At 36.6% G+C, this 576,716-nt stretch overlaps 5 protein-coding genes across 12 annotated transcripts in view; 3 read left to right on the top strand and 2 right to left on the bottom strand.

Annotated features, from left to right (window-relative positions):
* Positions 1-16,584, top strand: part of RAB27A (RAB27A, member RAS oncogene family) — a 35,865-nt gene extending 19,281 nt beyond the window's left edge. For 3 of the 7 annotated variants that reach the window (XM_075045322.1, XM_075045320.1, XM_075045323.1), the window contains exons 3-8: positions 5,821-5,855; positions 7,760-7,932; positions 9,617-9,702; positions 10,475-10,578; positions 11,345-11,468; positions 14,140-16,584. In XM_075045322.1, coding sequence (XP_074901423.1) covers positions 7,780-7,932; positions 9,617-9,702; positions 10,475-10,578; positions 11,345-11,468; positions 14,140-14,338 — 666 coding nt within the window. In that variant the 5' untranslated portion in view covers positions 5,821-5,855; positions 7,760-7,779 and the 3' untranslated portion in view covers positions 14,339-16,584. Of the gene's footprint in view, positions 1-3,501; positions 3,726-5,820; positions 5,856-7,759; positions 7,933-9,616; positions 9,703-10,474; positions 10,579-11,344; positions 11,469-14,139 lie in introns of those variants that run through there. The other 4 variants (XM_075045324.1, XM_075045321.1, XM_075045325.1 and 1 more) reach the window with 2 other exon arrangements.
* Positions 16,585-21,556: 4,972 nt separating this feature from the next.
* Positions 21,557-29,680, top strand: RSL24D1 (ribosomal L24 domain containing 1). Its single transcript, XM_075045305.1, has 6 exons — positions 21,557-21,715; positions 23,903-24,016; positions 26,437-26,509; positions 27,250-27,313; positions 27,830-27,915; positions 29,274-29,680. The coding sequence occupies exons 1-6, from the start codon at positions 21,635-21,637 to the stop codon at positions 29,345-29,347; spliced, it is 492 nt and encodes a 163-aa protein (XP_074901406.1). The 5' UTR covers positions 21,557-21,634; the 3' UTR covers positions 29,348-29,680.
* A 145,584-nt stretch (positions 29,681-175,264) lies between these two features.
* UNC13C (unc-13 homolog C) lies at positions 175,265-391,535 on the bottom strand. Of its 2 annotated transcripts, XM_075045303.1 has the most exons (33): positions 390,337-391,535; positions 366,927-366,972; positions 363,125-366,346; positions 345,641-345,663; positions 345,045-345,109; positions 326,387-326,465; positions 317,880-317,951; positions 312,564-312,783; positions 303,995-304,222; positions 299,151-299,292; positions 288,775-288,944; positions 286,634-286,749; positions 284,971-285,134; positions 275,599-275,749; positions 271,041-271,109; positions 269,573-269,662; positions 268,385-268,513; positions 254,901-255,034; positions 238,120-238,205; positions 222,900-223,026; positions 221,826-221,922; positions 221,228-221,371; positions 220,150-220,227; positions 215,640-215,717; positions 207,647-207,735; positions 205,265-205,414; positions 202,961-203,084; positions 199,453-199,509; positions 198,269-198,349; positions 193,185-193,332; positions 178,485-178,577; positions 177,592-177,751; positions 175,265-176,666 (listed from the first exon to the last, which is right to left on the bottom strand). In XM_075045303.1, the coding sequence occupies exons 3-33, from the start codon at positions 366,087-366,089 to the stop codon at positions 176,381-176,383; spliced, it is 6,615 nt and encodes a 2,204-aa protein (XP_074901404.1). In that variant the 5' UTR covers positions 366,090-366,346; positions 366,927-366,972; positions 390,337-391,535; the 3' UTR covers positions 175,265-176,380. The 2 variants fall into 2 exon arrangements, with proteins under 2 accessions (XP_074901404.1, XP_074901403.1); XM_075045302.1 differs by lacking the exons at positions 345,641-345,663; positions 366,927-366,972; positions 390,337-391,535 and having other exon boundaries at positions 363,125-363,284.
* Positions 391,536-391,835: 300 nt separating this feature from the next.
* LOC142039097 (protein unc-13 homolog A-like) lies at positions 391,836-429,280 on the bottom strand. The gene is made up of 7 exons (XM_075045304.1): positions 429,039-429,280; positions 427,688-427,717; positions 424,173-424,272; positions 420,305-420,422; positions 418,422-418,545; positions 413,786-413,921; positions 391,836-402,335 (listed from the first exon to the last, which is right to left on the bottom strand). Exons 1-7 carry the CDS (start codon positions 429,058-429,060, stop codon positions 402,248-402,250), a joined length of 618 nt encoding a protein of 205 aa, XP_074901405.1. The 5' UTR covers positions 429,061-429,280; the 3' UTR covers positions 391,836-402,247.
* Positions 429,281-442,343: 13,063 nt separating this feature from the next.
* Positions 442,344-570,865, top strand: WDR72 (WD repeat domain 72). Its single transcript, XM_075044021.1, has 20 exons — positions 442,344-442,403; positions 452,116-452,277; positions 453,365-453,471; positions 456,571-456,649; positions 459,632-459,806; positions 460,377-460,453; positions 462,300-462,419; positions 464,117-464,262; positions 464,618-464,714; positions 467,672-467,813; positions 468,305-468,547; positions 469,088-469,308; positions 470,672-470,867; positions 487,782-487,987; positions 508,669-509,486; positions 514,319-514,410; positions 517,337-517,419; positions 525,316-525,427; positions 563,967-564,065; positions 569,283-570,865. The coding sequence occupies exons 1-20, from the start codon at positions 442,344-442,346 to the stop codon at positions 569,336-569,338; spliced, it is 3,291 nt and encodes a 1,096-aa protein (XP_074900122.1). The 3' UTR covers positions 569,339-570,865.
* Positions 570,866-576,716: the final 5,851 nt, after the last annotated feature.

The raw sequence follows: 576,716 nt of genomic DNA, 5'->3' as shown, positions 1-576,716 counted from the left end.
TGAAATCCTGGTGGCTCCTGTGTTGACTGAAGGAGTTGGAAACTGTGTAAATCTATGTAAGACTGTAATTCATAATTCCTTGATACTGTCAGGAGCAGGTACAGTGTAGTGATGTGTTACAAATGGTAAGGTTAGGCTATGGGTAAGCTATGAGCTGGGTCCCAAAGTGGTCAGAATTGTCACATCAAAGAAGGATGGTGGGCATTGCTCTGAATTTCCTGTTTATAAGTTAGTGAAAAAGCATGGCACATTAACTGCTAAGGCATTGTGGCTTAATGTATTTATTTGAGGAACAGTTGAATGGTTGAGGAAGGAGTAAGTAGTATGGAGCCATTTTTTTAAAAAAAAAAAAAAAGAAGAAAAGAAAAAAAAAGCTTTATTTTTCCCAGCCTAGTCTGGACTTTATTCACATGGTACAGATGTTTGTTTCACTGCTACAACTTGAAAGCAACTTCTGATGAGAGTTCAAAGAGGTAACTTGGGAGGCAAAAGGTCTCGTTCCCAGGAGGGGGACAGGTCCTCTGAGAGAGTTCAACTGTTTTGCTCGGATACCATTGCAAACCTTTATTTATCTACAGTATTTTCTTACCATGAAGCATGAAAATGTTAGAAACTACTGAGGGAATAGAGATAGTGCTGTGCTTTTTGCAGAGAAGTTGAAACTGCGCAGAGATACTTCTGGGTGGATGATGTTGGAGCATCACCTGCAACATACCTGGTTTTATTTTCCATTTTTTTGCAGTTCATGCTGCCTTTCATTCTTTTATGTAACTGAGCCATTCTTTGAAATTTAGCCTCCTTTTCGTTGGTTTGGTTATGCTGAAATGCAGATGTAGTTGCAAAACTAACTGTTGTTTCCTTTCTTGGCTTCTCCATTCCCAGTTTCCCCTGGTTTTCTGGAAACGAAATCCAGAATCTGCTGTTTCCTTGCCCGCCCTGTTGTGTAAGGTTCTCACCACATCTGCAGACCTGTTGCTTCACTTATCCCTTTTGTGCCCCCTTTTTGGGTTGGATCATGACTTTATGCCTGGCATCTCCCATTATAACTCATTCTCAGAGTGCTTTGTGTGCCTGTCAGTTCTTGCCCTGCAAAATTCTGCAGTTCTAGCAATGCTGACAGCTGACAAAGTGTCCTAGAGCAACTTCGGCTGAGATAGAAGTGACATTAGCATTTGGAAGCTAAAACCTCACAGCCTGTTTTTTTTGCATGTATTTTTGCAGACTCCTATATGTGTCCTGAGCACCCTTAAAATGACTTAGATCCTTCCAGGAAAAAGGCAATCCTTAGACATTGATCTTACAGTTCCTTAGAATTCCTCTATAGTTGAAACTAAAAAGGTCATAACAGTAAAATGTCAAGTAAAACGACTGAGAGTAACCAAAAGATAAATGCTCAGAGCAACTGAATCTCTTCCTCTCATTTGTGAGAGGAAGAGGTATTTTCTTTCTTGTTATTTATGCTACAGAAAGTCCCAGAAATTGCAGGAAGTGTCATTTTGGCCAAAATTAAAGCAAGCCAGGTCAAATATTTCCTAAGAAAAAAATAGCACAGCTCAGAATATTTCAGTAAAATGCTTATTTATTAACTCTTTCCCCCCAGCATAGCAGTTACTTGAATTTATAAAAAATTATTGTCATAATTTGTTCATATTACATTTGTACGTATCTGGCAGCTTTTAGCCAAAGGTGCTTCTAATAAAGTGTTGGCTAAGCAGGAACATTAACTTTCTGTGCCTTGTTTTGACAGAGCTGGCAAGTGTCTGATGGTGACCTGTTCTGCAAACATTAAGGTGCTGCTGAAGCCTCAGAGCAGGGTGAGGCCGTTCGCTACGCTTCACCCACGCTAGGCAAGAATGTTGTTATGGCTTTGCTGTAGTGTGATGGGAGTGCTGTATGACAGGATTAGTGAACTGACTCCTCTGAGGTCCAGATCACTTTCTCAGTGCTTCTTCTGTAACAGATCAGGTGACCTATAAAACAGCTTTTGAAGTTGTTTAAGTCTGTGTAGTGCCTGGGTGAGAAGCTTTTTTAGTATGAATTTACTCGCACTTGCAGAATGATCAAACCTGTAAAAATGCCTTATTACCATGTACTTGTATCTACACATTGTCCATCAAGAAACCTGCAGTATCTTCCTTTTCTGTCTGTGTAGGATTTGGACTCCTCTTCCCCCAATGCCCATGTCAACTCTTTAATCATAAGCATGCAGCCTCAACTGCTTTTTAAGAATAAAGCCATATTTGGGGAAACCTTCATTTGCAAAGCATTTTTGAGCTCTAAATAGCGTTGACTTTTTCATGGTATAGTTACAAATATGGCTCGATTAGATGTGAATACAGTGGAACCTTCTTAAGCAGACTCCAACTTTTTAGCCTATTGCACAGTGCTCGTGCTGTGATAGATGCCAAGGGATGTAACCCCTTCACTGCGACCCCTTCATCCATTGAGGGTTGGATCTCCATTGCAGGGGGAGTATGCAGACTTCACTACAGTTTGGTTTCTACCCCTAGGACACAGCCTAGTAAATGTCCCAATATTCCAGTGGGATCTGGTTTTCCCAAGCAGAGAAGGCAGGGCCAAGACACAACTCTTTTTCATAAGATCTACCTGAAAGCTCAGTGACGCTTGTAGAAGTTGGACATTGTTAAAAGTTAACTGTAACCCTTGGGTGTCTACTGTCCATCTGCAAAAGGACAATGTGATGAAATTCTGTGGTATCTTAAAATATGAATTAATTATTGGTCTGATATCTGTGTTTTGACAAATTTGAATTGTATGTCTCTTTATAGTTGTGTGGTATATCCTACCATGTTAGTCACTGGCTTTATGGCTGGCTACGCTGCAGATCCAGAATGCTGGGGTGATGTCCGAGTTGTACAGAGAGTCATTTCACCTGGTATGAGGAGGGAGAGTGGGTTGAGTCAAAGAAATGGTTTTATTTGAGTAGTTTCATACAGAATAGTGGCTTTTTTGCTCTTAGGAGGGCTGGTTAGGTGGTGTAGTGGGGGGAGGACACCCCCTCCCCTCTGCCCCGAAAGCTTGCTCTGTTAAATATGTATTGCTTCTCTGTGAAATGGGTTGGTGTTGCAGGTGTGGTCTGAAGTCATGTCAGATGTAATACCTTATATTTCAGTCTTTGCCAAAGAATGATTTTTCTCTTCTTTAGAAATCTATGGTAAAGATGGCTTTCACCATGGTACCCGTGGGGGAGCGCAGTGTTCTCAAGTCTGTAGAGAGAAAGAAAGAAAACAGCAGTTTGCATTAGAGATTGCTATATCCTCCTTGCACCTGAGAGAAAAGGATGTAAAGCTATGAATGGAACCAAACAGCTGTGATCCATATACTCCATCAGTATTACATTTTTATATGAAAACACATTAGGAACAATGTAATTGTATTAAGGCGCGTGGGTGATTTAGCAGATGCTTTAGATCTGCTCCTAGGTAGGTGATGCACAAATCTTTTCTGAAATGCTGTTTGCCTCTAGGAATAAATGGGCCATATGAACTGTGTAATTGCTTCCCAGCCATGCTGTCAGGCAGCACCCTCCTTAGACATGGAGACATGAGGCACACCTCTTTATCTCTGACCACCTATCAACATGAATGCAAACAGGTGACACGCAAGCCTCTTGGCTGTGTGCTAAAGAGGTGGTGCTAGAAAAATACTCCTACTGGAAGTACTATCTCCAGTGCGCCCTAACTATTCCTTTAGCAGAGTTTGGGGTAAGTGGTATACTTTACTTTAAACTGATGTGCTTGAGGACTGTCTGATTAAGAGCATGTTCAGATTTCCTGACTTTTACACTGTGTGTGTACACATTTTTATTTGCAGCTCAATGCTTTTTTTTTTTTTTCTTTGGCTTGTGTTTTCATTTATTCATCTCTTTGTGCTGCCTTCTTTTTTCCTGCTCCCCTCCATCAGGTCTGTAGCAGCACAGGAGTTGCATGTTTTGTGGCAAGGCTGGTTCAGAAAGCATGTTCCCTGTCCCCATACTGCACAGGGGAAATCCTGCATGCCAAGCCAATTTCCTTAATTTATGCAGGAGCAACACTGCCATAGTCTTGAATGTTTTATCATTGGAGGCAAAAATACGAGCCTGTTAATGTTGATGCCTGTTAATGTGAAAGTACCTTGGACTAGGAAATACACTGAACAAAAGCAGCACTTGCTTTGCAGAGCATCCCTTCTTGACAAGCCACAATCTGGATGTGTGTGTTTGTGGAGGCTCCAGAGCCACAGCTGTACAGGCACAGCTTAAGTGATGGCTGTGGGGGTCCTGTCAGCTATGGAAAAGGCCAGTGGAGTTTTCCCAGCACTTGCTCGTAGCCCCTGTCCATCTGTACGCTAGGTGAAGGGCAAAGCCAGAGTTGAATGGGATTTAAGGAGGGGTTTTCAAAAGGCAAACCCTGGTGGGCTTGATGTAGAGCCTAAAACTGTGTTCATCAGTGAATTTTTTCAGCCAAGGAGTTCCTACTCTAAAAAACAAGATTTGGGAATGATCATTCTAAAATGAATTCAGATTTTTTTTCTTCTGGTAACCTGATGAATTCTAATTGTATCATCAGTTTTTCTCTGAGTCTTCCTTTTCTACCTCCTACTCTCCTGATATACAAGGTACAGAAATGTGGAAGGAAAGACTGGAACGTGGGAAGCTATAAAGCCTAATTTTAAAAAAAGCAAAATTGGAAGGAAAAAATGGGATGGGTTTTTAGTAGCAGGGCCATGACTTAGAAACTCCACAGCAGTTTTCGCTATGAATATACTGTGCTTTGAATTTATTCTTATTTCTGTTATGTGGAGCTGGATGTGTCTGGGCACTAGGACTGCAGGTCTTGAAGTAGAGGGTGGAGATCACTTTTTAAATATTTGTACAGGGAGGAGGACAAGGCTTGAAACTGCTATGAAAATAGCTCTTTGCATGTCTGCAAGGATAGGTTAACTGTGCAGGGTTTCACAAGAACCACTCCCTAGAGATATCTGAATAATAGATTGACATTATGGGGTGCAGTGAAAGGTGTGTGCATTTCAAAAGCCTAAGGAGAAAATTTCCTTCTCAAGCAAATCCTTTAGAAGGCATTTTTGTGCCCTTCTGTGAAGGGCCTCTAGTCCTCCATCAGTCATTTGCAAATTATATTTGTTACCAGCCATATGGAGAATTGAGGTTTAAGTGGTCCAAATGATGTGGCATGTTTGTCCAAACAGGTACTCTACAAATCATATATGACACTAGGAATACCTTTAGGTTTACTTCCCCAAGTTCTAACCTTGACTGTTCTGTTTTAACGAGGGCTTTCATCCAGCTCTGTCCAATGGAAGGGTGCAGCTGAACCATAACAGTTTCTTACAGCTCCAAGTAAGAGCTGTAGCGCCCTTTCTTCCTCTGTAAGGTCTTGCACAGGGCGCGTGATAAATTAGCTTTCTTACAACATAAATTAGCAGTGATTAGAAGGCACTATCATTTGTATCTGTTACTGAAAGTACGTTCTATATAACTAGCTAACAAAATACCAACAAGACAAGGCAAATACTTCTGCACAGGTGGGATAGCATAGTAAAAGACATGAAGCTAGCTTGTCTTTGTATAATATACTGGCCCTAAGATTTGCATTTAAGCCTTTTTATGCAACAATTAATTTAGGGGTATTGATGCTGAAAGAACATGTACTTGAGTAGAGGGGGAGCTTATACAGTCTTTTGTCCTTGGAGAACATATGAAGGCAAAAGAAACACCATATAAGAGATGAAGTCTAAATCCAATCCAGTCTTTAGCAAAAACCTCCTTGCTTGCTTTTTAAAGTATTTTTCCCTTTCTTCCAGTGCATTTCAATGAAAAGACTTTGTAGAGCTACAAGGTAGGCGATCTGATTTTACTTTTTTTTTTTTTTACCTTCCCCAACAGCGGGGAGGATTTAAATACAAAACAAAACCAAACCCCTTTTGCTGGTATGTGTGAGTGTGTCTAATGGATCAGGGCTTTTAATTTCTTCTAAAAATGTCCTTATGTCAGTGTGTGGCTGCTTGTTCAACTTGCTTACTTATATGCTGCTCCTTCAGACTTGCGTGGTAGATGCAGCCCTGCAGTTGTGGTGTATTTATGTAAAAAGCTCACTGGTAACTATTACTGTGGGGTTTTTTTGTTTCAATCTTTTACTCTATTGCAAAACTCTGTATTAAAACACAACAGTGGAAGGTGAATTAGCTGGCTGTGGCGTGGCAGTGAGTGTCAACTCTGTCATCTAAAACTGCAAGGTTTTACTGTCGTTGATGGCATAATGTAAAATACACCTTGGTTGACTTCAAAAGTGGAAACGGCAAAAAAGTGTCAGATGCTTTCCACTGACTTTTCAGTTGGAGAGTATCTGGGTGTAAATCTGACCATTGGCTGTGTTTGATCATGGTAAGTCCAGTCATGGCTAAGTTGACTACACGTCTGCCTTGTAACCAAGAGCAGTACTAATATAAAGTTGAAGCTTTAAAGACAGTTATGGTTTTAGCTTAATGATGGTGATTGATGCCCACATACTTGAGATAGGGAGTTTGTTCCAAACCTTAAGCTGTGAGTTGATATTCAAGAAATGAATTGGTGTTTTGCCATTGATGCAAACTACTGCAGCATTTGACTTGAAATGAATAATTTTATCTTGTTCAAGCTACAAATAGTTCCAAAAATACTTACAGTTGAAAGAGGATATTTTACTCCTTTTTTTTTTTTTTTTTTGTATTTTATTTCATCATCTATCTTATTTTTTGTATTTTGGTATCTATTCCCTCCTTCATAAGAGGCAATTTAATGCCAGTTTTATGTTGCTTTTAGAATAGTTATTTTAAGCTTATCTTTTCATGTTCATGTCTTTGAACACAACATAAGGCAGCTCTCTACTGTTTTTTTGGGGGGAAGAGAGGCTCAGTAGCTACTCAGCAGGAAAGTACTAGTGCACTTGCATCACTCTTTCTAGTATACATGAAATTTGCCAGTGATTTTTGTTATACATTCTAGCTGTTACTGCACTTCGATCAGACTATATCTAATATGGTTATTTTTTCAAAGGCACAAAAAGGATAGAGAGAAATTTCTTAAATGTGTATGGGCCATGGGAAAATGTGTGCATTGTTTAATGGCAATTCAGGATCAAGATTTAGTTTAAATTATTAACTAGCATAATGATAAAAACTTTAAAAACTTTGAAAGTTGGCCCTCTAAACAAAAAAACCCCAAACACCAGCAAAGCCAACAACAACAAAATGTTGCTTGTTTATTTTTCCTCCTTGTATGAAAAAGCTTTTTCAGGACTGAAAAATAGCTATTAATAGAACATGATTGTAATTTGTATTTAAATATAGTGGGCAGTCTGGAAAAAGATTATTTTTTTTTGCATATGTTCATAATGTCACAGTGAATATAAGGTCAGAATTGCATTGCTGGTATGTTTCCATGCAGGTTCTGCAGTTCATGTTCCAGATGTCTTAAATACTTTGACTTTGATTTTCAGTTGTTCCTGAAGAAGTTAAAATTGTGTTGCCTTCTCTTTATAATAAGAGGAATGTAATAAAATTAACTATGCACTTTTTCAGTCACAGATGAATTTGATATTGGTAATTGGCATAACTGAGAGTTTAAAGTGAAAGCAGTATAAAAGAGTACAAAACTGGTCCCACTGCTGGATGCTTTGTAGTTCAAGTAGTGATTTAAATATTTGTCAGAAGAAGCCTTGGCAGAGTTGTTGACTAACTAATCCTTTTTGCTTTGCTTTTTAAGGTGTCTCCTGAATTCTCACTATGTCTGATGGGGACTATGATTACCTCATAAAATTTCTAGCACTTGGTGATTCTGGCGTAGGAAAGACCAGCCTTCTTTACCAATATACAGATGGCAAATTTAATTCCAAATTTATCACAACGGTGGGCATTGACTTTCGGGAAAAGAGAGTGGTGAGTTTTCACAGTGTGCTACTTTAAAATGGTATCTGTCTTCGTGATGGCTAGAATCTATTTTTTAAAAATCAGACCTGCCGATCCTTATGTGTAGGCATGCAATCAGGAGTTACTGTGTACTTAATCTTGTGACAAGGAAATGATCTCATTTTACCTCGTTATTTTGGTCATTGTTGTGTGTTGTCCCCTCCATTTACCTCAAAGTTAAAGAAGAGCTGATTCTAAGCAACCACTTCTTACTGCTCAGCAAGTGATGAGTGTTATCTACTCCCCGAGTTCTGCACATAGTACCTGGAGTAGCACTTTTATTGCTGAACTCTCTTCGCAAGGAAGGATTGGGCTGTAGTAAAAATGTTTTTGCTGTTTGTGAACTGAAGTGCTAGTGAACAGAGACTGCAATGTTGATTTTAAAACTGTTTTAAAACATGTGAATGAAATGGGGTAGCATGATACATGGAGCTGATCTGGCTTCCTAAGCAGTTACCACTATCAGAGAAGAATTGTGAAAAATAAGGTAGGTTTGTTTTTTTTTTTTAACCCCTGAATTGTTATTAAACTAGGCAAACGTACTTTTGATATGAAGCTGAGCACTGCATTATGCTAACCAATTGGATGCTGGTCCTTACTGCACTGAGAAATTGAGTTGGCACAAGTTTTTTTTCATTCTTATGTAGAAGTATTAAATGCCTTTCAGTGTAGTCTGATGATTTCCCAAGTGTCCAGAAATCTGCATGGTGTAATGGGCATTGTGCAGACTGGCTTTTGATGGATGTCATGCACCTCAGTAGTGCAAGGAGTAAATATCTCAGTGAAGTGTGAAACTGGTCTCTTGAATAAGTTAGTATTCCTTTTGTGAGAGAGTAAACATGATGGGTTTACTCGATCAGCATATTTGATAACTCAGGATAAGATTTAGGTTTCACAACTTGAATCATATAATCCACAAATTCAGCAAGTTTATGTGTCTCTAAAGATACGTTTGTAATTCTGTTAATCTTAGGTACAACAATAGTTGAAGGTAAAGAAGATGACCTAACATGAAGTGTTCTAAACAAGAAATTAATCTATTTTTATCTGATCCTTCCAAAGTTAACAGATGCCGTTATTTATGTTTTCATGCTGAGTGAACTGTTCAGCTTTTATTACTATCATCCAATTTCTGCTTTTTAAGCTATGATGTAAGATGTACCCTAAGCTCTTTTTCAGCAATGTTTTGGCAGAGAAGAGTTGTCCGTATCTTTATGAGTATATTCTGTTTGCTAATGAGGTTCTGTTAGTGGTACAAATATATTGCCAGATGGCATGATCTGGTTGTTGCTTTCTTATAATTATATTTCAATTTGAACACAATACAAGATAATAGCAGAAAAACAGAAAACCAAAATACTAAAAATTAAGCTTGTCTATTGAAACCTAATGGCTGCTCTAAATATCTGTTTGGAGTCCATAGTCTATTGGATACTGGTTTTCCAGTTTCACTTTTACCCTTATTTTTAAATATTCAATTGGATGCAAACTTAAATTACTTTTGTCTTGTAAAGCAGAGGGATTGAGTTGTAGTTGGGATCTTTGCATTGGCAATGCTACTTTTGGTGCATTTAATAATCTTAAATATCAGTTATTTTGTGTTCTATAGAAGCTGGACTGCTAACACTCAGTCTTGCAAATTTACCTTTTACAGGTGTATAGACCCAATGGGCCAGATGGCGTTGGTGGCAGAGGACAGAGGATACATCTTCAGCTCTGGGATACTGCAGGGCAGGAAAGGTATGTTCCACCCTCCACCTAGCAAGTAAGGCAGTTGTCATCAAGCTAGATGCAAATGGAACCGAGTACATGAAGTCTCTTTATTGATTGATGCATTTTAATTGTATGACTCAAGATGGGAAAGTGCACTTATTTTAATTTTAACAGCAATGGAAAGTTTCCTATGAATATGCATTAAATTACAACTGTAATTTACAACTGTAGAACATTAAAACTGTAATTGTTGCTTTTTGTCTTTTGGAAACTTCCAGTTTATTTTTTCATGGCCAATGCATATAGATGCTTTTACAGCTTTTCTTTTTTCAGTTTTCCGTAAATTTTTGTAAATATGTTGAGGTCTTGGCAAAGTCAGACAGGTGAAATCACCTCAAGGATTCCTTTCTATTTGTCTGTCAAAAGACTAGCATCCTAGTGATTGATAGTCTTAAAATCAAGAACCGATGTGTATAGGGGACAAATTTCTGTTCAAAGTTTGAATTTCATTTCTTATTTTAATTTCTGAATCTTGATCGAGTCATGCTTTATAGTAGAAGACTTTGTGTAAAGCTCTCACGCTCTAGTGAAGTGTCTCCTAGACTTCCTTAGGCCTTGATTAGACAATAGTAATGTTAGCAATTCTTGTTATGCAGTCCCTACATCAGCAAAACAATTATGATGATTATTTCATTCTGTTTAATTCAGTCTTAAGTTACCTCAGTTTTATGACTGTATGCAATTATATTTTCAGAGTAACTTCTCAGATGAGCCAACTAATTTCATTTTGCTGGTCTAGGTTTCGTAGCTTGACAACGGCTTTCTTCAGAGATGCCATGGGGTTTCTTTTACTCTTTGATCTGACAAATGAGCAAAGCTTTCTGAATGTCAGGAACTGGATAAGTATGGCATTTCTTTCTTTTTTCTTTTTTCTTTCTTTCTTTGTATGGGCTATGTTTGTAAAGATGGAGTCTCACTGAGAAATAGAACTGAAAATACTGTTTTTTATAGTTTTCTCAGTAAAAGAAAGTAAATATTGCATTCAAAATTGTAATAGCTGCTAGTGGTGGCTTCTAGTGCTTACCTGAAATTCAGCTTTGCCTGTGGAACTTGAATCTTAACCTATATATATATAAAAGCAAGCTGAGAGAACATCATATCCCTGGCTCTGGTGATATTCAGTAATTTAAGTGTGCGGAAAGCCTATGCAAAACTCTAGTTTGACTCACCTGAAGCTTTGTCAGCAAAACTTAATGGAAGGCAAATGTTACTAGGCTGGTGTATCTAGCCGAAGGAGTTCCCAAACTGCATCATCCATGAGGAGAGGGAAGTATATCCTTTCCTGGCAGCTCACTGAAGATGCTTAGTGAGCATAACTCCTTAAGCTACAAATACACAGCTTCTGTGCAAACTTTATCAGGCTTCTGCTCCCCTGGCTTGTTCCCTGGCTTTCTCACTGCGTACATGATAGTGGATGTTCACCTGTTATCTGGCTCCTCAGTGCAATAGCAGAAGTCCTGTGAGATAACAGAGAACATACTTGTTTTCTTTGTTTCAAAGAGTCATTTTCCTGAAGGACTTTGTGTCTCCTGAAATATGGTAGTGTTCTTAGTGAGCTTTATGTGTGACAGTAAGTTGCGGCCTCTATTCATGTTGTTGCTGCTGTTAGGTCAGCTACAAATGCATGCATATTGTGAAAACCCTGACATTGTATTATGTGGAAACAAGAGTGATCTGGAAGACCAAAGAATGGTGAAAGAAGAAGAGGCTAAGGAACTTGCAGAAAAATACGGGTAAGTAACTTCCTTCCAGTTATTGCTGTGTTTAAAGCAGAGTGAAATATTTTCTGTAATGCCTTTTCTGTATACTGAAAGGTTATTGTGAGAATAAGCATTTAGAATGCTTAACTGGCCGGTGTATGATAATCTTTTTTTCTGTCAGAGATTATAATGTTTTGTGCACTGCCTAAAAATTCATACTTAGTATTGCACTAATCTTGCACTGGAAATTGGTTAATCTTCTTTCCTTGCCAGTAAACTAAGTAAATTTTCACAAACATTCTGGAAAAGACATATAATATAGCTGGAGAGGCAGGTGAATGATGGGGGTCTAATTGTTTGCTCTTGCCTGTGCTGAGGCTCTCTATGGGGCACAGAAAACCCAGGTCTCTTACAAAGTGAAATCCAAAAGAGCATTTGGTGAGGTGATGAGCGTCACATCAGATTTCAGGGAAAACAGAAATAACACCATGCAATGATATTCTAATTTACAAGCTGAGTTGTTTTACAAAAGTTTGTTGTAGGGTAGCTGTTGTCTCTGGCATTGCCATGGAAACATGTGGCCTCAGTTTCTTTGAAAGCCTCAGGACCCATTCACAAGCGTTCAGAGAGTCTGCTTACAGAGTGCTGGCTTTCCACAGAAGAGTTCTGGTCCAGACCACAGTTCCGCAGTCTCTGCTCTCTCCCCATTCAGTCTTCCCTCAACTGTTCAAGCAATTTTGTTAGGACTGTACCTTAGGTGAATTCTTAGTGACTTCGCCTCAGAGGCGTCAGTCATGTTTTCTTGCAGGCATCTGCACTCTCACAGACATCCAGCGAGTCTGAAAATGGAGTCAGACCAGCAGGAAGACAGGGTAGCCTTGCCCTTCCCCTTCTCTACAGGCACAGATCACGTGTCCCTAAAGGAGCTATGTGAAATCTTTGTTCCTATCAGATACTAATTAATCCCATAGTACTCTTATATCCCATTAACTCTTCCATGGGTCTCATCTCTGGAGTACATTTGCATTTCAGTGTGGATCAGAAGTGCACTTTTGAAGCAAACCTTCTGATCCATTTATTGTGAGTGGAGCAGCTTTCTAGCGTGTGAACAGGATTCCTTCTCAATTGAAAACTAAACTAGACGATATGCTCCAACCAGTAATCTGTGTTCAGTCCAGAGGAATACATTAGAGCTGGTCCAAAGTAAAGCCTGCAAAACATGCATAGTGTGAACACTCAGTCCTCAGTGCTAACTGCCTTGTTCTGCAGGTCTAGTCTTGTTGTGCCATGCTGTTTCCTATCACGCAGTCACAAATTAGCTTTCCTTGACCTTGAAGAATCATTGGAGGCAAATCAGAAGCAATCTGTCTATTAGAGACAAATGGATTTAGTGCAATATTACCTTCCTACTTTTTCCTTCTCCTTTGAAAATGCTTGTTTGAAGTCCGTGTCACACACACACCAGCAAGTACATATGGTACTTTAACAAGCTGCTTGTGGAGGAGCAAAAACTTTCAAACAGCAGCATATGGCATGTGGCCATTTCTTAAAGATTTGAAAGAGATCTCTTTGCATGTGACTTCCTAAAATAATTTATGAAATGCTTATCTTTGTGGCTGAAAATGCCACTTAATTTAGGAATAGGGAGCTAAAAGTCAAAGTTACAGGTCACGTCCAATCTGTAGGCAGTTACAAAGTTCTCTGCCCTGTAGAGATGAGACAGGATAGCTGCTACGAGTCACTTACCCCTGAGGGGAAGCAAGATAAATCCTGCTGCAGTGAACAGTCTTCTGCTAACAAAAGTGTGAGATAGTGAATATCCTCTTTCTGTGGAAAGGCCTTGTACTGGTAAGTGATGTATTTTGAAGATGATTGTAGGAGACCTACACACTGAGACAGTAAGATAGTATTTTTGACCACTCATTGAATCTTGCAAATTAAGTAAGAAATACTTAAAATTATGAAGTGATTATATCAGTCACTTGGGGAGTAACACTAATGTAGCCGCTCTGGCACCACCCTGTGGGAAGTGCTGAGCGCAGAAGGTCGAAGCCTACAGACCTGCCATGGAAACACCCTGATCCACAACAATAATGAAAACTAGTGATGTATTTTCAATACCAAGGTGCCCAGAAACTTTTGTTAACAAAGACATAGGTGGTCTGAGGACTGAGATTTTTTATTTTTTAATGTAAAAGAGTTTATAGTTGAAGTGTCAACAGAAGAAACAGTCACCTTTTGTAGTGATAAGAGTACCACATTAGGAGTCTTTACTGCCTTGTCTGCAGTCCATACTTGCGCTCCCTCTCTTGCAATGACTCCCTAGCTGATGTAGATAGAAATCAGTAAGGAGAACACTTACGCACACAAGGCCATATAAAGTAATTGCATCTCTTGTGGGGAACAGAGCTGAAAAAAACAGACGTCAGGAGCATAACTTTGGGAACTCGTACTGACCAGTGCCTCTGTAAATTGTGGACTCCATTATGTAAATTAAAGCTTATCCTTCTGCCATACCTACAGAGTCAGCCATTTCATGAATTTCTTTTACATTTCAGTTCACTGACGACTTAGTGTCTTTCTGCTATGGAGTCGCATTAACAGCATTTGTGTGATTTCTAAGTATATGGCATTAATCATGTATTGTTTTTTGTCCTATGAATATAAACCGTGATGTGAGTTTGTGTTTTTTTGTCTCCTGCAGAATACCGTATTTTGAAACTAGTGCAGCTAATGGGAATAATGTAAGCAAAGCCATTGAAACTCTGCTTGACCTCATTATGAAGCGCATGGAACGGTGTGTGGATAAATCCTGGATCCCAGAAGGGGTAGTGCGCTCCAATGGGCACAGCTCTACAGAACAACTGAACGAGGAGCAAGAAAAAGGCAAATGTGGCTGTTAACTCAATTACAATTATGTTTAACATACATGAGAAAGTATGATAAAGTTGCAGCTTCAGTGTGATTTGTCCATAAGTTAAACAGTTTAGTTATTTAATGAGCTATATTAATTCTTTATACTAATTTTTGGTTTTTTCCTCTCAAACAACATTGACCTTTGCTTGCAAGGTATGCAGTTTATTAGTGGTGGGACAGAAGATTAATTTGGTGTAGCACTGGATATTCCTCTAATTCTCTACTTTGGAGGGAAGGAGAGGAATTTTCATTACCAAATTTAGAAACATCTCTCTGTGTGGGCAATGAGAAAGGGTAGGCTTCTGAACTGAAGGATTTTCAATTGCCCTTTGAAGGCTCCATTAACTACACAGACTAGGCATTTAGATTAGATATTGTGACAGCTTTTAGTCTCTACTAACAGCAAGCTTACCAACGTGGTTCTTGGTTTTCAACAGAAACATTTAATCATTTCATCAATCAATAACACTCTTAAAGAGCAAATTCTGTGTTTTCCACAAAAGCCTGCAAGTAGCTTTTCCTTGCTCTCTCAAACCATTGGTTTTTAGTGATGAAAACCGAAAGAAAGCTATTGTATATAGAATAAAAAACTACAGAGAAGCACAGGGGTGCATACGTAGAGCACTTTGGGTATGTCATGAAATTGAATGTGTAAACTACAACTGTACTATATAAAATATATCCAACACAGGCTATGAGACCTCCTGACATAATTTGAATGTCTAGAACGTGAATTTACGTGTATTTATATTTAAATGGCATAACTGTACATCTGTTGTTATGTTTCTTTTACGTTACCACTCGTTTTAACAGGAACATAGGGCAACCTAGATGTGAGCAAAATTTCATCGGAGCTAGTGCTTCACACTGAATTTGTTTTATCAAACACAGATTTGGAATGTTTCTTTAAATTTGGATTGAAAAATGAATGATGATTGTCTTCTGGTGAGATACAGCTAAGACACCAGTTCTGTCTAGATCAGTATTTCTATAAATTTATAATGCTCATTTTATTCTGCCAACCTTTGTGTCCTGTACATCTTGATTATCATATATTCATTTATGGCTTGTTCACTTCCTTTAGGTTGTATTTAAAAAAGAATAGAGTTGCTTTTTTTTTCCCCCTCTACGGATCACATAAATGTCAATTTTTGTTTCAGTGGATCATGTTACTCTTTGATCATTTTTATTTATTCATACAACCTAAGGAACAATCAGTATTTTTTGGGTCTTTTTTCCAGACTGATTTATAAGATGTGCCTACCAAACTGTTTTCTACCCTGGCAGAGGTTGTATAACTGTAAAGTATTGCCAATTAAAGTCATAACATGCCAAATTGAGTCTTGTTACAGACTTCCCACAGCAGTTTGTTTACAAAACTCCAAAGCTATTACTTCTTTAGAAATTATGTATTTATTTATGTAAATATTCTAACTACTGCAATTTCAGGCAAGCATTGATACCGGTTGTGAATGTGAATTGCAGCATAACAAATTTTTTGAAGGACCAAAAATGTTTCTAGAATAGGAGCTAATAAAAAAACCCCAACATATATATTTGATGTAGCCTCTGGTTATATTAATAATACAAGAATAAGTGTTAAAACTTGATTCTTAAAATATTTTACAAAGTAATGCATTGTTCTTTAACAAACACAACATGTAAATATTAGATTTTTATCACAGCCTACACAGAATATTTTTAAAGTGCAATATAATTTCACTGCTCTGGGGCTAGGACGGAGATTAAAGCAATTTACATTGAATAAATATAGGGTTTTTTTCCTACTATACAATACCAAGATTCTAAAATGCTTGTGGACCGGAGTTACTGTAGTTTAACTCAGAGTGCCTTTTGAAGTTACCATCATGTTTCTGACCAGTAGAGTATCAAACTGTACTGTAGGACACAATACATTTCAATGTACTTCAGTGTCTGAATTTCTTTTAATGTAACTCTTTGCTTTTCAGAGGGTTGCAGTGGAACTTTGTCATGTATTAACTTTAATGGGAGTTTTTGTGCTTATAGCTCCATCCAGTTCCTGAAAATGTTAAGGATTACTGCAGCTAACTACTGAGCTAAGTGACTACTGAAATGCTGTAAAAATATTTCCTTTTAAATACTTATGTTTAGATTGGATATTAAATACTGAAACTGTCATATTTTTGTCATGCATATTATATGTAACTATTTACTGTATAAAGAGAGTCTACATAAAATTGCTTTGATATCAGCCTTTGAAATCTGCCGTAAGATTTATCTGTTTGAATTATTCTGTGACAAAACTTTTGATCCCTTTTTAACTCTCATGAGAAATCATGGTAAATGTTTCTTGACAATGAATTACACTATTCTTATTAGTCTAGCACTGGTTTTAAAAACCAACCAACCAAAGAATTATTCTCATGTGATGAGAAACTGTTATTTCAAGAAAAGTTGTTTCCATCCAGTGTCAGACGAAAATGTTGATCTGTAACGGAACAAAGTTTTGGAAAGGATTTCCATTATGATGCTTCATCCCAGGATTTCTTATTAATATAGTTAAACATTCCTGATCTGAACCTTGTCAGCATTTGTTGAACTGAATTGTAACATTTCCTGTTGTCTCATTTCAACACCAGTCTGTGCCTTTCTGCACTGCCCCTATGCATTGTGGTTTTTTTAGTTCAAATGCGTCTTAAGTTCTCTTCTGTGGCCTATGTACCTCTTGATGTTCCTGTCTTGCACTGACCGAACCAGTCGGAATGGGGCTTGATGCATCCTGGGCGATGCCAGAAGGAGCTCAAACCCATAGAAGAAAATAGAGGCAACACTTCTGTATTCGTAAGACATTCAGAAAGCTGCTAACGTGAGCATGTAGCATGTTCACAGCAAAGGGAATCAAGCAATACATTTTGTAAAATCTATTGCTTCTACAAAGGTAAGGAGCTTGTTTTTTCAGAATAGCTGCTTCCATCAAGAGCAGTGTAGATTATCAGGTAGGTTATGATATGCTGGAGGACACAGCTGCTATTCAGATGTTCCTTGACAGGCAAGAGAAGTGAGCTGAACTAAACCTTATTAAGTTCACCAAGGTCAAGTGTGACTGGGTATTCCATCTGGGTTGGAATAACCCCATGCAGTAGTACTGGCTGAAAAAACATTTTGCAGAAAAGGGGATAGGCATCCTCTTCAAAAGCACGTTGACCAGGAGCCAGAAGTGTGCCCTTGAAGGAAAGGCGGCCAACTGCATCTGGGGCTGCATTAGTAAAATGAAGCCAACAGGCTGAGAAAGTAAGTCTTCCTTTATATTCAGTAATTATAAGACCACATCTGGAGTTCTGTGTCCTGTTTTGGATACCCCAGGAGAAGAAAGACATTGACACACTGGAGTGAGTCTAGCAGACGCCACTAAGATCAGAGGGCTGGAGCACAAGGGGTAGGAGGAGAGAGAACTGTGTTTGCTTAGCTTTAAGAAGAGAAAGCTAAGGGAGGCCTTTCTGCTGTCTTGAACTATCTAATGGGAGGTTATACAGAAGATGGAACCAGACCCATCTCAGAGAGCACAGCAATAGGAAAGAGGCAACAGGGAGAAGTTGGTGTTTAGGAAATTCTGATTAGACATTAGGAAAAAAATGTCATCATACAAGTGGTCAGAAATTGGAACAGGAGCTGAGGAAGGTTATGGAACCTCCATCCTTGAAGACACTAAAAACTCAACTCTATAAGGCCCTGAGCCATCTGGTGTTAATTTGTCCTGCTTTGAGCAGGAGTTGGGTCTAGATGACCTCAAGAAGTGTCTTCTACCTGACATGATTATATGCTCAGTGAACCTGATCCTCCAAGTGCACATGCCTGACAATTGTCAGTTCTTTTATATGACTGTATATGACAGTTCTTTTACTTCTATTAGGAAAGTTGTACAAGTATGTAAATATTTGCAGACCAAAGCTTTGCTATGAGCTTAAGGTATTGAGTTGAGATGTTTGGTGAAACAATTCTTGCTGTGGTAATCTGTGTCAAAACCCAGTCAAATGAGCCACTCAGTTTGCTGTAAAACCTCTTCTTCCAGCGAGGCTGTTTTTCAGCTGGATACCTAATTCTGTCTGTGAATAACTGTTAATGGAGTAGAAGTCCATATTCTTTTTTCATAATTAGTCTGGATTCTGGCTCCAGCAACCTTCAATCTATCTTGCCTTTTAGATCAGGAATAAGCACTTCAAAATCCACAACATAATGGCTTGTAGTTGAAGATGAGATTAGCGCCTTGATATGAAAAAAGGAGGGACGGGGGAAATCCGATTGTAAGTCCTTGTAGTATCACTGTGCTCTCACATCCCATCTGTCTGCTGGAGGCATTGGTGACGGTCTGTAATCCACAGTGTTTAAATTGTAGAAGCCACCAAAGACTTCACAATACAGTACTCTGCCAGGAAAAAGCTGTCTTGAGTGAAATACAGCCCATGGGGAATAAGTCAGGTGGGCAGGAAACTCCAAGTAACCAAACTGAAAAAGGAGGATTGCAATTGCATATGCCAAAGCACAGTAGCCCTAGACCTAAGCAACCTTGTTTACTATTTGGTTTTGCCTCTAGCTGTAAACTTGGTGTCTTCATAGCTTCCCTCATAAAATTGCTTTGTGTATGTGTCTCTACTATTTCCTCTTATCGTCTGGGTTGCCATCTTCTGTCACAGCCACAGAGCCTTCCCTCCGGCATGCAGCATGAGAATAACTAATATCCTGTACAGTCCTATCTTGTTCTCTGTCTCTGAGTCAGTTCAGAGCTGTTGTTCCTTAGGGCTGGGGGTGAGTACTAGTCACCAGTCATATGCTCTAGCCTGTGTCTCCTGCAATAGGATGTGGCTGAGGTCTGGTTTCTAAAAAGATTGGAGACAAGTTCTGTGCTGATAAAAGGTTAGTGACTCTACTGTGCTAAAGCAATGTTTTTTCTTCCTTCCATCTTTCTTAATACAGCCCCAAGCTGACTGCCTTTTTTGTTGTTCTAGAAAACAGAAAGCAAAAACTGCCCTAAAGGCACGTGCAATTCAACAACATGGATTCTTCACCAAATAGATAGTTAATTTCTTTTAAATGGAGAAGCAGGAATTGTGGTGGTAAAGCCTTACGTGGTGAGGAAGATTTCAGACTCTTGAGCTGGGACGGCATCCTAAGATTGAAGAACATAGAGAAGACCCTCTCCAATTCCAAACAATTTAGGAAGGTACAGGACCTAGCATTTAGGTCCTTTCCCAATAAACAGGTAACTCTGTAGGAGGGGGAACAGAAGGAGTAATGGGTTCCTTAGAATAATGCATGCAGAGCCATTGTTTTTAGACAGTACTTCAAATTTTGCTTTAAAAATTAATTCCCCTGTAGAAGACCTGGATCTTACAAATACAGAAATGGAGCAGAAAGTGATTTGCCTGAATTCTAGAGTAAATCAGCTGTAGATTTAAAAATCTATGTCTGACTCCCTTTCCTTTCCTTGGGTTACTCTCTCTATCCTTATGTTAATACTGAGTGACTTCAGCTTCATTCATTTTTCACACTTGGAACAAAATTTTGCATCTGTAATGAGAGGGGATCAAACACAAGCTGATAGCAAAATCTTTTAATTTGTATTTGATTTCCATACCAAGATATGAATGTATGTTTCAGGGAAGTAGAGAGTCATTTGGAAAAGCGGAAAGTCAAGCTTACTTTTGAAGATGCAGTATTGTCTAATAGTTCATCCCAACTTCATTGCTGTGTATAGGTTGGGGTTTTGTTTGGTTGGGTTTTTTTAATACTTCCGTGAGCACAAGTATCTCTCGGCTATCAACAGGATTCTCTCTGGTGAAGTCAAGGGATGGACCGTGCTCTTCATATAATGGATTACAGTTAGCATGCATGTGGCTGATGTGTATATCCAGTGAGTGAATGTAGCGTGTTTGTTGTTATTAGCTTATTACTGCTTTTGTAGATAGTCTTATCACCCTTTTCCCCCCAGTAACCTGTTTGTGTAATGATTTAGAAATTATGGCTCCAATCAGCCAATAAATGGAGCTTTCTTATAGCTTCAAAGAAAGCACAGCAATGGGAACTTCCACACAAACTATAGTCTCAGCATTGTTCATGTGGTGGCCTTGTGGCCCAGTTTCTCATTTTTGGAACAATAATCTCTTCCACATTTTATATATGACTGATCTGTTTTATTTTTATTAAGAGATCTTGCTAAGGCATATAGTAAGTCTCATGGTCCTCCTTGTATTTCATGACAGCTAAAGCCTGCTGAAGAAGACTAATTTGAGAAGCTTGTGCTACTCTAGTAGAGTTAAAACCAAACCAAAATCCCCGAATTAAAAAATGACGCATTCTTCTAGAATCCTTGGGAGGGAACATGTTTGTTTTGGTGAGGTGAAGGGTCAGTCCTGTGTTGTGCTGTAAAGGGGTTTATGTCCCAACAGAGCGGTCCTTCCTGTTTCCCGTTCAGTCTGGCAGAGACCACATCACGAACAGTAGCTATGTCTGGTCTCCTCAGCCCTGCTCAGCAAAAGGAGCTCTTTGTTTTTGAGGTAGGCTTTATGGGATCCAATTTACAGGACTCCTGGGGGGGTATCACTTTATTTTGGGTTGCTGGCCCCTTCACAGGGTAGGTCACTCAGACGACAGAGGAGCACTGCAGCTCTTGCCTTGCAAAGCTGTTCACTGTGGGTGCGAGGAGAGACTTCCATGGCTCCCGATGGGACCGAAAGTGCCGTTTTCCAGTGAGCAGCTTGTGAAGAGATACGGCACTGGCGCGTTGTACCTCTTGGCGCAAGGCGAGCTGTTTGCGGCCCTGCGGCTGGGCTGGCCGCATCACCAAATACCCGGAGTGAGTAGAGATGGATATAACGCCCAGTATGGTGCTGGCTCAATAGCGATACGAGGTGAAACGACCTGGCGGCTCCGTGGCGGGTTGCGCGGTGCCAGGCCGGGGAAGCGGTTCACGGCCGTCACCGCCTGCCTCACGGCTGGCTGTCGCTCCTGCCGGGCTGGCTCGGCCGCAAACCCAGAGCGAGCGCTCGCTTGTTTCCAGCCCGGTGCCCGCGTCGGGGCTCTTAAGAGCTCCAGATCAGCAGCGGCTGCGCTTCCCGACCGCAGTACGACACCGCAAACAAAGCGCCGTGCCGCCCTCGCCAGGCCTGCCACGCCGGCGCCGGCTCCCGCGCCTGCGCCTGCTCCCGCCGCGCTTTGGCGCCCCAGGGCCGGCAGGGGGCGCCCTGCCGCCTCCGGTCAGCTGAGCGCACCCTTCCGGCGGGGCCTACGGCGCGGAGGGCCCGGCCATGCGGATCGAGAAGTGCTACTTCTGCTCGGGGCCCATCTACCCGGGTCACGGCGTCATGTTCGTGCGTAACGACTGCAAGGTACCGCTCGGGTCGGGGGGGGGGGGGTGCGGCTGGCGCCTGTCAGCGGCGGCGCTCCGGGGCCCGGGCACACGCCGCCTGCCCGGCTGGGCCTGGCCCAGCGGCCGGGCGCGCTCGGCCTCTCCTGTGCCGGATGGGGGGGGGGGGGAGCTCCCCCTTGTGCGCTGCCCCCGTCCCGTCGAGTCCCGTCCGGTGCCGGGGTGCGGTGGCTTAGGCGCTTGCCGAGCCCCGTTCGGCACTTGGGGGGCGGCAGGCGGCGTTCCCCGCCGCCCGCGGCGGTTCGGAGCCGTCGCACCGGCCGCGCTGCCGTTCCCCAGGTGGGGCTGGTGGCGCCATCCACCGCGCGGGTGGGTTTACTCGCTGCGTGGAGCGATACAGCACTCGGGCAGCTGTTGCGGCTGTCGGGGAGAGTGCGGGCTCTTGAATTATTCGTGTTCAGTTTTTACTGAGGAATCGTCTGCTTCACGGAGCAATGCAAAATCTTCATCCGATTTGGAGAAGTGGAGGCTTCAGATTAATGGCAGGCGATTCTGAAGCCTTGAGCAGTCTAGATTATAGACAGTGTCTGCTAAAGCTAATGGGTTTTGTCTCTCTCGTGGTATTCTACTAAAAGTTGCAACTCAGATATCTGATGTGACTTACCCGATTGAGGCTGTCATAACAGGATGTGCATAGCACTTCGGGCCTTATGCTGCGGTGACAATTTTGTACGTAAGATGTTGTGTATGGTTTCCCAGCCTCCTCTGTACTCCTTATCACTCCTACGGGGCATTGGAGACCCCAGTGTGAAATGAAGCTTACGCAAATAGCTTCCTTCCTGTGCTCGGGCGTCAAAACAAATACTGGCTCAACTGTATTGCTCATCTGAGTCATAGCTTTTGGGAATTTAGAGGTAGATGTAGATTGACACAATTCCATTTACTAGAAAATAGCCACAAGGTGTATGTTGTTGGTTTGTAGTTTTTTTTTTTTTTTTAAAAAGTAGCACAATGGCAGGTTAGTTGTGAACAGATAATCTATGAAAAGAGCAAAATGTAATGGCAGATTTATCGGAGTTAATGTGAGAAAATTATTATTTGAAGATGATTATCTTTACTAGAGGTTTCATATTTTCTATTAATATTCTTTAGAAGTGACTATTAGATGGGAAGGAGGGCATGGCTGACAAAAAATAGGGTTTTCAAAAAGTAATAACAAATGTAATTTTGAGTGTTCTTAATTAAAGGTTCAGCTCTGCTCTGGATACGAGACAGCTCAGGGTAGTTCGAAGTGATGCATAAATTTAGGGAAGATTAAAGACTTTAAATAGGGATATGATGATGTCCCATCCCGCCCCCATCTTGCTGCATGCTCTTTTTGACTGGAAAATGTCTGTTGGATTTGGGACAGTTTGGCATAGAGGGTTGTTCCTTAGCTTGGCTCTTAGTTACATAATTTCAATACTAATGAAAAGGAAATTTCAAGTCTGGATAGTGAATTTTCTTTTATGCATAAGGTGCTTCCAAGGCTAGCAGTGGCAGGTGCCTAAAATGAGTCTAGCGTTCTGTAGAATATGTAGGAAAATGGAAGGGGTCAAAAAAAAAGGTCAGTTAGAATGTTTTGGCATATGCTTTAATAGCTTTCAGTAAATTCAGTCCAGGACTTAACTAAGGTCCTTAGGACTCCTGCTGCAGGGTAATCTTTAAGGCTTAAAGCTACATTCCAGAAGATAGACTTTTTGTGTGTGCGTGTGTGTGTGTGTGTGCATGTGCATGTGTATTGCATTCAAAAATGATGTATGAGAGGTGTGAGGATTTTCTTGTTGTTGTCAGGATGGCACTGTATCTAAAAAGTGCTGACAGGTATAGAAAATTGTTTATTCATAGTACAGGTTTGGTTTTATAGTTGTTTTTGCAGATGAAAATTCTCACAACTCCGGTATATTTTATTTATAATCAGCTTAATTGTAAGTATTTGTGCATGTCCCTAACAGCTGTGAAAATGACTTTATAATGGAAAAACAAGAATAGTGCTTGAAATTCTTTTTGTTATTAGCTACATTTGAACTAAAAATAATGAAATTTGAAAGATGAATGTTGTTTTCTATGAGCAGTATTGTTAGAGAAACTTTAGTGTTTGGTATCATGCTTGCAATGGGGCAGGAATAACATGATTTGACTGTAAGCTTTCCCCCCTTTCTTCTTTAAGATATTTAGATTCTGCAAATCAAAATGCCACAGAAACTTTAAAAAGAAGCGAAATCCCAGAAAGATGAGATGGACCAAAGCATTCCGGAAAGCAGCTGGCAAAGAATTGACAGTGGTAAGAAGTTGAACTGGTTCACACTAGTTTACATGGGCTCACTAAAGTGGCAGGAATCTAGCCTCTTCCAGTTGCAAAGAGGTTAGGTTAGCTAGCTTAACGCGTTATCATTTGATTAGATGAGCACAAGTGATGCGGTAAGTGTAAAAAAGAGGGATAGTGGAAGAGGATGTGAGAGTTTTCTTGAGTCAGCTTTCATTTAGCTTGACTATAAGTTGGAACTTCCTGTTTCAGCTTCAGTGTGGAAGCCAGTGTATCAGGTGTCTATGTTGGTAATATATGGTGGTTCTTAAGGCATTTTTTTTCCATCTGTAAATCTTCTACTCTCTGTACATATAAATTTGGTAGTTGTATTTCTGCACAATCAGATAATCTGGGGTACCAGGTACCCCAGGAGTCTCTCTGTGTAGACACATAGGATAGTTACCTTTTGAAGTCTCCCTAAAGCATATAACGTATAGAAAAAGTCCTTGCCTAGATAGGAATATTTCAAAAACAGCTTATGAGATCTTAAAAACAATTTCAAGACAAGCGTACTTCAGTGATAAAAACAGTAAACGCTTGTATTTGGGGGAACAGTCTTAAATAATTTAAGAATTCCTGTGACTTAGTTACCTGTTTTTTTCCAGAATACTAACAGTTTGGTAAGTATTTTGACACAGTGATTTGCTGCCTTCTGTGGATCTTCCAAGGGGAAGAATGTGATTTTATTTTATTTTTTAATGTGACTCTGAGAAGCCATAATTAATTAGCATCTTCTGTAATTGCATTTTGTGCTTTCAAGTTCTTTCTGGTGATGTTGAATTACCTTTTTGACAAAAACTTAATTTAAAATTCTTTTATACATGTCTAAATAGGTGACAATATGCTCCAATTTTGAGATATGTCTATATATGCTAAGAATTAAAACAATATATAAACATAATGCTTTGTTGTAGTTTGGTAGGTATTCATTCTTTCATAAGCCAGCTTTGGGGAGAGTGTCTAAGTAGGCTTGTGACAATAGGAAATACTGTAGTTTGCCAGAAGGTGACAGTTCTTGCTGCTTTAAACAGGTACATTGGATAGGGGTTAAATATATTTACTTTTTTTCCTGGGTTTCAAGTTTTTATTAAACAACAAAAAAATTAAGAAGGACATAATCTTGCCACATGGTTGTTCACAAGTTATTTCTGAAGGACTGTCTTATTCTTTCACTCAGAATGACTGAGGAGTTGGTCATTCTGTCCCCTCACGTTTGGAATTGGAAAGATCCATTGGCCAGTATGAGGCAGCTGTAGTTTATCTCTGCATGTAGGTTAGAAGACCATGGCATTTTTGAACATCTGTACTCGTACGAGATTTCTTTTCACTGTTTGTGGTATGTTCTCATGTTACAAAATAATGCTGACATGATTTTTAATAACTCAACATATCATAATGTTACAAATATGTAAAAGCTGACACAGGAAAAACTGCAGTGAATCAATTTGGTGCTGTGTTGCGCTTGGCTAAAATTGAATTTAAGGTAATTTTTGAAAATATTTTTTTTAAGAATAAGAGTGGTATGTAGATGTTAGCATGTGATGTGCTCTACAGCTTGTGTTTTGGATATTTTGCTTGATACTATCCCATGGTGAAAATTAACATTCGTCTCTCAATGGAGCACAGCTTGTAAGTGTGTACATGCCATTTCTTGCTGTTCTGTGTAGTTTCTGTCATTGGAGCTGTCTTTAGCTAAAGTGAAGATTAGCAGCTGGTCTAATACCTCTGCTTTAGCACTTCAAAAAAGAACCTTTGGGCAGGGAAAAGTCCTCGGATAAAGTTGGTGTAAAGCTAAGTATGCCTAGCAAAAAAAAATTGGGAAACTGTTTTTCTCTCTTAAACTCTTGGGGAGAAAAAAAAACCAACCCCACAACAAAAAGAAAAACCCCTAGCTGGCCCAGACACCACAATGTCATCAATTGAAATATTCCACAATTTAAAATGATTTTATATTGTTTCAATATTTTTAAAATGAAATAGTGTAGGGGTTACAGGCAGTTGAGTAGAACTTATTTGACCTGCATTAAATGCTTTTTTTTGACTCTACACGTTTCTAGTTTTGCCTTCCACCTGTCTAGTCTACTCTGTATTTCCTACTCCACGTTTGTCTTCTCTGTTCCTTTTGTCTTGCTAAAAAGAAAATAGCTGAAGGAGATGTTTTGGTAAATAGTTCTCTTCAGACAAATCTGTAGCTTCTGACACTTTGAGGTCAAATGCTCCACTCTATTTCTTTCTGGTTTAGTAATCTCTAAAGATTGTTAAAGTGTAGGAACTGAGATTCTGAAAGGGGGGAAAAAAAACCCGTAAAATACAAAGTTATATGAGTGAGTGCGGTAGTATGTATTGATCTAAATATACTTCTGTGTATAATCTATATTTACTTTTTCTTAATAAAGGATAATTCATTTGAGTTTGAAAAACGTAGAAATGAACCAGTGAAATACCAGAGAGAGTTGTGGAACAAGACGGGTGAGTCATTTTAGAAAAAACAAAAGATGAACTGTGGGGAATGAACTATTACTCTACATGAACATGTTTTCAGAAGGCTTCTTAGAGTATCGATGCTTTGTAGTGATTGTGTTTTGAAATTACTGGAATCATAACTAAATTCTTATGTTTAGAGGAGCTTTCAGTTGTGAACAAGTGCGGAGTTTCACCTGATCTTATTTTTTTTTTGGAAACTGGTTAGAAAATGAGGTGCAGCATTCCTCTATTTTGAGTTGTTATCTTCAGAAAGCCTCAGTGTTTCTCCAGCTTTTTAAGAGGCTCCCGGTGGAAGCTTTTTACAGTGATGCAATTGTTTCTTTGTTCCCGCTTGTTCCACTTCAGTTTGCTTAATAAATTAATTGCTATAAAATGAAAGTTACTAATGTCGTGAATGAATGCATGCCACAAAGGAGAAGGTGATAACTTGCATCTGATTTCAAGTAGAGTAAGAACCTTTTGTAGTGATGGTTAATTGTAGAAAATATGTGTAGGCACAAAAGTGGAAGCATAAATAAGTTTCAAAATACAATTAATCATAGTTGGTATGCAGAACATTCACCTACTGTGCTCTTTGAAGAAGGAATAACTTGTTCTATATAGCATAAGAGTTACCTCTGATATAGAGGTATTGTGGAATACTGGTAGTGTTGCTCTGCAAAATAGCATGTATTTTCAACTGTAGGTATGTAAGCACGTTTAAAACAACTTCTGTTTTATTTCAGTTGATGCAATGAAGAGAGTGGAGGAAATAAAGCAAAAACGCCAAGCTAGATTTATTATGAACAGGTGAGGAGAAGTATTTGTGTAATGGGTGTCCTTGAAAGTGTGTATTGGACAATCAGTCTTACCAGAGAAATGGTGATCAAAAGTTCTAAATGGTGATTTGCTTTGCACATACACAGTCATCCAAGCAATGGGGTGAAACAGTTTGAGTGGGCTCAACTATGCTACCAAACTACTACACTTCATTGCCTGTCCAATGAAGTGCAGCTTTTGGACACTCAAATGATAATAGTTATATTTCCTTGTTTGTAATATGGAGTCTTAGGTTTAAACAAATGTCTGATAAGAGTTGATACAGTGCTGACTCTTGGGTGTTTTTTTGTTGGTTTTTTTTTGTTGGTTTTTGTTTTGTATCCAGTATATGCTTGGATTGGTTTTCAAATACTTTTTATCTTTATTTCCTCATAATCATAATTATTTACAGTTTACATACCTTTAGCTAAAGATATGTTATGCATTAAAAGGAAAACATGTATCTCTTCTTTGAAGGTCATTAAATTTAATTTTCCCCCTCCCCAGATTAAAAAAGAGCAAAGAGTTGCAGAAGGCAGAAGACATCAAAGAAGTCAAACAGAATATCCACCTTCTTCGTGCTCCGCATGCAGGTAAGAACTTGTTTTACTTGGTTCACTTAGGTTAACTTGCGTGTACAGTTTTATGATGAATGTTGATTTTTTTGGTATGATTAATTCTACAGATCAATAATGTTGTGCATTTTTCTTACAATTAATTTGTCTGTTGAGTATGGAGAATAGCTCTTGCCGCTAAATGTAAGCAGTATATTTGTTCTGAATCAAACATACCTTTTTATTTATCTAGTCCTGCACTCATCCTTTCTTTTCCTTATTTGAGTATTTTAAACTGCACTCAATACCCGATAACTCTATGAACTGTGTGTTTGTTAACTGATACATTTATCTAAGTCTTCCCTTTGAATTGATTATTTGAACTCAACAGACTATACTACTGATTGATATAGAACACAGTAGTTAAACTCTGCTTTTTTAATTTGTTAGCTAATTGTGAGAGTAGGGTTTTTTTGTAGTTCACTGCGTATAATGAAACTTACATGAAAATACTGTTTCTTCAGTGTAAACCTAAAATTTTAAAAAATATGGTAATTTTACAAATTCCCAGTGATTTTGTCTCTGTGGATGTAGGTGTGACATATTATTAGATGTTAACTAGAAGTCTGTTCTACGTTTTTTCTTCCAGTTTGTATTAACTGTCTAAGATTGTATATATGTGAAACAAGGTTTTGTCAGGATATATTTAAACATTGGTTTAATCTGTCCCTTGTTTTTTGAGGGGAGAAAAACAAAAAAGGGCTGAATTCAAAAGAATAAACCTGAGTGTTTATTTCCGTTGTTTGGCTTTGCTTATGTTAAATGAATGATGCACAATAGCATGTAGTATTTCTGTCAAACAACAGCTACCTTTTCAGTGTTTTGCAGTTCCTGCTGGGCCTTAGAGAGAGCAGAATCAAATGTCAATCCTGGATATTTAATTTTTTTTCTTTTTGGTAGTATTATTGAGAGTTAACACTATTGCCATCCAACACAGCATTCAGGAAGGCTTAAATGTTTATATAGAAACTAATGTGGGAAGGCTATTGATCAGTTAAAAGTAATGCATTTTTGTAGTCCTTTGCAAGATTCTGCTAGGTATTGCCAGGTATATCAAAGTTGATCATACTAGATGAAAACATATGTTTCACTGCATTTTAGATTTTGCATAAAAAAGTAAATAAATCAGCTTTTCTGTTAAAACGATTCTTCAGTAGTTTTAGGTGGTGATGGAGGTTAGTAATAAATATTTGTAAGCTTGATAGGTTTACTCCTAAACAACTCCTTAAGCAGTATGTTTAGGCTGTTTCTCCTAGAATAGACACATATATTGTTCAAAGAAGAGTTATTTGGGTTTAGAGAGACATCTTGAATTTAATTTTTTCTTTGCTTTGAAGGCACACCAAAACAGCTGGAGGACAAAATGGTGCAGAAGCTTCAAGAGGATGTGTCTATGGAAGAAGACTCTTAAAATGCTTTTATTTTCTATTTATATCTCTTCAGCAGTTAACATTTAGTTACTGCCTCACTGGACATCATTCAGAACTGTGCTTACAGTTGAAGAAAAATACATTTTAATGAATAGCGATCATTTACAATTCGAATGATTTTTGGTTTTATAAAAAATAATAAGATGGATACTGGTTTGGGCAGTACTTACAATTATGTAATTTGAGAAAACCTTGTCAGCAGGATGGAGAATAAGACACATTGTTTGAGATCCTATGTGCTCCTTGGAAAGTTACACTTTCTTTCTGGATAACTTTTCCCTGATAATTAAAGGAATAAAAGATGTTGGCCCTGAGCTTCTCTGATTCTGTCTGTTGTTCTTTCATAGTGATAAAAGCAAATAAAAATCTTATCTTAATGGTTACAAGGTGAGGCAGTATGTATTTCATCAGTCCAGTGCAGTCCAGACTTATTTTCACTCTCATGGGAAAGTTTTTCAGTTTGTTATGAATGCATATAGGGTTTGTTTTATCTCCTTTTGTCCTGGTTTCAGCTGGGATAGAGTTAATTGTCTTCCTAGTAGCTGGTACAGTGCTATGTTTTGAGTTCAGTATGAGAAGAATGTTGATAACACACTGATGTTTTCAGTTGTTGCTAAGTAGTGTTTAGACTATAGTCAAGGATTTTTCAGCTTCTTGTGCCCAGCTAGCGAGAAAGCTGGAGGGGCACAAGAAGTTGGGATGGGACACAGCCAGGGCAGCTGACCCAAAGTGGCCAAAGGGGCATTCCATACCGTGTGATCTCATATCTAGTATAGAAACTGGGGGGAGTGGGGGTGGGGGGATGGACGCTTGGGGACTAGCTGGGTGTCAGTCGGCGGGTGGTGAGCAATTGCACTGTGCATCATTTGTACATTCCAATCCTTCTATTATTACTGTTGTCATTTTATTAGTGTTATCATTATCATTATTAGTTTCTTCTCTGTTCTATTAAACTGTTCTTATCTCAACCCATGAGTTTCACTACTTTTCCCAATTTTCTCCCCCATCCCGCGGGGTGGGGGCTGGGGGGCAGTGAGTGAGCAGCTGCCTGGTGCTTAGTTGCTGGCTGGGGTTAAACCACGACACCTTTTAAAGTCAGCTTCCCCAGGATTACATTGCAGTTGACACCTAAGCCTGGCAAAGCTAACATTGATGCAGGACTTACTGCTGCTTGGAAAATAGTAATGATGATAACATCCAGTCTGAAGTTGGACCTACCATCCTCCTGACCTACCGAAATTCAAATCTGACATGTAATCAGGCTGATTGAGATGCTCGGTAAATCACGCTTTTGACTGTTTTTACCTAACGCTTGGGATATTTTGATGGAAAAGAAGATCATGTTAAAGTATAGCTATTTTGCATATGATGGTGGTATTTATTCAGTGTCATCAGTCCTGAGATAAATGCTCTGCTTTTATAAACTGTCAGCGGTTTATCTACAACAGTGTCATCAGAGAAGCCTTTCAAAGGCATTTAAAATAATATTTACTTTCTTGTCAGTGCTAGTTATGCTGAAAAATAGTAATTTGTAGTTCTATTCCAAACTTGAATATGTGCTCTATCAAGCAGTGGAAAACTTCCTCATGCCTACCACCTATATGTGTATTGTGTAGTTCAGAAAAGAGTCATATTTGAACATATGAAAAGGAGCAATGAGGAGTTTGTGAAATAAACAGGCATTGTACTCAGTTTTTCATCTCTTGATTTATGAATGACATTTAGATATTTATAAAACTTTTGATGTATTTTAGTGAGATAAAAATGACTGAATTCTAGTAATAAAAATACATAATTCCTTCATATTTTCATGAAATTAAAACTTTGCTATAATTTAAAATTTGCTGATAAGGTGATAGCTGGTAAGTATTTTAGATGTACAATATTAGTATTTCCCCTGTAAAATGTAATATATATAACATCTCAAAAGCATATGGTAAGTTGGCCAGAAAACATATGTCAATGGGGTGAAATCACCAAGATGCTATAGTATAATCCTTGGACATAGTGAAGGGAGACCTTCACAGAATGTTCATTAGTAGGTTTATGTGTGATGATAGAAGTTAACTCAATATTTCAGCTCAGGAAATGCATTTTTTGCATAGCCTGTTTTACCATAGTATTTGATGTCCTTAATCCTTGAAGTGGGATACTTTATCTAAAAATGTTATTACAGATTTTTTTTTAAACTGAGTTTTAAAGATAAGATGTTCAGTAAGTGCCAAGTTTTAATTTTCTCCAAAAATAGTAAAGTAAATCTGTGCGAAGCAGAGAAAGGTGATGAATCCCATTGGATGTTACATAGTATTTACGTACAGTCTTTTACTTCCTATGAGGTTTTTTAGCATTAAATGTATTACATAATATCTGTAGTTTTTCTGTCCACATATCTTTAAATGAACTGCAGTACTTGTTTGTGTGCTCTATAAAAGTGTCTCTGGGATTGTTAACCCTTTCCTGTGGAGGTCTGGAAGAGAAGTAGTTATTGTGCAGCAGCTGAGAAGAGCCGTTTGGGGAGTACACTCCAACCATAAATCCTAAACATCCTGCCAGATGTATGAGTTGCTTAACCTGTGTATCTCATTACAGCCTGTGTAATAGTATAATTGCAAGCAAGGGCTTTGAAAGTTAATACTGAAGTTGTCCATCATTGTGTGGGTATGCTATTTCCCTGAGCAGCAGACATTTGTAGCCTGCGGTGTATACCTTGTGAGTATGTAGGAGGTAGTTGAGTTTAGAAATTTGTCATGAGTAACATGTTTTTACAGCAGCTGTTCTGAAGGTGCCCTTGTGATGATTTTTTTTTTTTTTTAATTTAATTGCTATGGTGTCCTGTTCTCTTGTCTCTGTCAGCTGGATTAGGATGCTGCTGAGACAGCACATGGTGAGGGGCGAACAGCTGCAGCTGAAGAACAACATGGGGCTGGTGATCCTCCATCCTGCACATCTCTGCATAACCCACTGCATGCAGAGATGTTCCCAAGGAGCTGCTGAGCTGCGAAGGAATGGTGGTTTTTCTTTTTCTTTCTTCTAGGAGGCTGGCTGTAAAACCGCATTTCTGATAGGAATTGTTCTTATTCAGAGACATTTTGGTGAAGAGCTGTTATTTTCTTTGCTTGCTTAGGATGAAAATTTTCAACTAAGACAAAGCTGACTGAAAATTCCTTTAGATTTAGGTTTGTTTACAAGACTTAGAGAGAAAATGTCCAACTGAGTAGTATTCTGGTGGTCATGGAGAAATACAGCCAAATATCAGGAAGTAAATGCATTCCTCTTTCCACTTGGAACAGCTCTAGCTCGGATGCTGGCTTGTGGAGGAGTGTGGTGATGTGCAAACGGGGAGCCCTTGTCTGCCTCCTGCCTGTGGGGCTGAGCAGTGCCCAATCCTTTGGGCAGGCAGGACCTGCCATCAGTTCCCCCAATAGCAAATCGGAGAGATGGTATTTTATGAGCAGCACATCATTATTCATTAGAGACCTCTGTTTTAGTGTCATACGTCCAAATCACTGATTCTGTCTGGGTTGAGATGTAGTAGCAGCAGAGCACAAGGTGCTGCGAGTATGGTCTGTTACAAGACAAATGATGTTTCCCTTTGAGTCAATATTTAATCAGAAAAATTATTTCTGAATAACTGGTAGTGCTTAATTCCAGTATACAGTCAGTCTTGCTTGGTATGTACTAGATCCAACAAACTTGCTGTTTTGTTTTTGTACTTGATGCCATGGGGAGCCTTTCTTCAAAACAAATTATGATGGGCTTGATCTGAACAAATGTGATACTCTATTTTTAAGACATGGTTATTAGTTTCAGTTGCCATTATCTTCTTACAAAACGAAAACAAGTGTATGTTTTTCTTTTTTTTTTTTTTACAGACTGCAAAAGGTGGAAACATGGATTTTAGTAGTGACTTATGAAGTGACTTTTTCTCATATTTCCCTTTTTCCTTTATAATCCATCACTTCAATGATTTCAAGTTAAACGCTGGCTTTGTTTTCAGGAGAAGGTTAACCTCATGCTAACGTGTTTTGGCTCCTGCCTCACTTCCTCCTGCTGCAGAGCCCTGAGCAGGCCTGCAGCCCTGTGAGGTTACAGCACTGCCCTCAGTCCCCAGAGATGCCTTTTAGATCTTTTGTTGAGTTTCACTCTTTTTTGGTATGTGATTGTCATCATAACCACCCAAAACCCCACTGCGTGGGGGAGGTGTGTGGGGAACCATTCCTGCCATGCTTGGGAAGCCCGTGGCCTGTGCCGAGTGACGCCATCTTAGAAATAACGTTTGCTTTGGGTTTTGTGGGACACTAAGTTAGCAAGGGAGGGAAAGAAGTATTTATTTCCACGTATTGAGCGGTGAATCAAATTGTCGCCAAAGGTGGAGGAACAGCGATTCGGAGGCAGCACTGAGTGAGCTGTGGAGGGCAGGGCGCGTCCCTGAGGTAAAAATCCCCTCAGGCTGGCCCGAAACAGCTGCTGTGCCCCACAGAGAGCTCAGGTGTCCTCCGTGGGCCTGCAGTTTTGCTGAGGTAATTTCTGTGTTTTCATAGAGAGTAAGACCTGGAGATAACTTCTTTTTGCCTTTGCTCAAGAGTTGGTTTTGCAATCCATCGCCTGTTGCTTCGGTTGTCTGTGGAGTCTTCAGGGTTTTTTTGTCAAATTTTGATCCTGAGAGAATGACTGGAAAAAATGAAGTGGTGGGCGATGGTAGGGTATTTTGCTTTGCTTGTTTGTTTTGTTTTTAAGAAAGCAAGCAAAAACCTTCTCAGGCTTCCTTTTCAGTCTTTCCTTTGCAATTGCTGACTAATACAGTGTAGAAAAAGTGAAAATTACTGCTTTCTGTATAATCAAATTGTGCTGAACTGGTGCAGATTTTCTTCACCGGAAATTGGGCCTTCCCATAGTTTTGAAAGATCTGACTTTTTAGTCAGAGATGTTCTTGAGACATTCTTACTCTTTTAGAGTAACAGCATGATGGAGCCCAGAACAGGTACAAGATCTGTCCTTTTGCAACACAAAGAAACATAAATTGGTTCAATGTGTTGACATGGTCATATGTGTCAATGGCTGAAAAAGCAATATAGACAGCTGCTAATAGGTCCAAAGGCTTATGTCCCAAGAGACGATATTTCAACCTCCAGGCTGTTCAATTCCTCAATTACTGTTCTGGCCTCAAAAATTCAATCTCCTTCACCAGCCTAACTTATTTATGGGTTGCACTGAACTGCGACCAGGGAGAGCAGAAAGCTGAAATAAATCAACCACTGATAATATTGTTTAAGTCTGCTTGTTGTCTATCTATTTTTAGATCTCAGTTTAAAAAGGCCTTATGCAGAGAAATGCCTATGATTTATTTTTATTTTTATTTTTTTTTTTTTTAACTGGTACCATTAATAATTAGTCTTTGGTGGTGTTTGCTAAATACAAGGAAGGTTTTTTTTTTTCCTAATTGTGACCTAATTGACCTGATTATAGCCATAGTGTTTTGAACAAGCAGCATTACTTGAGGGTAGGAACAGAGGGAGAAACAAGCATTTGTGGAGGTAGATATTCTTTGCTGGTTTTGGTTTGGTTTTGTTGTTTTTCCCCACTTAGGTTTTTCATATTATATTTGGTTTGGTATAAGTCACTCTTATTTCTTAAACTGCAGTTGCTTCACCTTTAAAAAGTACTCAGAGAACATTTTATCTTACACATATATAGAGATAGATATATGGCAGTAAAGGTATGTACTGAGTAAAAGGCAGTATTGGCTCTAGCTCTACAAGCAGTGTGATTTATTAGTGACATTCTTTCGGTACAGGGAACTGACTCCTGAATGGAAATAGATGTGTTATTTATAAAGCAATAATATTGTGCATCCACAACTTACCACCTGGAATCGAGGTGGGGTCTCTGCATAACTGTAAACAAGAATTTCTTTTCAATTATATAAGCTGTTTTCTGTAAGGCTCCACTGTGCACTAAACTTGCTGATTAAGGAATTGCTTTGGTAATCCACTTTGACTGAAGTGATTCCTGAGAGGAGAATTTGAGAGATTTCTTAGTACTTGACAAAATAAAAAGCTGTCAGAAATTCTCTCTTCTGTTGAAGCTAGCATTGGTTACAGTATATCTGTTTATGCAAGATGTTGCCAAAGGTAATGTTTTCATTCTTTTAGCTTCACTGCAGAAATTGACTCTAAAAAGCAGTACTGGGTAAGGTGAGTGGTGGAAAGACCAAATGGTTTTCTCTCATACAATGACCATTGCCTGCCAGTCCGACCACTGAGCAAGTTCAGATTGCGCTTCAAATCCCCATGTATTCAGGCTTTACGTACTCCTTGACACAAAACTCGGGGACAGAGTAGTACAGGCCATACAGGTTTAGCTTGATTCATAAAGGTGGCAGACCTGAACCCAGCAGTCTTCAGACTCAGCTGTGAAGACAGCTTTTTCTTCTAACAAGTTTAACAGAATGATGGTGGGTTTGGAAGTCAGAACCAGCCAGGCTGGCCCCCTGGGCTGCTTCTGCCTTCTCTGGTTAGTTGTGCCTGGGTACAGATGGAAAGTCATTCAAGGTTAATTTGATTAGCTCTACCCAGCTTGCGAGTATTCTCTGGGGAAAATCTTTCTTTTGAAATGCAAAATACAGATGTCATAATGGGATCCTAATTCACGTGTGATATTTAGAAAAAAATAGTATTTATCCTTGAGCTAGGAATAAATTTAGAGTGATCTATGCACAAAGCATGATCTAATCTAGATTTCTTTAGGGCATGGCCTTGCTACTGCTTGGGATGCCTCATACAGAGGATCCCCAGGATATCTGGGGAATACTGTGATGCTGCTTTTTAAAGAACTTACCCTTTTTCTCCATAGATGTCTACCTCCATGTCTGGTGTTGACCTGGGAGGAGATTGTGTGCTCGATTTTGTCACTGGTGCTGTCAAAAAGCTGTGATACAAAGGTGACAGGAAGCATTCTTCACTTTTCACAGCTAATGTAGATGCATTTGTTTCAAAAGGGAAGGAGATGGCAGTCTGAAAATTGCTTTTGCTCACTGTTGAAGGCTTTCTACAGTAGATACATAGAATTTAGGTTCTGCTTAAAAACATGGCTGTGAACACAGGAGGCATTCTTAGGTCAAACTAAAGGTGCCTGAGCAGGGTAAAACCTGTAGGCTTCTAAAACAAATTTATCTACTTCCTCTGTTGACAGGAAAACAGTGTCTGCAGGCAGCAATATTGCAAGCTTTTCCAGTGATCACCATAGTCTGCACTTCACTCAGTTAAATTTATTTTCTTATTGTATCGTGTAATGATCTGCAAGAACCTGGTCATATGAGGAACATCTAAACTGTATTCTCCCTATTTTCAAAGGACATGTCAACTTTTGCTGAACTACTTTTCCCAAACTGTGTAGTGTTTTTGGCAGTCATTAAAATCTGCCTTAATTACATGAGTTTCATCTGTTTGTCCAAAATTTGTTAATAGTTTTTCACTTTTCATGACAATTTTGTTGAGTCCAGTTTTGGAACCCTTTAAAGCCTTTAGACTGAAAATAGAGGAACTTTTGTGCTGGTTCATATGTAAAGTCCATTTAACCAATGGTGGCCAGTATGACGAATCCTTTCAGAGAAGTATAACAAAGCATGCATTTGAGTGACCTTTTCCATGGTTTATCTTCCCAAATTCAAACAATCAGTAATTTAGGGATTTCTTTGGAAATTGGTGGTGAACCAGTCTTCTATGACTATCTAACCTAATTTTGAAGCCCTCTATACTTTCATTTCTCAGATGTAATGTGGTGATGAATACTCCTGTGAGGAAGAACTTGATTTGGATTTGATACCATTGGGTTTTCTGTAGTTCTGAAGCAGTTGAATAATTATTCTCATCACACTCTCTGCAGTTTGCAGCGTTGTGGACTTCCAGTTACCTATTTTCCAAACCAAAGGCTCCTAATCGTGTCTCCTGTTCTGTAGGAAGGCGTACTCCTCTGAGCATCTCTGTTGCTCTTTCCTACATCTACTCTTCTTGTCTGGTTTGTGAGATGCAATGATGAGAAATTCTTGCAATATTCAAGATATGGATGTGCCCTGGATGTCTACACTGTTTCCCCCTTGTTCTTTGTTTCTTTTGTAACTAACTGTCTTTTCAACAGATATCCCTAGCTTTTTCCTTCATGTTTTGCAGAAGAAAATAACTTTCACTGTTCACATTTCTTTTGATTTAGAATTTGCTGGGTCATCCACTATGTTTTCTCTTTCTAAATCTTTAGTGAACACACAAGTCCATGGCTACCTGAATGCATCAGACATCATGGTTAGGATTTTGCTTTTAAGAGAAGTGAGATAGACAACATTATAAAAAAAATAAACAGACACACAAAAAGAACTGTGAAGGGATTAAATTCTGTCAAAACAGATCTCAACAGATGGGCATCTGGTGCTCTTAACAAGCCAAGAATATCACCTTGAATGCTCTTAGTTCATGAGAACTGTGACTTGGAAGTGAGTGGTGCTGTTGTCTTAAATGCTTGAGCATAGTTGATCCCAGATGCAGGGAAGTGTTCACTGTTACGGAGTTTTATGAATCATTTACCTTTTTAGAAGTAAATTCTGACATCCTAAAGACAGTATGCTATTTCCCTTCCCACACATTACATGCAATAGCTGAGTGGTGAGTAGACAGCTACAAGACAGCAGACCTGAATTTTATGCCTGGCTCTGCTTTCCTCAGTAATTTTACTCAAGTTGCTCAGCTTTTCTGAATTCTGTCTAAAATGGTCTACCTGATCCCAAGGAGTACATTCCTCCTCTTCCAACTTTTCCATGCATTGTAAGGGACTGAAGTGGGACTTACCCTAGCAATTAATTTTATCTTAGAAGCCTACAGGACATTTTTAATGTCATTTGAACCTTACTTTCCCAGCTCTGAAACAGAGTTCCTTTCATTCATCCTTTCCATCTTTTTTTTGATAGGTTTGTGTCACCGACTGGAGCCTCTAAGGCGAGGTTCAGTCATGAGACAGTTTTACTGGTTGCTGTGGAAGTCAGATGGGACTGTTAATGTGTGTGCCTGATAGAAATCAGTATAATACAAATCAGACATGGTGCCATTCATTAATGACTCTGTTGGTTGGACTCCAAACACCTGACTGGGAATAAAGAAGCTCCCATGCAAACAAGAAGTTGACTGTTTTACTAGGTGAATGCCTAGGGTGTGGGACATCTTACTTATTTCTGCTTCTTCTGCTGCAGTGAAATAATTGGCAATTCTAGTAGTTCTATCTAGGAACACTTTGCATTCTGTATGATTTTTCCCTTAAGCCATGTTTCAGAAACTCTCTGCTTCTGTAATTTGAAATCCTGAGACCAGTGTAAGTCTAGTAAGCAACCAAATTTAACACTGAAATCTCTATATTTATTATTACTAGGGAGACAGGACAAAAGAGCTGAAATATTTCTAAACTATTCACTGAGGATATAACCACATGTATTTTGTGATTCCAGGGTTGCAGATTTTATAATTTATAGCATGAAATACAATCCAGTATTTAAAAATGTAATTTAAAACTTTTTTTCCTTAGCCCTCAAGCTTGTGAAGAAAGTATCTCAGCCAAGTATGAATGCAGTAAAGAATTGATGCCTTATTCAGTCTGCAGACAAGCAAAATGGATAGATAAAAGGTGAGACAGGTTTTCACTATTCTGAATCCAGTTTTAATTCTGAAGCTTGGGTTAGTCAATATCAAAACTGGCAACTCCTCAGCTTGTTGACCAAAGCAGCATTTGATTTCATCTCGCTGTCCAAAAATCACTCTTACTACCTGACAGCCCTGAAGGTTTTTAAGCTGAAGTTGTTGTTGATGATCAAAATCTTTCTGGCATATTGAAAATTTGGAGAAAGGCAAATTCAGCATTCAAATAAAGAATATATGTGTTGCTATACTAACTATATAATGTATTCTCATAGATAATTCTTAAAATTCCTCATTTTCTCTTTAAAACAAAACAAAGGCGGCCCTGTTAATTGGTGTCAGAAAACAGTGGAAAATTATGAAAGAGAATAAAGCCCTTGGCTGAAATCAGATTTGTATGGTCTGTCTTTTAGAAACTTGAACCACTTGAGCCATTGCAGCCTGAAGGAAACAAGTATCTTTCTTGAAAACTTGATGATGGGATCCCAGATAATCAGTAACCTAAGGCATACTCCTAAGGATGCAGAAAAAGCAGTCAGAAAAGCTTTCCTTTCTTGGACGGTAAAAACTTGAAATGAGTCTCAACATCCAGTCATTAGCATTCAAAACCCTATCCAGTGACAGAAATGTCTTTTTGCTCTTCTTTCCTTAGTGTTATATTTATTAGATGGTAAGAATTTTATACAGAAGCCAGAACCTGAAGGAGGCGTTCAGTGTATTGTGATTCAGCTGCCTGGCAAAAGATTGTGCTTTGGCAGTCCCCAGACTGATCTTGTGAAGTATTCCTGAGGGAAGGAGATTTCTTTCCAGAACTGTTCTCCTTTGGTGTGACCATCTGTCTCTATACAGTCATTTGGGCAAAAATATAAATTACAAACAGGGAATTGCCCCTTTGCCAAATTAGCTGCAGAATATGCACTGACGCTTTACTCACTCGTGAGGATTTAGTGCCAGGGTTCTTTGCTAGGGGGTAGAACACTGTATCATATTTTCCGTTCCTGTTGGTGTTGGATTATAAACTAAATCCTGCTTGTTTTACTTTCAAAAAATAGTCCCAAAGGATTTTGGTGGGATTAACTGCACATGAAAAGCAAGCAGGATTTGGCATTCTGTTTACTTTGAAAATGAAATAGAGGTAAACATTATCAAAAGCTTGAACTTACTGATGCTATTTCAGCTTGTCTTGTGATCCAAATCTTTTCTGCTGAACACTTATTTAAAGATGGTCATGTAACTTCAGAAAAATTACTTAAAGTTCTGAAAGGGAAAAGGAAGAAATTTGTGTGTATATGACCTCAGTTCAGCAAAGACTTGGAATCACTACTCAAGTCCCTCATTCTCCCTGAAGTTAGGCACGTATTTAGGTCCTTTGTTGAATTTGGGAGTTAACAAAGAACTCTACTCCTTTTTTTGTCAGATGCACATTTATCTTTTGCTATAGTTTTTCCTCTATAATATTCTAAAGCTTCTGCTGGGCAGAGGATACAAAACACATTTATGATATACTGGGGATAATGCCCTGAAAAAGCTTTTGTTCTATGGATTTAGAGTTTACAGAACAAATTTTAAGTCTGGAGATAGTGTGGGTGGATGTAGGGATGAAGAGCTCCAAAAAGTAAAAATCAATATCTGATGAACTTGAGACAGTTATAGCATCAACTGTCCTGGATTTTGTGCAGTGGGGAAGTAGAAGTTCTGTCAAAACAGACCTAAACATTTTTTTTTTTTTTTAACCTCCTCTAATATTTTGAAATCCATTTTTATGGCTTTTCACTGAGGCTGTTTCACCTACCTCAGTCTTTGACCTTTTTGAGGTTGCCAATTTGTAATTAAGGATTGATTTTTGAATGCTGTGCCGAATCTGTTTCAATTACTTGTTTTGCTGCAGTTTAACTGAGTTTACAGTACTCTAGAAGGATTCTTTGTAGAAGGTTGGCTATCCTGGGAAGGGAATGGAGGGAATCCGGGTGTCTGAGTGCCCTGGGAACACAGTGTATGTGTGGGCAGGGAGATCAGGGAAGATAAAATGTAATTTACCCAAATCCTTCAGAGTGGCCAGAGTGGCCTGGTTAATCCCAGTACCTCAGGGGCGCCATCAGTTTTCAGAAACTAATTTCAATATCGTGAAGATCAGTCATAATCTAGGTGGAATCAGCGGGGTTGTGTGGAGGCTGAGCCATAGAGAGGGGAAGCACTGTTTGATACCTTGAGCACTAGAGCTGCAGGGTTTCTGTGCAATGGGGGTTACTTGCTGCTGTTACTTTTCTATCTGTAAAATTAAAGCTAAATATTCTGCAAGTACAACATCCAGTCTGTCTTGGATGTGTTGTGCGTTGTGCTAGAAAGAAGGGAACTGGATCTGAGGGCACCCCTTATTCAAGGGAGGCTGACTCTACAGCAGCTTTTGTGCAGGCTATGTAACAGCTAGACCAACAGCTTTCAATAAATAAGAAGTTTCTCTTCTACTATCTTGCTGCCCTGCAGCTGTTTGCTCCAGCCAATCACCATTGTCCTTCACAGCTTCCCCTGCAGCTCCCTCCATACTTGTCCTCTGTCTCCTTACATGGTAGTGTCTGATCCTTTCTTAGTCCATAGGTGCTGTTATGATAAACAAATCGTGGGAAATAGTAACACATGATCAATACTTCAGCTGCATTTTGAAAGCTCCATATAAAAAGTGTTCAAGTGAAACCCAAGTCCATGATTCCTGACCTGAATTTTTTGTGCCAAGGAAGCGTATTAAGTTCCTGATTGAACTAAAATGACCTAAAATGGCATGATCTGGCTTTTCCTTGGGGCAAGGACACAGTGTTCTACTTGTCTGTATCTCTGTGTTTGCTGTCTTAGTCAGTTACCTCGCATATCAGCAGCCCAGAAGTCTTTATGGGGGCATAGGTAATAAATCCTACATGATAACTCTCTTACTGTGTTGCATGATCTGGGTGATTTAATGCCACTCTCAGATGGTGACAGACAGCAGCAGAAAGCATTAGGCCCCAAGAGCTAGATATGAAATAATTGCTGTGGTGCTTTTTGCCTCTAATTCCAGACAAACGGGAGACCTGATGCATGCATGGTTTAAGTGCAGAAATATGTAAAGCATTTTTAGTGTTCTTATGGGAATCTTTCACATAGTGTTTAGGTACTTGTCCATCATGTGGTATCCTGGTTGTTTATCAAAAAGTTCAAGAACCAAAGGCGTAATTTCATGTAGGTTGTTATGAAGGAAGCACAGTGTTTGTGAGATGCTGGTATTTTAAATGCTTTTGACTAAAAGTTAACAAACTCATACATAAGAGAAGAAATTCTTGACATTGTTTTTCACACCCATTTTTGAGCATTTCTTTTGAATTATCCTGATTTTATCTCAGATGTTCCATAGTCTCTGTTTCAGCCTGTCTTCTCTGAACATTGATAGTGACAGATGAAAGCAGAAGATCCAATTACTTAGTCTTTTTATACATGCTTTCACTTTTAGCAAAGCAGCAAGGTGCAAAATCAGAGCACGTTTAAGACAGTTTCAGTCCTCAGTTTTAGTTGTGGTACATTACTTCTATAAGAAACAGCTGATGGTATGTACAGCATAACTACTTGAATGAAATCTATGTACTACATCTTTTAATTCTCAGTGCCTGGGTGTTTAGTATGAAGAGCTATGTTATTGGTTAATATTGCTTTGCAGCATCATTAATAGGGAAATGGGAAACATACAGAGGTTCTACAGGTACTGCAACATACCAGAGAAGCAAGCTTGTTATTTTTATCTTCAACAAATTACACCCACTTCCTACTATAGGAGATGCGTTTAATTTTTTCATTTATGTCTTATTGATCCCAGAGTTGTCATGCTTTTCATCTTTTTACCAAATCTACACCAGTCTGTTCTTGTGGCATCACATTTAGATTTTGAACTGCGTCATTGTCTTGCCATCTGTTAAAGCCCTATGTCTGCTGAGCACTATTGTGAGAGAGCTGCCAATTGCTAGCCAAGTCAGAGAAGGTAACAGATTTTTAATTATGCAGACGGGATGGGAGTGGTGGGGTACTGAACAGTGAGTGATTATTGCTCGGGCAGTGGTTGTCTCTCTCAAACAGCCTGCTAACAGCATGCTGTCTACCAGAAGTGGCTAATGTTGTACATGCGTAACTGCTCCTTGGAGATAAGCTGAAGGAAGTGGACTTGCTGGCAGGGGGGCTGTGATTGATGGGTGCCCAGCTGTGTGGAAAAGTGGGCACAGAATTAATTGAATTACAAGTTTGGTAGCTGGAAGGAGCTGAAAACTCTCTGTAGTCTGCCTTCTGACCTAATGCTTGCTGAACTTATAGCTTCTTGCTTTGATAAATGAGAAGGCCCATATAAATAATTGCTTCCTCTATTTTCCATTTATTAGTATTCAGGATAGGCCACTCTGGAACTGAAAATGAAGAGATTAGGTGTATGTAACCCCTGCCTGTTGGATGCATACAATCTTCAGACCATTTTGCACCAACAAGTTGCTGAGTGCTCACTCAGCCAGTCTCCACATGCAGATCTGCATTTCATCAAAGGAGACAGGAGGGAAGAGGCCCCAGCAGCTCAAAGCAGGTCTGCTATTTGGTTGGGACAAAAATCCCCTGAGCTTTAATAGGAACTTGTTCTGCTTTATTCTCCTTTCTGTGGCTTTATGAGTGTACTTGGAAAGAAAAAGGGATTAAGAACACCTATGGCAGCACTAAACTGAAGATCAAAGAGCACGGCCTGTTTGCGGGGGTTGTGACTGCATAATTAAAGGCTAGTCTGGAGGTGGACTGTGGGGGACTTGTTGTTCCCTTAGAATGATTGTGGCAAACTGGGCTTAGAATGAGTTTATTTAGGATATAAGGAGGAGGGAATGCCATCTCTAGGCAACAAGGCTGCTTGCAAGCAGTCATGCTGGGTCTGGGTCCTCTGAGAGCGCTGCTAATGCTGCGTGTTTTCAGGACCCTAGGACTGGGACAGGACCAGGGGCCTTAAATTGCAGGAAGGTGATGCAACCCCACCACCATACACTGGGGCGGGGGAAGAGGGATTGCTCTACTTCTGGCTTTTGAAGCATGACTATTACTCAGTTGGGGCTGACATTACAGCAAGAGATTAGATTTATGGGCTGGAGCCTTTCATAAGTCCTAAACTGTCCTGGCTAGTGTTTTTCACTTCAGCCGTGTCTCCCCTAACTGGAGTGTTTTTAGTCAGGGGTGTCATCTTCTAAAGAACTTGCACTTGTACCCTAACATCATGGAAGAAATTTAGAAAATGGCAAGAATGTCTGAGTTTGTGTTTCCCTTTCATCTCAGTTCTGCCTTTCTGCCACCTCTGGTACTGAATGAAGCTGTAAATTAACTTTGCTGCCTGGGCTGTGGGATAGCTGCAGGTGTTCTCTGCATGCCTGGTGGGTGCTGCCTGCCCTGGGCCTCCCCCAAAGAGGAGGGAGAAGCCTGGTTTCTCACACACTGAGACAGCTGCTGGAGTTGTGGGGGTAGGACCCGGTCCCAAAGCATGATCAATGCCCTGCATTTGTCGGTGCAACCTGTAAAGGGCTTGTATGCTGCCCACATATTGGCTTCTGTGTTGTGGGGCTTCCTGCTCAATGGCAGTGTCTGCGTGTGCACCCAATGCAGTATACTTCATCCTGGAGGTTTTTACCAAGAATGCTATAGACTCGCTGATTGATCAAATGACTGGTTAAAATAAGGGAAATAGAAGGTATGTTATTGACTTGATTTCCCCTCTGCTGTGCACTTCATTAGACTACACTAATCCATGTTATGACTTCTGAGATTTTTCTCTTCTGTTGATGTAAATACAGTCAATGAAATAAAAACTGTATGAAAAATTAATTTGCTGAGTCATCAGATCTTGAATCTTGCTTGATTACAGCCCTGTTGTCAGAGCCCCAGGCTTCATATGCTTAAAATTCCCAGATCATTACTGAATTGTTTAGTGTGTAGCTGATCACATCTTTGCAATGTTACTGAGATAGGAATTTACTTGTTAATTGTCAGTGAAAGCACTATTCTTGGCTGATCCAAGGGTAGCTTCTTGGAGAAATTTCAATAAAATTGGGAGGGGTTGATTGTTTTGGGGCTTTTTTTGGGTTTTGATGCAGGACAGATATATTTTCAGCATGGTACCTGTTGCAAAGGCATTGCAAATGCAAGCTTCTGAGTCAGCAAAGAGCCATCCAGGTTAAGAAGGAGAATGAACGGTACAAATTGTTTGTAGTTCTGATGAATTGTGACTTGTAGCCAAAATCAGTGGTGCACTTCTAGAAGTGGGGAAGTATAAATTTAATGGGATAATATGCCAGGTGTCACTGATAGTCTTCCCTGTACTTTCATCTGTGTTGCTAATGTGAATATGTTTCAAATGAGCTGTCTTCAAGAGATTTCACTTTTGTACAGTGGCCTGTACAAGATGATACTAGGGCTTAGACATTTGTGTCTTCATGACCTTCTCAGTGTGGGCTCTGCTGGACAATAAATTCAATTATCTCTTAAGTTCCCCAGGCCAATACTGAGGGAAGGCTGTGTGCAAAGCAGAAAATGGTGCTCGTTAGTATTTGCTGACTAAAAGCTGTAACAAATGTAACTTGGTTATTTTAATGGATTACTGTTATGTTCCCCTGTATCTTAAAGGCCAGCATATGGTGAATGTTTTTTGCCAGGATTATCTGATTTAAAAATTGAAGAAAAATATTCAATCCCCTCTCTAGCTATATCCAGTGTTAATACTACTGGCACAGCATACTCATCCAAGCTATGAACATACTAATGATATGCTTTTATATATCACTAAAACTTGCCTATGTTTGTGAGTATGCTTCTTGTGAACCTCACTGATTCTTGCTATGTAATCTTGAGTTTTTTATCCCAAGCTTCAAGAATACACCCAGAATTACAGCTCATGTTGGCACATTGTTAAATCACAACTACTAGTAATTTGCTACAAAAGCAGATCATCCACTTACATAAAATGTTTTTTTCCTGGAAGATCAGGTGCCTCTGTTCATTGTGTGTATGTGTGTGCGCATGCATGCGTGCATGCTGCGGGGTTTGCTTTTACCTGTCCTCCTGCCATGGTGCCTGGTAGGTTTGCCCAGTACCAAGCTCTTCAGAGCTGCTTTCAGGTGTTAAAATGCTGAAGTGCAAAGTTTACCAAAGGGATAGGCAGACAAAGCAAGTGTGGCAGAAAGGGCATTGATGGATGGTGCTGGTGGATGGGGAGAAATGATGCATTTCTTCTGGCTGACACAGCAGGGATGACTTGGATGGAAGTCATGGACACTGAAAGTAATGAGGTGATTTTTTTGTTTGGGATCCTCTACATCCCCATGACAGTGACAGAAAGAAGATCAGGAAATCTTTATAATTAAGAGCTTGTAGGAGAGGAAAAATACAGTTTGTGTAGAATTTTAATTATAATTAGTCAAGGGGAATAACAACCTTTAAGAAAAAAGCTTAAGATGTGAACACATTTCTAGAGCTAAACTAGGATTTTTTTTTTTTTTTTTTATTTTTAACAACAATCTTTTTAATTTGTTGAACAGCCAAAAGCTATTTTGGAGCGAATTCAAGGAAATAAACCTTGTACAATAAATAAGGTAGAGGTTATAAACCATCAGCATTCTAGTGACTGCAAAAATATCATTAGTATTGAATCATTTGACAGTGTAATAAAGGAGGTCTTTTAAAAAAAATTCTGAACATATGCTCTCTTACTGCTTACAATCTGAATTTTAAAGTTGAAATATTTAATACACTATTGTAGAGATAATGAGACTATGCTTGTCCTCATTAAGGTCCTTATTTGGAAAAAAAAGAATGGATAATAAGTGTAAGCAGGTATCTAGACAGCAGGGTCAGTAATGTGAGTAACAATAACCATCTGGTAATGACTGGGAGCTAACTTACAGAAGGAGAAAATAGACAGAGAAGCAATGGCTTCTAATTACACAGCCAAAAAAAGCCCTGGCTGATTGTTTGCAATACACTGCTGAAAGTGCATTGCAGCTAGGGCATGAGAAGAGATAACCATCCTCTGATAAATGGGAACTGGGAATGTGCAATAAAGAAATACCACTCATACTGATATTTTGTCTTTAGTGATGCTTGGTTTCATACGCTCTGTAAACCTTCCATTGACCCTGGGAATTTTGCTCGCATAAGGAGTGATCTCACCTACCAAGGAGGCAAGTAGCTAGAGAGAAAAAAGCAATTTTTCCTGTGTCTTGATAGAAAATATTGATGTAACTTGAGAGAAAGTATTGATGGAAAATATGGAAAACGTGAGTGAGTAATCTTTGGGAGCTTGATCCTGCTGGCCAAAACTAGCCAGTGTTACTCCCTCATGACTGTATTAGTGGGTGATTTGCTTATCTAAAGGTGAGGCCTAACAAAACTCCTTTAGCTTCAATATTGCTGCAGCTGCAAATCAGGCCTAAAAATCTTGTCACTATGTCTCTGAGTTTTGAGAGGTGAAAAATAATATGTTTAGCTTTTAGCATTACATTTCTAAGGACTAGGGAGTAGACTGTGTGATTAATATTCAGAAAAGGTACTGACTTGTGTCAAGTTGTCAATTACAAGCCTATCAGCCAAAATCAGCTGCGGGGAAAACCTTGATAAAAATAATAGAAAGATGTTTATCAAAGAAATGTGCAATTTCATTAGAAACACACATTGGTTGACTGGTGATTTTGATTAAAAAGATAGTGTAATTGCTGGTGGACCTTCTCTAGGACAGAGCAGTCCTTCTCATTTATCTTGCCTTACAAAAAGGTGCCAATAATTTCGTTGAAGGAAAAGTAAAATTAAAAGCACAACCAGAAGAATATAAAGAGAGGAATGAGCATTTTCATGGAGAAAGGTTTGAAAGTGATGGAAACTGCAGTTCTGTGGGCAATTTCACGTACAAGCTGCCTTACTTTAATGTATAGCTGAAACACAGTTTTACAGTGAGTTTGGTTGCAGAGCAGAACTTAGTATTGTGATATATTTAGGAAGTTGTTTGCATCTTTTGTGCAGTGATGTAGCTCTGTTGAAGCAAATACATACTTCATCACATGCTTTTGTTTTGCTTTTCCCTGGGTTAAAGTTGAGATACTTTATAGTAGAATTCCTTTACTGATTTGCAAATCTCATTAGAGCAAGAGGATAAATGTCAGCAGTAAGGAAAAATGGGAAGATTGGCCTTGATGCCAAGAGACAGCCTCTTGTCTGCACCCAACTCATTTGTGACAGAAAAAGTCAGGCAGGTGGTATCTCCAGTGAGGCACCTACTTCGCACTTCATAGATCAGTACCTGGATATCCCCCCGAGGATTTGCACTCTAGCCCTGCACAGACACCTCAACAGAAGTGAAAAAATGCACTAGACTTAATTCCACGGTCTCCAGACTATGCCTATAGACTTGTACCGTTCCACATTTCTCATGTAGAATTCTACAAGATGAATGTTCCCCCTGTTTCCCTGTTTTTCAGGTTCTCAGCAGTTATTAGAACAAGTCGCTCTCATTGATTAGTGTGCCTGTCATTGGGCCTTTGATGGATCATGTCTGGTGTTATTGTTAGCACAACATGTTTGGTGGTGTCACGTGCAAGAGTTAACTGGTGTAAACTGGATTTGAAGCATAGGAAACTGTACTAATCAACACCAGAAAGGGTATGTCCCATTATCTCTAGACTTGTAATGATTTTATTGTAGTTCCCCAGCTGATGTAAACTGTGTTTTACAGAATACTTTATTTCTGTTAATTGGCTCATATTATATGCTATTAGCAGCTGGCAAATTGGAGAAAAAATTGCTTGTTTTTCTTGTGAGTGAAAATAGAAGCCTCTGTTTTGAAAGTGACTTTTGGTGTTTCCTATATTATCTACCACACTGGCAACCTTTCTGTTATTGCACCTTATTATTGTATCTTAATCCAACTAGCTGTTTCACCTGCATGTCTGTTATCTCAGCTGACACTGCAGTAAGAGAGCTGTGGGTCCTGATCTGGAAAAACTTGCTCCTAAATGTGTGTACTGCTTTTGCAGAGTGTGCAGCTCTTACTCCTCTGTAGGGTGGCTCTTGCCATGGTTGAACACTCAGCACTTCTGATGTATACAGCCTTATTTCTTCTCTTTCCTCCTTTTCCTCGTCACACTCTTGGTTTCCTGCTCCAACAAAATGAAAAGCTTCCGTGGTCTGTGTGCTTGGCAGTTGGATTTTTTCATTCCTAGAATTTTTCCTTTTTCTGTTTGAAAACTTGGTGTACTTGTCTCTGACTGTCATGATTAGATTAAGAATGTCTCAAACAATCTTGAATGGGTTCTTGCAAAGCTTGTACGTGCACATGACGATCTGAGGCACAGAGGAGAATGACAAGGTCACAGGGGATTCATTGGAAGAACTCAGAACTGAGTTGTGTTTTAGCCATTTGCTCGCAGCATCAAGGAACAAATTTTTTATTTTCATAGTAACATTTTTTAAAAATTTCTTGAATGATTTTGGGGTTTGAACTGAATTCAGAGGTATGTGTCCATTTCTTTTGACAGCAGTGATGATTTTGAGGGCAGGGTTGTTCTCTGGGCCTGTTTCACAACAGGGCTCCCCTTAACTGCTGTCCCAAAAGACTAGGAGAGGCAGCCTGGGATAGGGCTGAGCAGCAGCCAGAATGGAAGTGATGGTAGGAGCTGCTTACGCTAGAGCTGCCACTGAAAGAAATGTAATCATGCACAGCACCTACGCAGCAATAGGACCTTCCCTTTTGTTCCTTTTAAAATGATAACCAATCTCTTAGTCTTTGCAGAACAAACTTTTTGTTTTCTGAATTTTGAGACCTCTTAAAATACAACTTTCTTCCTGCAAAAAAATTGCCTTGTTTTCCAGCCATTGCAAAGGATCTCTTCCCCACTACACACAGGAACAAGGGAAATTAGTGTGTGTGTAACTCTGTGGAATGAAGGAGTCTCAGCTCTTCTTTTGCAATTCTCCCTCAGCTTGTTTCAATAGCATGCAAAGTTTCCTGTTCCCTTTGCCACCTGTAAGGCCTGCGATCTCAAGCTATGCAGCTGCCAAAACCAGTCCAGCTTTGTAAGCAATTAATCTGCAAATGATATGTTTGCAAATGAAATCAGGAATCTTTTCTGACTCATCCTCTTTGTTTATAAAGTCACTTTCCTTTCTGTTCAAGTCCCCATCCTTGTCTTCCATGTTCTTCCCTTTGCTACTCTTCTATTGCTTTCTTCCCCTCATTTTTTCCCCCATTGTTATTTGTACGAGTCCCAGTTCTCCTGTTCCCTTTCTGCATTCTTCCCCTATTTATTCTCTTCTCTCCTCCATCCCTAGAGTGCTATCTCCTTCCTTTATCCAGGATACCTTCTACTGATCTGTCCCTACAGAGTGGCAGACTATTTGTGGCTTTTGTTAAGGCCAAGAACTACATGTGGCATGTAGCTAGTCTCAGCATCTTCCTTTCTGTCTCTCCCTTTGCCTCTGATGGTTTAGTTCCTGTAGCATAGCTTTTTACTGAACACAGTGTGACTGAGAGGATGACTTTTCTCCCAGACTGAAAGATGAAGCAGGCAAATGTCATACCAGATGGGTGTTGCCAGAGGGACGTATAGGTACACACCACTGTTTCAACACCCTGATGCATTATGGCATTATTGTCAATTGAAGCAGCTGCTAAAGGATTTAAAAATCTGGCATGCAGACTGCAGCTTGTATAATGTATCGTCTGTATTTGTGGAAGTGTAAATGGCAGACAATGGGCTGTGTTGCTCTTGCATTTCCAGTGTTGGGGGGACATGGAAGATGTGCCTGCTGGCACCTACCTCAAACATTTCTGGCTGCTGCCCTATGGGGCTGGCTACTGTCCAGAAACAGCCATCTTGAAAAATCAATACTTGATTAGAAAGGAATTTATGATCGTAATCCACACCAATTTTTTTCCGGTTGATAAACTGACAAAGAACTGAACAAATGGCCAAGTCCCACAGGAAATACAGAATACAACTGGTTGTGATTTCTGCACTGTAGCAGCCCAGGGTGAGTACGAGACATCAGTGTGATGGAGTCATAAACGTATACAGAGATGTTTCTGGAGGGACATACAGCTGACCCTCTGTTATTCATGGGTGAGTAACCTCAGCTGCAGGTGGATGGGGTCACACTGTCAGAGATACCTGGCTTAGCACTGTGTGGATCCAGCTTGGCTCTGGCGAGATCTGTCAGCTGTGGCCCTGCATTGCTGGGATTTGGCTGTACAGCTCCTGTGGCAGGTGTGAGCTATGTGAACTGGTCAGATATGAGTGATTTAGTTTTATGCCCAGTGTCAGCCCTGCTGGATGGCTCAGCGCCCAGCCAGTGCTGGATGGATGCATTAGTATTGGTGGGATGCTCTAGCAGCACGGAGTGCCAGCAGGGCCCTGCTGATGTGAATGCTGGGGCTGTGCCATGGTAGGTCTGCAGAGCTAGTGGGGCCCAAGGTGTGGGACACTTACCTGCTTCTCTTGTGCTGCCCAAGCATCCCACAGGCTGGCATTACACTGCTGTTGCTGCTTCTCCCCTCACCCTGGTTGAGGGCAAGTGACACTGAGAGCCATAGCTCAAGGCCCTGGTAAACCCTTAACAGTGGAAGTATGTACAGCCCTTTTGGTGCAGGCTGGAGCAGGTGCAGAAGGAACTGGAAGGCTCATCAGGGAACAAAGAATATATATTGTGAGGAAGCTTTGGTTGGCTCAGGAAAGCAAAGCCTGAAAATGGATGTGTTACTATATAAATATGCCTAAAGAACAAACGCCAGGGAAGGAGTTTTGCAAGATAAATGTTGGCACAAGTAATGGGCATAAACTGGCAGTGAATAAATTTGGATTGGAAGTAAAGTTCCTAACTCTCAGAAGAATAAAACTCTTGGACAATGTATCTATAGCAGAAGCAAAAGGGCAATTCAAGGGCAACTCTTCTGGTTTAAGAAAGGATTCTCTGAAGTGGGCATGGTAGCAAGTGTTGGAGTTCATATCAGGAAGCACCTTAGTCCTGTGCATTTCATTCGCAAACTATTCAGGGTCATTTTTGTGAGCTCAGACTGGATAAATGTAATAGTAGAGAGAGAAGGTAGCAACAAGTAACCATGAAACAACAATTTGTACCATTAGAGTAATGATTTTTCTTTGTGATGTAGTGAATATAGAAAAAAATCCAGGGAGAATAATTAAACACCTTCTTAAAGATGAACTTTTAAATTAGAATATAATTAAAAACATATAGAAACACTTCCAATTTTCTGTTCTGCACTTATGATGCTTTGTGAGTCTGCATGAAGGTCAGTTATTCAAATCATCTGAATTATCTGATGATTGTGCAGAATGTATTGGAAAATACAGGTGATCTGGCTGAACAGCTGAGCAGTACCATAACACAGACAGCTGAGAAAAAGTTCATCTTTGGATGGTGTTTGGTTATGCTGCAAACCATGACTGGCTAAAGCCTTCTCCAGTCAAGGGGTGCCTGTACTCCTATGACCCCTGGGAATGTGTCACTGTCATGACCATTCTTAATAAAGAGGCAACATTAAAATGCTGTTGCCACAGCAGCTAAAATTGCTCAGGCAAGGAGAGAAGACATTTTGCTGTGATTGCTTTTATAGCAGCCTGCTGGTGACATTCTTGGAATTAGGGGTAGAAAAAAAGATACTGTGTAAGTTGTCTATGGGAAAATCTTTAATTTCTCGTGATCAAACAATAGAATCATGCAGACCATTGCCATGGTACTAGCACCTAACTCTTCTCACTTGTGTCACTCCTGGTTTTAGTCATTCGATGAAGTCTCTATCTTGAAAACTTTAATTTTCTCACTTGTTTCCTTGTCAAATCAACAGTTTATTTTCCTCCTACAAATTTCTTGCTGATGTTTATTAAATGCTCAGTGGATACCAGAGATCAAGCTTTAACCTGGTATTCAAAAATTAAAGCTTCCTTTGATTTCTGGTAAGTTTTAATATCTTGTGAAAATGACTGCAAATGGAACTACTGAAGTGTCCGGAATAACACAGGAACTAAAGCCATTTTCTACTACAAGCTGAATAAAGCATGCAAGAGTCCCATTAGATGCTGACTGTTGTCATGACAAGAGACAACATTATGATGGAAGTCTTAAGCTCTTCAAGATTTAAGCTCTCCTATTTTGTGAAATGTAAATATTGAAGTTGTTACTGTTGTATGGAAGCCATTAGCAATTAATATATGTCTATCCCTTCTTGCTAGTTAGTACACCAGAAATCTGCAGAGGGAATTATTTGCCTGATTAAAATATCTTCTTTTTTTTTTTTTGGTAGTCGGAGGGGAATGTGCGATTTTCATTAGCCCTTTTTCATTGGCTGGTGAGATACCTACTTTTTAATCTGTTGAAAAACCTTGAGGATTAGCTGTGGCATTTAAAATTAAATGAAAAAAAATTAAAATAAATGTTTTTAGTTAGATGTAAATCTTGATGTAGATCTAGGTATTTTCATCTGAGAAGTATTAAAATCTGGATTTTGTGGCTGTCTTCTCATTCAAAGAGCTAGGAGCCTGCATACTGGCTGAGGTCTGTTTTTGTTGCTTTTTTCTTTTTGGTGTTGCAGCAGACTTTTGTCCACGATAACACCCTAAAGAGTGATTTATTTAAACTAAATGCTGTTCTCATTAGGTCAGGAGACTATGTTAATTGTTACACATTACACTGAAAATCAAGGGTTTATGAAACAACTTTTCACAAGCAGAGTATAGATTGTGTTAAACCAACTGGGGAAGACAAGCTAGTGGCTCTTCTGTGTGCTAGTGATCTTAGCCTTAAAAATAGATTTACCTTTGCTTACAACTTGGGTTTAATTTGTAATTAAAGCTGTGGAAGGAAATCTGATTTTTTTTAGATTAGATGAAGTTTTGTATGTGAGAAAATATAATAAAGATACTTAAATAGGCTTCTCATAAGTCACTTTATGGACCTTCAGGCCTTGGATAGCATAAATAACTCTTGAATATAAACCATTCATGATCCCCTAAAGCATCTCTAAAGCTATAGTTAGTGTGAAATTGCTGCATTTGCTAAAATAATAGGAGTAAATTATCACCCTACGTATCACCGTTATAGGCCTACCTATAGATAAACTTGCTTTGATTTATTTCATTTGGTTAAAACTCCTTTGTTTGATACTCTCATTTTCAGTTTAGTATCAGCATATTCCTAACTGACTTCTAAAATCAAATTGCATCAGAATTAAACTCAACTCTTTTTAACCTGCTATATTGAAATAATTAACTTAGTTTAAAATTAATGACACTTACTTCAGAATAGTGTGACTCATTTTGTGGACAAGCCACTAGCCTGAATAATCAGTCATATTTAGGCTCAGAGATGGTTACTGGTGAACAGTACATGCAAAATACTGCTTTGTGCCAGGGAAAAACAGATTTTCATCAGTAACTACAAAAAATGGTGCATCTCAAGAGGGCACTTGTATTTGCTTTCCTGTCCGTAGATGCTGTCAGCATCCAACTGCCAAGTCAGGCTTCAAAATCCGGTATTTAGTGTACCCAGAGGAAAGCATAAACGTAGACTCTGAAGAAGAGTCCACTGGTTTTAGTTGTAAACTGCAGCAATTGCTTTATGCTGGCATTTGTGGGATTCCTTTATTTCAAGTACTGAGTGCCTGGAGACATTCAGCTCTTGGCTCCTCGAGGCACAGAAGTGTTACAAATAATTGTGGCACATGAGAGCCCAAAATGGCAGGACAGGATTCTGGGAGTGAGTTATCTATTTTCTGTCTCCTTAGAGCTGTAGACATAAGCAAGCTCTCTTTTATTTCATCTCGCTTTTCTGAGTTACTGTGATTTGCTTTTTGTATTTGCATGTCAGCTGCTGTCTGACTGCCTGTTGCTTTCTGACCCAGAGAAGAAACTGTGATTCAAGTTACCAAAAGAGTAACTTCAGAGAGCAGCTTTTTATGGTTGTCCTATCCACATCCAGATTTAGCAGGCACATGTGAGGCAGCATATCTCCATATACACAAAAAAATTTCAAAGGTTCTAGACTTCAGCCTGGATTTTCCTTTACTCGGGAGATTGTAGAAGTGAGATCCAGCTCTGCCTTAGAGTAGTGTAGATTTTAGGATCATTATTTCTGTAAATATTGAGCTTAACTAATATTTAATAATGTCCATATTCATTAGTGAATAAGATGCAACTGACATCCTTTGCTGCTGTATTGCTTTGTGGTCATTAGTTTGCTGGATTTTAATAGCTGTGGTGTACTTTGTGTGTACCTACTGTAGTCCGTGGAGAGGCTGCTCACTGTGCTCAAGCAAATTGCAAGAAGCTTCTAGCTCTCCCTACCTACATTTCTACAATCTCCAGATCAAAATCTCCATGGTCCCCTTTCCTCTGATACCATAATTTCCTTTGCTCTTCTTGATTTCATGTCCTTGTAATAGCTACCTCTGCCCTTCCCATTCTAGGCATCGCTCTCACTCTACCTAGTCAACCTTGCTATATTTGCTCCCTTCCAGCTTTATACCAATTTCACTTATTAGCCGGCTTACTACAAGAGTCCTCTTCTTTCCTCTATTTTTACTGTAAACTATGCTGGTGTATTTAGTTGGACAATTTGGAGAGGGCTGTGGACAACAGAGGAAAGTCAGGGCCCTTAAGTAGGTGGGATTGTCATAACATGAATACTGCTTAGACAAGAATCATCTCTTAGATAAACTCTGATTTGTAATTATGTCAGTTGCATTTTCTGTATCTCTGTACCATGTATATATTAAAAAAACAGTTTGAAATTGGCTTTTTGCCCAAGTAAAAATATGCTTGTAGCTGTGAAGGCTGCAGACTACCCACTGAAGCAGCCTTGCTGTTATGATTATGTGAGGATTAAAGCCTGGTGGCTTATTCTTGCGAGGTCCACTTGGGCAAACATCTGAGCTCTACACTAAGACCTCATGTGTATTCAGAGGACAGCTAATGGATCAGGAAATAGATAGTTTCAAATCAGTTACAAAATTCTGTGTAGTATTGCCTTTTATTTCCAGGTACTTTGCATATTTTCTGGTTTTGCGACACTTTCATATTCACAATATACTTTTTTTATTTAAAAAGTTGTTGTGGTGGGGGAAAGGATCTAATATGCCATGTAAAACATAAAATGGGCTTTATAGAAAATATTTGTGATTGCACAAAGCTTCAAGGTGAAAACTAGGAGAAATATTTTTTCCTTTCATTCTTTCAGATGCTTCTTGAGTTACAGCAACACTGGAGTAAAAAAAACCTTGGATATGGGAGTTAGATATGTGGGTCTCGTTAGTATTGAGACTAAATGGTTGGCTTCTCAAATCCTATATAACACGTTAATGGAACTCTGTCTAGTACATGGTAACAACAAGTTTTTCATGATGTCCAGCTGTATTCTGTCTGTATCCCTGTAAAGTCAAAGAATGGTGCCCTAAACAAAACACTTCTAGCAACTGGCTGGTATGTAATTGGGTTAAGTTATAAAGTCAGTAAGGAGAATACAAGCAGCTGTAACTGAAGCCTTTTTTAATTTGTCTCCATTATTTTGATTTTTTAAAAATTATGTTTCATGAGGTGTATCTATACACAACGATGGATCAGCTCATATTCTCTTTGAAAGCTGGGCTTAAATTTATGACCATATTCTTAGCATGACTTATCATATACTTAATGCTGGTGGGTACTGCAGAAGTGATGTCAACAGGCCATATAGCTTTTCTAATGAACACTTTTTTTCATCCTAAATTCTGAAGGAAAATAATGTAATCTGTGTGCTTAAATTTGGTGTCAATTTGGCTAAGAGTCGGGGGGATGTGGGAAGGCAAGTAGAACGGAGAAAACTTAAAACCAAAACAAACCAAAGAAACAAATAGAGCCCTATGGAGGCTTTGAACAGAATTGTGGTGTTGTGTGTGATGCCCAGACCAAATTATTGACAGGACCATTTGTCACCATGCCCATGAGGTTTTCAGCAACTGTAGAGCAGTCTTGGGATCTCTTCCTGGCATGCTGCCATGCTCTGGGTGCTCAGTGCTGGTGGAAAGTCATCTTCTCTTTCCCTGTTGGTAAAATGGGAATGGTAATACTCATCTTGCTCTCAAGGAGATAAAAGTGGATTTTTTTGTATGTCAGGATGCCTCAGTGAAAACTGGCCTTACTGTGATAAAAGAGTTTCTGTTAAATGTGTGACATTTGTGTGTGAATGCTGGCTGTTGTGTTCCTCTGTCAGGTCCTGCTTGTTTTGAGAAAGTGCTCAGCTCTTTTCTGTTGTGAAGAGTGTCGTGGTTTAACCCCAGCCAGCAACTAAGCACCACGCAGCCGCTCACTCACTCCCCGCCCATCCAGTGGGATGGGGGAGAAAATCAGGAAAAGAAGTAAAACTCCTGGGTTGAGATAAGAACGGTTTAATAGAACAGAAAAGAAGAAACTAATAATGATAATGATAACACTAATAAAATGACAACAGTAAGTAATAAAAGGATTGAAATGTACAAATGATGCACAGGGCAATTGCTCACCACCCGCCGACCGACACCCAGCCAGTCCCCGAGCGGCCAAAAAAACTGCCCCCCCCCTTCCCAGTTCCTAAACTAGATGGGACGTCACATGGTATGGAATACACCGTTGGCCAGTTTGGGTCAGGTACCCTGGCTGGGCATGAGAAGCTGAAAAATCCCTGACCATAGTCTAAACACTACTGAGCAACAACTGAAAACATCAGTGTTATCAACATTCTTCACATACTGAACTCAAAACATAGCACTGTACCAGCTACTAGGAAGACAGTTAACTCCATCCCGGCTGAAACCAGGACAAGAGGAAAAGGGAGAAGGGCAACACTGGGAGAGGCCCTCAAAATCAGTGCTGTGACAAATGGGCCAAGGTGCTCTGCAGCTCACCTGGCTTCACCTAGGGTCTGTGTACAGAGCGTGGGCCACAGGAAACAGTAACATCTCTGTCATATCTGTAGCAGCTGCACTGAGGTTGTGCATCTCTGTGCTCGAGTAACAATGCAGATGTCATCAAAGATGTGTATTAAAAAAATATCTAAACCTGCAGTTCCACCAGAATACTGGATATTTCACTGATGATCAGGAATGGAAGTATGCATTTCATTTCCAAATGGATTTGGGTCTGTTTTCTAACACATGGATAATTTCTGATGAACTTCTCTGCTTGGAACCCAACTAATTGTAATTTTTTGGCTGTTGCCTGATCACCCATTTCGGAATTTCTCCTGTGACCAGGGACTTGGTTGGGAATATTAGTTGGCTTCACTGAAGAAATTGACTTTGAGCGCTTCACTTGGTAAATTACAGGCTCTGCTCCTAATTATAGACACACACTTGTGGGAACATAATCGTACAATTCCCTGAGGTATGTCTGGATTGCTGTGTCCAGATTTTGAAAGCTAGAGGGTAAGATATTGGGTTTTCTTTAATATTAAATTATGAAGTGAAAGCCAGGGACCTGAGGCCACATGGCTTAATACATGCTGTGCTAACAAAATAATGAAAGCCTGCTTTGAAGTAAAGCAGGAAAATCTGCCTTCCCTATAAACATCAACCTGAGCATCAGAGCAGTTGTTTAAATCTTGAATCTTACTCTTTGTCACAGGGCAAGAGTCCCTGGAGGATATCACCCCTGCAGTAAACTGTAATCACAGAAGACAGCTACTACACTGAAATAACCTGGAGAAGGCTCCCATTGCCAGGAAGCAGTAATGGCAACACAGACGGAAGGCTGAACTGTGTCAGTGTTTCATTTATGCAATGGCTAACTTCCTGCTTAATGAATATTTGAAATCAAAACATGCTATTTTATAACAGTACGTTTTGGGTGAAACATCACTCACTTTTCTACCAGAATGCAGCGTGTAAACCTGCTCCTCATCAGCAGCATTGCAGACATGTCACTCTGTGTAACCTGTGTTTATTTTGCTGCTGGAGCTGAATTTTCTTAGAGCTGCAGTCAAGGAGCCAGTCTGTGCTGCAGTGTATCCTCTCACATGAGCTAGTGATTTGCTTCTCATTCCTTGCTTCCTGACATAATTTTATCCAGTGGGACAATGAGGCTGATTCTGCTTTTCCTCAACAAATATTTTTTTTCTGGCTTTGTGCAGCAGAGTGCTATTGCCCCTCTGATTTAGTCTTAAGGGAGATGGCAATCATGGACATGACTTACCCTTCTTATGCTGACACTGGCTATGTGAGGACAGCTGTCAGAAAAGTGTTACAATTCTCATAACCCACTCTTGCATGGTTGTCTGTCCTCTCAAAAGACAACGAATAGTCAGGTTGCAGGTTCCCTACTAGTAATCAGTGATAACCTTCTGGTGTATCTCAGAGTCTTGGGACATTGACAAGTTCTAGACTTTTATGCTCAGAGCAGTTTGCAGCACCCAGCTGGTGATGACATCTGCTGGGAAAACAAGTCTCTTGCCTTTAAGATTTCTTGCTTGTTCTTCCCATCATGTTAGCAAAGGCAAGGGAGAGAAACTGTTGATTGCTAGAGACCCAGGATTGCTGGGGGCATTAAGCATTTTGTTGTGAAAAGGTAGAAAAATCAGAAGTTTTGTCTTAGGAGAAAATGCTATTGCATATTAGGAAAAAAAAATCTAGATGGCTAAAATATTAATGGAATGTTGCTCCTGTTAGTGTTGAAACTGTTGAAAGGCTGCATATTAATAAGGACAGTATTTCCTTTAATCTTGTCTGCAAAGCCAGAGTCTGCTGGTATTCTTGGGAGGTTATAAACAGCTTTACCAGGTTTGCTTTTGGAGCACTGCCACTTGGGTTAATAACTCCATTCTGCTCTGTGGCTTGTCAGAGTGTCCTTATTTTGTTTGTGGTTACATCTGATGAGCTAGCAGATCATAGAATGGTTTGGGTTGGAAGGGACCTTAAAGATCATCTAGTTCCAACCCCCACTGCCACGGGCAGGGACACCTTCCACTAGACCAGGTTGCTCAAAGCCCCACCCAATCTGGCCTTGAACACTTCCAGAGATGAGGCATCCACAACCTCTCTGGGCTACCTGTTCCAGTGCCTCACCACCCTCACAGTGAAGAATTTTTTCCTAATACCTAATCTAAACCTACCCTCTTTCATTTTAAAACTGTTACCCTTCGTCCTATCGCTACACTCCCAGTTAAAGAGTCCCTCCCCATCTTTCCTGTAGGCCCCTTTAAGTACTGGAAGGCTGCTATAAGGTCTCCCCAGAGCCTACAAGTTTTGTAATGCTAAATCTGAACTGCTTCATGTGTTACCACCTCTGAGTTTATGGCTGTGTGTTTAAGTGTTATGGCCAAAGTGGTTAGCTTGTATCCATCCAGGTGCTAGGGAAGGAAAAGCTTTGTACAAATTGGTATGATGGGATTTAATCTTCTTTCTGACTTTGTAAGTGTTAATTGAGTTTGTAATGGTACTTGTTCCTGCTAAAAGTAATAACAATTAAACCAAGTGGAATTCTTGTAATTTTCTTGTAATTTTCTTGGAATTTTCTTGAGAATACATGCTTAGGTAGAAGTTACGTATTTTCTATGCTTTCATTCAATTCCATCACCAAGTAGTGAACCATTTAAAACTGCATATTATCATCTATTATAATTCCAGGTTTTTTAGATAAGTTAACAGCATTATTATTACTTTTAAAAGAGACTATTTGTATTTAGTTTATGTCTTCCTTTCAGCTTACAGTACTTACAGTGTTATTTCAAAGATTAGCAGACAGAATTTTATGATAAAAATTCAGTTTATTTTTCCATTGTGAAGATACTCTGAGACGTCGACTTCCTGGAGTTGTAATATAAGAGGAAAACCTGCAGAGGGCACTGTATTGTCTTAGATGAATTTGAAAGACTTCGGACTCAATGAGGCTGTAGGATTTTCTAGGTTTCTGCGTTTTGGTAAAATTACAATCAGATTTTTTTTTTTTTTCATATATGTAGTGATAAATGGAGTTACAGAGTAGACATAAGGATGACAATCTCTGTTTCTTATATCTTTGAGACGAAAGGGTATACACCAGAAATATGATGCCATGTATTCAACAAAATTCTTGCCTTCACCTTCCTTTCTTCACCGATGATTGCCTGAACATTACAGCTGTGCAAGTGTTTGGGAAATTACTGTTGTAACTTCATAGAGTAAATCCTGAAACTGCCATGCATCAGAACAGGAGATCTGAAAAACAACAATACAAAGTGTGCAAAATTCACTTCCATCCATCTAAAGTAGGGCTCAGATTTCAGATATGAGCTCGCCCTCCCCATCAGGAGGCTAGTACAATGCAGCTCTTCTGTAAAAAGTGATTCATGAATAGAAATTTCTGTTGATTGTGGTCTTCCAGAGATTAAAAATTGCTCAAATCCATTTATATAGACAAAGCATTTTTCATGGTTATAGAAAAGTGATCAAAATGTTGTGTCCCACAGTGTACTTGCAAAGTGGATTTAAGTTAAGTTTTAGCGATTTAAAAATGCAGACCACAAGTTACTGCGTATCTTTTCAAGTCTTCTTGACAGCTTTGTTTAGATTAAGGGTTTCTCTGTGAGCCAGCTGGTGCCCCAGCATTGCAACAGTCTGCCTTGTTTTTCTTCTGCAGATAATTATAATAGAATTTGTCTTCTAGTTTCATTTTCACTAGTGTTTAGATTTGTGTTTGAAATCCAGTCATGTCTTTTAGGTATTATTTCATGCTCAAACTGGTTTTAGTCCCTTCACATACACCATTTACAAAAGGGCTTGTTGCTTTAAATTTATTTCTTTTTTGTTTTGAGCTGAAGTACAAAACAGACCTCAAGATCAGCCCTCATTACAGAGTGATGCTTTATAGATAACAGTGAACAGTGACAAAGACTTCCACAGCTTGTGACATGCTCAGCTAAAAAACTACAGATGATAATCTGCCTTGATTTTTATCTTGGGTCTTCTAGTTTTTTGTATTTTGAACCACCTATCTTCTAGTTCTGTAATTGGGGGATATTGTGTGATAACGCGACATAGGTATTCCAGAGGCTCTGTATCTGGCCACCTAGTATTTCCACTGCAGCTTAGCAGTTTTTCTACTTGTAAAATCAGGCAAAGGTAGTGCCCCACAGAAAAAACCCCCAACCTACCATGTAGACTGAGAAGATCTAAGTAATCTTGATTCAGATCTTGCTTTAGAAGGGGTTACAAATGATCTTCACCTTTCAGGCTTGTGGCCAAACTTTCATCCTTTGCTTTTTAGCCCCAATCTGACAACTCCTCCTAGTATGGAGGAGAAAAACTGATACTTACCATGTGATGAGAGCTTCCTGCAACTCAGCATTTAAAAACCACTACTGTCCTTATGCATTTCCATCAAGGTGACTCAAGACAGGTGAATGGCTTCCTGTTCCTTGATAAAGTAGAATTATTCAGCTGTCAGGGAAATTTATTTGGCAGAGGATAGCTGCTGCTCAAGTCTTCTAAGATTCATTGGGCTGGCACTTCCTTGTGAAAGGGAGTTTGGACCTGCAAGTTGGCACTTGAAAATTGTATTAGAAAACATGTTAATCATTGTATGGCAGAGATATGGGAGCCACCTATATCTGAATGCTTTTACTGAACAACAAGGAGAATGGAAACCAAGACTGTAGTTTAGTTCTCTGCTTCCATGCCCACTGGGACCTGTATTGGGACTTTAGTGGATTCCTTCATATCGCATGGCTAGATCTCTCAGAACAGGGGGTAATTGTCACAAAAATCAGAGCTGAAAAACTGAAAAATCAATTTTTGCCTGTCATGCAAAATGATGTTATCTATATGTTTGTCTTGATCTGTAGAATTAAGTTAGAGTAGTGTGAGCTGTAAAGGCATGGAAAAGGCTAAAAGTCCTGGCAGTACTCAAAGGTCCTTTTGGCATTGTACAAGTAGCAGGTATGACCGCAGAGAAAATGCAAAATATCCTGTATTTGTTTGTTTCTGCCTGTGGAGCCTGTCTCCTTGATGCTTGTCTTACGTCTCCAAGTTCCTGCTAGGTATTGTGAGAGGGAAAGGTATTAGTAGCTTTGCAGAATGGTGACTAAGAACTCTGCACAGCTTTATATTTCCCCTACAAAAGAGCACATTTAATTCACATCCTGTAGAAGGCAAGGCAATACTACAGCACTTGGAGAAGATAGATTTGTTCAGATCACTCAGAAGATGACCCAGGGCTTTCAATAGGTCTTGCTTGAAAGCCCCTACTGACTATTGCCTGAAAGTAATTATTCTCTAAGAGCTGAATGGCAATAATGTGTATTTGGTTTTGCCTTGTGCAAAATCTGGAGAGCATGTCACCCTGATACGAGGGTGAGTGGGGAGTTGAAAAAAAAAAATCTTATCAGTTGCTGTGGTTTGCTATCCTGGCAGACAAAGACAGCACAGATATTAAAGATTAAATTAACTGGACACTCTGTACTGCCCTTGGCCCTCTAAAGTCAAGGTTCAGGTGTGCTCCTATTTTTGAGCATTCTTCCCCTTGAACTGGGAATTCTGGATACACACTGGGGTTAAAGAGGAGAGACACAGGCAAGTTTTAACAGCATCATCAGACTCACTTGAAAAGGAAGTACTTGCATTTCTTCTAAAACTGCTCTTGCAAACTTTCTAATTAAACTTTCCTACACCAAATAAACAGGGTTATAGGTAGCCTATGCCAGTGCCCCAGATGTAGCAGCACTTGAGGACTCCTGTAAACCTTAGCACAAGTCTCCCTGCCCACCTCTTCTCTGAGGTCTTACTCCAGGTGAATGGCAGTCAGCTGCCATGTGGTAAGGACAGTCTCTGTGCGCAGTGTGCTTATCTGAATGTAGAAACAGGAAAGGACAGAGCCATTTGCCATAGGTCTTTCTAAAAATAATCACATATAACAATAGTTTAACTTGCTAATGAGCAGCTGTCTCTAGAGTGCACCACAGTGGCTTATTAATAAAGTCCACAATGCTATAGATTGGATTACAGCAAGGATGAGCTCTCTGTCCAAATGAAACTGTCCAGAAAGATTGTCTGAGCAGGATATAATCTCTTTGATCAGAACTAGGGCATGTCACCATCATGAACACCTCTTAACCATAATAAAACATGCCACAGAATCTGTAATGATCATGACTACTCTGGATTGCTGGTCTTGTCTGAGACACCAAAGTCCATAAAGTCAGAATACTCTGAGCTGTTCCCATGCTGTTTCTGTTTGGCATCTGATATGAGAATTATGAAGCAAGATTAGTTTCCTCTTCCTCTTTTTTTTAAAGCCCCTAAATACCACATCTGAAACTTTTTATGCTATGTTGTGGCCTGAAGACAATTTCTGTTGCGTAGCTATAATACTGAACTAGCTGACATATTCATAACTGTAGTACTGCAAATAGTGCTCCTAAGAAGTAGGAACAGGGCTACTGTGCATCCATTGTTATGTATATGTTAAAGTAAAAAACAGTTATTGTCTGTCTGGGTGAATTGATTTATGTGGCTGACTACATGGCAATTTGAAGCAGATTAGAGGAAGGTGAACATGTTTGTCTCTTCTGTGCTGATTCATGTAGGAGAATGTCTCAGCAAACAGTCATTATTTCACTGAAAAGGCTTTTAATATAGTAAATTTCACCTAGTGACAATATAATGTGACTCTTTGAAATAGCAAACTGTATAGAAACCTGCTGGGAATACCAATAGCATAGTACCAAATTAGAGGTGTATGCGGTAGTCTGTCAACTACTTTTCAGCTAGCTGACATACAAAGAAATGCAAAGCAACCAAATTCTTTAACACTAGTTTTCTGTGTTCTGTTTGCATCTTCCTCAGGTTGCCCTTAAGCCAGCTGAGTGTGTAACCAGGGATCCCATTTTCTTCTAGGAATAGGAAAAATATTGAGCTTGTTACAGTGTTGCTTTAAATATTTTATCTCCCTGAGGTTTGGCTCATTTAGTCTTGTTTGAGCCCATAATTACAAATTAGAAATCTCTATCTTTAAATGCACACTTCTGAGTCCCTCCTTGTGTGTTTGCTTGTTCTGTTACTCAAAATGCTTTGACTGATAATCATATCTGGAGAGTATAGAAAGAAACTGTATTTATCCAATATTTTCATATAGTTCAGTTAAGACTGATTCAGCAAAAATATTCACAAGTTATTTTACTGAATAGTTTCAAGTTGATATGATGACAGCTTTCCTTTCAGTCCTTCTATGGACTCTGTGATTTGGGATATGCTTTATAAAACACTGTGTGTAGGCTGATGCTGGTATGACCATCAAGACAGAACTAGGAGGAAGTGGCACTTCATTTTCAACTAGAAAAATAGAACCAAGAAGAACTTAATTTTCCAGAAGTTTTAGTCACTGTTTTAAAACAAGCATTTTATTAAGATTTTTGTTCTAGTCATGTCTTAAAATCAAGCCACTTGAATAAATTTCCTTATAACTGCAATAATTGAAATTTCAATTACTCCATTTCTTTGAGGAAAGTGTCTTGGTTTGAAGATTGCAAATCATCTGAAATAATAAAACTACTTTAAGCCATTTACATTGCAGCTGCATTGTAAACTGCAACACAGTCTGATCAATGATGCATAAATATCTTGAACTATATATATAAATGAAACCCTCAAGGAGTAGTACTTAAACATTACCAATGTGTTGTAAATAGGGCTTAAAGGAAGAAAATATTCTAGTTTTAAACGGCTTAGTCATTTGCATGTGTCAACAAAGAATATTAGAAAATGACTATTTAAACAGTTCTGTTGTAATGGTCTGTGTCTTTGATTTGTTTTTGCTCACCTCTGTTTATTTCTATCGAAGCTGACATAGATAACCTTTGAGGCTGTGGAGGCTTGTTGGCCCTTCTCTTGGGGAAGAGGTGGCTTTTGAGATTGCAGAGCAGGTGAAGCAGGCACGGTAGGAAGCTGGGTGTCTGCACCTTATCCAAAGAACCTGCAAGGAGGAGCAGGGAGCAACCTGTCAGGTCTAGGACAAGGACAGGCAGAAGTGCCTGGGGACCAAAGGGAACTGGGCAGTTTGCTGCAGCTCAGAAACTGATGAAGTGGCAAGCCTGGAAACAAAGACCACTTGCCAGGACAGGGGACAGGAGCAGTCTTGTCTGCAAATCTTGTCTGTATCTTCTCTTTCAAGTTGAGTTCCACCTGTTAGTGTAAGGGTCTTCTAGGGTTTTATTTTTCTTCTTTGCTTTTTTGAAGATCTAACCAGATCCAGCAGAAAGGTCTGGCCAACTTGATCTCTTCTCAGACTTCTATTTCCAAATGCCCAGCATGGATTGTTATTGCTGCATTTACAAAGCAGTGACAATCTGGGCAGCACTGGTTACTGGTGCATCTGACATGTTTTACTGTGGAGAAGAAGTCTCTACATTCTATTTTCTAGTGTATGACATCCTTAAGATTTTATATCCATAAAATGTAGAAAAGGAAAATCTGTCTTAGAGACTTCAAGCTTCAGTGATATGTTTAATTTTTATTTTTTATTTTTTTATATTTTAATCCTTAGGAGGTGAAAAGCAGCAGATACTTTTGCATATAATTTTCTATCTCCTCTCAATACAAGTTCCAAGTTTTTTCTCATACCAATCTTAATGCTATTATACTAAAGTTTCCTTCAGTGTTCTCTAGTGTTCAATGTCTTTTATTCTGAAGGAGATTGAATTGTAAGTCTGATCAGCTGGACAGTGTCAGAGTCTTTGAAATATTCAGTTGCCTAACATCATTTAATCCATGGTGGCATATGTAACTTAGCTTTTACTGTGCCTTGGGCAAAACATTTTCTATTAGGATAAATAGAGTCTGTGTGTAGTTTATCATGAATATTATTACATTTCCTGATGTTTATAAGTCTTTTCATTGGACAGAAAAGAATTTTGTCTTACATTGAAATTCACATTGAAAAAACAATTTACAATGGTGATTGTGGGAACTGCATCAAGAGTAGCCTTATAAAGAGGTATTTGAGGATGGAAACAACAGTAAAAAATGAACTACCGAGAATGGGTTCCTTCACTGATATCTGCTGTCCCAAATCCTATGCTGGGGAGATGCCAGCTTTTTAGAGAAGACAAAATGGCTGGCACTTTATTCGTTACAGCTATATTAGTAGTTAGCTAATGAGTAATTTGCTCTATACTGTAATATAAAGGAATGCATTCAGAGCTGTAGTTTGCTTTTGCACTTCTGTTGTGCATTAAACAAATGAAAATTAGCTAAAGCTTTTTTGGCTACTGTGTGGTCCAGGCTGGCTCATACTGTTAAGAAATCTTTTCACTGTAGACTGTGACTTGGTAAGGTGTAGGAAAAGACTTCTACTCATTCATTTAAAAACTTTTCCAAATGACACAAAATGTTAGGCTGTTTGCTTACCTTCCTTCTCCCCTTCCTTTCTGTGGCTGCATTTTAAAAGTTTCAAGGTGTTTCTGAGGTCTGTGTATTCATCAATTGGGTTTCCACACCAAGCCTGAAATGATTCAAAACTGACAACATTCAAATGCATCTCCAGTAATCTTTCCACCTCCAGGAAAGATTAAAGAACGTAACAGAGCTTCAGATTCCAGAGGAAAGCTTTTCTGAAACCATATAGGTCTGATCTGAAGAGAACGAAGCTTGTATCACTATTTTATTTAAAAAATAAAAAATCATGGGGAGTGACTAGGGCAAATATTAAACCCCAGAGTTTTATTGACAATGAGATCTGCCTAAGTAACCTTCTGAGATTTTTTTTTTCAGTGTTTCTGTTATAATATTAAAAGTAAGTTCAGAGGCTGTGCTACACATGCTTAGAAGTTCCTAACATTTTCTCAGGTGTACTTCTATTTTATCAATTGTATACATAGAAAATACTTCAATACTTCTTCTAATATATGCTTTTTAGTTCGGTTTATAATCAGAATAGGGAAGCTAACACCATCTAATCTATAATTAGATCTAATCTACTATAATCAGTAGACACCAGCAATTCTCTACAGTCTGGCATTTCTCTCTAGCCCAGTGCTTGGGAAGCTCTTTCTCACTATGTTCAAAGTGTGCATTTGAGAAAAATTCCACTTAAAATATAATATAAGCACAGAAAGTCAGCATGCCAAACACCTAAATAAATCTTTTGTGTTCACTTCCCAGTAAACTACAATTGCTCTCTGTGTAAAAATCTTTAGGAACAATGTTCAGCTCAGCTGAACTTTTCTCTCAATTTTATGCCATACTCCACTTAGAGGTAACCAAAGGTTACAAGTAGATGTCTTCATTCTACTGGTACTGTAATGGATTGAAGTAATGAGTCATGGCAGAAGAGAGCCCAAACCGGCACTGGAATTCATTTGGCCTGTGAAAAATGGGGATTTGGCCAGAGGTGCAGTAGTTATAACATCTCCTTGAGCTTTTGAATAGCTGCAGACCTACATGTTTTATACTGCCTGGAAGGCAGGCAATCAGTGAATCAGTATTTTCTGATGGAGCATTGGAACAAAGTGTTGACTAATACTTCATTTTTCTTAAGTGCTTTTTCTCGAGCTGGGCATTGGATGCATGAAAGTGAGAGCAGTCTGGTTAGATAAAGATCCTTAGTGATGAAGTATTTTGCACTCACTTTACGTTAGTAACAGTGTATTATAGTCTGTTCCTACGTAAATGGCTATGGCAGTCCAGCAGTATAACTAAAGGGGGGGAAGACAAAGACACTCAAACCAGTTTATAAAATTTTTCCTTTGGTCTCTCCATAGTTTCAGTGTGTTGTGACATGCTGAAGTCTTAAACCTTGAGCTCTTCCTAGACCTCTCCCTCTCTATCCTTCCCTCTTTTGCAAAAGAGAGGAAACTTTACACTACAAAGGCAAGGAAGTTTTATATTTCCCTCAAAATTAGAGATTATTTTGGTGAGGTGTCCTTTATTCTGTAGCTGTTCTGAGCTCCAATGAAAATAAATTTTCTACTCTACAAAAGGTATTGTATCACAAATACTCTTTACTTAGTTTGCACTCCAGGGAGTTCCTAATGCTCAGTCACAATAAAAATTGCACCTATTAGTTTGCAATTTTGCCAAATTACTTCAGTTACAAATAATCTGACTTTAAGCAATCTTGTGGGACTTCATAACCCAAACAAATAAAACCAGTTAGGAATTTAAAATTATTTTTCTGGTGAAGCAGAAGATGAAAGTGAATAGAATCAAAGAAGATGATATATCTTTTGGTTTTGGATTAATTGAATGACAGACAAGAGAGAGCTTTTTTTCCTTACCCCAAACACTTCAAATTTAAATTCTGAAACAATATTCTACAGTATTTTTTAAGCTTATGACTGTCTCTAGTAGGGCTAAAATGTAGCTAGTGACAGTTATAAATAATGCAGGGTGTATTAATGCTGTGTATTGTGGTATTATTTGTGCTTTAAGGAAGATGAAACTCAGCTTTGGCGGGGGTGTGTGTGTGATTTTCAATGAAAGGTTCCAGAAAGCCATAATTTTTTAAAATATTAAATATCTCACATTATTCCTGTCTAAACAAAAAGATGCCGCGCTGGCAGTTGTAAGCTAATAGAAAAGCTTGGTCAGGGAAAAGCCAGTGTTTGTGACAGATCCCTGGTCAATATTTTAGTGTCATTTTCTGAATGCTCAGAGCAGCTGCTGTGATTGCAGTTCACACAGCCCTGGTGATCTACTCCCAAACAGCACTAATAAGAGAAAGGGTGGGTGCTCACAGCAAGTAACAATTAGCACAGTGGCTCTGGGCCAAGGTAACTTAAACAAATCCAATACTTTTCTGTGACCTACTGCAGCACTGAGTTCTCCTTCAGGAATTTTCCTTGCTTTCTGACTTCCATCAATATCACCTTACAGCAGCAAGGCCAATTCCTTTATGCGTACCCTATTGGTCTGTCCGTCATCTTCCATCTAACTGGTTTTCTGGCTGCAAACTATTCTCACCAGTTTTTAACTGCCACACTAAGAGGGCTATATTTTGGGAGAGTGAGGGTCAAGAAGAAAGGACTTTGTGAGGAACAAATAAGAATTAAAAATTGACATATTGACAAAATTGACATTCCTTGCTTACATCTATTACAGATGTACATTCAAATGATAAAAAAGATAATTTCTTGATTTAATTTTTGATGTGATGGGGCTCCAAGGCAGACAGAGCTTTGAAATGGACCTGCCTAGACAGTCTGCTAAGTGAGGTGCCCAGAAAACCCAAAAGGCTTTAAACCATGCCCTTCTAAAATGTTTTGTTGAATTAAACTAAAAGATTTAAGGTTTAAAACAAACAAATGAAAAAAATCCAGAAAGCCCACAGAATGTGGAGCAGGAGTTAGAGCTTATACCTGGTTCTCAAGCCCACCGTTCTCATAGGCAAGTCTGTACTAAAGCTTTGTGTTGTCTAACTAAACAAATTTTGGCACCAGCAAACTCTGCTCACTTCCCATTACTCCCTGGGAAGTTCTAGCCTGAGTGGCTCACTCTTCCCTGTTTCTTTCTGTATTTCTGCTTGGGCCTCTGACCCCTTCCCCTGCCTCACACATCACTGTGCTTCTCCCTCGGTCCTGTCTGCCCTTTCCTCCAGAGTGCTCCACCAGGCCCTGCTCCTTCATCGCACTGAGACCACAGGAATACAACAAATAACTTGCCTAACTTTCTTTTCTTGTTCTTTCTTTTTTTTTTTAAGTTTGTTTTGGCAAGGAGAGACACATTTGTCCAAAAAGCCTGTTATGGAGCAGTCTGGTGCAATTCCAGATGGGGAGAAAAAACCTCTTACTTTTTAAGAGGATACAGATAAAATCCAGATGGAAAAATCCAGAGAGGACTGCATGGCTCTACCTCTTGCAGAACTTCCTGTTTTGAGTCTTGTTTTTGTTTGTTTGTTTTACATATGTATATACTTATCTGCTGAGCTAAGCTTTATGTTGTACAAATTTTAGTTGTCCCTGTCTGTGCAGCATACAGTAGCTTTTAATCTTCTACTGAAGCTTTTTTGTTGTACTTCTGAAATTATGTAACTGCAAAGAACTGTGACTGAACAAAGTTTAAAAAGTGTTGGAATGTTTATGGAGATTTCCTCCATTTCTGCTGAGGATTGAATTAAATATTTGCGCTGAATATTTTATATTTAGCCATTTATTTTTACTATAAATTCTTGGTTGTTTCTTGTCTGAGAGAAGATGAAAAATAAATCTCTGCAGTCTAGATAACATGAAGATAAAGAGCTTAAATTCAGATTCAGATATAAAGTACAGAGAAATGCAGTAAATTTTATTTTCGTTATTTTTTTATAATTTAATAGCTATTAAAAGGCAGAATTTAAATTGTATTTGATTACTACAAGTAAAAGAAGCCTAATAATAAAATAGAAAAGCCTTCTTTTATGCTGAAGCAATAGTGCTTGCAAATAAACTGGTGTTTAATCAGGTGATCTGTGTTAGACCTCAGTCCTTTCTGTTGCTACTTCTGAGGTTTTTGATGAATTTGTAGCACGTTTCTGAGATGATAATGAGACCCAACTTATAGAAGCATTGGGAAAACACTAAGCTTTGTAAACTGATTTCTCATCATCAGATGAAAAACTATCTAAGTGAAAATTTATGCCGTAAAGCTTCAAGTGGCTGGATTCAAAGAAAGTTTAACATGTATTTGCAATTAAGCTAGGACTTATTTTCATGAAACTGCTATTGGGTAATTGATGGCTCTTTCATGAGAGGTAAGATGACAGCATAGGTGCTCTATAAATCACTAAAATTAATGTTTGTCTTGCACTATTATAATAGCACTGTTCTTGATTAAATCGTTTAGGCTCTGCTCTCGCTCCTAGAAGAATCTTGGTGCTGATGTTGGTGAGGCTGTCAGCATCTCATTCACAGAACAAACATCCTGGCTATTCTCAAAAGGTTTGCAGTTCTTACAATGAAAATAGTCCTTTCAACATAAATCAATATCCCAAAGTCATGGAAAGTCTGTAGCAAGGCAAATAAATAGTTGCACTAGAATATCCTTAGGTCCTCTTTATATATTTTGTGCAATCACTGAAGTGCTATAAACATTAGCAGCTTCAGAAATAAATGAGATAGTAAGTGGCTAAGTTAATGTAGTTATCTAATTAGGTTGGGTATAAAAGCATCCTTTAATCTCCCTAATTACCCACCTACTGGAGGAAGAACAGTTAATAAAATGGTGCAAGGTTTTTTCAGGAGGAATACCAATGCAAGACCCTTCTTTCCTGGAAAAATCCTTCTTGGGAAAGCAACAACTCATAGCTGTGTGGGTGGGGAACAAATTTAGTATTCAAAGGGCAAGTTATGCAAACTAGGATCATTTCATTTGCATGAAAGTATGGATGTTCATGCTGGAACAGCTGATCTCTAAGTATGTTTTGTTTGATTCCCCCCTCCCCCGTTTCTGGCATTTTTTGGGACTTTATCCTTGTTATGTGTGCTTATGTGATTTAACGTAAGTTAGTGTATCAGGAAAAAAACCCAAACCATTAATGTTAGCCCTGCTTTAAGCAAGAAAGTGAACTAGACCTATAGAGCTTCCTTCCAAAATATGTTTTTCTATAACAAAAAAATCATAGATTCCCAGAAGTTTTTCCTGGTGGAATTTAACAGGAACTGAATATTATTAGGGCTTACATTTTGCAGGGAGGTATTCAAATATTCTTCAGTTTTGATTTTTTTACAAGATGTACAGGAAGCCAGAATATCAGCTGTCAGTGTATCTCATCAGTGCAGAAAGGCATATACCGAGCCTGAAGAAGTGGGTGAAAGCAAGTATCTGTGCCTGTGATGAACGAAGTAACAACAAAAACCAGTGAAACAGGGACTCACTGTCAAGCCACCACCTTATCTAATAGTAAATTAATTTGGAAATCTTTTCTGTTACACATTTAAAATACTCTTCTTTTAATCAGCCAATCACCCCTGAAAATGATTTAGGAGTTCTATAAGTTGCCACAGCCTTCCTGAACACTCTCTTCTGGTTGCATTGCATCCTGATTCCCTACTCTTACAGGAGGCACAGTGAGATTCTTAATTTCCTATAGCTAGGGAAAATCTTACTTAAAGTAGACTGAAGTTAATATACACATTGTATGTGCAGTAGAACATGCCCCAAGTCTTGTGACAATAATAAAACATGTTTGCTTATGGGAGAAAAAGCTCTAATTTCTTTCTTTGAATTAAACCCTCTCTTTCCCCTTCCTCTTTTCTCTCAGTTGGGTTTCTCCCTCTCTTCTTACTGGAAAAGTGTCTCTTTTCCATGAAAGAAAATATTTAGAAATCGCTGTACAAAACATCAGCACTTCTGATTTTCTCTGGTTGCTTTTGACAGTGGTTAATGAAGCCCTGACAGTAGCTAATTAGGCTGTAAACATGTCTTCTAATTGTAAACATGTGTGTAGTGAGGAAATGCATTATATTCTCGAGAGGACCCCTTCCCTTGGCTGCTTATATTGGAGCTCTGGGCTTTAACATAATTGGAGATAGAAGCATTACTGAAGACACCCAGATACTCAGCATCCTCTTCATTGATTCTTCCAAATGTATCTTTCTATTAAAATAATAACAACAATAATAATAGATGGGGACCCCTGATGCCTGCCCTCCTTGCAGCCTTGCAGGGATGATGCCCTGGGAATCTCAGCTCAGGGTGGTGCTTCCAGGCTGCCAGTTTTATTGCAGGAAACAGGGGAAATGCTATGAAGAGCTGGAACAGATGGAATGGCAAGGAGGCAGGCGAGTGGGCAGGAAGCCAGAAAGCTTCAGTCATTAGAGTTGACTAAACTGACTTGTCCTTGCAGAATTTTGCTGGATTGGCATTTTTCTGATGGAAAATTTTTTTCTATGTCTGTTGAAGAACAGTACTGCTTTTGAACAAAGAGCACCTTCCCTGCCAGGCTGAATTTGTCACCTTGCTTTCCATGCTCCTTGGAGTAGGGTTGCAGGGACAGGGCAGGTTGCTTCAATGGGGTAGCACAGTGGTCTCTGACATGGACTCCTCAGCAAAGGACACCTGGTACCCTCTACTGAGACCCTGGGAGTCCACTCCAGGAAATGGGTAGTCACAGCATTTCCTGACTATAAAGTCTAGAACTACTCTCACTCAGTTCTTAGCTAGACTAGACTAGAGACAGACTAGTCTATTTTTCCATTTTGTTGAGCTCGTATTTTCTGATTTCACTCTGAAAATGCCTGAATTAAGTGAGCAGATAATAAGGAATTAAAAAAAAGTATTACTCCAATCTAACAGTACCCTGTAAGATTTCTGCAGTGTGTACATTGAAAGGTCCCTAAAAATGCCCATCTTGTTTTTTGTTTTACAAGAACCCAAGAGGAATGGTATCTACTGTTACTCTCTGTGACACTGTTGCTGCCATTAATGAAGCCACCTCTTGCCCTGTGGGGCACTTGTATCCCATTTCTCAGAAAAGTTGCTTCTATTTATTTATGAATTTATTTATTTATTTTTAGCAGATCTAGTTATAGCAGCTGTCTTGCTTCCTTTGCCTTGCCTTTTAAACACAGAATTTCAATTATATCCTTGTCACCTCTGAAGTATGAAAAGCCATTTACAGTATTGTTGACATGTCATTTAGAATGCCTTCCCTTCTGCTCTTCAGAGAGACTACCAAAGGGGATTGTATTTGAGGAAGATCAAGTTTTTTTGATGATTACTTTTAATATAGGCGAATGAACAGAATTTTTAAATGAACTTTACTGTTTGCCTCCTGGGTAAAAAAGAACAATATATACCATGATGATTGAATATAACTAATCTTCATATACTTTGTTGTTGAGTTTGTCTCTACCTCCTTAATTTAATGAGCTTTGTATATTCACGTGAGGAAACTTACTGACAATATATTTGTTTCTGCAAATTTTCCAGTGCAAATTATTTTATGTGTGATGGTTTACTTTACCTCAGATAATTTTCCAAGTTTCCTAATTGAAATTTGGGTTATTAACCAGATGAAAATATTTTTCTATGTTTTCTAACTTATTTGGCAATGCTTGCTAACTGATAGCAAACTAACAGGCAGAAAAATAAGATTTGAAAACTTGCCTTGGACAAAGCAGGAGAAGGCTAGGATGTTAGGAGAGTCTTCTCCGCTCATTTCTCAACCATTTGTGCTCCAAACACCACAACAGGCTGTACAACCCACTGCCATGCCAAAGTGGCCTGCCTGTCCATATGGGCCCAGCTAGCAAACACAGTATGTATCAGAAACATTGGATTTACTGCCCATGCACAGATCACCTGTGTCACATATTCACAGCAGGTTCCTGGGTCAGATTCCATTCTGGGGGATATGCAAATGGCTGAGTTTGGACATGAGGTGCAACTCTGAAGTTTATAGTTTTTTTAAACCTTTTCTCTAATAAAGATTTTCTGCTCCAGTCCATCTGAGGTTTGATTTATAACTTAGTTATGTCTTAATCACTGGTCAGAAAATCTGCAATATTTGCTTTCACATATGGTGTGACTGCTGCAGAGTCTGAACTAAAGAAAAGGAAATCTTCTAGCTTAAGTAGTAAAAGGGAAAACCTTGGAGAATACTTGGTGTTAATACTAGTAGTGTTACAGTAGAATGAGGCATTTGCTGCCTTCCAAATAGTAGGAAAAAGCCAAATGAACAGTGATTGTCAATAGACAATTCTCTGCTTGTTTTTCTTCAGAAAGATTGATTTTCTTCTGACGGATCAAAGAAAAAATCCAATATCTTCACACTAACAGCTAATAGAAAACAAGGAAGCAACAGAAAATAAAGTTGCCAAACTTTATGTCCCTTTGGCATCAAGGATCACTGAGTCATGCAGAGACATTGAAGCAGCAGAATGTAGAAGTTCTGTAGAAGAAAAAACCACAGAGATTTACGTTCTTCCCATTCACAAGGTCAACACACACACTCTTCTCTGCTGCTTCAGTGTAATTTCTCCATGAAAGCTGCTTGGTCAGGTATAGTGAAATAAAGCAGCATTAGCTGCAGTGCTATGAAAATATTTTTGGTTATGGAAACATGCATGTCATGAGTAAATGCAAAGTTAATTGGCATAGTAGAATAATGCTTGTAATTGAGACTGGGCCCTGTATTGCTTTCCATGAAATAATGCCTTTTATACAGCTTGTGTTAATTCCTCTGTGAACATGTGGCCTGTACTGAAATGGGTGTTGCACTCTTACTTTTTGACTGTGGCATGTTTTCATGTGGCCATGCAGGGCTGGTCTCTTCCCTGGGCTACAGCTGTGAGAGATGCAGAGAGTAAGTTTAGCATTTCTACTAGCATGTTAGGAGGGAGAGAGGGCTCCTTCACTGGATGACTTGGGAATATGCTGGTTCACAAAGGGCTACAGAGCCAGAAATAATCTTTTTGTAGGTGCAAGGGATGTCAGAGCTGCATTTACAGTGTGGTACTTTGTTCTGCTCAGGTAGCTTGAGCCAAGCCGAGGGGGGAAGGCAAGCTGTCAGCCCCGCCATGGCCCTGTGCTGATGCTGAAGGGTGAGCAGGGCTGTGAGGGAGAGGAGGCTGTGTTTATGTAGGGCAGTTGGGCAAGTGGCCCCGGTGAGAGGCACAGCCCACTGGAAACCTGCAGCAGGAGAGCAGCCCAAAGCCAGTCGTATGGCTGAGAGAGAGGACACCTTTACATGGGCTACTTATGGGCCTGAAGAGTTTGTTGTAAATTAGGAAGAATTGAAAATTGCTGTATTAGAAAGTGAAGAGCAGTGGAAAGAAGCAATGTGCAAAGGCATGGTAGGAAGGGAAAAAGAGGTTTGTTCTCAGGTCATTTAATTTTAATCAGTCCATCCCAGCAGGTCTATGTTTTCTTGCTTTAAAAGGTTACCTTGGTCTAGTTTTCCATATGTTTCATTTTAATGAAACCTGGCTTTGCAGATTGGAAGCCTTTGGTGCCTTTTGGCTTTGAAGTGGTGAAGCAGTTCCACCCTGAGCTACTGGCCAGTTCAGGTCTTGCAATATATGGCAATCAGAGGAGAACAATATATAGCCTAGTACGTCCAGCAATTTAGAAATTGGCTCAAAAAAAGAATCATAAAGAAGAAAAGCAGCCTCTGGTAAAAAGACTCAAACAGCCAAATTATCTAACACCTTTCTAATTTTGTTCTTCTTGCATAAGCTGGTGGGAGAATCTAAGACAGTCGTCTTGCTTCAGATCAGAAAAATAAGAAGTAACACAATGCAAGAGATCTCAGAGGGGAAAAATCATAGAAACAGAGCTTTGGAATATGTAATTTTCTTTTCTGAAAGTTAAATAAGTTTAAACACTATAATTGGGATAGTCAGTGAACACAGACTGTCAGATTACAGAAGTGTTTTCCTGTAATCCTCCTATCCCAGGTAAAATAAGCAGGCCCAGCATCCGGTTTACACGTTCCCCTCTGTCGTGGTTTAAGCCCAGCTGGTAACAAAGCACCACGCACCCGCTCACTCGCTCTCCCCCCTCCCCCGGCCACAGTGGGATGAGGAGAAGATATAAAGGCAGGCTCGTGGGTCGAGATGAGGACTGGGAGGTATCACTCACCCCTTATGGTCACGGGCAAAAGTCAGGCTCAACTTGGGGAAGAAACAAAATCAATTTAATTTACTACAAATCAAATAAACCCCAAGGATATTCGGAAGTAAAACCAAACCTTAGAACACCTTCCTGGCTCAACACCACTCCCGGTTCTCTCCACCTCCTCCCCCAGCGGCGCAGGAGGACAGGGAATGGGGGTTGGGGTCAGCTCCCCACACGTTGTCTCTGCCGCTCCTTCCTCCTCAGGGGGAGGACTCCTCGCTTGTCCCCTGCTCCGCTGTGGGGTCCCTCCCACGGGAGACAGTCCTCCACGAACTTCTCCAATGTGACTCCTTTCTGTGGGCTGCAGTTCCTCACAAACTTCCCTGGCGTGGGTCCTTTCCGCGGGCCGATCTTCAGCCACACACCGCTCCAGCGGGGCTTTCCCATGGAGTCACGGCCATCCTGGGGGGCCTCCGCTGCCCCGCTCCCCTCCATGGTCTGGGGGGGACAGCCTGCCCTCTCACCACGGGCTGCAGGGGCACCAACCTCCTCAGGGGCATCCCCTCCTCCCCCTCCTCCTTCACTGACCTCGCTATCTGCAGAGGGTTCGTCTCACATCCCAATCCCCCTGCTCACTACCGATTCCCCTCCTGAAATCTGTTTTCCCAGAGGTGCTACCACCATCACTGATGGGCTCGGCCTTGGCCAGCAGTGGGCCTGACTCAGAGCTGGGGAAGCTTCTAGCAGCTTCTCACAGGAGCTGCCCCTGCGGCCCCTCCCCCGCTACCAAAAAAACCCAACCGTGCCACACAAACCCGTAACACCCTCCAACAAAGTAGATTCCTCGCTCCTTTCTTGGGCTTCATAAATATGCAAGGGTAGGAATTGAAACAGAGAAGCACTGTCTTTGTGGAGAATATATGATTTTTTTTCAGGCTATGGCCCTCAGGGCATTGGCAATGTCACAGGATTTGGGTTTGTGCTGAGATTACTTGGCTGTTTTGTGTTCGTGTTCTCATTCCATTTCATTTCATAAGAAATGAAAATGTCTTTCAAAATAGTTATCTTCACAGCTGTGTGGTTTTAAATTGGAACTGATAAGCAAAGTAACTGTTGGGAGTAATGCTGCCATCAGATTCACTAGATACTTCAATTTTAACTCCATGCACCCACATTTTAAACTTACAACCTTCCCTCCTGGATAATACACATTAACTTCCACGTTCTTCTGGTTAAGACCAAAGATAAATTTATCTCCTTCATATCAGAATTGTTTTGACTAATTATGCTACCCATGGACACATATTTAACCTCTTGTTATGGCATGAAAAGGCATGCCAATGACTTCTTCAAATATCTTCAAGTACCTTCAAAATACTTTAATTTGCTTGAGTGCTTGTTAGAGCCTTTAGCTTTGCTTTGCATTTGAATAAATGTTATAAAAGTGGGAAGAATGTTGATGGCATCGAACATTTTAGCTCCAGGGTTTGACACTCTAAATCTGGCTAAAATCTAAAGTATTTAATGTTTCTTTATCTGTACTGACAAAAAAAATTAGTGTGGGCTGAAATTCTAAATGCTCACTGAAATGCAGCAGCACAGTGATTTGCTTGCTTTAGCTATGATCCTTTGTGTTTGCCTGGCTGTTTATCTAAAATAATTTTTGTCTCTCCTATAGCATTTTGCAGGCTAGTGATTGCTAGTGTGAACCTTTTGGAGAAACTGTGTAACACAGCAGGAGGTTATTCAGATCCTATCTTTACTATTAATTTTTAAAGTCCTATGGTTACAATTAATGACAGGTTTGGGGAAGGCTGGTAGCTGCTTTGTAGTTTTTCCTTCTAGCAAGACCTGCAGTGTCAAGCACCGCATGCCACTATCCTAATCACAGGGGCGTGCTGCAGCAGAGCTGTTCTTACCATGTTTTACTCCTGAGCTCCCATTCTAATAAGGAAAGTGCCAAGTGCCAGATTTCTCTATTGTAAACTAATGGTTTCTGATTTGGCAAGCAGAGATGAAAGTCAAATATTTTTTAGGCAGCAAGGGAGTTTGATACCCTGCTTGTTTGACATTACTGAGGCGTTTTGCTGATGGTGTTTCTGCATATTAACTAGTCTAATGTGAAAAGGTTTGGTGAAAATCTAGAGAAACATTTGTTTCTTTAGAATTGGGTCTTGGGCTAGTCTGATGGGAGTGCCTGGCCCACCTGGGAAGTGGTGATAATTATGCTTAGCCCTAGAGAAGTGCTCTGAGATCTTTGCGTAGAAAGTGTTGTGGTTAATACAAAGATCAGCATTAGTCAAGCAATACTCTTGCACAAAACAGATTGAGACTTGATCAGCACATGTCTCTGACTGCAAAGTGATAACTAGGTGTTGTTCTGTGGTATCAATCCTTTCTTATTATCAGTCAGGTGGATTGAATTTACTAGGTAAAAGCAGGCAGTTTTAAACTAACAGAATGGAATTCAGAATGGTGAAATCTACATTCTTCTTTCTGTAAACTGTAGCTTTTACCTATAATATGTATAGTGTAAAGACAGATGGATATGCAGTACAGATTTTCATAGACTACAGCTTGGTAATAACAAAAGCTTTAAATACATTATCAGTATTACCGTGCAGGGTTTTTTAAAATGAAAGTTGTCATTGTCACATGAACCTCTGGTGTTTTGTGGCAAAACGTTTGAAGAAAATTATAATAAACCAAATCCTTATAAAAATTGAAAGTGCTAGCAGAACTTAATTATTGGCAGAGGGCAGCAGGAAGAAAACTGTCAGATGAATAGCTCCCCTATAGGTTTTCATTTTTAATTATAAATTAAGGAAAGCCTTTGCTGAGTTGCCTAAGATCAATATGAAATACAGATCATTCATCCACACTACAGTGCACTAGTAGCATAGTTATAAATATTCAAAAAGAAAATGAAAGTAATATAAACAGCCTTATTTTCTGAGGACAATTACTTCAACTTATAATGCTTTTATATGCTGTGGCATACTGCAGACTATTCAAAAGCAGTGGCCATGTTCCAAAGGTCTAGAAGTATGCAACAGAAAAAATATGTAATTAGTGATTGCGTATATTCATCATGACTGAATTTTCCCCAAGGTTCCTTCTGGTGAATTTTTGCCTGGCAGGTGAGTGAGCTGCATTGTTATATAATGCAGTTTTCAGAATGCAGAGTATCTGGTGCAGCCTGGGGAGTACAGTTCACTTCAGTGCAAGAGAGTTATACTTTTAGCCTGAACTATGGCATTTTATTACTTTGCTTAATTTTCACTCAAATTTAGTTGCTAAGTTACTGACCTTTATCTGCTCTGAGACTGTTATTCTGAATTTATTAAATTAATAATTAAGGTAGTGAATTATGGTGTTTAACATAGCCAAAACCCATGCTATTCTGTATGAAAGAATGAAATCAGATTCAATTTTAATTTAATGAACGTTTGATTGTTTTTGTGTTCTGAATAATGCTGAAGCAGGTATGTTTATTTTAGTTTCATACTTAGGTAAGTGTATGGCTTGCTTTTTTTTTTAGGTACTCTTTCTTTTGACAAGTGAGGTAGAGTTATCTCCATTGACAATTTTCTGAAATAAAACAGCTCTAATCAAGGGAGACATCCTGTTGAGCTGGCTGCATGGCTGATGTGAGCTCTGCTTACACTGTCTCCAGGAAGATTTGCTTTTAACTCCTGGTGCTGCTTGCTCACTTTGTCGTTCACAGCTTCACTGAGATGCTGACATGATAACTTTTGTTTTATGAAAGCCAAAAGCATGTAAAATTACACTGATGAGAATGAGGAACATGTAGTGCAGGAGCTGTTTGCTGCAGATGCCAAAGATAATTAAGAGGCCTTCACTGAGACTGGTTGTGGAGGTATCTAATTCACTATGTAATTGATTAGTTGCAGTTCTGTTTATAAGTCAAATTAACAAGACTACACCAATGTTCTTTTAGTTACCCATCACTCTGTCAATACTGCTGGTCAGTGCCATGGAAATACTGTCTTTTATTCTGGTTTGCATGGCAGAATGCAATGTTGGAAACAGAAACAAACTGATGACTGAGGCAGACTGTACCTTTTAATAGTATTTCATTTGAAAGAAACTCATCACCTATGTAAGGCAGCAGAAGAAAATAGCTTCTGGTAACATAGTCCTTCAGTGAGATTGCCTTAAAATATGCAAAAAAGTCTTATGTGCTGGTATGTGGTAATGGGGCCGATAGTACTGTGTTCAGCTTGTAGAGTCGGCAGGGAGAATAGGACATGAACTCACATGAGCAGCACAACCAGAACAGCTGAGGTTACTAGCAGGTAATTAATTCTCTCAGGTGCTCCTTTTTGGTGACCTCACCTCTCCCAAATCTCTTATTAAAGAAGCTAGATACTAGAAATCAAGTGAAAGATAACAGCTGTGCACCTTTCCGTGTGACAGCCCACAGAGAAATGTTGAGTAATGTTCCTTGTGTTTTACTGTGTGGCAACTTCAGATATCAAAAATGTGAAAGCTTCTTTGCACTCACTACCAACACAAGGAGCTGTGAAAAGGGGGGCTTGCTCTGCAAAAATGGTTTAAGTCAGCTATTTTGACAGGTTTCTTAGTGTTGCTCTTTAGCTGTTAATATTCTCTGAAAGAGAATGTCCAGAATCCTTCATCTTTCAATGATGGGAATAAAAATTTTGTACAATAATTCTGGCTTAGCAGCTACGCATTGTTTGTGAGCTCTTTTTCTCTTGCCTGCAGTTGGTAGAAGTGGGTACCTGGACTGTTACAATGCTGCCTGCAGTGTTCTTCACTTGATGTTGCACCAAAGGTGGTGGGCTGTGGGACATATTTATCCCAGGTAGGAAGTTGCAAGAAATCCCAAGATTATTTCAGCACCAGATATCATAGAAAAACATTGTTTGAGGTTATTGGTGCAGGGGAAGAACTGAAGCTAAAAGGTGAAAAGCTAAGATGCAAACAGTGGATGCGGCTGGCAGAGGTGTCCTGGTCACCAGCCAAAGAGTCAGACTGCAATAGATGCAGACTGGCATTTCAAGGGGAACAAGTTAGTATATCTCTAGCATTAGATAGTCCCAAAGCGTGTATTCAAGAAGGAGCATAAAAAATAATTATTTAAGGATTTTCTTTATAACTCTTTGTAACTATATACATCTGAGAAAACAGTAAATAAATGAGGACACCTTAAAAACAGTGTGTGACTACAGACTCCTGAGTTGTGTATTGCAAACACTGTGTCTGTGAATGTGTGTGTGTTTCCCAGGCTTCTGGGAGGGCTGCAGGGACCCCTGCTGTATGCTGTGCAGTCCTGCTGGAGTTCACTTCCTTTGGTCAAAGGGCCTTGCCAGAGCACTCTGGGATTGAGATAACTGTGACACGGAGCTACTTGTTGTTAAGCAGTGTAATTGCTTCTAACTTCAGTGCCCCCTATGAATGGCCTTTCTGTCTTTCTTCTTATGACTCATATTTTGTATGCATACCATTGTAGAACATACATTATCCCAAATATTTTAGAAATTAATGTACTGTATCAATATTTTAAAGAGCTCTGAAGACTTTGAATGTCATAGTGAGAGGAGGCATAGTTTGAAAATTAAGGCAGAGGAGGCAGGAGTTGAAAGAGGTTTGGACTGTTCGCCTGTTTTGGTCACAGATGTGCTGTGTGACCTTGGCCAGCCATGTAGGACTTCCTCAAGCTTACACTTTCTTGTGCTGGGGGTACTTCTGATGACTACAGAGGAGAATCTACATACTGCAAGATACTGTGCAAAGCAGTAGAGTGTGATCTTTAATGTTTTTACCCTATTTTTGTCTGCAAAACATTTATTTCCTTCACAGAGGTACTATAGATTAACTAAACATCTCATATTCATAAGTGTAAGGGCTGTTGTTACAGCAAAGTGGATAACTGCTGTGTGAAGAAGCTGACTTCCAGATCTCAGCTGAGGTGTTTCAGGAGTAGAGTGTTTTGCATCAAATCTAAGCAACTCCAAATTCACTACCTGCAAATTAAAATCTTACAGTGAAATCCAGCAGTACATGGGGATTACCCAGGTCCTGTCTGTGGTGGGGCCAAAGGGCAAAGCAGAACTTCATGGTAATTCTCTTCCTGCTTGCAGGATTTTGTGTGGCAAACATTATTGTAATTAAATTTAGTATTAAAACCAAACAAAACCACAAGTGCGATAAATACAATTATGTTCAAACTTCTGTGTATTTTTGTTGTAGTTATGTCTGGAATAGTTTGGAGTTTTGATTCCAAAGGTCTCTGTACCAGTAGTGACGTCGGTCTCTGTTAATGCATTTTTAAAGCAACTGTACGAAGGAGGCTGGAAGGATGGACAGAGGAAATGCAAATCTCAAAATGGTGATAGGAAGGCATAAGGCTTGAGGAAAAAACAAGAAAAAAATATCTCTGTATTTGCAGTTCACAGCCTATAATGAGCTTGCTTAGGTTACATTATTGAACTGTTATTAGTAATTTGAGTTCACCTATTAAGATTTATTAAAAGATTATTTTCTTCCCTACAAGTCCATTGGAAGCATCATGGGCAGGGACTGAACTGAAGCTCAATCCTTTCTCCCTCTGCTTTGGAGCCCAACTCCTCAAGTCCTTCTTCCTATGCTTTCCTGCTCTGGGAATTAAGCTTCAAAGATTTCAGAGGCTTTGTTTTCCTTATGGCTTCTTTAATCAGCAATTTAGAGTCCTGCTTCCCTGGACTGAACTATTAGGACTAAATTTAACGCATTGCTTTGAGTGTGACTGATAGCACCTTTTAGTTTCACTAGGACTGCATGGGCCATCCTTTAGTGAGAAACCAGAGCAGGTTATGCATCAACAGACATTACGGCCTTTCCAGTAGTAAGAGGGTTACAAAGCAATCAAGGTGTACAAACCTGAACCTCCACAAAAAGCAGAGATACTAAGCAAAGAAAAAGTGGTAGGGATTTTGTACAAAGAACAGGAAGATATTTCAAAGTCAAAGGGGAATTTAAGCTGTTGGGAAGTAATTACAAAAATTGGAGCTGGGCCAGCATGCAAGGACTGGTGTCCCTGACTTTTACAAATGGCTCTATGAAATCTTAATGATGAGAAAATGTCAAGGCCTCAGGCTTTACTCCTTGGGCAGAATGTCAGCTCTTGTATGTATTCCCTGAGGTCTTGTGAGGCTGTTTGCTTTCCCAATAAAAGGAACCTTTTCTATGAATCACTAGCATAAACCCATGTAACACCTCTGGTTTTGTGGCAGGTCTCTCATTCAGATTATTTCACTACTATAGGACTTGAAATCAGAGATTTAAAAAAATTGTACAAGAAACATATATGAATTTAAAAGTCTTCCAAAACTGAAGGAATATAGGAGTTACCTTAATTATAAAGTAGCCTTAAAACAGTTTTCCATAAAGCTTAAATCCTTGTGGTGTTCTCTAGAGTGAATGTGGATCTGCAAACTGTGATCCTGCTATATTTGTTGATCAGCTGAGAAGAGAAGCCAAATCTGAACTTCCTGTTGTATCTTCTACCAATAGACTTGAAGGGCAATCTTACTGTAAAAAAGGTCATCATCCATCAGCCTATATGGTCCTAGGGGGAAAAACTTGCTCTCTGAAGAATGCTAGAAGCAATCTTTAAAGAATTTTGGAGTGTATAGATTTTTATTTAGGTCAGGGATTTGGAGATGTAAAATTAAACTATAGAACATCTCAAACATTTGCAGTAATTTCTGTCAAGATTAAGCTGTCAGCTACAGTTTTGTCCAGAGCTTTAAAAGAAAATATTACAGATCTTACTTACTTTCTGTAACCTTTTTTTTTTCCCCAAGAAGCATGGCAAGTATGGTAACTACATCATGTATTCACCCTGCAGAGCACATATACATTTAAATAAAAGTAATAGAGGTTAGAATGTGGTTGATGACATTTGAACCGCTCAGTACATATTGACAAAGAACCAGGACAATTTTATAGGTAAATTCTGATCTATCATCTCCTCACAGACTACAGTCATAATATTAATGGAAAAAGTGTAATGTTGTATTTGATGAATTGTGACCCAAATCGCGAGTCTTGCCTGATGTGTTGGTGACTTCCAACCTTTTTCCACTTGTGGACCACTTATGTTTTTAAAGTGGAAGTTTGGTTTCTTGTATTGCAAGTTTAAACCTACCAATAATGGGCTTTCTGCTCTTAGTTACATATTGCAGACCTTTTATAAATACTGCAAAGGCCCTGCAAGGAGTCCACAGACTACAAGATTAAAGCCTCAGGTTTACACAAACCTCTGTTGGATAGATGCCATCCTTGGCTGGATGGAAGTGAATGTTTAACAGCTGTTTGTGTGTGTGTGTGTGGAGCATTAGCAGATTTGTAAAATAAGGAGGGAATCAGTAAGTAAATCCTCACTCAACTTTTTCAAGCTAAACCTGTAAGCTTCATCCTCACATCAATTCTCTCACCCAGAGTCAACTACAGTGCATATTTCTGACTTCTGCTTCCATACACGGTTCCAAACATGTTAAGTGGTTTGAAATTGATGTCTCCTTCGTGCTTCAAATGTCAGATAAGCTTTCCACTAAAAAAGATGACTGCGTGTAGTATAGTTTTATAGTAGGGATGTGTTTTGATGGTTAAGTTTGCAAGAGTTACGCTTTATAGCTCTGTGTATAAACATTTGCAAATAACTTTACTCCTCTCTTTTTAAGCTCTTATTCAAGAATATTGCATTGTTACTTTTTATTGTGCTGAAGAAAACAGATCAGGCAGTGCTTGCAGTGGAAAATGTTGGTTTATTTCAAGGCTTTATATGTATTGAATTTTTTATAGTAGTACAATTCTAATTGCAAGCTACGGCTTCCAGGTCTTTTTCTCACTCAAGATCCTTTTGCTAGAGGGATAGTGATTTTCGCTAATTTCTCTATGCACTTCACATTCTATGCACTTGTATGTTTAACTCTAAAATATTTTTTTCTTAGAAAACAAAGTAGGGGACATTTTAAACAAATCAGCATACACTAATAGCCATGAATGAATAGAAAATTTTAAAATATTACAGGAGAGTCTTGAGTTTCTTTCTAGCCATACAAAACAGGGTCAGAAAGATAGGATATTAAGAGTGTAGCAGGGTGGAAAAAGAGCAAAGGTGGAGGAACTGTATGAGGCTGTGTACAGAAGGTTTATATATAAGCTATAAGTTGGAAGCTGCATGTGGAGCATTAGTTCTTGATTAACAAAAAGAAGATGTATAATTTAATTGGAAAGTTTTACTGGGATTTTTTGCATAGGACAAAAAAAGAAGAGTATAAATGAGAGAAGAGAGTACATCCACAAAACTACTGACAAAATTGTCATTTGGCTGCCCTGAGAGGGAACACTGGCAAGAATGAGAGACAGAAAGAAAGGTCAGAGAAAGAAGAATTGGAAATGGCTATTTATAGCCACTACTGCATACCTCCTAGGGGTATCAGCATATGAAAATGCAGACTAAACCAGGAGAAGTTAATGCAGGTAAGAAAGGTCGGGGAGATAGTCATTGCTGAATGGCATTAACTAGATCTTTGTGGAATTGGTGGGGTAGGAAAGCCATTTCTGTATGTGGAGCTAATAGCTGTAAGAAACATAGAAAGTATTCAGATAAAGACATTATTATACTTCTAATATTAGTTTTGGCTCCTGCATGAAAATGTTTTGGATATGTAGGAGGAAAGTGTTGTACGTCCATACCCTGTTTGCAGAGCAGAACTAGTGAAAACTCTATGCTCCCAATGGAGGTTGTTAATGAAAATACAGAGGTGAAAGTTACTCTGAAGAAATCTCAATTTTATGCTTAGGGTTAAGGGCATGAAACCTACAATGATTATAAATGAAAGATCTTCACTGAAGGCATTATGAGAAGTTATACATTAACGAGCAAAGCAAATCCAACTTCCAGTTTTTCTCAGAAGAATAGAGAGTTGATTTACAAATATCAGTAAAGCTTGGGCTAAGATGCTGAGACATGCAGAGATCTGATACAGCCCCTCTGTGGGAAAGGCTGCTGCCCTTGGATAGCTCTGTGCCACCTGGCAGAGCAATTACCTCATCCAGATGGGCCAGCTAGAAGAGGTTCTGAACTTCAAGAAGTTATCGAGGCATGCTTGAGTCAGGTCATCTTTCTTTGTTATTGTGGTGATTCCATGTTGTTTTGACCATTGCTCAGAGTCAATGAACTTTAAAATAGCACTGTTTTGCTGAGCTCTTCTGACTAATGAGCTTGTCTGTCTGTAGAAGGTACCAAACTCATTGCTATTCATTGCAACGAAAAGCTTATTTAAGCTCTCCCCTCCCTGCCTGCCCCCATGATAGTACTAACTATGTCAGTCTTAAAAGCAGAATTAGAGTCCTCACAATGAATTTTTCTGTTAGAACTGTGAGTACCATCAAACATTCATTGTCAGGTACTCTTTGAAAGCAATGGTACTGTACCTATTATTGTGGACTTTCGATATCCTAATTACCTGCAAGCAATTCGGGACAAGACCTCATGTTTGAGTTTTCTCTTTTCAATTGATGTCTTAGAGTTTAAGAACAGTAGTAAGAGCTGAACTGGAAAATTAACTAAAACTTAGAAGTAACAGTTGAAGGCATTTAATCTTTTCATGGCCATTAGTTAGGATTTCTGTTTGTGTCCATGCTGTCTGACTATGATCACATTACTGTCAGAGACGTGAAAGAGAAGCAGAGAAGAGACAAACATTTGGTTTTTAGTTATCCATTTTGTGCATGTGAGGTTTGAAGAGTCAATAAACCAAACTGTTGGGCTGAAATACCAGTTTGTATCATTGGTGATATGGCATCTAAAGAGATTTTTTTTATTGATACATAAAATCTGCAAAATAATCTTTGAACACTCCCCCATCACCACAAATTTGCTAGAGGCAAGCATATGAAGTAATTGCAGGGGGGGCTTCTCTCTGCCCAGCACCTATCAGTTTGGAATTACTGTAATTGCAGCAGATTCTACCTATTTGAATGTTTGTGTCTTTTTCATGGTGATTTTTTTCAGGTGGATTTCCCCCCCCCTCTTTAATTTATGGAAGAATAGATTAGTTTATATCTTCATGATCAGTCTTTAATCAACTGAACAAAAAAATTAATTTTGCTAATATATTTTCAGTTATACTTTAAAGTTTTTTAGTATAAAAACCTTATAATTTTTTTGTGTGTGTGAATAAATTCAAAGATTTTTCAGTCTGTGTAATACTGTGTGCATAAAATCTATGTTACAGATTTTAGCAAATCTATGAATTCAAATGATCTTCCTTGAATATTCTTTTGCTCTATTTCATTGTTTGGAGGATGTTATGCATTTTTTAAGTGAAAGAACAAACTTGTGAGCTGTCATCTGTTGGTATCACATGAATTTGTTTTTAATATATCCCAAATAACCCCACTGTAACTTTATTGAATTCTATCTGTAACAATGTTTGATTTATTAAAAAAGACAAGGCTGAAGTGATAAAGCCTTGGAGCAAATTCAGATTAGTTTAACTAATTGTCTTCAATGGAGTTAGATTAGCAGCTAATACAAGGCACTTTTTATTTCATCTATGCCACTGGCATTAGTTTCCGGTTCTGGAGACAGTAAGCAAACTAGAAATCAAACACATAATTGAAAGTATTTGTCTGGTTTATCTGGAGTTTCCAGATTACCATTAGTTGTGTTTCCAGCTCCCTGGTTCAGGAATCTTGTGCCAATAACCAGTGAACCAGAATTTTCATCTGCATGAAATGTTACCAAATTGTTGATTCATCAAAACCAAGTCAGTATATTTTCTCTTTATTTTGCTGTGATTGGCAAATATGGACACGGATTTTACATGAATCTTGGTATCTGGTTGCTGTAATAGTTCCTGTCTGGGAATCATGAATAACAATAAGAACCACCATAGTCCACGTGAAAGAAATTCATGATGCATATGCATGTTTTTTGGACCATTTTCTTCTATAATAAAACTCAGAAAGTCTAAGTAGTGTAACATAATGATTTAGGAAGTATGACAAGAGCAGGCTGTGAAACGTGCTGCTTTGTATAAAGTTTCTTGTCAAGGGTGCAGTACTACTGAAATAGATGCTATTTATGTTTCTTATTTAGATTTTAGATTTTTGTTGTCACATTGTGTACAAAATGCAGTTTTGTCGTTCCAAATAGATTTTACTTTTTGTACTTTGCAAGTTTTTCTTGAACTGGCTTTTCTTTCTGTGTTGGAAATGATAGAATAAAAGTTTCCATGGAGCAAGTGGTTTTAAGGAACATAAACTTTATTAAAATTAATTTTAATTGAAGCTCCATCTGATGAACCATTGAGAGTCTAGGACATTAGGTGATTCTGGAATATTTGGGAGGAAAACTGCAGTCCATGTGGGAACCTTTAACACTGGCAGAGAATACTGAATTACAGAAAGACAACCAAGAGGGGTAAGAGGCTGGAGGACACCCAGAATGCTGCAATGTCTTCCTATTTATATTTTTAATTCGTATGGGTTGATATGCACAAATCTAAATGTCTTCTGGTGAATTTAATTAAATATGAGAATTGTCTCAAAACTAAGTGGCAGAAATGTCCCAAAGGGAAAGATCAGATATTGAACTATGTGATCTTTCCAAAAGTATCTTGCACAGGCTTATAAGAGGCAATGAGGATGCAGGAAAGCATGACTGTAAACAACTGAGAAATTTGTCATCTCCATTTATTAGTGCTTGATAACTTTGAGTATCTAATTCACACTAAGAAAATGTTGAAATATGCCCTATGAACTACATAGAAGATATGCCTTCTAAATATCAAAGCTCTTTCTTTTGCAGAACTACACGGTATCATTGTTTATCCACTTACAAAGGAAAAAGTTTTTGGTGTCATGTTAGCCATGCCCAACACATATCCAGTTCCATTGTTTTGTTTGTTTTCTGCTATGTGAAAATTTCTGTCCTTATGTTATACTTTGTGCGCCTCTGAATTTCTTCTTCTGGCTGATGATCTCTGCCCTTATAAATTAATTTGTTGGGTAGAACAGTACCAGGTGCTTTTCAGAGATTCTGGTACTTTTCGGTTGTAGTTTTATACCTACCACTTCAGTGGTGGAGGGCAAAAAAATAGCTCCTAATCTTCCCTCTGTAGATTCAGTTTTAATCTTCCTCATGCATTTCAACTCTGTGATCTTTTGTTACTTTAGTGCTTCCCATATAGTACTTGCTATCAGATTTGGTCACTCAGTTGGATACCTCATAGTTTATTATGGTTATTCTGTATTATCCAATTTCTTGCTTTCCTTTTCAGGATGGGCTAATGCATCAATAATGACTTGCATTCTTGATGACTTGCTGAACTGAATTGTACCATATAAATAATTTTGAACAATATGATTCTGTCATAAAACTCTTGGTGCACTGAATAACATTTAGGAATCTTTTCTCACTCTCTATTGTTGAATAAAACTCTTGTCTCTGTCTGCCATTTAACATTTAATGCTGGAAGTGAGTTAATTGGATAACTAAACTCCTTTAAAGCAGAGTATATTTTGAGATTGGGTGACACTGGTTATGAAAATCAAATATTAAACAGGCTCTGAAAAGCATTGAAACAAAGGCAGGTATGGCCATAATGCATTCTTCTTCAGTGGCAATATTTCGGATCTTGTTCTTCTAAATCATTGGAGATCTATTGGATTATCAAGATCTAGATAACAAAACAAGTGGAAAACTGTTGAATAAGTGAAAAGTTGTTTCACTCTTATTTATTGGAACATGATAACTAATGTGGTTAAAAGCAGAAATCAACGTTCCTACCAGTAGCTGGACATAAAACACAATGGCAGGAAAAAGTCTCTTCCCTGTAGGGGCTAAATTTAAATAAACAAAACAAATTGTCATTGAAGATGTTCTGATCATGGCAGTGCTTGAATATTTAAGGCATAGAAAAGCTAAGACAAAGCTATAGCTTTTCTCTGTTGAAAAATGTAATGTTAAAGGCAAAGCAATTTGAGGAATGATTGTTGCTGTTAGTATTTTTACTTCAGGATGGACCTTCACAAGGTGAGAAATTGAAAGACAGAGAAAGAGGAGAACAAACCTAATAGCTGCATTAAACCAAATGGTATCTTCAAGGTGGTGCTATAATATACAGTGTGCTGGAATATCTTTTTGCAACAAAATTTTAAAGCCTTTTTTTTTTTTCCCAGTGTGAAATCAGTTTCTCTATTGCTGTGTTCCTGACAGTATCACAGTAGAAGGTATGTTCCCTCATTTAGCAATATAGCCTAATTCATGAGTAATTCTCTTTAGGTCAGAGTTCTGTCACTTATAGATATTGAAAACATAAAATGTTTTATTTCTTTGTATAGGGAAGCAATCAAATATGCAATAGCTCATGAGTCCCATAACTCCGCAAAGGGCAATATCAAGAAAGGGTCACCATGTATTTGAGGTAAGATAAAATTTTTAACAATTTACAATAGCAATTTGAAAACAATTTTTTTCTCTTTAAAGAAAACTGCCTAGGCAGACATGATCACTGCCATATTCCTGCTTTTGCTATTGCTGTATGTTTATTCATTGTTAAAATCATGTGAATTTGCAGATAAGGCCTCCTCTCCTGGCTGTGCATGGGACCCAGTGCTCACCACACCTGTGAACTTCCTGAGGAAAAAACACCTTCCCTTCGGGGCACTCCTGTGCTCAGTGGGAAAAGCATCACTTGTTGCTCTTTTGTGAGAACACCACAAGTGGGTGTTGATGGTCTACCCAGCCCAGGGTTTGTTCTTTGTCAGTGGTAGCAGGAGATGTGGTTTAGGGAGACATTGATGAACTTCTTGGTATGGAGAGAGAGAACTAAACCCAACAAGGCTGAGAGAATAATGGATATTATGAAACGTAGTTCTTGTCAAAGCTGATTTAGGAAAAGCAGACAATAATTGAGATAAATGACTATGCTCCATTGCACCTCTTCTCCCCCTCCTCCTGCCTCCCCCTCCCCCAGCACTACAGGGACCTATGAATGTCCTTTTGCTTTTTTTAGTGTTGGCTCTTTGTCAAGGTTACCATTACTTGACTTTCTGATACTGTGTTGCAAAGCTCTAGTCAAATTCCTTTGATGTCATGTTTGGAATATAAGGCATGATTTCTAGGGCTTCTCTTAGAAACATGCATTAACAGACAGGAAGCAGTCTCACGCATTTCAATAAATGCAATCATTTGAGTGGTTTGGAGTTCATGTAATTGTAATGAGAAACAAATTTCTTCAGGCAGCAACCAGAGGCTCTCTATAGCAAGTGGGAATGCTGGGAAACTTTTTATTGAAGAATATAATTTTTTCTTGCACAAGTTTTAAATGGGTTTGTTTTTTATAAAGGATCTCTTTCAATGTCAGTTCATTAATGTTATGACCATTGGCTTAGAAGTGTCTGAGCAAAAACAGGAGAAGATTGTAACTGCTGGTATCTGAGGAGTCATCCTTTAATGTAGTGTGCAGGCTGGTTACAGTGGTCAGTTTGTGCTGCCAGGGGGTGAAGGCAGATGGGACTGAGCTTTCCATTATGCTGATTTTCTGGAGTGGGATGCCCTTGATAGAGATGAAGTCAGTGTCACAGGCAACTCTTTTCCTCCCCTGGAGAGACAGAGGTGGCTCTGAGATGGCTCTGTCAATATGTACCTGTTCAGAATTTCTGAGTGCTAGTTTGAATAGCTAAGAAACCCAAAAGTGTCTGATAGAAACACAGCTAAATTTCAGAAAAGGAACTTTTTAGAGCGTTCTTCAAGGAAAAGGTTGTAAAGATTTATCTACCAAAATGACCTGATTTAGAGAAGATTCAACTAACTTCTCAATAATGCCAGATTTGGGCTCTGACTCAGCAATGATTATTGAGTAACTTCCATAGTGCCAGTTACTGAAGTGTTTTTTAAGAATTGGAGCCTTGGAAATAGAAGCGCATCACTTAAATGCAAGAATAAATGCATCATAGTCTTCTAAAATAACTTGGAAAAGCAGCAGGTTAATTTTGATGTGTAATACTGGCAGGGCACAGGGAGAAACTGTTACTGTTTCTCAGCATCATAAGGAAGTTGAGTCAGTACTGAAAGGAAATACATACTTGTAGCTAGGAAATGGTCCTTGCAGCTGGGTTCCTTTGAATGCGGGGCCCTACATAGTGGTGTGTCACTTCCCCTTTAGCTGCAGTGTAGATCTGTGGTTTCTCCAGCTTGTGAATGCTATATGCCTGATGTGCCGGTTAGCAGCTTGTAGACCTGCCACACAGGACTGGAAAGGCTGTGGCCCTGTGGGTGTCTGTGGGAAACGACAGAAGTGACTTAGCTGTGTGAGCTACACACTGCCTGTGCTGTGAAAACAGATGCCCTTTCTAAAGGGGATGTGAGTTCTGTGCTAAGTGATTGAGCTCAGGGACAGAGAACCACTTTCTTCAACACAGCCAGAGGGCTTTGCAGTCTCTCATTGCTCAGTCTTCATGTACCTGAAATCTACTCATTCATTTATGTCCCCACTACACTTTGAACTTCTTCCCTAACCAAGAACCCACTATTCATATGTAAGTTGTCTTACACAACTCTCCATGCCTTATAAAGCCAGGCCCTACTGCTGTCTTCATTCTTTCTCTGCCACAGTATCACCATGCTCCTTACTTACCCAAACTTCTGCATTCCCATGTTCTGACATATGAGATGTGCTCTCTTTAGGGTAATCCCTTGTAGGATAATCCCCTAACTCACAATGCTGTCAAAGGACCCAGTGCTTTTGGATTCTCTGTACAGCCTTCCCAGAATTGGTGTCAACCACATCCAGCTCGAAGCTATGCAATACTGCAGAACCACATCTAAACAGATTGCAGGTCCTCAGCCTCTACCCCACTTCCCTGTGAACCTTGGTGCCCCGGGGCACAGTCTCTGATCACCAGCAATGTACACAGGATCCCTAAACTGCAGCTGGTGAAGAGAGCAAAAGGTATTTTCCTGGGTGTTGCAGAAGGTGAGTGACCAAAGGTGAAGTCTGGTGGCCCTTTGGTGTCTTGTTTCCCCCAGATATGTGTTTTTCTTTGCTGAACATGCACTCATGCTCTGTAACTGCTGCCATACAGCCCAGCTTGGATCCTTCCCTTGGGCACTGGGGCTGGGAGCAGGGGGCTGTTCAGCAGTGCTTGGCCCCTTTGGAGGCCCATGTAGCTTGTGAGCTGTGTGTTGACCACTGCTGCACTGCACCTTCTCCCCAGCATGTTATCGAGAGAGGTGTTTGTCCTTCAGGCCTGGAGATGATACCTGGATCACTTTGGCAGAAAACTTTATTTACGTTTCATAATTACTTTAAAGTCTCATTACAGCAGACACCTGGTACTTGCTGTCACATTTAAGGTTGCAAAACAGTTTCCATAGCAACAGCTGTCTCTGCACACCATAATTTTGTAGAGCATTTCCCTATTGGCTAAAAAAAATCCACAATTGCTTTCTGTCCAAGGTTTAATTTTCCCATCAATCAATTCTGAATTAATGTGAGGTGAAAGAATATATTACTTCTTATTAGGAAAAAAATACCCCCCATTTTCTTCTGGGAAAAACTATTGCAAAAATAGGCAGGCTGAGGACTACTAATATTGTTTGGGCTGAGAAAAAAAGCTTGGTTTTAATTTAGTTTTAAATAAGTAAAATAATACCATGGGTGTATGAGACAGTGATTTATTTTTGACCATTTAGTTGTACTGTTGTGTGTCTGTCCTTTTACTTGACTTGCTTGCCAGTTTTAAATACTTAAACATTTTTAAAAAGTAACAGCTATCTATCTTAAAGATTAGTTTTTTTGGCACATATTGTACTTTGAATCTTAGCTGTCCAAACAGTAAAAATGACCCTGTGTTTTCAGACTACATCCGTTTCATATTAATATACGTGTAACACTGTTAGAATCAGTCAAAGCTAAAGCCATGCTGAGAGATTTGGAGCCTCTAGCTTTGAATTTATCCACTCTGACATGAATCAGACCCAGGGTTTGCTGCTTTAAATGTTTTTAACTTAAAATTAGAAAACTGATTTTCTTCAGACTTAGACTTGTACTGACTCCTGAAGAAATCTACAAAGCTAATCTAATTTGAAGAAAATACCATTTTAGTTCTAAAGTTATTTGCATTTAACAAAATGAATTGTAAACTGATATAAACTTAGTAATGCTGTTTCAGATCTCATTCTGTCCATGTTCAACCATTGTCTCTTAATTTTATCATTCTTGGATTTCTTCAGTTTCTCAAGCTTTATGAAAACTCTTTGTATTGTCTTTTTAGAATATTCTGCATGGTCTGCTTTGTTCAGTTTGATAGATTTTAATCAATATAAATCCCATTTAAGGCATTTGAAGGATTTAAATTGTGGGCATGTATAAAGACAAAAATTCGGAGGATAGCAAAATATATTAGGAGTCAAGAGATATTTATGTTCCTTTTAACAGTATATATACTATGAACATTAATCTGGGAATGCATGGTCATCTCTCAGATTTATTGACAGTTTCCTGTAAATCACCTTTGTGTCCACAGCAGCTGCAGCAGAATTACAGGCGTTTCATTGCACTTTCTGGTGCCTAGCAGTTCTGTGCATGGTGCTTCAAATGCACAGCTTCCAGCTTGACTCCAAATGCCCTCTTATCCAACAGATTACAGCCCAGAAGTAGTCTTTTTTCTTTAAAAATGCAGTGCAGGTTAATTGCACATCTCTTGAGTGATCAGAAGAAAATGACGATATTCTGTTTAAATTACTTTTATTCTTTGTGTATATATGTTACAATAATCTTCAATAATCTGAGGATATCAGTTTTATTGATGTTATAAAATAACTTCCTATTCAAACTAAATATATGTGTATCAGTTTTTATACAACACTATTTGTATGATGGAATGAGCTGATGGAAATTACACAGATATAAGTAGAAAATTAAACGCATTGAATTATATACTGAAAGTGTGTTATTAAAAAAAAATGCAAAAAGTCTGAATGCTAAAGCTAGTAACATTAACGTAATGTGACCATATTTTTTTCATTTAGCATTAAATTTATAGCATTGCAATTTCAATGTATTCAAAATAGTAGTCCATAGAACTTGGGCTGCAAGTCTGAGATGGATTCAGTGTATTTGAAAGCTGTTAAAATAATGATAGAGATTTTTGGAAAGAAATATCTTTTCCAACATGCTTGTGGTCTGGGAATAAATTTTGCTCCTAAGAGTAACAAAACACATACTGACTTTTAAAAAGACAAGTGGTCCAAATCTTATTTGAATAAATATCTCATCGACTTGCCATTATCATGTTGTAATGGGATTAATGAATGGTATATTTTAGACAGTTACATTACACAGGAAATACCTATTTTTCCCATTTGTGTTAAAGAATATATTTTCTAAAGTATCAGAGACATATACTTAGTTCTATTAAAATTCAATTCTTTCCACAATTCTGAACTATACCGCTTTAAATTGGTAGTTCAGTAGCAGATTAGCAGAAAAAGGCACATTTACATTCACTTTTTCACCCTTCTTTGCATCCTCATCCATCAAGTTCAGACCTTCTGGGTTTTTATCATATTTTTATTGAAATGTTAATGTATAATGTAAGAGTGCAAAAAGACTCTAAGAAAATGTGGGGGGAGAAAAATCACAGGCATCTAAAATAACATTTAGAGTAACTGAAAGGAGTATATGGATCTTTTACTGCTTATGTTCAGATACTGGCTTTTAGAAGTTGATAATATTCCTAAACATCTGCTGAATGTGTCTATTTCTTGAGCCTGGTGGGTTATTATTTTTCCATTATAGCTGATTTCCTGGACTGTTCTGTAACAGTAACATAGTTTTTGCAATTTGACACTGCAAATTATGTGGCGATATTAAACTATCTTTACTCTCGGTGTTTGAATAACACAAGCAGGTCAATAAAATAGACAAAAGTTGAGGTTTACAAAGATAGGTCTAGCTAGAAAGGCAAAATGATCTGTGTTTCATATTCAACAGCATGCAGAGTATTCCTATGAATATGGATATCCAGGGATGCCTTTGTTAATGAGAGAGGACATCAAATTAAATAGCAAACCAACACATTTTTCCTGCAAAAGAAGTCATTTTCCTGGGTATGTAGGCAGCTTCTGCAATTTCCTTTAGTGTTTTATCATTACTGCATTTTTCTGTGGTGTATTTCCAAACACTTTTTATAAGATGATTTCTCTTGTAATGACCACCTATTAATGTTTGGGGCTTGACATTAGTGTTTGATGTAGTGGTACGATCTTCTGACAAAGGCTTTTGAGGAATGAGAATCAGTTCTGTAGTATTTTTTTAAAAATAACATTGCCCATATAGTCAGAAAAAAACACATTCTTTTGATTTTAAAGCCAGTCAACATGCTGACCTGAGCATGGACCTCTGGATGATTATTTGCTATTTACATATATCTCACTTACAGTATTTTGGACAAATTCTCAACTCTTGATCCAGCCCTTGTGTGGTGCTAAAGAGCAGGATAACTGCTGGAAAGAGGCAGAAAGAATCTCCCCAGTTTGGTTTGGCAGAAATCTGTTGCAGGGGCATAGCTAGTACAGCCAGCTCTATGCGACCTTCTTTTACATTCCTGATATATTGGGTTTTGTTTTGGTTTTGAGTGCCTGCCACGGTATGGGAAGAGGAGATGTTGTGAAGTTTATTCATCTTATGTTTTGTTGGCAAAACCCATTCGAAGAATGATGTGAAGCTAGTGCAGCTCTGAAACGGCCTTGGAATTGCTCTAATTTACACTTAGAGCAAGAACAAGCCAAACTGGGCTTCTCCAGGAATGAGAAGAATGAAAACAGCTGTAATAATATTATTCCCAACTCCCTTAGATCTTCTGATGAGCATTTGAGGACCTTGCCTCAGGCTGCTGAAGTTAGAGATTGGATTACAGTAGATTACATTCTACTGTATTTGTTGTTAACTGAGATTTATACCCACAGAAGAAGAAGAAAAAAACAACAGGAAAAAAGTTTTCAGTCAGGGGATTGTAATTTTTGCTTCACTAGAAAAGTGGTGAGTTGACATACAAAGCATTTTTGCCATGGAAATCACTATAGTAATTGAAGAAATATTATTTTCATTTCTCACTGTCCTATAGGAAGCTTAGCGTCATTTCTTATATCTCTGTTAAAAACACTGTAGAATTTTTGGCAGTGACTGGAAACTTGTCCCTCAATAGAGGCTGTCTGAAGAAAGAAGGCAGGCCACCTGCTCAATCACTATAGGATTTACAGTTGGGTTTTATGCTAGTAAGAAATGATGTGAGCTACACTGGTGGTCTGCCCTTACCTATACACTGGGAGATCTCTTAAGCAAGTTTTAAATATATGAAATAGCTTCTTTTCAATCCTCCACATCCAAGCTTTTCATTTTAAGTCAAGTACCTCAGAGCAGCCCAAGAGGACTGCACTGACCCAGCTGTCTTTATTAAACTTCTATGCACCTTTCTAAAAAGAGAGCAGATTGTTTTCACAGGACCAACTTGCTAGGAAAACATCAATTATTATGACTGTTGACTGGCATTGATGATATTTGAACCTGTGTTGGTAGTTATAAGTTAACTGTTCCAGGCTTTGCATAAGGCTGACAAGTTTCCAGTTCCCCAGCTACTACTTTTGCTGCTTGCAACACTGCAATAACATTGGGAGCATTCTGTACTTGAGGATTTCCTTAGATTTTTAGGTTTGGTAAAAAATTGTCAGTAGTTCAGAGAGTTTCTCAGCTAATTATCTGGGCCTGTTGATTTGAAACTGTTAAATTTTTCCAGATGCTGCCTTACATCTTCTTTTATTACAGGTCATGCAATTCTGTTTTGTTCACAGTCAGGCAGGATGACTATATCTTTTATATCTCTATCTTATATCTATCTGTTTTAAACATAGCACAAAGAATTAAGAGCATGTCTTCCTTTTATGAATTGATATTTGGTTGTACTACCTGTATAAAGCACTGAGTATATGTCTTTCTTACAAGTCCTTTTTTTCAGAATTTGTTTTTAAGAGCTTGTTCTTGCTGTCTGTGACCCCACTGGCTATTTGACTGATTCCTTCAGTGTCTATTATCAGTCATTTGCATTACAAATCTTGTAACACAGTTATTAACCTTTTGCTTTGTACTTTTCTTTTTATGCTAGTATGTTTTATTGATGATTAAAGTGCAATTTTGTTCTGTTTCCCTTGTTTTTATACCTGCTGCAGCTTTCAGGTTTGTGAAAGTGTGGTTCGCTGGCATCCAGTAGGATTTTTGCCACTGTTTTCAATTTGAAATGTAATATTCTTAGCAGGGATGTTTTTGCTATTACACATGCATAGGATGTGAAAGAAGCAAAAGGTTTTGGGAGATGGTTACTTTATAATTATTTTTTTTAAGCTTTTTTTCTGAAGAAAGAAGTTACAAAGTGCATTGGATATAGTATAAAATAAAAATAATGCAAAGAGATACAAACACAAAAAGACACAACTTCTGTATAAAAAAAATCTCTGAAAAATGGGCTGATTATACAAGGGAGGTTTTATTCAGGAAGAAAAAAGTGGAGTCAAGATATATTTTTTTTTTTATTTTAAGTTTCAACTTCCTATCTAAGCACAGAAGTCATGCAAATGAGGGAAAGGTGAAGCAGTTGAGTCCTTTGAAAGTGAAACAGTATGTCTCATTGAATCAGGAGGGAATTCAATGAACTGTTTAATATAGACTCTCTTTCAAGTTTATTAATTTCTGAACTTGCACTGGAAAAAGTTCTAGCTGATGTTAAAACTATTTGCTCTATTTATGACATTGCGGCTCAGCTTAGAGACAGTAAAGGCAATGTCATCTGATTGAGAGCTGACCAGAGTGGATTTATTACATGGCTTGCTCTCTTGTGTTTCGAGATCTGTGGAGAGCAGGACTTGCTAATTATGTATCTTGACGTAGAATGGAAAGAAATATTGGTAATACTTTTACCAGAAATACCAGATGAAGTTTTACAAAAAGCAGATTTATTTTGAATCATAAGATATTATATGCTGTCAGCAAGCTTTCATTGCATATGTGTGGCGCAGATGGCAATGCAAGGCACTTACCAACATGAGGCAGGAACACAAGTAGAACACAAATAATGTATTAGTCAGACTGAAAGCTCAGTTTGTTGTTCCCAGCATTAACCCACTGTAGTTAGTTAGGCTTCTGGAAAACAATTTGGTCTTCCTGAGCTGACAGTTGTATATGGACTAGTGTGTAACAACAAATAATGAACGCACTTCCTATGAATTTATGTAATTATTCTTTTTGGTCTTATGTCTCTAGAATGTACCTGGCCATGTTTAAACTGGCCTACATTTTAACTGTGCACTGTGTAAAGAAAGGTACTTGCCTTTTGGCTTGCATTGGCATGTCATTCCCTGTAAACCTTCTCAGTACTATATTTGTAGCTTTCTCTGCACCAGAATGGCTGTCCTTATGTTCTACCCCATACCTCCCTCCTGTCATATCTTTCTAGAATTGAAACCATGTTCTGTGGACTTTTAACACTGGTCATTCTCATCTCTGCTGTTCTGACAGGAAGACAGATTGAAATTCTCATGGTAAGTTGCTCAACAAATTCATAGTTGCATTTTTTTTATCTTTTAGAGGAAAATTTTCTGGTTCTAGTGATTTTTTCCCCCTCCTTGTTATTGTTTTTTTCCTTTTCTGTGCATTAATTCTGTTGCAATTTCTTGTGTTCTTCCTCTTCAAAGAACTGAACTGTTACAGGAACCCTCCAGATGTTCACTGCAGTGAGCAGCAACACAGATAATTAATTTAGTTTCTCTGCTAACTAAGAGTCCATCTAGCTTGCTGGTTTTGCTTCTGATCAGCCATTACTCTATGCTTGTAAGAAGGAATGAGACTGCATCCCAGTATACACAGAGCTGCAAATCACTGCTGCAATGTCACAGGGTTCTTGCAACTGACAGAGATATCTTGCCACTGAAAAGACAGGACCCATAAATTAACATGAAATGATGCAACTGTATTTTGAGGGGTTTATATACTTGAATATACAGAGTTACAGCAGTGCTCCAATCCAGAAACAGAAGTAATATCGTGTGTCTTCTGAAACTCATGGAGGTGAACACTTGTTCTCATAAACACGTTCAGAGAAAAAAAGAACAACATTTGGTTTTATGTGGCTTACATGATTAAGGACTCTGAAACTTACTGTGAAAAGGAGTGTAGATTTGTGGCTCACTCCTGCCCTTCTCTGGACTAGCCAGATGTGAATCAAGTCTGGTCTAGAAGCCAGCTGGCCTCGTTGGAGTAATGTTGTTCCTAAGCTAATGTAAGGCACTGTTGATTATCTCAATGTCCTGCTGATGCGACCACATTAGCTGCATTACATCCTAAGTGGGCTAAAGCTGCCTCCCATCCACTTGACTTGGAGCATAAGCAAAGCAGTGTCTGCATGGTTCAGGGCAGATGCGGCATGAACTATAAATACAAAAGGTCTGAATGTTTCTGAAAATGTAGGCTTCTCAAGTCACTTAAGCCTTGCATATTAGAGCTACCTCTAAATAGATCAAAAAGTCTCAGTCTAAATTAATGCAATGCAAATGAAATATTTAATTGTAAAATACATGGTTGCAGCAGTCTTCTGATCATGAATTATACTCTAGGAGAAACTATGAATGGTCCTGGGAATAGAAAAATGGAAATATTTGTCACTAAATTACCTTCTAACTTCACTCTTAAATTGTGTAAAGCTGGATACTTGGTTGTTCTGTTCTTTTTTCATTTTTTTTTTTGAAACAAATCACATGCAAACCATCTCCAATTACAAAGTAGTATAAAGGTGTACAGTGTGATAGAAACACTGCTCATTCTGCTATTGCAAATAGCAGTTTCTGTGTTTAATTGCTGAGAGTTGCCATTTCAAAATATGCTTACAAAGACTCAAAGGAAAATAATCCCATTTGCTAGAAACTTTCCAAATATAATATTCTTCAATAACTTCATGCAATTCAGTGATAGAATAGCATGTTTGCAATGGGCTTAGAAAAGAAAGAAATTTTTTTTCATTTGAAAGCTAGTATGGGATAGCTGAAATAAGGAGAGCTTGGTCTTTTTGTTTGGAGTAGATATTATCTCTGAGAAAAAAAAAAAAAGCACGAGGAATGCCATCTGACCCATGAAAATATGCCATTGAAATGATTATGGTATTAAAGAAAACAGTCTACTAACATTTAGTAGTGTAATGAATATCATTGCTATCACTTTAAACAGGATGGCAAAACCGAGGATTTGTTAGAGCAAGAAAATTCTCCATTGTGAGAGGAACAAAATTCTTCTGTGTCATTTATGGCCCCTGGTCACCAATTTAGATAAATTCCTCAGCTGATGCAAGACTGTTAGCAATGCAAAGCTGGTGCTGAATTACCATTGCAGCTTCCCTTGTGATGGAAATGTATGTCTGCAGCTGCAAATCTAAAAGTTCCTACAGATTTTCAATGTTCTGTTCCTTAGATAGCTGGTGTTTCTCTTGGCACTTAAAGAACCCCGTATTCATCTCTGGAGATATCAAGGTATTGACTGTGACAGCAATGCATATATGACAAACTGTACAAAATTAATTTTTGTCATGCCACCTGTAGAGCCTGCTAACCATCCTGATTGTTTCCAGCCATGGGAAAACTTTTGTGCTCAGATGCGAACAAGGAATGCCTGGATGGTTTGGAAGTGATTAGAAAATGGTTATCGTTTTAGAGTGCAAGGCTCGTAGCTTTTAACTTAGCCTGGTGAGTCTGTCTGCATCTTTCAGAAACAGGTGATGAACTTTAACCAAAAAGAACATACCAATTACTTCTGCTAGTCCTGCCTGGATGATGCATTTGCAGCCAGGAAAGTGTGTTACTGAATCCTCTGCCATTTACATTACTGACAAAGTCATTTCAGCTGTATATACAGAAACTATGGGAAACAAACAAAACTGTTTTCACTTATTAATTTAATACTGGACTCTGGGCAAATGAATGAAGTTCCTGTTTTCAAATATGACCTTCATTGTTAGGTCCTCCACACTTTATAGGTATCTAATACTAGCTATTTTCTTTTTCTGAATTCAAGAGGATTGAACACCTGCTTTTTCTATTAACTACTGCTTAAAGTACAGTCTAGATTTGTAGACCTCCCCCCTCCGAAACTCAAATAATGAAATTTGAGACATTTTTGAAATATGACTTTTAATTTCCTGCACTTCAATGTCCCCATCTGTACAATGGTCGTCCCAGCTGAATGTTGAGGAGGCTTGTCATCTTAGCAGTAAGCTGGAAGGAAGTCATTAGTACTGTTCTCAGATTGCACTATAAAAACTCAGGAGAGGAAAAGTCCATGGTAATTGCCTTTCCTGCATGGAGCTTTTTCCTTGCTGCTCTGTCAGGGGAAAGACTGAATTTCTGTTGCCCTTCAACAGGCTTGCCTCTAAATCTAACAGGTATTGGGCCCTATGCAGGAATTCTGAATCTCCATGGCAGTTATGTGCCACCGGTGACTGTGTAAATCTTGTCAGGGCAACCTTAAGGGATCTGTACTGTCCACTAAAGGATCCAGTGGAAGCAATGAATATCTGCTCACACTGTACTTCTCCATCCTTTTATGCCCATCCATCAGCATGTCTGCAGAAAGTGAGGAATATATTTTAGTAGAATGGCTTCTACTCAAATACACATAATTGAGGCTCTCTGTGAGAAACTTTTGTAGGCCCGTATCTGTCCCCTACAAAATGGCTGTGATGTTGTTACCAAAATCCAGAATAAAACTCCTTAACACCAATGTGAAGTTAAGAAGCAGGCACTTCATTTATTGCAGCGCTGGGGACACGGGGGATCGCTCCTCCAAAAGCGTGTCCAACTTAGTATCAAAATCCATCAATTTTTATAGACTTTTTCTGTCAGGTCATCGTTACATAAGCTCTTTACATAAAAATGCATACTATGCTTGCTCTTAAATATAACCTTTGTAATGATTGGTCCTTTGCTTATAAAACCTTATCAATATTCTTATTTAAAAACAATCATTGGGCAGTTACACTTAGTTCTACTGATTGGAATCTTCTATACCCAAATCAAGATGGGAAGGGTAAGGGGGTTTCCAAGCAGCAAACTGCTATCCATGATGGTTTCCTTAGTTTCTTGAAACAAAACATAGAAAAACCAGTAACTTCCTGGTGAGGTTTCCATGGTTAGCTATTTCAAACTTTAACAATATTGAGGTTCCTATAGTCACACATAACACAGTTCCTAGTTTCTATGGCTACATTTCAAACTTAACAATCCTATACATTATGCTTCACAATTTTACTTCTTAATCAAACCCAAATCTTCTATGTGATTACATTTTGATTTCTTTCTGAGAATATTTGCAACAATGTTGGCCATGTAATGACTACTGTATATACAAAAAAAGTCCCACTGTGAACTTGCTGGGCTGGCTGTTAAATACGTTAAACTCTTCTAATTGGAATGCTTGCATTGAATAGTAAAATCCTGGGTCTATGTTTACCTTTACAGTGTCTAACTAACTCCCTGGGAAATTGGTCAGTCAGGCCTCAGGTTTGTAGGAGCTATGAAACAATCCTTAATTCTCTGTTAAATGCAGGGAGTTCTCATTTTAAAAGTTACCTTTTGTATGTTGAAATTTAAATAATTTGAACAACAAATAGGCATTGAATTTGACATAATTTTCTCCCTGAGCTTTGAGAAAGCAGTGAGCCTGCACAAAAGGTAAAATTGTTCAGCTGACCAGCCTGAGCAAGCCTGTTTTTGAACAAAACTTTCTCTTTGCTCACCAGTTAAAACTTTGTGGAGATTTTGATGACACGTATGAAAGGCACCTTGTCTGCACACCAGAGCAGCTCACAATCATTTGCTGGAAACTGCAGACTGAGGCAGATTGTTGGGCAATACTGGACTGCTTCCAACGCATTTCCTTCAGTGCACCTGTGCTGCAGGTAGCAGTGACCTATTCTTTGTCAACTTTTATATGGAGTTATTTTAATTTCTATGAAACTCCATTTATGAAAATTAGGTTTTCAAACTCTTGACTGATCAGTCTCAAATCTCTCAGAAGTATTACATTCTTGGTAATGTATCTGCTCAAAGTCTCACAATAATATTTATAGAGTTTTGTAGAGTTTGTATCATTAATAATTTCTGATTGACAGGTTTGAATTTTTGGTGGCTAAAATAGCCTGAATTTCAAACTTCTGAACTTTACAGCTATGCTAGGAAACTGCATGGGGAAAATTTTCCACTTTTAAAATAGGATTAAGATAGAAAAGGTAAAACAAACCTAAAACCAATTTGATCTTTTTTTTTTTCTGGGTAAGTTTCTGACTAATTTATTTATCTTACTCATTCCATTTGAAAGAATAGCATAATATTTTGCTAAATAGAAAAAAAATTGAATTTAACAGTAAAAGTAGTTGTCTTTTATATTACCTGTTTGACTCTTTGTGTTATTGCTTGCAAAATCATAGCAATAACAGAGCAATATCAAGGGCAGTTTTACACACGTTTACCCTCTTATGTACAGTATCAAGTACATTTATGTTTAGTATATCTATTCCTTGGGCTTATATGAGATAACCCCCCCTCATACATTTGCAGGTGACTGCGATAGTTATTCCTTGCAAAATTCCTTAGTCATTATTAATTGGTTTGTTTATTAATTTCTTACTAAATTTCATGAACCTAGCACTGTTGAGAAGAGATACGCTGCAACTGGGATACAAATGGAAAGATTATATGCTTGATCGTGCTTATGCATTTTGGGGTAAATGAGCTCCAAGGGTGGTAGACCTGTACCTACCAAGTCTGACTGTAATTGGAGATACAAACCAGATAATTAGAGATATGATAATTAGAGTTGTGAATACCCCTCCAGCAGAGGGACACAATTAAGTGGTTGCGCCTTTGGCCTCTCAATAAGAAAATGGTGCTCATTGAAAGAGGACTGTATTTTAATAACATCTGATTTCATAAAACCAGAAAAAGCTATTTGTCCATCATGGAATAGAATGCTATAATTCCTATTCTGGGGAAAACAATGCTGAATTTCAGATATGTGTTTGGATCAAAATCTAGCACCATCTATTTCCCTCTTAAAGCTTAGTTAGGTGCATACCCAGAGTAGCAGCAGCAAACCTACTGATATTAGAGCAGTTACTCATTTTTTATGTTTCCATGATATTAGAGTTATTTCAGGGACAATATAATGTGGAAACAGAGACACTGTAAGTAGCCCAAGGTCATAATGGTGGTGCCAGTTAGAAAAAAATGGGCAGATTTTTTAATATTGCATTTTATAGGCAGTTAAAGATGCTCCCAAACAGCTTCACTCATGAATATGATTCGCTTTTTTAATAACCTGTGGGCCTCTGAAAAGCAATGACAACAGTGTGATTGTTCTGCAAGTGTATTTCTAGGGCAAAGTATAATGACATAGTCATACAGCATTTTTGTAACACAGAAACAGCAAGACTATGTTCTGATTGGCTTGTTGAACTGTTCTTCCCCCAGATAAGATGTAAATGGATGAAACAATAACCACCACTTTTTAAGGATTACTTCTGGTTTGGATGAGTAAAAAAACTTTTTTTTTTTTTTTTTTTTAATTTTAGGACTGTAGTTCAAAGGTAGCGACTAACTTTAAAAAAAAAAAAAAAAGTTATGATAGGTCCATGCCCAGTTTATGCCATCTGTGGTTGTCAGTGTGTAGAAAGGTCATTCTGAGTTTAAGCAGGAAATTTTGTATCCAGTGACATCTGCATGGAGCTTTGCATTTTATAAGAAGTAGAAAAAAACAAAACAAAAGCAAGCATAGACTAAGAGCATCCTCATTCAAGAAATCTGTTCTGAGATCTCTCTGTTGCCAAGTAAGGTGGTGAAAGGACGACACCAGTTGCAAGTCAAGTACTTATTCAGGAAATACTACAAATGACAAAACTTATTGAACATGACCTTCTGCTTAGACTGCCAGTCAAGCTTGTCTAAGGGTACTAAAAATGGGAGAAAGAAGGCTCGAATTAAAGGGATGGTTTTAGCAAGCAATTGCAGTAGTCAGTTATCTTACATGAAACAGGTACTGTAGGGGGATAAAGACCCACAAAAGTGAATACTTGCAGGCTATTTTGATGCTTTAGAGATGTCTTTTCTTTTTCTTATTTTACACATCTTTCTCATCCCTAGTCTTAGTCACAAAAGACATTTTCTAGATGTTTTTCTTCACTTCTGCCTGGGATGAATCTCTAAATATTTACACGAAAGATACATTGAATATAAATATTTAGATGTTAGAGGAAATATGGTCTGAAACATCTTTACAGAGAGATTCCTTTGCAGTAGTAAGATAAACCTTGTCTCTATTTTGCAGACAAAATTAACTGAAGTTGTTTGCCTAGAAGAGTCAGATCTGGGGAAAACTCAAAGACTTTTCAGATCTGGGGAAAACTCAAAGACTTTTCTGCATAGTGTGCTGACTGTGGTGTATCTGTTATTGCATGAATAATTTATAGAGAACTGGAGACCTGCTGTATGTTTTAATGTTTTCAGGCAAATGTATTCATTTTACAAAGAGATGAATCAGTCAGTTAAAAATCTGTTTTACTTTCTGGCTTAAATCACTCTGAATGGTGATTAAATCCAAGTTACAGCCCTTGACTCCACTGTCTTGATGTAAAGTTTGCACTTCATCTGTGCAGCCTCATTGCCTTGAGATTTTGCCTGGCAGTTGTAACTGAAAGGTGCTGGAAACCAAAACTGGTTACTGATTGTACGTGATAAGCAGGGTAGGAATGGGTTTTCACTCTGTGTGGCACTAGGTCTGTGAGCCAGTGAGAATAAAAACTATGTAGTTTGAGCCACTCTTATTTTCAGCATACCCTGGAGATCACTGGACATCTAAAAGCGACTCTACTGCTTAGATTCCAAGTTTTTCTTCTAAGTCCTTTTTCCTGGAAAAGCTGCTTTCGAACACAAAAAATTTCATATTTCCAGATGGGAACAGTTTACATAAGAAAGTCCTACAGACCAGGGCACTGTCTTGCATGCCTGCAAACCATTGTGCACACAGAGGTTTCCCTGTTAACGATAACTCAAGGGAACTCTCATGGGTTATTTCAACCCTGGAGCAGCATGATACTTACAATCGGGGATATTCAAAATTGCATTGCCTATCTTATTGCACTCATTGCTGTTGAGAAACTGCATGTTTTGTGTATTACTAAAGCAAAAAAACCTGGTGGTGGTGTAAGGAAGGCAGACCAAGTCACTGGCCAACCCACATACATTTTTCACTCTGAAGCAGCATGGAGGCACGGGGATCTAAAATGCAACTGTTAAACTTGGCGCAGTCCATCCCAGGATGACTATGCAGTGGGCTGTGCTGATGTATATGGCATTGTTCCCAGAAGTGCAATCTTTTGAAGTAACTACTATTTTCCAGAATATTAAAACCACTAAATAAGTAGCAAATGGCATCATTCAGTGTAGGAAGGATAGTTAAAGGAGTGAATCCTCGTTCACACAACTTTGATTTTCAGATCTTTATATATAAAGCTCATGAATCTTTACCAAACTGCTTCATTCACTGAAATCCATAATTGATTTTTTTTTCACCATGAGACTTGTGCTGAACAAATCAATTTTTAGCATCAGTCTGAAAGCAGAGGTCATAAATCACCTATTTTACTACAAACTCTTGGGATTTCAGTAGCAGGTTTTTTGAAGGCTGTTGGACTAATTTTACATGAGGGGTATATCTACTTATTCTGCTGTAAAACGTTCTGCTCTAGTAAAATCTATGTGTGCACCTAGGAGAGGTTTTACTTGTTCTGTTATTTTCTTTTGGCTCAGGACATCTACTGGCTTTTATTAAAATGAAAAACAATGGAAAAGTACATTGAGCTTAATACTTTATTTGATTTTTTTTGTTGTTTATTTTTATATAGTGCCCTGCAAAGTCCTTCATGAAATCTAGCATTTACCTTGTGTTTGTTTAATCAGTTACTTAATTTGTATTCCATTCACTCTTAAATACCTTGCTTGGACTCAAAGCCCTACTATATTAGATATTTTGGAAATGTGAAGGAAGAGGACTATATGGTTTAACCATCTGCTACTTGGTCTTGTGAATATGCACTTACGTGGCTCATTTTATGCAGCATATACAGTTCCTGTCATATTAGAAGTAATATTTGCCATGTATTAACTGAACACATGTAAGCCCTTGCCTAAAGTTTCAGGGCTACAAGTGCTTCTTGAATAATTCTTGGTAAGAGACTGTTCTCAATAAAAGGTTGTGTGTGTGTGTTTGTGTTGGTGAGAAAGAGCTGCAGGTTAAAACACATTTTGGGAAGGAGCAAAAAAGAACGATGATTACAGTGTCTATAAATATAGGCTAGCTTCATGTACAGCTGGTTAGTTTGTTTCTTTTCTAGGTCATGAACTATAAAGAACAGATCCTATAAGAACTACCTACCACAGAATTACCTACTCCATATTAGCTGACTTCCCATGGGTGTTGTGGCATAAGGTCTCTCCATAGAGTTCTGCCACTGACTCAATAAGCAACCTTCATTAGCATGCTTGCAGTTGTGTTTGAAGGTGTCAGTGCTGCACATCTTTGCTTTATTAGCTGGCCTCCCATGGGTGTTGTGGCATAAGGTCTCTCCATAGAGTTCTGCGACTGACTCAATAAGCAACCTTCATTAGCATGCTTGCAGTTGTGTTTGAAGGTGTCAGTGCTGCACATCTTTGGTTTTTTGCTGTCTAAAGTGGCATGGTGGTATCTTAATTTGATATATCATGTCAGTGAAACTGAGCAGATTTGTGGGATTTTGCATAATTGCAAAAAATGCAAGTTGTCCATGCTCTGGAATTGGAGAAGTGAGGTTTCCTTATCTTCTGGTTCAGCTTCTGTATCCACGAATTAGAGATTACACTTAACCTTGCTTTGTGCAAGACTTGTAACTCCTCAGCTGTTGAAATTCCCTAGTATTATCTTCTTCTTTCATTTTATAGGTTGTTATTTTATTTTATCCACACTCCTAATAAAACAAAGTTTTGCTTTCTAATAGAGTTCCAGTTACACAGCAAATCTTTAAACAATACAGATATCAAAAGTTAATTATGTAAATAATTCAAGTACTCCACTGAGACCTTAGGAGAGTCAGACTCAATTAATCAGTAATAATTGAAACCTTTTAGTGCTTACTGTGTTTGGTTTTTATTTGGGAAAATATTTTTTGAATGAAAATGACAATTATTTAATATTTTGTTTCTAATTCCCCTGCAAACATAATGTACCCAGCTAGGAACTTGCAGGCTGTGAATAAACAAAACCAACTATGAACTTCACTAGTCTTAAAACTGAATGGCTTACATATTCATGAAGCTTTATGATTGTCACTGGTAGATAACACAGCCTGTTTTATGTATTTCCTACCACTGTCTATGAGTTTCCAAAGTCAAATCTCTTGTGATTTGCTCTATGGAATACAGAGAATGCTTGTCAGGCATATTGTAGAATAGAAGAATAATAACTAGCCCTTTATTTAGTTCTGCCATTGCAATGTCTTTCATGTGGGCTTATACATGTTAGTGATTTACCAGCTACATTAGCACATTTTTTTCTGAGGATTAAGCTTAATAGTGGGAAAACATATTTTCTGAGTAGTTTACAGTGTGTAACCTATAATTTCAGGGACTACACCGATTATAGAGAAGAATTACCTTAAACCCCTTAGAATAGACAGCATCAGCTAAAAAAGTAGTGCTTTTCTGACATCAGTATTAAGCATCATTGTTATTTAATGCAAACGATGTATGTTCCAGAAAGGGCCTAATGAATGAAGATGACTACAGTCAACACTAGCTACAGTGGGCTAGGGTTTAGGTTTGAAAGTGGAAGAGAGATGATTTGTAGCTGAATAGAAGGGAAAGCAACCTGTCAGCAACCTTGTGTGTGTCATGATGGCAGTGGGGGGAGAGGGGAGGCCTGGGGATTTAGGAATGTTTGACAGTGTGCAAGGAAGACTGGCTGATCCCTACGGTCAGGGAGCTATTCCACAGTTGGCAGGGCAGGGGTCTCTCCAGCCTTTTTTGGCTCATAAAACTGAGGAAGAAAAAAAAAATTCTCTATCGTGAGTAAGGGTTATTCTTCAGCTTTTGGCCCCTATAACTCTCACATTTTACAAGTGAGGATAACAGAGAAATCTCCAAGCTAATTCTAGTTCTGGAAGCTGCATATCTTACCACTGTTTTCTTTTCCATGCGAATTGCTCCTTCTGCGAGCCTAGGATGTCTCTGAGATTTTTTCATGACAGACCCCCACTGTTTCTATACAAGTGGAACATTCCTAGTGTACAGTCTCATTTGTATTAATTTAGGCTTATTTTTGGTAACACTGAGCTTTGCAGTAATCCACAAGGTTCACAACAGTCAAAGTAGGTGCTTGTTCTTCAGAAGATTCAGAAAACCAGAACAACACGTACAAATTCATGTTCACTGTTCAATAAAGAATGCAGGAGAAGGTCTGAAATCATACTTTCTAGAAAGTAATGGCAAATTTATTGAAACAAAGAAGCTAGAAATTCCTCCTTTTAGGTTGGGGAGTTTCTGACCTGATACTGGATGACAGCATGCAGAGTGGAGCCACTTCTACCAAGTGAGTTGCCAGTGCCTTCCCTCCAGACTACCAGGCAGCCTGGTAAAGCACTTCCTTGGGTCTGGGAGTCCTAGGCTCCAAAATCCTCATACAAAGGAGGAAACTGAACTGTACAAGTGCCCTACCCATTGAATTATTTTTTATTTTTTTAAGAGGGAAGTGTCCTAACAATGGTACCAGCTCATCACTTTTCTGACCACATTTTCTAATTATCAACCCTGAAATAACCAGTCCCTCTGGATTGCCTGTGGGTTGACATGATAAGAGAGAATTCCATTACTCCAGAGAATGGCTGAGATTGATTAATGTAAAGGTATGCACCACTCTGCCCAGACTGGAAACATTCTGCAGCATTGTGGCATGCACAGAAATTCCACATGGACAAGTTAGCCATGTATGAACTTCAGGTACTCCCTGGAGGTACTTGAGGGCTGAGTTGTGGTTTTGAGTATTTCAGTTTTTACTTCTGTTGCTTAGATCCCTTTTGCATGTAGATTCACACTGTTTCCTTTAAAGCTTCTTTATTTATTACTACCTGAAAGGAGGTTGTAGTGAGGTGGGTACTAGTCTCTTCTATTAAGTAACTAGTGATAGGACGAGAGGAAACGGCCTCAAGTTGCACCAGGAGAGGTTTAGATTGGATATTATACTGAAAGGGTTGTCAGACTTTGGAACAAGCTGCCCAGGGAGGTGGTGGGGTCACCATCCCTGGTGTTCAAAAAACGTGTAGACGTGGCACTTCGGGACATGGTTTAGTGGGCATAGTGGTGTTGGGTTGATGGTTGGACTCAATGATCTTAAAGATCTTTTCCAACCTAAATGATTCTATGATTTTATATGTATTTGTTTCTTTTCTATTCCTTTGTATGCAGCAGTGGTGCTTTTTAATAAACAAGGTACGATTTCAGTTAATTTTAAGTCTTTGTGACTCTGCTATTACAAAATGGCTTCACTGCCTGTATGAATAGATTTAGTATAAATATTTTGAGGAGGCTTTTAACTTGTATTTCAAGTTGATATTTGAGAAGTGCTATATGTTTATTTAGAATAACAAACAAAGCAGAAGAATCATCAACTGGCAAAATGAGAACTGTTAGTTTGGTGTTCGTGATACCAAAAAATCCTCACCCAGAAATGTTGTTCCCATAGTCTGTCAAGATGAGAAATGAAATTGAAATGTATCTGGAAATGACAGAGGTGCTCTTGGAGATGGAATCTGATGAAAATCCATTAGTGTGGCAGAGGGAGATTGTATTTCAGGGCAGTTCACCTGTCTGAGCTGGAAGGACTCTGAAACTGCAGACAGCGACAAAATGCTGGGTCTATTATTTGCATATTTATGTGAAAGCTGAAGCTTGCCAAGTTTAAAATGTCCTCCCAAATTATATCCCATGACAAGAAACTTGAAATGGTAAATAGTAAAATTTTGTGATCAGAGTGTCATCTATGATATGGCTACTTCCAGAAATCTCTGGATATCTTGCAATGGGTGGATTTTTCTTTCACATAGCAGTATTTATCTTTAATCAACTGTCATTGTATATATAACTTCTATTTGAATTTGTGTGGTTTTTTACACACAGATATATTCTAATGTGAATGGAAGGTTAATTGTAAGAGTCATATTCAGTATGATAGCAATACTGGTACTAAAGATGACAGAATTTACACTGTTCCCAAAGGCTAATTCTTTTCTACATCTCATTTAGAAAAAGTGTTTGGAAACCAGTATGTGGGAAGAAAGTTTAAAATTTTGGAGGGTTATCCTAAGTCAATCACAGTTCTTTTTTATAAGCAGAAGCTTTTCAAAGTAATTGCATTTTTATTGGTTATCTTTGTCATTGGAGATGCATGACACAGCCCTTTTCATTTCAATGACTCTTCCACATGTTTGTACAGCTGCATTATGCTCCTTAAGTCATCTGCAGTTCTTGCTCATAGTGAAAAGTAAGATTAAAAAAGATGTTAATGTACCATGTTTGCTCAGAGATTGTATGATCACATCAGAGAAGCTGGAACCATTCTCAGCTGGGTGTCTGCACAGAGCAAGGACTGGGTAAGGAAAGAAATTATTTTTAGATATTGGGATTTCCTGGGACTATGACACGTATGTGTACCTGAAACCAGAGTGAACAACATACAGTGCCAATTGGTATAAAATTATATTCGCAGACCCTGATTAAACATATTTGTCAGAGGGATCATTCTAAAATTCTTGATCTTAACAGGAATAGAATGCAATTTTAATGTTACACTCATGCAAAATTTAGAGAAGTTATTTTCTGTATTTCTCATTGAATAATTTTCCATTGTGCTTCCTGATGTTTGTCGTTTAACAGCCCCCCTCCCAGTTAACATTTTCAGGTTAAGTAATGTACGAATAACATTCATAAGTTAAGTAATTAAGTAATAATGAATGAATAACATTCAGGATGCAGCAAAGCTGGAGGTGTGTGTTTCTGCCCTGTATAGGAACAGTGATTTAGATTCTTTTGTTAAGTCAGGGCAGTCAGGATTTCACTCTCACTTTTTAAAAAAGATGTTAAATCTAACAATAGGTCTCACCTGTGTCTCTCTTACAGGGTGGAAAGAGCATTGAAGCAGAGGTGAAAACATTCTGTTTTAAGTAATGATTAAAGCTCCAATAAGTGTGAACTTTTCAGCACAGGCCTGTGAAGAGCTGTAAATGTATTAGCACACACTCAACATTTGGAATAGTTGCTTCCTTTGTTACACACACAGATGAATATGCACATATTCATTATTATTTTCCTTAATGATTGGTCCTTTCTTCTTCAGCCCTCATGTAAATTAGTGAGCAGACTCTGTCTTCTTCCTTCATTGTCTTCTTTTGAGTAGGTGGTATCATTTGAGTAGGTGGTCAATGAGTTGGTGGTCACAATCTCCCCATGTAAGAATTACCTTTTACCTACTTCTTCCCTAATCTTGGCAGTTCCAAGTGGTTCTTCAAGGTTTATTGACCAGACCACAATCCATTACCTTTTCTGACATAAACATGAAGCCCCATTGTCTAGTAGTTAGTTCCTAAACCCTAAATCATGTCTAGTTATTGTTTCCCTATTTTAAATATTAACTGATGGGGGCTATACACAGGACTTTAGCAGCTCCCTGGTAATTTCAATCATATTCTACATATTAATTGATAACACTCTCAGATTTAAAACTTAATGTGATGGACATGTAAAGTTACATCTTAAAAATCTGACTCATTAATATTTTCATATTTAGTAATTACACTTACCACACTGGATGTCTTTTGTTATAGCTTTAGAATTTCTTTAGTGATTGTGAGCTGAAAGTATAATCATGGTCTTTAAGTATAATATTCTTGATTTGTATTTGCTTGGAAAAACTAGTATTTAATAAAAAAAGAAAAAGAAAAAGGAAAGTAAGGTGTGTCCTGAGGTTCTTTTTCATATTGAGGAGTGTTCCTGATAAGACATCCCTAGTTATATTAAGTCTGTTTTGTATAGAGTAGTTTTTTCCTGTATAAGAAGTAGCACTAGATTAGACACGCTGTCTTGGATTTACAACACAAATGTATTTAAAACTGTCCTTGATTCAAACTTCACTTGGGTAGCTACAAATAGTGGCACATTTGAATCACTTTATTTCCTTTCTTGTTTTGTACCCATGCTTTCAGAGACTTGTCCTTTCAGCAAAAGAGTAAAACATACTTTTGGGGCCAAATTCTGCAGTCATGTGTTAATTGAACAATATAGTTCAGGGCAGTTGTGTGACTTTAACCAAGGACACAATTTGATGTAATTTTCTGGGGACAGCTGCATATCAAGATAACAATAGAACTACTGACACCTGTATGGTTTAAAATCATTGTTCTTTTTTATTTTATTCTATTTATTTAACATTAACGCTTCCTAGAATTTAGACACTTGAAACACCATCTCTCCCACTAACATTTTTTTATACAAGTAATCAGATAGAAATGGTAATTATGTCTAATAAATCAATCTGGACATCAAATTCCAGTGGTAGACATACCATATGGCATCAGGGCTACAGCTCTTTGGATGTTTGAGTTGACTGAGAAAATAGAATTTGTTCAAAATTCTACCAATTTTACCTAAATGTTCTTTGGGTTTCACTTGATTTTAAAATCAATCCTATTTCTCTCCTCCATTTCCAAGCTTTTTTTCATCTGTACCACAGGTGCATTTACAAGGTTTGTCAGCATTTTCAAAAGTGGGTGCCCAAGAGTTGAACATTTTACTTCTCTTGAGAGCACCCAGGTAGAACTAGCCTGAGTTTGAGATTAGCTGAATTTCCTGGAACAACTCCAGCCATTTTCAAACTAATGTATTTTTATCTTAAGGGTTAAATCGATGACTTGGGTTTTTTTTTACTGCATAACTGAAGATGAATCTTTGAAGGGTTAACTTTTAGAAGCTTTGGGCAACAAATGCTGGCTAAAGTGTTGTCTACCTGGGTACTATTCAGACAGTTTACCTGCATTCTGGGCTCATCACAAGGAAAAAACACATTAATTTTAATTAACTTACTGGTTTCTTTAGGCTATAGTATGTTTTATTTAGGTCCAGGGTTGAAATTCAGTTAGTATCAGCTTTTAAAATACACCTTCTCCAAACACACTCTCGAAGTAGCTACTGAAGAATGTAGAATTTGAAACATGAATTTAAGAGCAAAGCAAGGGAGAAGTTATAGTCTCACTTGGTGACTATAATACTGTAAGAATTAATTGCATACTTATCTCACCTGGAACTGAACTATGATTAATGCTGACTGAGCTCCATGCCTGAGATTCAGAAAAGTCTCTTTTTTATTTCCTGATGCCATCCCACAAGATAGAAAAATGCTGTTTTTATTCTCATTTTAGCTTCTTTACCCCTTTACATCTCATGAGCTACTTGTGTCTAGAATTCTCCCTCCTCACTAGTTCACAGTTTCTGAATGTAAGTAAAAGTATTTTGTGATTAATTTGACTAACTACTGGCCAGCCTTCTATCACACTGACACTTCTACATTCAAGTCACATAGAAACTGGTGCTGTTTAATTAAACAGAAGATGTGTAAGCACATACAAGTGCAAACACTTCAGTTACACAGTAATGCAAGCTGCATTATGTTATGAGACATGTTAATTTTATGTTATAAAGTAACCAAACACATTTTATTTGCTAAATGAAAATGAAAGGTTAATTGCAAAAACCTATAATGATGCTGAAAACTCTTTTTGATTTAGAACCATGTCTGAGATTTCCTCTTGTAACATGGTGAGAGTAGCTTTTCCCACTAGCTATGTTAAAATATAAAATGTAAATGGCTGTGCAATGCTGTATGAAATCAGTAAATATTATGATGATAATCTGGTCACCAATTCTATCTTTAAAACCTGATGCATTCAATGTTAAGTTTCTAGATTCAGATGTAGTAACATAGATTTTTTTTATTATTATTTTTATTTCTATAGTACAAAATCTGTAGACTTAGATCTGCAAAATACCCATGGTTATGTTGTAATTTTGGCTTCATTGTGATTTGTTAGTTGAATCCCTGTACCTTTGCAAAAATCCTGGCTATGTTAGATAGAAGTTGAAAAGCTTCATATTTGCACTCTTGATAGTAAAGTAAAACAAGTAGAAGTCCTGTAGCTTGTAGAATGAGCTTTTTGCATCAATTATCAAACATTCTTTGCTTTTGTAATGATTTTTCCCATTCATTTTTATTATAGACAGTGTAATACAAGTTTTTAGTGCATAATGTCATTGGTTTCCATTACCTTCTAAAGTACATGTAACATATGGAGGTCCTTTAAGCTGTAAAATAACATTTGTGTCCATATACTATTTTAGGTATATTTGATGGTACAGCAGAGCCTTTTTTTTACTTCCTTTCTTTCATTATTTTCCTCAAAAAGCTAAATTCCCTCTAGTCTTTAATATTTCTGATAGTGGATGTGTATCTGTTACAGTCTATAGCAGTAACTAGAGTAGTACCGTCTGGTGGTTGTTTTCCCTCTTGTGTATCTCCCTCTGCTCAGTGTGTGGACTTGATAATGGTGTTTAGCCTTTGTCCTGATCCAATGTCGGGGAAGGTTTTGATATGATCCCAAGAGTGAGATTAAGACACAAATGAGGTCAAATGCTGTATGCCCGAAAGAGCTTTTATTATCAAAAGTAGAAAACAGCGATAGGATAGAATGGAAGAAAAGGCAGAAATCAAGCAAGCAGTCGGGATAGAGTTGCAAGGATAGTCACCACCATGGATCTAGCGGTGTGCTGTTGGTCCTCAGTCTTCAATTCTTCGGTGATGGGTGCACATCACAGCTTGTCTCCAAGGATTTTTATAGGGCATAGTCCAATGCATGCACATACGTACTGTTCACGCACTGCAGGCCACCTCTGGGATAAGTGGCTCCTCACAGCAAACAATCCTTGAGATGAATGGCTTCAGATGACAGTCCAGTCTCTCATAACAAACAATCTTTGAGACAAATAGCTCGAGATAACAGTTCAGTCTCTCACAGGCTTGCACCTGTGGGATGCTCAGTGCCTTCCTCCAGGCTGGGTGTTCAATGCATGTAGGATCAAGCCCAGGATAAATACATGAGCTGGGTTCTTCATAAAAAGAAATTGTAATGAGTTCATGGGTGAACTGATGATTCACTGCTTTGATAACACTAGCCTAGAGAGTTGTGGATCTTTATTAAATACAGAACCCAGAACTTTAAAAATGCTCATATTGATTTCCCTAAGTGAGAAGGATTCTATAAATTACCAGATCCCACAAGAATTTTAGGGCACAGCTGGCCAGTCTCAGAAATTTCTGTTCTGGATTTAAGGTCAGACTCTGTATCAGACTAGGAGTACCACAAGGGATCTTTTCATTAGAGTGATGGTTGGAAATCTGCAGGTGGAAGGAGACAGCTAGTTGAACCCTTGTTTGGAGTGGAAATTTCTGATATGCTTTAGTCATGGAGAAGGGAAGATTTTCTGTTAAAAATGTAAATGTTCAGACAAAAAGGTGAATTGCGGAGCTCATTTTCTAACCCAAGTATTGTTTTAATGTTACAAAAGTAATAAAAAGGTAATGTTAACATTGATTAATACTGTAGCCAGTGATCATGATCACAGATAGCTCTGCACATCCAAACATGCATTATTAATTTTCTTTTTTTTTTAAAGTTGTTATATTACCCTTTAAACTTAATGTTTTTTAAAAAGAAATGTATTTTTCTTTTTAAATCTTAACCTCATTATTATATGTGAAAAAATGCGAAGAACCAAATATGTTTAAAGCATTTTTTAAAAGTCTCCTTTTAAATAATTTAAACAATTTTACACTGTCAGTGACTGAAAATCATAAAAATAAATAGTTTTCTCCTAGAAATCATTCATTTAAGAACATGCCATCTGCAGCCTAATCATTTTACAATCTGTTCTGCAATATATAGGACATCGAGATTTAATATAATCTAACTTAGGACACTGAGATTTAATAAGATCTAACTTACTGAATGTTTCATCTTTTGGAAAGCATTTTCAGACTTTTCTGGGACTTGCTTGAAATATTTAGTAGTTCCTCAGACATAATTTTGTAATTTTGAGCAACAACATGAGTTGTGAAAATACATATCTTTTCTGTAGATACAGGAACTCTATGCTTTTATTCAAATTCTGTAAATGAAAGGGAATTGTATTTATAGTACTACTATGAATGTCATGGAATACTACAAGACTAGTTTATGTCCACTTCATATATTAGAAAATACACTGTAATTTTATGACGCAATATAAAATTGAAGGACATGAAGCTCTTATTAGTATTATGGTTATGAAAGCTTTATAACTTTCTTCATCAATCAAATGGGGATTAAGTACATTCCTAATTAAGCTATGCTATGATATTTTTCAATGAAATTCCTTAATTTAAAGAAACTAATGTGTGTAAAGGAAGAAATATAACCTTACGTCTGAAAACTACCTATGGATGCTTTTAAGAGTTACATCATACTTGATAAAGGTCTGGTTGATAGCCCAATCAATTTGAAATGAATGTTGGGATAAAAACTTTTACTGAAATTGAAAGGGATTGCAGGAACATTTAGTGAAAAGTAGTCTTTGTGACATACTGTTTTTCTGATAGAGATAGTTGTGTTTTATTCTGGAATATATGTTATACAAGGATTGATAATAAAGTGCAATATTGTAGAATGACTGTCTTACAACTTTTTAAGTAGAACTGTTGGCTCCTTGGCTCTGATTTGTCAACCCATCTCAGTAGGATAGGTACACAGGTATCAAGTTTCATTACACACATGCAAATATATATAACTGCTGTATTGAAGCCCCAAATTGAGAAATGACAATTAAAATTTAAAAGGTACTGAACCCATGTCTGGTGGTTTAATCCTCTGTAATCCTGCCTTTGTAGGGTGCATACAGAGCTTAATATTTCATAAAGCAAGAAAAGTATTTTCTCAGCTGAGCCACCTAAATACTTTAGATACAGATAATGTAAGAGGAATTTAGTGCAATTCTAGTCTTCAGCATTAAACCAGAACATGCCCATAATTTTTGAAGTACAGATTCAAGCTGGAAGGTTGTCTCATCTCATCTCCCTCTGGCACAAAGTTGTTCCTAATCAGACATTTTTATTGCATTGTAGTGAGGAGTATTCAATGTGACAGTGTTCAAAGAGGAGTGATGGTGATATGATCTCATTGCCTAAGAGGCTTCACTATAGAAAAAACCTCAAAAAATTCTTGTCACTGTTTCACCTGAATATTTCCATGTCTAAACCCTACTGTATATATCTCAGTTTAATTTCCTCAGAATATTTCAACTTTCAGTCTTCTACCTTACTCTGTATCTGTATCATCAGTATTGATGATCTGTATCTTTTTCGTGCAAGTATATAGAATATTTATTGCTTTATTTCAACTTTCCATGACCATCAGCATTAATCTATTTAGATGTTGAAGGCATTATATTGGAACATGCTTTGCAGATAAAATGTAGAATAAAATGAATGTGTGTATGTATGTGTTGCATACAGCAAAAATAGTGACATTAATCTGCAGTATCTATGTAGGGTTGATGTTAATCCACAACATTTTTATGATGCTGATGTAAAATTTGCTGCTGATGGATGTTACTGCTATCGATAAGACCCAAACCCAATAAATGGATTATTTGCTGCAGACATGTGGTAGGTTGACCCTGGCTGAACGCCAGGTGCCCACCAAAGCCCTCTATCATCCCCCCTCCTCAGCTGGACAGGGGAGAGAAAATATAACAAAGGGCTCGTGGGTTGAGATAAGGACAGGAGAGATCACTCACCAATTACTATCATGGGCAAAACAGACTCGACTTGGGGAAAATTAACTCGATTTATTACAAATCAACTGGAGTAGGGTAATGAGAAATAAAACCAAATCTCAGAACACCTTCCGTCCACCCCTCCCTTCTTCCCGGGCACAACTTTACTCCTGGATTCTCTACCTACCCCCCACAGCGATGCAGGGGGATGGGGAATGGGGTTTACAGTCAGTTCATCACATGTTATTTCTGCCGCTTCGTTCTCCTCAGGGGCAGGACTCATCACACTCTTCCCATGCTCCAGTGTGGGGTCCCTCCCACGGGAGACAGTCCTCCATGAACCTCTCCAACGTGGGTCCTTCCCACGGGCTGCAGTTCTTCACGAACTGCTCCAGCATGGGTCCTTTCCACGGGGTGCAGTCCTTCAGGACCACACTGCTCCAGCGTGGGTCCCCCATGGGGTCACAAGTCCTGCCAGAAAACCAGGTCCATGGGCTCCTGTCTCCACAGATCCACAGGTCCTGCCAGGAGCCTGCTCCAGCACGGGCTTCCCATGGAGTCACAGCCTCCTTCAGGAACCCATCTGCTCTGGCGTGGGGTCCTCCCCGGGCTGCAGGTGGAGATCTGCTCCACCGTGGACCTCCGTGGGCTGCAGGGGGACAGCCTGCCTCACCATGGTCTTCACCATGGGCTGCAGGGGAATCTCTGCTCTGGAGCCTGAGGCATCTCCTCCCCCTCCTTCTGCACTGACCTTGGTGTCTGCAGGGTTGTTTCTCTTACATGTTCTCACTCCTCTCTCTGGCTGCAGTTTCTGTCTGTCCCAGCAACTTTTTTTTCCTTCTTAAATATGTTATCCCAGAGGCGTTACCACTATCGCTGATGGGCTCGGCCTTGGCTGGCGGTGGGTCCATCTTAGAGCCGGCTGGTATTGGCTCTGTCAGACACAGAGGAAGCTTCCAGCAGCCTCTCACAGAAGCCACCCCTGTAACCGCCCCCGCTACCAAAACCTTGCCACACAAAGCCAATACAAGACATAGTACTGGATTTCATGGTTAAGTATGCATACAAAGGAGGTAATGTGAATAGAATGTACAAGGAGACTTTCTGGTAATTTCTTTTTTCTTTTCAATTCTTTTTTTAGTGTATAAACTTGATGGTGTCCAGACATATAGGGCGTGCATTTCACACGAGTATTCTATCTTATACGAAGGACCTCTTCCCTCTATAGTTACAGTCAATTGTTAGAAATACTTTCTTGCTAATGGTTGATACTTGATTATTTTGAAAATGTTTGATCAAAAAGGCATCTTCTGAAGCTGTGTGTGCTCCAGAGTAATCATTGTATCAGTCACTGTCACTTGGGTCAATGTACAGGCTTTTGAAACAACCTGTGGAAGACGCACTGAAGTTATTTCTAAGAGAATAATTTGAGGGAAAATTCTATTTCCATTTTGACTGAAGTGGACTAGTTAGAAACCTTCACAGACCAAAGAACAGACCAGTCTGTTTTCATAGGACATATTAACAGGGACAAATAAAAAGATTACACATCTTTCAGCTTAAGATAAGTACATATTTTTTATGTACTTTTAAGTTTAAAAATACATCAGAAGCTTTTCTTTTTAGGTAATCTCTTGTACAATCTGTCTTTCATAGATTTATGTGCACAATGTAAATTGATTCCTACTGAAATGAGAGGATAGGATCAGAAAACACTTTTATTCTGACAGCTCAGCATAATGGCCAAGAGAATGACTGTTTAGTGGGCCCAGTAATTCTTCCAGGTGACATTCCAATTCACATCCTCTGTTGTGTTTTCAGACCCCAAGAAGCAGATTAAGGCCAAGTGAATGATCTTGGTAGACTATTCCTAATTAATCTAAGATGCTTGAAGTCTCCCTTTGGAAATGGATGATTAAGTTCAACTTGTTTTCCACTGATTCGAGAAAAACAAGAATTGAAATTATGATTTGATTTCCATGAACTTTTATATGCAAACAAAGTAGTGTTTTGGTTTTGTTTGTTTGTTTTGTGTTTTTTTTTTTCTCCTTTCCCTTGTTTGCATAACTAAAGCATTTTAGATGTAGGAGTATATATGTCACCCCATAGAAATGGGAAAGATAGATTCTGAAATGATGTGGTATACCAAAACACAGTCATAGGCAGCAGTTTAGATGAAGCTCTCTTTAATTTAAAATATAAATATAATAAAGACTTGGGAAACAGTAGGAAATTGTTATTGATTTCCACACATGATGCACCACTGGATTCAGACAAAAACCTGATTACAGGTATTGTCTGCTCAAGAAAATATCCAAATGTGCCTGGGGCAGCCTCATAGATGGTGTTCAGCTGTGTCACAGTCTTTGTGTGAGTATCCAGACAGAGCTAATGAATGGTGCGTGCGCTGCCACGGCTTGGACAGATTGTGCATTAACTTGAAGTGCTGCAGCTGCTTGCAGTCATGGAGTTGTTTTCTTTGGATTTACCTATTGCTCGGGAAGTAATTGGCAACAAGAGCTGGTAGGAAATTTTCTGATAAGATAAAATACCCAGCAAATATTGGAAGTTAGACATTTCCTTTGCTGGATGAAACTAGTGTGTCAGTCCCATTCATGGACAACAGAAGCTCTGGGTCACAGGCCATAGGGGTTTTCCCATGACAAGTTTGCTCCAGAGATGTGGGCCCTGAATATGTTGAATTCAGTCCTCAAGGAATGAGGTGACCAAGGGGACTCTGTCCTGAATCCTGCTGTACTTCAGAGTGAAATTGTGTTAAGGTTAGGGCTGCTAGGTTCCTGACTCCTTGCAATCCTGGGGTTCAGCTTGTGTGAAGCATGGTAGCTCTGCCCAGGGAGCAGTGTGGGAGGAACCCTGCCCTGCTCTCAGGGTCTTCTGTGCTTCACTGGTCCTATGAGCATATTGTCAAGTTAATTTGACATGACCCTAGGACCTTTTGTTTCAGGAATACTGCACATCAGTGTTTTTAGGGCAAAATTTTCTCAGAATTTCTGGTTTATTGAAAATTAAGAGAGACTGATGCCAAATCAGAATTAAATTTATGTTTTTATGAAACACCTGTCCAGCCTTTAAAGCCAGATTTCCTGACCACGGGGAAGATTCAGCTCCTAGAATTCTGTAATTCAATTGGAAAACAGTTATAATATTTGTAGGGTGAAGTACGGTTGAAAGAAAGTAAAAAGGAGAACTTATTTTTCATTGTATATATTCCTTACTAGATAAGTTTTCTTTTAATTGATTGACATGTCATCAGGTGAGCTATTTTGGTGATTTTTTTCTATCCTTATTTACTAGTATTTAGATGATCTATAAAACCAAGCAAATATTGACATCAATTCTCATAATGCATTAGATTAATTATTGTATCCCATTTTTAGTCTGAAACTCAATTAGCTGAAGATGTAACAGGAAGACAGAAATCTATAGTATGGATGAGAACTGGAAAGTACTTATAAAATCACTGCCAAAGAGGATACCCATTTATGGCTGTGTTTTTTTTAAAAAACTTGTAACTTAGTTTTGTTCGGAGATACAGTTGGAGTCCTGAAACATGTTTAATAAGCTTCTGGATTTGAAACGTTTTAGTGGCTTTAATAGCTAAGATTGAGCTGCTTTCGGCAGTCACAGATATAGCTGGTTGGGATGGTTTGTCAACCCAAACTGTTCATCAGCCTAGTCTGGGGAATAAAAAATGTCGAAGTTATTTGAGAAAGCTCAGCAGGAGAGTGGAAGGTCCAGCAATTGCCATTAAAATGTTATGGATGCAGTTCCAAATGACAAGGGGACAAACTTGCACAAAAATCTAGACAGAACAGGAAAACCTTTCCAAAAAGACTGTAACTATTTTGACAGAAAACTTTATATGCCAAATTAAAAAAAAAAAAGGTGAACTCTTAAACTGTCATAACTAGTGTCAGGAGAGATTTTATAGTTCTTGGTTGGTGGCATTTCTCATGGTAGGGGCGACAGAAGTGATATGAACCTCTGTGAGACAGAGAACAGAATGCAGTAGATGAGAAAACTTTCTGATAACTTGCTTTACACTTTTAGTTTGATCCAAAAGGATTCCATTACCTTGTTGAACATGTTCATTGTTTTGTAAAGCTGTAGCAGAAATCACAAAAAGTCTAGTGAGCCAAATTCTGTAGCTTTGCACATTTATTCCAGTGTATGTACTCATTTATTTTACTTTTAGGACGGTGCAAAAGCCACTTTAATTTTATCTTAGTCTTTCCGCTTAGAAAGGAGGAGATAGTAAAGAGCCATTTTCTCTAAAAGATAATACTTGAAATACCTTTTGTTTAAAATACCACTACTAGCACTTCAAAATAAAACAATTGTTTATTCTTCTGTGTAAACCTTCTAGCAATGAAAAAGATGCACCTTCTCTTTGATAAGCACATTTTTTTAGGCCACCTACTAACTAAGGACTTCAGTGTAGGAATGTGTGGTCGAGTTATGCAATATTCTGAAAGGAAAGCAGTTTATTCTGAATTTGTGAGACTAAATGAAAAGTCACAAAGTAATAATGTACATTTTGTAGAGAGTTTCTTGGAATTGACCTTGTTGTTTTTCTGTTGCTGTCTCTATGGACAGTATTTGATGCCTTTTATGTTTTTTCTGCTTGTAACGGCATCAAGTTTCTCTAAGAAGATTGGGTGGAATTGAGCCTGCCTGGAGAGGAGGTTATGAAGACTGCACTGGCAGCAAATCAGAAGGCTTGAATTGGGAGCAGCCAGCCTGGCCTTAGAGGGGGTGGAAGGAACTTCCTAAGAATCAGAGGAGACTGGGTGGATTTTTCTGCAACTCAGAAAATTAATGAGCTGGGTAAAATCAGCTCTAGAACCAAAGATATGCCTGCATGGACAGTAGGCTGGGAAGAATTTTGTATACTTTATTTTTATTGTGTTCTGCTTTCATTTTCCTTTTGTGCCTTCTCTAAGATGGCAACTCTTTTAGTTTAATTCCAATTAAACTTGTCTCTTTGGAGTTTAAAAGCCTTTCAGTATTCTTTCAGGAGCTTGCTACAGGTGAAGGTATCTGCGGATGCACTGCAAAGCCCTGGCCGCCTCAGGGTCACTGTTTCTGTTAACTTCTGAAATAATTGTGCTTGACCTTGAATCCTGCATATTCTTGTCTTCCATATGGCTTTTTTTAGACTGCATGAACAGCAATGGCATTGTAGCTGACTCTACTCATCTATGGAAGCAGCTCTGTAAACTCTGTGGCTCTGTTCCAAACAACTTTTGGTATATATATTTTCTATTATGTTGTAAAATATAAGCTTCATAATAAGTTGTCAAATGTTACTTTGGTGTAACCCTATGAAACTTCAAAAAGGATGATGTGATTGTAGATCACAACAATATTTGAATTCAATTGTTTTGCTTACAGTTAACGTTGTGAACATTAACCAGTGCTAGATTTTCCTATGTCTCTGAATATTAACTCCCAAATATATAGGCTTATCCTGTGAGATCATGCTCATTCTGTCTGTAAGATGTTAAGCCAAATGTTTTCCGAGAACTGTATGCTTTGTAAAAAATGAATATATTCATTGTAAACAGGATGGTCTATGCAGGCGTTGAGTCACGAGCCCATTTTGGAAAACATAGTCATTTTTGCCCTGAGGGCATGATTTCTTTGCAGTATGGTGAAACATCCCTGGGTTAGTTCAGTAGAAGTTACTTTGAAACTGAAGCTCTGCTCAGGGGAGTTAACTCAGGCAGTCCAGTTAACCTGGTTCTACTGTTTCCTGAACTTGCATTTGTGTCTCTCTGTGACCCTATGTGGTCTCCTCCACATCTGTCTTCAAGGCTTGTTCATTTCTGCTAGAACTCGCCATACTCAGAGAAAAGAGGGACCATCAGTTAGGTTTGTATTCTTTTTAGCCCAGGGTTTATGTGTTTCTATTCCTCAGGGAAGAGGAAAAAGTTCTGTGGTGCTTTTAAACATACAAACAAAATACTTGGTCATAATGATGCTTGCCAAAGTATGTAAGTTTTTCACCCTGCAATTATAATGTCATCATTGTTGTTTTCTTTGTTGTTTGACTTGTTTCACTGGGGTTTACATGTTTCTGTAGGAAGATTCAAGGGATGTTTTCTCAGATACTAGGAATTGCTGCAGAAAATGTTTTACAGCTCTCCTGAGGGATTTCAGCATATTCTGCAGAGTAGAGGTTTGAATCTGAATGAAAATGTATTGTTTTGAAGTTCTGAACAGGAGTGTCCAGAGGATTCTGCTATACGTTGTGGCACCTATATTCTACCGTCCTCTGCTTTCCTCATTGACAGCAGAGAAAACGCTTCCATTTTCAGTAAGATACAGCAAATTTAACAACTGTAACATCATGCTGCTTCAAGTTTTCTCCAGGAAAACTCAAAATGATTGGGGTTTTATGGTACTTAAATCACAACCTTCCACATTGAGAGAACTCATTGCTTTCCTAGACATATATAGGGTGGTATATCTGATGTATTTTGCTATATATCTGTACTGTAATTCCTTTAATGGAAGGAATGTCTTTTTATTATTATTATAAATACTAGTACTTATTTGTTAGATCAACATACATAGCTAGGTATATGAGGAGGGAAGAAATTATTTTTAAATATTAAAAAAAAATATTTCCTACACATTTTTGTTATGAAGGATTCTTTCCCTATCTTTAAGCCAACATTACTTGATTGGAGAATAAAAATTGCTGTTTATATGACTGAGTAGCAAATCACAAGCACAAAGAGTGATCAGTTCTCAAATGGTTCATAAACTGCAATTAGTTACAGGAAATAATTCATAGTACCATAATAGTGAAAAAAATAGATAAAATCCCAATTTTTTTTACAGTAATGGAAATGGAAGAAGGGGTAAAGTTTTTCTGGAAAGATATTCATTGTGCATTCCTAGCCTAATTCTCAATTCTTCAAAGTTTTGAAGGCAGATAAACATCTGGCTAATGTTGTGTTCAAGAGGGAAATTTTAATATGAGAGAATGAATGCTTGCTAGATGTGAGGTTGACATGTAATGTAAATTTTTTGCTATGTTTAAAAAAACTCCAGATTTTTGAACCTTGATTTTTTCCCAGTGTTTAAAGTAATCGAGAATAAAGTGTTTTTAAGAAAACTAATCTCCCACCTGCAGAGCAGGATAGATATTCAGTAATGGTTAAATAGGTGTAAACTGCAGATCAACATTAGTCTTGAGCCGTATTGCTAATGCTGATGTTGTCAAAGACTACTTTTTTGTTAACCTACATGCTACCCATATTAAAGAGAATGGTATTTTTTCTACTAGGAAAATGGTCATTGCTGGTAGAAATAGCTGGATTATTTGGGATGCTGCTGTCATTACTTCTAGGAGTGACAAGAGCACTAGATGCATATTTACACAAAATTAGCAAACTTCCAAGGGTTTCCCTGAGCAGGAGAACTAATGCAGTCTTTTAAAATTACTTTTTATTTATGTTGATTTCTTTTCCACAAACATAGAATCATAGAATCATTTAGGTTGGAAAAGACCTTCAAGATCATCAAATCCAACCATCAACTGTGCCCACTAAACCATGTTCCAAATTGCCTTGTCTACACGCTTTTTGAATACCTCCAGGGATGGTGACTCAACATAACATAAAGCTTCTAGTACATTATCAGCACATAATATGACTCCCCAGTACAATAATTGGAGGAACTTCTAATCGCCCCAGAGCTTTATGCACCTGCTATATGTCCCTGGTATCCTTTGGTTTGCCTTTAGCTCCCTCCCATGTCACTTACACGTCTGACTGGCCAAGACACAGAATATTTGCTGTGGCAGATATAGAGCTGTACACATGCTGTTTGGCCAACTGACTGCCCTTCTGTCCTCTCCCTCTCCCTCTCCCTCCCCTCCCCTCTCTTTAGTCGTCACTGCTTGTCATAAAACCTCTAAAAACTGTCTTTGAAATATTGACAGGTTACTAGAGTTTAATGGTTGGGGTTTTTTTGTGTGTGTGTTTTGTTTTTTTTTTTGTTTTTTTTTTTAGGAAATCAAGGGAGTGTATGTGCACTTGTTTTTAGGGTAATTGTTGTCCATAGCAAGTATAAAGAACATCTTATTTTTCACATGATGATTAGTGGAATTAGAGCTCATACTGAATAGATTAGATCCTTCTTATTTCTGTTAATCTCTAGCTGGTGTATTTGAAGCTGCATAAAGAGAAACTAGAGTTGTTATGAGTCTAAAGTAATGCATTAATAATTCATCTCCTGGAATTCCTTGGCTGGAAGGAAGTAAAATACAAAGTTTATTATTTATTTCAGCATGTTTTGGTTATAGCCTGCAAGTGAGAGCTATAGAAAAAGATTATAGGGGAACACAGAAGTTTTAAGTAACAATAATTAGTAAAGAGATTATATAGAGTAGTACTTGAAACATTTCCAAAATTGCAAAGATTATTTTGTTGTGAAGCATGAATTCTTACTTTATTTTAACTATTTTTAGGGGAGAATGATTTATCCTAGAGTCTTGATAAAATATTCTCATCAAAGCATATACTCATATTCTTTCTCTGAGGAATGATTTAGCTTATGGAAATTTGGCTGTGTATATTATGTTCTGATATTCTGGATATACTTTTTTCTGAGGTCTTTTATGAGCCACAGTAGAGGCAACACTTTAGTATGAAAAACATAAACACTGAAAATAATCTCTGCACTAGAAGAGATATCACTGAGTTTGGGGTTAATCAACCAAGATATTGTAAATAATGTTTTCTGAGTGGTTTTAATAGCCACTTGTATGAATTCACTTTACTACACAAAAATATGGTAATAGCAATATGTTATATTAAGTATATTACTATATATATTACCACTTACATAATACTCATATAATTATACCTCTTGTATTATGTATTATACTGCACATAAGTATATATTATATTTATTGACAATTATTATTTACAATAATATCGTAATTATTATTAATATAATAGCTGCAGAAATGCAGATTATACTGTTCTTAGAACTGTGGTTTTAATAGCTTTCCCAGTTTTTAGTAAGATCATATGAGTACTAACAATAAAAAGAGGTCCTCAAATATGCTGGGCAATTTGGTTCAGAAACTGTGAAAAGCTATTGAAGCAGCTATTTTAGATTGGCTTCTGATTAATAGTGGGGAACTAAGAAGCTAAGTTGAAAGCACAAGGTAAAAAATATCATAAAAGATAGAACTCACTTTTTAAGGAAAAGAAGATATTGGAGCAGCAGAATAATACAATTCAGAGAAACAGACTTCTACAAATTCAGGAAATTGATATGTAGGATCTCTTGGGAAGATAAGCTAAGGGATAAAAGAGTGCAGCTGCTGAAGGAGATTGAAAATTTGCTTTTATACACATTATACAATGTGGAGGTGAAATAGGAATGATAGAAATGGACCATAATGGCTGTATCAGGAACTCTTCACTGACTTGAAGATCAAGTAGAAATCATGCAAAATGGGGAAAAAGAGCATGTAACTAACAGTGAGTGCAATGGAATAGAAAAAATCTGTAGGGATAAAATTGGATAGGAATTTCAGTTAAGAAGGGACACACAAGATAACAGGCAACAGGGCTAGAACTAAGAGGAAACAAAGGAAGTATATTTCCACTACTAAACAGAAAAAGCATAAATTCTCTGATTCAGAGAAGGCTAAAGTGTCCAATAACTTTTCTGCAAAAATGCTTAGTGTCTCAGTATTTACAAAGACTCAAATTAACAAGGAAATAGAAGTTTAGGTCAATTTATCTGAAACAAATGTTTTGAGATACTTCAGGGATAAATGTTCAACTTGGCACGATGTGAATAAATTCTCCTTCCATTGCTTTGCAAAAGGGAGCTGAAGTCACTTTTGAACTCCTTTATGATTATCTTTTTGAATGAATACAGCCAGCTGCTCTACAGGAGTGTCAGTACAACTATGCAGCTTGATCTGGCCTATTCATAGTAGGGAACGATCACCTTCCCTAGCTCCGAGGGAAGTCCTAGTTTAGTGAGCTTTCATATCAGATGTTTTCAAATACACAGTTCCAGTCTTTCTTTGGACTTCCTCCTAGATTAAAGATGGTTCACAGGGTTTTGATTAAGTCCTAAATCTGCTTATGAAGGACAGTTGTTGATTTGCAGCAAATAATAGACTGCACTTGCCTCCCTCATACTCTCTAGCTAATGATGCTTACCTTGCTACCTTCTGGAAATGCACTTTGATTTTTTTTGATAGTACAGCCATTAGCTACCCCCCCCCCCCATTTGTTTTTTTTTTGTTTGTTTGTTTTAAGACATGGAAATATTTCTTCTAGCAATGAGCAATATTGCAATTGTGTTAAGATTTTTACAGTAAGATGAACTAGGGAAGAAGTAAAATGAAGTCTCCAAGTTTATAAGGAAGACAGGTGCAGGAATCTTTGGGCACTCTTGAAGCTGAGTAAATTCACTGGCTCCTAAAACAATAAATAAAAGTGCCAACTAGAGCGGAATCTTGTTTTCATGTAAAGTGTCCTTTTCCACGGGAAAGGTGAAGACAAATTGGAAATTAACTATAAAGCTCAAAAGTGAGATGGAAAGCAGAACATAGTCCAGCACATGCTTTTAAGGGTATATATCTGAGACTAGAAACAAAGGGGGAGGAACTAATGACCAAGTATAGGGACTGAGAGAGAAAGCAGCAGGAGTTGGAGTGGTGGTATAACTAAACATGTACTCAGTTCCTGCTGATGCCTGCTATTGTAAATTGAATGCACCATGAGTTTCTAACTGCATCACAGCAGAACCACATCTTTATCTTAGCACAACTGAAGGACTGTATGTTAAGGAAAACTTGAGAGTGAAGGAATTGAGCTACAAAGGGTCAAAACAAAACTGTGCCTTGCAGCTTATGGGGAACCTGATCTACAGTGAGCTATTAGCTCTCTGTAATTCTTCAGCACTAATTGCTAAACTTTTATGTGTATTTATGCCACGTGTGTATGCCTATTATTTCTCTTTCAAGTAAATGTTAACTGATATATAGCTAGTGTACTGAGCTGTGGATATGGTTGGACCAAAGCACTGATTTTTTTCTTTTGTATTGAGTGTTAACTCTCTAAATTACTTTAAAGTAATTGAAGTTTTTCTTCCAATTGATTGATTGATTGATTTTTAATGCAAGGTTAAGGATAAAGGAGAAACGTATCACTGTCTACTTTTTCCAGTACTATCTTACTATATAGCTAACATATAAAGTTTCTGCCTGGTCTAAAATATAAACACATAGTGATTTTTTTTTTTTTTTCATTTTGTTGCTAAGAGTTTACATGCTTCTCAGGATGGAAAGTTGTATAAGGCCTACAAGTGGAGAAGGATGTAAATAGCCAGGAATACTGATATATATATATACTGATATACATACTGATGTACTTCTATTGCCAGAATGAGGTTATTAGAACTAGACTGGATAGTTCTGCATGCCACTATAGTATTACTGCTATACTATAAGTATCTAAGTATGCTGTTATTGATCTCTGTAGCATAGTAGTAGGCTAGATTGAGAAAAAAATTTCAAAGCTATGTAAGGGCATTTCCAGAGAGTAATATGTAAATCTAACAAAAGACATAGCTGTTTCTACTGATAAGTAGTGAAAACAAAGAGGCTGAGAAACAAGCTCTGAATATATCTTTGAAAGACTTTCTTTGAATCTCTGTAGAAAAGCAGAAACAAGCTATGCACATGTAGTTGGAGAGCATATGAAGCACTACAAACTGTTTTCAACACATTCCTTGTGCTGCCACAAGAAAATCTTGGGAAAGTCCCATCTGTTAAATCTACTCAGGAACAACAAATTAATTTTTAAACAGATCTTAAAGCATGAAAGTAAAATCTCCGCTTCTTAGTACACCCCACTTCCTTGCAATTCATATTTAAATGATTTTGGTCTTAAATATTACTAATGAAAAATCAACAGATGAGGAAAGACTGAAAATTATTATTTTCTGTTTTGTTTCGTGGTGTTTCTGAAATCTGTGTTCTTTATTTAGCTTTAAGGATCCCAACAAAGGACATCTACTAGTTCCTTATTGTGTTCATATTCTGCTTTTGCCTAGAACTGAAGCTGCCAAAGGGTCAGAAACTTTATATGCCATTATAATTAATTGTATTTAGTTTTAGAAATAGTGATTAAGGACTGTGTCAAATAATGCTGAATCTCCAGAAATATGCTCCATGTGACTGAATTCAGTTTACTGGAATGTTCTCTGACAATAGTGAGTTGTGCTGTTATATTGCATCTTCTAAGGCCATGCTCTTTCTTGTAGATTAATGTATAGGTGATCGAATGTGAAGAGCACTGTCACCTATCTGAATATCTCAGTGTATTATATTCATTGCTTAAAAAGCCCTGCATGTTGCATGATGATTGACCTTATGGTATTGTTCACAGTAAGCATATTAAAAGTAGCTTGTGCATTCAAAATGCAGTTTAAATTTCCACTTTATGGGACAACAGACAGTCTGGCATATTTGTGAATAGAGCAGAAAAAAAGGACTGTGTCCTGAGATTGCCCATGTGCGCACTGGAGAGACAAACATGCTAAGTACAGCTGCTGGAAATTTTTTGCAAATTTGTGAGATCTTTTACATTTTTCTGGTTTCCTGTTAAAAGAAATGATTTTGACATATTCACTGAAACATCTGTAGATACAATCCAGTCAACACTGAGACTTGTATGTCTTTCCTATTTCAGAGAAAAGCTTTCTTTCTGCTTCTTCCTGCTCTGCACTCATCATCATTGATAAGAAAATGAATATGAGATGAACTCTTTTGTTTATACATGTTTTACTGAAAGGTTTTTGCTTTGGGCTAATCTTTTCCACCTGGCCAGCCAGCTACCTTTTCTTCTGGGACCTCTCTGACAGTTGCTCTAGTATTTGGCAGCTTGTGGCTCTATAAGGTGTAACGGCTAGCTTAGAATTCTGTTTTCTTCTGACAATATAATATATGGTGGTAGAAGTGCTGTATATTGGCCTTTTCCTCTTTTGAGAGGTGTTGACAGTGACAGATTACCATTAATCACATACACTTGTAAACATTTCAACTAGAAGTAACCAGAAGAGTAGAGCAATTATTCCTACTAACTTTCTCCATATCATTCTTTGACATTATAGGCAAGTCAGCATGAAAATACTTTCATTCTTCATTTGAGCGAAAGGTGATGCAGTTCTGTGTTAGGACTCCCATCACGACCAATTTCCTTTGCAGTCTGTCTACATCTTTTCTTTTTCATTTATTTGTTAGAGTACTATGTAAAATACGAATGTTCTTTCAATGCTGCACATAGTGTGAAATCTGCTTTGTTTGTACAATGTGTCAAGTTTTTGTGCCCTGCATTAAAGTGAATTTGAGTTGTCACATTCCAAACTATCTTTCTATTTCACAAAATGTGTGTGGAATTTTCCCGTGACAGAGTGACTGTTGTGAACTGGGCTCTTTGGCAAGTATTTTCATGCTGAGGAACCAGATGGATGGGCATCAGAATAGAATACCTCCTTGTTTACATGAACTGGAGACCATTTCTGGTTAATTGAATTAGTGAGGTCAGTGAGATCTATGAAGAGTAATTTTGGCCTTTGCATAATTTTGCTTTCTTATAACCACTTATTCTGAATTTAATAGCAGTGTAATCATTCCTGGCTAAGAGCTTCAGACGTGTAAATATTGAAATGAGTATTTGTGATGATATAGCAAGTCTTTCTGGAATTCACAGTTTTTGCAAAAATTCAGATCATTATTTTAGATTCATAGGCCAACTGAGTATTTCCTGGAATTTAACTGTGTTTCTCAGGTGTTATTTAATAAAAAATAAACAAATACTCCAACTCCTTTCCTCAAAGCAAAACCCAATTGCTCTCTTCCCCCATTCTGACATCCCCAAAAGGCTAGTATGGTGCTACTTAGAAATTTGGTTGGTATTTATCCCATGAATGGGAATTTGGAAAAAAGGCATGGGATGAAAATGATTGCTTTTTTGTCTTTGCAATTTGTATAGTACGTTGTTTTGTTCTCTCTCAGACCTAACTTTTATTTTATGGGTTTACCCTGTATCTTATTCATGGCAAGGGTTTTAGCATTATATGTGCTTAAATAATGGCATTTGCCCCCAGAAGATGATTGTTTTCAGGACAGACCAAAAAAGCAAAACAAAACTAAACTGAAAATGTCTTTAATGAAACAGCTTTTGAGGCAGAGGATAAGTTATGGTGAGATCTTGGAAATGCTACTTTATGTTGAGAGAACCTGATCAGAAGTTAACATGTAATAGATTTTTAACTATTTTCCATTGAGGTAGCCTATGAAATGGGGAATTATGGAGTAATGCAGTGAATCTGTAAGAACAGTTCTTGTTTTTAAGGGTGCTATTACCAGAAGAGTTACTATATTTCTCTGAGAAATCACCGTAATTGCTTAACGAGTCTGACAGAAGTTTTCCACACAATCTACATTTCTGCTATGTTTCTAAAATGTACCCATGAGAATTAAGTGCTATTCATTTGTTTTCACTGAACCTCAGGGTCACCTTCAGGCAGTGCATGCATAAGGCTGGAAAGAAACCCTACAACTCAGAAAGGATAACAAAGCCCTTTATGATCTGCTTTAAATTGTCCAGACTTTGCAGGAAAACTCATAGGGTGTGGTTAAGATGACTCCGTAAAGGTCACCTAGTGGGGTTGCAATACAAATTATTTCTCATAGGAATTTCCTCCAATCCTCAGTGTGAAAAAGAATTTGTACATCCAGGCTCTAGAGAGTACTTACTGTTCTCTCATAGCACAATTCACACTGAAAGATAGTTGTGCAGAGTGAGTGGGAAACCACATGTTACTACAGAATACCATGCAAAAACTTGGTCGTGGTTTCAGACAATCTTAATTTTATTTCCAATCAACAGCTGCAATTTTAACATTATTTGACATGCTGCACATATATTACCTTAGTTGCTGTTTAGGTGCAGCCCATGCAGACAGCTTACTGTGAATTTTGAATTCTTTTTTTTGCATATTCATTATTATTTTTCCTTGGTTATTTCTGGATTCCTTAGAGCTAGAGAATTGGTGTTTCTTGACATGTCAAAACCTTTGTGACAGACCAAACCCAAAGTATAAATTAAAAAGAGATATTTGAATGGACATTCATATCCTTTGATTCCTAAGGCAAGCTGCTCAGGGTGAAGGCATCAGAAATGAGAAGATCATTTTAGATGAAAACAGTCTGTTCTGTTTCTGCCAACACTAGGATTTATTTTTTATAGCTGCTTAAAGTCAAGAACCCCTTGTGAAGTGGTTTACTTTGGGAATTCTATTGAAATCAAACCTGCAGGGGAAATTGCAAGGGTTGTAAGCTGACAAGAAGTAAATGAAATCATCTCCTGCGCATCCAGGTGAAGAACAGAATGCATTTGCCGTACTTTTAATGAATGGCATGTTGCAAGTCTTCCCCATGGGTGGCGAGAACAGCTCAAAATGAACATAAACCTGGGTGCAAGTCAGTAAATTCTGGCAATGTAATTTGCATTTTGGATGTAGTCTATAAATTTTCTCACTCTAGAGCCTGTTGGTCCCTCAACATTGCTGGGCCTTTGATTATTGAAGGGTTATTTGCCGGTGGAAAAAAATTAAGTGACAGGCAATTACTTATATGTTGAGTATCATACAAGTGCCTGAATGGTCTATAGGGCTCTTAAAACTTATTTTAAAGTTCCTAGGTGCCAAAAAAGTTTTTGTTTTAAAAAGCTGTGTTTTCTGTTTCTAGAATATAAACAATATAGTCTTGCGAGTTACATCACAAGATCAGTGTTATTTGATAATATGCATATATATTTTTCATATAAATCTTTCTGCATTATCTGAGGGTTTTTTGTTTTCAGTGTTTTCTGCTTGTCATCATATATTGAGCTTTTCCAATTGCATTATATTATCTTTCCTCGGTCTCATGTCCAGACTTAAAAAAAAAAAAAAAGGCAGCACACCCCCTACGCTGCAACTGATGTTGCTAGCTAGAAATGATGGTTTTCATGTGACAGGGGAGAAAGTGTGAATCAGAACAAGGAGACATAGTTTATATTGGAAACAAGATCTATTCTTTTAGGTTAAAGAAATACAAATGATTAATTGTCTTTGTGATGTTCATGCAGCATAATTACATCACAGCAAAGCAGTGAAGAGTATTATTGAGCTTGCTATGAGTGTAAAAAACCAAACCCCATAATTCCTCAAACCAAATGTATCTGGATTCTTTTCCTACAGCTCTGGATGTGAAGTTGTGATAAGTATGTGCAGCTCAGACAGGGAGGGTGGATGGTCTAATTATTGTCCACAGCTGGGCTAAAATGAGGAAAAAATAGGAAACACCTGTGCCTGCAGGGCTGAGGAGGGGCAATGGGGTGAGCCCCATGTTACCAGTCAGAGGCTGTGGCTGCTGCAGGGAGCCCTGCCGAGGGGTGCTGGGGTGAGAGGTGCCCTGCTGAGGGGTGGCAGGTGAGAGCGGGCAGAAGGCTGAGGGGAGCCTCCCTGGGCAGGGCAGCACCTGCCAGAGAAGAAGGTTCTGGAGCTGGCAGGGTGCAGCTGGGGAGCAGTGGTGGTGGCGGCAGCTGGATCTCCAGGGCTGTAGGTCAGCTCCTGGGCTGGCTGTAAAACTTCTGACTCCTGTCCCTAGTCCTTCTGAGTCTTCTCCACTGAAAATGTGAATTTTTTTTCTGTCTTATTAGGCACTTGATGCAGGAGAAAGTGTCAGCAGGCCCACCACCAAGCTTGGTCTGGCTTGGGGCATCCCATAAAATAGGGATGTACCCAGCAGAACTAGGATGTGCCCTGAGAGAGGGGAAAAATTGCATCGGGGAGGAAACGCCAGCAGGAAGATGGCGAGCAGCTGAAGAAAATGGTGGCAGAGGAGGAGAGGCAGCTATCTGCTCTGTATCTTTTGGGCTCTGGTAAGCCAAAGAAGATTTCCTTATTTCTATTTTTCCATGCAGAAGAGGAGAGATCTAGGAGATAAAGGAAACAGGACTTGTTTTTGTGGTGTGAGTCATCCTCTGCTGGGTTAACTTGGTGGGAGCGAGCACCCTTGTCCTTAGGGAGAGGGGGCAGCATGAAACAAAATGAATCCCATACATACCAAAAGGTTTGTGTTAGTGCACAAATTAAACCTCTTGTGGGAATTGTTTGAGTTTCAGTAGTTTACTGATGGAATTATTTATTTAGAGAACTACATCTTCTAGCTTGAGTCCCAGTTGTGACACAAAATACCATGAGTGCTTGTGAACTGGGGGATAGCAAGGAACAGGAGAAGTCTCACCAGAGTAACATTTTAAGTTCTAAGTTCTGATCTAGAAATAAATTCGGCAAAGATAGTGGTAAATCTTTTAGTTCATTATAATGACTAACCATTGCAATTAGTCTGGGACAAGAATTTATGAAATATTTTTCTGTTATCAAAAGTAGACATTTGTTTTGGCACCACTTGATTGAATCAACTATTTCCTTGAAATTTCTTGGAAATATTTGAAAATGTGGAATTATTGAACCTAAACAAGATGAGATGTACTTTTGTAAGCAGAAATGGCTAACAGTAGAAAAATGTAACTGCCAGCTTGGTTTTTCAGATAGTCTGCTAATTTATTAATTTCAATGGAAAAATAAAGATACCACTTCTCACTCTAATGGCTCTGTTCACCCGTAAACATTCAGTATTAATAATATAATTTGGAAATATCACCACTTTCCAACTTTCTGTCCCCAAAAGAAATAAAACTTAGCTTCTACCCTCTCAACCTTTCTCATCTGAATTCTTTCAGTGAGGGTCTTAATTGTATTTCTTTATTATAATTTGTGCTGGGTTCATGGCTGCTTTGTGCTGCATCCTTGCTATATTTTCCATTAGCCAAGGAAAGAAATGAAAGGGTAGTGAATGAATGAATGTTGTTATGGTCTATCGGGAGAGTATCAACCTTAGATGCTTGTGATTAGAATCATCACCCCTTAGCTTTTAGCTGATCTTAACTTTCATTTCTAAAAAGTTAATTTTCTTTTTTTCCTGGAAATCTGAAGTGGTTTCTGTGGTTGAAAACTATTATTATCTTCTACTTCTCCTAAGATGCTCTCCCTCATTGATGTCACTGATGAGTAACTGAAATATTAAGTATATAATTCCTATGTTAGGTTCCAGTTGCATGGCTCTGCTGTATGGTTAATGGTAATGCATGAGTGTCAGGATGAGAGAATAATCTGAAACTGTATTTGATCAAAAAAACCAACCCCCAAAACAATAGCGATGGGAAACTTAGTTGCTTTTTCCCCCAAATTTGTTCTCCAATACAGTTGCTTTTTTGATTCTGTAAGAAGCAGCTCCAAAAAATCCATTTGTACCCCCCTTTAACTGACAGTTTTAAAAGTTCTTTATTAGTTGTTTGTCAGTGCAGTCAGACAGACATCATGGAATCCATGCAGAGTGTATTTACAAATGCATACAATTCAAATCAGTAGTTAGGCTGTCAAGTGTCTGGCAAGATACAGATATGTTATCTTGCAGGCATTAACATCATAGGAATGACAGGTTGTAATGTACTGTCATTCTTAAAGGAATTTGTGCTTCTTAGATTAAGGAAAGGTGGGGGGCCTCAGCAAGCCTCTTGTGTTGAAGGATGAAGAAATGTGATGTACTAATTCTTTCTTTCATTCAGGGAAGCCTACTTTCAAAAAAAAAAAAAAAAATTACTTGTGCAAGGCCAAGACACAAAACTTGCACTCAAATACTGCATCTGCACTTAAGCTGTGAATGTAATTAGGTTCTTGGGTAGTTAGATCCCAGTGCAGCCATCATTTGGTATGTAAAACTGCAATTCATCAGATCAATACGTTTTCACTTTCAAGATGTATAATATGCTTCTTAAAGTGAGGTTGTATTTTCCTCCTCAAAAATCTCTTGCTTCAATCTCACTTGATTTTGTTGTGACAAATCACTCTTAGGAGTAGAAATTATGAACTTGTCTGGTACGTTTCAAATATGTTTGAATATAAAATAAAGTAAAATAAGCATTAAGTATAAATGTTTTGTATTCTTAAATAAAAGTACAGAAGGTAGATGTTTATATTTTAGTCACATCATTTTACATCCTTTATATTATGTTGCTGTAGTTTATTTATTATAGGTATACATTATGTCAATTCAATGTGGTTTTTACTTTATAAGTAAGCTTAACTAGTCTGTCAACAAAATTATAGGAGAATGAATGATAGCTTTAACTATGACTTTATGCTTAGTTTTATTGAATCATAGAATCATTTAGGTTGGAAAAGACCTTCAAGATCAGTGAGTGCAACCATCAACCATGCCCACTAAACCATGTCCTGAAGTGCCTTGTCTACGCGTTTTTTGAATACCTCCAGGGATGGTGACTCCACCACTTCCCTGGGCAGCCTGTTCCAATACCTGACAACCCTTTCAGTAAAGAAATTTTTCCTAATATCCAAACTAAACCTCCCCTGCCTCAACTTGAGGCCATTTCCTCTCGTTCTATCTCCAGCCACCTGACAGAAGAGACCAGCACCCACCTCACTACGACCTCCTTTTGGGTAGTTGTAGAGAGCGATAAGGTCTCCCCTCAGCCTCCTTTTCTCCAGACTAAACAACTCCAGTTCCCTCGGCCGCTCCTCATAACACTCGTGTTCCAGGCCCCTCACCAACTTGGTTGCCCTTCTCTGGACACGCTCCAACACCTCAGTGTCTTTCCTATAGTGAGGGGCCCAAAACTGAGTACACAAGGTGTGGCCTCACTGGTGCTAAATATAGGGGAGCAATCATGTCCCTGCTCCTGCTGGCCACACTATTTCTGATGCAGGCCAGGATGCTGTTGGCCTTCTTGGCCACCTGGGCACACTGCTGGCTTGTATTTAGCCAGCTGTCAACCAGGGCTGTTTCTGTCATCATCTAGCTTCCTTTCCTCAAACTTTGGACTGCTTAAAGTAATGCTCTCTAGAGGCAGAATTACTTTCTAACATCCAGTTTTAGAAGTGAGCTATATTTTTATTGCTCTGAGCTAAAAGAAAAGCATGATTCCCCTAGAGGCTGTTCCAAACAACTTCATAAGAAAAGAGACAGAAATATTTCAGGAAACAGATTATCCCTGACAAATGTATACAGCTGTCTAATAGAGCAACCTCCTCAGACCCCATCCATGTCATAGGATTTTTTTTGGTCTCTCTAATCTTCTTACTTTTACAGAATCCAGTTTTGTATTCCATTAGTATGCATGTGTATATTCTAATAGACTAAAAATGCTGCATGACCTACTTACGGAGAACCTGGTTTTACATCCCATTAGTGGGCATGTATTTTCACAGTAATAGACTTTTAAAAACACTGTGTGACCCATTTATTCTGCTTCAGCAGTAACTCCCTATGTAGTGTGTATCAATGTGTGTATATATCTCTCATTTTTCATTATTTGAGAAAATATGAGAAAACCTTCCAATGCTGAACAAGAGTTCTGTGCTGTGTGAACTGCTTAGACACCAATATGATACTTAATCTGCATAAAATAATTCATGATACTTGAAGGCATTTGCAATGTAAGAAAACAGAATGTAGATAAAGCAACCGGTACTTGGAGGAGGATTAATACTGCAGTGTAACCTGACCTATTTTTAAAGGAATCCTTTTCATTTTACTGATTTACAATTCCCTGTTGAATTCGCACCTTATTTGAATTGGTTTTCTCTGAGATTTACTCAAGATGTTAGACCAAAAGGAATTCCTATAAATGAAGAAAGCATTTTTTTTTTCTTTTTTCTTCCTTGGTGTAGTTCCTCAATATTGTGAAGGACCACGTATTTTGTTTGTTTGGAACCTGCCATCTGCCTGTCATTTGGTATGCTGTATTTTCCATGCCACTCTTGATTTTACAGACTTCTATCAAAATTCTCACTCAGCCTTAAAAACTGAGGAATCCTTGTTGATTCTAATACAAAACTATTTAATATCTTTGCTCATCTTTGCCAGCCCTCTTTGTAGTTTTTGTTGTGCTATTTCATTCTTTTTGAGGTCAGGGAGACCAAAAGTTGATGGTGTTTAAGATAAGAGTCCACCATGAACTGCATAAAGGTGTTTTGGTCTTTGTTTCATTCTTAATACTGCCTAAGTTTCAATATACTTTTTTGACTGCCATTGAACAGTAATCTGACGGCTTCATGAAATTAACTATTACAACTCCAGATCTGAAATCCAAGTGAAGGAACCCTCAACTGAGAGTTTATTGTATATACAAAGTGACCACTTCCCTATTTGTATCATGGAATGTATTTTCAATTTAGCATGATCTGCCATGGACAGTACTTTGGCAGATCTTTAGTTCTTTCACCTCATATGTTTTCAAGGAGATACAGTGTCTTGTGGTATAGTGCCATCCTTGGAGAGTCCACAGGGTGCCATGGGTTTAGATGATCTATCTGCTTTCAGGCATACCCTAGAGTGTTTTACATCCTGAATCAGAAGCATATGGTAGTGGTTTTATAATATCACTCTCTTTGTATCACCCGTACTAGTGAGGAGGCTATGCACTGTATGAAGCAGGAGACTTGAAACCTTAAGGTTATCCCCTGGGGTTCTTGCCTGCTTGTGGGATAGAGTTATCCTAGGAGCAGGCATGCCCCTTAAACCTATATAGTTGTCTAGCCCTGGATTGACTTGCTCATTGTCTTTCCCTACATGGACCCAGTAGTCACCAATCTATAGCCACAAGGCAACTCAGAGATGAGTCCCAGAATTCAAACAAAAGATCGAGATAGTGCCAAGAATAAATGGGCATAGCGCGGTAGAGGAGGACACAGTGATCTAGTTCAAAGGATTTATAAAAGTATGTGAACACTAGTAAGAGAGGGTATTGTAGCCCTCTGGGAGTATTACTGTGTCATTGGTGTGAAGTTAATCCACTGAATTAATTGTATTTAATTTGGGGGTTTTACATTGTACTTCTGAGGCAGAAGGAATTGCATGGAGGAATTGCACAAAAGCACATGAGCAGGTTGCTTTATTGTACCTCATCAGCACATAAATGCTTCCCCTTCTATTATATTGCAGGGGCTTATTTATTTATTTTAAACATTATACCTAGGTTCATTAATTGCAGTATTGGAATTCTTAGTGTAACCGAAAAAGTTGTTCTATCAAGAGAGTGGCATTATAAGATCAGTATTGTAGCTAACCCCTGATGCATAGTTAACATATTTGATCTGTAGTTAATTATCACACACTAGTAGGGAATGGTACCATACTAAATAGTTTTTCTACCAACAATATGTGACCTATAAGCTGATGTTTAGAAGATGTCCATTTAATTTTGGCTTTTCTATTTGGGAACTCAGGGTGTGAAGAAATAAACATAATTGATTTCATTTGGGAGCTTTAAAGTCTTGATGAAGTGTACTTATAGTGAGCCAACAGAGATGGGAAAATGCTCAGGAGCTACTGCTTTCTGAACTCCTATTTAGTCTTGCAAAACATAGTGCATCTTCCCTCGTGTTACTGATAAATCATTCAAAATAGTAAGAATTATGTGCCTCAACTAAATGGATATGTGACCTGGAAAGATGCAAGATTAGTTTTTTAGTTTGTCAAGGTACATTAATGATCCATTCAATATGTAGCAACATGAGATATACAATGTTTGTATATACCTAATTGTTTAAGGGAGCCAATGTTGTCAGTGGTTGCATGTTTTGGAATCCAAACATTAAGTTCTTAGAGTTGTAATAAGAACATGTTCAAAAAATGGCAAAGTCTGAAACTGAAATGGATTCAATAGTAATAGCTGTGTTACATAAAGATATATTTATTGCTTAAGTAAAGTCTGTTAATCATGCAGGGAAGTCTTTACTGTATTGAACTTTTCACTACCATAAACCTGAGTTACACAGGCTACTCAATGGGAAAGGGGAAATATCTGTCTTTATATGAAACTTTAAAGGATTTTATCCAATTGTATTTTGGTTATATTTACCGAAACATTTTCTTTTCCTCTTGAATGTCTATAACTGCTGCTGTTCAAAAATATTTTTTAAAAATATATTTTAGAACTCTTTTCACATGTTCTCTGTGATTTTTGCCTGACTGAGGGGGAGTTAGAGAAATAAGCTATGAGGTAGTTGCTAACAAAATAATCTCTTAACTTTGTAAACAGGGAGAGTTTATAGGGATATAGCCAGTAATAGTGCTTTTTTTTTTTTAATAATTGCTGTTGAGTTGTCGTTTGTGTGTTTTTTTTTTTGTTGTTGTTGTTACTTTTTTTGGGGGAGCGAGGTGGGGAACACTCTCCCCCCCTCCCCTTTTGCCTCATCCTCTTGAATGAATGTTGTGCCCATTCCTGACTGCAGGTTAAGTAGATAGACCTGGCTTAAATGGAACTTACTGAAACTTGCAAACAGAACAATTTTGTTGTATTTTCAACTTTATGAAGCCATTAAAATAAGGATAAGTTCTGAAGATATTTAACCATTCTCACTCTTCTGTTTTAAAATCCAAATGCTTGCAAATGCTTCTGCACTGAGTTTAATCTTGGGAGAGAGCTGCTGTTTTATACAGGATGAATAAACTGAAGGAAGTAAACTACTTGGCATGTAGAAACACGACTACTCAGAGATTAGCCATTTGATTATTCCACAGTAATACCAACAAGTGTATAAGGTAAAACATCAATTGGTATGTTTTTACTTGTAGTCTTTATTACCTATGTTTAAGCCCCAGGACTTCAACTGGAGGATCTAGAGTACCCATCAACATTGCTTGTTGCAAAAATTGTCTATTTAGCTGTGAGAATAACTGTGTGTAGTTTTCAGCAGAATAGTTGATCAAGATTTCGGTTTTTCACTTAGTTCATGATTATTTGTGAATTTTCATTGGCTATTTTTAAACGATCCATTGGGCCCAAATTGTACATCACATAACTCCATTTAATGTCACAGAAAATTAGTTACTGCTTTCATAATATAAATCGGGAAATAATATCTCATTTTATTAAAAATAACAGTTGATCTTTAAAGACTTTTTGTATATTTGTATAACAGATGAACTGAAAGCTTAATTCATACCATTTATATTGGTAATTAAAGTAGCAAGTATCCAACTGTCTCCTGGGATTATATCTTTTGAGTAAGAAATAATAAAAATGAATTGCCTTATACTGACATGATTTGCAATTGTAGGAAAACCCTGTTGCATTAGATAATCAAAATAGATTATTGTAGAGAGAGTGACTATAAGAGGAGACAACTGTGGAAAAAATTAAAACTGAAAGAAGGCTTAGAAATAAGTCAAATTTATGTGAGGCTTAAATTAAAGGACAAAACAATGGTATACTTATCCAGCTGTTCGTGTTACTATCTCCGTTTTTTGGGTTGCTCAGTAAGTAATGAAAAGTAACAAGTCTTTCCCTGTACTGTGTGCCCTCTTCTGCACCTCCCCCTCACACTGGTACTTTTTTCAGTCTGCAGGACTGATCTTTCTCAAATAATGGTTCTACTATACTGATATCAGTGATAGAGTTATTAACATTATTTAACACAAAAACCTCAGCTGATACCATAAGAATTGTCAGACAGCTAGTGTCACTGCAGTTTTGTTTAATGTTTATTTTATTTCTAATCTTGAGTGAAGGTGATTCTGTATAACTCTGCAGCATAAATCAATTAAAATTACATGATATCAGGTTGTTACTTCATCTCATTGACTACTATACCAATTTTGGAGAACTTTACTCTGCACCTCAAGATGTGAACCAAAAATTAACTACCACTACTCAATTACGCTAAAAGATGCACACTGTCATTTGACACAATATTTATATTTCTTTCCCTGAACCAAAGGAAATGTGATTTAGAAAAATGTGTGAAATCATTGAAATAAATATTACACTTCATTTATCATAGCAGATCTTGAGGATCTATGGCTAGCTGTCGTGGTTTCAGCCCAGCCGATAACAAAGGACCATGCAGCTGCTCTCTCGCTTCCCACCCCTATTGGGAGGGGGGAGAGAATTGGGGAAAAAATAAAAAGTAAAACTTGTGGGTTGAGATAAGAACAGTTTAATAAGACAGAAAGGAAGAAAAGAATAATGATAATAATAATAAAATGACAATAATAATAGAAGGATTGGAATATAAAAAACAAGTGGTGCACAATGCAATTGCTCACCACTCGCTGACTGATGCCCAGTTAGTTCCCAGGCAGCGATCTGCACCTCCCAGGCAAACTCCCCCCAGTTTATATACTGGGCATGATGTCACATGGTATGGAAAATCCCTTTGGCCAGTTTGGGTCAGGTGTCTTGGCTGTGTCCCCTCCCAACTTCTTGTGCCCCTCCAGCCTTGTTGCTGGCTGGGCGTGAGAAGCTGAAAAATCCTTATAACACTAGTATAAACACTACTTAGCAACAACTGGAAACATCAATGTGATATCAACATTCTTCTCACACTAAATCCAAAACGTAACACCAGCTACTAGAATGAAAATTAAGTCTATCCCAGCTGAAACCAGGACAGAGGCAAATGTTGAGAGTGCACAGAATGCTAAGCCTACATTTTTTTTCTGAGTAAGAAGTCAAAGAGTGTGCCTACAATAGTGTTTTCATTTGGACCGCTTATGCTTTCGAAATGAACCTCCTGATTGTTCCCATCTACGATTCTTTCCTCCACATTATGAAGTGGAGCATGCAGCTTTCATCGTTTTGGATGATGGTCTATGGGACTAAACTACAAAATACAATCCAGTGAAGTGTGTATTTTGTGGATCTCGGGACCTTAGTGTCTTTGAGTTTGCTCTACAGATCTGCTGCTATTAGTCCTCACTGCTTGGTCAAGTAGACATAGCTAAAGTTGGGGCTATGGTTTCATCAGATCTGGTATCAAACTGAAGTCATGATATGGCATGAGCAGTGTTGCCCTCCAGAGGTGCTTTCCCACAGAGAAACTTGTCTTAATGAAGAATGTTATTAACCACAACAGATACCATGGCATATTTCACAGGAGTAGAAGTTAATACTTATTAGCTGTTCAAATGCCAGTGTTGTCAGATTTTATGAGGAAGGACAAGGGCATAACACTGCCTTAAGAAATTGTGTGAGGAAGAACAGAGTGTCTTTAGGCTCCTTTGTCCTTTTCATATAGCACATATATAGTGTGGATGGCTCTCAGTACAACCAGTGGAAGCCACCTGAGATGCTCTAATTTGTTTCTGCTTGCATTAGAGTCAGCAGAGTTTTTCCCAATATATGAGATCCCACGTGTAATCCATTGTGGTGCAGAGTTGATGGGATTCACTTTTCTCTGCTCTTTTAGTAGGAGTTAGACCCTTGGTGTAAGTCTCTGTAAATATTTAAAATCTGATGTTCATCCCTGGTGGGTAAAGGACAATGCAATCAAAGACAGGAGGGTAGCGCTTTGACTAAGTACTAAATAATGCAGCTTGGTAAAGATAAAAGCTGGCCGATAGACGCTGCAGCAAATAATGATGTCCTTCTAGGGGAAGGTGAAGCATAAAAGCTGGTACTACTGCAGAGCTATTGGTGCATAGCGTAGAGGCAGCTGGCATTACATGAGCATAGACACCTCTTAGAATTCCAGGGAGTGCAATAGATGATGGGTGATATTGCTACTGGGGTAAAAATGGGTGCTTGCCCTCTGCCTAGTAAAGTATCAAACTAGTACATATGCTATGGGAAAACTAGATAACTCTTCCAAAAAAAATCGAATTTAGACAAGGAAGTTATATCTTAAATGTTCATTTACAAACACTATACTGTAAATTAGGCTACTAGAGATTGGAGGTGACTAGGAAAAACTAATAAAAGCCTAAGTAAAACATATGTAGGGGAAGGTGTTTCCTTTGCCAGTTGTTCTCCTAGGTCTGTGTTATAAGTTCTCAGGAAAAAATTTTCCTAAATGCTAAAAAAGGCCAAAAGCGAATTTTACAGCATTGCCAAACAAACTTCCACATGAAATTGGACCAGTTACCTCCTCAGTTCTGTGGCACGTAGCTGAAAAGTTAGTTACAGGAACTGATTTCTGTAATAAAGGTATGAGCGTATAGTAGTGCTCTATTCCCTTAGAGGAAAAGAAAAGAGGACCACAGAATTTTTTGATATTGATTTGTACCATATATTAATAGCACACTTCTTCATGAACCTGAGTAGTATTGTTTTAATTTTAAATTAAATTTATTATATCTGTATAGATTACAACTGTTTGCTGAATTAAACTTAATTAATCTTAGTTCAAAGCTCCAGCATTTTGCATTTTTAGTTAGTAAAGCCAGTAGTTTTTTTTTTCTTTAAAACAAAGATACTGTGTAATCTGAAGACTTTGTAGGTGCTTAGAATGAATGTTAATGACAATCCTTGAAATTAATGCTTCATTGTAGACAGAGTATTAAGCGTTCATATTTATATAACTACTATAGTGTCTTTTATGAAGAAAGAAGTCAATATTACAAATTTTGTCTGGGAAGAACCATTATTTTTAACCTCGTTTAAGCTGCATTCACTTATGTTAATTTTTTTTCTCCATGATGATTTGTGAGAGAAAACTTCTGCATACTCTTTCTCAGTAAGTACTCAGGCATGGTTAGTAATATGACAGAAAAATATTACATTAAAATCTACAACTGATGCAACTCAAGAGTTTAGTTTGGTTTTGTTTTGTAGCTAAGCTAAACTCATTTACTACTTTGATTCATCTCATGGGATCACATGATCTCTTCATTTAAATAGTAAATCTTTGTTTATGTAACTTCTTGAGAACGTCTGTCTGGTTATTTGGCCAGTACTGTTAACATTCCTCCATTTGAGAGCAATCAGATTAGAGAATTGCTAGGAATCTATTTCTTATTCATCTGGCATTGGTTTAGATTAAGCTACTGTACCCAGTAGTTACTGAAACTGATCTCTTGGAAGTAAGGAATGACGGCATTTCAGAAATTAAAACTGTTTTAAGATGAAGTGTTTCAAGCATAGCATACTAGCACAGTTTTGCAAATAGGAACTCTCACTTCTACCAACAACAGTGATAGCCTTTTGGTATCTTATTTCATTGTTTTATCAAAATACAGAGTGGTGAAAAATATCTTGAAAATATTGCTTACAGTCTCCTCCATCTGTGAGTGCACTGAAACAGTCTTGTTCTCCATCTGTCCCTTGTTTATATCATATGGTTGATTCAGTAAAACCTATGACTGTTTTCTTTGGAAGAGTCTCAAACAGAAACAGAGTGAACACAACTAAGTGAAATGTTTAAGCATATTGCTATTATTTTAATAAATTGTATTCCTAATTTTAGCACTAGTGATTTAGATTTTATTAGTTCTGATACAAATCCTGAATATAAATTGAGCTGGGATATTTTTTAGGGCTTTTAAAAATTTTTTATTTAATGTCCTATAAAAAGACATTGGACCATGCTTTATTTATATGAGTGTTTTGAATCTAAAGCAGCTGCACAGGTACTGGGGATGTCAGTTAATCATTTTAGCAGTAGCAGGGATGATGTGTTCTATAGCAAAGTAAGAAAAGAGAAAACAGCTCAGTTTAAGATTTAATTACTGTTTTTTAATTTAACATGGTTTGTCTGTAGACAACTGATTTTTGTCCATGAAGGGAACTTACTCTGATACAGATGTGTCTAGATAAAGCTGCAAACCTTGGGGTCACTTATTCATGAGGAATTCTGTATGTGATTCTATCCTATCTCTTTACTTGTCCTTTGTCCTTGTTACTTGTGTGGATATTTCCACTGAAATATGGGATGACTGATAACTCTGGAGGCTCATGTAACATTCAAGTTAATGTCAAATGTTTATGTAAGTCCTGTGAATGAAATTAGAAAATCAGATTCTAGTCTATTTGGCTATATATCTGGCATTACTGGGTTTAGTGCAGACAGTTCTAATTATCAGTGGAATGATTGGGAAAATAATTTTTCCCACATTCGTCATCTTTATAATATTTTCACATGTAACTTTTTTTTAAACAATGGTACTTTCAAAGGCAGGTCTTTAAACATGTATAGATTAGCATCCTGTTACTCCTTTTAGTGCAATCGTATTTCTCTACTAGCTACATAATAATACAAGATGTTAAACACTGTTTAACACCTAAGGAAATAGGGTTGAATTATGCTGGAAAATGCAGCAGTTAAAAACATAAATTTATTCACTGATCACTTTTCATGGGCCATGTTTAGTGTTCAGATTATTTTTGGGTATTAAACGTAATAATTGCATTTAAAATTTGAAATCCAATTCATGAAGATATCGGAAGATGGAAATATCTTGGATTTTCCCTTCTGGACTTGATCTACAATTATTTGACTACCATTGGCATAACTGTTGCACTGACATATCTTCATGAAGAATTATTTTTATGCTTTTTAAAGTTTTGAAAAGAGCATATTATAACATGCTGTTTGATATAATCAGATTAGCAAAGTCCAGTAGCTTTGTTTATTTTTTTCACATAGGCTCAAATGAGTCTTTGCTTAATTATTTTGTGATAGGAACTGCTCTTGTTAGCATAAATCTCCTGCTTGATGCTTGCATTTTTCAGAGAAAAAAAAATTTTCACAGTGTAGCATTGACTTACATGGGAGGTACTTGGTGTGACAGGCCCTGGTATAAACTAAGTAAATCCTTTTGCATAATGTGCTTCAGAGTAGAATTCTTCTTCCAGAGAGCAAACCAAAAAATAGAGGAAGTTCAGATCAGTTTTATATGGTTTTTTTTCCTTATAATTGTATATTTACAAAAGTTCTTAATTTGATGAAGTAACTATGGCTTGAAGCACTGATCCATATTGGGGTTCACGGATGATTCACTATGTGACAGACAAACAATTGTGATTTTAGCTGGCGTGGTGGGTCATGCTCATGGAGAATGTACTGAGAGGGTGGAGGAGAAAAGGAAAATGGTGTGAAGAAGTTCTCTGCTCCACTGCTACCTCAAGCGCTAATCTCTATCATAAGCTCCTGCTCCACTCTAAACTTTGTTAATTTTGCTTTCTTCTTTGTTTGTTCTTTCCTTCACTGTATTAATTCCAAAGCTTTTCCAAAACCTCACTGTTACGGTGCTTTGAAATCTTAGAATTTCCTGCTGTACTGATAGCTTGTTCATGTACATTTGTATACAAATGCTATTATTGGCATGTAGTTTCAAGAAATCCTTTCCCTGTCTTTTGGGTATGGACACAGAAGGTCCCTTACCCTTCAGCCACAGTTTTGCTGGATGAAAAGCTTTTTAGTTTGTCCCTCCAGTCTGTCTCTACAGTTTACCTAATATGAATTGGAAACACCCTGTCTTTATTGAACATATTAACAGAATTAGATAAGATATGCCAAAAGCTTTGTTATTGCCTTGTACATTTGCATTAATGTGTCAGTTTGCCTCCTAGAGATGTTTGACCTCTCCTTTTTTAATCTTCCTGCTATGCAAATGTCATTCTGTCTTCTGTTTTCTTTTATCACCTTCCAAGTGTCCTCTTAGAGCTGGCTTAGGCTTTTCAAAACTGAATTTTGCTGTCTCAGGGTGAAGGTGCTGGGCCATTCTTGGCATAGAAAGGAGAGGAATTGAACCGGGAAGAAATGTGAGGGAAGCAGCTGGAGAGTCAGATGGGGACAGCAAGTGCTGTGTTGGTGTGGGAGGAGAGGAAAAAATGACCATTTTCATAGAAACATAGAATATCCTGAGTCAGAAGGGACTATGGGGATCAACAAATCCAACTCCTGACTCCACACAGGGCAACCTAAAAGTTAAACCATATATTGTCCCTTCATTGGCAGTTGCTCCCAATATTCCAGCCCCTACTGTGTCACCAGTGGAGCCTATTTTAGCAGGCAGTGTGTTTAGTCACCTGCTTGGGCAGGTATCTATATTGCTATTTCTGACTTCACAGTCCTTTTGTGACTACTATTCCTTTTATGCTACTTTGCCAGTTATTTTTTCTTCCTCCTCTTTGATTTTCTAGTGTTGTCAGAATTGTTCTGCAACTGTATTTCTCCCTCCGTGGTTGCTTCTTTTCCTTGTGCTCTGTCCTTGTTGACATAGCTCAGTGGATCACTGTCATCTTCAGTGGATGCCTGCCAAGGTTTCAGCTCAGCTACTGGCTGGTAATCTTGGCTATAAATACAACCCCCCTCTTTTGACAAGCTCATAATAAATGAGAGAAGTTATTATTTCACACAAGTATGGAATTTTAACATGGATGTTGTACATTAAGTATTTAGAAACATAAAATCCTGCTTTGAAAAATACGCCTGAAGAGTTGCTCCATGCAAAATTTGTAAAAGTGCCCTTATTTTGCTAGTCATTAGTAAGTAACCAGTGGTGCTTCTGTGTTATATATAAACGTTTAGAGAGGCTGACTGTCACGTTTCTTATATTTGCAGAAAGTCTAGCACAAGAAAGCCTGAAACTTGTTGACCTGTAGGTGCTGTCTCTGTAAATGGTAAATAACAGGGATATGGTAGGTGTCAACAGATGGTACTATTACATGCAGTCTTTCAAGTGTTTTTTTTTCCTTAGTCTATGAGCATATGTTCAGTCTTGGGAAGACATGCTGTGTTGCTGTTAGCTTTGGTTATGCAAGTCTCAGTATAGTGACACGTCTTTTGGAGGGGGCGTATGAGAGCAGCAGGAAAATTTGTTTTCTACCCAGGTTTTTGATTAAATTCAGTTCTTGAGGCAGAGCTGCTCTTTGAGCACTGCCCATTGTTGTTGGGCTTATTATTGAAGGATTAGATTGCCTAGAGGCAATTCAATAATCTCTGTTGCAAGCCTTGAACAGAGGTCCTGTATAAATAGAAAAAATTACACCTAAATTATACCCAAACTTGACATCACCGGTTTGTCTTCTATTAGGAAGCTGACCTGCAAGGCCCGAGACATTTGCCATCATTTGGAAGAGCAGTGTCAGAATGAATGCTGCTGTGGGAAGAAAGGGAAACAAGGAAAAATAAATTTCATAGTATCATACACGTTTTGTATGGTATTTCATTCAAATGATCTGTTTGACAAATTCCACGGACTCTACTTTTCTATTAAGGGAGAAAGCAAATAAAAAATAAACAACTGAATATATGTGTGTTCTGGCAAGCAAATTTAATTTCATCATTGGCCATAGATATAGAATGGCTTGGCAAAACAGATAAATACATTCTTTGGTTAAGAGGTATAAATATTAGTGAAGGAAGAAAACATGTTTTGATGTTTAAAGTGCATGGAAATCATGCTCTGTGTTCACCTGTACTTGTGCAGCTTAACAATGGTCCTTTTGCTAGTCATATCCATTGTTCTGGTACTGTTAGAAAGTAAAGATGAAAGTTAAAATTTTCTGGTAAGAAATACTATTATTACATGGGTTTTATTTGGGGAAAGTCTGATAGATAAGTGTATGTACCTGTTAATATATGAGTTCCAGTACAATTTATGAAGTATGTTGTTATTGTCTTTCTTTATAACATCCCTCAACTGTTGGAGAGAGAAAAACTTGGTCTTTGATAATCTTTTCCTGAACAAAAAAAAGGTATTAAGAATGATCACCAGTTGGTCAGCTGGAGTGGCTCTGAAAAGTATGCTGATGTCCTCATGCCTTACACTGGCCACTACTCTGTGCACGAGTCACCCCCCCAGCCCCAAGTGCATACATATAACTTCTTCTTTTTATTTATTTTTTTTTTATTTTGAGCAATGCTAGTTTATGAATTTTCCCTGCACTTGGCTGCTCATTCAACTTTATGCCATTGCCTTGTTTGTGCTAATACCGCAAACTAACTGAGGTTAAGAATAATCCTTATCTGGAACACATGTTTACAGGCTGCAAGCCACTGAGAAAAGAGTGAGAGTCTATGTAAGTTGGCCTAGGTCCTCAGGCTAAATTCCAAAGTTTGCAGAAGAATAAAGCTTGGGAAGGAAATCTTGGAACGGTGGGAACAGGTCTCTGGGGAGTTGAAATGAATGTTCACAGGTGCTGTGAGGTAAAAGTTTGACCAGGAGCATCTTATAATTCAGAATTGTGTGAAGTGAGAGAAAAATATTCATTCATCTATTATGCCAAAACCAAAAGAAAAGTTTTTTGAAGAAAGCAATGTTCTGTTCAGCTCCACAATTCTCTTTTTGGGGATGGATTCTAGGGAGCCCCAGAACAGGAAGCCATCAGTAGTAAATACTTCACATTCTGATGAAGGAGGCTTTACTAAAGCCAGTAGACACAACTGCTTCTTAGTGATACCCTTTTTTTTTTTTTCCTTTGGTAGTTATAATCTTGGAAGTCCTATTCAGGTTGTCAGTTTAAGCGTAAATTATCCTGTTGTATAGTTTAGGTGTATGAACAAATGAAATAATTTGGATGTGCTAGTTTACGCAGTTATATGTACAGCAATGATTAAATCTGCCTCTGCTGAGTCGCTACACTGAACATTGCAAGGGTTTTCTTGAGAGGATATTGGCAAGTCACGAAGCAAATCAGACAGGATAAAAAGAGATGAACAGGTATGTATGGAAATGGAATTAGAAGGAAAAGGTTTTCAAACACCTTCTTTTGTGGAGAAAGTGTGTACAAATGTGTCCGAACGGTACAGATGCCACCAGATATTCCAGGAACTATTTGTGCGTTTTTTTGTATGTGTAGTGATGAAAATCTTACATGGCAAAAGATGAAATAAAGCAATCAAGCAAAGAATTCCTTAACTTTGGGTTTGTATATCTAATGGGTTTGGTTCCCACAGATGAAATCCCCACACTTTTGTGTGTCTGCAGAGAAACAGGCCTTTTAAGAATATTTAATACTCAGCTTTATGTTGGCTGTATCTACAGCAGGTGTTAGTAGTGTTAAACTGAATAGATTGCCTCATTGTCAGTATGTAAGGTTCTGTCTATCAGAAATATTTACTTTCATTCTTCCCTCTGCACCCCTGGAAGAGGCTTTGAAGAAGAACTTGAGGTCAATATGTTCCAGAATATTAAGGCTGTCTCTTCTATTTCTGTAGATATTTATGGTGAATTTTGCAATTTTATTTTTCACATCCTTCCAGGAAGTATTTGAAGTCCATCTGCACACATTTCGTCTTTTGAAATACATGTTGATCAGATGAAATGCTATATGTATAGGTGAAGAGAAGTTCAAATGAAGGTATATTTTAGTGTGTGTGTGGAAGTAACTTCTGCTGCTTCTGGTATATATATGCTTTCAGGGTATATACCGTACTGAAACAGAGTTATGTATCATCCTCTTTATATTTCAACACCTGTTTATTTATATCAACATATTTGGATGCTCCAAAACTTATTTATTCTTATATAGCCAATCAGCATGCAGAAGAACTAAACCATGCAACTTGGGAGTTGCTCATCAGCTGTATAATGAAGACAAATGGCATGTTAAATCTTGTTATCTGATTATGCAAAAATAACTTTTTATGGCAGCAATGGTTTTGCTTTGCAGTCTGTAGAAAGCCATGCACCATGCATCTGATTAATCATGCAAAATAAGATTGAAAGAAGGGGGAAAAAAAAAAATGTGCTGTGTATTCTGGGTCTCTTCCAAGCAGGTGGCTTAACCTGGTGCTCTAAATCTTGTTCTTGTGGACAGACATCAAGGCTGAAAGAATATAAAATGTTAGTGAAATTCTCAAATTGTAGTGAGCCTAATTAAGAATTGTTCTATTACTGTGATTTTAAGAAGAGCTAATATAATCTCTAATGGCAAATATTATCTAGGATTGGTTATATCATAAATCAAATGATGAAAAGGACAAGCAGAAGGTCATTCCTAAACTCCTGATCTCTTGGCTTCCCTGTAGGATCTAACCATAAAGCAAATTTATTGATGATATCCTTGATAATAGGTTCCTGCATCCAAATGAATCCAGCTTTTATTTGTTTTGGCTGGGAGGTGTATGGCTTGGGACTGTTTCTACCAGAAGCCATATGGGTTTTTTTGGGTTTGATTTTTTTTTTTTGTGTGTGTATGGGTTTTTTGTTCGTTTTTTTTTTTGAGTTGGAAAATGCACAATAAAACATCTGGCATAAGTTTCCATTTTCCTTGACATCTACAAATGTTGTAATGAGAAATCTCAAAAGGCACGAGATGGCTTATCTTGCTCTGTTCCTGACCCACTGTTTAAACAAGGAGAATCACAAATCTCAAAAGACTTGCAGGTGTCTTTTCTTGGGAGATTTTCAGATTGATGCAGTTCAGAACTCCTTCTGAAAATGAATGTTCTCTTATCACAGTACATAGGGTCTGTGGAGGTTAAGGTTTGTTTATTGTCAAAGCAGTAAGTGACAAATTGTCTGTACAGTAAATGTCTGGAGCTGGTTTTTTTAGGGCATAAAATAGAGCTAGGGGAAACTGAGTCAGATGATATGAGTATGTCTTCCATTCATTATCAGAATTTATGTGAATATCAGGGCAATTATACACCAATGAATGGTAATGAAAGCAGACTGCATTACCATGCAGCATCATAAAAACCCAAACCCTAGCACTTAATATGAATGTTTTTCACTTATATGACAGAAGATAGCTTGCTTTTTGCTGGGATTTTGTGTCACAACACAAAGTGATATTTTCTGGATATTGCTTTTGCCACTAACACTGCAGCTAATCTCATCAATGTTGTCCAAGTCCATCATCTCTATGTTATTACCTTGTGTATAACAACATAGTATTTTGACTGTGCTGCAGGAGAAATGTGACCTAATTTTCCAGAAATAAGGCCTGGTTGAGAATAGGAAGCTAGGGTAATGACTGCACATTAACTTTAAAGCAGTTGATTGAACCTAGAAGCACTGTGCAACATTTCAGGGCTGCTCTGTAGTGATATAGTAGGGACTGATCATGAAAAGACAAGTTGGGACCGAGTGGGCTCACAATGTACATGAGAGGCTTATTGAAAGGAAGACACCCACGTTCTCTCCTTATTCACACAGTCCCTTCCTTTCCCAGTTAGGAACTCCACAACAACATTAACAGTGAAGAATTTTTCATGTGAAACTGTGGTCTCAGAATGTGTTTTAATCTCAGGGCTGAAATTCATTATGTTTCCTAATGGGAAACTTCAGCAACACACAGGGAGAGATTGAGAGACAGCTAGCTGAAAAATGTCTTAGAATTAATTCAATAAAACAAAGATCACTGCTTTCAAACCTATATGAGATCCTTTCATCTTCATGTGGTTTAATTGCTTGAACTTAGGTTTCTATTATCTTTCTAACTACATTGTTGTAGGCAGAATGTGACGTTGGCTTCTGGCAGTAATTAGACTACGCCATATATTCATCTGAAGGATGCACCCAGTTTGCAGGATGATCAACAGTACTGTGAACAAGCTGGTTTTGGCTTAGCTTATGTAGTTGCTCCCTGATGAATGCATTAGCCTTCCAGGGTCACGGGGAGTGAAATGGTGTCAGTGGAAGATTCAATAAAGAAGCAACATCTCTTGAGTCTGTGGAAAGATAAAGTCTAAAAGTTCCATTTGCACAGTGTAGGGTAAGAAAGTACTTGTTCAAAATGCAATAAACAGGACGTGTCTTTGACAGATTTGCTGACAGCTGGCTGCTAAAGTCAAAGTTGGAAAGTCGCCTTTGCATTATGACAACAGTGTGATGTGAGTTTAATTCTCTGCTGCTTTGCACCTTATACAGTTATTCATACCAGTGGAGAAGACTGCAAAAGAGGTGTAAAAATCTGTTAAAGTAAGATTCTCTCATATATTCTTCATACTGGTGTTAGAGTTCAGAATGAGGAAGGATCAGGCCTTCATAAGTGTTGGATGTCTAGAAACAGTCTGACAATGTGTCAGTGATCCAGCAGACAGCAGAGAGCAGTTTGTGATGACAGCAATCTTAATTTTATTTTAGAGAGTCTGAATGAAAGAGTTGGTTTCTTATGTGTCCCAAAACTCAGTGCAAGATGCTGATCCACCTTTTTTGGATCAATTTTTCTCTATAAATAGCTGTTCTCTCTAAGGGCTCCACTATGCAGAGATTGGAAGTGCTAAAAACATTGAGGAGAAGTACTGCAAAGTCATTTTCCATTGTGTGGTGTTAATTGAACACCATTCACTGCATCCTCAGTCAGGAAATAGGAGAAAAAGAAAGGTGACAGTCTTTGTATTTTATATCTTATCTGTATCATCTTTCCTTCTACTTGATGAACAAATCATCTGTCTTTGACTTACAAAATTTGCCTTAATTCCATAAATGTTTAGTTTCCTTCCTTGGGAAATGTTTATCTGGGTTAAGGTTTTTTATTGGAGAGTTTAAAGGCAAACAAATGAAATATAAATGCAAAAAAGCTCCCTCAAAAAGATTCAGTTATGTGTTACTAGCAACAGGTAAGGCCCTGTATATTTAAAAAATTCTGTCTGTATGGTCTTTTCCCTAACCAGATGGAGATGGTAACATTCAGTCAACCTTCACTAAGCAATTGCCATGAACATTTAGTATCTGAGGACAAAAGCTTCTCTGTGCTCCTCAGAGATTTGGCATGCAGTTTCAGAACAACCTCTCAATGGTGTACAAATGTTTCTAAGTTGCTCAGGTAGTGGTTTTTTTGATTGTGACCTGTAAACTTCATATATAGATGTTGTTTCCTTTCCATGTTTACTTGCTACAGGTGTAAAAATTCTAAAATCAGTGACTTGATTCTGAATATGTTGGCATTTTGTATGCACATTTTTCAGTGAAATCTGTTCTGGAAAGTGTGAATTCAGAACATAAGTGCATAATAGCACTTCATATATGCCTGCTCTATACTTGGAAATGCAAAATCTACCCATTGATATCAAAGTCAGCAGAGGTGAAATTGTGTCAGCAGTAGTGAGATAATTATGAATGTGTTTCCTGATGTAGATGGGGTCTTGGTTAGCACTGCTAAGCTCTGTAGATTCCAACTGTTAACAGAAGGATGGCATGCATAATTACTTAACAGACTGACAGTCTGTATTGACTCATTTATAGTTTTTAAGTGTATGTAAAGTGCTTTTGTGCAGCCGAGGCAGAATCTAAAACCCTTGTGAAAACATGGGAATGCCGTGTTGTTGTGATTAAAGGAAACTGATGCATGACCTAATGGCTGCTTAGCTAATAAGAAGAAATGATGAACCATTTCTTTTACTAAGTTAAAATCCAACAAAAGAACTTCATGGCTGGAGGCTGTAGTGGTTGATTTGTGGTTTAGGTATTTTCTAAAAAATCAGGAAGTAAGTGTGTGTATTGCTGAATATTTTGAAAGTGTCAGGGAAATAAAAACATGTTTTTCTATAGTAATATTAATTAAACATAATATTTACTGAAGAAAAACAAATCATCATGTATTTAGAGCATCTGTGATTTTATCTGTAATTTGAAGAAGAAAGTTGCTCATTTGAACATTATAGGCTAATAGAGATGGGGTTTTGTTTATTTTTCTTTGAATTAGTGTTATTAGAATCAGGTAGCATACTTAGCAAATTTCTGTCCCTGTATGGATATGTAATACCTATTAAAAATATAAAAATAAGCAGAATTATTAAATGTCCATCAAGGCAGTGAGGGTGGTGTTTGTTTGGTTTTGGGTTTTTTTTGACCTTTTTCATGTGTTTCTGACAACTTTGTTGTTACTTTTTTGTTTCCTAAAATGTTTGCATGAATTCCTTTTTATCTGAGCCTGGTTTTCAGAATGTATTTTTCTTTGTGCGTACGATGCTGGTCTTGATTTTCCAAGTCCTATAGGCATTCAGGAATGTGTCCAATTACATACTCTTAATTACTTTGGTTTTATATGTAACAGTACTGTAGGCTCAACTGTTAGGAATACTCACCAGTGTTACCTGCCAAATTGCATGAGCCCATGAGAGAGAGGCTTTATCAAACAGTGGGGCCTAGCACTTGTGACCTCCATTCCAATCAGATGAGATCTGTTGGATTTACGATTTGTGTGATAATTTTGCATGATCCGGTAAGAGCACTTTTCCATGTGTTTCTGACTTGATAATTAATAAGTTTGTGAAGGAGAGGTATAAAGTGTACACATTCAAAACAGCTCTCATTTCAGATGACTAACTTTCAAAGGAAGAACTCTTCTTCATGGATATGGAGAGTTCCTTAAGGGGTATTATTGAGCATGTTTTGAAACAGTATCCTTAATTATTCTGAATTATTATTTACAAAAAATTGAGATGTAGTCAAGACTTAAAAGCTAACTATATACTAAATAATTAAATATCTTTGGAAATAGGGTATCTTTAATGAATATGTTCTGTATAGTAACTTTGCTGACAATCTTCACATTGAACTTTGTTCATTTCTTATTCTTTTTTCTTTCTCAAATCCTTCGATTGACATTTACTTAAAATTTATTTATTCTCAAATTTTCTCATCTAAAATAACTGTACATGGACACTACATCATACAAGCATCCTTCTTAAAATGGACTTGATCCACTTTGTGTGAAGACTTACAAGTTATATTTCAAATATATTTTGTGAGAAAAGCCAAACTACTTAAATAGTAGTTGTATCAGTTTTTCAAGTGTAGAAGTTTACTTCTTTGATAGTTTAAATTAAATGAAAGTTAGAGTTCAAATACACCTCTTTTTTTAAAAAGGTGTGTTTTTTGTGTTGTGTTCTTGCCAGCTGACAGAATAACCTTGACAGAGTGTAGGTGTTAGCCTTTGCTTCTTTTTCATACATATTTATTCTGCTATCCTAGGACCATCCAATGGGAATTAATTACTTCAGCAATGATTGAAGAAATCTTATTTTTAATCTAAGCCATTTTCTGTGAAGTTTAATTCATAACATAAAAGCAGCTCTTGGCTAATAACTAAAAATGATATATTTTTAATGAAAAAGAATTGCCTTGAATCCTCAGTGTCCAGCAGACATGCCTGCGTCTCTCCAACAATCATAGCAGAAGATCTTTGCCATATAATGTTTCATACTTCCTTATCTTTTAATTACTGGGCAAATTCAAGATTAATAACAAAAGTTGTCTTGAGTGAACTAAGGGACTTTTAGAGATGCAGGGGAGACTGGTTTCCAGTTCAGTTCTTTCACATTAAGAAATATGAAATTGGTTTGGGAAAAGCTCAAGCTAATAAGACTTGAAGTCCCCTATTTTCCAGTTTGAACACAGGCACAAATTTATCAAATAGATATATGATTGTGTGTGGGTGCTTGTAGAAATGTTCATAGTGTTATTTCCAAATGACCCTCAGTTCTCTGCCTTTTTATGTTTCTGAATAATTTTTAGCAACATCATAGTTATAGTTCACAAATAGTATAGTCACATGCCAATGCAGCAAAACCCTCAATTTCTTGAGTACCTGGGTTTGTTAGTCAGAATAATGCTGCAGAATAACTAATTGTGAAGCACATAACCTGCAGATAGGTGACTGAATTGGCATTCAGAAGCCATGCTCTGCTCCTTGGTCTGGCACAGATTTATTGTATGGCTTAGGCACCTGTCTCTGCTTCTGTTTCCCTTTATTCTAGTGTGTCTTATCTATTTTGAGAATCCCTTTGCAGCAAAAATATCTACTTCTGGTTGCATTTTTACAGATAATAGGTGGCATATATAAAGTGTATCTGTACCAGATATGTTATAAAACATGTTCTACTAAAACAAATGTAAGCAGATAACTCTTTCTTCCCTAGTTTTTCCTAGAGGAAAGTATTTTACGTAGTTGTCTGTAACTTAATTTAAAATTCAGTATAATCATAGATCAGACAGCATGTTAAGTCTGAATTAAAACCTTAACAGCTTTGAATTTTAAATTTGGATCTCAGTTTGCCCTTTAATGAATTTAAGTAGTTCCTTAAATTTGAAGAATACTCAGCCTTTTGGGATATCTGAAGTTTTTGCTTTGGACTTGCCTTTTTGATATCTAGTGGTAGCAAATATAAAAGGATTAGAATTTTGCCAAATGAAGTAATATCTGAAAATGACCTAATACCTCATAGGTTTTAAAAATTATTCCATATTTTATTTGTGAACTATTTTGCTTCTGGGAACAACTCCCAGTTCCTATGGTGTCATGAGATTTCATTTTTGCATAGTACTGTTTCAGGAAGGCACCTTTAAAATAGCCAGGGGAATCATTGTAAAACTATGTGACTCTCTAACTTCTAGGTGAAGTGTACATCAAAAGCTTAAAAAATACTGTGGCATGTGTATAGATTTACTTCTGGTTTTAACAGGGGAATTTTTTGATATATTAGTGAGGCTGTGAAACAATTAAGTACTTGTGTAATATTGTTATTTGCAGTTTATCAGAAAAATTGCTAATTGTCTTGCAAGAATTATTGATGGCTGTGGTGAATGCAACATCTTTTAGTTCCTAGCAGTAGCTCTTGCATTTTTAGCTGGGAAAGGGCATAAAATTATTGAATAACCTCTTTAAAAAAAAAAAGTTCTCTTTCTCTGGGTTGTGTGAGAGAAATTCAAATAATTGCAGAAGATGTGATGTATTTTTCATACCGAATAAAAAATTAGTATTTCAGAAAATGTAAAGGATGTCTGCTTTTAATGGTGAAAACTCAAGTAGAAGTCCTTTTAATACCTTTCTGATGAATAGTGAAAAGGAACAGATGAACTGGTCATACATTAATTGACTCAACAGAAAAATCCGTAAAAAGAAGAATTAATTTACATGGGTTTGAACAGCACTAATGCCTGATTCCCACCATCATTTCTTATTATCAATCCTTGTATTGTGGTGAAATCTCACGCAGCTTTACCAGACGATAACAAAGTAAATTTTATTAATGATAATTGTCCATGACTATACGGCATCACAGCTTTAGTTTTTAAGTGAACCTTCTAGCTTTCTCTTAGCAAAGATGATACTGGGTATAAGTGGTAGTTATAGAAGGTTCTGAACTGAGACAGAGAGGTGCAGATTTTACTTTTTTAAATTCATCTGCCTGTTCAGTTATGTGGTTTCCCCAAACTTTTTTTCCATAAGAGCTACCTATGAGCCCCGATGTTGAGCTGCATATTTATGTTCCACTTCAATAGTCTGTGTAAATGGTGTTCTCAAGTGCCTCATGCTTTTGCTGTCATTGTAATCAGGACCCCAGAAGTTATTTATTATATTATTATTATTTATTAATTATTTTATTAATATTTATTATATTAACCATTTGCCCATATTACACAGAAAGGGTTAATAGGAATTTGACTTAATGTCTTTGTCAGTTGCACAATATGGCTGTAGCTGATTGTGATCACTTTAGATCTTTGAAAGGTTTTGGGTTTTTTTAAAGTAAACACTGGATATATAGGTAAAGAAGCATTATGAAATATTCTCCGGTGATGACTTTCAAGTTGTTAATTAATGATTTGTTTGCCTCTGAATATTGATATCCTCACTACAGTGAAAATGAATTTACTTTTCATATTGATATCTCCCTCTAGAAATTTCAAGGAGTCAGATTATTCATGGGCTTTTTTTTTTTTACTTACTGCCTACAATTACCAGAGGGCAGGTTTGCTTGAAAAGTCGGTTGAAGCCTTCCTATTTGGTCTAATAAAATCACTGAAGCATATTAAACAATAAACACCAATTATTATAGGCAGAGATAGTGACATACCCTGTATTGTCCCTCAGGAAAAAAACAAGGTGCAGTGCTTAGAGAGTAAATTTGGAAGCTAAAGCTGCCTGAATTTCAATTCTGATTCTGTCACTGGCCCTCTATAGTTTAAACAAATCATTTAATCCTACTCCCTCACTTTCTCTGTGTGTGAATAATTATGGTGGGACATTGCTTCCCTCAGAAGAATACAACTGTGGATAGGTTAGCAGCCCAGGATGAATGCTGAGAGGTACTCACTGTTCTTGAAATACTGACTTGTGACCTTTGGCTCACTGTTGGCCTAATCAGAAGTCTCTTCTTACAATACCACCAAGAAATATGAATTCAAAAATGAGCCTGCATGTTAGAGCAATGTACACATCTGTAGCAGAGACTATACGTCAATCTACGCATGGGACAGCATGTTATCTTGTTCTCTGGATACATCTGCTTTTATACAAGCATGTTTGTGCATGATGCTGGGCACATCTCTCAGGGAGAAGTGTAAAGTACATTGAACTCAAGAAAAACTTGTTTTCAGTGAGATATGAATCAGGCCTCACAGAGGAGATAAAAAAGGTAAATTCTGAAATCTGGTGGCTGTCAAAGGAAAAAATTAATTCACTGAAGTTGAATTACCTTCTATGTACCAACTCTGTTGGGTATCAATGTAATCTTATTAAACATAAAAAAAAAATCTAATAATATTTCATTAAAAAATGAGAACAGCTTTAATTTTCATAATTATAATGCTCTTTCTTTGGCAAAATAAAATAGAATATACTTTTAATAAAAAAAGTTGACAGAAAAATGTGATATAAAAAAAAATATTTAAAATGGTTTGATAAGCTAGCAGCCAAAGGTGACTTTGACCATTCAAGTTTTATGGATTCTGATTCTTCTTTTTGAACCTTTTAGCATCCAGTTGTGCCCTTATCTCAAGAACAAGTTTCCCAAAGCTCATTCCTATATTGTACAGGTTACAAATCTCATTGAGAATGCTTTCTTCCTGTAAATCACATTTGTGAATGAAATTATGCTGGTGACAAACACCATATTCATAGTTAATTTCATCAAGTTTTTTTTTCTTTTGTTTTAATGGTCCTGATTTTGCAGAACATAAATCTACTCTTACTAGACTGTTTTGAAAAACAGGTGTTTATAGGCAGGCTTTGGTACAAGGTCAATATTGATACTATTGAGATATGCCTTTTTTTGATGGTTCTTTAAATAATGCAGAATTATTTGCAGGGTTACTTTCAACTGTAATGATGTAAAATGGACAAATAGCCTTCCTAGAGATGTAACCTTGAACGAATTCCCTAGATTTGTTTTAAATGTTGTAGCATTGAGATTATCTTTCCAAGTATGAGTTTATGCATCCGTTTATATGTTCCCTTGGAATACAAATTCTGGTTCAGGTAGTTTTTGTTCACAGTGCTTATGGAGCTGGTTACCATGATTGCTACATGGGTACTACTGAAGTAGCATGGATATTATCATAAACTGTTGAAGTATTAACACTGGAGAAAAATTGCCCTCTCCCAACTTGCCTTTCTCTAGTGTAAATGTGTGGGCTAAATACAAAGAGTTAATTTTGGGTTTGAGACAAAGAATCCACCAGTAAGCTCCCAGACTGCCATACTACACTTGTTTCTACTCAAATCTTTGGGTCACCACAAAGCCCTGCTGTGCAGTGAATTGTTGTTGGCCTCAACAGCTAGAGCATTTTCTGTGCTTTAATATCGAGGGAAAAGTAACGTAAATGAAGAACTCTGCCTCAAGCAGGCACAGAAGCAAGGGCACAATCATTTGGATTCCCAGGCTGAAAAGTCACATAAACTCAAAACTTTACGTAAGTAGTGACCCAGTGCTCCTGCAGTCTTTAAAAGGTCTCTTCACTCACACTGTGCACTTTTAGCTCTCACTGGACAGAGTCCAACTTGTATTTAATGGTTTTGTGGTTTTGTTCCCCCACCTCTCCCTTTTAGCTTATTTTTCTGATATTATGGCACTGTCTGCCTATAATTTTACATAGTAAAAGGTGCTGTGCCATTCTGTGTTTGTTACCACTGAGTTCAATAGCCATTTTTAATTTCTATTCAAATAGTTATCTGACAACAAACCTTTCATCAGCATGGGGTGCAGTCAGAAAGAATGGGAAAAGCCTCTTGTACCAATTCCCTATCACATATTAACCAAAGAAATACTGAAACTGTGTTTGGTACTTGATAGAAATCTAATAAATTCTGTTCTTATCATGGAATCTCAAAATGTATCTAGAGCTTTGTTTCTCCTGCTAGACCTTCTTCACAATATGGTCTGAAGAGTTTTTTGTTTGTTTCTTATGGTTAGTCACAGTCACCTTGGTATATACATATCTGCTAATTATCCTCTGTCAGTCAGTTGTCTAAAAAATTTACAGTGTAAAAGCCTCAAAGGATGCTCTAGCTGACAGGTCTGATTTAGAATTGTGCAGTCTTTGTTACACAGAAAGGCCTTTTCTTTCAATTCTGCCCTTCTCCTCTGTTTTACTGCAATGTATCTTGTTTTGGTTTTTGGGTATCTTTTTTTCAGTGATATTTTATTTGATACTGTCATCCAGATGCAAACTGCTACTGTAAATAATGATGTTCTTCCAAGCTTTCCTCCTCTGTTTGGCAAGTTATGTTTTCTAAAGTGCTTGCTTTGCTCTCTGCATGAAGACAAATGCTACTTTCTAAGTATTCTACTTAATTGCTAACAGAAACAATATATGACATGCTGGATTTTAAACCAGTTCAGTGTTTTAATAAGCTGATTCCAGCTATTGTATTCAGACAGATAGGACTCTTCTAGTTGGTACTAGCCTCAATAGCTGTCTCAGAGCATTCGATAAAGTTTTAACCCCTTCTCACAAACTGTTTAGCCAGCCAGTCTAAATAGTAGCAGTTGCCAAAATTGCAAGCTATTTATAAGTACTTTGTAAATAGAAAAGAGATTCAATTCATGCAATAAATTTTGTATATAGGCTTTGCTTATTGTCTGTGTGACAGTGAAGGATATATATTCAGAGTTATACTCTTCGTTGTTTCCACCTAATAAAAATGCAGTAAGCAAATGTCAAATGTAAACAGTATTCTTAGTTTCTATTTTTCCTTTGCTGTGGAATTTCTCCCTGATCAGAAATGAAATTCTCTGCAGTAGAGAGAAGATGTGCTGCAATTATATGGGCTATTGAACATTATAGAGCATATTTGATAGGAGTTAAGTTCACTGCTGCTACTGACTCCAGCCCACTTCAGTGATTCCTGCAATGTTTTGTCTCTAATGTCAAGCAGAGTAGGGGAGAATGGGGGACTTGACCTAATTCCGTAATGGTCATTGTGCTGAGGAAGCTCAGTCTGGCACATGAGTTTCTCATATACTAAATAGGAAAACAGGATAGCACTTTAAGGGCATATTGATTTAATATTGTCACCTAGGTGCAAATTAGCAAGTTGATACATTGATGCATCGTTAGATGCAAATTGCTATTGTTTCTCAAGCTCCTCAAGAGAATAGTCCACCTAGTTAATACTGTTGTGTCTTGGATAGATATTATTCAGGGGAATAATCTCTGCAGACTCCTTAGCTTGAGCTTGTTTGTGATGGCCTCCAGGCTGGGAATATGTTTATCTTTTTGCAACAGAGGGTAATGAAATGCAGAACGCATGTATTCAGACTCCACTTAGTACAAAAGAAGCAGAGAGACCTTCTTGGGGATCTAATTCTGTCTTGTACCTCCACTGAAATCATAATCAACAGAAGTAACTCTTGGACTAGACTAGAACATGACAGAAATGCAGAGACAGATCTACCTTTCTGTGTCCGTTATATCAAAGTCACATCTAGTGTCTTCTGGTTCTGCTATGAGTTAAGGAATGCAATCTGAGGCAGGACTGCCTGCCAGCCAGCCCTCTTCCATGTCCATCCCTCTCTTTTCCTCTCCAACTTTTCCTCTGAGTGTCTCCCAATACCATTGGAAAAATACAGTGAAGGTGACTATGTAAAAAGATACTTCACTGGCTGATTGTGTTGCGCAGACGATTATGTTTCCGTTCCTTATCTCTGTAAAATACCCCAATACTCATGCCATTTTACCCTTTACCTGTAGTGCAATCTTCTGTTCCTGCCACCCCTGCTGAGATTCTTCTTTCTTTCTTAGGAACTACCTCCTTGTCTTCCAGGGTCTTTTCTTCTACCCCAGGAACAATGATCACAGCTATTTATTCAAAGCACCCATGCTGTGTCACTTCAATTGTAAAAGCAAGGCAAGGTCATGGTTTGCATTTCTGTTTCTTTTTTTATAGATCTTTCAAATGTTAAAATTTTGGTCACTAAGAATTTTAAAACATAACAGCGCAGGTATTCTGTGTATCCAGTTTACTTGTATGTAGTGCTTTTTATGTACGACTGCTGTGTAATGTATATAAACTCTGTGTGTTTTTTATGGACAAAACCCTGCTATGTGTTGTAAACTAAAACCCAGCTAGCAGGCATTGTGTATGTATAGTGCCTCCTCTACTCAAAGAAATCTAGGAGACTGTTATCTAGAGGAGGGGAGCATATTCACTACACTGTAGTTTTCCATTAGTGTTCTACTGTTTAGTGCATATTTTGGCAATCCTCTTCATTTTTTGATTCTGCTAGTCGCTAATTGACATTTGTTTTCTTAGTGTCATGACCTCAGGCCTGGAGGCTTAACTCACATTGCAGTCAACTGCCATCACTCAGCAACAAAAACCTTCCTGCTTAAATGGGTAAACATTATTGAACAAAATGTGTGGGGCCTCTTACACTTCAAAGGAAGGAAATTTAGAGCTGCCTCAGTAATTATCAGAGGAACTGCAGTGAACCAAGAGCAGTAATCATCAGCAAGCTCTTGTATACCTAGGGCAAGTGAAGATCAAGATCTCTGATTTTCGCCTGAGTATGCTCTGTTACAACTCCAGTAAAGTCAATTGTGCTTACCAATGTAAGCATGTTTTATCCATTATATATATAGTCAAACAACAGTATACATCCAGTTTACAGGCCAGAGCTGTGAACTGCTCAGAAAGCAGGTCCTACCACCCATAGTGCTCTCTGGGTTGTCCTCTTTGCCTGGAACTCTTAATACTGTTCTGAAAAACTAGAGAAATAGGTGTTAACTTCTGTGAGACCCCAAGTCAATGCAGATTGGGTCCTGGGACTGTACAGTAGTCTCCTACTGTAGTGTCAGTACTGTAATAGAAATAAGTAACAGAAAAGTATTATAGAGCAGACTTCTCTTCCTTCCTTGGATTAACTTTTCTGATTATCTTGTATTTACTTAGTTGAAAATTAATCTATGACATTGTAATGACTTTCACTACAAAGTTTACAGTATGCCCACTTGTTATTTCATATTCTGCAGTGATTAATTTATTTAGCTAAATTCATAGTGAAGGCTTGCAGCTTTAATTGCTGCAGTCTTTGAAATTTGAACCTGAATTCTCATAGCAAAATAGTCATAGGCCATGAGTCATTTAGGAACAGTTTGCTTAGGTAAGCTGATTTTCAGCTATAGAATCTGTTTGAAAAGATCCTTTTGTTCATTATCTTCTCGATTGGTTTGTGTTCAAATTAGGTTTTGTAAATTCATCATTTACAGATAGATTTATACTCTGTAGTGTGTGTATGCGTTCACTCAGAGTAGCACACACAAGAGAAGCAGATATTCTCCTGATATGTGCTTTAATTTTTCTTTATTTCAACAAATATAGTGATATCTTTTTGTAATATCCCAGTTCTGCTCATTAGTCACAGTCTAATGTTTGTCTCCCATCTCTTGATTATAAATTCTAAAAAAAACTTAGAATTTGTTTCCTGAAAATTAATTTCTATGAATCTTTGATAGTACAAATTGATCATGTAAATTTGATGCCAAAAGGCAAACAGAAATGATATGAAAATACCATCAAAATAAGCATGTTAAACAATGGAGTAGTTTCCAACACTTGCCCAGCTGTACTTTACAAATAACACTGAATCCATTTATGTTAATTTTAAGTCTGCTAGCTGAATTTAATTTAATACAATAATTTAATGTTTTCCGCATATTTCTTCAGCTCTTTACTTTTCAAGGGATTTGTAAGAAATGGGTATTTAATTCAGACTAATGCAGTAATGGTAAATTATTCTTCTGTTTTCAGCATTTGCCTACAAATTTGATTTCTACAGTCACTAGCATGAGAATATCAATGAAAACTAGTAAAATAGATTAGAGAAAAACACTGAAAATTGTTTTGTTATTTCTGTCCTGTAAGCTTCTCAAGTAATTCTGTTGATAACCTGTTAGAGTTAAAGATACTCTTTCCTATTTGACACTAGTTGGCATGTTTCCCACACTAATGGACAGACAGGATAGTTTTTCATATGGAGTTGTCCTGTATGTACAGTGTATATATGGTCCAGAGACTCTTGTTGATGTTGACTCAGAAAGTTCAAGTCAGATTTCTATTGCTTAGGGAAAATACTACTTTTCTTGGTTTAAATATACTAGATTATTATCTACCAGAATCTGCAGTTCCAAATATCCAGATTTTATTCTCCTGTTGCACACATTTGATATGTAACTTTTTTTTTTCTCAATTTGGATAAGAGAAAAGAACTTAGACATAAGTCCTTCTTTTAAATCCATTAATGCAATAACTTTCTGGTTGATTACACCTTGCAAATCAGCATGCATTTTATCACAGAGGGCAAAGGGCATGCAGAAAGGATGAAAGGTCTCTACAAGAAAATTCTGTTCAGTCTCTTCCTTACCATAAAATAGTGTTAGAAATTAGATGTACCATTTACAGCTGCCTTTGGACAGCTGTGAATTAATGGAGCGCTTAAAATCAAAATAATAATTATATTCCTGATTAGCATGAACTGGCATGATTAAACCCATAAACTCAGCCATGCTTTAATTTTGTTTTATCTTGTTTTCATAATGAAAGCTCATTATACAGAGACCCTGTACAGATTTTGTAATTATCATTATTAAAAGGCAATGATGCTAATTTTGTTAGGGGCCCACTCAACTTCAAGTTAGCATATAGCCATGGGAGCTACTGTTTATATGTACTGTTTGCCAAATGTCACAGCTATGATTGAGCTATTTGTTAGACTTGTGTTGTCCTAACTGCATCTGTCTTAAGGTGTGAAGCCTGAAGGTACATCTGATTTTGCAGTTCTCCATGGTAACAGCCTGTGTTTATTGGTCCAGCTTTGAGAGTGAAGTGGACCAGATGCTCTCCAGAGGTCCCTTCCAATCTAAGTTATTCTGTGATTCTAGGGTAGACATTTGGCACCTTTAATCCCTTCTCTTGTGTAAACCTGCACCAGTGATGCAAACAGTCTTGACAAGGTAATGTGCTTTTGAAAACGCATCCAGCACTCAGAGAAGGAGTTTAACTTCCTTCTGACACATATTTTTGATTAAGCCCATCTTAACTTTTAATGAGTTTCAATTCAACCTGTGACCTGGAAAACCATATGCTGAGTGGTTACAGTAACTCAAGCTAAATTGCTCAGATGAATGAAATGACTGAAGAGCAGCCATTGGACAAAGCTCCCATTGACTTCACTGAGAACAGATTCCTGTCCTCTCGTGTGTCCCCTTCTGGAAATAACAATAATAGTAAAATAAAGCAATTCACCTTCTCCTTTAAACATGAGATTTATAGTGGCCAACAATTCCTATTAACAACTAATGTGAATAAATTGAGTTAAATTCCTTAATTCATAGGGGAAACAAATGTAATAACTTATAAAGCTTCTTAGAATTAACTCTCTTTTTAAGTGTGGAATACTTGTATTAAGTAAGCTTGTGTAAGTTATTTCTTTTTAAATGAATATGCCTGTGAAGAAGCTGCACAAAGAAAACAGTAGTTATGAATATGCTAAAACATGTATGGGGAATATAGCTAGAGTGATAACTAAGCCAAATGGTGGCATTTGCACATGCACATGCATTTCTTGAGTTCTTTATAAAGGATCTCTAGATCTTTCCAGGGTACAACAACTTTTTACAATTATGAACAATCCAGTAAAATATGTCTCGGGGATTTTCAGTGATGGAACATACGTGACATAAGAGGAGACTGAAACCTTACTCAAGTCTGGATTTACTTGCACAGAAAAGATTATAGATAACAGCCAATAGGGAGGAAATAATTTGAAAACATTTTCATAGTTTGCTGCTGGGACTTGTTGAGTCTCTTGGTGATGACCCAACATCTATGTATTTATTATTTTGATGCAAATTTAACTCCCCAAAAGAGATAAAGTGTATGAAGAACCACACAGATCTAGTTCCATCTTATGGATGTTTCCATTGGTATTTTAGGAGTTTCCTGGGTTCAGAGTCCCATGTGAAAAGGCTAAAGGCCAGTGCAAGTACTGTGTTCTCAATGCAAGTGCCATTTAAATATGGCATTAGACAAAATAAAATAATTTTAGATAAATTGTTTTAGATTTCAGAATGTCTGCTAGTACTAACTGCTTCTTTTATTTATGTATTTAATTCACACATTACTAATTCCTTTTTTTTTTGTCAGATTTTAGCTATGAAGCACATCAAGGAAAATTTAATTCAATTCCCTATATTTGGCTACTACATTTGCATCCTAGAAAATAAAATAAAAAGGACAAAAATCTCTCTGTTAACCCTTATTGAACGGAGTTATATAAAATTGTCAGTTCCAAGTCTACCGGTTAATTTGAAGTGCTGTCATATCACAAGCTTCTCTAAATGTATTTGTTTTTCCAGGTCCACATCAAATTGTTTCCATGTAGTAACTGTTCTTTGGAAAATGGAAAATTAATTCTCAAATTAATTTTGCTGTTCTCCCTGTCTTTTTTTCTCCTTTATTTCCCTTAGTGTATGTATTTACATTTGCTGTCTTAACAAACCAATACAATTGGAATTCCAACTAGAATTTTGATTACGTCAGTTGCCACTGACAAGTGAAACTGCAGAAACAGCTGTCAGTTAACTAAGGTTAGATCAGTTCTATTAAGAAAATTTTCTCATAAATTGAAATTAATTTTTTAATGGAATATTTACTTCCCTAAAAGAGATTATAACAGCTTTTAAAATAGCACTGCAACCATTTCCATATCAATTGTATTTACTGCATGAAATCTTTGAATTCGACCTGCTTGCACTACACCATTGCATATACCTGCATTTTGACTCACAAAAATGTTTAAAACAGCCCTGTGATGTACAGTTAACATATTTCCCTCTCATCTTCCACACAACAAATTTTGATGTAGAAGGTAAGTATTTCTCTGTTAAAAATGGTGAAACATGAATGTTACTGTTTAAAGCTGTAGATTATAAGGGTTTGCTTTACCAGATTGCCTGATTGCTTCTAGCGTGTGCAACTGAGGGAGACCGCTATGAGCAGTAATTGACTTCCTTGACAAGTTCAGTTTTTATTCCTTTATAGGTGAATCTCAGGGATAAATAGTTAAGTGGGTGGTGAATGAATACATTATGCACCAAAATGTGTGCCATTTTACAGTAGAATAAACAGCTACAGAAAAACATGATAAAAGTGCTCCAGGTAAAAAAACAGAAGCTGTCTAGCCCAGTCTTGCTGTTTTAATCACAGAGTCAAATGATTTATTGTGGAATTCTTTTTGCATTTTATCCACAATAATGTTCTATATTGCAGGAACTACCTCATCTCTTGATTATTCCCCCTTTTTTATTTGAGGCTGAGTCTGCTGAAGCTTTCTTACGTTAAATCTTGTTAACTGTTAATAGATTCTGTGTTTTCAGTGTCATGCACTGTAGACACTTTGGGCTGTACCTTGCAGAAATACAGGAAACAGTATGACTTGCACATACAAATGGAGATTTGTCAGGAGGCAGTATTATACAGACTCAGATAAAATCCTCTTTAATTTTGTTGAAGTTACTGGAGCGACACCTGGACTTTACTTTTAAGTATACCACAACACACACAATACATCTGAAGCATTACAGGCTTGGATTAGTTTCAAGAGTGATTTTGGGTCTCTAAATCCTTGGGAGAGTTTTGCAAATATTTGCAATTACATACAACCTATATTTAGAAGGTATTATTAAAGTTACATTCTCAGAATTGTTTAAGGAGTCACTTAATGTCTAAATTAATGAACTACTTTTTGAAATGTGAAATCATCAGCATAACTTTTCACATGGAGAAATGGCTTTCTGAAGTGATGAGTTAAAAAAAATGTACCCATCAAAATCTCCCTCTGCCTTAAGGTATTCTCCAATGCATAACTACCTGCGGGATATACACTAATAAGATAACTTGGGTTCCATCCCCTCCCCACTATGATCTTAGTGTAGTGTTATTAACTCTGTAAAAGCTGTGCAGATCTTCTCTAATGTCTAAATATACTTATGGTAAATCTACTTTTTAGTATTCAAGCAAGAGGATTAAGGGTGTTGAAAGACATCCTTAAAATCTCATCTAAATATCTCTCAAAAGGATATCCTGGAAAGACTCTGATTTACCTATGTGGAGTCACATACTACATTTTTAAAAGACTGGCAGCAGCATACTAGCTATATGTCCTCCTTTATTTTTTCCCTAAACAAAGCTGAAAACTCCAATCTGTGTTATTAGAAGCACTTGTAACCAAAACCAATGACAAATATGTGTATTATTATAGAATATTAAGTGTATTATATGTATTATTACAGAACATTATATTATATATATATGCCTACCTTATTTATTATCATTTGTTAGAACACTGACATATCAAATCTTACACTTATAAAAGAGCCAGATGCTAAACACTGGAAATTGTACTGTGATATATTACAAAGCTATATTGTAAGCCCACTGCATAGGCTTCACATGCACATAAAAGCTATAGAACATAAATAATATCAAATGACAAAACTAGAAAGAAAGCAGCTTCTTCATACTTTATTTTACAATGTCTCACTAAATATATTTACAGGACACGGAATTTGCTTTAGTGCAATACATAGTAATGTTGCATAAGTACAAACTGTTGAACTTTTCTAAAAAAAATAAAGAAATAAAGCACTTAACTGATGTTACAGCTAAGTATGTAAAGCAACGTTAATAACTCGGAGTGAAAATGCTAACAGCATCTTTTCTTTTCATAAACAATTTCTAGAAACAAACCACAAACCGGCATTACATATTCCAAACTACTAAGCCTTGTACAGTACCATATCATTTAAAAAATGATTTTTTAAAAGCACATATGCTGTACTGTATGGCAGTCTTTTTCTACAGATACTGACTTACTCTTGTAATACAAATATGATATAACCTTGGCAGTTTTGAAGAACAAAGTTATCTCAAGATATCAAACATCTGTAGCAAACTCTGATAAGCACAGCTTCTTGAGAACTTGCTTTAACAGCATTTCTTCACAGTGATAGTTATGAAAGGTTGGAAAAAGATTAGCATAAAATATTTCCATCCTTTTTCAGTTTTTATGCAAAAATCATTACTTTATATTGGTAATTATAAAATTACAAACACTTTCTATAAGTAACTGCATCTGTAGTAATGATAGAAAAAGTTATCAGCAAGATACCTAAAATGAGGCTTGCATAAAATGAGTTTGAAGAAAAGTACGTATGTCTTTTGAAAAATAATAGTAAGGGAGGTAACTTAATTTAGAATAAGCAATACAGTAGTTTAACAGAGACAACTTATTAATAAATTAAAAAAGCTAATTATTTATTAATAAATGTTAAAAAATAAAGGAATTGTAATGAGGTGAAATCAACATTTAAAAAGATACGATGAAACATTTACTCTTAATCTTAGTTTTGGCACTTCATTGGAACAATTACTTTACCAAAGACCAAAATATGTATAAAAGGTATACAGCATCTTGACATACCTTGCAAATATAGTACATAAGTACTGGCAAACACTGAAAACATAGTTAAACATTCCCACGGATTTGCACATGCATGCACTATTCAGACAACAGCATTGTATCTATGTTCTCGGCGGTGACAATCTTGCATTACTTGGGTATTTTAGGCTATTTCTTCAGCAGATCTTGTTTCTGATTTAAGTCTTACAAATTCTTTAGCAACTTCATCATTGGTCCTCTGAGAAAGTATTCTAAGAATTGTTAACCCAGTTTCATCTACAGAGATGTTTCTCAACAAGGGGTACCAAGACGCACAGCTACCTTTCTCTGCTATGTTTTGCAGCTGAATAACTGTCATTCCTATAATGCGATCTTCCCTAGCAAAGCAGTAATCTTTCACTGAGAGGTGAAGTTCGTAGGCTCCTGGCTTATCTTCATTACTCAAAATGCTGCATGGATTGAAAATATGAATTTAGAACAAGGAATTCTGTTTAATTCCCCTAAGGAATGAACATACTCTAGAAATCTTGTAAAAATTAAAGTGATAGTGGTAGTTTAATTTTTGTAGTTCCATTTTGTTGCAACAGAATATAGTTTTAAACCTTCTACACAGATAACCTGTCAGATGCTACTGGTGATATAGTCTCTGTTCGCACTGACCTGAACAGAAACAGAATTCATCATTCCCTCAATATCTGAAATAAACATGGTTACCTTTCCCTAGAAAGTACTTAAAATATTCAACTAGTTCCACAACCACATCTTTAAATCAACTGCAAAAAAATAAAGAAAATCACTGGCAGCAAGCCTCAAAAGGAGCTTTGCTGTCAGACACTGAGAAAGTGAACTCTGTCTTAGTCAGGGTCTCAGTTATGAAAGGGGAGGAGGAGTAAATAGGTGAGAGGTGCTATAAGAAGTACTAAATTTAAAACTCCAGGTTAGGTGACAATTTCTTATTGCTTTAAGGATTAAATAGTAGAGATAAATTATACCATTAACCATACACCACCCTTTACATATTTAGATATCTCAACAGTCATAAAGGCCCAGATATCTAGGAGTAATAATAAAGGCTTCAGTCCAGATTGCCACTTAGGCAAATAGATTCCTAGATATATAAATAATTATCCATGTGTAGAGAAATGTACATTTTAACCAGCTTTTGTAAGACTGAAAGCTTAGTGGTTGTCATTTGTCTTCATACAAAAAAAAGATACAAATTACTAAATAATTTTGAAGTGGAGTCTGTATCTATGGACTCTGATGTGTATAGTGGCCTTAGGATGTTTTTTTTAATGTTCTTACTGGTTTAACCACAAGAAATTCTAACAAAATTTGCATAAAATATACAATTAACAGACAAAGAAGACTTACAACTGGAAAGTTTCATTGTATTTTGGTGACCAGGTGTTGCTCTTTGTCTTGGTTCCGTGTTTCCTTTTCTTGTCATTTAGGTTAGGACCTAATATGCAAACTTCCACAAATGGCCGGAACATAGCTGTTGTTTGCCAGTGTAGATTATTAATTGCTACAACTATAAAGAAATAAAAGAAATGAAGTTAAATAAAATTCCATTGGAAGAGTTCCAATTAATTATCCAGCATGATTTTGTATAGCCAATGAAAGGTGACCTGAGAGATTTCCTATAGGATACCAATACCTGGAAGCTCAGGAGGAGTGCTGCCTGTTCTCTGCCAAGTAAGATTGACTACTTTCAGTTACAACAGTAGCAAATATAAACATATATATTTTACAAATGCTTTACATTAGCAGCTCCTTTGTCTGCTACCTTCATTGTAATTAAATATTCAGCTTATACTAATCTAAATGATACTGGGTTTCCTCTGGAATTCCGGTTGTGCAGAACAAAGGCATTTTGTTAAAAATGGAACTTTTAAAGTCTTGGTGCAGTCATTCATCACCCAGCTTTTCTACAGCTTTTAGAAAAATAAATTATATGCAAGCAAATCAGAAGTCTAATTTGGCACATTTGAATTTATAACCCTATAACTTTGTATAATAATACTTTTTAACTGTCTACACAGACAAGCATAGATAGTACTTACTTGCATAATCTTAACTTCTGGTGATGTTGAGCAAAGTAAAAATATAATCCTAATCATCTGAAGCATACTCATAGCTTTAAAAGTACTGTAATACTTAACATTTGTTATTTAATTATTGGTATGTTTTACTTAGGATGTAGTGCTTAGGGGTTTTGGACTTTGTTGTTGTTTTCTTTTTAAAATTAGCTATTTGAAACTTACCTTTTACAGTGACTTTATGCTCACCAGTTCCAGGATGTGTGGAGACATCCACCTGTATAGATATCTCACCCACTGAATTATTAGTGGTTTGACCTGAAATAATAATTAGTAGATTAGCACACTTGGCTTCTCAATACATCAAGAGAAATAGACAGTGAAAAAAGGTGAGCTGTATTTTCTGTCAGAAACACTTAGAAATTTCTGACATATATTTCACATTTAAGTGGGAATCAGTTATAGATTTATAAGTGATTTTGCCACAAAAGTACGTAGCAATTGCAAATGTCTATGTAAAGTGCCTCAGTAAAATAAAAAAAGCGCCTTCCATCTGGAACCTTCCATTCTGGTTATTATTAGGTGTATTTGCATCTTGAAATGCAAAAGTTGGTGGTTTTGTCAAACTTTGTTTGCATGTGCACCCCAAAAATCTTATTGCAAGTACACATTTGGAGAGTTATTTCTGTATTGTTATTGATTAATCCTTTGCTGGGGGTTATGTCTAAGCAAATTACTAAAGGTTCTGCACTAGCATAGACACAGGGGCTTAAAGAAAAAAGGGAAGGTTGCAGGGATGGCAGAAAAGCCAGGAACTGAATTTTGGAAGTATTTACTTTTGAGCACCAGTGCAGGTTCTGTCAGTTTGCACATAATGATTCCTTAAAAGGACTCTCAGCATTTATTGAAAGGTCCTTTAATGTATCAGATAATAACAGTACAATATTAACAAAATTGGGTGTGTTTATTTGTTCTTTAATTGGATGACTGTGAATGTCGAACTCTGTGAACTGTGCACTTGCTCCCCGGTCTAACCTCTGTGAACCATATACTGAAGCAAATTACTACCCCTTTACAAATGGCTACTGTTTCTGTGGGTTAGCAGAGGAAAGAATTTATCTTCTTTGTATTTATACAGAAAGTCCTTACCCACTGGTTCCCCAACCTTATATATGTGAGAAGAAGCAAACATTCCTTTAGAAGTTTTCCAGCAGCTCATGCAGGAATTAAGGGGTACAGACAAAAGGGGTGTCTTGTGTAATCACACTGGGGAATTTTTTTCCCCACTCTGAATTAGTTTATACCCAGAATATATTTTTTTCCCCTTTATCATGTGTAGTTTTTTCTGGATTTCACCATCAATGGCTTCCTAGAAATGTGTTCTACAGTGATGTTTATTTGTTGTGTTGGCATGATCTCTAATTATGTTCTCTACACTGGTTGAACATTGGAAGGTCAATTAAATACTCTTACCCCAAGCGTTACTGCTTCAGAGAACAAGTTTTTTTTCCTGATTCATCAAAATGTGGAAATTTAGTGCTCAATTAACTTGCTCAGAATGTTTGAGCACTGTTCTGCATTTTCTACCTATCAGGCGAGTTTGGCTTGCAATTGTCATGAATCCGCTTTTGAATCATAGTCAACAGTGTTTTAGTAAAAAAACGTACAATCTCGGTATCTTAATTTAGTTATAGCTGCTACTTCTGAATTTTAGGATACCTGTACAAATTTTGCTGCTAGATGTATTTCAGTATCAGCCAGAGGGCTTGGACCGCTGCTTACGTGTAAACAGGCAATTTGTTAGACATCAGATTTTTAATGACAAAAGTCTAGTTTCAGTAGCAGCCATTAAACTTGTTGTATTTGGATAATTAGTTAAAGCTTCACTATACAAGATCTCTAATTAAGTTGCTGAGTCATTCTACATCTTGTTCACAGTAAATAATACAATTTTTTTTTTAAGAACATCTATAAAAAGGTAGGAATGAAATGGACTACAAAAGCTAAATAAAATCAGTAGAATAGCTTTATTTAGAAGAGTAAAACAATGTATTATCTGACTGTACAGTAAAATTAGCTTTTATTTAGGAAGAGAAAGGAAATACTCATTTGGTCAAGGTCATACAGTTAAAGCTGATTTCCTTTTCTTTTGCAAACACATTAGACCATGTATCAGTGAGTAGCATAATATTGACACTGAGTTTCTGCTGCTTGAAATAAAATTTATTTATGAATTTAAAAAAAATAATTGTTTGGAATGTGAAGTGCTATATAATATTATTCTGTCCAGAAAAACAAGATTTTAAAAAAGGCCTCATTTTCATTATATAAAATGCAGTGGTTTTAATGGAGTTACATTTAACCCAGTGTGCTGACTTGTGGGAAAACACCTTCCCTTATATTTGTGTGGATTACTTAACTTGAATTAAATGAAGACACCAACTTTTTTTTTTTTTTTTTTTTTTTTTTTTGAAACACCTAAAATTCAGAAGGCAGCTTATCTGGACTAGTACTTCAATACTATATATAATATATATTTATATATAGGTTATTCTCATTGGCTTTCTGATGCTGTAAAGTAAATCAAAGAGAGTAGAGACTGGAGCTTCTAGAGCATTAATCTGTCTTGTTCTTTCGTATTGTGAAATTATACCTTTTCAAATTCTTACATACTGCACGGAATTCAACCTTAACAGGTTCTTTTTGTGGTGGTAGACCTTTTTATGAATAATGCTTTTGATACCACATATAGCCATCCTTGACTATGGAGTTTGAATTAACACACTATAAGTCATTAATCTTTTGTTCTGATTAAAAAGCTTTCATTGCCAAATTGGACAGGAGAAGAGAACCAGGAATTTGTAAAATCTAAATCATAGGGACACTGAATGGATAGGATAAACTGAATGTACTGAGAGAAAGTATAAGACGTTCTCAAACTCTCTCCCAATCAAAATTTATAATAGTTTGCCACTGACTGCAGTGGAAGGTGAGTCAGGCTGATACTGAATATCACTGAAAATATCAGCCAGTGTTGATTGCTTGTTTTAGCTTTTAGCTTAAAAAAACCCAAGCCCAAAACCTCTTTAGGAGAAATCAGGAATGTTTTAAAAGAAAACAATTAGCATTTTCATTAGATAGCTTATGCAGCAACCTGTGGGTGATGGTAATAATGGAGTGTGCTGTGTTAATCTGTAATAATGACACATTAGATTTTACTGCAACAAAATCTATGAATCTACAAGGTAAGTCTTGTTCTGTTTCTCCAACTTTTTTATTAACTATGCAAATATATCCCTGCAATTGTCTCCTAACTGATCTTTTTCTTTCCTTTTCCTAGTAGTCCATAATTCACAATAGTGCCCTAAGTAGTACTGCAAATATATAGTGGGATTAGTCATGTGTCTATAGTACTGTTTGATACAGTTATAAAGAAATCTGTGTAAAAGATCATACAGCTTTATACTGAAAACAGCTGGCCTTAAAATGACCCTATATTTCACTATTGCTAAGGAAACTTCTGCAGCAGAATGTCTTAGCCAGCAGAGACAATTTCTAGTGGAGTCTAGAATATAAGCATGGTTTCTTTCAGTTACCACCCCATCCATCTTGCATTTGCTTCCCACCCCCCCGCTTTCTTTCTCTCTGACCTGCTGAACAAACTAGAGATACAATTGTAGGACATTCAGTATTTGCTTATAGCAGCTTTTGTTGACATTCAAGAACTATGGCACTTCATTTTAAAGACTCTGATCTGTCTTTTTCTGCTGTTTTGTTTTCTTGCTATCAGTTCTTGTAAAGTCACGGCAGGAATTAGGGATTTTGATTGCACTGTAGAAACGTCCATTCATCCTACCACATTTAACAAGTCAATTTAACTGACAACAAATATCTAGCCCTGCACTGCAGAGGATGATTGCACTTTTCTTCCTTTAGTACTGTAATATATCTCATTAGAAGCTTAACAAATTTACAAATAATTCTGCCTGAAACCTTATGGTTGCTTAACTATTACTGCTTCCACTCTGAACTCTGCTTTAGATTTTGTTAGGTTATTTATATGAATCAAAATAGAGCAGCTTCTCATAGGTGGGTTTTAAAGTGATCACCTGCATCTAAACTGCAGTCATTCTATTGCAGCAAGCAAACTGTAAGGAGTGAAAATATTTCCTCTGGCCAAAGGTGCTTGCTCCTCAATGGACAAAGTGTCCATTTAGCACCTGGAATGTCATCATTGTGATAGTTGTTATAGCCCTAATGATCTTGACAGAAGAGAGCCATTTTGGACCAAGGACCTAGTCAAATGTTTCTCAGTCATGATAGTCATATTGGCTACATATGCATACAGAAACTAATTGTTCTGTCTTCTATTCCTTAGTATGTACCCTTGGAGAAGTGTGAACTTGTGGACTCGGGTAGGGAAAATAGCAGAAAATACAAGTGGAAAAATGAGTCATGTATATTCTGTAAAACTAAACCAGAAACTATCTATATTCTCTAGAACAGTGACTTCTACTGAAATAGTCTGTGATTGTGGACAAAAGTACATTTCTGTGAAAGGGGTTCTTTGTCCTGCTTGATCCTTTAGCAGCAAAAAGTTTGAAAAAAGTTTTCCTGTCAGGAGGACTTTGGAAACTAACTTCTAGGTTTGCATGAAAAAAAGAGCCCAGCAGAAATAAATGGGATTCGCAGAAAATGAGCTAGCATCCTTGAAATAGCAGGAGCAGTACCTCTGATGGAGTGTACTTTCCAGCTGCTCTGGAAATTGGGGCATGGAAACTAGGATGCTTTCATAATTTCTTGGAAAAAAAAAAAAGGAAAATATTAAGAGTAGTTTGTTTTGGGGGTTACTAGGAGCATTGGTATGCAGCAGGGACCTCAATAAGAGTGGCAGAACACATCTGAGAAGCTGAGCTAATCATTGGACTGTTCATAGGTCTCAGCTCTGACACTCCGACTACCAGAGTTATGCTGCTATGAGTATTTAAGATAGTAGAGTTTGCATACATAATTACTAAAACCAGCACTGTAGCTATGGCCAAAGTTTGCACTATCTATATATTCTAATATAAACATAGGAAAGTTTACATAACAATGCAAGTTCTCACACAGAAGTATTTATGGAAGATAAAATTGCTGTGTCTGAAAAGGTATTGCCTGACTTACTTATCTGTTAACAAAGTTAGTTTTTTATCTGGTATTGTATTCAAATGTTAGCAATCTTGCAATCTGTTCTAGTTACAGTTCAGCATGGCAAAATTTGGTAGCTATAAGAAAGTGAAACACAGCAGCCTTGAAAACCGAGCAGTGAAAACCCAATAATTTGATGGTGTAAAAAAGTCAGACAGAAATACATAGTACTGAACCTTAAGAGAAAAAAAAAAAATTGTCCCTGCACTCAGTCATACGAGCCTTCTCTTTAATCATCAGCTCTGTGCCTGTAGTACAGAGTTTGAAAATGGTTGTATAATCCTGGGTTAACATATTGTTTCATTATATGGAACATCAACTATCTTATGTTCTATCTTCTGATAGCAATTCTTTCTTTTGGAAATGCTTTAAGATCTTTTGGTATTCATCATTCTTCCTCCTAGTAGTTTCATGTAAAATCCTTAAATCTGGAGAAGGCTTTATTTGAGGGTCTGTTTCTTACAACATAAAGAATGAAAGTAGCAAATTGTGTGTCAGAGAGAGAGATAGAGAGATATTAAGGGGGCACGCTTGCAAACAAGGATTCTTTTTCTGCTGGGAAGTAATCTAGTAGCAAAAGAGAAGAACAATGGAATGTTTTTATTGTTCTTTAGCTAGAGGCATATTCTTTTTGTTTCATCCAGTAACAATTAGAGCTTTCAATAAAAACAGATTGAATTCTTTTTTTCTTGTCTTTCTTTTTATTTTTCTTTTTTTTTTTTTTTTTTTTACTGTTGAACTCCAAAAGCATTAATTGTTAAAGTGTTTGTCCTTTCTTGTTTAGTGGTGTTTGCAGGGACAATTCTAACTATACAGTCATATTGTAAAAGTAAGACTCACTTTTTTGCAAATTATTTATGAGGACAATATGCAGATGTTCTTACACCTTCCATTGTCTCTACAAGTCTTTCCCCAAACTTGCATTGTGTTCACAAATTTCATAGGACTTGCTTGGAAACTTGTGTTTTATTCAAAAATTTCTGGTTTATTAAAAAAAAGACATCTTGGCAGTTAGCAAGCTGGATTGTTTTTTTCCTATACCTTCTGTTCAGTTTATAGATCTGTTGAGCCTTAAGTATATGGTTAAGTTGTCAGAGTGTATGCATAAGAGAGAGAGTAGAGATATGGGACAAGGAGGTATAGTCAAAACTGGAGCTTTTTGGAAATTCAGGCAAAATTCAGTAGAAAAATAAGGATTGGACTTTGTCACCAAAACCAGAAGCTGGGTGTCCAAAACCTGATGTGGATCTAGATTCATGGTCTTTTTCAGCTCAGGTTCCAGAGAACTCAGAAATGTACTATATCCCTATCCTAATGCAAGAAGTTAGGTATCTCTGAGGAGAGAATTGATTCCATTTCTGGAAGCTGGAATCTGTCAAGCAGTCTACACAGTGTCCAAAAGAGATCAGTGTCTGTTCTCAGGTGTTTGAAAACAGAGCTCCTATTTGTATTTGAAAGGCTTTTATACTATCTGCAGTCATTACAATGTAATAATCTATTATTTGCTTTGAAAGGAATGCACTGAATGTCAGAATTTATTGAATGTATAAAAATATATTGTCAGAAGTTGTTTACTTGAATTTACTATATTTTTTTTTTCTTCACACAATTATAATCCAGTTTTCCATACATTCATGGTTCCTTACATTTATTGAAGGGCTGAAATGACCCCTAGGTTGAGAAAGTAAACATGAATTAAGTATTTTACTTTATATAAAGGGAGTACTTCATTAAACAGAAAAGAAATCTGAGATTTACCAAACACCCATCTGACTTTAAATACTAATGTGTTTTGCATTGAAGCAATCAGTGCTTATATAATAATAATAATAACAATAAAAAGGTAAGATGAGATTTGAAAAAAATTTGTTCGTTGTTTTTTTTTTTTCTTTTGTTCATCTTGGAGTTTCATAATTTGCTCATTACTCAGATTCATATTACCATGTCAGTGTTTGGTATTTCTCTTCTTCCAGTTGGCATGGATCTATAATCAACTTTAGATTATTCACATTGTTCCTTAATGCCCTACTTGAACTTTTCAGCCTTTCCCTTTACTTTATAGTTATTTGATCAAGTCTCTCTCTGTATGTCTACACTGCCTCCTTGTAATGTCTGGGGTTGTTATATTTTTATAGTTCTGGGGCTAGATGCTCTTTTAAAGACTGTTTTCTTTCTGGACTTTTGTAGCTTCTTGACTTTCTCCTCCTCTCATACAGGCACTCATAAAGTTGTTGCAAGTGGTGACTTTAGCAGTATTATTTTTGCCCCAAAGTAGTCAAAGATAATAAGCTAGGCTCTAAAACAATCTTTATAGCTGTATTAAAAGTTCCTAAATCTATGGAGGTTTGCATATTTTTCTCTTTTTTTTTTTTTTTTAACTCTGGCTTCTAGGATTCAGGATTTAAAGACCTTCTTTACCTCTCTGAGGATTAGAAATCTAGTTTAGAAGAAAAACAACTACCTGCAAACTAATCATCATGCATGACATGATTTTAGTACCTGAGACTTAGAAAAGCTCACTAAGCACTCTAAGCCAGGCAGTAAAACCGCTGAACAGGCAACGTTGCTGTGTGCTAACCCTATCCTATCCCATTTGCCAGCTAGCTGCTTCAGCATAAATCTGACCATTTATTTAAATACTGGACCTATACTTTGACCTTATTTTCTATATAGGACATAAGAATGAAAAGGTTGAACCAATATTCAAGCTTTCACAGTACCCAGTCCTCCAGGAATTACACAAGCTATGAAGTCAGCATTTTAATTCAGAGAAACATTTGTCATAATCTGATTAACAATGCCAATAAAGTACATATATTTGTCTGGGGTTCATCTGCCAATTTATTAGAAGACAAAAGATCAGGGTGACTAATCAAGTTAGTTTCCACAGGATGCTGAGGCTTTCTGTAATTTAGAGGAAAATCTTGAGTGCATGTTTTAAAATTTTCATTTAATACTGACTTTCAGCAACCTTTCTTTCACCAGGCTGCCATGAAAAGATTTAGAAGGTTTGTATCTGATTAGAAAACAGGAATCATTTGTCTTAAGGATCACTTGATGTGAAGGTATTAAGGTTGACAGAAGATTCTGCAGCATCTGTAAGCCTCTTAATTGTACAAAGCCACACCATCAAAATACATTCTCTCCTATTTGAATTTCTGTAATGTCAGACAGAGTGATATGAGGAATTCAGAGAGCATAATATAAAAGCAGAATATTATTCTGTGAGTAGAAAGTACTGGTTTGAGTGTCAGGGTGGAATCTCCCCAGTTAAGGACTTTCCCTTCATCTCTGCCTAGTGTAAACCATGCTTCATGTGATGAGGGCTGGCAATTGCCCAACCCCGTTGTGACCCTCTGTTACCTGTAGCCACTTGTAATGTCCGTACGGTAAGAAACCAGGGATGAGCCAGCTTTGATATGGGAGATGAGTATCCAGTTAGCATTATCCATCCATCCCTCCGTATGTGTGTGTGCATGTATATGTATATATACACACACACTGTCCAGCGTTTTAACCAGACAACATGCAGGCAAGTATAGCCTCTCAAGTTAACAGGTTTACGTATGTAGTGAATGCTCCACTGATACCCTTAAGTTATTTTTTTAAAACTAATGTCATAGAACTGATGGATAGCAGTAGCTTGTGTTAATTTTCTCAAAGACTTAAGATAAACTGTAATATGCAACATATTTCTAATTTAGGTGCTTTACTGTTTCATTTAAGGAGTAACCAAAGAAATTTTCTATTGTGACAGCCTCTTAAGTGAACATTCTGTAAAAACCTTATGCTTCACCAGCAGTCTGGTTTTTTTAATATGTGAACTTTTAAAATATTTATTTTCTGCCACTATTCTGAATGCATTTATTTTGATATTAGCATATGCTAAAATACTTCTACTAGTTGTAATACTGCAAGTTTCTTCATTGTTCTTATGCTTTCTGTTGTTCATTACTATACATTCCTTGGAATTGTATGCTGATTTCTGCAGCTTATAATGCAGGTCTGTTTTTTTTCTTTCATGAAATAAGGTTGTGTAACACATGATTGTGACCTCAATTTGAAACTACAGTGGATGAAGTAGGGATTATTTCTTGAGTTAAATTCTCTCTAAAGTGTATGTTATGAGAGAACTGGAAATACTCTGTAGTACTTAAAGTTCATGATAGAATACAGGTATAGCTTTCAAAATATGACAGTTAATACAACAGTTTTGACACACAAAAGAGCAGGAAAAAAAATCCTTTTTCGCTTATAAGAGCTGTTAAATGATTTTTATTTTCTGTAGTCTGATGTCATCTCTCTGCTTGCCTAAACTATAGTATGTTGCTGTTTTCTAGGTTAACTATCAGTTTAGTATTTAAATCTGATTCTATATATTTAAGAAGACAGAAGATAGTGAGGTTCTGCTTTGTCTTGCACTATTACAGGTTGCAAAGGAACACAAAATTGAATTTTGGTTTGGCAGTTGAAAAGAATTTCTCTTCACTTTTGATCATGTAATTTCCTTCCCTATGTTGGTGGCTTCACGAGACAAGTATGGAGTTACTGTTACAGTTACTCATTCTCATTAGGTAAATATTTTTAATTCTGCTTATTATCTTTTCTTGTTTTCGGATGCTGCTTCCCCTTTTAGCTTTCAATTGTCCAGCATAAGAATGAAGAAATCCAATACAAATCAGCTGATGTGAAAGAATAGCGTTTTCTGCAGCCATTTAAATGCTCAAGTAGGGATTCTAGTATGAGCTCCATGTTGCTCAATGAGTATTGATTTTTCTGCTTAAGTAATACAAACTCTTTAAAGTCAAGCTAAAATATATATTGTAGTCCTGCCACTATGGGTTGCTATCTTGTATACCTTACAATAACAGTAGCATTCTCTAATAAGGTTTATAAAACTAAGCTGCTGTAAATTTGTAGGAAAAAATATTTCTTTATCTATTTCCAATAACTAACCATTTTAGATGCTACAGTGGCAATAAATAAGAGCAAATTCAGGACACTGTAATGTTTGAGGTGCTGTCTTTTTATGTAGTTTGCTAAAACTAAAATCATGTTTGTCCAAATGTTATTAGAGTTGATGCTAGCCAAGTGTAAACATTCACAGAGTTTACGCAATTCCTGAAGATTTAAGACAGTTGCTAAACTAAACCACAGCCATAATTCTCCTTTTAATCTGATATCCTTTAAGAGGTCTAAAAGCTGAAGGTATACCTTAGTTCAGTAAAAAGGTGAGTGGCAGGCTGAAAATTCTCTCTTTTTTTAGGAACAAATTTTGAGAAGCATCAGCGGGACTGGTCTGAGCTTTGAGTAACAGTAAGTCAAATATACCATAGAGTAGGAAAGTTTGTACCGTAGGGCAATAGATATGGATGTAGTTTTATTTCAGTGTTCTGAGTCTGTTCCTCCTTTTCTGAAATAGAGAAATACTGTGAGAGTTTGTTCTTTGGCTTTTATAGTTTTGTCTTGATTGTGAAAATGCGGTTGAATTTAGCTCAAGTTTAGTTAAAATCAGCTTGTCCTGCCTGAACTGAAATTTTACCTTTTTGTCTAGAGTTGTTGTATGTTGACAACTTGTATAAATACATCAGTGTACAAATACACGGACTTTTGCAGAAACCTTTGAGCTTTCCTTGATGTTATTCTGTGTTGGCTTGCTGGCTGCCACCCAGCTGTTAGCCAGCCATGGTGTGTTTTAGCCATACAGCACTGAACCCCCACGTCCTTGCAACTGAGTAAGGTTTTATAGGTCAGGCTTGGCAGTGCACAACTGTTTTACAACTGATTCATGCTTGGCACAAGCGTAGCGTGCACAAAAAATTGTTTGGTCACAAAAGATGTTGAAAACAATCCATATTATAGTCTGAATTATGCAAAAATGTTATCCTGCAGCTGAATTTAGAGGAGAAAAAAAAATCACTTTTACAGTATAACGTAATGTGTATTATTAGTAGTGCCCAATCTAAAATTGACAATTTACAGTGGACAAAAGTCCAAAGGACTAGTCACTCAGGCTTTTAAATGCAGTTCTGTTCACTAAACTGCCTTTAGGTTTTTCAAAATCCTTTAGGTCTACATTAATGTTCACTTTGGAGACTCTAAAAGTAACCTGCTCCATGAAATGGTTCTTGGCAGCGCTAACACTAGTGTATGGTTGAACAAGAAGAAAACCCTGATCCAAAAGAACATGCTTACAACAGGCAATGCAGAATCACATGGACTAATCACCTGTTTAATATTAAATGTGAACTTCAGATAAGTGGAACTAAATTTCTTTAGCAGTTTATAATTTCTTTGTATGTAAAATTGTAAAAGTTTTCCTACCAAACAATACTGAAAATTTATTTGCAAAAGAGAATGCTGCTCTACAACTTTTACACTTCTGGGCTGGGATTAAAATAGATCAAGTGCTGGCAGATTTTGCTTATTTTCCTGGAAATAAAATTCTTTTTTTTATACTAAGGGACAAACATAGATGTTTCCTTCCTTCCCCCTTACTATCATATTGATACCAATGTTAAAATCCGTAAGAATCCAGAGTCTCAGCAGTATTTAATTTCCAAACAAGCTGAAACTGTGTGGCAGATCTGGGATAGCAGTAGGGATGTAACAGGAGGAGAAACCTCTCTCTCCTCCTGTGCCAGGCAGAAAGACATGTGTTTAATATGACAGCATATGACAGAACTTAAGCTATGTCACCAAGCATGCTAATCTGTATTTGCTAATAGAGTTGGTACAGACAACATTTTTCTTTTATCTTTCATTTTCATAGTGTGGTTACAGATTTGTTTTCACAACACTGAGTGAGGATTAAATTTACAACTTTCACGTTCCTTTTAAATGGCAAATCATTATATGAAGAAAAAAGAATAAAAGAAAAAGCAATGTTGTCAGTTACTCAAAAAGTTACTGCCAGTTTATGCTCTGTAGTGTCATTTACTTATTCAAACACTTGTCTGTTTTGAAAACAGTCTTGAGAGTCTGTAGCAGTGCTTTGAAAAGGAAAACTTATCAGAGTAAGATTATCACAGTTAACATCATTAGTCCTGCGTGATAATTTGCTTTTAAAGCATATGTCCATAACAATAGTCTCCTGGTGTATATGAAAATGACAATAAGAGTTTAGCTTTCAAGTATTTAGTGTATTGAAACCACCACATGAAAAACTATGAATCCCTGGGAGTTAGTCAGCATTTTAAAAGTTAGGAATGTTTTTATTAATGCTGTCTATGCAAATTGTTTCCAGGAAGCTATTTAGGAATGTGTAGGCACAAAGGCTGGGAATCAAACCTCTGGTTCAAGCAATCATCCTTGTTTAGAAATGGTGCAAAAGCATATTCTTGGATAATTTGGTTATTCATACTGAACCTGACCCTGCATGTACATGAATACAGGAAGTATCAAGGACCGTAACATACACTTTTACATAGCTATTATGCTTTCTAGGTGGTGAAAGTAACTCCCCCTCCTTGCACCAATCAAACAAATTTTTGCCCTTCAGTTTCTTAGAAACACTGCAGTTTAATCATGGCAAATGAAAAAATATCTTCACCTGTGTTTAAAAGTAAGCCTGATTATTGTCTGATTCTAGTTATCATTACAAGAAAACTGAGCATCCACTTCCATCTACATGGTTGTTATTCAATATGCTATTTTCTTTAAATCGAAAGTATTCTTTTTTTCCATTGCTTTGAGTTTAATTACATCTAACCATCTATTGATTATGGATTGGTTACCTGCACAAAAATGAGGGCAGATATAAATCTAATTATATTTCAGAGAAAGTTTCTGATTTGCAAACAGGGTCATTTTAAGTAAATGCTAATGATACAGCTACAGTTGTGAGGCTGGAGGTCATAATAGATGAGTTTTTTAGTTCTTGTAAATGAGACATTAAAGGATGATGAAAAGCTGTGAGACACTCTTCCTTAACTTCTATTCCCAGTGGCTACACTTCTAATAATACTGGTGTGCAAATACAGGCATGCTAATGTATGCACAGAAATGAATACAGACCTCAGGCTGAAATCATGATGAAAAATCAGAAAATTCAAGTTTGTGGTTTAGGATTTATAAAAGATCTCTGCTTACGGCTACAACCTGGATAATTTTTTCTCCTGAAGTTACAATGAAATTATGCATAAAGGAAAAGCAAAATATACTAGTGATTAATAATTTTCTGCCTAAATCCATACCATTAATCCTATTTTTTTTTTGTGGGGGGAGAGGGAGAAGAATCTATTCCTTATATATTAGTTTTACAGCAATTTTCTCACTTGTAATGTATGAATTAACAGAGATTCTCAGTCTAATATGGAAGCTTCCTGGGAAATAATTCCTTGGAATTAATCTTTGAGCAAGCTGCAAAACTAATGTTTCATGCTTTTTATACTGTGAGTAACATACTATATTTCACAGGTAAAAGCAATTGATTTGCAGCTTAACTGTCCGATTAAAACTTTTCTGATTCTCATGAGTGGGAGCAGGGTAGTTCTTTATAGATCAGCAAATTGTATTCCTTCCCAAACATTAAGTGGTGGACAGGCCATTTTCACAAATGCCCATTACATTAAAAAGAAATCTAGTAAAGATTACTATTATGCAAAAATTTGCAGTTTCTAGAATGAAGAAACCATTCAGCTTGGAATATAATGCGCATTATCTGTATAAAAGCAGTTCTTGTATGTACTGTAGACGTATGAAAACACTGTCCTAGATTGATAAGAAAAATGGTAAGAAATAGCTTCTTTTTGAAAATAGAAGGAAACTTTGCCTAAAAGTATAACCATGAACTCTTGCCCTCTTATTGAAACCATGGAAAGTCCTCTTTTGAAATACACTGTTAATGAATGGTATATATATTTTAAATGTAAAGGACTTCATGTTTCTGGTTTTTTTGGTACACTACACCAAAATTCTAGAGCAGGAAGAAGTGGCTTCAGCGTTGCTGATGTCCAGATTCAAAGTACACCTAATATCTATCATATTCTTGGATGTTCTCTGCCTTGGTTTGCTTTTGGGAAAGTATCAACGTTTTGATAAGTGGGCATAAAAAAGGATGTGACATTTTTAGCAGGATGATTTTGAATCTGAATTCTGAAACGCACAAAGGAAAAAAAATCTAGACAGGGACAATGCTGTATTTTAGCCTACAGAAACCTTCTATTCCTTTTAAACCCACAGATGACCTGCTAGAAGAAGTGTGCATTCTGTAACGTGGAATCAGTGTGCTACATTAAGCACATGTTGCTCACAATTTATTGTTCTTAATCACAAAAGGAAACCTTAAGGGATATGTCATGCTTTTTGCAGTTATTTGTGATTAGTAATTAATATCCTCCAGCTCTGAATGTATCTAAAGCTGCTGATGTACTCTGTGAATTTACTGTGAATTTACGAATTTACTTTGTTTCTGCAATTATAATATGCACTCTGGTATGGCCTCTACAACCCTGGTTGTGTGTGGAGTGCTCCTATAAATAACCCTGATATTCAATGTTCACACAGAGCTATGGGACATAGTCTTTATGTAAAGTGACAAGCTGATAAATACACTGCCCTCAGATAAGCTCCATTGATTGACAACAGCAGTTGATATGGGGTAACATCACATGGGCAAATTTGTGACAATAAACTCTAAAATACCACAGTTTTTGGAGAATGTGATTGGCAGCCAATCATTTAAAGCATTTAAAATGTAATTTGATGTACTTATATCTCTCTTATATCACTTACTTTGAGATGACTGAGTGTCTATAAACTTCTTTATCAAGGCGTCAGTAGTTTGTGTGTAAAGGCTAAGAGCATATCTCAGGGACTGTAGGTCCGGGCTCTTTTCCAGGAAATTCTTTTTCAGCCCACTCCCTCCAGCATGGAAGTATTGCTAAAATGAAAAACAAATATGGTCGTTCAGAGAGGCAAATTATCTGAGAGAGGCCTCAGTTACACAAATTTTAAGTAAAATTCTTACACAAACTTTAAAAAATAACATCTGGCATGTGTAGCTAGATTTATGATTATAGCAGTTGAGATAACTGTCATCATCTCTACTACAGAGCTTCTTTCCAAAGGTAAAAATTTAAGTCTTGTGGGAGAAAAAAAAATACAAAGTTTTAATTTTGGTCTTCATGATCTCAAGTATTTATATGTCAAAACTGAATATATATATTTGCAGGCTTCTTTTATCTTTTGGAGAGTGGAATCATTAATTCTTTATCTAAAACAAAGCCTCTAAAAATCAAGGCATGGTTTTACAGCACAAGTAAAGGATATATTCATTCTGAGGGAAGGGGGAATTTTGTTAAAATTTTAAAAGAGAATTTCCTATAATATTAAGTTTTGGATTAGCATTGCATTGTAATTGTGCCTAAAATTATGATTATGCTTTGGGAAATTATTAGAAATTCCATGGAAGTGTCCATGGTGATTATCTTTTTTGATTCCAATTTTGACCTGTTTTACTGTGGATATGCAGGAAATGTGTGTGTCATCCTTGAGTGACCACATTAGGGTCTCCTGGACTGTGAAAGGAAGAGGATGGAAGAGAAAAGGAGCTCATGGGTTGGTACTGCCCTTGAACATGGGGAGTAAATTTCATCCTTCAAAAGAGAATTTCCTTTGGGGCAGAACAGCTGTACCCACAGTTCTCTATGTGCTCCTAAGAGTGATGCAGCAGTAACCCACTACACCAGTAGTGCTTCCTGCAAACCTAAGATGGGGGCAGATCACTCCGCAAGCGGTTGCACCAGTGTAGATGGAGATTACTGCCAGCTGTTCACCAAGGCCTGCTTACAGAACAGCACCCCTCCTTTTGCTGTTCTGCTTACACTGATAACTTGTGCTCTCTTTCTTCTTTTATTAAAAAAAAAAAAAAAAAGCTAAATTAGCATAAATACTTTAAACAAAAGATGACTCCTGATCTACTGGCACAGCTAGATTTGGAACAAAATATATGTTTACCACTTTGATGTCACACTGACTATGTAAACTATTGCAAGTAAGTATTATATTGTGTTTCCAAACCCAAAGCTGACTTCAGAAAAATTAGAATAGATTCTTCCCTTCTTCCTCCCTCAATGAAGAACTTTCCTTAAAATTTTATACAAAACAGTAGTTGATAAACTAATGCACTTAAGCTACAAAGAAAAGATATGTTGGCTACACAAGTTTAAAACCAGTGTGTTCTCTTTGCAAAGCATTTTGCAGTCTACATTACAGCTCTAGGTCTCAAGATTGATGTATAAAGCTCCCACTAAAGGCTAATGAGTAAAAAAGCAAACAATGTTTTTTAGGAAAACACTGTGACTACTTGATGACATGCAATATTAGTCCATTCAATACAGGGAGTGTTGGGAACTGTAAATAGACAATCTATTCTCCTCACATTTTTGGAGTGTTGCCAAAGGAATATATGCAATATATGCATTTCTGTTCACATACATACGTATATACTAAATACTTTATCCTACGCATATCTGTGACAAAGCAGACCTACAGTTCATACATGCCCATTGCATGTTAGTCTACACATTTCACCTTCCAATTCTCAAGATTTTTGTAGGAGATGAAACATACATGTACTTTTCCTAACAAAGTCATTATTTACATTTCTGTGTTGACGGCTACTGACTTACAGGGAAAAAATATCTGTAGGAGCAAAACAAAGGACTTGAAGTCATCAGGCTGAAAAGTTTTATATTGTTTTAATCCTATATGGGCAGTTAGTGTCAAGTTAAGAGGTTCTGACTAAATCACCTTTATCTTCTCATCATTGCATACTTTGTATCATTCCAAGCGAATTATTTCATACTATCTGTACCAAAGAAATATCTATTGTCTTAATTTTTCAAAAGTGTATTCATGATTTCACCAAGGCTCTTAATCAGTTTATTAGCAAGTGTTAAAATCTCTTAATATTTCCTGCTATTGTGACAATTACTGTGAGGTTTTTTTTTAGTTGTGTCTCCCAATAGAATGTTATCTGCAGCAGCAGCTACAAAGGACTAAAAGCTCCATGAAAGCTAACATTTAAAGAAACAAGGACACCTGACCCTAATCTTCCTGAGTTTTTAAATTTTTTGCTTTTCCCATAAATGGTAAATTTTGCATGCACAACCACTACTATGAACATATCATTATTTTATGGAAGCAAATACAGAAAAATAATGAGTAAACATAAGGGTTTTGCAGATTCAGTTGGACACCTAATATCCTGTTCTTCAGACATGTAAACCTTAAAATAGTTCACCTGCTACTTATGCTCCAGTCTAAGGGGTTTCAAGGTTCATAGGTGACAAAAGAGGCTTGAAAGTCACACTGACAAATGAAAGGTGCAGACACAAGTGCATAATGCCAAGTATGTGGAAATCAATGCTGTAGCCACTGCAGTCTCAGCCAAAACTTGACAAATGCAACACAAGTCATATTGGTGGTAGTTTCACTTTGTAGAGTGCCTCTGGGTTTACAGTGCTTGCAAAGACAAAAATGGAAACTAGAACAATAGTATCAATGAACATGATCTCTGGGCTGAGATAATGAGATAGCTGAGGTAACTCAGTTTGAAATAACTGAGGCCAGAAGGCCAATTCTCCTAACAGTAAATTGCAAAGTAAGACCAAAAAAAAAAAAAAATTTGCTAAGGTTCTTTTTACATCATACAAAGACTGATGATATGCTATATATGTTTAAGATGAAAGATTATTCCTTTATTTTATGCTCTTCAAAGCATTAATAACACCATCATCTATTAAATTGTAATTGTAAGTTGCTCAGTGAATTACTTTTTGGTACTAAAAACTAGAGTAATGAAAGGAAAAATAAAAAAGACTGCAAGCACAGAGATACTCCTCCCCACAACTCCCTTCCGTACAACAATCAGTTAATTTTTGAACAGATACCATATGCGATTTTTACCATTCTTCTATTCTTATTTGGGCAGCCATTATTTTTTTTTTTCTTTTAAACAAACCATATTTACCTAGCTTTGCCAAAAATTTGTATATTTTGATCATTAAACTTATGAACTGCATTTCTAAATCAACATAGCAGTCTTTTTTCTTGAGTTAACTCACAAGGTTTGTCTTTGTTCACTTTCTCATAGTGTAAGGCCAGTTTCTGCATGATCAAGGCTATTTGCTTAGTAATTTGGAAAAAAAAAAAGATTTTGCCATATCATGTACCAACTACAGTAAGCAGGTTATAATGCCATGCCATTGCTAGACTTTTGTTTAGTAAAATGATCAATATCTATGACTCTTAAGCATTGGAAATTCAGGCAAGGTTAGAATTTGCATTTTTCCCAACTTGTATTTATTTAGAACGAATGCTCTGAAAGGAAAACAATTAGATTCACATACTGAACTGAGTCGTCCACAGGGCTTAACTTGGGAGCACACACTACTTCATCATTTTGTTCCATTTCTATTTCAACAACATCAGTAATCCCCAAATATTATTTTTATTTCTGAAAGAAATGCCAGTTCTACAGCAAATACAAAAAATGGCAGTTGGGAGCCCTCTCTGATATTTCTTTCTTGTCTTTTGAGACAGTATTTTGTTGCACAAGACTTGATCATGAATATGTCCTCTTATTTAGATCTTCAATTTTATACTTAAGTAGCTGCCTCCTTACCTTCCCTGATGTGCTGTCTCTTCAGCAGCAGACATGAAAATATGCTGTTATTCTAGAAATTGATTGCTTTCAAGTTATTTACTCCAAATAAAGATCCAGTCCAATGTGAAAAAGACCGGTAAGTACATTAAGTAATATTCCTTATTGGTTTCTTTTGACTTCAGAAACCCAATTTGTGAAGACTGTATGAAAGTCTCCATTTTTTAATTAAAAAAAAAGAAAAAAAAAGACTTTGTTAGTCTCTTTACTTTTACATTTAGGAGCATAATGCAATAACCTTAAAATGAATAGAAGTGAAAACAAAGTTTTCAGAACATTTCACCTGGCCTATGGCCTGATTCTTTCATCCTTCCAGAGAGGTCAAATTCTAGAGTTACTTAATCAATTACCAATGAATGAATTTGTATTTCTAGTCATGAGATTAGCACCAGGTAAGGTTGGATGGATTGTCTCTAATATGGCTCGCTCTTTTAAAAATCTAATGTAAAACATTTATGGCAATGCATTACCAACATCTGCATCAATAAGATGTTGGGATGCATAAAATTAGTTGCTTCAGAAGTGTTTTTAACAGGTGTGTGATGAATATGATTTTTTGTTTTCAAAAGGGACCACCGTGTAGAATAATTAAATGGCATCTATAAATTAAATCCAATTATTTAGGAGTGACAGTAAATTAGGTGGTGAATTCCAAACCGTAAAAAGTTGATAAATTCAACTGGACATTGAATTTAAAATAGTGCACAGTAATGAATGGTATTAAAAGCCTTGTTTTCTGGTGTGCTATAAAAACCATCATACATGTTTACAGGAGCGTGCAGCTAGGAGTAACTACGCTTTTCAGGCTCAGTATCTCCTTTGTAGGAGAAAAAGAGGCTATACTGCAACATAATAAGCATTACTCTAAAATGTAAAGGAACAGAAGAATCAGATAAGCTTCAACCACCAATTCCTTTAAGGGAACATGTTCTGTCTGCAACTGGTAGAATAATTTTTCTGACTTTTCTGCAAGCAGACTATTAGACATTTGCTTTCAAGTCAATACAGGGAGCTTAGGATCAAATGGTTCTTGACATATTAAAGGGATCTTTATGATTGTAAGGGACCATTCTATATTAGAATCTGTTGTTTATGTCAATCATGTGCTTGGTCATTCTAGCACAGAACAGAAAAACACATAAAGCTGTACCTTTATAGTAGCTAGTGCTACTTCCATTATTGCACACTGCCTTAGGGTCAGGCTTCTGGCTTCCTCTCGAATCACATGGTCCTGCAAAGCAAGTTAAGACTGCAGTTGATTTTGAAAGAGACAGTATTATGGCCCGTCTGTTCTTGGAAAAACAAATAATCAAACAAAACCACCAAGTGCCCCCAAATTCCTATGATTAACAGGGATTAATTCAACTTCAGACTTCTTTTACAACAAATTATAACCTAGAGCAATCATGTTGTTTCTTGAAAACATAGATTGTAGGGAAAAAGAACTAATATTTAATACTGAGCATCTGTGTAGCTTTAATTCTTTTCCTAGGATGTATTATTTCTCTGTTCTGGGGGACAGGGAAAAGTTTAAATTTTATATTTAAATAATTATATTAGATGATACTGAAATAATTAATTTTATTAATAAATCTGACAGTTTAACTAATGTTTGTTAATGCCATATGTTTAAAAAAAAAGAAAGGGTTTCCTATTAGAACATAAGTTGAGTCATAAAGTGACTATACTCCTGTGAAATCTTTGTCTGAAATAAGCATCCTCTGATTTACTTAGGCAACATTTTAACTCCTCTAGCAAACTGAGCAATTATTCATAGAAGCACAAATTACCACATTTCTGCGTAAATCTGAAATACTAATGGCAAAATTGATTGGCAAACAACTGACATCAGTATCAAACATCTAAGCTCTCCATCAAGTCTATTATGGACTTCACTAATGTAGCACTGATTAGTTTATTGTAGAGGTACATGCTGTGTTTCAATACATACCATAAATAATACACAGAAAAAAATTACTAGTATTCCTACATTAGAGTTTTTTTCAGAACTGGTTCCAGAAGGGAACACAAAGATCTCATAATTTATTTTTTGGTAATGTTTAATGTTTATAAGGCCTACTTGTGCAATATGGGAATGATACCTTCTTCACCCATCTAGTGATCACTTTACCATATAAGCATACAGTCTTTTCATCTTATTTTGGTTTTGATGAGACTGTAAAATCATTACTTACCTATGAATAGTTACTGCCATATTCAATCTTATTATAATAAATAAAGAATGAGGCATGAGGCTTGGCCTCACAGTCACTAATATTTCATGTATTTTCTTCACTAGAGCAAGCCATTCACAGTTTCATTTGGCTCCATTACCTTGAGTTTTGACAGTTGTCCAAGATCTTTGGCTGCACTGAATATCATCTGGGGCCCCTGCAATCACATTGAAAATTCAACAGACTCACTACAGTGTGTTTGCTTTTTATGTCAATGTGATCTTATTTTCTGCTAGGAAGTTAGCCAAAGCCACTGTTTTGCAAAGCTAAATAAAAATTTCAATTACACAAGACATACTTCCATTCAGTTGATATGGCCAAGCAGTTGAATGCCTGCAGCATGATTCCTTCCAATATCCCATACTTGATACAAATATTGCATATTCTGTTGATAGTGGTTTCGTGTGCTCCTGTCTACTATCTCACTTTGTATTTAATATTTTTAAACTAAGGCTTGGATTGTTTTAATACAGTATGTCAATGAGATATTTGTCCATAATCATAGCTCTGAGGTGCTATGCTAATATAAATAATCATAATGGGAAGTGAGCAGCCCTGAGGAGCCTGCAAAAGCTTAACTGTCTACAGTGAAATCTTCAGCTGAGTAACACACAGCATAATGGTGTACTGTTAAGCCAAAGCCATTTTTTGAAGAAAAGATACCAAAGTGTTATGAATTTAAACCAATATTTTACAATAGCCAAATCCCAGCATGATAACAAAGGCCAATGCCTACGTGCTTGTCTTAGACAAACAGAATCCTACTTATAATTCCATGCTCACATTTTTTATCACAATTACTCCAAGAAATATAGCTAATAGTGCAGTTACTTGGCAGTTCAGCAAGACATAGTTCTGAATATCTGGATTTCATTAAAAAAAAATAAATCAGTCCAACTTACATAGCACAATACAGAACAATTTTTCATTAGACTTTCTGTTCCAAAAGGTTTCAGTTTCCAGAAATAAGTTTGCTTCTCAATAGATGTAATATTAGCTTAAATTTTCATTATTTATTAGCAGTGAGAATGATAAATATGAAAATTAAAAAAACCAAACAAACCCTGCTTCCTAATGTCTGTGCCTCTCACCCTCAGAAAAAAGTAATATTCAAGGCTCCAAAAGGGAAACATCTCTCTTACAATATCCTACTTTTCATTGATTTTGTTTAATTGTGTGTTCAGTAGTAAATAGAAGCAGCAAAATAAATGCAACTAGCTATACACCTTTCACCATGCCTGCCAACTGGGACACTTTATATAGAGGCTACCACTAGTAAAACCGAACAGCTGGTGAAATGTAGCATACACATGTGATACTGCAAGCACTCTGAAAGCTTAATCCAGTCATCTTTGTACCTATTTTTCATGTTCCTTAGTCATTACAGACTATATATTTAAGATATTGTATCTTCTACCATAGAAATGTTGAACAAAATTTGGAAAAAAATATGCTGTAGACAACTTTCTAGTAGGAGGCTCACGTTTTTTAAGTGTGTGTGGAGAAGCAGGGGTCATTTCAGTTTTATGAAGAATGGGCGCAAAGCACTTGTGGTAATACCGGCTGCCTCTATTTAAATGATCTTAAAGAGTCTTGAATGATAGGCACAGTCTCTGCCTTTAATCAGTAACTGGCTGATAAACAGAAGCCTTTTTACCTTTGGCCACTAACTAATCTAACGTCCATCCAGAAGACTCTTCATTTTACGTGAGGGGTGACGAGGGGTCCTTGTCTCTGCTTCTTCACAACCCTTTCTGTGTTCTGCCTGAAATGCAGAAGTTTTGCATTCCAGATGTACACCCATAGCTTAATGAAGTATCAACTTGCTAAACTAATGACTGGAATAAGCTTTTTTGAAATGGGCTATAACATCAGTGTCACAGCTTATTGCTTGGTGTGATTTCAGAGCATCAGTAAGGACAACAGAGGTGCTTGCAGATTCAGACAGATCTGAAATCTGTGTTCAGTTGGCAGTCAAAAGTTACTTTCACTATGCTTGAAAGACTGAGATCTTTTTATTATTTTTTAAATGAAGATCTACATTGAAACTCTTGGGGGGGAAATATTTGAAAAAATGTTTTACTATTCTAACTAACTGAAACATATTGTGCTATCGTCCAGGTGGGCTTACTAAGTCTTTGACAGGCAACTCTCTATTCTTGGCAACCAATTAAAAAAAGCAACAGAAAACCCCCTTAACTCTGAACCGTGCTGTTCTATGAATCAGTGTAACAATGGATCCTGCATAAAGCTAATAAATGCTCCTAACGCCTGATGGGAAATGCAGTTACCCAATTTAAATGCTACTTAAGTATTGGCAGATAAAATTTGTCTCAAAATGTTTGAAAAGCAAGTTAAAAATTTCAGAAATATAAATTTGATACAGTCACTTATTGAAAGAGAGGCCGTTTCTGATTACGTGTAGTAAATGAGTATTATAGTAAGTAAGAACAAATCCAGTGAATGGAGTCTTGGCTATGATCTTGTGATTAGCTCTAGTCTAGAATTTTTAATAGCACAGGTTATTTCATTACTACCTTAACACCATTTGTACAAGTTCGATTAGATTTCCTCTTGCCTCTCCAGCAATATTCTTTCATGCATCTTTAATACATTGTAATATGATTTAATGATATGTCTTTAACATATGGATAGTGACCAATAGATTTTTAGCAGCTTAACTGATATCATAGAATGTATACAGTAAAGTTGCCCAAAGGCACACTATGGCAATGTCATGATTAGCTTGTCATAAAGACGGTGAATTTATTCTAGGCAAGATTGAAAATGAGAAGAATTAACATTTATGTTATGCCAGTCCCTCAAAAAAGCAAGAAACAATTAAAAAAAGGCACTCCACGCCAGGCTCTTTTTCTTCCATCCTTAGACAGAACCGGATTTTACCAGTGCCCTCAGCTCTGTCACCACTCAGTGTTCATGTCAGGCCATCACCCACACTGGTCTTGTGCGTAGCAGCACTGCTTTCTGTATTAACTTACAGTTGCTTTCCCTCTTTTTGTCCAGCTCTAAATGCAGTCCTGTGCAAAGAGGACATCCTACCAAGCCTGCTATTAAAATACCCCAAAACTTGAGAGCTAAAATTGGCTTAAACTTCCCAACGTTAAGTGCTGCTTCAAGGTGAGGAATGGCACAGCAGGCAGGACTGGAGATGGGATGGGGCATTCCTGGCTTTCTGGGAGCTGTAAAAATGGAAGCAATTGAATTTCTGGTGCAACTGGGAAGGGCAAGGAACTCTCGTGGTGTTACTGTGCATGATGAAGTCAAGAGAAATCAGACCTAAAAGCCTTTATATGAAAGCACACTACAAAGTCAGTGATTCAGCTTCTTTTATACTGCATTCATAAAAACTGCTCCGAGTTGGAGCAGGCAGTATAGGAAAGAGCAAGGTGTTCCTCACCAGCTACAGAAGAGCAACCTAGCTACACTGCTTTGAAACACTGGAGAGCAACATATTGCATACAGTCAATATATTATTCCTTCTGGTCAATGTACAGAAAAGAATAGCATCAGACCCCTTGGCAAACACCTGATTAAGCACATTATTACAATCCCTTATAACGTGTGCGCATAACTGCTGGGACACTTACGGTTTGGTCTGTCAGTGGTGGAAGCACAATTTGTTTTTCAATTTTGTTCAAGACTAACTTCCATAGCTCTTTTAAAACTCGTTTCAGAACTGTCTTCTCACAGATTTTTGCAGAGACAGTTAAACTGGAATAAAACAAAACACAAACCAGTCTCCAAAACTAGCATTAAGACTTCAGAGGTGTGGTATCACTATATTCGCAGACTAATGGCCACTATGGTTTAGCTTTTCTCTACCAATAAGGATTTCTCAATGGCTTAGTTATGTTGCAATATTATCAGTAAATATTTTTGGTAAAAAAAGACCTGATTTACAGGTTATAAAGTATATATGCATATATAAAATATGAAGTATATCTCCACTATACAATTTACTGCTTAATATATTAGTGATATATATTTACTGAAAATGCAAAATTATAACAAGTTATAAAGATTGATGGATGATAAAATTTAGCACTCTCAAGCCCCTAAATAAAAGTTTTGCTATATAATTTGTTTATGTCTTAAAAATAAAAAACAAACGTCTCCCTTGTTGTCTTACATTTCTACTGTGATGTAGGACTAGGTGTTGATAGCTAATGCAAATTCAGGACTACCATTTGGAAGTATTTATTTCTGTATACTGGCATGTCTGTGCAATCATACTATCTATTACTAACAGTAAAATTAATTTTTTGGAGGCTCTATATAATTAGACAGATTTTTTTCTTTATTTGAAAGTATATTCGTAAACCATCTTGTATGTATTATCATGAATGATTCATGAATAAAGTGCTACAGTTTTCAGACACAGGAAAAATATTTCAAAATAATATCATGCGAATGCATATATGGGCAATTTTACAGAATTATGTCTAATCTATTAATGTAAAAAAAGATTATTATAAAGTCATTATACATATCACATCATAAACATGCCAATTCATATTGCTAGCATCTCTTACTACTCTTAGAAAGCACACAAATAAAAGCATCAATAACTAAAACCTAAATCATATTAACGTGGTATGTTTTTATTCCTATTATAAATATATATTTGTAAGAAAGGTGATATTCCCTATCAGTATTTTTTTTTTTTAATTTCACATCTTTATTTTCTGTGCATGGGTTTAGCATTTGCTAAAATTCCATTTAACATTCCTGTGGTGAGGAATATTTTCTATTCAGACAGTAATTTAAAACCCATTTTTGTTTCCATTATGCCATTATTCAATTAAATCTCTAAGAAGCTATGAAGACAGCTTTGAGAAATGACAATTTGGAATCGAACCTGATGGGCAAAAGTCAGCTTACCCATTTTTTAAAATGATGAGCTTAGGATTGCACATGTAAATGTATAAACATTTTGGCTTTTCTTCAAGACTTCTGCTAGGAGTAAACATCTTAACTCAAAGATAACTAAAATTTAAACCCATACTGCTTAAAAGCAGCACATACCCCTCTTATAACTTAACGCATAGGACTAGGTAAATAGCTAAAAATAAAAGGCTGACATATAGATAAAGCAGTTAAAAATTTTTTCCAGGCTAGGAATGCAGGCACTGCACTTGACGGTGTTGCATAAATAATCAAACCTTATCAAATACATTAAACAAGCATTTGCCTGTTGCCAGCTGTCATTGAAATTCATCTAATTGCCAAAGCCCTCAAAAATGAAGTCTAGAAAAATTAAACCCCCAAAGAAAACCCCAAATCCCATTTAGTTCCCTCCCCACCCTTTATGCCAATGACTTTTAGACTTTGGCTATGCATATGTACAGTAGGTAGCTGTGATTCTTGTTGTGTTTCTAAGGCAGCAAGCCCATCAGTCCCATTTTTAGAAACAATAAGCATGTGGAGTAATGCCCTGGAGAAACAAAAAGTTATAAAACAATTCTTTAAATCAGAACAACTTATCCTGTCACTGCTGGATGATGAGAAGATAAGATACCCTTACTTTCAGGGCCCAGAGTGAGTTTGCAGGACTATGTCAAAATTTAGCTTTTTACCAAGTGAAAAAAGTCAAGTTGCTCTCTAAATCTTTAAATGATGACCAAGTTTTTGGTGACACAGAAGTGCATATTAATAAGCAGGGGAATACTAGGTGACAAGAAATAGAAAGGCAAATATGTAGCTTACATAGAAATTGCTTAATATAAGTAAACAGGTTAAGCACAGTATTCTGCCCACATGTGAATACTACAAATATTAAAAATATTATGGAGTGTTTCTAGGTATTAATGATGCTTCAGGGTAAAACTAAGTATGTTTGAGCGTAACATCCAGTTCCTAAACTGCCACATACACCAGTCTGCCACACTTACGTTTTGTCCAGGAAATCCATGAGAGGCCGAAGCACAATCTCGGCATCAATGGCTGCGCTGTTCTTATTGGCTGCTGCATTCCCATTTCCTCTCATTTGATTCAGTTCATTGCTCATTTGTCTTACACAGTCTTCAATAATAAATTGGAAACTACAGGGTGGAAAAAAAAAAAAGAAAATTAAAGAATTCTGGGATAGAAAGCAACATTTATCATTTTGATTGAGGTTTTTCAACAAGATTTAAATCTTTTCTGCAATGATGGAAAGTTCACAAACGCGAGATACCGCAGGTGCTACAGACTGAAAGTAACTCAAGCTATAATCCTCAGGATTATAGCTCATATAACTAATTCATGTACTGTTTTGATTTTCACTCCCTTGTTTCCGTTCTGTCATTATGCTTTTCATGCCCTTGTAGGGGTGCCAAGTAATTATTTTCTGAAAGCAATAGATGTATCAGAATCTGTAGTTTAGGGTATGATTGACTACCAGCTAGCAACAACTTCTCAAGATTTTATTTTTGGTGTGAAAGGACAACAAGAACAGGTGACTATAAATTATTTTTCTCTTGGTGGTTTATATGAACTAAGCTTTGGTATTCTTCTTGAGGACAAACATAAAACTTCTACTGATTTTGCCCCATTTGGCTCAATTTTACTTTTTCCTGGGTTTCACACAGAGTCAGTGCCGTCAAAAGCTTTGCTTACTTCTTTGCAACTAGACAAAGCTAGAACATTTGGACTGTTTAAAATATTCTTTCACAAAAAAACACACAGAGAAGTAGTTAGACTCTTCCTCCTGGAAGGAATCTTTTCCACTCCAAGGTGAGTGTGAACAAATTCTTGCTCCTCAAGTTGTATCTGTTCAGCTTTTCTGAAAACTGTTGTTTCCTAACTGATCTGGTGGAGCCATTGTCTGGCAGTCTTCTAGTGTCATTGATGTGATACAGTCTTCAGTCAATATATTTAAACAATGCACAACAGCAGTTAATCAGTCAACAGTTCAGAGGCAGAATAAGGCTCTGCACACATGGTAATTTGGTTTATGAATTGATTTATGATTAATTGAATTGGTTTAGGATTAATTCATTAGATTAGAAATGCAAAACAGAGGCCATAAATATACCAGGCCTATTAATGTGAAAAGATAAATGGCAGAGATTAACTTGAAGAAAGTGAATTTACTATGAGAGAAAAGAAACATTATAATTAGGCAGTAAGCTGTTCCAGCTACATGGCTAATCACAGAAAGAGAATGCAAATCTCCATGTGAAAACACTAGAAAAATTGGAAACTTTTCTAAGTACACTTGGATGTGTACTGACCTACACACTTCAAAGCCCTAGATGAAATCAACATGAAGCTGCTATTGAAGCTGCTCGTGTAAATCCTTGGGACCGGTCCCTCTAATAAAAGCCAAAATAATGCATTGGCTTTTCTTGACATTAGCAATCTTTCTAATATTGTTAACCTCACAAATTCTAGCAATAAACTGACCCATGAGGAATGTTCTAGCTATCTGGAGCATATCCTAGATTGAGCTATTCCTGGGTTTTCTTTTGCAAAAACCTAGTTGGCTCATTCAGAAAGAAGCCCTGGAAAGAAATAATATTCATGCACTGTCAATGATCAGAGAACCAGGGCCTGGGAGCAAAAATAAAGCAAGACAATATGACAAACTAAGCAACAGAAAAAGTGAAGTCTGTTCACCCAGATGGTTCATCAATGGATTAAATAAGCAACTACAGACTTCGCTTAATGAATACCACTACAGCAGTAATCCCTCTTTCTTAGATTCCCTTCTAATTTGAAGCAAAAATAACTTGCAACTTCTTGTAGAACAGGCACAGCACCATACTTATTCAAGACTGCAGTGTGCACTCTGATTAATAAAAGATTTTGAGAGTAAGGCTCATCATGAGACAATTCTTGCAGAGCCACAGGCAAGCAAATTACCCAAGGTGGCCATTCACAGTGACCATTTGAAGCAGGCTAAATGTAGGCAGTCATCCCTGGTTGAAGCAGGCCACTTCGAAAAAGCTGTCAGTCTCAGGAAGTAACATAAACATGGTCAGAGAGAAAAGTTTAACACAGCATCAGGCAAGAAAAAACCAGCAATTTTTGTTTTCCAAAAAGCAGAACAAAAGTTATCAGCCTGTAACCCGTTCATGCCCACAGATCATTTTCAGTTTTCTTTACAGTGGGGTTACTGCTGTATGTTTCAGAGTCTAAACGAACACATACACACACACACACAAATGCACACCACTTCACCAGGGCAGAAGCAGGTTGTGCCTCAGGACATCCAAACAACCACCCAGACTTAATCAATGAGGTAGATTTTGAATATTTCTCTAAGGTTTGCAGTAAAATAGGTTTGTTACCTTGTAGCATATGTTACGCTGAGTTCATCCAATACATTGCTAAGTTTCACCTGAAGTTCTTTTAGAACAACACTAGCTTCAGGATCCAACTGCAAAGAGATAAGTAATATTATATTTTACTTATATGCTATGGTTTTGGGTTTTCCATTACAATTAATGAATTAGGAATTATACGCAACGATACACTGCACTATGGAAAATCAAATGTGGAAACACCTGTTACAACACAGGATTGCTTTAGTAGGCCTAAAAATCCAATTACCATTTAAAGGAAAATATTTGATTGTAATAATGAAGAATTATATTGTTAGAAATCAAAACTGTGCCATTAATCAACAGCTTTCTATGGGATGGTGCAAATTGTGCTGGCAGTCACAAGAATAGAACTACCATTAGCAGGCAAATGGTATTCACAAGGCATACCAAGAGAAGGATGCATGAGACGTTAGTGCTTGTGTTGATAATACTGCAGATGTTTTTACCTTTTAATTATTTTTGTACATTTCACCACTGTTGGTAATTTTTTTGTGATTTGTGTGGAAGATGTTTCGATATTCCCATTAATGCAGTGTAAAAGTAGAACAACCAGCACTAAAAAAGATGGCTTGAAGACTATCCATGCTGCTTCTACTGATATAGTATGAGGGAAGGGAATCTACTGAATTTCAGTACTTCTGTTTCTAAAAGCCATTAAGACATACATAATTCAAGCACAGAGCAATGCATTCTGATGCACAGGGAGAACAGCTCCTGTACCTCTGATACAGGTTTTCTAAACATAGGAAAAAAGAGAACGCGGGGCAGAAATATAGTTTAACATTTACAGGGATGGGGATCCATGCATAGATATTTAATCAAAAAGGTACTCTGTTGATATTGATCAGCAGCTTTTTTATTTGGCATGCATTCTTTTTCAAATTTAAAAAGATAAGGCTTTTTGTGTCCTTGAGCTTTAGCATTTAGGGAAAATAGCTACAGTCCATTGTGGGATATGATTGATGATCATCAGGATCAACAGCTAAATGTGAATTAATAACTGATTTCCAGGTCTTTCAGCTATCTACATCACAATGTTAAGGAATGATTTTCAATGATAATCCTCAAATTCTGGGTTCTGTTCTGCAGTAAGGTCAGAAACAGATCTTCTGACAATTTCAAAGGAAATCGCACATTTAGAATATGTAATCAGGTCTGTCTCTATTTGTGTTTTCATATCTTTCAACTGCAAGAGTAGTGCTTAGTGCTTATTCTTTATCTGATGCTTCAGAGTACTATGGAGCCATAGGTCAGCTGTTTTAATCATACTTTAGAGACAAGGGGAAGCTGTGTCACAGCACACTGGATAACTTACATGAGACTACACAGGAATTCTAAGGCAAAGTAAAGAAAAAACAAACTCTGAAATGCCCCCAAAGATCTACTGTGTTCTAACCTTAGGCCATCCTTTCTCTCCTTAGAGGTTATGTGTGGTTTAAAAGCATAGAAAACCCAAGATTTTCATTACAGTTTTTGACAAGAATCTGAAATAAGTGACAAGGGGAATTGCCACACATTCTTTAGAAGATATTCAGTGATGTGTAGCACTTTTCTAATCTGAAAAGCTGATATTTTAACACTATGACTACTTAGTGATTTAGTTTTTAATTACTTTGCATTGAGAGAAGTTCTGTTGCTTCTCCACTTCATGTCTTAGTAGTTTCCCTGGCAGATACACTCTGACAGTTCATACACGTAAAGTGATTATTTTCCTTTGTATGAAAAGCAGGGATAAAAAAAAAGATAATTTTACTGAAATGTCTATATTAGTTAACAAAGCTGGAGTTTACTAACAAAGGCAAAGATTTTTCCAAGAAATGCATTTCACTAGGGAAACATACTGCCCCCTTTGGTGGGATACATACAGAACACAAATTTAAGACCACTAGAATATTAACATTTAACAAATACTGAACATAAAAGCATTCACACTGAACATGTTACAGATCAGAGAAAGCAAAAAATACCAGGCAGGCAGAAGACTCAAAATTTCTTACCAGATCATGCACAAGCTAGAGAATCATCTCGTTACTGGGACTACAAAGGCCAATGTAGTTACTTTCTATCAGAGGTTGTTGTGATAACCAGAAAACATGATATATTTGCTAAATTCACCTTGAAATGGACTTAGTCTGGCCAAAATTAGATTAAATACTAGTGTCAGATTGTGGACATAACACACATTATAGAAAGGTGCATGCAAGTGCTAGATGTTTTAGAGGGTTTTGTGCTCACAAATTGCATGAACAAGTTTGTGTGTGCACAGCTGGAAGCATCTAGCAGGACATCCAGCCTTGTGTATACACATGCTCATGCTTATTAATGCAGTGTCATAGGGAGGAGTGGAATATAAAGAGGTATGCGGGCTGACCATCCAGGTACTAGACACCTGGTGGTGTTGTGATGACTAAGAACATGTTAGCAATGTTTTTAAATGCTATTGTTATTTTTGTTTAACTGCTGGAAAAATTTGAGTGTATCACCAGGACTAAAATGTGCACTTTTCATTTATTTTACCATATGCCCTCTATGTGCTAGTGAGTTCGCAGGGCAAATCAGAGGGTCCTCACGCATCAGCCCTTGACTGGCATCATCCAAACATACCACAGCCATGACCGGCTTTTTTTTCTAATACAGTACAGCAAAGATGGGAACTATTATGATGGTTCTATACTATGAAATTCTGGGGGGACTTCACAACTGGTAAAGATGGTTTTAGGATGGCCTTGTACAGTGGAGATAAGGTAAGTCAGCTTTTGGTACCTCTGCACATCACAGACACTAACTATTGTGGATTATCTTCTGTATATCTTATCTTTTATATATAAATTAATAAATTGATTTTTTTTTAGTATGAAAAGTATGTTCAGCTATGATGCCTTCTGTAAAAACCAAAACATTTGGGGAAAAAAAATATTTCAGTGGAAGCAGGAAGGGTTACTGTCTCCCTCTTAAATATTCTAAAAGGCTGTAGTTCACAACATGACTACACTGTGCAAAAACATCATAGTTTTGCAACAACAAGCTCCAAAAGGAATCTTATTTGTGCTTTAGAAGGATCTATTATTTCAGCAATGGTTTGAACAACTCCCGCTAACACATTTCATACCAAGTTTGCTTATTCTCAGGAAAGCATGGTGTGGGAAATGCACTACAGCACTGTGCAAATGGTTTGCCTTAATGAAGTTGACAAACTGCAAGACTTAGCAGGTTGACATCACAACACTCACTACTTGAGACAGTAACACATAGCTCTCAAAACCACTATGTAAAGGAGGTAAGTTTCCCAGTGAGGCAAATCAGTGATGAAGAGATTAATTCATTTACGTAAAGCTTTCCAGTGACCAAGAGAAGAAGTCCTCAGCATTCTTGACTTGGTTGAGATTACTTACTAGCAAGGGAGTAACAATAAAAACAACCATCTCTGTTTCGTGAGCCAATCTGTTTCTGGATAGTTCAGAGTTATTATAGGAAGGGAAGTGTATAAGAACTTAGGTAAATGCAACCTGTAATTCTTCATACTAGTTCCTACTAGTAGCAGTTTATAAGTAAATAGGTACAAACATGCTCAGCTGCAGAAATCTCAGCCACCCAGATATGGTTAAGTGACAAATTACAGGGCTAACCTAGCCCTAATGTTACTCTAGTTTGCAATCAGCCAGAAGCAAAGGATGACAGTGAGACAAAAGGCAATGCTGATCAGCATCTGAGAAGATGTCATATAGGGATATACAGATATGAAAACGAAATAGCTACAGTATTGTGGACTTTTCTTTTTCTCCTCAAGTTTCAGCTGCTACATAGAGTTTGATGAAGAAGGACCAAAAAAACCACGCCTGGATAATTTTTCAGAAAAATAAAAGAAAAAAGCCCTCACCGAGCAGATCATTGTTGGGGGAAAAAAGACCAGTGTCATTAATGTGCCATATCTAATTTAAGCATTGAAAGAGAGAAAAGACCATTTACCCCTTAGCTTCTTGGGTTCCATTTACAGTTCAGAGCATGTGCAAGTTAGTCTTAAAATATATTGGTAGGTTGCTCAGGCGTCAAAATCTGAACTTTTTAAACAGCAAACTTATTTTGGTAGTGTAAATGTTATTAACCTGTTAACGTGTAAATCATACTTCTCCACCAATTCTTAATATGCTTGGCTTTCTTAGGTTCATAAATCTGTTATTTTACCATCTTCTTAAATAATAGAGTTTATTTTTACCCACAAGAGGATATATTAATAACTTTGTTGGCACACTTCATAAGATCTGTTAATTACGGATTATTAAATAGATAATTAGAAGTTTGACTTTTTCTGAATGCTAAACAAAAGCAGAGAAAACTTTTGCTGAACAGCTGAAAAAAATAAAAACTATTTGAACATCATTGTTTCCAAATGCTGCCTGTCTAAAACTGTGAAATTTTTTACACATACAAGCCTTGGAAAAGAATTAAAGATCTGATGAATTTTGCTGCTTTTGACATAATGTGCTAGATTGAGTTATTCCATGCTGTAATTTAATGTGTGCTAGTATGGATATAATCTTGTTAACTGCAAATTTGGTAGCATTTCTATAGGAAACTACAGAGAGGCAAATTACTTTTGCATGAGTTAAATGGAACTTCTCTAATCTGAATTCCATTTATCTGCAATTTCACAGGTCTAATTGCTTATAGTTTCCTAATGGGACCACCTGGTTGCTTCTGTTCAGAAAATAATTTTACATATTATATGTACATCTAGGGAAGATACAGGTATTTATCAGATCCGTCACTTCAGTAGTTCTTTTTGTCTCTGACAGACACCATCCTTCCTCCACCCCCTCCACCCCCCCAACTATCTAGGTACAGTGAATTCCATTTTGAGATTGGCTGCTTTGGCTGCTACTGCTCTAAATACTTAGGCCTCTGACTTTACAGATTTAAAGATGGACATTTCAGAACTATTCTGCTTAAGTCTGGGCCTCTGTCATCCCATCAAAATCTTTAGGACCACGTACAGAATCCTGTAGGAATTTCTAAGCATTACATATAAAGTTGGAACTGAACTTGACCGGAGTGGAAATATGATTTACCTACAGTCAGTGTAATACTGTTGTGCATAAACAACCTGCTTTTGCTTTCCACCTTTTTTTGATCCTAATTGCTGTAACTCATTTCTGCCATGTTCTGCCATCTGGTGAAAAGCTTTAACTTTTTTTTTCTTTCCCTTTTATCAGCTTCCAACTTGTCAGACATAAAAAAGATGATTTAGTGCCAGCATATGCACTCCTTTTGGACAAAACAAACAGGAACTAAACAAAAATTCCACATTATGATGATCTGTTCCCATGATTTTGGACTTGATTTTTAAAAAGAAGACAGTGGGTTGGATCCCACTTTACTACTTTTACTTTATTATGACAGACTGATCTCATTTATATAATTTCTTAAGTACCCATCCTGCTTGGCTACAGCAGAAGAGGAAAGTTAATAAAGAAACTCATACTGTTCAGACTATTTTATTTCAATGGCTGGGGAGCTGAGAGCCCAGTTTTTTCTCTATTTATAGAGCTTCCTGCCCTGCAATGTGCAATAGGCCTACTCTGAACATAGGGACTGCTGCTTGATTGTGGTATTTTGACTGCATAGTTTGAAAAACATACTGCTCACAATGGGACACTAAGGAGATTAACACCATTTAATTTTTCTTAGAATTAGTTTTGCTTCAACTGAAATAGGTCTTATTATTCTGCTGAAAATCATCTGAATTTTTATGCCCTCCACAAGCAAAACATTAAGCTATTTTCTCCCTGCAATGAAACTGCTTACAGATTTTATTGCTGGCTTTGTTTCTTATAAGTACCAGTTCAAAAAGGCAAATTGGCCATTAGCGTTTATGGTCTCAGAATAGCTAGGGGAATAAGTATTCCAATTTGAGGACAAACATTTTAGGGGCACTTTGATATGCGTGACAAAAAATTGAACATGAATGTACTTTTCTTCAGGAAACTCCCCTAATGAGAAACAAACAAAACTTTGAATGTATTTTTTAGATCTTTTTTCTTAGACCGTGAATCAGAGATGCACTTAAGGTACATGACAAAGGGATTTTAGAAAAATATCTCCAAATCTTCTCCAAGGGTTGCATGTTGCATCACATTTGTAGGAAATGTTGCTTTGATACTGTAACACCTTTAATAATTCATCCTCATTAACATCAAAAGGGAAAGTAAAAAGGATGAGAAGTGATGAGAGATTCTGAAAGAAAATTGCTATGAAAAACCCTAATTATTTTTTTTAACTATATTTTTTATTATATAAGCTATTGGGAGCAAAAGGAAAACTAATTATTTTCTTGAGGAAAATGGAATATTTTGGAGATTCAAGAAAATATTCTGATTTGAAAATAATTTGATAGATGTAAACAAAGTGCTACTCAGCTTTCCTCTGCCCTTGTCTTCATCAGGATTTACAGACACTTAGCTGTTTTTATGATTCATGACATTCAACATGCAGCATTGGATCCAAGGCCTTAATACAAAAGTACTTTACACAGAACATAAGAGCATGGAAGACAAGATTATTTGTAATATTCGGAGAGTGAAAGGGGATTAATAGGAACCACAAAAACCATTGCCGCATCTGGATGATAAATATGTATTTTTCAGTTTGATATGAAATTCTCAATGATGACAAGGCTGCAGAAATTTATTTCATGTTCTCTGGAACAGGAAGTATTTTTGCCATGGCAGTTTCAAGAAGCTATTACTAGCTCAACAAAACCTCCTCAACACGGAGTTAGCCTGTGGGTTCATTTGGAAGGTGCTATTCATTGCATGACACAGGGGACTATCTTACCTCTGCAGTGTCCCACTGTGGGTGTGGAAATACGAAATAATGTATTTTCCAATTCTCTCTATAACCTAGTCACATTAGATCAAAGTTTTGTGAAACTATCAAACTACAGTCTCAACAAGAAAAAGCTGATGTATGTGTAACTTCTTTCTTAAAGCCAGCTACTGATAATAAGGATAGTATATTCACATTATAAACATTGCTTTTTAACAAGAAGACAGGATTCTATAGCTTGAAAAGATGTTAATTTCTTCATTAGCTTTCAAAACAGTCAAAGACTACAATCAGCAAAGTATTGAAGCACATTTATGTCCTTTTACTGTTGACATGACTTCAGGCACTTTTAAGTCTTCTGAAATATAAAAGGAGATAAAGCTAAGCATATTCTGGACTGTTGAGTAGCAGCTCTTGGTGAAATGGTGCTGAATCTTGAACACAAGCAGGCCCTCAGGTACTGAAAAGTGCACTTAAAAATGTTTTATAGATTTTTTTAGAAACTCTGAAAGACTTTACACTATCTGCCTAGTAAAACTTAATTTAGAGCGTCAACTGAATGCCCAAGCATAGCTCTTTTGATTTTAGATCATAGGGAATTACACAAATGCATCGATGGAAATTAGTAGGAAATGTGACTGTTCTTAGCCTTAGAAATTATGGTCAGGAATAATAAAAGATGCTTACTATCACAAACCTCATAAGAGAATCTCTCTCCTTCTTTCTTCTGCTCAGTGGATTGCAAGTCAAAGGCATTAGACAAAGACATGACACATTACAGACAAAGCACAAAGCACATATTCTACAAAATTTTCAGATACAGGCAAAACATACCAATACATAAAAAAGCAAAGTATAGTCCAATACAAACATTAAAATAAAGCTGGCACTACAGATTACAACACAAAACACCCAGTGCTTGTTGAACATTACAGATCATTAGCAAGTTTCTGTGCAATAGTTTTAGGTCTTTCTAGTATTTTCAGGACATAAAATAGTTCTTGTAGACTTTTTTTTTTAAAAAAACATTTTGATTTTGTCTGCAAGCAGAAGTGAAGGCTGTGACTAGGTTGAAAACATGGTGCTAATGATCTCTAAGGAACTTTGAATGAACCAGGAAACAAATATGACTCACCTCCTTTCCTCCCATGGACTCAAACATTTTTTCAAGCTGGACTCTTAATTGTTGAATGTTGTTCATCAAGATACAGGGCTACAAAGAGAGCACCAAATGTGAGAATGTGTGTGTTATGTTCCTTTTATGTATGAATATGTGTATTCAGCAGCCCTACATTTATGCAATTGTGGTTTTTAGAGGAGGATCTTAGGTTCCTGACCACTGCTGCCTTCCCTTCCTTCTTTAATTTACACTCCTTTTTGCCCAGTCAGCAAAACCACTCAGCCAGTGACCACCCATTATGCCCTTAAGACAGTGTTGTGCCACAAGAAACTGAATACCTTCTCCCAACCCGATGGGCAGATCTCAGTATTTCATGTCCTGAACCTTATATTTATCCCATATGGTTGCTAGTCATACTTAATGCAATTACATCTGGTGGATTAATACAAGTAGTACATTATAATCTCTTGGAGAGTAGACACAATAATGATCAAAGTATTTGGGGAGTGAAAATAGACTGGGCGAAAGGGAGTGCCAGATTGCTTTCTAGACCCAGTCTTCGCAGAAAACTGTGACAGCACTGTAACACAGATAATGGTTGATGCTTAAATATTTGAATAAATCAACAGGCAGTTCTGTTAATAACAGAATAGTATATCAGAAATTTACATTTTGCAATGCTTGAAAAGTTGGTGAATGAATTAGGCAGTAGAGTTTTGTAAACCTATTATTTTAGTCTAAAAATATTTCTGTTTAAGCTCATTTCCTTAAGGCAGAACACAGAGCCACAATGTAGATGACAGCAACTGCTGGATATATATAAGGTAAAATGTAAAACATGGATAAAATTAAGCAGCTGATTTCAAAATTATGGAAGAAAGGATCTATTACTAGAATTTTGTGTACTCAGATGACATTATATGCTAGCTTGGTATGATGCAGGGGAAGCAGTAAGACAATACTTGCTAAAAGAGTTCTGGTTGGCCAAGGTCAGTGTGTTCTACTGCATGATTGGATTAATTTAGACACTGAAGTAATGCATTTCAATAAAACACATACTTTTTTTGGACAACAAGAAGGTGATGGAATGATTACAGTTATTGCTACTTATTTGTACCTTTCCAGTTAATAGCACGTTCCAATGTAGTGCTGAAACATGGTGGGATTAGATTTTGGTATTCAAAAGATCAGTAACATGATTTAGCTTTAATTAGTTCTACATTACTCTCAAAGGAATTTGGTGTCAGAGTCCTTCTCAACTGAAGGAAAAAAAAGAAATTTGATCTAATTTCTTAATACTTACATTACTGCTTCCCAGTGAAGCATGCTATTTGTCCTCCTGCAAAAGACAGCTGGCTTTGTGTAATGGTTGAAATATCACCTCTTTTCCTGTCTCTTGAAAAATCCACAAACCCCACTTCTTCCATTTGTTTATCTACCTTCTGTTAATTTATGATCACTAAGACTGTGTCCTCCTCTCCTTTACTATCTCCTCTCTTCTGATGTATTCATTATTCTGGAAATTATCTGCAATATCACAATTCAATGATTTTGATTTCTGATGGGGGAATAAGTAGCTGACTATAATGTCTTGGTTCTTTTGTTCAAAATAAGTGCAAATGCCTTTGGCAATGTACTGAAGCTATGAGATAAATACTTCATACTGAGGCAGTTTTCAACGTTTCCTTCGAGGCTAGCTAAGGTTGCTCTTTCAGAGCCCAAGTCTACCTTGGCTCAATGGAAAATTTTCTATTGCTGTCAGTAAATAACAGAACCAGAGTTTAAAAATATTCTCATCTTATGATTTCATTATCATCTCGCTCTTCAGATTACTCTTTGCAGCAATTTACAGGAATCAGACAGTCAGATGCAACAATACGTAAAAGTAAGTGGCAAGTACAACACATAACCCCAGGTTTGTTTGTAAACTCTGACAGGAGGTGGAAGATAAGAGGATGTTTTTACATTAGATACATGTCTTTATGAAAAGCACCTTTGGTATACTTTTATTTGAATAGTTTATGTGCACCTTTTACAGTGTTTAATAAAAATAGTAAAAGTATTGACTTGAAAAAGAATGCCAAAATCTAACTTTAATCATAAAAAGTATTTGTTTTAATGTCTTCTATCAACTCTAATGCAGGAGATGGACTTTTAGTCCTATCTTTTATAGTTAAGATCACCAGATCAAATAGTCTTTTATTAAGCTAAAAGTATGTATTTCAAAAAGGTAGCTCCTGTTAAAAGTAAGTTATGTTCCCCAAAAGCATTTGATATAACACGTTACACCATAAGGAGATTAATTCCATCTAAAGCCTTAGTAAAGATTGGCATACCAGGGTGACTTCAGAAATCAATCACTCCGACAATTAAAAAAATCCCTTTGGACAGGCCAAAAGACTCCACAAATGGTTTAACTCAATGACTCAACACTATGTATCAAAACTAATTTCTTTTAGAAAGCAGTAAACTTTATTTAATATTAGCATTAAATTGAAAGAAATGGGGAAAATAGCTACAAATTTTATTTCTTTAGATTTTGAGAATAATTATGGTTCATATTGGGTCGAATACAGAGACAGATTATTTCAGATGAAGCTTGATTTGGACTGATTAACATTAAAGTAGAAGACATGTAATGCATTCACTCCTCCACACTGGGGAGAGAGAGTGTTGTGTTCTTTTTAGCTCTGTATTTGCCCCGGAGGGGAGAGACATAAGGAATATGTAGATGGTGTATCTGTAAAGTTAAAAATGAATGAAGATTTATGTCCTGCTAGATTATGGGGGGGGGGGGGGGGGGGGGGAAATGGCAATATGGCGTGCTGGTCTATCATGTATCAGCTGGTATCCAGTGACAGGATGTGTGGGAATGGTTCAAAGTTGCATCAGGGGAGGTTCAGGCTTGTTATTAGGAAACATTTCTTTACTGAGAGGGTGGTCAAACATGGAACAGGCTTCCTAGAGAGATGGTCGATGCCCCAAGCCTGTCAGTGTTTAAGAGGCATTTGGACAAGAGCCTTATTAACATGCTTTAACTTTTGGTCAGCCCTAAAGTGGTCAGGCAGTTGGACTAGATGATTGTTGCAGGTCCCTTCCAACTGAACTATTCTATTCTATCTTTCTACAGCTGTAAGACTGATCCTTACACGACGATTGCCAAACTTGGCCTGGTGCTTTTACTCTTCTCAGATGCTGAAAAGATTTAGTACAGCCAGAAGAAAGATGTGTGGATACCTCCTGAAGTGAGTCTTTTCAATGTGTTTACTGCAAAGGGCCTAAATGTTGAAAATATCTGAAGTGAGAAGTTAAATCCGAGATATGACACGTCTATGTACATGAATGTCACTCCTCTGTAAAAACTTGTATATAAAACTTCTACTTAATAATAAAGTTTTGAGTTTGGTATTTTTATTTATTAATTCTATTTTAGACAAAATTGTGTAAAAGGAACAGAATGGTACATCTCTCCTAGTAAGTTTAGTTTTTTTGTAATGCTGCTTATAAGAAGAACCACGAATAATTGATGTTTAGCTGCAACAGATGTCTTTCTGAATTCTATTATTGTGTATATGTTGGTGACCTCTAGATTATGACACTGTCTCACACTAGAGAGAGCACTGGCAAGAATGAGCGTGTCCTTAAGCCATGCACAGGGATGTGACAAATATAGCTGAGATATGTGCATGAGCTATGTAAGGGCTGTACTTTTGGAGGTGAATAGTATGAGGATAGTGCTGCAGTTATTTATCTAATTGTAGATTGATACATCTGTACAACATACTACTAAATATAGCACACATAGTGCTAAATATTGCCTGCCTTGGGAGTACTAGCTTTGAATATCAATGATACTGAAAAGTCAGTTTACAAGAACAATTTCCCTTGGTCATGTTAAGCTATTGATTATGTCTTGATTTGCTTAAACACATCTTTAGTGTCCATATCTCATTTATTTCTGAGTCCATGGCAATCTCGTCCTTCATTAAGGAGTGCCTTGTAAGCAGCAAGGCAACAAAATAGCATATGATTTTCTTCTCACTGCTGCAGAGAGAGTGAGTGGTAGTAGCAGAAAAGTCTGCACACACTCCCTGCACAGGGAACAACGATCTTATAAACTCTCTAATGAATAAACCGATAAAGAGAAGCAAGTCAATGCAAAATGAAAACTCAAACAAAAATACTTCTGTTTGGAAAAAAGGATGAAGATACATTTACCATATTCACCATTGTAGAAGGCTGTTATCCAGGGAGTGTTTCTGGCCATCTTGTAAATTTTTTTTCTACTTTAATACTGAAATTATTAGCTAGAATTCTTAACCAATTCCACCTATTCCAACTTTTACACAGCAATGTAAGCAGATATGAAAACATGCTGACCTTATTAAAAAATAAAGCAAACCAAAAATCCCTTCCTCCATTCATGCTTTTTCTCACACACAAAAGTAATTAAATATTCAAAAAGTACAGTAAGTCCTTTAAAGGTAATTTCTGAGGCAGAAACAAAACACAGCTTTTTACTTACCACATTTTCTTTATCACAATATGACCTGAAGTAATTTGATATAATTACAGCATACTGAAGAAGCACTTTGTTGATAGTCTAGGAAAGGAGAAGAATCTTTTAAATGGTAAATTTCACAGTGTAAAACAAAAATAATAAAAAACCACAAAAAAGGAGGTTTATATAAATTATAGATTTTACAGGTGCTTACACTTGTACTATATAGTATTTTTTAAAAATATGATATAAGCAATCCTGTGAGCACATTTTCAAATCCCTGCACAACAGTTGGGTGGTTCTTAGATGGAATGTAATCTTCAACAGCAGAGATACTTTAATTTCAGTCATACTGGTTTTTGAGAAGCATTGAGAGCTCTACTCCTTGCAATGTGCTACATACTTAATGGAACAGTAGCAAGCTCAAAAAGTCCTCTAGGGTGACAATACATAGATTAAAAATATAATGGAAAAATAAGACCAAGGGAGCACTGTTCAAAGCCTGGCAATATGAGCTTACCTTAAAATAATAATGTAAATAGGAACTTTGCAAATGGAAAACTGTTGCAATGGAAGAACAGGAATAAACATAAATGCAAACTTTTAAAAAGCCATCAGGACTATAATGGCAATCTAAAGCGTGCGAGGAAATATTACAACCCAAATAGAAAGCCGGCCTAACAAAGCTGAGTTTATCAAACAGTACATGAATAAGAACTACCACCTCAGGGCTTCAAGCAACAATACTTTATTGCCATACCTTGAATTTTTCCTTCCCTTGCACTGACTAATTAGATAATTGCTTTTCACTGAATTGCTCCATTATTGGAATTTTAATCAGTGCTTGGCAAGAATAATAATTGATTGTATAACATACATAAATATGAAATCTCAGAGAGGATAGAACTTCTCAAACTGGTAAATGATTTTGACAAAGTAGATGAAAAACAGTCTTAAGCCAGAGACAGCATGTCTTCCTAAGCATCCCAGTCAGAGATAGAAGAGATTGATTCTAAACAACATTGGAATTAGCTTTTAAGTACATGGCAACACAATGTCACTCTCTCTGAAGCTTAGTTGAGATGCACTGATTTTAATTTACCTTGGCAAATCTTCTCATTAAATGAGATAGTGCTTCTGGATTAGGACACTCTAGTTTCCTAATAATCTCAAAGCTTTGATTGAGCTGTGTGAAGACATCAACCACAGAACAAGAGAAGAGGGCATGATCTGATGTTTGCTGAAACTAGAGAGAAACATTCAAATGCGTTAATACTTGTTCAGAGATCAAAACTGTATTAACTGATTTTCTTACACTCGAAATTCGTCCTAGTGTCATAAAAAGTAATAAATAAAAAACAAATTTAAAAAAAAGACTCACTGATAATACTGAGAAATGTGGCTTTTCACATTTCTATTACTTTTAAACCTCTTGAAAATAAAACCAAAAATCTCTTCCATGACATCAGTATCACATCAGAGTTTAGTGAAACCACAGATTGAAGTCTATGGGAAATTTTGGCAAATGAAATTAGAGCAGGAATTTGTCCATAGGGTTGTCTTCCAAGAACCATTACTGACTGTGTATGTTGTGAGGTCTAACAAGGACACTGTAGGACCAAATATACTTCTGGTTTTGCAATACTAAATAACTGTCTTAATACTTTCTTTATTCCTTTCTTTAAAAAGTAAAGGCTCACCCCATCTTTTTTGTCTCTTTCTAGTGCTCCGTGAAGAAATTCCATTGAGACATCCTCGTTTTCATCCAGCCACTGAATGACAAATGGTTCAAACCACCTGAAAATTAAAAACAATTTTTTAAAGTAAAGTAAGTACATTTCATAAAGATCCTGAGAGGAGAGATGCCATACCACCCAGCAGTTTGGCACCTTGTGTCTTCACATCTGTTCTAGTTGCTAAAAGGTCTATCATCCTAGAAAAACTTTTGTCACCAGAGACACTGTGGCTACCAAAAGGTCTTCCAGGCTTCAGTTTCACAATAGTCTAACTGATATACCCTAGTGTTGCAAAATTAGCAGTAGCCGCCAGAGAAATGTGTCCATGTTTTGCAATGAACCCTATTCTGCACTTTTTTTAATTTTAGAATGTGTCTTTTATCAGTATTGGTTCTTTCTTAACATTTATTTTTTATTTGTATGTGAAATAACTTGGATAAAACTTTGCTTTAATAAAACATCAGCTGTGTTTTATTTTTCTTTCGTTTATTTAAAAGAATTTTAACCCAATAACAGGCCCCAAACTATCTCGGCAAATCAGCAGACTTACAGAAGATTAAGGAATGAGATTAAGGATAGCTCATATAAAAGGACTGGATTGAATGTATTAATTGCAGGAGGAAAGGCAAAAATGAAAACAACAGCTTAATATTAACCCAATGCAGTAAGAATAACGTCAGTAGTATATCCTATTAGCATTGAGTATGAAACAAATGCAGGGGCCTGTAACTAATGCTGCTGCTGTTCCCGCATTTCATACCTTCCTCAGGCATTTTCTGACCAAAATATTTTGTCATCTATGAAGACCTGCACTTACAACACTTGAATAAAGCATCCTATGAAATAGACAACAGCATTTTTAATACCTGGACTATTTTATTTGATAGAATGAAGAATTAAAGAAGACTAAGCGCAAAAAGTAGAGTTGTCAGTGGTATGCACCATGAGATCTTGCACAAATGTAAGCATAAATATTTGACCAAAATAAACCTTGCATCAAGCCCAAACTCACGGGAGACTTCCCTATACACTACTTACAGAGAGTATTCAGGCACTGCATCCTTGAAAGCAGAGAGTTCTCTCACATATTCATTATAAAACCATTTCACTTTGAAATGCAAATTCATATAATCTGTGCTTTTGCATAACCGCTGCTTTTCATGTTCTGTAATAGAAGGAGTTGAAATAAAAGCATGTAATAGCATTCTAACAGTAAATAACATACTTGTGCCTCAGTGCACTAGCGACATAATAATACAGTATTTGAATTATAAAGCACAATTGGTTTGATTTTTTTAGAGGTAGTAGTATGCACAGTTTCAACCTTTAGGTTCTGAGTACCCTTAGGAAAAGCAAACCAAAACAAAGACCAGACCGCAAGTTAGGCTTTTCAATGCTCTTCACTACAGTGAGGAAAACCCACAAATTTTCTGACTTCCTGTTCTTTAGATTCTTCTTTAGTTGTTACAAAATGGTTAAGAAGCTGTGTCAAGTTAGAAAAGACAATTATAGCTGTGTAGTAGCCAAATGAATGAAATGCCAGTCCTATATGAATCTGTGAAACCTGCATTAGGAAATGGGCTGCATTTATCACATATAGTTAAGAAAAAGAAAGAGGAAACAACTCCGCAGCTCTGCAGCTATCTGATTTATACATGGCATAAGTAGAAAAGCTGGTTTAAAAAAGTGTTTTTGAAAATTTTCAAATGGGCTTCTCCACCTTCTCAGTGTCCTGTTTTCAACATACTGGATATGCAGATAATCATGGATGACAGGAGTCACGGAGCCACCTGTAACCACTTCCTGCATTTTTAGTCTGATTTAATTGGTTTGGAATAAATGTCCATCTTTCTCCCAGGATTATGATCCTTATTTTAGTTTATCCACTATGCACTGGAGTCTTTCCCATCCAGCACTTCAGGCCCTGGAGAGCTCCATTCTTTCACTCCCTTAGCTGACAGACACTTGATCCTTGCTCAAATCTTTCATTTCCTTCTCCCCCAGCAGCAAATCATGGATTCACAATCTTGGACAGAGTAATCCTTCCTTCACTTACTGCTCACAGCTTCCTAGAATCTCCACAGATCTTATCTGTTTGAGGTGTCATGTCACTTGCACGTTCTTCCTTAAGCAAAAGACTAATGTCTTTTCCCAGCTCCCTTAAAAAGTGACCTAATAGACATGGTTGGCAGGAATGACGTTCTTGTGTAAATAGTATGTATTAAGAACTTACCCCTTTCAAACCTCCTTTTTTGCTCCTTATTTCCACTTGCATCATAACATAGTATTACACAATTTTTTCATACATATTTGGATGTGAACCTGATTTTATAGAACAGTGGGAGCATCCCCCATCCTCTATCATATACACACCTGAATATACCACTCCGTTTTCTGTCAGTGCAAATGCACTGTGAAATACACATTCTGTGTTTTTCAGATCTGACCACGTACATTAAAGGGAAATTTTTAGTTTTATTATTACACCAAATCAGCATTCCATTAATATCACTGTGCCATACAAGAAATAAGTGTTTCACAAGCATATCATTATGCAGCGAATTACTAAGTTTTGTGGGAATCATCTTATTAAGTGCCCCTGTGGGCTCTTACTGCCTTTTTAGCAATGTGTTAGCATTTTCACCTTCAGTGCCTTGTCATCACACTCCAGAAAAGCCAGTAAATCAGTTTCTGTCTAAATATTGCATTTGTTCATGCCCAGTCACTACTTGAGAGTAGTACAAATTCTCCCTAGCATAATATCATGGGTTACTAGCCTTAAATAGAACCACAGAGAGAAAGATGTATGCCTACTCTCATGGTTCTTACTTTCTACAGACCTGAGAAACCTTATTTTTTTATTCTGGTAGGAGTTTTTCCACAATGTATTATTGTAGACAGCTAGATGACCAAACATTTGCTCAATAAAAGGTAGCTCTTAGAAGTGAGTCCAGTCTTTGACTGAGCACAATTATCTTACTGCTATCAAATTCACTGCACATCTACTGCTTAAGTAATTAAGAAAAATCTGTCTTATATTGCATCCCAAAAGAGTGGAATTTCTGAAATGAATAGCATTTTTTCATGCAAGTGTTGCATCAATGTGTTATTAGATTATACAATGCAACTCAACAAACCAAGCAAATGTTTATTTCAATTTTAGAAATGGGCTGCTGCCAATGATGGGCAAACTTGTCCAGGAGGGTACAACTTATACCATACCATTCATTGATATTTTATTTTTTTAAGTTAAGATCTAAATTATAAAACATTAGAAATGAGCACAAAGTAATTCATGAACAATTGAGGTTTTTTTCTCCAGGCTGTTATGCCTTGGAAAGAATATTTAAAATGAGTGTCTTAGGATATTACTTGTAGCTACATATAAGGGAAAAATGCATCCTCAATTCCTAATACTAACCTATGAGAACATCAGAAAATACTTCACATGATCTACAAAGTCATTTTGTATCCATGCATATTACCTCTTCAGTTTATATAAACCAAAGAACAGAGGAAACAAGTGCCCATATGAGTCAGCCCATGACAATTTTAACTGGATGATATTAGATAGGTTGTCGTGGTTTAACCCCAGCCAGCAACTAAGCACCATGCAACCGCTCACTCACTCTCCCCCCACCCAGTGGGATGGGGGAGAAAATCGGGAAAAAGAAGCAAAACCCGCGGGTTGAGATAAGAATGGTTTAACAGTACAGAAAAGAAGAAACTAATAATGATAATGATAACACTAATAAAATGACAACAGCAATAATGAAAGGATTGGAATGTACACATGATGCACAGTGCAATTGCCCACCACCCGCCAGCCGACAGCCAGCTAGTCCCTGGGTGGCGATTCCCCGCCCCCACTTCCCAGTTCCTATACTAGATGGGACGTCCCATGGTATGGAATACCCTGTTGACAGTTTGGATCAGATGCCCTGGCTGTGTCCTGTGCCAGCTTCTTGTGCCCCTCCAGCTTTCTCACTGGCTGGGCACAAGAAGCTGAAAAATCCTTGACTTTAGTCTAAACACTACTCAGCAACAACTGAAAACATCAGTGTTACCAACATTCTTCTCATACTGAACTCAAAACAGCACCGTGCCAGCTACTAGGAAGACAGTTAACTCTATCCCAGCTGAAACTAGGACATAGGTTTATCCACAGTAACCATGGATTTTGGTTAGAAAGCATAGGAACATCACTGTAGACATTCTGAATTTAGATTAGGACCCACGGATTGCTTTCTTAATTTCCAAAAAACTTGCACAAGTTAATGTAGATGTGAGACAACACAGGATATATGTCTGCAGTTTGGAAAGCTGTGTCTTTTTTCCTGGAAGGAAAGCTGGCACCATGCTTTCCTATACAGATATATCAATTTTGGACTTTCTGGAAGACAGATGTAGTAGCTGCACAATACAACTCTTCCTAAATAAGTCTGCTCTTGTTTTGCAAAATTATAATACTGGGTCAGTCTTGAACTAAACCTGCCAATTGTATGCTCTGTAAATGTGGTCAGCAGAGATTATAACAGAAATACTAGATCTTTCTCATAATTGATTCTAGATAAACTGAATCTCCAATATAGTAAACCTAATATTATTAACCCTTTTTTTTTTGCGCTGCTACTTTTATGAAATGTTCCTTGTAGTGCAGTGTATTTTTATAATCATGTATTAGTCTACTGGGTTTCATAACAAGGACATTTGTAGTTCCCATTAGTGATAATGGCACATTATTCTATAACACTGTATCATGTATCAATGAAAAAAATACTGGTAAGATTTCTGTAAACTGTAATCTGTGCGTATGGGGCACTTTAGCTGCTCTTATCTATCGCAGTTCCATTAAGAGTATCTTTTTTACAGTATTGATTATACTGTGGGGTTTTTTTTAATATCTCCTTAGAGATAATGCTCTACTGCACATATACTTTCCACAGGTTTGCAGTAATAGACATTGTAACTGCAACTATGATGAAAACTGTATAAAGTGTCATTCCATCTCAGTTGTACAAATTACAATTCTAGGAACATATTTAAGAAGACTTCCAGTAAGCAACAACACTGAGGAAAAAAAAAAAATCTTCTGTTCAGGTGCTGTTTGTGTAACCAATAAAGAAGAATTGTTGTTGTTGTTTTTGTTTTTTTTTTTTTAAAGACTGTTATGTGGAATGCATTAATATATGCAAATGTGTTTGGTGTGTGATGAAATCAGCCATGGACCTGGTGACACTGTATCTAGCAAATAATCTAATTGCAGGCAATTGTTCTTTTACACAAAAATTTATAAAAACACATTGTAGGAAGAACTATAATCCAAGATACTTTCCTCACAGGACTGTGACCAAACAGCAATACTTTGGAATCATGTTTGATTTCTTGATCGTTTTTCCAGGAAGTGCTAAAGAAAGCTGACAAGATTTTCTTAAGGCAGCAAAGAAAAAGAAACTGCAATACAACTATTATTTTTTTTGTCTGATGTTTGTAGTGTCATAGTATTTTGTCAATAAAGTCAATAAAGATGCCTTATTAAGCAGGAACATCTACATGGCACTAAAGAAATAATGCCATTTAACAAACTGGAATAGAATCTCATTCACTACAGAATCCTTTTTCCTTTTTAACCTTGAGGTAATAACATCACTCTGAGTATCTATGTGATTTTTAATATGTATTAGTTGCTAAAAAGGGGTAATCTAACAACCTTTATAAAAGATGAACTTTTAAAATATTCAGGTAATCAATCTGATATTTTGTTCAACTCTAATTTTCCCTTATTTGGGTACAAAAGCTAAGAGCAAATTTTTTTTCTACAGCAGTTTCCTAGCCACTGTTTTTTTTAACAACATACAGTTAAACTGCTTGAAGGATTCTAATGAGGTGGTTTTAAAGAATATTTAAAATCCTTATGAACAAGAACTGCAAGAAGGAAATTTGCCTGTAAAAAAATGAAAAAAATTACTAGATATACATAAATACATATGAATAACTAACAAAAAAAAGCTTGTCCAGTTTCCAGGCTTTACAGATAATGTTTCAGAGATTAATAACTACTACAAAGAATATTTATGTGTAGCGAATTAATTATATCACAATCAGTTGGTTTGTTACATACATGCTATTGCACTACAGTTTATTAAAATGGAAATGATGAAGACTAAGCATAAGGGAATTGTGTTTGGATTAACTGCAAGATTTCCCATCAAAACTCAGATGCTAGTTTCAGCCATTGTGACATAATTCCATATTATTTGCAATAATTACTTAGCAATTGTTCTAGAGACTACCAGCTGCATATTTTACCTATTTCTTTCAGAACTGCTGTTTCAGAAAACCTACTATTTCCAAACTTTCAGTCGTATAATTGGGAAGTATATGCATGGCACAAACTGAGTATGGTTAGTGGAAGAGCTCTTAAGGAAGTCCTATGAGGAATGATATTGATGAGTATGAAGTAGTATTCCTCCCTCTGAATACTGTGGAAACATTACACCAGTATGATGAACCCAAGTTTTGGATAAAAGTAGAAGTTAATGTTTTGGGTACTTGATCCCAATGCAATTTCCCTACAGTACAGGAGTTGGTTGCTATGCTATTGCCTCTTTTAATATGGGTATTATGCTTATAGTGCTCTAGAGTTAATCCCTGTACCACTGAAATGAACTGGAAGACTCTGATTGAATGTAACATTGGATCGGGCCACAAATGAAGAAAAATGTAAACTCAAATAAAGTTCATAACTGATTTAGAAGGAAACGCTACATTCTACTAGACATCTCATCCCAGGGTCCTTGTACTTTGCTAAAGGCAGTGGAAGTCACTGGTTATTAACTGAAATGCAGAGCAGGACACAACTAATTGATAATAATGTGTAATTTACATTGATTTTGATAATGTGAAATACTACTGGCCTTTCTAAAAGGGCTCTTTGCGTCAAGATAAATATAATAAACCAAAACCCGAAAAACTTCTGTCATTACCTCCTTTTTGGATTGCACTTATAACAGATTTACAACTAAAAAACCCCTCTAATTCTTTTGAAAATACATTGTGTCTTTCATTAGACTTCTACATATTCAATCTTTTCTCTGCATTTACTTGGAAATTTTCACCAAAATATATTTGAACACTTCACAAACATAATGGATTACACCTTGAACATCTCTATGAGGTGATTAAGCTGTGCTATTACATTTTACAAATGGGAAACTGAGGTATAGGGAGACCAAACGAATTTACTAAGGGAACACACATAAACTATGAAAGGCAGTGTAGATCTTGTTCAAAGATTTCTTAACCACAGAGTCATACTTCCTCACTGAACAGAGGCCATGGGAGGAAGGCAGACTGTTTCATTCTGAATTGTGAGAAAAATATGGATTTCCTGCTCTTTTCTGTCTTCTTGCCTGCAGTGAAAGTGGGCTAATGAATCCTTGACTTAATGCAGCGCACTTTAAAAGCTGATATAACATTGCCCTTTATATTCAAGCAGGAGCTCTCAAAGGGAGAGACCATTTGCTCAGAGTGCTCTGTTTTGCTTCACATTTCACAGCAGGTTCAAGTGAGTTCAAGGCCACTTGCATTGCATCTGAAAAGCCAAATCAGTATATTGCTTTCTGGGAGAAGTAAACTGCTTATGGGAACTTCAAGGGCATCAAATACCAGTGTTACATACTACCTAAGGGACGCAACATGGAATATCATGAGGGACGTGTGAATCTGCTGCAAACAACCTTATTTTCTACTACAAAACATTGCATTTGCCATTTTTTTACCTACTGTGTTATATTGCCTAAACATTTCAAATTACTTTAGGCAAATTAACTTTGATATCTTCTTAACATTACTTAGTTGCTTTTTTTACTCCTTATTGAAAATTTAGCCTGTTAGTCCCATCAATTACTACTTCACAGACAAATACTTCCAAAAAAGTTCCAGAAAAGTGGATGGGTATATCACAAACAGGGCAACTCAAGATGCAAGATATGCAGCTTGATTAAGCATAAACTTGCTCTGTCCTGCCTGCAACTAAGAAAAAGAAAAATGCCAGTACAGCAAATAATTTAATAAGATCAACTTCAATATAACTTTTACCCTTCAATATCACATCAGAGTGAAATTTATGTACCATGAAAACTAAGCAGATCAATAATATTCAAAGAACAAACACTCAGAGACAAAATTCTGTCTTTGGATATATACAACTACTACTGATTACAGGAGGAAATAAACAATTGCTTCCAAGGACTGAAATAATCTGTATTGCGCTTTTTTACTGTTAGTGGAATTCTTGCTATGTACATGAATTGACCATAGAAAGCCTAAGGAAATGCAAGCTACGAATGGAACAGAAGAAATTGTGCATCCTATCTGATATGAGACATATAATGACGATTAAAGCCCTGTTTCTGAATAATATGGTGGAAATTTCAAGTACGCCGTATTGAAGTTTCAACATTTATTCAAAGTAATCACATAATCAGAAAGTAATAAAAGAGGAAAAGTAATGCTGGTATAGAAATCCAATTTACATTGATTAGGCTTTCATAAATCTCCAATATGTATAAAAATCACAAATTAAAGAGAGAATATACATGCTTCTTGGAAACCACTGCTTCTTGGGAAATGTTATCACATAATTAATTGCTATATTATAATGCTTGAATCTGGGAGCAAAAAGAGAATAAAGGTAATAAAGACAGCCTTAACTGTATTTAGCTGCTGAATACTCAGCTTTGGATCTTCAATATAATTTTTGTGACAGCTTACTTTCATTTACTTATAGTTTCTTTTTTTAAAAATATATCTTTCCATGAAGGAAACATTTAGACTTGATTCTCTGCTTTTTGGCTCATCACAAGAGGGCAAAGTGAGCATAAAACATTACCAGATAGGCATGGTAGCATTTTATAAGCAATTAGTACAATGAAGTACAAAACAGGAAGAATCAGGCAGCAAGATAAATGTGAGGCTGCACTTTAATAATTACCTGTGTTGTATCTGGCTCTGTCTGTAAAGCAGAAGCAAAGGCAAAACCACAGAGGTGTTCTCTAATTGTTACCCAGCAAATTGCACTTAAGGCTTATTAAAAGATAATGTGGAAAGAAGCGCTTTTAATGGATTTATCCTATTCTCCTGGGCGTGCTGGAACCAGTATCAACTCTTTAGCTTAGAACTAATGCACTTGCCCGTAAGGGGAAATTTGCCGGTGTATCTACAGGAGAAAAAAGACACCAGTGAATCTCCATATGTGAAAAAGTCCTGAAAGTAAAAGACCGAGTCTTCAACTTAATAAGAGAGAGGCTGGGAGAAGAACAGTTGTTTGCTGTATGAGGAAAGCTTTTATGAAGTGTCTTAGTGTGAAATTTAAGAAAAGGCAGGATTAAAAATAGCATGCAGGTTGCTTGTTATTTTAAATTTTCTTTTACTCAAATGTTTTATTCTACTTGATAAAGAAAAATATTTTAAGAAAGCTGTCATTGGTTACTGTTTCTGAAAGGAAAGAAGTCCAAAATATAAGTGGATTCATGGGGTGATTAGCTCACAGAATTCATGAAGAGGTGCAGTAGCTAGGTTCCACTCTTACTGTGTGAACATCATGCAGATCCACTCTGACAGAGACAAGGGGAAGAAAGCCCTCAAGAAATAGGATGGGAAATTCAAGCCCTAGCTGCTGGACTACATGACTGCATTAGGGGAATATTCTGTAAGAGGAAAAGGACGAACCTTTTCTCCAACCAGCAGATGCAGAACTGCACTAAACAATGCAGGTCCTTTAAGTTACTTTCTGTGGGGACAAAGTCACAATTTTGCTTGATTTCTTCTCCCCCCCCCAGCCACAAAATTGCTTCAGACAAAAGACATAACTCTAGTTTTTGTAAAAATGTGAGTTGCAATGAAGTTGTATGATCTTACTGGTGAAGAACAGTAATCAAGGACAAGAATAGGCAAATTATTCTTCTGGGCTGAGATACCTAATAAACTACAGAGGAAATCTTGACTGCCCCTTGCTATAAGACAGTTCTCTTCCTGCTCCCATAGGATATACATAGCCCCTTCAGCTGAACAGAACACTTCTCCCTTACTTGCATACTCAACTCATTGTTCTGCAGAAAGGACAGGGCCATGTGAGCTATAAATAACCCATAATTATTAATCAATGTAGAGTTCATTTAAAGCATCATTTACAGTCTAACATCCTATCTAGCATGGTAGTACTAGTACATGTTGACTAGCAAAATTGTCTTGCTCACAATTAGGCAACGTTCAGGAAAAGTTTATACACAAATGTTTTACAATCAGTGACTGCCTGGGTAAGAGCTAATAACAATGTTTCAGAATAAGATTAATACTCAGTGGTTAAAAGAAGATTAAATAAGGCCAGAGCTTTCATTATTAAATATATGGGGCAATATACACTGCTAATATTGAGTGACAACTTTAAGACTAAATAATGAAGTCAAGCATTCACTGATGCACTACATTTTTTCTAGTAACATCTGGCACCATGAATACACCTACACTCAGACACAAAGAAGCTTTAACTTATTAAGATTACTGTAGACTTGTACTGCAGTATTAACACTTAGTATTTCTTACTGTTCTGATTATGGTTCAGTATGTAAATGCAAAGAAAACGGGTTAGGAAATGACCAGATGATATAGTGGGCAAGTGCCCAAGGCCAAGGTTGTACCATACTAGAGATCTCTGAGGTAGTTCCAAGTAACATGATACATTGATACAGCACAATACGATGCCGCGAAGAAATATTAACTTAGCTCCTGGGAACGGTTCTGTTCACTTTATCTGTCTTAATTAGTGGGCCTAATTAACTTCAACAAAATAGTGCCATTTGGTATGGCTACAGTGCTTTTTAGGCAAGCCTGGGGATCTCTGTGTTGCATGTGATAGGTACTCAACTAGATTCTCATACTCACAAAGCTCAGCCCTCCAGTACATAGAGTGTGTAGCTGCTGTTATCAACATCATTGTCTGTTATTCTGACCAAAGAATATTTCTAACTCCTCTCTTCCTCCAACCGTGTCACATTCAATCTTATTGATTATCTGCCAAAGGAAAGTTTATTATTCACCCTAACTGTAATCTCCTTGTCTTTGCCTTTACAGTCTCTCCGAATCCCCCATGAGACTACATATGACTCTCTATTCCTCAGGTCTCTGGAAAAATGAGGATGGAATAGATCCGTTGAAATGTGTTGAAATGCAGAATGAGATTCACTAAAATAAAAAGGTTTCATATTTTGATACCAATGAAACACTGCATTTTGGTGGATTTTCCCTTCCATAATCTCAGCCCCACCTTCCCAAATCTGCTCTGTAGTCTCCCTCTAAGCCAAGGCTATATTCTGTCTTAAGGAGAACTTTGTAAATTGTAAAGCTGGAGTAAAAATAGACTTGAAATGTGCCACTGAATGGTGTGACCTTTCTCTGGGCAGCATTAGCCTTTTTTTTTTTTCTATGTTGTGTCTGTGCTCAGCATCAACTGCCTCTTCTCTTTCAAATCACTTTATCAGTTTCTGTCATGAAAGAGGAATCTGTCAGAGAAACAGGAAGATGATGTCTGCTTAGGCATTGAGGACAACAGCAAATTTAAAAAGCAAACTTATGTTAAATGCATAAAATGGAGTAATGACTTTCTTGTTCTCCTATTTTTAGAAGGCCTGACACTTCAGAATCTTAGCTTTGCAGGATTAAGACTGTCTATTGCTATATTTACACAGCAGCTAATTCATTGGTGGCCTGATCCTGGTCTTGACTTCTGGCCACTACCAGAATTAGATTATCATAATAACAGCAATTAGAATGTTCTCTTTCTAACAGACTGGATAGCTTTGGACATTTGATCTGACCTATTCAAAAGCGAGAGATAGAAAGAGCTGAAAAAGACATTTCTGAGGATGTAGAATAAAAAAGATACTTTTGTAATTGCATGCCTAATTTCAGCTCATTACTCTCTCATCATCTTCTAACCTTCGCATCTTCATACTTGGAAAGGAAAAGATTTCTTACCATATGAAGTAACAAATCACTTACACTGCTAGTGAAATTCTGTCTCTGTTCTTATTTGTTTGTACCATATACAGAATAATTTGAGGACCAGACAGTACAAAAATTTTAACGTCCTATAAGCTCAGATGTGCTCATGTAAACTAAATGCCAAACAACAACGTATAATGTACCACACAAATCACTCTTGCTTCATGAATAACCTGTAAAGAATAAAAAAAAAAAAAAAGGGCCAAATCTAATGAAGTCAGTTCTTGAAAAGAAACATGTGATACCTTCTCCATGCAAAATATATACATGAAAGGAATCCCAAGCTCTTTAGATCAGAAAAAAAATTAGAACTGGTGAGGACTTAATTTGTTAAAGTTTGCATAAAACTTTTAATACTCTGCAAAGGCTAAACATAAAATGGAAGAAAATCTAGAATGAAATTATGAACTCAATACCAGATTTTAGTACAGTTTTGTTTGCAAGGCATGTCAGCTTGGCACAGTGTAGCCCTGATCTCAGCAGTGGTGGAGACTTGAACTGTGCTTTGGGATGTCCTTTCCTCCCTCACCCCAAAAGCGAGAAGTTTCCCCCGACAGCAGCCATCTACCCTGTCACATGCAAGTACACTGCCTTGGTATTCATAGAGACATGCAGCTGCTGTACTCTTCTCTAGCAAAAGGCCACTGCTATGGAAGCTGCTGTTCCCTCTATCTTCTCCATGTCACAACAGCAGCCTCCTAGCTAGACTGTTCTGGGCAAGAATCAAGGGAGAAGATGAGGCAGAGGCGTGTAATGAGTGCTGGTGCCTGGCTCACAGTGCCTAATGGCTCCTATCACAAAGGAGGTAGGCAGCACTGCTGAAGAGCAGCAATTCTCCCCAGCAGCAGCTCCATATATCCCCTGAGCAAATACAGGAGGCATTCAGCTGTACAGTGAGAGGACATAGCCTAAACAGCCATTCTGATCTGCTCTCGGGAAAAAGGAATGTGAACTGGATGTTCCAGTATTGGTCTTCTGTTAGAGAATGGAGTTATGACATACTCATTTCCTGAATTTAAGCTGATGGGAGTGGCTGGATAAATTCAGGAACATATAAGGTGGGAAAAACCAGACACAGGATCTTAGATAAGCTAATTTAATCGTTTATCAGATCAGCAATCCTTTTGCAAACAGTGTTGAACTATTTCATTGCTTCTTGATTGGATGCAGAAAGGAATCAACTTTGTAACACAAAAGATGCTGCTTCAGGAGATTAATACTAAATTGAATCAGGCAAAGATTGCAATCACAGCCCTGGACACTACATATGAACAGATGGTAGCCTACGTTAATAACTTGGAAGGCGAGACTGGCATAGCAGAATGCAATGCATTTTAATGAACCCCATTAAAACCATGAGGATCAACTGTGACTGTATTTAGGGGCTTGCTCCTAATCTTGTAGAATTTGAAGCAAAAAGCTTTATTGCCATTGAAGAATCAAACTCAGTTTGTACAATACCCATGGAAAGAATTAATGATTTAAAAATCAGCAAAGCTGGAGAGAGAAACAGCATGCTGATCTATATTTTGTGACTAGATTTATTGAGGTTCCTGTTTAGGAATGAAATCATAGAAGATGAAATTTTGTATATTTATAATAATTTATAATTAATTTCAATTTCCTTTAATTATTATTTATATACAGGAAGTATTTTGCGACTGATTCTGGGAATGACTTAGAATTTCTAATGACAAAAATGGCATTTACTCTCCTCAGAAAGACAGTATCCACAGCAACACAGAGATGAGACCAAAACCAGGGACTGGTTGGGAATAGATGTAGAAAGTCAAGTGCCTCCTAATGAGTCCTCTATATCTCTCTCTGCAGAATTAGGATAGTAACATTAGTATTTGTTATAAAGTTTTGATCCAGCCCAACTGTCCACACTTCATCTATTGTATAATTAACTCTTCCTCAAGAGCTTCCTGTTCTATTCTTTACAAACAAGAAACAAACCATGGCTTGATCTGAAGCTGTCTTTTGAGCGATCAGTATGCTCTACTTAGCAAATAGAGTGAATTTTGTGAATTATCTTGTTGCAGTACAGAATGTTTATAGTTCAATGGCTAAAAGACTACAAGCACTGGGATGCTTAGGGATGGCTGTGTGCAGAGTGTAACTATAGATTCAAAGTTATGAAAGCATGACAATATAATGGCTATCAGAATTTCTTATTAATCTGTGCTAGCTATCTAAAAGTGCAATCACAACTCTGAGTTGCTGAACAAGCTATCTTCTGATACCTGTTCCTGATTTACAGCCTCTCCAAACATAAGGTTGTTCTCGCTGATGTAACCAGGAATATGTCCTAACCTAAAATAGTGGCTTTCATTTGGTCTTCATGCTTCTCAGCTCTTTGACTTCACTGATCACTCTCAAAGGGTGATCTCCTGCCTGACATCAGCTTTCTCAAACTTGCACTTTTGATTCACTCTGACATGACTATAGAACATCACCTTCAAATATTAGTTTGAACATCTCTTCTCATACCCTCATCTTAGATTTGCTTTCTCATGTCTTCTGTTGTCATTCTACATATAATCACTGCTCCTGTACTTCCTTCCTTTTCTTCCTGTCTTTTTCTTCTGCTGTGCTTAGTGTGCAAATTCCACATTCAAATAATATAATTAACAAAATGAAGTAACACAACAGCAGATGAACAAAATAATTCTTCCATTAATAGCCATTCTAGTCACTCACCTTTTCTTTCTTTTTCTTTTTCATCATAAAAATCTACAGTATGATCAAAGTACCACTACACTGATATTATCACATTAGACATTCTGGAGCAAATAATATAGAAATTAATCTTCAAGTATTTTTTTCTTTTACCCTTTATGCCTGTTGAATTGCATTGTTTAAATCCAACCTCATACTTATTTTCACCACTGGCAGACTTGCTCTGTAGTTAGTAGCAGGCTTGACTGAAGACAATGTGAATTTTGCTTACCTAAAAATCACAATTAGCTATTTCTGCTACTGTGGAAGTAAAAAAAAAAGGCTAGCATTATAAATCCTTTCCTTCTCTGAATAACAGTTTTTTATAAAAGGATGAGAAAAATTGTATTTTGTTTTTAAAAAACAGTGCTCTGTATTATAATTCCTTTCACATCAAGTTGGGGTTGACCATGAGATTATAAACTGTGCTGACTGCTTTAAAATTGGTTTCTGATATATTTTTTTTACTTTTTTAAATTTTTTTTTTCTTTCTAGAAACTCTGTAAAGATTGTATACAAGACCAACAGAATGCATTTTACTACATATCTTACAATGCAAAAAACTAGTTATCTGATCAAATTCATATTTGATCTACTTATTTTCCAATTCATCTTAGCTATACTCTTGATGTCCAATGAAAACTAAAATTCTCTTGCATTTCTCTCACATTTATACCTGAAATCTGTTTAATACGTAAAGAAAATTAGTGAAGTTCAGCTAATGCCGTCATTTTTTATTCTGCAAAAATAAATACGAGTTAGGGAGAGTTTGATGAACTTCTTTTCAAGACTCATGATTTTAATATTGATCTAAGTATGTGTGCTGGCAATATTTCTATCATTAATTAATACTTTTTCCTTAATTCCTTCTCTTCAGTATTTTTTAAAAAGTTTCATGCAGGTATTTTTACTCGGTTTTCTGCAATAACCATATTTCAATGAGTGGGTTTGAAACCATTAGTTGGAGATTATCTGCTATAGAGAAAAGTAGTATCTTCTACCTATGGTTAAACACAGTACTATCTTAAAGAATAAAATGAAACTGCATTTGACTTTGTTGGAACCAGAATGAGTACAACCTGCCTTTTGAACACAAAAAGGTTTAATTATCTGTGTGTGTTTTCTCCATTACTTCATTCTGTAAATGTTTCTTATGGGCAAGTTAGCAAATTTCAGCTAGTAAGAAAAAACGGAATGCCTATAATGCTCCCCAGCAAGCATATTTGTGGTTCTTTGGACATGGATGATTTTGTCAGATTTAGGTAATAAGTTCTTTTGTTTCCTTCCACAGATAACTTCATATAGTCACAGTGCAATGAATGCTCTTCCTTTACAACACTTCTTTTTCACTAACCTATGAAACATCTTATACAAGTATGCCAGAAAGCTCTTACAATCCACAGAAATCTGATGCCAGGTGTCACTTACAGTGGAAATCAGTCTTGGCAAACTCTCTAGTGTTTGTTCTAATTACCTTCCAGAGCATATTTCATGTCCTGGGCAAACAGGGTCCACATGATTTCAGCACTGATTTTTCCCATGTTCAGCTCTTGAGGGAACCTGCAATCAATCACATCACATCAGTTCACCTGCTGCTAGAAATTATGCTTGCAGCTGCACAGCAGAAAGGCAAATATTTCCACAAAATAATTCCCCTGGCATGCACTTACTGTATTTTGTGTTTTGTATGATTATATGAACCATCCAATCTTCAAATAAAAACTTCCCTTAGTCTAACGTCAGGGGCCTAAGTAATTAGTAGCATGTTGCACAAATTCCCTCACATGACATTTTAAATCAAGAAACATCCATCTATCTTGCAGATAACTCCTCAAATTTGGATAAATCAGATGGCTTATGAAAAACCTGAAACAGTTGGCTGTTTGTTTAGCACCTACAGGTTTTCCTTAATTCCCTTATTACACTGGAAAATACTGAAGCTGTCTGTGAAGCTATTTTGGTTTATACTGGTTGAATCCAATTCACTGAAGACTTTCACCCTGAAGCAAGGGTAAACCAGTAAAGAATATAAAAGGTAGAAAAATGCATACTTTTGATTCAAAATTTTAGTTTGGGCCTTATGCTTCATGTCATCTTAGAAAAACAGTCCTTCTTAGATATTTTTTGGTGTTATCAAGTAAATATTTTCCCACAACTTTTTCATAGATCCCAGCTGCTTTCTATTCTATGTAAAAGAAAAGCTTTAATCTTTCAGTTGCCATCTTCACTGTTAGCTACTAGCAAAAGCTGACATTTTAGTGACAGACACTGTATCTTTCATATCATATTTAAAAGGAGAACTATTTGTCTGTCTATGTGTTTTTGGTTTTGTTTTTTAAAAAAGGGCTGTCCTTACAGCAGGTGTGGGACTGACATTAACATGAGCAGTTCTCAGGGCACAGAAGCAGACCAAAGCAGGTCATGCAGCTAAAGGGCAGGAAGTACTGCACAGAACCTCTGAGTGGTAAACCAGTTGTTTATACTACAGTGGTCCAGTGAGAGCCATACAAATACACTAGCAGTTCACCATGAATACATAAAATCATGAAAGACCCATTTTATGAGGAAACAGAGTTATGTGGCTTTTGTCTTGAGTTTATTACACCACTTTACACTAGAAGATATTTTGTTCCGAAGTATTTTGACCTCTTATTGAAGCACTAATCAAATTCAGAAAATATTCTGTGATAATTTTTGTAGAAATGTAAAAATTTTTAAAGTTCCTATTGCCAAAGAAAGAATGCGAATGGTGTGCAACTTTAAGGTAGTAGCAATATGATTTAAGTAATGTATTCTTTCCAGGGATGTATTTGACCCTGATCATATCTGCAAAGAAAAAGTACTTTAACAGCTCATTAGCTCTGTCACTTTAATATGAAGCAATTGCTAGCTCAGATCACTGATACGCCTCTTTGTGCTAATGGCTGCTCAATTATAGAACTTTGTATTAATTCTGTTAGCACAAAATTAATTGTTCAAAAGCCCAAACGTATTTAAACTGTCTTGATTTCTTTACCTCCAGTCCAGTCTGACTGCTCTCTTAGCACCAGACTTGAACTTTGACAATGTTGCTCTGAGGAAATATTTAAAAGTTGATTTAATATTGACACTGTGCTTTGTCCATAATGCAAGGCTGGGTCTGATAAAAATGCATTTGTTTGATTAGTGGTGTATATATATGTGTATACATTTTAACTTTTGAAAACACATGCACACACTAACTGCAATTATCTTTTCACTATGTTGCTTAAATTACTGTAATTCGACACAGTGTCCTCAATTAATCCCACCTGACTTCAGTTAGGTACCTAAAGTTCACACCCAGAGATGTCAACTTCTGTGTCCCTGAGAACTATAAGCTTAATGCGTAATCATCAACGAGACATACCAATGAAATCCTTCTATCCAATGCCTAGGGTATGGATAGTCACAATTTTATCATTACATGGATACATTTTTGCGTACAGCCCTGCAGGATTGACTGCCATTCCCATACATCCTGTTTCTTTTTATCCAACACAGTGACCTCTTAGCAGGAGATACTATGGCAAAAATGATCATACAACAGAAAATGCATTGTGTTTTAGGACAAAACTTCTACTTTTCACATGTAATTAATCTGCTTCATGGCAACTATGATACCTGTAGGTGTATTCATCAGAGATTCAAATAATAGATTTTTAATTTGTCCAAAGTAGACTAGTAATGTAATGTGGACAGTTAACCTAATCAACATTTTCAGCCAGTGAAATTGATTTAACATGCTAAAGAACTAGTACCTAATATGCTTGTAGATCTCATTGTGTTGTGATATTAGCCATAAAATACACTTCTCCAAGCATTCACATGCTTGGAAATGACATCACATAGCTTGCCAGTGTTCAGCTAAACCTTATTTCCTGAAAGTTTCCTCCAGTTTAATAGTTTGACTTCCAAATAATTTAATCCTGATTCAGAAAGTAAACCTACTTGCTTAGCACATTATAACTACAGAACTCTGGCTTCAGCACTACCCCAGCCCCTTCTCCACACAATGATGCCGTTGCTTTTCCACTTTTTGCATTTATGAACAATACTCATATCAGAGCTGGTAGTAAGTGGAGTCCCATAAGCAAAGTAAATTTCTAGTTTTCAACACTGCCTTCACAAGCTTGATTATTTGCTATTGCAGCTTCACCCAGCTCAGACAGGCATGCACAACAGAAACTCTGACAAATAGTTTTCGCACATTAGAAATAACCATTTCACATCTGATTCCTGGCTTTCTTTTATCCTGTCATTCATATGAACTGAACTGTGTTGACACAAGAAAATAAGCTTTATGCTATTACTCTGCTCTGCATTCTTTATCCTCTTCACTGATGTACAACAATTTGAGACAGTACAACATCTTGTCTCACAAAACTAATTAGCCACAAGCTGCTTATTAAAAAAGTTTACTACTTATAAACATATTTCACAAATAAATAGCTGTTATCTACCATTGTTAAAATTCCTTTCATATACATAGTAACTATAATGGCTGAAAACTGAATTGCATGGAGACATTAAAGCTGTATGGTGTAGACAACTTGATTTTAAATTTTTCCAGTATTATTAGTTTACAGAGGATTGGACGGAGATTATCAGAGTATAATTGACATAGTGTTCCTGCATTAATTACTTTTTCTTAAATGGAATATAAGATCTAAATAATTTTAAATTTTTCAACCAGTTTCTGCATTTGCTAACATCAAAATTCTGGGATTAGATTTTTCCCCTTGGTATGTATTTATGTTTATATAAGTAATATTTATGTGTAATTTCAGTTAGCTATTCTTTTAATGAATATCATATAAAGTATACAGGATTGACAGAATACATCATGCATTCAAAAGATTTGCTCTGAATGTCAACAAAAAGGAAATAAAGCTAAGACCTCCGTCAACAAGTATCACAGAACTGTGATGGAGTAAAATTTTGTCCTTAACTAGAAAGGCTATATTATTATGGCTACTATTTCAACCATTAGCTGGCCAGGATAGCAATGATGACTGTGATACATTCTTTCTCTAGGCATCCAGTACTGACCACATGGATGGCAGATTGGACATTGTTTTGAGATAATGCAACTATTTTTATAGAATTTTTGAACAATTTAAGCTGGAATGGACATCTGAAGGTCATCTAGCTCAAAGCAGAGAGAACCCCAAAGTTATGTCAGGTTGCTCAGGGCCTGTAGAGCTGAATTCTAACTACCTCCAAACATTAAAATGACACAACCTTTCTGGGCAACATATTTCAGTGTTTGACCCCTCTCACTGTGGAATCTGGATTTGCTCCTATATAGCTAATATGAGTTTCCCTACCTGAAAATTGTGCTGGTGTCTTTTACTGTGCACTTATGGAAGTGGTTTGGCTCTGTCTTTTCCTTATAACACCTCATTAGGAAGTTGAAGAATGCAATCAGCACTACCCTTACCGGTGTTTTCCTCAGGCTATACAAACTGCTCCCTCAGCTTCTCCTCACGCATCACATGTTCCATCCCCCTAATTTTCTTGGTTGTCCTCCACTGTAGTTCTCCAATTTGACAATGTCTGTCTTGCACTGGGGAATCAAAACTGGAAATAACCACCCAAATGCAGTGTCATGGGTCCTGCCCAGACGGAAGCAATCACTTCCTTCAACCTGCGGGCTGCAGTCTTCCTAAAGCAGCCCAATATGTTATGCAAAATACAACTCACTCACTGCACTAGCAGCTTTATTCATGAAGGTAGTGGGATTTGATCTCTTGTTAAGGTCCTTAAATTGCTAAAATAGTAGCTGAACTTTTCATAGTACCATGTTTTGATTAACATTCCTCTGTTCGTTGCATGAAATTTGTTTCAGTAACAAATGTCATGGTTTATGAGAGCTCCTTTATCAAAGCCTGAAAAGAGGCAATTAAAAACACCCCTGGAATTAAAAAAAGAATCTTTGAGATTTCCATAGATTAAAAAAATAAATTGAAATCCAAATGACATCCTAATTTCTTATTCAAATCAATCGCTTATGTATTTTAAATATAAACCCAAGAGAAATCCATTGAAATATGCATTTTAAAAGATGTCAAATTATCCACAAAAGTCCAAATTATCTACTTCATTTCCACTTGACAGAGTTCTTATGTAAGTGTGGGCATACTAAAATAGATCTCAAAAAAATAAATTAAAGCATTGTAGAACTTCAAATAGGCAAAATTTTTATGTACATGTAGCACATCAGAAATGGAAGCTTCCTTCCACACTTCTCCCAAATGTATCAGAAGTGAGTCTCTCCATTTAGTTAAGACGCACATTATCTATCAGTGAAGCCGGTTCAGCTTTACTAATTGTAGCAGAGGTGGCACCTTTCAAGCAGCCAATGTTTTAGATATTTCTTATACAACATCCCAGACCTTGTGTTGATGGGCATGGAACAAAAGTCCATTGACCTCCGTGCTGCTGATAATGCAAGATATCTTGCTCTTTCAACTACATTACTGTTACAACTTAAAGTGCAAGCCAATGATAGTAAATCTCATTAGACACCTCATTAGATGGTCTGCATCTTCTGCACTGTGTCACACAGATAATGACTTTGCAGACCTCATTTAGAGGAGCAGCGTTACCGATTCCAACACAGGTATGATGAGGGCAGGATGACTTAGACTGTGCTTGAAATCTAATGTTAAACATATATCAGCATGTCTATGGTAAGTATAAATTCCAACACAAATCAGTCCTACAAAAGCGAGTAGAGAAAACAACTGTAAAATGAAAAACTTGAAAGGAATGTTCCATTTAACTCCACCAGCAGGACTGTTAGTGTGAACAATGTAGGAAATGTCTGTATTATTTCAATGACTATTATGTTCATTTTTGTTGATTTGATTGTTATGAAGGAATCTGTCATACAGTGACAAGCTGGTTAATGCCTGCAGGACTTTTTTTCCATTTTTTATTCTTCTAGAAAAGAATCAAGAATGCTTCTAGTGGCTTACCATCTGCCAGGAGTTACTGGACAATACAGGCAATTTTCACAGTATGCTTCTAGTCTCTGGTACTTGCTGGGTGGTTTGTACTTAATCTAAAGGATGTGCTAAAAATTGTGTCATGTCTACTTCACAATTTATACTAACATATCTGTTTTTAATTTCACTAACTTTTGCTCTGTATTTTAAACAATCTACTCCATTGTTATAATACAATTTGTGCATTTGATTAAGAATATAAGGACACATGCACAACTTGAGACTGCAGAATACTGATAAAGACTTTACGCATATGTGCGAGTCTTTTTTCCTGTGGGGATATGTAATTGGTATGGCTACTGTATGCACCACTCCTGCCATAATTTTCTTCAGAGATAGTTTTACACATGAGTAGTCACGTTTACTTTAATTTGGTTACTCATATTTCTAGGAGTACTCATGTAATAATAATACATAATTTATTATTTGCATTACAGTAGCACTTACAGGCTTCTGGTAGGTTTAAGAAATTACTATGCAGGAACTCTAAAATATGTAACAAGACAATATCACTGATCTTCAAAACTCACAGTTTAAAAAGACAAGACAGAGAATGGGGAAGAAGACAAAGTAGAAATTGCTTGCTTAATATCCTATGACAGGTGAATGTCAGTCAGCAAGAGAACTTAAGCTTTTGAATCTTCCTTCTGTGCCCTCCTCCCAACCAAGACAGGCTTCTAGTTTGCTTTAATATACATGCATGTATATAAATATATATACACATACTATATATACACACACACTATATATTATATACACATAACATTATACATATATACCCAAATACTATTCTTATAATATATAAACATACTATCACGGAGTCATGGTGGGGTGGCTCCTGTGACTGGAGCATTAGAATGGAAGGATACAGGCTCTTTCGGAAGGACAGGCAGGGGAGATGAGGAGGGGGTGTTGCCCTCTATGTCAATGACCAGCTGGAGTGCATGGAGCTTTGCCTGGGGATAGATGAGGAGCCAACTGAGAGCTTATGGGTCAGGATTAAAGGGAGGGCAGGGACAGGTGACATTGTAGTGGTGGTCTGCTACAGGCCACCCAACCAGAAGACCGAGCAGATGAGGCCCTCTATAGACAGATAGGAGCAGCCTCATGTTCACAAGCCCTGGTCCTCATGGGGGACTTCAGCCATCCCGATATCTGTTGGAGGGACAACACAGTGGGGCATAAGCAATCCAGAGGTTCCTGGAATGTGTTGATGACAACTTCCTCCTCCAAGTGACAGAGGAGCCAATGAGGAGAGGTGCTATGCTGGACCTTGTTCTCACCAACAAGGAGGGGCTGGCAGGGAATGTGAAGCTCAAGGGCAGCCTTGGCTGCAGTGACCATGGAGTGAGTTCCATGGTGGAGTTCAAGATCCTTAGGGCAGTGAGGAGGGCACACAACAAGCTCGCTACCCTGGACTTCACAAGAACAGACTTCAGCCTCTTCAGGGATCTGCTTGGTAGAGTACCATGGGATAAAGCCCTGGAGGTAAGAGGGGCCCAAGAAAGCCGGTTAGTATTCAACAATCACCTCCTTCAAGCTCAGGAGCGATGCATCCCAACAAAGAGGAAGCGAGGCAAAAACGCCAGGAGGCCTACATGGATGAACCAGGAGGTCCTGGACAAATTCAAACACAAAAAGGAAGCCTACAGAGGGTGGAAGCAAGGACAGGTAGCCTGGGAAGAATACAGAGAAATTGTCTGAGCAGCCAGGGATCAAGTTAGGAAAGCTAAAGCCCCGATAGAATTAAATCTAGCCAGGGACATCAAGGGCAACAAGAAAAACTTCTATAGGTATGTTGGTGATAAAAGGAAGACTAAAGAAAATGTGGGCCCTCTCCAGAAGGAGACCTGGTTACCCAGGACACAGAGAAGGCTGAGGTAATCAATTACATTTTTGCCTCAGTCTTCACTGGCAAGTGCTCCAGCCACACCACCCAAGTCACAGAAGGCAAAGGTGGAGACTGGAAGAATGAAGAACCGGCCACTGTAGGAGAAGATCAGGGTTGAGACCATCTAAGGAACCTGAAGGTCCACAAGTCAATGGGACCTGATGAGATGCGTCCGTGGGTCCTCAGGGAACTGGCGGACTAAGTTGCTAAACCACTATCCATCATATTTGAGAAGTTGTGGCAGTCCAGGTAAGTGCCCACTGCCTGGAAAAGGGGAAACATAACACCCATTTCTAAAAAGGGAAAGAAGGAAGACCTGGGGAACTACAGGCCAGTCAGTCTCACCTCTGTGCCCAACCAGATCATGGAGCAGATCCTCCTGGAAACTATGCTAAGGCACATGGAAAATAAGGCGGTGATTGGTGGCAGCCAACATGGCTTCAAAAAGGACAAATCGTGCCTGATAAATGTGGTGGCCTTCTATGATGGGGTTGCAGCGTTGGTGGATAAGGGAAGAGCAACTGACATCATCTACCTGGACTTGTGCAAAGCATTTGACAGTGTCCCGCACAACATCCTTGTCTCTAAATTGGAGAGACATGGATTTGATGGATGGACCACTTGGTGCATAAGGAAATGGCTGGATGGTTGCACTCAAAGAGTTGCGGTCAACAGCTTGATGTCTGAGTGGAGACCAGTGCTGAGTGGCATTCCTCAGGGGTTGATATTGGGACCGGTGCTGTTTAACACCTTTGTCGGTGACATGGACAGTGGGATTGAGTGCATTTTCAGCAAGTTTGCCGAGGACACCAAGCTGTGTGGTGCGGCTGACACACTGGAGAGAAGGGATGCCATCCAGAGGGACCGTGACAGACTTGAGAGGTGGGCCTGTGCAAACCTCATGAAGTTCAACAAGGCCAAGTGCAAGGTCCTGCATATGGGTTAGGGCAATCCCAAGCATAAAAACAGGCTGGGTGATGAGTGGGTTGGTTGAGAGCAGCCCTGAGGAGAAGGACTTGGGGCTTTAGTGGATGAAAAACTGAATATGAGCCAGCAATGTGTGCTTGCAGCCCAGAAAGCCAATTGCATCCTGGGCTGTGTCAAAAGAAGCGTGGCTAGCAGGTCGAGGGAGGTGATTCTGCCCCTTTACTCTGCTCTTGTGAGACCCCACCTGGAGTACTGCATTCAGCTCTTGGGCCTCCATCATAAGAAAGACATGGACCTGCTCGAGCAGGTCCAGAGGAGGGCCATGAAGATGATCAGAGGGCTGGAGCACCTTTCCTATGAAGACAGGCTGAGAGAGTTGAGGTTGTTTAGCCTGGAGAAGAGAAGGCTCCAGGGAGACCTTACAGCAGCCTTCCAGCACCTAAAGGCGGGCTACAGGAAAGCTGGAGAGGGACTTTTTACAAAGGCATGCTGTGATAGGACAAGGAGTAATGGCTTTAAACTGAAAGAGGGTAGATTTAGGAAAAAAATTCTTCACTGTAAAGGTGGTGAGACACTGGAACAGGTTGCCCAGAGAGGCTGTGGATGTCCCATCCATGGAAGTGTTCAAGACCAGGTTGGATGGGGCTTTGAGCAACCTGGTTTAGTGGAAGGTGTCCCTGCCCATGGCAGGGGAGTTGGAATAAGATGATCTTTAAGGTCTCTTCCAACCCAAACCATTCTATGATTCTATTACATGAATATTCAGAGAAAATATGAAATAAATAAGAACAGAAAATTCCAGGTGATTAATTAATATTTGATATTTATCTCCAAGTACATGACTCTCAAAACCCTTAGCGTTCCCTTGTTCCCAGCTTGCACTTTGTCAGAGAGATGCACTTGGTATTGTCAGACATATTTCACTGTCTGACTAAACTGACAGACTGAATTATCAGCATTATGAAAAATGTTCATGTTAGGAATGTATACAATAAACAGTAAACTGCAGAGCACAACATGACTGAGATTTTATTATGCCTGTTATTCTTCAGTATTAATCTGTTCAGATTACTTTGCTTCTAAGTATATTATGTACGTTTAGTATTTTCAACATCCTCTTAATTTTCTAATTCTAACATCTATAGATCTATAGGTAAAGAAGAAGGAAAAGAGCCTAGGCTTGACATTTGTGGCCACTGTTAAAACTGCTTGGAGGACCCTAAAAACAGTATTGTAAAAAGGAAGACAACTTCTTATAAATTCCATGTTATATTACATTCCTTTCTGACATCATGTTATAATGCTAAAATCAGTACTTGACAACTTAAAGTACAACTTTCAATTTGTGCTATAGATAGTTCTGGCACATCTTGAGTTTGGTTCCAAATGTCAGAAGCAGCAGTAATGTTTTTTCAACTGTAATATATCTTTCTGGCTAAGAATAATGACAGAAACAGCTATATAATTCTATTGTTTTCCCTAAAAGTGGCCGTCACATAGACTACTCAGTGCTCAAGAAAGTCATATGTCACAGTTCACAGCAGTCACCACTGAGTTATCTGCATGTGAGGCCACAACTGAAGGCAAATTCTGACATATATAAAAATACAAACACAATTGAAAGCAAAAATTAGTCAAAGCATTAAAATATAAAGAAGAAACCAGTCCCCAAGAAGAGTCTTAAAATCACCATATTTTAAAAATTCACAGTCAAATTCTTCACAGACATTAGTTAGATTAATGTGGAAGCTCTCTGGCTCTCTGACAAAATACACAACAATTAGAGTCATATGCAGGGCTGATTCTCCTTTCTTACTAAGGTTTAATGTAAGAGAAACTTCATTTACAGATTAACGAGCTCATTGAGAAACCTTCCCTCACTAAAGGACTGAAATTATTATTAAATTCCAAACAGGTTACAGACAGCTCAAGTATTTCTTAGCACGATTTACTGCTGTGCACAAGATGTTAATGGATGCTAAAGCTGGGGCTTGGATTAAAAAACTAATCCAAATAAAGCCAAAGGGTATGCCAAGCACTCTGACAAGCTCAAGAGAAAGAGACCAAGTCTCCTTATATTGTAAAAAGAGCTGGACTACATAAGAAACTAGTCAAATGGTTAGTCAGAACTAAGTTGGATAGTCTAGGGTTTATTTTTTTGCAAGTCAAAGACTGAGATACCATCTCTAAGTTGTGTGACCTGCAGGCAGAAGAAGCCTAAAGAATTTTTAAAATGGACAGTAACAGAAATGGAAGACAAGGAGCTTACTGAGTGCCACACTTCAGTGCAATGGCTCATCTGGTCATTCTGAGCAAGGAGATGGCTAGTGTTTCTGCTGTAATAAAGGAACCAAGAATCTAGGTACATCTTTATGTAAATAAGCACTGACTTCTGTCACATGTTTCTTGCTCTAATGAAAACAGCATTTCATGTTCCTGGATTTCAGATAAGGGTCTGGGCAAAAAAAGCAAAGTTATTTCTCTTTTTCCTAAGCTCTGTCTTAACTGTACTCCAGAAATGCAATTACTGCAGTAAATCCCAAGTCCTTTCTCAGATCAAACTCTTTCAAAGAAACCCAAGAAAGAAATTAGGGACTTCACTGTATTTTTGCAAAATCTTTTACCCTACTCAGAGGACAGAATTATATTTGAAGGAATATCCGAGACACACATTTGTCAGAAAAGAAGTATGCATCCTAGAATTTGTTCATCAAGTTGGAGGAAGGACAGTTGACAGCATTCATATAAGTACTAGTTTATACAAAGGTCTTTTCCTTTTGAGATAATTTGTTCTAAAAGGATGATGGTAGCCATAATCTGCTCTTGAAAGTAGAAACACTGTAACTCCAGCAGCTGTAAAGCAGCACAGAAAGGAGATAGCCTTCTTCCAGTCTCCTGCATTATGAGTATCTGCCTAGTAGTCATTAATAAGCTCATTATTCTATAATTTGGTTAATCCCTCATCATCATGGTAATGAAGCACAATTGTATCGGTCTACACATACTGTCTTTTTGTGCATTGTTAAGCCTGTGATCTAAGAACTACAAATAATGAAAAATTTGGGTTTCTTTCCTCTATGTGAATCCACACAAGGATTTGTGTTTTCCGCTGTCATGGAGTCAACTTTCTCTCTGTTCCCTATGTCTAAGCATTTAGTAAAATATGTGTTTCCATCATTTGTATAATTTAATTTAGTGTTTATGGGCTATGTGTACACATAATTCCAAGTTGTCGCTGAACTTGCTTTCCAAAACTCATGCTAGTTTCCATACTTATATCAATCAGAGACTGATGGGTATTACGCAGCTACCACAGTTATGGGTATTATGCAACTATTATAGTTATTGTTGCTGTTTTATTATATGTGAGAAGCTAACAAAGCTTAACACACAACAGAAGCAAACAAAAATTTCCACATGCTGAAGATAAACGGTAACAGCAGCAGCTGACTTATTAAAGGGAAGCAATAATCAAAGATCAAATTCTAAAGCATCTGTGTAAGTAAAGAATTCTTTATTATTTGTATTTTATCACCTTATTTTTAGGTAAAAAGACTTTTGCAAGCTATTTCAGAATTGTGTCCCTAAGCAGCAAAATATGAGAGAAATTTCCCATACGAACCTCTACATACTATGTTTTCTAACCTTTGTAAAAACCATACATTTTGACATTTCTCAGTGAAGCAAGAGGACAACCAGGAAAGTGCTCTATTAGTCATTTTGTTTACTCTTGCTACAATTATTTCTGTCTCACAGGCCATAATTTTCCCTTCTCTATCATTCTTAGAGCAATACTATAAAATCTCAGTTTATCCAAAACATTGCTATTAAAATAATCTTCCTCATTTGCATGACAGTCTCTAATCCTCAACTCATATGTCAACCATAATATACTATTTGGTGGAATTTCTTAATAAACAGAATATGCTAGGTTTTCATGGGAAATAAATGAACCATTAAGTTGGCTGTACACGATAATTTCTGTGTATTTCCAAAAATACTAAACTGCATAGAAAAGGTAGCCACTTCCGAATGTCTTCCCTCTATTGATTTCAATTGAGCAAAAATTTAATGAAAACTGTTTACACTGGCTAGTTCTAACAAAGTGCTATATATAAAACCACAGATCAATGGAATGAAACTTAACTCAGCTTCACAGAAAATGAGAAGAATCAATGTATGAAGCAAAACATAAATAAAACCCAAAAGCATTTATCCTAGATAGTATTGCATGTCTCTGGCTCAATCCTAAACTAAGAAATTCCTATCATGACAATTAAAAATGCTTTTTCTTAATTTGTGCTGTCATATCTGCAGTCTGCTACATTTTAAGAACATCGAGGTCCCTGAACCTCAGATGCACATTCTCAGAATAGCTCATATTCCATACTTGGTGGGTTCAGCCTCATTCAGGTGCTAAAGAGAGTCTGGTCTTGGTGTGCGAATACACTCACTTTTGTGCTCTGCATGCAGCAATAGGTTGGATTACACTATCTGAGGAGTGCTAGGCATGGCCACTGCTTCACTAGTTCTTAAGACAAAAGTTCTATCTGATTTTGGAAAATATGTATTCTATTTAAACCCTGAGCAAAAAGTTCATTTATTCTTACTTTTGTGCTCTATCCTCCACCTATCCAAACTTTTTTTAACAAAAGCAGTGTTTCCTTTCCTGAAGAAAACATAATGGACAAGACAGATACCTTACATAGTCTATATAACTAATCTGGTCTTAAAGTGTATGATACATTGCTACCTAAGAAAATGACAGTGAGTCTTGTGAAAGAACAGAATATCACTTTGTTAAACAGGATAATGTTCACAAGTGATATTAATCTGCTTCCAAACAATGAAGTGTAATTGATAATGGGGAGTATCACTGAATCAAGACACAAAACACATCAGATACACTTTCTATTATCAAGGAAACATTCTAGAGTTAGCCTGGCATAGTACAATTCATTATATAGTTTACCTGACTTTTTTTACTTCCTTCTATGCTTTTTTTTTTTTTCACTGACATGTATTTCATAACTCACTGACTCATAGGTTATAGTTATGCTGTTTCTTCAATATAAGTTACTATCCCTAACTTCACAGATTTATTAAACATCCTAGCTCCTGAAGCATGAGGAAATCTGCACGTGCAGATTTCATGTGCCAGTTCTTTCCACACCGTGGAATGGGGAGGGAGTATGTGCAAATCTCTTGGAGGCTTGCTTTTACAGCAGCTCTGATCATTTCCACTTCCAAACACTCAGCATCAGTTGCCATTCTGTGTTGGCATCAACATTCTTCAGTTGGGTTCCTTGTCCTGTACTATCCTCCCGTAAATTCTGAATGCCCAGATCATATTTCAACCGAATACCATGTTCACTGCAAACAGAACTCAGTCCCATTGTATTCAATTTTTCTTTGCCCTCTTTTATTTTCTTTTGCAATGTTTAATCTATCTTGACTTTTTAAATTTTAAGCTAATGCTTTCTGACTTCCAAAATTTAACTTTGCTAATCATATCTCCCCCCCCCCCCCCCCCAGGCTCTGGTTCTACCCTAACATTCTTTTTGAGTTGGTTATTCACTATGTCTACTTCAAGAACACAGTGCTGACACTGCTCTAAGTTCACAAAAAAGTACTAAAGTTGTACTAAAGTACTAAATAAGAGTATGGAACACAGAGTGTTCACAGCAGAAAGAAAACAGATCCTTACATTGCAAACATGTAAGAATCATTAAATAACAAATTTAAAGCTAAAAAGCTTTTCCTTTAATTGTAGTGCAAATAGAATAGTTATGTGTGTTGTTGTAATACAAATTTAAGAAACAAGATGTGCAGAGGCACAAAGTTTAGATCTTGATTTCCAAATACACAAGCACATTTCAGTTGAAGATTTTGTTCTTGATTTTTTTGTTCCTTTTAATTGAACAGATACTTTGTTTTGAAACAATTTCTGCTGTCTCACAGTGTGTACAATGCATATTCAACAAGTGCTGGGAAGTCCTACATTTGCTTGTGAATCAGGTTCCAATCACATTTTACATTGTTTTAACTAGTAGAATGAAAATTTTACAACTTAAATACCAGACTTCACGTTTTTCCCTGAAACTTGTCAAGTTTCTTATGTCAAATAAGATCTGCAGGTTGCCCACACAACTCCCACTGAATGGTCTGGTATGGTCTTTCAGTTGCTGCAATGCTTGCTGAGGCAATTATGTCGTGTTTCATCTGGATTCATAATCTGATACAGTTCAAACTGCTCTATCATAGCATCTTTTTTGCCTCCAAGGTAGACAGAAAAATAGGGTTTCCAAAACTGATCGAGGAAAAAGAATTCTGAGCAATATTATACCTATGTGAAAACTCCTATCAGAATGCTTGGAGGTCTCCTGGGGATCTTCAGTAACCTCATTTGTACAACATTCATATGGACGTAGACCTGAATATTTCACTGAGACATTGCATGGCCATATATTTCTGATAAGGAGTCACAGTTTTGCAATATTCTTATACATTCAACTTATATTTTCCTTTCATCCATTTTCTTTTCTGGGGTAAGGGGGAAGAGGCTGTCATTTTTCTCAACTGTTTTTGCATGCTGCTTTTGTGTTAGAAGAAGCTTTTCTTTTAAAAAAAGTATCTAAAGCAGCTCTGAACAGTTTTTGAAGTTTTTCCACCCACAGCCTCTTCATCTCTTGCTCCTGATGTCTCCTATTTCTGAAAGACACTTTATTCATTGTGTTCACCCTTCCACTTTCAAAACACTGAAAATGGGAGACAAGTCACACACACAAACTCTTTCCCTTAATCTGTCCCAAATCTGTCCACTCCTGATTCTTTTTTCACATCTTACACAATCACTCAGCTGTACTTTAGGGAACCTCCTAATCCCCTCAGAGGAATTCTGTTCTTTATCCCTTTCTTTTCTCCCTCATGTTTGTGTAAGAATGTAGCTAGAACAATTTTTAGGATAATTAGTTCCCAATTACTGTTGTTTAATTTCAGTGAAGAGACTGAAATGAAACACATCTATGTATGTGTTCCAGTTAGATGTTTTGCAATAAGTATATTTGCTATACAGACAGTCAGACAAAAAATTGAGCTTTGTTAATAGAGGAACTTCACGCTAAGTTGTATAAATGGAGTAAATGGGAAAAGAGTTTTCCTTCCTCTGTAGGGTAAGAACTTGTTCCTTAATAAGGTCAGTGAAGGAAATGATTTGACGAAGAGATGTTTATTATTCAGGACTGAAACAATCCTTCATTTATTTAAGGGAAAGGAAGGAGTCAGAAGGCAATGAAATCTCTTCCAACTTCTGGTTATCACCAGGTTTCTTTGATAATTATACTGTGGGTCCATAAAAAGTGTAGTACCTTTTATCAATAGACAAGCACATCTCCATGTACCAAGTGCCTTTCAGTATCTACCCTCTTTTGGATGGAAGAAACAGACTTATTCTTGCTCCCCTGCAGACCATTCAATTAAATGCCACTGCAGACACCTCTATTAATTGTTTAGCCATAATACAGATATAAGTTTCAATTTCTATTTTTGCATAAGTCATCACAGCTAGGCGATGCCCAGATTTTCTAGAATCTCTCTGTAAAATAGCTCCAAAGAGCTAAAACTTTTCCTTACGCCCTCATCATGTCATATTTCAATTACTGCAACATCCGTTTCTCCAGCCTTAATATGTGAAACATGTTCCTTTGCACTCCTTCTGTTTACTTAATTTTCAAACCCCAGCACTTTCTCTCCTCTTTCTGTGTTTATCGATTGGCTCTCTCTGTCCTACTAGTGTATCAACCATAAGTTATTCAACTTGTCCTGGTTATTGATTGTACCTCCCTCATCTGTTACATCTTCAGTTCTGAGAAGTCAGCTTCTATCTCTGGTAAGTCCAGGATATTGCTCTCCATTTTGTAAATGTTCAAGTCAGCCTGGCTAAGCTTTCTCTCTAGGCAAGCATAAATTTGGAGAGGGTCTTTCTGTGAAGTTCATTATTCTTTTACAAATACATCCCTAGAAGTCTATCAGAATGCCTAAAAAAATTCTCAGCACGCTTTAAACACCTTGTGTGCCAAGATACTATCATAACATTAATACCATCACACTATTTCACTGAATTTTCCCTTCTGTCTGTCTGTTTAGTTCTCTTGCATAATATTTTGCAACTTAACTTTTTGGGTTGGTTCCTATACGATGTGTCTTTAGCATTCCTAAACCAAAAGGTTCTCTTTCCATGATCAGAGCACTAAGTCTTTATCAAGCTATGTCAATGTTATATATTGTATTTTAAAAAATCTTTAGCTAGATTATACTTAAGATAGAACTACTGATTCAGGTGTATTTCCTGTCTTTATTTTAATAAAACCATGATTCTTAATTTTTATGAGGAAAGCAATTACTTACTGGTTCAAGACAGGTGTATATGCTGTTTTATCTTCATCTATGATGGTGACCATCAGAGTAATAAGCTGTGCCCAGAAATCCAAATTCTTTGTTGTTGGTCCCTGTTCTTCTTTAGGAACTTCTTGTTTCTTACCCTGTTAAAACAAGATTGAATATAATTTATATCAGAGAAATTAGAGAAAATATTATGGGATTTCCACCTACAGATTATTACTTGGTTGGAAAGAGTGACATATTATGAATCTTCAGAAATTTTGGACAAAGACTGTCTATCCAACTTACAGTAGATTATATGACAGACTGTACCTGGCTGTGGACATATATTAAAAAACATACACAGTGCAAAGACAGCCAGGTCAGCAAAGAAGATCAATAGCGGCTTGATTTTTATTGCATGTCCACACTTTAATTAAATACATTCTTAAATCTTTGTTCTGATGAAACTGAGTGTAGGTAAAATTGCCTGCTGAGGCAGAACTTTTATACCCTACACAATAAATACTGAACAAAGCAATGATAAGGAACATTTCTTGTTTTGTTTTGTATTATACGCTGAAGTTATTTGGCCTAACAACTGCTATGCTGTTAGCTATAAATGAAGAAGTGGTTAAATTTCCCTTTGTTTTTTAATAGCCAAAACAACAAAGGCTATTGTTCAAAATATTCTGCACAGAGATTTCCCAGGCACTCATAGATTGACTGGCAGAACCACAAACTGTGCATTTATGAGAGGCAGAGGAAAACACCACAAAGTAGGAGGGGGGAAAAAAAAATCCCTGGACACCTATAAATGCGAAAAGGTACATAGGACTGTCCAAAAGAGGGGCTTGTGAGGTTATTGCCTTGCCAAGGATTTTAAAGGTATGAGCTATACCAATCTCTTATTTGATTCCTTTTTTATCCAAGGAACTTGGATTCTTGTATAATCCTTGTAAATGAAGAGGACTGCAACCAGTTTCACATCCAAAGCAGAGAACTTGAGACACCCCATTACATTTTTGTAATAATCACGAGGGAGGACATGACACACTGATATATCAGACAGATTACCAACATGACTCTCCAGTCATTGATTAAAAGTTGGTAAGTAAAGCAGTGTTTTTTATTCCTCTTGACTAAAATCCTGCTTTTGGTACCTTTTAATATAGTTATAAGTATGTATTAATATTCACCACTTAGAAACTTTTACTGAGAATTTTATACTTTCTAATGTCACTAAAATGTGCATTTACATCTAGATTTTGTCTCTACAGTTTTGTTTTATGAATTCTTAGTCTACAGTTTCCTAGACAAAAGTATTTTTCAGTTCTTTGCTTGACAGAAGGATCAGATTCCTTATCAATGTCCAATAAATAACTTCATTACAGAGAACCAAACCTGAAAAGAAATATTTTTATCTCTGTATGGACACACACATACAAACACACATAATTTCTGCCACACAGAAGTATGTCTGAACATGCTATGTCTACACATGCTCTTCTACACAGCTGCCAGAGATAGAAAGGGGTCTTTTCACTCAGCTAGTAAGTCAGAAAATAAACATGCCTATTATCCTTCAAGTTTAAACATATATTCCTTGTACTTCTCATTTGTAGTCCAAATATGACCACTTCAATGGACCCCATATCTCTTTGAATAGATATGACACTGTATTAGTATCATAGTGAATTAATTAAATGTTATCTTAACCTCAATTAACTTTTATCCATTAACAGCATTAAGAATGGCAGAACAAGAATTTCAACAACACTTAATTGAAATTGTTTTTGTGGTCACTGTGGAATATTTTAGAAAAGTATCATTAATCACACTACTACACACTCAGCTGATCTATAAATGTTATGGCTTCAGTGTCTAAAGCAACTGAAATAAAGGTGAGGCTCAGAAGCAGTTATAATAGATGGTGTGAGTAGTATCACTGGCAATGAACAACCACACATGCAAACAAGAGTGCTTTTCAAAACGGAGATGAATATAGGAGCATTAATGCCACTCACAAGGGCTTGGCCTGGTGTACATTATAGTTTTATTAAAAGACCTTGTTTCTATATCAAAGATTTATTTCAAATATACTATTTTTTTCTAAGAAGCTAGTGCATGCTTAAGCCAAACTGAAAGGCAGTTGTCAAAGACAAAGCCAGTTCACATTTAGTCAAGCATCTTATCCAAGAACTATATTTCACAAAAAAACCCTCCAATGGCATATAGCTGAGGTAGCTTTTCATGGTTGCAAACGTGAAACACAGAATGTGAAATTCTGTTCTTTAATATAGATAGCAAAAAGTGATTAATTTACAAAGTAATAATTGCACAAGGAGGTGCTTTCTACAGAAATTCTGTGGCACAGAAATCTTTTAAAAATCAAGATGATCTTTTCAAAATCCCCAGAGAAGGTATTTTTTAAATACTCTCACATTAATAGATGCTCTGAAATGAAAGTGCATAATCTTCCCATGCTCAATTGTAATTTCCATTCTTTATCCTAAAATCTAACTAATGGCTTAGAAATGCTCAGAATAATTCAAGTTGTTTTTACATTAATTGTTATTATTGCTGGCATTATTATTTGTTTTATGTGTTTTCTGGCAACAGATGCCTTCAGAGAAGCATTATAATGAGGTAAAACAACGTTGGAAGTTTGATTACATTGATTAGTTGCAAGCTTACAAAACTGACAGAAGGAAGTTCCATCTTGGAATAAAAATTAACCTGAAACAGACCTATTTTCATATCCAAAAAATTTCAGTGATACAGTTTGTTTGGCTTTAAAATGTTTCTATTAACATAACTGAGAGGCAGAGTAAACTGCATAACAGCATAGAAAAAGTGAGTGGGAGGACAGCATCATACAATTACATTTTAACATTTTCTTAATAAAATGAAACACCTTTTTAGAGGCACTGAAGTTTAATATCTATACCGCTTTGCTGAAGTCTGCTTTGGTGACATGGGTTCACCATCAGTCTGTTGTAAACAAGTCAATAAGAATGACCTCTTATTAAATGAAAAAACAAGTTAAGTTTTTCCTTCTCTGTGGTCTCAAAAAAAACTTTATCTGCTCTAATTTTGTAACTGTGGTGATAATAGCTCGTGTCTCAATCTTGTGACTTCGTCTCATATGCAACCAGTTCTCAATAGTATGCATCCTTTCACTTTAGGAAATAATTCCATATGCACTTTCATGGTACAGTGTATTTACAGTCTATGCAGAAGTTGTGGAAAGGTCTTTTGAAGTGCCAAGACTAGATTAGTTTGTACATAAGCAAAGCATATACTTACAAGACTTTACATGCACAAAATTTCTGGAGTATAAACATGTGGTTAACTATGTGGTCTATTAAGTAGAAAGAGCTTATTTTGATAATAGTAACTTTCTTTTTTTCACTCAGGTTCTATCCATTAGAAAGAAACTGCCAGTATAAAAACATGAACTAAACACCCAATATACTCAATTAGTGCCACAGTGGCACAAATACAGTGACAAGATATATGAGCTACTGAATATTGGTTATCATTATAGAAGATAATATCAATGCTGACATTTAAAAAAAAATATCTGAAAAGGTTAAGAGGAACATAAATTCTCAATATATCAAGTTGACAAAATTGCTAGTTAGCAGATACTGTTCATGATTCATGACTTTTAAAAAGAATGATTTTCTGAAGTTGCCTGTCTTTCATTTTGGTGGATATATAATTCACTGAACAAGCTAAAATCACAGATTGCTCTTAGAGTAACCAAGAGAGCTTTCAGGAAGTATTGACATGAATAAAAGTTTGCCCATTAGCAGAATCAATTTCTTTTTCACTAGCGTTTTCACTTAGGAAAGACACTTAAAATACCTTGACCCCCAGTAATATCACGTGGGATGGTAATGCTGTCCACATGCACAGAACTATGAAATGCCATAAGAAGATACCGTAGTAGATCCTATACTTAAAAGCTCAATAACTAACTGGCCAAAGACAGAATAGGGATATTTCTAACAGGCATCTTCTGGCAGATCAAACAAACAATAATACCAGATGATATCTTACCATCAAAACATGACAATACAGGTTTTTATATGCTCACGTTAATTGACCTGGCTACTTCTTGTCTTTAGGATGACTCTAAAGTTGTAGCATGCCATACATACTTTATCATACAAAAATGTCAAGCAACAACACAGAAGTGGCAAACTTAAATAATGAACTATTTTGGAAAAATGGACTACATGAAACAGGCATGAAGAGTAAATGTGATTGCTTGGGTACTAATGAATATAGCTGTTTGCCTGATTCTGCTTTTTAAAATGACACGTTCTCATCACGTTTATCCAAGATGACACAGCTCAGGACTGCCAGCATGGGAAATTTTTTATCACTATAGTGAATTTCACTGTTACTCATTTCCCATCACTTAGAAAACTTTGCAAAGCAGTCTGTTGCAATTATAGAAATGTAATTAGATTTAGATTAAGAATGTATTGCTAGGGATCCTAGATTCCAAATGTTCCTTTAATTAAAATCTCTTTGGTTTTGATCTCAGCCAACACCCCTGGCTCATACAGAAGCTATGTCCAGTGAATTTACTCAATGGATCATAAATCTGATCATCAGGCTTTACATTTTATGATGCATTCTTAAATTGTGTCTTTTTTATTAATTCTTTGTCACAGGGAATGCTATCTTTACTGCTAATAGATAGTTCTAAGTAAATTCCTGCAACAGTATATTAACACTAGTTAAAGATGTGACAACTTATTTGGAACACATGAAATAGGGTAAAATCCAAACAGCAGCCAATGCCAAGCATGACACTGGCTTCAGCAGTGATCCCACATCTGTTGGAAAAGAGCATCATAGGACTAATGTAAAATACAATTAATTCCTCACTTTGTATCAAGTGTACTAAGCTGTTTTGGATAAAATTTCAGTCAGTTTCAGAGAACAGAAGTTCCAATTATTTTGTGGAGCTACAGTAAGTTAGATGTGCTTGCCTGGGCAAAGCTGTCTTAATTCAGTTTTGGTCATTTTAGGAACCCAACTGAGAGATAACCTAATGGATGTTTCTTCATATATTTTTTAATATGCTTTGTTACAGGATATTTAATTTTATTGAGAGCATCATAATTCATTTGGAAAACTAGATAATTGCAAACACCTTATAAGTAACATATCTTTAAAGAGAAGTCATATTATTCACTTAAGATTCACAAACACAAGAAATACTGTGGATTCTATGGCTTTTTTTTAATGCAAGATCCAAACTAGGTGATTTATAACTGTTTGTCTTTTGCCATAGAATACATCAAAATCAGAAAGAAGAACCGAGTAAGAGCAATTTTTCATATAATATGTATAAAAATAAATTCTTGACTTGCACTGAGTCATATTTTTCTGAATTCCCTTTTACTATCAATTTCCTAGTCACCAGAGTTCATATGCAAACAATGGATCATGTGGTACAAAGGCACCAAAACCAGTTGGTAGAATTTTGATATTCTCTTAAAGAAAAAGATAAAATGTAGAGGGATTTTTCTGAGTTTAAGGAAAAAAGAAAAGCTAAACTGTTGACAAACAAACATATTTTGCACTCTGGAAAACTGGCTGAAGGTGGAGAAAGCAATCTCAGCCGCAATGTGAAGCAGGATTAAAATCTACATCTATATTACCCTGAGACAAATCTGTAAAGGCTGGTCTGAGGAACACAGGGCTTTCAACTTCCCTCATCATTGATTTTACCAGTTCATAGGACAAATGTCTCACTTTATTTTGCTTTGTTTTTATTCTGTTGTGTTCTGTGCAATCGATACACAACATCTGTATAGGTGCAACTTTGATAATTCCAATCCTATGATTTTAGAAACTAATCTGCATGAAGACTATGCCTGATGCAAGCCCCAAGCTAACTTTCAGAATATCATATTTTCTACATAAATAATGATAGAATGGAAGCTGAATGGAAACCAAGGCAGTAGTCCTGATTAGTGTGAGGCTACACAGTACAATTTTATAGACCACTCTTAGATGATGAAATATTACTTTTAACGGTACTTCTGTATTTTTAAACTGCTCAGTTAATATTATTTAATTTGGAAGAGGTTAAGAATCATCAGGAAATACACAATATGCACTATATATATATAGAACATACACACATATAGACATTTATATGTATTACACACCTATTTTTACAATTTTAAACAATTTTAATACTTTAAAATATTTTTATGTATGTAAAGAATGAAAATTCAGCTTTACAGCATTTACTTAGAGAGGCTAAAGCCAGAAACCATTTGCAGACGCTCAAAATGCATTCAAAACATGTGAGGGATTTCACTGACCCAGTACCCCCTGAACAGTGCTATTGCATAGTAACTCCTAAACTGTTTTCGTATTTGAAACAGAAACCATATTGCATGTATCTTTCTCCAGTTCCAACTGAAATGGAATGGAATCCTCCTGGATAAATTCTAATTAAGATTCTTCCCTCTTTTTCTTTGAGGACTGGCGCATGAAAGGAGCTGATCTAATTATTCTACCCATTCAGGGCAGTGTAACATGCATAGCTCCTCTGGAGTAACAAGCCAAGTGCTACTGTGGTTTGATTTGCCTCACCTACCCAAAAGCACTATGCTTATGCAGGGAATAGGTGGAGAAAGACCCAGGTGAGCCCTCGTTAACTGAAGGCTTTTTGCAGCAGAGTAACCTTCATACCGCCCTGAAATATTTACTCTGCAATATTTTTAAGAATGTGGAATTCTAATTGTAATAATACCCTGCTCTCTGCAACATATCTACATTAAAGGACAACTGTGGTAAAGAAAGAAGGATTCACAATAACATAATACATCTTCTAAAATTTATTTTATATATATACTATATAGCATATATTGTATACATGACATGTTATATAATAATATATTACAAATTGAAAGGATAGAGATGCTGCTCTTACTTTGGAAAACTGTAAAACACAGCATTTCAAGTTTTAAGAAAAATCTATCAACCACTGTAGGCCCCTTACTTTTTAACTGTGTAATGTCCTTACCTAACACTCCAAAGGTTATAACACACAGAATGCTCTACAAAGGACTACAGCTCAAATGCTATTACTTACAAAGTTTTAAATTCAAATGTACTTGCCAAAGAAAGAAGAAACAATGATGTTTTAGACCAGTCATGTACAGCTCCAGCAAGGTAAATCCGAAGTTTTCCGACCCAACGGGCAGACGGGTAGTTCTCCCTAACACTGTCTCACAAGCTCTGTTTCCTAATCTAAGGACAAAGCAGTCAAGTCGTCTGTATGTCCCACACACTTTCTCCTGCATATTACACTGGGACTCTGAGCTCACCATTGCCACAGGACAGACATCTTAAGGTTATGATAGATATTTCCATGAAAACATCAGTGCAGTGATGAAGCAGCAAAGAGACCAAAGCAACTGTGAAGAATTATCAGAACAGAGCACACAACAAAGAACATCCTTATTCTACTTCTTTCCACAGGGTGATCATATTTTGAATGTTGCATACAAATCTGGCCTCTCCCCTTCTTCTCATGCTGAAGATAGTGTAGCAGAACTGGAAAATGCTCAGAAAAAGACAGCAAGGTTTATGAAAGATACAGAATGAGTTCCATTAAAGCAATGAGTACATGAGCTAAAGTTTATATAGTTTATAAATCTTTTCCTTAGCTGGAAGTTTCTCAAGACCTCTACTTTGCTCACAGTGAGAGACAGGATGCTGAGCCAGATGAATTTTTTTGTCTGATGTGGCATGGCCAGCCTCATGCTCTTAAGCTTTTGGCCACAAGGTGATCAGAAACATGAGGTGAAACAGGGGGAGGACAGAACTGAAGTACAGTAGTGAGGACATTTGCTATTAGCATATTCTGTTTGGAGACAGAAGTCTGTTTACAGCATGGATAAATACATGCATGGTCATGTTAATCTAGGTAGAAAGGAGGGTGAAGTACTTTGGCCTCAGCTCAAGTGTGTAATCAGGCTGCCAGATGGTTTTGCCTACCTAAATTGATGCCTGCCTTGTGATTGCTGTACTACTAATTACACCATAATCATCAACCTACAGGAAGTATGTCACAAACTAAGATGCAGAAATCTGTGTGTGCACATTTCTCAGAACTGTCAGTGTTTCACTCAATTCCAAGCCAATGTTTACTGACAATCAGTTTGGAGCTGTATTATGGAAGGTCAGATTTCAACATGCAATTGCTTTTGCCAGTATTCAGACACAAATTGGACTTGATGTAACTGCATACAAATGTTCAAGTTTTCATACCCTCATGGCTACAGGACTCAATAATACAGGAATCTGAATACTGGGCATTCCACTCAAGCTTATATTGTTCTCTGGGAATATTAGGATAGCCCAATCACACAGTATAAATAATTAATGATCAGTAAACAATCAAAGAAAACTGTTTTCAAAGAGCTATCATCTGAATGACTTTTAAAAACACCGAGTATGTTCACAACTAAAGGGCCTGGACTGTGAATTAACTGCAATCTCACAAAAATCAATACTGATCAGACTTTTGTTGCTTATGAGATAATCTATATTTAAGGCCTAGATAAAGTTCAGGTTTATTTTGCTCAACGTTCTTAATTAATAACCAACCTTTACCAGCATTCAGATTTCAGCACTGAAAAATATTTGGATTTTTGGAGATCTAACATTAACTGACAACAGTTCTCTGCTATGCATCTAGAGTTAACATAAACAGTTCAAGAGTATAAGGCTTGAGATAACAAACTAGTTTGTTCATCTCTTCTGATGACAATACTTCCTTACTTCAAGGTTGAAGGTCTATGGCTTTTCCCACTTTCTCTTTTAGCAGATCTCTGCTGCCACTGGATGATGAGCTGTTCTCTTGACTTTCTAACTAGTGTTCTCAGACAGGTTTCTAACAAGCAATTTTATCTGTAAGCATTGGTCTTTCTCTGACAGAGAAGTCTCAGAAGGGCGTTTGAAATATCACAGCAAAAATGCATCCTTCTGCTGTTCTAAAGTACTTTATCAAAGGTTTTTCTATTACTGTGACTAACATGCTGCCCATCAAGCACTGTGCTACAACATAAGAAGAGGTCTCTCAGTACCCTCTGCTTGCCAGGTTTGAGGAAGTTAAAACCTCAGTGCATCTAAAGCAGCATGTAAATATAACAAAGTGCCTCACAACAAGTATTACTTGGCACTGAAATCTGCATGCCTGAAAAACAGGACTCTCTGGGGCAAACAGCTTTCACTACTGCACAACTTTATTTCCTGCTTCATACTTTTGAATATGTTTGGAGATCACAGATCACATGCTTCATGATTCAATTCTTATAGTATTTCTATAAGAAATTAATAATCTACCAATTTTTTGTCATTTCTATTACAGAAAAACTGGTACACCTTCAAAAGCAACTAAGTGGCTTAGGTTCCCAAATCCCAAATGAAAAAGTGACCAGAGACTCACAGATGAGTACAGCAAAACTGAGCCAGCTCTCAAAGCATAGGTCCAGCCACATGCTAGTCTACAGCATCTTGTTAATACAGAAACTCTGATTCCCCCAAACTAGGATATTACTAGTACATTATCAACCTGACCTAAGGTGCAATTCCTCCAAGCAGAGATAAATTGCAAGGGAAGAGCACTGTGCTGCTACAGCTGTGTAACACCTGGCTCCAGAACTAGTTAATTTGTTGCTAGCTCCTGGTCTTCTGTACCATGCTTCCCTGTGACAACACAGAGCTGAGTAACAGCCAAAAGAAAAGGTCTCAAAAATCAGGTAGAATTTCAATACTATTCCGCTGAGCAAGTGTCAAATATAGAGTATCCCAGTGGTTTTTTCCAGTATACTGGTGCTATCAGTCACAAAATTATTTGTATAGATAAGGAGCTCTTCAGAGAACAGGAAGAGTTTTATTTTCATTTTATTGGTTTCACTCAGTGGAGAAGACCGCAAAACCAATTATTGAAGGGACTTCAGTCACTGTGAGCATCAGCCAAGGTTTGAAATTTTTTTTTGTTTTCTTAAGAAACAGTGACATATTTGTAAATTGAGTCAGAAAGTTATCAAAATGCTTCCTAAACTAATTTTTCAAGGCATTCTTTTTTTCAGCATGAGGCAATCAGCTCTTCATTCAGATCAGTGTTAATTAAAAAGACAAAATGCTACATCTGCTGCATAAGGAATTAGGTAGCTCCTCATCAGAGTGCCTTGTCTCAAGTAACAAGGACAGTCACATACATGTCAGTAAGACCGTCAAGATGTCATGTTTTACTATTGGTAGTACTTATTTGTTTTTTGTCATCAGCTGTTCTTTGTATTCTGATATGAATCTGTAGTATGACATTTTTGCATATGGTTAGCATTTACCATGCTTCACCCCAGGAAATATTGCTGCTCCCCAAGGGTGATATTTTTGCTGCAAGGTATTTACTTTATAACAGTGGTTGTGTCTCTGACATGAAGGTAGAAAGTAATAAAAAGAGGAAGTGGGAACTGCTGAGCATATTTTGTGATTTACTTGTTACTCTTCTTATAGTGACAAATTTCCCAAAACTCCAGCTTGAGCACCCTCAATTTCATCACTCATTGTTCTATTTTCACCCCCAAATCAGACAATTACACACATTCAGACATTAAACGTATTTTCTAGAAATATTGTGGCAGGCATCTTTGAGAAGTTTAGTTTGAAGACAAAAGCAAATGCAGAAGGTGGTTAACATGAGTTACGCACAGAGATAGCTGTATATAACATGCAAGAACCTACCACTTCTGGTCAGACGGAAACACTACTGTTTAAGTAGCCTATCTAGGTACCACTTTTTCATAACATCATCCACAATACGATTCAGGCAAAAAAAGAACCATGGTAAAACCCTGAGCCTGCAGTTGGCCTTGGCAGGACAACAGCTGCCAGTCTTTCCCCTGAGTGAGAGCAGGTGGTGACCTACATATGAACCATTTCTTGTTGCTTTGGGGTTTGTGGATTTCAGTTCTCACTACTCACAGCTCAAATCTCAGCTGTGCAGCTAAACATGAGCCTCCTGTGCTGCACTACCATGCTAGGATGAACTCCTTTCCTCTCTCTGAGAGGAGGAGGCCTCATCTGATTGGGGAGGCAAGCAGAGATAAGAGAAGGGTTAATGAATAAGGCTTAAGAGTGGAATCTGGTGTAATCGGACTCGGGCGTTTGGACACAAAGCTAATGAAAAGTTAATTACAATATTCATTGCTCCTCCATTATTATAACAGTGATACCACAAGCCAGTCTGCAGTGCACCTGGATTCACTGGAAAACCTCCACAGCTATAGGTTCCAACAAACCGTATACTTAGCTGTTCCTAAAATAAATTGCACATGCAGATATACTGGTAGCAAACTATAAAAAAGATAATGCAGAAGGCAGTTTCCTTGTACCACTCTAGAGTTGATGCAAAAATTTAGGTACTAATTTGAATTATTTTACTTGTCTCTCTATTAAAGCTAGATTAGTTAGATTGTATTTCTCAGAATTGCCTCTCACCTGCTGTGAAACAGAAAGTTTTACTATCTATTATTAAGATTATGTGATTGTTATTTGTTTACTGTTAGCGATGAGTTATTTTGAATGTAGTCTATTTATCTTCATTTTAAATTTTGCTTTTTGCACATTTTCACTAAAATTTCTTGTACTTGCTAGTGATCATCATTCTATAGACACTTGTTTGCTTAAATTTCTACATACAAGCTCATCTGCTGGAAATCTTGCTGAAAGAGAATAGAAGAGGCATATAAATACAGTGAAAGACAGTTAATTTGTTTTTCCAGCTGAGTGGATATTTGTGGGGGGGTTTTTTGTTTGTTTTTTAAATTTCAGGACTTCATATTGGTCTATCATTAAAGTTGTGTAAGAGAAAAATAATATAATGACATTGCCCATCCTGCTTAAAAAAAAAAATAAAAAAAAAATTGGAAACAGGCATCACTTTAACTTTGTTTTACATTCTCTACCAAACAGGAAGGCTATGATATCCCTGCATTTTTAAACCATCTACTAAAACAGACAGGCTAAACTATTTTATGAAATCACAGAAAAATGTAGTGAAAATTTTTAAATACAGATAAGCTTTTGCAAGTATCACAATGCTTTTCAAAAGTAAGATTACTTCACTTTCAAGTGTTTACTAAAACAGCTAGCATCTGCTGATAAACTCTGCAGACTTATGCAATACCCAGTCTAGCAACAGCTCATATTATATTTAACAGACAAAACCAAATTGCTGCAGAGTGAATGTTAGCAAGAAAACAGAACAGTCTATGACGCAAATAGATGTGATGCCTAAAGCTGCTCCTTCTACTAATTTATACTGCTACTTAGCTTACAATATAATCTGTTGGAGAATAAACACATACAAAAGCACTCAAGAGTGTAGAGTGCCTGTGGGTGCTGGTGAGAAATTCTTATGTTCAAAGCTTGGGAGCTAGAGATAAGTTTTCTCACGTAACAGGAATCCAACATTAGAAAATAAATGCTCATTTCAGAAAAACTGAATATACAGCATGTACTGCCTCTCCTGAAATACAGGATTTAGTATTTTGGATTCAAGTGAAATGTGCTTTCAGATAAAATTTGATGTCTTACATCATGTAGTATGACTATTCTTATCTGTTATATACTACACAGCAAACGTGCATTTGTCAAACAGCTTAATTCATCCTTTTTGAGGCAGGAGTAGTCACTGAAATACCATTTTCCCAGTCTACCACCCAGAAGGCAAAAGAAAGGAACCAGAGGTAATGTGATAAAGCAGTGATGCTCCTTTTAGACAGTTGTATGATTCTGCAGACACAAATTTCTTAATTTTAACATTACTGATAGAGTAAACTCTGGCCATATTGGGGGGGGGGGGAAGCATTCTCAAGGTTTTTGCATGACATTTGGAATACAACAAGTGCTATAATTATTTTGCATTAACAGTTCAGCCTGACAGACTAATATTAAGAAATGTTATAGAATTATCCTCTGCTTTCTTGAAGCAGTTGGATGTTGAAGCTTGGATCCAAGTATGCATCATAGATGTTAAAATACACGGCTGGAAATACAGTATATCATTTTCAGAAAATTATAATTCTTCTTTTCTAAAGCTACTGAAGTGAAATACTAGTTATTTAAAAATTATTTTCCAATTATGGATCTTAAATGAACAGTAATCAATCTAATGTCATCTTCCTTAAAGCCACTGGACAATTTTACAGTCATGTCCAATGTGATGACTAAATTATGAGGTTACATGTTCATTTTGAAACTCATTTTGTTAAACTTTTTAGGGTTCATAGCTACCTATGGGTTTATTTATGATATATTGCTCCTTCTCACATAAATAAAATGAAAATAACCTGAGTGCTTTGATATGAAGGAACACAGGATGGTTTGCATTTACTTATGGTAAACTAACAACAGTGAATGAGCAATAGCATGAAACAGGTTCATACTAGCCTTACCTGATCCACTAACTGGGAGTAGAGATCATAGCAATTGTCAAAAATGTATTTATAAGTTGAGTCCAGGCAGGCTCTTACACAGTCTTTCACCACAGTACTGGCTCGAGGTGGGCTCTGCAATTCAAGGACCTAATAAAATATTTCATAAATGGTAGAATGTCAGAATTAAGTTAAACACAAAAAAATCCAACTGTTGTAATGAATGTAGTTCTGTAACACAGGATGAAAAATGTTGAAATATAATAATGATAAAAATATTTAAAATTATGTTGACTAAAGTTGATCTTAGTTTAAAGATGCATTAAAACACATACTTAATTTAAGCAAGTAGATTATATCACTAAGTTTTTTTTGAATGAAATTATTCATAAGATGAAAGAGGCATACGTGCCCAAGGACTTACATCTTTAGGTTTTCTGCCTTTCCACTTCATGTGGAAAACCTAAAGGTTTTTCTATTATTTAGGAAATAATTAAACCACATCATTATGTGCTTTCCTCTGAATAAGAATATCAGCCAAATAGCTCCTCATTTTTTAAAGCAAAGCTTCAGCTTTTTACTCCACTTTAGTATACGTTAATTTGAACTTCAACATAATGGATTATTTTAATTCTCTTTATGTAATGCCTAACACAGTGAAATCACATGCTATTGTGACAAATGTTGCTTTGTGTTTCTGTATTTTCATCCAGTAACATTAATGTGTACCATTCCATTCTAAAAATATTTCAGAACTTGGTGACCTGTATATCAACATCTGTAGTGACTGAGACAAGTAGAGTTATCAGACCTATTTTGCTGATTGACATGTGATATTACGATCCTACTAGGAAAACATTATTCTATGACACATGTTCCTAAGGAGTTCAACTGAGTTTGCTTTAAGTGACTTGACTTTAAACTAATTAAAAAGGTAATTTTTTTTGTTTCCTTCAGGAGATGTACAAATAATTGTTAAAAAAGGAAAAGATAGTTGTTTATTTTTCAAAGATGATGGCTTTTACTACATTGTTAATACAAAGTATGAATAAGATGACTTTACTTCAATGATCTTCAGTAAGTTGAGAGATTTAATGTAAAATTGAAGGAGATTAATTGATTAAGAGTATTAACTAGAGTATGATTTTCCTGGAAAATAAAAGGCAACAGCATTTTTTTTAGAGTCATTGTGCAAATAAAGGACAATACCTTCATTCGAAAAAAAGTAATGCTGGTAAGCAGGTCCACAGTTGATTTCAGATCTTGGAGTCTTTCAGAATTGCTGGCAGGAAAATTATCCTGGTGAATCAGGAAGAGAGGAATCATGCAGATCTGGAGTTACAGTTAAGATCGTTGAACAGCTAGGAAAAAACCCACTAGGAAACAAAAATGCTGCTTGGAAGGATTAGAAATGTTCACGTTACCTGAATTCTGCCTGTAAGGAAGTTAGTGATTAGTATCCCTTTGACATGAATAGGAACACTTCTGATAATGCTCCTGTATTTGTAATATGAATGATTTAAAATATTGTGATATTTCCAAAAAATTAATGGAGTAAAAAAATACCACAAGACAACTGGAAAATGTTGCTAATGAAAATCATTCATGTGTTCTCCATGGTACCTAAATCACTTGTAGGCATAAATGCAGTGGTAAGCTTAATGAAGAAATCATATATGAAATTTTTGCTATGATCTGTAGGTTATCAGAAGGACTGATGGTAGTGTTATTTAAATGGCTCCATACCAATGAAACATCAGCCAAATATCCTCTTGCTCCACTATTATCTGGATAACATTCTTCAAAATTAAAATGATCCTAGGATGAACATATCTGCTGCATGAAGGATATGGTCTTAAAAACTGAGTATGTGCAACTTCTACTACCTCTAATGCCTTGGGGTTCTTTTAAGTGTTGCCTTTCTCCTTCAGTTTTAGAAAGCAGGCCAGATGAACAAAGAAATCCTTGAGTTGGAGGCTGCCATTCCTAAAAGCTGAAAGGAAAGCCATAGCTGATGGAGCCCTAATCGCTTACGTATCATCCAAAAGTTTCGTGATCCAGTGGAATGGAAAAGGAAAACAAGTTCAGAATAGTATGATAACTGGCAGGTATTCAGTGCATGCTTCTTTCCTGAAAGGCTGGGTTTGGAGCATACCTCAGCGGAAAGAGCTTCCACGAGGCAGAAATGAAGCTGGAATTCCTATGATGTAGAAAAATGAGGAGTCAAGTCTCTTTCAACATTCCTAGGATCTTAGCATGGAAGTTGTAGCAAAGATGTCAGTCTCAGAACAAACAGAGCAGTTACTGTAATTTGCACTACATGAGTCAGTGAAGGTAATTCCCAGACAAATTAACTTAATCAAGTTATGGTTTAGTTTAACCAAAGTTGTTGAATCCTACTCTTTCTTGAATGTCTGCTCATCCCTTGAACCATTCTTATCTTTTGGAAAGAAAAGAATAACTCTTTTCAAATTGGAAAAATATTTGTTAAACTGCTTAAATGCTGTAAGTTTTTGTTCCAAAGGATTTGGGGTCTCATGTCAGCACCCGACATTTTCAGCTTCTATGTCACAGGAAGGATTAATCTCTGAAACATCTTTAAGCAGATAAAGCCCACAGGCATATTTAAACAAAAAAATATTTGAGTTGTCCTCTAGATAGAATACATTGCACATACCCTGTATTTAGATAAATCAATCCTCAGAGAATTGTGCAATTGATCCAGCAGTTTTATGAACTTTTCCCTCTGTAAAAAGAAAACAAGAATATGTTGCATAAGAATTTGCAGGTTCGTGTAATTGGCAGGTATTTAGAAAGCTGCTTTCTATTCCTAACTTATATGAAGCAATGGAAAACAATCTATTTTTCAAATAAAAGTCCTGGTCTGAGATATCTGTGTTTCAAGGCCAGGCAATTTATCTTTTATCACTTTATTTTCGCTTTCTATCCTATATTGTGATTTACCTGGTATGCAATCAACACTGCAGCTGTGCAATACATTAGTGAGGTGACGTAATACTTTCCTATGCAGTTTTCCTTTCTTAATGACCAATGCATTGTTAAATAACTCAAAATATCTAGAAATTGAAAAACATTGCCTGATATCTCTGACCAAAAATACACTAACAGCATCAATTCAGTATAAAGTCCAAAGTTTTAAGTTATGTTAGCAAGGCTTTTTGAAACAGATAAGCTTGTTAAATTCTTATATTTGCCTTGTAATTGCTTACACTCTTGAAGAAAGCTCCTCCTCCTCCCTTTGATGTGTAAGAAATGATGCTCATTTACAGCAGAATTTGGTGTAAAATTATGATTGAAAATTATACTTCAGAAACAGTGGCTTTTGTAGGAATAAGCTAAGTAATACTATGCAGTTACAGTTTTCCCTTTCAAATGTGGAAATTAACTTGTTATCTTGATAGATGAAGGTGCAGTGAAAGTATTTTGCTGTGAGATACCCAGCTGAGTTGTACCATTCTCAAGTAATACTAATGAGAGTTTCTAATTACCAATCTTCACGTTAGAACATATTCTATAGTCCACTGCACAGAACTCTGTGAAAGCAGCAGGCTTGTGGAAGTAGCAAAATCTGATAGCTCTCAGAATGCATGATTGTATGCACACCATCCCTGAAATATGACTGATACCAATATGAAAACAGAGTTCTTTGTGCACTGTCTCTCATCAATGGAGCGCTAACCTACACCAAAAGCCACTAATTTGGTACAGTTCCCTTAAGGGATCAATCAAAAGGGAACTTTTTTTATCATGTTATAAATCTGTACTGAAACAGTCAGTCAGCCAAATCCTTCCCAGCTGTATCCTGAGGACTTGAATTTGAGATGTTCTTTTTGATGAATGATGTGCAGCTATCCAATAACAAATACCTTTTGACCCAAGAGAGAAAAATAATCTAATATTTTTCCTATAAGTCAATTGTTTAAATAAAGAGCTCCAAATCTCTATTAGTGATGCTTACTACTATCTTTCTACCCTCTGTTGAACTATGAATTGGATTGAAATTTGCGTCAAAGGTAAACTGGCATTTACATCAGAGAGACAACTTAATCTCCGTCCAATCTGAGGATAAAAGTAGTTCTGCTCATTAGAAAAATGGGAAAAAAGAATAAAAAATCCAGCAAAACCATTCTAAATTTCAAAAGCTGAATCAAACTCAAAAGTCTAATAGAGCTTGAACATTGAAAGAAGAGCCTTGTTTCAACAAAGTTGTAGAGTCATTCCATAATAAACCATTGATTAGCTTATAAAAGAAAACCTGAATAAGAACAGAGCAATATTGTGCTGTCATGGTAATACAATAATTAAATCATAAACATAAACAAAACTTTTTTACTTTATAGTGATGGAACAATGTTAATATTCCTCTTTCAAAACAAACCTCTAGCAGCAGGAGATAAAGTTCCAGTTCAAAAACATGCTGTCCCCACACTGAAGACCTGGTCCTGGATACATTTATATGTGAATACTTCCACCAGACTTAACATTGAAAAATATAAATAAATTGATATTTAGAGTAATTTTTTCTCTAAAAATATTTACTGAATGGACCTGAAAATAATTACTTAATGGATTTTAATTTTTTTTTTTTTAACAGACTTATGACATCCCTTAAATTTGAAAATACATTAATGTTAGTACTACTTCCGGACTATTTAGAACTAACTGTTGACAATTTACAGCCGTAAGCAGTAGCATCAGATCAGTATTATTACTACACAAAGTGAGTTTTATAGATGTAAGTTCTATCTCAAAGGTACTTGTGCATGAAATGCGAACTAATATTTAGTTTCAACTATTTGAGGCCCTGTATGAAAAAATTACGCAGGAATGCTGTACTTAATACACTGTTTGCTACCAATCAAAATCTGTTTTAGAATCCAGAGCAAATTTTTCTTTACAAAACTAAACATTTACACTTTTTTCCAGGCACGGATTGAATTACTTTACTGAGCATAGTCTGACAACTGTGTTTCTGACTTCTGATGGGAAGACAAAAGCAAAACCAGAATTAAGTCTTTCTTGGTTTACTAGTTGTATTGGGTCTGTGTGCCAAGGTTTTGATACTGGAGGGTGTTACAGGGGTGGCTTCTGTGAGAAGCTGCTAGAAGCTTCCCCTATGTCCCATGGAGCCAGTACCAGCTGGCTCCAAGATGGACCCACCTTTGGGCAAGGCCAAGTCCATCAGAGACAGTGGCAGCACCTCTGGGATAAAATATTTAAGGGGAAAAAAAGTTGCTGGGACACAGAAACTGCAGCCAGACAGAGGAGTGAGAACATGTAAGACACAGCCCTGCAGACACCAAGGTCAGTAAAAAGGAGGGGGAGGAGGTGAGGGAGTAGAGATTCCCTTGCAGCCCATGGTGAAGACCATGGTGAGGCAGGTTGTCCCCCTGCAGCCCACGGAGGTCCACGGTGGAGCAGATCTCCACCTGCAGCCCGGGGAGGACCCCACGTCAGAGCAGGTGGATGCCCAAAGGAGGCTGTGACCCCGTGGGAAGCCCACGCTGGAGCAGACTCCTGGCAGGACCTGCAGATCGATGGAGAGAGGAGGCCACGCTGGAGCAGGTTTCCTGGCAGGACTTGTGACCCTGCGGGGAATCCATGCTGGAGCAGTGTGCTCCTGAAGGACTGCACCCTGTGGAAGGGACCTATCCTGGAGCAGTTTGCGAAGAACTGCAGCCTGTGGGAAGGACTCATGTTGGACAAGTTCATGGAGAATTGTCTCCCATGGGAAGGACCCCACGCTGGAACAGGGGAAGAGTGTGAGGAGTCCTGCCCCTGAGGAAGAAGGAGTGCCAGAGACAACATGTGATGAAATGACCCCAACCCCCATTACCCATCTCCCTGCGTCACTGCTGAGGGGGAGGAGGTAGAGAAAATTGGGAGTGGAGTTGAGCCTGGGAAGAAGGGAGGAGTGGGGAGAAGGTGTTTTTAAGATTTGGTTTTATTTCTCATTATCCTAGTCTGATTTGATTGGTAGTAAATTAAGCTAATTTTCCCCAAGTCAAATCTGTTTTGCCTGGGATGGTGAGTGACCCATGAGCCTTTCATTATATTTTCTCTCCCCTGTCCAGCTGAGGAGGGGGAGTGATAGAACGGCTTTGGTGGGCACCTGGCATCTAGCCAGGGTCAACCCAGAGTAGTCCAAGTGTATAATTTCATAATGTTGTCTTGAAAATCCTGAAATTCATAATGTTTCTATTATTCTTAATACTGGAGAAGAACATTAGTACCTCTAATGCTACTTCAAACAACTATTATTTGTATTTAATAAATTTTAATTGTGTTTAATATTTTATTTCATGTCAATAAATGGTATTTTAAAAAACATTATCATGTTTTCAAAGTTACTGTTAAATGAAAAATAGCTTTGATATCAGCCATACAAATAACAGCCATACAAAAAAAGAGGAATGAGTGAATGAATTTATTTTTCAGCATCAAATTGTGTTTATGCTCTATCTCTGACTAGATCATGTGTAATAGTAGAGATATGAAAGCAACCTCTTTGAATTATTGCTCTCCTTTCCTGCTCTCATCTCCCCAGTGAGGACAGGTGAATAAATTAGAACACAGAGTAAATGTATCTTTATTTTTTTTATCACGTTCAAAGACTAGGAAGTCTGCACTGTGAGATACTTATTCACAGAAGAAAAGTTAGCAACAACAAAAAAGTACTACCTCATCCTGAGATGCTGGTATTCCTCCTAAAATTTCTGATACCTAAATCCAGGACTTGGGCAATGCACCATTATTTCAGCAAAAATAAGAGTCCATCATTATAGGCTCTTATGAGAAGAATAGTATTTATGGCTAGATCCATTAGGTTAATATAAGTTCACTGATGACACAGCCCAAGATAGCAATTGCAACCAATATTTAGTCTAGTGCAGTTAGTAGTGTGCAAACTCCACTGCAATAAAAACAAAAACTGATTGTTGAAGATTTTAGTGCTATGCACATGCGCCCGTGCTTTCTACCCTATATGCCTTATATATCACTATATAAGGAACTGAATAGCATCTTCCCTAGCTTTTATACTGATTGATTGTAAAGACTCAGGGTAAAATTTTCAAAAGCTAACAGCAACTCTTATTCTTTAAAATGACCAACTTGTTAAAAATTTTTGAATTTAGAAGTTAATAGGGTATCATATATTAGGAAAAAAAAAAAGATGGGGACTAGTATTCTATTTAAAAAGAAAGTCTACTTACCCCAAAGTTAGTAGCAGCAAACCGATCTGAGGCAGATACATTAGTTGCTGCTGTAGTATGAGCATAGAAAGCATTTATATTGGCCAACAATGTACTCATAACTGCTGGAACACCAGGGCACATATATTTAGAAGATAGACAGGAAAAGTGCCTACAATTCAAACAAACTGACAGTTATTAAAGATGGCAAACATTCTGCTCTTTCTCTCACCACAATTTCTTTTCAGGTCCAGTGATGTAACTTGCAAGCTACCTCATGGACAATTGTGCAGATACATATGAGGAAAATCCAGACATGTTTGATATAATTGCTACTTGTTGCACACCAATATTTTCAAATTTAATAGATCAGATTCACATTTGCTTCTTACTCTGTTAATCCTAAATACAAAAACATGATTTAACTATCTTAATTGTTATTAAGTAAAACATTCATTATTAAACACAAACTTAAAATCAAACATGAACTTATAATCATAAAAAGGCCACAAGAGATCTATACTCCAGTGAAGAAGGATTTAACTGATACCAACAAAAAGACTCAAACCAGCATTTTATTGTGGCTTGTATTTTAGGCTACATTATCAACAAAAGGTGAGGCATCAAGCAACTTCTGGGTTCACCTTAATTTGATTTAGGCCATAACTGAAACTGTTCCACTTTGATTCAGGCCAGTAAAGTTTACGTAATCAGTCTCTTAAACCTGAACCAGCCAAAACCAGAGTTGGAACGCAGTAGCACTGTTCACTTGTTTAAAACAACAGGAGATGCCTTCTTATAGCATACAAAGAGCTTATAACATAAGAAAACATGAGAGACACAAGATGGATGAAATATCCAACACATGAGGAGAGGGAATGACATCATTGCAAAACAAAAATCTTAGTTTCAAGATTTATAGTTAGGCAGGATTCGGAGGAAGATAAAGGGATAAAGAGTAAATGTATAGAGATAGGAAAGAGAGTGAGGGGGATTAAGCAGAGATGATGGTGGTGAAAATGAGTATACAGTCAAACAGAAGAGGATGAAGAAACTCCAGTGACTCTAGAGCTCTTTGTATGTCTGAAGATCCTGATTTGGCAGCATGCTTTTCTTAGCTGTAGTCTCTGGCTCCCCTCTACTATTTCTCCTTAGGAGCATAAGGCATAGCAGTGTGCTGGGCCTGAACCACCTGGGCCCTAGTGCCCATCCAAAGAAAAAAATTAACACAAGGTACAACTGAACTTGGTCCTGCTGAACTTAAGCCAAGTACCCTTAACTGCTGTCACTGCCCAAATAGTCTTCCAACCACGTAATTCAAGATTATTTGCATCTTGTATTTGGATTCCTATTCCTAAAGATATATATAAAAAGAACTTTATACTTTCTTGCAAGCCTACACACAAACTCAGTCTACCTACATTATGCTTTCAGATATCCTCTTATTGTCTCAGTGGTCCTCTAAATTCCTTCACTCTGAGGCCTGCCTCATGCTATTATGACTGACCCTGTTTATCATATTCCTGCTTTCTGATGTTCCAGGGCTGCAGAAACTTGCTTCTGCTGAAGACACAACAATATCTTTTCTAGGGTCTCCCATGCCACTGACTTAGTGTATTTGCAGATGAGATGCCTTTTTCATAACCCTTTGGGGTAATCTGCAATTTCACATCTGCCAAAACCCTCTTACTTCTTTTGTTAGCCTGCAGTTTTAAAAAAGGAAACTGGGGGAATGCAGTGAGTCAGCAGAAGGCAGCACATGAAGTGTCTCTTGCTTCTGCTTTTCCAGTACTCCCCTCTCAGTGAACAGACTCTTACTATAGATGCTCATCTACAGATTCAGAAATGGGCCTAAAAAAGTGCTCTGGGCTGACAGCACTTCACTCTAAACAAAGCCCTCTCCAACACTTTCATTTACTTTGCAAATGAGACATCTAAATTGTTATGATTACTTCAGAAACCTCTGGGAGGTCACAGATATGTCAAAAAAAAAGAAAATTCCAAAATTCCCCAAGTGTCCAGGCTCAGGAATCAGTCTTCATTAATGTACCTAATATCCATTCAGTATCTAGATATCAGAAATGGACACCATAAATTATTGGCCAAACTGCTCTCCTCAACGGTCTTAGTTAATGAAACAGGCTACAGAACCTGGTAAGAGATTTGAAATAGAATCAGCAACTTGCAGTAACGTAAATGTGATGCTAAACACATCCACCTATTGCTACAGTTACATGATCACTATGGTCAACACAGGAGAAAAGTTTTGGACTCATCCTAAATGCAAAATATGTTTTAATTACCAGTGAGTGCTCAAAACACACGTGTGATACATAAAAAAAGTATTTTTCTACTTTTTTTAGAAAAAAATAAAGTGCAAGAGATGTATACTGACCCTGTAACTGAGAAGCAATTGGCTGGAAAACTTCAAAAATTGTAATTTTCTAACTCCTTTGCATCTCACTCAAGATAAATCCTCTTCTAATTTAAGTCATAATTCCCAAGGAAAAAACCCAAGTCATTAATTATGCATGTACAAATACCTAAAGAAAATCCCAGCACATATTCATCTTTTGCTACTTTAAAGTATCATCCAAAGTCTCTGAAGTGTTAAGGACATAAGACTTCAACAGGAGTGGATACTGGGATGAATCAAGCCCTTAATCCCACTGCAAAGCTACGCTGAGGAGCTGAATAATTGCTGAATTTTCTAGTTTACCTGACAGGGCAAAGAGACTGGAAAAGAAGGGAGCCAACTGGGGATGGGAGCCAAGAGAGGCAGGCTCATCTTAAAGAGAATCTAGGGCTACAGTCTTTGTACGTGGGGTCCCTCTGTATCTGCAGCCTTTCCAGGCCAAGCCAGGAGACCCACTTTGTGGGCTTTCTCTAGCATTAGACTCTCTTCAAGCCGGGTTTATATATGACATCTTGCACCAATGTGGTGATATATATTGATACTTAAAACTTGTATTGTGGTAGTCATGTTCAAAGACCTTTGCAAATATTTCTCAGCATTCCTGTAAGGTAGATCATTAAGTGCTATTATGTCCATTTTACAAAATTGAGAGAAACTGCTCAAACCTACACAGCAAATCAATCACACGGGCCAGGACTAGAACTCAGCTTTCCCAGCTGTGTGGCTTATAGGGATACTACCACCAAACCTTTCATTCATTGCCAGTATTTTTCAGAAGTGCTTTTAAATACTGCAACGTGAATTTGACAAAGACACAACACAGCTACCTACTCCTCAGGAAAATCTTTCATTGTATGTCACATGCTTCCTACCAGCCAGAAGAACAATAATTTCCTTTGTATAAAATACAATAGTGATGTCAAGTGATTCTCCCCAGTTTCAGGTAACCTTTAAAGTTAATAGAAATCTCATCTGATCTATTCATCACATGCATTTTGAGAAATACATGTAGAAATGATCAGAACAATTTTTTTAAAAACTGACACCAAAATAATTAACATATACTTTTACTGTTGACCTTTAACTTCCAAAAATCTTCTAGTGGACCTAAAGGTCCTTCGTGCATGAGCAACCCCAAGCTGAAGATAAGGTGGCACTAATAACCCCACTGGCCTTAGAGTCATACTTCTAATATACGCTCTGCTGAGGGGAGGAGGCAGACAAAAGGGGCAGTCAGCAGCAGACACTATGTGAAAAGGCATTGAGATTGTATCAGTTGCCTGCAGGGAACATTGCCCAACAGTGGAAAAATAGTTTAGGTCAACATTTTAAGTTCAGCAAGGTGTCTTCTGCAGGTTCGTCTAACGATTTCACATTGAGATACCCAAGGCCTGGACTGAGCTCTTATCTTGAAAATAGACCCAAATTGTACCAATTTGTTGTGAGGAAACTTTAAACCTATTGATGTAATTTATTTATGTCCTTATTATATTACTACACTGTTCCATCTGTAATTTGGTTAGTGAAATTGATGACAAAGCATATGTGTCAAGTGACAGGTTATGTGAATTTTTGCTTCTCTCCATTTAATTAAAATCTGTAAAGTTCACAGAAGCTATTAGGTTTATCACATGCAATATAGGTCATGAATCGGAGTGCTGATAACCCAGCTAAGAAATCTGCAAGCCATCTGGCTTCCTTCTGCTTGCTAAAATAAATAAATCAAAGAGGAAACTTCCTTGTTTTTGTAGGTCTCTTAAAACAGCAGCCAATAGCATGAGTTATTAACAAATTCTAATGGACACATGCTGTAACAGCAACCACATGCTGTCTCACATATTTTAGAGTAATATTCCATTGTTTAAACTAGAGTCACATGTCTAAAACAAGGCCTGCTTGCTTCAACTTTCTTACTATGCAATTTCCTGACCAACATGCAATGCCTGTGATTCTTCCAATCTTTCTGCTAGCATGTATCAGCAAAGAAAGAAGGCTAATTAATGTGCTGTACTCAGTAAACAAATGCTATCAATGAAAATTACTTTAACGGGCAATTTGTGTGCTTTTTGCAATGCAGCCACATTAATTGAAGACTAGCAGGAGAACAAGATGGCATACTTAATGCCCATTAACCTGCTGGAATGAGAACTATGTCACTGATTCAGAAGCCTTAGGTTCTACCTGTGGTGATTCTTGCCAGTAGGAAGCAAAGATCTTAACAGAACTTTTATTGCACTTGGCTCCAGCACACAGTAAATCCAGGATGCTGACATTATGTATAATTTCAGTATCTAGTCAAACGCTGTTTCAATATGTGCTCTGCTTTTTGCCTTCTAAAGAGAAATAAATTATGTTGAAAGATGAATGGGAGGAAGATTATTTTTTCTTGGTGGTGGTGAGGTATCTTAATATATGTGGGTAAATAAAACTTTCAGTATGATTCCTTCAAGACATTGAATTTATAGCATAAATCACCATCCACCACTGCAGTCATCAAAATACAGGCCACCTGGATCACTGAGCTGTTCTGCTTTTGTTAATCTGTTTTCTGTCATATCTATTTTCTTTCCTATTCTCTCACACATACGTGCTTTGACTTCTGGGAGTATATGCATATCATTCATGTAGCTAACAGTGTCTATTTGGCCGCTATCCATCACACACACAGAGAAATCTCTTCTGACCCATATAAGAATGGCTGTAATTGTCTTTCATTTCTTTTCCCAATACAGACTCCATGAGGAGTAGAGGAATATAATAATTCTAAAAAAGAAGAGTAGACTATGGAATCTATACAGGCAAGACTTTTCAAAGAGCTGCAGTTACTGCAACACAAGCAGGCTTTTTATTGTATTTTGGTTTTGGGTCAGTGGTTGATTTTCTATCCACATGAATTCCACATCTGGTAACTTAAAAAGCAGATTTCCTTGCTTAGGAACTGGACAGTTGGAATCCATATCTTGAGAGTAAGACATCCCTTCTAAGTGGGCATCCTTTAAGGAAGAACTGTCTCTATTTAGTCTCATAAAAATGTGGATGTCTAACAACAGGTGCAATCACACTTGAATTCATTCTCTTTATAAGTTTAATGAAGAAGGTCTCATTGAGGACAATGACTAAAGCAGATAAGTAACCACCTATGTGGTATCTTTTGGGTTGATATCCACATTCCAATAAGTCTTTAGTGGTGCACAGGTGATCTCCTTCTGATCTAGAATCAAACGCTGACTCACACATGATATGTTTTAAATTGCAGAAAATCCAGAATTTCTTCACTGATGCTGGTTAAGAGAGAAAAAGAGCCTGAGCTTTGTGTTTTCAGGACTTTTAGTTGGTCACCTATTGGACTGATTTTCTGTGAAGCAGTCAGGCACTAAAACCAATAAACTGACCTAAATTCCTGCTTATCTTTGCTGAGCTGCCACAGTTGTGGTTGATGAGTATACTCAGTGTATTTGGAAAATCAAGACCATCCTTTTGAAATATTATTTCTGTGCTCTAAAGGAATAAATAATAAATAAATAAATAAATATTAATTTAAGAGCCAGAAACAAATCATCAGGGTTTATTAAGAGGATCATAGATGACAAAGCCACGGCATGAACATGAAACGTGGGGTTGTTTATTACCACAGCAGAACAGGATGCCAAATTGTTGTAGGAAGTAGTACTTTAGGGAGGCTTAATTAGATTTACATTGTGTTCAGAAATGCAGAATGGCATATGCTGTCTACCCATACCTAAAAGGGTCAAGGCTGCCTATCATTAAGTGGCACTGAAACTTTTATATAACAGGTAATTTTAAAACTGCAAACAAATATGAATTTTAAAAATTACATTCAGACAAAAAGAGCACCTCATTAGCAACACCCTAAAACTCACTTCAGCCTGATACAGTGCATAAGAAGCATGTGGATGGTCTCGCGGGCTGTTAAAGCATAGTCAGTTTTGCATTTACAAATGCAAACATTTTAATTTACAATGTTATCATGAGACATGCAATAGAAATATTCTGCAACTAGATTCTTGAGCATAAAATGCTTACACAATATTCCTTTGGGCCAAGTGATTACATTCAAATTCTCTCTCTGTTGTATGGTAGAAAACTGCTTTTCTTTTAGTAGGAGCACATTGTTACCAAATAGGAATCTGATCATTTTATTTTCCAAATCAAGAAGGTGTACATTTTCTCCAGCTATTAAAGTTGTTCCAAGAGAAAAAGGTGGTCTCATAAACACAAATAAAAACAACAGCCAATAGTCCAAAAGAAAATTCCCCATGACAGAACTAGTGTCTTCACTACTCTTCTCCCCAAAGAGAAGACATGTCTGCAGATGAATCAGCAAAACAATGTATATAAATATATATTCTTCCCCAAGTATTATATGTGATTATATTCATTATTGATTTTATTCCTAACTTAAACAGGATGTGGCTTACTCCTCAAATAGGGATTGCTCATTATTAACATGGAACATTTTAAAATGTAAATGGACATGGGTATGGAGGCAATGAAATCTTAGCTTTTATTTTCTGTGTAAATTACCTGTGAATACTAATATCAAATTCACTTTCTTATTACATCTGCCTTCAAATGTAGATCTTGCAGTCTTCAACAGCAAGGAAATTTAGTGGAAAAGGTACAAAAGAAAACAAGAATAAGAAGAGGACAAGCCAAAGTAGGTTATTTACCTTAAAATGCCTTGGTTAGAATTTTTGAGTGAGGTTTCCTGAAAAATGTATTGCAGTATTTGCCCAGCTCCATGTCATATGTTCAGACTAAATTTACTTCCTTTTCATGAATACCTGTATGTTATGTTATTTACTCATATAAAAATAAAGCATCTTCTTTATATGAAAATATAACCTCTCCATTTCTAACACTGTTAAATGAAAAAGCTTTTTAAACACTCACATGTCAATTATATTGCTATTTTTGCAATACTGACTTTTGCTACATTTGAATTCTAAAAACATTTTCAAACTTTCTCTGGAAAATTTCAGAGCACTGGCATTCATCAAGAGAGGAAGGAAAAGAAACTTCAAAATAATTTTTCAGTTGAGGTTGTCCATCAAAAATACAGCCATGTTATATTGAGATAACCAACTACTGGGGCTATAGTTAAGAGGAAACACTAATGTTAAATCAGTCCTGCTTTACTTCCTAAGCAAAACATTAATAACAGCCCTCCCTTGGCATTAATAGCTCTTGAGAATTCATCTCATGTAAAACCTTGAATTAATTCTGATGCACACAGCAGGAACAACTCCATCATTTCAGAGATTAACATATTGGTAAAAATGGCATACTAATTTAAATCAAGTTATAAAATTATAATACTATGCTAGTTAATAAGTAACATAACTTAATCAAGATGAAAAGACATACATGGCTAAAGAGAAGCTAAACATGAAAACACAAATATTCATGAAACTCAGTACAGGAGTTCCTACATATGTAGTATAGATATATTATACCACAGGGGAACTGTCAAGCTTAATTATTCTGTGCAATGTTGTTTAAGGTCCTTGGAGAAAGAACATTAAGAACATATATATTACAAATACATTCTCTAGCTTTCTATTAGATGTACAGTACAGTAATTCACAGTGAGCTACATGAAGTGAAAGATGTTCACAGCAATAGCAGATGGTGCCATTATATCCTGCAATAAAAAGAAAACTTCACATGTTGTCGTGGTTTAACCCCAGCCAGCAACTAAGCACCACGCAGCCACTCACTCACTCCCCCCCCCCCCAGTGGGATGGGGGAGAAAATCAGGAAAAGAAGTAAAACTCGTGGGTTGAGATAAGAACAGTTTAATAGAACAGAAAAGAAGAAACTAATAATGATAATGATAACACTAATAAAATGACAACAGTAGTGATAAAAGGATTGAAATGTACAAATGATGCGCAGGGCAATTGCTCACCACCCGCCGACCGACACCCAGCCAGTCCCTGAGCGGTGATTCCCTGCCCCCCCCCCCTTTCCCAGTTCCTAAACTAGATGGGACGTCACATGGTATGGAATACACTGTTGGCCAGTTTGGGTCAGGTGCCCTGGCTGGGCATGAGAAGCTGAAAAATCCTTGACTATAGTCTAAACACTACTGAGCAACAACTGAAAACATCAGTGTTATCAACATTCTTCGCATACTGAACTCAAAACATAGCACTGTACCAGCTACTAGGAAGACAGTTAACTCTATCCCAGCTGAAACCAGGACACATGTTTATGTGCCTTCATACTTACTATAATTTTTAGGATGTACTGCAAAGAGATGGAGGAAATGAGATACATGTTCTGATTAAAAAATTCCATAAAATCAGCTTTCTGTAGGAAAAAAATGACATATTTCTTCTTTAGAAGACTCATTTGGAGTCCTCTGCTTTCCTACGGACTTCCTATAGCAAACTTTTCATTGGACAAATTAAGAATACGTGACAGAGCTCTTGTATCCCCAGGTCTCTGAGCAAAGCAGTGCTGTGTTCTAAAGTGATGAGACAGCTACTTCAGTATGGACAACATAGTAACAGGTTCTAATACTGTTAAAAATAGTTTTTATTAATTATTTACATATACTATCGAAGTTTACTATAGCCATTGCTGGTTTTCTATGATTTCTGTACTCCTGCAAAGGAGTATAGAGTTTGTGAAACCCTCTTCTACCATTTCACTCCCATCTGGAACACTGGAAGTCTTTCTGATCCTTGCCACATATCAGTATCACAAGGATTAAGAAATGTATTAGTGATAATACCAGTAACAGCTTATAAAATGCTTATAATATATCTTAATTCCATTGCAGATGAAAAGCACTTCAATGGGAATCAGATGGACAAAAATGATAACAAAAGTTTTAAATGGGGAACAGGAGTGAAGTGGAGAATTAAAGCATGAAGGCTTGGAAATCATAACTTCCCTCAAATACATTCTTGACAGTAGAGTAGAAAACCAGACATGATAATACTTACGTCATAGCTTGGTAAATATATTCAATTCCATAGCGCATTGCAAATTCATCTACAATTTCTTGTGCCGCGTCATCAAAGTACACTTTCCAGGCTTCATCACCTCTCACTTCAGGGATTTGTACAACACCATTAGATTTAACTTCCGTCAAGTAATGGAATAGATTCTAAATGTAAGAAATATTTCAAATAGGAATTTTCAGCTTTTAAGTGGCATTTTGAAAGTATATGCTATATAATAGTCATCAATATGTTCATTGTTAGGTTTTGTTTTGTTTTTTGAAATTTTTCTGAAGACTGGCACTAACTAGTCATCATTTGGTAAACAAAAAACCCCAAGACTCTAAACATGTTTTTTGTAATGGAACTCTGGTAATGCAGGCTTCTGATTCAGCATATTGGTCTGTCTCCTTGATATAAAGGTCACATCAGTTAACTAGCACTGAGAGACTGCAACATAAAATCGTGCAGAAACTTTCTCTTCTTTATCATATGCCCTTGCTAATGAATGAAATCGTGATGTTATAATGCTCACTACATAGTGCTTCAACTTTAATTGGATCTGTGAACAATAAATTTCAAATTCATGATTTAAGAACTGTAAGTTACAGGAAACCTATCAGAAATCCTGCAGAAGCCTCTCAAGTAGTGAAAGGCATACAATAAAGTTTAGGTTTAGCAACCTTAGGACTGAAGCTAGTGCTTAATTTGACTTTAAAGTCATAGAACGCTTCTCAGATTACCTAGTTCCATACGTACCCACAAACTTAGCAGCAGATTTTATTTCCTATTTTCAGTGACCAAAAAACTCCCCAAACTTTGAAATAATTTCAGTTTTGCTAATTAGCCCATAACAGTCCTGTGGATTATCTTAAAGCAATAGAATTTTGCTATGTACTTCACAGGTCAAAACATTTGCAATATCATGTCAAAATCTATGAGCACAATTTCCCTGAACATTCAATTTTACGAATGGTGAACAATGAGATTTTGTGGATACATACTAATGCTGAACTTTCAGCCATATACTATCTATCAACTTTCAGAAAGTACTTGTATTTTTAGAATAGAACTTCAACATGGATCACTGTTTGAGGGAAGAGGAATCAAATACAAAGAAAACCTTTTGAAAGACACACTGGTTTATCAGTGATTCCCCCTCCGCCCCCAACGTTGACAAAAGCAAACTAGACGATAGGAGAATGAAATTTTAGATTGTCTGTGCTTCTCCTGCTTTTTCTCGCTCTCTCCAAAATATGAATTAATGTAGCAGGAAAGAAGTCCTTTGCAATTAATAGCTATATTTCTGTAACATACAGAAATGGTTGTATCTTCTTGATGTTAGCAAGCATGTATGGAGCATCAAAATGCTAAACCAAATTCTGGTACAGGGAGAACTTTGCTGACTCCGCCTCTTCTTTTTTTTTTTTTTTTAAACTCCTACTGCGGGGAATGATCTGTTGGTGTTACACTGTTCTGCCTTTGACTCTGAACCTGATACGCCATCAGCAATACAAAGTGGGAAATCTAAAATAAACTTGTTCTGATGTGTAGCAGCAGCTATTTGTTTCAGTGTTCTAATGTTCTGTAGCCTTTTTTCCTTACCCATGCAACAACTGAATAGTAATTTCTATATAGTATGCTTTCTTTAACTTCTCCAACATACCTCATGTAGACAGGTGTACTGCACATGGTAGGGAGCAACTTTCTCCTCTCCTTTTATTTCAACATTGATTTTCAATCTAATGGCACCAGAGACAGCTGATTTATCTGTTCGCTTTTCTGAAGAGCAGAAAAATAATATATTATTAACTACCAAGAATACATACATGTTATGTGAAAAGCTTTCATAAATCATTCTAGCTTAATAAGAATGTTTTTGAAAGCCAGAAAGTCCTGCTGTTGAGAACAAGAGAAATTTTTTGCAATACCTCACACATGGTTCAGGCCATGAAGCAGAATATCAAACTATGAAGTAAAGAATCTTTCTTATTTTATCTGCCAAATTCAAACCATGCTGCACTGTGTTTTATTTAACACTTTTTCCTTTTCAATTGAAATTATTTCCATTTTTTATCTGGTATCTGTACTAATTATTATTATTATTTTCGCTATTGGTATTTTTCTTTAGTTATGAAGAATTTAGCAACAACCTGAACTACTATGTCCGAGAAACACAAAATGTTCTTAGCAGAACTCAATTACAAAGCTAAGCTGAATCTTAAAGAAGAAATGATATGAAGAACTTCGTTTACACTATCTGTACTAGCCCGTTCAGTTGCTGTCACTCATTGTGGAGGTTACTGATCTTCTTTGACTCCAATTTTCACTTTTCCAATCCATTGTAGTGGTATAACTGAGTCAACAGGTATTACAATTTTTATGATTCTTTCACAAAGTGTAATGGTATGAGTGGTGATGAACAGTACAATTAATAAGATTTGGCATTCCGCAAATCCAATTGTTCTGTTTGAGTATTTCACTCCTCTTTCCTCTGTATGATGTGACATACTGCAGTTGTATCAATGTGTGTATGCATCAGAATAAAATATGCAATTCTTTTCAGCATATTAGAATTATCATGAGCCATTTACCAATATTTCTTCTTAGATGCTGACTAAAAGGTTTTCATTCTAGAGTCTTCCTTTTGCAGAGCATATAGATTTTCAACGTTATTATTAAACTGCTTCCAGTCAAATCAGTTCAGCAAGATTTGCTTTTAAAATCCATTTCATAATAATTTACATCAGTATTTGTATCAGTTTAAGTCACTGAATTTTTTGCAGGAATAAAATTCAGAATTTATAATGACCCAATTATCTTACCTTTAAAAAATCTCATTATAAACAGGAAATAAAGCAAGGGTTTCTTTTCATTGTCAATAAATAATCAAATAGTTCCCTGACACACCTATATATATCATTGGGAAATGAAACACTAGGCAGTGAAACAAGGACTGTTGATTAGGAAACAAACACTCTACAATTTCAGAAAATTATGTCACATAATTCACCTGAAGTTTTCACAGAGCAAGCAACCTAGGTAAAATGTTACTATCACATTTTATTATCAAATATAGAAGATTAATTTTTAAAGGGTTACTCCATCTAGTGAACCCAAAGATATTTTTAGAATTAAAGAAGAGTTGTAGATTTAGAAGATTTAGATAAAGTAAATATATTCTGAGACACACTTTCATTGCTTTATTTCTAGTTTAAAGAATGATACTTAAGACCTGTCCAGACAAAAAAGTGCAGTCATTAAGGACAATAGAGCTTCAGCAGGCCCTCTTCAGTTTATGATTCTGCATGTAAATGTTTGACATATACAGAACAGAAAACTCAAGCAAGCAAGTTTCATGAAGGAACACAGCTGTAAACACAGTGAAAATCAAAGATGATTAGGCCCAGAATGGTACATAAATGATTTTTTTAAAATATGCGATAAAATGAATATGGACAACAAGCAAAATATTTGCTAGATTTTTCTATGTATCTTTGTAGATGTATTTCCCACAGAATGCTACTGTGAATGGACTAGTCTGAAATATTGGGTTTTCTTACACATTTTTAGTTTTGCATTAAAATGAAATATTTGTCTTTGATATTGTTGCGATTAGTCTGCTCTCTGTAATTTTCATAACTCTGGATCAAATTGAAGAAAGTATCTTTCATTTCAAATCAGCCTATAATAATTAAGCTTTTAAAAGTTGTATATTGGTACCAAAGCTATATATTTTGAAGTCTCAAATCTACAGATACTGAGATTCTACCTAAATTTGTTCTAAAAAATCAGTAGGAATCATACCTAAATTATACCATACATCCATCTCTCCACTCAGTGTTCTTACTTCAATGATTGTTTGCCCAAGGAAGTCATCTGATTCCTTTTTGAAATGTTGTTTTACTCTAGATTTGATGTCATCATCTTCATCCCATACTCTCACTTTTATTCTATCTGTAGAGTTATGGCATTCACTGTAGAAATAATAATAAAATACAAAATGTGAGTGATATGTAAGCTACATACATTCATACTGCTGTCTAATCCATTGTCCTCGATTTCTGTACACTTGCTTAACTGCATAAATTGACAGAATACAAACAACCTGCAACATTCTGTGGAATAAAAGGCCATACCACATTGCCAGGGACAAAACTACAATTACTCTATATAAGAGAAAGTAAAGAGATTAACTTGACTGAGTTATATATACATATGGATTGTATTTAGGAATGTCATTAACTCCTCATTAAAATTATTAATTACAATATATAATTCTTGATGCTATTATTTAGCAAATATCTTCGGAAAGGTACAGTTAGATGGGGTTTATTCATTTAGGAATATTATGTAGTACATACAGTAGACCACAAAAGTAGTAGCCTAGAATGTTATAATGCAAAATGTGAGAAAATCTTAAAGAATATTTCCAGTATGTGGCAGGAAGTTTTTGAAAAAAACCCAACAAGTATGCAGAAACATCACAGAAAGAAAAGACAGGCAATCAGAAAAACCTAGGGAAATAAGCAGCAGCTTTCTTTAAAAGATATATTACTTTTTGCCAAGACCTCCATTCCCTGGTAAGCAGAAGGAGTAGGGACAGACTGCCATATACCAAAAAATTCCTTGCAAATTCAAGTGGCTTACTAATCCCTCATGAGCTGAGTAGATTTGAGAAACTACTGGATGTATGAAAGAGTGAGGTGGCTTCACTTGCAATCTGCAGAGTTCCCAGTGGATAAAAACTTTTTACTCCCAGCTCCATCCTGCATATATTTGCACAGAAATGGAAAAGAAACTCTACTGCTGCTTATTCCTACAAGCCACAACGAGGACTGTTTACTATTGGTCAGTGTTGGCTTTTCATGACTTCACTGGAATATCCTAACATTGACTGCAGAAGTCTGTGGTACTGAAAACTTTCTGATGACATTTAATAGCTAGTACAGACCTAGCATCAGTTATAAGCCCTGTCATACTGATGCATCTGTACTAACAGGGTTTTTTTAACATTCATTCAATAATACTATAAAAATATTTTAAATATTACAAATCTTTCGTTATTTATAAATATAGCTTTAAAGTGTAGCAGCAAATTCTCATCTTCAGCAAGGTGTCAGTTTGACACTAGATTAAGAGTTCTTGAATTCTATTCCAAGCACTATCATTGCTCAGTGATCTGTCTCAGCGTTTCCAGCATTAAACCAATAATACTATAACTTATCTCCCAACTGGCATCCCTCAGGGGTGTTCTAAGAATTAATTAGTGACGGTTATGGGCTTTGGAAGTCTAAAGTGCTTTAAATGGTATTATTACTGTCAAGGCCAATCAGCCAGTAAAAATGGCATGCACAGCTTTTACTCTGCCTCACTGTGACATCATGCAGTATCACAGAAATGCTTGTGTCTGCCTGTATTCCAAATTTTAACATTGCAGATATCTCTGGTAATTAAAAACCACATTGTTCTGTGATTAGCAAAACTAATGAAGCCTAGTTTCCTTTTGTCTTATGACTGGCTTCCCTGACATCTAACTGCAATCACCTATTGAATCTTCTCCCACAATTGGGATTTTCATAAATTATCCCTTCATATGGACTCTGTGGTGCCTATTACGGGGTGAGATCATACTAAGGACACTGTTAAGGTCTCATCTCTGTCTGACCACCTATTTTCATAGAACATGCTGGATGTAGTACTAGGAAATCTGTGAAATTTCTCTGACGGACCACAACATTCAAAAGCTGTTGGCAAGGACATATAAAATATAGGAAGACACAGATGGATCAAATAAATATCTTTGCCTTAAGGAACTAGGCTAAACCCAGAAACCATTTAATTTTCCTAAAAGGTAGCCCTGAATTATTGCTTGACATTACTAGAGTCCTGAATTGCATTTAGCTATGCATCCAATAGAAATATTAAACAGGGGATTTCTACAGTGGCATAGGGAGATCCATCTCTGGTGAGGCATTTATGTGATCATCATCATCATATTCGTGCTATTAGTAGAAATGTTGTTCCTGCTTTGCTTCTCAGGGAGATGCTGCATACAAAAAGTCATTAAATGGTACTTCAGTACAAATACATATTTTTATTCTCCTAAGACAGCACCAATTTCCCTCTGATGTACACTTAGCTGATTAAGGAATATTTATTCAGATGGTCAGGATGACAGCACTTTTCCCTGATATCCTCATTTGTCTCTCCCACAATTTTTTCTCCTTTAATCTTAGGTTAGTGAAACGTGGTGAGACCTATCACAACCAATGGGTTTACTCACACATTCATCTTCATGTATAAACCTTTAGCACTGAGTCAGCTCTGCTACATGTTTGTAACATTCCTGTGCAAAACCCTCAAACTAGCACAGATTTGTGATGTAATAACAGAAGGGTGGATGAACACGTATTTCTACTGGCCTGCCCTGTGGTAGTGAGACTGCAAGGAGATTTACTATTAAAAGCTACAGAACTGTCTCTGCATGATTCTACTTACCTTCCCAGCCTCTCAGAAACAAGACTATATAATGAGGTGCACACTCTGCTTTAGTCACTGGTAATATCTGTGCGGAAGCTCTGTGGCTTTGCAAAAAGCATTAGGTAATATTCCTACTTCTGCTTACTCCGTCCAGGAAAATCAGCCCAGGGAGCTCGAGGCAAAGACAACATACGCTTTTTTCAGTGCTCCTCTTCTAGCCACTCCACTTTATATGCTCAGTAAAAGCGTTCGCTAATGTGTCATACAGGAAGGTGAGAAGTGAATGGTGCTTTAGCACACAGAGAATGAAGATATTGATATTTCTGAAAGCTAGAAAAGCTGCAGTATATTCAGAGATGCTAGATAGAAGAGATAGTTTTAATAATTTATCAACAACCTGGTGATGCTACATTACTTCTGCATTTACAGAATGCCGCACAGACATGAAATAATCCTCACAGCACTCCTGCTTATTCTCATGGTTAGAGTAATAAAAAATGTAATGATAAACTATCTTTACTATAGTAGCCCAATATAAATTTAATATTAGGTGCACTAGCATGACCTGATTGCACACCTCATCTAAGAGATCTGTACCCAGTGTTAAAATAACAACTGATTGATACTATGCTACTTTCAGTAAAGAAATAAATGCAAATCAGTGAAGAAGCTGGTAAAGAATGAATGGAAACTAATTTCCCATTCTGTCAAAATGAAATACATTCATCATAACAGCATTCTTCCCTTGTAGTCTTCAATAAAATCTCTTACATCCACTAACAAATTTGCATACTCTGAATAGTTAGTCTAGGTGGAGAGGGGTTTTTTTTCCCCCTAAAGAAGTGTTATTTCTATAACTTAAAGAAAATAATTTTTCCAGTAAAATACAGTATTTTAGTGAAATTCTGTAAGCAATCCACAGACAAATTAGACTACCTCTGCAATGTAGAAAATGAACTTGACTGACAAGCCTTTGAAACACCTTTGTCTGCTCGCTTCCAGTTTTGCCCATTTTGTAGCTTACCATTTTTTTTCTAAATCAACTTTTAACCAACTGTTTCACAAATGAGTAGCCTAAAAATCAAATGTACACTACTTTTAATCAGAGCTCCAAAGTGGAGAAAAATCTTTCCTGTCATAATAAAACAGACATATCTGTTTAGAACTGGTCTTGTATTCCCTGAGCCCTCAGCAAACTAGTTCAGGAGTAGACAGCTAGTGGTTGAAAATCTCTGAACTTGTACTCTAATAGGAAACTTTTCAATACACAGATAATGACCAGGTTCTTTTTAAAAAATATCCTCAAAAGTGACAGAACAAAGAAATGTAAAAAAGGGAAGCATTATACTATTTTTACTGCAATTTTACAACTGGGATAACGATTTGCAGACAGATTAAATCACTCTACAAGTATCTTCCTTACTTCTCTCCCGTAGTGCCCACTCCTCCTTTTCCAAATGTATTTAGCCTTTTTTTCCTCCTGAAGCGCTAGCGGGCATTTTTATTTCCAACAGTGTTTATAAAAAAAATAATAGCTAAGTGTGAGATAGGTTTCTTCTGTAAACAATCTCTCTGCTCTCCAATGAGGATTTCCAAGATCCAAATAATATTCGCCTACATAACTTTCCAGAAATGTCAAATCCAGAGCCAACATGACTTGCCAAAGTTCCAGAGGAGTCATTCTGGTTGTTGATGGACAAACCTGAAGATCTTTTTGTTTATTTTCAACAGGCTACTTCAGCTGAAGACTGCCAGCCTGCCTATGTAAGAGCACTTGCTGCAGAATCACTGTGGTCTGCTGTAACTGAAGTACACAACCTTTGTTTTTCGTGTATTTTGTTTTCAGTTTCTTTCTCTGTCTATTTCTGTTTAGTCTGTTACAAAAGTACCCAAATTCTTTTTGGACATACACTCATTAAGGCATGTAAAGAAAACATGATACATACCTCTTTGTGATACTAAGCATAAATACATTTATTATTCATATAATTGTTTCAGATGGATATTGCTTTAGTTGTAGACCATTACATATACCTTAGATGTCTTCCGCAAAGTAAAGGAATAGATTTTGGAAGACAATATTTCATTCTCTTAAGTGCTGTATTCATTCAGTGAGTCAACACTGACTTAACTGGAAAACAGATAAAAATCAAGGTGCCGCTTGGCTGCATGAAGTATGTATGTGAAAAAGTAGCTCAAAACATTGCACAGATTAGAAAAAAAAACCATAGCAAGAGGGAGATCATTGCTTTTTGTAAACCCCCTTACAAAAAGCATAAGGAATACATTTTGTATAGCAGGAAATGCACATAAAACAATCCAAGAGTTGAACCTTGCTAAATTCTTATTCAATTTTATTCCCAATTTGCTATCTTGGATGTCATATGGTCTAGGTGGGGAATGGAAGGTGATATCAGAGATTTTGTTCTAAAAGTATACAGAAACCACAGAGTCATGGAAGATAGTAGTAAAATGAAGTTCAGGAAGCCATTTATTACTACTATTAACCTCATGTTATCATCACCATTACTGAAAGCGAGAACTAGATAAAACCATGGCATTGCTATAAGAAGTCTGTCCACTCTGTTCTTAAGTGTTCAGAGATAGTTCCATAGTCCTCAGGAAATCTATCTATTTCAGTACTTCACTAGCCTCACTGTTAGCAAACTTTTTCTGAAGTCTGATTTAAGCCTCTCTAAATGGAATTTGTGCCTATTAGTTCTTGTTCTACTATAACACAGAAAGCACGGAAAAAAAGGTTATTCCTTTCCTCTTTGCAGGAGAAAGGATGTGTTTAAAGACATCCTTACCTCCACTACTTGTGTCTTCTCTAGTCTGGACAGTCCTAACAGTGTGGTCACAGGCCATGCTTTCTGATAAAGTAGAATGAGACTAATTATGCCTTTTCTTACATTAGTTTACTCTGTCATAACAAAAAGAGAGTTGTATAAAATCAACCTGGACTGACAGCAGTTTGAAAAAACAGACTCAGTCCAAACATGCTGTACTGTGAAACTGAAAAACACTATTGCTGAACAAACAATTTATCATTTGAATTGGTTCTTAGAGGTGTTCTGGTTTCTTTGTTTGGGCTGAGGCTGTGAAATACAGTGATTTTAATTAGTTGGATGTCTCTCAGAGACTTGGCTACTTACTGAAGAATTTTTAGAATAGATAAATCCAATAAACTAATTTGCAGCTTTCTATTACCCAGTTGGTTTTCTGTATATAATTCTCTGTTACATACTCTTGCTTATGAAACAATCCTTAAGCTGTTTCAACAATTCTTACAAGACTGTGTTTAGATATCACTGGAAACTGGAACACCATTTAAACAGTAAACCAATCCTGTTGTCTTCAGGTACAGTGAAGATTATACTTTTTACAGGCCAGTTCAGTTGATCAAGAATGTATAAAATGACAGTAGGGAGGACTTTGGTAAGGTCCTCTTGTTGTATTTATTTCCTATATATGGCTGCTTATACTAAGTATTGCTTTAAATGAATCCACAAATCATTTCTTTGCAGTATAAACAAACTTTGTGAGTGCTGCTTTTTAAAGTAATTCTACGGAAAGAACATCCACAGCTGGATGCCTCAAATAGTTGCCAGAAATTCTCACTTCATCAGAAACTTGATTGAAATATCCAGAATATGAAGCAGTCGAACAGCTTCTCTAACCAACACATAGACTTTAGCTATCATGGTCTCTAATCTACATCAATGTTGTCTGGTGCTAGAGGATACTTTTCCCCAGTATTCTCTGCTAAAATATATAGCAGTAAGAATTCTCAGCAACATTCCAGTTTGTTTGAACAAACAGGTATTTTTTTTTCCCTGCTAGCAATTATAAATTTTCTCTCTATTGGATTTTATGTCTGCATTGGTATTTTCAGTATATCACCAGGAAATCATCAAGAATGTCAGAAATCAGACAAATTCTAGCAGTTTAGTGATGATCATTATATTGGCCAGGTAGTAATCACAGTCTTCAAAAAACCCCTTCTCATGGGTCTAATTTAAATCAAATAGATCAAATGTTTTCATGCAATGAAAGGATTAATAGACACTCAGTGAAGCTATTTATCAGTCATATGGTGGCCTAGTAACAGCCAAAATAGAAAGAATAAGGTAGTGTAAAATAATCATCCTGTTACATGGAAGACCTCTGTATTATACAACTGTATCTGAGGTGTTAATGAGTGGTCAGAGGAAACATGATACCTGCAAAATCTGCAAGGCAATTTGGAGATGTGTGCTTGCCAGACAACACTGCCAGAAAAAGCAGATGTCCATTATTTCAGCAATCAACTGTTGAAAATAGTCAAAAAGAGAATGAGAGTGGAGAAGACTTTTATTAGTGTATAGATCTTTGTACAGACAAAGCTGAAAACTGTACAGCCAAAATATCTCTTCCTCATAACTAAAAAATAAAAATGCAGTCCCTTTTCCTATATCAGGTGTCACACTTAACTAGAAGAAGACAGGTGACAGATAGCTGCAAGAGTCTTCCTTTGCTCTGGCATTGAAAAAAACCTCTCCTGACACTGATGTTTTATTGAAAAATAAAACCTTCTCTGTTACCTCCTTTCTAATAATGCCAATAGAAAGGATCAAAGCCCTTACCACCTATATTACATTCATTAAAGGAATATCTGCTGGCCTATTTACTTACCTTGTGTACAAAAAATATACATTTCAAGGAAAGATGTAATTCTTCCTCTGATAGTCTTGGGTTTTTTTACTGAGATGCATGCAGCTGTATGTAAGCTCTACTTTAGTTATGGTTTATGAGTTCCCATGTTAAAATCTACGCCAGTGTCCCATGGTCATTTAGGAGAGGGTTACATTATGTTTTGTTAGAAACATTCACTCTCTGCTTACCATACAATCATTTTAGGGTTATGTGTCATTCTGCAAACTAGAACACTGCCCTCACTCTATCTGCTATGACACAGCAAATGCACAGTGGGGAGCCAATGTTTTTTCCAAGTCCTTGTTTTGGAACAGATGGGGAGAGTTAAGCAAGTATTTTGGTATTATGAGTAAATATATGACTGTAGAATTTTTAGATATATTTTATTTCTGCAATTTATCATTTAGGAGTGATGATGACAATTAGTATTTGATTTTAAATAGGGCTATCAAATATCACTAGTAGAGCCTAATTTAAATGAAAATTCCTGAGTCAATGAAATAGTTATATTGATCAACTTTAGATTTAGTCTTGTGGCTAAACTTTTATAGTTTATTTAATACACTTTAGAAATTCTCATATATTTTGAATTGAAATCCAATGCATTAAATAAGTCATGGAGATAACTTTATTTTAGAAAGTACAAGTGCTATAAAAATGATTGAAAATGGATTCAGTTCAAAGCAGTTACTCAAGAGATTTATGCTGTAGTAAGGTTTGGGGTTTCTTTAATTAATGTTATTGCTAGAGCCGCAGATGACAGTAATACTTAGTGCTGTGTGGAAAAAAAAAATAAATTTCAAGTTTCCAGAGATTTTATGGTAGCACTGCTCACATCTTTGAGAAAATACATTTAAAACTTCATACCAAATTTGATTAATTGCTCATCCAACTTTTGACACTATGCAACTCATACAACTAAGTGCAAGAAAGCAATTAATCTCCTATCTTTGGTTACTCACAGTCATTCAATGAGGTGTGACACTTCAACTGTTACTGAAGTAACACAACTTGAAAAGAAAACATAGTCTGTATAGGGGAAGCCTGTGAAAAGTTTCTGAGTGTGTGTTTTCTCTGAATTAACTATTCATTACTAGTACTGGCATTTGAATCTGTGAAAGGAATAGGCATATATTATTTAATATAATTGGATTACCTAGTACCTTTTCCAGACAAATAAAAATGGCATCTTTGGTCATACCTCTTTCAAACTCACTAGTGAAATTATAACCTCCTCAACAATAAGGTAGCAGTTTTTAGTCAAAAAACACGGAACAGAAAATAACTGTTGTGCTACATGATAAGAAGGTAAGCTCTCATGTTATAACATGGCATCTTCTTGAAGAAAACAAAGCTCTATTTCAAATGCTTGAGCCCTAACAGAAATTGTTTCAATGGTTTAGGTAGATAGAAATAATGACAACTGATATCTTCCTTATAGGAGGAAAGGAAGGTAAGCAGCAGCTAAACAGTGTTATAGCCTGAAGACAATTATTTTACATTGTGGTGAGTGGTTATTAGAAATTCTGTTGCACATGGCTACTAACTAGAGATTCTGAATCTTGACTGGGCAGTCTGCATGATCCTGAGCTGTTCTGCTGTTGCTTCATAAATTCAGCGTTGCTTAAAAAAATGACACATCATTTTTATCATCACTGATACAGGGTTTCATCAAGTTGTATCAAATTAACATCTGGTTTTGAATAGCACTATTAGGCATAAACATACTAGACTCATAACGTAGTACCAAAGGCTAGACTATTATATGTCAATAGTTTGCATATATTCTCAGTAAAAATGCAAATAAAACTGTTGTATTGGACAAACACTGAAATTGTATATCCTTTTTTATTATAATAATTTTTTCTTAATTTACTATACTAGTATTTTCACACAGCTTCCATGAAATACCTACTAACTTCATGTGATAATACTGTGGTGGGTGCTTTCAGGGTAGACTGAAACTTTTCTGAACAATCTAAAAAATCTGCCTAAATAAACAGTTCTCTTTCACTTAAAATTTTCCAAAAATCATCTAGGGTTTATATTAGCCTTTCAGAATTCTTAATTGACTTTAACAATAGTAGTTAAGTGCACATCATATATTGCAGCACATAGTAATCAAGCTGAGAAAAGAATAAATGCTGAAATACTTTTGTTACATGTATTGGAATAACACTGAGGAAATTGATACTATTATCAGATTGGTCACATTCTCAGTCAGGAATGTGTTGTACCCTAAAGCAGTATTTTCAGGAAAGGAAGAGTATAGTACCTGTGAATTGGAATTTCCTGTACTCTAAGATGTCTTTCTGAAAGAAGTTCTAGGAACATTGTCAGAACTAGAACTGGCATGAAATCACATTCAGACCTTAGTCAACATATTACAGACTGAAACATCTACTTTGTGGTCAGGGTTGAACTTCTGTGATATGCTGACAAGAAACTACCATATTCAGTTCAGAGGCTGTGGTCAAAGAAACAAGACAGGAGGATCATACCATACTCTCCACATCAGATTTCTGGACAACACTCAGTCTTGGAAAGGACAGATATTACCAACGGCCCAGGCCAGAGTCTGAAGCATACCAATTACTATCAAATTCCCTAGTTTCACCTAGGAGAATCATAATGTTGAATAAAAACACATTTAACTCGCAAGGTCAGCATCTGAGACACAGGAAAGCATTTATAATGCCAACATTTGGTATGATAGGTCAAAGTCTGAAAACTGTTACTTAAGTTCCCTAAGAAATTAGGACAAGTAGACACCACCAATAGATCCCCCCAAAGACATAATTATGAGCTGTATGATTACTATATGATAAAGTCACAATAAACGTCTATGCTCTCTCCATTCAGAACTTGCTAATTTATTAATGCTATGAGTATGCACAGTATAGGCAACAAATACTTTCAAATTAAGTAATTATTTCACTTGGTAGCATTATATTACCTAAATGTAAATTAAAAAAGGAAGAAACAACAGTATCTTCTATACTTACAAATAGAATTTTTCATCCCATACTGGATTCAAGTTTCCAAAAATAGTCTTTGTTCTCCGCTTGGTTTTGCCAACTTGCACAGTAACATATGGGTCACTTGAGCCAGTTTTGTCCTTAGCCTGTAAGCCCTGAGCACAAAGAACTGCAACAAAAGGAGAGAAATGTGCTTTAGCCCTCATAGCCTTCATTGCCAAGACATAAATCAGACAGTGACAGTGGGAAACAAAGCCCTCAAACTGAGGGCTTCTGAAGCAAAGATTTCTGGATGAATTTCCCCAGTGTCTGTTACTCTGGAGATAGACAAGGCTCGTCTAATGACCCTTGTGGACTGTATAAACTTTACAATTATGGTTTAATAGAGTAATAAATTTAAAGATTCACTACAGAGCACAAAGCAAATACTTTTCTTGCCATGCATCATTCAGATACTCTTCTTGAACTTTGGTTTAATCATCATGGCAAGTAATATAATATAATGTTGTTGTATAACTTGGCTTGAGTCTAATTATTCCCTAAAATTTCCATTCCCCCTTCCCAAATAAATAAATATTTCTAAAATGTCTCCAAAGATCCAAACTAAAATTTCCAAAATACCCCCCCCCCCCCCAATTTTGAGAAATCTGCACTGTGGATTATGAAACTAAACATGAGGGGAATGGTTATGACATTGTCATTTGTTTTTCTCATGTGAGAGATGAACCATGAGGATTTTCAGAATACTTCCTATTCTATCACAGACAGGGTGACAGTTCTGATCAATTATCATTAACTGTTTATGTATTTGTCAGCCTTTCTGACAGTTACTGTGGGTGTATAGTTAATGTATATGCATTTTGTGCTAAATATAAATACACACAATTTGATTTCCCATCATAATTCATAAAAGTGGAAATCTAAGGAGAAAGCAGAACTGTCAAATAGCAGCCTACCAAACCCAGAGAGCTGCAGCTAAAACACTTGCCATGGATCCTAGCATCAGCAGAGTTTGTTTTATTATTTTGCACATATTATTTAAACCACCTCAGTGGTAACATTTAGTTAACATTCTCTAATGTCAATCATTTTGGATAATGAAGCTCCCTCAGTGTTCTCAGAAAACCAGTTACAGAGAAATGGCACTTCCTTACTCAGCAGATCAGCTCCCAGTGTGGGTTCAGTCATATCTGCCGACTTCAGTGAAAAAAGTAAGTTTCTGTTACTTTTTCACACATCTTATTACTGAAAAGACTAACTCTTAGGAATGAACTAGAACATATTTTGTCTTCCCCATTCACCATAAATCCAAAGGGAAATTTTTAGAAGGCAAGGAAGTATTCCTCTCCTATTTATGCAGGAGATTTAAGTGCCAGCTTAGAAAATGTCTTCCAGATTTGTTAACTATTTTACTGGCCTGAATACAAGGCAGCCTGAGTATCCTTTAGAGGTAGAATTAAAAGTAAGAATATGAGTTAAATATTTTCCCTGACATACCCCTCCATGTCCCCAGGGCTTGGTGACAGTCCTAAAATTCAACTACGCTGAGTCTCATGTCCCACAACCTTCAGAATGGCCTCCATTTTTCCTAATCCATCTGACTCACAATCTCAGATTTTCCCTAGATTTCTTCTGGCACATACTGCTATTCTTCAGCTCCAGGTACAGTTTATGTACTGCCCCAAATGCGATTGGGCTTTAGTTTGGACTACAGAGCCATGAATAACTAACAACACACCCACCAAGTCTCACAGAGTAATTAATTTGTGGTCCACTTGACAAATGCTTTTCTCCTTCACCTCCTGAATGCCAACACTGAAAATGGCAATTCCATCTCTCAATGACCCTTCCTTGATATATAAAAAAATTTGCCATGGAATCCAAGACTATTATAGTAAAATTTTTTGAGCATGCAACCCAAATACATTCATTTATTTACAAATTATATACATGTACCACTAATACATTATGTACATTATAAAACATACACAAACCCAGAAATTAAAAAAAGATGAGATAAAGGTGAAATAATCAATATTTTAAAATTTTAAATTTTATTAATGTCACAGAAAACCTTTTGGCTATTACAAAAAAAATACTACTAATAATAATACTTCTCGTAAGAGCAATGTGATTGAATATGCTTCATTATTTTTGAAAATATTGTTTTAACACTTTGTGATACAGTGATTTGAAGATCTGGGTCTAAGTCCAGTTTATTTTCATACTCAGTTTTAAGCAGTCCAAACCAACTGACAAAGTTCGACAACTCTCTTAACACTTTGCCATGAGGTAACCAGCAAACCTTTGTGCAGTACAGAGGATATTCATGGTCATTTCCAAGTATTCTAAGGACTGTGAAGAAGAAAGACTTCACAATGGCCATCAAGTTTGACTGCAGCAAATACCTTGCAACCTGGCTTAGGAATTTTGGGGTAAAGGGTAAATGCAGAGCAAAACTCTGATTTTTTAGGTTTGGTTTCTTTTTTTTAATGATGGGTAGAACATGATGCCAGTTAGAGAAGGAATTAGCAGTCTTCTCTAACTTGGGGCACAACATATACTAAGCTATTTACATGGAAATACACATCTCTCAAACACCAGCAGGGAAAGATTACCACTATTCCCTCTGCAGATTATTAATATTTTGCTCCTCAGGAAGTCTGGATTCTCTTTCCATATTTCTCTAAGATCCAACAATTAGCTTAGGTTTGCCTCTAAGTTTCTTCACTTGTTGTGGGAAATTCTCTCATGAAGAGAGAATCTTGCATTCTCTCTTCAGGGTATACTCAGAAAATTGAAGGAAGTGTTTACTTGCATCTATTTGACACCTGTGAGGCCACACCCAGATGAAATATTGTTTCTGCACTTTCAAGCTACCCAGTAAAAGATTGACAAACTAGAGAAATTCCAACGGAGGGTTGCCAATTTGGTTAGGGGATTGGGGCACATGACATATGAGAAAGGAATGGGTTTGCTTATCCTGGAGAAGAGGAAGGCTAAAAGGAAATCAAGCTGCAGTCGTCAACTACATAAAGAGCATGTCACAGAGACCATAAGCTCCCAGACAAGCCCATCTAGTTGAGGATGTCCCTGTTCATTGCAGGGGGTTGGACTAGATGAACTTTAAAGGTCCCTTCCAACCCAAACTATCCTATGATTCTATGAAGCTGGACTCTTCTCGAAGGCACACAGTGAAATAGTAAGATGTAATAGTTACAAGCTGCAGCAATAGAAATCCCAGCTGGATATAAGGAAAACAGTTTTACAATATGAGTGGTTAATAACTGAAACAGCTTGTCCAGTAAGTAGGACAGGTTTCCCAGAGAGAATGTGGAATCTCCATCCTTGGAGAGTTTCAAATCTAGTCTTGACAAAGCCCTGAGCAAGCTAATCTAACTTTGAAGTTAGCTCTGGTTTTAGCAGAAGGTTTGAATATACTGCAGAAATCCCTTCCAACATCACTTCCTAAATTATTCTGTGATTCATTTATTAGGTCATGATTCTGCACAATGCAAATCAGTATGAGTTTTACTTCTAGAAGAGAAGAACTAAGCCATTCAGCAATAAAAGTGAGTTTTGTACCAACACTAGTAAAGTGATGTTTACCTAAAAGATAGAGCGCCTGAAAATATTTACACATTTACTGAGTAGCTTGCTAAAATAATGCCATCTATCTACTCAGGGTATCCCAGTCACTTGTTTCATAAAGAAAAGAGTAGTAAAGGACACTCCTGTATTTTTTTAACAATTTTTTTAACTGTGCATGTGTTTGATCTTACAGAGGATATATGGAAAATATCTTGTAAAATACGTTAGGAAAATTACCATATGTACAGGAGTGAAACATCAGGCACCAAGAACTGACTTAAACATAGCTTTTATGCAAGTTGCTGCAAGTGAGAAAAATGTGTCTTACTTAAGTACACGGTATTGTTTATTTAAAAAAAATATAGCTTTTGTTTTACTCATTTTTAGCAAAACTGACTAGTAAAAGCTAAAAATAAGTTCCTAAAGTTTATATCCTTATCCCCCATAACAGGAATAATGCAAACCCTGGAGAAAGAGAAAATATTTAATTTACTTTTAATATCAGAAGAGGGCTTATTATTTTTCATGACATTAAAACAAAATTGAGGCTAATTTAGATGTGAAATCTAACCAGAGTCCTTTACTGTTTCACATCACTGCCTTTCGATTCTTTGGCCTTTTAGTTTAATCTCTATTTGTCTCTAATCCAATATAACATGAAGTCAGGTTGACCTGTGTAGTCGGCTGAACTTTTATTTAGATCTTCTGTAGTAAGGTTTTAATTTCAAGACTGAAATACCAAAGTCAGAGGACCTGCAAATCTCTATGAGCAACCAGGCTAATACAACTGAAAGCAATCTTGAGTATGTTCCTGGTGTGCAGGTTTCCCTGGCTCAGCAGCAGTAAACTGGAACACACCCTTAGTCAAGCAACAAGAATGGATGAGGAGTTTCAAACCAATGGGGTCTGGAATTGCAAGCTGCAGTGTTAGCATTATAGTCATTAAAAACCCAGAAATGCAATTGTGAACTTTAACTCTTGTAGCTGGGGGCAAAAAATTCAGCAGTAGTGCAGGAGATACTGGTAGAAGGTAGAGAAGACGCAACAAGACCATTTACTTATCTTCCTTCCTAGAGCAGTGGAATACAAAGTAGTTTTGCCAAGAGCTGTAACTTAAAACTATTCCAGTTAGGATGCTATAAATTCAACCATTTATAGATACACCAAATATGCAACTGAACACACAGTTCCAGCTCTAAATTATAATAAATCTTATTCCCGAACCAGGGGACTAGGAAAGAAGGAGCTCTTAGACCAAACAAGTTCAGAAGAGAATTTACCTGTGATGGTTAATTTTGCTGACCATTTGGATGTTCCATCCAAAACACTTTGTTTTGCTGCTTTTGTGTATTGCACAAAATCTTCTTTGGAAATATTAAACATTTCCTGGATCACTTCAAACACTTCTGGTCTATTTTTCTCTCTAATCTTCATTCTTTCCTTCATAGCACTAATAATATTCTGTGTTTTATCTTCTGCACCATGTTTGGAACTTTTCTCAGCAGCTCCTGAAATGAGAGAAAAGGTCAATACTTTTATTAAAAAGTCACTATCTCAGTTCTTTTTCCTCTTCTAGAGTCTCCAGCCAATTCTTGGTACTGCAGTACTCAAAGGAGATAAGTGTTTTATCTGGATAATATCAAGCCTCTTATATTTATTCTTTGTGATACCTAAAATTACCAATTGATTTAGTTTAACATGACAGGTAAATATTCAACTTCAGTCAGGTATGTGTTATGCCTAGAAATATTTATTGAATCATTACTATGTGGTACTGATCAGTACTGTGAAAATACCTGAACATGTGAGTAATATTTCTAATATAATTAGGCATACTGATTCTGCCAGAAAGCTGTGTAGAAGTGTGCAGTATCTGGGTCTGTCTGCTCTCTCCTTTGACTCTGTTACTAGCTAAACTTCCATAATGCATATATGAATAATTCTTCAAATAATTTCTTACATTTTTTTCTGAGTCAGCATGATATAATAATATTTTCCTTCCTTTCTCTCCTTTTGGAGTAGGATGGTACAAGAAACCATACTTGGTTGATTAGGACACACACCTCCCCGCCCCCCAAATTAATAGAAACAGTATTTAAACCAGGTAATGTTTCCACCACATTTTTCAGAGAATTTTTAGTTTGACAGTAAGGACATTAATCTAGACTCCTGCTATGCTCTCCCACAGTGGAAATCCAATGAACAGTAGATACAAATAGGCATAGCAGCTTCAGGTGTTTTTTTGACTGCTTCCAGATACATCTCAGTATTTGCTGATGCTGCCTGCACTCATGGGAAGTTTTTCATTCCTTCCTGGAAGAGTGTTCATTTAAAAAAAGGTAATTATAACATAAATCCATTTAACAAAGCATTCAGAATTTACTGAATGTAAGCATTCACTGTATTTAAGCATTTAAATTAGTTTAAGATTACCCTAACTGTCAAACACTTCTGTAACACTGACTTGACATCCTCACTCCAGATCAGTAGTGCACTCTAGCCCTTCTTTAAACATCATGCATGAACAAAGGAGTACTTCATAAAGCTTGATGTTAAGAGTGGAATCTTCTGATGGCTATGTAAGTCACTCTTCTATGCCCTGTCTCCGGAAGAGTAGACAGGACATTATACTCAGGTTGCAGCTGAATGAAGTGAATGCTTTGCCAAGAATTCTAACTCTGAAACAACCCAGGGAATTTCTGCAAGGAATACTGTGCCTAGTAGACACAAAGGAGGTTCTGGAAAGAGTGAGATGGAGATAGAGAAACTTATGAAATTTAATTTTGCAAATTCATCATACTAAGAGTGATGTGAACCTGCATTACCCTGCTCTTAAGAGCTGCAAGCCAGGGATAGGATTCAAGGGAGGTAAAGTAGTCTCCTTCCTCTTATGAAATAGAAAGATGTAGATGTATTAACAGATGTAAACATCATGGCAGTAGAAAGTAGAGAACCTTCTAACTAAACCCGACATATTTTCAAGAAAGAAATGTATTGCTTTGCTACAAAGGCTTGTGTCATGCAGATGGAAACCTAATAACAGAACACAGCTATTGCAGGGTTGGTTCTGAGATGCAGCAACACTTGGCTCTCTTTTGCCGATACCTTGGCAACGATCTATAACTCACCTGGAGCGTAACTTGACAGCACGCTTTGTTTTCACAGTACTACCAAATGCCAGCATTTAAAAAAAAAAAAGAAAAAAAAAGAAAAAGATACAGGAAAAAAAAAACAGAAAAAAGAATAAAAAGGAAGAAAGCTGAGCAGTAGGCACTAAATTGTGATATTAAAACTCAATTATTAGACACCACACCTATGCTTGTGTGATATTAAACCTTAGGGCCTTTTGCAAAACTCTTCTTGCGTGACCACCCAAGAAAATAATATATCACAGGTATGGAACAGACAGGTTCCTCTCTCCAGTAAAATTGTCATTATCAATATTTCAGTAAATATATGAGGATGGTGGAAGAGATCAAAGGATATTACCTATGTGAGAATAACTTCTAGGCTGTATTAACCTGTGGTAGCATGTCAGGTCTATCCTATAAAATAAGTCTGGAAAACAAAGAAAATACTAAGGTGATTTGCTGATTTATCCAAGACATCAAAACTACTACAGCTTTTACTGGCTTAAAAAAAAAAAAAAAAAAAAAAGAGAGTCTAAGGAGACCATGCTGTTACAGGTTTTATTCGCAGTTCTTCCCAGGAGAGCTCTGGAGAGATTTCTCTCTCTAAAAATCATAAACTGATCTCAGAGGCCCTTTAAAAGCTGAAGTGAAGTTCTCCTTATAAAATGCCCTTTGTCTGTCAGAGGAAAGGGTTTCTGATCAATGTCCCTACAATATATATCATATTGCAATAACCTAAGTGTACTCCTGAAAAAGCAAATGTCCATCTTGCAGTTGGGTACAAGGAAAGAAACATCAGACTTGTGTAGTCAGAATGGTATTACAAATGTTGGAAACAAAAATTTAAATTCCTGCAGTGCTAAATAGACTATTTCAACTCTTGATGAGACTGACATATAAAGCAAGATGCAAGAATACTACAAATCCTATAATCAATTACCACTTGCTATAAGTATGGCTGAATTTTAGCTCATGTTCTTAAACGCTACATGCTTATGGCACTGAGTGTGACAATCATCATCATCATTATCACTAGCAGCAGTAAGTACTTTACCCTTCCAAAAGGTTGTGAAAACATCATCCAGCTAGTCATCCTCAACTCCTGGGAGGATCAAAATATTATTGTTCCCTTTAAATGGAGAGTAAAATTAAGACAAAATTATGTTGAACAACTTCCTATGCAATTAGAATGCAGATAGTTCAATACTGAAGAGGGACATAGTTCCTTCTCTACAATACCACCAAACACCATTATGTTCTTTTAATGGCATTTTTTGTTGAGGCACTCTCAGCTTGCAATAGCTAAAGAAGAAATTATCAACACATCTATAGAGTTGGAAAGGGTTATCTTTCAGCATAAGATCTCAGTGAAGTCTTACAAAACAAATATTTTATGCTGTGTTTTCTTTACTATTTTCATTGTGTCTGAAGGTTTCTTAGCACATCAGAGGACAAAAAAAGAAAGAACTGTATGTAAATATATATAATAAAGTAGGAAGCCATAATGTTGTAAGATTGGGAAAGTGTGGGATGAGATACCAGATACCAATGATTCCAGATTGTCAAAAAGGCTGAATTATATAGCTTCTTCAAGGTATTTTCCATGGCTATTAAATCTTGAGAAATCCTGAAAATCTCTTGGTCCGAGTACCTCATTTTTTTGAATGCAGAAGACCAAAGTTCTAGTGATTAAGGATTTTCCACACTGAAAAACTGGGAATTAGTAGAAAAAGAATTAAACGCTACCATGAAACCAAATACTAGTTGAAGAATTCTCTAGTGATTTTATCACAAAAGACATGATTGCTGAGCTGCCTGGAAAGCGTGACAGGTGGTTCTTGCAAGATGCAGGAAAGCAACATTTTTCTTTTTCTCTTATTTTCTGCCCTTCTTTAAGAAGTACAGATACAACATCATAATCGAATGATAAACCATGGACACAATCTGAGTGGCAACAATGTATTCCTCTTGAAAACCTTGCTGATTTCTGAGACAGTACAGATAAAATTGGAATATGTGTTAAAACGCAACTTCCTTTAAGTTTTACTGAAAAATCAGCATAGCCTTCTATTTATACTAAATTATTTACTGCAGCTGTTTTTACATCCTCTATTGCTGACATTCTATCAACAGGTCTTTTCATGTAGTATTGATCAGACTAATTAAGACAATATCGTAACTTACATTGCACAGGAAGTTAACAAGCCCCTTTTACTCTAGGGACTGATACAAACTCAACATGATTGAAATCAATTTTGATTCAATATTGCACCTACTACTAGAAAGGGATATCTTGTTGAAGATGAGAGGTCTAATGAAAGTACTGCTGATTTTTTTTTAAACCTAATTTAGAACAAGCTTAGATATTGACCTTAAAGTTCTTGAGATGTTAATTCATTTCTACAGTCTACATTAACAACCATTACATTAAAAAAAAAATAATCCCAAAGCTTGAAGGCCAATATGTCCTAGTGATTATGAGATGGCCAAAAGGATGACTGCGATAAAAATAACCACAGTACACCACATTCATTACACTTTATGATACTGTTAGCATCAGCTTTCTTAGCAGTACAGATTTAACCAACTGCACTGGTCAATTAATTTTTTCAATGGAATGTTAAATATTTTTAACATAAATGAAACAAAGTACATAACTCTCATTTTCAAAGTAGTATAATATTCAAACTCACTGAACAATTCATCTGTTGCAAAAAATATGACAGGATGCTCAAAAACATTTCCATACTAATGGGAAGATCGGGATCCCTTAGGTGTGTTAAATATTTTTGTATCTGCAGTTTGCCTTCTAGAGGTTTACTCATTCAAGACTCAGTTGTTCAATGTTTCCAAACTGTTTACACCACAGATGACTTCCAATCCTATTTATTTTTTGCAGGTTTTCTCTCAATCTTATCATTTATATATCTGTAAAAATTCTTCAAAGGCAATATGGTGCTCTGAACCATTTGTTATGGTTTTTTGGGCTCGTGATATGGGCCAGGGAACCTCTGGGCTGTTTCTCTTCAGATAAGTAAAAAGGAAGATGAAAAGTATCCTTTTACTCTGGGTGTCTTTTGCAGCTTTTCAGTTTTAGCCAAGATTCAACTATTACAGGGATGGATACATCTCTCATGTCACTTGCATGGTTGTGGCACCCTGAAAAACAGCTCAGCTGTAGAAAGTTACACTTGGAATCAGTTCCTGTACTCTTGCTCAGAAGAAGGTGAACTGCAACCAGACTGGAGGTCATGCAAACAGAAATACAAAAGCATTACACTCGAGCCTAGCTGGCTTGAATGCTGTTTTCCAGTGTGTACGATGACAAGAGATTTCATCACTTTTAAGAAGTCTCAGAAAGAACAATCTCTCTAACTATTCTCTACTATGAGAAATCATAGACTACATAAGGACTGCAAGAAACTCGTAGCCCTGATATTGTCAGGGACATGATCTTGGATCTAGCTTTTCTCACAATGCTTTTATAACTGAGCAGAAATAGCTTTAGTAACAATTCCTGTTTGAACTGTGACATTCTCAAATAGCAGAAATAGATTAAAATGCTAGCTTCCACAGGCAACTCAGGAGATTTTCATTTTTTACTCTGCAAACTTCTGCAGGAATGAGAAGACTAAGACTTAACTGCTGTTTTCTCTGATAAAAATGAATCCAAATCCTAAAAGTCAGGTCTAAATATTCTTAAAATCAGGGGTGATTGAATGTGAGGTCTCTCTTTAGAATGCACCATTGATATGTGTTCTGCTGTACTTAGTAGAGTGCATTATAGGACCGATGATCCGTGAGATAGAAATAAATGCACTTGCCATATCAAACTTTCAATACAAAAAACCTCCCAATTCTCTCTAATGTAATTCAAAAAGGGACTGAATGGCATGCGGTAACTAGGTTGGGAAGCCTGGTGGAATAGAGAAGGGTTTTCACAGATGTGAAACAAGATGCGAGACAAAAAGAACCCGACTAACAGCAACAGAAAGGTTCCTCCAAACAGAAAGGCATCGTTACAACGCTCATAACCATTTGACCTTTGCAATACTTCATTACTCTACTGTCAAATCAAGATGTCTTGTATGCATCTCATTCATGGAGTGAATCAATCTTGATTTTCTTAAATTAAAAATATTCCTGAAACAATGCATTAGAACATGATATGCTATTCTGTTAAATCCTCAGAAAGAAAACGTCCCCTTCTGATGGAGAAAGTTTCAGCTATGCTTTATTTCTAGACCATTATGTATGTAATTATGATAGGGGAATTCCCACAACACTGTATAGAACACTTGATAGTTATCTCTCTGCCACAGAATACAATCAGCATTTTCAAGGAGAAGCAAATGAGAGTCCAAGCAACGTAGCTCCAAATCTAGCAATAGCCCAATTCCTTGAAGAATGTGCAGAAAGTAAATTTCAGTTAGATCCACTGCAATCCATACAGATTTGTTTTGGAGGCCCTCCTGCAAGATGAATCCCATGTTCCATTTTGAGAATATCAGAATCAATGCAGTGCCCCTCCTCCATGTTTTCTTCCTCCTGTACATAAATAGTACTAAACAAGATGTGCATGAGGGGAGAGATTAAATTTAGGAAAGCTATTTCTACTTCCTACTTCCTCCATCAACATAATGAGCAGTTAGTTGGCAAGTGACTTGCACATATCCTGTTGCCAGCAGAAGTACAAGCTCATCATTCTTTTAACTGATTTTCATGCCTCTAAGTCCAGGTAATATAAGTGTTGTGATTTAAGCTCAGCCAACAACTAGGCACCACACAGCCGCTTGTTCACTCCCCCCACCCAGTGGGATGGGGAGGAGAATTGAAAAAAATTCAATCGTGGGTCGAGATAAGAATGATTTAATAACTAAAGTAAAAGAAAATGTAATACTACTAATACTAATACTACTAATAATAATGAAAAGGAATATAATAAAATAAATTAAAAAAAAAAACCACGAAGAAAAGACAAGTGATGCATAATGCAACTGCTCACCACCAGCTGACTGATGCCTGAGCGGCGATCCGCCCCTCCCAGCCAACGCCCCCCAGTTTATATACTGAGCATGATGTTCTGTGGTATGGAATATCCCTTTAGTTAGTTCAGGTCAGCTGTCCTGGCTGTGCTCCCTCCCAGCTTCTTGTATACCTGCCTGCAGGCAGGGCATGGAAAACTGAAAAAATCCTTAATTTAGGATAAGTGCTACTTAGCAACAACTAAAACATCAGTGTGTTATCAACATTATTCTCACACTAAATCCAAAACACTGTACTAGCTACTAAGAAGAAAATTAACTCTGTCCCAGACAAAACCAGGACAATAAGCCAAATGATTCCCAGCAGAACTTGGGTGTCAAATGATTACCTAAAACAGAGAGATCAATGGGCTGATGTGCAATTAATTATTTTTAGCTAGTCTTAAAATATACCTAGAATGAAATGGGACAATTAGTTAATAAGAGTGAGCAGGAACTGACATTATGAAAGTATACCTTGTTTTGTTACTATCCAGGTAATGGAAGTTATTTGCACTTATGAAGAAGCTACGAATGAGTATCTTCTTTGCTTTATACACTATTGAAAACTCACCACCAACAAACATATTAATGCTGCACAATATATTTTTATAATATTTGATTTTCAAAGCAAACATTCTTTTCTCACTTGTGAAACTACGTCAAAAGCTTAGCTGTCAAACACAGCCCAGTTACAACCACCGTGTAGAATCACAATTAACCACAATTAAGCAGTTTGGTTTAGAAATTTGTCATTGATCTATGCTCCATGGGGTCAGTTGCTCCAAGATATAGTTATAGTTCCTGAACAATATGAATCTCAAGAATCCATCCCTTGAGACAGCTGCTCACACAGAGAACACAGAGGGAAGAAAGAAGACCTGACTGGAATATCTATGTACTTTTCCTACATGTACAAGCTAGGTAAACCCTCAGGAACATATCAACAGTGAACAACGTGGAATAACTCCAGAGTTGTAAAAGCCCTTTCCATTCAAAAAAAATCAGAATATCAGAAAGTTTGTAGGTCTTGATTTTCTATTGTTTAGAATCTTGTGTAGTAATTGCGTTGTAATTTAAGTATGGTTTAAATGCACCTCAGATATTTTTGCAGGAGAATGCATGGTGACTGGAATCAATCTGGCCAGTGAAAAAAAACAAAGAAAAAGCTTGTTTCACCCTAATTCTAGTTTCAAAGGAATTCCTGACTAATATTTTTTTTCTTTTACACATCCATGGTTTGGTATTTTGAAGGGACAAGAACCTATTTACTGTTTCATATTTTTGTCTGTTCTACAGCATATTAATATGACTACAATAAACATTAGGAATTTTTTTTTTTATCTTTGCTTTGACATTTCTTGTGTTCTGAATAAAATAAAACAAAGAGGGTTTACTCCATGTAACAAATTGCTCTGGATGTAGCCATAGGCTGTGGAAAGTAAATAATGTACTGATGCTACCAAACATTATTTTGTAACTGACCAGCAACTTTCAGCAAGTTCCAAGGACAAAACCAAAACAAGCAGTAGGTATTTCATAAAGTTTCTGGCTAGCTCCTCAGCCAATGAACATCAACATGCCTTCACTGATTTCTGATGATCTGGCCCTTCATTTCAGGAAATATCTGAGTGTACACACAAAATCCAAAGGTGTGAAGTATTGCAAAGCTTTAGCTGTCAGGAAATACTCACTCTGCAAACAGTCAGCATTTAGAAGGTCTTGGCACTTCTCATGGCATTTGACACCACATTCGGTGCATCTCATGCCTTGTCTGGCTATGCCCCAAAGTAGACCTTCACATTCATAACAGTATGTAGGAGTTGTAGCTGTCCAAACTTCAAAGTTATGAGGTGTAGTTGATGATATTGGATAGATCAAAGCCTGCAATGTCTTCTTGAAGACATGTATTTTCTGTTGGATAAGAACAAAAATAAACCAAGACTTCTGTTGAAGTATTGCTTAATACATGTGAACTGGAGCTAAAGTATATGTCATTACACTTACAATGTTACAAAAAATCTGAATATACATAGAAGTATGAACTAATTTGCAAAACACTGATTTACTCATTTTTCCTTGCACTTTGAAGACAAAAGAACCCTGGATGACTCTTTTGACTGATTACAGAAACAGGAGAGTTAAATTGGAATCAGGTCAGTCAATTAACATAGTACTATATTTTTTTAATATTCTGAGGCAAAAAAAATAAATCATTAGCATTACATTCATTAGTGCCTTTTAAGTGAATAGCTAACACATTACTTCTGAATATTTAACTTCCTACAGGAACTTAGACACACTGCACAAAATGTACTTTGATTATATACTGTGCTATCCTTTAATACTTCATGTCTGTATAATCTCCTCATCAGATAAAACTGGGCCAATTTTACAGTTCCATTTTTTCTGTATTCCTATAATAGCATACTCACTACTTCCTTTTTAAGCACCAAGAGGCTTTTTACCTGTAAAAAAGAATGATCCATACTCTCAAAAATCTGGACTGTTTTGTAGAAAAACAGTTATCACCTATTCACTGATTAGTACTGCAAACAACCTGAATCTCAGCTCCTTAGTCCTTAATAAGGTGAAAACAAAGGAGTCCCTGAAGTTTTGTATACAAAACATAGGGTTACATGGCCACAATGGTCTGATTTGTTCATTTGAGCTTTGTTTTCAGGCACCCAGATCTTCTAAGTCCAGTTATTTATTGGGAATACAAAAAACTCAGCAGCCTGTAGGCAGCACTTGGTACCACACAAAAATACAACCTTGGGGTTTTTTTGTGTGTATGGGTTCCCCCCCTCAAATGCACACATGGCTGCCATAAATGTATTAGAAGTTCTAGACCTGTTCCCTTCTAAGTTAATAAATTGTTTCATTTAGAAAGAAGAAACCATATTAAAAAAGGTAGTACAGTGGGAAGTGGGATATTTCTGAAAGTCTGTCCTATCATCTCTTCATCTTGTGTGGATATAATGCAAGGTAGCTGTAATGCTGGCTGTGTAGCTGTAGCAAACTGGGGAACAACATTTTGGAATTTGTGTTGTTTGTCCATACGAGCTTTAAAATCAGCACCACATAGATAGAAATAGAACAGTATAGAAAGCAAGGCTGAGTTACTCAGTTAAGCATTTATTAACACTCCTATAATTTTAATATTTAGCTGTGGTAAGTATATGGCAAATACAAGATATTAGCCTAACAACATGCTGACATGCATTTGATTTTATTTATCTGCATCTCCACTCAAACGTGAGAAATTCTGCTAATAATAAATTGTCTGAAAAAAAAAATATTTTTTTGTGTGCATATCCGTATAATGTTGCACAATCAGATGCGTCAATTAAAGGACTTTTGCTACCACAGGAAAATCATTATCATGTAGTCATAAATCTACTGATTCATAGGTTCAAGCACTACAAATAACAAAAACAAATGTTAAGTAGCTTAGGCTGCAACAGGTCTTATTGAAGTTCATAGTCATATGCTAAAGACAACATCCATCCTGTGAAGTGTGGCCAAAAAACATGTGGTCAGACATTTCATGGACATTTGATCCTAGCACCTCTGAGAACACTGTAGAAGTGAACTAAGAAAAGAAGTTGGTATAGCAAGAAAGACCAAAACAAATATTGAATTGCTCTCCAAGGTGCTTTCTTAGCTTATCCTAGACAATTAGCCATTTAGTAACTCCCCTGAAAGCAAGCAAAGCTCTGCACTGGTTTGATTTGGCAGAGCCTAAGAAGGACTGGGATAGTCATGGCCAGTTAACTCAGCAAACTTCACCTTTGTGCATTTATCCACCCCCTGCTTCCCACGTCACAGCTTACCAGCTACAGAGATCAGAAAGAAAACTTCAAAAACAACCTAAGGTGAATTTATGCAGCTTGTTGAGGTATTGTGTTTCTCAGAAACCACCAGGTCTTTGAAGATTCCTTTGCAGATTATACTCTCGCACTTCTGAACTCTAGTAGTATCAGTACAAATCCTGCCCTTTCACCCTGTTCAGCTTCACTATTTTTTCACAGTATAAATAATTTTAGAATTTTGACAGTAACTGATCTATTTCTGAAATGGCAATAAGTAATGAAATGGCACAGTCCAACAGGCCTTGAAATAAACATCTGAGGGTGAATGAAGTTTTCAGCTGAAAGACACAATTTATAGATTGGTTTTGCTGCTGAACATGATCTTTCCACTGTTGTTGATAAAGAAAACTACAACCGTAAAGGAGAATTTCATTTATCTTACTATCTAGAAGCTTTCATTCCTAATACTCTTCTCTGTTTAAATACATCTATTATATGCATTCACTGAGCTCTGGGCATGGCAACATTTAGCACTGTTAATATATAGGAGGATTATTTAGTTATCTGCTTATCCTCCGAAGTGAAGTTTATTTGTCATATACTACTTGAGATACTTTTTCAGTGTCATCAATGTATTATTTTCACAAACTTGCAGCTCTGCCTCTTTGTTCAGCAAAGCAATTAAACGAATGCTCAATTGAAAGCATACGTTTCAGCATCACTGAAGTTCATACTTTGACACTGCTTAAAATGCCTTTGGATCAGTGCCTGAGAACATACAAACTCACTGTGTCATTAATGTGTTATACCAGAAGGACAGCAATGTCAGGTGGCAACGCGCAAAGCAATTAACCTCAGGTTTTAATTTTTGGAGTAAGTGGCATTTGATTTTTAATAAAAGGCATTTGTTCAAAGGATTTCCATACTGAATCTAATCAGCCAAATAACCTGCTTCTGTCAGAGTTGCTAATATTCTCTCCAGAAAAAGTTGAGGGAGAGTAAAATCCAGAAAAGCTTTAATCAGAGGAATAACTTGCCCAAAGGGGATTTTCTTCCTTAACTCTCAGCGGTGACTGCACTTCTTCATCTGGTTTTGTCGAGAGTATCTGCAGAGCTCTTTTATGCCTGACAAATGTCTGTTCTTATTGTTTTCAAATCTTGCTCTACTCAGTTTTAATGATGCCTTAGGGCATTAAGTTCTGCTGGCTACTTACAGACCAAGTAGAAAAGTATTACCTTTCACTTGTTTTAAATATCTTGCAAGTGGTTTTACTGGCTGTACTGTTACATTTATGCTCTGAAGAGTACCCACTTCTCTTTAGTATGTTTAATGGGGGCTTGGCACAAGACAGGCTTCTCTTATTCATCTGTTCTCTGAATTAGCTTTTTACATTTTCTTATCAAATGCCCTTTTATGTTTCTAAATTATATTTGTTGTCTGCCTTTGGACTTATGTTTTTATTTAAACATTTCTTAAGAAATATCTGTTACTAGTACACAATTTTTCATATGGCCTGGTTCAAATGGAGGCCAAAGAATACAGTGGCATAAAAATACATTCAACTTATTTTTCCCTTTCCATTTCTCCTGAGCCATAGTTCAGTAGTTTCTCCTGATTGACAGCAAGCATTGGAGAAACATTTACATTGAGCTGTTCACATGGATTTGCTGCTGCCTTTTTTCCTCCTGAACAGTACCACTTAAGTGAGAATCTGTATGTGCAGTCCAAATTATTCTTTCTTGTCCTACATTTGTTGGCAATTAATCTTATCTCCAAAACTTTCACCTTTAGCCCTCCAAATTCACAGCCTGGTGTTTTTTTGCTTGAGGGGAGGCTTGTAAACAAATAGTTGTATTTATTGTCATAAAAGGTAGTAATACATATAAATGGTTTTATTTGTTTGTTTAGTTGACATCTTTTAGTAAAGTATATGGAGTATCTTTGTGTCTTTTACTGAACTTAGATATTTTTGTAGCAGCTATAACATAGATGGAAGTAGTCTTCATTTTGCACCACTTGCACGGCGTAAGTTTGTTCTCTATAATTTTCCCTCAGCCTTTAACTTCTTTTTAAGATTCCATAGTTATCCTTTATTCTAACATCCTTTGTTGCTATTTTGAGATAGAAAAACAAAATAACTACCTCTTCTACTGAAAGATCATTTCAAACACCAGCTGTTTCCGACCTCATCAATCCACCCCTGAGCACTACCAAATTGTTCCTTTATGATTACCATATAGGCACAGAAAGTTCACAATAAATCAGAGAAGAGTGATGGATGTGTGTATGCTCGTGCTATGGGTTTCAGTTTCCGGAGTATCTGTCAACATGTTCTGCTCTTATATTCTTCTACTATGGAGCTTAACAACAGTGTAAAAAAAATTCAACACTTTTTTCAAAATATATTCTAGAAGGCTATGTTTGCGCTAGCAATTTAAGGAACACAAAAGAGGTCTTTATTCCTTTCAATTAGTGCTTTGCTTACTTCAGCCATGTAAATCTGCTTGCGTCACAATTTAAGTATTCCTGAAGAAAATGGCACCTGTTGTGTTTTTCTTTAAAATAAATTTATTTTGCAAAATGTAAGTGAAGTCAATAATTGAAAACCACAACACACAGGTTTTACTAGCTATGAGAATATATTTTTTTCAAGAGATTCTCCTGTTCACTTCTTGTATGAATTAAATATTTCTTTATCTTGAATCACATGTGTTATTAGCATGAGTTACATTTACAAAATCAATTAACTTCCCAGCCACCTGTATGGACTGGGGGGAGTGGGGGGAGTGGAAATCACACAGAAACTTTCTTGCAAAGTCCTGTCATTCTAATTGTACTCATGGTGTGATGATGAGAGACAGATGCTGAAAGACTGCAGGTAAAGCATGGTGCCGCTGGACAATTTAAAATAAAAGGTTTCCCAAGTAACTATTTTTCAAACCAAAGGTTTCTTGCTTAGTCTCTTCTGACCATCATGGATGTGAGTCAGCAGAAGCAAACCTGGTCTTGTCACTGTGGATCAGGCAGCAAATTCTGCTCAAGGTCCCTGGAAGTTCCTACACAATAAATGGAATGCTTATACACTCAGTCTTATCCAGTTTGGAGTGTCTAAGGTTGAAATAATTTCTAAAGAGCTCTGAATAAATATTTCTCTATTACTTAAATGGCTTAAACCTGCCATTGAAAACACTTACCATTTCATCATTGTTTATGGAGGTCCGGATGAGCATGGCCATGGAAATACCAGATTTTCGAGCTGCAAGTGTCTGTTTAAAACAAATGCAAAAGTGTTAAAAATTACACTAGTAACTCCAGTTGTTGAATCTAATGGAATGCAAGTAGTACTTGATTATGCTATTGGATTTAAGCAAAACTGTAGGAGTTACAAAAACTTAGTTAATGCTTGCAGCACACAATTTTTAAGGCTTCAGTACATAATGCAAGCACACTATCCATCATCATTACTGTTTCTTTCAGCAGTGCCTAGCTGAACTGCCATTTCTAATATAAAACCTGTTATTCAGAGGTTTATGTCTCAGGTTTTTTAAACCACAGGCTGTCACTGGTTTTTTGCTTTGCCAACCAAATGAATGTGGTACAAGGATAGGCATCCTGTCCTAATTTGGAAGCTGTCTGTGCCTGCAGCAACGTGGGAGATCATTTTGTAATAGTCTTACGGTTTAAGTTGTCAGTCCAGATAATTTTTTATAACTCACTGAGCATTTTTAAACTGTCTGTATGTATATAAAATGCTACTTGTCTTAAATAAAAAGTCTTTGGGAAACCTAAAAGTAATTTTTTCCTTAAAGACAATATTCATTGAATACTATGAATAGCTATACGGAGAAATACTCTGGTTCTTGGAGGGAGTATAAAAGGCTGAAACTCTGTCTCAATCTGTCTTCTTTTGCCCACATGATGTTATGGGCATATGAACACCTTCCAGTTCTGAAGACTAAGTCCTTGGTTGTAGAGACAATCTCATTTGCTCTAGTATAGTACACACAAAAGTACTCAAAGTATTTTTTAATATACAATAAACAAGGAAATTTTATTTTCCTTACTCCAAAATCCCTGTAATTTAAATGGATCCTTGAGAATTAAATAGAGAGTATAATGATCAGAAAGAAAAAGACCCTGGGGAAAGGAGTTCTGTGTGTTTTCCAAATAATATTTCAACTCTGAATATAACTTCTGCTATCAGTAGTCTTTTTGGCCTGACAGAAACAGATAAGATTTATTCCACTGTACAAAATATTAACCATAACCCTGCTAAATTGCTGTATTTTACCAGCAAAATTGGGCTCATGCATCCTTTCCCCATTCTACATCATTCCAAGTGTGCCTGTATACTTGTGCTTTACCTCTCTCCCGTAATCCAGCATCTGCTTTGTCATACATTGCTGCCCTCATAGTCTAGCAGTGTGAGGATGATTAATTATACCATCCACTAATCATAAGTCTGTTGTTGCCTTTGTTGTGAGGATACAGATTTTCACCTTACTGTGAACTGGGTCTCTGTAGTCCGCCACTACAGAGCTATTACAGCAAAAGTTTCAGTGATGTTTTGCATATGACATTCTTATTTTTGTGAAATACATATTGGGTCAGAAGCAATTTAGGCTCACATCAGCAGAGAAACTGCATCATTAATCTTTGGATGGAGAGACAATTCCAATTTCTTCCCATTTTATAATTTTTAACACTCACATAATTTAAATGGATTTTTTTTTGTTTGTTTAGAGATATTAAGACTGTTAATTTTAATTTTAAACATTCACCTTCTCCTGAGAACATACCCATTCAATTTTCAATAAGTTTCCCTTGATAGTAATTAAACTTGCAGATAGACACAAAATTACTAATCTTGTGAAACCAATTATAGGGTAAGAAGTCATCCTTGGCACAGAAATACTTGATTTGATTCATCACTGGCCTATTAGAGTTAATATGGGATGCAAAGAACCTCTCCCCCCCCCGCCCCTTTTTTTTCTTTTAAACTGTCAGCAGTTTACCAGGTCTATGACATTAATTTGCTAACAGTTTTCCCACTCCGTTATTAATAAGTAAATAATTCTGTTTGCTTCTCTGTGACCATCTTTTCCTTCTATTTCTGTGAATATGGGAAATTCCATTAGTGTGCACCAGAGAGATTGACAAAGTGACAGGAAAGATTAAATAGAGCCCAGGCTTTTCTTCTTCAATTTTTTTGGTGACAAAACCTAATGCTACAGAACCCACACATCAAAGTGAGAAATGGCAAGCAAAAACATGTTTGGAACAGTAAGAAGAAAAGAAACAATTTTCATAATCAGTAGCGTTTAGGTTTAAAAAGATTCATTTTAAAAGCACCCATCTTCTGATCCCTCTTGAAGCATAAGTTTCTTTTCAAAGTCTTGAAACATAGCCACTTATATTTACTTGCCTCCAGTATGTTAGTTTTATAGTTTTGACCTCTAGTCTTCATGTTCCTTATACTTAGAAAGTGATTTGATTCTTTTAGGTCTAAAATACACAATCCTAGCCATTCCAGGCTATAGAGCAACATGGACTACTTGTCAGGACAGGAATACAAAGGGCATAATAACATTAACTTTGAATATAGGGTAGCGAATGATACTATATTCTGTCCTCCAGCAATATATCAAAGTACATGAACCAGCAGGAGAACTGCAGTTTCATGCTATCATTATAAATCAATAAACAGATACTATTTCCTGTGAGAAAACGGGAAGTATAGGAGCAATTTTGACCCTGTCACATATCCTTGCAGCCCAGTTCTCCCAAGGACTACTCCTGGAATCATGTAGTTTAACCATTTTGCTCCTTAATCAGAAATGTCTCTAAAATCATACTACAGTGCCCTATATAAAATAACAAAGCCCAATAGGAAACAGATAATTAGGCTGTTCTTAATAAAGTGTTTGTCATGTTGGAAGGATAATAGAAGAAAGTGATATCTAGAGGGATTTGTGGATTAAATTTACAGGGATTTTAGTGAAAAACCTCACAAGGATTATTTACATTTATCCATCACTGTCAGAATAAACTGCATCTTCAAGAGAAAGCCCATAAATAAACTATTTCTGTTCTGAAATACTGTAGTTGGTGATAATTCAACATCTTGAAGCACTGAACACACACAGAACAGTGTCTGTTCTTAACAATGGAATGAAGCAAGGAGGAGTGAATATTTTGGAAAGAGGAAGGGAAAAACGCTGCCAGACACATTTATGGGAAACAAGGTGACAGGTTATGAATGCAGCAAGAAAACTTTTTCCTCTACAGCCCTTCTGTTTTTAAATAGTAGCAAGGAAGAAGGGTAATTGTAGCTAATCATCTGGAGCCTCCAGGAAGGAGGTCCAAATTGCCAGAGCATCAAAAGAACAGGGTGAGCAACAGGAACCTGAAGCCTTTCACTACTCTCCTTTAGCAGGACACAAGACTTGTTCAGCAGTTTACACTTGCTTACCCTCTCAAACTGACGTTCAGATACTACCTCATGTCTTATATGAGAATTTGACCTGCAGAGTATAAAGATCTCTATGTAGGTATTGTTGTATCATGAACATATGGACAAATTTATTTAAAAAAACCCAAACCAATAAGATAAGATGATAAAGCAGAACACTGCCTATTTAATTTTTAAATGTTTTTCCAAATCCCTGATACAGGATTTAAAATAACTTAGTCTCCTTTGTGCTCCAGTCCTCTTAGACCCCCTAATAACTTCTGTCTACATTGTCTTATGTATTACCTCCAAGTTTTCCTTAGCAGCTTAAATAAATAAATATAATTAGAAGTCATTCTAGCAAAAAACATTGAAAAGTAGTAACTATAAGTAAAAGAGAATTAGACTCAAGCCACAATTAAATGTTAAATGAAAAATTGTGTGGGTGAAAAAAGAGCCACCTGCCATGATGAAATAAAAGAAAGCTGTGTTTTGAGCAGCTAAAGTAGCAGGGAGGAAGAAGCAGTCAAGCCAACATTTTGCAACTGTTCATGAATGCTGGTTGTGCCATGCAGTAGTCATTTCTCTGTTTTTACAGAGCATTTCAGTTTTCCTGATCATCTTCTCCTTCACAATTTTTTACTTTAAAAAAATCTAAAGACTGCTATCACCAGGAAAAAAAAAAGTTGAAGACAAAATATTTATTACCACTTTACAATTACAACCACTGTTAAATTTTTAATGCAATGTAAAACTTACTCACCAGAGGTGAATCTGACAAAAAAATACTGCTTTCAGCATTTAAAAGCTGTGTGATTTCAGAACTGTTTCTTTTTGAGCAACTGCAGGTAATTTATCAAGGACAGGTTGGATAGGGCTTTGAGCAATCTGGTCTAGACGAAGGTGTCCCTGCCCATGGCAGGGCGGTTGGGACTAGATGATCTTTAAGGTCCCTTTCAACCCAAACTATTCTGATTCTGTGCTGATTCTATGATCACTCTAGGGATCTTGACTTTATTATTTTGGACAACAGATTTGTCCTCTGTTGCTTGGGGGAGGGGAGGCGGGGGCAGGAAGGAGGAAGAAATTACTCAAAAGGAAAAACTGCTATTCTCTGAAATTACTTACCCCGTTCCTACAATTTTTCTATTAAAAAAGTCGATGTCTGATCCTGAAATGTTCAACAGAACTGCAATATTAAGCTCAGAAAATGGATTTAGAAAGGAAATGGCAACTTAGCCTAACTACACAATCATTACTAGACACCACTGTAATACCATTTACTTTTTCCTTCATATTTGTTTTCATAGCACAGACACAAGAGCGTGCTCCATCCAGCCTCTAAGATCATTCTGAATAATAAGTTAGTCAGAAATGGCATGGAAGACAACAAAACCAAACAAGTACATCAATAATTTCTTAATTTCCCCACAACTAATTCTTAATTCCTGGAACACACAGAAATGTGTGAAATAAAGGAATGTAATCATATTATTATGATTTCCATTTAGCTGAATTTAAAAAACCCCACAAATATACAAATGTTGTTTGATTTTTATGGTTTATCTATTTAATGTATGAATATCAAAATATTTAATCCATTTTGTCTATTAATGATGAAAGGAGTTAAGAAAATGGACTGCAAATAGCAGATTTAATGTAAAATAGTCCGGACAGTTAGCTTTTATCTAATGATTACTCTGACAATGTACAAAACCTGAGAATACGGCAGCTGCAATTTATACAAATGTCTTCAATCTTAAAAGAGTTTAAACTACCATAATTGAGTTCTAGCCTCTATAAATGCTTTTGTTGTGGAGACACATAAAAGAAGTATCAGTGCATTATTGTTTTAGCTGAAATGGGCAGTTGTTTTATCTGGTGTGTTCACTTAAACTGTATGAACCAAACAGACCATTTTACAACAGCAGCAAGGATTCACAAATTATTCTTGTGTTCTTATAATCAAATGATAAAGCTAAGTAATAATACATTCTTGAATGACCAAAAGAAGAAATTTGCCTGATTACAGTGATTGTACAGTATAAAGTTACCTTTAAATCAAGTGAAACCTGGAATTTTCTAGAGTGTTCATAACAGTTGAAATGATGACTTGCATTAACAAATGCAAAGACTAAAGCATAGACGGACAGAAGAATAGAGCTAGCTACTCTGTCTATGACTGGGCAGATCACCACACCTATTTGGCCATTGTGAAATAAGTACTTCTAACCTCCAACATAATTATTGCTATTCCTCTCCCTGGTTGTAGTCTCACCTCAAATGAAAGCTCTAACTATTATAAAGAGAGAGAACATGTTTGTTTAAAATTAGAAGTTACAGCAATTACATCAGCAAGTGCACTTGACTCTTTCTGGCTCTACATTAAACAGAGGTCTGTTCAAGATCTCTGTATCGTTATGCGAACAGCTCTCTGTATTATTACTCCACTTAAACAATCATTTCTCCTTTCATTGTCTTACCCTCCTATACCAGGTATATTCTACTACAACTCTCACGACCCATAGTGAAACTCATGACTGCAGCAAAGAACTGTTCCTGTAGATGGATTTTGACTGCCTTATCCTCTCTAATGACTCAATACAAACCAAGCAGGGAAAGTAGAGAGTCCTAATGCATTAGTAAAAAACTCATCTCAGAGATTTAGGAGAAAGAACTAGCAAGGCTGCTGTTGAAGACCGGATTTTTCAAAATGTGAATTTATGGAACCAAATGGGAGTCAAAGATACCATTTTAAAAAGATGTACATCATTTTGATAAGCCTTATATGGAGGTACCATGCTGAAAGCATGAAAACTAATGGAGAGAAACTGGAAGCACAAAGTGACTAGGAAAATAGGGAGGGACCTCTACAAGTGCCAAAGTTGGTGGAAAAAGAAAATATTTCCATGGCGCATTAATTTAGTTATGAGGAAAAAATTACACTATAGTACCTAAGAGTCTCTATTTGCTTTGGGAAATCCACCTGTTACAAGAGAGAACAAAGAATTTAGTTCATTGATACAAGAGGATTTAAAAGTAGGGAACACTTTCAACTTCTCATTAGCTAGGTATCTAAGGCTGTTCAGTTCCACAGGGAAGCATCATGACTGGGTCCTAAACAATCTGCTTGTATCATTAGAGAGGATATTTGGAATACATAGATAACTTTTTAACATAAACTTTTTTGAATAATTTTGGCATATATGATGCAGGACAAGACATTCACATAATAAGGCACAACTTCACTTAGGATTAAATTCTTGGTCATAAAGTAGTTTTTCTATTTTCCAGTAAAAGGTCATCACATAAACTATGACATTCATGAAATCACTAAGAGTTATTATGAACATTTTATAACATTTATCAGTACAAAAGCACTTACCATAGCCTGAAAAATCCATCCAAGATAGGGAAGAAATTATAAAGAATATTAATAATTTGTCAGAATTATTGCAACAACAAAAAAATCAGATTGTATCTATTTCAGTCAGTGTCAAAAGATTCTAGCACTCATTTCTAGCAATATTATTTCTATTTTTCTGAAACAGTAATCTAAGTAAACATAATAAAAGATCATTTACAACATATCAGATCTTACAAGGACTTGAGAATTAAGTTACTGATTTAAATGAGGCATTTTGGAATCAACCTATTACAAGCTCAGAGCTCACAGGAGATTGCTTAAAATGCACATACCTTTGAATACAAATAATCTTTCAGAGATGAAGATGACCTACACTAAGTCTGAAATAAGTTCCTCTTGAGCTGGTAAAATTGATTTAGGTTTACAGCTGCAGAACTGAATTGTAATATAATTTATATTTTAAAGGTAACAGAATTTACTATTTTAAAGAAGTATATACTTAAAGAACATATAGTTAAGAGCTATACTGTAAGTCTATAATGATTAAATTCCAGAATAAATTTCAGTTTTAAAACTCTGCAACTTACACTTATTTAAGGTAGAATTCCTTCAAGAGGAGTTATCCTTCAATGACTGGACAGTAAAGCAGTAATCATTACATAGTAATCATTGACATATTAGAATAATAAAATGAAATTTTTATTCCACAATTCAAAATGTGAATTTTCATTTTTGTTTCACTTTGATAATCATTGTTTTTCAAAGTGAAGAGTTAATATTAAGATTCTAATGTCTTAACTCATTCTGAGTTATACCTGTCTGTAAACAGTTCTAACAATTAAGAATAAAGCAAAGGACTATTTAATATGCATAAAAGTGTCACAACATGGCTGTAAATTATAGTAGTGTAAAATATAACTTACAGTGGAGTGGCTACTGTCAAAAAGATGGTTTCAATGAATGCAGGCTCTACTATGTCATAAATTGCAACTTTTCATTGATTTCAGAAGGAATTCTACTCTAAAATGGTTGCTGTGCTTTCTCTTTGTGACCATTCAGATAGTACAGTATATCACTGTAGAGTAACTGAACAGAGTAACTGAGGATACATTGAGCAATAACTTGGCAAAGATTGATCTTTTAAAGACAACTATAATAACCATTTACTTTGGCTGACTCCCCATCATTTCTTTACAATGAGAAATTGGTTTGGGGGCTCACCACCACCAGAGACTAAACATATATTTTATTGAATTATGAATTCTATACTTCAGGAAAAGAAAAATTGAAATGTGAATGGCATTTGAAATTGCACATAGCAGAGAGATTCTACTCAATCTTGTTTAGACTGCAAGTCAGAATAAATCTGAAAAGAACTGCCATTCTTTTCATCTTTTGGAAATTTATTTGCCTAGATTATTATTATTGTCTACAATGACTGCTAAAATAACATACCTCATCTTGTACCAAAAGTATGCATAAATCTTTAAAACATTCATACTGAAGCAGGGTTGCTTTTTAAAAGGAACTTCCTTCTTCTTTTAGTATTATAATAAATCAAGTCAATCGGTATCCCAAACACTCAATAACAGCTGTCCTCACAAGCTAATTCAACATGAAAATGAGTAGTTTATTATTGCATGAAATGCACATTACTTGATTCCACGAGTAATATCTAAATATTTGATGAGATATTCAGATTTATCTAGTACATTATAACAACTGCATCATTGACTTTTACTGGCCTCAGTCCATTCTCTCAAGATAACTTCTCTCCACAAAACAATTTTTGACAATCATTCACATGCACAACAGTAATTACAAGAAAGATCTAGACAACTGACAAATGAATCAACAGTTTCATGGCATCAGAAGTTACCTACCACATCTCGAACAATGGGAAAAGATTTCTTTCTACGCAGGTCTGGCATGCTATCAATTCCATACAGCCCACGGCCAGCACTGTAGGAGATGAAAAGTCAAAGAAAAAAATAAAGACCTGGGGCTTACAAGTTTGCATCCTTAAGAAGTGCTTATAATATCTATATTTACAGTTAAAATGAAAATTACCAGTTATCAGCTAAAGAAGGTAAGTGTTCTAATTCTTATGAAAAATTAACGAGAGTGTTCTTGGTGTGGCTGACTTTTTCTCCTGGCATTCATCCAAAACAAAGAGTAATTGAAAGGTTACTTAATACCTCCTGAAACTTTTTATCATGGATTTAGAAGTTCTAACAGTAGCTTTACATCAAAAGGACTTGTATATCTAGTACTTGAGATGGAGCCCAACATGGTACAGGATATCATTGCTGTCATAAATCTGATACAAACTTAATACTTAATCACATCTTCTCATATGAGTCCATGTGAATGTGGAAAACAGAACTTGTCATGTTTTAAGATAATTCTATGGTGGCCATCATTATTTTCTCTTGCCTGGTTTAAGCTTTTTCATTAAGCACACATTTAAACCCCATATTAGATCTCACATACAACTTGGAAACAACAGCAAAGAACAACTTGGAGCCTCTTCAAACAATAAAAGGCTGACACACCAACAGGATTTAAAAGAATACATACTGATCTTGTAACAATCTGCCTCATTTTCCCTGACTCTTCAGAATAGGTAACGCAGGTATTATCCACCTGAGTTTTTTCCACAGTGGATGTTGGAAAATTGCTATATACCTTGTCAGATCTAATTCAAAGATACTTTGAGATTCTCGGAGAAGCTGGGATACCATTTTTTTCAAGACCCAAAATATTCCCCTTCATGCTCTTTCTGTTTGGCACTGTTTCAAATACCCTTTTCCATTGTTCTTATATTTCTATCTCTCTATGTATTAAAAAAACCACGTCACAGCAAACAGTTTATCATCTGAAAGCCCTCATTTTATTTATACACATCACAATCATTGTGTGAAAAGAGATTTAACTGAAATTAGTGACAGAATTTTCACTTCCTTCCAAAGACTCAGTACTTTGTCCCAAATACTCCTCTACTGACTTGAGGATTACAACCCCCCACCACTATAGAGTTGACAAATTACATATTAATTAAGCCAAGACTCTGGCTGATGATTCCCGTTGGATATAGATGTTACAGTTCAACAGCTGCAGCTAAATCCAAAAGGAATTATGGATCAGAGACCTCAGCTGTCACAATTTACTGCCTGGCATATTGATATAAACTGAAATCAATGCTGGGTTATGCTAAAATGCCAGACTAAGCAGTTCAGAGACAGACGTGTCCCCCTATTCTGATACCTCAACTGCTAATATCTTCAAGATGAATCAACACAAGCCCACAGAACTCATAAATCAGAACTCCAAATTATTTAAGAGAAGTGAAATACATTAATAGTTGTTACAAAAAAGGACACCAGCTCTGGTTTAAGCAATCTCTGAATTACAAGGTATTAGAAGACTAGAAGGCTAGGAAAGTATCCTAAGGAAATATCATCTTATGCTATGCTTACTCTTTTCTGACAATTTCCTAGGTGTCTGCTGTTGGCCACCATCAGGAGGAGTAGGATGCTGGGCTAGATGGACCTTTGGTCAGCCTCTGTGTCACTGGGGTTTGTTTGGTTTTTTGTTGGTTTGTTGTTGGGTTTTTTTGTTTGTTTTATTTTTTTAAGGCAAAGCCTACAATAATTTTTATCTCTCACTTGGAATAAAATGGGGTTCTATTTGGTCCCCTTACTATGCCACAGGCTTCTGGAAGAAATGGACACAGCAACAGACTGGCAATAATTATTTCCATGCTTTACTTTCAACAGATGCAGAGCAGCAAATTTACTTTCTTGGAGCATGCTTGATAGCAGACTTGAAAAGTTCAGCTTGGGTGAACCTTAACTGAACTAAAATCAGAGAGGAAAGGTAAAATGGCATAATGGCATCTATATTGTTAGGGGCATTTGTTCACCATCTGTTCATTAATTCTCATACTTTGAAGTTCTGGTGAAACTTTATCTTTGGCAGTATCAGTACTACAGACAGGTCCAGCTTCTGATCTGCAGAGAAATGGGGGTGCTTTCTTGCCCAAAGTCCTGTCTCTAAGATATGTGAGACACCAGCACAGTTACACCATAAAAGAGTGATGAAATGAATCTGGGCTATCAGACTACTTAGTAGGCAGCTCTCCAAGTAGAACAAATTGCAAAAGGAATTTGGGAAGCTATCCTTAAGGTCAAAGAGTACTTTTACATAGCAGGGGACAAATCCCTAAAATGGCATAAAAAATAAACTTACAAAACCACAATGCGGAGACAAACATTTGGGACAAAACCAATAGGCACTGTGGAACGGATAACACTGAAATCTGTGCTTTGGATTCAGGAGATCAATTAGCATCAAGGGAACAATTAACTGTTAAAGCTAATTCTAGAAATAATGAGTCAGAAAATACTGCTGCACACTCCAGTCCCACAGTTTGGGTTACTGTGATGAAGCACTCATCACAGCTGCCAAATATTAAAGCTCAAAAGTAAGGTAGACATTATACATTTGGAGCTGTTGGCACACAGATAAATCCCACATAAAGAACAAATCCATTTCTTGTATCTTGTAATAAACAAAGACACTTTGAACATTTTCTTATATGGATTTTAAAAGATTAAATGTAACGTTCAGGATCATCTACACATTCATTTAATCTTGTAGTTCAACACACCCGCAAAGACCTTGATAAAGATCTCCTAATATTTACACTGATATACACAAGATTCAATGTCCAAAATTGATGGGTTCAACTTTAAAAAACCCTGTGGAGTCAAGAGTCTTTCTCCACAAATTCAAATAGGACTGAGATTAAGTTCTAAAAGCCCCATGCCCAGCTCTCCCAACACCATCAACCATTTAGACTTCAAAGATCTTTCCTCTGTCTTAATAACTCAGTATTCTTTTTCATATGGTGCCAAAGTTAAATGATAAAAATGTAATTTTTTTCCCCAAATAGATTATAACTATTAAAGTTTTTCCATAAATTGTATCCCTTTTTCCATTAGTTAAAAAGGAAAAAAAAAAAAAATAAAATCACATTTCACTATCATACCACAAAGCAACAACTAGTTTCACATAGCTGGTAGGAGAACTTTCCTAGTAGGAGAACTTCTGAGCTCCTCAAGCATTGATGTTCTTCAGGAAAATCCTGTTTGACAATGAATTTTCACCCTTTCTCTTGCTAAGGAAATAGATATATTTTACACTCATAACATGGCTCAGAAATGAAGTGATGCTTTCATCCTTAAATTGTATATTATTTTTTAAAAAAAACCAGACATTTGGTGTTGGATTAAATTGCTTGATCCCAAGAGATGCCAAACATTCTCAAACCCTTTTTTTCAAAATGGCACTCCGTCTCTTGGCACTGTGCAGGATTGAGTCGCAGATCACACTCAGAATAAAATGAAGAATAAGGGTATAAATTGATTCAAAATATTGTTTTCTTGAGAGACTACAGAAAAAAATTTCAAGATTTTTAAAAGTCGAGTAAGGTGAAAATGCCTTTGGGTATTCTTTCTCTGTGATATCTTCAAGTTATGAGGTACTTTATTGTTAATAGATAAGCTCTTGCAGGAAGTTTCTTAAGTTGTATGTCATTAATTGGCATTATACTTACGGGCTGTATTGTGGGTAATTCTCTGAATACAGATAAAAATTTCCTATTATAAGGACTTAAAGTTGTTTTAAGTCTGTGAGTTGCTCTTATGGTACTAGTTTCCAAAGCAAAAACTTGAAATAAACATACCTTTATATATTCCCCAGAATGTATATTAAATTTAGCTAAAGGACAAGGCCCAAGTTCTACTTTATTGTATGATCACCTATTGGTTCACAGACAAGTTCTTATTCTGCAACAGTTAAATGCAATTTTGGAGCTCTAAGAAAACAGTTTGCAGTTTCATTTTGATCCATATTGACCAAACCTAATTAAAGACATAAAAACAGTATAAGGGAAGAATGCATTCCTTGTTCTAGGTTCTGAAAAAACCCTGACGTAAAAAGGGAATTATTTGCAAGATTTTGAATAACTAAAGCTTAACCTGCAGTCTTTAAAAGAGAGAGATCAATAAATTCCTCAATACTAACAAACATGTGACAACAGTACTAAGTATTCTTCTTGTTGAAAACCCTTTAACTAGAAAAGAATTCAGAATGTTCTTTCATAATGGTCCTGCTCTAAATTGTTGATATTATTTATAATAGTTCTGTACAGGAACTTAGTTTTGACATTAAAGTTGTCATGGTCATTAAAAAAAAGTAAGTAGTAGATTAACAAAGGAGCTAAGTTTGAAATTACTTCTTTTTATCATCTTTCAGTGATAGGTCATGGTATTTTTTACCAGTGCAGTAAGGAACGAAGTACCACAAGCTGCCTTCATATCAGTGGCCTTACAGTGGATTAATAATTTCTGAGCTATTCACTGCATTGGGTAAAAGATATGTTAACAACTGTGACTGACCCAGTAAAGATTTCCTGTACAGCATAGAGGCCTGTTGGTCCAAAAGATATTTGTAGGCAAAAGGACAAAATAACGTATAAAAGACACAAACTTATCACATGAGAATCATTAATTATTCTAATTACTGCAAGGCATTTAAAAGGAATGGTACAAATATTCCTACACTTTCTGGAACTGTCCAGTTTTGGTGAAATGACATTTCTTATCTTTTGCCCATTAGGAAATTTTCCTCTATACTCAAATGAGAGCTGAGTGCATGTATGATACACTATGCCTGAAATACTCTAACTGCCTGTAGTGTGAACAAGCTGGCTGGGACAGCAGCAAGAAGTTTTCCTGTACAGTTGATCAATTCTGCTTCACAGTCTTGAGTAGGGCTTGTATGGACCCATTTTCCTTGACTGTCTTTAGGTATAGTACAGAATACAGCGACGTGTTAGGTTCACACACAAATCCTTAAACAGACAAGCTGTCACCCTACACAATCAGTTAGCTTCACTTCACCTCTGCCAGCAACTAGACAACAGAAAACTAAATATTCTAGAGTTACCAAGTCAGGACTCACCTGCTAGGGAAGTGATTTTTTTATTTATTTGTAGCTAAACTGGGAGCTGGTAAATTCATTAGTTTAAAACATCACCCAAACCCCAACAGGATATGGAGGGGAGAAAAGCATAAATACATCTTCAGTGCAAGCAGAATGCAGTTCTGATGCAATTTTCCAGAGAGAATTGGATCTGCCTTATGCTGACTTCTGGTGTCACACGACATTTTAATATAATTTGGACTGCACCTGTCTGTACATCAGTTATAAAGAAAAATTCTTCATAGAGATTCCCAAATATTTGGGCTGTCAATAAGATGCTGAAGAAAGTTAAAGTAAGACACATTAATAGCTTTAAAACATTACAATAAATCATTTCCACTTAGTCACAGCAGCAACAACAATACCCTATTTAGTCTGATCCCGCTAGCATTCATCAGGCCCACACAGTTCATTCAACTTAAATTATTTTCTTTTTTATTACAGACAAACACAGGACTTGAAAGCTATAATAAAAACACTCAAAATGAACTCTGATAAGAACAATATCTTCCAATAAAAACTGATATTTTTTTTTTCTCGACTGTCAGTTTAGTGTAGCAATTCTGATGCAACTCCCAGTATTAAAACATGTAATAATTTCTGTTCTGTAACTGGTAGGTAGCCTGTATGCTGAAGAACATGACAGATTATCTATATGTATGCATGTATGTGTATATATATATGTACCATTTTTTTGAAGATGAGGACTTGATCAGCTGTTTTCCTTTCAGCCCATTTAAGCAGACAGTTCTACTAAACTATTCAATACCCTATTTGGAAACTGTAATTCTCAGTGTGGTACTTTTTGCTGTATACTTGATATATATTTAACTGTTCAAAAACTTCCAACCTTTTTCCTCCTAATTCGGTCCTCTGCTTTAGAAGACTGAATTACAAATTGAGAGTTATGACACTGTACCTATTCACTGGTGGTTCTTAGAAAATTACAGTTCAAGTTATAGTAATACTACAAATATTTAACATTAATAATTTTATGAAAGGCATCAATTTTATGTCACAATACCTGTATTTGATCAAACTAAATCATTGCAAAAATGTTGGTATTTTTGTCATTAAAAATGAAACATCTCACTGTTTAATATAAAGAGCTTTTTTCTTTTTTCTTCTTTTTTTAATTCCTAGGCATAAAAAAATTGGAAAGAATCATAGCCACTCTTGAAGGTCTGTGTAAGTGAGTTCATTTCCAGATGAAAATAATGACAAAAATGAAGAGGTGAGGTTTCACTGTTTTGTTTTTTTAAATCACTCAGTACTGGACATACATTTTAGGATACTGGGATACTTCATTTTCTTGAAATTCTCAGGATTATATAATATTTCAGATTAGATGAGTGTGGTTTATAGCATAATTAAATTTATGTAGTTAAATGTGATAAATAAAATGCCTAGGCAGCTTTAATAACTTATAATGCTGGTCTGATCTCATGAAAATTGAGATTAATTTTTTGAAGATTGAACTAGGGGGTGAGGAAGGGAAGAAGAAATGTATCATTGCTGCATATTATAATCACAAAATGTAGCCAGTGGCTTTTGTAAAAACATAAAAATGGAACGATGCAAGTTAATGAAAATAATTATGAGACAGCCACACTGTCTGAAGACCCACAAATCCATGCTTGGGTATCAATACATAAATTTTGCTGAGTGGAAAACTGAAACTGGAGATCTAAAATTGTATTTGAATACTGGGAGAAAATACCAGCATTGTAGAAGTAATTATAGGACTGGATTTACAGCTTTTCCTGGTCCTCAATATATTAAAAGGCCACCAGAGAAATACCTAGCACTTTCTCTGAAAATGAAAGTTGGATTAAAAGAATCTTAATATGAGCTAAAGATACTATATTAAGAAATGAAAAAAAGAAGAGCCAAATTCCTCCATAGAAGAAAACCTGTTATCCTGGCCAATTCAAGAAGCTGTCAGAAAATTTTGGGGTAGACTAAACTATTCTAAAGGACTGTTATCCACTCAAATTTGCACAGATTGTGTGCTCAAATGAGTATGCATATTAATGTCATGAAAATTTTGAAATTATGTTTGCTAATCATATTTCTATAGTAAAGATATGAATTAATCACACATTAGGATATATTGACCGATGCTCAGATACTGGCTGAGGCAGCAAAACAGGCTTTGTGACTACAGCTTTGATTCTCCCTCTGCCTTCTGATTACAAATCTGTTGAATGCTCCATCCCAAGGTGCAAGCCAAAGAAGACCAACAGATATTCTAAATTGTTCTAACAGGCCTCTGGGGCCATCTCAGCTTTTGGAAAAAATAAAGTTGCTTGCAAAAAAGTTCTGACCTCATTTCTTTTTCCCATCATGCTTCTTGTCACATTACAGGGAGCTGATGCTAGCCAACTGAAATGACTTTATGCTAGCCTCAGGCACTGTGGCCTCAAAGTGCCACCATTTCAACTTGTAAAATTTTTTCCTTCACTATATTTTTTTCAATATTTTGGGAACACCCCCCTCCCAAACTAAAAAAAACCCACAAAGCCCCCCAAAACACTAAAATTATTTCCTAGTGCCCAAACTAAAAAATGTTATTAAAAACCAAGCATCAGCAAAACAGCATTAAAAGTACATTTGCTGATATTCTTCACCTTACACCAGAGCAAGTCAGTAGTAACACTAATGAAGACAGAGTATTCACAGTACTGCAAAAATTGTCTAGAAGGAAAATCTGGTCTCAACATTTACGGGGAAGAGAAAAATCTGAACGTGGTTCTCAAAATTAATGCTCCCTTAGCAGAACTGTTGCAATATTATAATACCAAGGGCTCATTTAGAATTCCCTCTACTATCCTTGATGTCTATTTAAATAGCTTCCTTAATATCAACGTGGCCATAATGAAAAGAGACCAACAAGGGAAAGAAAAAAAAACAATTTGCATAAAGCTTGTGGAGAATTGATAAGGTGGAGATAGGAAGTCCTACAAGACAAATTCATTTGCAAAAACAGGATGGAGACCTTCCTAGAACCAGATGAGGTAATAACATCCTACACTTAGTTTACCTTTGACAATATGCATCTCTCTGGTTGTCATTGTCATAGGATTATAACATCTAATCAAAATAAGATTATAAACCTCGTAGACCAGAAAGAGATAAAACAGATTAAAAGCAATACCAAAACATCAGTGACACACTAACGAAGGTTGCAACACTGTGTCCTAAACCCACCCACCTCCCCAAACCTTAATTTCTCTTTTAAATCCAGAAATTTATGTAGCTGTGAACTTTCAGCATGCTGTATCATCATGGAATCATGGCCAAACAGCTTTACTACATTTTCACCTCTGATTAATTAATAATTTCTGCAGATGTGATATCACATGGATTTAGAAATACATCCACAGGAATACATAACTGACTGTTCCCAGCCTATACATGTTTGAGTCTGAGTAGCATCCAAATTAAAACTTCTTCAATGACAGTCAAGACAATTTATTTCTGCACCACATGCTGGATCAGAAAGTCTTTCATAGGACAGTTAAACATAAAACAAGGAGAGTTAAGTCAATATGAAAAGTGCAGAAAAAATTCAATCTTGGAGACTGAGTTCCTTATGTGTATGGATGACAACTAGAGCACACTTCATCTGAGACTTGAGAGGAAGGACAAAATGGAAGAAGTAGAGAAATCAGCAAAAGAGACAGCAGATCTGAAACAAGAGAAACGAACAAAACTTGAAAAGGAAGAGGACAACTGTAATTGGATAGGTAGTAGCTAGTAAGCAGGTGAAAAGGGTCTTGAACCTCTCAGAGCAAATCTAGACACATCATTCTTGACCTGTAAAATTTCAAACAGGAATTCTAGAAAAGCTAAGCAAGGAGTAAGCAGTTCTGCTAACTTCAAGTTATTGCTGAAGTTTGACAGATATACAAGGAGAGATAAGAGTCTAGTTCGAACTATTTGTGTAATTTGGATGCGTTTTTTAAAAGTACAATCTTCTAGATTTTCATCTAATTCTTCTAATGTATCAAGTCCACATTGACACAAATTTTTGCACAGAAAATTCCCAAAATGCCTGTTGGCCACATTAAAATCCTCAAAGGCATCCCTCTGTTTCTCTGTTTGTAGAGTTCCTTCGAGTTACAAGATAAAAAATTGTAATCCCTTTCATATCTTAGTTGAGTGGGTAAAGCACTTGCCTAGAGTATAGGAAAGTTTATTTTAACCCTAAAGAGCATTACCACTTTCCAAGCACTATCATAACTCTTATCCTATAAATTTAGGAGATAATCTGTTTCTCCCGTACCTCCTTCTGATACACCTGCACTATTCTGTAAGAAAAGGAAAGGGGTTCATAGGTTGTTTATGCATTTCCTTCATATTTTCACATAAACAGTCTTTGGTGCAGGGTTTTGATATCAGATTTTTCTTTTCAAGAACATAAATATAAAGGTAGACCCAAATTACAACTTCCAGACATACCAACAAATCTCAGCAAAAGCATGAAAGAAATGAAGTAACATTTCTGAGGTTGTGAAAAGTAAATGTACAGAGACTAAGAGATAAACTCAGAAACTCAGATTCTCAGGGCTCTTTGTTACTCAGGAGCAGTTCCGTCAGCAGTGAATACAACTCATCACATGTATAAGGCACTCTTATGCCACAAAGAGCTACTTCTGACAAGCAATGTCTATAAAATCACTTCCATCTATTATTCTGCTCTGTAACACAAAATATGACTAAAATGGAGTTCTTACTGGACTCCTTTTACTGATGACTAAGGAGTAGCATATAGGAAGGAAAAAAAAAATATCTAAATTCAAGACTGCCTAATAGTCTTTTCCTGGGAGAAAAGGTTACATCTGAATTAAGAATGCTGATGATGTTACCAGAGAAAGAAAAGGACATGGCTTTTGAGGGAACAGCAACAATGACAGAATCAATACAGATGAGTACATAATATAAAGAAATTTTATTATGACATTAGTGGTGTAATTTATGCTCAGTAATTTGCCATAACTCACACCTCTGTCTCTTTAAATAGCTTAGTTTTCTACTCTGTAAAGTCTTTTCACTACCATTTCCAGCTCAAGTTCAGCTTAGCAGAAACATCTAGATCTGATTTTTTTCTCTGTGTATCTGTACAATATCACAAATATTTGCTTAAAAGTTATATATGGTCAAGAAGTGCCTATTTTGTTATTAAAAAAAAAGCAATACTAAAACTCATTCCAATTATCATCTGCAAAATATTAATGACATGAAATATTTTGGTTTTAAATGAGCTTCACCATCTCTTCTGACAATACTAGGGCAGTACACTGTAGCTACTGTCAAGAAGTTTATGTATTCTACCAGCTGGTTCTGCAACTTGTCTGCAACTTTTTTAATTGCTGAAGTATGACAATGTCAGAGAGTTCTTACACATAGGTACTTAGTCACCCAAGTACTTTTAAGACATTAAAGAAACTAACCAGACTTCAGGAAAGAACTGCAATTTTGAAACTGCAGCTTATAAAGGAAACTATCTACTTTCTTTTGTGCAATGAATCAATGACCAGATGAACTCATATAAGACAATAATACTTCCTGCCTCTTCTTTGCCCAGCATTCAATCAAGTGTATAGTAAAGATCACAGAAAAAAATTGAGACTCTAAGGACTACTTATGCCTTTACTGGTTTCAGTTTCTACCATAGAAAATATGATTGTTTGGTTCATAGCTGTTACTTGTTACGGTGTAGTTTAAATTTGTTTATACCGAGAGTTTATACTAATTCCACTAAAGTATCTTGTTGGTCTTTAGCTGCTATAACTGGGACAAAATGCTAATGTAAAGGAAATGTAAGTTTTACCTGCTTTATGTATTTAAGACAGCTCTATCACATACTGAATGAAAGTAGGTGACTTTTAGCTCAACGACACAGTTAATCAGGGCTGTCCTCCTCATTCCAGAATGTTTTTTCTTTATTATTATAATCAAATGTGAGCATACTTTTCTTTATTATTATCACGAGTCATTTTAATGAAGAATGTCTAGAAATCTCAGTATACAAACTGCTGGAAAGTAAGATGTGATTTCTTTACTCATACCTTGTCAGATGAAGTACAGAATGCTTGATCAGGGAATGGAAAAGCAGCCATCCAATCTACCAGCACACTGTGCTGAAAAAATTTATTTTGCTGTTTGAAAAAAATTAAATTCCAGCTGAACTAGACAAGAACTCTTACCTAGACTGAAAAAATGCGAGGAAAACCAAACATGAACGCCATTTAGAGGTATATTGGTCATTACCTGTAGAAGCATTACTGAAAAGAAACAAACAAACCCCAAACATGCTACTTTTAGTCTTCAAATACCTTGAAACACGACTAACACATTTATTAAAATCTCTGCTGAAGAGAGGTTCCAAGTATCACAGGTATGTCAACTGGGGGAAGTTTGAAGCCAGGCTAAGACTAGTTATTGGCTAATATTTCAATCGCAAAAAACTAGGAATAAATTAGTATCTGAATGCACTCTCTCACTTCAGTAATACTGATAGAATGCCTGTTCTGTAGAGAAATAAGACGACTGGGAAAACTGCTAGATATGGTCTGGTGTCTAGAGTGTTTCTAGTTAGCTATGTTCTAAAAATCTCTTTATGTTGTTTGCACTCAGCATCCACAAGTTTAATAGTAATTCTAGGCTGGCATGGTTCAAAATCCACTTCCAATTGCCTTTTGATTGCCAGTAGATATTTTAACAGATTAGCTTATAAATGATAGAGGAAGAAACCACAAGGCAAGATGTTTCCAGTTGCTTTCATCATAAAAGGGTATCCTTCTCTGTAAGAATCTAGTGAAATGATAATAAATCCTGTTTTCTGCATGAGAAATTAATGTGTTCCTTATGGCAACAGTCAACTAGAATCCAAGGAATGATCTGAAGCAGTTGCTTTACCTGCAGGACACTGAGGCTTGTATTGTTTTGTAGTTTGTGTTCTGTATTTTGACATGAATGAATATGCTGTTGAATTATCTTTCTAGAATAAAAACTATACTCTTGTTTCCTACTTCTCCACTACCTTATGTAGACCCTGGAGCATCATTAATTACTCTCCTTGTATTCTTGATGTGATTAAGCTTAGTTACAGTGAAAATAGTTCTCAACAAGAAAGAGAAAGAGGAAAAAAGAAAAGAAAAAAAAATCAACCAGCAAAACAACCAACAAGCCCAAACATCCCCCCCCAACATCAAATCCACATTTTAATTTTTTTAATTTAAAATAAGAATATTTCTTTCCACAACTGCAGCACTGCTTTCATTTTTCAGAACTGTTCTCTTATTATACTCCACTAAGGCTATATGAATTCTCAGTATACGAGAGATTTGTGAACATTTTAAAAAAATTTGAATTCATCTGGGTCCAGCAGCTGCGTCTCTGCATAATTTGGGATAAACAGTGACTCTTTATTTCTTTTTTAAGATTAACAGGAAAAAGGCAGAAAAGCAGCTTTGGCAACAGTTTGGGTGGAACAGGTATCGGTGGCCTTGCAGTTGTTTGAGATGTCAGGATTGTCTGAGGGGTGTGGTTCAAAGGGAGACAATGACAAGGACAACAAAGACAATTATTTTAAACTTGGGAGGAGCCAATAGTATGAAAGGCTGGAATGAAGGAGGTTGGAGCAGATACAAGCCTGTGTTTATATGTTTTAGGTTTGGTGGGGAGTCAGAGGGAAAGCATATAAGCAAGGTAATATTCTAAAGAAGAGCTACATCAGAAATTCTGGTCACTGCCATTTAGGCTGAAGACTAGTAGTCTGTGGACAGAGGCACATACAGAAGGATAAAAGTAACAGCCACTGGACTCCTGCATATATTGAGGGGTGGGGGGGTAGCAACTGAGGGGGGTCTGTAGGCAAGTTATTTTCATGTTACTCCTCGTAGTAGAGCAAGTATAGCATTTTATATTCTTTTTTAAACATTTTTAAATGCTGTTAATTAGGGTTTTTCCCCAATATAAATATTTAATTAGAAGCACTATAAAAAGGAAAGAAATTACAGAACTAATTAAAACAAAAAATCATTTCAAGTACACAGACAAAACTGAAAGGTAACAGCGCAAAAGGGCATTGGTGCACAATAAGGTGCACAATATCCAGTAGAGACATGGAAAGGCTGAACCACCAAACTCTCATATCTCAAAGATAGATAAACAATAAATGTACTCCTGCCTGAGAAGATACATTTCAGTTTTAAGTGGAAGTAGGAGAATCCACTTGGAGATCTAGTGCAAAAATGTAGTTCCACTAATATATATGTGTGCTGAAAACACACATCTCAATCCTATTCTTGGAGAACTGCACATTTAGTGTTTTTTCTTGCATCTGGACTGAAACAGCCCCGACTTTGGGGATATGAACTGGAAGTTCTCCTATGCACAAATTCTCTGTACAAGAACAAATTCAATCCTTCTAATAACATTTAAGGGGACCATAATTATGCAAAGATTGTTGGCTATCAGCTGGAAGTAGTTTAATAGACTGATCTAGATTGTGAGATCTAATTTTTTTGAAAACCAGAACAGCTACATTACGAGCACTAACATACTGAGCAATGCTGTATTGACAGTGAAATATTAGCTTTTGTGTATAGTCTTTGGAACATTAAACACTACAGCCATAGAAAAACTGCTCACGTTATGCAGGTTATACATTAAATTCTCTACTCCCCTCCCTACCTCCAACAATAACAACCCAACAACATCCTGACATAGAAGGTAATGAAGTCAAAGGCACAAAAGTTATCATTCAAGGCAAGAAAAAAACCTGTAATATTGACTATTTTTTGTGTGCTTCTGAAGATATTCTGCATAACAAACATCTATTTGAATTTGTCAGAGAATCCAAGAAAAATAAATTTGTTTTACCATTGAGAACATGCTACTGAAGGAAAGGAGTAATCATCTGCATCCAGCACCATCTGTGTACCAGTAGCAAATTTCAGAATGGATTAGGCCATGTGGTAAAATTATCAGTCCCTGACATCACTGCCATCAAGCAAGTAGTGAATTAATACAAAGCAAGTCTCTGGTAAAACTGTACTACCCTAGATTCGTATACATGATGAAAAACCCAGCTGACTTCCATGTACTTTTTAAAAATATTGAAAGGATGACTTCTAAAGCGTCTCATCTTCAATAAAATGAAGAAGAAAAATAAAATTAAGAAGAAAAATAAAATGAAGAATTTATTGTTCGATACTGGCATGGAAAGAACAGGAAAGGTGGAGCTTTTGTCTTTTAACAGGGAAATAGCATGAGAAGCCCCAGGAAAACTGTATTTGGTCTTTGCCTTTTCTTTCTCATCCTGGCTTTTCTCTCATTTCATGCAGCCAAGTGGAGATCATTGCAGAGAATGAAGAGTTGCAGTCTGTGCCATGGACTTGGGATGTGCTGGTGCATGTGAGGTGGGTTCACAGCACTGTGCTATGAAAGAGAAGGAAGAGTAAGGCAGAAGAGGCAACTGAGGTATTTCTATATAGATAAAGCAAGTTATCAAGGGTTGTGAGGGAAAGAATCTCCCCTCACTTCAAAGGGCAACACCTTTTGGGGAGAGTAAGAGGGAAAAGGAGTCATAGCTAAGGCTGCAGCCAGTTATGTTGGCAGTGAAGAGGCTGAGGGCTCCCTGAATTTAGGATTAGTTTTTGGATGCAGGAGTAGAGTGGAAAGTGTGATTAAAACAGAGCCACAGCAGCCATTGAGATGTCACGGTTCTTCAGCTGAATGAGAAGTTAAATGAAAATTGCATCACTGTTTTCAGGGAGGCCTAGTGAAACAGAGGCTTGCACAAATATATTGCAGACAGCAAAGGGATTAGAGGCCCAATCCAAACTTTGTCAGCAAAAGAAGTAAGGTTTGAGCTGAAAACATGAGCTAGTATTGAGCTACTGTCAGTCATTTGAAGTAGTCCTATGCAGTGGTTACAGGATGTCTGTGCAAGGGATTGACACAGCTTATTCTTAGAGGATTCAATATTTGAATTTATTCACCTGTGATTGGAAGAGAAGGCATAAAAAGACCAACTTCTGTCTGTATAGTTCTTGTCAGTGGCAAAAGGCCTCCTTACATCTATGAGATTGGTTTTTGTGTGCAACCCACAATAAATAAGAATTCTATACACTCTTGTACACTACTTTTCTAAGTCCTACACCTATTAGGAAACCATAATTAAGTAATTGGCTATGGAAAGTAATGCATACAACAAAACTGTATGGTCAAATGCAGCTTCCTGCATGCATAGATATCAATACTTGATTGCCTACACTCACACAGTCTGCTTACAAAATGCTATTCCTAAATTACACAACAACTAGATGTTAAACTGTTTCTTTTCTGGTTTTGCACATTGCAAATAATATGACAGAATGAGCTCTCTCTTATTAAGCTTACTCGTATGGGGTGCAAGCAATATAAGGTAATGGAGCAACAAGAAGTAGGTTACTTAAAAAAGGGGAAATAAGGAAAAAAAGAAGAAACATAAGTGGAAAATTTTCCTTAAGATTTTGGTTATGTTAAGAAATAATTCTCTAGCTTAACAAATGAAAGCCTAACCACATGCAGTGATCAAAATTGGGCCATTTAAAGTGACAGATGATAAATCCAAGGCAGTTTTGGACTAGCTTTATTTTCAGTTTCGGATTTCTGATTTTTCTAGAGAAAAAAACCCCATTCCTTCTTATTCTAGGAATACAGCATTGAATGTAATATACAATTCTGCACTCAACAGCATCTATAAAAGTATCTGAGAATGTCAATTTCTACACTGTATTTCAAGAATTTGAATTCATTTTGATGTTAAACATTGTTCTCCTACTAGTTCTGGAAACCATGCAGTGATCTATACACCAGACTTCTCAAAAGTAGTTGCTGACAGTTATGAACAGCTTTTTTTTTTTTTTTTAATACACAACCCCAAAGTTTTGTACCAGGCTTACACACTAATGCTTCTGAGTACGATTGTTCTTAGTTTCAGTAGACCGCAACTTACTGTGTAGTTTTTAAGACATCAGATTCATGCTTCTCAGTGGTGAGGTACGTTACTATTAGTGGTGCATCAAATCATAAATTACTCAAATCTGAGGCCATCAAAACATATGAGTAAAAATGAATTGACATTGCATAGCACAAAAGAGAAAAGAAGAATATACCATCTTTACAGATATGACAACGAGAATTTGAGGCAACCATCAGAAGCTGCCTCTGTCATGCCTTTTGGTTCTGATATGCATTAATTTTTTTCAATAAAGAAGCCACCAAATATAAATTGTCATACATCAAATCAAAATGTTATTATCATAATTTGCTAGCACAATTGCAATGGATCTGATAAAAGCCTTCCATGATTCCATTAGAAGAATAATGTGAACATGAGCATAGAGAGTTTTAGTAAATGTTTTTGTGGCTAATACATTGCTGAAAAAGTATTCAAATCAGTAACCTAATCAAGAGAAACAAAGTTGCTTCAGATGTGCTAGTTTCATGTTGACAAACAATATAATTGAAACAGAAATACTAATGTTTTGCATTTGGAAGTCAGGAAAGAAAATTCACAGCACTTATATTGGTCTATTTTTAAAATAGAGAGATACAGTACTTGGAAAATCCCATTCAAAGAAGGACTAGCTGTTTTGGCATAGTAAGAAATTGTGCTAATCAATATAAAAGGAAAAAGTTTTTATCATTTTAGTACTGAGATACTTTTGACTTTTTTGACCTTATGAGAAAAATGCAACTGATCAAAGCGAAAGCAATTGTGTGGTTTGCAAGCCAAGAGAAGTATACTATAATTTTATTGTAATGCCAAAGAGCATGTTAGTAAGAAAACCACATCAATTATCTCTCACAATATTTAAAATGTTTCACGTTGCATTCAGCAACTAATCCTGCACAATGTCACATATGGCCTCACACTTTTACAGCAACTCTGAAGTTTCTATGAGCTGGAAAAGGAAGAAATACAACACTTTCAAGGTATGACAAACTATACAGAAACTACCTAAGCCACTGAAAAGATGGACAATGCTCTTAAATTTATTTAATGTTCTCATGGTTTAACCCCAGCCAGCAACTAAGCACCACGCAGCCACTCGCTCACTTCCCCCGACCCTCCCATCCAGTGGGATGGGGGTGAAAAGAAGTAAAACTCATGGGTTGAGATAAGAACAGTCTAATAGAACAGAAAAGAAGAAACTAATAATGATAATAACACTAATAAAACAACAACAGTAATAATAAAAGGATTGGAATGTACAAATGATGCACAGTGCAATTGCTCAACACCCACTGATTGACACCCAGTTAGTCCCTGAGGGATGATTCCCCCCGCCCCCACTCCCCCCAAGTTTATATACTAGATGTGATGTCACATGGTATGGAATACCCCATTGGCCATTTTGGGTCAGGTGTCCTGGCTGTGTCCTCTCCCAACTGCTTGTGCCCCTCCAGCCTTCTCACTGGCTGGGCATGAGAAGCTGAAAAATCTTTGACTTTAGTTTAAACACTACTTAGCAACAACTGAAAACATCAGTGTGTTATCAACATTATTCTCATACCTAACTCAAAAACATAGCACTGTACCAACTACTAGGAAGACAGTTAACCCTATCCCAGTTGAAACCAGGACAAAGGTTTAGAAATAAGTTACCCTAACTATACCTTCCACAGCAGCATGTGAATTATATTAAGCAAATTAATACCATTAGTACCTTTTAGGGGGAAAAAAACCCCAGAGGAATCTAAATGGGAAAACTTCATAGTGTCTAGAATCTGTTGTACAGCCATTAAGATGTACAAATGAGAAGATGGAAGATAAATTAGATAATTTGATCTCATCACCTTGTCTTTGTAACAAAGCATAACTATAGCAAACAGTGCTTATATAGTGCACCAGCAAGAGGATAATATCCCTTTTAAATAGCTAACTAATATAACTGATAAATTTTACCAATAGCTTTTACTTTTTTTCCTTTCGAGACTGAACAATAAAAAGGTATTCAAAATAGGAAGGAGAGATTTTCCTCAAAGGAAGGAATCCCTAGAACTGGATTTAAGATCACTCCATCTGGAGACAACAAAACAAAGTGTACAGGTTTCTGCCATATTCACTCCCAGCAACTGAAAGATCTTTTTCCCTTGATGTTTTAGATTTCAAATATTATTGTATTACTACACATTTACTAAAATGAAGACAAAATCAAACTACAGCTTCAAAGGGCATTTATTTTGTATGCAAAGAGGTAAAAATATTTATCATCCAGTTAACCTGTGCATCTACATTGTTGTATTAATTTCTTAAAAATTAAGGACTTAAAAAAATTAAAAGGAGAAAACATACACAATGAAACTGACTATATTCCTCCTAAAATAATTCTATTTCTTATAGGAACAAGACTTAGAAAAAATACTATAACACTATGACACTAATTTGCAGATGTAAGTAACAAAATTCACAGTCATATTGGTACTTACCCACTAAATGCCTGGACTGCATAAAGCTTGGAAGTATCCAAGGAACTTCCACTTCCTATCCGAGCCTTTAATAAAGACCAAAAACAGTACAGTTACTCAGTTGCTCTTAGTAAATCTTGGACAGAATTTAACTGCATCAAACATATAACACCTAATATGAAAATGTTTAGCAGGGTCAGCTCCAGGCCAAAGCTAGAGTAACTATTCCTTTGGAATACATTTTGGTAGCATCGAGCATTTAGTGAAACACACTGGAAGAACCCATGGGAAGATAAGATATTGCTTCCCAAATATTGTTGTCCTTTAATTCCTATAGTGTATGCAATGTAAATGATAATTAGAAGCAAAAATCCCAGATATCATGTTTGACAGTAGCAGACCCCTGTGTTGGCAATTATGATAAGCACAACAGTGAGGGTTATCCTGTTTATAAAAGCAACACATTTGCAATACACACAAAGGAGAACAAAAGAGTGGAAAGCTGGGAAAAACATGCAGATATCACAACTAAAATGAAGGAACCAAACAGGTCAAATAAGTCACAAACAAACATCAACAAAATACATGATCCCTATAGTAAATACGTGATTTTAAACCTTTTCATCCACAGAACCGCTATCTGAAAAAGAATTAGGAAGAAGGGGGATATAGGTTAGACAAAACAGTCTCTGAGAAAATATCTTATGCTATAAAAAACTGTCACTGTTTTAATCTCCTAATGCACAGCAGAATCCAAGTAACAGCTGTGCTTAGCTGTATCATTGTGGCAAGACCACTGTCACTACATTTTAAACAAGCAAAGAGATGTCTTCAATAGATAAGAACCCCTGCCACTTATGCAGGACTGTGTGGATACCATATAATTTATACACTGTATCCCATCTCATATGATTTTTAGGTTTTTTGGTTTGGTTTGGGTTTTTTTTAATATATATTTTTAATATTATTGAATATATATTTTAATATACTTGCAGTGTTCAAAAAAATAATGCTTTATTTTCAAGGAAAAGGAAAGTGTTTCTACTAAGGATATAAAATAAACCCCAAACCCCTGCACTGTAACTATTCTTTTCTATCACAGCTATTCATATAATGACAGAAATTCCCCCCCAAATGCCAGTTGAAGAACTACAATTGTGGAAGTATAAGATATGAGATAGATAGATAGATAGATAGATAGATATAAAAAATAAAAAAGAATTGCTTAATGCAAAAGTGTGATGTATTCACATTTACTATCAGACAGAATATATTTGCTGACAGGAAAAGCTAACCTTGTTTATCGTCTTGTGAATTTTAAAATACACATACATTTAAAATTGTTTTTATATACTATTCAACCAGTGTGCCTTTTTTTTTTTTTTTGACACTTTATAGTACAGTGCATACATGAAACTGCATTGCTTTAATTGTCACCTTACTGATCTTTCCATTTTTCCTCCCCAAATGGAGTACACGTTCTACAGGCCCTTTAAATAGTTCAGGTATTTTTAAGATGTTTGGAGATATCCCACATTACATACATTACAAAATGATCATTTACACTTTAAACACATGCTACATTTCATTTTTGAACTGGTTTATCTATAAGAAAATATCCCATTCACATACGTGAAAAATACGTGAAGGCAAATGTAAAGGTGCATACAGTATAGTAGTGACAACCCAGGGAAAGAAAAGGCTCTATTGTGCCACTAATTTTAGAGGCTACTTATGTGATCAAAGCAAAGCACCTGCACAGGAATGGGCAGAATAGAAACTGGAGATAAGTTGTTCAAAACATGTTTCACCAGTCAGATTATATCTGATTTTGTATTATTCAAAAAGGTTAAAGACAATTAAGCTACTAGTTAATAGCAAAGTCCCAACACCAAATTTGAATCCACAAAAAATCCAACTGTGCAACTTTCTCTCCTTTGCGAGACCGTAAAATTTGCCATTTTTTTATGCTTGACTACAGATCTTAGCTTTAGTTTCACAGCTATCGTGAACAATCCTTTTAGAAAGAGTATGCCTAAAAGAATTAAATATAGTTTAGTGTCCCAAGGAAAACTTATGTTTTGAGTTATACAGAACATAAAAACTACTACTAATAGTAAATTCCATGATTTAGTAAAAATAGAGTAAGCACATCTCTGTGCATCAAGATTATCTGCTTGCCATGAATTAATACTTTTCATAGTTCTTCTCCTGAATATAAGTGAACATGGTATCAATTTTTATTGTTGTTTCAGAAAAACCCATTAAGGTACTTTTTTTCTGCTGGGACATGAACTATTCTGATGTTTTCTTACTTCAAAACTCCCCCGCCTTCAGAAATACAAAAATTTTAATTTTGCCTCAGAAACTAATTCTTGACTAAATTAAGTTGCAGCATTTTAGTCGTCAAATTACCCTCATTTGACTGAGTAGATTTATAAAAATGAGGTTAGCTTTCACAATTTCTTTTTTTTTTTTCTTATTTGTTTGTGAGATGTGTTTGTCTGACAACATCAGATACAATTGGCTACTCTTTCTCCACAAGTGTATAAAGGAGACTTGGATGACCATATGATCCTACTTTCCCACTACAAAATTATTACAGCATTTTCATAAGCAGAGTAAGAGCAGAGCAAGGAGTAATTAAATGACTGTAAGCTGGGCTAGCCATGGAAACAAAATGGGATATGCTTGTATGAGGGCTAAAGAAAATAAGAGGAATAGTTAAAACCAAAGTGCTGAAGCATCATCTGGACAGGTCAATGAGAGGAACAGCAAAAGAGGATATACCTGCAGGACTCTAAGTAGGAGAGACTGAGACTGAAATAATACTCAAACTTGTGAAAAAGGGAGAGTCCAAAAGATGAAGAGAAATTTGGGGACTGAGGAAAGTTTTAGGCAGGACAGCACGTGTAACGTAAGAAGCCTCATCATAATCTGTTCATGCAACCTACACCTTCTTTCTAGAATATCTAACCATAACTATATTTGTAATACTGCCTTTTAAAGATGCATAATAAATCTCAGTATTATTTATGTGAAATGCAATTTTTAAATAGTTTGCAGGTACTTTGCTACCAGCTGCCTAAAGAATCACATGAATTATATGTTTAATTTAGTTGTTTAGAAAGTTATATTAAAAAATACAAAATTGTTGAGACTTGTCTTCCACGTTAAATGGAATTTTATATTTCAGAGCATGAGAGATGGACATATGAAATTTTCTTTACCTCTCTTGGGTTTCAGCCAGCTTCATCTAATTTCACTACACTTCCTTTACTGGAACCTAATTTTGCCTAAATTTAGGAAGGAGAGTGACAATCAAAAATTAGGAAGGGAAAAAAGGTATTACGTTTTTGGTTTAACTTGTTTTTCTTTGCAGTTGCTACTTTAAAAAAATAAATGCACCAGTCTTAACAGCCTCTTTTCTCAACACAAATTGCATAAAGCAGACAACTGACACAAATTTCCCCAAACGAGATTTTGAGAGCATCTCTTTTTTGTAAAAAATGACTGCATCTTCAGAGACAAAATTAGTTTGAAACCATTGTTTATTGCTTCTTCTGAACTCACCATGAGTGAAATAATCTGAACTGCCAAGTGTTCTCTGTGTGTATGAGAGCACCAAATCAGGAAGCATACAGTCACCAAACAGTTCACTTTGTATCATTAGGCTACCAGAATAGACAGAAACATTCCTTGATGTAGATAAGAAATGAACTGTGATTATGTAAGAGACCACTGAATGTATTTTCAAATCAGGGATACAAGGCTAGACATCTCAGATTATACTGCTGTATGACAGTGATTTACTTAAAAGAGCTTATCTTCATATAACTCATTTCTGTCATCCACACATTCTATGGCAAACAACTAACCTAAAAAAGTTATGAATGTACTAAAAAGTGTAAACATTGGTTCATTTGGTTAACCCTATGGGATACTTCTTATTTTATTTCAAGTAGTTTGTTTCTCCTTAGATATTTTCTTAAATGTGAAAGTTTACTACATTACAAAATACCCGTACAGCCTTCGTGTTATGCCTCTATACCATATGCCATTTTAGATAACCGCAAGATGTTTTACTAGGATTATAGGAAAAATCCATGGAGTGATATTGCTCCACAATTGTTGCTATTTCAGCTCAGTGCACTCCACATATATACCTGTGTAGTGGAATGATGAAAAGTAGGATGGTCACCTAGCTACTTACTACCAAAAATTACATTTGCAACTGTCAAATATTGAAGGCAAAGGGAAAATCTGCCCCAAAGGGGGTAGAGTGAGGGAGGCTTATTTGGCATCCTTTGAGCCTCCTCAAATAAGCCCCCAAGTTATTTTCTATCCACGTATCAGTTTAAAGGTTTTGAGAAGGCTAAGAAAAATTTCCAACAAGTGTTTATTAACGCTGCATAATTACTATTCAAACTCAGTATGAAAACTAATAGATCTTATAAAAGTTGAACTTTACACATCAACTGTTTTCAAATTAACACATGGTCTGATTTATCCATTTTTAATAGCAATGTTGTCACCTGTAACTTACCACACAACACAGGAATTCATCATACAAGATAACTAGTTTCTACACCCAAACTTCCTAGAAAAAAGAATCTTTAAAGGATGCTGAAAAGGCAGATTCTTCCAGCATGAAAGATAAACTAGCAAGGAAGATACAGAAATGAAGACAGACCTTTGCTTTTGTAGCTTATGATACCATCAGAAATACAACTGGACAACAGTCACATCAGTCAGCAGAGAAATTTATATCAAAGAGGTTCCGAAGATTCCCACCCACCCCACATCATAAGCGTCCTTCAAGCCTTGTGTCATTATTTCACTTCTGCATTCTTCTGAGCAGCAGAGCATCATCCTAATACACTTCTCTTTCTTTAATGATTGCAAAAATGTAGTTCACCACCCCCCTGCCATAGCACAAGAACGGTAATAAGGTCATAAAAGTCTAAACTGTTAGGAAACCCTAGGATTTAAATGGTATTAGGTATACTACCTTGATTTTCCATCTTGTAAGTGTGCGTAATTGTGTAACACCAAATTGGAAAAAGATTTAAACTTCATTATTCTCTCAAAGTACAATTTTAGTCTTTAATTCTGCAAAACAATTGCAAGAACATCAAACTGACTGATAATTACACCATTCCTGGAAGCAAACCCTTTAGACATAATACTTGCTGGAATTGGATAACAATACAGCTGTTCCATGGAAATAACATGTGTAGAGTACCCATAGCCAGAAGTAGTTTGGAGTTCAAGTTGGACAATTTGAATTAGTAAGTATTGCTAAGAAATGGAAATAAAGGATGAATAAAAGGGTCAAATAAAAGCAGCACATGAAAGAAGTAGATCGTCTGCCCAAAACAATAACACAAATTAAGCCATGCTAAAATAATAAATGCTGTACCCAGAAGCTAATATTATCACTACAGAACAGAATATTACAATATGTAAGCCTAGAGGTTGTTGTGTTGCTGAAGCATATTCTAGGAAGATATACTGTATAACACTTGAAAGATAATATTAAAGCCAGCACATCATAAGAGATGAGTGATGCTTGTCTGACAAAGAGAAGGTCAAACTTGAATAAAGCTTGGTTGACAGGAGAAACAGAAGAATTGCTGCTAGCACTTTACTAGCAGTGATGTAGAAAAATTACTAGTGGATACATTGAGAGCCAAAACAGGAGGTCAGCTTGGTGAAGATAAAAAATGCATTTGTGTCTGTATTAATAAACTGGTCTGCAAATCTGAAACAAGGGGACGTGCTTTAAAAACATCTCTGGTGTTTAGAAATTGAGTCCCATTAGACTTCTAATGGCTCTTGTTTTCTATTGTCTTTCAACAGCTACTAGATACTTCTACCAAATTCTAAAACTTACCTCTAAAAGAATAAATTATTGACTATCAAGAGAACTATTTGATTATGGAATGTGGTATGATACTAGCGCTTCTTAATTTTTGGTGGTCTCAAAAAACTATAGCGCTCTTAAAGACTGGGTTTTCTTGACAGTCTCTGGTTTGTCAGAGTGATGGTAGGGAGGTAGAATGCAGAGTGCATTTTAAGCACTCTATTCCAACCCCAGAACACATCAGAATGGTAAAGCATACATTATCCATAAAGGATAAAGAGGCATATTTTATCTCTTTTGATACAAATGATAAGAGTAAATGGAACCAAGTAATTAATTATAGCCTATGAAAACAAACAGATAATTGATTATTGTAAGTCTTTCCATATCACACAGCCAACATTGCCACAAAATATTTGACTTGGACCACTATGTCACGGTCTTACTTGCAAGCTGAAGTCCCATTGCGTTTCTTCCAAAGACATCCAAGCAACCAGCCACTTGTTTGACACGAGCTGCGAAAGTAGTCCCTCAGGACTCTATGGGGGATGATGTTCCTTGGTGCCTCTTACACTGAACATGAGGTTTTGAGATATACAGGTTGGTTTGTGGTAACAGCATAAACAGAAGTGACAGTAGGGCAGGAATGTTAAGTGGCTGCCTGGGACATAGGAGCAAACTGCTTAAGATCTTGGGCAACAAAGAGTACATGTGCAATAGCAAATAGTTTAGTGCCGTAAGAGCAGATCAGAAGGTCAAAGGAGTTGGTGCTGAAGACCCCAGTGTTCACACCACAAACACTTTGGGGGCATTTACTTCATACCAGTTCTGGTTTTGGCTCTGTGGACTGAAAACCCCTTAGTTGCTGAGCACATCGGCTGTGATCCTGGAGAGCAACAGCTGGCTTAGTTGCATTGGTAAAACATCTAGATCATACTCAGACATTCCAGTGGTCAAACCAAATGTGGTCAGTTGGGAAGACTGAGAGATTTGCTTCAAAAGTGTGCCACTGTTGTAAAATAAAATGCTAATGGTGGCAAACCCATAAGTCACATAAAAATCCTACAGTTAAAGACCAAGAACAATATATACACCCTAGGATCAAGAACAAAGGAGCAGAACACAGTGTCTGGAAAACAGTCACATATTTCACAGGCTATCATGTTCATAGCTGCTGTTGGTATGAAGTTGTTCTCCTGTGGAGTTGTATACACTTTCTAGCTAAGATTAAAGAAACTATCTAAAATAGCCTCAAACACTTCAAAAAATATCTTACAAAAAAACAAACTAGAGGGTTAAAAGATTTAGATAAGCCAGACTAATTTCAAGACTTATAGTAGTGGAAGAAAACATGAGTCAATGTATAATCACATACAGAATAAAAAGATGACATCAGCAATGTTGCTTACTGAGATAAGACACAGAAATCAAGATTTTCTTCTGTTGATAAGCAAACCGGCTTAACTGATATGAGGGAAGGAGAAGACTTGAAATACCACAAAATGCTAGTATGAATTTTGAAAATTGTTTTCCATGACATTCCCTATGTAAGCAAGATAAATACAGTAAAGGTGAACTTGCTAGAAAATAGCATACAGTTGTATTGTGATATTTGGGAGTAATTCTTTTGGCAGAAGTATCCTGTGGGGTATCAGCCAATATTGTAAAGGTTGATTTTAGCCAATGTTCTCAGCAAGTTGGATGAACAGAATTTCATAGAGTCTGCAGAAGACACTGATCTGGAATGGGTTGCAAGTATTTGAAAGGATGGGATTAGAATTCAAGATGTTCTTATATTACTGAATTAACTTCACTGCCCTGGCACTACTGTAAAAACTAGTTCTATGTTTGGAAGAAAGAAATGAAAAATGGTAAAAAAGTGATTAGTTAGCAGTACAAGGCATATAGCATATTTGAAATTGAAAGCATTGTAGATGGAATATTAGTGCAAAAAAAGCTATCATTCTGGAAAATATTAGTATGTATCATATGTCAGAAAGAGATGACTCAGCTTTATGGGCACCTGTTAACTTCAGCTGAAGTTGTTTTTCCAGTTTTTGGAACCACACTAAAAGTAAACAAATTGAAGAGAAAGAGGATGACAAAAGCCAGAAGAAGCAGAGATTCATAAAACAATCTGTGAGGATAGACTGAGAGGATTTGGTTTGTTGTGTCTTATTGAGAGAAAAAACTAAGGAGGGAGATGGTGACAGTACTTCAAATGCATTAGAGTATAATAGTAATACCTTTTCTTTTCTCCATGGCTAACAATGTTAGTTGTATATTAGATGTCAAAAAAAGGAATAACATATGCTTACTCACAATTACAAAATATACAAGTAGCATTCATGTAGCAAATACTATGAAGCTCAGCGTATTTTGTTCTGTAATATAATTACCTTTTTTTTTAACTGAAGCAACTCAAAGTCTCAAGATAATTCTCATGAAAGTAAAGAGACTGACCTTAAAACATTAAAAAAATTGTTATTTTCCCCACTATTACCTTTTATGCTATAGGTAGAAACAAAATCAAATTACACACTGTTTGTTTCAGCTCTGCTTGAAAGTAATAGTAAGTTGGAATAATTATATATAAACACCAGAGAGACACACAGATGTTATGAGCTATAGACTGGTACATTGGAATTCAAAGCATGACTTTTGGTTCTGTTGGACTTTTTCTGCCCTAATAGGACATGCATAAATCCTTCTGAATTCCACAATCACTTTCTATAGTTAATAGGAAAAAGGCAGGTCTTCTTGTCCTCTGCTTTTATTTTTTTATAAAAGAAAAATTTCTACTAACAAGCCTTTTAACATTCCCAAACAAAATTCCACTACTTTGTTTGAAGTATCTTCCCTGCCTTATGGATGCAAAGAAGCATCAGCTCTATCCTGTTTGTGCTAAATGGAACAGGAAGATCTACAGGTTAAGATTAAAACCTGCTTTTTTTTTACTCATCCATTTTATGCATATTCTTCTATCCTAGTTTATTTCACATTCAATAATAAGTTCATTATGTGTCTCTCTCCTTATTCCAACTTAGTATATATGCAGCTGATGGACAAGAACTCCCTTGGTGAGGCTGCAGTTACACTGGTGATACCTAAAGCTATACATGGTTTATGAATCTATGATAGCACTGACAAATCACTTGCTGCTGTTTGGCCTCTGATCAAGAAACCTCATTTCTCAAAGAAAAGGAGTCAAAAAGGTGTTTTGCCACATCACATCTCTGAGATTCCACTGTAACATAAACAAGTCCAACTAACTTCAGTAGTCAACTCCAGAGAAGCTACTAGCATATCAGTCAGCAGCTTGCTCTTTGCCACTACTTAATCAGTGAAAAGAGATTACAGTCTTTTCTGTGTTCAACAGGGTTTTCATTTTTTTCCAGTTAACTTTCATCTTTTTATACACCATATTCTTCACCATAGTATCAAGAACGTTTTTAAACAGCTCTGTCGGCAACGCAATTAGAAGACATGGGCTACCTAGAAAACCCTCTCTACATAGGTTTTAATCTGAAAATTAGTAAAATTTTCAGTGGAGTGCATAAAAGTTTTACATGAGGCAAATGCAGAATAAAACTCTCTTACAAAAATGGTACGTATTAAACAGTATAAAAGTGCATGTGTCTGTATGTATGTGACTATTTTTCTTGCTAGAATTATTTACATCAAATCAATCCTGTCTTTATTTTCAGGTTTACAAAACTGCTGATCATGCAATCTATCTTAAGAATACTCTCTACTGATCAAGGAGGCAAATCTCATGGTTGACAAGGTTTCATCAGTTTCAATGATAATTTTGCATCAGCAGGAACTGGAACGATATCAGATTTTTCTCCTATTTAGAGTGACAGAGAGACACAACTGTGTAGGTGCTCCACTGATCACCTGGAAAATGTTCATAATGAAAAAGTTTGGCACCTGTCCCATGAAAGTAGTCAGAATTTTGCTTTGGCAGCAAAACAGATAATCTCTTTAGTTTCACACTTTATTGTAATCTACTTCCCCTATAGAACAGAGGAAGATTTGAGCATATTTATGAAATTATGTTTTCCAAGTCATTACATTTTTTAAATGAACATCTAGATATTTTTTCAGCCAGTTGCTTTAACAAGATTCCTTTTATCCTGAAACTGCATTATAAAATGATGCAGTGTTATTTCTGCTTCTAAAATACAATGATCTAAAGAAAAGGCTTAAATGTTTTAGAAATAAAAATAGAAAATATTTCTTGATCTTGGTAATAAAACATTGATTTGCATTCATTTCCACAGCAGAACCAGTATAAGTAAGTTCTTGGAACTGACATTCATGCTCAGGTTTTCTCTTAGCTCTAGCAAATTTATTTTAAATCTGTTTAAGCACAAAAAGGCCAGGCAAATTGCATGAATATTAATCAATCTACATTAATTCTAAAGTCAGTGAAAATAGTATTAAATAGTGTCCTGTTCTCATAAGGAGTAGAGTAGTAGAGACTTTCTTCTTTATGAAGGAAACTAGCAGTTTTAATGAATTATTTTTCCTAAAAAAGGAAGTAATTCTCTAAACAGAAGTGGTTTGGTGTGGTTTGTTTTGGGTTTTTTTGCTTGTTTGTAAAAACAGCCAAAATATAGATGATTTCTGCTAAACCTTACTGGTTAAGTGGGGGTTTTTGTGGGGTTGGGGGGGGGGGTATTTGTTTATTTTGGGTGTTGTGGTGTTGTTTTTTTTTTGTGGTGGGGTTTTTTTTGTACGGGTGGGGGTGGAGGAGCTGTTTGATGATTAAAGAATAGGTATAGGTATTCCAGCAAAGGGGCATCTGATAACAATAGAATTTTTTTGGATTCCCAGACTGTTACACAAGTGTATTTGTAACACATGTTTTCCTGGTGTAATGCACACTGATTCAGTAAGAGTTACTATGCTAAATTAAACTGTTGATCTTCAATTTATTTGGCTACTATCCTTTTTTCAAAGACATGCAGTATTACAATCTAAGATTTTTGATACACATGAAGCCTGTAACTACAGAATTAAAATACAGCAGATATAAGAACACTATTATGTTTTCTGAAAGAGGTATTAAACTTTTTTAAAGAATTCTTTCACTTAAGGTTTCTAAAACTTGGATTATTTTTTTTTAACAGATCTTGGAAAAAACATAACTTCTTGTTAATAGGGGTTTGCTTTTATTTGAATGGTGAAAGTCTCTAAGATGATGATCACTACTCTCAGTATCATTTCCCTTACTCTAATCGCTCTTTTGGTGGATTGAACATGTAGTAACAGCAAGCAACTGATGCAGATCATCCTTTCATGAAGTCCTAACTTTAGAGTAGGTGGTGAATGTAACTACTTGCTCTTTATTCACAGGAAAAAGATGGATGTTTCATCTTTATCATTAACTCATTATATTTCCTCATATTTTTCTAAAGAAACCTTTCTACAATTCTATTAATCTCAAGTTGAACGGACTGCCATTTACTGTCTTAAATCTCTGATATCCCTTTTCCCCACCAAAGGGCAGAAGAGGAGCAGGAAGAAAAGGGTATAAAGACTCATGCCTGACTCCAGAGTGAAAATAGTGGCAAGGGGGAAAAAAAAAAAAAAAAAAGCATAGACTCTAGTGTCTTGTGTGCATGAAACACAAGCATATGCAAGAGAAACTCAGTCAAATCATTATACATTGTTTCATCTGCAACACTTTGAATTCATGGAGTTGTTAATAATTCTTTAGAACACTATTTTACTTCCTGTAATATTACTGGAAGATTTCCAGAGTGCATATATATATATATATATATATGAAAAAGGATTTTCTAGAATTTTAGCTAAGAACTTTCAGTGCAGGAATATATTGTATTTATCAATTCCTACCCACATAATCTGATAATGTATTTAGTTTCCCCCCCACTTCAGCTTCTTACCCCACAAAAAAACCACCAAAACCCCAAAGTTAAAGATATCCATCATTTTGTTTACCTGACTAAAAGGCAGGCACAAACATGAAGGAAAGAAAGAAAAAAAAAGACAGTTGGATAAACTGGATTATTAAATTCTGTAGTTCATTGTCATCTGCAATACAGCACAAAAATAGATTCCTTAACTTGCAATAAACCTTGTTTCCTCAGCACCACACATCTATTCAAGGATATCCATTTCTTCCCCAGCCTGTTTACACAATACATCTGTTCCATTGTCCCTGTCTTCTGATGTGTATATGGAAGGGAATTTACACTGATGAAAAGCCTCCGTAACCTACCTGTTTACATTATTTACATATGAAGAGAAGAGCAATAGATGAATCAACTCCTGTTGAAAAGTATTATGTCCCCAAATTCAACTCTTTATACCTCATACATTAGATGAATATATATTTAATTTTTTAAACATTGCAGATCAACTATATCAGCCACACAGCATACATAATCAACCCTTATATTAATGAAGTCTTTCATCACTGCAGGATAAAAAAAAAAAATCTATTAGGGATATGGTAGAATACAAAAATATCCTTGTATCACTGAATACAGTGGCTTCAGTATTTTGAAACAGAACAGAAAATTCTGGGGCTTGGTATTGCTGTTAACTTTTATTAGCTAAAAGTGTTCCTGTCCGGGCTATTCTTTCACTATGATGCAAAGACTAGTTGCAGTATAGGCATTCATTAACAACTTTTTTTTTTTCCCTTAGACTATGCCTGAGATTAGAAAGATGAGAAATGCCATTAGGCTCAGTGAAGGAAAAGCATCTGAAAGAGATCATGTAAAAAAGAAGTTTCATTATTTTGTACAAGGTGATGCTAAACTCAAAGGAGAATTAAAGTGTAGCCACAACGCTGCTTCAAGCCTTCCAGTGGGGGCTTCTGGTGAGTGTTTACAGTGAAGTATACCTAAAGCCATATAAAGTATGTCAAAATTATATCACCTTAAAGCTGCATTAATTCAAGACAGCTTGTTTAGATTTAATTATGCCTAAGCCTTCAATAGTGCCATGACACCATTATTCACTAACGGATAAATATAAACTTAAATTTGTATTTAATTTTTTAACAACAAAACACTTGAAGAAATGAAGTGGCAATGACAACAGAGGAGTCTTACAGATTTCAAAGAATTTCCACAAGAGGACAAACTCTTACTTTTGTTACAACAATGGCAGACTGATTAAACAGGGGAAAAGATGACCATTATCAACAATCTCTTTTATACTGCGGTATGAACAAGACTGACTGGTATTAGTTGTTAGTACTGGTCAATGAAGTAATTAGCAGCTCATTTTGGCAAAATACATGCAAATATACATGTTCATTTTTATTAATTGCTATAGTATTTTATACACTAAACTAGAATTCTGCCATCTGACGAGACATCCTTCCTTTACCCAAACTGCACCAGCAGCCTGAGAAGGAACTTTATTTTTAAGGAAAAAATCCTGCAAACCCAAACACAATTCACAATGTTTTAATCAGTTAACATAGTTATCTCAAGCAATTGAGAAATAAGATGGGATATACGTCTACTTTTAATTTCCCTTTCTACAAACAGTAGTCCTTTCTTAGAGCCCACTTCCCAACACAGATAATGTAGACTGAGCATAGGAGAACTCTGTAATATTTAAAAGCAATTTATCTTCTAACAGGCTTCTTACTTCCATGTTACCATCACCACCAACAAATATGAAATTGCAATGACCAAGGTAACAGTTTTATTTATCTTGTTTCCATCTGGATAGCTATAAAATGACCGATTCATTTACTAAACAATACTAGATGAATTCGTTTTCATCTGGGCCACAGCACTGATCTTTTCATCAAGTCCAAATCCAGGTTTTGTATTCACATAACAAAACTGGTAAAATACTATTAATTATAGTTATTAGTTACTAGTAACTGTGCACCTATACAAGTGTATTAAAACCAAACATGATGGAGGTAAAACATAAAGGAAACAAAAGTCTAAGTACCACAAGACAAGGTTAGATTAACTTCTAAAGCCTATACTCTTTGGGAAAATACAACTGACTCAGGCAGTTCCAGCAAATAGTTATTATAAAAAAGCTAGAAAAGCTGTCAAAATAAGAAAATATATACTTGTTTCAAAAGAGTGTAGTTTGAAATACACATTAGTAATATACTTATTTTGGTGACACCTTTTCTTAATGTGGAACCAAATGATCACACTGCAAGGGGAGTGTGGTAATACATTACTGGTTCCTTTGGTTTCAAACGTTAGCATCACATTTCCTCCTTCAGGCATATACAAAATAAGGCTGTATTGATACTGATCTCCAAGTTCTGTTCTTCAGTTAGACACCACTAAACGCGATACAAATCCTTCCTATAAAACAATAGAAAACCCACTTTCATCCACTGTTAAAGAGGCAGCTCCCATCCCTGGCCCCTGTAATCTGACTTCCCACTGTGTGTACATACAGAGAAAGCTGAGTTCACCCATCATGACACCATAAACAGTCCACAGGTTACTCTGTGGCAGAAAATTCAGACCAAATGCTTTTTAAAATCTGACCATTCACCAAATGATCAGTAGGATCTTCATCAACTAGATCAAGAAGCTATTGCTTATAAACTACTATTCACAGAAAGAATCTATTTTATCATTAAAAGCAACTCAGAACAGTGCATGCAACTCCGGAAGCTTATCCAGAGCAATAGTTTCATCAGGAGGGAGAATTATGCTTATTCTAAGGCACCTGTAAAAGATAACAAGATAGAGATGGAATGAAAGAAGCCACTAGCGAAAGAGAAAGCTAAAAAATAACAGGTGAGAACTGGAACAATAAATAAAAGGGTAAGAGTTATTCTTGATTACAGTGTACAAAAAACCCCAAACCACTGGCTAGCATTTCTCTGATATTTTTCTAAAAAGCCATCAATCCTTCTATTAATATACATGCATCATCACAACGCCTCTATGTCCTTACAGAACTTTAAATCCAAGGATTACTCGTGTACTGCTCACGACGCCTCTCATCCATATACTCTATTACTTTCATTCCAGTATGTCTCCAAAACCATATTGTAATAAATAATACATAAGCAATCAGCCCATACTGTATTTTTTCTCTCCAGCTAGAGAGAGAGAATAGGACTATCCAATGGGCTGTTGTGCGCTAATAAATTATTCATGTACCAGAGTTTCAATGATCTTACCTCATGTGTTACTAGAATGAAAATAATAGCATTCTAAACCTTTCTTTTGTATTAAATTGGAGAAATAACACTACTGTATTATCTGGCTATATCTCTGGTTGGCCAGAGTGCTGTCTACCTGCTCCTGCCTACATAGAGAGGTGAAACAATTCATTAAATAATAGGTTATGCTTTGGTTATATAATGAAGATTAATTCAAGGAACTTGATCTGCAACTAGTATTTTTCCATCACAAATAAGAAATCAGAAGTTGACTGTGAATCAGTTATAGGGGTAAGATAACAATAAAAAAATAATAAATCATAAAAGTCACGTAAACCCTAGATCAGCTATTACTCACTTTTCTTTAAAGTTATTACTGCTCCTGAAATATTAAAAAACCCCACACAGATATAATACCCCAACTACTATTTTCTTAAATGATAAATTAAGTATTCTCTGGACATGCATGAATACACACGTAAAGAAGACAAGGCAGGTTGTGAAAACTGAGATGCTACAAACTATACATTTTGTGTGTTTTCCCCCTTAAGAACTGATTTACCAAATGTCATTTCCTATACTAAATCAAAATTTCTGAATTCAAGTAATAAACAGAAGTTAAATGTGTTTTGTCCTAGAGGACAAACTAACATTAAGAGGACATCCTTCTTCAAAGGCTGTACACAAAGTATTCAAAAACAGTATTTCCTTATCACAGAACAGTTGAGGCTGGAAGGGACCTCTGGAGGCTATCTTGTGTAACAACCCTTCTCAAGCTGGGTCACCTAGAGCAGATTGCCTAGGACCATGTCTAGATGGCTTTTGAATATCTCCAAGGATGGAGATTCCATCTGCAGATTCCATTATCCGTGAATAGACTGTCTATAGTATCAGTCAACCAGGTCACTGAAAGTAAAATCAAGAAAGATTTGACTCCAATAATACTGCATGTCACTCCGTAGAAGTAGTCTTACAGGTAACGTATTCTTTTAGTAGATTACTCCAGCTAGGAAATATATTTTGAAAGTTTTAAATTCTGAATAATTGTTAGATGTTCTGTAAGCATTAAAAAGTAGAACATCATATTCATCCATTAGATATACAACATGAAAGACTGTTTTGTTAGTAATCATTGCCAGGTATGCTACAGGACCTGAAGACACATTTGTAACAAACCAGTTAGTGCCTGCTGATGCAGAATCCCCGACTGAAACACATCCTCCCTGTTGGCGTGGAAAACAAAGCATGAAGAGAAAGCAGAACTGCTACTCAAGAGCCAATGCATGCTGTTTTCAGAATAATCTGAAAGGCAGTATTGTTGTAGCAGTTCATCTGTTAATTCCCTTTAACCTCTTGCTGTATTCCCTTCTCCTTTATTTCAGTGGAAACAAAAATGGAGGTCCTAGTATGACATCTTATAACCATGCAGATGCTTTATGCCCCATAGACTACATCCAATAACAGATTTTCAGAAACTGGCCTTAGTGTCAGTTGGCTTCTCTGTAAATACAGTATAAGAAGTAATTCAGAAGAAAAAAATATCAATAGACTAAGAAACTGAAAGAGGTCTTTCACCTGCTGGATTAAAAGGACAAATGCATCTAATTCACAGAACTGATCATATGACATGTAACATCAAAGTTATTTCTCATTTTCTAACAGCCTATCTTATCTAATAATGTATACAAATGCACAGACTTTAAATAGTGGAACCAATTTGGGTTTCACTATTTTGGGTCTTCCCTATGTGCTTTCTTGAAATAGATCCTCAGACCTTTACATTCCTATTGTACAATAATGACTACATAAATGACTGTGGTCCCCCTCTGCCATGGCTCAAAAATCATGAAAAAGTCATGAACGTACTAGCTATTGCTAGTTGTTTCTTCATACATACAGTGTCTAACAGTACTGTAGAAAAATATCTGCAAAATGCAAGTCTACAATCTAGTGGCATTATTTGAATGTAAAAGTAGACTTTTAAATAAACTTTCATATTAGCAATATTTAATTGCTCGTGTAACATACTTTCAACTTCACTGTAAGTTCATTGTAAAAGTAGTTGTACATGTACAAGAGAAACTTTATGGTAGCTCAAGCTTTGGATGCTCATTACTAGTAAATACAATCTTTGGCTAAAGGCACAATTCTTCATCTTTAGAATGAATATATCAGATTATTATTTTTTCAAAGCAGATAAAGAAAGCAAAGATTCAGTCAAGGTGACAATTACCATCTGGCTAGCTATGGTAATTATGTGCTTCCAATTAAATGCACAGTAATATTATAACATTAGCATTACAGTACACGTTAATATTGAAAATCACCATATTTGTATACTACTAGAGGTATTAAAGTTATGTATATGAGTTTGCTTTGAAGTCTGTTAACAGAGAAGATAAAGATCATGAATAAATCTGTGTCAACACCCTCTGAGTTAAGTTCCTTTCTACCACCTCTTCCAAATGGTTGCTACCATTTACACTTCTTTACTCTTTCCTCCACACCTTTCTTTTCCCTTTTTTGGGGACTGACTACTTGTTTGAGGGCTTATTGGGAGTACAACTAAGAACAGAAGTAAAATCAGTTTAGACTTGAACTCTCACAAGTACATAACAAGTTATAGGTTGCATACAAGATGTGAACACTGCTCATCAGGATGAATATAGAACCAACCATGCCTTGAAAACTGTTAAAGAAAGCACTGTAATATCTGGTCATTCTGGATGGAGTGAATGTGAATACATTTATAAAGCTATAAGAAAACCAAGAACAGTGTACTGTTTAGTTCTTTCTATAAGATTTAAATCTTGCAAAATCTAAGTTTCAAGTTACTGAAATATAAAGCAATATAATTGCTTAAAAACATATTTGACTAAACATATTCAGAAAATTCTTTCAGAGCAAACTTGTAAAATTTTAGCCTTTTGATTTCCATGGGACTATTTCATACTATGAACAAAACCAGACATAAGCAGAATTTTTGTCACCAAATTCTAAGGAAGCAAGATCAGGTATGATACAGAAATTAATGTCCAACTCTAGTAAGAACAATGTTTTACTTAAAAGACAATATTAAAATATTATTACCTCCAGCAAGGATCTTCTCTTCCAAATCATTCATTTGTTTCTTGTACGCTTTTAAAGCAGCTTCTTTAAATGATGGTCGTATTCTTTTTTTCTTTGGAGTTTCAGTAAGGATCTCCGGGACATTCTGATTTTCATCTTCCCTTACTTCTATGTTAGCAGCCACGACACTTTCAACTTCCCATATCTCTTCACTGACCACACTGTCAAACTGTGCATCATATTGCTTTTCTGGTAGTATTGCATATGGAGCTTCATACAAAGGCTGCCCCAGTTCATATTCTTGGACCTGCTCACTAGTTTCACTACTATTAGTTCTATTTTCCAGTTTAGCAAGGACTTGTTCCATTACTTCCACATAGTCTGTTTCATTCTCACCAGGTGGTTCAATTAAGTCTTCCCCATACTCTGCTTTGTAGCAATAAGGCTCAGCATAAACATCAGAATCAAGTGTTGTACTTGATTCATTTGCAGTAGACTGAGATAAAGTTCTAAACCTTCCCATGAAAGATGATCCACTGTCTTCATACCCACTTAAACTTTGTGTACTTTTATTCCAGACTACTTCTAAAGCTGACTTAGCACGTTGAAGTGTGGATCCAAATTTAGGAAAGCTGAAAGTCTTATCAGAAAGATCTATGCTTAATCGGCTATGCCACGATTTAGGGGCTGTTTCTTCCGAGTCATCGCTTGGTAGTTCACTCTGACTTCGGTACATCATAGGCAATCTGTTTTGATTCTGATAAGGGGAGATAGAATTTGTTTCCTGATAGTCATCATATTGACCAGTCCACTGACTTTGTGATTCGCTATCAAGGCCTGGACATGATGGAGAAGTACCATCAAGGGTAAAATCATAGCTTTCAGTATCATATTGGAGGTCAGAACTTTGGCACTTTCCAAAATCTGTCTGTTGATCTGAAGGGCTGCTCATATCATACACAAAAACTTCCTGTGTAGATGAGTCTAGGCCCAAATCTGCCCCTTGTTCCAACTGATTCCAGTCTTTCCATGGGGAAAGATCATCATGTAAAGAAAGCTGAGAATCACTATAGTGGCTTCTGTCTCCAGATGCGCATATTATTCCATTGCTTACTCCACTGTCAACAGTTTCTGTGTTCTCTACTTCATTTTGTTCTGGATACTGTTGCATACCTTGGACTAAAGTCTGTTCCTGGGAACTGCCATACCAGTTTGTAGAATCATCTTGCCTTCGTTGCCAAAGCTCTCGATCAGAAGAAGACAACAGTGAACTGCCATTTGTTCTGCTAAAATACTGATTTTCTGAAAAATCCTCAGAGTAAGACTGACACAATTTTGAGAAATCTGACTCCGAACGGCTAAGTTTTGGTGTTGCAAAGTCATTCTGCAAATGCCATAGAGGAGTCATGTCTGAATAATAGGTCTTTGATTGTTTTTCCATGTTGCCAAATTCTGGTGACTGATTGCCATAATTTCTTCTCTTTGAAAATGTGCTATTATCAGCAGTTCTATTAAGGTCTTTAGTATTTGGGGACTCAGTACTCCCCTTAGTAGAGCTTGTTTTTATTTGAAGTGCTAATTTAGATATCTTTGCATAACTGTTCTTATTTATATCTGGTTCCAAGTCTTTATCACTGTCAGGTGACTCCCAGTCATGTATTTTCATTTTTGTCTCCAAAGTTAAAAGTTTCATATCCATACTCTCATACGTCTGAGAGGAAGGTAGTGCCCTTTCTTTTTTGTCTTTCATGTCATGGGAAAATATATCTGTAGAAATTCCAATGCCAGTTCCCTTAAGTTTATAAGACTTCTTTAAAATCAAATCTCTGTGGTGTGATGACTCAAAGTAAACAATAATGGGTCTTGGCTTTGCATTTGGACAGTCTCTTTGTTGCCCCAGTCTTTGGGCAAACTCAATTTTAATAGTGCTTTGTGCCTCTGAGAAACCCATTTTATCTATTAATATTTTGTAAACTATGCTTTCAGTTTTTTCAAGCCTCTCTTCAGGCACATTTAGAAACCTAAGACTTGCTTTGTTTCCTGGATGGCCTATCTGCTTAATGTAGTCATGTATGTCCCGAGTTTCTCTTCTGGACTGTACGAATCCAGTTCGCAATTGTTCAATTTCATTTTGTACAACTTCTACACTACTAGAAATTTCATCAATTGATTGTTTCAGAGCATTAACATGCCCTCTTAATTCAGAGAGTTCTGTTTCAATTTGACTTATTCCCTGAAGCTCTTTAAAGATCATTTCCATAACATCATGGGTTTGACTAATACAACCTGTTGAACTAAAGCCAGGTTCAAGAGTATTTGATTTCTGGTGACGGCCAGTTCTGTCTAGAGATTTACTTCTTAAGCCCCACGTTTTCTTCCATGTACTTAGTTCTGAATCTGATGAGACACATTCTTGGCTCTTCTTCCATTTCCTTAGTTTTCGTAAAGCTCCCAGCTTCAATGTGTGTAAAGTGCGTTCTCCATCTGAACTTCCATCAGATGGTGCAAGGCTGCTTAAGCTTTTTCTGTTTCTTCTCACAGGCATTGTGTGTGATAAGTATTCGTTTTTCTTGCTATTACTTTTTACTTCACCTAACGACTCAGAATATGAGCTATCACTTGAAGAGAAATCTTGAACTATATCTTCATTATTATTGTTTGTTACAAAAATATGCTTTTGCAGTCCATTGGCAATAGCAACTCTGTAACTGAATGTTGGAGAAAGTGAAAATTCTCTATTGCTTTCCTCTTCTTCAGTTGATAAGTTGCGAGCAGATGGACACTTGGTAATCTTTTTAACAGTGCTTTTTAAGGTATTTGAAAATTTTGGATTTTTTGTTTGTCCAATCTGAGTTAAGACTTGTTCCTTTTTGCTCTGACAACTCTCTTTCCTTTTTGTACTATTTCCCAATTTCTTTGTAAACATTCCTTTGCAAATCTTATATATGTAATATGAGATGAGGCTCTTTAAGAGGGCAGAAACCATGGAGTGTAATTTATATTAAGCTGTTTCCACAAAACACAATTTTCAGTCCAGACAAATATTTGTATCTCCAACAGGATCATCAGCAAATATTTCATCAACAGAGCCTATAGACATAGAAACTACTGATGCTCTGGTATCATTTGACAGGAAAAAATAAAATAAATAAATCACACATCTGCTTGTTCAAAACCAAATCCTGAAGGGGTTTTGTATGTCTTGCAAAATCTCACTCTGTTGCACATGGCTTCTTGAAGTGTCTAAAAAGGAGGGAACGACATTACAATGGCTGCTGAACAAACTTATCATTCAATAATACTGATGTTGTTTTAACTGGGTTACAATGGAAACACAGAGCAGTTAAGAATTTATCTATACTTTCCCCATAATTGTCTGAACAGAATTTTTCATGAACAATTGAAGCTGAAAACAGTTCTAGGCAAGTATTTTTAACAAAAATGAATAAGCTATACTTATTTACAGGCTTCTTTGTCCAGTTTAATAGTCTGACTTTAACTGAGAGATTTGATATTAATGTTATCTGCTTTCTTTCAGAGTAATGACATTTCAATTTAGATCCATATGACATACAGCAGTGGTCAAAAAACCAACAGGGGAACAAGTCATTACTAGCTAGTAAAATAGACGTAGAAAGGTCTCTCTTGGGTCATCTTTTGAAGCAAGGTAGGATTCTGCGCAACATATCAGTATCGTATCCATGAAATACTGTTCTATCTCAGGACTGAATTATGCACATGACTCTGGTTTGAGAAATAGATGCTTTCTTTTAACACCAGAATTTAACATGTTATGGTAAGCCAGGACTTAAAGTGGGCATACCTTCTTGGTTTCTCTTCTTTAAGAAGAAAAACAAAACAAAACAAACCTATAGAAAATAACAGAAGATCATAATTACAAATGATGGAACATTCTCATCCAGATTACTAAATTTTACATTGTTCTTGTCACAGAAAAAACAAACAAACAAACAAACAAACAAGAAAAACCAACCAAAAAAATCCAACCTACACAAAGTGAGAGGAAGAAGGAGAAAAAAAAATTATTTACAAGAGTCTCAGGACAAAAATAGGTGTCATTACAATAGGAAAGCAATTTGATCTAAAATATGGAAAAGTAAGAAAAGATTTCATGAGGTATCTGGAAGCTTCTATTCCATAAAACAAAAGCTTGTATTCCATACAAATGTAGCCAATGCATTTTAAACATATAAATGTACTGTTTCATACAGCATATCATTTGCCTCCCAGTCTCAGAGCTGCAGAATAAAACCAAGACAAACCACTCAGAAAAATCCAACAAAGTAGTTCTAAAAATGGCCATTTCAGTTTCTAAACCTTCTAAAAATTCTTTGGCAGAATAAGAAGTTTATTTAGATACAGGGTATGTGAAGGATTAAAATTTACTCTGCTGTGTCAAGAGGAGTAAAGGATATCAACTGTTCTCCTTGTCTGCAAACAGCATGGCACTGTATGAAACATTACGGACTGCTCACACACCTCAAGATTTGGTCTTTTCATTACAGAGTTTGTCTTTACTGACCTTACTATTATACTCATGTTATGGTCAATAATAAACACTAACTACTGATTCATACTGCAGCAGCAAAATGCACTATGCTGAATAGAGCCCAAGCAAAGCCAGTAGAAGCCTAGTTGGCTTCTGGACTCCTGGAATAGAGCATGTAAACAGACTTATTCCTTTTCCTGTTATAACAAAATTGGGATGCAGGCCAAGAGCAAGCAGAAAAAGAACAGAACAACATTCTTCATCCTTCCCAAAGTTGCTGCCTGTTATTTTACAAAAGGTGAAATATTTGTGGAACATGAACCACATTTTTAACATATATGCATCAGCATAGCTCTTGTGACTTCTTTTTCTTTCAGGCTTATGCCAGAAGTCAGAGTATTAAGAGTGAATTAAGAGCAATCAATGTTTGGAAGCAAAAGAATGCTCAATGAGACTGCCTGCAATTTTCCAGTCATGCAAATGGCATCTCAGAATATTACAAAGCTCTCACTAGAGCCAAGGCTGCCTTGTTTTCACATATTATTAGTAGAGGAAGGAACCATCCTGGGACACTTTTCAATATCAAAGGCATGTTTGTAGATGTAGAAACACTTGTTAACCATTCAGCTCTTACATTGAATGTTTGTAACTATTTATTGAACAAGATTTGAAGCGTGGCTGCCTGCCTTCTCTGCCCACACAACCACAGTTTTTTGAGTGCCCTCTTATATAAACTTCACTCAGATGACTTGGACATTCTTCTCATTGAAAAGACTTCAAACCAACATTGTATAAACAAGCTAGAAGGCTTGTTTACTGGCTCAGCCTACAAAACATCAAGAAATAATTAAGTTATCATTGGAATCTGGAACTTTTCCATTAATTTTAAATACAATTTAATTCTTCTCTGTAGAATAATCTTGTTTTCATAGCCAACCATATATATGTTTTATCCAATGCCTAACCTATGCTTTTTATCAGAGATAATTGACACTATTATAAATAGCTGCAAATTCAGTACTCAATTTATTTAAATCCAGTTTCTGACAACACCATAGTAAATTATATGTTGTACTGTTACAAATACAGAGATCTGCTAAATGGAGCAGATTTATGTTCTTTCATGTGAGTTCCATTCCATCTCAGCTATATTAGTCATATGATCTGCTCATCAGTTTACAACCTACCATTGCTCTGCCAAATACTAATTTTCTAAAATTGTATATCTACACATGGATTCAAGTTTGAGTCACTGTAGGTCTCACCCATTTCTTTTTTGTAAAGATTTGCATAGGATTGTTCTTATTATTTTCAGGCAGTGTAGGTTAAAACTCTAGGAAATAAGGAACAGTCTTTTGAGAAGCACATAGGACTAAGTCAATTATTTGAATGAGCTGCAAATTGTCATTCAGTGATTTTCTGGTTTTATCCAGGTCTCCCAATAAACCATCATGAACTAATTTTCTATTTTCACTTTGTTTGTTTATTGACTTAAATCAATTTATATGATAAAGTTTAATACAGATAGGTTAACCCCGTCTAACCCATTCTAAGCATAAGGAATCAGGTTGAAATGTTACAGCAGTAAAGTACATATTTTATGCTAGATGGTTATAGAGCAGGAAACTAGAAGGTGTTATGGATTGTGAGATTAGAAATAAAAAAACCTGTTAAGGAGTTCCTTCTGTAAAGAAAGGACACAATGACACTTCCTTCAATTTTTTACCCTAGCAAGACTGAATATAGGCTTTTGTCAATCAACTTGATGGTGAACAGGTAATTTGGATTGATTTCAAAGATACTGTTGATAACAAAGCATCAACAAAATAAAACTTGTCAGCTGGAAGCATCACGTATAAAGGATCTTATTCCCAAGTCTAAAGCTAATGTGTCAGGTAGAAGGGGGGGTGGCGGTAGAGTGGGCTGGTTTAAGAATGATAGCTTTTTAAATAATGCAAGCAGTGTATTTTAGTTATGTATCTGAACACCAGATCCTCACAGATCCACCCCCGCCCCCCCCTTTTTTTTTAAATTTTATAAAATTAGAGGTCTGGATTTGATAAGGAAAGAAAATTGAATAATCTTTAAAAAAAATAATTTCAGCATTTAAAAACAATAGCTAGATCACTCCTGACCGTCTGTTTGGATCTCAGTAAATGAAGCTGTAGAGCAGCAGCCTTCTCCATTCAGAGGTAGCTTTGTGGATGCAGACTGTCCCCTCAAAAAAGCAAGAAACAGGCAGAACCATAGCCCTGCTTAACCTTTACACTATTCATCAACTACAAGTGGCCCGTGTGTATTGGAAGGGGACAGGGAAGAAGATGAGATTAAAGTGCAGTTTCCCTCTATATAAAGGCATATGGCAGTTAGTGTTCACAACACCAAGACAGGAGGGGAAAACAAAACAAAACCAAAGTCTTTTTCAGCAGCAATACCACTCTGCATTACTGTCAAAGTAGTCACTACTGCCTATAGGCAGCAATACCTATTTGTGACATGCAAAATGCTTCACAGAAATGAATTAATCACACATGACAAACAACATGTAAACAATCCACTTTGCAGCCGCAGAAACTGAGGCTAAGAGAACCTCTCTTAGCCATCAGGAACATAAGGAATCAATAACAGTAACTACAATTCAGATCTACAGATTTCTTAAGTAAGCTCTGCTACTAGTCTTATGGTCACCATGCAATAGGGTTATCCTGACATAACTGTACTTACCATCAGTGTATGTCTGCTGGGCAAAACCTACGCTACCTTTCTTTAGACAAGCATAACTGTGTACACTCCAGGTTGTTTCATTAGTTCACTATAACAGTAGAATTATACTGACAATCATATCAGCTGACCTAATTCAAAGAAACTTAATTTGAAACAATTATCTGTTCCTTTATATTCTTCTTAAATTCTCCTTATATTCTTAAACACTGACATTTTTAATCTGTGTTATTGGCGAGTCTCTCCTTGTAAAGTGATACTCATCTTAATACTGCACAGATGACCTGCCTGCAGACACTGCAAAGACAGGGACAACAGCAAGAAAGTAATTCTGCTTTCTCTTTTGGATAATTACTCTATGTTCCAGGAATTCCTCAGGTCTTCACCAGCAGAGTTTTGCCCTATCCCATCACACCCTCCAACATTCACATGAGAGCATGGAGTGCTATTGGCACTCTCTCCTTTTGGTTAGAAAGCTATTCCTATTTTCTGTCAATATCGTTTGGGAAGTTCACTATATCTGCTTATTCATTGGGTGATATTTCTTCATGGATCCTGCTATTAATGTATCTAACCACCATTAAACATGTTGGCTTTCTATTTATAGAGAACGTTACCAATACAACCAAACTGCTGTTTCAAAACCCAGTCTAAAGAGACTACAATCTGCTTATTTTTTAACCCACAAGGCTTACTGCTGTCCTGAAAAGCTTGCACATATGCGCATCAAGTACACTATGGAATCCAATCTAAATATTTAACAGTCATACTGCAAGACTCGTCATTCATAGCTGTTACTTGACTTATCAGTTTTTTACCACACAATCAAGTTTAAGGATAACAACAGATGCAAGTAGCACATGCTTAAAACTGATCTTGGCTCACTGTGATTTAGAACAGCATCTGAAACAGAAACCATGTATAGAACTTCATATATTAGTGAATTAACTCAGTGGTTTAACAGTTATTTGCCACTAAACTACTTTGTAATATATAGAAGCGTATTGCCTTCAGGACAGCTTAGAAGAAGATGTAAATTCCCAGCTAGCTAGGATGTGTAATTATTCTGGAAAGAAAAGTCATCTTCACTGCTCCCCTACTGCTATGACCACTATGGGAAGTGAGGAAATTTTTGCAGACTCAAAGATGTTTTTTCCTCAATTACTGTTGAATACAGATGCAAGTTGAAAAAAATAAACACTCTTATTTTGCAATAATTTTTCTTAATGTTTAGTTACACTATTCTCTGGCACTTTTGTGTATATTCATAATACTTGCATTTCTCTTTGAGAAGCTTTGTTACAGCAACCGTGAGGCTAAAGTTGCCAATCAATTATTTATTAACTACTAATGAAATTGTTGAAGACATTTAGTACACTATTTATTTCTTCAGAAACAAATGTGTAGTATGGTATTTATATTACAAATATGAAAATTATATTTGAAGCAGTTGCCCTTAAAGGACAATGGCCTTGACTAGAACTAAAAATAAAAGGGAGAGATTTGCCCAATACAGTAGATTAACACTAAAATGTAAAAAGCTATTGAACATGTTGCTAAAGTTAAAATGTGCTCCATTTAGAGAGCAGTAGATAGCTTAGTATAGTGTAGTTGAATATATTAATGCACACAAGGGTTAAGAGACTGCAGATGATTTGGAACACAGCTTCAATATTATTTGGCTTAACGTACTAACCTTTTTTTCTTTAATGTTTCTAGTTGTTTCCTCAACTTTTTAAAGGAAAGCAAGGAAAAAAAAAGAGACTTTAATGTATAAAGAAGGCAATATTGAAGCTGAGAGTCCTTTCCCCCCCTTTTATACCTGTATATATGATGTATGCTGTCCTACATAAACTTATTTTTAGTCAATACTCTCACTTCAAAAGCTGCTAAGTTTTAGAGAGAATTCCACTTAATAGTCCATTCCTATTTAAATGCAAAAGGAATGGAAAGGAATGGAAAACCTGGAGAGGGAAAAGTTATTTGCTGACAATATTGGGCTAATTGTATTACTAAGTCAGTACCAGGCATGTTAGCTTCTAAGTATGAGTTAGACTATTACATGCATGCTATTATGTCAGATTACCACAAATATAAAAAAGATTTACTGTATAGAGTACAGAATAATCAGAACCTATTAATGCCTTTAAAAAATAGAAAGCATCAACCTGCACTTGACCAAATCTCAGCTCTGTCCTTAATTTTGTGTGCGTTTTTAATAAGGAGTTTTCTTTAGAGCATTATACTCTGAGAGCCTAAGTGATTTAATTTACACTGAAGCATACATAACACATATGTAGAGGATATATTTACAGTATATTGATTGTACATTCAAAGTCTCATATAATACTAACATTTCAAACTTTTCAGCAACTTCAAACAATCTCTATAATAATGCCATCAGAAAATATATTAAAAAAACACAAACAAAGCAAACCTCGATTTTCTTCCAGGTATAGAATTTTAATCCTCTAATTCTACTGGCCTGGGCCTTGGGATGGGCAATTCTCTGCCCTGAATTAGATCTCTCTTGGACAGAGACCTCCATGGAGTCTGTGACCATGTGTGTATTAGATCACTCTATATAACTCAGATTGTTTTAGAGGGCTGTGATTTTTTTTGTTGTTTGTTTGGGGGATTTTTTTTTTTTTTAACTACTCACAAAAATTCTCTGTGAATTGTTTAGATTAAGGGAACAACTTTAAATGGGCAAAATGTTACTTGTAAGCCCTCTGGATTCCATCCTTCCCCCAAAAAAAGGTTTTATATATTTTCTAAAATGTAGTTAACTAATAATTCCATTAAATTCTTAGAACACAAAAGTATGAAATGGACAGTTTTTGATAACGAGGTCTGTCATTTGATAAATGGTAGCAATCATATGTGACATTTACATTTGAAAAATGCCACAAGCACAAACCACAACTACTGTTGACAGCAACATGCAGTAGGATGAGTAGACACACACAGATAGGAGCCATGCTTGCTAAACACCTAAATGACATTCATCAATAAGAAAGGTAGATATTAAATGTAATTCTAAATTTGCTGCAAAAACAATTTATTAAAAAATCCTCTGCTTTCTTTGCTTTAATATACTGACAACTATGAACTGATACATAGATTTCCACCTGAAAGTAAGAACCTGCTTTGGAGCTGTGAAGCTAATTGAATGACACAGATGAGATGAGAAAAACAAAACCTGTACAAGAACCTTCTTAGGTGCCAAAGAATTTTTATGCTTCAGAGCTTCTATTTTACTGTAACGGTTTTACAAGGCACAATCTCGTATACCACTTCATTCTTCCCAGATTTTCACAACACTACAGTTAAAAGAAAATTCAGAATTTTCAGTCTTCCTTGATACTTTAATGAATTGGGACATATTCTGAGCTATCAGTCTTCTCCTTGATAATACTCTGAAATCTCAGTACTTCACCTGTGATTTCCTAAGTCTTTCCACAGCAGTATATAGTCATTATGATAGTGTTGTGCTGACATCACTGCAGGATCAAGCAAATGGTATAGTGACAGAAAACCTTTATACAACTCTCTTCAGGTTGTGTAAATTCCACTGAAAAGAACTCATTTATCTTGCATCATGACTTCTTTCTATATGAAAGGTCTTTGAGATGAGAGCTAACCACAATTTCTATCATAATATCCTTTACAAAATTAATTTATGATGAACAAAAGATGTTTTAACCTTAAATACTACTTTTCACTCTTCTTAATGCTTTTAGACTCAACAGCTTTCTCTCAACACTTTTTTCATTATGTTGATTTATATGGTAAGAATTAGCAGTGATTTTTAGAACTCAGATGTGTCAAGTAACCTTATATTTTCAATTGTCAAATCATAGTTGTGTATTACACTAAATAAAGGCACCTATTTTATATAATCACCACAGCTTTGTTAAGGAAACAAGCATTGTATCACCTGCTCTGTGAAAAATAACTACAACTTTATGATCAGAGTTTATTTTCACATCAGAAAGCAATTAAATAATGTTACACCAATGAATGCTTTTAAGGCACAAGAATTTCTGTCAGCCAAGGGTTAACATCAGTATTAAGATGCTGGAACTGATATTAACCCTTCTTGTATCAACACGTTATAAAAAAAAAAATCTTACTTAAAACTGGGCTGCATTCAAATTAGAAAGGCAACAGAATGTTTTAAGAGATTTCAGGACTAGGACCACTGAACAATCAAATTAGCATTATTTTTAATGTCTTAAATGTTTTTAATACACTTTTACTAGACATGCCCATTATAAGACAACTATTAGTGTCCTTAGCTTAAGGGCACATAGTTTTATGTTCTATTTCACTTATTACATACAATCAGTAGTCAGTTGAAAGAAAATACTATTAATAAGACAAAAAATGCAATAGGACCCAGATGACTAAAGAAAGTTGTGTGTTAATGAATACAGTCAGATTTTTATATCTGCATAATTCTTCCTCTTAAACCAAAATGAACCATCAATCTCATAGTAAGAAATTAGTTTCAGCTACTATTACTTGGCCTCTGGAATTGCATAAGGCAAAATATTAACGTTATCTTCTTGAACCTAAAAGGATGGACAAAAAAGCATTAAATAGCCACAGGGTTTATTTTAGGTTGTAGATTGGGGGAGGTACATGAGAGAGGGTATTCTAACACATAGGTTTAGCTGTGGAACAGAATCAAGCATGTATTCTAAGCAAGCTGCCTCTTCAAAAGAAAGCTGCAGGGTGTTCATCTTGAAGATTAATCAAGACCCAGAAATACATAAGCATCCATAAAGCTCAATTTATTACTAATCCTGTCATGAACTAGGAAAAAAGTACTGGCAGATATAAGCAAAACATACTACATTTTCACCATATATTCATATATCTAAATTATTTATATTTTTATAGTAATTAAAATGTTCCAACTCATTGTGAAATCAAATACTATACTGTCTTACTCAACTTATATTGTGAACTTAACCAACATTACAAAATAACCCCCTGACATTTTAATGAAATGTTGATTCTTAATTGCACAAGCCCAGACAGTTTCATCAACATTATAGCATTAGAAAGCAAATCAGTTACAAATCAATGCATTGCATTAGCTGGAACACTGGGAGGTACATTCAGAATGAAAATAAGGAAGGGAAACAAAGAAAACAGAAAATGTATGTAGACCAGATACAAAAATACAAAGAGGATACATACCTGGAATAAATTCTTCTTAAAAATAAAATACAAATTACATACCACCATCTTTGTATTATTTTCCATTTATGCAGAAATACTGTACACAACTCCATTAGTATTTTGCTGTTCTTCCTTCATCCTTAGAAATGGTACAATACAACATGAGGCTGCTTCTCAGTGATTCAACTCAAGTGCAATCAGGCATGCTGTTAGTCCGCAACGGTATCTGTTCTAAATTCCACTGTATTCCCTAGGCAGCATTAAATGTTGTTGGTTTGTTTTTTTTTTCCTCTGGCTCCCGTTTTCTGCTCTCCCCCCCCCCCCCCCCCCAACTTGTGCTAACAGCTAAGAGTAATCATGGTGTTAGCTACTAATTCATTCTGCAGCTCAGCTTTATTTCTCCTCTATAATAGCAAAACGGGAGTCAGTGTCCTACTCCTGCTCAAATACAACATCAACGTGAGAGAACAGTAATCATCCTGGTGTTTTATGTGCTGGTAACTTCACCCGTTGCCGTTTTCTCCTGCCACTGCTTCTGAATGCAGTATTCGCTGCAATAGCCACAGCCCTCCTGCGTGGAAGGCAGCCCCTCTTCTTCACAGATAGAGTAAAATAGGCTTATTGAGAAACCTTGTTCCCAGAAACAACACACGCACTGCATCGTGAGAGCTAGCAGGTGCATCAGTGGCCACAAGGATAACAGTGTGAGACAGTATCTCTTGCTTGGTAGGGCCATGTTTCACCTAACCTTTTATTTATCAATCTGACATGACCCAGAGAAACAATTGTGTAGCTATTTCTTTCAGCAGTGCTTTCATCAACAGCTGATCATTTTTGGTAATGAATCTGCTAAATAGATTCATAGCTATTATCATTCCATTATTATTTAAGGATGCTCCAGATGATAAGCAGCATATCACTCTGTTTTCCATGAGAAGTATTTTCTGTGTTCCTAATTAATACGTAGACAGTAAGACTCAGTCATTTGTTTACTGGGATTCAAATAGCAAAACGGCTTATTATTGTGCATGCAGTGAGTAAATTGTCCCGTAAAGAATACAATTGGTGTTTTTTTCAAATGTTAACCAATTAATAGTGTAAGGCCACATTAAGCCTTACATATATTGAAGATACATGTAAAACTCTGACACATGAAGAACTACAGAAATACATCCAGAATGATCCTATATAAAACCATTCTACATACAAAGTATACACATAATCTAGGTGTAAAAGTTTCACAAAACATGTACATGCATAAAACCACAGCTATAATATTATCCCCTTTAATCTTGGGAGATAGCAGCACTGAAATACCATATAAAATACTAAGTTTTCAGCTAGTAAATGATGTATGTTTCCTGTATAAAACACATACAAAAACAAAACTTTGGACTTTCTGGTAATATGTCACACATTTGTAACAAAGAAGCTTGTAATTCAGTTATTTACTTCAAAAAAAATGTTAATAATACCTTGAATAAAAGGCAGCATTTAGAAGTATTTAAAAATTTCTAGTAATACCTATTTCTATTTAAAAATTTCTAGTAATACCTATTTAAAGCTTATTGGTTGTAGCTTTCACTTTCAGCAATCCTTGTATTATTGTTAGTAATGCGATCTTGGGGCACAATGCAACAGTTCCAGAATAAAATCTCTTACATTGTTGTAAAATTAATATTTTAGATTTTTTTGTATATCATTGTAAGATAATTACAGACCATCATATTTATTATGTCCTGCTGAAATGAATGCAACCTATAAATAATCCATTAATTAGATTTATAGTTAAGAACCAAATGAATGAATGCTTTGTTATTCAAATGTTGTTGTAGTTATTAGCCTGCAGCAATTACCTAATATTCTTTCTAAACTTAAATGAACTGGTGCTTCAAATCTGCCATGTTGCATGCCAACAAAGAATACAATAAAACTTTTATATAAGTGCACAATAGGAAATATTCCACTGATATCAATACTCAAGTGAACTAGTCCTAATTACATGAGATGTAACAACAATGCCTCTCAAAAATCAACAGGACTGCTCATGTAAGGATTAAGGAAAAAAAAAAAAATCAGCCTAATCAACCAAGGTTACACACAGCAGATATGCACTTACAAGAGATTTTATCAAGATTAAGCAAACGGTCTTGAGACTACAGACAGTAAAAACAGTAAATATTGGGAATTTTTGGCAAAAATTTAAGATTTTGTCATTTAATAAAAAAGTGTTTGCAAATAATGTGAACTCATAACACTTAGATTCATGTTTTCATCTTCAAGCAAATTCCTAAGTATTGACCCTGTTTATACTAATCAGTTATGTTACCCAATGTTGAAAGTTTCAGTTTGAAGCCACTTATTTGATAGCCCGGCATAAGCAGGAAATTTTGCTCTGCCAAACATATCATTCAATTGATATTTAAGAAAGAAAACCAAACCAAAAATCAATCCAAAGACCTTCAGAACTAATTATGACTTATCTACCCTGGAATAAAATTCCACGTAGAACTTGCCCAAGCCAGCAAAATGATGTCTTTGCTTGTAATGATACTGACCAATCAAGAATCTAGTTTCACATATAAATACATACTAATTACTGGCAACTGGAGTTACCCAAATTCATCTTCACAACAAAGTTACACTGTATCTCTGTTCACGTGATTCTCACATAGATCCGATGTTAAGAACTTTCTCTAGTAAATATATGAACAGACAGTTCTAGTAGCCCAAGTTACTTGTAAGCCAATGACTAGTATGAAACTACTGTGCATCTTGAAAGGGCATCCATGTCAGCCTTCAATAAACTAACACAAAGGAGTTTGCAGCGTGGGCCATTTGCGTTTTTGCAGTTACTTGCCAGTAACCTCACATGTTGATGAAGCTGGCCTTAAAGAACCACACCTTTACAGGTTCACACTGATCTACTGTACTTCACACATACAGCGTTAAGGATACAACCCCCATATGTAGAAGCAACAGGAGAAATACAGACTACTACAGAGATGTTGCAGTTTGTTACGCTATTCTAGCCAATCCCTGTATCTTAATGGAAAAAAACAACAAAACCCCACCCAAACCAATGCCCATCCCCCCCACCTCCCCCCGCGCAAAACCCAAACCCAAACCACAACCTGAACAAAAAACCCAAACCCCGATGGGCAGCTATAAGCCTTCAGGTAGAGAACTGCGATTCTGTGTGCCTGTTTCCAGGATTATATGACCATGACTTTCAGAGATGATTCTTGGAATTCTTAGGAATAAAAGTCTGTCCACTGAAAATATTTCACTAATTTCCATCACAATTTTTAAGTAATAAAACCAGTATTAAATAACGTATAACTATTATATAAGTTATTTGACTATTTCTATTGTTTAATGCTTATATTGAAATGGTGACAATTATAAACTGATGGAACAACTTAGAAGTAATTTATATTTCATGGTGGATTTCAGCCTGAAAGTTGGAAAAGCTGTCCCAGAATTAAGCTATCTTTCTTCCGCCCCCCACGTCCCCGGTCTGCTGAAGGGACGGATGTTTCTTCCCTTTCACGAAAGAAAGGCAATCACTGCGTCAATTCTTAAATCTAATCCGTCAATTGAAAAGAAGTCCAATCAATCCGTTCTTAAATGACAATATTCTGACCTAATCGGCTTGGGTGGGTGTGGGGGCGTGAAGCTGGGAAGACCAGAAGGGCAGTGGCTGTAGCCAGGCTCTCCCTGACACCGCGCCAGCTGCTTTTAGCCGCAGAGACGCCCAGGAACACGCCGCTCCCTCCGAGGATGTCGGTGGCGGGGAGGCGGCGCGCAGCGCCCTTCGGCGGCCGCCGGCGGGCGGAGGGCAGAGAGGCGCCGCCACGCCGCTCCCAGCGCGCCCCCTGCTGGCGGCCCTGCGGCCTCGCCCGGCCCCGGCCCTGCGGCCGCCGCCGAGCAGGGAACGCTGCGGCGCCCGGCTTGTTGCGTGTGCTACCGGTTTCAGGTCAGGCAGTTACGGGAGCTAAGGTAGCGACACTGAATTAAAGGAGGTGACCACGTTGCTTCTCCTGAATTTTGGGTTGACCTGGGGAAAGCTCTTAACAGAATGTCTAGTCTACTAAAAATAGAGAGAAATGTACAGAATATAGCATCTCCACCCCCTTTGTTCTGGAAGCACACACAGAGTTTTGAAGATATGCTTCCCCATACAAGAAATTTTTTTCTATACAATGATTATTTTCTTCACCGTAGCTCAGTGTTTTCTTCTAAAAAGAAGATTTTATAGCAAAAGCGGAAAGAGGAAATAACTATTCATGAGCTAAAAATCTTGGTATTTCCTAAGTTCATGGGATCCACCCGTGAGCCGTTTTAGATTTTACTTCAGAAGACTACGATAAGTCTTTTGGAGTTTCTGAAGTTATGAAGGCTAAGGCCATTTCTTATTCCACACTAAACCTTATCCAAACACTGTTTCCTTAAACCAATTGCTAGGTTTATAAAATTATGCAGTTTGAATTCCATTAAGTGAAGTAAAACCAGTTTTGAGATTTTTTTTTAATAGCAGTTAACAGGGACCAGGCAAAGAATTTAAAAACATGGTAACAGCTTCTTGCCAGCTGCAATTTAAACAAAAGCTGGCCCTGATTTCAAATGGAATCACAAGGTGGGATCACAGTGAAAGCAAATACAAGGGGAGGGGGGCAGGGTGAGGGAACAAAAACTAAAAGAGAAAAATTGAGAAAGGCCAATAACTAAGCATATTTCAGGAGGAAAAAGGGAGCATTCTCCCCGTGAGGATATATCAAGCACCCAAAGTTATGCATTAGAAGTGGTAACTTAAGAACAACATACACTGCTCCTGAAATTTAATCTTCTCATTGTAATCTTCCATTATGACTATTATATTCATTGTTGCCCTCTTGGAACATGTTCATTCTAGAGACTATTTGATTTTCTTGTCTAGGAAAGCAGAATGTTTGCTAAAGAATTTTTTTAAAATCAAGAATCTGACTCAGTTGCCACTTCTCACATAAGGAACTGTTTTTAGTTTCATGCTTTGCTTTCTATTACTGTGTCCCTTTATGTTTTGCCATAATTATAACATTTTCTGCAGTAACTGATCTCTTACAGATACTGCAATTAAAGCATTAAACTCTTCATTAATCACAGAAAAGAAAGTATTTCTGTTTCCAAATATTAAATCAGACTATTGTTCTACTAAACTGCCTCTGATCCTGGAAGAAAACACCAAAAGTTTCGGCAGAATATGAATCTTCATTATTCTTCCACAACCACAATATAACTAACTAATTGTTCAGCTTAGTACTTTATGCAGAATAATACGCATTAGTGTAAAATGGTCAAGGACTCACACAAGCATTATATTTAGGGAATATTCTTACTTTTTTTTTCCTTTTATCCTAAAATTATCAATTATCAGCTGCATTATGCAAATACTTATTTTTACTCTCTTAAATTACATATAAACTTATTATTAGTGCTATTGACAGGAAAGTATAATGAACTCAGAGTAACATAATTTGCCTGCTTTTTCACATTTGCCCCATTATACAAGCCAATTTTTATTATTCCCTCTTAAAAGTAATTTATTTCTAGTCGTTCTTTACACCTTGGTTCCAGATAAATAACTCATACCATATGCAAGTGCTGCCTAAGATCTAACTATATGCATTAGACTCTCCTGTACCTTTCCTGTCCCAGGTCTATCAGTGCATGCATTCTAGTCCCAGCTGAGGAATTGATTGTTACTCAGCCTGGGGGTTCAAGTTTCTTTGATCCAAAGTCTCCTCAAATACAGTACAGGTGTATGACCCTGGCTGAGCCTTACCGAGAAAGCTGTAGTTATGATGTGAGCAAGACAAGAAGGGGGGGGGGGGGGGGGGGCAACCAAACAACAACAAAAAGGGGGTGGGAAGTTAGCAGCTCAAGGACTTCAGAGGTAACATACTGATATGAAAAGCTATAAAAGTGGAGAGGGAGGAGTAAAGAGAATCTGAGGATGGCAATTCAATACCAGCAAAGATCAGCCCATTTCAAGGAGTGGCAGAGGGACCCTTTCCCTGCTTTCCCAGCCCAGAGGAACATGAAAATAGAATATAAACACTTGGTCTTATCAGGGTGATGCACATATCAATGATTAGCCTAGTAACTTCCTGATCTTAGCTTTCTGTTGTTCATATTAAGTAATAAATAGTTGCTCTGGACTCTTAAGTCACATTTATCTTGCTTGCAGTCTCTTTGCATATGGTAAAGTTCATTGGAACAAAAGTGACCTAGAGTGGGAGAGTTACAGCATCTCTATTCCACACAACCCTGTTATATATTTAAATTCAAGTATATACACTGAACAGCACTACTAACAGCACTAATTAAGAGTTGTTTCAAGACTTGCCATGAGTGGCAGCAGTATGGAAAGATTTAGCAATAAAGAGCATACCACCAAACCAGAAAAGAAAAATTTCTTAGGTAGTGAATTAAAACAATCAACCTCATTGATCTGAGAATAGGTAAGAAGGGTAGATCACAAGGAAGATCCATAATGATGAAGTAGGAACTCTAAGGCAGATGCTGCAAGGATTCTAGAAGCTGAATGCTTGCAACAATCCTGCTCACAGCGCTAGGACTGCCAGAGCACAGGGTTACATCCTTTACCATAAACCCGGAAGCAAGGTAATTTGCTCTCCTGGATCTCTTTTTTCCCTGAGCCCTCTTTCTCTAGCCATTGCTTAGATTCCATCAGTATCATTAATTAGCTTTTCAGTGTATGACCTATCATTCGCAGTGCTCTGTTCTTGGCTGCTCTCAGCTCTTTCCTATCCTAGATCTCCCACTGATGCGATTACTGGTCATCCCAGTATTTCTCTCTCATCACCCTGGGACTTCTCTCCCTTTCTTGACATCATGAGAGGTACTCTGCCAATCCTTATAATTAACAACCCCAACACTCTCTAATGTAATGGATTCTTGCCTTCACAATCCTAACTATTCATCTTCAGTACCTTCACTGAATTCCAAAAGCCAGCTTTTGCCTCCACAAAATGGTGCCCTTAAAGGACAGCCCAGTTGATTCATACTAACTGGCTTATCTTTCCTGTTTTATGTGAAGCATTCTCCCTTGTAATCTTTCTCTGTTGAGTTTCACAGTCTTCCAAGCATTGCCTCAAATCTTCACAAAACGCTCTATTATAAATACGCTTCAGGATCTGTATAATTCTATAACACATTGACTTAGCCACAGACTACCAATAAAACCAGTAATAAATCATTTAACATGAGTCCAAAGACAACCTGCAAAACCGTGTAACACGGTTACTAAAAATAGATCTTGAAACAGGAGGAAGGGAAAGCATGTTACAATGGTCCCTTTTTGAACTCTGAAGCAAGGGAGAGAACTGAAGTTTAATTGTGGAAGAGAGTATGCTACATTCCTGTTGATTTTCTTTTATGACAGTCAAGAGAGAAAGCTTAGGTTTCTTACCCTGTAATGTGAATCACGATATCTCACTTTTTGAAGAAGAAAGCAAAGTGATAATTCTTTTTCTGACCTTGCCTAACAGAATCCTCAAATAATGGTGCAGCAGCTCATAAAGGTTTCTCCCAGGGTCTATCATTCTTAATACCGTCAACTGAAGAAAGCAATTTTTAACTTTCACATTGATGGGGGGGGGGGGGGGGGGGTATCAAAAAATACCCAAACTCACAATAGCATAGGAAGATTTAAGTCAAAATAAGCCTTCAAATAAGTTAACTGTAGCTTTACTCAGATAAAAAGACATCTCCATTTTATTTTTTTCAAATTTCTATTGACTTTTTGATACATTTTCCCGCAAGAAAGTTTCAGAGGAAGACATTCCAGAAAACACACAAGTATGCTAGTGAGTTTACTTTAAAAGATAGGAAAGAAAAGAAACAGAAGCAGTTCTTTGGTCGAAATTGAGGTAAGTGTGATTTCATCTTTTTACATAGTATATATCCTGCACAAAAGCCATGAGACGTGGAAGACAAAGTGGTAGAATAAATTTTAACTTAAAACATAACACAATTATAATTAATCTGTGCTAGATAATTTAGCAAGAGGGCAGCATAAAACTCTCAATTGCTTTCATACAACTAGCAGCTATATTTATTGCTTTTTGTGACTTTCCTTCATGCGTCTGATATGAGAGTTGTTATCCTGACCTATTAGCTGAATTCATAATCCATTATCTCTTCTTAGAACCATGTATTCCAGGCTGTAATCAGGATGAAGTCATGCATGATTTTTGAAGCCATGAATGAAGATGAATCAATCTTTCCTCTTTGAGGAAGTAATTGATGTTATTTGTTGTGTGTTCAGTGGCCACAACGTGAGATACATTCTTGAACTCCTGCCTTTATCAGTGAATTGCCTTTTGTCAAAGTAAACTTTCCAAACACCACTTTTTGAAAGCCTCAAGGGCAACTATGAAGTGATCTTAGAACTGTTAGTCTAATCTCCCCATGTTGACCTTTTTACCTTCTTCATGTAAACTCAAACAGTTCAGACACAAGATAGTCAAGACCACTTGTACCATAAAAGTAGAACAGCTTGACATAAGCAATCAATAATTTTCTTCACATAATAACAAAAAAGAGTGATTCAGAAAGAAAAGACATACCAGAAAGTCACTTAACTCTTCAGGTATTTTGAACTTCCTCATAACATCAATTAACATTTTAAACCACTGTCAAAATGTCTTAAAGTTGACAAACATGCACTGATACTAAATTCACTTAATTGAAAAGAAAGTGCACTTCAACATTTCTTTGTTTTCAAATTGTCAGTTTGTCACTTTCTGTTTAGATATTTCATCTTTGAAATAAATTCACAAAAATTTAAGAAATGCAACTTGTTTGCTGACAATTATTTAGCCCAATCAATATGCTGATTGTCACTTGAACACTATGATTACTTTTGAATTGCATCAGGATTCAAAATATCTGTTATTAACACTTCATGAAAAGGAAATACCTGTTTATTCCCACTTCAAGACACACTTGCACTCAAAAATATTACTTGGAATGCAGGATTAAAAAATTGTTCAACTGGAAGATTGATTTAAAAAAATTTACAATTTCTTTAGGCCTATTGAAATTTTTTAAAGGAAAGCTTTGTATTAATCTCATAGCCCTGTGGCTCCTAAACAAAGAATGATTTCTGCTTACCCAGTCCTAAATTCCCATTGCTGTCACTACATAGTATCTGCTTTAGTATTAGTTTATCAAGATTTTTTTCTGAATAAGACAGTAAATCAATAGTGCTGACAGGACTAAGCTACTGATAACTTTACTGTTAGTGAGCATTCTCATACTGAGCATCACCACTGCATCCATCATATAGTTAACCATGAATCACAAAGAACAGCATAAGAACAATCCACAGTGAATACTTAATTCTATATAATCTTTTTTTTAAATATCAGAACACATGCTAATATTTTTTTTATTTAATGGCATAAACTGTGACATATGGATGTCCTGTTCTTGTTTTGCAAACTAAGAAATAAGGCATGTAGGGAAGATTTGCCTAGGCAAATCTGTGTCATTATCACTGTTGATCTCCAGGTTATAAGACCAGTCAATATAGTGCCACTATTTTGCTATTTTTGTTTCCAATACTTACTATTATCATTAAACACAGTTGTGGAACGATACAAAGGGTAACTCACATGAGTAGTCTCCTGCTTAATGTTAGCCTTAGGATTCAAATACTACGCTCTGTATTTTATAAAAAGCATATCCATCTCAGAGAAGTGACAATTATTTATTCAAGAGATGATATTTCAGCAGCAAAACAGTCTCTACTACACATAGGACTAGTAGCTAAAGATATAATCACAGTGACATACACAACTGGGTTGGGAGGGAGGAAAGGGGAAAATCCATTTGATTGTACTCAAGACTGACATTGAGTTAAAGGAAAAAAAAAACCTAAATGCATCTTTTCATAATTATTGCCAATACTTCATAGCACTCATTTCAAATCTGTTAGACAACTAATACAAACAAACAAAACCCCACCTGTCCACTGTTCCTAGCAGTACAGTGAACATGAAAATGAAAACCATATACTAGGACTGGATTATTGTAAAAGAATTCTGGTTTGGATTTTTGTTTTTAATCAATAAGCAGAGCAGCAATTAAAGGACCCTATCTAGTCCTGCATTGACTTTTAAAAAGCTATTAATTCTGATATGCAGTTTTTCCTCAAATGCTTAAGTCTTCTCCCCTCTCAAATATGGGATTTCCCTAATACTTTTATCTTAGCATTGCTATATCCTAGATGATTGCAAGAAAGCCTAACTATTGCTATTTCAAACAGACATCAAAGCAATTTTTATATAAAAAGATACATGCTCCAAACCAACACTTTGGCACTTTTCCTATCTGGTCAATGTTCAAGTAAATATTCATTAGCTACAATGCCTCTGGTGAACCACTCGATGTCATCTTGTATTTGATCAGAACTGCCTAATACAATTTCTTATTTCCATAGCTTAGCATTAAAAGCATACATTCCAAATATCCTTACTAGAACTTAAGCCACTTATATATTTTCGAATGCAGCAAGAATTCATGTTTGTTTCACCTGTGAGGAAATACCTGAAGCAATAGCACTCCACTTCTCTATGGGCAGGTATTTTGTAGTTCTCTATTTTAAAGACCATCCACCTGAGAATTCTACACATGCACACACACACACACACACACTCATCGCTGTTCCAAGCTAAAACTGCTTCCCTAAACCTCTAAGAATAGTTAAAACCCCCCAAAAATTATTGTTACTCCTCTCTTCTTAAAGGCTTCCAGTGATGGACACCCTACCTACAGCCTGCTCCAATGCCTAAAAACCTTCCTTGTGGTTACTAAAGGCTGTTATTTCTTTTTCCAGTTCCTTATGAATAGGGACAGTTCCCTTCTTATGCAAGCAGGATCTTACAGTATAAATAAGTACATATAGAGGTTACTTTCTGTGAGAAATTACTTATTTTACTTTATGTGTTTGCTTGCCTCCATTATGAGGCTCTGTGAATATTTTATCTTCTGTAAAATACATCAGGATTGTTTAGTTTTCTGATCTTCTTGTGCTGCATGTTCTTTTTGTCCATGGCCCTTTTTTAGCCACAAGATTACTTGCAAGTGTAAAGCTCTTTTGATTGGGCATTGGCAGAGATTCATCCTTCATGCCTCTCAGATTTTCTGAGCAAAGAATGGCACTTAATGTCACATCAATTGTACTAAATCAATGATGGGATGATACCAGTATACTGTTTCTGAAAACCAGTTTATCTTCAGGAAGAAAAGACAAAGCCAAAAGACCAAGGCAACCCACAACCTAAGGCACTGAAGCATAAAGGACTAAAGACAGAAGGATATTTCAGGCAAAATAACTTTATCAGAAGAAAAATCTTATTCAAATTAATTTGTAAGTAAAAAAAAAAGGAAAATAAATTCTTTACATTTAAGCAAACTACAAATCTGATGTAACGAGTGATCAGATTATACACTTCATTTTGCTTTGTGCAAGATCTCTTAATGTGTGCATAGGCCCAGGAAAATCAAAAGCTTAGTTGAATAAAATGCTAGCATCTAACTTTGCATTATATACAGACCTACTTTTCACTAAAAAAGCCCCTTTATTAAAATAGGCTTAGAAATGAGTTCTGACTTACCTTCAGCATTAGGTACATGCTTGGTGCAGGCATCATGATAAGAACACAAGCTACCCAACTTGACAACACAAAAGGTGTCCATTTCCCCTTATTACCATTTCCATTACCATGGAAAAATCCCAATATAATGTTCAGTTATATAGCATCAGAATTATTTAAATACTTTTTAGATTAAGGTTTCACCCCCTTTGGTATCTACATCTCTCTCTGCAAGACAACTCAGCCCTTCAAGAGCTGTGTTTTCATAGTCTCCCATGTCCCAGATTTCTACTAAACGTAGAATTAGAAGCATATGAAGACCAAAGTTTAACATACACCTTACAATGAAACAGGAACTCAAGATTTAAATGACCCTTTAAATATTTATAGAAATTTTCTACTTCTCAAAAAGAGTTCCACATGAGGTATTTGCTTACAGCTCCCGTCCACCTGATCTTCAAATTCTTTAAAGACTTACAATAACTTTATCACCATCTTTCAGCCCCAACCTGATCCTAGATTAACTGCTGAGCAATATGTCCTTATTTCAGTGTGGTGAGATATTTTAACTACTTTGCTACAGAAAACAATTCAATGGCACAGTGACAACCCAAGATTCCAGTTCATGCACATTAACTTGTTTACTTAACCATCTTTTAACCACTGACCTCAAAATTACTTTGAGGAATGGTAGTGGGAAGAAGCACGATATTAACATTCCTCTATTCAAAGACTTATTTTAACATCTGAACGAAACGCAGCTGATACATCAAATCATAAAGTAAAGTAACTGACTACATGATTAGTTATTTGGTTTTAAACTCAGAAATTAATTTATCCCGCTGACTAGGCAATTAGACAAGCACTGAAAGCTGACTGTTCACAGAAGAAATTCTGAAAAAGCATCTTAAGGCTATTGTAGTCTCTGTCTACAAGACAAAACAGGATTCTTTGGGTTATCCGAGTGTTGTGTTTGATGTCAGTTAGACCAGGATCTGTCCTGCCCGCCTCCTCTAGTGAGCTAACATTTGGCATAAAAAAACAGAAAAGCTCAAACCAGTGATAAGAGTAGGATGCAGAAACTGAGATCATGTGAATCAGAAAAGCACTCTTCCCACAAGACCCCTGTATAAACAGATATTTTTTTCCCCACTATTTTCACACAGGATCAGTCTATGAATTATCACAAAAGCAACAGAATTCAGTAAAAAGAAATAGGAATTGGTACCCAAAAGAGCAGGAAAAAAATACTCAAAAGAAACTGATCAAGGTGCATCTTGGATGGGGTTCAACTAGTATTTACCACTAAACAGGTTTGGCTTTGCTATAAAAGCATAGAAGTAGCATTGTACAGCACACTACCCAAGAATAAGCAGTATTTCCAAAAAGCCTACACACAAATGAAATAGGAAGATAAGTCCATGACTTTCAGGTTTTTGGTAGGTCACTATACACACTAAGACATAACTTTTGTGTTTCTTAGAAGTTATCAGCAGTAGTTTTGCAGGTAAGGCTAGAAGGCAACTGATGGCATTCTTTTTCTGTATTCTTACTAATTTAGACACTATAAGCTAATTTTCTGCTGTATAACACACTGTGTGAGTAGTGAGCAGGAGCAGTTTTTAATGCACAAAATATTTACTAGACCTCGGGGAGCTAAGATCCAAAGCCTCACACAACTTATCTCGAGCTTTTTTCAAAACACGAATCTGAAAGAGCTGTGTGAATAATTTCCACTCAAACACTGTACAGTGGAGACAGCTGCTTTATAAGCATTGTTTCAAAAGGGCTCGATTGCCTTAAAAGAATTGAGGTATTTAAAAGGCATTACAGAAAAGCAAAAAAAAACCCCAAAACAACAAAACACCACCCAACACCACACCTAAAAAAGCCCATTCAGTCAATGACAACAGATAATGATACATTGTTGCTTTTAACACTTCCCCCACCCCCCAAACATAGATTTTTTTCTCTCTCTCTCTTTTTTTTTTTTTTTCTTTTTTTTTTTTTTTAAATACAAGCGTTGCCTCATCAAGAGCTCTGGTACTGCTTCTGCAGCATACATTCTCCTGGATGGCTGGTTACCTCAGCTTAGGCACATGACTTCTTCCTGCTCTGACCAGTGATATTCACTGGTGTATTCCTTTTCACGGGAAAGAAAAAACGTTTACTTAAGGAAGTGATGGCAAACCTACAGCAATTGGATTCAGTTCCTACTACGTGTACAATCTCCCTGCCACATACAGCCCTTCCAGAGAGATTGAGGATACTGGTTGAGGCTGCCAGGGTGGGGAAAACAACGGAGAGTTATAACTGCAATGCAAGAAAGGGCCACATGGAGGGAGGTGCTGTGCAGCTGTGCTCGCCTGTGCACACCAAACATTACCAGCAGCCAAAGTTGAACAATTTAATGCAAAAAATGGGATTTTAAGAGTTGTATTATTAGTTCCTTTCCTTTAACCAGAAGTGGCACAGAACTGACACAACAGGTAGTACTACTGAGCAACCTGGGCAAAAACTGATGATGTCTGAAGTCCCAACTGCTCATGTGAGGCAATGCTTTGTAGAGTTTAGGAGCAACAGTGAGAAAGAAAATACTTTGTACCATTATGATGATCACTTGCTGTTTATGTGGTCAATAATTTCCCTTAATTATCACATCTAATAAAAAATGCCTGTTTAGGGAGTGGTATCATCAGTAGAACTCACAAGATTTTTCTAGGAAAAAATATTAAAACAATGTTCTTAAAACCATTTTTCTTAAATATCATTGAAGTACCAACATTTCTCAATATCAATAGTTATTCAGAAATAGATGTCTGAAGTTACCATTTCTGGATTAATATGCAACACATAAGATGGCCAAATTACAATCATTTTTCATGCATCTAAAGAAAGTTTCAGAATCTCATCCTCTTTCTGTTTCAGAAGAAAAAACCCTGAGGTGAGGGAACCATACAGATTTAAGAACCAATGGAAGGAATTGCTTCTACTATCAGAAACCGAGCAGTCACATCCTTAGATCCTGCTGTAACTGAATAGCAGTTAACATGAACTAGAAACCTCATACTAAATTCTCCCTCCATCTGAAAAAATTCATTAAATTACAGTAACACATGAGTAGTTTTAAGAGCAGGTCCTACCTTCTGAATAGCCCTGGCCCATCTTGCTTTTGCAAAATTACTTCCATCAGCTTGATCTTTATTTCTCCTGGAGAAAGGCGGGGGGGAAAAAGTACTCAGAACAGCAAAGTAAGACAAAAAAAAAAAAAATTAGAAGAGCTCTGATAAGTCTATGGACAAGCAGATCAAAGTCAGCTAGAACCACCATCCATTTTCTCTGTATATAGCATCCTCTATATACTAGAAAATAGTAGGTCTGTGGAAGTTATTCTTTATATAAACTTATGGAAGCTTATTCTGGTCATTAACATAAGGGTAACTTTACACTTAGCAGGAAAAGAGCTGATTCAAAGTCACACACACTCATCCTCCTACTCAATATGATAAGCTGGTCAGTAAGTACTGTTTCAGTGAGCAGGTTCACAAGTGGCTTTGCTTTGTCAATATTAAATTCAAACAAGCTACGGAAAATAAAGGAAAAAACCCACTTCATTATGATCTATTTAGCCTTCAAAATGGAAGATTTATTTTATTCATACCTGATGAATGATGTGACACCATAAGCTAGATCAATATTTGTTGCAGGGGATGACCAGGTTAAAGACAATGATCTAATGTACTTTTCCATTATTTATGTCTATTTTCAACTCCAATCCACTTTTTCCAAAAGGCAAATAAAAGTAACAATCTAAGAAACCCTGATATTCCTATTTCAAACAGCTTTGTTTCTCTCCTAGGATTTGAACATTAAAATCAAATATAAACATTTGAAAACATTTTTTTTTTAAGTTTTGATAATTAGTATTTTGTCTTAGTCTCATAACAACTGAAAATAAGGGTGGAGAAACACATTTCTCTCCCACCTTTTTCTCATTTATTTCCAAGTACCCTGCCACTCTCTACTTGGGCTGTTAGTAAAATAGAATGTTTACAGTGAAGAGTCCCCAGACCTGATGGTGATTTGACTGCATACAAATAATACACAGCATACAAATAATTGATTCAGTATACAGGGAAAAATAAGCAGACACTAGACAGTAACTACAGCAAAGCACACGACAGTATGTCCATATGCTGATTTTCTCTGCTGTAACAAAATACTAAACTGTACTTCTGAAACAATTCCCGTTTATCCAGGCATTCTGAAGCATTTAAGATATGTTCAAGCAGAGAAGACTGACTCACAGTATCCCCTTTGGATTACAGGGGGTTCCATTAATTCTAAGGGTATACTGGCTTGAAAAGACATGATCCTTGCCCCTTTTATTATCAACAGGGTATAAAAGAGCATTGGTAAAAGAATGTATTTCCTGATTATAGGGGTTCATAAGTCAAGATTACAAGGTCTGACATCAAATGGCAGGAGGAGAGAAGAAAAAAAACAACAACAAAACAACCCCAAATCACCAAGGGGGGGCGGGGAGGAAACCTTTGAATTTCCTCCATAAAAGCATATCCTTGTGAGACACAGAGCTAGCACCATCACCAGGTCTTTGCAAACTGCACTAAAGGAGTTACTGAGAAGACATCCTGGAACCATTTATACCTCTGAAAGCCTGCAATAAAGCTTTACAAGAGAACAGGGGGAAAAAAAAAAACCAACAAACAAAAACAAACCAACAAACCAAAACACCACCTCCCACGAAAAAGCTACCACAACAAAACCTTACATTTGATCAGATAAGCATCATTAACAGAACTCTAACAAATCTTTGAAATAAGAATCTATTATGCAATTGGTTGCCCCCACACAGAAGTTGTATAGTTACACAGGCTAATTATAATGCGGTTTCCTTATACAGCTATTTCACCACACCTGTGAAGAATGTTGGTTCAAGCTGAAAATGTTAATTCAGTTCATGGCTGCTAAGCACAGGTTAAAATAATTAGTATAGAGTCTACCACTCTTGCAAGAATCTAAGTAATTCAAAAGATACTGCCTTGTACAATAACAGTTAAGTAGCAAAATAAAAGTATACATTAAAATTCTGTAGGTAAAATCTACAGAGGACAGTAGCAGCCTGCCTACTAAGTAAAGTTACAACTTATTTATATTATACTTCAGTGATACCCCTAGGTCCACACATTGCTACTAAATTATCTCGGGCTTTTGGAATAGTGCTCTTTTATTTGAGGAGAAAAATGTTCTCTCTGATACGCACAGCTGAGTGCACATGATGCAAACCAAGTATGAAGAGGCTTGTCTTCCCCTGCCCTCACCTCTGAGGCTGCATGTTTGCAGGTTCAGCCTTTTTCCTTTTCACATCTATTCACTTTTTTTTTATTGAAAGGTCAATCAGCCAAGTGGTACTAGCAGTTAGTCCACTCTATCCTGCTTCTGTTAACTAGACTGGAAATACTAGGTAATAATTAACCTTAGGAATTATTAGGGTAATTAACCTCAAGGTCAGATGGAGAGTTGGTTGTCAACGTTGTTTCAGAAGGAACAGAAAAAACCAGCTTTCTCTGCCTTAACTGAAAGTAAGTAGGGTCAAGAGTATTCTTACGTTTTGACGCATAATGTACTCAGGCAAAAACATTTAACTGGTTTGGAACACTTTTAGAAAGACATTGGTCTGTGATAAGACTGCTGAGCAGTGCAGACAAGTAAGGTGGTTCAACACACTTCTCCTTATGCCTCATAAAAACTCAGCATAGACAGACACAGCAGAAGCAGATTTTTACCTGTTTTTCCTGATTTTGGCTGGGATAGAGTTTTCTTTCTAGTAGCTGGTAAAGTGTTATGTTTTGGAGTTAGGATGAGAAGAATGTTGATAACACACTGATGTTTTCAGTTGGTGCTAAGTACTTAGTGTTTATACTAAGTCAAGGATTTTTCAGCTTCTCATGCCCAGCCAGCAAGAAGGCTGGAGGGGCACAAGAAGTTGTGAGGGGACACAGCCAGGGCAGCTGACCCAAACTGGCCAAAGGAATATTCCATACCACATGATGTCATGCCCAGTATATAAACTGGGGGGAGCTGGCGGGAGTGGTGGTGGTGGATTGATGCTTGGGAACTAACTGGGCATTGGTCAATGAGTGGTGAGCAATTGCATTGTGAATCACTTATTTTGTATATTCCAATCCTATTATATTTTCTTCCTTTCTGTCCTATTAAACTGTTCTTATCTCAACCCAAAAGTTTTACTCCCCCCCCCCCAATTCTCTCCTCCATCCCACTGGGTGGGCATGGAATGCAACTGCATGGTGTTTAGTTGCTGGCTGGGGTTAAACCATGACACCTGTCCACTTTTTGCTGACACTGGGATTGGTTCAGTTTAGACAACAAACGACTGTTAAATTTCTATTCAGATCTATTAAAACTAACTAGTTACCTGACAGAAAACAGTTTCTCAATACTGAATAAAGCCTCCAGATGGCATGCAGTTTACAGGAATTCTGAGTAGCAAAGACTACCAGATACTGCTGGGAATGATCTGTACTGCTAACTGAACTATGTACAAGGAACCTATTTTGTTCCAGGCAAATACACTGCTATAATTTTTTGAAACAAAGAACATAAACAGTAACAGAAGATTAGGAGAACTTCACACAAGCATTAAGTCAGAAAATAAGGGAATCATAGCTGATAATTAGAAGAGCGTTAATTCCCCCTGGCAGAACAACCAAAAAGCTTGAAAACAAATTAAGATAAATGCCTTAAGAGTGCCTGAAAAATCATACTGATTCACTGTTCCTACAACACAATGCCTATCTGTGGTCTCTGAACCAGTGCAGTTCACAAGAACAATGAGAAGGGGAAAGCTAGAGACTCATAACAAGAAGTCCAGCAATATTCAGATATTACGAACTCAGCAAGTAGCCTAGGTCAAAGTTTTGATGCACTATGCATCAAACTTAGCAGGCCTCCACATCTCCTAGCCATAACGATCAAAATAACCAATCTTGTTGCAGTCAATTTACCAATAGAAGACAGTTATGTGCAAAGGAATGCACAGGCCAGATAAACATGAAGACTGTTCAGTCTGGTTTATCAAAAGCTAAGGATTTTTAATAGAAAATAGAAGTTACACTGACACTTTTATTTAATCGATGTTTTCCCTCTCAATTATGTTGCCCAAATACATTAAAATCGGTCTAGTATTTCAATGATGATTTGCACTTTCGTAAAATTAAATCTCACTACAGACTTCATTGTAAAGCAGTTAATTATATAGTAGTTGCAGTGTGGCCACATACAGACAAATAGTAACATTCTCTAAATGCTTATTTGTTTGCAATAGGCAGTCCTGAACATCTGCATTGATTTCTAAGTATTCATCATTAATGTGGATTTTGTCAGCTTTGAATATAGCTGGAATTATAGTATGGAAGAAAAATTGAAATAATTACACTCTATTATGACATGACATTTTTTAGTCAGCAATTTCCACTCCCCACTAGCAACAGTCATGTTGGAACTAACATCTTGTGCTTAAATCAATTTCTAACGGATAGATCAAGCAGAGTTGTACTCAGGTAGCATACCACCACAAAATTCATTTTGTTGTGTTTCCTTCCTTTAAATATGCTTTTCAGGAAGTTCTGATAATTGTCATTCTTGTAAGAATATGGAATAAGGATGCTGATGGTCATTTCTAGTTTTATTCTGCATTCTTTTATAGTTCAGAAGGCAGATAGGAAAGAATAAAGAATGATGAAGAACAGCTTCTGTGTTCTTTAGAATACCAAAGAGAGTACTTTCAAGTACTATGCTTCTAAAGCTCTAACTTCTGAAACATGCACAATTTAATGTGCATTGGAAGTATATGATAAGTTTGTAAGATACTAGAAACTTTTTGGAGGAGGATTTACCCATCTGTTACTCACTTAGACTGCAGCAGCACAAGTTCTTTGGGAATATCTCTGTTGGTGCAGCGAAGTACTAGATGCAGAACTTGCTACCACAGCCTTGAACATCAAGCCAAAGTGGCATTAGCAATATTACATACACCTGGGCTACAATAAACTTGTCCTTGTTATAGCACCTGCCAGGAGATTATCTGAAGCTGACTGCACTGAAATAGTTTCCAGCTGAAAACAAGGTGCTTTGCATCACTAGCTTTCAAGTCAACTCCTGCACTTAGTAGAAGGGAACACTGTTCTTATTGGAAAGTATATCTGGGATGTGGAACTACAAAAATGATATCCCATTAAGGATTATTGTACTATAAAGCTATAATTCAATTTTAACTCATTTCATAGGCCTCAATTATACAGTACAGATACAAGAATCAGTATAATATTAAAAAGCTGTGCAATAAGTAGCAGTTTAGTAAAACACTAGGAAGAACTGTAAGCAGTCTGGGTTCACCTTAGCTGTAATCATGCTAACAGGAAGTGAATGACTTGATAAAATTGCAAAGGAGAATTAAGTGAGCTAGGCTTTCTACAGTTAGCTATATCACAGAAAGGCTTACTTTTTTAACCCTCACATAGATTCATATAATTTAACATTTCCCAACTACCTCATAATTTTTGTGTGTCTCGTGACAACAGGGCAGACTTTGCTTCAAGATACTTTTTTGGTAGCATTAAATCTATACCCCTACAGAGGTTCCCATTTACAGATGCTCAAGTTGCACTAAAAAATTTAGTTTCTAAACACTAGAGCAGAGAACAAAACTTGCTTAGAGATCAGCAACCAGTTACTCATCTCTACAGTAAAGTTTTAGTTTTAAGTCTGACTATACTTTTCTCTTTTGCATTTGCTTTCTTATTGTCTACAATCATAAGTTTCAGTAGCTATATCATCATCTTCAATCATATGTTTCCATTACTGCTTTTTTTCACTTTGAATAGTTTACAGTTCTGAGTTCTTGGTGTTTTTTGTCTGTTTGTGTGTTTTAAAACTAAAATTGTGAGGCCTTAGTTTCTTTGGGATAAGGTACTAAATTTTACCTTATCAGCTTGTATTTTGAGAGCAACATTATCTACAGTAATGAAATAACATTTTCTGATTTCTTTGAGATCACCTTATGTACCTGCCTAAAACACATAGTACAGCAATAACATGCAATAACCTCCATCTTCTAACCATTCAGATCCAAGTGCTTAGTAACACATGAACAGAAACTAAAATACGCTTAAATATATGCTTTAGTTTAGTTCTTAAGAGTTTTTCTTCCCCCCACTCTTCTTCAGGTTACTTACCTAATCATTAAGAACTTGAGTCTTATATAAGACCTACATCTTTTGACTCACCTCTAGAGAAAATTAATGAAGTTTCAAGGTATGCATTTATCCCCATAGCAGAACTCATATTTTTTCCAAGTTTGAATATCTCCTCCCCCTTTCTCAAGATTTTCATAGGCATAATTCACACTGATATTGATCTTCCTATTTTCCTGAAGGAAGATACCTATTCCTGCTTGCTTTTAGAAATACCCCTGAGACAAGTCCATTATCTGCACAGCTGCTAAAAATAACCCATCAATAACTGCTGCCTGATTACCCCTCCTCTTCCTGGGCATGATTAACTATTTGTTGCAGGGAAGTACTTTCCTCTCCCTAGCGTGTTTTCACCCTTCAGACTATAGATTTATGGATTGTTGCTGTCTCTATCAAAGCTGATTCAGGAAATCACAGCTTGCTTTAACAATTAATTTCTAGTTAGGTTATTTTAGTTTTCTGTCTTACAATATTACCCAACAAACTTTTGTTTCATCACAGACTGAGAGATAGTAAACTATTCTGTGTAGCTGAGAATGGGTACTAGGAAAGGGAGATAATAACTACTTAAACTTCTGTATTTGACAAAGTCACCAATTTGATACACTATGAATTTAGTGCATAAGTTGTGCTTTTCCTGAATGTTACTAGCATAATTATAATTTAATTAATAACAATTATAGTTTATTTAATTATAATTAATTATACATATGTTTCACTGCCGCCTTTTGAGTATGATCCATCCTAATAGCATTCAAACCTCTTGCACAGTCTTTGAGGCATCCTGTGACGTACCTATAGACACTAGACCTGAATTTAGTGCTCTAAGCATTTCAAAGGACTGACTGACCTCTAGGTGAAACACAAGTTTTGTCATTGGTGTGAAAGGAGGCAAAATCTCACTCTAATGCAGCTTTAATTAATGGAGCTGGACAAATCACATGAGCTCAAGATTAAAGATATATTAAAGGTTTCCATATATGAACAGGACAGCAGCCAGAATAAAGGGTCAAACTAAAATGAAATCAGATAAATTCTCTTTATGATCATAATCTGAAAAATTAAACTGCACTGACAGAGGAAGCAAAGGGGTAAAAATCATACGTTTTGTTTATTAGGAAATGGCAATTTAGAAGGATTAAACTGGAACCAATAGAGGAATAGGGAAGGACAAATTTTGAAAAATGTTCTAGAACTGAGGGATACCGGATTATGAAGTTTGTTTCACCATCTTTGGGTACTTTGTTTTTCTAATGCAAAAATAAGCAGAGGCACATAAAGCAAGTTGTCATTCAAGACCTACAGTTAGTTCCTCTGTGAAATAGCTTAATTTATACTACCACTTACATGTTGTGACAAACTAAACAATCTCTGGGTCACAACTGTACAGTATGATAGAGGAATTCTATTCCACTAACAGAAAAATGCTGAAAGATCTTTTTTTGTGAATCTTCAATAGTTAGAATTCCATCAGTGCAGAAGCTAACATACGCACATACACAAAAAGGCAAGATCTTTTATATAGAAACTTGAATTCATACAGAGAACAAATACTTGGACGGGGTTTGCAGTGACAGCCAAAGGAATGCTACATTTTGTTCTACTTCTGAGACAATCACAAAATTATTTAGGAATAAACTTATCAAGTGCATAGATCCCTACTTCTTTTAGGTCACTTCAAATGTTTAGACTTCAAAAGCTGTAGACGTATTTTGGATTCAACAGTGTGGGATTTTCTTGTTATTTGATGAACTATTTTTTGCAAACATTAATGTGCACCTTTCTCAAAAGGTTTGGTTTGTAAGACTGGGTGGCATCTTGTTTTCATTATGCTGGAGGAATTTATTCAATTACATTAGACCTTATTCTGAAGAACCACTACAACTGAAGGCCTGGTGCTGAAGTGTGTGAAAACAGAGATGTACAGTAATGCATGTCTAAAATATTTAAATTCCAATTCTTACAATTCAAAGCTGTGAACTGGACTGAAAACTGTCATTCAGATCAGTCAAAACCACAGCCTGTGATTTTGATCTTAGCATGCTTAGTATTGTGCCAGTAAGCAATAGCTCATATTTTTCCCTAAACTGCTATAGAACAGTAGCTTTGAAGGCAGATTCTATTTTTTTTAAAGTGTGCCAAAATAATAAATCAACATCTTACAAAGTAACCTTCAAGCTTTTCTGGTGGATACAAGGATACTACAAGGCAGTCTTGCTACCTGAGAAATCCTCTCAAGATACATTATCTCTTCAGTGCTGCAATAGCTATATTCATTGTTTCCCAAGTGCAAGATATTTATCAGAACAAAAGTACATGCAATTAGGACAGAAACTGATTGACAAGACCAAAGGCTATCACAGAAGAGAAGTGACACAAAGAAACACGTGTTAGTGTGAATAAGACACTAGCAAGACACTGTTCTGCTGTCCAGTGAAGTGCCAGCTTCTAATCAATCTTGAATCTGTCAAAGAGTCAACTTGGACAGTTCCCAGAAAGAAAACAATGTCTAACTGACACTTATAGAAATTTTATGAATTAATTCTGATTTTGCCTGGGTTTGCCACTATGTAGCTATTTGTTAGTCACCTGTTTCTCACCTATTTCAATGCCATATCATTAAAACCATTGCTTTCTTCTAATACTTCCCATTAAAAAAATAATGTGGGTAGTTTTTATCCAAATTATACTGGAAAGACATTTTTCTTTTTTCAGCTGAACTCAATCTTTCTTGTACATTATCAAGCCTCTGTATTCATAAGCAATGCCTAATGTTTCAATTTTAAAAAAAAATTCAAATTCAGTATTATAAAAGTCTTCAATTGTATATGCATGCAACAAGAAAACAAAATAAATATGTGACCTTTAGAAGCAGGATGGACCTATAGAGTGTGTTACATCACACTTCCACATCTAGATCTCTCCCTCCATTTCTAAATCAATCTTAGAAAAAAAATCCAACAAGCTTACTTTCATGTCAAAGACTGTGTGAAACTCTCACTATTTGTAAGAGAAGTTTCACAGAAGAAGCTCTACTGTGACTGTTGCCTGAACTTGGCCTCATGCATGAAATTGTACTTGAGTATTATAAACTTATCTCATACCTGTGGACATATATTTAGCTAACGGTCACAAGAGCATTCCAGACGCCTTTGGAAGGCCTTGAACAGAATAAACAAGACAACAAAAAAAGAAAGATGCCAATTAGAAGAACACAGGTGCGCATTCCATGATAAAGGGAACTTGGCACAAAGAACCTTAATTCGGCAGTTTATCTTGACCAATTAGACTGAGACAAGTTTCGCATGTTTTAGTTGATATAACCAATTATGTCCTATGTTTATGAGCGTGTACAGAGTTAGTATAACCAATTATATCTTATGTTTATACATGTGTATAGTGTCGATATAACCAATCACATTTTATGCTTCTGCGCGTGGACACTATATGCTTGCATGCAGCAACCAATCAAAGCTTTTAAGGAACTTAGAGAATTGTGTAAGAATGATCAGCTATGCTCAATAAACTGGTGACTTTGATCATCATATTGGTGTCCTGTCGTCCATCCCCGCATGGAACTTCGCAACACATACCTCAATAGCTGCTTACATGGATTCAATCTGTATCTACTTCTAAACTAAGTGAAGCATAGAAATACATAACTACTGATAATTCCATCATGTTGAATAGTTTTAAGATTTTTGGCTTATTGTTTTAGCTAATGAAAGGATATAACAGTAGGGTATAATAATAACAACTATGTAACATTTAAGAAAAACAATTTTTGAAGGAATCTGTTGTTTTTCAGAAACTCTCAAATGGTTTAAGAACATGAAATGTCCTCGCCCTCCTCCTGCACCAGAATGTTGAGTGCTTATCTAGTGTTTTACCATAAACCTTACCTGCTGTAGCAAAAAAACAAAACAGGATTTACTTTAGGGATCTAATGCTGCTCCTATTTTCTCCTCCTATCCAGCTTGATTTGCAACAAGTGAGGAATAGGAATAACAGAGGAAGTTCTAGTGCTCTACATAGACTTCTTTAGCTTAAAGCACTGGGAAATTTTATATGAAAGCATGTATATTATCTGCTGTAAATTAGATCTAATCTGCTCATATTTAAGTCATCTTTAAAAGGACTCTTGCATTGCAAAAAACAGTTGGGTTTTAGTCCAAACTTAATCTGTACCTGTAGTGTCTGCACTTAGGTGATCTGTGTTTTCCCTGACCTTCAGTAACTGCTACACTGCAAAGCAAAAAAGCTGCCTGCCACCTCTTCACATCATAGGCTTACATGGCTTTTCTAACCTTGAATCTCAAGATCTCCAAGTCAGAAAAGGCAAGTGTTTCCAAGGGAAATGATTTTACTGTTTGGGAATACATTTGAGTCTACCGCATAGTAACTCATAGTAACTATGAGTTCAGGAGGACAATTTATTCAGTGAATTTGTTTAGTCATATATCCATGATTGCTAGTCCATGGACAATATGCTAGAAAAGTCTGCACTGATAATCCACATCAATACTTGAAATTCCATTTGAAAAATCCATACAAATAGGTAATCAATTAATGAAATAAAGAAAAAAGAGTAATATGAATTTCTAAGTAACTTACTGCTTTCATCATAAACCAATCAAAATCCAAGCTATGAGTTTGTAACCAACCAATTGCTAAGCAAATGAGTAAATTAATTCCAGTGAAGTTTACCCTGCATGTGAATGTGCTGGTATCTTTCAGGGAAGCAGCTTAAAGATGAAATATGGCACAGCACTAAGAGGCTAATGAAACTTTTCATAAACCTCTGCTCCTCTTCCCACAGGAGCTCTCTTTTCTCCTCTGTTGAATAGCTCTTTCTGGAGAGTTCTTGTGCCTCTACCTAAAATGGCTGCATTTTGTATTTTTGAGATAAGTCATACAGACAAAGGGAATTTCCCTGCACAAGAACTGATACCTGACTTGACTATTTTAGCTTTTCTATAAGTGAACAGCTTTGCTAGCAGTTTCAAGGGAATGCTTGCACAGAGGTTGAATACATATCTTTTACACACAGCTGTAGGTATTAATTAGATAAAATAGTTTCCAGAAGCTGTCAAGGCTACTTACTCAAATAAATTACTACTTATGTAAGTAAGGTCTAAGTAAAGTGCGGTAACCTTTATAGCATGTAAGTAACCCTTTTGGGAATGAAAGATGAAATCACTGCATAACAGTAAAGTGTTAATACAGTTACATGAGAACAGAAACACCTAAGATGGCATAGACCTTAATTAATCTAGGACAAAAAAAATTCCCAAAGCCTTTCCTATTCCATTCTCACCTAAAGAATTCATCATGAATAATGTTATTACACAGACTCTCAGGGGAATTCAGAATGATTTGTCATTTATCACGAAAGGTTGTCACCATAACAAACAATACAAATCCATGAATATTAATAATGAAGTCAATTAAAGTTCAATTTCAGGTCATAATAGGATGCAAAACAATCACTGGAACACTTCAAATAACACAAGTGAAACAGACCCTTGTGAAAAGATTTAAAGAAAAGAAAGTTATAACATCTGATTACTGGGAAGAGCAAAACAGTATGGTTTGATAGGGATAGATATTGGAAAAAACAAATAGTAATTTCTGCCATGTGACAAAGATATTTATATTTTATTTTAATACATAACCTATTTTATAATAAGGTTTTGTATGTTATTTTATGTATACTGCAGAATATCAAACTTGCCTGTATCTTTTGTGCCAGAACTAGACACTATACCTCTTCTCCTGCTGGAAGTTTCTCCATAATTATCTCATTCCTAGATTGGAATACAAGGTCATGTTCAAAACCAAGGAAAGACCTGAAAAATGTGTATATTTAAAAATTGTGCTGTATTAAACCAATTATCCAAAATACAAAACTTCATTTCTACAAGTTACTCAGAGCACCCCAAGCAGAGCTTCTAAACAGTTTGTCAGATTAATTCCTTTTAATTCTGCAACAGAATGCCTGTCTTTACAGAGACATAACATGGAAATATAAAGCTCTATATTATATTTTTATCAAGAAATAATTTGGACAAGACTATTAAAATAAAAATTCCATTAACAATTCCATTTATCATCAATAACTCAATGGTTTAAAAAAAACCACAGCAGTAATTTTCAATCAATAGTTCATGTCTGTTGCTGTCCTGAGTGTAGAAATAGACTTCATCAGACCAGCCTCACCTGGGGCCTCCCCAGGGGGATTCATGAGCCCCACAGCTCCATTTAAGTTCAGCCCTCAGCCTCCAGTCCCCACCTGAGGTTATGTTGCAGGAGTGACACTCTCTAGCTCAAGTACAGCTCTGCCTATGTATCCATTGATCTAGACCCTCACTCTTGGACTGATTTCCTGGCTTGCACTTGACCTTGCTTCATTATGGACCTGCCTGGTGATCATTGTGCTGCATCTTACCCTGGTTGCCATCACTAGACCTGATCCTGACCTGTAAGAGTTGACTTACCAGTTTGACCTTGGACCTGTTTCATCACCACAAACTTATCTGGTCGTCTGTACTATTGTGCGACCTTTGCTGCTACTCCCAGGCTTACCTAGGGCTAGCGGGTTGGGGCACTGGCTGGTGAGGCCCCTGCCCTGCTTGCTGTGTTACTATGCCTGACTGCCCATCCCTTGGGGAGCAGCTGGCTGCACTGGCTCATCTTCAGTTACCTAAAGCCTTAATTCTGCATTCCATATTTGTAAAAACTCAGCTGAGTATGAAGATTTTTGCTTTCAGAAGTGCCACAAAGATCAGATTCATAGCTGCGCACTACATAATTTTACAGCAAACTTTTAAATAGATCCTACGGTGAACTTCATGATATGAATTAAAGCATCTAACTTTAAAAACAAACAAACAAAAATAATCTACCAAAATCTATTTGGGATAATTCTAGGAAAGAAAGTGTACATCAACATGTCATATCAGCTCACCATCATTTGTTCTAGACTTGCCAAAGTAAATCTGTTTTGTTCCCTACTACTCTTCTTAACAGTTTTATACATAATTCATTGTTTTTTCTGACAGAATTGTCAATTCCCTAAATGTTCATTTTCTCAGTTCTCTCAATGTCCTTTTTCTCAATCTCTTTCAAGTACAATGTTTTCTCTACATACTGCTAACTGCTAATTTATCTTCTTTTCCTTGTTTTTCACTCAAAATTTTTTAACATATAAAACTGGTAACAGTTGTAAAGTTGACACAGTTATAAACATAAAGTAGAGGCATATAACAAAACCCATAAAAATCTCTAAAACTTCAAATTCACTATATTTATGTCTTAGTATTCTCCAGCTCTAACTGTAAACTTTTTCTATACTTTTCCTGCTGTGGAGAGCTACTGCAACATTCTTTAAAATTCTTCAGAAGCTTTTTTTTTTTTTTTTAAGTGGATTTTGAAAGAACTACTTTTACTGCAATCAAGAGCAATAGTTCTCGGCCACAGAAGATCTGAAGGAAAAACACATTTGAAAAAAGCAAGAGGGTGGAACTGAACTCAGAAAGGGCAGCAGGGCAGGAAGGATCATCAATGAGCATGTTAGTTTGAGTGACAGATGAGAATTAAGCCTGGGGAACAATGGAATGAACTGTCAGCACTACAGTGCTATTCAAAAGGGCTTAAGTTTACATAAGACTGTAAGCCACTATTACAACAATTTTCTCTTATTGAAAAGATCTGCCTTGCTGTAATAAAATAAATTAATAACATCATTTATTTGCAGTTTTAAATGACTGACCTATAAAACTGAACCAAACATCACCTAAAGCAGAATACCTTCCTACCCACGCTGCTTTCTATAAATCAAGTAGAAAACAGCTGCACAAGCAGCAAGAGCTTAGAGGAATGCTCTTTAATATGTGAAAATAGTTCATATTCAGGGAAGTCACTCAGTTGGTGGGTATTTGATGTAAACAGCCATTCTACCTTGCCTTTGGAATACTGAAGTATTACATGAGTTAAACTGTTATCTAGAGAAAAAATAAACCAGCTCTTTTAGAACAGCAAATAAAAGAAAAAATAGTTGCAGCAGCCACTTATCGAGATTCGCATTCTCTTCTTTTGAACTATTCTGGACATCAGCTGTTTCTTCTTATGTTTTTCTATTCTGAGGGTACTTTCATATAGATGGTGCTTTCAGAAAATGCACCAGTGAGTGTCTAATGCTACAAATACCAGCTTAGAGAAATAATGCAAGTTTAAAGTAGATGAGTTTCAGCTGAGATGTACAATAGATTTTGCTAATAGTAGGTCTTAACATGGCCATTTAGTTATAAAATTCTAATTGTCCTTTGTATACTTTTTCTATAGCTAAGGAAAAGTTAGGTTGTTTTACCTACTGTCCCATTAAAATAAATATATAAATAATGTTTATTCAATATTTTTTATTTGCATTTAAAACAAAGACTAGAAACCAGTAATTCGTGCTCTAGGAAATAACCACATATTGTAAAAGCATTACTCATATTAAGAATACACAGATTCCAGATGAGATACTATCATGCTAGGTACTATAGAAAGGAGAAAACAATGTTGGTTTTCAACTTAAAGATCTGTACATTGTGCTATTTATGTAAATTATAAGATACCATCAGAAAATCATTTTCTCTTTCTACATACTGTGAAGGTTTACATATATCAGCTACAATTTCTGCATCCAGGCTCAGTATCTTGAAAACAGGTTTGATATAGCTCAATTAGTTATAATTGTTTCACCGAGACCATTTATCCTTGTCAGTAAAGGGTTTGAGGAGGAATAGGAGACTAAGTATTTAATATTTTTTTTAATCTGGTAGTTCTGTCTTGAAGGAATTACAGGGAAATTTCAAACAGTACTGGACACCTATGTTTAGCCAAACTGAATTCTACCCAAGTCCCTACCTGAAAAGTATTCCTTGAAGGTACACCTCCCCTCCACAGCCCTCCCCCAATACCGCCCCCCCGCCCCGAAAAAAAAACCAAAACCCAAAACCCCACAGAGCCCAATAAGGACAATATATCTGAAAGTGCAGTACTGTGTTGGCTGGAGCAGCTTAACCACTTCAAAAGAATATGCACTTGGATGAAACATCATACTGTGAGATGTCCCTCACAGCTTTCCAGAACAAATGAAGCTGCTGCCCTGGGAAGTAGTAGTTCTGTTCTTCAAATGTGTGGAAAAGCATAGTCATACAAGTGGAGCTCTCTAAAACAATGGCACGGGGACTGCAATCATGTAACATGTGGCACCATTTTAGAGAACAGCCTCAGAATAATAATTAAATGCAAAACCCCACTAATTACAATGTCAACAGCTTTTTATATTTTAAAAGTAACATGCCAGTTCTGGAAGGCTGGGAACCGGTGGACAGTCATAGCCATAAGGCTTACATGTGACCTACATTTTTTGTCAGCCTGCCTTCTACTTTTCATCCTTTTGGACCTTATTTCTTTTTGGCAGCAAACACAAAAGGAAACAATAACACATCATGGAAGAACAGTTATGCTTAGCTATTCTGTAATACAACTTTGAGGAACAATCTGTCATTGAATCATCACAACGGAAGACAAACATATATGGACAAATACTATCTGCTTGAACACCTATGGCTACATAGTGGAAATACGGTTTTAGTTTCAGGAATTCCTGACCTGTAGCCAAGAGGTGGAGGTAGAAATTTTCATGGTTAAAAATAATTTTATGCCTGCCTATCAATTCTTCTGTTATGTGGCATGAATAATTAAACAGATTACTGGACAAATGGCTGTAAAGTCATCACTTCAAATGAATTTAGACCTTAGCAAATCTTTTCTTCTCTGTATTTAAAAACAGGGAAGATTAATTACATTTTGAAGAGGCCATTTAACTCCCAGGATGCTTCAAGCATTAGGAAACTTCTAAGACTATCACTAAGCTTTCTTTTCAGTTTTCATCTGTTTGAAAAAAATTTGTATGTTGCTGTCACATCACATAAATTTACTTTAATTAATATCATTTTAATGACTATTACATTAAAATCAACATTGCTAGCGGTTGCAGATCATGAAGTCCAATTTTAGTAATGTATCTCCTTTTAAGACTCAGCAGTTACCATCACCCAAAACATTAGACTGGAGGAAACACTGTCAAAGCCAAACACTTTAGAACCAAATACTCAAAACCAACTTTGTCCATAAAATCTATACAGGTCTAGCATGGTTTTGTAGGCAGCATATCCCTCCTTCATTTCCTGTGTGAATACAAGGATTTATGATGACATCTACTCATATGGCCTATGTAGGTAGAAATAAATAAACATGAAGATTGGATTTTTTTTAATGTAATCAAGTCTTTTTTTTCCTTGTCCAATGATTGATTTATAGCTCTGCAGAGAAGACAAGTATCACAGGACGTATCTATATTCTTTTTAAAGGAAAGATCCTTAGGACATATCTGTATTCTTTTTAAAAGAAAGATCCTTATCTGTGTTACTGTACTTCCTTGGGGTTTGGTTTTTTGGGGGGTTTGTTTGTTTTTTAAAAGAATTATTTTGTTTAATTTTGCTTGTTTTGGAAATGCCCCTAATCAATTGTATGCTATTCAGTTTAGTTTCTGATTGACAGGCCCTTGCATAGTACTTTCTTTGTTTAGGTGATTGACTGTGGACCACAACATTAATATTTTCTAATTATTGTTGTTAATATTGTCAATGTATTTGATTGCTGTTTTTAAAATACAGCAAACATTTTTAATACAAGATTTTGAGGGTAACATTTTCAAAAGCTGATGACTAAGTTCCTTTGAAAATGGAACATAAGAGCTTACCATTTTGATACGTAATTTTTTTTTTAGTGTACTTTTTCAGCATAATCCTTCTTTTGTTTCAAACAGCAGTTGTTCAAAACAGTAGTTTTACAAAACTTTTTTTTTAAATTATGGTTATTCTGAGATCTAGATTAATGGATTGGTTTCAATCATGAAGAGTATTTTCCACTTTAATTTTGCAGTTAAATTAAATGTCTCCAGAAGAAACACTATAAACTTATTGAGAATACAAGCATCAATTGTACTATTTTAGTTTCAAGTTGCAAGTATATGAATTGCATAGATTAATTAATTTTTATGCTTATGTAGCTTGACTGTAAATAGAACATATAGTTTTCCTTTAAAGCTTTTTATCAACTTTAACATTTCATGTAATATTGCATGTACTTTATTCACTTATCTGCAGTTCTAATTCAAATAATTGTAGCTTGAAGCAATTATGTCATACCATATTGCTAATATGATAGATGTATATGTGACTTCCTGAGTATGACACACAAGAAGCACACATGAAAAGTATGACTTTACTGAAGAGTATAACTTAAGTACTTATATGCATATTTTTCCTAAAGAAGCAGCATATAATCATATGAAGTATTCATTCATTGTGTCCTTCTTCATAATTTATATATTTTTAAATTATAAGACACTTCATTTTCAGTCATTCTGGTCCAAAATCTGTACATTTCTGGCTGTTCTGGATATATAGCAACATACTTGTACCTGAATGGTACCATGAAATCCTTAGTCTTTCAAGTAGTAGCATTCAGCACTGGCTACTAATAATGCTAATGCACACAGAATGAACCAATTGATTTATTGTATGGTTACTATACACAGCTGGAATGAACTATACACCAAAATACTTGACTGCTGATTTTTAAAAAATTACAGTCATTCGTTCATTAATTACATTCATTGGAGCAAAACTCAGATTTATTTTTTTAAACGGTATTTTCACCTTCTCTTTCTCTCTTTTGTTTTTTTTAAAGACTCTGGGAGAAAATATATTGCTCTAATTAGAAGTCACTTAATCATTTTACCACATCCTTCATATTCTGATTTAGTTAATTTATGATTTATGGAAAAAGTTAATCAATTACACTTAATTAGAGATCAGTCTACATCTAGAGTCAACTGCCATAAACACCATTTATGTATATAACCAAAGAATTGACAAATAAATATCAATATAAAGAACAGATTAAGGAAGAAATTTTATACACATTCATACTTAAATATTTAAAGGATAGTTAAATTTGGTGTTTAATACAGCCATTCAAAGCAAATAGTCTAATCTACTTCCCTAACTTCTCAGATTTTTTTGTATGTATTTTTATAGTACAAATGCAGTTATCTTGAATAAATACACATCTCTATCTTTAATTAAGCTTTAAAATGATCATCACCTGTCTGCTTATAATCTTTGAAAATATCTATTACTAGATGAAAAAACTTTCTCCTTAAAAATATTATCCAGTAATTCAGTGATGATCCTAAATTTAGTAATAAAAAAGTTCATTTAAATTCAATAAAATTATCTGGGACAAAGAAGCAAAGGAAAGAATTCCATAGCCAGGTTAAATTAATTTCTTTTTGTTTAGCTTAACCTGCTCATAGGCTTAGATCTCTGTTGAAAAAGGCATGTCATCCCAGATGATATGCTAATGACTGGACATGTGCTTAGAAAAATATAGAGAAATATCTCTTGAATACTGCCATTACTGACAGCTCTCACCCTAAGGAAGCACTTGTACTTCTCTGTAAATACCCTGCAAGAACTTGCTAGTAAATGTAAACAGGTCAAGGATCACAACAGCCAAAAAAATGCTGTAGTACCTTGTATATATACAGTCTACTGAGTAACTGCGGCCATGAGCCTGATGACCTTTTGCAGATTCATTTATTTCTTAGTAATTTTGTGCTGAAGCTACATGCAATAGGAGTCTGCTTTTTTACTGTACATGAAAAGGTCATTTAAGTGCATACACAACATGTTATCCCCTCAGAGAATACATAACTTAATAATGTAATAGTTTTTATCATCTCTTGTGTTTCAGCTATTTTTTCTGGCATCACCGCTGTTAGACATGGCTTAAACATGAGCCAAGTGCCTGACACTCCACATATTCTTGCTGCATTTCCCAAGAGTCTGTTCTATCCCTCATCAGGACAACACACCTTTTTGAGTGTCAGCTGCTCACAGACTGCATCTCTCCTGAGTTACTATAGCGGACACCATGAATGAAAAGTAATACAGTATGAGACAGATGATAGGAAAGCCAAAATTAACAGTAAAGAGAGAGAGGGGGTTTTTTTCCCCCCAATTTGCCTTTGCAAGCAGAAGGGAAGAGAAGTGATTATACCAACACACAGAAAGCTCACTCTGCTCAGATACCACTGCTGAGAGATGTTCTTAGAGTCTGGACTCCCTTCTGAGCATTCAACTCCACTCGACAGAAGGTAATGGCAGGAAAGTAATATAATTGTTGCCACTTCATTCCTTGCCCCTTCCACCCATTATGCATCATCATCTTCCACACCCAGGGAAGCATAAAGACAGCAATTACTTTTGCCTTATCTTTTTTTTTCCACAGCATTGTTGCTTGTTCAAAGCAAATAGATAAAAATTTATTTCCCTTCTGGAAAACTTCCAGAAAGTGTGGTAGCCTGCCTAGGCAAATACATTAGTTTCAAAAATGGAATCAAATGCCTTTCCTGCTCTCCAGATGCAATCAATTAGTTACAATACCCAAATCATGTCAGGACTTGCTTCCCGTCCTTTCTTAATCTTTCAGAAAGCCACTATCCAATAGCTGAACTCTATGTAGACATGCCCAAGGGTGAGAACAGGACAGATGCACAAAGCCTTAGGGGTCAACCTTGTCAATAGGTCCGATTTAATTTAATAGAAGAAGTATATACTAAGTTGTGAAACACACTACCTTTAACCATCTATTGTTAGAGCTAATTACAAAACCCCACATCACCTAAGACCTGTTGGATAGAAGCTTTTATGCTCCCCCCCCCCCCCAAAGGGGACATGTATTTCATTATACGTTACCTTTTTTTCAGACATTCTTTTGATGTTTTTACCCTAAACGATAGCTGATGTTCCTCCAGTCCAGCTTTCTCGGCACACTCTTGGACCAGATTAAGCTGATCATCTCACCAAAGTCTTAGGTTTGGGTATTAAGACTGGTGATTAAGAACAGCAGCTACACTGAACTGCTCTCTGGAGTCTCTCTCAGTCTCCCCTCCCATACAGAGGAAACAGAACTAACTGTAACCCCACTAGGCAAAATGTTCATCTCCATGAGCGTTTATGAATCTATTGTTTTTCATGGCAGGCTATCAGAGGTGAGAAATATTGAATGACCAGAGAGTGCTCTAACAGAATATGATAGGCTATATCTTTCACTCACAGTATCTCTAGTTCCACACTGTTTACTCTCTACCTCAAAAAAGCAATAGCTAAACATTTCATTGCTCCAGTGCTTTAAAAAACAACAAACAATTAATGTGGTTAGCTTCTAAATATGGGTGATAGCTCAGTTATTACACTTAGATAAGAGGCAAGCAGTCACCTTACAAGCACTCTTCTGTCTCCTCCAAATCTGCAGTTCCACAATACAAAGCTGTTAGCAACATATCCTAACCTTTTCTTCCTATCACCTGCCCCTTGTATCTGTACATATTCACCGGCATACTAGAACAACCATTTGCACTGCCAAATCTGTAAAATGAATCAGGTAAAAAATTTGCCTTTAAAATAACCAACCTTACAAAAATTTTCTTTTTTTTTTTTAAATAGAATGAGGACAAAGATTTGTACCACTGTACTCAAGAGGACAGTGAGCTGAGATCGAGGTCAAGTAATAGAAATTAAGCCAATTCTGCTTTTGAATACACTGCATTGTAAAATCATGGCCTAAGAACATACTTGGAAAAGAGAGGATACAGTGAAGCCTGTCTCCACGGAAGCAACTATCCACTGGTGTAGGATCCATTAAGAAATGAAAACCACTTGGAACTTGCAGCATACCAAGGAGTCCAAGGAACTGAACATAGCAGTTAAATCCCATTATCCCATCACTTTCCTCCTTATACACCCATTCACATATCTGAACCATGATGGCATTTTAGTGTCTCAACACAAACAAGACACACAGAAAATCTTTGTGATACTTAAACAGCAATGCATACTGCAAAGGTATCTAAGACTTCGGGATTTGTAAAAAGTAGCTGGAAATTAACAGATACTATCTAAACAATAACATAACTACAAGTCTGCATCAAACAGCATTTCATTACACAAATCCCCAAGATCAATCATAGTCTGACGAAACAGGTTAGAAGAAATTTCTGTGTTTCTGCTCTTTTTTTGCTACTTTTAAATCAAGTGGGATTCTTAATTTCTGAAAATATGTGGGAATATAAATCCATCACTGTTCCATTTGTGCTTTTCAATTTTATGCTGCTCTGGGTATTATAATTTAGTGTCATTAGTACTCCTAATATGAACTGCTGTCACATACAGTACAGTGTTTACAGAACATATAGCTATGCAACAAACATCTTCACATCTCACTGCTCCTATCAAGAATTTCCCTTTGCTGGGTTCGCATGTAGTTTTCAGTTTGTGGCAGGGTCCTTGAATTCTTTACCTTATTTTTTGGTTGTAAGTAGTTCTTCACATTTTGTATAGCCTTTATTTTAACTTTGGGTGAACTGGGTTTTGTTGCATCCCTGGCACGTGATCTAGGCAGGGAAGAAGGAGCCTTCTTGCTCCACCTTGTGACACACGGTTGAAGGCCAACTATTAGGGAAAAGCAGGGCTCCCAATGAGCTGTTGAGGTGACTCTCTTATGTGTCTCAGCTGTGTAGATTTTCTAGAGATGATCATTTACAATGTAAAACAATCTAGACTCCCACAGTCACAGTTGCAGATAGTGAACACTGCAATTCTTTGCATTTTTAATACCACTGAAGTGTTCTCAATGCTTAGTCACATAGAATTTACTGTATTTTCAGAAAGACGCTAATGAGGAATCTTATAGACCATTCATCTGTCAATTTTGCTGACCCACTGAGTACTCTAAGAAATGTTATTTAATCTCCCTATTGGTCTCAGTTCTAATTTCTTTAATGTCTTGGGGACATTAAAATTAAAGTTACAAGCACACAGCACACTGCTTGTGAACCACAACCTGGAAAGTAATTGTTAAAGATAATGCAAGTAGCAGTAAATCAGACTTTCTAATGCCTCCTGTTGCAAGATGGAGTTCTGTTGTTTGGAACTCTGTCAAAAACTTCACCTGTTCCATGCCTCACTATCTGTCTCATTATTTAGACTGTTGATCCACTAACACTTTAAACTGGAATAAGCTAGAACTGCCCCTGCTCATTTATGCTCTTCCTTTACGTTGACACAAAATATTTGAGCATCTGCTAAATTAAATGGACCACAAAGCTGACCTAACCTGGCAAAATGTTTCAGTTTTTAATCCAGATCAGTTCCCAGTCTGGTTCATTGAATGGTGATAAAAACTCTTACAATGACCCAGGGAGGCAGACAATACAGGGAAAGCAGTGATCAGCTGACAGTGGGAGGAGCACTGCTTCTTTCAGTGTCCTCCATTTATCCCTGAACCTATTCAATTAACTAAACAGAAAAATAATCAAGTCAAAGAGTGGGGCTTTTTGTTTCTCAATTAAACACAGGGTTCAACACAGCCTGCTTCAACAAAGGACAGTTCCAGAAGAGATGGGAAAGAGGAGATGAGAGCAGCCCCACAGTTACAAGACGGGGCTGGAGATGAAAGAGTGGGAAGGGTTAGAGACAAGGATGGATGGAAAGAGTAACTTTCAGTTCTGGTGACGCTTTCCTTTTATTTGCAAGAAACTTGCTTTACCATGTATCTGCCATTAAAGAACATAGAAAAGCTAATAAATACCTGCATTTTCTTTAAAATACTGTCCTTTAAAACATCACCTTAAATGAAGGCCAATCAAGGAACAACACATTTGCACTTCTGAAGCCATCTGTATATACATAACCACCTACTGCAAGAGATTCTAGAATGTTATTTCTCCCTTTTGCATCATTAATAGATTATATTCTTGTTTTGTAGGAATTTGCCAAAGATATTTCTGGTTGCCTTCAATATCTACATTTTTTGTAGGCTAAAATCCTCTTTTCTGACCAGCAATGATTCATTGAGAAGGCACACATTTGCAAAGTGGTTTGGCAGGGTGCAATAGTCTTCATGTTTTTTCTTTCAATAGAATATGAAGATTTATCATACTCTGTCCCACCATAATAATGGAAACATATGTCTTATGGTTTCACATGTTTATAAAACTTCCAGTCACATTCTTAAAATAATTGTATATGTATCACAATGTCATTCAGAAATTAAAAAAAAAAAGTTTAAAAAAATCAATGTTATGATACATGTCTCATATGGCAAATTAAAATACCTTAGTTTGCTTTCTTGTATGCTGAGACCACTTTTGATGGATGACAGAGTATCATATGTATCTTGATGTGAATGTCTTGTACCTTGGAGGAGTGTCCCTCTGTGACAACCTCTGCTATCTAAATCTTTTTGAGTATCTGGAGAGAAAGAAAAAGCTGCTAGAAATCTTTCAGTCCATTTTACAGAAGGAACTTCTAAAAGAGGAAGTACACATTAATGAAATTAATTCATTAAATTCATAGTAGTAGGGATTTAATTGTCAATTACAAAACATTATTATAATTAAATCACTTTTTCCAAGAACAGCAGAAGCAGAGTTCCAAGATGACCTTCTGATTGTTGCTCTGAAAACTTCAAGAGGCCTAAACCAGCTACCTTTTTGTTACACAAACTTGGAAACAGTTTATTTTACAATTGAAAAATGAGCCATTGCTGGATTAGGAAGAAAATTGATCTCTTAATGTTCCAGTCCAACTTCAGTTCTTAACTGGCCATGTACTTCTTATGTGTCCATGCACAGCATTCCAAGACGTAGGGCTTTTTTGTTTGTTTGTTTGGTTGGTTTGGTTTTGTTGGGTGGGGGAGTTGTGTTTTAAGCAAGGAATCAGGCTTTACTTTAACGCCATTTGCTATTGCCCTAGAATGGACCTTTTTTCAAGTTCATACCTCTTTGGAGAAACCTAGCAAGTCTCATCTGCAATTGGAGGTAAAAACTGACCTGCAGAACATTTTACTCTATAGATTGTCCTATTAGCTTTAGTGAGAGGAAAGGGTTCATGATCTGGCCCTGAGCATGAGGAAATTTTCTTCCATATTGACTGGAAGAATTTGTGTGCCTATCTCTTTTCTTCTGTTTTTGATGTTTTGGTTACATATTAGGAACTATGTTTTGATTTATTTCCTCTCACACCGTTTACTCATACCTGGTTAGCTGCCAAAGAAGTGAAATTTATGTCATATCTTTTGCTCAAAATAAAGGCAACACTGCTGTGAAACAAAGAGAAGATAAAGACAATGCTTTGGAAAACAATAGGATCTTGTTGTTTTCCTACTGCATAAGTTAACGAAAACTTTTAGGTTGTAAGTATATGTGAATTATTACACTAAGGTGCTCTGTGCTTAGAATTTTATACTTTGATGCATGAGCTTTCCCAATCACTCTGCTGTGATTTTTCAGGACCTTGTTTTAGGCTGATCAAAACTGTATCAGAACAATTAATTTTCTCATTTGCTAATCCCTTGGTGTATCAGTGAATTAGTATGGTGACTAATGCAGAAACAGGGATTAATCTCATTATTGTTACGTTGTTCTTATTACCTCATATTCTCATTTGCTAATTAACATATATGGCAGAAAGTGATAATGAGTTGAATTTCAACCAAGCCTAAGAGGTGAATACCTGCACAGCATTTTCCAAAATTACTCATAAGGTTAAAGTCCTGTTGACTTTCAGTAGGTTACTTGGCAAAATGAGATCTTAGTTCCCAAGTCACAGGAATGACTTTCAAAATTACAGCTATTACCAAATACATTCCATTTAAGTAAAATTATCTTCAATTACTTTAGCTTATACTCTTTATGTAAGCTATAACTGAATGTTGAATGTTAAGGAGCATGATGTGTGTCTCTAATGCTGGATTTAAGAAAAAATAAGTGATGTCCTTTAAATTTTCTTCTGTCTTCTCTTACAAGAAAGACCTAATTTGAATTTGAAGAAAAATTATTGTATTTCATAACAAAACCTGATTATCCTTTAAAAACCTTGACATTAAAAGTGTTTGCAATTTAGCTGTAGTATTTATCTAGAGTATGTATTTTATTACTGTGAATTTGCTTGCAGAATTTTAAATATGATGAGAATCTCATTTTACTTAGCAGCCTTTTAATGGAACTCATTCTAGATGGCAATGGTGAAATGACAACTTTGTTGCTACCACAACTAACATTAGATGATACTTCTAGAAAAAAGCACTCATGAATGAACTAATTATGTTTAAACACTTCCCTGTTACTACATGCAGTGCTTCAAGTCCAAATGAAGCCATATTGTTAAAGCAGCATTGAAGGCTCTTGTATTACTACCAAGTGTCTGGCATTCTCAAATGGACATCTTTCAGGAAATGTGAAAAATAACTGCAGTATTCCACCTTTCCAATGTAATTTCTCATAACAAAGAGGCTGTACCAGTTCCAATAGTCAAGGACAGATTCTCAGCTGGCCACAGCTGAGCTGAGACCATTCAATAGAATAAGCAATCAAAACGTAATGCCTTAGTCAAAATCCAGGTAGAGGGTAAAAATAAACAGATGGCTTTCTCAATACCCCAGAAATGCTTTTGAATTCCTCCCTCTGCACAGAAAACCATAGTGTGAGAGTGACCTCTACAGGATTCCCACAGTGCTCCATAAATACAGTCCCGGGGACTGTCTTTAAAACATTCCTTCAAATATATTTATTTGGAAATAGCATACAGGCATCAACCTACAAACTGGCACTCCCTCCAAGTAGCAGCCTGAAGTCAGTAACAACCTGAATTTACAGCTTGCAAACACACAATTAGAGTTTCTATAACATACTTGCACCAGGTTTCTAGGTATGAAAACTATGTAAGGACACACTTAAAACATTCTGTTGATTCAAAGAGGTTTCAAGAAGAATTTATGGCACATAGAATAAATACAATTTGTACCTGTTTTTCTCCTTTTATAATGGGTATTACACTGTTACTACACAAACTGTTGTCCTTTTCTGTCATCTTCTTTATAAACTGCTCCTTCTTTGTACTACTGATCTCTTTTTATACTTAAGGGCTCAGTCCATTTGACATATGTACACTTTCCATCATGCTTAAAGGAAATAAAATTATCTCATAAGTGAGAATAATCTAGACAGAGACACATGTGAATAGCAAAAAAAAAAAGTTCTTCCATATGAATTTTTATTCAGACAACTTGCTTGAAAATTGCTTGTGGCTGCTGGGGAAAATATACCAAACAAACAAACCAAACAAACCCCAGAATGTGACTAGGGCTTAGGTTATCTTTTACAATGTCTGATTGGCTAAGAAATACTAAATAAAGAGTCATTTTTGTTTAAAAAAAAAAAAAGTATGTAGGCCCTGTTGTGACTCATAAGAATCCACAACAGTCCACAGTTACTCTGTGAAAAGGTATACATTCTACCACGTGTATTAACAGGAGTGTAGTCATGCAGACTACATCCAGAAACATCAGAAATAACTAGTCTGCTTGTCATGGTTTAACCCCAGCCAGCAACTAAGCATCACGCAGCTGTTCGCTCACTTCCCCCCCCACCCAGTGGGATGGGGGAGAGAATTGGAAAAAAAAAGTAAAATTAATGGGTTGAGATAAGAACAGTTTAGTACAGCAAAAAGAAAGAAACTAATAATGATAACAATAATAAAATGACAATAATAATAGTAATAAAAGGATTGGAATATACAAAACAAGTGATGCACAATGCAATCACTCACCACTTGCCAACTGATGCCCAGTTAGTCCCTGAGCAGCAATCTCCTCAGGCCAACTCCCCCCAGTTTATATACTGGGCATGATATCACATGGTATGGAATACCCCATTGGCCACTTTGGGTCAGCTGTCCTTGCTGTGTCCCCTCATAACTTCTTGTGCCCCTCCAACCTTCTTGCTGGCTGGGCATGAGAAGCTGAAAAATCCTTGACTTAGTATAAACACTACTTAGCACCAACTGAAAACATCAGTGTGTTATCAACATTCTTCTCATCCTAACTCCAAAACATAACACTATACCAGCTACTAGAAAGAAAATTAACTCTATCCCAGCCAAAACCAGGACACTGCTCTAATCAGCATTAGCTGTATTGCCAAGTTCAGTTTCAGACAATGCATTTCAAAAAGAACATTAAACAGGTGAAGAGCATATTTTTGGTATGACTTTTATTCCTCCCTTTCAAGAGATAAATAATGTTTCTCATTCACATTTCTTCACATTTTTTACTTTTATTTTTGTATAAATTTTAGGATTACTCTCTTCAGCCATAGTTTATGAGACTGTTTAAAGAGTAAAATATTAAGCTAATCTATCTTTGTGAAATTATTTGGCATATTGGACCATGTCATATAGATGGACTGATAATCTTGATAAAGTCAATCTCTTTGTATTATATGTGGAAATAATGGGAGGTGATGCATCATTTGATGTTCAGTTTCCATTTCTACGTTCATATACACTATTTTCATACATATATATGCAGTTTCCATCTTCATGTGCACTAGATTTTGTGAAGCCATAGATTTTACTAAAACTTACATTGTGCAAACAGCTGGTCAAAGTTGACATGATACAGAGCTATAACACACAGGCTCTACTAGATTGAGCCTTAAGGAAGTACTTTGTTCTTTAGCTCTACAATCCACATGTGGATGAACATTAACCAATGAAATGGTTCAGCCAGCTCCTCATGGGAAGTGGCGCTCTGATTCTATCACTTACCACTATCAATTATACAAATGCTCCAGTGATGAATAAGCATTTAAGATTCTATAGAAAAAAATGCTATTTACCCCTGTATTTCAGGAACTTAAAGCGGAATAGAACGGTTGGAAAGCTGGAGAGAGACCTCAATCCATAACTCACCAAATGGTAATGCAAAGTAGACATCCAGTAAGATCTCATGTGAAGTTGGTGTTTTTGTGCCTTGAATCTCACTCCCATTTTTTATTACTTCAGAATGCAATGTCCACCAGGAACCTGGACCTTCCTAGGAAAAAACATTCTAAAAGTTACCTAGGTAGGATTTATAGCATTATCCACTTTTTCCTCAGTGAAGGTTCCTCTAAATCAACAGGAGTTTCTTTATGACACCAACAGGCTTAGGATCCATTCCAGATTCTTCCAACTTCTGTTTATGTAAGTAATAGTTAGGACTTCATCAAGTTTTCTCACAGGCATGGAATTCGAAAGAATAAAATATTTGCTTTACAATATAGACAAACACATGTTAAGATGGCCAGATAATTAAGATGCAAAGAAGCACGAATACTGAAAATTACTCTTATGAACTGAAATTTTCCAGTTCCCCTCTGAACTGGTGCCAAACAAGCACATTCTCACAAGACTGAAGGAATTACCACATGCTAATAACCAAGCCAAAAAAGAGCTTCTGAAGTACCGCTCCCTTATAGGTTATTTCTGAGTTATAAAGCTCAGAGCAGAGCTGCAGGGTTGAGATGAACAGGACAAATAACTAGGAAAGTTCCACAGTGGCCTAATTATAAATGAAGGCTTAGAGGGTTTGAAGAAATTAAGAAACAATCTCTACTCTTGCATCTTTCTTTGTTTAAAGTTTCAGTATTTACTGTTAAGCCACAACCTCTGTCTCAGCAAGTTGTAACTCAACAACAGCGAGGGTAGTGGAGAAAAACAACTTGCCTTGGGGCCTGAAATGGCACTTGGCAGCTGTGATACAGAGCAACTTCTAATTTAAGCAGGAATTACTTTCTTCCCCTGCTTCCATTCTCTGAGTAGAATCATTGAAATGTCAGTTCAAAGTATATATGAATACTTACTAGTTACTATAAAGGAATGGCTACAGACACCGATGGGAGACGCTGTAGAAAAAGCAAGTTTTCTGATTCTCTCTCCTTTACCTCATCATCAATTGCCTTTTTTTATTTTTTAGAAAATTTAAAGAAGGTAAAGTTAATTTTATTTGCAAAGACTAAATTCATCTTCTCTAATTCAGAGTTACTTTTTTAAAAATAGACTCCATGGACTATGTGTAGGATAGCATATTTATGAATGGGAGAATTGTGGAATATTAGAATAAGGTACCTCTTACTTCTTCCAATTTCAGACGATTTTACAGCACTTGCAGACTGCTTCAGTATTTCCACACTCCCAGAAACATTTTTTCTTTACTTTCTAGCCTATTGAGGGCAAGCATGCTCATGCTGGTAGCTAACTATGACTATGCTGGATACATGGTAACTCTTTGGATTGACTCATTTTCTCCACTCATCCTTCTCTATGCACTCACTGTTCTATTAATTTCTTCCATAGTACCACAGAGCAAATTTCTGTTTTCCTCTTTGAGACAATGGCCAATTCCATTGAGAGACAGAACAATGGTATTTTGCCCATTTTAATAGAGATTTATCCAAGGTCACACACTGAAGAGCCAAGCCAGGAACCTCAATTTGAAATTCCCTCACTCTAATCACATAAACCAAACTGTCCTTGCCTCCCTAATAATTCTTGAGTGCAGATGAACTCTAACCCACTTACTGAATTATACCTGACTCAGTACATGAGCCATTTCTCCAGGGTACATGGCTAATAGATATCCATTGTCACTTTGACAGTCACATGTGCATTATGCCTCAATATTACAGACTGAAACAAATGAGATAGAAATATACATGGATCATAAATGTCATTACAGTATTTGGGGAGGCTAAGAATGAGAAATTCATTGGAATTTACTCAGTGTTTTATATTTCCACAGAAAGTCAACTTACATCTGTTGCATATTCCACAGTTGCGAGGGGAATCCATAAAACTCCTAAAATGCTATCCCAGAGCAAGCCTTTCTTCCACAGCTCTATAATGAAGCCCTTTCCATCTGCACAGATTTCACTAAAAACAATGAATACACAAACCATTAAACTGAAAACACAGTCTCAACTGCTCAGTAATCTATCATAATAACTTGAGTTACTGACTTATAGCAGATACAGAGGTATTTTGTTTTCGGTATACTCATAAAAGGCAATATAACAGGCATGATACAAAGGTTAGACTGGACAAGACAAGTCTCATGTCTTATTGTTCAGGATTGCTTTTACAAACTGATGAGGATGGTTCTGCTGCAAACGTGGCACAGAAGTCCCAGCTGTTAGTAGCTTTATTTTGCTATAAGACTTGGCCCTATTGGATATAACCCAAGAAAAAAACAGGACCAGGAAATGTCTTTAGTTCAGCTTTAGCTTCTTCTGAGAAATTTCTGCATATGTAATCCCTCAGTTGCCTCCAAAGGACACTGGTCTCAGGACAGTCCCAAAGAACCTGCATTCTCAGGTTTCACTGTAGCTAACTTCTTAGGTGCAATGGTAGTATAACATAGTTAGCCTTTTGTCAAGCGAGTTCTTTTAGGTAAAACTGGGATCCACAAAAATGATCAGTCTTTTGAACATAAAACTCAGAGAAACATTTTCAATGAAACAGTAAGAGTTGGCAATGTCAGCTATGATGGCACACACTGTCAATCAGCATGGACTATCAGCTAAGAATGATTTATAATGACATGGGAAAAATTCCATCTTCCCTCACAAAAATCTAGAAGGAAGTGCCAGATCATTTCCTGCAGGAAACAGAACTAGTTTCTTGGTTTCATTGTAAAGGAGACCAGGTATAAAAGACATTTGGAGCTTGTTCCCTTCATTAGAATCGAGAAGTTGCACTGCACAACAAAAATCCAATGGGAAAACAGTTCTCAACTTCAAGAGTTGAAGATCCAGGCTGTATTTTAGTTCTACTTATAGGATGCATGCATTTTATTACTAGCTGGTTTTGACAAAAAAATTACCATACCACAACCTTATTTTGCAAGAATTTAAAATAAAATTCTGCCAGGCCATTTAACTCACCCATGACATTGAACTAAAATTAAGAGGTAAGTTATTTCCTCATGGAATGTCTGGCATTCCTTTATATATTTCTATAAGCAGTTACAGACCAGTTCTGTAAATATGAACAATAAAGTAGGCATTGATGTCTCTGCTGTGACTGATTGTATGTAATCTCCATTTGACTGAATTAATTTTAAGTACTAAAACTAATCTTCAACTGATTTGTGTGGTGTACCACAGTGAATTACTGTGTACTTAAAGTTACCAGGAAAATGACAAGTGAAATCTGAGAAAGGCAAAGGGTGCTACCCCTGACATGGGTACTGAACTCATCATGTTGCTCTCAAACATTATGCTGGCTGCCTCAATGTCTAATTTTCCACTGTACTCATGCACTTGAATAGATATAGTGAATTTTTGTTTTGTTCAGCTTCCCCCTTTACAAATACGTTACGGAAGACAGGCTGTGAATTCTTATCTTCCAGTATTTGTGGACCCCAACTTTAACACTGTTGCATTGATAACTGAACAGTGAAACTGTAAGTTGAAAGCTTAAACAATATGTGATTTTTAAAATGCAAGCTGGTAATTTCTGCATGTAACAGAACACGGTTTTTACAGGCAGAGATTGAGAGAGTGCCCTTAAGAAAATGAACTACAGTATGACTTTACAAAGTGTATATAAATGTATTTGTAAACGCCTATTTATAATGCCTTTTAAAAGTCTGCTGTGTTGTATAGTTGAGTAGGCAGTAGATGGAGCTACAGCAAACCCGTAACGTATTTGCAAGAAAAGCGGTTTAGTATTCTGTGGTAACATTTAAATTGCAAACTAAGAAAATAATCCTAATAAATTGCTCATTCTCACTGATGTCATGGAACACTCTCATTTACATACAATATGATTAAAAGCAAAGCATTTATACAACAGAAAAGCAAATGTATTAAATAATATTGTAACACATTACTCAGGAAAATTTAGAGGATAGGTTACACACACCCACTTTAAAATATTTTTTAATTGCCTCCTGCACTAAAGGTAACAGATAGGACAAATGCTGAAATTTAATTGATCTACTTCCTGATGTACTATTACATTGTCATCCAATTCCCACCCAATGTTTTATAGAACTATTATGTCTGGATCAGTAAAGTGCCAAAATAATCATGTTAACACAGTATTATCATACAGCAATGATTCCTCTACACTAAAACATGACAATTTTTTCTGCAAGTCAAAGCTGCAGTATAAGAATGGTATTTTAAAAGGCTAGCTATTGATTTTAATTTTCCTTAGCATTTTCAAAGACAGATACGATCCTCCTGTTTGGATAATTTAGGCTGTGGCTCTGAACAGTCTGCTAGAAAAACCTGATGACTGAGGAGTGGCAGAGCAATTAGCCCCAGATTAAGATTAGTTTAATATGGTCAGAAGTCTGAATTTTTGATGACCTGATATGTCATTACATCTAGCCATAAAATGGCATGTAAAGAAGGTATATATGTTGGCTTAACATAACAGGCCCTTCAGCCACTCAGAATATTCAGTTAAGCAAGCTAGAGTCTCCTACAGTTGTCTAAAAAATCAGTTGCACAACACCAAAAAAATTTCCAAATTCAATTAATAACTGTAGGAAAAATTTGTGATGAAAATGAAGCCCATAAGTGAGATTAAGAGCACTGTGAAATAAAATTAATTTATGTGAAATATTTATGAAGAAAAAAATTAAGAAGATTTTAGAAATGCTGCTTTTAATATAGAATACAATTAAATTGGGGGGGGGGGTATTTCAATCAAAATGTCAGTTTTGGCATATGTAGAGCCTGTCAAAAGATACAGAAACAACAGACAACCAGAAAGTATGGATAAATGTTTCAAACCAACTCATTCTTCTGACAAAATATTAAAATACTTGGATTAGAAAAAACCTCAAAGTTGTAAAAAGGATATTTTTCATAAACATAACCAAAGCCAATTAAATTTTTAATTGTGTAAAAAATATTTCAACCAACTCTAGACCTCAGGAATAAAACCTATGTTTCCACAAAGAGAATGTGTTAACAGAGAAAGATTTGTGCAGGGAGAAAGGAGGGACCAAAAATAGTAGAGATTAACATACTATCTCAGCATCTAATGAGATTACATATTGGTTTTAAATGCTTTGAAATTGACAGTTGAAAGCAGGGTTCCTCAGAATGTCAGTCAGTATATAGGTGTTTGGACCCTCCTGACAAGTAAGGTGTATACAAGGCTCTAGAGAAAAGAGGAGAACAAAGACTGAATAACAAGATGGAGAGTTGAGTGAAGTGGGCAAATGTCTGCAGACAAGTGAGAAACAGTACGGGTCAATAGTAAAGAAACCACCTAAATTGGCAGTTAAGTAGATAAATGAATGTATAAAATATGAGTCATACAGAAAGGAAAGTGAGTAAAACAAAAATCAAGTTGCATGAGGATGAATTTGAGTTCTCTTTCTTCTCATTCCTGTATTCCTAAAACATTACATGAAATTAAAGATACTGGAGACAAATGTTTTCTTCCCCTTGTTGACTGCTGGCCTTGATCTGCAATGTGGCTTGCAAAATTAACTTTTGCTCTGTTCCCTAGAGCTAGCCTGGCAACCTTTTCTCTCAGCTGGATACTTTTTCCTTGCTTTTGTAATCAGTATGTCGTCTCAGATGTTATTAATTGCTCTAGACTATCCAAATACAGCAAAGATACAACAAAAACATTTGATAAGAATTCCCTGTTACTTACAACATGAAGTCTTGTTCCCAGCTAGGTTCACTTCCCCTTCTGTCTATTGTAGTGCTTTTTAAATTTTGGACTTTTAAAACAACATAGGTTTTGAATGCATCTGAAAAAGAAATAACCAGCACATTAAAACTCACTTTATTTCTTCATAGAAGCTGGAAACGGTCAGCCCCATGGTAGTAGGGGTTTAACTCTTACTCCATGCAAAACATTCAGAGGTGTGGTTCAAATACATGGATTTGAACAAGGAAATTCTTATTAATTCTAGTGAAATTATGACAGGAAAATCTCTGCCCATCACAGGTGGGAGAGAACATAATCCTAAACATGAGTAATTATTTTAAGGATCAGCTTCCAGGCATGGCTTCTCAGATTATTTATCAATCTCCCTGAAAGATCTTGCATGAAACCAGTATGCACTCCCTTTCTGCAAATTAGGATTTTTTTTCCCTTTCAGTTGGTATGATAATATTGGTGACTGGCTAATGGGCTTTTATGTCCAACTAAGGCAAGGCCACAGACTTGTAACATAATTCAGTCTTGTCTTTGTGTGTGAATCTAGTTCTATTTATAGTTAGAGCAGCAAAATTTATTTCAGATGCAGTCCCAAATGAACTCAAACATTTTTGTAAATGTCTTTGTAAATGCACAGTATGAGTATTCATAAAATTGGACCTAATCAGCAAAATGAATAAAATAAAAGAAAAAAATTTTAAAGCTCTTGAAAATATCACTGAAAGAAAACAGGAAAAGAACGAAGGAAAAGCTCTACCCTTTAGGGCCTCACACGGGAGTCTAAGGCAGCAAAGGGCATATTATATCATCTCAGGGAATGTGGCTGTTCAGAAAAGCTTCTCAGCTTGCATGCTTCACACATCCTTCACTAGCCTCCAGCATCCTACGTAAGGATCAGCATTGACATATGGTTAAAAAAAGACTTTTTTTTTAAAAATAGAACTACTGCCAAAACATACATATGAGACGTAGCCAAGAACAGAAGTCATTTTTGAGCTGTCTCTATTACCACAGGTCAATCAACCAGTCTGAGTTGGAGGGAAGCTGTCACTGTCTACAATACACTGTTGAATAGGTTGTATCAAATTACATTACATCACAGTTAACAAAAAGTGTGAAGAAGTTAGCTCTGTACATCCTGTATGGAGATCTTATCAATTAGGACTGATGATAATATTTGACAAAAGGACTAAAGGATGTTATGTAATGGGAACTATTTTTTTCAATAAACAAAATCAACAATGATCAACGTTATCTTTTTATTTTCTATAATTCAGATGTCTTTGTTCTTACACTTGACAAAGTCAATATAGACTTAGAAGTCTGGTGATGTATTTGTGAGAAATGGTGTCAACAATGCATGATTCCTATTGCTTATTCTGTGTAACTGAGGCAAACAAAACACAAAATTTGCAAAATATTTTGTAGTTGCAAAATTTGTTTGTCGTTTGGAAGCTTGCAACTCAAGGTTTAAGAAATTTTCAAAAGAACTCTCCATTAAATCACTTGGCTGAAAAATAGCAACCTACAATATTTAACTCCAGCCATTTTGCGCACTTACATCTATATCTATGTTTAAATCAAAAATACAACAACCAACCTCCCCGTAAATTAAAACTTACCTCCTTTAAATGATGTCATAACTGACTAGATAGACACTTTTAAAGACACATTTTTAGTGGTAGTCTGTTTCATTGTTCTATTATCTTCATATTCAACTCTATAATATCTTTCCCATTTGAAAATTTTGTGTTCCTATGTATCATGCCAGGTGATCAGATTTGATCTACCTTTCCCCAGCTCCTTTTCTAGCACAAAACACAAAGAAATTTCAGACTGCCCACATTATCATTGTCTTGCCTGGAATCTTGTCATCTGTCTTTTAAAATAGCTATTTCTCCAGTAGTTCCTTGACCTCTTTAGCTCTTCTCTGGTTCTAAATGTTACCCTTCAGCACTTTACCACTAACCACCTTCTTCAGATTTCATGAGTTATGTCAAGTAAGAAAATGTAGAAACTATCTTCTAAAAAACTGCAAATATGTAACCTCCTTAAAGAATAACAGTGTCAAGACTGAACATTATTAAAATACCCCAGCAGTGGAAAGGAGCTGTAAATTTTGCTGAATGATAAGAAGCTTTGTTTTCATAAAGCCATTATTGCAGCTCCCAACCCTTTGGCTGTCAAAAGTGGAGGCACCTAGTGCAACTTCTTGTGAAAAGAAAAAGGGCAGGCTATCCCCTCAGTCTTATCTTCAGCTTTCAACCTAAAACAGAGCACAGCAGCTTCATGGCAGCTTACACAAAGTAGTAAATTAACCACAGGCGAATCCCAGTGTTTTGAGAAAAATGCAGGTATCTCAATAGTGCTCTCAGTTACCACCTACATAATTTTTCTGCCCAAGAAAACACAGCCAATTATCAGAGAATACACCATTCGAACTTTCTTGCCAATACTTATGGCATTAACAAGCCTTCAACAGCATTCAAAGGAAAATTAAAATTACCTAACTTTTATCAACTAATTGTTTGATAATCATCATCTTTAAATTATCATGTCTTTTGAGTACCAACAAAATACAAGATTTGCTGAACCCTGCAGAACATTTTTCTGATTGCATTAGGATTTCAGCGAAAGAAAGATGATTCTTCAGTCTATACTTCATATACATACTTCACAGCCTACTGTGAAGAATGACTTCTTCACAGAGAGTTAGAAGAATCATGTTCCCAGAAAGCAGTTTAACCTGTGCTAGCTCAAGTTACCTTTCTTTAATCCAGAGAAGTTCAAACGATTTGCAGAGGTTGCTTAAATGTATTAGCCAAACATCTACTGGCAAATTTTGCTGCATTGATTAGGTTCTATACCTGCTTCTCCTGAGAACTAGCAATTAGAAAGATCTTGAAGGCCTTACATTTATAGTCTACCTATGTGTGAGAAATCTCTGGCTGAGTTTGGACTTTTCCACTCTGGCTAAATCTTGGTCCTGGAGGAAGACTTACAGAGTCCTGGCAGCTTGATTTTGCTCATGTTTATTGCCTAGGACCTATACCTGATCTCTATGACCACCCATCAGTATCCCTCATCTGTATTTCCTCACTGGGAAAATTCAGACACCATTTCCTCCCTGCCCTGGTGAAGCTAAAATACTGCACTCCCTTTATATAAAAAAATAGTTTCTCTTAACTGATGACCCATTTAAGTCATCAAATTATGTAAAAATTCTTTTTAGTGGAAATATCCTTTAAATACCACTAGTTTGAGAGACAGTAATGATTAATAACTGAAAATTACAGATTGTCCAAGGCCACAATTTTGTTTGTTAATTTGCTCTTTAAAATATATGTATATTTTTTAATTCTTTCTTCATTTGTTTTGTACTGAACTGTTGATGAAACGCATGCAAGTAGTCCCAGGCTTAAATGATTCTTTAGTGTGATACTCACATGCATGGCCAAGAAATAAAAATGTAAAGCAGAAATTAGAAGGGAAATCAGACTTACCAGCTGCTTTATCCAGCCTTCCTTTTTTCACTATTAAAAAGAAAAGATTATATTCAGATAATATCTTAACAATACTTGCCAATAAATTGTATGAAAAAAAATAATATAAGGGATTTTTGTAGTATAAAGAACCTCAATCAAAAATGAAAACAAGTACTCTTAAAAAAATGTAAGCACCATTGTGGCAAGACAATATGATTACTCAGAATTCTTTGGGAAAGAAAACATATGGAAAATCTTTGCAGCTTACAGAGACTTAGTAAATACATGGATACAACACAAAAGGCAGAATGGAGACCAGGTGACCAGGAAGGGTAGTATACTATCCATCACCTCATAATGCTAGTTCAAAATTCTTCTCAATAATAGTCACTGAAGGCTCACAGACTTCAAATAATCTAAAGCAGCTTCTATCATCTCACAAAGAATCCTTTATTACATTGTATATACTCTGCCTATTAGAAAAGACATACTGCAGTAAACATCTTACCAATTAAAAATTGAACATTTCAAATCCTGACTTTGTTCAACAGCATTAAGTTCCACACTACGGTATCACTTCCATTAATGAAAAATGCCCTGAAACTAATAAGATTATGATTCAGATAGTCATCATAATTCTGAAAATCTAACCTGGTCATCATTTTGTATCAAGTGTCTGACTAAAGATCATTGAATTTAGACTTTTAAACAATATAATTAAATATTCTTTAGATTTTCCTGCCTTATCAAGGCATGTAAGACAGTTCAGTTTGAATGAAACATCACTGCAGTCCTACAAAAATTAAACGTGCTCTAAGAAAATACTTATGCATATCATGTATTTCACTACTGTACTTAGAACCTAGTAATTGCCAATAAAACAAAATGTTGAGTCCACAACTTTACAGTGCAAATGTTCCCAAAAGCTTACCATTGTTTTCCGATTCCCTTCCCACTTGCCTAACTTCACCTACCTCCCTTCTCCTTATTCTTGCTTTCATCTATCCCTAAACATCCCTAAGTATTCTATGGAATTGCATCATATTTGCAGAATGTCTATCTGACAGCCTGAATAATTCCATCATGTCTCCCACTGAGAAATATTTCACTTTCAACCCAAATGGGGAGAGGCCAAACTGTCGCTGAGCCACAAGCAGAGTTCAAACACTGAAGCAGTTCAACTGCACTGCAACAGTGTAGAATTTACACACTGCACTTACTTGACTTCCCTTGAAGGAAGAACTGCAAGAAATATTCCCATTGACTTAAATGAGCAATCCACATCTGCAGTCTCTGAAGTTGCTTTTTATAGCCACCTCCTAAATATTTGTCATATTAGTGGAGGAGCTTGCGTGATAAGAAAACCTACCTTTTACAGAGAGAAGTTCCATTCCAGTAGAAAAATACTTTAAAGAACATAAATTGAAATTAAGTTTTCTTTACAAATGGGAAAAAATTAGCTTGACTTGAAGACTAAATTACTCTTTTCCTCCTGCTTCCTCACTGCAAGTGTGTTTCACTTTTCCTGCATGCTCCTCCCATGTTTCACGTGGAGGAAAGCCAGCTAATTGATGGAGCAGTGAAAGACCAATGACAAATTCTTTCTCTCTATATACACATTCTGAGATGGAAGAGGAAAGGAGAAATATTACAACTGTTTCCTCACCCTCATTTCCTCAAATTCTATCTGCTGTATGCAGCTGTCTCTAGTCTAAACACATTTCTGAATGCCATCCTTGCCAGCAATAACAAACTCAGTGCAACTATTTTATGAAGAATGTACTTTGGGAGTTCTTAAACTTTATCACTTGCAAAGCATCTGAAGTGGAATACAGAAGGTTTAATTTTTAAATTATTTTTTTTTTAAACACAGATTCACAATAGTCAGAACTCTTACTATATTAGCTATAGCTAAGCATAAGTAGGCTTGATTTTCTGAAATGAAGTGTGAGTGCATATTGCACAAAAAGACAAACTGGATTTTAACATACTTCATGAATTTCTAATTCTATTGCAGCACTTTGTTGGATAGTAAATAGTCTCATGCAATATTAAAATATTTTACAACAATACTCAAACCACTGAGATAATTATAAAAACTGGTGTTTACGACTATTTGTTTAGAATAATATTGGGGTTTATTTTTTTGGTTTTTAATTATGATTAATAATATATATATTTCCACAGACAGGTAATATTTTACTTTTTCAATTTTTCAGTCTCCATCATACTATAATTGTAGCCTTTGGTTTCAGGTCTTAAATTCAGGTAGGGGAGTGTCTTTGGAGCAGAGGGGAGCGCGTATGTCTTCTGAGTTCAGGAGTGGCTGTCTGCAGTTCCAAGAAACTAAGTCTGGATGATGGCCGCACCTCAAAGGACAGCTGAGACTGTTTAGCCTGGATAAGAGAAAGTTTGGGGACGCGGGGTGGGTTTATCAATGTTTATAAATACTTCATGGGAGGGTGTAAACAAGACTGAGCCTTCTCGTTGCCTAATAACAGGAGAAGAGGCAATCGGTACAAATTGAAACTCAAAGTTTCATCTAAACATAAGAAAACTTGTTTTTAGTGTGAGGGTAGTTTAACACTGAAACAGGTTGTCCAGAGAGGATGTGGAATCATTGCCCTTGGAGATACTAAAAACCTGACTGGACACAATCTGGGGCAACCAGACCTGTTGCTGACCCTGTTTTTAAGCAGGAATGTTAGACTAGATGATCTTGAGAGGTTCCTTCCTTGTGATCCTGTGCTAGCCCGCAAAGATCAAAAATACATTGTGTCACATTGAAGAAAATTTGGTGCAGGATTTCATGAAAGTCTACAGTCATTCTGTGTAATGTGTAGTCTTGATTCCCCCTCCCACCACCATAGAAGTGCATAGTACTTATGTTATTTTAGGATCATGCTACTATGTCATAACGTGAAGCTGTTAACATTACTTTTTTGTCTTGTGTTTTAGGTTAATATATTTGCATATCTCTCTTATGAATTCTATTTATTGTGAACAACTCTTCCACAGCAGTTCAATAGTCTTAGAGCCAGGCTTCCACCTTATGCAAGCAATGGAGTTCCACTGAAGTTAACAGAGTTAGTCTGGTACACCCTCACTGAGAATCTGATCCCAAGTGTGCATTCGGGGCAAATGAAAAAATAAAAAATATTTACTTGGAACAAAAAATAGAGTTCATAGTAAGCCTTAGCATGAGTCAGTTACACAGCTGCATCTCTGTATCTTTCTGAAACTGCAAACTTGCCTCCTCTTCCTTTCTTCCACGCATCTTCTCAGCTATCAGGGCCCTTCATGTGGAATACTGATTTTCTCCTTGAATCCTTGGGTTCCAGCAGCAACAGCAGTCATTGTGGTTCATTTACTGTACTGTGATGTCATGACTGTTTATTACATATGCAAGTGGGTAAGTTGTTATGACTTTATGGTAGGAAATATGCAGAAAATACTTGAACATAGGCAGAAGGTCATGTGGACTGGGAACTGAGCATGTGCAAATGCTCTTTCATTTGGAAAAAGCATGTATTATATTTAACAAAACAATAATGAAAAGCACTGAGCTATAACAAGCTGTCAAGATGGTGTTTGGCTAAACGGCCTACGAGTAGAAGCTGCAGTACAACTGCATGTTTCACTAACTGATAGTTTCAGTACCTCAAGTAATTACCCTATTACTTAGTCATGCCTTCCCCAATGTTTTTCCTTTCCCGTATTACCACTTCTTATTTAATGCCTGATATTACATTTCAGTCCTATGAGTTGACTTCAATTAAAAGGTCCCTACATTGCAGATGTACATGCAGAATCAAGAATTTGGAAAGACATTGAAAAAAGAAACAAAAGGAATTGTATACATTGCATTTTTATCTAAACCATATCAAAACTGTTGATACTTTCACTCCACTCTATTCAATAGAGGAGGATAATTAGGTACAATGCTGTTATTAAGGATGTGTCACCTGATATTTGAAACTGTTGAGTGATCTGCTTCCAAAAGATGTATGTAATTATTTTTCAACCCAAATTCTCAACTGATACAAGGAGGATAGGATTCATTTCATCTGTGAGCTTACATTTCTTTTAGTGAGAATCTGCTTTTTTTTTTTTACTTCTCTTTCTTTATACGTATTTATAAAGCGCATATTAGCAAACTGAAGCCTGCCAGGATCTTTCAGTTAATTCATCAAAAGCAAGGGTATTTCAGTCTGATGGTTTACCTACTTGGCATTAAAACTACATATTGTTCTTCTCAGGAAGTTCCTCCTCTACAGGATACTTGTAATGCAACAACTATGGTCATGAACTCATAGATTTTAATATAATGAGTTGCAATAGGAAAACAAGGAACAGAGTACATTTGGATACTGATTGCAAAAACATGTGGAAGATAACCTCTCAACTTTCACAGGTAAATGAAAACACAGCCTGTTGCTGTTTTAAGATATCTTAGTTACAGAAGAGAAAATTAAAAAATAAACTTGGTGGGGAAAAAAATAGCCAAATTTCAATTGATATTACAAATATAGAGAGTAGGAGCAGTTTCCTTGCATCCCCTACATTTCTATCTGTGAACATTACGAAGCCATCTTTTCTTGGCTACTTTTATGCTGACCCTTGTGTATTTTTAAAGAACTTTTGGCCTTGGAACACCAACATTTTAACTATCTTTCTTTTGAAATTCTCCCCTTGAGAAGAAAGAGAATTTGCTCCTTTGCAAATTAATATAGTGAGTGAAATTTTCAGCTGATCAACATTCATCAGCATCTCCTTACACTAGCACATGAAGAAATATGCCAGTCACCTCAAAAGACTAGGAGATAAACTGTTTTTTTGCCTTCCCCTTGAAGTCAATCATTGGCTTAAAGTGAGAGCTAGTGGAAGAATAAGATTTTTGTCTATATTATCGGAAAAAATTACGCACTTTTTAGATAAAATTCAAACAGCTATATTATCATTATTGTGATCATAATAACAGAGAAAGCTGAAACCAGTGAGAAGGAATTCATCCAGGAAAGCAAGAAAAAAAAGCAGTTTTTCCAGCCAGTTCATTTCTACCTTTCAGAAATATAGATTTTGCATCCCCAGGTGTATACTATAATTTTCAGTAGACTCCATAAGTGATAAAAGATAGAAATAATGAACTCTGTAACAAAATATGCTATCAAGAGATACATCATCAAAGTGACAGGATAAGTAGAAAATCAATCAGCTGATTTCTAACCCTGAGAAACTATGAGCAATATTGAAGATAGGAACTACAAATTAGATCAGTTTTCTTTGCCTCCAAAAGATAGGCACAACTATGGCTAGGGATAATAGGTGATGCGTTCTGGGCTTCACAAGAATCACCTTGATAAACGAGTTCGATGCACTCCATTTACCCTTTTCCAACAGGAAACAAAGGAAGGGCCCTCCTCCAAAATCTGTTATTAACCACCAAATACATAGATACAAATTTTGTTGAAATACCTATTTGTTATTAATGCCCCAAACTGTAGTGAAAAGTCAAGCCACAGCAATAAAAAAATCCTGAAGTTTTAACACAGAGAAAAATACAAAAACTTGTCATAGATTCATATTCCACCTGTCATATTTGTGACGGTCACAGGAGCTAGTAGGTTATTAGACTAAAAATAGACTTATCTCACAGGTTTTTTTCTTATTATATTACAGAAAAGTGGTATTTCAACTATAAATAAGTGCCACAAATTTCTAAGTTTTGAATAATTGAATACCTGGAGTTAAGGAGAAAACTGTCATTTTAAATTTGGTCCTAAGCTTTAGAAAAAATAGATTATTCAGTCCAGATTAACCTTAAGTTTTTTTGTGTAGATTTTGCATGTCACTTCACATCTCTCCTTCCTTGACTCTAATTTCATAAAGACTGAAAAAAATATCACTTACCTGTCTTATGAAAATAGTGTTGGGATTAACATCTGCAGGGTGCTTTGGGATCTTCTCATTAAGAATGCTATGAAGAGAAATGGTTTTACTATTTTACATAAATAGAAACCAAATATGTACAAAGCAGTCATTGTACCACTACTGGGAAGAGGATCACATACTTCTGATTATGGTCCTTAAGTTTGGGTACTATTCTGTCCCTCCTGTGACCTCTGCCTTTTCAATGATGGAGTCATTTGGACCACTGAAGTCACATGCCCCAGAAAGCATGTCCCCTTTCTATAGCAAGACAGATCAGAACAAGCTACCTCAGTGCAAAGAAATATCAATCGCAAAAAAAAAAAGTATTTTCTTTTTAGAATCTACTTTAAGTTAACCAAGATTTTCTAAAGTTTTTATGTTGTTGTTAGAAGCTCTGCTCATTGGTATGATTTCTGTAAAATTTCTTGCTGCCACACAAAAATTAATCTGTACTCATTATAATTACGGAGAAATAAGTTTCAGAAGAAACTTAGCTCATCAGAGGCCCAATCAAACATTTCTACTAAGTAACTGATTGTTAAAAGCGCAGGTTTGTTCCCTATGAAAGGAAATGTTTTCCAGTCTCTTGCATCTCTGTTCCACATGTTCTTAGGTAGTTTTAGGTGCCTTCTTGACTACTTTTATTTTACATTTAGAGACACCTAGTGGCTTGAGTCTGATTTGCTCTGGAAAACAGCAATGATTTCTCATTTCTGAATGAACTTCGGATGTTTTCAGATCTCATTTATTTCTTAAAAAACAGCACAGTAAACATTTGACTTTACAAGGAAAAAAGTACTAAAACACAGAATTGTATTTCATAGTACACATGAGAAGTTTGAGATGACAAAATATTTTCTCCCTTTTTTTCTTGATATAAATATACACCTGAAGAATAAACACATCTACTACTTCTTTTTTTTAAATTACTATAGAAAATGTACCTTGATTTTTTTTTCTTCAGAACATTCTAGTTTTATTCATCTTATGCACCAAATTTGTTACTTTGGCCTCTGTATCTCTTCCTAAACAGAAATCCCAAACAGATGCCATTTTTCATCATTTCATGTATGTTTGTACACAATCATCCCTCTGAATTTGTGATTTAGTGGAGTGCTTGGACCTAGCTGACTTTCTTGATGTCAGTGGAATTTCTCTACATGCAAAAAAATTTGGCAAAATAAAGCCCCTACCAAGAAATTAGGTAAGGCTCAGTAATTTTTCATCTCCACTCTCAAATGAAAAAGGTCTTTCTAAGCAAACAGACTAACAGTCTTAGTTTGACTAATCTGTGATTTCGCAGAAAAATGTTTTCTAACCCAGACAGCCCTGGTAATCTTACAAGTATACAATTAGTTACATGTGCTGCAAATTTAATGTGCCTTTTCTTCATGCTTTCAAAAATTCTCCATTCCTGGGACACTCAATGGTTACATTTAATCTGTATGAGCTCTGTACCTATATTTTTTAAATTGTAATCCTCTCTTCAGCTCACTTAAAAATATTTGTATTCAAGAAAAGCCATGGAACCATAGTGGAAATAAAAAAATATGAGATATTTAATGAACATATAGGAAGTCCTTAAATGAATAGTTCTAAAATATCTGTAATAGCTCAGCACTTTCAGCCTTTTCTTTAAAAAAAAAAAAAAAAAAATCACTTTATACCCTAAAGCCACATTAAATACATTTCTACTGGAAAGCCAAATATTTCCTATCCTGCTTCTGTAGAAAGACAGAATAGGTAATTTCTTTCTTCTGGATTTTCATGTCCCACAAAAGTAAGGAGCGAGGAACTCCTAGAAACAAACATAGCTGCCATAATCACCTACAATTATACGGTCTTAGAGGAGTAAGATCACTGGAAAAGGTGTGGTCATGTTGCTTATTATGAGGAATTTTAAAAATGGGAAAAATTGTTGCAATAATTCCCTTATCTTTTCATCTTAAAAATATAATTTAGTATTCCACGCTTTTGCTCAGAAAAACACACAGAACAAAAACTAAACCCATTTTATGCAGATAATATCGCAAGGCAAAACTGTGAAGTTAGTATTATAGCAAGGAAAAAGTCTTTAAAAGTATTTACAAGAAGGACAAAACAAGATTATTTCTACAAGCTTAAAGTGTAGCTAAACTACAATTCAACAATACCAAATCACATTTTCACATTCTGAGCAAAATTAAGCAGTTAATAGGATTTAACTTTTCTCCTTGTTCTCACTTTGCTCCCTCTAGTGATAAATAAGCAAAAACGTACTTATTACTCATACATGAAAATTTATAATCTTGTGAAACTACCCTAGTGTTGGACCTAGCGGCTACAGCATTATTTTCTGGAAGAAAAAAAAAAAAAAGTACAGTTTGTAAATGCAGTAAGAAAGGCATTAAGAGATTGAATTCTGTATTAACAAACACTGCCTTGCTTTCATTCCAGGATGTAACAAGTATAGACTTATCTCACCTTTTTATCCAATAGCAATTTGTGAAATTGCATTTATTCTCATAAAAGCACTAATTTAATCGACAGCATTCTTAAGCCTCCAGAAGTATATCCAGTGGTGAACATACCCATAGCTTAGCTTTGCAAAACAACACTCCATTGACATGAAATGTGACATTTTTTCATCAATGTCATCACATAATACATAAGATAATACAGTAAATTCTCAGTACTTGACAACTATCCCCTAATGTAATCTAAGCTAATGCTGTTTCATATTTCAGTATGTGACATCTGTCAACAATATTGTTAACCACTAATTGCTCTTATTCATCTCAAAAACAGGCCTTGATTGCTAATTGAGGCCAGATAAATATTTCAGTTTATTGAAGTTACTTTGCTGCCCATTCAGATAAAGAAGAAAATCCTTAAAAGGAGCTGAAGAGAAGAAAGCCGGTGAAATTATTGGATGACAATAATCTCAACAGAGACTGAAATTATTATATGGTCTGAATGGTTACTAAATTAGTGAGCTGACATTTTTAGTGAGAAATAGGAATGTACAGGTACCTACACAACCCCAGATCATAAGAAACAGGCCCAACTTTTTACATTTATTAAAGTTTTGTCGAAGTTTTTTTTTTAATGTGCTTTTCATTAATAGATTTCAAGGCTTTTCATAATGGAAGTAAATCTCATTTTTATTAATTTACAGATAGGGAAAATAAAACACTGACAAAGGAAATTAGCCACACAATGTCTCCCAGCAGACCAGTACCCAAGCTGCAATGCAACATAGCATTTCTGAATCTAGCACTAGCTCACCAAGCCAAAATAAATCTTCTTCAACAAAAGAATCTGAAAAATACTTCACAAGACCTCATTTTACCCAGTAGGTTACAAACAATTATGTTTGGATAAAATGAGGTGAAGTGGTCTGCATGTCAGACTAAAAATTAGGAAAAGAATGTGATCAGAATCCAAACCTTCTGTAACAGCAGCGGAAGTAACGCCCAAAGAATACAACCAGCAACTGATGACTGTAGCTTTGATGCAGAAAGTTCACTTTTGAAAAGAAGTCTTACTTCCTTCAGAAGAAATTCTTCCCATGCCTACATCATTCCCTGCCTACACCCTTTTCCTTTGTGCACGTATTCATCAGTGAACTGCCCTTGCCTCCCTTGTGGAGATCCAGCAGTCCAGGATAGATATCCTTTTTCTCTAACAGAAAGACATGATCTCTGCTGAGCTTAAGAGTGTGACCAGTTTTAATCACTTCTCTTTGTGCATATCCCCCTTTCTTTAGCAGTTGTCAGGTGTGATATTTCAATTTGTGATACATTTAACTTGGACTATGATATATTATGGATTTCAATTCAAGAATATTCTGTAAACATCACAAGTTATTAATAAAAAGTATTTTGAGCCAAGGTAATTCTTAAAGTTTGTTTTTGTATGCAAGCCCAGCTGATATCATAGCAGGTAGGTTGATAAGTCTGTGATCATTCTGTTTTTCCCATAATGCAGGTCCTTGCCAAGAACCAGTGCTGCAAAACAGGGAAATATATACAAATACTTCATCTTTGTAATTTTATCCTCCTGTATGGGTGTTGTATTTGCCACAACATTTTCAACTTCATATGTATATGTATTTTTATTTATATAAAAAATATTAAAGTTTCTACATTAAAAAAATCACTGAGCATCCTAAAAATAATTGAAGGATCAAATCTTTAACCTCATCTAATTACTTTTCATACTACTGTTATAGCCTATATGGGATTTGACAATGGCATAACAGCAGCATCCAGTGATTCTCTTTGCTCAGGAAAATAATGGGATGGCTAAACGAGGGACAGTGAGGAAGGGACACGGGGAGGGAGCATTTCACAGAAAAGAAGAGAGATTAAACTAGAGTTCTATGAATCTGATCATCATATCAACACTTTCAGAAATACCATGCAAAAGTTATGGCAATGATTCCAATAATTGGTTCACTCTCATACTTAAGGCAAGTCCATTTTTTGGCATTATTCTTAAAGTCCTAGAATCTGTTCTTGAAACGTGCATCAAAATCTCACTATTTTCTTCGAAGAAATTACAACAAAGAGTTCCCAAACCTTGAACAATGTTAGCTAAAAAATCTTGTGATATCTATAAATCATGCAATTTTTAGAAGCAAATCATTATTTTTAAAAAAATAGTGGTATGTGAACCATACAATTTTCAGCAAAAGACTTTTATTGCCTACACAGTGATTTGAAACCTGTCTTACCTGAGTACTTTTGGCATAAGTTACATCAGTTTAGCTTGAGATATAGTGGTAAATCAGTTTGGCTATAACGGTACAATTTTGTATGTGGGCATTTTATACTGCCATACATCTGGTTTCTAGCAGTTCAGTACAAGTTAAATTATTTTTAAGCAAACTTAAATCATATACACAAAACCACTGTAGGTTTGGGCAATTTGTACCACATCACCCCTATTAAGCTAATGCAGAAAAACACAGTTTGTGTTAAGCCACTACTGTAAAAATGCTATTTTAATGATTTACCTATTGTGGCTCTGTAGCAGCTCAATTGCTCTTTCCACAATGAGTTATTAAAATGAAAACTTAACATAAATACTGTACAAGGTACGCAAGGTTTTATTTTTAGGTAGGACCAGTGCTTTAAAAAAAATAAAAATTTATGATTTGGGATGCTACCACATCCACCTTATATTAAAACTTTTATCATTTACAACAGATGAAAAGCTATGTATTTTTAAACACAACGCTTCATATCATAGAGTCTGCGAATGAAACAAAACCACTTGGGTTTTTGGGATAGTTCTTAATACCTGGAAGTATAAGTGGTATATATGATATATATAGCTTTTATAACCAGTATTTTTAATTTGCATCTGTAAATGCATTTAAATGGCATGGTATTAGTATGCATACTATTTTCATGGAATGATTTATTTTACCAAGACAACAAATACAGTGTTGAAAGACAAAATAGAAATCAAAGTTTCATGACCCTCTCTAAGCATAAGATGCAGTTAAGGTCTCTGGAGTGACCTTCCCTCTGTGTCAAATTGTGCTAAAAAGTATGTGACAGTTTTTCTTACAGAAACCTCCATGTATCGATGATTAAGAAGAGGCTATCAAAATCATTTATTTAGGTTCACAGGCAGAATTCACAACTCGTATGAAGTGCCAAAAAGCACAAGCAGTACCTAGTTTGTCCATTAGGTTACTTAGTCTCACACAATTATCTCACTTTCTTGATAAGCATCTTCCGACTACAAAAACATTAGCTGAGGTTCCAGTTATCATTATAGACTTTAATGAGCCAGCGTTCATCTTTCTGAAAAAAATAATCTTACGTTGACTTGTATCATCTCATTTTGCCTTCAGTATGATTACTACCAAAATCCCCAGAAGCAAGCCCAGAAAAAAGGTACCTTTGTAAGTTTTCACCTAAAATAACTATTTCAGTGTTCTTCACTTGGCCTGATGAAATCTAACCAAACATCACCATTTCAATTAAAGTTCTATTTTCAGGGTTTACCTTACGAATGATTTTATGTAGGCAAGATATAAAGTGGTTTAAAAAGTCTTATCTCTAAAGGTTTTTATTTTATCGCATTAAGAATGTTCTGAAGCCTGAACTACAGAACTACTAAAACAAACAAAACCAAAAGTTTGGTAGGAATGTATTTCAAAATATTACAAACTTTACATGTTTGGGTTTTTTTTCCATTGCATTCACTTACCTCTAAAACGTAGCCCATAGACGCAGACTACAATTACATTAACACATTTTAGAATATTACTGTTTTATCTCAAGGCAGATGCCTCAGGGAAATACTCTTAGTGTAAACATGAACTCAACAATAGTAAAATAAAAACACCACATACTTTAGCTACCATATTTATTATATTAAAAGAGGAAAACTATAGGCACTAAAATATACTTAAATCTCCTAACATCCTTCCAACTCCCTGTACATTTCAATGTAATTTTTCAAACATATGAGACAAATTTTGGAAATTATGATTTTAGAGAAGTTTTTTATAGCAATAAGTCTCAATTTTTTATTTTTTTTTTTGCAGCCCTGTATGTGGCTCTGACTAAGTATTTCAGCAGTTAGGATGAACTCACATGTATACTACACAACTACTTTAGCTTAACTCCTCACAAGAATCTTTTGCAGGCCACAGCTTCTCTGTAACTGACCTTTGAACAAAGAAAAAACACACTATTGAACAAATAACCATCACAGGTTTTTTTCTTACTGTATAAATTCACCACAATTTACTGCTTTCAAACAGAAACACTTGAAGTTAAGAAACTCACATCCTCAAAAAAAAAAAACAAACAAACCCACAAAACCCAAATACCAAAAACATACCCAACTCACCCGTTTACTGCCCTCAAATACTGACACCACAGCTGCTGCTGATTCCCACACCTGTGAGGAATCAAGCTCCACCCTCGGAGCAGCCGGCTGGAAACTTGCAAACGCCGGTCTGCACCTGGTCCACCCCTCCTCAGGAGAACCAACACCACCTGCAGTTGCACCTCTGCCCAGCTCCCGCCAGCGGAAATATTCTTTTCACCGTACTTAAAGCAGGGCGAGTAGTGGAAAAGCTTCCTATGCTTCATCTCCGAGCAGGGGGTAATCTCTGAGGGGCAGGCTGGGCCCTCGAGTGTTAGTCCTATCTCAGGCGGGGTACGGCCGTGCCCCGGCCTGCAGGGCCGTGACGGGGAGCGCAGAAGGGCAGGCGGATGAGTAGGGGCGGCTGCGGCTCGGATTTAACCCCACGTACTTTTTCCCTAGTTCCTATTTCTCCTCTCTACTTCGCCCGGAGCTGTTAGGGCGGAAAGCCGCCGCGTAAAACGTTTCTCTCGGCGGCAGCCGCCGGGCGCTGACAGGACGCTGCGGGCGGCGCGAGCTGCGGGCGGCGCGAGCTGCGGGCGGCGCGAGCTGCGGGCGGCGCGAGCTGCGGGCGGCGCGAGCTGCGGGCGGCGCGAGCTGCGGGCGGCGCGAGCTGCGGGCGGCGCGAGCTGCGGGCGGCGCGAGCTGCGGGCGGCGCGAGCTGCGGGCGGCGCGAGCTGCGGGCGGCGCGAGCTGCGGGCGGCGCCGGCGAGCGCCAGCTCGCGCCGGGCCGTGCCGCGCCGCCCTTGCTCTGGCCGCCGCGGGAGGCGGAGGAGCGGGAGCAGCAGCAGCAGCGCTGGGTGTATCCGCTCCCGAGCGGGATAAAAGCCGTCCCAGCTCCCTCTCCTTCCCCTCAGCGGTCTCGCTGCCGCCCGCCACTCCTCCCCCGCTCGCGGTGCCTGGGAGCCTCTGGAGGTAAGGGGCTGTGGCCGCGGCCTCGCTCGGTCGGCTCCAGGCACGGCTCCTTTCGGCCGCTTTCCCCCGCCGGTCTTTCTCCCCGCGGTCTTCCAGCCCGGCGCCGGCCTCCCCGTCCCGTCCGCGGGGCTGGGCAGGGGGCGGCGGTGGCACCTCGCTGGTGCCCGGCGGGAGGGCGCTGAGGCGGCGGCGCGGCCCGGCCCGGCTCTCTCCCCGGGGGCAGCCGGGGCCGTTTGCTGCGGCCGCCGTTGGGCGTCCGGGCGGCGGATCTGCGGCCGTAAGGCTCTGCTTCCTCGGGTGCCCCGGGGAGGCGGCTGGGCGCGGGTGTGGGTCTTGCCGTGGCCGAGAAGAGCGGTGATACTGGGTACGGCGGAGCTCTTCTGATGGGTGGGAAGACTCTTCGCTGGGGCGGCGTTTGTTCTTTCTTACTTGGGCAAGCTTCATCCAAGTTTCTGGGAGCTTTGTTGGGTCCCCTGTAACTTCAGCATCAACTATGTAACTTCATTGTATTTCAGCTCTGATATCGGATGTTAGATGTCTGAAACTTCTGTTTCCAAGATAATCTAGTGAATTCTATATATTCCATCAACTGTCTTGGAGTATACTTAGTCACTGGACTTCTTGGAGAAAAACAGTAATGCGAGGACGTGTCAGAGTTCAAAACACTAGCTCATTGAAATGGGAAAATGCTTTTGTGTTATTTAAATGATGCCCTATTGAGTAGATGCAAAACCTTAGAGTAGAAATAAATTTATATAATTGTTTTACAGCAGTTCTCTTCTCCCTTGAAAATAGTTCTGGTCAGAGATTTTTCTGAGACTTGCTCAATTATGAAATTAATCAGAATGGCTCACTTAGAGCCTTTTGGTGTTTCTGTCATAATTACTTTTCTAGTCACTGCTAGGAACAGTAGTGGTGTTTTCTGAATATGTCACAAAATTTTAGTGTATCAGTCATGCCAGTAATACAGAACGATGTTCTTTTGGGAATACTCATTGCAAAAATGGCTGTTCTGGTGAGCTAGTTCTGCTCAAAAGGGTTGTGTTGGTAGGATTGATTACAGGACGAGCAGGTTTTTCTCATTAAAAATTTTTCAGTGGTAAAATTAGAAATTTACTCTAATGAAAACTGCAATCCATGCATTGAATCAGTTTTGGACTTTGATTCTGCTTCATAATAAATAGTGTCTTAAGCAGATTTGCCTGTCTATATATAATAAATTCTTCTGAGTTGTTTACACTAAACAGCTGCCTGCCCCATGGTGAAGAACACTGCATAGAGGCCTGTTGGGTAATTAAGAGTATTCAAAGAGCAAAATAGGAAAATAAGGAGTTCTTGTTGTCAGAGTTTGGAAATCATTGTTAAGATACACTTGATTATGCCATTGATTAGGGATTATTACATCACTATCCCAAAACCAAAAGCTGATGAAATGTTTTAGTTGTTTTATTTCTAGCATCTGATTCCAATTTTGTTTGTTATTTAAACATTCCAGAGTACAGTGTAGCTGAACCAAAAATATCACCTCTCAGATCAATGGGGTGTTTTTTTATTTTAAGTGAGTTCAAGGTCACTTAAGGAAGACAAAATAAGTGACTCAAAGGTTTGCATATTCACTGCCTCTCAGTTTGAGATTTTTGTAATTTTTTTTTTTAGGTTTCATGTGTCTTGACCTTAACAGATTTTTATATCTTTTGTGTTAAAGCAGTGTCAACAAGAATGAATTCTGTAGGCTTAATTATGTCTAGTTCATTACAGAATCTGTGATATTTCATAAAAATGAAAGTCGATCAAAGTCTTGTAGATTACATGTGACTTTTGCTTGCATCTATGGGAAGTCTCGACACAGACTTAAAGTTTATTACTCTCTACACTTTCCAAGGTATGTAGGCCATAAACTTGGGGCTGACACCACCTTAGGTAGGCTGTTTGATTCATGTGGGATTATGTTGGGATCACTGACTCTTTAAAGGATATAACTGTCTGTTGTCTCAAAAGACAATTTATAATTAAGAAAATGTAATGGGCTGTCTCTTCACTAGCATAACAAAGCAGTGCTTTCTCACATGGCAACATGTTACTTTCAATAAATGTAAGCATAACTTAATGTATATAAATAAGGTTAAAACCTATCTTTAAGTCAGTAAGATGCAATTTTGTAGAAATCAAATCTTGTGTTTTGCAGAAACTGAGGGCCTTTTTCTGTCATGTGTGCTTTCCTGTAAGAATTGAGTGAATGTCCTAAGACCTGATTAAAGCTCTGCTTCAGCAAAGCATTTCAGCGTTTGATTATGAGTTACTCCACTGAATATGACTTAAGTGATGCTATTTGTATGCTTAAGCCTTTGGAAGTGACAAATAATTCACATATATGTAGTTCTCTATAGTGCTCAAGCAACATTTCATTTCCTGTAGATAACTACTCTTGTAGTTGATAGGACATTCAGACACTATATTTCAGACAGTAAAAACAAATGTGGTGGTGTTTTCTTTAAAGATATCTTTTATGGCTCCATATACACTTGTATAATGTATTTCTTTTTCAAGTAAACTTTGTATATATGCAAGATCCTTGATATATGTGATTTAAAACCAAATTAGCTAGCTCACGTGCATTGTTGTCTAACATGCTTAAACAGCTATATCATTGGTGGTTGTTGAAGCCTTTAATAACAGTGAAAAAAGTGTGAATTTACATTTCTGCACGCATTTTTAATTTTTCTGCTTAGCAAAGGAGCATCACATGACACTTTTTCTAGCATGCTTAAAGTAATGTCATCACAGGACGCTTTTCTAGCAGGCTTAAAATAATGTAACAGTTTATCGGGTGAAACAGTAACTTCAAGGAAGTAAAGATTAGTTTACTGTACCTTATGACAGTGTGTAAAGCACGAGTGTTCCAAGTTGCTCATGTTTTCACTGCCCCATTTTCCAGTTTAGGCGCAACATAAACTATTTTAATTAATATTGTGTCACCAAAAGGTTTTGAGATGGCCGATTGAATTCTGCCAAGATAGAGTCTTTTGATGAAAACATATCTTTATTGATTGTAGAAGAAGAAAATCATTCTTAAAATGAAATCCAGAGAAAAATCATATCCCTCAGAGAAAATTTCTGAGTGGCAGGCTGAGATTAACATCATAAAATTGAATTTGTGCTGCAAACCTTTGATGTAATCAGCAGCTGGGAGATGGTGTTGCCCTTACTGTGCTCCTTTTGATTGTGGTGAATTATTGTGTGGAATGAAATAAGTGTTTCTTGTGTCACTCGTTCAAGAAATACAAACAAGGTATTACTAGGTGGTTCTTGCTAGTTAAAACGGGTTGTATTGATTCCTGGTCTCAGTCTTTTGCTCCCTTGGACTGCAAAAGCAGTATGTTCGCACCCCAGGGGAGATCTGGGTGTCACTCAGCGATGACTCCTCTGGCCGATTAGGGTGCAGCCCTGACAGGTCTCGAGGGAAGTCCCATTAAAGCTTAAACTGGAAGTGCAGTGGTAGGCAGGCAGGGTCTCCAGGATGGAGCCACAAAAAGCAAAGTAGAGGAAAAGGTGTGGAATACTGAGGGTTCTGGCAGAATATATTAAAACATGAGAAAGTGGGACATAGGGTAGAAATGTTGATTACTGGGGTATTTTACTTGTTGCCTCCTATCTGACTAGATGTATTAACTAGAATATTTGAAATATGGAAATATTTTTGCTGCTGTACCCACAGAAAGCAGGATCTGCATCTTAAAGGAGCCAGTTATTAGTTCTCTTGTATGAAGTGCTAAATACAAACTAGTTTTTAATTATCTTTTAAAAAGTCTTTTGATAAATTGTTCATTGTTTTACTTTTTGCTGTTACTTCAAATGCCTTTTTGTTACATTTGTGTTGTCTTGTTTTCTTTAGTGTCATTTCTGTTTGTCACTTCCTTTCCACTTACCTAGCCTCATATATAATCTTTTTCCTTTTCCTATATTACGTATCTGCCTTCTCCCTGTAGCTTCTAAATCTCCATTCTATTTCCATTTCTCTGTTAAGCATCTTTCTCAGCGTTGTATTTCTCTTTATAACTTATTCCATTCCTCACACCTATACAAATGCACATGTACCCTGCTGCTTCACAAATTGCAAAGTATAGTTGACCTGTATTTTCAGAGTCATGGACTCAATAGGCTTCTCAATAGCCACATATAAATAGCAAATCTCTGAGCAGCATAATGAGCATCACTGTGGTACATCTGCAGGCTTACAAACACAGCGCTATGTCACTTCTGTATCTTTAGATTTTGTACTTAAGATACTTTCAAGTATTTTGTAAATGCAATATATTTTATTATTTATGCCTCTTAGATGGATTTGTTATATATTGTGGACAGTGGGTGAATATAACTTTTTTTTTAGGTCGGGAAAGGTGATATCTTTGCTGATTACCAGAGATAATATACAACATCCTTAAAGAGAGTGCAACATTTACATCATAAAGTACATTGAACAAGTTGTGAAAGCAATATAAAATGCATCAGTAGACTGCAAGTCAAAGCTATTTTTAAGGAAAATAATTAGCTTTTTACTAACAGTACAAAAAGTACTGATAGAACTTTTATTTTCTTATGTTGACAGTAAGAGAGAACATGTTGGGTAAAGCCAAAAAGAGACAGGAATAGGAGAATGAGAACACACAAACCTTAGGAATTTGTCATGAAAACCTACCAGGCTCTGCCTAAAATTTACTTCCTGACACTTTACTACAATGATGAATCTAAAGGGATGGGGGGGGACACAACTTACATTGTTTTACTTGGCTATCAAGAATATTGAAGGCTGGGCAAATAGAATTTTGCTAGATTGAGAAGACATGTGCTGCTCTTATAAAACTGTAATAATTGCTTTTAATCATTTTGGCTCATCTATCCTGTTTTTAATCCAATACAAACAGGACTGTAAGCCAATTTCTGCATCTTTTTTGTGCCTGCACTAATCGCCACACATTTAACTGGACTTTAAAGCAACTGATCTTGTATTGATAGTTTAGGATGGATAGGAAACATGAAATGAGTATGAATATAAATTCAGAAAAGGTTTTTTGGCAGGTTGACTGTTACCTGTAGACTGATCTTTTGTTGTATGTATGTAGTCTTTTCTCCTATAAATTCTTGTTTGGTAGCTTTTCTTATGGGTTGTAGCTATGAGAAGGAGGTTTCTGTCACAACCAGTGTTTTACTATGTGAACTGTTTTGAGATAAGGTTCTCTGGGAAGTTCAGTTTTTATTTTTAAGGACCTTCATGTATGTGAGAACTGGTGAATTCTGAATTAATTAAAAAATCAGGGTATATATTTTCTTTATCAGGAAATGTGATTCTTTTAACTGTAGTTAATAGTTCAATATTGTTCAGGATGTTTCCTTTATGCTTTTGAGCAAACTCTGCATGTAAATGCAAGGACCAACAGGGAATGTGAGACAGACTTTGGTGGGGGCAAAACAGAACCCAGATTTTTTACTTCAAATCACTGTCAGCACATGTGCATGCGTGCTCCTAAGACCCAAGTAACTCTTCCATTCTAACCTATGTGTTCCTAAACCGCCTGCTTCAGGATTATAATTTTTATCTTGAGAAAATGCAGCACAGGGATGTGCCTGAGGTAAAGCAGTAATTATGTGGCAGAGATTGGAAGCTCTGAGATGACTTTAATAGAGATGCTAACAATATTTTTTTTTTAAGGTTAGTAGAGAAGGCAGAGTCAAGATATGCCTACTCTATTGGAATTGGGGCTCTATGGGGAGAGCATATGTTGAGTTATGATAGTATTGTTTCTTTATGGTATAATCTAACCTTTTTCATTTGGCTCAGTTCACGACCAGTCCCAGTCAAAAAAGCCAAGGGATGAGGAAAAGCTCTTGCATTAATATATGCTCAGAAAGGCATTCAGGGTCAGACCTCCTGCTCTCTGGCCCCTTTGACTAGACTTTCAAATACGTCATGGCTGCTGTAGAATAAAAGGTGGTATACTCAGCTTTCCAAATGAAACTTTAACACTGTACAAATTGTCCAAAGTTGTTGAAGTAGTACAGGCAAAGTCCTTGAAGCTGTGCAAGTTGGTATAATTTTCCAAGTCAACAAAGGTTTGTGGTGTGGTTTCAGTGTGAAAAGTGCTCATAGAACTGGAGATAGGATGGTAGAGATATGACAGGTTAGTGGTGGGATGAACTGCTATGGTTTTAATGAAGAACAGGGAATATTTTTTTTTTTACAGTCATAAGGGAGTTCTTTTTGGCAGTGTGATTGTAAGGGCAGGGCACACAAAGTTTATTAGGTTGTAAGCAGAGAGAAATGGGGAGTAGAACTGAGAAACTTGATTCAAAGTTGAATTATGTGTTAATACTGCAAATCAAACATGCTTGAGTGAGCAGAGCTGGAGGAATTTGACATGTGCTGATAAGCTACATGCAGCTCATATGCCTTGGGCAATATTTGACTTTGTGGAAACAGTTTTTACCTTTTTTTTTAAAGGAACAGTCTGATAAATATCTGTTGATTTTATAAAAAAAAAAGCTTGCTCTAGGTGCCATCAGCATCACTAAATAGCTTTGATAAAGCTAAATACAGTCAGACAAAACGTGAATATGTGCATGTGAGTATGCAGTATTTCTAGGGAAGTCATGGTATCCTTAGAAGCAAAGCTTTCATGCAAAATACTTGTCTTGTGCATCAAAATATCTTAATCCAAAAGAAAAGTTAACCAAGAAGCAAGAGAAAAAAGCTAAGGACTGTTATATTAACATGGAAGTTCATATATCTTCTGTTTTCTTTCTCTTACACTTCAATCATAATATAAAGGAAAAAGTACAAAATGTTCTTGTAATGTTTCAGTCTAAATTAATTCTCTTATATAACCAATGCTTTGTATGTAGTAGTGGCTGTTTATTAATTCATGACACTCATGGATATGTAAAACAAATGTGTGCAAATAGATCAACTATACATTAGCAAATTCTATAGATTTGTTTAGTTTTTAACTTCTGTTGATTGTCTTTCTGAGTTATCTGTGACTCATCACTTGCTCAGCAGTAGGTCTTCTGCTAAGAATATTGATCTTGATTCTATGCTTCTTGTACAAGAAAATGTGATTTATAACTTCGTATTCAATGCAGTACAAACCTGAACTCTGCTGCCTTATGGTGTTTTATGCTAATTAAACACTCCCATGCTACAAGTATAAATGACTACATGATATGCAAGAAAATTCATTTTAAAGACTTCGGATTTGGCTTATCAAACTGTTAACTTGACAGCCACCATTTTATAAGCCCTATGAAAATGGTGAATTTTCTTTGCTTAGTTGATACTTAAAAACATATCATTAGAGTTTGGCTAGAACACCTTTCATTTCACGGCATAAACTAGAAGAGAAAAGGACTTAAACATTCACCAGTAAGCATAATACTTCATATAACTAGAGATTAAAAAAAAAAAAGTTTTAGAAAAGTCAAATTCTAAAGCTGAGATCAATAACATCTCTCAGTATTTTCTGATATGCCCACAGAGCTTTAAAATGAAACTAAATGTGATTTAGCCTAATAAACTCTTGACCTCTGTCGTGGTTTAACCCCAGCCAGCAACTAAGCACCATGCAGCTGCTTCCCCCCAACCCCCCCAGTGGGGTGTGGGAAAAAATCGGGAAAAGAAGTGAAACCCGTGGGTTGAGATAAGAATGGTTTAATAGAACAGAAAAGAAGAAACTGATAATGATAATGATAACACTAATAAAATGACAAAAGCAATGATAAAAGGATTGGAATGTACAACCGATGCGCAGGGCAACTGCTCACCACCTGCCCACTGACAGCCAGCTAGTCCCTGGGTGGCGATTCCCCGCCCCCACTTCCCAGTTCCTATACTAGATGTGATGTCCCATGGTATGGAATACACAGTTGGCCAGTTCAGGTCAGGTGCCCTGGCTGTGTCCTGTGCCAACTTCTTGTGCCCCTCCAGCTTTCTCACTGGCTGGGGATGAGAAGCTGAAAAATCCTTGACTTTAGTCTAAATGCTACTTAGCAACAACTGAAAACATCAGTGTGTTATCAACATTCTTCGCATACTGAACTCAAAACCTGTACCAGCTACTAGGAAGACAGTTAACTCTATCCCAGCTGAAACTAGGACAGCCTCAATTCATTTTCTTAGATTCTTCTTCCTCTGTCTTTGATGTTCTGGCTACTGTTGTATGGCAGGACCTTGACAGCCTGCCATACCAGTCTTTTCAGCCCTTTTTCTCAGTAGCCAAGCCCTTCATCTCACGTTCTTGTCAGGAAGCAAGACTATTCCCCTAGTTCTGTGTCACTTAAGGGTTTTATTAGTAGTAATGAAGATACCTCTTGTCTGTGTCCCTGCTTTCAGCTGCTAATGTGCTGGATTTAGTGATGGTTTGTGTTACAGTTTCTTTAAACTTAGCTTAAAAGGCTGCTTCCATGCTCTGTTTCTGTCCCGTGGCCTTTTGTGAGTTATTACAGGATCTTTTCTTCATGTCACTTTGCATCATTCCTATATTACTTCCTTTGGCTGGCTGTTATCTGCTGCCATGCATTTCATTCTACCCAGTTCCTGTCTCTTCTTGCAAGATTTCAGCTTTAGTGTCACATCTTTTGGCTGACCTCTCCCAACTGCACTGTTCTAGCACCTGGCTACTGGCACCTGTTTCATTTTAAATATTTTTGCTAAGGGCTCTGTCTCCCCTTTCTCCAGGACAAATAGGAGCACAACTTCTCTGAAAGGTGCATTTTGCTTAATGGCTGCAAAGTGGCTGCTCTTAAGTATCTTTTCAATGGTATTATTGCTGCTTGGGTAAAAAGTAGGTGACATACAATATTTTGAAAAGAATAATTAAGGTATTTCAGTGACCGTAGACAATGGTGCATCTGAAGAGCTTAAAATCTGTTTCTTCTTGTTTGCTTGTGCTTGGGAATAACATGTTGATATATAAAAACATTTTTGATGTTGCTTAATATTTGTCAGCTCTCTATCCATCACCTGCATGCTGGTGGTAGTCAAAACTGCCCTCAGTAAAGATTAAGATAATTTCAGTTTTCAGAGGAGTCACTTCACAGGCACAAGTCAACTTCATACCCTTCTCCATCCCTGACAACATTTAGAAGCAGGTGACAAGAATCTTCTGGCATTTTCTCCAGAAAGCTGCAAGGCGAGAGAGGTAAACAGAGGTGCTTCAGAAGCATCTGTACAGGCTTTCTGGAAAAATGAAGGGGAGAAGAACCATCATAGGATATAGGGAAGGAGTACTGGAGGCTGTTTTATACTCAGATTAATAATTTGGGAGTTTTGGTACAGCTGACTTGTATATATGGGAATTGTTTGCATTTGGGCTAAGGTAGACACTAGCAGCTAGTGTCGGGCTCTTTTATGTAAAGACACTGATGCTAAAGATATTGCTCATCTGTGTCTGGTTTTAGCCTTTTGCATAAGTTGACCCAAAGAATACATGCTTGTTGGATGTGTTACTAGGTTCCCTGAAAATCATAACAGGACATATATGATTTTTTTGAGGTGAGTTGACTATTTAAGTGCCAAATTATTTGTGGTCATACTTACTGTTTTTTTCATTTTGAAGGTATTGTTGGGAATATTCTAGAAATGTTAGACACTTATGAACATGGGAATTATGAACAGCAATGTGACAGAGGGCTTGTGCAGTGACTGAGAAAGTTTTCTCAAAGCTTCTGTTTGAAGCAAAACAAGTACAGAATCCAACTAACCAGCAGAGGTGGTTTTGAAAGGAACAGGCATCAAATTTAAAAACAAGTGAAGTAGAACTTTTTTAATAAGGAGGGCTTTAGAATATTTTGTAAGTACTAGAGTTTGAACCGACACTGAAATAGTTTCCTGGAAATGCAGTTCATAAGAATCTGTATTGAATTAACTAATGACCAGTAGTCATTTTGGACAATTCCATTAAATTTTTCACAGTAATGAAAAACCTATTACATGATAAATTTTTTGGACGAGGGACTCATGAGTTGAGCAGCAGAAAGAGTCTGTTTGTTCTCCCTGTTTCCCAGCTTCCAACTCTACCTCCACCTTTCTTATGGGTCTTATCTCTAGAAGATGCCACTGAGTGGTTGAGGGTATAGTACTTTGCTGTCCCAGGCCTCATTTTTCTCTTAATTCCTGATCCATCACCTGTTCTCTCCTTCCAGCCCTATTATCTCTTTTTCATGCCTTATCCTCCTAGGAACCACAGTTGCTTTATTGACACCCTGCTCCTGTGCCATCTCCATGCTCCAGCAGTAAGCTGCTGAGAATGAGCAGCACTGCTGGTTGGAGGGACTAGGGGAGGCATGGTATATTCCACCAACCAAAATTAGGAAGATGATAGTGACATGGGTCCATCAGAGCTAAGCCAGGTTATGTGGGGCAGCACATGACTCCTGTTGCTGATATTTCAGTATTGTGATAGTACTGGTCCCTTGTAACTCTGGTCCTGTCTGATCCTGCCTAGATTTAAAATAGTGGCACATCACTGTCCTGCTGCATATTTAAGCTATTGGTGGATAACTGTCTTGATAAGTGTGATGTTGGCAATAGCTAGAAAATGTTTTGATGCCGCCTCAGCTTTTTCTGCAGTAGTATTTTGTAGCTCCCCTTTTCAGATGTTGATTAAATTGACTTTTAAAATTTTTTCTTGCATTTCATGTTACTTAGAATCATCATGACTTGTTTCTGTTTTCAGGTGCTGACTATGAAGGTATCAGTACAGGCTGTGGCAGTGTGGGGGAAAATAGCTCCCTCTCACAGCATCACTGCTATTATGATTACAGATGACCAGCAGACCATTGTTACGGGAAGTCAAGAAGGACAAATATGTCTCTGGGATCTTTCATCAGAATTAAAGGTTTGTGTCCACTGTGCTATGGTCTGCCAAATAGACAGATTGGAGTTTATCTTTTATTATTAACAGTGGGATTATCCAGACTTGCACTTACTTAGACTAAGTTCTAAAGATAATGTGATATTTGTTATAGGAAACTCATGAAGCAAAAAGTGTTGAAATGCCTATATGAGCAACCAGTTATCTGCAGACTTTGGAAAATTTTCATAGATTATAATGACCTGTGGTTTATATGAGATTGTGTGCTGTGAGTAGTAGCAGCAAGTAAACATACACAATTTTAATGATTCCTACCTTGTAAAGTCTTTTTTCTTTTTTTTTAAATTGATTGCTGAGCATGGCCTGTCATTTAAAGAAAAATGTCTATTTATAAAACCAGAGCTCTCTACCAGGTTAACAATGGAAAACTTCGTAGAAGGATGGAAGAAGTAAGATGAAATACATATTTTTGGTATAATTAAGCTGCAAACCTCCTGGCATATTATTGCTATTGCTTTGAATATTTCATATTTTCCTGAGAATGGAACAGAGTCAAAGCAGTTCCAATTTCTTATTCTGCATTCCTAGAACTATGGTTCTATTCTTTCTGGATCTGGCTGCCCCATTTGTGCTCAAATATAGCTTGAAACTTTAGTTTGTACTTTTATGGGGTTACCTTTTCCATTAAGAACATTGCATGCAGTGAAGCTAATAAAAGGGATTACTTAAATGTGTTGTATGGAACACGTGCTTAAGAGCTTTGCTATATGAATTCCCTACTTCACTCTGCCACTTCTGCTGCATGTTGTAGGGTGAAGGCCAGAGATATTCTGCACGTTGCCAGTTTTATACAATTTGATGCTCAGTACATTCTTCAGAAGGTGCAGTTTTTAGACTACAGTGAATACAAAGACTGTACTTCATGCAAACTGCATAATCCATCCACATCTTTGTACATTCCAGAAACATGATGGAAGAACATAAGAATATAAAGCAGATTGATAATTACTCATTATTAACAACATCTGCAAGTCATTCTCTTGCTTTTAGATCTCCTTAGTTTATACAGAAAATAATACGTTTAAGTTAAACCATTGTATTATTCTCCTAGATTTCATCTAAAGAAATTCTCTTTGGCCACACTGCTTCTGTAACCTGTTTGGCAAAAGCAAGAGAGTTTGAGAAACAACCATATGTAGTAAGTGCTACTGAAAATGGGTAGGTAACTGAATATTCAATTATTCATTTCTTAAGTCTTGAAATGTATGGCAGGTGTAGGTCAGATTATGCATTTGGCAGAAGGTTTTTAATCCACTTCTTCCATGATATGAAAAGGATAGCAGCTACTTAGGATAATGACTGTATTGCTTATATACAATAGTCAACTAAGAGCTCATCTTTTGGACAACAGAAGGATTTGGCCAATTCAGATATCCAGTTAGTCAGGAGAATGAATTGTTCAGAGGGTCAGCTAGGCCCCATTCAGAGGAAGAATAATGGGCTATTGGAGGGAATCAGCAGGTTCAGAAGCATTTTAATATCATGGTGCTTTTTTCTGTTCCTTCCTGAGCTCAGTCTTGAGAATTGAATCAGTACAGGAGGCTAATGTACTGTGATCCAGGTTATGCTTGCTCAGTGAGTATGTATGGAAGCATAGAAAAGACTGCCCTTGAATAAAAGGCATATATGTTCCTTGTCTCTGTTTAAATCTGACTTGCTGTTTTGGAGTACATCCTGTTAAGAGGCTCCTGATCTCCATCCATCTCTCTCCCCCATCCAACTGGGGCGGGGGGGATGTGAGTGAGTGGCTGTGTGGTGCTTAGTTGCCAGCTGGGTTTAAACCATGACACTCCTATGTGTTTCTTGTGACTTGATCCATCACTTGAGTCAAACTAATTTCTGCAGTTCTGCTAGGTTAGCATTCAAGAATTTTTTTCTCTCTGAATATTTGATAATCTTTTCAGCTGGGTTCTGAAGCCCATCTGTTCAGTATTTCAGCTGTTGAAAGTAGTTAGGGCTAGCTTCTTACTTCCTTAAGGGCTTTCCTTAAACAGTTTTGTCTTGCTGCTAAATGATATTCTCCTCACTTTGGGTTCATCTTTTCCAATCAACTGTTAAAACCTCTTCCCATGAAGAGTTCCTGTCAATTGCCCTTCTCCAAGCTATACCTTCCAGCACCTTAAGGGTATCACTTTCTCACTGAGGAGCTTGTTTATCCTTTCCAGCTCCTAGGATGTCTGTCTGATTCTCTCACTCAATCGTAAGGGATAACTTGAAGAAACTGGTTCAGGCCTCTTAATCTTCAAAGGTTAGACTGTCCCACTGGACAGGTAGTTGTAAACAGTTCTGGTTGTTATGTGCGGAAAGGAGGGTGAGAAGTCTGCAGAACTACTTTTGTATTGGCCTTCTACAATTCTAATCAAGGCTTCAGGGGTGAAACTGTTTTTCATCTTAATTCTGAAGTTCTGTTAGTGCAGTAATATTTCCAGATCATACTGGGAGAAAAGATACTATATTTCCAAAAAGTTGGGGTGAAAAGCACTAAACAGATGAGGGTTTTGCTATAGATATACCATACAGAAAGATGTTCACATCCTCAAGGTTCTGCCTCTGAAGGGATCATTGGGCTTGCTCGGAAAGTGTATAGGTAGGACTGAATAGTCTTCTGGCCCCTTTAAATGTTCACTTTTACCAAATTACTGCTGACTTCTCATCTGTATTGCATAAGGAAAAAGCATCCATCACTGATCCCTGGAAGGTTGCAACATGAAGTTGAGATAATTACAAATAGGAAGCCTCATCTTCAGGAGATGCAGGGTTTGTTGAACTGTATTTTCTGGCTTGTGAATCATTCGCTTCTGGCATTTTCGAGCTTCCATCTCCTTGTGTTGGGTGTGGAAGAAATTGTGTGGAAGATGATACTCTCCCCCCATCCCACTTCAGAAATCTCTTGAATGTTTGTATAACTGATTTATCCCAGAATTATGAGTATTGAACAGTATTTTTGTACTTTTTTAAAATATGGAAATCTAAATTAATCCATAATGATTCAGAAGTTCTCACTGGTGTCCTGTGTGTGCATATAGCATATGCTGTAGGACAGGTTTGTCAACGTGTGGTATCACTCATTAGTACACACAGTAAATTAAGTGCAACATGCAGAAGCTGAAGTTATGTTCTGGTCTCATTTCTGCATGTTTGCATGTATGTATCACAATGTAGCTAAAGCAGTAAAGTTGTCATTCTGATATAAACAAGGAAAAAATCACTGCCTTGAAATGTTTAACAAACAGCATAAGCAGTCTAAGTTATGACTTTTGGTCTACCAACTCTGCTACACTACAGATGTATAGATTTCACTTTTTTTGCTCAGCTGGAAAATATAAATTAAGTAATATTTTTAGATTATCATAAAATGTGAAAGTGTGTTGATTTAAAAGGTAAATCACTAAGTAGTATTTCTTAATATAATAAAATATTTTTCCCCAATGTGTTCATTAAGTCCTCATACAGAAAATGTCTTAGAATGTAATTTCAGAAATAATGAAGTTATTGTTTCAACTGTGGAAATAATGTTTGCTGTTTCAATGAAATCTAAAAGCATCATGTTTAACATTCAGTTGCTGACCTATGACAACATACCTCATACAACCTGGTTTACAACATTTAATTTGATTGTGTTTCTGTTGTACTCTAGTCCCATAGCATGTTGAATGTCTAGATGAGGAAGACTGCCTAACGCGTCTTTCTCAAACGTTAACCTTAAATGTAATTAAGTGTAGGTAGAATGTTGCAGACATTTAGGTTGGCGAGGCAAGTGCTGTATCAATAACAGATTTCAGGAATAGCCTCATGGTGGCACTGTTTCTTCTCAACAGAAATTGTACTTCCTCTCAAGAACTGAAGTCTGATGCGGCAGAAGATGCATTATGTTTTTCAAAACGTGTGGTTTAAGTTCGGTGAAATGAATCATTTTCAGGAGGATGTAGTTCCTATGACAGATAGTTACAGTGACGTGTTGACGAGCTGTAATGGCAGTATACCTACAATTTGTTGTAGACCAGAGTTGGCCTTAAAGTCAGGTTTGTTGCAAGACAGCAAGCAGGGTGTAATTACCAAAACAAAAAGAAACAGATACTGTATGTCATCCCCTGTTAATGACCACAACATTTTCTTACCCAGTAATCTGTAACAAAAAGCCACATAAACGACCAGACTGTACTTAACTACAGCAGTAAAGAAAAACTTGGTGGCACAAAATTATTCCAGCCAATTGAGTAGAAATGACAGAGACTAATATGAAGTTATCTTTGGCAGGGAGATGTGTGTTTGGAATGTCAGTAGTGGACAGTGCATTGAGAACACAAAGCTTCCTTATAGGCACACAGCAATCTGTGTAAGTATAGCAACTTTTCATGGAATATCTCTGTTCATTACAAAAGAAGTTTTGCTTTATTAACATATTTTTTGGGAACATACAATTTTAAATGTATAACTGAATAGGAGAAAAAAACCCTGTTGCAATCTAAGTAGTTTTATCTGTTATCTTTCCTTTTTTGACTTCCTTCTAAGAAAAGAACTGAGACTTTTATGTTTCTCTGAATTCCTTAAATCAAACTGATTCTTTTTTAAGTTGAAAATGTCTTGAATGCAGTATCAGTTAACTTACCGTAAAGCTTGGGCATCGAGTAGCAAAGTGAAACTGTCTTAATCTTTACTCTTGTCCTGTGTTAAAATTGCATGGAAACTTCAAGTTTAATGTTGGCTTTTTGGTGACGTATTTTAGAAGTACAAGCAACCTAGCCAAACATTGTGAGATAGTCTGCTGAAGATTTTATTGTTAAATGTTTGAAAGGTTTTGATGCCTAACTGCTGACCTCCAAAAGACTGCTCTGCCCCACTTCCAAAAATACACTTTCATTCATTGCAGAACTCGGGACAGATCACTTATTTTCAGAGGCCAAATTGCTTTAAATATTACTTCAGATAATTTCAAATGTCTGATTTGAACTATATCCAGGTACACTAAGTATCTAGATGTTTGAGTATGAGGGTGTGTTTGAAATACACATGTGTATATATGATTGAGAACCCCAACATGTATGGATTTGATTCAGAGATATGGCTTATTTCTGGATATGTTAGTAGAAGAGCAGCTCAGGGCTCCTAGGTTACTTAAAATGCTGTTTTTCTTCATTGAGGAAGTCTAGGGTGAAACTAAGCCTCCAAATGATGGAAATCTGAGCCCTCGTGAGACTCGAACTATGGTCAAATTCAGAGTCCAAATATTTTAAAGCTTCCAGAAGAAACACTGTTTTGGTTGACAGATGATTTCAAACACATTTGGGTAAATTACCAAATAAAAATTAAAGAACAACTTCTTAATATATTATTTTTACATTTACACACACACATATATATGTAGATCTAAAAAAGCATAGATTGTGAAGAAGTTATTCTTCCATAATTTTTGTGTATATGTTTAAAGCATATATATTCTTTTTACATATGGATGTATGTACGTACACAAAACAATACTTCAATTATAATGTAATAGAGGTGTGGTATGATCTGCTTTGTGGTATTGCTTAATTAGTTTTTAATAGTTAAGGTTATGGAGGAGTTCTGCGGAGAAGCAGGCAGATCTGGCCTAGCTGATTATCTGACAATCTGTACATTTTTCTGGAGAGCAGTGGCAGAATCTTCATGCTTATCCTTCAAGTAGGAGAAGCAAATGCTAATAGAGGAGAAGTAACAATTTTCAAAAAGGGAGCTAAACCTAACTTTGGTTACGTAATGATTTTTGTTCTGTAACTTCGACAAGATGGCTAAAGGAAAATAGGAACATATAACAGGAAAACTTTTTTAGGAAAAAGAATAGATGTCTCTAGGAGGGGAAGCTATTCTTCAGATATTTATAATAAAATGATTTTTTGGTGAGGGTTTTTTGGGTGTCGTTTTTTTAATGGTGTTTTTTGTTTTGTTGTAGATTTTTTTTTTTCTATGGGGAATGATTGCTTGTGGCATAGTAGCACTGGAGAGAATATAATTTCCTACAGAATGTTATTGTCTGGGAGGTTTAGTGCACACTGATTTTAATAGCATCACCATCTAAAATTGTTGCTTTTTTTTTAGTTAATGTTTTAGTAGGTTTTAATTAAGCTGCTAACCTCTCTGGTCTGGTACGTTCCTTTTGTTCAGCGTAGATGATTCAGCTCTGAATGGCAGATGTCAAGTAGTGCAAACTGAATATTTGCCATTTGAAATGGAGTTTAACACCAGGGTCAACTCTTAACTATTTGTAGATCTTAACCAGTGTGGAGTTTTCTTAGAGGACTAACTGACTATACATATCTTCCAGTTCAAGCCTAATTTGAGAGTAACAGTAATTACAAATCATTCCTACTGCTAAGCATTTCTGCCTCTGATTATTCATAATATCTCTGGTAATACTTATCTTATTCCCAGTTATTTCTGCTTCTTTTGTTTTCAGACTTCAATTTGTTAACTGATAGACCAAGAATTATTATCTAAGCAAAACAATGTACAGAGAACTTGTAGTATATGAGGCACGACTTTGTGGGTCTATCTGATATTTTCCTTTGACAATGTGATTGTTTCCTTTACTTTAAGGATTGTCTTTACTTGTAAATTCCATTTGAGGTGGCTGCTTATGCATTTATAGCAATTATGTGTACAATTAAGGATAGATATTACACACAATGCAAATGTCCTCGCACATATAAAACACCTAGCAAAAAGGAAATCTTCATAGTCGCTCTGCACTGCTGTCATCTCTGTTCCTGAGTACTTTGCTATGTGTTACTTTTCTTTACATGATTGTTGAGAAAGTACGAATCTTCTGAACACGAGGGCATTTAATGTCAAAATGAAGAATATCTCATGGAGTAGAAATTCTTCCTGGAAAACAATAGAAAAATCATTATGAAAAAAAATAATTATGAATCTTCTGCATTTTCACCTGATATTTTTCATCTTTACCTGTTGATAACTGGAGCTTTATCAAATGTTTGGAGAGAGATGAGGCCTCTCAGAAACAAGTCCCAAACTGTTTAGCAATCTATAATGAGAATTAACACCCTGATTGCTTCCAAAAAATCCTAATATTTAGGCAGGGCAGATACTGCTTTCAGTACGAAGCACCTCTTACTAAGCTGTATGCCTATATTAAATTGTTATAAGTGTATGTGAAATGCTTGTGTCACTAGCAAAATTGTGTATGGTCTCACATGCAGTAGATTTTCAGTAATGCTACAAGTTTTGATTATAATTCCAAGTATGACATGCTTAATGTGAAAAACATGCATGCCCATTTGTGTAGCTCTGTATGCTGACTCTCTTCTTTCTGCTTGTACAGTATTACCATTGCTCATTCCGAATGACAGGTGAAGGCTGGCTTCTTTGTTGTGGAGAATATCAAGATGTTCTTATTATTGATGCTAAGACTTTGGGTGTTCTTCACACTTTATCATCATCTCAGTCTTCTGATTGGATAAATTGTATGTGTATCATACACTCTGCAAGAGTTCAAGGTATACATTGTAGATGTATTTATGTAGGCCAATTAAATTGGGATAAAATATTTCTGTATAGATAGTGCAATCCTACTAGGTTTAATATCTAATCATGTTTTACAGAGCTGTTACGTACAAGATGTTAACATTTCACTGACAGCACCTAAGAAAGGTTTTGGTTTTTTTTTTAATACTCCTAAATGTTCATTATGTTTCATTTAATATGTTTCTTAAAGAGAAAGACAAGCAGCTTCTACACTGGTTGTAAGTAGCTCATTTCTTAGATATAAGTACAAATTAATTTTGTAGTACCAGGGAAATTAAAGGCACAAACCCACTATTCTGTGCCTTCTATTGAAGTACATCTGATAGAACAAAATAATTATTCACTGTTTGCTTGCATGTTTTGTATTTCTGTATACCAGTTATTTTTGTGTAAAAATTAATATTTCATCTAAACAGCATCCTGCAGAATCCATGTTGTAGTGCTGTATAGAACACCAGTGTCTATGCCAAGGTTCTCTTTTGGTGTTAGGTGCTGTTTGAACTTGGTTTCAAGTTGACTATCTCACTGTTAACTGTTCACAGAAGACTCATTGGTGGCAGTGTCTGTAACTGGAGTCCTTAAAGTGTGGGACCTATCTTCATCTTTGAATAGCATACAGGTCAGTTTGTATGAGGTGTGAAACAGCAATTTAAATGATAACATGAATGTAGTAATATCCTCAAGTAAAGGATACATTGAAGCAGAATGTGAGTAAAGTAGAATCTTTGGGATATGTATTAAAGAGAATTGATTAATTTTGTCACAATTGTGAAAACACACCCTCATATTGCTATTTAAAATTAGTTGGGCCATTGGACAGCTCTTGCCTTGAAAACTGCTATGTCTTTTGCCCAGGCTTTTTGTTTTTCCATATTCTATGGTGCTGAAATTGTAGTCCTTTCCTGCTGTCCTGATAATGTCACTCCATTTTTTGAACCCCTTCACTCTGTCCTTTAAACTCAAAGCTCTTCAAAACTGGCCTTTGTACTGTCTCTTCACCCTTGTTACTTTCTTCAAAATGGTTCTTTAGACTTTGTTTTCCTCTGTCTGCCTTCCACAATGCTGTCTTCACTTGGAAAAGACTCTTGCTGTGTCAAGTACCCTCTTTTTTTCATCTTCAAACTCACTTATTCTGTGCAACTTTTCTGTGTTAATATTCTCAGCAGCTGTCACTTGACATGCACAAGTGTTAGAATGAATTGGAATACAATGTTTTGTGTTTGAATTAAACTGAGAGCTAGATTCACAAATGGACTTCAGTATTACAGCTAAGTACTATGAATCATCAACAGAAATGGCGAAATGTCAACAGTCTTCTCTGAATATCTGTAATACATTACCACCTTGCTCGACAAACTGTAGAGCATGCCACAGCACTACTTGTTAATGGGTAGAATCAGGCCCCTCAAGACAGTCTGTCAAGTTAGATACTGCACTGGTGTTTTTGTGATGTGTTTGGTTTATCTGCAATGTTTTTTTTTTTGGGGGGGGGGGTCTTCTCAACATTCCTAGAGCAAAAAGTACTGTCATGCTGTAGAAATTCTGGGGACTAACAAATGATTACAGACATCAGAGAAGCATATATGATATGGTGCCATCCTTTTACTGCCTGGGGCCTTCTTTCAAAGAAAGGAGGAGGGCAGCGTTAGTAACAATCCAACTACTTCTTATTTTAAAGAGCAGTGTTTTAATAAATATTGTTGGATTTAATTGGAATGAATTGGAGCTGCAAGGTGTAGTGAGAGAATGGCTTGCACTTTGATAGCCATGATTCCATGAGCAGCATACCCCTTCTTTGAGAGGTTTTGATACTGTTGGTATCTTTCAAAACAGAAAACATCAGTTTTCAGTGGTTTAATCAATAATTAATAAAGACAATTCTGATATAATAATTTTGGGCATGAGGCCCTTTAAGTCTGATATTCACCCAAAAAGGGGTGAAAATACATATTTTTTTAAAACCATCTGTACATTCAGCAATACAAAGCTAAGAAAATGGATTACTTTTCCACTACTTTTTAGAGGTGTTAAGGTCAAACAAGACATATGACAACACCATATGTCTCAGACTGTCTTGGTTGCAACAAGGATGAGTGGGAAGGCAGAATATTCATCAGCCATTCTAAATCTGATACTGTCAGTTGATAGGTTGTAGCTATTTTGACTGAAGAATACTTAGCAGGTGTTATTACAGGACATGCTATCTATGACCTGCCTTTAGTCCTTCTCCATATTCATTATCACTTCTAAGTGAGATCAAGGTCTGAGACATGCTGAATATCTTGTTATACATGGTACTTGTGAACCCTGCTGTCTTCCTATCTCGCTTCTAATTAAGAATTATATGTTGCTTTTCATTTTGACAGTGTATGTTAAAGTTATTTTCAGTGGTTTGTTTCTATTCTAAAAGTAAAAGCTCAAATATCTAGAATAAATCTTATGGCTTTTTTCCCCCTGCTATAAAGGAGAGACAAAGTGTGTGTGAGAAGGAATCAAAATCTCTGGACTGTATAAATTGTCAAGCAGTACGGTTTTGTACTTACACGAAAAGGCTCCTTCTAGTTGTGTTCTCCACATGCTGGCAGGTACATTATTGAATGTTATGCTTTCTTTTTAATTTTGCTAATACTTTTGAAAAGCTAATGTGATTTTTTACATGCAGATACTTGTTTTTCTCTGCAGCTTAAAGAAAATTTGTTCGCTAATTGTCAGATATAATAGCCTGCTGTATCCCTTTTCTGCTTAACTGCCTGAATGAGATGAAGTGTTTATTTTTTATTAATGTATTTCTGCTTTAAAAGTTTAACATGAAATTGGCTGGCTAGGAAGGGGATTACTTTAAATATTAGTCTTCGAGTACTGGTTGTGTAATAGTCCCCTCCACAGTGTATTTTAAAAGGAGACAAAGATGAACAAAAACTGTTTAAGTATGACTGAAGTAATCACAGTCGGCAAGTCCTCAGTACCAGGGGCCTTTGTTCTATCAGAGCCAATAGCCTGAGTTCTGCTAATAGAAGCCACCAAAACTAAAGACCCCAGACTATATAACTTTTCATTGTAGCAGTAAGAAAATAAATGGATTGTGTAATTACTGAAACGGTTATTAGTTTATTTTAAATTTTAGTTAAACTGAACTTTATTGTAAAAATTCTGTATTTTTTTTCCCAGTGTTATGACATTCATCTTAAAATAATCCTGAGCTATTAGTGCGACATATGTACCTGATCCAGACGCCTCTGCTGGGGGTGGATTGGGGAGTGGTGGTGCAGAAATTTCACATACACTTGAAGTTAGCTTTGAATAATACAATTGTAGGGTATCCTTGAGATTTCTCTTGGGCTATTTAAATAAGTCTGTACAAAAGTATTTATAAAGAAATTCCATGTATAGAATGAATAGGCTTTTCAGGGAAAAAAATCTGTGTAACATACATTGTTTTCTATTAATTTCTATGATGTTTTTCTACAAGAGGTGCATGTTTCTTGTAGTATATCTACTTGAAGCAGTAAGATATAAGTATTCAAATGCATAATAGTGTTATAAATACATAAGTCACAATGGATTTTCAACTTCTAAGTTTCAATGAATATACAGCTTTAAAATGTGTTTAAAAACAAAAATGTAGCTATGAATACTCTCTCCATGAGGCCACTAGGAATGTGAACAAGCAGACAATATCCTAGGTTGCCCTAGTCGTATCCTGTTTCAGCTTAAAATGGTGGTCAGAGGAAGCTAAGAAGTCATAATTTTCTTGCAAGCAAAGGGGATTATAAGTTCTTTGCTTTCAAATAATTTGAAAAAAATCTCTGCTGCTCCCCAAAGAGGCAAAGAGAAAATCTGCTTTGATATGTGCTGTGATTATGCCAGCAGAACATCTTTTAAAGAATAGACAGAAGCATTTATAGCTTCTATCAAAGTCTTCAGTATCATATTTATGTGCTAAATTCATTACCTACCTCTTTATAAAAAATTAATAGTCCAGTAAATAATAATAATGAATGCAAGGCAAAACAAAGTAAATCCCATCCAAAATCCCCTAATGTAACAGAAGGCTCTAATGCTGTTTTTTTTATGGTTGGTTTCTTTATCTTCAAAATGCATGGTTTGATTCTGACTTTGTGGTAGTTTGATAGTATGAAGACTGCTTTGGCTTTAAAGGAGGTAGTCAAGCTAAAGAGTCAAGCTAATGTTCTACTTATTGATCTATTGCCCCAACCCAGTGTGAATTAAAATGAATGTTTCAGTACTGTTTGTTTATTTTTTATTGTTTTTCTGAGCTTAGGTCTATGATTACTGTGATTTTGCGTTGCTTTGTACTGAGTTCTGTAAAAGTGGTCAGTGCTTTGCTGGTGGAGAAGTACTAGCAGCTTACAGACTTATCATCTGGACAGAAGATGGCCACAGTTACATCTACCAGCTGCTAAACAGGTGGGCTCAGATGGGAAATTCACACAAAAAGTTCAGGTACAAGATGAACTTTGGGAGGTTTATTATGGAAAATCTCTGCATGTTGCAAATGATCAAAAACCAGAACAAAACCACTTTGGCACTGAAAGATTTACCCTGAGTTTGACAGCCCTCAGTCTTTGTTTGACACAGCAGGAGACATAGGAATAAGATTAGCTGTGTAGAACTTGAGCAGCTGGTCCTGTGATTTCAAAAAGTCGCTTGTAATTACTTATTCGGTAACTTTTAATTGAACTTGTGAATCTTGAATGTTACTGTTCTGCTTTCTAAAAAATAAGACTTTCTAAAGCTTTTAATTTTTTTCCACATTATGCAGCGGGCTTTCTAAAAGCACATATCCTGCTGATGGGAAGGTGCTGAAAGAAACTGTTTATCCTCATTTACTCTGCATCACTGGTGTGAAGGAAAATAAGGTAAATTCATAAAGGTTTACAGTGAGCTTCAAAAGTTCATTCATTCTTTGTTTGCAATTACCTGAATGATACCTAAAAAAAAATTGCTGAATTCATCAACAAATTTAATTGTTCTATGAAAACAGTGAGTAAGACTTATTCTTTAATTTTAAAATTTTACTTACAAACTTGGAGATGCTCATAGCATATTTTTGTCTTAAATTCTGGCCATATTTACCATTTTCACAGGGGAAAAAACTTCCTGTTTTTTCAGCTATATATAGGCTAATTGTTGAAGTGAATTTTTTCTTTCTAATTTTGGCAAAAAAAAGGGAGAGCTTTTTTTAAGTTAAAGGTTGTCTAAAATAGGTTTTACTTCCAAATATGTAAAAAAAAAAAACCAAACCAAACCCCCCCAAAACCACAAAATGCAAAACAAACAAGAAAAAGGCCAACCCACAATCAAAATGTAAGTTGCTTAGTTCTTGTTTTATTAATATATGTATGTTTCGGTGTTAACTACATAAATAGATTGTTTCCCATGTGTACCAATCCTAAATTGAAGGGGATTGAAGCTGCGACATTTTATCCAGAATACTGTTATCTTGAGCCTTCAGAGGCATAATCACATGCCAAACTTCTTACACTGTGAGCAGACTGACAGTACCCACAGTGCATAAGATTAGACACATGTGACTCTTCAGAACCATGGTCTCGGCTTGAAGAAGCCTCTAAGGTTAAGAAAAGAGGAAGCTAAAAAAGTAAATGAAGTAAGTGATCCTTATAATTCTGATTGAGAATTCATGTTTAGCAGAGCATGTCACACCAGTTTCAAATTTAGAAGTTACTGCTTAGACAAAGTAGTTTAAGTCACTCAGCTATGTTGGAAAAACTGCATCTTGACTCACTTTTTGAGTAGTTCTTTGTGTAACCACAAAGAAACAGGTAAGGAAAAACAGTTGATTTAAAAAGTAGAAAATTGATTATAATTAGGAAGTAGGAAAAAAATCAGATCTGTGGCAGGGGTTCTTACTTTGGCAAAAATGGAACCAGAACAAATGTAACAATTTGCTGTGTAGCTTTGGTTCTTGTTTTGTTGCTAACTCTCATTGCTAATATTGTTTATGAAATAGTAATTGTTGGAAGATGAGGATTTAATTCCTGCTTGCAGTTGGATTAGTTTTTGATGTGTATTTGAATGAGAGTTCAAGCAGGTCTTCAAAGATTTTCTGGAGATATGCAAGGGAGACATGCTTTGATTTGTACAAGACTAGAAACACTGTCAAATATATGCCTACATGAGGTTTTCTAGTGTTCTTTTTACTTTCTGTTGACAACTATAGGCTCTTAGAAAGCATTTTTGTCGCATACTCTTGTAATGCCTGACAGATTTAATTGTAAGTTGAAGGGCAATAGCACAAGCCATTCAGCTTTTTCCCCAAATGCTCTGATCTAAAATCAGGTAGGATAACTACTGAAGGATGCCAAGAAGTGAGATGATATGAGGGAAAAGAAATAGCCAAAACATATGGCTTAGCAAATAATAGGATTACAGTAGTGGTAGGAAGCTCATATATGCTTCCCCCAAAACATATGCATTTTTTTTAAATAATGTCACCTGCCCTTTTCTAATCTCTGCTTTACTATTCACCTTACTACCGGAATAATTTTTATAGCAGACTTGTGAGACAACTGCATGTGTGATGATGTGTTTTGATCTCCATTTTTGATTATAAACTGAACCACATTACAGTACAATTGCTTATTGTGGAATCTACTCCCAAACTTCAATGTTGTAAATAAAATGTATCCAACGTATGGGCATGTTATTAAAATGTCTTGAAGGAGCAAGCAGTGAAGCTGTGTCTACACTATCAAAGCAAAGTTGATGCATGGAACAAACCAGTTTGTGCTGATGACATTTCATCCACACTATCTGCAGGACAGGGTGTGCTTCTGGGTTTTTTTGGTGTGGGTGTGTTTGTGTGCTCCTGCACACATCTCCCAGTTTACTTTAATGCAAAAAGAATCCTGATTTGGTGCTCCAAGACACAGCTCCACAACACAAACCTAAGCATTCACTTCCAAAGTACGCACCTGGTGTAAACTCAACCATACTAATGTAGACATGCCTGGAGATGCCTAATTTCTTTACTTTTGCGAGGGTTTTGAGCAACTAGAAGCTTCCCCTTAGACACCTCACCTGTTTCTAATAGTTTGATATTTGAGAATGAAGCTTATGTTACAACTAAACAGGATGTTATTGGCAAGTTACCAATAGATTATCGTGTAGTTTGGCTGTTACTGATTTGGTGATATAGAATTATCTGTGGTGTTATACCTACAGGCAAAGAAAAGCTACAGACTTTTAGTCTTCATGGGAGAATAAAAACAGGGTGTGTGTTTGAGAAAACATACTGCAGTAAGTGTACTGCACTGACTAAATGAAACTAGGTAGATGTCACTAAATCTGTTTATCAATGATATTATAGCTCTGTAGTGTCTAACTTTTTCCACATGAGTGAATGATAGTGTTATAGACTATTACCTATGTAAAAGCATAGTTCTTGCCTTTCATTAGTTGTAGTAATTTAAGCTATCATGATTGAAACTCTACTGAATTTGTTTTGATGTGAAGATTATCAATGCTGCCTTTTTTTTTTTTAATATGTTGGTGATACTATTGATAGGTTCTCTATTAGAGACAGTAAACTTAGGGACCTCTCCCATTCCACTCTTCCATTTGGGATGTAGGCTTAGCCAAGGATACTGGCAAAGCAGAGGTGATCTTTAAGAGGCTTGCACCAGGCAGAGTAGACCTGGTCTGAGCAGAACTTAGTGACAGGCGAGGGTTCAACCTTTTTGTTTTGTATTTCTACATCTTTTTTTACATTAAAACTTTGAATTTGCAATTAATTATTACATTATTTTATCAGCTCTTTCATATCAGAATATTGATTTACTTTTGGTTTTGGCAGAGTTTTCCTTTTGTCATGGGCTTCATGAATGAAAGAAAGGAGCCGTTCTATAAGGTTCTTTTTTCTGGTGAAGCTTCAGGAAGGATCACTTTATGGCATGTTCCTGATGTCCCTGTGTCAACATTTGACGGTTCACCAAAAGGTTTGGCAATTCTGTGCCCTTGATGCTGTCTCTTTCATTATGTCTTTAAGGCAATTTTCATGAAAACTTATTTGTGAAAATATTTTCACACTGGAAAGTGATGCTCATTCATTCATTGTGTGGTGATCGCCTGTAGTTAGAAGGAGCAAGACACTGAGATGAGTGTCTAGAAATTCTTCATGGAACTGAACATATAAATGTTCCTATTTCTTTACCATGTGTCCATAAATGCTTCTCTGCCAAATGTCATGAACATTTACTTAGTTGGTCCTGCTTATGGTTGTTCATAAGGAGGCATAAAAGAAAGGATTTATTGGGATGTGATCTGGTGTTGAAATAGCAACTGCTGACTTTCCATCCCTAGGCTGCAGAAAGGATAAGTTAGGGGAAGTGATGAAGAGATGAAAACACATGTTTTTATTTGTTTGGACTTTTATTTTAGTTTGAATAAAAAAATAAAGAATTCCTGACTCTTTCCCCCCACCCTCTAGAGATCCCAATTACAGCAACATGGACTCTTCAGGACAATTTTGATAACCATTCAATGTCAGAGGGCATTATTGCTCATCTTGATACATCTAAAGATGGAATCGAAAGTGCAGTTGTCAGTTCCTCTGTATACATACCCAGTCTCGATAAGCTCGTGTGTGGATGTGAAAACGGGAAAATTTTTGTAACACTAGGTTTAAAAACTGCAAGAGCAAGACTTTTAGAAAACATCTCTCTGCTGAAAGGTAAGTTTTAACAATTTTTTTCAAATTCACCTCAATAAAGCACAGAAGTCTGCATAGTTCTGACATGCCCCTCCAGTGAATCCCTATAAAAATTCTCTGAAAAATAGGGGTGATGGTCAGGGATTGAATGAGGAAAATGGAAAATTATGATATTCTTTCTCCCTCTGTAGCTGATCTATCAGACAGTAGCTTAGTACTACCAAGGTGCTTTGCGCTGTGAAGAGTCCTGGAATGGCTGTGGGGATGACGTCACCTGAAAGTTAGATATGTGGGATGTCACGATATGGGCAGTAGTAATCTTTGTCATTTTCCCTCTAAAAGATGATTCTGCTGAAGGAATAAAGAGGATACATCTTGGTAGATGAAGCGCAGAGTGCAGACCTTTGTCTCCCCCTTTTAGGAACATGTCCAGAATTCTTTGATCCCCTGTAATGGATTGTTGTATTTAGTCTTTTGAATCTCCTGACTTTTATCAAATGTACTGTAAAATATGGAACCCCTATTCTTAACAGAAATAATTTAGGTACCATCTTGTTTCAGATAACCTACCTTATAAGGTTCTGAATGGTCATAGTAGCAGAGTCACTTGTTTACTTTATCCACATGATAAATCAGTAAGATTTGATCCAAGCTGGCTGTTATCAGGGGGCCAGGATTCTTTTGTGATCTGCTGGGATATATTTACTGGAGGCATCTTACACCAATTTAGTCTGCAGTCTGGTCCGGTGACAGAGCTATTGCGATCTTCAGAAAACTACAGAGTAAGTAAAAGCATAATAAATGATGGCTCCAAAAAAACCCCACAACTCTATATACATGTGTGTGTACATATATATGAGAGAAAAAACTATCTGGCAATACTTTTATGCTGCAGCACCTTATCCTTAATTTGCATTCACTTAATTGTCATCTTTGGAAGTTGCTTTTAATTTCAGGAGGTTGATTTCTTGTTAGTCTGTAATTTAAGTGATTCAGAAAAATGACCCTAAACTAGTGACATTAAATTGAAGCTCTTAATGTTCTACTCACCATTTTTATTAACATGATTATCAGTTTATATGTTAATCTGATTATCTCCTAACTTCTGAAGTTGAAAAGTGTAATCAGTAAGGCTAGGTATTTGAACATAGTAAGATAAGGTTTGGACCAGTAGTATTTCAGTTTAAATGTATATGCTTGATTTTGGTTCCTGACACATCCTTGTGGTCCTTTGCATGTATGCTTTTGTGTTTTGAGATTTAGAATAATTTCATATATTCTCTTTTTAAGTGAATTTTGAAGTAAAAAATTTAGAAGATGGCTTACTGTACTGAATGCTCTATGAAATTTTGTTGAACAAATTTTGTCCCCATAGTATTCCATGGGTCTGGGATTTCATCTTTTTCCTCCTAAAAAGCCTGTGAAGACGTATTTGATACTTATGGTTGACTCGAATTTCACTTACATGCTAATGTTACGTAGTCCAAAAGATGTTTTGCAATGGCATAAGTTCTTAATGCTTGTAAGACTCCCTTTAGCCCTTTTTCTCGAAACTAGGTAGGATTTAATGCCTGCTTGGGTGGTGTTTCAGTTTTCTTCATGGGGCTGAATTTTTCCATAGTGTGAATTCCTTCGTGTGTCACCAAAAATTGCTTGCAGGAAGGGAAGACCTTGGAGAATCAGATCCATACAGTGTGAAATGAAATTGTAACATACCCAATTTTTTTGTTAGAAATACATTGCCCTTGGCTTTTGTGTCATAAGACCTGACATAATTTTATATCACACAAACAGCAGTTTGGTTTAAGGTAATTTTTCACTACTTTCTTTTCTAGGACAACTGCTACTGTATATTTGGCTATATAATCACTGCTTTGATAGGCAAGTATTGTGAATAAATGGTATTTAAATTATTTTTAAAAAAAATTGAAAAAATCAGTGAAAACTTTGTTTTCCTGTCAGGAGATCACTTGTTTTTAACAGGCTAGCATATACAAGTCAGAGATGTAGGCTGAAATGAAACATGATTTTCTAAAATGAGTATGTTTTGGGAAAGAAATCACTGGACAACTTTTACCAGGCTTGTTAAAATGATGTGGTTATGACTCTGGTTGCAGTGAACCTAAAGTTCTTTCTGTTTTGCAGTTAAAAGACCACAGCATAGTGTGCTGTGTGTGCAGTGATCACTCAGTAGCAATTCTACACCTTCAGAAGAGAGTATGTCTCCTACATGCCAGAAAGCATCTGTTTCCTGTGAAGAAGGTAAAATTTGACCTTGTTGAAAATCTGCTAATTGTTGGATGTGAAGATGATTCAGTTTATATTTGGGAAATTGAAACAGGTAATAACACAGAGGGATTTTTTTGTTCACTTTCCTGAAGTCTTGTGTCTGATATGTGGTGTTATACAAATGTAATTTATAGAAGACCAAAGCAGAAAAATTAACACATTAAATATATGAGAGAGTTTAAATGTTTATCTAAACAAGCAAGAAATAAAATTTTCATGTGGTTCAAGGTATGTCACTAATAAAATATAATAGTCAAAGTCAGATCCTGACAATTGGATGATTAGCTGATGTTGCAGTGAATTGAGTAGAATATTTCTGGAAGCTATAAATGAAATGTAAGTTATTCTCTTCAGTTACTAAAAAGAATGAAATTTTCAGTCCTAATAATCCTAAGTTAGAGCATGAAGTTCTGCTTTCTTCAGCAAAATCATAATCTGAGAAACCTTTTGAGTTAATTGATAATCAGTTAATAATGGAAGATAATTGCAAAGCTGACAAATGTGTAGTCAGGAAAACTAAAGCTCAGTGTTTCAGGTTAAACCATAGATTCCCAGGTGATTTGAGAGTGTAATGCTGATTCACAAGGGTAATAAATATAGTTGTTCGAACTTTGACAGACAGAACTATTAGAAGCTGTAATGGTACTAGAGATTACAATACAGTGTTTTCATGTGATTGAGCTATGTGTCTTGGGAGGGAGGAAGTGCATAATGAGCTTAGAACCACTGAAATGCACAGCATATTAATACTATATGAAAACACAGTTTTACTAATGTAATGCCAAGGTAAGTTTACAAGTTATTGCAACACACTGTCTAGGCTGTCTGCTTTGGAGAAGTCGTCCCTTGTTGTAAAGTACAAAATATCTGTGTTTAACGAAGGACTTGGCAAAATGAGTACAGCACAAATTACAAGCCTGTTGTGTTAGTAAGCTATATAGTATCATTAAGTTGGCATAGGAAATGTCTTCTGGTACTTACTTTTTTCCCAAATGTACTGAGTTACTGCTTTACACTGGTGGTTTTTTCCTACAGCTACTGAAAAACCATGAAGTTCTTCTATGAAGTTCTCATATTTTTGCATTGTATTTTGAGATTTAAAAGTTTTTTAATCTTTTTGTTCAAAAACATTAATAAAAATTAAGAAGAGATGGTATGACCCTAGGAGACTGTTGGATTGTATATAGTGTTATACTTTTTTTTTGTCTTATTGTCCTGAGTGTCTGTACGATGGTTTTGCTTAGAATTTTAGCCTTAGTTGCACTGATGGGAAAAGCAATGCAAGGTATAATTTTCAAAAGTAAATATTAGACTCTGAGTTAGGGTACTCTAAACTTGTTATCCTTTTATTTGTTTTTGTTTCCTGTATAACTTTGAATTCTGTTTTCTGATAAATATCTAAGATGCCTCTTATGTGTGTTCTCCTATTTATGTAGATGCATGATATTACAGTTTTAGGTGCATTTTCTCCAGTCAGGAGAGGGCATGGGTTCTACCCATCTGCTCAATCCTCTTTCTGGAGGGTTTGTGGAACAGTACTGTCTTGGGATCCTTCTTCCTCTCTTGTCATTTCTCTGATACTTTCATTTTACTAGTCTTGTCAACATATTTGCAGTATTGCAAATTGTTACTTCCCTCTCCTCTTTTTTCACCCTCTAAAAGGAAGATTGTTTCTTCTCCGATGTGTTCTTTTCTGTTCCTGAAGTTACTACTATATCTCATGATTATTTCTGCCCTGTAATGGCAGCATGCACTTTTTCTATGCAAATGGTATTTCTGTTAACAGTAAAAGCTTTAAGGTCTATCTGCCCCATACTTTAGCATAAAGTAAATAAAACAGCAAAAATGAGAAATTAATTTGATTCTTATTGCCTAACTGCTTGTTTTGTAGCAATTGCCAGAAAGTCACCTTTACTAGTGGTAAAGTCTTAAATGTAGAATGGAAAGATATTGTACTAGATCCCTGTTGTAACCAAGAGAAACTAGAGCAGGCATCTAAATTTTCAGCAATCGTTAATAAATACACACTTTTTTATGGAGAAGTTTGTAAAGATGCTAACACTTTCCAGCTGTTCTATCTATATCTTTGTTGCTTTTTTAAAACTAATGTTGAAAACAGTTTAGAAATTTATGAGGGGAAGTATTGATATAGAATGTCTTCCTTTTTTTCACAGCTAAAAAAGGACACTTCTCAAAACCATGTAACTGTAGGCAAGCAGTTTCCTAAGTCCATACCAATTTGAGTGAGACATCCTTGAAGGCCATTGTACCTAAATGTTTATAAGCCTTTCTTAGAGTCATTTTTTAACCAAAGGATTAGTGTGCATTTGAAACTCTGCAATAAAATTGAGTAAATAAATGTACCAAAGGACCACAGGATATTTTGTTTCCTTATAAATCTGTTGTCGTAACTATAACTGATTTGCATCAGCTTTTTTTATCAGAACTTAATCACTTTGTTTAAAAAAGGAAATAGATGAGATTAAACCCCTAAAACACTGATGTTGAGCATGCAATGATTATTTTTCATACATACTTTTATGATACATTTGTTATGGATCCATCATAGTCTGTGCTGTTATGATATTTGTAGGATGCAGTGTAGCAGCCCCTCAGGTGCTCCTGTGATGTGAATTAAGGTTAAAGCTTACAAGGTGGTGAGCATTTATGTGCCTCTTGACAAGACATTGGATTCTAAGGGGACTCAGACCCCATAGTATGTCAATGCAACACTTAATTGCCTTCTTAAAAAACCAAACAGAAACAACCCCCCCAAAACTTTAAGCCAAAATAACTATGCTAATGATGTGAGAGAGTATAACTTGATCCATCATAGCACAAAAAGTTAATTTAGAAGTTTAATTATTAACAAAGCATATTTCTTCATGATACTGCTACAGCTCTGGAAATAAACAAGTTCATATCAAGGCGTATCTTTAGTAGTACTTGCGTTACACACTAGTGTCTGCAAGAGGATAGTGGTGTACAAAAGAATTGTTCTTATGCACTAAGAAGGGGGGTTATGTTATGTGTTATGTGAAACTTAAGTTTCACGCTGAAGATAAATATTACATCTTTATTTTCTTTGGTTTAGATTTTTCGTTCAAAGTATGTATTCTGGTAAAAATTTTGAAGCTTAAGTATATCCCACATCAAAAAAAAAAATTATCCAAGTTCCTAGCTTTTTACTTTTTCAGCTTTTCAGCACCTTATTACTTCATGGAATGCATACTATTAATTAGAAATAGTGCTGACAGGTCATAGGTATTCCAAACTCCTGTGACTAAGTAAATAATTGCTAAATAATTCCCTCTGTCATTTTTTAAATTGAAACTTTCGGATGTTGATTTAAAGAAGTCATCTATGTAGGCCTGAGAAAAGGCAGTTCCATGTGTGCTGTTAGAGGAGGCCAGGTCTGCACTGCTCAGGTATCTTGCAGGATTGAGTGGTACTTAGGCAGTGTATGCCTTTGAATTAACTCCTGACAGTGGGGATACTTTTATCCCCACAGAGTGGTGCAATGAGGTTCTTTGGGTTTTGTTTTGTTTCTTAAACTATCATTTCTTTCCTAGATTTCTGAACAGTAAATATTGTGGAGTGAATTCAGTGCTGCTGCTCTGCGTGCTTAACAACATGGAAAATGACTTTGACTCATTAATACTGTAAAGGTGCTAGGCCAAAATGCAAACTGCTGTACTCAGCAATGTAAAAAGTTATAGTTTCTATCACTGTACAATGCCCAAGGCAGCCCAAAAGTAAAAGGTCTGGAGACAGAATTACATCTTGGATGCAACTTTATTTAGTACAGCTAGATAACTTCACACTAAAGTATAGTGAATTCCTTGTAAATCAGTGAGATTTAATAGCATAGGGCTGTAATGGTACCATAGAGACAAAAATCAGAGTGTATTTTAACTGTCACTCCTTTAGCTGTAAAAAAGTTGCCTATTTCAAAATGAAAGAGGAAGTGAAATTGATGCCACTGCTTATGTATATCACATTCAGAAAGGGTGCAGATGGTTAGAAGTGTGGGGGTTTTAATTGCTTTTTCTGTATCTTTTCTTGCTAGTATCAAGCAAGAATGAGAACTACAATCACCACTTCTTAAGGAACAGCAGGAACACAAGAAAGGATGGGGTTATTTGCTACATTAACAATTAACAAATTAATTTTTTTTTCATTCCTGTTATGCATTGGTAACTAAAAGATGTCATCTAGGGTGAATACCTGGGACAACCTACTATGATATAATGTGGTTGGTTTAATGTTGAATTATATCTGTATTGCAGGAGAACATGAGAGGTCATGGTGTTGATCCTTGAAATTGGCCTGACCTACATCAAGAGCTATGTAGATACTTCAGTGCCACTCAGGCAGACAAAGCATTGTTCAGATGTACGGGAAAGATGTATATAGCATCACAGACAAACATCTGCAGAAATACAGCAACATTTCATTATGATTTTAATCTGTTGGCAAGTGAACAGGCAGCCATGCATAGTACCACTTGCCTATGCAGTTACCTGTGAGCATGTTCCCTGACTCTGTTAAATAGGATAAAATCAAAGTGGTAGCCTTGTGCTTGGATTCCATTACAGAAATGGATGTAAGATAAAAGTTTTTGTTGTTCTATAGTCAAAAAGTATTTTTCTTTTTCTTCTGGCTATGCAGTTAGCTTTGTGACTGAGGCTGGTTTTTTTTTTTTTTTTTTTTAGTGAATGTAGAGGACCTGATTTTGTCAGACTTGTATATCAGTTTGTAGTTTAAAAAATATCTGAGCAGTGTTACTGTACTATAGTTAATGGATAACTGGGAAAACAGCCAGTCTGTTTATAATTCCAGGCTGTGGATTAAGGAATTTCCATGAATATTTCAATATTTACGCTGTTGTGGAGTCAGCAATAATTCTGTTGAATTTGACAGATGACTTTACAAAAGTTTAGGGCCATCTAGTACCTGTGACCATCCTTCAGTTATACCAATTTAGCTCCAAAACTGTCCTTCCACCAGGCAATTAAGAGGATAACCCCTTAAACAGATGAAAGACTTCATTATGCATAAGAGTTCATAGTCCAGTTTCTTATGATAGAGGCTGACATGCTTTCAAAAAGCATTCTGAAGTTTTTAAAATATCTAAGTTGTCTTTTAGCAGGCTTTCATAATAGGTTTTTTATACTCTATGGGTTGGGAGAAACACTGTCACACAGATTAAATTCTAAGCCAGTACTACTTCATGTACAACTTGTACCCTATCTTCATGAGATTGCCAAAGATACCCTATTTTATGCGGTCAATGGAAAGTTGCCTGAGTACAATGGGCTGCCTTTATTCCAAACAAATAGGCATTTCAGCATAGTTTCTGCTGAAATGTGTTAAATACCAAGAGTATACTTGACTTTAAGTGGAATTTACCTTATCTAACTTGAGACTTCTATCTGTATTGAAGATGTCTACCTATGAGCTAGTAGTTCATGTTTTTGTACAGAGCAGGAGGAAGTAGGAATAAGTAAAAGTCTCTATCTTTTCCCCACTGACTACAAGGGCAGTCTAAATTGGGGGGGGGGGGGGGGGTAAAGCTAATTGCCTGCTGCTATTACATGTCTAGAATAAGATAAATTGAATCCATCCCTTTAGTCCTTTGGTTTACAAAACAAAGTAAAACTATTTTATTCTAAGTTTAAATGTTACTGCATGTGCATGTGGGTAGTGATATAGAAAACAATACAGAAACCATGAACTAGTATCTGTGTAGTTTTATGTATTTTGTCTAAATTGTAATACATGGGTATGACAAATTTCCATCACAGTGGAATATCTTTCTGTGACAGTAAATATTGATCTAATAATACATCTGGAATATTAATATAGCATGTGTACAGTATATGTTCCAAACTTATGTGTGCTAGAAGACAAATATGAAAATCAATACTAAATTTTTTCTAATTAAAGTGCAGAATATTTCTTCCAATAGCCACCACTTGAAATCCACTTCAATAAGGAAATCAGCTGTTATCTATATTGCTTTTACTTTTTTCTAAATAGTTGGTATCTTTGCTTTTTTTGAAAAGGTAAATATCAGTACGATAAGATGTAGTAATAAAAGGATCAGTGGTTTTTTTTCTTGGTGTGTACCGCATATGACAGCATGTCTACTGAGCCACATTTCTAATATGTATTGGGAGTGAGGAAAGAATGGGTAGACTTTAAAGAGCAATATTCTGTGCTCAGAGTTAGCAATCTTCATTTATCAGAGGTAGATTTAGTCTTTCAATTAGTACTGGTTTAATATGAATTTATTCCTTGAAGTTCATCATGCCTTGCAGAATGAGTCATATACCAATTTCCTATTTTCTTTTGCCTTGCAAGTGTTGTTCTGTTTTATTATTTTGACATGCTTAGTGCAAGTTAAAAAATGGAATAACATCACTTAATAAAACTTTGTTCAATTATAATAATGATACACATTTAACTTTACATTTGCTACATTGTATCTTTCATATTGTCATGGTTTAACTCCAGCTGGCAACTAAGCACCATGCAGCTGCTCCTTCCACTCCCTGCCACCCAGTAGGATAGGGGAGAGAATTGAAAAAAAGTAAAACTTGTAGGTTGAGATAAAGACATTTTAATAGCACAGAAAGGAAGAAAATAACTGTAACAATAACAAAATGACAATAATAATAAAAGGATAGGAATATAGAAAATAAGTAATGCACAATGCAATTGCTTGCCACTTGCTGACTGATGCCCAGTTAGTTCCCAAGCAGTAATCCATGTCTGCCAGCCAACTTCCCCCCCCCCCCCCCCCCTTTATGTACTGGCCATGATTTCACATGTATGGAATATTGCTTTGGCCAGTTAAGGTCAGGTGTCCTGGCTATGTCCCCTCCCAACTTCATGTGCCCCTTCAGCCTTCTTGCTGGCTGGGCTTGAGAAGCTGAAAAATCCTTGACTTAGTCTAAATGCTACTTTAACACAACAAAACATCAGTGTGTTATCAAACTTATTCTCCTAGTAAATCCGAAATGTAACACTATCAGCTACTAGAGAGAAAATTAACTCTATCTCAGCTGAAACCATGACATACACTTAGGAGATATGTGTCTGAAGGAAAAGAAGTTTATGAAGCTTTGAAAAGTTCAGAGATGTTAGTTAAGACCATTTGTGCAAATCTAATTAGATTTGTGCAATTCTGCATTTAGTTTTGTTTCCATGTACCTCTGATCTCTTGAGGGCAATTACTAAATAGGTATCTGTATAATATTTTTTATCCCCACTGTTTAATGTGTATTGCTTTCTCTATTTGTGCCCTATTTGAATTCTTTTCTGAATATAATACTTCTAATTGTATTTTGCATGTTAGTTATCACAGTATCTGAGTGCTTATTAATTATTTCTGCCATTTTCCTGTTAAGTGCAGAAGCATTATAATTGTCTTGGTTTCTACCTTCTGCATCTAAGCAAAGCAGGAATCCTAAAAATGTTGGTGCTTTCTACAGAATTATTCTCAGAACACTCTAGTTATATAATTTTAAAAACCATGTTTTAATTTATACAATGCACCAAAGACTTGCATTAAAGTGTGTACTATCCCAATTCAGAGATTTTATTTGCTATTGCTACCTGTCTTTGCAAGCTTAGTATTATGTTGATACTTAGACATAATTTTCTACATGTGTATATCTTGGGGTTTTTTGATAGAGGTAAGTGAAAGACTATCACTTTCATTCACTGTGATAAAATTGACTCTATGTCATTGTGGTGGGTTGACCCTGGCTGGACGTCAGGTGCCCACCAAAGCTCCTCTGTCACCCCCCGGTCCCCTCAGCTGGACAGGGGAGAGAAAATAAAGGGCTCATGGGTCAAGATAAGGACAGGGAGAGATCATTCAACCAATTACAGTCACAAGCAAAACAGACTCAACTTGGGGAAAATTAACTTAATTTATTGCCAATCAAACCAGAATAGGGTAATCGGAAATAAAACCAAATCTTAAAACACCTTCTGCCCCACCCTTCCCTTCTTCCTGGGCACAGCTTCACTCCTGAATTCTCTACCTACCCACTGCAGCAGTGCAGGGGGACAGGAAATGGGGTTAGGATCAGTTCATCACATGTTGTCTCTGCCACTTCATCCTCCTTAGGGACAGGACTCTTCACCTGCTCCAGTGTGGGGTCCCTCCCAAGGGAGACAGTCCTCCGCAAACTTCTCCAATGTGAGTCCTTCCCATGGCTGCAATTCTTCGCAAACTGCTGCAGCGTGAGTCCCTTCCACAGGGTGCAGTCGTTCAGGCACAGACTATTCCAGCAAGGGTCCCCCATGGGGTCACAAGTGCTGCCAGAAAACCTGCTCCACCGTGGACTCCTCTCTCCATGGATCCACAGGTCCTGCCAGGAGCCTGCTCCAGCGCGGGCTTCCCATGAGGTCACAGCCTCCTTTGGGCATACACCTGCTCCGGCGTGGGGTCCTCCACGGGCTGCAGGTGGAGATCTGCTCCACTGTGGATGTCCATGGGCTGCAGGGGGACAGCCTGCCTCACCATGGTCTTCACCACAAGCTGCGGGGGAATCTCTGCTCCAGTGCCTGGAGCACCTCCTCCCCCTCCTTCACTGACCTTGGTGTCTGCAGGGCTGTGTCTTACATGTTTTCACTCCTCTCTCTGGCTGCAGTTTCTGTGCTGCCACAACTTTTTTTTTTCCCCTTAACTACGTTATCCCAGAGGTGCTACTACTGTTGCTGATGGGCTTGGCCTTGGCCGGCAGTGGGTCTCTCTTCGACCCAGTTGGCATTGGCTCCATTGGACATAGGAGAAGCTTCTAGCAGCTTCTATGATCAAACATTTGATCATATTGATGGTCAAACATGCTGGAACATTTTCAAACACTGTTCAAAGATAATTTTTATGTAGTTATGTATGCTCCAATATTTTTGTAATTGGTGCCAACAATAAGTCTTCTAAACCTCTGGGAAACTCTGTGTGAGTATTGTGAATTGCAGAATGTGTGGGGTTTTGTCTTGGGTTTTGTTTAGTTTGTTTTTTTTAAGTGGGCCCTTATTTAGTATGCCTGACAACTTTTCTCATGTTGGAAAGAAATTAGTGATTAAACTGTTTAGAAGACTAAGGCTTAGGTTTCATCAGGTGGCTGTGCAGAAATAAGTTGTACGGTTTTAATGAACCTTAGAACTGTATCAAAGTAAACTTGATCATTAATTTACTATACATTTATGCCTAGATAATTGTAGAAGCAACAATAATTACATTCCTGTGACCTTTTTGTCCTTGCAAAATTTAGTGATTTACAGTCTCTTTTATCTTTTTCATTTTCCCTTTACCTGTTTCTCGCTCTCCATCTTTCTCTCTTTCTCTTCAGGTCATTGGTCAGAATTAGATTTGAGTTGGTGAATGTGGCCTAGCTGATAAATTCTGCGGTTGTGTTTCATATACTGGAGGCTGTGGCGTAGCTAGGGTCAAAGTCGTAGTGGTCACTATTTTTCTCTTTTTTTCCCCAATAAATTCTGCGTAGCCTAAAGACCTGGGCTGATGCAAAACTCAGTTTTAGAGTCCTTGGTAACTACATCTGGTAAGTCTTTTGTGAAACACACTATGTGCATAATACATGTGTATTATTTTCATGCTTGGGATTAAAAAAGCCTCTTAGACTTCACAGAAACTTAATATTATTTATTAATTCACTTTCTCCTGGCTAACAAAATTTGCCTGCAGGGTCCTATGCCTCTGGTCAGAAATCCAAGTCACCTATATATTTGCAGGAGGAAGATGCAGAAACTGAAATGGTTTTGTTAGGAAGGGGCACCAGGTCGATGTCTATGCAGTTCATGTGAGTAGGGCAGTGAGCTTCATCTTTAACTGATGATAAACCATAAAACTTCAAAAGTTCCAAATGGCTGAATTGTGATAGGAGTTACTTGATAGAAATGCTTATGGAGTTGGTTTAGTGAACTCGTGTTAGACATTTGGATAATAAAATTAAGTTTTTGATAAAATTGCCGTAACTTGTGTGAATGGAAGCATTTAGGCATTAGAAGGCTTTTAGAGCGATGGAAGTCTTTCAGGAAGAGATGGTATATGACAAATTGCTTCGGTTTTGTCTTTTTTTTCAAGACACCTTGAAGTTTGAGTAAAATTTCTCTTGTTTCAGTCTAACCTTATGCTTTAAAAAAAGTCTTGTCATTCAGTCAGTCTTGTACACACACATACACACACACACACACACAAATTCTACACATCCTCAATTTACACCCATACAATATCTTTGTTTTCCTTCATTTTAGAATTACACAATATAATATTGGTAAGCAATTCATTTAAATAATAGACTTGAGACAGCTGCCTCTGTGAATGCAGCCAGAATATGGGCCCTAAAGTCTGCTTGGTTATACAAAAAACACTGTGCATACTCTTTCTGATTTTAGGACAAATAGGTCTCCTTTGATGTTCCTAATAGTGTTCTCAGTTATATTGTGCCTAACTTCATCATCCCTTGTGAAACTATAAAGAATAGCCCTTACAGAACTATGGCTCAAATATTAAGTACCCTTTTGCATTACTAGGGAGAGTTAATTGAAGACTGTGAAAGGCTTGTATCTCCCCTGAAGGGAGCTTTTCGTATTTGGAAAAAGGCTCTAGTGATTTAGCTCTTCTGTTCTTAGGTTGTGGTCTGACCTTCAACATTAATAGTCAGGGCAGACACCATGTGGGTTGAGTTCTTCTTGATTTCTCTCCCCCCACCTCCACCTTCATGCTTAAGAGGCATCCTTAGAGAAAGGGAGGACTGCAGGGAGTGAGTTAACCCAGCTGTGTGCTATTGAACTGAGACAAGATAACTTCTTGAGCCTAGAGTACTGTAACATTAAACAATTAGCAAAATGCAGCATTAAACAATTCCTGGTTTAGACAATCTTTCGCTAAGAAAGCAGTTGTGTGAAGAAATTCAAGGTATGTTAAAGGTAACATACATGATGCAAATGATAACATGCAGTAAGATGGAAGGTTGCCATTTTACTGTAGCTTCTCTGTGCATCTTATGCTGTCACTGAAATCCTTTTCTAAAAGATAAAGGATGAGGAAACATTGGGTAGCATATTTTGAAAATGTGAATGATTCAAAATAAGTCATAAGCATGAATATACATGCTTTGTGGAAGTTTAGTGGTTTAGGAAGTTTGGGTTTTTTTGTTTTGTCAGCCTTAAGTTAAAACTTAACTAATGTTTTGCCTTCTTTATGGCATCTTATATTTTATACATGTAAGCCTCAGGTCAGTCTGTAGCCTGGACTTGAATATTTCATAGTTCTCTAAATTTGAGTCATTGTTCAGTAACTACTTTTTGATGTAGAATAATGAAAGGTAATGGAGCTTGGAAAAGGCTGTCTCAGGCAAAAAAAGCGATGTCATCTTTTGCCTAATCTGCAGAAGCTAAGGTCACACTTTCATACTGAGAAGAGTCAGGTATCTTTATATTCATATGTGTACATACACATATATACTTTTATGTACTTCATGTATACTAGATGGAACTTGCATGGAATTTAGTTGTGTCTGTTTAAAAAGATATGTTTCTTACAGCTGATAGTTGATCTTCATTCTTATTTTATGAGTAATAATGAAGGAAGATTATATATACTTTAAAAACAAAAAATAGTGGAAATGAGAACTGATTGACATGGTCAGTGTACTTCAGAAGAGTTTGTATCAGGGAGGGTTTTTGTTCCTGATATTAAGGGGTGGATTCTCATCCTCATGCCATGTTTCAGATGGTAATGAAGAAATAGACAGATACTGCTCACATCTTTTCCAAGTTCAGAGCTGGCCACTTCTGTTCAGCCCAGTTTAGCACATTTACTGTATCTCAATAATTCCTGTTACAGGATTATTGTCCTTTGCTGTTTAGAATAGCTTAGATGGAGTCAGGGTGAGAACAGGGGAGTTCTAATATTTTTCTTTTCAGGGACAATGTTTCAATGTCCTTCCTTTCTGGATTTCTGCTTGTGTCTCCAGCAGAAATCCTGAGGTGAGGACTGGCTGCATTGGAGAACTGCTTGTTTAACCTACATGTGTAAACCTGCATTATATATGATACTCCGGTAGTTTTCTTTGTTCATCATTGCTTTCTTTAGCTGAAAGATATTCTGACAATAGCTTGCTAATGCTATTCTGAAAATGTATAGTCTGAAGAACATCAGTAATGTACAGCAGTTGGACTACAAGACAAATCTTCCAAATGCAAAAATTATTGAGTGTCTGCCAAGACACTCTACATGCTCCTGACTACAGTGCTGTAGTTACAGGGCATCTCCATTGTTAATTTATTTCTGTATGTAAAACATCCTTTTAAAGAACATTAGATTTTTAGTAGGCTAGGATTTGTTTGATATGTCCTATTTCTCTTTGCTAGATTGCATTTACTTTTGTCTTGATAGTGGTTGGCAATATATATGCTTACTGAACAAACAATGTTTGTTCCATCTGTTTTGAACCATTTGGTGTTACAGTGGTAGCAGTTAGGAGAAATTTTTCAAGGAAAATGCTTGACCAGTGTCTTGGAGCAGGATGGTTGACTTGTAAAATTCAAGCATTTTCTAGTGAGGAATATAGCATTTCTGTTTGCTTGATTCTGCCAGGACAGAAGGAAGTGGGTGAGTTTCTTCTCAGATGAAATAGGTATTTATGGAAAGGAAGATCTTGACAGAAAATAAAGCAACTAGTATTACAGATGATACTTGTTCTGAAAGATAAGTTTTTTGGTTTGGCTACTAGTAAAGAAAAGGATTTGTTCTTGACCATATGCTCTTTTTAAATAAAATCAATTCTGAAACCATTTTTCATTCACAGATCGCTGTTATGCTGTAAGATTCAGCGGAGTTACTAGGTCACAGCAGCACTGCACTATTGAGGATTTTCAATACTTCAGTTGTGATAGCAAACAAAGTGCTGGAGCCTGATGATATGACAGGTCATGTGATGTCAGTGAATACCTCGTCTTGAGGCAGGATAATATGCGTGACCTCCCCAGTAAAAATGCATCATTCAGTACGAGCAGAACCCAGAGAACTGTGCGGACAGCGCTAACACCAAGAGACACAATTTGTAGTACTTGGTCCAGAAGAAGAATAAGATGTTGTAACAGTCTCTAGCCAGTCACATCTGGTGGTCCAAAGCTGCCCAGGAGAGTGAAATACTCCACTCTTGTCTGTTCCTGAGGCTTGGTTGCCATGGTCACAGCTTTAGAGAGATAAAGACTTTCTTTTCCTGTATTTTGTATGTACAGTAGGGGGTCATAGCAGTGGTGTTGCTGCTACGTAGAAACCCCTGTCTTTTGCCTTTCATCCATTGTTATTTTATGCTCCCCAATCAGAAGCTTTTGGGCTCATTTGTGTTTAAAATACTTCAGGTTTGAGAGTTGTCTTTATTTCTGTGCTCTTTCCTGTACTCCTGTGTACAGGCTGTGTCTTTTCTTATTCTTTTTATTTTCTTTTTAAAATCAGAGAGAACATATTCCTAACAAATAACTGTCTGGAACAATAAGCACCCTGCCCCAGTATTCTTTTCACTGTTAGCAGTGGTCAGAATTTCTTTATCACATATACAGGTTTCTCCATCTCCCCCCCCCCCGCCTTTGTTTCTTATAAAGATGTATTCAGGAATCATAGAATACAGATCTCTATTTTGTCTCTGCCACCTACTCTGCAAATGAGTATTTTGCTGTTCAGAAGCATCAAGTACACTGGATAACATAAATACTTTGTAATACTTTCATGATCACCCACCCCCTTCTGTAATACTCATTTTCCTATGCACTTTGTGCTCTTTTGTTGCAGCTCCAGATGTACACACAAATTTGTACATATATACACACATACAAAGATCCAGAATTAAGAAGTATATGCAAGCAAGCTTGTTTTTTAAGAAAGGAACCATCTTCTAGAAGGTGTTATTTATAAGGGATTTGAGATGGCTGTTATGAATGATATATAAATGATTTAAAGATGTAACTCTAAGTTTTCGAAATTGATTTTATGGTATCATAGACTTCTGTCAGTAAGAAACTAAGGTGGTTGTCCAAGGCATTGTTTTCTATTCAGTGTTCCTGTCTATAGATGTGCTTTAAAAAATAAAAATAAGAAAAAATAAATATTGTAACTCCTCTATGTAAGAGGCTGAGTCACATTTCTTGCCAAATATGAACCCAGAGGGGATTTTTTTTGTTAATTTTCTCTTCTCCAAACTCTGCATGCAAAATGGTATACTTGCTGTGGCATGATCCTGACACTGACACTTAGAAAAGAGTTTGGTAGGTAGCAGAAGTGTTCGATAACCCCACAACCTGCTGAGTTGTTTCTCAGTTTGCATCCATAAGTCTGTAATAGGTAGAAGCACATCCGTCAGCAGCTGAAAATAAGATGTGTATGTGTAAAATATATAAAATATCAGTTTGCTTTCCTGTACATCAAGACAGCCTGTTTATTCCATTCAGGTCATGGTCTTCAAAGACAAAATGCTGCTGTCCACATCTTCTGTAACTTTTACCACTTCTTCTGGTCTGTTTCTTTTTCTTTCAACTAAACATTTTTCCTTCAACCAGAAGTTGAAAACTTGGCTCTGAAGTTATTGCCAGGGAAGAAGCTCTGATATATGGAAAATAGCGCAAGTCTTAAATATGTTTTAATTTTTAATCTTGAGTGTATGTGCATATATAGGAGGATAAAAAGTCAGGCAACTCAGATCTTGATTTATGTTGGAAGCATGGTTTTATCCTCTTTTGCCACTCTAGTATGATAGCCTTAATTAAATGATTGTATTCTATTATATATCCACAAGATTATTCCACAGAATGGTCTGCCTTTGAGGGATGACTGGTGGTGAGGCACTCATAGATGCCTCTGGAGCTAACAAAACCTGTTTTGAAGTTCTGTCTAATGCTAAAGAGTATGTATAATCAGGTCTTTGAGATTTAGTACCCTGTCCCCAAAATTCTTGGTTTTATTAAAAATTTATTGTAATGTCTGCCTTGGATCCCTGCCCATAAAAATAACATGATACCCAGTAATTTCACAGGGATATTATGATCTTTCTGAAGCACTCAAGTACTCTAATAGTGAATTGCGTGGACAAAAGTGATATAGAAAACAAGGATAGATACCAATGTGTGTATATGTATAAACACTCCCTGCACAGTGCACTTGCTGCAGAAGGTAGTAGAGGAAGCTTAGTCCTTCACACTTAACAATATGGGAGAAGAACTATTTCGTGATGTCTGTTCATCATTTGCTCTGAATGATGCAGAAAGTTCTGTGGGGAAACAAGACATGCTTATAGCTTGAAAGACTACATTGCATATATAAAGAGGCTAAAGTAATATTAGCTGAGTGACTATTATTTCCAAACTTCTTAACTTTGCAAACACCTTTAAGAATGTGTTTACTCGCATCTAGTATGAATTGTATAATCTTTCCTTGCAAGCATCTATTAATATAGATTTTTGTGTTCCTGAAATACTGAAACATTGCAATGTTGGGAGCTTTGTAGCCAGTATTGTTTTGAAGTATTTGTAGACAGTCTAACTGTGAAGATCTCTGGGCAACTTGCTTGCTTTCCAGTAATTACGCAGTTCTGTAATGATCCCTGACACTGGCTGCAAATCCTGGGGAGAGATGACAAAAATGACATATGAAAAATAACTGGGCCTGATCCTTATTTTTTTCAGTGCAGTATTATAGTGATCCATGGTATTCAATTGATTTTGTAGGGGACAAAGATTCAGTTGCATTACTTTCTTCTGCTCTGAATTCAAAGTCTCTTGGCTGTATAAGTAACAGGTGATACTACTGTGAGCAGAAATGGATAAGTTTCAGAGAAATAATTTTAGATAAAGAGATTTTATACACACATACACGCATGAACACTTATCATATGAGATCCCTCAATCCCAGTCCAATATTTTTAGCACGTGTTACTTGATAGACCTTCAATGTTATACGTTTTTTCTCTGGTAGCAGTGAAAGGGAAAACTCATGTTGTATTACTTGAGGCTACAAAGAATTCAAACTTAAGGGAGAAAACATTTCACATTATAGCAGATATTTAATAGTTTTAAAATCCTTCACATGTCTTTTATCTCTATTTATAGGAAACATACCATTTCAGCAATTTCTTATGAGCTTACTTCCTGTAGGAAATGTGTAGTATCTAATAGTAGCTCATTTCAAATACATTTAAACTCAGTTTAGATATCTTTAATGTTAGTTATAAATTAAGCACTATTACTAAATAAAATTATTACTAAAATAACTGGGTGTAACAGTTAAAGGAATTGGATTGCCTAGAGCCACACCAGTCATGAAATAGTCTCTGAAACACTGTATTCAGATTCCTGACTACTAAGCTACATGTAGTATATTCAGGTGTTCACAAAGTGTTAGATGTAAAGATGGTTTTTAGGAATGAAATGAAAAATTTGAGATTTCCCTTGCTATTTGTAACCTAGAACACTAGAGGACAGCACTAAAATATTACATAAATGTGTTGTTTACACTGTTAATGATAGAGATGCTCTGTGAGGGCTTTGTGAGAAGAAAACAAATGACTGTTTTGAACAGAGTTAGGGCGAGTGGTATTCTGAAATTCCTCCTTTTGAGAACTGCATCTGACTTCACATATTATACAAAATAGCTGAAGTTTCTTGTGGTCTGAATCTAAGGTATTTGCTGCAGTGATTTCTTTAGAAATTAAGCTTCATTTTTTAACATAGCAATGCTGTAGAATACACGCTTATGTAAAATAACATTTTTAAGGTCCAGAAAATGGGGAATTAGTTGGCTCACCTGTAAATGTTTCATGATTTCTCTGTTCATGTGAAATGTATCATATTAATACTGTGATACTTACACTGAAATATGAAATAGCGTAGTTCCTTGAAAAAAATTATAGCTTCTATTGTGTTTCTCTAGGTACACTGGAACGACATGAAACAGGTGAAACAGCAAAAGCAATTCTTACTTCCATTGAAGATTCAGAATACTTAGTGGCAGATGCTCTACTTTCTGTGTCTCAAGAGTCAAAAAGAAATAAAAATGCTGGATACAAACACTGTAGCTCTTATAAGCATGGCATGGTCTCTTACAATCTTACTCATACAGAAAAATCTTCAGATAAGGTAAGAATGAAGAGTAGAGCATTTCTCAAGAGCAATGCTTTGTGATCCAAATTCCTTTACCCTTTTACCTTCACTGATGTGTAGCCCTGTATAAGTGGCATGGAGGCTTGGGTTTAAGTTCATAAAGGCTTATTCTGATTGGCTCAGTTTTTATGCCTCCAACTCTGTTCCATAGAACGAATGGGGAAGATGGGGGGAGTGCCTTATGCACACCTTACGCAAGGTCACCAGTAGATCACCTTGGAAGAATTTTCTCAGAGACTCAGGACCCGTAGTTAGACCCTGTTGTGCCTCTGGCTTCTGACTGCACCTATTAGCAGTACCTTCAGAACAATTGAACCCACCAGTTCAGATGTGTATGTCTTGAGAAAAAGCCCATCATGGTACAATGCTACTGGCCTTGCCATTATTGCTTTTCTCTGAAACCGCAGTTTCCCATTGTCATTCAGTGCTAGTTTTTATTGGGTGTTTGTTTTCTGTTAACATCATCACAGAACAGACTGCAAGTGCCTTACATTTATATTAGTGTGATTAAATTTGGCACCTCATTGGTTAAGAGGAGGATGGCGGTGTTCCTTGTGAGACTGGGCTGCAAATAGGTATGACAGTCTTCAGGAGAGATTTGTCCAGGCACTGTACTTGGCTTTATCTAACAATTTTTTTACAGAAGTCATTAAACAAAATAATTGTGACTGGTGGAAATGATGCGCTCTTTCTTTTTGTTTTGAAAAAATAATAGAAGGAAAAGCTATACTGAAACTAGTGTTAATGTGCTGTTAAAGCTGAGAAAATGAGTACAGAGACACCATATAATGAGAAGTAAGGTTGAAAATGCAATAGTTATTATATTTGCTTGTGGCCTAGATATATCTGTTTTTATCAGTTATTTGTAGATATTTAAAAAGCCTGTATTTGCTAAATGTAAAACCAATTATTAAAACTGTCTCAAATTTAATACATTTCCAGATACAATGAGGTAGGTATTACCTTATTCAGGTTGGAAGATAATGGTACATACATTTTTCTGAAAACCCTGTTTGTGCATCAGGAGTGAATATATTCACTGAGTTCTTGATATGAGTGTATCTTAAGAATAGAGCCTCAATGTTGTTTGTTCACGTTTACCACCTTTTAGTTAACGGGTTTTGGGAATTCCATTCTCTGCAACAAACAGAGGAAGTCATGTCTGCTATTCCTCAACCCTGAACGTAGACAAAAATATCTTCCTACAAGTATGGGAAGATGAAAAATGCTTTCCCTCAACTTATATGTGCAAACAGCCTTCAGAACGGTCTCTGGCCTTTTTTAACTTTATTAATTATTGTAAATGAAATACTGGATATTTCAAAATTCTGTCTGATAAAGTACAGCTTAATCGAAGTCCTCATTCTTGAATTTTCTTTTCTGGTCTTTTTCTTTATTCTACCTATAAATTGATATATAACTTTGAGTTTGTAGTGATTATTGTTTAACTCTTAATATTTATCTTTGACCTTTTACTAACCTTAGTCTGATTTCTAAAGTTCTTTTTGATCCCATTTTCTGAAAAGTCTTATTAGAGCATAATCCTGCTGAGCATGTTGTGGGGCAGATGGTGCACTAGTTGGCCATTGACACAGAACCTGATCTCACTGTTTATTAAAAGGAATAGTTTCTTCCTGCCTTTTTAAAAAGGAACAACAGAAAAAGTTGTAGTAGTTGAGTTTGGAGTGTAGTTTTGGTCATACCTATTCAATTGAAAATTGCATGGATTTAACAAAGTAGCTGGAAGAAAATGTGCTGCTCATGGAATATGGGAAAATAGGTTTTAGTAAATTTTAAAGTGTGGAGTTTAACATGCTTAGGGAATTACGTTCTTAAATTGGAAGTAATATCATAATAGGTGGCAGTAGTAGTAATAATTTATAGCACTTTTCTTTGATCAGACATACATCTCGGCTGCTCTGATTTCTCAATAAAATATTCCATTTTCTTGTTTAAATATTGTTCATTAATTATCTTGTCCCAATGGAAACTTTTTGAGAGAATATTATTGATGTTTCTTAGACTTCCCTATGACTGTCAAAATATCTTTTTTTTTTTTAATTTCACCTTTTTGTCATTATAATCCTGTTATTTTAGTCTAATTTCCTAACAAATGAAGTTCTGTACTTGGGAAACCACTTTTCATTCATCAAAAAATTGTTATCCATTACAGCCAGTGCTGCTTCCCACTTCTATCTGCATTAGAGCAGGTCCTGTAGATTGGTATGGGAGATGCTGGAGGCTAAATGTATAGGGTGTAGCTGAACCTGGGAAGAATATAACAATGGAGGTCCCCTTAATGCTATTCCAGAAGCCCAATGTGGGCTACACAAAAGGAGTGTGGAGCTCTGTGGCTTTTTTTTAACACTGTTTTGTTATTGTTGAAATGAAAGTTTGTTATGAAGTCCACTGTTTTTCTCAGTTCTTATGCAGGAAACTCTTTTTTTTTTTTAGGTTTTTGAAAAAGTGCTGTATTGACTCTTCTGGGTTGTTGTATTTTAACATCCTGAAATAGTCCCTTGAAATCCAGATCCTATGAAATTAGTGAGAGTTCTGTGGCTATCAGTGTTCAACATTCCATACCATAGTAATAAGCACATAATCACCACATAGATGAAACTATCATGGAACTCTCAGATTATCAAAAGGTTTTAGTATGTGCATATACGATGACTATTTCATTATCAGTTTGCTTCTTTGGTAAATTGTGTATTAGAAATTTAACAACACACTAAACCATTAATAACATTTGTATTTAAAAAAAACCAAAAACCAATGCAGTCAATTTTAGCCTCTTTTTTTAAGAATTCAATTTCAGAAGATTTATATAACCGAAAAAATGAGGGGTGGCTATTCTGTCCTTTTCCTATTACACTTGTGAGTGATCCTTTTGTACAATGAGATGATCTACATGAAGATCACAAGTAAGATTCAGCATTTTTTCTTAATATTTATTATTACGTAGTTTTATTGTTAATATTATATTTAAGACAATATAACATTTGCAAAGCAATGGTTTCTCTTTATCCTGAGAGAGAAGAAAAATATCCTCACATAGTAGTCTATCTTCAAAGGCTTTCTTTCAAAACATTTGTCATCATGTAAATCACAGATACAAAAGCAGAGTGCTTTGATTTCATGGTGTTTTGACCATTTTAATTCTTTTATTGTGCTGCACGTGCCAGTGGGAGTACCAATAACAGATGAGTGTGACAAATGCAGTTAACACAAGATCCATATTAATGTTGTCAAATCCCCTTGATATATTTAAACAGATTTTAATTATTTTCAATGTCAAAAGACCCAAAATATATAGCTTAATAGTTCTTCAAGAAAGCTTTACTTAATATGTGAATGTAAAACCTCTCATAAAAATGAAACTTTTATATTGGCCTTAGTCATTGACATAGGGTATTCATCAAGTCAGCAATTTGTGTGGCAAAGTGCCATTTGAATAGTGTATTGTTAGAATACTTATGGTCCACTTGACAAGGGCTCTTGCTGTAAATAGTGCAATTTGACTCCAGCTGTTAAAGAGTGGCTTTGACAGCAGCCAAATAGAATGGAGATGCTTTACTGCACCGCAGAAAAATCAATATTGGGTTCTTGTTCATAGTAACCTGTTTTTTCTTTTTTTGCACATTTGTACAAGAGTATCTAGAGTTCATTTGTAGAAGTTTAAATATGATTGTAAAAGTGGGTCTCTTATTTTCAGATTAATGTTGGTGATGAATGATGCTTGTGTTTAGTGGAAAAAAAAAGACAGTACTTTGTGGATATACATAAACAATGTGGTAATGCAGCATTGTTTCAACTCAGCTTATATGGATGGATATTAGGATGTGGGTGCATAAGTTATGTAACTAATGACAAAAAATGGTCTTTCCTTCCTCTCTGTAATTTTTTTCCATTTTGTAGTGCTACTGTAGTGTCCCTGTCAATTTTCTAAGCAGAGGGGTTTTTAAAGCAGATTTCTTTGTTGTTCTCCCTGTAACAACCCCCCCAGATGTTGACAATCTGTAGTGCTATTGTAGATTTTCCTGAAGCATAGTCTTGCTGGTGCTGAACAGTTTTCCAGCAGTATTCAGTGACACAAGGTTGCTATGATACCTGGCCAGTAGCAATACGTATTGAATCACTGGTCTTAATTACAATAGACTACACACTAGATTGTGTGCTCATGGTGTTTATATGGAACTAGCTCTCATTATACCCTTAAGTCATAGTTATATTTGAAAATTGGAGCTGTGTGAAAAGCTGGTTTAAAAAAAATGAAAATGCGTCAGTGCATCGTATGAAGATTTCATTGATGCACATAAAAAGCTGGATATGTCTGGGAATTGTTTTCCTGATGTTCAAGAAACCTTTGTTTCCTAGCTTTTCAGCTTAAATATTTTGGGTATAAATATGTGTTTATCATGCACTGATATTTCTAGCGATTTCAAGAATGTAATCAGAGCTTCTTCTGGGTAAAAATGTTAGAGGAAGAGCAGCTTCGAAAATCTGAGCAATAATTGCTAAACTTGGACTGCTGATTTGTACTATGGAAGAGCTAGACCAGAAAAGGGAAATTTTTGCTGTGTGTATAGGACAAGATGAAGGTGAGGGAGAAAAAATGTATTATTTGCATATGAACTTTTATAGGAATGTTAGGTATATTTATTGCTTGATATAGTTACTCGAAAATTTCTTAAAATACTGGGTTTTGAGCATTAATGTATGGTACAGAAAGTAGAGTCAAAACATCTAAATAAGGGTTTACACAAGATCTGTAAAGGTTCATTTTGATTTATGTAGCTATTAGAAATAATTGACTAGAGTAGTTAAGTACCAGCTACTATAATACTTGTACATGCATTTTAAACACTTTAAATTGACATACCTAGTATTAGTTGTTCTAAAGAACTTATTATTCACTTATGTAATAGCATATGTATTCTGCTCTAAACAAAATATGTAAAGGCAAGATGCTTCTGAAGCAGAGGTATTTTCTTAGTAGGAAAGCCAAAGTTTGTATTTTTATAGTTGCTGAAAACAGGAAACAAGAGTGTACAAAAATTATAAACACTAAAAGAATTATCTACTTTGTTATGTTGCTGCACGGATTATGTAAAAGACAAATGAAGACTGTAGGACAATAGCAGTTATTTGTTTTGGTATAGTAAAGGATGCAATTTGAAAATAAAATTATTATTGGAAGCCTGGAAAATCACTACTAGTTAAATCTTACTGATGGAAAAATTGATAGAAAATGGAAATAAGTTACAAGCACAAATATCAAATAATACTCATCAAATACGAAATCAGGAGTGGTACCATAAACAGTGGTATGTTAGACATGGATTCCTTTTACTTCTTTCCTTTTGTAATATTTAGAGTAGTATTATGAGGATAGTGATCTGTATGAATCTTGATTTGTATGAAGTGGATTATTAAGAACAAAGAAAAACAGAAAGTAGAATATTTCTCCTTAAATTTGGTAACCTTTATGTTGTTGCTGACAGAGTATTTCTATTTTTTTAACTGGGACTGGTGTTTAGAAGCTATATTTGGTGGTATATTAATTAAGTGTAATAGGAAAATGAGTGAAGAAACAAAGGTGTATATATATATAAATATTTCTTGTAACTCAGATGCAAAGCATTTCAGTACTAAGTTTCCTGTGAAATTTCACAATTAAGTATTTTATCAAGGGATCAAGGTAGCAACATAACTACAGTGAAGTAATAACTTTAGGGTTATGAGATTAAATTGGTACCAGTTAAAAGGCATCCTGATCTTGAGAGCCATTGATAGTTTGGACCACATGTGAGCTTTGCTGGAAGTTACTGCAGTTTTCTGAATTGGTCCACCAAGTCAAGAATTTGTTGATTTTGGTGTTTTCTCCATTGATTGCCTCAAAACGAAAGCAAAAAGCCGCCATTGTGATACTGTAGCTCATTTTATTCTTGCAGATATAGATAGCAAGTAACACAGGCTGACAGAAATTTGAGAATAAGCCCTAACTATTTATTTCAAAGCTTTGGACACTGTTTCTATATACTTCTACAAACTTTTTTTCTCTGTTACTATACTGAAGGTGACTGACTTAAAATTTTTGTTTTCCCTGCCTAGACAACTAATTGGACCCTGTGCTAAAGCTAAGGAAGGTGGTACAGTGTCCTGCTAGAAATAAATCTAAGGTCAATATCCATAGTCCTTGTGAAGTATTTCAGATCGAAGGACCATTTATTGAAGCTAACCTAGCTGTGGCTGTCTTCCTCTTCTTTGTCTTCTCCCACACCTCAACTGTCATGCTGCAGTTACCTTCTCCGTCCCTTGGAAACTGTAGCAAAGTTTGTATTTTGTTTTTTAGGGAGATATCTTTATGGATAGAGTAGGACAGTTTCTATCTTACTGAAGTGCTGTTCATGATATCTTATTCTCCACTTAAGATTGTTTCTTTTAGTTCTGGGTGTGGAGTGATACACAGTTTGAATTTTCCTAACTTACATTTTACTACTTTCTAGTCCCCAAGATGTGATTTTTTTCTGTAGGTCAGCCTAATTGATTTTCCTTGTTAAGTACTGTACCTAATTCTAATAATTCTAAAATAAATTACATCATCTTTGTTATAACCTTTATAATTTCATGTTGTCCAGTGATGTTCTTGAGAATTCTTTACCGTTCATGACAGGAGGATAGTGGAATCTTTACACTTGTGATAATCATCTTTTCTATTCTAAACATTAAGTTCCTGGTTTCTTGTAGTTTAGTTAGTATTATTTTAGTGAAGAAAAGTATTAACAGGAATTCAGATCAGTGAGACTTTCCTAGGTTTCTGCCTCACGCACCTATTAAAAAAAAAAAAAGCAGTGACTTTTTCAGAAATACTTTGGCACCTTATATGCAATTATAGAACTAGGACTTGCAACACCAAACCTTACTCTGCAAATGAAAGACTTGCTATCTGCTAGCTTCCTTCTGATAACTAATTGAATCTCTTGTCTCAGTTAAATAGCATAAATAAAATACTAAGATAAACTGTGATTCAATTTAAAACAAACAAAGCAACAGCAGTGGTTACATTTCCATTCTCTTGCCTTGTTTTTCTACATTTTAATGCTCAAACCTTAATTTGTTCTGGTGGTCAGATTTTGTTCTTCCAATACTTATGGGGAAGGAGGAATCGGCCAACCTCTCATGTCTAAGAATGTTTGTTTGCAAATACTGTCCCCTTGGAAGCCTATGCAATTCTACTGCCTTCAGTAAGATTGAACAGCTCTCAAGGAAAAAACCAGTATGAAATCTATGGGTACAGACACTTAGCTGCTGTCCTGATACATCCTAGAATGATAGAGGATCTGAAGAATGTCCAGCTCGCCTATTTCTGAGTTTTCAAGAATGACATTTTCTAAGATAGACAGGATTTTGGTATTTAAGAATTTAATCCCACAATTTCTTTTTTGTTCTTTTTCTTTAGTAGAAAGTCACTTGCTTAGCATTTGGTCTAGTACTTTTTATGTAGATACATTTTATGGGTAAGACTCTTATAATCCAATATGGGAAATGTACTATCAGAGCAGCCCAGGGCAAATATGTTCTTTCAGTTGGAGTCAACAGCCAGCCATGGGTTGGTAACTCAATTTTTATATATATCAATCCTCCTTAGGACAAAGCAATATTCTCATGCTTTTACCCTCCTTCTAAGGTCATGTTGGCAGTATCTCTGCGTTCAGCATTATTTTCACAGATATTTGGATGTTCATTCATCCAGTAAATTGTTCAGTATAATAATTTCTAGATCTGTGAGTCAGTAGTCTGTGTTTTGTGGATTACTGTAGCATTGTGTGTCCAGTTGATGATCTAGGAAACATGGGCGATGTTCCATCTTATGGCTTTTCTTCCTAAATGCTGAGTAAGGCTGAAAATGTTTTGGCTACCACCCATCGCTGAGCCCTATATATTTCTAAAGACATGGTTAGGGAATTTACATCTGTATTCAAGATAAGTTAATATATGAAGATAGAGTATTTGAATATTGAGTGTATAAATTAATGGACTTCATTTAAAAACACCTTATCTTTCCCTTCCATCTAAGCTTTTCATGGTGCAGAGACTGTCAGTGTCAAAGACTGATCTTATTTTGAGATGAGTGGATGTCCAGTTCATTTTTATATTCTCTCTACAATAAAAATGTTAGAAGAGACTTTGTCAAAGGTATTGTGTTTAGAATTGCCTTTCTGATAGAGTGTGCCCAGAGAAGGTAGTGATATGAATTCTAGAGTAAAGCAAAAGTTGTCTGTATAAAGTTGTCTATATATCATATATATTTCTTCAAATATTTTCCTGAAAAACAAAATGTGGACTTGTTTCCTGCTGTTGAAAGCTAATGTGAAGAATATTCTGTATATTAGCTTTACTTGCCAGTTATCTTTTGATACCATGTTATGATTTGTCTCCAGGATCACTTTTATATGTACACTTGCATTAAATCCAAAGAAAAATTTAAGTTCAGTATTTGTGAGGGAAAGAGACAAATACAGTGTGGACATGAAAACAAAATATGAGAAACATTTAGTATTCATACCAAGTCACTAAAGTGAGCAAAAGTGTTAGCAATTCTCCCTGAACAGCTAAAAATTTGTTGTGCCCAGTAGATCCACCTGGCCAGCAATCTGCCTGATGATGGCCTTCCATACGTGATAAAAAGGGGGGTTTATCCAGTTGCTTAGTCTATTCATCACACAGCTTGAGCTTGAAGATTTCTTGACTTAATTACTTTGTGCCACAGCCTCATCAGGACTGATGCCACAATTACTGTTCAAAGTGCTGTGAAGATAGTAATATTCTCCACTGGGATTAAAAAAAAAAAGAGAAAAATTATAGTGTTGGAAGGAAAGAGGTTGACTCTGCTTATGTTGCAGTTAACTGATAGACAAACATTGGTGATGTAAGCTCAAAAAGTATTGTAGCTTTTTCTGTGTAGGAGGTGGATTCTTAGGAGGATCTGAGCGGCCTTGGTAATATGACCAGAGTTGTCTTAATAATATAATAAAAGTAACGTAAGGCAAGTTCAAAGCTGTTTCATTAAACTAGTTCATATGTGAAACTTCATCACAAATTGACACCTTTGTTTGGGACTGCCTTGTCCAAATGATGAAGCCTCAGGTCAAGCATAGATTGCATGTGAAAGCAAACTGGGGCACCACTACTGACTCCAGGCTTTTTACGCTTAGTTCTTTATATGTGAGTACTGAGGTTTAAAAAAGGGTAAATGGATAAAAAAAAAGTTCTGAATGCCCCCCCTTAAGAGGATCCTCTGTCCTATGACTAAGTGTCTGAAGATAAGGAATATGAATGGCCTTGATATAGTAACACCTTTACTCTGTATATCATCACCCTATGCATAAGGCTGGTATTGCTTTGGAAAGGGTAGGCCTGGCCTGTTTGCCCACTTTGGAAAGCTATGAATACTTTCAGTGACAGAAACTGTTCACTTGCTCCCTAAATTTGAAGCTCCAGGAGGCAGGCAGCATTAGACATAGGAGTGCATGTGTGGATTGCTGATAGGAGCTATATTGGATTAGAAGGTGCATATAGTCTTTATGTGGAGATGAAAGTGTAGCTGATAATTTGCATCCTTTCTTCCTATGCAGGTTCTTTTAGAGAAGGGTGTATGGTGTATGTTTAAGAGCTATTTCAATTGTATACCTGCTGTTTGTAACTATTTTGAACTAAATGCATCTTTGCACGCATCCTGGATTGTTCATCCTTTCAGCTGAGCGAGAAAATAAGACAGCTGTGTATTTGCAAATGACAGTGGGTTCATTGTTAGTGAGACTGTTTTGAATTGTTGCTTGAATTGGGATGATATTAGAATGAAGGACTAAAAAATGTTTTTGGGAAGTATTCCTATGAAACATAGATAACATCCCACAGAAAGATGCAGATCTAAATTTTACCTCTTGGGAATTTATTCTTCTGAAACACAAGCCAGGCTTAAAAAAAAAAAGAAAACGAAAAAGAAAATAATATCCCATGATTTTATCCAATTTAAGAATTTTTCAACACTGTATCTAGTTAAGCCTGTATAACATTTGTTACTTAAGGTTATGAACTTAACAAGGCAGGTTTGCTGATGTAATTTAGCTCAAACAAAAGGCCCTTCAATGTTATTGTTGAACAATAGATTATTTTTTGGTTACAAATACATAAATATGATCACAAGACCACATTTGAATCCAGTTATTACCAGTTCTTCAAGCATCGCTTAGGGAATTTGAAACTTTTACTTATGTGTTATGACTAAAATTTTAGTGCAGTAATTTAATGAGTAAGGGCTTTTAAGAAACGTAAGATAGGGAAATTTGAAATGAAGGTCCAAGCCTTCTCTGAATGCTGTCTAGTATCCAACTGTTTTAGTATCCTTCCACTGAATGATCTGTTTGATCATGTGCTGTATGCTGCTCTAAGTGACTGTCATGGTAAAAGGCTATATTAGATTTTCTTCCTGCTTGTCTTTTAATGATTAGAGTAATTAAGTTAGGCTAAGTTCAGAAGTTACTTTGTACTAACTAGACATGTAAGTTATATCAACTTTTTAGTTTTATCTGTAGAAGCTACAACAAAAAAAATACAATTTCCTAGTAGATAAAGAGTTGTTGTGTTCATGTTATAGGTTTAAGATGTGCTATTTGAAATCTGAGATTTTTGTGGAACTTGCTAACTATATTTTATGCTCATAAACCAGTTTGAAGCCCCAAACACAATTTCATTTATCTTTATATTCTAAGCTTTAAAGTGTCTGCAGAAGTGTCCATCTGTTCAGCTGAGATTGCTTCAAACAGTGAGTGGTCAGAGAGACTTAACTGATAAAGGTCAAAGGAGCCTCTTGACCCTGTGATACTTGCCAAAGCAATTGGAGCATAGGGACTGATATACAGTTAGATATAGCTTGCTAACGTGATCTCCACTTTAATTGGTAATGATAGCAGGAATACACAGTAAAGTCATTGCTGAAAGAAAACAAAAAGTATCCAATATAGTAATTTATTACCAGTCAGTGGGTTTCACACACTAGGTTGTTTTACCCCTGCAGTGGTCAGAGAAAGCAAAAAGGTACTCTAACACTTAACTGAAAATGGATGCCCTGCTGCTATCAGAGATGCATGGTGGTCAAATGATTGCCTGTGCCATTAGCTTGGTAATGTTTTCTCTATTGTAAACTCAGCTCCCCATGTTCTTCCTGTGCATCAGCTGCAGATTGAAGGCTTTCTCGTTTGTCTTCTATTTGTGCTGCCAATCATCAAGCTGCTGTCCACCAAGCACATTTCAAGGAGGCAATTTTTTTTACTACTATCGACTACCATCTCTAGCAACTGAGGGCTCAGAGGATTTAGAAATGAATTTAATGCTTTAATTTACACTGTGCCAGCCATTTTGTGCGTTGTTTATGTATTTGTTTTCTGAGACAATTCCATGAGACAATAACAAGTTTCCAATTTTGTAAAACTACGCATGAGATCGCACCTGCAAACATGTCCCCAAAACTTAATTCTTTTTCTTACGTATGTTATTTGTAATACTACTGTTTTCTTTAAAAAGGTTAAAGAGAAAAAATGTCTGTGCAAGTAAAGATGTTGTGGTTTAACCCCAGCCAGCAACTAAGCACCACGCAGCTGCTCACTCACTCCCTGCCCCCCCCCACAGTGGGATGGGGGAGAAAATCGGGAAAAGAAGTAAAACTCATGGGTTGATATAAGAATGGTTTAATAGAACAGAAAAGAAGAAACTAATAATGACAACACTAATAAAATGACAATAGTAATAATAAAAAGATTAGAATATACAAGTGATGCACAATGCAATTGCTCACCACCCGCCAATCGATGCCCAGTTAGTTCCTGAGTGGTGATCCCCAAACCTCCACTCCCTATACTAGATGGGACGTCCCATGGTATGGAGTACCCTGTTGGCCACATTGGATCAGCTGCCCTGGCTGTGTCCCATCCCAATTTCTTGTGTCCCTCCAGCTTTCTCACTGGCTGGGCACGAGAAGCTGAAAAATCCTTGACTTTAGATTAAACATTAGTTAGCAACAACTGAAAACATCAGTGTGTTATCAACATTCTTCTCATACTGAACTCAAAAACATAGCACTGTACCAGCTACTAGGAGGACAATTAACTCTGTCCCAGCTGAAACCAGGACAGACATTTAGTAAGCTATTCTGTATTAAAAAAAAAACAAAACAAAACCAAAACAAACAAAAACACCCCCCAAAACCACCAAATGCAAAACCAAAATAAAACCAACCACATTTATTGCTTCCTACCATCAAGGATAAAGCATCATGGAGAATAGAATAGAGCTGTCTTTGCCAATATAAGTTAATGTTTAAGACCCCTAGGTCTGGTAGTCATGTTTGAGTTAAAACAGTTCTTCCAGATCCAAGAAGTGTAAATGTAAGACACAGGGTAGGAGTAGCTAAATAACTTTTACAAGCAGCTGTGTGACATGCTTATTTTTTGTGAGGCTAGAACTAGACCAATGATGAGATGTGATTCTGAGAAAAGTTATGAGCTCTGAATTTCTCTTGACATCTCAGTGACTGGCATGATCAATACACAGAAAATTTTTAGCCCTCAATACCTTTTGGTTGGCAAATTCTACTTCCCCACCCTCCTCTGATTTCTGTAACTGAGTTCTTCACATTTTGGTTTTTAAAAAAAAAATAATCCTATTTATTGTCAATGTTATTGTTTACCACAGAGGTAATGAACAGTGATTCAAACATTTAAATGGTCTTTGAAGATTCTGTTGTCTTTGTAGAGTAATTAAAATTCAGATTACAGCAAAGACAGGTGACAAATAAGTGTTAATTTCATTGAAATAAGCATATTGATATTGTATTCTCAAACTTCATTGTGATATGTCAGAAACTATCATATTGAGAAACTTCTTAAAGAGTATAAGATGCAGTGGGTTTAATGATTTCGTATTGGGTTTTGCTTAAAATTACTTGTTTGAAAGGGTGAAGTACATGTACTTTGTTCACGGGATGTCTTCATTAAATTCACATGAGCAGACAATAGGATGGTGGTGCTTTACTGATTAGATTAGCAGATTTCTTTATAGTATATTTTAATAATGAACTAATTACTGCTTAAAAGAGGAAGTCTTTCTTATTTGATAGACTTTTATCATGTACTTAAGTGCACTGTTTTATTGGGCCTCTGTTAAAAGCCAATAGTCTGATGACTGTCAGAAAAGTATAAATCTGCCAAAAAAACTCAGACAAATAAAAGACAGACAATCCCCCACCACAAAGAAATCAGAAGCAGTGCATTTTCTGTTAATAAAAGAATTTTCCAGTCTGCTTTGACAATACTTCAGTTAAGCTCATCCCCTCCCCCATCCCCCAATCGTAACTAAAATTTCACCTAAAAGAAGTTGTTCAATTTCTGTCTAATATTTTCTTGAGACTTTGCAGGTGGCAAGTAGTGGATAAAGGAGGGGACTGATCTTTTTTCTGACTTATTTAATGTTAATGGATCAAAATAAACTCTCTCACAAGAGAAGGCTCAACGAAATACAATTTAACTCCTTGAATATTACATAACTAAAAAGAATTGATTAGAATCAGCAGAATAGCTCACACTTATGCTTTATAGAGCATGATTCATTCTGCAGGCACTGGGAATTTTGGGGCCAATTTTCTGTCACCTTTATCCTGTTATGTTTGGGATAAAGTGAGAGAACAATGGATAATGAAGGCCAAAAGTCTGTAAGAAAAAGTCACGTTTAATGCTTCAGGACTTGTTTTACGTAGAAGTTGATGCTACCCACGCTGTGAGAACTGAGCATTTTCTTTTCAGTGGTATCAAAGTGATGTTTAAGTATATTTTGAGTCTGGCTTGCCTTCTAAAAATCTACCATGTGATTTTACCACTTTATTTCCTTTTATGTAAAACAAACGTCAAGACCATTCTTGTCAAATCTGGTTTTAGCACAAAACCCACAATAGAAATGCATCTGGTAAAGAAAACCAGTGTGTGGAGAAAGTACATATATATGAGGAGCTGAAAACAGTATGGGAATCCCTGCCAGCTAATGGAAATGTGAATTTTAAGTGGAATAGTGTTCTTAGAACAAGTTGGATCCCAGTGGAAAAAGGCCTTTAGGCAGCTAGGTAAAATAACATTTGAATTGTACTTCCCATGAAACTTTTATGTGGTATGTCTGTCTTAAACCTGTTAAAGAAAATAGCATGTATTTGGGGGCCACAGTAAGGATAGCCCCCTGCCTCCCCCTTCCCATAGACATGGAAAAATTTCTCCTTGGATGCTAAGGTGGTTTGGTAAAGATGTGTAAAGGGAGAAGAAAAGAGGTAGAAGAGCAGGCTTCGAAGTTGTGGAGCAGGAATGGATTCCATGCCAGAAGAAATCAATTAAAGTGAGTCTTTGACGTTTGTTGCCCCAGCTTTAAGTTTGTTGTCCCATCCTTTAAGACCGATGTGAAGGTACTTGAATGCATCCAGAGGAGGGCAATAAAGCTGGTGAAAAGGGCTGGAAGGAGTGTCCTTTAAGGAGTGGCTAAGGACTTTGGGCTTGTCTAGTTTGGACAAAAGGAGGCTGGGGGCAACCTCACTGCTCTCTACAGCTTCCTGAGGAGGGGAAAGGGAGAGGGAGGTGCTGAGCTATTTTCCCTGGTATCCAGTGACAGGATGCATGGGAATGGTTCAAGGCTGTGCCGGGGGAGGTTTACACTGGACATAAGGAAGCATTTCTTTACCAAGAGGGTGGTCAAACACTGGAACAGGCTTCCTAGTGAGATGGTCGATGCCCCAAGCCTGTCGGTGTTTGAGGCATTTGGACAATGCCCTTAACATGCTTTAGTTTGGTCAGCCCTGAATTGGTCAGGCAGTAGGACTAGATGATCATTGTAGGTCCCTTCCAAATAAAATAGTCTATTCTATTCTAGCTCTTGTCTTGTTCTGGCTCAAACATCTTCAATGGCAAACTAGGGAGCTGTTACAGAGGTGATAGTTGCCATGCACAGAATATAGCTTGCCATTTCAAAACCTTCCTGAATCCCACTCTTTCTTGGATGTAGTAAGCTTTTTCTGCTGTGGGTCAGTCAGAGATGATGCACAAGAGGTTCATGAGTGTCAGGATACAATTTTGGTCTGTGCCCAGACTTTTTGCTTCTTTAAAGTTTACAGGTGAAGGCCTCATAGGGAGCCTTATCAACCAATGCAGATTTCTCCAAGCAGTAAAAGAGTTCCAAGTTCTAGTTGTTAAGTGGGAATCTTATCAGCACACAAATGGCTTTATTTTGAACAAAGGACGTCTAGCTGCATTACTAAAGTATTCGGCTTCAGTGATTTGTTAATTCTAAAAAAAATAAAATAAAAAATTAAGAGTAGGCTAGTTTGGGATTTAGAAATGTTGGAAATTGAGATCTAATAGTTAATTACAGAAGCTTTGTGAGATACTTATTAATCAGTTTTTGTTAAGGACTAGCCAGTATTTTAACTGAAACGGCTGATGGTGCTATTAGATTAATTTTGGTATAATGCACGAATACACAAAATAAAATAGTGCTTCCTACTTCTCAGTTTCCAACAAAAATAAGTGGTAAGCTGTATCATGACAATAAACACATGGTTTTAGCCCTGAGCATGACAATTTTTACACTTTATAAAAACATGACTTTTCTTATTATTAAAGTTTTCTTTCTTGACTAACATACACCTCCTTTGGAGTAACTCCTTGTTAGACTTACTGCTAGTGATGCACAAAAAAAGAGGTAGCACATTCTGCTAATTTTCAGAACTGAACTACAGCAGGGGAGCTTAACACTTATAGTTATTTTAGATTCATACAGTTGGACAACAACAAAGATGACAAAGATCAGATTTCAAAATCTGGCTGAAATTACTGAAGCTGTGAAAAGTCATACAGTTTGCTTTCTCTGTAATAGCTTCCAGAAGATTTTTAAAATAAATACTTAAGAAAATCTTCCCAATTTTTCTGCTAAATAATAAAAGTAGATGGAACACTGGTGGTAAGGGGAGACCTGTAAATAGGTAATCAGACAGTTGGCCATATCTAAAATAAAATTTAAAACTAGCAATGGTAATCTAGAAGAGATACCTCTACTGTCTTTCAGAACAACGATTATCAAAAACTGTAGGTTGTGTTCAGTACATCATAGTGTAGTGGTCATTTCACTTGGAGAACTGAAGGAAGCTTCTGTATTACTAAATTAATTGTTTTTTGACATGATTATTTGAAATTCACTGGGAGAATAGTAAGGCTTGAATGACTTGATGTTTGGGTATATCCGCTTAAGCTGTTTGGGTTTGAAAGATGATCCTAAGATAACTGAGTCTGAATAAAAATTGTGAGAAAAGAAGAAAAAAGGGATCTTTTCACTAGTGAAGCCTGTGTGTTGGCAGCAGGGAGGCCTCAAAGTTGTACTGTGGGGTTCAGAAGACAAGTCATGCTTTTTTATTGCTATTGTTATTAGCCTATTTTTTGACAGTGAGTTACTAAACTCTTAATGTGTACATTTGGAAAAAAAAATTCAAGATAATGGCAATATTTATCTGAATGTAGTAGGATTTAATTTTGTGAAATACTTCCAGAACTTCAGGAAAGGCACAGTACAGAATGTAAATATCTGTTAATCTGCTTTTCAATATCCATCATCAAATGCTATTCCCAGCTCTCTAGTTCATAGTTAGTTTTATGAGTTTCCTTCCATTTTCTGTCATCTTCTGTTACAGAGAATAGCTTGTCCATATTTCCTAAATAGTGTTTTATGTCTAAAGCTTTAGATGTCCACCTTCCTTCATTGGAATGAAATGCCTACGGCAGACAGCCAAGATAACTTGGTAGATGCTTTTAGGATCAATGTCAATAAGCTTTCATATTGCCAATAAACATTTATTGTGACTTCACACACAGTAGCATCACCAAATGCCTCAAAAGATTGACACTGTCACATTATTTTCCTTTGTTTGGATGGTGATTTTCCTAAAGGTTTAACATTAAGATGTTAATCAACCAAATATAAACATTTAGAACAGAGAAAATGAAAATGATAGGCCAAATAATAATAGCTTCTGTTAATGTCAAAGCTAGCTGGTGAATTCTAGTGTTTGCATTCCATGGGGTTCTCCCTATGTATTAGGAAACAGCATAATTAAAGATTAAAATAATCCTACTGCTTAACTACAATGTATTATTTTTTAAAAAGGAAAGGGATAAAAAGAAAACCTGAACAAGCAGTTATAATTTCTTATTTATGACTCCCTATGGAGATCTTTAAATAAGATTATGTATTTAGAGAGCATCCTGATCTTGTGGGAGCATCTTTCTCTAAATAACAGAAAGCCAAATCATATTATTACCAAAAACTAAATAGTCAAATAACTTACAGAGAGTCAAATTTTTCCCTCTGTTATTCATAACTACAACATTAACAGTTTAAAAATAGCTAATCCTAAAAAATCATAGTTTGTAATGTAAAAGCAGGTAGGTAAGGAGTGGTCTTGAGAACGATGAGTTAATCAACATTGCATTCAAGTTAAAGCCAGCTGTTGCCTTGTTTACTAGCACTTGATGGTTTCTTTCAAGATTCAGCTATTTTCAACATAAGCAGTTCTTTGCATTAGGGGAATATATCTAATTACAACAAGAAAATTAAAATTAACAATGATCTGGAAAAGTCTATATTACTTGTGATATGGAAGCTGGCAAGTTCGTTTGCAAAAGTATCACTGGGCTGAAAAGTTGATTCTTGATGCTATCATTCTGCTCATACATGCTTGCTTGTAAAGGTGAAATAGAGTGAACACAGTGCTGAGAGCATAAGTTTGTGTGTGACAATAAAAACATACAAGTGTAAGTGCTTAAAGAAAAGGGAAAAAGCATCAATGAGGAATTCATACACCCTCACACCTGCTGTTCCCCTGAAGGTAAAAGATACCTCTTTAATAGATACAGCAGGATTCTGATATAAGGTGTTGTGCCACAATCTCATAACTTTACTGTTGGATGATCTTCCCAGTACCTTCATGGAATGCCACTCAGTAGTGCAGCATGATGATTCCTGTGAAAGAAAGTAGCCGCTTTTCTACAAACTCATCTGGAGTCTCTCTCTCGGGCAAAAATTTAGAGCTTTGTCTTTATAATGGAAATTTGTTGGATTATTCTTAAAGATTCAACTCTGTCATTTAGTTCAGTTTCTGATGTGTTTTTTAGCTGCATGCAGAAGTAATAGGATTTTTGTTCCAAATTACAATTGGATATTTGTCATGGGTTTTTTCCCTCAGAAAATGAATTCTGAAATACTAGCAGTTTCATAAAAATATCAGTGACATGAAAGTCAGTAGAGCAGGGGGTTTGATGAGATGACCTACAGACATTCCTTCTAGTAAACATTTCTGTAATTTCTATGATTCTATGAGAAAAAAATCTTTTGAAAAATTCATAATGCTGAGAGTCAATGTTTACAAAATATTTCATATTTTGGCTTAAAAGTAATTATTGTTCCAGACTGTAAGTTTTAAAATGCAGCTAAAAACTAAAATTAAGAATGAAAATAGGGTTTATTGAAACATTAAGATCATCCTTTTAAAATTTGAATATTTGTCATTAACTGTCACTGGTAGCATTATTATTGCAGACTCTTCATTGCTGGTACATAGGTTCAGTCCTTTTATTATACAAAAAAGGAGTAAGGAAGCAGAAAAAGAAGCTAATACTCTACTGTGCCCCCACTAGTATTTTTCTTCTGCTTTCCGAGGCCTGCAGAAGCTCTGTCATAAAAACTCTGTCATGCTGGGAATACGCAGGCACAGAAAGTTGTATGGGGTAAATGAGAAGTAGGAATGTGAAATGTGTTTCTTCTGAATTTGCAGATATGTAAGCAGGAAATCAACTCTTGTAAGTGCATCTTGATTGGAATATGGCATCTGAGGTAACTTGCTGTGTTTCCTCTCCTTAAAGACTCTCAGAAATTAGCTGACACAGAAGGCCAAGGCAGAGCACCTCTCCTGAAGTATTCATGGGAAACTGGGAATGGGGGAAAAGCAAGTATGGAATGTTTTCCATGTATAGAAATATCCCAAGGGCTACAGGACAGGTTTGAAATTTCCCCCTCTTGACTTGTTTATCATTAGGATCTTATTTCTGCCTGCGTGTATCCTCCAGTCACATGGCTTTATATGAATATTTTTCTTTATCCCTGTGTTTATTCTTGCTCTTTCCTTCTTTCCACAGGTTCTACTTAGAGAGTATCTGATCTATAGAGTTTATGTCCTAATAGAGAAGACTTTTGTATCCTAGTTTATCTTCTCAAATATTGTATTCTTTCTGTATACTTAGACTACATTCTAAGATTCTAAAGTCCAGGACAGATTGTTTTTGATGGGCATTTGTGTGGGCGAGTTCTGTGATATCTGTATGAGCTGATTTTTAATGTGTCCAAAGACATTCCCTCCTCAGGAGTTTGTCATAGCATAGTATCTACCCTATGCCAAGGACACTGGAAAAATAAAAATTAATTCTAATTCTAAAAGATGTAGACTTTTGATCTTAATGATGATTTATCATTTAAGTAATGAAACTACAAGAATAAAACTGACTTAAAAAAATTTTCTGAAGATGATTTTTAACATTTCCTCATGTTGTTCAGCTGACACTCTTACAGTTCATCATCATTAGGTTACTGTTACCATGGTTTAATATGTCAGTCTAAAGTTGTGAGTAATTGTAGCTGTTCTCAGATCTTCATTTCTGCCAGATTTTAGGAGGATTTGAAAACTATTTTCGTTGGATATTTATTAACAGCAGTAATCAGATGTGTATTTATACCGGCACAATTGTGTGGAAGTGAAATGGTGCTCTGCAAATCTGTTGCTGTGAATGGCCTTTAAAGCTGATGAAAAAATATGGAGAATTTTAGAAAGATCCAGGTTGGAAATAGGGTGGTACAAGGTGAAGTCAAGTGTTCATGAACATTGTAGTAGCTCTGTAGCCTTTTTCTCTCAATTATTTTCACCTAAGGTAACTAATTTTGGAACTGGAGATCTAATTACATAAGTTCTTTATTGTTACTGATAAAGTATGTGCGACTTAACTCAGAATTAAGTAACTTTAAGATAGTTTTGCATGTTTTGAAATGGCAAAAGACATAGCCTTTATCTCAGACCTATTTCAAATTGCTACAAGGCATACTGTTTCTCAAGGTTTGCAAGAATTTTGCAACATTGTAGGATTTGTGTTTCCCTAGCTTTATTGGGGAGGAGAGAAGCTGTATTCTTGCTTTAAAACTTTCCTAAAAGCCTTTCAGCTTGAAATGGGATCTAGCAGAAGAAATACCAGCCTAGAGTTTTGGCAAACATGTATGCAATCTATAGCATGGCTGTATAATTGAAGATGTTAGGGAGCCTGTATTATAGTATTTACATGCATATGTCTCTGTGTATCTTAAGCTATTTAGAAGAAAATCCTTTTTCCTTAGTGAGAAGTAAATAAACATAATTAAGTTGAACTTAATGGAGTTAATAGATTTGGTCTATTCTATATGCAATTCTATGCTGATATCTTGAAAATTACAAAATACTATGGATTTGTGTTTGGAACTTAATATTTTTCTTTCAGTTAACTGATACCAGCTGCATCCAACAGCCCTTTACTATTGTACCAGTTAAGACGAAATGGAACAATGCAAATTTTCATATTCTCTTATTTGATCTTGAAAAACTTGAGGAACTTCTGCTGTCTTCTCAACTCAATGGATTAAAGTCATCGAATTCATTCCACAACTATGACACTCTAGAAAGAGCCAAAAGTACTATTGAGAAAAGGGCCCTGACATTAAAAAGAAATAAAACTGCTGGCTCCATATCTCCAGTGGATGGGCAAGTAGATACTGCTTGTTTGAACCAGGACTGTAGGGATAGTAACGCAGCTAGGCCTTTGGAAGAAAGTGGTGGCATGAAAAGACAGAAAAAAATGAAGAGTTCAAGAAAGATCAGAATGCAGCCACCAGGAAACATTGATGTGAACGTCACCACTGATACAGCTAAACTGCTTTTGTCATGTCTCTTACCATGGGGTGTAGATAAAGAAATAGACAATCATTGTGTTAGACACTTAGATATCCTGAGGCTTCAGTGTCCAGTTTCTTTTGGACTTGTGTCAAATGAAACCCACCTATCACTAATGTTCCCAGGATGGAAATGTACTGATTGTGGTGTGCGAGAAGAACATGCAGTAATCAACTTGTTTTCAAAAAGAGTGCTTGATTTATCAAACAAGTACCTTGCTGCAACTGAAGGACAAACTGCAAAGAAGGATGGACCTGAGAATAATGTTTATGGAACAAAGGGACTGGAAACAGTGTTCTTCTTTAGCAGAATAGCTTTAATCAACAGGATAATTAACATACCCTCAGCAGTTACATGTGAAATTGAAAGGTAAGAACCTTTTCATTATGAGTCTTTTCTTCCTTTATAGTGTTAAAAAGTGAAAAACATGAAACAAACACTTTTCTTAAATATGAATTTTGCCATAGAGTTTACATTCTTTCTCTAGAGCTTTTTTATAGGATGTTCTTTGAACAAAAGGAGATCGGGATGAAGTATCTTTATATTTTTCTATGTAGCAGATGAGAACTGATGCAAGAAATTTTTTCAACAGAACAAGAGCTTGAATTATCCAGCTTCACATCCTGTTTTTCCAGATACCACTCTTTTCCTCTCAGTTTAAACTAAGTAGAATAATGAGGTCTCTTCAGGCACATCGTGAGACATGCATTAAGCACATTTGTGCAGTTTTAACTTCCACTGTCTGTAAGGAATACACTTCTTTACCATGAAACCCTTGGCTTCACAGATAAATAAAACATGAGAGACAAGAACAGTCTGTCCTAGTTACACTATCTGAAGTACAATGGCCCCAGTAATAATGGCAGCTACTGGGAATGAATGCCTCATCAGCCCTTGTGTTGTGAGAACCATCCCAAATAACATTTATGTTACTCAAATTTATTGACTAAATGCTTTTTCAGCATTAAAGGAAAAATAGCATGCTCAACATTAGTATGCTCTATTTGGCTTGGTCAAATAATCAGGCAATGGATATTGTCCACAGACATTTGTTGTTCAGCAAACCTAGGTTGGTCTGCATTTAGCATTTTAAGGACAATTAACTTCAGTGTTGGTGATGCTATGGCCCAGGGGCAAGAAGGGGGACAAAAAATATTGATCCTGATGCTGCAAATGTCTGTGTGCCTTCCACAAAGCTCTAGGCATTCAGCATATCTCAAGAGATATGCACCATCCCACAGGACAAACACACATTTCTCAGTTGTTTTTACTGCTAATCACATTGCCTACTGGTCCATATTCAACACAAACTCTTATATGAAAGGTTGTTTCCAGCATTCCAGCTTGAACATGAATTCCTTTCCATGAAAGAAAGGACTTTATCCTTGCATTGTGTCTTAACAGTACTCTGTTGGAAAGATATTGTCTAATTGAAGTTAGTCATCATACCAGAATCAAACATTTTTCCTAGACATACATTCCAAAGCCAGGATGTGTATTTCCTATAAAATTTTAAGTATTAAAGAGGCAAGTAAAAATGCACTTTTTTGTTGTTAAAACTATACTATATGATTTAAAGTTTTCTCCAGGAAATGTAAAGCTGTAAAAGCTAGCATCTCTGGTAGAAACAGGTGCATTTTTATACAAAAGAGAGAAAAAAAAAATTGACATAGATTTTGGTTGAAAAAAAGTTACGAATTTTGTTCAAAGAGTCTGAAATGTTTTATTTGGGATTTTGACATGGTTTGGATTGCCTCTTTTTCCAGAGTTTAATAGTATACCTACTTATAGCTGTCTTGTAGCTAAGTTTTATTTTGGTGCTGTTTGTGATGCTCTAACATGGGCTGTTGCCTCCCAATGGCCTCATCTGGGTAACAGCATTTGAGTTGTATCTATTAGATTGTTTTCTTGGATAGCTTTGTTTGTTTGTTTTGTTTGTGAGTTTTGGTGTTTGGGGGTGGTTTTTTTTTGTTCTGGTGGTTTTGTTTTTTGGTTTTGTGGTTTTTTCCTCCCTGAGCTCTGTATTTTCCTCTTGAGTTCCTATGCAGCAACTAGCTACAAGTGCTGTGGGTCTGTACAGAGACAACGCACAATTCTCTTTCCTGGCTGCACTTGCACACTCTTGCCTACTTTTAAGGCTATACCTTTTTTATTCTTCATCTCATGCACATTCAGCAAATAAACAGACAAGTAGCCACAATTTTTCTCTGTCGAGGGGTAAAGTGTTCTTTCTTGGGGAACTTGATCAGAACTAGACTGTATTTGCTGCATTTTTATCAACACAGACCTCAGAGGTTTTAGTCACCTGGACATTTTCCTCTTTACTGCTGGTGACAGGAAATTTTTTTCTCATTATGGCTCTGTCCCATAATAGCACAGAGTTTATCTTTTACCCTACCTTCCAAGAACTCTTTCAGAGCTTTAGGCATGTCAGTCATAATTTGCTTTTTATTTTTTTCCTCAATAAATAAAGATAAGAGCAGTTGAGGTACGTAAAGGATTTTGTACTGTTTCCTAACCTCTGTAAAACTGCAAATGATGTCCCACTGCTGTCAAGAACCATCATTTTCACACAGAATCAAAGTGTGTGGGTAGAACCAACAAGATGATGTTACTGGGTCAGCATTAGTGGGAGAAGTGGATTACAGCCATGGGAAAGAATTTCATGCTTCAAACACTTTAAAGAAAAAATACTGATTCCATACATGATGTACATAGTTTTGTTATCTGAAATTGCTATCTGAATGTATTTATACTTTCTGTATTGCCTCAAAAGCAGTTATGTGTATGCAAAGTTATCTTCCTCTCTCCATCTAGCAAAAAGCCCCTTTCCTATGCAGTTTCCTTTCCCTCTTCCTCCCCTCTGCCCCCACTCAGTAATAAGTATAGCATGAATAGGACTTGGCCTATTTGCCATGATCTTAGGATTCAGCCTTCATTTCACCTTTTCCTCTTGCAAAAAATGGGGGTCTGAATGAACTATTGTAATCTGTGTTCATTCATTAAATCTTTTTGATATTCATCATTTATTCTGTATTCAGGGTTGGAATGAGTTTTCTTTGTTATGATGAGCTGTTAAAATAATGTACTTTTGCCTAATTGAAAGTTTGAAGGAAACCAAGCAAATGGTATTTTGTCCACTTTGCCTTCTAAAAGTACAGCATGTAGCCAAACCTCTTTGGGCAGTTGGTTTAGCTAAAACTACAGCATGCTCCAGGGAAAAAACTATGTATTGAATGCTAATTCACCACAGCATTTGCAGAAGGAGTTAGTAGGACAGCTTTCACAGCTTGTAAGGTTCCTGGTCTCCTAAGTATTACTGCAGTACAAATAACTCTTACTAATTCAGTTACTAATATGAGAGGGAAAATACATTCTGATGTCCTTTTGGTAGCTTATCTGTCAACAGAGCCATGAATGTTTCTCCATCCTGTGAAAGTTTACTTTCTATTAGCACGTTGGTACAAACTCCAAAGGTTTTAAACTTTTAAATTAAAAACAGGAGAAAGAATAGCTGAACAGATTATCCAGTGACTAGGACACTTGCTTAATGTGTATTCAGCTGATAGTCATAGTTCTGCCTACTTTGATGCTGGAGAAAGGATTTGCATATTTATTCCCTGCAATGCAGCACAGTGTCCAACTACTGGTTTAGTAATAATTTTGAGATTCCAGCTTTCTTCTGTTAATGCTGGCCCACTTTGCATGTAGCAATGAAATATTCATTGGGCTGTAAGGAGAATTATTTTAGTGTTGGTCACCTACGGCCTTGATCTGGGGAATGCAATAATAAAGTTTAAATCCCTGTTCTTTGGCATATCCAATGATTTTGCTGTTACAGGAAAGTGAAAGGAATTTCTATTTGGTTAAATAAAATACACACATATATATACTTTTATCTGGAGAGCCAGAACTGGGGAAATGCATTTGATCGATTCATAGACTATTGGGTATTCTTGGATGAGTCTAGTGTTCTCATATTGAGCAGAAATTCTGTCTTTGTCAGCATGTATATATATGTTTCTGCTTAAACCATGGCTTTGAGAGATTATCATTCCCCAATGAAAAACATTTGGTTGAAAAACTCTTTGCTAGTTGCTATCATAAGTTTTCAGCTCGTGTTTTAGATCAGCAAGTTTCAGGTTATAGTATTTCTGTTTCGGGTTATAGTATTTCTATGATCTCTTAGCTCTTTGCTTGCATAAATGAGATTTGTGGAATGTGAAAATAGTGACAGTGAATGACATGCTTTAAGCACACATTATCAGACCAGTACTAATCTGTTTTGTTTTAAAAACAAATAAATAAATACAAATCAGTGGTTTTTTTAGCATAATTTGAACATTTAACCAAAAAATGTTCATGATCCAAAAAAGAACAAAGTATGAAAAGCATGGCTTTAGAAAAACTTGGACCTGAGTCTATAAGCTGCTGTTCACAAATGTGTTTGTATATCTGTTGGTTTTCTGCGACTTGATATAGCCTGTGAAAATAAAAGAATCTGCAGTAAAATGTATTAGATTATAAAAGTGGGACAGAAACAGGAAGAAGCTAGTAAGAAAAGATCTTCAAAGAATGTTTCTCCTGCTTTTTGAGATTTGTGTCTGTAACTTGAAGCTCTCAAACTGAAAGCTTTCAGAGTTGTTTAGTATTGCAAGGTTTTTGAAATATTATGACTTACTGTTGATTGTAGTGAATTTGAAAGGTGAAATATATTATTTTTAAATGACACATAGTTTGTGCAGGGTTACTATAGCAAGGTATTTAAAAGAAATGCAAGTCTCCTAAATTGTATCCATCTACTGAAATCCCAAGTATTTATTTTAAAGTATTTAACACTGAAACTGCTAAAAAACTGCTAGTTTCCCTTGAATTTTTTTCCTATGTAATAGAAAAAACAGCCCAAGTCCTTTGTGAAAATGGTATTTTGATTCAATTCTTCACATATGACTTAATTTCTTTAATATAACATAAAAGTTCACTATAGTAAGTTTTGAGCCAAATGTAAAGTTCCTGTGTTTGGATGGTACTTTTCAGTGTTTGTGTACATGTGAATGTTTCAATACCAAGTTGCGGGCAAGTGACTTTTGCAGAGAAACTAATTTGTGGTTGATAGTAATTGATAAAAAAAACCTTACTTTAAGACACAAGATTTTTCTAAGTATTTTTAGGTGTTGTTTAATAGTTTCATATTCTTTTAGTCCACAGAAATCAGAATCTGTACACGACAAATGGCGAAATACAGAAGCAGTAACGCCTTCATTCCCCAGTTTTTATGGAGAGTTATCAAGTAGTAAGTATATGGAGGAGTGGCAATATTAGCTTTTAAGTGGAGGTTTTTTGCATGCTTTTTTGTTGCTGAAATACGTCATTTAATTTCAATAATGAAAAAAAAAATATTCTTTAGCTTTGAGGAGGTCCAGTGTGCAAATACAGAAACTGGATTATTCTGTTGTTCTGTGAATATCACAAAAGCATGTAAACAAAATGTTGACTGATAAGTAATACTGGAATTGAGGATATTTTTTCTGTGATGATGCAACATTCAACTGAGTTTCCAAAGACACTTTCTAGCAATCTGAAAAACAGACTGTCGTCTGCCCCCTCCCCGTCTCCCTCATCACCGTTATGTGCCCGCCCATTAATATATACAGCTCTTCAAGCAAACTGTTACCTTAGCAATACAAGAGTCATCTTGACTGTTCAATAATGCCCTTAGAATTTTGGCTTAGGGTAGGGTAAAGTAATCTCTTCATGTTAATGTCCCACAGGCAATTGTTCACCAATCTTGGCTTTGCAAGCCAGTCTAAGTTTATGTTTACAGTAACTAACCAAAGAATGTTTAAATAAAAACGTAAACAGAATATGGATATTTGTCAGTATACATTACCTAACAAATACAGTGTTCCTGTTATAGTCTGTCCTGTCTAGACTGATACCACAAATTATTTCAAGTCAAATCTTGACCATCTGCTGTGTAAATAAGCCTTAACGTCCCCATCTAAAAATCAGTTTTAGTGTACCTTTCCTTATCTGACTCTTGTATGTGCCATAACTGTAGAACTCGTGACGACAGCAAAAGTGCCTGTTGGAAGAAAGACATGGAACATAAAATCAAGTGGCAATAGAAAATAAGTAGATGAAAGTTATGGAAGTGGCGTAGAGATTACTAAAATGTTCATGGACAGAAATATGGTTTTACCGAGTGACTTAAAACTTCTAAGGTAATCTTACTCATATCCCATATCTCCTAGTTCACACAATTGTTTGGGTTTGCAAATTAAAATCTTATCTGAGATTTGCAGATCTCTTAGACGTTTTAGGAGTGACCATGTCTTTAGCATCAAGGACACACTGGATGGCAGAATAGGCAATGTTAAATCTTGATTCTGCTGCTGTTGCTGGACTTTCTGGATGCATTTACGTGTGTGCAAAGAGATGGGAACAAAACCAAAGTAAAATAGGAGTCTCTAACGCCTTTTTGCATACATGGACATGAAATTGAAGTACTGCAACAGAGGACAAGGCTAGATGATAGGTACCATATTGGCTGTACTATTCTTGATCAATGGGGACACCTGCTGAAAGACTGTTTTGTGTTTAGACCAGAGTAGCCTCAGGTTAGCTCTTGAGTCAGTAAGAACTATAAAAGCTATTAATTCAAATCAGCATTGCTTGAGTCTTTCCTCACAGCAAAGATTTTGGAGAGCTGCTTCTATCCCACAGGATTTCCCAACAGGGGGAACTCAACTGTAAACTCAGTATGTTCGTACTAAAGAAATTAGTTGTAAATCGGGGGAAGGTTTGAAATAACAACATTGAGTTTTGACACAGCAGTTTCCAAAATGGCAGAAAAAAAAAAAAAAAGAAAAATGCAAAATTCATCCTGATATGTGAAGAAATTACATAAAAATCAAGTTAAAATGTGAGGTCACCTTTGTATGATCAGTTCTGCTTCTCTCATTTTGTCATCCCTTTTTATGTTTTCGTATTAGCCTTCACATTTTGTATTATGGTACATGGCATGTCAGCTGTCAGAGATAAAGGATAAAATATTTGCTTTTACCCTGTCTTTCTGTAAAATGATATTAAATGCTCTAGTCTTACTTTTTCCTCTTTCCTTTTTTATTCTTCTTTTTTTGATTGTACCTCTGTGTGTGTATGTACATATGTTTACATTTTATATCAGATATTGACATAGTTCCATTTATACAGTCATTTACTGAATAGCATACTGCTCCCATTCAGACTACACTAGTGCACCCTATTTGCTTTGCAATATGCAGGTACTTACATGATTTTTTCAAACTTTAGTCTTTGCTGCAGGAATCCAACATTTAAGCCAATGACTATGCATTGTGTGATCAAGATACTTGTGAACATTGGTGCTACTGAAATACAATTGCTACTTACAATTCAGTTTCCTCAAGACATTATATGGTACTGGCAATCAGAGATTCTTGCGTGGATTCAAAGGACCGTACAACCAATTTACCCAACTTATGTCTGGCAACAAACGTTGTAGTAAAGTACTGAGATGTCACATTTTTCTGTTGAAGTCCAGATGAAGTTGTGGACTAAACCAGCACAGCTGCCAGTTCAAACTGTGCCTTACTTGAAAATAATCTGAAAAATCAGGATGGGTAGTAATAAAACTCACATGCAAATCCAAAAATGTAACATCTTCCTTAACTGCAAGCATAACTGGTGAGCCACTGGCTATCTGACATCTTGACCACACACCAGTATTGTTGCCCTGTAGCAGAAAAGTAAATCTGGCAGAACTGTTAACAGTGCAAAATGTTATTGAATGTATTTTTGCATAGACTGTACTGCTGTTTTAAAGGTAAAGAAACACATATTCAAGTAGTTTTAGAATTTACATAGTAAAACTCATACTTAAGTACTCCAGATCAGAAAGTATTCCCAATATCTTTAGAAAATCATGATGAAAATGTACTCTGTGGGATATCAGACCTTTGTTTAAAAATAAAAAAAAAAGACTAATCTGATTTAGGATGAGAATAAAAGTTCAAACAATATATTGTTTGAACACTTGTGCTTATTGCATCAGATGAAATCATATTCTAAGAAATTATGCTTTTTCAGATCTTTGTCAGGTATGTTGCTGAAGTAAAAAATTAAAAATGTTAAATGCCTTTCTGTTTGTGTACGTCTATGTATATTGTCAGTTCATAAATTATGCATGTGTTTTTCAGGTAAAAGTGGATACCATTTCCCAGACTTTGGGAGTGTTTCATTGCTGAAACTCATTTGTTGTTGGGGTGACCAATCTATAAAGGTAGGAAATAGGCCTGTGTCAGTTGTTGCAATGTAATCCTTAAGTAATGTGGGCTTGTCATTTAGTATTTGGAATCTGTAATGTGACATAATAGTTATGGATTTCTGGTGAAATTATTACATAAATTGTGCCATTCAGATCTATGGAAAGCAGATTATTATTTCAGTATGAAGTATGCTACTCATTAAACTATTTCACCTTAAAGTACATGTTAAGATGTGGGAAAGTAACTGTCCTACTAGTCTTTAATCTAGGTGATCTTGTTCACTGTATGTGTTTAAAAAAGGAGTTACCTGTTCTCTAACAACCAGAAGTAATTTACATTACAAATGCCATTTTATGCTCCAGGAAAATAAAGGCCGAAATAAGGGCAGTGTCATATACCAACGTATTATTATAGAAGAAACAGAAAATGCCTTCTTAAAGGGATAAATAATTAATCCCAAATCCTTACTTATTAAAACACTCTTCAAGAATGACTTAGAAAAGTTAGTTATGTGTTCCCAGGTCAGATGAAGTTCATGCCTATTGTTAGTGAAGAATCTGATGTTTTGAGAGATAAATTGCTGTTTCTTGACACAGGTAACTGTGAAATAGTCTGAACAGTGAAATCTAGAGACAATTTTTCATTTTGGAAATACACGTTTAAATAAAGTTGTGAGGTTGGTTGAGTGAATTAATATTCAGGAGTATGAAACTCAAGACAGTGTGCTATGACCACAAGGGATTTTACTCCACAAAAGGGAAATACTTGTTACAAGTTTACTTTATGATGTTACTTTTAAAATTGAATGCAACTCTGTGCTGCATTTCAAGTGCAAAGAATATTTTCCAGAGCTGAGGTGTGCAGGGGTACTACAGTGATAGTCCCCTGTTCTATTAGACAGACAGCAATGGTTTCTGCGAATATTCACATTCAATTGAATTCAGCATTTTGTCTTGAGCTTATCAGTTGTTTATTATATCCCCGCTCTCTGCACATCCTCCATATTATTTCAGCATTCTTCTTCCCTCACAAACTCCCCTTTTCTCTTACAATAAGATTTTTTTCCTTTTTTGAATCCTTTTAATAAAAAAATCAAATATAGGACCTCAGTTTCAATAGCTGCGATTTTCATGTGAAATTCATATAATCTCTTGCTGACCTGGTCAGCTGCTGAAACTCTTTACAGAGCAGAGTTGTATAGCCATGAAACTTACATTTGTAGCATAGCTGATTACGTGAGATCTCTGTATTTATATTTTCCAGTGAATTTAGTGACTGATCAGTTCATGCAATGATAATGGTCTTATCTACTACAGATTAGTGTGCACGAAGATAAGGTGTGTAATAAGCTGCCTCATGCTTTTTTTTTAATCTGGAAAGACTTTAATACACTGAAATTGTCAAGTACTGCAAATACCATGCTATAAATGCTTCTCAAATTTTAACATTATTCAGACACAGCTTTGTAGTTGCAATAAGCTTTATTGACCTGCTTTGTAGTGCAGATTTTGGGTTGTTTGCAGCCAAACTGCCGTAAACATTTCAACATTCAAAATAATTTGTGATGTTGGCAATAGGTTTGGGTATTCAGCAATGAGTGATTTATACAAAATTATAGTTTTTGTTGATAGTACGCTGTCTTTGTTAAACCTTTCTTTATATGAACACAGATTTATGGCCAATTTATTAATCCTGAGCAACCTGATTAAGCACTCTTGTACATTTACCCAAAACATCACTAGTTACTGTGTTTTTAAAAACTTTTTTTTATTGTTATCTTCAGTGGAGGAGACTGACTCTCAGACATGACCTGAAGGACTTACCATTTATTGATTCCTCATCTCCTTGCAGTACTGTAACAGATTCTGTGCAAACAAGGAAACTGAAAAAACCTGCTGCAGATGATTGATCAGGGGTCTACTGACTTCTTGAAGTTGAAGGGCTGAGGGAGGTGTTTTTCTGTCTTAAATTTAAAAAATGCATATATTTTAAAAATATTTTTCTAGGATTATTTTTCCCCAGATGATTTTAAAGGAAAGGTCATCTTCATGCATTTTGCTGTTCTTTCAGATAAAATATAGCTTGTTGTTGCCACACTCCCATCCTGCCCAGAAATTAAGTGTGCTCATCTTTTCAGATAGATAGATATATATATAAAAAAGCTTGCCCTGAAATATTTAATATGAGGAAACGGTGGTTGCATTTCTGCCCTTAGTTGTCCTTAGTGTATACTTAAAATAACCTGTTTCTCAGTTATATCTGTGATAGGTATTTGGTTATATTTTAATTTTTTTAAATACTACTACTATATTATTGCAGCTTTATGGAACCTTTTTGGCTGAAAGGGTGAACATTAAAATAAAACTTTAAAAAAAAAGTTATCAGAATAGTCAAACTACGGTGCAATCAAAACATTTTGCCTGTTGTTGATGCTAGCAGATATAAGGATGTTTTCTTCCACCAGAAGGATTTCTTTGATGTCCTGGTTTCAGCTGGGTTAGAGTTAACTGTCTTCCTAGTAGCTGGTACAGTGCTATGTTTTGAGTTCAGTATGTGAAGAATGTTGATAACACACTGATGTTTTCAGTTGTTGCTAAGTAGTGTTTAGACTAAAGTCAAGGATTTTTCATCTTCTCATGCCCAGCCAGCGAGAAAGCTGGAAGGGCACAAGAAGTTGGCACAGGACACAGCCAGGGCACCTGACCCAAACTGGCCAACAGGGTATTCCATACCATGGGACGTCCCATCTAGTATAGGAACTGGGAAGTGAGGGCGGGGAATTGCCGCTCGGGGACTAGCTGGGTGTCGGTTGGCGGGTGGTGAGCAATTGCCCTGCACATCATTTGTACATTCCAATCCTTTTATTATTGCTGTTGTCATTTTATTAGTGTTATCATTATCATTATTAGTTTCTTCTTTTCTGTTCTATTAAACCGTTCTTATCTCAACCCATGAGTTTTACTTCTTTTCCTGATTTTTCTCCCACATCCCACTGGGGGGGGGGGGTAGTGAGTGAGCAGCTGCGTGGTGCTTAGTTGCTGGCTGGGGTTAAACCACAACATTTGATAATTATTTCCTTGCTCTTCCGAGCTCCTTCGTCTTCAGATGATAGATGTTGAAACGCCTTCTCCCTATATCTTTATTCAGGCATTTCAAGAGCAAGAATACAATAGGAAATAATTTGCTTCCTTTTTTCCTGCTCTAAGATCTTTTTAAATCTTATTGAGTGAAGTTACTTCTTGTTGGGTTGACTTTCCTGAAGACTGAAGTTCTTTGTCTCTTCACACAATGATTATAGACCAAGTAAGCGTCCTTCTACAAAATGTCTTACTCCCTGAGCTGGACAACCATTTGTAAAACAGAGTAAATGACTCTGTCTCTATAGCTGCCTTCTGGTTTTCAGTGCTAATCTCAGCAAAGAAATTCAATACTAAATATGGCAGTGAGTTTTGCATGAAAATTTAATAGGTCAGTAGTTCCACTAACAAAATGTTAAGTGTACAGTCTTCACATCTATGGTCAAGGATTGTAGTTACATGACAACCCATGAGCAGTCTGTCATACCATCAGTTAAGGGTGACCATCAGTCTATGAGGTTCAGCAGTTTGTTATGTACAGCAGTATCAGGGCTCTGTGGTGTGACGTACCTGTATAGAAGTGAGAGAGCTTTATCAGATTCATTACCAATGCCTTTGCAATCAGTAGGAGTTACACATCTGTTCCTCCTAGTCCTGAGTTACCTAGACATGAGTCATCTCTAACCTTGAAATGGTCCTGTTGTATAGTCCCAAGTAATAAGACCTTGTTAAAATTTGGATGTATTAATTCAGAAGCATTATCAGAAATACAGTTATACAGCTTCAGCGAACAACATTTAGGTCCTGATTTGGAAGTCCTCTACTGCCATCCTGATGTTGCAGTATTCCTTTTGTGTGCAAGAAAATTTGTATCCTCTATTATCAGCAAGCTGCTTAGCATAGTCTCCCCTTAGGAAAACCGTTGATGCTATATCTAGAACTCTGACATAATAATCTGCATGAGGAAGGTACTTGCTTTAGCGTCCCTCTTTCACTAGTGGAAAAAGACACTGTGGAGGGACTGCTGAGATTTTAGGAGGAATGAATTATCTCATGATTTTCTCATCTCTTTCTATTGATTTCTGCAGTGCACCCACTTCTTTTTTTCACTTCAGTTACTTAATTTCCATTAATATCTAAAAGTGGGGTGAATCTGAGATATATTAGAAAGGATTTTACTTTCAAAGAATAAACCACTTCATGTTAAGGCCATTGCAGAGAGTAGTACTGATAAGCTAGTACCTTCTATACTGATGCCCAAGTTTACAGTAATTTGTCTAACAAGCTCTGAATGCATTTGGTTTTACAGCATTTGACTCTACCTGAAGCCAACTGACTTCAGTATAAGTGTCTAGACAACTCTCCTGACAGTTACTATGCAGAATTACAGCAAAGCAGAGTGCATAATGTGTCTCATGGGATGAGGAGAAAATATAAAGGCAGGCTCGTGGGTCGAGATGAGGACTGGGAGGTATCACTCACCCCTTATGGTCACAGGCAAAAGTCAGGCTCAACTTGGGGAAGAAACAAAATCAATTTAATTTACTACAAATCAAATAAACCCCAAGGATATTCGGAAGTAAAACCAAACCTTAGGACACCTTCCTGGCTCAATACCACTCCCGGTTCTCTCCACCTCCTCCCCCAGCGGCGCAGGAGGACGGGGAACGGGGGTTGGGGTCAGCTCCCCACACGTTGTCTCTGCCGCTCCTTCCTCCTCAGGGGGAGGACTCCTCACTCATCCCCTGCTCCGCTGTGGGGTCCCTCCCACGGGAGACAGTCCTCCACGAACTTCTCCAATGTGACTCCTTTCTGTGGGCTGCAGTTCCTCACAAACTTCCCTGGCGTGGGTCCTTTCCGCGGGCCGATCTTCAGCCACACACCACTCCAGCGAGGCTTTCCCATGGAGTCACGGCCATCTTGGGGGGCCTCCGCTCCCCCGCTCCCCTCCATGGTCTGGGGGGGACAGCCTGCCCTCTCACCACGGGCTGCAGGGGCACCAACCTCCTCAGGGGCATCCCCTCCTCCCCCTCCTCCTTCACTGACCTCGCTATCTGCAGAGGGTTCGTCTCACATCCCAATCCCCCTGCTCACTACCGATTCCCCTCCTGAAATCTGTTTTCCCAGAGGTGCTACCACCATCACTGATGGGCTCGGCCTTGGCCAGCAGTGGGCCTGACTCGGAGCTGGGGAAGCTTCTAGCAGCTTCTCACAGGAGCTGCCCCTGCGGCCCCTCCCCTGCTACCAAAAAAAACCAACTGTGCCACACAAACCCGTAACACTCCCCGATGTGACGCTATTACGGAGGCATCTGGGAGGCAATTTCTGCAAGGCTCAGCCCTGTAGAGGTTATGGCCTGAGCAACAACCAGGAGTGATGTCTATTGACTTCTCTCCTTAGACCCACTCATTATAAAGGGAATAGTCATCCTTGGAAGTAATTGATAAAGTGTAGAAAGGAAAGCCAGTATAACTAAAGGAAAACCAGTATAACTTAATATATATGTAATGGTACAGCTTGCCTCAACTTTTGGTCACTTGTCTTTTTGACTTGTACTCTAGTGTTGGTGCTGCAGAGCCAAACAATTACATTTCACTCCTTGATATCTAGTTTTATAGTTGGACATATGCTATTTATACATTCTCAGGCACAGAAGAAGCATAATTTCTGTCATATTTCACAATCCCAACTAAAAAGCAGCTAGTATTTGCAACAGTGGATACAATTATGAGGAAAAAACCTAAATACGTATTAGTAGCCAACAAGATAGCCAGTGTATATGTAATCCACAAGAATGCTAAAGTTAAAGTGGAAACTATCAGATAAAATGAAAGGTAGTCACGCAGATTTGGTTTTTGTTAGAAACAGGCAAAGCTTCTGGAGATTTTTAGACTTGGTGATAATGATAGATGAGGTATATGACTTCTTAGGGAAGATGCAGTGCGAGGACAAAACTGAACATGTGAAACCACCCTGAGCACTGTGGAAATGCAGATTTGACAAAGTGATAGATAAGTAACATGCGGAAATGTACAGGTGCCTCTACAATATCACGTTGTGCCATTTGCTACAGATTTTTACTTTGTTTTAAGATGTTAGAGGAACTTACGTGTTATAAATGCTGCCTGACTGGCATATACAACAATGGTACAGGTAATGAATACCTGATCCAGATTAGTGACAAGTTCTTAGCAGATCAGGACACCATGAAAAATACATAATGTGTGTAATTCTTCTGTGTAATTGTAAGAATTTTTTTTTGTCAAAAATTTCCCCAGGACAATGACTACATGTCTGTGTTTCATTTTCTTTCTTAATTATTAGAGATATATTGTAAGAGTCTACTGTAAAGTCAGGATCTGTAATCCCAAAAACTCAGGGTTGTATGGATGTGAGGAACTGGAAACTGCCTTTGTTTTCCCTTGTAAAATAAAGTGCTATTATAACAAGATGAAGGTTTGTGCTATGTTAAAGCACGTAGGACTGGGTTCACTTGCTGTGAACTTTCACGCTGTGGACCTGACTATAACATGCTTGTCTACAATAAAGGACTTTGTCACAAAGGACACCTACAGCCTTTGTTCTGCTTAATGATTTGATTTTACAATGGCAGCTAGAAATGCAATTGAGGACAGCCCACGAATTCACTGTAGTTGATTAGTGAGATGAAACTGTCTCTCTTCCAGGCAGTTTGAGGGAGCCTGCACATCAGCTTCAATTCATATTGAAGTTAAAAAATTTAAATAGATTTTTTTTATAATATAAATATCATATAAACATAATTTTTAATAATATAAACATAGCTAACTTAAAATTTTCATATTAAAATTAAATTCAGATTTAAATTAGAGTACACTGTCCTGGAAACTTTAGATTCTCTCTGTCTTTCAGGAAATTTCTTGTACTAGAGAATGAATACTTTCCTGAGAGGCAAAAATTGTATTTCTTTTCTGAAGGAAATATCAAATGAAGAAAAGGTACGCATGCTGCCGTTCTGCACCATGCTGAACTTTAGACTGAGTAAGAATTGCAAAAGTTTGGGTCCATTGTGTAAGGTCTTCATGTGCTTTATAAACGCCTTAGGTCTTTAAACTTTCTCACTTCTCTTGGGGCTTCTCTGCTAAAGTAAAGAGAAGGAAAGTAATAACTCTATCACAGTCTCCACACTGCATTGTCTTAACACCCATATGTGGTGCATCAGCTATTGCAAGTACCATTTATAGGCTGTTCGTAATTCCAGATGTTCCTTTTGGATAACAGTATTTTGAGGAATGGTATTTCTCTTTGTGTTAGACAAAAAATACAGTATTATCATGTTTGAGCTAGAGGAAGAAGATCACTACTAATAACAAAACAAGCTTTTCAGAGAGTGACTAGCTACCAAAATTTCTAAAAAAGTCAAAATACAAGGTCCTTATCCAGTCTATGAAGCATTTTTTCACACATCGTAGAAAAAAAATGAAGATAATTCTTATTAGCTGTTATCGCCATGTGCTTTGCTAATGTATATTGTCATGACTCCTTGAAATCAAGGAGGCAGTAGATGACCAATTCTAGTTTTGAGATTAAAGAAAATGAATATTTAATTAGTAGGAAGCAGTCACGATTGACAACTTGCACCATTTTATTGCTATCCAGTTAACATTTATTTCTCAATATGTATGTAGAGACACGTAATTATCATTGTCTGAAAGATATTGATAAGTGTTGACTTTCTAATGACTTTCACTGGAACAGTCTTAAAATTTTGTAGTAGTTATTTAAAATTGTCAAATGCTTAGATAAATAATTGAAGTACTGATATTATCCAATAATAATTTGCATTTATCACAGATTATTGAGGCAATGCAAGCAGTGCTGCTGGCAGAAGTTCAAATGACTATGAATACCTTGAGAAAGACAGCAATCTGCAGAGAGCCATTGGCCATAGTAGAGAATGGAAATGGTAAGTTGCGAACACTGCCAAAGACTGAGAAGAGGGATTTGCAAATTTGCAATACATTAAAAATATTTCTTTGTCATGTAGGTGGAAAATTTATTGGTATATTCTTTTAGAAGAACTTTCTCTAGTACTCAGAACAAGTTAGGATTATGAGTTCATAATACATTATTTCTGTGTAAGACAAGCCAAGTGGCCTATTTCTGACCTTATCAGGCTGTGAGTTTTCTCATGTGATTGTCAAGGAGTTAAAGGACTTCCATGATCTCTCGTTATCTCTGAATATTAAAGAAGAAAAGGTAAAGTTTCGTTGATTGTATGATAGCTCTGGTATTTTAAATATATTTGCAAATAAAGGAAGTAGTGTGTTTGAAATAGAATCAATAAATTATATTGAAAAGAAGTTTTACAAATTTATCTTTTCAATGACATCAGAACTTATACAGTGTTAAAAATTAATTGCTTAAATTTTATGACTTCATAATGTATTACAGAATATATTATTTTTCTTTTAGAAATAATCTCCCTGTAAGGAGATACCAAATGCATTTTACAATTAGATCATTTCATTTTACAAGAAGCTTACTCTTGCGACTTTACAATGGTGCTAATGTTTATGGTAAAAAAGGTTGAACCCGAATTTATGTTATGAAGTTATACAGTTTAGCCCATTAGCTGAGTCTTAAAATTAAGTGACCTAAATTTTAGATCCAATCTTATTAGTGAGCCTTCTCTTGGGAAACTAATTTATAATCTCATTGAGTGTGTGTGTCTGTCATGAAAATTTGTTACCAATCTACTTGTTCCAGGATACTAAAAATGATCAGTGATACTTGCTTCAGACCACAAAACAAAACGGTGTCTTTATGATTTGGACTGCTGGAATATAGTGAAACTCAAAACACTTTGAATAATTGTCATATATGAGTTTATATTTTGCTTACAATGAAGATTGCTTTGAATAATTTTATTTTTATGTGGTTTGGAACAAGATGCATTGTAACTAAAACATCCCCAGCTGTGAAGTTCATAGATGGATTTGATTTCAAATTTCCTGAATTTTCAGGGTATATTTCAATGTGGTGTTTTAACATGTGTTACAACAAAAACGGGACTAACTGGAAGTTGCAAATCCAGATATCTGCAAACTCCAGATGTGTTTAGGTCTTTGGGCTTGTTTCAAAACCTTCTATGCTAGATGAAAAAACATTTCTGTTATGTAGAGAGTGCTGGAATGATTATTAGAGTCTAGTAGTCAACTGTTGTTTATTTGAAGGTTATTCAACACACAACTAGAAAATTGCTTTGCTAGAATGAGCACGGTATTCATATGCATTTATACTGGATAGGACTTTTTTTTCATATTTCATGATCTGAACTACATAAATATATCCTGTAAAGCAGAGTGGATTTTTTGACATATCATTGTTCAGCAATTTAATGTATTCTGAAATAGACAGAAAACATACAGGAAGACTGGGAAAGAGAGGTTACACTATGAGTATTTAATTTCATGTTAGCTCCCTTTGTTCTCATTTCCATTCATGTTTTAGCATGTTGCATTTTTTTATCACAATATGTGAATAGCACAAATGTTCTTGTCTTGGTTTGTATGGTTTTCTAATTGGCACTGCAAAACTTGATGGGTTTATTCAGAATTGAACAGATTTTTTTGTGATTTCTAATATGTTAAAGAATAAAACTGTTTGTGGCATGTAATGATATGCAGAAATTATTAAAAACCCATCCAGGAGTAAGTCTACAACCAGTGTAATTACTAAGACAAGTAATTATGTCTGGTTTTAGTCATTCATCTGATAGGTATGTTGTCTTATCTTAAATAATCTGTATTTATGGGTTGTACAGTAGTTGTCATCTTGTGCAACATCAAGGTAAAGGATAAATATTGTTTCAGGTTTTTAAGCCATAATTCAAGATTGGGATCATGCACTCTGACCCAAAGTAAAAGTATCTGAATCTTGGCTGCCATCATTATTGTATTGTATTGCATTTTTGTTTAATTGGAATTAATAGATACGATCTGGAGATGTTTAACCTTGTTTAACTCAACAAATTTTCACTGAAGTCAATAGAAGTTTTCTCTAAAAAGACAAACAGAACTTTTCAGGATTTGACCTTCAGTTTTTATTATCTTTAAAGTTTATAGTACATGATATAGTTGTTTTTTCAGAAAGCTCCTTAATCCTTAGGAAGCTCCTGCATCCTAACTTCATGGTTAAGGGTGATAGCATTTAGACGACAGCTTTACTTGCTGAATAATTTAAAATGCCACATTTTTCTCTGTGGTTCCAAACAGACAGAATTGTTTGATTGAATAAAAATAAACAAAAAAACCCATAATATATTTTTCTAGAAACAAAGATAAGGAATTAAAAAAGCTATTCATGTAAAACATGCCAGAGAAAGGGTTAATTGTGTTCTGTCCTAGTACATTCTCACATTGTTGCTAAAAGGAAACATAAATGCAAACAGTTGCAATTTCTTTATGTTAATGTCAGATATAATAATTTTGGACCTGTTCCAAACATGTTGATAGCTATCTTACTATTGATTTCTGCAAGCTTTGCTTCAGGTTTTCAAAGAAGCTGAGGTTTTCCCTAATTTTTTTACATGCATCGTAATTCTGAAAAAGTACATTGCACTTTATCATTTCTTGCCTTTTTCCTAAATGCTGATAATCTCAGGTTAATGGTACCATTTAACAGGTTGTCAGTGTGGTATTGTTTTCCCCTGCCATGTGAGTCAGAGGCAATGATTTTAAAATCTTAAAAATCTATCCACTCTTGCATAAACTAAGGAACTAAGTTTGCTGGTATTCTTCATGCATTTATTATTTGTAGTATTTGATCTTATGACATATATATCTAGTCCATACCCAGCCATGTGCAGAACTTCTTTGATTGGAGGAAAAATGGTGGTAATACCACTGTTCTTATTCCATAGCCCAGTGATTGGATACAAAGAAACTGGGTAGTCCCTCTTGTAGTTGATTCGAATCGATATCTTCCTCAACAGTAATTTCATTGCTTATTCTCAAGGCATTCTGCAGTGAGTCATCTACAGAAGTTGTTTCAACTTTTCATGGAAATCTCAAAATATTTGCAAGGGTAAGAGTTAGAAATGAGATTCCCTCACCTCCTGGTGTGTGTTGTGTGTAGGACTGTGATCTCCTTTTAGCTACTGCACTGAAGTAGTTTCCAATGTACCATCCTTGGATGCCTGTTTCTTCTAATGCATAGGGAGCCAAAACTATCTTATTTGAAACAGTATTATAGCATACAAGTTCTTCTGGAATTGTGTGCCTCATTTTTTCGTAAAATGTGAAGAACTGGATTTATTTACCCTTTAAGAAAATTGTGAGGATAAAGGTGTTTAAGATGTTCAAGATGTTCATGGTCAGGTACTAAATTAAGGAACTGATGTATACGATATTCCAGGAATGCCAAAAACTGGAAAAGTGAAAGGAAAGTATAAAGTACAGGCTTTATTCCCAAATACAGAATATTATTTTAACTGCCTCTTATATTTGTGGAAAATTCAGATGTGAAAAATCACACTACTAAGACTAGCTTGCAATAAATTCTGGTTTGCACTTAAAAATTCCTAGTTTAAGAAACTGCTAATGATTCAAGCTTTTAAGTATATTTGAAAGCTATTAGCTATAACCTCATCTTTTGTATGTGGTTTTGGAGCTCTTTAAACTATTCAATTAAATAAATTGGTTCTTGCAGGAAAAAAGCTTCTGCTGATAAATACCAGAGTGAAATTAATGGTGGCAATTGAGTTCCATAGGTTAGTGTAAAGAATTGTCAAAGACTTATCTAGAATATAACAATATGTTTTGTTAAAATAAAGAATCCATCCAGTAATGGTAAATCAATGAAAGGCAGGATATAACAGCTTCTGTTCACTAGAAAAGCGTAGTGACCTGCAGCAGAGGGTTTCAAACACTTCTATTGACTGGGTTTCAGAAATCTGTCCAGTTGCAGACAACTTCATGTCAACTCTTAGGAAGTCATTCTGTGACTGTGTCTTTCTGTATAGCAAATGAATCTTCTTGCCTGCCTGCAAAGTCTTAAGGTTTTTTCAAGGAAGTGCAGATAAGGAGAAGGGTTGTTCCGTCTCTGATATTTTCTTTCATATTGTCATCTCGTTACAACTTACTGCCTTTTCATATTATTCCAAATATACATTCTGACTCTATTTAAACAAACAAAAACGACCTAAAAGTCAATGCTGACTCTGAGCGTTATTCTATTTGGACCATTGATATCACAAAGATTACACAGGATTTAAGTGAAAACTTGTCCTTAGTTGCCTGATTGCTGGGGAAATGACTTTTAGGGGTGTAAAATGCATTGATACTCTTATTTACTGTAACCACATAAATGTAATTTGTATTGTTTGTGTTCTGGTGAGATACTACATGCACGGAAAACTTCATCAACATCTAAGGAATTAATTTCTGCCTTAACATTTTACATTCAGATAAATGTACATCTGTCCTCATATCTTTACATTTCCCTTACTGTGTTAGTTTCAAGTTTGGTTTGGGGCTTGTGATGTATATAATGTATTAAATCTTTGAAACTGTTCACATTGCTGTGGCTGGGTTCCATACCCAACATGAATCAAGTAATCAAGCAAAATCTGGAAAAAGGTATCCAGACAAAAATGTGCTGGAGTCCTATACGTGCACATAACCAGAAAATGAAAGCCATCGGTGCAGCGCTTGGGAAATATCTCTTCTCTTGTGAATTGACTACTTGTACAATCAGGAATTATGTCAGGCATGGGGTGGGGGGAACTCATGGGAGCATTTCTGATACACAAAAGAAGAAAAGGCTGAAGAGAATGGGATACAAAGGAACTGGAGGTGTAAAGAAAAAAGTCTAGGAAAATGGAGAAGGAAAAACTTATAATAAAAGCATGGCAATGTGAACATGTACAAAAGTTTACCAGTTTTCCAATGGTTGGTTGATTAAAAAAAATCAAGGGTAGAATTTGATCCTTAGGAAATGAAGAAATTTTGACAGTGTGCATGATTTTGGATTGAAAGAAAGTGAGAAAAAAGATCATTAAATGCACAAGCAGTTAAGAATCCATGTATCCCAGCAGCATGGGTTTTGAAGAGCACAAGAGAAAATGCTCCATTTTTAGCACATTCTAATCACATGAAAATAAAGGCAATTCAGTTGTCTGGAAGAAAATCAAAGACAGTAAGAAGCATCTTTCATTATGACAGGTATCTTAAAGGAAAGCAAGTGAAGGGTTTGTGTTAGTTTTTATAATCTATTTGTTAAACTCACAGATTTTACTGATTTTTTTAATTTTTTTTTTTTTTTTAATATGCAGATATTTGAAGGAATCTAAGGTGATTTACCTTATTGTCCTGGTTTCAGCTGGGATAGAGTTAACTGTCTTCCTAGTAGCTGGTACAGTGCTATGTTTTGAGTTCAGTATGAGAAGAATGTTGATAACACTGATGTTTTCAGTTGTTGCTGAGTAGTGTTTAGACTACAGTCAAGGATTTTTCATCTTCTCATGCCCAGCCAGCGAGAAAGCTGGAGGGGCACAAGAAGTTGGCACAGGACACAGCCAGGGCACCTGACCTGAACTGGCCAACAGGGTATTCCATACCATGGGACGTCCCATCTAGTATAGGAACTGGGAAGTGGGGGCGGGGAATCGCCACCCAGGGACTAGCTGGCTGTCAGTGGGCAGGTGTGAACAGTTGCCCTGCGCATCAGTTGTACATTCCAATCCTTTTATTACTACTGTTGTCATTTTATTAGTGTTATCATTATCATTATTAGTTTCTTCTTTTCTGTTCTATTAAACCGTTCTTATCTCAACCCACAAGTTTTATTTCTTTTCCCGATTTTCTCCCCCATCCCACTGGGTGGGTGGGGGAGTGAGTGAGCGGCTGTGTGGTGCTTAGTTGCTGGCTGGAGTTAAACCACAACACCTATGCAGGCTGGTTTGGGTTTGGGTTTTTTTTTTAATTGCTTTGAGGAACCAATAGTACTTCCTGCTGCTTTCTCAGACTAGTTCAATTTTTCAAGGGTATTGAGATTAAGTATCTTCAGTTTAGCATATGAAGATCCTAGAGTATGTCTCCAGAGCTTATGTTTCCACTGGCCAAAAAGCATAACAGGATTAATAGATTGCACTTATTAGCGATGAGATTACATTTGCATGAACCCACCCTAAATTCTTGTCAAGAACAACGTTTCTACAGTATATCAAAGTTCTGTTTACAAAATGTAGTAAGAGCTGATCTGATTAGGTCACAGTAGAGTCCTGTTCATATATGTTTAAATCTGAATCATGCCACCATTGTCATGACGTAAGCATAGGTTTTGGTAAAAATGAGTGAGAATGTTGATGTGAAATCTTTACACTTCAGGAATTCTTTTCATACATGGATCCTCCAAAATACATGAATGGAAATGTCTTTCTGAGCCTCACAGTATCTGTGATTAAAACATATAGTATTTAAAATGAAATTGATCAAAACTGCCCCTCTTCCTATGTAGTCTCTCTGTGCTTTGCAGTATTTCCAAACTTTAGTTTGAGTTTTAGAGCAAATTTGAACCAGACACTACAATCATATTTTCTTGCAGTTGTTATTTTTCAACTGTTTTGACTTTAGGCTTCAGATATCTTCCTGTCTGGCATCTCACACTTTTCCAGTTTAACCCTCTTCTGTTGCGTGTTACATCTTCCACCTGGATTCTTCCAGGCTGTTTTATTCCTTTACATTCCTATCTTCTACTTCCTCTTTTTCCTGAGAAACAAGAATATTAAAAATTATCTGCAAAATGGAATTTCCTTTCTCTGCCCACTCTATTCTTCTTATTAGTGCAAACATTTCAGCCAATAGGAACAGAAAGTTTTTTAGATGGAACTGAAGTTTTGTGTTCTTGGACAAGTTCATGCGTGTAACAAAGTTCATTAAACTATTGGACTTACTTCAGGCTGTTTTAAAAAGAATTTTGGCAGGCCAATTTTGTGTGTGCGTGCATTAACAATAAGCAGTGTAAGAAATGATTGTATAATCAACATTTCATCACTATTAATGAGAATTAGATTAATCTGTAATCTCATTTTAGTCCATGAAACAGCAAACCAATTAATCTAGCATTTCTTTGATGAATGGACTTTGAGTATAAGCTGGTGACAGCAGTAGCTTTCCTCTGTACTGAATATGCATTAAAAATGAGTGTATTATATCCTAGTTTCCTATTACAAATATTTCCAGTAAAAGAATACAAATCAATGTTGTATTTTAGCATCTAACCTGCGGTTTACTGTACCACTGTATCATGTCCTATATATCCAATTAAAACTGTATTTTGATCCAGTAGTCTTTAATATTAGTGGTCAAGTACTAAAGGAAGTAAGCTTAAAGACTTGTTCTAGAACTACAGCTTATTTCATTCCATGCATCATATATTTTACCAGAGAACTCCTTAATGTAGCAGAAATCAGATTTGGTGTGTATTTTTACACAAAATCAAATTGTACAGGCGCCATCTCAGACTCCTCCAAAACATTAGAAAGGATAGGATTCACTAGTTAAGGAGGCAGTAAGGATGACATGTACTCTAAATTCAAATGGACAATACAGCTTGGACAATTTTGTTTTCTATGTGCTTCTTTCATTGGTTACTGAAGTGGAAGAATCTCTAATATACCTTCTATTTAGATCTTTAAAAGTAAACACTTTTTTCAGGCTGTTAATATAGGCATAAAATGATCATTGGTTCATTTTTTATCTCTATTGTTTATTTAGAAGTTCATTTGGTACAGTCAAAGCACAACACAAGTCTTTCAAAGATTCAGAATCTGGTTCTGAGTTGGGGCTTCAAAATAACAAGTGAAGGAACCGCAAGTATTCCATGTTTAAAGCAGTGTCCCTAGCTTTTTTGGAGCAAGCCTAGTATCCTCTGTTTTCTACTGTTTGTCACATCTTGCTTCCTTATTCTGACTGTCTCCTTGCCTATATTGTTCTTAGTCAAACACAGTGTTCAGGCTTACCAATAGCATATAATTTGTAATCCTTATACTTTAGTTGGAACCCTGCTTTTTTTTATGACTAATTTAGTATACAGAGCCATGAGTCAAATAAGACTCCTGATGTCCCCTTAGAACTGGAAGAGGTGTAAACGTACCATGAAAAATAAGTGTGTAAGCGACAATGTAATGTTTTAATTTCTTGTGTGTCTGTGTAACATAAGTCTTGATTTCATCCGAAAAGGTGGATAGAACAAAACTTTTTGGTTTTCACCCTGGTTAGGTTATGTTTTGAAGTTTTTCCTTCTACTATTTTAACTTAGCAATACCCGGAATCTCTAACTGCTCAGATTCTCTCCTGTTCATTGTCCATGCTGTTAAGTAACCCACAGGCCTTAATGGCGTTTCCCTGCTTCACTCTTTATTTGTCCTTCTTCCACTCACCCACCTTCTGTAAAAGCTTGTGAATAAAACAGCAAAAAAGGAATACTTTAGTTCCAAGTGTAACACTTCCTCTAGAATTTGTTGTGCTAATAATTCTTGCAAAGCTGGAGATTTTCTATTATGGGTCAATTATGAGAAGCAGACTGGAGTGGGGGGAAGTACTTCTACGTATAGTCCATTGTTAGTACTGAAACTTAGCCCTGTGCTAATAGCCATAGAGCAGAACAACACAGTATCAGAATACCTTGTTTATATTTGTAATAACACTCCATCTAGAATTTTTCTGAGCTGTATTGATCTGTAATCTCCAGCCTCCTGATACTATTTTTATTAATTTCTTCCTATAAAATTTATTTGCTGTTTGAAGTTCATGTACAATTTTATGGGTACATGAAGATCAGGAAAGACTTAAATAGGTCCTAACCTAGGAGGACTGGAGACCTGGACGCCTTTCTGAGGAAGGAGTGTTTCAGAAAAGGATGGGTAAAGGGGATGATCCCCAGGTAGAAGAGTTTTCTTCTTCATGTTATGAGGTTTTACTGCTGCCCTGCTTGAAAAAGGTATGTAAGAGTTTGACAGTATTTTTTTTCTTTGGGCTCTGTTGACTGGCTTTTGATTGTTGTGGGGTATACAATCTTGCTGAGAGGTTTTGATTGCAGTTAGCTATGGTTTGTATTGTCTGGGGCTGTTGGGAAGCCATACCAATCTGCAGTATGCAGTTAGCAATTTTTTCCATGCTTTGGTTAGTCTTCTCTTGTGATCGGAATAGCATTTCCTATTGGGTCTGGCTGAGATGGAGTTAATTCTCCCCATAGCAGCCGTTGTAGTGCTGTGCTTTGCACTGGTAGCTAGAAAGGTGTTGATAACACACCAGTGTTTTGGCTGCTGCTGAGCAGTGCTGGCACAGCATTAAGGCTGTCTCTCCAACATTTTTGCCCCCCTCAATGGCAGGCTGGGGCTGGGCAAGATCTTGGGAGGGGACATAGCCAGGACAGCTGACCTAAACTAACCAAACAGATATACCATACCATATGACATCAGCTCAGATATCAAAACTAAGTAAAGGGAGATGGAGTGGGGGGGCATTTTTGTCTTCCAGAGCAACCACTACACGTACTAAAGCCCTGCTTCCCAGGAAGTGGCCAGATATCGCCTGCTGATGGGAGGTAGAGAATAACATCATTTGTTTTTCTTTGCTTTCGCTTTATTAAACTGTCCTTATCTTGACCCCCGAGCCTTTTGTTATATTTTCTCCCCCCCTGTCCAGCTGAGGAGGGGGAGTGATAGGACTTCTGAGTCACGGCACCAAAAAGACTGTGGTGGGTTGACCCTGGCTGGATGCCAGGTGCCCACCAAAGCTGCTCTATCATTCCCCCCTCCTCAGCTGGACAGGGGAGAGAAAATGTAACAATGGGCTTGTGGGTCGAGATGAGGACAGGAGAGATCACTCACGAATTACTGTCATGGGCAAAACAGACTGAACTCAGGGAAATTAGTTTAATTTATTACGAATCAAATCAGAGTAGAGTAATGAAAAATAAAACCAAATCTCAAAACACCTTCCCTCCAGGCCTCCCTTCTTCCCAGGCACAACTACACTCCCGGGTTCTCTACCTATCCCCCCTAGCAGCACAGGGGGACAGGGAATGGGGTTTATGGTCAGTTCATCACACCTTGTCTCTGCCGCTTCATCCTCCTCAGGGGCAGGACTCATCACACTCTTCCCCTGCTCCAGCGTGGGGTCCCTCCCACAGGAGACAGTCCTCCACAAACTTCTCCAACGTGGGTCCTTCCCACAGGCTGCAGTTCTTCATGAACTGCTGCAGCGTGGGTCCCTTCCACAGGGTGCAGTCCTTCAGGGGCACACTGCTCCAGCGTGGGTCCCCCACGGGGTCACAAGTCCTGCCAGAAAACCTGCTCCATGGGCTCCTCTCTCCACAGATCCACAGGTCCTGCCAGGAGCCTGCTCCAGCGTGGGCTTCCCATGTGGTCACGGCCACCTTTGGGCACCCACCTGCTCTGGTGTGGGGTCCTCCCCGGGCTGCAGGTGGAGATCTGCTCCACCGTGGACCTCCCTGGGCTGCAGGGAGACAGCCTGCCTCACCATGGTCTTCACCACGGGCTGCAGGGGAATCTCTGCTCTGGCACCTGGAGCATCTCCTCCCCCTCCTTCTTCACTGACCTTGGTGTCTGCAGGGTTGTTTCTCTTACGTGTTCTCACTCCTCTCTCTGGCTGCCGTTTCTGTGTGCCCCACAACTCTTTTTCCTTCTTAAATATGTCATCCCAGAGGTGCTACTACTATCGCTGATTGGCTTGGCCTTTGCTGGTGGTGGGTCCATCTTAGAGCCGGCTGGTATGGGCTCTGTTGGACACAGGGGAAGCTTCCAGAAGCTTCTTACAGAAGCCACCCCTGTAACACCACCACCACACCCCCCCCCCCCCCCCGCTACCAAAACCTTGCCACACAAACCTAATATACATTTATTTAAATTTTTTTTAGGATACGTGAAGCAAGGTACTTCCCAATTTTGAATCTTGTATTTTTTTTTAATCTTTTAGAAGATACAGAATTGATTCCTGAACCTAGTCGATAACTGTATTTGAAATGTTCCTGTCCTTGAATTTCAGAATATCTGACTCCCCTAACTTACATTGAAGGAAATCATAAATTTACGTCAACTCAAATATTGAACTAAACAGTAGTACAATCATTATCTGGCAGTGAGACAGATGTAATGGTTTTATAGTATTGTTTGTTTTAAAAAAATTCTTGCAGAAAGGGAGAAATTACTTCAAACTACTGCTAATATTTTTCAGTGAGATGGAAATTTTCCATTATGCATTTTATGAAAAACACACTGAAAGGTAGAACTGCTTTATTTATACAAGTCTTCATTATTAGTTTCAAAGTTGAGAGTCTAGCTAACGCTCACCCAGTACAGGAACAAAACTGAATAGTGCTTGTCTCTAATTATGAGAGCAAGACATCCATCTCAGCAAACAAAAAAATGGAAATAACTCAAAAAGAAGCCTTTCTTGCCTATCAAGCTTATCAAGAAAGTATTTAACCAGTAGGAGGTACATATGCATCCTTCACTGTGTGGAACGTATATCAACAGAACTGTTAAATTTCATGGTGGAGAATGTGTTCACATCTGTCTGCAATTCTGCACACACCTTCACACATTTTTAGAAGTCTTAGTACATCCATTTATGTTTCATGTCTCCCTTGTAATCTAGAATCTATTTTGCTTTTTTTATAAAGATGAGCTCACTGTTGCTGCAAACCAGATAAACATTATGAATAGAAATATTATTTCATATTTGGATAATACATAGAACATGCATGCATTATGCAAAATATTATGCTAATCAGCACAAGAAGACTTCCAAATTCTGAAATTTAATAAGTGCATTGTTCAGTGTTTTCTTCTCTCGTGACTGACTCATATTTAGTGTTTCAGCATATGCTTTATTTTAAGGCCCAAAGTTATATCCTATCTTGCTTTGGTGCTATATTTTAGTTCTTCAATTGTACTTACTAATAAAGATGTCAATTCAAATGTTAATGAATACAGAAACCTTTCCAGTACATCTGAGGAAATTTTTTCTCAAATTCAAAGTGTATCAGCAGAAGATTCCCCACCCCCCCCTTGGAAAAATTCAGCTTGTATCACACTTAAGATACCTATCACTAATTCCCTAAAGACCAGGTGCCTGTATTGTTCTCATATGATTGATGTTAGTCACATCACCTGCTGCACTACTAGAAGATGCTCAGATAGCCTAGTGAAGAGGTGAAGTAGGAACCTGAGTCCAGGAGGTGTTTTCTCTAGAATAATTAATAGCTGGTCTGTGTATTCTTTTCTTCTCTGCCACCCTTATATCAGGATAGGTTTTGGATTTTCTTTTTCTTTTCCTTCCTTAAGCTCCAGAAGTAAATTTAAAAAGAAAGAAACAAAATGTGTCTGACATCGGTTAAGCATGCCAGCTCAGTTTTATATACTGATAATGTTCTATTGCTAAATTTTCTGTTTCTTTTGGAAATGGAGTGCTGTCAAGTTTTTTCATCTCACCAGACTGGAGAGTTTAGTGCTGACAATGAACATAAATCTTTGTCTTGACTGAAAAGGCAAATTTTTTTTATTGTTATGTAAGTTAAGCAGGCACTGGTTTTAATTTGTGTTTTCAGGAATGAGTTAGGAAGATCTTTCAAATAGGTGAGTCCCAGATAATCTTAGCAGATTAAGGCCATCCTCAACCAACAGGAAGGAATTAGTTATCTAATTGGTATGTGCCTCTTGGAAGGTTTAAAAGGAGCTCCTTTCACTAGTGACCATTGTTATCCATGTCAAGGTATGATATATGGTATAGTATATGAATTACGCTGCTGAAAATAGACTATGTTAAAGAATAGTAAAAAAATATCATGAGTGTAAACCTGTACTTTCCCGTAATGAAATCTAATGGTTTAGTTGCATGGTTAAGAATGTTTTAAAATAAGATTTGTATGTGGTTAAGGACTTATGTCAGTGACAAGCAGGTGAGAAATAAAGCATCAGCAGAAGGTCTAATCTAACAGGTATAGCAAGGAGATCTACCTCACATGTACAGACACAGCAAGGCACGTCACAAAAAAGAATAGGCTGACGGAAAGGGCAGAACCATTGTTTCCAATCTTGTGACAATTGTATGTAGCAGCCATGTTTGCAAAACAATTTCTCTAAAGTTCCATGACTTACAAGGGAGTAATTTCCCTCAGCCTGGAGTAAGCTGGTTTTGTGAAGGGTCTTGAATGGTCAGCACAAATGTATGCTGTTTTTTAGTTGTGCTCTAATATAGCTCACAGATATGATAAGGCAGTGTTCTTTTTCACTCTTTGCCTGTGCCTCTTAAAATGTGCCTTTCACCATTTGTGTTCTACTACCTAAAGAGGGTTTAAGGGGCAGGGCTACTCCAGAATAATAACCTTCACTGTCTGTCCCACATCCCCTGCCAAGCTGATATTGCAGTTTGAACCTTAACTGTGTGATGTGGATGCATTTCTCCTAAATTGATGAATGAATGACATGACGAGCATAATCTACTTTATGGAAAAGCAAGGCTGATAATTTGGGGATCAGTGCTCAGATATATTACAGTATACTTTCTATCTTAAAAATAGATATTTAATCTTGTATTATATTTATAGATCCATTAGATAGGAATATATAATAATACAAAATGAAGAATTTTCAGTATTTTTGCAGCTGTCTTTGTGTGATATTTGCAATTATATGTGAGATTACAGAGTAGAATGTGAGGGGGAGCTGTCCCTCTTATAAAAGATATTATTTGAGTGCTCAGTGCTTTTAGGAGTCAAGCAGTAAAAGCCTTGCAACAAAACAAAAACCTTTAAGAACCTTGTTTATTGAATTCTGTTGGCTAAAACTGCCAAAAATAAATTAATAGCTGTTACCACTACAGTGCTTTTTTTTGTTCAGAAGAAAAATATCTTGACATATTTTTTCATTTTGTGATTGGTGCACATTTCAAGGGTATAAATTAATCTTCAAAGGATCCTAGGGAATATCTTTCCTGGACACTTCACTTATACATCAAGTTGGCCATGTTAGCAATCTAATCACAAACCTGTAATTCAGTGGACAACAATTTCTTATTGTGAACAGCGTAGCAGCTTTTACTATCATTTAGGTCAGCCTAAGATTGCTGATGCACCATATGTTTCAGGCCATGGATGATGGATGGTATCCTCTGGTGCCCATCCCTAAGTGATTGGAAAGATTGAAGACACACAGTTCACTTAAGCTTGCTTACTATTACATCAAGTAATCAGCGTGATAGGCAAACCTGTGCTCTTTATGTCACACTGCCCAACTTTCTGCAGGGACATTGTGTCAAAAAAACAATCTAAGAACATTTCCAGATGACAGGCCAGTTACTAGAACAACCATTTAACAACTGGATTCATCTAAAAAGCTTAATAACATGGAAAAGTCAATACAGGTTTTTAAAACACCTTTATTTATATGAACGAGATATGGTGTTTTGTTTTAAAAGGATTTTTATTCCAAGATTGAACTTATGCAACGGAAAGATGTAATAATGCAATCCTTCTCATAGTTCAGTCTTTAGGATGTCAACATAGTGTTCCTAATATTAATCAGAGAGAATTATTACATTGAAATAATTCTAAATGCTTTATAAGTGTCTTTAAAATTTTGTGGTTAGAAACACATAACATCAGTTTTAAGTTTAAGACAGAAATCTTTTTTATTTCCAATGCCTGTCTCTACTGATAGCAGTCAATGTTATTTTCATTTTCCCTAACTCCATTGGACCAGTATCTAACCCAGGCAATTGAGACCCTCTTCCTTTTTATCAGGTTGTACTGTGGTGGGGAGTCTTTTATATGATACAGGAGGAAAATCTAAGATGATACTCTACATCTCATTTTGCATAAAAATCCTGCAAAACTTGAAGCATGTATGCCATCAGTCAGAATAAATCCAACCAAATAGTGTCAAGGGAGGTGTTTAAAATGTTATATTTTAAAACTACTGCTGGTGTATGTTATTGTATAAATGGGTATTTTTTTGTTGTAAAATAACTGAGTTGAAAGCTGAATACATAGGCCAAAGTATCTATATACCACATCGGCCATAAAAAAGGAAGTAGGCAGTTCTGTGAATTCAAATTCTGTAAAATGCTCATATAGACTGCCATTAGTGAACATATTTTTGTGTATGCATTTTCTAATTAAAAAGCATAGCTACTGCATGCACTTTGATTAAATAGACCATAGAATTACAGAATGTTTTCCTGAAGTAACAGACACTGTTTATTTTGAACACTGAATTCTGGCAGCTATTCTGCTGTTATTTTTTAATTTTGCCTCCACTTCTTTGCCTTACTTGATCAGTTACTGGTTTCACAGTTATTATATTGACCTAGTTAGGTGACTGGGACCTTACAGCAAAATAAATATATTTTTTCATATTTAAAGTGTGTGGTTAGTGAGGAGTGCTAGTAAAATAGTTTAAAAAGCATTTGAAAACTAGCCACTCAAGTCAGAATTTCAAGGCAGGTTTCCTCTTGTCAGTCCTTTGATAGCTGAGACACTGAATTCCATAACCAGAGACAATTTAGGCAGGAGCCTCTAAAGTAAATATTAAACTAAGGTAATGGAAAGAAAAAGCTATTCTGAGGAAGAGAGTTTGGGGAGCAGTGATTAACACTGACTTTAAAACCAAGGCCATCAAAGAGGTGGAGAGGAAATGTGTTGATATTATTCAGGCTCATCACTTAACTGCAGAGCAGAAATTGTTGGAAAGCTGAGTAAGAATAATTCTTTTAGATGTTGCCTGAATACATGAACATGTCCGTGTTAGAACTGTGCTTTTTGCAGTTGCTGATGCTTTGGTTGCTTACTGAGACACCTCCTGGAGAGAGATAAGCTTACTGGTCTATAGTGTAACTTGTTCTGATTTGAGGATGCTCCCACTTAAACCGTTTTGCTCACACTTAGAGCACTAGAGCTGAGATTGTAAAACAAATTGAAGTACACAAATGAACACAAGGATGAATGAAAGTATTTCAAGTATAAAATGCACTAGACTAGAATAGTTCAGTTGGAAGGGACCTACAATGATCGTCTAGTCCAGGCCAGTACTTTGACCTTGTCAATGAGAGAGACACTTATAATTAAGTTAAAAGAACTTCTAAGTGTCTGAAAACACATTTTTCTTCAAAGGACGGTTGAGGAGAGTGAATGAGAGCACCTTCTGGAAAGTTGCTTTAGCCAACCCCATGACCCAGGAACTTTAACTAAAGTAGGGCACAGACTCAATTTTTCATATACTCTGAAAGATTCTTTGTGGAATTTTTTGCTTTTCTAAAATCAGAAGTGTCAGTCAATGTGAAATTGTCTACAGGATAAACAGTTTTAGTCCCTACATCTTTTCTTTCTTCTTCCCAACTATTCTGACTTGGATAACAGTGAAAACATACTGGTCATCTTCATTTGAAAGTACACTGTAAAAGTTAAAACCAGCATCTGAAACTGCATTGAGGTATCCAGAGTGAAGTTTGTGGAGAGAGAGAGCCAGAATCCCTGTAAACAGAGTTTAGGTGGTTAAGCAGTGAAGAAAATCTCATTAGCCTTCTATACTAGTGTTAATATTAGAGAATAATATGGGGCTCGAGCCCATGAATTGATCTTAAATGTTGTGGTCTATGTTTGCTTCACATTGTGAGTGTTATGTGAGAATAATGACAAGGATGGGCTGGAGTGGGAGAACCCATGCCCTGCATGTAAGACTGGAAGTGACTGGGTCATAGCATTTGGCTTGAAGTTGAGACTTTCAAACCAAAAAAGCAGTACAGCCTCAGCCAGTGTGAATTACAGGCAGCTAAATACCTTTAAAAATCTGAACAAAATATCCTCAAATCCTAATATAAAGAGAAGTCACTGCTCTCACCTGAATTTAATAGTGCCCGGCAAGTCAGGATTGTTTATGTGACTGTAAATGCTTTATATTGGTCAGGCAGTGTTGGCTCTTTTGCTTAAAAGGAATGGTTCCTAGATACCACAAGCATGGAGATAAGTATTCAATTTCTGCTAAAAGCAAATGCAGTGTAATAATCCTCAGGTTTTGTGAAGATGTATTCTGTGAAATCAGTTGCATCATATCAGTGAAGAATGGAACTACACCTAAGTCATTAGGAAGAAGATACAGATTACGTTTTGGGAAAAGTAAACAACTTCATTTCTGAGGGACACAGCACAGCAGGTAGATTTTGGCTGTTCTGCACAACAGGGTTTTTTATGTATCTTTTAAATGAGGCACTTCTCCCTGAACAATCAGCTCTATCATTGTAATAAGAAGCCTGCAATAAAACTGATTATATTTTTTTTCAGTCACCGCAGTTAAACAGAAAGGAGGTGAAGCTTTTAACTACTGCAATCTGCTTTCCCTTTTAAAATTCTGTAAAGATGGCAGACACTTATGTTAAACACAGTGGATTGTTGGTAAAGTTAACCGTGTGCATCCAAAAGTGGCAGAATATGGACTAAGGTGCAACCTCAATCTGTGCTGTAATAAAGTAGCTGTTCATCTGTGGTCAGAGATCGTCATGAAAGACCTTGAGTTCCTTCACTTTATTTTGCAGAAAGGCCATCAGACAGCTTTGCATCATCTAACTCTATCAATCAAGGACCTCAACCACTGCTTTCTGCTGAAAGCTTTCCTGTTTGGCTCTGTTTCTCACAGACAGCTCAATAACTTGTCTGTGGAGCTGTGATAAATGTACCATGTGCTTCTAAACTGTCTCTTTAACACTGAACTGAATTTCAACTTGTAATGCTTGTGACTAATTGTTTTCATCAGAAGCATTTTATTTATTTCCAATTATTCCATAGTCCCTGATTATCTCTTTTTTTTTCATGTATTTTCTGGCAATGGTAACATTTGAAGGCTAGAAAACTAGATTTTACTTAAGTGAATAAGCTGCATAGTATAAAGAATAAAATCAAAGTGAACCTGTATGAACAAGAAGTATAAATTTCTAATACTTTTTTGGTTTTTGTAAAGTATGCATTGAGCCCATTTTTAAATCTAAATTTTCTTGCCTCTGATTTGTGAGCCAGTCCCAAGTGTGGGGTTTTTTCAGTATATATAAAACAGGGCTGGTATCACAAAACCTCATGCTATTTAGGCACAATTGTCTGTTTTTGCTGAGGAGGCCCAAAATAGAGCTATTACAGCAAATGAATAACTTCTCACTCTGAAAGAAGGTGGTTCTTTTAGATCAGGTTGTAGGTCAATGGCAGGGCAGGGTGAGGAAACTCATATTGCAGCTGTCTGCAAATGAGCTTCACTCCTGATACAGTATAAAAAGGACTTCAAGGTTGGTAAAGGTTAAAAATTGGACATGGGGACAAATATGTAAAATATGGGGAGGCAAAAGAGTTTTCATAGTTGGACACAAACTCCACAGGCAATTGCATAGCTCATATGTTTCTAACACTTATAACTTATGGTTTTACAAAATCCTAAAGAGAAGACTGAAATTAAGTGCAGTTTAATGATTGAGAAAGTATGATGATTTTAGACACAAAAAAAAAAGCATGTAAAATGTGTTGTAGTAAATTCAGGTCCTAATAAGGAACACAAGTGAAAGCCTTATGTTTTGGATTGTTAGACATCTTGGAGCTTATGTGCAGAGAAGCTGTTCCTTTGAAATAAAAGAAATTATTGCAGTATGTTTATCACTGTGATAATGTGCAAGTTTTACTTAGAAAATTCTTAGCTGATTAGTTCGTGCAACTTGCAAAACTGTAGTACACATTCAACATCAAAGTAAAACATAATCTTTTCAGGGGAAAAATGGCATATGAAATGAATTCTTAATAGCAAATAAAAGCTACAGGTGGCAGAATCTGTTCTGGGATATATGAACGTGGCTCCTATCAAGCATAATTGTGCTAAAAACTGGCACCTAGGACTTCAGTTTGGCCCAACGTTAGGTAAAACATACAAAAATGAAGAACTAGTTTTCTACTTTTTTCTAGAGAGGTTTCAGTAGGAGAAGAAGAAAAAGCATAAGGCATGTTAATTGCTTTTGGGAATACGCTATTCCAGGTTAAGAAGAATAAATATTGTGTGCTTTGGAAAGCATGTTGATTTTTAGTGGACAGTACTAATTTCCATGCTCCTCATTTAGAGCACAGAGGTAATACTAGAAATGGATCCTTTGGTGGGTGTAGTAAAAAATACATAAATTGGGACAATTCTCATTGTCCATGTTGCTGCATAAACATGCCTAATAAAAAATAAAATGGAATGGTGGTGTTGTGCTGCATGAAAAGCAGGACAAGTGGTGGAAAACAGCAGCACACCATGTATTAGCTGTCACTACAATGGCACAGGGGCAGAGGGTACACTAGAGCACAACTAGGAGATTTGTTTAACAAATTTATTGTGTAGGACCTATCTGGGATGATTTTCTATAAGAGAATTATTTCCTGTTATTACAGTGCCAGTTGGGTACAGTAACCTTTCTGACTTCTCCTTCCCATGCTTATTCCCTTGCAAGCCCATAGTGAGCTCTGCTCTGTAGTATGCATTTTTTGCTACTGCTGAGCAAAGCCAAATAGAATTTCTGCTTACAGGTAATCCCGCTAGGCAAATCTCTTGAGCTCCTCCTCTCTCTGATAAAAGCATTTTCAGATGTTGGTTAAGAGATGTATCTCAAAACCATGAATAATTCTAGACTGCACTGTTCTGCTTCACACTGTTTTACCAGTAAACAATTAAAATAAGTCCAGCTGATTTATGTAATGGAAGATTTACTCTGCTAGGCAGAAGCTTGTGCTGGTGCACAGCCTTGTAGGGTCTTGTTGGGGGAAAATGGGTAGGAAGCTATTGTGAACAACTCTTTGTTGACTTCCAAAATTACTTGTACTCTTGTAGCTGTAAAACAGAACAGCCATAAAATAATCTGGCTGAGGATTTTTTTTCCTTTTCTGATATTTTCCAAAGATCCCAGATATATTCCTTTTTGAAGAGATGTGCCTTTGGAATACCAAGGCACTGTTCAGGAGGGAGGAGCAGGGAAGGGGTTAAATTAGGAGCACAACTATGTATTAGACACTGATTGCCCACTACAGAGCTCATGTTGATTGTAAAGCAGAGTGGATGTAATGTTTTTAAGGAAATCTAGCAGACTCAGAAAAATACACATATTGTCTAGTGGCAGTAAAGAAATCAAAGCAAGACTAAGTACATTTTACTGATGCACTGGATGCAGTAAGAAATTCTTTCCCTTGTGGAGGCTACTGCTGTCTTAAATAAAAGAAGCAAAGCTACAGGCAGATTTTTGAGCAACTTTTATAATCTAATCTATTTATAATCAAATTTTATTTCAATTGTATGCAGGCTGGAAGCTCAGGAACTGGTTACTGTTACTGGTTCCCTAAATGAATGCACTAAGATTTAGAAGCTGGGTTCACTAACAATGAGTTTAATTGGTATCTACACACAGTACTGAAGTCCCAAAATTGTATTCTGGGCACACACTTGACTCTGTGAAAAATTGGGATAGATTATGTAGAGACAGTGTGTAATTCTCCTTGCAAAGTCCTCACAAGTGCAGAGGGAGGACGTGTGGCCAAGACAATCCCTTGCGCTAGCTACCCTAGCTATTGGCTGCTACAAGGTCTTTAGAGGCAGTGATAAATTTGAGGGGAGTCATCTGACTTGCCTTAATCAGCACTGATTAAAAAGATCTAAATGGCTCCTGGCAGCCCCTGGATCAGAAGGATACAGATGCTCTCTCCCTAGTGGTATGCCAGTCACCACTGTGGAGGTAAATTCCATCTATAAATGTCAGGGGTAACATTTTAGTCAGAAGTTGTACAGTGGCGCTCAGAAGAGCTGATACACTGTGAAGGTGTAAGAAGAATGTAAATAACACTGCAAATATTACAAAGTTATTATGTACATTTATTGTGGGGCCTTTTGGGGAGGTCGTGTTCTTTTCTGTTGACTCTCTCTGCAAAGGTATGGCATAGACTAGAGCTTAAAGATAGGCAAGAAAAATTAACAGGCTTCTGTATAAATGTAATTTTAAAAGCTGGTTAGTTAGATAAATAGGAAAGAATGTTGTAGAGGTATACAGAATTACAAATCGTTTGGCAAAAGTAAATCAACTACTCATTCTTCTTTATCCTTTCTCATAATTCAAGAACATGCAGACATGCATTTAAACTGAAAGGTAGAAGCTTTAAAAAGCTTAAAAGAAAATGTTTCTTCATGATACCTAACATCTCAGATTCCCCTTCAGTGAAATGGGGCAGCATTTTTTCTCCATCTCCACCAAATGTTGAAAGTTTCAGAGTTCTTAAACACCAGTTGCTATGTAAGCTAAATTTAGCTTATGCAAAGTAATACAGAATTGAATAAAGCACAATAACTTTTCTGTAGAGTCTTTAATGTAGCCTCTAGACTTCAGTGTCTAAAGAAATCCTTCATGAAAGGAATTATGGTGACTTTAAAAAGACATACAAAAGCTCCTATAGCCTTTGTAGTTCCTGTAGCTAATTGTATTCACAGTGAAGTATTTAAACATCAGGAGAACCCAAGCAGTTATCTTTCCTTACAAACCAGATCTCAAAAAACCTCCAACAATGGTATTTATAAATTTGGCCTTATGTTGCTAATTCACACAGAATGTAAGGAAACACGTAGATATATTCCTGCAAATTCATACAAACAGCTGTAGCATACCTGAGGAATGAGATGGCAGTTTGTAGAGCTTAGACCCAGCACCCAGGGTGAAGTCAAAACTCAGGATTTCCAAGGCCTGGAATTGAGTAGTGACCCTAGACCATTTGCACAGTGAAATCTAACAGTGAGTGAGAGAATGAATTCTAGTATACTGCCCTCTCTTCTTCATGAACCATCTACTTTGTAACTTTTCCTGAGTGGAACTGTTGGTGAAGTGATCAGGAGAAAATCATTCTTGGCCTTGCATGCTCTAGGCTTGTCTTTTACTCACTGAGGAAGGAATACGTTAGCTTGAATTCAAATAAGATAAACTTAAACTTCTCTTAAAAGTAATTTTTGTTGACTCGTATTAAATGAGGTGCCAAACAAATGCATTATCAAACTATATCTCTTCAAAGTACATCCACTGAATAGGAACCATATAAACGTGAAAAGACCTTAAAGGAAATGTTAGTCAGGTATTATGTTTTGTGGTTAAAGGCCATCTAGGAGAAGCAGTAAAATAATCGCTGCATTGAGGATTACAAAGTATGTCATATTATACCTCACTATAAATATCACTTTAATTTTTTATGGCACAGATTATTTGTAAGTTTATTTTATATACTGCATAGCACTTAAATGTGACTGGATCTAAAACCCTTATCGAGGAAGCTCATTAGTTGAGCTGTCTGCGTCTGTATATCTGCCATCAGCATCTGGTGAGAGGGCTGCTGCTGACCCTGCCAGACTTGGGTCATGAGGTCAGCAGGTCTCATTTATTATTCAAAATTGCTTTCTGACCTTTTATCAGCTAGGTCAAAGAATGCTGCATTCTCCTTGGTCGAATTCTATAGTGAAATCAGTATCATGCACAGATAATATAATTACCAATTCATGTGAATCTCATCCCTCTCTCTCCAAAAATGTACTCACTTTGAGGTTGATGAAGTTTGAAGAGTTGCCTGTACAAATGCACGTATGCTTCAAGATTATGTGTATACCTTGTCATCCTTGTGAAATAACACATGTAGCTTCACATCTGATTCATGCTTCAAATTGTGCATCTACTTCCCACTTTTGTGGTACTGAGACAGTTAAAGGCAGAGCTCCATAGTTAACAGATGACCTCTTATTTTTACCACTCCCATTCTTTTGAATACATTCCTTTTCACTACTTACATATTCGATATACATAGTCAGTATATTTTGAGTAGTAACTATATTTCCCCCTTCAGCTGCACACATGGATCAGTTGAGTATAGGAGAACTTAGAAGAACTGTGAAAGAAAAGCCAAGAAATACAGAGATGGTTTTCTTGGAGACTATAATAGATTCTGGAAATAAAAAATACTAAGAGTCCAAAATATTTTCAAAATCTTTTCTGCTTACCAACATGACCTAGATCTAGGAAATCACTGGCCAGCATGATTTCAGTCTCAAACAGAATCAAGAAGGACCCTGGCAAAATTAACAAAGAACTGATGATTTGAAATTTTCTTTCTATGTTGAATAAATAGAAAGCATAAATTACATTACAATTAGGAAAATATTTTTTGAATTTTAGAACACTAAACTTTGAAGAGAAAATTAGCCATCAAATCTTAACAAGCCATACTACAATATGGAAAATTGGAAACCATAAATGGCAGATTGATTCTTAAAGGGAGCTGTGCAGTTCAGCATTATTCCTCTGGAATGATTTCATCCTTTTGAAAAGAAGGAGCCAAAGGTCACGTTGGTTTTGCCCTTGAAGCAGACAATATGAGATGTCAGCTTGTGCTTTCTGACACTGCATATGATGAATAACCTTGACATAGTAATAAACAAATAACCTATATTAACGTTTATAAGCACAGTGAAGTATTAATGCAATATATACTTCAACAATATATTGTGAATATACAGCTTTCATAGAAATGAATTTTCTCTAGTAATACTGTAGTAAATTTATGGTTTGTTAAGTATTGCTGTAAAATACATATTCTTTAAGTGACAGAATGTATACATATCTGAAATACAGCCAACCATATATGCATAAACTAAGAGAAGTACTTTAAACAAGCAGGCACTGAATGAAAATTATGCAAAACCCCTGAACATCTGGATTCATAGAGATACTCAAATTGTTGTGAATAGTTTATTTGTAGTGTTTCAAATACCTATAGTTATTTGTCTTTGTAAGTGCAGCTCTGTCATAAATCGTCATTCAATAAGGTTATCAGCTATTCTCTTTTGGTATTTCCAGTAGCAGAAAAAAATAATTGTGTACTGGTAAGAGGTCAAGGAGTACATAATGTTTGGTTAGAATTAGGTGTTTTCTTCTAAGTATGGGAAATTGGGAGTCCAGTTGTTGTGGGGAGAGTTATAACATGGTGTAGCAGTTCTTTCAACAAATTCCTTAGCTTTTAAGAACAGTCTTGTACTCTTTGTAGCTGTCTTGATGCAACATTAAGGTTTTTTGTGGTTGGGGGTTTTTTAACCAAAAATTAAACAAAGCTATTGGATATTAATGAAATGCAGGCTAACATTACAGGATAGTACTTAGCCCTGTGCAGAGTTTGAAGGGCAGAGTCTCTCTTGTTCATAAGTAATATCTGTATCTTGCAGGTATTTTGTAATTTTATACATAATTTTTGTTTGCTTTTAAGTACACACCATGGTCCCAAACAAGTAATTACATGTGAGTTAAACCCACGTCCTACTCCAGGCTTTATTATTGTGCAAACTCTATTATAATCATGGTATAATAAATATTCACCATATATGACAGTTTGAGAAACACCTTCTATCTTAACACTTGCTAAACACTCTAGCACATAACCCAGTGTACTTTATGAAGTGAAAAAAGGCATTTGTCATTCCTCCTTCCGCATATTATGAATGCTACATGTCCATGAAAGATACTTTGCAGAAGGTGTGTGTTCATATCAAGGATAAGTTTCATAGTATCATAAAAATGTTTCAAAGGTTCTAAAATTTAGATTGGAGAAATGTGGAGAATGGTATGCCATTACTGTAGATGAAAGAAACTAAGGCTGCTAGTTACAAGTCAAATACAATTGTACAGTAATACTACAGAGATTAAATGAGAAGAAAAATGTATAGAAAACAGTACTAAGTAGATTGGTGAAAAAAGTTTTATCTTCCTCTTTTAACAAACATTTACCTGCTCAGAGATTGACATGTCTTTACATGCATCCATCATTATTCCTATCCTTGAGTAGGGTTAAGTGCTAGAACTAAATGAACAAAGAGAAAGGACAATCCCTCTGTTGTCTTTGCATTGAGTGTTAAGTGAAGCTTCTTAAGAAGTGAAAAGTAAAGGAAAGAAAATGAATATACATCCAAAAGAGTGTGCCTTCCCAAAGAAACTAATAAAAGAAAAATCTGCTCTTTAGTGGGTAGCATTGTAAGAATAAAAAATAAGACAACAAGGAAAGTGAGCCCTGACTATTCATTTGCACTCAATAGCTGTCTTCATGGACTAAAACTAACCAAGTGGTTGCTTCTTCTAAACTACATTTCACTTTCCTTCAGCTCTGAATGACTGAGTGTTTCCTTTGGAACGGAGCCTGACGTGGCAGCTGTGAATGCAACTGTACAAGTGTCAGATAGATACAGATAATGTGTTTTCTAATAATACAGTATGGTAATACTGCTGTGATCCCAATTTTTTAAACCTGTATTTAACTCTTCACAGTGGTAGAATTCTTTTTATCTCTTCTTTAGCCTTTCAGTTTTTCCTGTGAACAGTGCGTCTCTCAGTGAATTAACAAACCTAGGTACTAAATGCCTTACACAAACAGCAAATCTGTTTGCGTACTTTTGAAGTCCAATAGGCTACATGCACTGTAGGTATTCTTTCCTATACTGCCACAAGAATTCTTGCAATTTTGTAGCAATGTACCAACTTAAAGTGGAGCTCTCTTGGTACCTCATAGAGGTAGAGGCAGGCTATTCCCCTCTGGAAAAAGCATCAGGCTGTGGGAGCAGTTTATAGCTAGAAGCTTACCTGCATTTGTCATTTGGCTGCGATAAAGGATGTGCAAAGACTAGGGTGCCTGTGAGCTTCAGTGGGCTTTGTACATTTAATTAATCACTGAAATTGGGTATACTGTTGTACTATACCTGTGCAGTCTCAAATCATTGGACTAAGAAGGCTGAGGCTTTATTTTAGAGCTGAGAGTTTATTTGGGTTATTTTGGAAAACATTAGGTAGATTCCAGAGTGCCAGTTATATTATGGTGAAAGTGAACTTGTCTTCTTCTCTTTTGAACATAGTTATGGAAAGTCATCTTATTTCTACAATATCTGTTTGTGCTGGGTTGACCCTGGCTGAATGCCAGGTGCCCATCAAAGCCGTTCTACCACTCCCCCCCTCCTCAGCTGGACAGGGGAGAGAAAAATATAACAAAGGGCTTGTGGGTTGAGATAAGGACAGGAGAGATCACTCACGAGTTACAGTCATCGGCAAAACAGACTGAACTCAGGGAAATTAGTTTAATTTATTACGAATCAAATCAGAGTAGGGTAATGAAAAATAAAACCAAATCTCAAAACACCTTCCCTCCACCCCTCCCTTCTTCCCAGGCACAACTTCACTCCCAGATTCTCCACCTACCCCTGCCAGCAGCGCAGGGGGATGGGGATGGGGTTTACAGTCAGTTCATCACACGTTGTCTCTGCCACTTCAATCCCTTCAGGGGCAGGACTCCTCACACACTTCCCCTGCTCCAGTGTGGGGTCCCTCCCACAGGAGACAGTCCTCCACAAACTTCTCCAACGTGGGTCCTTCCCACAGGCTGCAGTTCTTCATGAACTGCTGCAGCGTGGGTCCCTTCCATAGGGTGCAGTCCTTCAGGGGCACACTGCTCCAGCGTGGGTCCCCCACGGGGTCACAAGTCCTGCCAGAAAACCTGCTCCATGGGCTCCTCTCTCCACAGATCCGCAGGTCCTGCCAGGAGCCTGCTCCAGCGTGGGCTTCCCATGTGGTCACGGCCACCTTTGGGCACCCACCTGCTCCAGCGTGGGGTCCTCCATGGGCTGCAGGTGGAGATCTGCTCCACTGTGGACCTCCGTGGGCTGCAGGGGGACAGCCTGCCTCACCATGGTCTTCACCACGGGCTGCAGGGGAATCTCTGCTCTGGAGCCTGGAGCATCTCCTCCCCCTCCTTCTTCACTGACCTTGGTGTCTGCAGGGTTGTTACATGTTCTCTCTCTCTGACTGCCCTTTCTGTCAGTCCCAACTTTTTTCCTTCTTAAAAAAGTTATCACAGAGGCATTACCACTGTCGCTGATGGCCTTGGCCTTGGCCAGCGGCGGGTCCGTCTTGGAGCCGGCTGGTATTGGCTCTGTCGGACGCAGGGGAAGCTTCCAGCAGCTTCTCACAGAAGCCACCCCTGTAACCGTCCCCCCCCCCCGCTACCAAAACCTTGCCACACAAAGCCAATACACTGTCCTGATGTTTTTTATGTATCTACTAGAATTTCTATACTGCTTGCTTCATCTCAGGCACCTTGGCCAAACTCAGGCTGTGGTAAATCAAGGGCAGCTCTATTGCTTTTTATAAAAGTGCACTTAGTTAACACAGAGATGAACTCAGTACCGTGAGCATGGAGTGAGCATTCTGTGATTTATTTTACAAGAATGCTATGTTTTCTGTTAATTATGCTATAGCTATCACACTGTGCTTTTGAAACTGCAATCAAGGTGCTGCTGCACATTTGTACCTTTTTTGTGCAGGAGCCCTTTTGGCACTTCCACTTCACTCATCTTACAAGCTGGAGTGCAACCTTTAGTGATCTCCTGAACTGGTAGTTTTGTTTCTTGAAACACTAAATTTGTTTTTATCCTTCCATATGTAGAGGGATATACAGGACCATCCCTAGATTCTCCTGTGATTGTGCAGACAAGCTGGTAGTTGAAAGCATATAGTAACAGAAACAAATCAACCATTAAAAGAGAAGAGTACCAGCAATACAATTTGAAGTATCTGCAGGAGCCAGGTAGGACAGTTCCATATGGAATTTCTTGTGGAGGACTAGATCGTTTCCAAATAATCAGTGTATGCCTACCTTTTCTATGTGTGAATTGGAATATAAATGTGCACAAAAACCCAACACCTTGCAACAGGTAGATTTCAGAATACCTAAATAAAGATATCCCAGATACTTTTGACTAGGTATATTGCAAAAAGCAATAGAAATCTTTGCTTTCAGAATTAACAAGAAACTAATGATCAGACATCAACAAAAAAAATCAAATTCTAATGAGTGACTTGGCTACCATGATTATACAGCCAGTGAATGTAATGTTGTTTCACCAGCCTTCATAATGGAGTACAAGAGTACCGTGTCTCACCTATCAGCAGATCATCTGCATTTTTTGGAACTATGCTTTCTGATTCCTCTCACATGTGGTTTCACACAGCCTTCAAACCACAGAGACACTTGTCAGTCACCTCCTTAGATGCCCATCTTCTTGGAAGTGCCTGTAGTGTCTGTCTTACCTGCTCACTACCCATGTCAAAGTGGAGGGTCCAGGCTCTTTTGTCCACTTACAGATACATCTTGCTGATGGCCTGAAGAATAAAGTTGAGTGTAGGTGAATGGAGTGAAGGTGCATTACTAGACAGGGGTCATCTTTTATCCATAAAGTACTTCACAGCTCCTTGCTTATCTACTCATTTGAGGGAGTGCCACATTTGAGGGAGTGCCACATTTGTTTTCTGGAGATATATCCTGTGGTGCTAAAAGGGGAGAGTCTGTTTCCCAAACCTGTGTCTGTTTTGTAGTAACTGAAACAGATGGTCCACATTCATTACCAATATAATTATGTATCATCCATCAGTTCAACAATGCACCTTTCTGATACTTATACATATCAACAATTATTGCTCATTAATTCGTAGAATAGCAAAGTCCAGATTTTGTTCTCAATTGCATCAAGAGAGTAGCTGCCTTAAAATTAATCTAGATTCATGCTTCTGTAACGTGGCCCAGAATCATTGTCCATATATGCAAAATAGATTTCCAGCTACACAAAAAAAGGGACAGCAACTCCTAGTAGCTGGTGTTTGGGAAAAAATACAAAATGGTATAAATTTGTCAGATGCTAGTTTTCTGCCCTAAATACCAGTTCACTACAAATCTTAACCATGTAACTGGAAATCATTCATTAAATCCTCTGCAGCCAAGAATCATGCATAATGTAACACAGCTACTGCAAACAGTTCGCTCATGATCATTTACATTTCCTTCTTGCTCTTACAGGCATGAGGAGCCTATATTTGAAGTAGTCCCTGATGAGATTTTGCTTTTACATCCTTGGAGAATGTCCTTGTGCATATTTATAGGACATAGTAGAAGGATTACATATGTGGATTTTTGCTTTTATGGTATTAACTGTAATGATTTTAAAAATACATACCTTAGCACAATATGATCACATATGCAGACCTCAAAAATCTTTTGACTGTATGGAAAATAAGTGGCCTAATGCTCAAAGCCTTGAAGTAATAATGCTAGGATTGGGTCATGTGCGTGAGATAGCCACTTGTAAATTGAATATGCAATTCCATCTGAAAAACAGGCTTTCTGTATTTTCTATTAATTTTTATGAAGAGGATTTTAGCAAGCAGCCCACTCTGTAAGGCAAGGTTATTTCTATAGTATTGTCATATTAGTGGTGAGAATAGATAGGTTACTACATCAGCACTGCTAATGTTCAAAAAGGCAATTTGTTTAAAGCACAGGGGCAGAATAAGAAGGAACTGGACTTCACAAATTAAAAACTGCACAGCAGTTTCACTACAAAGCATCTACTAGTCATACAGTACTATCCAATTAATCCATTACTCTTAGAAGAGGAATCCCTGTACATCCAGGTACAATCCTTGCCAAATATCTGGACACAATCATAGGCTTTTAGGATTACAAGTAACATAATAAAGGATAATGATCAAAAATTAAGCACCCAATACAGAATGCTTGGGTTAACTGGGCCTGCCATGTGCACTATAAGGCAGCAGTCTGTTAGGTTTAAAGTGAGATTAAGGAGTTGTGTAACCTGCAATTATGCTGTTTTTCATTAAAAAAATAAGATGATTGGGCTCAGTAGGGCCCTTCCTTATATTTACCTCTGTTTAATTGGATTGGGAACTGCTTAAACATCTTTGAGTTGGAGCTTATAAGAAGATGATCCCAGCTGTTTTTCGAAGCTTAAGACAGCAGGCAGACAACATGATCATGTCAAGACTCATACTAAAGCCTTAATCCTACTTTTTCATCAGCTAGCACTACAGCTGAGTCTTTAACCTCCTAAGTACTAAATGTGCTTTGGATCTCTCACAATACATTTTCTGTCAAATGTTATTGTCTAATAATATGAAATTTTGCTTCCTTTCTGAGAAGGACTTTAAAGAATAGTCTCTGTCTATCTGAATTTGGAGAGCTATGGTGTAAGCCTGTATTTTCACTCCTTTTAAAAATACAATTTATAAGCTTGAACCTGTTGAAGTCTGTTGTTCTCTATGGAGGCAAGGAATTGCATTGACCTGTACCTCACCTTTTTATAACGTAAAACGCAGTATATTGGTAACTATTTTTCATTGTACATGTATTACTAGATTGAATATAGTCTTATTTTCAATGGGAAAAAAATGGAAACAGCTTTAGTTTTATTCAGGTCTTTTTCCTAGGAACTGTTAGCATGAACAAAAGAAATTTTCAGATTCCTAGCCTCAAAACTTGCTAACCAGAACGTTATTTAGTTTGATAATCCTGGAGTTGCATAAAGATTAAATGTTCTAATGAGTTTTTCCTGCATCTGTTAGTAGTATCCATGCAATGCAATAATTCTCTTTTGTCTTTTCTTTTTCTTTTCTTTTCTTTTCTTTTCTTTTCTTTTCTTTTCTTTTCTTTTCTTTTCTTTTCTTTTCTTTTCTTTTCTTTTCTTTTCTTTTCTTTTCTTTTCTTTTCTTTTCTTTTCTTTTCTGTCAGGTAGTGCTCCGATTTGTCCTAGTGACACAGGGCTGCCAGCAGGAAAGCAAGCGTAGTTAATGCTCAGCTGCTCAAACCAGTCAAGCAAGCTAGCAAGTCCCAGCTGTGCTACTTGATGTTTTTTGATTGCACCTAGTCCTCAATCTGTGAACTGTTTTCTGGACTTAGATTCATCAAGCTCTGCCGCTTTAAAAACTCATGCAGGCAGGCATCCTAGGATATGCCATTATAAGCTGCTGCCAGGGGATCTTCTAGGAGATAAATGGAATCTGTGTGAAGTAAATTAGTGTGAACCAGTCAATCTGTGTGTCAGCCTTGAGCCACATCCATGGGTAACTAGCTTGCTGACTGAAAAGTCCACTGTCTTTTGCCAATCAGAGGTCTCAGCCACCAGGAAGCAGTCCTATACAACATTAGTTTCTTGGAATAATGCCGTTTGACCAGCTAGTGAAACTCTTCAGTATACAGTACTGTACTGCCTGAGTTTACTTATTGCTTACAATTGAACTGAAAATCTTTTAAAGTCAGATAACATTTTAACAGTAGGGAGCATCACAGAAATGTCTTGGAAATAAGTACTTCCACTTACATACAGCAGCCATTCAGCAGAGTCATGCTGTGCTGCAGTTGGCTTTACCTCCCTATCAGTAATACATCTTTAAGGCCATAATGCAAAAGAATAACAATAATCTGGCCAGAAGAGGTTAATAGAAAGGCTCTGTGTATATTTTTTTCCCATGAATTCAGCTATTTGGACAGCTTTGATCGAGAGAAGGGAAGAGTATGCAAGCTCTAACACTCATATTATGCACAGGAATATGTCAGTGTCATAACTGTGCTGCACACTTCTGTTTCATTTTGGTTTTAAAAGCAAATTGAGGCAATCTACAGCCAGAATCCCTCCACAGAAATGGACTGAAGCAGAATCCTCTGAAAATTCCCTGATCAATGATTTTAGACTTGAATACCAAATCAATCTACTGTCATGAAAATAATAATGTCAATACCATCCAATAATGTGATTTTTAAAATACGAAGTATTTATTTTTTTGTTGTTTTTATAAAAGCTACTGGTACACTGACAGGCAGTCATATTTGCAATATGTATTCTCCCACACCATTGATCTAATGTACAGAAACCAGGGGGGAATTTTGCTATATAGTTTTAGAAAATTGGACAGGTGAGGAGATGCTATATACTTTAATTAAAATAAGAAGCTAATTATCTAGTAACTACCAGAACTGAAATTTGGCCTTCTTTACTAATTCCTGTAAAAATATTTTTTCTATTGCCTCCCAATTACTGGTTGAAAAAAAATAATGAGAGGGATAAATAATGTTCATCAAACTGGATCAAATATTTCAGTCTTACACCATGTTTGGTTAAAATATGCACTACCAGACATTTATGGAAATTGGAAAAAAGAAATTTGAGCTTTCTAGCCAGAGAGGACATCAAGAAGAACAAGCAGTGTATAATGGTAGAAGAATTAATTAAAGACAGTTTGGGGTTACATTTTCCTTTTTTAAATCCTCCTAAGTTTTACAGAAGCATATGCTTCAGAGCTGTGCAGTAAACATTGTGTGGGATTTTATGGGAAAGTGTTTTACTTCTTGCAGCAGAACCCACTGAGACACATTTAACTCTTTAGGTGTTTTATTATATATACTACACAGAATACTTGGACAGTTTCTGGCATAAATCACAACTAAGATCAAGACAACTGCTTTAAAATTGAGTGAATGTTTCGTTGCACTAATGAAACAAAAATGGGATGTCCTTTGAGAGCATAATTTGTTACATGCCATTATACTTTAGTTGAGAAAAGTAGGGAAGTCCGTCTGGGTGAATAAAACTTCAAGTTATATTGGGAAAAGAATCACTGAAAATTTCAGTTTTCATGTCTAGAGTAATGCTGTCCTTATACATATGGGGAGGGAGGAAAATGGAGTTTCAGGAGTTCTTTAATTTAAAATAGATGAAAACTTTAAAAGAAATTTCACACTTACAGAAGGAAAAATGTTCTTCAGTTTCAATTCACTTAATGAGTGGAATGAGCTTCGTTTGCATGTGAATTCAGAGTGCAAGAGCAAGCTCAGCTTCTCCAGGTGCATGGGTTAATATTTCTGCAAACTGAGCTCTGCAATGTAATATTAGGTCCTACTTCAGCATTCAAAGTAATGGATTTAAATTACTGTAGCTTCCAGTTTGACTTGTTCCATACTGGCTTATTTCAAGGACAGTTCCAACTTCCATATGCTGCCGCATTCGCTTTAGAATAATAACATGTTTCTTCAGGTTAATTTCTTAATCTCTCTTTTTAAAATTAAAATGTATTGGAAACTGGGCCAGTGTGATACTTAATCATCAGAAGATAACAACCAGCCATTCTCAATTAAATGACAACTACATACATCAGTGCAGGTTTTTTTAAATGACACTAAAAATTATGAAATGACCAACAACTGATGCCTTCTGTCAGTGAGATGAATTAGTGGTTTATATGGCCTGAGAAATGGTCTGGAAAAAAAATAGGGTTCAATTCAATAAGAACGAGAGCAAGGATCTAGGCTGAGGTAGGATTAATCTTCTGCAAAGAGACAGGATGGGGAAGAAATAGCAAGGTAACAGTTTCTCAGAAAAGAATCTGGATCACAAGCTGAGCATGAGTCAACAGTGTTCATGCTGTGGCAGCAAAGGCAAACACCATACCAGGCTCTGTAAACAGGAGTATCACCTGTAAAACCTGTGAAGTAATCCTTGTGCTGTACTCGGCACTGGTGCCATCAAGGGCAGGCACATCCCCAGCCTCTCTGACTCCCTGCCTGCCGGCGCGCTCCTCGGCGGAGAGTGCTGTCACCCTGATGGCAGGATGGGTGCTCCATACTGGCTGGTGTAACTTCGTTATCTGCTTTTTCTGTTTCTAGATGATTGTGGTGAGTGCTGCTAACATTTCACTTGCTATTTCATGAACGTTTTCTGCATTTCTTATAATACTAGTGAAATAATTGTAGCCTTTTAGGTTGGCAGCAAAATACGTGGGAAAAGCTAAGCAGGATAGTAATCCTCCACCTGGAAAAGAGATGGTTGAAAGAGGATAAAACAAAGGACTGTTAAATCACAAGCGCCATGGAGAGAGTGTGCAGGGCTCCTACACAAGCCTTTTCTCATACAAGAATAAGTTTCACATTAAGCTAATAGGGACATGCGCAAACAAAAGGAGATGCCTACCGATGTGGTAAAACAATGGAGCTTGCCATGTTAAGGCAAGTTAGGGTGTAGAATGTTAAGGATGCAAAAATTCTGTGTCTTTAAGGGCAAACTGGAGAAGTTTGTGGAACAGAAATCTACTGTGAGTTATTAAATATTTAAAAAAAAAAAAAGTTTTTGAATTCCCCAAGTTTCAGATTGGAGTTTAGGAGAAATTTCTGGTGTATTACTGAATGGTTGTTGGACTCTCACTCTAATGATGTTTGGTCTCAGGGAGTACAGCTGTTCTTATGTTTTTTATGATATCTATGAAATGTGCTTTTAAAAATAGTACTCAAAGCATTTATTGCCCAGCTCTCCATCAGGCTTCTTAGGTATAATATGGTAAGTGCCAGTAGATCCCATACATCCCAGAAGTGGCACTGCAGCATGATTGTTTTTACCCATTTACGAAAATTAAAAAACACCACCATTTTGTTTTCTTTTACAGCTTTTTTTTCATGCAATTCTATTTAGATTCAGGTTGCTTTGTGTTCTGTATTGGACCTTAAATAGTTTTATCACCTATAGTCTATCTTGCCTAATATTTTTGATTGAAAAATATTTTTTATTGCCTTATCTGCTTGTTTTGAATGACAAATAAGTTCTTGTTTTCTCTGCAGACAGACTGTCTTTAAGTTACTAATCCACCTTACCACTAACAAAGGCATCTTATCAGAAAATGCTAACTGGTTTATTCACCTGTTTTATGCACACTTCTTTCTCCAGTGTGTCTGCCCTCTGAAAATTGGTATACAGAGCAGGTTATTTAGACTTCAGTGTGTGATATTTCCAGGGTGGAACAAGGCTTTTCAGAGTTTAAACAGAACATGTAGAAACAAATGATAGTGGTGAGTAGTTGCTCTAATTAGTGATTAGTGTATATTCATAAAGAATAACTTATCATTTAACAGTTCATTCACACAAAGACTGTTCTTTCATAAACTGATCACCAATCAGTCTGTGATCTCTTTTCGGAAATCACTTGGTTTTATTTTTGGAATTTGAAATATTTTTAAAATATTTACTTAAATGTTTCATTCAATACTATGATCTTATGACATTCTTTTACTATTCTGAATTCCATACCTATTTTTTAATGTCTTTTTCTGTTTCAATAATGTAAGAGAATGGGTATCAAGTTCAGTAAACAGCTCTTAAGAGCTTATTAAGATATATCAGAAAAAATTACCACAGTTCTCAAGACTGTACAATGAAGATTTATGTCATTTTTATATGCTAAGTTCAAGGTCATTTGCCCCAATGAAATCTGGCCTTTTACGTTACTTCCATGCTAACAAAGGCATTTTCTACTGTCTATGTAATAATTGAAGTTGCATTTCACTGAATAGAAAGAAAATATCATTAAGAGTTATTATATCAGAAACTGTTGTTTCTTAACTTTTTCTCTGACTTGCAGATTTGGGGCTCATTTATACTCCAGACATTTAAATCACTTTGGCTACACAAATTAGCTTTCAAATGGAAGCAAAAGTAATTTTAAGGTCCATTTAAACCCAAAGTAGGACAGAGTATCCTCAGAATGAATAAAGATCAGACTGTGTATGTTTAAATAACTTAAATTCGATCAGCGTCCTAGGTATAAGCAATTCAGAACAATATTTCCTTTATTGACATTTGAACATAAAATCCTATTCCCCTAAGGGAAAACACAGTAAAGTAGGTGTCATTGTTAAAGTTGTTTGGGTTTTTTCATGATTACATAATGCCATTTTTCACTTTCACTCTTTATTTGGGCCAGGCTGTTCTTTCCTTATTTTTAACTTTCCAATTCCCTTTGTTCTTTTATGATATTTTTAAGGAACCTTCCTCTTCAAATTGAGCATATAACATGTGATGGTTTAAAAAAGAAAGATCTGAAGGTCCCTTTCTTGCTCACTGCATACACTTATGTAACTTCATAAACTAGGGTATTGTGACGTTTATTTGCCTGAGTTTTGTCTAGGGAGGTATGTGTACTTCTGAGTAAGCGCCAAGGCTCAGATACACATCACTCACTCGCACCAGTGACCTGAACCTCACCTGTCCCAACCTGTCTCCTGGTTTTCTGACATACACGCTTTCCTCCCTTCACTTTTTCCTGCTGAACCTCATGCTCCGACAGCTATTCTTACACAAGTTGACTAGAGGTCTGCTTCACTGCTCCTGTGAAAACCCTTTCCATCCATGCCTTCCACTCCTTTAATCTGTTCCTAATGACTCCTTGCCACCAACTATTCGCGCGAGCGTTTCATCATTGGTTTTTGTCATTTGTCAGCCATATCAGCTCTGCCTGTGATCCTTTTTTTCTCATTTTTGTATTTCTTGGCTTTCAATGTCTCCATCTTCTCCCAAATCTCCCCAAATATCTGTAATCTCTACTCAAGCATATCAACTGGAGATCCTCCTGCTTTATCCAAGGATCTTGCTGGCCTGTCTTGGTTTCTTTCCTGTTCACTTCACACCTTCCTTCTGATGTATCTCACCAGTGTATGGACCTGCTTCTAGCTGTCTTTTATTCATTATGTTCTGAGTTACTTCTCAGCCGAATCTGGTACCTTCCCTAAAAATACTGCTCAGCTCTGCTTTGTTGTAAAATCAAGCAGGTTAGTTGGAATTATATGACTTATGCTGACATGGTCTGGGACAGAGGGAGAGCTCTTGAACAGGTTTGTCCTAGTCCCATTCAAGAGCAACTACAGCCCAAACGTTCAGCAAGGGTAGTACCTGTCACGTCCTGACCGGGACTAATGCTTGGTGCTGTGAAAGCATCTCCCCTCCTTGGTTCACTATGAGAGTTCTTTACTGGGTGAAAACATACCATTCATTTTGAAAGGCTGATGGTGAATTTTTGGTCACTGCTATGTTTTTCAGAGAGGACAGGTCTTGTGATTTTTCTCTTTCTCTGCAGAGGCATAGCCATACTTTTTGTTTTCTCCCTTTTATCACTGTATACTCTGTTGGAAATTTTCCTATTGCTCTACTTCAGAGTAGTTCTGACTTTTAAATTCATGCAGCTGTAATGACTCAATCTATCACTTGGCACAGTGGAGCTGACTGTTTAATGGGAGGAACTGTCTTAGAAAGAATGTTCTAATCTATTTAGCACAAACCAATTTTTTTTAAAATACAATATGCACATTTGTATTTTCCATTTTTTCTTTGTTGAAGTGGGAATCCTGACCCTCAGTCAGTGTATTTGAAAATTATTTAAATGTTGTAAAAATCAAAGAAGAGCACAGATATCTTTGAAGACATTTCTTCTTGCACATATAGCGTTTTCATGTGTGAACAAGAACATTTGTTATTTATTGTAAGTTGTTCTTCAGTGTCAACTCACCTCATGCAGATTCCATGAGGTGGAATCTCTGCTCTTCCATGGCAGAGACAAGAACTAAAACTCCTCTTCATGTGGATAAGTTGACCACTGAGAAAAGCCTCTGGCTTTTTGTAAGCTTAGACATTTAACCAGTGTTCCTGCTCTACCTGGGCAGGGTTTTATGTACTGGTTAGTTGCCATCCAAGGCAGATTTTTTAAGCAAAATTTACTGGCTTTTTTTTTTTTTTCAGGAGAAATGCACAGTGTCACTCATAGATTTTATTATTTATTATGATTTAATATTGCATTTTCAAGGAACTAATTCTACAATTGTAATGAAGCTCTGATTGCTTCAAATGGAGTCTGCATAGGTGCAGAAGTCAAGAATGATGGAACCTTTTGGTGACCTGGGATCAATAGCTGCAAACCAATGGAAAACATAGAGCACTGAAGAGGAATATGTCTCTTTTGAGCTCTTCCTGTCTGAATAATGCCCTGAAGCCTTGTTGATTCACTCATAATTTTGGAAAAATTAAATGGGTGTTTGAATTAAGTAATCCTTCAGCAAATATTCATTTGGTTAAAAAAACCCCAAACCGTCGAAAGTTATAAGGGAAGAAATTTCTTGTTTTGAAAACAGGACAAAACTACACTGAGATTGTGTATAGCCATTGGTATCTCCACCCACATGGAAGTTTGGAACCTCACTTAGTTTTCTAGATATTAGAACTCGATCTGGTTTTTACTGCACTTTGGAATTATCACTAATTTTATGACACATTCTAGCTTGTTATATATACTACGTATTTTCATCTTAAAATGAACACCATTTCTCTCCCTGGTGAATGACTCTAGTAATTACAAAACCACCTAATTGATCTTTTATATTGTTTACTGGCTTCATTGGTGAAACAGACAAAAGCTTTTTATGGCTTCTAAATTATTTTAGGATTCTATAAGAAAAAACTGGTTTTTTACTTCAAAGGGATCACATTTAAGCTGCTGCCTCAAAGTTCTCTCTGAATGAATTCTTGTCTATAGATTTTTCAACTGTGCTATGGTTGCATATAAGTACTTAGAGTTTCTGTTTTATTTCAGTCTATTATTTGTGTTTACAAATTATGTCTTCATCATTGAAAGCTCTGCAGAAAATCAGGAAGTGTTTGTTTCTGAATATGTTACATTTCTCTCTCCCCCTGTTTTTATTCTTCATTGCTCCAGTCAGTGTGCTGAAGCATGACAAGAGCTCAAACTCAGCAAACTTCCAAGATGTGGAGGATATGCCTGACAGATGTGTCTTGGAAGAGTCTGAGAGTCCAGGTGAGAGGCATTTAAAGACAGTCACCAAGTATCAAGTGATAAATCAGACACAGCTTTTGGGTCTGTTAAAAAAGCACATTGTAACGCTGTTTCCTTTTTAGCAGCTGCAGTGTCAAATTAATGGTCACCTCCAGGGGTCACAGTGTGGAGCTGTTATCCTTTCCTCTTTCATCAAGAATTCAGGTCTTAGAAAGGATAAAGGCTTTGTGACCAAAAAGAAAGCTGACACTACTAGTTCATTATAATTAGTTTTGGACTACACTGCTTACTTAATATATGTACAACATCTGACCCTTTGAAGGTAGCATGAGATTATGAAAAATTAGAAGGACTGTATATACTGCAGTTGAAAGTAGCAGTGAACATTCAAACATTGTATCTCTGGAGGAAAGCAAATTGGTGGCGTTAAATAGCTTGATTCTTTTCTTTAAATCAGCTCACAATCATTATTTCATTTTAATGGCTCTTAACATTGATTCAGCTAAATACAGGAACATCCATAAAGTGCATCCTTTTTGGTGACTAAAAGATTTATCTTCATGTAGTTTCATTATCTTTCTCGTTATGGAACATCTACAAAATTTATTAAATGAATCCCAAAGGGAAACAATTAAATATAAAGTGTATCAAGTCACAGCTGATTAAAAACATTCTGTGTGACTAAATACTAAGATCTTTTAAGCAAACTGTGAGCTTGACCCACATACACCATATACGTAACCTGCACGTAGTCCTCATTAGTGAAAGAGTTAAACATCTTTCTTCACTTGATATTTTCCTTCCCTGCTTTATCTGGTTTCTGTGTACCCTCTTGCATCTTTGTGTGCTGATCCGTGTATCATATTTTTGATTCATTGTCTCTGCGGCCTGTCAGCTTAGTTAAGAGATTTCCAAATCTTGCAGCTTGTGCTGACAGGGGGCAGCTGCCAACAGTCCCCTGATCCTTCCCCAAGGAACACTGCTGAGATTTAATTTTCAGTCAAAGGGTGCAGTCTGAAATCCATGTCAGGTCCCCTAAGTCATCTCAGAACCCAGATAGGACCCATGTCTGGGGGATTATATTTCAGCACACTCCACTCCTCCAAGATTCCTTGGGAGTTCAACTGCTGTCATATACCTGATTTGAACTACATTCCCTTTTCATCTTTTCCACAGAAATGAACACCAGTATATGTTAGAATAATTGAAACCAATGAATTGTAAATCCATATTCATTTTAAAGCCACATAGGCTTGGACTCAATGCTGTACAGCAGAAACCAGCATGAGATTTAGAAAGAAATAGATAATCTACTTGGGAAGGAGCCAAATTTAATTCCTTACCGCACCTACAATCTGTGGTGCACGGCACCTCCTTAGAAACTGTCTGTAGTCCCTTCAGCAATGATTATGGGCAAAAATATGGATTGTCCAAGTTCTGATCTGTTCTGAAGTGAGAAAGAATTAAAACAAGGTGGCACTAAAGTGTTCAGGTGAGAACTGATGTACCTTAAAGATAACATTAATTTTAACCTTAAATTAATTCTGTGTGGCAAACTACACACTTGGATAGGAACTTGAATATCCGATTCTGCACTCTGCATATCTATATGAAGTAATGGAAAGAATAAAAGCCTGTCAGGAGGTCAATATTGACTGGTAAAAATACATGTTGATAAAGCATCTAAACTTAAAAACTGAGTTCCATTCAGTCCATCTGACATCATTAAACTAGTAATAAACAATGAATTACTCTGGCTTTTGTTTCTGTCCGTTCCTGCATTTTAAGACATCTTGTCTTATAGGTCTGAAAACCTCAGGAGATTTCACTACTGGTCTCACTGCTTTCCACTGAGAATTTGTGGCTTGGTTGTCATGGAGACATCGTATTTCTCCAAGAATTGCTCATATTGATCCGTGGACAGGCGTAAATGGCCAGGCGAATGTGAGGAGTAAAGGGGGTTGGGCAGTACTATAAAATGACCAGAGGTTATGGGTCGGAAATAAGCTCATAGCAAACACTTAGGTAAAGAGAAAGAAACAGTTTCATTTTGTTTCAGGATTTCGTTTTTGCACTTTATGCCATTGTCTTCTTTCACTATAGACTGAAAGAAACTTGTTAGTCACTTGTCATGTCAGATCTTTGGTGCTTGTCCTGACACAGCTGTCAGCCTTCCAGCTCTGTGCAGTTCAGGGACACAACAAAGAGCTAGGAACATGAATTATTTATTGCTCCTTGTGCAGATGAAATTCTGTGATAAGAAATTAAGACACTTCTGCCAGAAGTGCTTGTTTGAAAGGAAAGATTTGGTAACACAATACATTTACTTAAAACTTACCACTTACTTTTAGTAGCAAACATTGAAACAATAATATGACATTCAGTTGGCTATGATTTTCTCTGGTATTTCTCAGGTGCTTTAACTTTGAATAGTATCTTGGAATTTGACAGTGCCTGGGAGGTCAGCATTTGGTTTGGTGAAACCTGTGACTTTAGAATCTCTCTCACACATATTCAAAGTCTGGGCAAACTTAAAAACTTCATTTACAAGTTTTTATTAAAAAGTCTATATATATGTTTTGCAGAGTCTCTTGTGCTTCACTTACAATATGTTGTATGTGCAAAAGTGATGTTAAGAAATACATTGATTTTATTATCTCTTCTGGTGAGGAAAAGGTGAAAATATGACAATATACCTGCAAGAAATTCCAACCATTCCTAGAAAAGGTTCTTTATTATGACTTCTACAAGAATCAGGAAGGCTATAGACCAGCCGTTAACAGACATATCTGTGCATTGTGTTTTTTAATGGTGAAAGGTGCAGTCTCTAACCTTGACATTAGACGGAGTTATTTTCAAAGTGATCTTAGTTTTCTAAAATCACTTAAAGCTTACTCTTTATTTTACTTTCACATTTTCTATATGTCTGCACATGTTCTCACTGCTCTGGATGTGGGCCTCCAGCAATTGTAGAAAAAGGCATATACTCAGATGAATAGCAGGAATCTATTTGACTACCCAAGACACCAATCTGAGATTTACCTGTGATTTCTTGTGTTCAATGTGTGATCTGAACTACTCTCAGATAGGTAATGAAACCCCTCAACCTGCACTTTTCTCTTGGATAATTCACAGTAAACACTTTTCACATGTGATGGACACAGGTAAATATCAGACTGCAGTTTCTTGTCTAAGTGAAATGGATTTTAGTTGCTCCCTTCATGTGCCTACAAACTGCCATTATCTGTGATAGTCGCTCATGTCTATTTTAGCCCACACACAGAGGAGATGCTGGGCTTCTCTCCCAGATGCCTAATAGTAGGTTTATCACTGCCATTTTCCCCACATGGACTACTTCTGTTTGACATGCAAAGCCTTGGCTTTTCAAGGCTGCTGTGGCCTTGAACATAATAATCAGATAAGAACTACAACAGCTTTTTGTAGAACTTGACTTGTAATGATATCAACCACACGTTAAGAATTCCCTATCCCTTAGAGTGCTTCTTTAATATAAATATTCCCAGCAGTGTTTTCCATTTTATCAGACAAATTTTCCACATTTAGGGAAACTGAGAAAGGTTGAAACTGAGTGAAAATGGATGTATAAGTTAGACTTCTAGGTCTGAGCTATTCACCCAAGTTCTCTTGTACAAACAATGGTGGAAATTTCACACCTCCAGCGGGCAGATCATCTTGTCCAAAGGGAGTTGCTTGAGATGGGTTTTAAGGGGATTGAAAATCCTCTGAATTTTGTCATTAAATGTCTAAGAGCATTGTAACAGGACTTGGCACAACTTGAGGTTCTTAGCTTTCATATGTGGTGCAATCCCACTAAGGAGGGTTCTGCAAGCACAGCTCTTAGGAGAAAAAGGAATAGATTTGAGCTGGAGTCACAACAAACATTGTAGGCACAGATACCCCTCTTATTTCCCCCAACAGAGATATTGCAGTAGAGTAGGCAATAGACTTTTACTTCACTTGGTAATAGAAGGAAATTGAGCGTCCCTAATGGAAGCTTCACTTGGAAGCTGTAGACAGAAATTAGAGTGTTTCCTCTCTTTTGGATGAAACCCATGTAAATTGTAAGAACCCTATATACTTATAGCCTTCAGTAGCCAGACAGTCTCTGCCTGAGTCAGCTGGTCCCTTCTGCACCTCATGATCTCTTCCCCGCACTTCATTTCGAAAACATTGCCCATATGAAATTTTTCCCTCTTCATTTTTTGACTTTTCAGGATGGAATGTAATTCTGGGTGTAAAACAGATAATAGTGAAAATCCAAGCAGTTTTCACAGTCTTGTCCTAGACATACCTTGGCATAGAGATGGGAAAGATCTCTGACTGTCCCTGAAATACAGTCTGAGAGACAGAACTGTAGCAAATAGAAATGAGAATGTACCAAGAACAACAGATTCTTATTAGCAACAGTGTGCTTGAAAATACAGCACTAAAATTGTGACTCTCTTGTTATAAGGCAAGTTACAATTACTCTATCGAATAGTCACTTACGAGCTCCAAGTTCCATCCACTGGACAGTATGTTATTTAAACCAGCACTGCGTCACCTATATGGCTGTTGATCAGTACACAGCCAGAATGTAAAAGGAAATATTCTCTAAATTTCCAGGTATGAAGCATCCTAGAAAAGCATGGTTTTCTTTTTCTGTATTTGCACATGAAGCTAAAACCTGATGATTGAGAGTGCTTTTCTGTGGAATTCTGATAAGCCATGACAGAATTAAAATATAATGCCTTATTAATATAACTTTCTATTACCTCTGTTTACAGCTATTGTAGGATTATTTCTGCTGAAAGAAAATATATATAATTGAAAATTATATTTGCAGAGGAAACATAAACAGTCTACTAATTTAAAACAGAAATTACATTTCTGCTGACCCACTGGAATGTTTTTCTTTAAAACAAAAAAGGAAGAAGAAGGAGAAGGCTGTTCAGGAGAAAAGTTTTGAGGAATGCCATACATTGTCTTGAGCTGTTTTGGGTTCCATGTTGCCTCTTGTAGTATAGCAGTTATAATGTAAACAGTCTTCTGGAGGTAGATCTGTGATGTTTTTTGACACTAGCATGTTGCTGATGAAACTTTTCATTCCATTACAAAATTACAGAGTTTATTACTCCATAAAAAGATTGTAAAATAACTTATTTTTTAAAAACAAAATCTTGCCTATTACCTCAAACTGTAAAATCATTAAGCCAGATGAATACATTTCTTTTCCAGATGACATGAAGCCACATCCCTGGATATCTAAGGTGTGCTCCTGTAAGGTGTGCTAGAAAACCCTGCTAAGCCGAAAGAATTAGAAGATGCACAAGAACAGCCAAGAAATAGGATGTATGTGGTGTGAACATGAAATGTCTTGTTGTATTTATTATTGTATACATTTAACAATTTATTTTCATAAGAAATACCTTCCATAAGATCAGCTTCTATTTGCTGATTTATTGGCTTCAATTCACACTTCCATCGTTAATATATTTACATTTATTCAATTAAATTTAGACAGTTCTAACATAGAAAATATCAACTCTTTATTTATAGATGTTTTTTGCTAGTTTTTGTAGTGATCCCAAATCTTACAACTTTGACCATCATCAATTTTAATACTCTTTTACACACACCAAATTTAAATTTTTTTCTTTCCTTGCTTCTGACTTTTATTACCAATAAGATTTTAACATTGAGCAAAACCAAATGCATTTGAAATAATTAGAAAATTTGCTTGCATTTAAAGGAAGAATGCACATTTTTAATTAAGCATGGAATATTTAGAAACAACTAAAATACAAAGAATGTTCTGTGCACAGGAAAGCATTGGAAATTGACTATAAATCTGGTCATGTCTAGGATGCAAGCTTCCCTTTTCTTTAAATACTGCCATCACCATCATCTGTAGAAATGTAGTACCAATATGAAGTTGGAGAAGCCCATTGGAGTCCTCTTCTGAAATTATATACTTCATTGAATTTCTGTTTGTGCTGGGAAAAAGCTGGGAAAAGCAGCTATACATTTTTGTCTTTTAAAAAAAAAATCATTATGTTTGGAGAATATTTGCAGCTTCTTAGACTCATTTATCACTTAATGTTCTGGGGAATTTATGCTGGTTTGACAAATAATGACCACTCAGAGCAGTAAGCTCACTTTCTGTATTACCAGTAGTCCATGTGCTAATGAAGTCAAAGGGACTTGAGGATGTGCTTTTCTGGATCTGTATCTTACGGTGGAAATCCTGGTCTGATGTTATCCTTCCTAATTGTTATGTTAGTCATAAGCTGCCTTAATTAGGAGAGTGAAGATTTCTTCAGTGTGGAAAGATTCTCTGGCAATGAATCTCTTTCTTACTTGTGGGGAAATGTCTTGGCTGCAGAAGTGACAAAAACAGGTTTCTGTTGCCATACTATGGCTTGAATTTGGTTAAACATGAAACAGACGTGAAACCTTCTTTCTTCTGCTTTTTTATATCCCATGCGTCCATATCTCTAAGTGCAGTATATGGCAGCAAGGTCTTCAGAAACATTGAATGGAAGGGCCTTCTAAGAAGTAGTATTTCAGTTTTTATTTTACTAAAGAATATGTCATTAAAATAGGCTGCAATCCAGAGAAGATAAAGATACTTAATGTCATTTTTCTCTAATTGTAAATACCATGCAGAGAAATTACATCTTTTATCAGAGAAGTCACTAGTTTTTACAAATTTTGGTATTTTTCAGAAACAACTTTCCTTATTCTTAGAAGGCATTTTCCTATGTAAAACATATCTTTTGTTTATATAAGCTTGTATTTGATTACACTGACTAAACAATCTGAATGTTGAGTGTTATGGCTTCATTATTTCCCTTATTGTGCTGGATGTCTGGAATAATTTCGTAGACTTATTTATACTTGTACAACACAACTGAGAGCAGAACGTGTCTTCAGCTGACATATATCCTCTTCTTAACTTTTATGGTGAAATCAGAGTTGCAAACATCAAGAAGGTAAAAATAGAATTGCAAATATAACTACAGGAACTTAGTAACACTAAAGGAACCTTGCAGACAGTAAAACAAATGCCAAATAAAGGAGGGACCTTGCTATCTCCTTTGCCACACATCCTTGTCAACAGTCACCTCTAGTTTGCTGCAGTAGTCTTCCACTGGCATTGAAAAGTCCATTTCCCTTCACAACAAACCTTACTGCTTTGCATCAGCATCTGCTCACTTGGGCCAGCTCTGTTCTTAGTGCCAGGATAACAAATCTCCTTAAAGCTATTTCTACAAGATATTTTAAAAACTGACGTGTTCAAAGAGGCCTCATAGATTAAGGAATTGGCATTGTCCGTAACACCCAGTACTGCTGTAGTAGCAGTTAAGTTGTGCAACACAGTGTTTGATTGCTTGTCTTTAATTCTGCAAAGCAGTCCACATCAGCAGACTGCCAATACAGACAGCCCTTTGGAATGGTTTGTGCAGTGATGATTGGTGTTTGACACATGCTTATGCGTGCTTTGTGCTAATTACAATTCCAGTATCAGTAAGGTAAGGCAGGAACTTTTTTTATTAGGTACATTTATTTCCCAGTAAAGCAAATATATTTCCCATGTGGTCTGGATGTCTTTTGAATGACCACCTTTACAGTATATGCTCAAGATGAACTCTTGCTTAGAACAATCTTTTTGCATCAAAGTGACAACTTTAGAGCTTTATACAAAAATACATATTAACCTCCTGCAATTGTTTCTTCTAAGCCATAACTGAAGAAATGTTTCTATACTAATGCAGGCTGATATACCACTGTATTCATGCTTATGGAGATTGATTTTACAACAAAGTTGCAAGATAATTAAGAATATATTTTTCTATTGTGTTACACTGAAGGAATCCTGCCAAAAGGAGTAATATGCTAATATTTTAGAGTAGTTGTCTAATTTTTAGATATAGGGTAAAAAATTCATGAATACCTAAACTGCTTAAGGAGCAAGGTCTTCTTGGGTTTTTTCTTCATCCAGAAGTCCCAGGGTCCAACAAACTGTATGGCTTAAGCTGTGGTTTCATAGTCAGGGCAATTTCTCCCCACTCCAGCCATATGCTTCTATGTCTCCTCACTTATGTTTGCACAAGTGCTTGTATGACATGAAGCCAAGAGAAGCACTGGCTTCAGTGCTAAGAGCAGAGGAGGAACAAGCAAGCCAGGGTAGGAAGAAGGCAGAGATACCATGTAAGTGTGGGGTAACCCACACATACATCAGCATTATCTCAGCGTGAATTTGGAGTTTTAGGGTGCTATGTGCAGGGGTCTTTCTTGAAAATAGATTTTTAGCTTTCAAATCCTATAGCCGTTTTTTACATTATGTGCATAATTCATTATGTTATTAAAAAATTTTTGAAAAGGAAGTTAGGGGTCCTTTAGTATAAGCCTAAACCCAAACTCATTGACGTCTCTTTGATTTGAGGGATTTTGAGTTTTCCAAATGATTCATACTTGCTAAATGGTCACTGACCTAGATTCCTGCCTGGAAACATCCCTAAACTTTGAACTGTTCTTTTATGGCTCCAAATCCAAACATTATATTTTGAAGTCACTTGTGCTATTTACATATTTTAAATTCAATCACTGAAATCAACTTCTTCCGTTTGGAGTTGTATTTTGTTGAGCAATGCTCTTCCCCAATCCAATGAAAGATGTTCTGAAAGCAAATTGGCATAGAACTTGCTAAATATATATATATATGAGATTCAGTGGTTCTTTAAAAAAAGTGACACTTTAACAAAACCACTGTGTAACAGGGCTACAAGCTCCAGACAACACCAGAAATCTAGCAAGGGAAATGATTTTGCACGTCTGACTGAGCTGAAGTTTTGAAAATTAAGAAAAGAATGGGACAGGTGCAATAAGCACCATTACTTCTCTCCTGGTTTTTACTCCTTTTGAAAGAGCATGTTCTCTGAAGGCAGACTAGGGCAGTGAGCTCCAGCACAAATCTCAAAGTCATTGTGCTAATGCTGAATAGCATTGCATGCACATTCCTGATGGGGGATCTGTGAAGACAGAGTCCTGCTTCTTGCAATGGATGTTTCTGCTGAATTTTGCAGGCCATTATTCTTGCATAAGAAAAGGATGCAGAGGAATTTCAAGGTCTGGTCTTCCCCTTTTTTCTTCCTCCTAGGGTATGCAGTCTGAACTGCTAGGCAAAGCTCTTAGAATTATTACTAGAGTTTGAGTTGGGTTATAATTTGAATTCATAGATCCCCAAAGTGAAAATTCATCAGTCTTATTTTTGAAGAAGTAATACTGAACTTGGATGCAACATAAAATTCACACAATAGCCCAGGATTGTCTTACTGGAGACCACAGTAAGTTTGTTTCTTGAATGACACCTGCTGGAAAGTCTAAAGTGTGTCCAAGAGCTGTGCTGCAGGACAGAGGCATGTCATGTAAAGACTACCTTCCCCGTCTTCCGACGAATCTGAGTGTCCTGGATATGGTGTGATGGGTAAGTACAAATGTAGCTGTCAAGGTGAAGCAGTGCAAGATGCTAAACAATATTAAACATTCTAAGACTTGAAAAACATTTGCAGAGTTTTTTAGAGTGGACTGTGCATTTGATAAAATTCTTACATGGTACAAATTTAATTGCACTTATCTTTTTCTTTCATGTATTTCTAGAAACCTTACCTTGAGAAGACAGAGTTGTGCAGCGTGACTTTACATTGTGTCTTGCAAGCATAGGGATAAAAGCTGTTTTTATTCCTCTGGCAATACTCTCAATAATGATAGCTGTGAAAAATAGTATCACTGGAGTAAGTAGCACATCATTTCATTAAGTACATTACTCCTTCCATTTTTACAGCAACTGGGAGAGGTTGGGGGGGGAGTTTAGCATTTGAAAGCTTAATACTCAGCAGAAAAAATATTAACAATATCGAGCACTAGTAAAATAATAATATTTTCCTTACTCGTTCTCAAATTTTATCTAAATATTGCGTAAACTTCTTGATAATAAGGACCTGGGGAAATTGTACTCCAAATCATTATGAATTTTCCCCACAGAAACTCAGGGTAATAAAAGATTCTGTTCTGTTCAGTTTCAGAACTTTATTTTTTGTAATCACACTGGCAAACAGACTTACAGCTCTGCCCAGTAAATGTAACATACATATTTCTGTTGTTTATTCTGGTTTATAGTCTTCCTGCCATGTAGATGGCAGCAGCACTCAAGCCTTGAAATTCACTCCAGCTTTTTCTTGAGTTTATTCTGAAACACCATGTTTAAGAATATTATTGTTGAGAATGAACTGAAAGCATGATTACTTTAAAGATGGATATCAGCTTAGTTATATATACCTTTAAAGAAGCCTGTAACTTCATAATATCAGTGTTTAAAAGGCAATGTGTCATATCTGTCTGTATGCATGTAGATGCCACTATTTGGTTTTTTGTACATTATGATGTATTTTCTTCCTGCAAATTAAATTGCTATTATTTTTTCTACTGCACTAGGTTTCAGGACACACAGGGTGTTTCTGAAAGTTCAGAAATGTTAAGATTTACTAGGATACTCCCCATATTTATTTCCTTGTAGAATAAGAAGCAGCTAGCAGGTGCTTGGGCAGGAAGGCTGTTGACTGTGGGCGTCCTTGTCGACAATACAAAGAGGAAGGACAGAGAAAGGTAGTGGGATACACAGTGTAGGATTTTGTGCTATAGGCTCTACTAATTGTAGTGCTTTATAAACAATATCATGAATTATCCTGGATAAAAAAAAAAAAAAAAAAAAAAAACATTTTGAAGGTCCTAATATTTTTAACTTGGCATAGCATGGAATTGTCTGCACTCTGACATTTACTTTGGCTGAGAAGTAGAGAGAGGTTTTGAAAGAGAAGCAACAAAACTGAGACGCAGAATCAAAGCTGTCTGGCAGCCTCAGTCTCTGCAGCATCAGCTGAAACCTCAGGGAGGCTTTGTGGGATCATCTCCAGGCCCTGGGAGATAAAAGCAGGTGTTACACACGTGACTGTACACAGAGGAAGAAGCTAGCACAAAAAAAGCATAATGATGGTAGTTCCTTGAACTAGGAAATGCTGTTTAAATGCTGGAGGCAAATGGTAGTGTTGTAGTAAGCTGTCATATGAAGTAGATCAGCACTAACTCCCTCAATGCTTCTTAATCAGTAGCAGCTGAAGTTACAGGGAGATTAAATATCCAATGGACAGCATTTCTCATTCCATGGGATCCTGTCTGGGGATGTATTTGGTGGAGGTTTAATCCACACTGAGCATGGAATCCGCTAAGTTAACTGGGAAAGTGGGCAGACTGTGGCACTTAACCACCTTCATGTAACTGCCACAGCTGCAGATTTGGAAAAGTCTGTTCTAGCCTTGTGCAGAAGCTGAGAGAGAAACAGGAACCAATATCCTGCTGATGCCCTTGTTATGTGGTATGAAGTAGAAGCCTTTGGCCCAGTATATCATCCAGCCATTTGTAGTCAGGCAGATGATCTTCAGAGGACAGAATTCCACTCTGGAGGGTCCATTACAGCTTCAAGCTGCACTCAGTGGATGATCTGTGACCAAAAAGGCTCCTAATGGCTAATGGGGCTATGACCAAAAAGTCGTTACAGATGTCATGATACATGTCCTGGAGTGATAGCATTCCTCCTGCTTAACTAGTGCTTCAGGTAAAAGACTAACAAAGGGAAAGTATGAATTTGTGGCTGATAAAATTTGTGACAACAGTGAAAGAATTAACAATGGTGAGAAAAGAGTAGCAACAGGATACATGTCCCATCAAAACACTGGGATAGCCAGCTTTTGTCTCCTACATACCCTTGAGTACAATGCTGCAGCTGCTACATTGGACGGTGCTAATGAGAAAAGCACTTCCCTTCTTAAATCTCTTCCAGATAAATACATGCCTAGAGCAAATATATTTTAACTGCTTATAGGGTATGTTTTGGAGATTTGGTGGTATGTAGTCTCCACTTCATACTGTCCATTAAATCAATCTCAGATTCCATTCCAGTGAGCAGATATTTGTCAGAAAACTGCTCCAAGGTCTCACAAATCCACAGTGGTGTTTTTTTGATATTTTCAAAATGATGCCACTGCTTAAGTAAAAAAAAAATATTTTCACCTTTCCTCTATCATGCTGGTAGTACACTCAGTGTAGTTATGGGACAGTTCTGTGCCCTGCAACCAAAAATGCATTTAAATTCAACAGAGTTCATGTTAGTGCTGATTGTTCATGACCTATAAAGAATACATATTTTAAAAGCTCTTGGAAACTTAAAATAACTCTCTGTATGTTAGTATTTTGTCTGTGGAATAGAAATACTTGCAAGGCCCTACCTTGGAGAAGTTTTGTAAAGATATAGTAAGGGTTGTGTGGGTGGTCATGGCATATTGTAAGTAAAATACACAACCAGAATTACATAATAAAAAGCTTGATAGATTTTTGTTATCCCTGCCCAAACTTGTTAGGCTGAATCAACAAAGCTACCTGAGCAGTATGATATAGAAACTCTGTGAACTACCAAACATGGCTTTCCTTAGAGATAATTTTGCAGAATCACCTTGGAGTATAACTGATCCTTAGGAACTTGAGACTTGCAGTAATAAGATTTCAAGCTTTTAAAGAAGTTGATGAACAATTTTAATAGATAGGATACTGAGAAAA

This window comes from Buteo buteo, chromosome 13 (assembly GCF_964188355.1).
Source record: "Buteo buteo chromosome 13, bButBut1.hap1.1, whole genome shotgun sequence".
Classification (NCBI taxonomy): Eukaryota; Metazoa; Chordata; class Aves; order Accipitriformes; family Accipitridae; genus Buteo; species Buteo buteo.
The sequence above is the reverse complement of the archived record's forward strand: the minus strand, read 5'-3'. Positions and strand labels throughout refer to the sequence as shown.

Coding starts and splice junctions, on each gene's coding strand:
- WDR72 (XM_075044021.1), top strand. CDS start 442,344: ATGCCAGTAATACAGAACGATGTTCTTTTGGGAATACTCATTGCAAAA. Junction 462,420..464,116: donor TGTTCTCCACATGCTGGCAG/GTACATTATTGA, acceptor TTCTGAGCTTAG/GTCTATGATTACTGTGATTT. Junction 517,420..525,315: donor GGGGTGACCAATCTATAAAG/GTAGGAAATAGG, acceptor CATTTATCACAG/ATTATTGAGGCAATGCAAGC.
- RSL24D1 (XM_075045305.1), top strand. CDS start 21,635: ATGCGGATCGAGAAGTGCTACTTCTGCTCGGGGCCCATCTACCCGGGT. Junction 24,017..26,436: donor CTGGCAAAGAATTGACAGTG/GTAAGAAGTTGA, acceptor TTCTTAATAAAG/GATAATTCATTTGAGTTTGA. Junction 27,314..27,829: donor GCTAGATTTATTATGAACAG/GTGAGGAGAAGT, acceptor CCCCCTCCCCAG/ATTAAAAAAGAGCAAAGAGT.
- LOC142039097 (XM_075045304.1), bottom strand. CDS start 429,060: ATGGAACTTCTCTCTGTAAAAG. Junction 427,718..429,038: donor GGAACTTCTCTCTGTAAAAG/GTAGGTTTTCTT, acceptor TCTTTTTAATAG/TGAAAAAAGGAAGGCTGGAT. Junction 424,273..427,687: donor AAGGCTGGATAAAGCAGCTG/GTAAGTCTGATT, acceptor TTTCTTTTTCAG/ATGCATTCAAAACCTATGTT.
- UNC13C (XM_075045303.1), bottom strand. CDS start 366,089: ATGGTTTCTGCCCTCTTAAAGAGCCTCATCTCATATTACATATATAAG. Junction 275,750..284,970: donor TATATTTACCAAGCTATGAC/GTAAGTATTATC, acceptor TTTGAATTGTAG/GCACTTTTCCTGTCTATCTT. Junction 207,736..215,639: donor AGTCCATGGGAGGAAAGGAG/GTGAGTCATATT, acceptor ATCTCTTTGCAG/TTGGATCCTGAAGCTAGTGT.